Source organism: Diuraphis noxia, unplaced genomic scaffold (genome assembly GCF_037042655.1).
Source record: "Diuraphis noxia isolate RWA-SAM2 unplaced genomic scaffold, SU_Dnox_SAM2 contig0003, whole genome shotgun sequence".
Taxonomy (NCBI): Eukaryota; Metazoa; Arthropoda; class Insecta; order Hemiptera; family Aphididae; genus Diuraphis; species Diuraphis noxia.
The window spans coordinates 61713074-62242140 of NW_028301713.1; the positions used below are offsets into that span (position 1 = coordinate 61713074).

At 28.9% G+C, this 529067-nt stretch overlaps 16 protein-coding genes and 2 long non-coding RNA genes across 42 annotated transcripts; 7 read left to right on the forward strand and 11 right to left on the reverse strand.

Annotated features, from left to right (window-relative positions):
* Positions 1-1651: 1651 nt before the first annotated feature.
* Positions 1652-25092, reverse strand: LOC107163638 (bromodomain-containing protein 3-like). 6 transcript variants are annotated; one of them, XM_015511137.2, is made up of 24 exons: positions 24927-25092; positions 22737-22791; positions 21739-21972; positions 20910-21104; positions 20675-20842; positions 19591-19899; positions 19439-19522; positions 19267-19368; positions 19052-19197; positions 18812-18965; positions 16683-17196; positions 16461-16619; positions 16122-16229; positions 15571-15696; positions 7906-7958; positions 7727-7829; positions 6621-6791; positions 6203-6508; positions 5921-6072; positions 5237-5380; positions 4142-4306; positions 3913-4040; positions 3701-3851; positions 1652-3166 (listed from the first exon to the last, which is right to left on the reverse strand). In XM_015511137.2, the coding sequence occupies exons 1-24, from the start codon at positions 24950-24952 to the stop codon at positions 3095-3097; spliced, it is 3825 nt and encodes a 1274-aa protein (XP_015366623.1). In that variant the 5' UTR covers positions 24953-25092; the 3' UTR covers positions 1652-3094. The 6 variants fall into 6 exon arrangements, with proteins under 6 accessions (XP_015366623.1, XP_015366622.1, XP_015366626.1 ...); XM_015511136.2 differs by having other exon boundaries at positions 16449-16619; XM_015511140.2 differs by lacking the exon at positions 24927-25092 and adding an exon at positions 24109-24424 and having other exon boundaries at positions 16449-16619.
* Positions 25093-37169: 12077 nt separating this feature from the next.
* Positions 37170-42548, forward strand: LOC107163630 (dual specificity protein kinase monopolar spindle 1). Its single transcript, XM_089222427.1, has 7 exons — positions 37170-37564; positions 38415-38542; positions 38685-39531; positions 39593-39741; positions 39835-39992; positions 41685-41878; positions 41941-42548. Exons 2-7 carry the CDS (start codon positions 38418-38420, stop codon positions 42226-42228), a joined length of 1761 nt encoding a protein of 586 aa, XP_089078553.1. The 5' UTR covers positions 37170-37564; positions 38415-38417; the 3' UTR covers positions 42229-42548.
* LOC107163631 (protein FAM91A1) lies at positions 42420-48838 on the reverse strand. Of its 4 annotated transcripts, none has more exons than XM_089222426.1 (16): positions 48820-48838; positions 48437-48526; positions 48067-48151; positions 47796-48005; positions 46969-47153; positions 46747-46847; positions 46505-46664; positions 46132-46446; positions 45744-46060; positions 45526-45689; positions 45312-45460; positions 45197-45254; positions 44980-45117; positions 44692-44917; positions 43811-43880; positions 42420-42682 (listed from the first exon to the last, which is right to left on the reverse strand). In XM_089222426.1, the coding sequence occupies exons 2-16, from the start codon at positions 48506-48508 to the stop codon at positions 42575-42577; spliced, it is 2358 nt and encodes a 785-aa protein (XP_089078552.1). In that variant the 5' UTR covers positions 48509-48526; positions 48820-48838; the 3' UTR covers positions 42420-42574. The 4 variants fall into 4 exon arrangements, 3 of the variants coding, with proteins under 3 accessions (XP_089078552.1, XP_089078550.1, XP_089078551.1); XM_089222424.1 differs by lacking the exon at positions 48820-48838 and adding an exon at positions 48690-48818; XM_089222425.1 differs by lacking the exon at positions 48820-48838 and adding an exon at positions 48751-48769.
* Positions 48839-54557: 5719 nt separating this feature from the next.
* Orc4 (origin recognition complex subunit 4) lies at positions 54558-58923 on the reverse strand. 7 transcript variants are annotated; one of them, XM_015511155.2, is made up of 9 exons: positions 58526-58683; positions 58274-58469; positions 57718-57900; positions 57014-57173; positions 55754-55905; positions 55394-55693; positions 55229-55337; positions 54994-55172; positions 54558-54929 (listed from the first exon to the last, which is right to left on the reverse strand). In XM_015511155.2, the coding sequence occupies exons 3-9, from the start codon at positions 57895-57897 to the stop codon at positions 54762-54764; spliced, it is 1248 nt and encodes a 415-aa protein (XP_015366641.1). In that variant the 5' UTR covers positions 57898-57900; positions 58274-58469; positions 58526-58683; the 3' UTR covers positions 54558-54761. The 7 variants fall into 7 exon arrangements, with proteins under 7 accessions (XP_015366641.1, XP_015366642.1, XP_015366644.1 ...); XM_015511156.2 differs by having other exon boundaries at positions 58274-58455; positions 58526-58681; XM_015511158.2 differs by having other exon boundaries at positions 58274-58416; positions 58526-58680.
* Positions 58924-59100: 177 nt separating this feature from the next.
* On the forward strand, positions 59101-70147 carry LOC107163640 (uncharacterized). 5 transcript variants are annotated; one of them, XM_015511148.2, is made up of 13 exons: positions 59106-59241; positions 61063-61123; positions 61413-61807; positions 63949-64168; positions 64250-64539; positions 65001-65176; positions 65367-65899; positions 66151-66343; positions 67381-67466; positions 67526-67640; positions 67711-67920; positions 67992-68077; positions 68133-70147. In XM_015511148.2, the coding sequence occupies exons 3-13, from the start codon at positions 61597-61599 to the stop codon at positions 68293-68295; spliced, it is 2283 nt and encodes a 760-aa protein (XP_015366634.2). In that variant the 5' UTR covers positions 59106-59241; positions 61063-61123; positions 61413-61596; the 3' UTR covers positions 68296-70147. The 5 variants fall into 5 exon arrangements, with proteins under 5 accessions (XP_015366632.2, XP_015366637.2, XP_015366634.2 ...); XM_015511146.2 differs by lacking the exon at positions 61063-61123 and having other exon boundaries at positions 59101-59241; XM_015511151.2 differs by lacking the exon at positions 61063-61123 and having other exon boundaries at positions 59101-59241; positions 66154-66343.
* A 226-nt stretch (positions 70148-70373) lies between these two features.
* On the reverse strand, positions 70374-78271 carry kra (basic leucine zipper and W2 domain-containing protein kra). Its single transcript, XM_089224661.1, has 8 exons — positions 78112-78271; positions 74722-74793; positions 73966-74142; positions 73597-73901; positions 73164-73529; positions 72824-73043; positions 72637-72756; positions 70374-70849 (listed from the first exon to the last, which is right to left on the reverse strand). Exons 2-8 carry the CDS (start codon positions 74780-74782, stop codon positions 70821-70823), a joined length of 1278 nt encoding a protein of 425 aa, XP_089080787.1. The 5' UTR covers positions 74783-74793; positions 78112-78271; the 3' UTR covers positions 70374-70820.
* Positions 78272-86685: 8414 nt separating this feature from the next.
* LOC107163632 (uncharacterized) lies at positions 86686-94283 on the reverse strand. Its single transcript, XM_089223898.1, has 15 exons — positions 93910-94283; positions 93690-93794; positions 93404-93625; positions 92388-92642; positions 91980-92314; positions 91688-91902; positions 91516-91605; positions 91344-91442; positions 91185-91271; positions 89473-89703; positions 89221-89325; positions 88940-89161; positions 87143-87276; positions 86898-87086; positions 86686-86818 (listed from the first exon to the last, which is right to left on the reverse strand). Exons 2-15 carry the CDS (start codon positions 93785-93787, stop codon positions 86722-86724), a joined length of 2379 nt encoding a protein of 792 aa, XP_089080024.1. The 5' UTR covers positions 93788-93794; positions 93910-94283; the 3' UTR covers positions 86686-86721.
* Positions 94284-100778: 6495 nt separating this feature from the next.
* LOC107163636 (SH2 domain-containing protein 5-like) lies at positions 100779-249296 on the reverse strand. Its single transcript, XM_089222799.1, has 9 exons — positions 248982-249296; positions 233580-233663; positions 145936-146007; positions 130278-130424; positions 102617-102736; positions 102157-102545; positions 101906-102094; positions 101655-101826; positions 100779-101588 (listed from the first exon to the last, which is right to left on the reverse strand). Exons 1-9 carry the CDS (start codon positions 249216-249218, stop codon positions 101379-101381), a joined length of 1620 nt encoding a protein of 539 aa, XP_089078925.1. The 5' UTR covers positions 249219-249296; the 3' UTR covers positions 100779-101378.
* Positions 200059-215916, forward strand: LOC149057638 (uncharacterized). The gene is made up of 2 exons (XR_016190845.1): positions 200059-200455; positions 213783-215916. It is a non-coding gene; the product is annotated as an uncharacterized LOC149057638 (long non-coding RNA).
* LOC149057639 (uncharacterized) lies at positions 220780-225516 on the forward strand. Of its 2 annotated transcripts, XR_016191223.1 has the most exons (4): positions 220780-222909; positions 223003-223089; positions 223460-225293; positions 225366-225516. It is a non-coding gene; the product is annotated as an uncharacterized LOC149057639 (long non-coding RNA). The 2 variants fall into 2 exon arrangements; XR_016191222.1 differs by having other exon boundaries at positions 220780-223089.
* Positions 249297-254425: 5129 nt separating the features above from the next.
* Positions 254426-326906, reverse strand: tinc (transmembrane protein tincar). The gene is made up of 10 exons (XM_015519263.2): positions 326658-326906; positions 282190-282366; positions 269423-269740; positions 268498-268647; positions 266549-266742; positions 265133-265799; positions 264430-264589; positions 262963-263101; positions 261762-261911; positions 254426-257160 (listed from the first exon to the last, which is right to left on the reverse strand). Exons 2-10 carry the CDS (start codon positions 282323-282325, stop codon positions 256324-256326), a joined length of 2751 nt encoding a protein of 916 aa, XP_015374749.2. The 5' UTR covers positions 282326-282366; positions 326658-326906; the 3' UTR covers positions 254426-256323.
* Positions 326907-342773: 15867 nt separating this feature from the next.
* Positions 342774-348337, forward strand: LOC149057640 (uncharacterized). 2 transcript variants are annotated; one of them, XM_089224173.1, is made up of 9 exons: positions 342774-343364; positions 343493-343585; positions 344341-346572; positions 346633-346743; positions 346802-347112; positions 347175-347307; positions 347367-347543; positions 347624-347728; positions 347785-348337. In XM_089224173.1, exons 1-9 carry the CDS (start codon positions 343205-343207, stop codon positions 348264-348266), a joined length of 3804 nt encoding a protein of 1267 aa, XP_089080299.1. In that variant the 5' UTR covers positions 342774-343204; the 3' UTR covers positions 348267-348337. The 2 variants fall into 2 exon arrangements, with proteins under 2 accessions (XP_089080299.1, XP_089080300.1); XM_089224174.1 differs by having other exon boundaries at positions 342775-343364; positions 347778-347989.
* A 2656-nt stretch (positions 348338-350993) lies between these two features.
* On the reverse strand, positions 350994-356568 carry LOC107166371 (uncharacterized). 2 transcript variants are annotated; one of them, XM_089224041.1, is made up of 9 exons: positions 355967-356568; positions 355746-355838; positions 352759-354990; positions 352588-352698; positions 352219-352529; positions 352024-352156; positions 351788-351964; positions 351603-351707; positions 350994-351546 (listed from the first exon to the last, which is right to left on the reverse strand). In XM_089224041.1, exons 1-9 carry the CDS (start codon positions 356124-356126, stop codon positions 351065-351067), a joined length of 3804 nt encoding a protein of 1267 aa, XP_089080167.1. In that variant the 5' UTR covers positions 356127-356568; the 3' UTR covers positions 350994-351064. The 2 variants fall into 2 exon arrangements, with proteins under 2 accessions (XP_089080167.1, XP_089080168.1); XM_089224042.1 differs by having other exon boundaries at positions 351342-351553.
* Positions 356569-357557: 989 nt separating this feature from the next.
* On the forward strand, positions 357558-454610 carry LOC107163607 (lachesin-like). Of its 3 annotated transcripts, XM_089224674.1 has the most exons (9): positions 357558-357672; positions 403539-403642; positions 451205-451412; positions 451552-451707; positions 452150-452278; positions 452442-452579; positions 453083-453232; positions 454089-454175; positions 454255-454610. In XM_089224674.1, the coding sequence occupies exons 1-9, from the start codon at positions 357609-357611 to the stop codon at positions 454389-454391; spliced, it is 1173 nt and encodes a 390-aa protein (XP_089080800.1). In that variant the 5' UTR covers positions 357558-357608; the 3' UTR covers positions 454392-454610. The 3 variants fall into 3 exon arrangements, with proteins under 3 accessions (XP_089080800.1, XP_089080801.1, XP_089080802.1); XM_089224675.1 differs by lacking the exons at positions 357558-357672; positions 403539-403642 and adding an exon at positions 433474-433677; XM_089224676.1 differs by lacking the exons at positions 357558-357672; positions 403539-403642 and adding an exon at positions 444503-444524.
* Positions 454611-467432: 12822 nt separating this feature from the next.
* LOC107163604 (uncharacterized) lies at positions 467433-471395 on the reverse strand. Its single transcript, XM_015511078.2, has 4 exons — positions 470984-471395; positions 469075-470359; positions 468891-469012; positions 467433-468683 (listed from the first exon to the last, which is right to left on the reverse strand). The coding sequence occupies exons 1-4, from the start codon at positions 471002-471004 to the stop codon at positions 468486-468488; spliced, it is 1626 nt and encodes a 541-aa protein (XP_015366564.1). The 5' UTR covers positions 471005-471395; the 3' UTR covers positions 467433-468485.
* A 1041-nt stretch (positions 471396-472436) lies between these two features.
* On the forward strand, positions 472437-473366 carry COX5A (Cytochrome c oxidase subunit 5A). Its single transcript, XM_015511077.2, has 3 exons — positions 472437-472695; positions 472782-472926; positions 473009-473366. The coding sequence occupies exons 1-3, from the start codon at positions 472595-472597 to the stop codon at positions 473231-473233; spliced, it is 471 nt and encodes a 156-aa protein (XP_015366563.1). The 5' UTR covers positions 472437-472594; the 3' UTR covers positions 473234-473366.
* Positions 473367-474951: 1585 nt separating this feature from the next.
* LOC107163588 (uncharacterized) lies at positions 474952-482958 on the reverse strand. Its single transcript, XM_089223464.1, has 5 exons — positions 482938-482958; positions 480981-481793; positions 479727-480201; positions 478759-478880; positions 474952-476106 (listed from the first exon to the last, which is right to left on the reverse strand). The coding sequence occupies exons 1-5, from the start codon at positions 482956-482958 to the stop codon at positions 475900-475902; spliced, it is 1638 nt and encodes a 545-aa protein (XP_089079590.1). The 3' UTR covers positions 474952-475899.
* A 2559-nt stretch (positions 482959-485517) lies between these two features.
* Positions 485518-523127, reverse strand: LOC107163589 (calcium-binding EGF-like domain-containing protein pawn). 2 transcript variants are annotated; one of them, XM_089222711.1, is made up of 11 exons: positions 522643-523127; positions 498961-500550; positions 497487-497660; positions 496704-496881; positions 494798-495057; positions 493773-493900; positions 492810-493077; positions 491933-492149; positions 489120-489420; positions 488161-488373; positions 485518-486365 (listed from the first exon to the last, which is right to left on the reverse strand). In XM_089222711.1, exons 1-11 carry the CDS (start codon positions 522698-522700, stop codon positions 486243-486245), a joined length of 3510 nt encoding a protein of 1169 aa, XP_089078837.1. In that variant the 5' UTR covers positions 522701-523127; the 3' UTR covers positions 485518-486242. The 2 variants fall into 2 exon arrangements, with proteins under 2 accessions (XP_089078837.1, XP_089078836.1); XM_089222710.1 differs by lacking the exon at positions 522643-523127 and adding an exon at positions 504735-504888.
* Between the last annotated feature and the right edge of the window lie 5940 nt (positions 523128-529067).

The window sequence follows — 529067 nt, forward strand, 5'->3', positions numbered from 1 at the left end:
ACCTGTTATACCCAACATAAGACATAAGCGCCAAAGGTGCAAAAATGACAGTATTTGCGCCATAATTAGTATTTTAAAAAACCGAAACCGACATCGATCCCGATGTACCTCTCCGGTGCAAAAATTACAAAAAACTAATAATAATTGTCAGTGAAAAGCACAATAGTAACAGAACAAATATATTGCTCATGTTACTATACTACGACATCGAGCACCGAACTGAGATTAATATATATTAAGTTATTAAACTTATTAGGCGTCAATCATATTGTAGGAAACAACTAATACATGTGTTGAAACTTTGAAAGTCTTGTTTCAAGCTACCAGGTTAGAGGTAAAGTATATTATATTATTCACAGCACTTTATTTTTTTTATTGATCTTGAGTTTCACAACTGTGATGGCCATTATCTAAATACAGGAGAGTTACGGTTGGTATAGTTGATCCAAACATGTGTATGTGTAACAAGGACTAAGAACCTGGGTGATCAGCCATCTAGGAACTAATGGCACCAGTCGGTGCTGGCACTTTAGAGCACATCAGTGTTTGAAGTTAGACACCAGACACCACGTCATAAGGTTCGCACCTTTTATTCACTTTAAATTATTTAACATAATATACAGAGTAAATATTCTTTACCTTGTATAACTAGCAAGCCGTATCAAGTTTATCATAAAAATAGTTTTATGTACCAAACTATTTGGTATTTAATATTTATCATTAAATGATCCACCATGATAGAAAAATAAAAAACTCTAGTTACAGCTAAAATGTGTCAACATATACAACATACATGTTTTAGTTGGTATACAATATATATATAACTACTAATACAAATAAACAACAGTTGCTTCCTATATATGTACGATGTACATAAAAATATGAAGGATCAGATTAATTTATTACCAAACTGCTAATAAAACCAATATTTTTTCTTTCTACTTAAAAATTAAATATTTAAATTGTAAGTGTTTCGTTTTTATGATTTTAGTAACTTAATACTGTTTTCCAGTATGTAACTATTGTATTAGGGTGTTTAGGTCCCTAAATAAATTGTTTTTATTATTATTGAATATATTCTGAAATATATAAGATTTTATACATATGAAAAAAATAATAATATTTCTGTATACTATTCTTCATTATTTTAGTATATTATGATAAATAAAACTATATCAATAAGTATATTAGTACTTACTTACTTATTGTTTATATCATGATACTTATGTCATTACTCATTATTAAATATTAAATTTTCTAAACTCATATAATTTGAAAGAAATTAATTTATTAATAATCCACAATTAAAACATCCATTTTTAAATAAATTTAAAAATAAAATCTTGCTTAAACTTCAGAATGAAATTATTAATGAAATAATAAATAATAATCTCCTTTAATTATAATACAAAAAATATAATCATGATAAAAGCCTCTCTTTAATTTAAATGCAGAAATGAATTTGAATATTCAATGACTATTTGGTATGCAATGAAAATATATGAATGCTAGGCTGCTCCTTAGAATGGTTAAGCCATAGAACCTTCTATATATATATTTTTTAAAGTTAGGTTAGATATGTATAAATGTCAATTTATATTTTAAATACATCAATCACTTTAACAGTTATATAAATAAATAGTTAAATGTATTTGTTAGTGTTGTTACATTAGCAAACCAAAAAATCTGTAATTTTTTCACATATTATATAGTATATTACATACAATATCTCAATAATTGTTTACATCTTTATTTGTATGTAAACTAGGTGTGACTTAATGTATATGTATATTGAATACATAACACCAGATACAATTTCAAAATAATGTATAAAATAATAAAAAAATTATACCTTCTCAGTGGCGTGTTTAATGCTAAAAATGTGACACTAAAAATGTGGAAAATATCAACCACTATAGTATGCAGAATGTAAAACACCTGTATTATATAATAATTCTCATATATCATAACAAATTATAATTAAGTTTCAAGTTATTAATAATATACTAAAAAATAAAAATAAAAATAAAAATTGGCCATTTTATACACTAACAAAAGTTCACTTATGACCAGTTGATATTTCTTGAAAATAATAAATAAATGAGTACAATAATAAAAAAAAAAGATAAAACAACCTGTGTTATAGATTATTTTGTTATTTTAACTATGATTAACAATCTTAACACACAAAACTTTGCATAATTATATATTAAAACTAAATTATTTTTATAAGTTTATATATTTTATGTTTACATATATAATACAAATATAAATTTTTTTTTATTATAAATTATGCAAAAGTTATATTTAGTAAACTAAATTTAAGATAATACTGAACTCTAAATTGCTAAAGGGAGAAAGAAAAATGAATGAAATAATAAAAATTAGTTGATATTAAAATATTTTGCAAATTGTAATATTTTATTTTTATTATTATTATTACTTTTTATTATTTTCTTTAACATATAACTATTTTTAGTATTATACAAGGTTTTGTACAAAATTGTTGTTGATTTATGTACAATTTGATTAGGTACTTTTAAATGTAATTTTATATACATGAACGACAAAATATAAATATAGTATTTGGGTAGCAAAATTATCAGCCAACAGGCACTGCATTCAAATACTTGTATATCAAAACAAAAATAATAATAAAATATGCAAAAATGTTATCCCTAAACTGTTTACCTTAAATATGATTCTCAACACTAATAAGACATATTTTGAGCGTATCGAACAAGTTGTTTGTTAAATATAGTTTACATAAAACAAATAAATATGTGTCAAGTCCAGTTTTCTTAACCACATTTAGGTTTCAATATAGAGAAAAAAAACTACTAATTTGTCAAATCTAGAAAACGAATGTAGATTAAAGTAAAATAAAATTCTGTCTTCACAAAAAAAAAAAAAAAAAAAACTATAACATTATTCCAAATGTGAAATTCATTCATAAAATGAATTATTTACATGGAAGGCACACATTTACTCTTATTTACACAGATATACATACTCTAAATACATAGGATGAACAGACAAATAGAAGATCTGAAGATAAATTATCTCAGCATAAATTTATTAGTCATCGTAGTTATTAAGGTGCCAATGTTTGTTCGAATGCTGCCATAAGATCACTCTGACGATTCATGTCAATCTGGTTTACCATCTAAATTAGAAAAATCCCATTTTATTTAACTTCATTAACACACACATACAATAACAAATGAATAAATCTTTTATTTATTATAATTAAATTTAGATAAAATTTCAAAATCTAATTGAATCCTCAATTACAAAATTCTTTTTCAAAAAGGGTAAATAAAATTTTACTGTAGAATTAAATAAATAAATATTTATCTATCGTTAAATGGCAAAAAGCCATTAATTTTAGAACTGATCCAATGATAATTTTTATCGGGAAACTTTTAATACATGTATTCATTTAATTAGTTCCAATTAAAAAGTTAATCTAAAACCATAATTGGGAATCTTCACACTTTTGAATATCGGATGAAAAACTGATCATAATTTCAAAGTGATAAGCTCTATAAATTCTTAAAATTATTTAAGAGTTATGTATTTGATAAAATCAATCAATTCATAGATATAAGTATATAATTATTTAAATAAAAATTAAATCTCAATAATTTAATAAAATTAATAGCTTAACCTATTCAGGGCTTTAAATAAAAAAACTTACAGCTTCTCGACGTCTTCTCTCTTGTTCCCGTAATCTCTGCCTTTCACGTCCTTCAGCAGCACGGTCTTGACTGGGACTTGAACTATCATCTGTATTGCTAGAAGCTTTCACTTCATCTAGGCGAGATGATTGTTGTTCAGCAACAATTTTTCTAAACATTATATAAAAGATAAAAATAAATATTTAAATATAAAATAAATAAAATAATTTACCTAGCTTTTTCAAGAGCTTCTTCCTCTTCCTTTTCTCTCCTTTTTTCATTTTCAATACGAATGCGTTCTTTTTCTGCTTGTTCTTTTTGATGACGCCTCATCTCTTGTTGTTCAATCAATGCACGTTGCTATAAAATTATAATAAATAATAAATAATGATACATATATTATAGATATTAAAATGATATTTTATCATTTTTGTTATAAAAAAAATTAATACTTGTAATACCTTTTTAGCATTTTCCTTTGCTTGCTTTTTAAACTGCTGAAAGGAATCAGCTGTAGATGGTTTTATTGAAGCTCCAGCTACTTGATTATTAGCTTCTGTTGCAGCTTGTTGAGCTAATGAACTCCAAACACTAGTAGCAGCATTTACAACTCTTTGATCAGGTAGCTATTTTAATTAAAAAAGGCCAACTTATAAGTTATAAAAATAAACAAAAATATAAGAAGGGGCATTTCATACTAGCAAATATCTAATGCAGTTGTTGAGTTGTCAAAAACATCAATACATTTTATATTATTCAAGAAATAATAGTTCTGTCAGATTTATATCATAAAAAATATAATTATCAAGAATTATTATCTTTTTAGAAACATAAATTGCGAAATAAGATTTTAATAAAATGCTTCAATATTATATATTTTTGAGTGTTAGCCAATTTGGGGTACAATCAAAATATATAAATTAAGATAGTTTTTCATTACAAATGCAATATTATTATTTTGTTAATTAAATTGAATAAAAAATGTAAAAAATATTTACTGAGATAATAAAAATGTTATACTCAAAAAATATCAATTTTAAAAACTACATAACTAGTCTGTTCAGAATGAGATTGGTACAGGAAGTGACCTACTGTGCATGGGCAACAATGACAAAAACAGATCAACACCATGTACTGATTTTATTTTGAACAGACTATAGTTTAACATTTAAAATTAAAAAAGCTAAATAAGAATTACTTACAATAATATACAAACTAACTATAACGAATAATATTTGCAGTAAATAAATTATCTATAAAAATGAATGGCCTTTTAAATAATTAAGTCCTGTGCATGCATGCATAAAAATTAACTAAACAGTTTTATTTTTGATTAATAAAATATTAAATATTTCTCATAAGCAAAATTTAAAGCATAAAAAAAGCGAATGCTAGTACACAAAAAATATACCGAAAGTATAAATAACTAATCTTCTCTACAGTGAAAAATATATTAATGCCAACTTTACTACACAACAAAATTATTTCTATCACTAAATTCACCATACAGTATACTAGGCAAAAATATTTCAGCAAGCTAAAAATGTGATAATTACATCTGCTGTGTCATAAGAAGGCCCAATATTAGGATCCCATGGGACAGGGAAAGAATGTAGATGGTGGTGGTGGTGGTGACGTAATGGTCCCATAAATGACGCTGGAACCTGAGGGGAGGAATCTAAATTGAACTGTGGAAATACCTGAACCCCAAAATAGTGTTAAGGTTAATAATGTGTTATTTATATGTTATGTAATCAGGATATTTCTGTCAATTTACTGTCACTAATTTATTATTAACAACTTTACTATTTATCCATAACCTTCATGTTTAATAAAAATAGTACGAAAATAAATTATGTTAAGTTGATAAGTTGATTTATTATTAATAAAAATAGATTGTTATATTCTGTGGTATAGTAAAATAATCTTAATGATCTTATTATTTTTTTTCGAACAGTAAACCAAAATATCTTAAATACATACATGCCACAATCCAAATACATAAAAAAGACAATATTAAGGTTTTAAACACAAAAACTAATGTTCTTAATTAAAAACCTAAATTGATATTGAGGTATAAGTAAATAAATATTTATTAATTATTTATAAAATTAATAATTGTTTTTTTTTTTTTTTTTTTTGTGATTTATGTATATTAAACAAACTTATAATTTAAATGTATAACCCAAGTGCGTAAGTGGATATTGTTTTTGATGAAATAGCATATTTTTAAAAATTACCTGATTTGTATTTTGAATAACTGGAGTAATAGGTGATGGGCGAGGTTTACTATCTATTGGAGGTTGGACCATTAATGGTGGTGTAGCTGAATGATGAACAGCAGCTACAGAATTCATGACTGGTGCTATATCAACATGCTGAACTGAATGTCCTAAAATAAAATATACATTTAAGAAATATTATACTTTAAGAACATTTTATTTATTAATTAAATATTTTACAGAAATGAATGATTAAAATTGATTTGTCACATACTTAAAAATTATATTAAATAAAATTACCGTCATTAACTAGAGAGTTGTGCATGTTAGATGTGGGCACAACTGTATGTGCAGCCTGTTTGTCAGGAACACGTAAAGAATTATTATTGGTTGGCTGACTGCTAGGAGGTGTAAGAGGATCAAACACTGAAGCAATTGATGAGAGCACTGTATTCTCATTAGGCATTGTCCCTAGAGAAACTATAGGTTGTGAGGTACTGCTAACTGGGAGTCCAGGCTCTGTTTTAACTTCGACCTTAGTTGGTTGTAATAGAACTCCATTAGATGTTATATCTTGAGTTATTGATGATGCATTCGAATCCCCGTCTAAAATAATCAGTTTTTCATATTATTTAACTTAAATAATCAAATTTATTCACAAAAATCAACAAACATCAACATTTGAATTGATAAGAAAACATATTAGAAAATTAATTACTTGATATATTTCCATTTGTTGTAGGAAGACTTGGAGCTGTAGATACAACTGGTGTTGGTTTAGAGTGAATTGCAGGGTTTGCCTTTGAAGTATTAATAATCATTGAATTTGTCTTGGAAGTATTAATAGGCATTGGATTTGTTACTACTGGTGGTTTTTTTGGTGGAACATCTAAAATGTTTAAATAGTTATTAATTTATGAACTTTATTATCTGTTTGAAAATAAGAGACAACAGTTAAGGGTATTAAAAGCTTACAACTAGTATCAATTACAATCTTAATACTAAAAGCAAAATGTAATTGAAAAAATAATTCATGCAAGATATAAAGCAGTGTATAATTTATGTACATAAATATTTATAAATGTCCACAATATGGCAATACAATTAATTAGCTATTGGTTATTCAAGAATAACAATTCAAATACATTTTTAAACTTATCGCCTTGATAAAAACAAAATAAAACAAATACACTTCATTTATAAATTATGATCAAAATAATTAAAAATAATAGGTTATTAACTAATCAATTTAAATTGTATCACAATACAGTGTAAACACTGTAAACAATGATAATATTTATGATTTATTATTTTTAAACTATAACTATTAAGTACACTACTAAAAAACATGCATAAAAAAAATTAAAACCAAAAGACTGAAGATAATTATTTATTTGAAAAGTAGTTAATTAAATAACTAGATAGATCGTGCAAATTAGAACTGTTAACAAATAAACTTAGCAAAGACAAAGTATCTACATTAGATACTAGAACATATACATACTATTAAGTGATGATGTTTTATTATAATAGTAGGTAAAAACAAAATATAGTATATCTTGCATTATTTATGTATAAATATTAGATGGTAAGAAATTTTTTTCCAAAATATGTATGAAAAATGTGGTTGTTAATAAAATAAACCAAAACTGAAGTCATAATCAAGTGGAACATAGACACGTGCAATATTAAACATAAAAATCTAAAATTATATGCAAAAATAAAATAGAAACTCAGTAAATAGTGCAACCAAAATCCAAAAAGAAATAATAATTTCAAAATTAAAAAAGAATATAAACTATTCCATAAAATTGAAATACTAACTCTGTTGAGCGTTAACAACTGGTTTGTTGATCGAATTGACAGATGTTGAATTTGGACCTGTTTGTTTCAAAGAATTTGTCGATTTTTGGCCTTCAGCCGATTTCTATAACAGACCAAAAACCGACAGTTGAAGAAACAAAATAAATGGCACAAACAAAAGAGAAAAGAATCATACTCACGTTTATCGACACGTCGTCGGACAAACGTTTCTTCTTTTTTTGCTTGTTGCCACCTTAAAAAATTAAAATACTTGGTATTTTTTTTTTTTTATTATTATTTTTTTTTTTTTTACAAATATTATGTTCTATTAGAAATGTTATTAGAAATTTAGACGCAAATAACAACAAAATAGATTCTAAAACTTGGAGGACCTTTACACGCCTAAGAAATAAATAATATAAAAATTAAATAAATAAATAATTACTTAAATTGGATATTTTAATTGAAAATCTTTAGATGACAAATAAGATTTCATAAAAGATTACATTTAAGAGTTAAATTCACTATGGTTTAAACTATTTTAGTAACTTTTTAGGTCATTTAAGCTGTTGTAACATATTTTAGTGACTTTGTACATTAATTAAACATATCTGCATAACATGTAATATAAACATAATATATTATATACCATAAAATGGAATAACTTTGAAGACTATTTACTGTTTTATAATGATTTTACTTTTAACTAATGGAAAACTCTCAAAAATTAAATCTTAGTTACAGCTAGGTACTAAGCTTAATTTTTTAACGTTATATTTTTAAAATTTCTGATGTCATCTTCAGAGATACCAATCTTTATAAAATGGTATAAAAGTTATTCCATTTTATGAAAAAAACATAAAATTATCATGGTACTCTGATGGATAAAAATATAAGTATATCAAAGTATACCACAAGATCAAAGTTACTCCATTTTATAGTAATTGAATGAAAATAACATTTGTAAGTAATTAAAAATATTTATACAGATATCACGAAGTTTAGAAATATTAATAGGTAACATTTATAGAGAAAAAAATCCATTAATTTAATAAATATAACATTGATTTTATTGTAATAATGTTTTTATAAAACTATCAAACTTTTTATAGTATAAAATGTTGCCAACATAGTTTTAATTCGTCAATATTCATAAAAAATATAATTCACTATTAATAATTGACTAATCGACATTATATGTTCAAGTGGGTAATAATTTAAATCATTCAAAACACTTTTCATTAGTGTTAACTTGCAAACCATTTTTAAATTTTAATATCATGTTTAATTGAAGAAAATAATTTCTAAAATTACTATCTACTTATACTTCTTTTTACTAAAACTTTTGTAACACATACAAACATCAAAATAAACAAGTAACAACATATAATATACATGTTACATATGTATATATATATTTATTTATTTATACTATGAACCATAATAAGGTTATAAAGATTGTAATAATATTAAACTGGATAAACAGTCAAATTTTAAAATAATAAATAAATATGATTACCCTAATAAAAACTTAAAATATATTTATTGCCCAATTATTTGTTTATCATTATAAGATAATAAACCAGAGTGCAAATGTGAGCAAAAATTATAAATTAACAAAAAAATTAAAAAATATATATACATTTTATTATGTTTGATTTGTATATTATCCAAGTATACAAAATTAATATGTTACAAGTGTACACGATTATTTTTCATGTCAATTTTTTTTATACAAAATAAAAAAGATAAAAATTTAGTCAGTTTTGAACACATTAAGGTAGTTAAGCGTAAGAGAGTTAAGTAATGTGTTACTTAAAATTATAAATCTAATATGGCATCGTAAATACAATAAAAAATAATTTTAAAAAAAAGTACAAAAGAATAACATATGGACGGGTTCTCATTAAATTCAACTTACAAAATAATTGTCTTGAAAATATATAAAAGTTGATAGTTAACTGTCTTTATGAGTTCGGGACGAAGGCTAAGAGTGCAAACAATAAAAAAATTACAATTGTCATAAGTAAATTAAAACCATCGAGAATGTGCATTGTTTGCAATCAATAAGGGGTACTAAAAAAACTGACATGTTACTTAAAATATGATAAAAAATTCACCATTATTAACTTAAAAACAAATGCTCACATGTTCTGCACTCTAGCCTAATCCCTGAAATATTTTAATTTAAAATAGATCTCCAAAAATCTAGCCTTCTGGTTTTTTCAACCCTTTATCGGTTATTGCATCACCTACAAGAGACAAACAAAAATTGTTGATTTTGAAAAATTGAATCTACTTAAAATTTTAAAAACACATCACTATGGTTCGTTTTGAGAACAATAACCAAATATCACATACTAACAATACTCAGTACAAATTAAAGAACAATTATTTACTTAATGATCATTAATACTTGACAACTTATGTGAGCATTGAACAATAATTTCTAGATAAAAAATATTAGACAAAATATACACTTGTACTTTCTTTCTATATTAAAAATCATTGATTACACATAAAAAGCAGGATATAAAAGTGAGATATAGGAGTGAGGGTTGTAGTATATAAATTACAACATTTAAATATTATCTAGAAATTAAGTTACTATCTTAGCAAAACATTAACTTTGTTAAACAGATATTTTTTACTTTCTTTAGTTTTATTTGTAATTATCTCAAAAAAAAAAAATTAATAAATCAATATTTTTAAGGATATATCTTAATATCAATTACATAGAGTAAAGAGTTTACACATAACTTAAAAATATTAAAACGCCCATTTACTCACTCAGAGTAAAAAAATCGAACTTAAATACAATATAAAACTTAAGCACTCCAATTTCCTTTTGAAAAATATGAGAAAAGTAACAGATACTTACTAATCATGAACACTCTGAGGAGATTTATATCTACTAAATTTTAATTTACTAAAACAGTTTTAAATATTATAAAAAATTAAATATTTAAGTATTACAATAAATAAATAAAATTTATATTTAAATGTATAATTATGTTTATAATTTTAAAATTTTAAAAGTATCAAGTTCATAATTTTAAATGAACAAAGTACTATGTTAGATAGAGAATCAGACAAATTAATATGACTATAATTTTCACTAATATAAAATATCATACACGTACTAAAAAAAGAACAAATTAAGCAGTTTATATTAGCGGTTACTCAGTGGCGTGGTGTGGAATTATCAGTGGTGTAAGCAGTCACAATAAATTGTACCCATCTATACCTATAATTTATTTTTACTATCCCTATAAAGCTGGCAATTTATTTTATGGTTTTTACTTTACAAAAATTGTAAAACTATATTACATAACAACTTTTTTTTTTATCACACTCACATATGGTAACATTATTATTTGTTATACCATTATCATTATCACTCAAGACGCAATAATTTAAAATATTAATATTTAAATAATTGAATTTGATTTCAAATTAGTGAATAAGTGATTATCGGTTTTTCATCAACCGGTGGCCGAAAACCACCAATGTTGTTTATAGATTTCCAACAATAACAATAATAAATTATTTTATTATTTTATTTTATCAAAATTAGAATTTAATCATAGAATTTTAAAATTATACCTAAAACGATTTACAACTGAAATTGTAAGTAATACCTACTACACTGCTTATATGTACGCCACGCCACTGTAACCACTGATGAATCTTAAATAGTTCACAACATAGAAATAATATTAAAAATGCATTTAAAAAATAATGACAATAATGTGAAACAAGTCAAAAAAATTATTGTCAAATTGAAGTTCTTAATAAATTCAGGGATTGAACAATCAAAAAACATAAATTATATTTTTAACATTTTATAGACAATTCATGATCAGACATTAATTTTAAACATTTTCCCTTAATCGAAAGACGAGAAAAATAGAACTAATAGCAGCCATAATATAAAATATATACATAAGTATTTCAGTTTTAATTAAGAAATAAAATGATTTTACACCTACAAAGACAATAACTAAAATTATATTTTGAAAATTTAGAAAAAAATCAGTTTTATAATTCATACAAATCCAAAAAAATGTATAATGTTATATACGGTATTCCAAAAATATTGGTGCAATAAGTAGAAAATGAATTGCTATTTACTTGATAAGTGTAGCATTTTAAGTTTACTTCATCATAGATTTTTTTATGTAATTGTAAAATATATTTCATCTGTTTACAAAATAAAAACAATAAGTAAAAAGGATGACATATGATAAGTACAAAAACATGGATCACATGAAAAGGAGACAATTCATTAACAGAACTCAGAAAATTTCTTATTTTTTTTATCATAGTTATTAAATATTCAAACATATATTCCTATTTAATGCAACAAAATACAATAAGATACATTATGGAGGTTCCAAAATTAAAATGATCTATAATTGTTTAAATCATAAAATACAGTGGTCACTACTTTAAATATTAACATGAGTTAGTTCATGAATTATGTTATATTTGATAACAAGACTGACTAGGCAGTTGGCATGTAATACGTCTACAACACATTTAAATACTATTATAAATTAGTCTATTTTTGTTACCATGATAGGTTAATTCTGTATAAACTATAAATAGGTATATTGCAAATTAGACATTTGTCTTTAGAAAAAAACAAGTTTAAATATTGCAATAAATATTTTTAATACGATTTATTGGTTCTTAAAACACGCTCCCTTAATAATATGTTAAATTGCAATATGTTATACTTTTAAGGTTGAACCAAACCCAAAGTTATTCCTAAAATTAATTAAACCAATCAGAACCAGACCAATACTACATTTTTATTCCAACCTAACCTTAACCAAACTAAAATTCTCAAATATTATATTCAACTCAGAACAAACTTTAAAAAGTCAGATTTGAAATTAATATAACTATATCAGAATATAAAAATATATTTTTTTTTTCGATTTTTATCGATATTAATCGATTTCAAGCCCTGCTATTATCGATATTTGTATTATTATTTATATTATATTTTTATCTGCTAGAGGGCACCACCGGTGTAACTCAGTTTTTGTCTCTAAATCTCTAACTCACAGGAGTTAGGTCCATAATTTATGCTATAAAACCAACTCCCCGACATTCTCTGTCATTTAAAAAAAATTTGAGCCAAAACGGCCCAGCCGTTCTCAACTGATGCAATTTCGAATTTTTTGTCTCCATTTTTATATATATAGATTACTTAAAATAAAAATTCAGTGATTTAATAATATTAATTGAATTATACATTTTTATAACTTTATAAACCATTATTCTTTGAAATGAGGCTGCCTTCACCTATTACAAGCAGTGAAATGCATTACTGACCGTGCTAAATAGTGGTAACCAGTCAAAATACCTTTGAAATATTTTTATAATAGAAATGTCTATGAATATCCCTCTAGAGAGAACAATAAATTTAAATGCCTTTCTTATTTTACAAGTACCATTTTATAATATACAGAAAAGCTATCCTATTGTTTTACATTGAAAGCGGTTGAATATTATAAGATCAATGCAAGTACCAAAGATGAGATATTTTAAGAGTTTGAATAAGATTAATAAATTAGGTTTTTTAATCATAATGTTACTAACATTTGAATTATGATAAATTATTTATAATAATAACAACCCTAATATAATAATTTAATTATAAATATGTGAAAAATTGTATAATATTTACATTTAATAACTATATAAACTGTAGCTCTCTTTGATACCTATATGTTTAACAAAGAAAATTTATCAAATTTATTATAATTAGGGCCCAGAAGTTGATGACCTTAAAAACAATAAAAAAATGCCCTAAAAAATGTAAATATAACATAAAAATGGCAAAAAATGTCCTAAACAAATGACCTAAAAAATGACAAATATTAGTTTTATATTAATAAAAATAAATTTTTTTAAAATATTTTACTCTATTTTACTATAAAATTCAAAATATGACATAAAAATGACAAAAATTTCATTAAAATAGGATGATAAAAAAATAAAAATATTTGTTTTACAAATAAATCAAAGCTTACAAATTATTTAAAAATTAAAATCATTGCATTGTACAATTAGAGCGTATTTTATGTTACCAAAAGTAAATGAACGACGATTATCTGTTAATAAATATTTATGACTGGAAAAAAACTTCTCTCTACGTCCACTTAAGTGATTGGGGCAAATCTGAAATGTACCAAATCATCAGCACTGAAATCATCCGGAAAACACTCACTTGAAGCTTCTTCACCATTTAAAATTTTTGAAATTTTTGACAACGACAAATGTAATCGTCGAGATGAAATTGAATAGGTACTAATCTTAGCCTGTAGTAATTTCCAAGTTTTTAGTTATAGTGGTCGACAAGAAATGATAAGAAATGAATTAGTGTGAAATCAGTAAAAATGACTAAAAATTTAGGAAAATGACCTAAAAATTTCAAAAAATGACTAAAAAGTAATAAACATCAAAAAATGCAAAATAAAAATTAGTTATTCAGATTCACATACTTATGAAACAGGTTTGTAGCCAGTAGAGCATCGTCTAAAAAGTTCCAAAAAAAAAAATGCAAAATGCATCAACTTCCGAGCCCTAATTGTAATTAAAGATTTTAATAAAATCAAAATAAAATATATTGTTTCAGGATATTTTGACTAAAGGTTTTAAGATATATACTCTATGCCATTTGCAACACTCAATACAAGAAAGATACAAAAGAATCAACAAAACAATTTATACATAAAATATCTGATCCATAAATAAATTCTGTAAAACTTTCAGGGTTTATAATAAAAAGAGTTCACAGAAAAAATAATTATTACTTCACCCAATAACTAAAATATCTATCCTATGTAATATTTAATATTTAGATGAAAAATCACTTAGTTAGCTATTGCTTAATGTTATTGTTCTCAAATACAGCACATTAAGTAGCCACCACTATATTAGCTTTTTTTTATTATATAAATATATATATAGCAGTTAAGAATTATATAGATTATCTAGTTAAATAATTTAAAAAAGAGTAATTAGTTAATCTTATGGTTATGATTAAGGGCCAGTAAATTAGTTAAGTATTAGGTATAAGTAATTTATATTTAAACAACCAGTGGTAAAGTTAAGAATTGCATATTATAAACTTCTAATCAATTACACTACCAGAATGTACCACAAACATTATATAAATTCAAATTCTACACTCTATTGTCATTCACATGTGCATAAGACATCTAACAATATCTTTCTTAATATTAATAGAATATAGATAAGTAAATTATCTTAATAACACAAACTATGTTTTAATTATTATATTAATTAACTGAGTCACGAAAATAATAAAAAATTATAACATTTAATTATTCAACACATTTTCTTTAAACTATTTGTTTCCCATCTAAAATTGTAACATTTGATACAACTTGTCCACAGAATACACCCTAATGCCACACATTGTATGTAAGACAATTATAACTTTCAAGAAATATTTTAGTACTGATTGGTTTACAAAAAAAACCTTTGATAGTATAATAGATATGATAGATACATATCATAAATGATTAACATATTACAACACATAATCGTTCAAAATAATTTACAAAAAAATTCTAACATCAGATAATAATAATATATAATAAAAATTGTATAAGGACAAATCAAACATAAAGTGTGCTCAACATAAAGCTATCAAATACTGAAGTAAATTTAAGCAACAGAGAATAGCGACACTATTTGAATTATCAAATCCTTGTTATCAATATGATTTAAACACCTATTTAAAAATGATAATGAATCTCTCAGTAGCAAATGTTTCAACACTTAAACTTTAAGTATTATTTAACAATAATAAAATCACTCACCATGTTCAGAATCACTTGAATCACTAGACGATGTTGAATAACTGGATGAACTTGAATCAGAATCGGAACTACTAGAACTAGATGCAGATAACCGAGATGGACCACTAATTTCAGTAGCTTTAGCATCTGTAAAATTAGGAACAAATTTCATAAAAATAAATTTATATAATAAATTCAATGATGCACATAAATAAATGTGTTACAATGTATTGTATTGTATTGTATTTATTGTATTAATATTTTATTTTTAAGGCGAAGCATCATAATTATGTATGTATGTATAGGTATTAGCATTTAATTAAACATTAATAAACGATGGCAGCAGGGGAGTAGTAATGTTCACACAGATCCTCCCCTGCTGTCGGTTCAAATGGAAAAAAAAAAAAAAAATGTGTTACAAAATAGTTCTTCTTCCAGTTCTAGTGGAAAATTTGATATAATTGTAACAGTAATTTAAAATTAGCTAGTATGCCATGAACCACCAAAATTAATTAATACATACACACAAATAACTTTTAGATTTAAAATATCAAGAGGCTCAAATAAATTACCTTTCTTGCCTTTTTTAGTGGACAGTTGCCCGCTAACATCTAATCGTTTGTCAATCTCGTGTTTTTTTTCTCCAAGTTCTTCTTTAGGTTTCCCAGAAACTTTTTTATCTGTAAATGTAAAACATTGATAAAACAAAGAACCATAATAAATCAGGTTAGTCTTAATTTAGCTGCCAGACTTAAATTAGCATAGGTTATAGAATATATTATATTTGTATCACATTATGTACACAGAATAATAAGTAAAAAATAAATAAATCCCATAAAAACATTTTAAAGGCAAACAAGTAAAGATAAAAGAAGAACCAGGCCAAAACCAAAACTTACTGGTGATCTTACGTGGTTTTTTCCTCAGACATGAAGCCACATAAGACTCAAGTTCCCGTAACGTTGATGGCTTAAGGGTCTCAAAATCAATCTCGATTTCATCTGGATTAGAGTCTCTAAGTGACGGCTCACGTGACTGAATTATATGTACTACTCGACCAAGTTTATCTCCTATAAAACAGATTATTATATAAGATATTAAGAGAAACAAGTACATTTAACTTAAATAAATACCTGGTAACTTGTTTATATCTAAGCTCAACTGACGTTTTTCATCATAAGACATAGGCTTTGCATTATCTTCATCTTCAGAGTCAAAAGCTGGGGCACTTACAGAATTCTTTTTTTTCGGATTATTTGCTCTAGAATTAACTCTAGGACGCTTTGGTTGTGCTGGCACTTTAGCAGGACCTCTAGTTCCAGCACCTTTACCTTTAGCTCCTTTAGTTGTTTGACCAGCTGAAGCATTTGTCATAGGATGGCGTAGCTGCTGAGCTGCTGATTTAGCATTCATAGACGGCTCAATTGGTAACATTTTAATATCATTGTTAATAGTAGAATTTGCCATAATATTCATTGGCGCACTATTGAGAGCTACAGCTAATGGAGGTTTTGATGCGGATGAAGTCAATTTGTCATTGGTAGAATGTTTCTTCTTTTTTGAATTATTCAAACTATTTTTTTTTTGTTTTTTCTTTCTAGCACTTTCTTCAACTAACCTTTTCATCTGATCTTGTAGAGCATTTAACTAAAATAATATTGAATTACAAAATTAACTATTCAAACTTATACAGTATTTTATTCTATTACTAATTAATAATTATTTTTCAATATCAGTATCTAAATATAATATCATAGTAAATAACCAGAAATTAATTAAAAACACAAAACATGGATAGTTAACATAACAAATGGTATATAAAATGTTTGTATGTCTAAAAAAAAAGGATTGAGACAGTGATACATTAAAAATTTTTACTTTTCAAACCCATATTAATTATAAGTAATTTTAGTGTGCCAAGAGACAATGTCAGAATTTTTCATTTATATCATAATAAATATCTATGAATAAGCTCAGTTAACATAAAACATGCATTGAACTACTCAATAGCTAATCAAATGACGCACATGAATATCATCATTTTATAGTTAATGCAATAGCAGAACAGAAAAAAATGAATGTTTTTAAAATCAGACTTTTAAGTTCATATCATTTTGTGATGCCAAAAATATAATCAATCAACATAAAACATGTTTAGTTGAATATATCTAAGGTAAATCAAATGACGCACATGAATATGAATATCATCATGAAAACAGTTCTTATTTTTAAACTAAAAACATTTATTTAGTATATTATATTTCAAAATCAAATCAATTTTTTTTTTTTGTACTTATAAATCACAAATGAAATAACCATTTATTACTAGTGAGCAATTATTCAGAATATAAATATTCTATCATTATAAATAACCATCAACCAAATCCAACCAACATAGAACATGCCTAGTTGAACTTAGTAAAAATGGTGTATCAAATGACGCACATGAAAATATTTCATCATAATATATAAATATAGTAATATACTAAATGCTAGACCATGAATATCATCAATATTGTAGAATTGAGAAAACTAATGTTTTAACTATTTTTTATCATAATAGTCAAGATCTATACAATTTTTTTTTTTTGTGATAAATGATTATGTATATTGAACATTTTTTGTTAACAGCTAAAATGAATAAGGTTTAAAATTTCATTTAAAAATTCCTGAAATCAGTTTGAATAATTAATAATAACAGTGTCAGGCAAAATCTATTATCATTAGTTTGCATATATATATTTTTAATTGAACTTTAAACAGATAATACAGAAAAATATTTTTATTACTATTATAAATTATCATTTAACTGAGTTACATACCCTAAAAATGAAGTGTTTTTTTAATAGATTCTTCTGAAAAGAGTAATGCAAATTTATAAAAATGTCTATTTTTGTAAGTGCTAATTTTTTATTATCAATTTCATTTAAAAAAGAAAATAAACTTTATCAAAATAAAATAAAATATGGTAAGTTTATAAGTATGATCATAAATTAACTCTAGTGATTCAGTACTGATTTACTACTACCTACTTGACAAAAACACAAAATAATAAAATTGTTTAATAAAGATAATATGCATGCATTAATATAAAAGTAATAAAAACTTTAACAGAAGTTTTGCTTAAAAAAAAATTATATTTATAATAAATAACATTGGCAGTAGCCAAAAATCATTATTGAAATGAATATTTGAATAACCATTGTATTGCTATATCAAATATAAATTAATTAAGAACTGTACAAATTTAATTTAACTTTACTTTTTCTTGGAATTCTTGAATTTTTCTTGAATTTTCTAGATCTTCAGAATCGTCAGAATCACTAAATGAACCAGAACTTCCTTCTGAACTACTTTCATCTTCCGGTTCCATTTTCATTTCTATTAAAGGTGGGTCTGGTGGTACTTTTGCCATTCTTTAAAATAGAAAAAAAATTGTTACATATAATTTAACTACCATATAATTATTTTAAGCTATTAGAATATTTTAAAGGATGCTTACTTAGCTTCAAATACAGCTTGTAGTTTCTTTGCCATTGCTACTACATCGTGATCTTTAGGATTGTATTTATAACAATTGGAAAATATTAAATTTACATCAGCTGCAAAATCTTTGGAATTTTTATATTCTCTGTTGTCTAATTTGGTCTGAAATCATGGAAAATGTTATATGATATTTAAGTCAATATTTACCTGAATGTTTCAAAGTTTTATTACCTTTACTGTTCCCAGGTCCATAGGCTTCTTAATTATGTCATGATAATCATGCAAGCCCAACCAAGCAGCATCGACAGGCTTGTAGAACGGCCATGCATAAGCCTATAAAACCAGATTAGACATCAATCAGGTATTCTTTAAAATCCCTTTTGTAACAAGCCTATGGCATTACCGCATGTTTTTTGGTAAACAATTCTTTAAGCACTTCAGTACAACCCTTCAATGCCTCAGTCAATTTTTCTTTGGTTTTTCCGTCCTAAGGTAATTATAATACATTTATAATCTTAATGCTTTGGGATTTCATTAAATAACAAATAAAATTACTGGTATTGAGCCGGATCCTCCAGTAGGTAAAGTCGTGTTTTGAGAGTATAGAATTCCTTCATCTGGTACTCTTGGTTTTTTTATTTGTCGACCAGATTCTCTACGAATAGATGATTGTAAAGGTTGTACAGGGGTTGTTGGTGTGGCCATTGGGCCAGAATAAACAGTGGAGTCAATTGAATTGATGGGACTAGGATCTGCTTTTCTTTTAACTCCTTTTTTTAGTTTTCCACCAGTTAGTGAATTTGCTGCTCCTTGAGGTATGTTTACTGGTTGTGCAACATAATCACTTGTTGTTGGAGCTAAAATCTTGAAATCAAAAATAATATGACATAATATTTTAATATTGTGCTAAGATAAGACCTACTGTACTATGAGCACGCTATACTTACAAGTGTTGTCTTTGCCTAACAAATGGTAAGCTTACCAAGATCTGTTTTGCGTGGGAAAGAACCAAGAACACTACAGATTAACAAAGAAATTTACAATACATAAAATGAAGAAATATGGCTGTAGTATTGTTTTTATTATTTCGATATCAGAACCACAAAAAAAATGGATTTTGAAATAAAAACATTTTACATGTAAGTGATATTAAAAAAAATAAAAACGATATTTCACAGATAATGTTTTCAGCTATATTGTATATCAATTTGGACAGCTTGAGTGGTTCTATCCTATGTAAAACAGTTTTTGGTATATTGTACATTTGTTAAACGGAGACAAGACATACAGAGTATTTAGTCTTTTTAATATTTTTATTGTTTAGCATATAATATAAATTTAAAGTCACACATAAACTATATGATTGAATTAAGCTTAAGGAAATGTATTAATCTATTTTTATTATTCAAAAGAAAGTTGAGTTTTACATTTTTTGAATAGTTTGTGAATTATTTTATTTTTTAAATAATTATCTTAATGGTTGTTTAATATTTAAATTTATAAATGTAAAACATTCACAAAATAATTTTATAAAACTAGTTAACCAATATAAGTAAGACATTATTATTAAGTACATTTTTTATTTTCATTAAAATAGATAATTTAAGATTCACAGCTGAATACTTTTTGCTTAACATACTTGAGGGGGTAGAGAATTATGTTGGGAATGAGGAGTGGTGCCCATAGCAGTTGAACCAGGAGGTACGGCAATTGGTTGGTTCTGAGTAGGAGGTTTTTGAATAGAATGATTTTTCACAGCCGGCTTATGTTGGGGCAATACAGTTTCTTCTTTTACCATTTGTCCCATCTTTAAAAATAAATTATAAGCATTTATTAATTTATTAAAATGATCGTAGTAATAAGATTAACCTTACCTTGGCAAGAAATATTTTTTCCAACGTTTGAGCCATGAGCACTACATCTTCACCAGGTTTATTGTATGTATAACAATTGGAGAACATTGCATTAATGTCTTGTATACATTCATCAGCACACCAATAGTAATTATTTTCTAAACGCTTTTTTACAGTACCCAAATCCATTGGCGTTTTTATTACTTTATGGTAGTCCTGCAAAAATAAATAATGCAATTATAGGTAACAATACTTAAATAAAATATAAACAAAATAATTTATTAAGGAACTATACAAATATTTGATCTTAAAAATATATGGGTAGGTATAAGAAAACAATTTTTAAATATATCATAACATTAAAGCCTATTGGCTATTATGTTTATAAATTTTGAGACTCAGATGTAGGCCCTACTGTCTATTTTATATGAATTCAACTATTATTAAAGAGGATGTCAAACCCGTAGATTAGGTTACCACCTTACAAACCATATAACATGGCCAATTAATTCACTAAACCCAGTTATGCGTAGTTACCTTTAATAAAACACTGAATTGTCTTAAAATAAAATTTTAATCGAGTTATTATTAATATAAAATTGTAATACTTTTACATAAAAACTAATAAATAAAAAATGTGTTTCCTGGAAAATATCATTAGGTACCTAAGTTTAATAAGCAATAGGTAGATTGTAAGTAAGTAATATTAAAGCTAACAACAAAAAATTGATTTCTTTGAATTCAATTTTCTATTATGAATAATGTTTGAAAATCAGAAACAATAAATGGTTTCAGAATAGTGAAACACTATACCATAATATTATAGATAATAATAAAAAATAAAAATTACGGGTAAATTGAGTTTGCTGGCGTCCACCGGCTGATGGAATGGCCACGCATGCTGATGTTTCCAAAGAGCCTTCATTACAGTTTTTAGAAGGAAGTTTAGTTTATTGGTGAGTCGGCCAGGTCGATTTGGTGGAGGTACTACGGGTGGTTGAACAACACCATTCACCGGTTCAATATATGGCTCAATCCGTGGTGGTGGAACCTCTCCACCATCAGACTTTGCATTTGAAGTATCCTATAATTTAACAGTAAAATTAAATAAATAAGCAATTTTATTTACCTGCATAAAACATGTATTATAAACATTATAAGCATAAAAGTAAAATGCGGGGTAAAATGTATGTATGAAGAGTCCGTGCCAAATGTATGTAAGGTTAGGGACTCGGCCCGAGAGCTGCTACCAACCTTATATTTAATGTAATGTCTACATACAAAAACCACATTCCTAGACATAGGTATAACATGCCAAATAAATTTGTGATACTGGTTACAGAAAGTCTCACATTAAACGGAGTTACCAGTCGCACATGCGACACAGAATACAATATTATTTTTTAACAATTTATAACATTTAAAGTTTCTCCAAATTTTTTAGTTAACACTTAATTTAATGGTATGAAAAAACCAACTGAATTCCTTGGTAAATTTTGATTATTTTTACTGGATAAATATAAATATTTATGAATAATTTTTTTTTTTTTATGCAGAAGTTTCAATTTTAAGACTGCATAAAATATATCAATTAAATATTTAAATAAATTACCTACAGATCATAACCATTTATTGATTTCATAAAATTACTATTTCTAATGCTGACCATAAGAAAATAATTCTTGTTGCAAATTTACATTTATAACTACAAATGGCATTTAACTTAATATTTAAAAAGAAATATGTTTTTTTAAGTATTATACTCAATTGAATCACAAATAAGTAATTCAATTGTACCTATATTTAGTTACAATGGTAAATTTGTAAGTTTAAGGTAAGAATACTCACTGCCGGCACACCACTATTTTGAGTCGAAACTGGCACCTGCTGCATATTGAACCCACTGAAATAATATACAATTTTATTAATTAAACATTATTTAAACATCATTAATATATAATTTACATTTGAATTCTTTAATATATAAGTATATTTTAATAGCTTATACTTAAAACAAAAACAAAATTATTCAAATAATAGTATAATACATGTTCAAATTTAGGCAATACAGTTGAATCATATATATATATACATTTATATATATAATTAGGACATTGGCTTTTATTCATTATCAGATCACTTGATCTAAAAATACTTGATAGATAGAACAATATTTCACATTATGCTTATACTAGTTTTAATATTTATTACTTTGGTGTTAAAACACATATATTTAGTTGAAATATACTTGGTATCTATCAAAATATAAACAAGTATGGTAACTACACAAATATAAAATGTTAATTACCGAAATAGAATATAGAATTTCAAAAAACTTAGAAAACTAGCAAACGTAAAATATTATACTTTTTCTGAATTCATAAAACAGAATATTTTTATTTATTCCTAAATTATGTCACATTATTCTTCTAAGCCAAGTACCAAACATCTTCGATTGAACCAATGCTTTTGTAAAACTATTTTAATAAGGTATACCTACATCTGAATACCATCCAGTCTTACACAACATTATCTCGTAGAGTGAAAATCAAATCAAAAGCATTGCATTCAATATATTATATACTTATTAAGTTATTATATGAAAAAAATTAATAATAAAACTACTTTTAATTGTAACCATTAGATTTCCTTTTAAGATAAGTATAACCTCAAGATTAAAATGAAAATTAAAGGCTTTTAAAAATTACAAAACAAAATTGATTGTCATACACAAGATAAAACATATTATTATTATGACATGTACATTGATTAAATGCATAAATTACAATGAAATGAATATTAATTAGAAGAGGACAAACAAAATGGATAAAATTTCCGATAATATACTAGTTTTAAGAGATGTTGGTAAACTAAGATGAGAACTACTTACATAGAATGTGATGAACAGTCAATGTTACCAAAGAAAAAATCAGTGCCCAGACATGTTGACACTAACCATGTCTACAAAGATACGAGATGGGTCGATGATCATGTTATACAGGCCTGAGAGAGGAAAAACCAAGAAAATATCAACAAGAAGAGTCGATAATTGGAAAAAAATCCAGTAGGGGGGAAACGAAAACTGAGGCAACCGTCGTCTACGACACGAAAGACGCTGCTCTCGGCACGAAGGACCCATTGGGGGCACGGAACATTGTTGCGGTACTACGGTTCCCTAATACAACGCACGACGGGGTCAAGACCTAACACGGGGGGCTACCTGTTTGATGGGTAAAATGTAACGGCGCGTCGGCGGCGTTGCTGGTGCGGCGGCTGCGACGACGGTGGCGGCGAGTCAGAGCATTGATTCGATGTGAACGAGTGCGCACCGAACTCGGGCGCGAAAATTAATCAGAGAACACTGAAACGACGCTACGGCAACGCGAACAGCACACTAGCGTACGCAACGCTTACACCCATGTGTGTCCGTTAAGAAAAATTAATATGAAATTTTAAATATATTTAAATATAATATTATAAAAATAATATTACAGTGTTTTATATTATTATTATTACTATTATTTGTTTTGTTATTTATTAATAACCGCCGCGACCAGTAACTGGACGGCGGCCGCGACATGTACGTGGTGCGCGCCGTTTGTGTGTGCGTGCGCGTGTTGGCGCGCTTGTGAATGTGTATGTGTGCGTGTAAGACGTGAGTCTGTGTATGTGTGTACGCGCGCGCTTCAACGAGTATGTAACGTATATGACGCGCGCGCGTGTGTGTGTGTGTGTGTGTGAGCCGCCAATACACCGTTAGCGTTATTTTACGGTTTTGGCGCTTACGCCGACATCAACATGGCGGGTTCCCCCGCGCCCGTCCCCCCCAATAGACTACGAACGCGGTTTTCCGGGGGGCTACCGGACACGATTTTCGACGAACGAAGAAAAACAACACGACGTATACCTACCAACTTTTTCTACCTAAAACGTGGTAAAAACTATATCGCTAGGAGTATTTGGCGGAATGCTCCAGGCCACCATCGCGCGTGCGACTAGACTGGCGCCTAATGCCCATTGCCTAGCGGATAAACGTACCTTTCGACTGTGGCTGAAACATACATAAACCGTACGCTGGGGCTAATAACGTGAACGACTGCGGCGATGGGACGTGTTGGTGTTGCGCGCGACAAATGACTTCTCGGCGGCGTCGAGATGGTAACTCGACGGTGCGACCACCATCATTATGATCGTAAAACGTATTTAAGTCGCCGTCGTCGTCGCTGCTATTACTATTATTGTTATTGTTATTGTTGTTATTATTATTACTGCGGTCTGCGACGGCTACGGCTGCGGCTGCGGTGGCGGCGGCGGCGGCGGTAACGCGGCGCGTACTCGTCGGTCGCACGTCGACGTATATCCCGTGTAGCTGATGGCACGCGCGCACGGACGAAAACACCTATACCAGCTAACTCGGCACTACGCGGTCATTTCTCGATAGCCCACTTCGGTCCCGGCGTATCGGCAATAAATTAATTTCCGTACCAAAAACGGAGAAACTCGCATATACGACCATTAATGCCCGAAAACTGCCGAATGGCGGGCGGGACGGGGTGGTGTATAAGGATGCAACGTCCCCATTGGCCGGACCGGGTCACGTGACGGGCATCATTACGATTCCGATCGATTTTCCGAGAGCTAAATCTCTTCGATTCAACCGATCTTTCTTGCGCTCGGCCGTCTCGTTCGACCGTTTGCGAATCAGGTCCAGAGCGTTTTATAGAGTCCAGAACGTGTCTGTGTTTTTCCGCGACAACCGTTCTTTCGGAATGGAGATGCGATTAAAGGAGAAAGGGCAACAGCGCTAGTTTTCGCCTCTTCCGTCCGCGAGACGGTGCACAATCGTTCATGGAGCAAACACACAATATTGACAGTGGTCCCATTGTTTTGACGCCCCAGTGCTGCCAACCACGTGACCCTGATATTTAACGGATTTTCCTATCATCAACATTCGTGATATTTTGTCGACTTGTCATTAATTAGATACTACGTCAGTGCCTCAGTGGTTCTCATTTTTTCAACTTTTCATGTTCATTCATAACACTCATTACTCATATTATAGTCATAACTCTAAGTCCACGATAATATTGCATTGTTTATTTTTATAACAATTCATTATTTGTTTTCACTTGTTACAACATTATAGTAAATAGTATTATTACCACTAATATTATTGTATAATATTATATATACTTTTAATTATAATACACTAATAGTTAATACAGTACGCGTGTGTCATATTGTATGGTCGAGAGTTGCGGTACAATGTACATCTATTATCTATATCTAATATCTATAGTCCTCGTAAGTTCACGAATCACGGAACATTGAAAGACTACAATTGGTCTCGGGAGATGGTACACAATACATTCAATGGTCCAACACTCCAATTCAATACACCTGATTGGACCAGTGGTGGATTAAGCAATTTTCCGCCTACAAGCAGGACATTTGCCATTATTTTCTATAATATCATTCAATGTTTCCATAAATTCTTTCCAACTATTTTTGAAAGAAGAACATGCATTATGACGACTAGACCACCTAGTTCCAGTAGCTCTTGTCACTACCTTCTGATTTAGTTTTAATTTTTGTAAATATATAATATCGTTTGTTTTTATATTTATTTGTAAATATAAATATTTGTAAAAAACATAGTTTTGCTAATAATAAAAATTCGAGTTGATCGCGTTCAATGAAACCATTTCAGTATTAAGTGAGTTAATAACCTAATGAATAATGACTAATATTCATAAATTATAATATAATTTTATAAATACATTTTTTATTAAGTGCGGCAAATTTGCCGCCCCGAAAAATTTGCTGCTCCAATCACCTGATTACTTTGCCTGTAGCGTAACCCGCCACTGTGATTTGTTGTTGGTTGTGGTGCTTAAAATTACCTTTACAATTATAATATACCTGCAATTACGTTCAATCATTTTGGGTGTACATACTTACTATAAGGGGGGTCTAGTGGGGGGGCGGAAGCCAAGGGGCCCTCTCGAATACCAAAGTGTAAGGGGCCCAAGTTATTTCAAGCTAATACAAATTTTTCAATGATATTAAAGAATAGTTTTTCTAAACTATTGATAAAAATCATTTTTTTTTATCAACAAAAACAAATAAATATCAAATTTAATATCTACAAAGTCATAATTATAATCGAAAAGACGCATTTTACCGTTATTTAATATTTCCATTGATATCAATTGACTATAATAATGTCATCACTCGAAAAGATATTTTCTTGTATACTAATTACTAACTTTCAAAATATATTTTACAATTCTTGTAGCTAATTGATCTGCAAAAAGAACTTTTTCTAAATTAACCAGGTAGAGTAAAAAATAAGTATAGATTTAGTCAAGCCCAAGAAAACTTAGCCATAAAAATGATTTTATATTCTGAAAATGGTTTGTTAACATCATTAGACTTAAACGAAGTACTAAGAGAGTTGATTTCAAGTAAAACAATAAAAAAATGTTTTTGATAAGATAGTTTTTGTTTTATGTATTAACTTTTGTTTCCTATTTGTTGTGATTAAGTATAGGTACTGTTAATAAATTTTATTTTTGATATAATATAGGTAATAGTTTATAAAATAATATAATACTACCAATAATGCTACTAGAGATTTTTTACCATATTGCTTGAATTTTTTTCCGAACTACCCGCGTGAATTTAGATCAGTGGTTTTCAACCTTTTTTGAATCGTGACCCCCATTCTTATTTTTTTGTACTACGACCTTCTGGGTCGCTGTAAATTGCGGCCCATTTTTAATTTTTCATGTCAATTGAGGCCCGAGCATATTTTGCACATACGTAAATTGTGACCTGGCTATATTTTATATATACGTAAATTGCGGCCTGGGTATAATTGTTATTACCTACCCAAATATTTTTTATCAATAATATTAAAATCATTATTTTCCTTCTCACTTTTCAAACTTAAGGCTGCCGATATAATTGTATCAATAATGGTATGATTAAGAATATTGGTTTTGCTGTTATTTTTTTGTTTTTAATTAAAAAATATATTATTAGCAATTAGTAATAATGTGTCAGTAAAAATAAGATCTTCGATCAAATACACGCTGACTGCTAGTGATATATTATATTCATGAACATATTATTATTATCTAAATCGATCATTCAAAGATTAATACTTATCTTTAAATTGTACATCGGAAATCGGAACATCCCAGGCCGCAATTTGCGTACATTTCAAATATACCCGAGAGGCCGAGACGCAATTTACGTATATTTTAAAAGTACATGGTCCGCAATTTACGTATATAACTGTGATGTTTTTTGGGAGACGCAATTTACCGACTCCGGACCTCCTTATCAAAATATTTATATGGTATAAGATTTTGATTAATTATTTACACTTAAAAATGTAATTAATTTATAATACAACATTATTTTAAAACAATAATAAATACAATAAATTTAATTATAAAAAAAAATTTTTAAAAGCGGGTAAGTCATTGTATACGAAAAACGATTCTGAGCGGAGACGGTTTATCTGTCTATAGGATATATTATTGATTATTAAACATTTTCAAATCTTAGATTTAAAAAGAAAATTTTTTATGAATTTCTAGCTTAAAATAATTTGCGAATTTCCGTGATTTTTACGTATGTTGTCAAAATTCAAACTTTGAATGCTTATAAAAAAATTGTGACAATAAATTTATTTTATTTTTCTCTTATCCAACAGTGGAGCGGCAACCGCTCATTGGTGGGGTACAACAACACAGATCGTAAATATTTTGAATATTAAAGATCCTGAATGGACGGTGAAGTGTCTGTCTTGGAGGAAAGATTTAAATAGTAGATAGAAGTAAAGGGGGGGATAATAGTTTTTAGCTTGAAGAGGAAGCCTTTGTGCCATACTGTGTCGAAGGCTTTTGCCACGTCAAGGAATGCACTTGTGCATATTAGATTTGTTTCCAAAACGTAGGTGATATTGTCAACTAGGTGATGGATCTGATGAACAGTTGTGGCAAAATCCAAATTGCTTTTTAGGCAGGTTAGATTCGATGATGGGTAGGATACGTTTTGGCATAATTTTTTCGAAAATTTCTGAGTATAATGGAAGTAAACTAATTGATCTGTATGACTTAGCGGTTTGCCTGGCTTGAGAATTATGATAATTACAGAAAACTTCCATAGGACTAGAAAACTCGAGAGCCTCCACGTGGAATTATATATGCGTCATGCGTGTAAGCATCAGTAGTTTTTTTTTTAGTAACATTATTGCCACTTCATATGTGATTCAGTCGTAACCTGGGGTTTTACGACAAGGAGATTATAACGTATTACATGTTCAATTTCGCTCGGGTGAATATGTTTAGGTGGGAGGGCCATAGGTAACGCGCAGGATAAGAAGCGGCTTACTATTTCGATTCGATTTGGGTATATTAAATTGTGTGGTGAGAGATAGAGAAAAGGGGGTTGGAAAATGTATTCGCTTTTTCCATATCAGTGATGGCCCATGATCCATCAGCTTTTTTTCAGAGGAGGAACAAGAGGTTGGTAGCAAAGTATTTTCTTTTTAGTTTTTTACAGAGAATTATCAGTATTTGATAGAGAACGAGATGCCTAATAAAGTTTTCTGATCTTATTGAGGCCAATAGCCTTTTTAATTTATTCTTTAGATTGATGAATTTGTGTTTATCAAAGGAGTATTTTGTTCATTGCCATATAGAGTAAGCTGTTTGTTTTTCTGAGACTAGGTCCCTAATATGTAAATGTAGGCTCCTAACGTCATTTTTGGGGAGAAGTGTAGAGGAGGAGGACCAGGTGAGTTTTGTATTGATTTGGTTAGATGGTTTTCGGCGTCGTTAGTGGTATTCAATTTAATTTTGAGGTTGATTTGGTTGTCAAGAAATAATTTGAAATTCTCCCAATCCATTTGTCCTTTGATAGGACTAGGTTTGTCGGGTTTGTAAAGAGGAGCTGTATCAGTTGTCAAGAGGACGAATGAATAGTCAGAGCAGAGGTGATCATTTAAGTTGGTTACTGTGGTGAATAGACCGTTGGGTATTTTTGTTATAAAAATATCAAGAATGTCTGACCCTTTTCTAGGTGAGAAGGAAATAGATCGGTAAGGGAGGATAGTATTTTAAAGTTTTTAGTGTCGAAAATAATTTTGAAGCGTTTGTTTTGTATTTATGTCACCCCCTATTACAAATTTTTGGCCAAGGGTGGCAAAATGAATAGAGTGATCATTAATATTTGGTTTTAGGTAATATTATGATGGGGAGGACTGTATATTGAGTAGATGTTTGTAGGTGATCTATTTAGTGCTAATGATATTCCATAGGTTTGAATATGCGGCGATTGTAAATTTGGGAGAGGGTAAAAATATCAATGATGTTCTCACTATAAAACCGGGCGGCACCCGTTTCGCCCAGATACCCGTTTTGACCAGCCATTTTAGTCGTTTTCAAATTAAGTTGGTAATGGTTTTTAAATAATATAATACTATATATTATATAAATTAATAATATTATATAACTTTTATTATTATTATTAGCAGTTTTTAAAAAAGTACTGATTATTTTAAAATAATTTTGTATAGCATTTTTGATAAAATTAACCTTAAACGCATTTTTTGACGTGAAATTTTTAGAGAATTTTTTACAATTTGTTCATAAAAACATGTCAATGAACAAAAATACTGTTGTGATTAACAAGATACCTACTTTTGTAAAACTGCCAACGATACTAATAATTGATTATATAGCACGACAAGTTTTCGTCGATAACAATTTTATCATAGCCAGGACTTTTCGCTCAAATTATCGACGTTATATAGGTATCTATTACAAGTTATCTCAGTTATAATTAGCAACCAATTAGTACATCCATAACTGCTATATTACACTCGTAGTTGTAGTAAAAAATAATATTATAGTGTTTTTTGTATTATAACTGTAATAATATATAATTAAATATGATGTATTTTATAAAAACTTTTCCTATGACTTTTTTTAAAAATATCTAATAATAATATTAAAAGTTATATAATGAATAATGATATATGTATTATATTATTTAAAAACCATTGCCAACTTAATTTGAAAACGACTAAAATGGCTTTGGTTGAAACGGGTATCTGGGCGAAACGGGAAACGTTGATTTTGGGCGAAACGGGCTGCGCCCATAAAACCAGTTCCTGCGTGTGCTGCGACATCCGGGTCGTTTGTTTGAAAATTCGATATCCAGGTAAATTAAAGTTTGAGGAGTTGGTGAAGTGCATTTCAGGAATTAGTGCGATGTCCTATTATTTCGAAGTGTGGCTAAGATTTCATTTTTGTGATTTGCAAGTCCATTAGAGTTCCTGGTTAGGATGAGAAGAGACTTTGATGTAGGATTAGTTGACATGATTGATTTTTGTAAGATTTGAGAGAACAATGGTGACAGTGCCGGCCTTAGGCAGGGGCTAGCGGGGCCCCTGCCCCGGGCCTCGCGCTTTTGTATGACATTTTGGGCCTCGCGTAAATGAAATTATTCATTATTTTATACTATAATTTTTCGGCGAAATTAAAAAAAAATAAATAAAAAAAGGTACTTGTTTGTTATCGCCCCGCCAATACACCGAATAAAATTTATTGCCCCGCCACTCTTGTTTGTTATCGCCCCTCCAGTACATCACATACAATTTATCGCTATTGCTAATCGTTTGTGATATATTTTAGAAAATGAGAAAACTAAATTTTATCATTTTTATGATAATTTTCGATTAGTTCGTTACAATAATTTGCAACAAGTGGGATTCAAACATAATACTGTAAACCACACGTATAATTTTGTCGATCCGGACACAGGGGCTCACACCCAACATATTGAGAGGTTGTGGGGTTTTGCTAAATGGGGCAATAAAAATCGTCGTGGGACTAACAGAAATTTTCTAGAATCATATTTGGCAGAGTTTATGTGGAGAACACGTCTCGGAAAACAATACGCATTTGAAACTATCCTCAAAGATATTTCCGAATTCTGGCCTCCATTATAACTATATATTCATAATATATTTTCTACATTTTTCTACATATTTTATATTTTATACATTTTTGAATTTAAATTTTATACTATACATTTATATATTTAACACTATTAAAATAAAATAACATAATATTATACATTGAAATATTTTTTTTTATTTATGGAGGGGCGATAACAAACAAGAGTGGCGGGGCGATAAATTTTATACGGTGTACTGGCGGGGCGATAACAAACAAGTACCTAAAAAAATATACGATTTAAATTTAATGGACAGATTACATACAGTAAACAAAGAAACAGTTGTCGTTATGAGTTTTATTATTATTAGTTTATACCATATATACTATACATTATTGATTGACTTATCGATTGATGTACTTGTGTTGGAGATTCCGATGCTATACGTAATACGTATATTATTGTAATAAAATCATTTTGTCAACGAAAACGATAGGTATAATACGATTATATTCTTTCATTATCTACTTGTGCATTCGTAATAATACCATTTATAACAAAATATTGGCAGACTAAATAGGTTTAAACAAAAATTTAAATTATTGTATAAAATATAATACGTATCTTACAATAATTTAATATAATAATTATAATATATTTCGATAAAATAATTAATAATTTGTAATTAACTACTCGTGTAATGTAAAAATAAGAAAGTGTATGATAAATAATAATTAATAATACATGAGTACATAAATTTAATGTATTGTAACACTCAATTTTATTTTTATTTATTTATTAGTTTTTTTTAATAAAATTTGAAATAAAATGAGCGTGTTTGAGGCGTAAATCTATATTATTATATATTTTACATTTCTGTTTCAACAGTTTACTTCGTCATAATGGGTCGTGATCGAGATAAATTCAGAAAATTCGAATCTGATAGTCAAAAATTAAAAAAAAGAAAAGAAAAAGAAAAGTTTATGAAACGTCAAACTGGTGCGTTTCAAAAAATTTTAAAACCTTCAAAAGAAAATAACCCAAATACACTAGAATTGCAATGTAAAATTGATGTCCCATTGCTTCCTACTAGTACTTCCTCTTTGAATGAAAATGAAAATTATTCTGTTTTAAGTCTTGATTACGAACAAGATATGTCTAAAAATATTAATGTAAATATAAATGATGAACAAGGTATTACTATTAATTCGAATTTTAATAAAATGACTAGTAAACCAAATTATGAAGTTTTTCAAAATTTCGAAGATCCCGGTGAATGGCCTAGTAATTTAAACATTAGAAAAAGAGATATAATTATCGAAAAAGGTCCAATTGAAATAACCAATCACGATTTTCCAATAAAATCTAGTGATGATGTAGTAAAGAGAAAATTCACAGTTGAACATTATAATAGAATTTTATCTAATGGCGAAAAAGTTAAACGTAGATGGTTAATTTATTCAAAGAAAAAAGATGTCGTCTATTGTTTTTGTTGTTAACTTTTTGGAAATTCATGTGGTAGTGGTTTGGCAGATTATGGGCTGGATGATTGGAAACACATTTCAGAGAGAATAAAAAGTCATGAAAATTCTCAGAATCATTTACTAAATACTGAAAAATGGATTAGTTGTGAAATAAGAATGAAGAAAAACATAACAATTGATAAACAAAATTTAGCATTAATTAGAAAGGAAACTGAACATTGGCGGGCAGTTTTAACTCGTATTCTTCATATTGTACATTATTTATCAGAACGAAATCTTGCTTTTCGTGGTAAAAGTGACACATTATTTACTTCAAATAATGGAATTTTTCTTGGGCTTATAGAAATGTTAGGAAAATTCGATCCCATAATTATAGAACATATTCGTAGAATCCAATCAAAAGAAATACATGACCATTATTTAGGAAAATCCATTATTATTTAGATTCTGATGCCAAAAGCACCATATTATTATTGGGCGGAGACGGTCTCAACAATTTACCAACTAAAACATTATAATTACTGTTTGTCGACTTACAAATAATAAAAAAAAAGTCTTTACTATAGGCCTCATCTAAAAAAAATTGCCCTAGGCCTCGCTTTACCCTAAGGCCGGCTCTGAATGGTGAGGAGTGCTTTGAGAAGGTTCAGGACGGCTTTGAACCCATTTAGAAATTAAAGGAGCTCACTTTCGTTGTTGTTATAGGAGATGTAGGATTAGGTTTGGGTGGTGGTGACTCGGAGCCTTGAAGGAGAATTCAGTAGCTGGGTTAGCAGGGTACTAGTGGGATTGTTCGGCATTGATGATAGAGTTGAATGGAGGTGGTTGTTGAGATTTCTTGCTTGAAAATTGTACTTGCGAGTCAGTTGCTTGTAGATTGTATATTTGTATATCCTTTATAATTCGCAGAGGTCGCATTTTGCTGAAAGGTCTGGCGATTTTGTACAGGTGGAAGAAGGGTGCTTGCCACCCCACTTAATGCACATGGAATTATGGGTGCAATAGATATGAGTGTGTTCGTATAGGTTTGACAATTTTGGCACTGTGGTATTTATCGCTTTTTGTAGGGCTCTCCAATTTGATTTTTGAGTGCAGAAGAGAAGATATCTGTGTATCACTATCGCTTCCATTTGAGTCTACGTCAACAAAGAGAGTTGTGAGGTTTTTGTTTGTTGATATCTGACATTGGTTACATTTCTCAAAGTGTCCAAATTCTTCTATTGCTGACGCGTATCGGCCTCGGGCGAAGAGGGATGGAGGTTCCTAATAACTACTCTTAGAGGTTTTTTAGATTGCAGCTGATATAGGTGTGACATTATGCTTTGCTTTCTTTTAGGTAATGGATTATATTTCTATTAGGAGTGTCTACTTGGATTTTAAGGTGAGAAGTGGTCGATTTACACAAGAAACTGAATTAGGGGATGTGGCTTCTGTTAGGTGGTTGGATAGTCCGATGTTATCAATGTTACCTTTGATAAATATAGGCGGAGGTAAAATTATTTTAGACGAGACATTGGTGGTATTCTGATACCTCTTATTTGAGGTCTCTGATCGTGAGCCTCGATATTAATGATATTATTATCAACTAAAGTGTGCCATGTGTGTGAATACGTAAAACCGAAAATGTCCAATAATCTCACTGGTGTCATCCGACCATCTCACGAAAAGATTCAATAAAATAGGTACTTGGATATCATTTAATTGACCCATCTGAATGGGAAATACTAAATCCGCTTGCAAAATTTACAAATTAAAGCATCAAATTTGAAACTGCGCAACTGCCAAATAATTTCTTGAAAACTTGCAGAAAATTAGGTGCCTCAAGCCTCAAACCAAGATTGAAGTTTAAGTAGCTTAGGATAAATAATGGAGGCTACCTCGTTGAAAGAGTAGAACCTATGATATTCTCCCCACTCCCCTTCAAGACATATAGACCACGATAGTATAATTATTAAAGTCAGATATAGAATTTAATGTGATTAAATAATAATAACCTTTGACATTTGGGGTATTGGCTTGGCTTTGAAGTCTATATTCCTATAAATTATAATCAGTGGTCAGGAGTATCGCGTTAATTGTATCGACACTACAGTAGCAAGCTATTTACCCTTTCAGACCCGAATTAATTGTAGTAGAGAAAAAAAAATTTGCGATTTATATATGTTATTAAAGATACTTAATTATAAGGTTCTTTTCAAGTTGTTGCGATTTACATAACGTCGCTTTCATATACACAATGCTGCGAAATATATAACGTGCTAGAAATTTACAATTAGCGTAGCGAAAATTTTCATTATTTTATAGCTATTTCTAACTTATTTCATGATAATTCAAATATTATGACGACTATTTTTTTTGTTAAGAGTTTTGTCACAAAAATACACGAGAAACATCGAATAAACCTGTTTTTTCATAAATACAAGTAAATATTATTAGATATTAACAAATAATTACCAATGAATATCTAAATAAATCAAGAAAATTAAAAAAAAAACTTTCGCGAAAAAGTAACGCACTATATTTTCAAAAATGTAGATTTAGCAATAGCGAGCTACTTTTTTAAGGGGAGAAGCGGCTGCAGCAACCACCGTCCACAGTCTAGTCCACGAGCCACGACTGGACGACGTCATAGTGTCCTACTGTCCTACAACTGGCATATCATGACTAAACAATACCATCAGAAAATCTTTTTAAAGCTGTTCAGCAAATAGAACATGAATTAAAATACTACATGGTGAAAATTTATCAAAATCCCCATATGTTTTTAAAACATTATATGAGATCAATAAACCTAAAATTGAAAAACTTAATGTACCTGATGAAGTATTACACTGTCTTATTAGAACACGAACATACATCTGATTAAATAATTTAAATAAACAATTAATCACAAAACAACAAAAACAATCAGACAAACTGAAAAAAAGGAAATTTACAAATCAATAATAATTGTGTACACCTATATTAACCTATGTTATGTACATAATATGTAAATAACAATTAATAAAAATAAAACTGAGTTTAAGTATTTATTATAAACTTAAGTCTTATGAATTGTAATTTATAGTATTAAATTTAAAATATTTAAATTTATTGCAATTTGTATTTTGAACTATTTGTAATAACACTAATAAGTAATAACTAATATTGTCTATCAAAACATTCAAAACATTCAAAGCTAGCAAACAAAATAGTTTAAAATGACAAAATGAGATAAATTAACAACCAATCAGAAGCGGAGAACTACGCGATAGATGAGGTAAGGGGTGGTATTCGTATCACAAAGTTGTGATCATACCTATCTATTTAGTCATGTGGCATATTATGTCTATGGTAGACTATTTTTTTATAGTGGCTAAAGGCTACTGAGTACTGGCTAGACAGTTGTTACAAATGCTACAATACAAATTACAATAGTACAATATGTAAATGTTACCAATACTCGTATATCACTATAGAACCACAGATTAAATGAAAATTAAATCTGTGATAGAACTACAACAGATTATATAAAATATATATATCTGTGATAGAAGCATGGCCGTGGATAGAAGTGATAGAACCATAGAGTAATTACTTTATGCCTCTATGGATAGAACCGACAATCGGACAAAAATATTTCATCTATTCTGTGAATTGTGATTACAGACTATGGTTTCCACATAGACCTTATACTGAGTATAAGCTCTATGGGTTTCCAATAAAAATCGGTATCTATAATTTTTGTTTTTTTGGCTGCACTGTATATAGAACGTTATTTTTTGAATTTTAAAAATGGACGAATTTTCTAAATAGTTGATATTATTGATAACGATAACCATAAAAACAACATTCAAAGTCTAAACATGTTTAAAGTTGTAGTGTTTTTAGTGTTTTTACATTCTAATTAATGAGGAAATAACTAATAATAATGAGTAAAATAGTAAATAGTAAATACTGAATAGTAGTAGTAGTAGTATAAGAAAAAGTATAAAAATTACCAAAGTACTAATTCTGTGTTTATGTCTGTAGTTTACAGTAATATATGTTTTGCATAAATTACTAGATATTGCTTAAGAAAATAACCATGTCAAATATTTTTTGCTGCCAAAACCATATCAATGTAATTTTTTTTAAATACAAGTCGTGAACCATAATATGTTGGTGTAAAACATAATTTAAATGTTAAATTAGTCAAAACATTTCGTTGTGGATTCAAACTATATTTGTTTTGGGGTAAGTTTTTACTTGTATACATTATGATACCTACTTTAAAATTAGAATATAATTGAATGGGTTGATGTCTAAATAATAATTGTACAAAAGCTCTATCTGCCGCCAAATTAGGAAATTTTTATTAATTTATGATATTAAAAAAATTTCTGCTCACTGGTCATAGGCGAGTTTAAACAATGGGTCAGGCTAGTCGGCTAACTGGATAATATACCAACTGAATAATATTTAAACTTAAAATAAAAAACTTATTTAAAATTATTAATTTTCTTTATATTTATTATTTGGCCTGTCCTAATAAAATTTTTTAGTTTTGTCTATGATTCTGGTACTATTTTCAGCAGAGGTATTAATAAAAGTATTAACTTTTTTTTTTAATTATGAAAGGTGTCAGTTTTTAGTGATCTACAGTTGAAAATTTCAAGAATATTGCTTTAAATTTGTATATGAATTGTAAAAAATAATATTAAGAATTTTTTTTAAATACATATATTAAATATAGTATATACATCATAAAATGTAAGACTTAGTTCCAATATTTGTTATTAGATTTTACTTTTGCTGTAAGACCTGTAATAGTACCACTATACTATGATTATAACATACAAATCTAATATTATGAACTAAATTAAAATAGAATAGAAAATGGTAAATACATTAGATTTACTTATTATGTAAGTTGTTCAATATGAGTATCAATTAAACTATAATTATGTGTAGATATAAATTTAAAATAGACTACTATGGTATTGTTTTATATACAATATTTTCTGTTTTGTGGTACTTAGGGATAAAATTATAAATCTAATATTATGTGTCTGAGCACTATTAAATTTCATTTAATTTTAAATAGATTATGATGAACCATAGTATAGAATCCAGTTTTTACAATGCTGAAGAGAATGATGGAGAAACTGACAATTATGTTACATGCCCATTACTGCAACTGAAATATTCTAGATCAAGAAAACCAATTACAAGGTAGGTTGTAGGTAACTGTAATAAAAAAAAATGGATACCTATTTTTTTATACATATTTAATATTTACTCTGAAGTTTCTTATTATATATTTAATAATGTACTGTTTTGTTCATTATAATGATAATTACAATTTTTTTTTTAGTCGTTTGGGACAAAAGGGTAGATCTTTAAAACACATAATCGAGAATCGACCTTTGTTTGAAAATAAAACTGCAGAAGCTGATTTGGGAGGATCATTTCAAGTACGCACACCTGAAAATTTAGTTAGTGGTTTTGAAAAACTTGATTTAGTACATGATACTCCATTTGTTCGTCCAGCCATTAAGACTCACAATGATAGTGATTTAGAAACTCCAAGTGACACACTAACTAATTTTAAAAATGTAAGATCTAATATTGCATCAAGTACCAAACGATCGTTATACAGTAATAAAGAAAATTTACCAGAACAAATAAAAGAATTAAAAACTCCTGAAACCCAAAAATTAAACCAAATTAATACTAGTTCGCCGTCACTCACTATCAAAGAAACTGCAAATAAATCATCAGAAAGTGTGAAAGATGATACATGTTACGTGTCACCTGAAACTTCAAGATATAACTATGATACCAGTTTGTATCATAGTATTAGAGAAACAACTGTCATTCCAGAAACATCACATTCATCTTTTATCAGAAATTCTAATTCGTTTATCAATAATTCTTTAACAACTAAGCAATTAGAATGTCAACCTCTAGATGATCAATCTAAACATTCTACCCTTGAACTGTCTCCTGCAGCAAATCGTAACAACTTTGTGATACGAGCTCGATCTCCTATTCGTCATGTTCCAGTTGGATTTGTTCAAGATGGAGAATTTAAACGGCCAATTAATTCATCAAGTAGTGTATGTGTTAAATGTGCTAATGAAAACTATTTATCTGTTAAAGGAGTTAATTATAGTATACTTAATACTCTTGGTCATGGTGGATCTAGTATTGTGTATGAGGTAAATATATGTTAATCATATTCATGTTATTATTTCTAATATATTTTTAAAATTTAATAAGGTTTTGCATCCAGACACAAATCAAGTGGTAGCAATAAAAAAGGTAGATTTATCTGAAGTTGAAGATATTATAGCCAAAGGATATTTAAATGAAGTTAATTTGCTACAAAACCTGCAATCATGTGAAAGTGTCATACACCTTTTTGACAGGTAAATTGCATGTATTATTAAATTTTATGTTCCTTTCTTTAAGTTATTTCATTGTTCAAAATTTAAATTTACACTAAGATGTTTATTTTTCAGTCAATATACTACTAAAGAAAAGATACTCTACATGGTAATGGAAAAAGGTGATACAGATCTTTCAAAACTCATCCGTAACACAAAACATATGTCTGTACATATGATAATGTACTATTGGTCAGAAATGTTGATTATTGTGAATGAAATACATGCTAAAGGTGAATAGTTATTTAAGTAATTTTTATAAAACAAATATATTATCATGTAATCTAATATCCAAACCAAGGTTGATTACTTACCTTATACTTTTGTTAATACCTATTAATGTTTTGGGGTTTGGGAAACTAATTCTCTTTTAGCATCTATAAGAAAAACTGCATTGCTTTTTTATTAATTTTTGAGGGTTCAGATTCCATGGACATATCTGCATATTTTTAATCATCAATGACATGATTATGTTTAAGATAAGACAATTCATAGTATAGTTGATATAAATTATTTTTAATGAATTCAGTATATTAATTGTATTTAAGTACACATGTAAATATAATAATGTATGCTAGTAAGTTATCAGCAGTTCTATAGTTTAAAAGAGATGACATGGCATATTTTTTATTTAAAGATAAAAGTAAAAATTTATAAAGATAAGATTTATCTTAATAATAATAAATTAATATCAAACTAACTTCATTATCATATTGATATTTATTTCTTATTGCATTATTAGTTTTATTGGTTAAATAAATGAAAGAGGAGTAACCAAGTAAGAGAATAAGATTTTGACAAAAAAATATCTAGTATATTTCCCAATAAAAACACCAATTCTTAATCAATCTTACATACAAAACATATAATTGATATTTGATAGTTGGCCCCTACTGTTGATGATATAAAATACAGTATTGTTAAAAAAAAATTTTACATATGATTATTAAATTATATGAAATATAATTTTTATTTCTATAATCGTATTACATTTCATATTAAGGGGATTCGATACTGTGATTTTCTGTCATTGTCTAGCACATGCGCGTCATAGGATTTTTGACGTCTTTTTGCCAAACGTACCGATGGCTTTAGTGAAGCGATAAGAATTATAAAAACAGATTTGAATTTTTCATCAAATCTACTTGAAATCGACTTTCCCTCATTTTTGATTTTTTGATTTTAACTTCAACAACAATTTTTTAATATAACATAACATTAATTGGAATTGGAAGACAATATCAAAAATATTGAAAAGTCGATCTCAAGTAGTCTTGACAACAAATTCAAATCTATTTTTATAATTCTTGTTGCTTCACTATTTCCATCGGTATGTTTGGCAAAAAATACGGCTAAAATCCTATAATGTGCATGTGTTCGACAAAGATAGAAAATCACGGTATCGAATCCCCTTAATGAACAGTAATTAAGATTTCTCATAAGTTTTCTTTAAAAAATAATAACATTTACATTGGCGTATTATTGTAATTAAATTTAATTTCTCTGATTACATTACGAATTTGCTTCACATTTTAGATTCTGAGCAGAGCGAGGAATGTATTAATAATATTACTATTTTTTTGTTATTCACCATTAAAATACCAAAATCCTATACATTTTAAATGTATTTTGTTTTCATTTGCATTATATTATTATTGAGGTATCCACCTATATTGTTACTTAATTCTAAATTGTATATTCTGAAATTTAATTTGAGATCAAATATTTAAAAACATTAAATATATTATTTCAATTTTGAATTAGTTTTTACCCTTTTACCACATAACCTTGGTAGTTTGTATTTTAAATTATAAAATAAATATTAAGTAATATAACATATTATACTATATACCCCCTAATGGTTTAATTTGTTTTTGAAAAAAATAATGTTTTACTCTGTGCTAAACAATTCATTTTTCCAATAGGTGTTATACATTCAGATCTCAAACCTGCAAATTTTCTTCTGGTTAGTGGTCGTTTAAAATTGATAGATTTTGGTATTGCATCAAAAATTCAAGGAGACATGACAAGTGTATTGAAAGATGTGACTACTGGAACTTGGAATTATATGAGTCCAGAATGTATTAGAAGTGGTGGCTCAAATTTTCAAGGCCATAAAGTGAGCTATTTGTATTGTTTATATTTGATAAAATTACTAATAACATTTTATATTCTATTCAGATAAACCAAAAATCGGATGTGTGGTCACTAGGATGCATATTGTATAGTTTAATTTATGGTAAGACTCCTTATTCACATTTGACAAACACTTGGCAAAAGTTACAAGCCATTGCAGAATCTACACAAAATATTAGTTTTCCGAGTCACAGTAAAACATTTACTCAGGGTATACCACCTGTACTAATGCAAACAATGAAGTTATGTTTAATTAAAGATGTGAAAGCCAGACCTAATGTTGTTGATTTGCTGAAGCTTATTGAAAATACAGTATTCAAACCTATGACTTAAGTACTTTTTTAATATAATATGTACTCTAATGTTGTATTTATAATTTGTTTTGTCATTTCATACATGTTTTTAAAATGTATTTATTACTTTGAGTATTGATAAACATGCAATACTTAAATAAGTTGTGGTGTAATTGTATAAATAATATATATAATTGTTGTATCTTAATGAATGATTGTTTACATTAAACATTTTATACTGTTTTAAATTAAGTTTTTTATTAAATTTTGAAATTAATTTAACAATATTGTATATAACTTGCATATTATTGGTATTATAGTAATAAATTAATAATAAATATAACTAAAATAATTATTATTTACACATTTAATAATTTTTCAAATAATTACTTCCATACTGTCAATTTTCCATTTTCAAATATCAAACAATCGACGGGCCATGCTATTGATGATTTATCAAATGGTAATAAATCTTCAAAATCTTTGGCAGAATACTAAAAAGAAGATATTTAATATTATTATATCAACATAAGTAAAACAAGTTTCATAAAAGATATATTAATGGGTAGGTTGTGTTTTATTGTCATTATTTTTAAAATATGTCAACAATTAAGTGATAGAAATTAGATATCGCAAATAGGTGTATGCAATAATAACTATTATTTACCAAGTAAAGACATTTTTAATGGAAAAATATAATTGTATAAATATAATGTGTTAAGAGCATAGACAAGTATAGGTTGAGAGACTTGATACAAAGGTAGATAAATAACAGGAGAAGTGTTAAACTAATGGAAAAAGAAGGATAAGAAAAGAATTCTTAACATTATTAAACTAGTGAACTATTGCATTGTGGAAAGCTGGTTATGATATAAGATAGCAGAAGTGATGAGATTTTAAGAATTAAAATGTTGTAGCCAAGACAAAATGAGAAAAGAAGTAAAATATCAATATATAAATACCTAATTGTGTATGAATGTTGATTTATGATATTCATTGGAGAAGCATCATAAATAATAAGATGTCTACCAACTTATAATATGGACAAATAATTTAAATAATAAATAAGATAAAATAATTATTTGAACAAATTTGAATTTTCATAATATATTGAATACATTTATATACAAATATTTCTCATATTTTCTTTCCATAATGCCATTATAGTATTTTTAGAATAGACTAGTTGCAGCCAAGCAGGCCATTCTAGAAAACATTTAAATACTGCAAAAATAAGTAAGAAACAATGTCTCATTTTTTTAAGCAAGGTGTGCTCTAGGACTTAAAAATTGAGTGGGCGTTATTTTTGTTATGAGAAATATTTTATCATTCATATTTAGGTTTTGTTTAATTTTTTAGTTATCAAATTGTTGCAAAAAAAACTGTCACTAACTTAAAATCATGGGTGGTTTAAAAGTTACGGTTTGTCATTTCAATGTCTGCCTGACATTGAGATTAACAACCCGCCAATGATGGTATTAAGGCTATTGATAAATTTTTAGATTGCATAACAATATTTCAATTTAAAAGGATGTACAAAATGGTAATTTTAACTTGGATAATGACATTTTATGCATGCTAACCAGTGTTTATTTATAAAATTAAATATGAATACGACTTACCTTGTATGAATCGATAAAATCTAATAAATCTTTCGATAATAACTCATTTGATTCCACAAGTTTCATAACACTATTAATAAAAACAGAACATTTGTAAAATTTAATTTGCATATTATAGTTCTATGGTTTAAAATACCTATCATATATACTTTTGAATATTGTTGTATAGGTTATAAAATAAAAAATGTTTGATCATATTTTCCTGTTATGACCAAGATAAACAATAAACACTTTTCTAAAAATTATTTAAAGAATTTTACAGTAAATTTTGAGAAATTTTTAAAGAGCTACTAGTGAATAATAGTGTTTTATAAATCTTAACTCTGTTAAGTAAAGCACTGCGGAAAATTGTTTTTTGAAGGTGGTGTACACTAATTAGATTTTGGTGTTATTGGGACCAAATTGTATAGGTAAAATTTTTTTTTAGTATGATTTATGTAAAGCAATTTATTTAAAGAATTTTTAACATTATATAGTATACATAAAGAATTTTACAATTATTTGGAATTTCAATTTTCATAGTATAAGTGGACGGTGTACTAGCGTATTGTCTTTTATACCAAAACTTACATTCAGAAGTTCCAGTTTTATGATGTTAGCTTAAATATTAGTAATTTGACCAATTATTAATTTTAAATGTAACAACATCTACTTTCTCTCATTAGTTTTTCACAACAGTTAAGTTTTTTAAATTGAGCTTTCTCAGTGAATATATATGTAGTGTGTGTGTGTGAGAGAGACACGAGTTAAATGTATTGATGGTGCGAACAAATTTTTTATTCCTGTCACAAAGTATCTTATTACATATTACTATTAATAAAATAACTGTTATCTAATTATAACTATAAATTCATTTTTTAAAATTAAATATATCAATTTACTTTTCTTCATTCCACATTTGATTATCTACAATATATTTACAAATATTTTGGTTGATATCTGAATTAAAAAGTGGCACACCAAAACAACAGTCTAACAAAGTCCATTCTGATGTATCATAAACAGGTTCTAATAGCATTGTTTTCTTTACACATGATGCATCATTTAATTTTTCTAATTCTTCTTTTAAGAGAGATACTCCATTTTTTTGAAAAATCGGTGAAGCATCTGAAAAAAAAAAATTATAAAATGAGTGATTCATTAATTAATTAATTTTTTATTTTCCAAACCACTAGGCTGTTCTGAAATTAATTTCTTTTCATATTTAGTTGGTGTTGTTGCACAAGTTATATACCCACACGTATTTTTTATGTTTAAAACATTTGATAAACTTTTTAAAAAATTTTCTTCATATAAAAAAGAATGCTCTAAACAAATAAAACATATGATTAATGAAATACATTTTATATAATATGATCAAACACTTCAATATTGAATATTACTTACCATTTTGAAAATGGTGCATTATTGGAAATGGTAGTACACATGTATTTGGATTACAAGCCTAAAAACATAAAACTAGTACTGAATTTGGAAAAATAATTTTTTTTTTTTCATTTACTTGTATAAGAACTGGTGATTCTTTTAAAGTGTCATTGATAATAGTTAATAAGTTCTCAATAGGTATAAAATGAGGATCATGTCCCCAAGTAGTTATCATTACTTTAGAACAATGTCTAAATATTTTAGGAACATTCCACAATCGCACACCTATTAACAAAAATTATTTAATAATAAAAACAACTGATCAGTAACAACATATTTTATAAATTTACCTCTAATCAATAATAGTGATGGAGGTCCATAACATGTTTTATGGTATAAATAAAGTTTAAACCAAACAGAGTTAACTTCAGGTATAGGAGGACCAATATGTGGTAACTTTGGTGATGACAAAAGGGGCGTTTCTTTATTTAACGGAGCCATTGACATTAATAAGCTAAAATATTTAAAAGTATTTGATAAACAAATTAAAAAATTATGAAAAACTCACTTGTAATTTTTTTTCAAAAATCTAACACATGTATCTGCTGTTAAAGACTTAAGACTTTCCCATCGAATAAGATCCAGTTTACTAGAGCAATTTTCTGATCTCAATGCTTTCACAGTGCTTCTAAGTGTTAAAGCATGTTCAAAATATCGTCTAGCTTCACCTTCACTCTCACCTGCACTAGGAGTTTCACTTCCAAAAACACAACTACCAGCACTGTAACCATCTGCAACTTTATCAAGTTCATCCAAAAACACATTTAATGCCTCATCAGTTAATTTTCCAGCTTCAAATAATGTAACTGCATGATCTTTTAGACTCTGAATTTGAATATTAGTTTTAATGAAAATATAATTAATAAAAAATTAATAAAATAACATTGTATACTTACAGGGGAAAGATTACCCATCATTAAAAAAGCTGTAAGAGTTGAATCAAACAAAAAAGCCATTCTTTTTTCAGAATTGCTTTTATCTGGAGATGACTCAAGAACATTTGGTACTTCAGTGGGCAATATTATTGGAGAAGATAAATCAGATACATTTTCTACATTTATTTTTTCTAATTTTGGTATATTTTTTGTACCAGACCAGGATGAATGAGTAGAAAAAGTCTTAGGATTTTTCTTATGGGCAATTTTTAATCGGCAAAATAAGGAGACAGCATTTTTAACGGATTCCAAGTCAATCTCTAATACTGTAGCCAACTTTAAAAATAAGATATTTTAAGTATGTAAAAATAGTATATATCAATAAAATAATTACTTCGCTAACTGAAGTGTGTTCATCAATAGATACAAAAATTTTGTAGAGGAGATTTTCAAAATTATCTCCAAGTACTCTGTTCATAACAAAACCACCAAGTGTTGATACTATTATATGATCATCGTCATAAATTGGAACATCATAGTAAATCAAACCTTTTCTATGAATTGTGTAAAAACATATTTAACAAAATGCATTACTTTTTAATATGTAGTAAAAATAATAGTTATTATGTTATTAACTTGTAAAGACTGTGGAGTATATTGTAATCTAAGCTTCCAGCCATCTGTTGCCCATTATCAATAATATGATCAATAAATTTTTTCTCATCTTCATTAATGGTCTTTAAAATAAATTAAATTAATTTAAAATTTAACTAAAAATAAAATTATGTATATTTCCAAATGATTTTAATTTATAATTTATTAAAACTTTAAATGTACAGTAATTAAATTATAATATACTTTAATATCATCTTCAAATAAACATCCAACATCAACAGTCCACCAAGGATCTGCATTTATATCTATTGGTTGAGATGGTAACATAGGTCGAATCTCATTTTTCCTTCTAAAAAGTTTATTTTTTGTACGGCATTGATTCATCAATTCAATATACTCATTGCGCCCAATTCCTAATATTCTAAGGCCTAAATATAGAAGTTTAAATGAAAAATAAACAATTCAAGAACAAAATGTATATAGTTAAATTCAGTGGTATATTTATGGCAGTGGCGGATTTGAGGGGGGGGGAGCGACGTGGCCGACGAGCGACATGACCTCCTTAGGGAATTTTTTTACTTAAACTGTTAAACTTTAACGCCGTATGATAAAAAGAATATGAAATTCATAAGTCATAGCTAGAACATTAAACTTATGAATAAATGATACAAAAAAAGGTATTTTTTTTAATATGAAAATCAGAAATGTGTATTCGGTTACGTCTTCGTTATTACCTATCAATCTATGATACCAATTTTCCCCCTCCTCAAATGATCTTCAGATCCGCTACTGATTTATAGAAGTATAAGTTCTACCTATTTATATTTTTTCTTTTATATTTCCTTGAACTTAAATAGGACAAACAATATTTTGCTGATTGTGTGATCAGCTTTATGTTTATAATCATTTTTTTTTTATTATTATTAATATTATTTAGGTATTTATAAAATTATGTTTTACAAACATACTAATCCACCACCCCCTATAACATACAAAAAACGAATGTAAATACACCACTGGCTTAACTAATAAACATCAGTAAGGAAAACTTATTCATCAGATATAAATACAGTCAACTGCTGTGAAATTTGGAATTGAATCATAGCTTTTGTCTGATTCCATAACATGTATGATTATTGATATATAAAATTGAAATGGTGTTATTCTTAGTCCTTTAACAATAACATCAGACAGGTGATAAGGATAAAGCATCAAGTTTTCTCTACTATAAGTCATTAAATCTTCATAGTAATTTTGTTCATTTCTTACAACTGTTCTCACTAGAATAAAAAAAAAGATTGGAACATAATAAAACCATTACAAATTAAAAACTCGTGTTACCTAAATTTGTTTTGTATCGAACTTGATTTCTTATGCTATACACAGAAATACATTTTTTGTACTCTTTAAGAGAATTTCCAACTCCCTAAAAATAAAAAATATACTTATTACTATTATTATTGATTATAAATACTAGTATTAATAATCAATGCTATTATTTAATAGTATATGTAAGAGTTAAATATTCAAAAAATATAATTTTACTGCCATGCAGAGTACTTACAACCTACTCTTAATAAAATATCAAAAAATTATTGGAATTATAATTAGGTAATTTAACCATTATTCTGTTTCACAATTTTCAAGTGTCTCATATTAAACAATAAACTTTATTACATTAAAATTATAAGTAGGTAATATTAAAAATTACTTGTTTTACGGATGGTGGTAAATTTGCCCAAGGAATGTTTTGAAGAACACATTTTTCCATTTCTTCGTTCATACTTGGAAAATTTAATATCTAGTTTACAAAAACATTTTGTAATTTTCAATTTAAATTCCAACTATTTTAAATTTATTATAATACATCAATATCATAATCAGACTTCTAATCACTACAAACTTAGATCATAATGTTATTCTTATTATGATAAAACAAGTCGAAATAATATAAGCTACACTACCTACGTAACTACATAGTACAGGCTGCACTACTGCAGCCTACAAAGGTATAAATGTACAAACCACGACCGAGATAGAAATATCATAGAGTAATAGTAATAATTATAGTAAGTTTAGTAATAGTATTACTACCTAATAGTAATAATATTAATCCATGAGAAATACAAAATATATGATAATATTCATTATTTATCAGCAGCAGCTGTGTATATCATAGAAATATAGGTATGGTATATACACAGACTATATAGTCTGTGGTATATATCTGTAGTGTAGGTATATAATATAATTTTATACCTATAGGCTATAAGCATAGATAATAATATAGTATGACGTATTATATAACTATTTAATCACTAATATGACATAATATTATCACAGATTAGTAAAATTATATATATATATATAAATTATATAATCTGTGATATTATCAAGATGCTTGGTCGCTTGGTGTGACTACGTGTGAGGGGGAATAAATAAATATTAATTATTAAACCCAACTTGAATATAATCTAGTTCATGATAACAATATTGTAATTTGTTTTATGAACTACGGACTACAGACATATTATATCTTAAATAGTGCAATGATCTTAATTAATTTCAAGACTGTGGTCCATGTATTATGCATTGAATAATATTACTTTATGTTAACGGCATTAATCGAATTACGAATTATAAATAACATTTTAGAGCGAGGAATGTATTGATTTTACCATTTTACCATGGGGCAGTAAAAGTGCTTAGAGTTTTGACTTCAGTAGGTATCTCGTTCGATCAGAAAGTGAATCTAGTTGGTACTTGGGGGGGGGGGTCAAAATTAAAAAGGCGGGTAAGTCGTGGATGTCGCTCTGCTGTACAGTAGGTTACAAGTGGGTTACTGTAATGGATGGAATTAAATTTGAATCCAATGATATTATATCATTAATGATATTGCATATGTATACGAAAAACGATTCTAAGCGAAAACGGTTTATCTGTCTAGGATATATTACAGATTATTAAAATTTTTTAAATCTTAGATTTAAAAAGAAGATTTTTTATGAATTTCTAGTTTGAAATAATTTGCGAATTTTCGTGATTTTTACATATGTTGTCAAAATTAAAACTTTGGATGCTTGTAAAAAAAATTGTAACTACGCATTTCTTTTATTTTTCAATTGCTATTGTAAAAATATGATAGGAGCTATGTATTACATTTTCAAATCTTAGATATAAAAGGAACATTTTTTATGAATTTCTAGCATAAAATAATTTATGAATTTTCGTGATTTTTACGTATGTTGTCAAAGTTCAAACTTTGAATCCTTGTAAAAAAAATTGTGGCTATGAATTTATTTTATTTTTCAACTGCTATTGTTAAAATGTGTTAGAAGCCTTGTACTAAATTTTAAAGTTTTTCTACCGAATAAATAAATTTTTATCGATATTTATAGAAAAAAAAACTAAAAATTTTGAAAAATTAAAATGTCAGTAAACAGCTCAAAACAAATCTAAATATTTTGAAAATGTTATCAAACATAGAAAATGTCTATATAAACATTCAGAGAAAATTTCAAGTATCTGCGGTCATTTGTTTTAGACTTTTAGAGTTACACCAAAATAAGAAAATCACTGAATGTGAAATCCAGTGGAAATCCAATGTTGTAAAAATTTAAATTTCGAGATAAAGATTTAAAACGAAAATTTTTTATGAATTTCTATCTTAAAATAATTTGTGAATTTTCGTGATTTTTACGTATTTTGTCAAAATTCAAACATTGAATGCTTATAACAAAAAATTGTGACTATGAATTTATTTTATTTTTTAACTGCTATTGTAATAATATGTTAAGAGCATTATATTAAATTTTCAAGCATTTCTGCATAACAAATAAATTTTTATCGATATTAATTTTAAAAAAACTAATAATGATCGAAAATTTCAAATGCCTATGAATAGTTCAACTTAAGTCGAAATTTTTTGAAAATTGCATGATGGATAGAATATACTTATATAAACATTCGGTGAAAATTTCATGTATCTATGGTCATTCGTTTTAAAGTTACATCAAAAACCAAAATCGATTTTGTCGAAAAATGAGTGTGCGTAAAATTTCCCGTTTTTCCCTTAATTTTTAGTTTGTTTTTCTCAATTATTTAGAAAAGTATTAAGAATTTTTTACTTTTGATCCCCCAAAGTACCAACTAGATTCACTTTCTGATCGAACGAGGTACTGAAGTCAAAAATCGAAGCATTTTTACTGCCCCAAAACGTGATGACAGACACATAAAAAAAAAACACACATCATGGTAAAATCAATACATTCATCGCTCCGCTCAGAATCTAAAACAATTTGTAACTCATTTTTTTCCTGTAGATTATAATAATAAACTCATAAATGAAAAAGAATTGTTGAAAAACTATTCACGATGATATTTACCACTTTTTGATGCATTATAATATTCATATAAAACGACCTACCTAACCTAACCTAACCACGAAAATAGTATTTAATAAATTACCAAAACTTTTTTTAACTTTTTCATTGATTTGTTTTTGTAAATTACATTACAATGTGTGTTTTAAATAAATAATGGAATTAAATGTTAAAAAAATTTCAATATTGAATTATAGGTGTGTTTGCAGCACGGCACGACGTACTTTAAAATGGTTACATTTGTATGCTCTTTACGATTGGAAATCTGGGCACCGCATTCACGTAGGTATTTAATGTTTATCGCATAGATGTGATAATAGTAGAAAATTGATTGGGGTAATATATTCCCTTCATATGAATAAATCTGCTTTAAAAAAAATAAAAGCCTAATGAAGGGGCAAAAGCTATATAAATAATGATGTGAAATTTCAATGTTGAGTTTGTTTTAATCGCATAAGTCCACATTATAATATAAATCCTTGTATAATAGTGATTTATCGTTTGAAACCCCGTGAAGCCAAAAGAGTACATTTCTATTCGTTTTTAAGTATGATAGTTATAGAGCAGTGGTATTATTATAATTGTTGTATGCAAGTTTGTCATTCCCATTATATTTTTGTAAATTATTATGATTGGTACGTTTTTGAAACTAATTCAAATGGCTTCCTTTCTTTTATTCAAAATGTTTGTTTTGCGTTTTTACCTTAATTTTTAGTTTGTTTTCCTCGATTATTTAGAAAAGTATTAAGACGTATTTTACTTTTGATCCCCCCAAAGTACCAACTAGATTCACTTTCTGATCGAACGAGGTACTGAAGTCAAAAATCGAAGCATTTTTACTGCCCCAAAACGTGATGACAGACACAAAAAAAAAAACACACATCATGGTAAAATCAATACATTCATCGCTCCGCGCCGAAATATAATTTTCAGAATACCATAGAACATGCAAGATCCGTGATTTCAGTATAATTACTATAAAAATATATTTTTAAGTTCAAATTTGGACAAAATTAGACCTTAATTTAATACCAATGAGAAGGAAGACGTGTGTGTCCAAACCGGAGGCGGGAGAACGATGTTATGCATTTACGAGAAAGATGGAGGTTATGAAAATGAAACCATGGTAGTGTTGGTATGGTTGAAGATATCATTCTGTACCTGGTGGCAAAGTAAGGAGGGAGTGTTTAACCCAAAGATCAGACGTACCAATAGTATTGGTCCAATACCTATTGTTTTATGGATGTACATGACATTCCGTGAGAATTGGGTCAATTGGGATAAAATCAGACCATGGAATTTTCGTACTTGAAAGGCATCTGAGGGAAGCAGAGGATTTGGCTAGTTTGTCAGTAAATTCGTTTCCCGCAATTCCAGTGTGGCCTAGCTGGTACCCATATGAATTGAATGTCCGAGCCAGATTCCGTAAGGGAGAATAAAATATGTCTGATAGTGATTATGAGAGGAGAGAGATGTGATTTGAAAACGTTAGGGGAGAGGGCTTGAAGACAGAACAGAGAGTCGGTGGCGATGAGATATTTATTTGGAGGTAAGGATGAGATTGTGTTGAGTGCTTCAATTATAGCGAAGCATTCAGCTGTGAAAGAGGATGCGGTGGGAGTGGGAGGTAGATTGTTAGAGAAGGAAATATGAAACTGCGGGATACAAAAAGAATGGGGGAAATAGGTTTAGGAGTTAAGTATGGTGAGTGGAAAATTTCCAAGAGATGAAAATGAAAAATGTTTCAAGATGTATTGTAAACTAATTATTAAAGTTTAATAAATCAAAATGATTTGACATGGGGAACATAGAAGCCACAGTTAAATGCATATTAAGAAGCAAAATATAAAAATATAACAGTCAACTTAAACAATTCACTTTCAGATTAGGCTGCATTCTCCAGTATATATTTCTTTTTTGATTTTTGCAACGCATTTTCCGACTATGGGCAAAATCATTATTCTCCTCCCTATTTGGATTTTATTTGTTAACCTAGTTAATTATTTCAACTTTTAATAGCTATCTTATAGTTAAGGTGGCCGCTGAATAATGATTAATTATTGAACTCATATAGATTATCATTTTTTGGGTTAAGAATAATTTTAATAACTTTACAAATTATCAAGATTATTATTTTTAGGAAAATTACAAATATATTGTTACTATATGTTTCAATATAATTTAATATAAAAAATGTTCATAGGCTTGTGCATAGGTAGGGCTGATCGGGCTTTAGTCCCAACTGAGCTTTTTTTTATACTTGGGTGGGTACTTATTCGGTGCCTTATGAAGTTATGACTAAAAATAGGTATAGCTCTTTAGTTTTTGAACATTTGTGTTTACCCGAGAGACTATATAGAAATTAGAAAGTAAAAAGTCATTATAGCCTTAGAAAATTGTTAACAAAATAAATCAAAATCATACTAACACGATTAATGTAATTAGTTACATAAATATGAGTGAATTGAAAATAATATAGAAATTCCTGATATAAAAACATTAAATTATTGTAATGAGAGGACGTGATAGTGTGATACCCGTATGTGCTGTCTCCGTCTTATAAGTGCATAATATTATAGTAATTTTTTACATTCAGCAGAACACGTGTAGCTCTGTTAATTTAAAATTTAGAGTGAACTGATTGATCTCTTATAAAGTTTAAAGGTAACAATATTATTGAGGGTTTTTTATTATATTTAAATTTTAAAGCGAGTTATGAGTATTTTAAAAGTGTGAATTGTTTGTGTATCTTAAAATACTCATAACTTGCTTTAAAATTAAAATATAATAAAAAACTCAAGAGAAGCCCTCGATAATAATTTTACCTTTAATCTTCATAAGAAGTCAATCCACTTTAAATTTTAAACTTACAGAACTATACGTATTTTGTAAAAATTGCTGTTATGCAGTTGTAAGACGGAGACAACGCATGAGGGTATACCTGACTCAGAGGGGTGTACACAGACCTATGAATCAATGTAGGTAGCATTTAACAACAACTTTTTGCTATTATCGTTGATTTTTAAAAAGTATAAGACTTCTTTACTTTATAACCATAAAGTACCAATAAGATCTGATTTTTTTATGGGAAACCACATTTCATCAATGTTGAAAATTATTGGTGTATGAGTACAACTGGTAAAAGGTAAAATACAAGAATTATTGTAAAAGAAAATATATAATATTTTTTAAATGAATAACGAGTATATTTATTAAGTTTGGTGAATTAAGTGACAGTCTTAACTATCTAGAAATTAATTAAAAACAAAACACACAGTATCAAAAAAATTGGATTAACCTCATTGTTTTATTTGTTTTAAATTTAATAGTTTATCATATTTTTATGTTAGTTGGTTATTAGATAAAAGATATCATAGTTTAATAACAAAGTTGAATTAGTTTTTAGTGGTATCCTTTTAACATATTCAAATATCTAAATGACACTGTCAGTTACAAATATAATGGCCATTCTTTATTTAATGTTTAACAATAAAATAAACTTATAGTTAAATACTTATAATTACTGATAGTAATAATAAAACCATTAAAACATTTCAATATACATTCATCCAATAATTAATTTCTACTAAAGAATCATATGTATTTACTGAGCAGCATATTACATACATTTACAATAAAAAATTATTTACTTATTTAAATTATATTACTATCTATCCATTGCAAAATAACTGGAGGTAGTCTGAAATATATATTAGAAGCTGTCTTCACTTTATCCAGATTCACTGAACACTTGTATAGCCGATATTCTCTTAAAACATTTTTATTTTCTATAACTACTGCAGGTAGTATTAATTGCATTACCTAAATTTATAAACATGATTGAATAACATATTTATAGAAAATATAAAATATAAATAAAACTAACAGATATTCTTTCAAAAGCTTTTATAATAACTTGTCTTTTTGTTACAAGTAATGTAGAATTTCGTGATGCAAATTTACAATAACGGTCATAAATCATTTCAAAATTAAATGGTTCTTGATCATAGATTTCTGAGTGATGGCAAATTGAAATCACTAAACAAAGTTCGAGAACTGATAGCCCTGTGAAAAAAGACTCATAATATGTTTTTTAATCTTAATGTGGTAAAAATAATTACCTAATAAATTGACAAGAATCATATCTTTTTTAAATAATGTAGAATAGGTATTTGTTAAATTTTCAACAGTCAATATTCTATCATTTGATAAATTTGAAAGTGACATAAACTAAAAAAAATTACACATTAAACTTTTCAATAAAACTTAATAATTTTGATACCTACAATTAGCTGATTAAATTTTGCACTGTTGTTGCTTGATTTTAAAAGATCCTTAATCAAATTTTGTATTCTTACATCTGATATTAATGATTCAATATTATTGTTCCAGTTTTTCAAAACATCGGCTTTTAAATTACAATGTTTGTTGATTGTAAGATAATGTTTAAATCTTTCTAATAATTGACTAGTTTCAGATAGAGGTTTCAACATCATTATGTTATGGGAAAACCTAGATTTGACTCGTTTTTCAAGTAATTCAATAACATCAATACGTGATGTTAAGCCAATAATACACAATGGATTCTAAAATACAGAAAAATATTTTAAATACTACATTTATATCTATATCATTAAGTAATTTACCTGTTGAGATTGAACAGAATCAAACAAATTATACAATAATGTTTGATTAGTATGAGAACAAAACATATCAAATTGATCTAATACCATAATAATTGATTTTGAAGCTGTTTTGTTTCCTGCACGGAAGCTCTCCAATAAAAAACTAATATTATCTACAAAAATCATCGATATTAGAATTATAGCATTACTTAAAAGTTAAATTGTTTGATTTAAATAATAAAAAATTAAAATTTGAGGTTAAAAAAATACAAGTACTGACTAGAAAAGGTAATTTACACTAAATTGAGGCACATCAGTTTGATTATATTTTATATAAAATTTAACAAGTTTTTTAGAATACATTTTATTACATTGTGGCAATAACACGGTTGTTATTATAGCAGAGGAAGTCTGTGGATTTATTTTTTATTAAGGAAAGAATTGATGGTAAAGTTAACTGGGGCTTGAAACAACGTCAAATTGCACATTAAATTTTAATAAATATTATTTTTATCGAGGAATATAGCTTTAAAATTGAAATTAATAAAATTTCTTTTGAGTTTGGGGTTATAATGGTAAGGTATTAAGAGAACATGATACCCTCATGATGTGTTGTCTCTGTCTAACAAGTGTGTAACATACCAAATTTTACGCTCAGCAGATCATGTTTAGCTGTTAGTTTAAAAATTAGAGTGGATTGACCTTTAATAAAATTTAAAGATAAAAATATTATTTCGACGACCTCATGGGCTTTTTACTTTATTTTAATTTTGAAGTGAGTTACAAGTTTTTTAAAATTATAAATTTTTTAACATTTTAAAATATAACTCTTATAACTTGCTTCAAAATCAAAATATAGTAAAAAGCCATTGAGGTTGTCGAAATAATATTTTTACCTTTAAATTTTATAAAAGGTGAATCAACTCTAATTTATAAACCAACAGAGCTAAACGTGATCTGATGAGTGTTAAATTTGCTATGTTACACACTTGTAAGACTGAGACAACACATGCAGGTTTCACATCCTCTTAGATAACATTTTAGTTAATGTCTTATTGATACTTGGTCTCATACAAGAGTTACCTAAGTCAACAATTGAATTTTATTAGGTTTAGACTACACCCTTTGGTTTTCATCAATTTACCCAGTCAGATTTTGTTTCTGATCATCAGCCATGTACATAACTACATTATCTGAGGTTTTTCTTGAATAAGATAGAGAATAGGCATGTTTATCAATACAGCAATGGCTAATGTTGAAAATATTTTTAAAAATACAAACCAGCATAAGATCCTTCAGCAAAAGTCCCATCCAAATTTTCCATTTGGAGTTGTTGTATAATACTTTTAAGTGCTAAATTATCATCAGTATGAATGAGACCGTTTAATAATACAAGTGTATGTGAATCAGGTGAAAGAGATTTAATAACCGAGTCCATTAACTATAAATGTAAATTTAAATTCATAAATGAATATGTGCAATATGTACGATTGTATTTTAATAAATTAAGAAACTTATGTAATTAGTTATACTAAAAACGATAGTGAAGTCAGAATTAGTCGGTTAAACTGAGTTTTGAAGTTATAGCCTAATGATGTTTCAAATTCTATGATTTTTAATTTTTATATACTTTTACAAGGTTCTATTTTGCTTAACTCACTTTTAATAGTCTTTATCATATTATTATATTATATATATTTTGATTGATAAATTATATTATAACTTATAAGTTATGACCATATGATTAATGATTTTATGTAATAAGTTCTAATTCAAAACTGTATTTATTGATACAAAATGCTACAGTATTTATTGATCAATTGCTCAGGTAAAAGCAATTATAATTAATTAAACAACAGTACACTATTAGCCAGGTGCCATTACTAAATTTTCAACAGCCATAACTTTTAACTAAATCCTAACTTCACCATCGTGACAAAATAATAACAAAATTATTATATAATATTTTAATAGAAAAAACACACCATTGATTTTCCACATCCACGAGGTCCAAGAATAATCGCTGAGTCACTTTCTCCAAAATCAGTAGTTTTTTTAATAATCTGTAAGAGTTCATTTTGTTCTTTGTCAAATCCATATAGTTGGTCATTCAAAATAAGTTTTTTTTTTATATTCTGAATACAAAAATCAAAATTGATTCCCATAGTCTAAAAATAAATTTGATTTAATGTTAGGGCAAACAGAATTATTGCAAAAATTAATATAGGTAGATTGTGATTTAATAAGCATGCAACAATTAGTAACATAGACAAAATATATAATAATAATAAAATTAGGTTGATTTGGTAAATATAATAGATCGAGACAATAACAACAAATGTAAGTACCTAAAGCATATTCTTAAGAATATAGATAATTTATTTAACTGTACTGAGTACCTAGGCTACTTTCAATCTTTTAAAATGTTTGAAAAATATTCTTTCAACTAAATGCTTAAAAATATACCTCTGTACCTATTGAGAATTTAACGAAATTACTAACTTAACAGAATAAATAAATAGGTAAGTGGTTGTTAATTACTCTTTTCTACAACGCCTGATTTTGTTTACAATAAACAGCAGTAGATAGAGAAATGTATATTTATGTTCAAGATGTCTAATTCTTAATAGACGTCCAGGAATCGGTGTCTGTGGTCGCAGATAAAATATTGATGAACCGCAGTACTGCAACAGTATCTCTATATATCAGAGAACGACCTATGACTAGTGAGTATAAACTAAATAAAAAATTATAAATAGAGGAATATTGCGAGAACGTACGAAATTAACTTACAGTGAAAGCTTAAAGACTGAACTAGGACTAGCGTACAGCGTACTAACTAGTAACTAGTAAGTACTAAGTAGTAAACTAGCAAGTATGGTAACTACTGAAAAAATGTAATAAAAAATTATATAGTGATGAAGGAAGAAGAGAGGACCGTTTAAAACCATAGACAGATAAGGGAAAGTTTGGCGGTAAAATAAACGGATGAGGCATTGATAATGTGCAGAGATTGCTGTTATCACTTATCGGTGAAAGGCAACCTACCAGCCAGTTCCAGTCATTGTTGGCGGCACTGGGTTCACACGTCCATATGGTATTACGCAAAATGGCGTTTCCACGATACGCCATACGCATAGTACGCGTACTACACCGACCGTGCTACGTTCGCGTTCGGTAGTTCGGTACATCGGTGCCCCAACACACCCGATTACCACTGCGGTCGGATTCCCACATCATCAGTCGTGCTTCTGGCTGGTGTTGTTTTTTTTCCTGCGTTCGTGAAATGTTATTTTGTTTTTCTTGACAAAAACAGATAAAAAATGAGCCATACCAATAAGTTAAAAATTATCTCTTCTTGAATTCGGTCGGTCCTATCTGCACCGCACTCTCTTTCTCTCTCACTCTCTCTGTCATTATCTTTCTTTTGTTTTTCAACACCAACAATACACACACGGAAGCGATCGGGCTGCCGTATTCCACAGGATGGACGCGGACGTGTCGAAAAGGTAAAATAGATAATACCTAATCGTTGTTGCGTCAGTTGGACGGAACTGAATCGAAAAACCAGGACGAACAAGCGCGTCGCTGTTGTGTTCGAATTGCGCTACACGTATCGCCTGGGATTTCGTAACCATCGGGATCGAGGGTAAAAATATTATAATTCGCCGTTCCCCGACAGACGGATGCGTAACTACATTAACGGTAATCATCGCAGTCTGTCGTCGTTTTGGCGGACGCGACACTTGCGATTCTGCTTTTCCGCCGTCATGTTCGTTGTAGATTGTCGCCCCGTTCAAACTTCCTGAGCGACGCTTTATTATTTTTTTGTCACCCCTTTCCTTCACAACGACAGTCACTTGTTGTTGCTCATCGAAAATCTCCGTTTTATTCTCTTCATACACTTGTCTTGTGTCCCACAATAACTGCTTAACTACGACAACATAATGTCAAGGTATGTTAATGCATTTTAATTAATAAATTGCCTATATTTCTGAATGCCTACATACTTTGTTTTTACTAATTTGTCCATATATTTTTTTAATATTTATAATTCATTTTTAAAAGTAGTACAATGTTAGTACATCAAATGATCAAATATTCTACCCCAAATCCTACTTACATCATACAATATGTACAAAATATTCTTATCAAATGGAATTTTTGCATACAAGTGTAGACATAGATATTATACTGTACCTATGCATTGTTCCACTTGTGTTAGTATGCAGATTATTATACGTTTGAAATTGGAGTTGTAGCTTACTGATTTTAAAATTGTAAGATAATTTTTATTTCATATTTTTATCTTGTTTGTAATTATTGCACCTATTTTATATTTATTTGTTCAACTTCTAAAAAATATTGTGTATTACGTAGTGGTGGGCATATCAGGATTTTAAAAATCTCAATTATTAAGATTTTGAAAATTTGGATTTCACTGAGTATCTGAAATATTCAACTTGAATTTGGTGTTCAATGACTCATTTTTATATACTATTAATATTTTAATTCTATAACATGAATTTCTGACATAGATATACCAAATTTCAAACACATTTTAAGCACCAGTGATATAAAACTTTAGTATTCATTTATTATTAAATTCTCAATATAATAAAATAAAATAATTAATTTTACCATACATTAAAAATAATTTGTCTTAAATTGCATAAAAAGCAAATCTAGATAATTTAGGAAATCCTGATAAGAATTTGATTCAACCCAGTTTTGGATATTCAGATAATTTAGATGTTCAGATTTCATGCCCATCCCTAGTTTTATGTATGTAATTTATCATTCATTAAATATTGCCATCTATGAATATTTTTGTTTAAATATTAATTGAACTTGTAGCCAATATTGCTTTAGAAATATTTACGTATTTTATAAATATAAAATATCCTATTAATGAATTACAGCTATGAGTAAACAAAATAAGTCGTGTAACCACAAATTATTATTCAAATAGGTACCAATGTAAAATAAGTAAATTATCTATCAGCTTCTACTGAATGAATTTAAAATGTAATTTTTTCTCTTTTTATTATTGATAATAATTATTTAATACAAATATACTGCAATAGACTGTGATAATACTTTAAATTAAAATTTAACAAAGCAATTTTTATTACATTATCTAATTAAATATATTATTAAAAATAGTTTTTTTGGGGTATTAAGTTGTATTATAACTCATTTGATACTTGTGTCTAAAATTTATTAATTTTATCGAGTAAAATTATGACATGTTCCCACATTATATTTTATTAGCATTAAGAATGTTGTATTATTGATTTATTTTGAAGTAAATAATCAACTATCAACAGGTGGCATGAAGTTTGTTGATGAGATTATGTATTTAAAGCTCTCCTCAGTATTTTCCAATAGGTAGGTACTTATTCTTTCAAAAAGTCTTATATATGATATACTATATGATTTTTGTTAGGTATATCTAAAAATGTATACTTGTAGGATAAAAAAAGGTTTAGAGCTAAGTATAGATAAAACTTAAGAATCTTGTGAAATAGTATTCATTTGTTTTATATTAAATGTAGTCATTAATATTAATTATTATGCTTTTAAGCATTATGCATAAGAAAATATTTTAACGCTTTGAAGCACCGATTTTATAATTTTAAATGAGTTTTATTTCTAATTATTGTTGTTTTGTTTCTAGGGTGAAATGAATTGGTGATGAGTTTCCTGACCCGGTTTTTAACATTTTGTGATAATTTCTAAAATTCTTGAATGAATTGTTGTCTTTGAAGCTTAATTTTCAATCCTAGAAGACCTTTTTGTTTTTAATTTCCATTTAATCAATTAAGTATCCCTTGTCCTGTCTGCTCAATTCATTTTTATCAATGGCAGACCAGTTGAGTGAAACTAGTACTGCAACCACTGATCACGGCGATAATTGGCCAAACACAAAATTACCAGCAGATAGTGATGTTCCTGATGATGTTTCTAATGGCCAAGAAACCCATAGTTTTGCTGATATATTAAGCACTGCATTCACGGCCACTGGACCTGTGCCAAGCCCACCAGCAGATACAGAATCAAATATGCAGTTAGGTAAGTAAAAATTTGTTTTCTATGATTTTCATTATCAAATTATTTTATTTTATCGTTTGATGTCATATCTGCATAATATGTCTTATTTACACTTCATATATTAACATGTACGTTCAATAGTTATATTGTACCTAACCTATATTGTATTGTTAGCTTAAATATTAGAGTGGCCTATTATTAAACATAAATATAAGATCAATATCTGAGTTCCCTCGTTGTTTTTTTTTATATATATATGTTAATAGAGAATCAAAGCTCACATATGTTTTAAACAAATATGTGGTTGTAAATTACACATATTTTGGAATGTCTGATTTTAATTTTCAATAAACTATGTATGAATTTGTTGATAAAATATCCAGTTTTTTTAGGAAGTGGTTTTAAATTTTCAGTTTTAATGGACCTTAAAATTAAGATATCTTTTTCAAAAACCTTCATAAAATTATGTAGTATATTTTATTTATCTTGAGGACATCTGATTTTAAATTAAAAAAGCGATTCCTAAAGAGCTTAATCTAAAAATCTATTAATTAAATCATTTATGAAATTCAGACTTCAGGAAATGTGTCTAATTTACTACCGCTTTTAGTAATTACCGTAGTTATGTAAACAAGAATATATTTCATAATTTTTTTTGTGATGTGTTGACATACGCATTGAAAGTTCCCTGATGTGGCTGAGAGCAATTCTCATAAACATGCTAATGTTCATTTACTACTCACATATAGAGACAAATGTACATATCATATGCATTGTCTAATGTCTAAATATTAGTCTTAAAAACATGATGCCTTGGAGCCTCCTTAAGTGTATAAAATTCTCATAATTCATCTAAAAATTTAAATATTATAAAAACCAACTTTATAACACTGATAATGTTCTTACATTTAAGTTTAGTAAAAGGTCAATTATTTCTTATATTTAAGCTAATATCACAAAATTAGAATTTCTGGGTATACATTTTAATATAATATTATGTATTAGTAATACAGAGACAATGCATATGGGTAGATGTTCTTTTAAGTTATACAGTTAAAGGACATATCTATCTCGACCATTTTGTATCATAAGAGATATATTTCCCAGTGTTCATTTTATGTAAATACAGTTATTTGTGCTGTCCACATTCATATACTAAATTAATAATCATACATAAGTTGTTATATTTCCTTGCAGTTATGTATTCTATTATTACTGTTATAGTTATAATGTACTTAAAAAAGATCTGGGAGAAAGTATTTTAAATTCAATAAATTCAGATAATATGTAGATAATGATTATTCAATGTAGAGTAATACCTGTCAATAAAAAGTGTTATATTCAATTTCTAGAAATAGATATTGTTAGATTTAAGGATACCTATTGCATGGTTGTCAACATTTTCTCAGTTGATAATGTTTATTAAATTGTTTTGGTTTCATTTAATTATTTCTTGTTAACTGTTTAATTAACTTATTCAACAAGTTTGAAGTATGATGGCGACACATTATGTTAAACCATGTTCAATTGAAACAAATAGATACCTATAGCTATTCCAATTAAATTTATATATAACTAAATTTCAAATAATATATTTTCTTTGTTGATTAAATCCTAAATTATGACATAAACAATTCCTTAGACATGTTTAAAAGTGTGTTATAAAATTATTGGTATTAAGTTAAAAATCAAATCCTTTTTATAGTTTTTTGTATCATTTATTTAAGCTTTTGCTCTTAATATATGAATAATTTCTTAGTAAATATTTATATTTAAACAATTTGACTGCTAAATCAAAAAATGTAATAATAGTGTTATTGCTTTAGTCAGTGTTGGGAAAACAGAAAATAATATCCTGGTGTTCTATTCTGTGTTTCTTTATAATATAAATATGCATTCTATGTAATATTTTTACATATTAGTTATTACTTATAAATTATTATAATAGTATAAAAAACAATTAAAATTTTTGTGTTGACATATTTTACTGTAAACAGTGTAAACTCTTTGTCCAGTCCTATAAAATCTAGCGCAGGCACTGACTTTATAATGCATGTATGAGAGATTGTTTTAAATTATACTTTTATTGAAGTTCTTAATCATTATCCTAAAATAATTAAACTGGTATAAGATTATTAAAATTTATTATAACATTTTATTAGGAAATGAAATGGATTATGATCCATTATTTGCGGATGGGAGCGATTTAGAGACTGAAGATACACCACAAGAATTCTCTCCATTAAACTCTGATATATGGAGGTATGGAAATACTCTTATAGAAACACCTTGGTCTGTACCACGTACTGATGAATCATCCACTCGAACTGTTAACCATCCAGTTCCGTCTACTCCAACATCATCTGAAATGGGAAGAAAGAGGTACTTAAATTAAAATAAATAAATATGTATATTTAATCTCTAGTTTCTATTTAAAAATTTAAACTACTTATCTTTTGTTAGATCATTGCTTTCTGGTGATAACAACTTGCGAATGAAAACTGGTAAACCTGATACAAATCGTCCATTGACTTATCCCCGACATCAAATGTCTAACCGAATGTATAGACCACAACGTTACGGTCAAGATCAAATGTCTTCATCTGCATATACATCTATGAGTAATCATGGAGGAAATTTTAAGTACACCCACCGACCAAGCTCTCAGGTTCACACTACTACAGCTCCAAGTGATCATTCTATAGCAAGTTCTTCGAATCAAAATAGAATGATTAATCCTCAAACATCATCAAGTAAATTATGAGTTATTCAATATTGCCACTTATTATTTTTTAGTAGCATTGTTGTTAGTTTATTTGGTTATCAATCAGCTCATAGCTTACATTTTGATAAATAATTTATAAAGTATACAAAACTTGTATAGTGAAAATGGTGGAAAAATATTTAATTTTGCCCTTTTTGAACATTTTAAAGAAATATTAGCGTTTTTATGATTTATTTTTTATTAAACAGTTATTTTATCAGAATTGTATTTTTAGTTGAAAAAGATCTTCAATAATGTTTACATGTACCTAATAGTAGTAGTTTGGGTAGTATTTATAACTACATGTTACCAAAAGTAAGAGGATAATTTTTTTTTATTGGTCTATACTTTCATACCTAATTCTATTTTAAAATCTCTAGCTTGAAAAAAATTTGGCCCATGCTGTATAGTAGAATTTTTTTTCTTTTCTAATTAGTTTTTTTGATTTAGCTGAAGAATATGCAGTTTACGGTATGCATAATATTGGAGCTCCGCAATCAAGCCGTTTTAATAATGATCCCCGTAGAGCAGAATGGACAAATGTCATAGATGCTGATGATGATGAAGACAGTGGTATAGAATTAGTCACAGTAAACAATTTTCAACAACGAAATATAAATCAACTAGTAAGTTATTGTTATATCACTTAAAATCATTCTAATTTATTGATAGTACAATTTTATAGTGTACTTAAAAATGAAATTTGATTTATTTTTATTGTAAGTTTTTATGTTTTTATGGATTATAATTGTATCCATTAAGAAAAATATACTTATCTATTATTATGAGTACCTAAAATAATTAATATTTCAACAGCCAACAGGTCCACCCGTAGTAGATTTAACTCAAGAGTCTGAAGAAGTCAATGATCCTTTAATGAATCATTCAGGAAGAACACCACAAGCTGATATATCTATGGGCCACACAATGTTTAGTCGATACCCAATTATACAACCACAACGGCAGTATGTTGGTCATTCAGCTATGCGTTCCATGCCTGGTTATACTCAACAATATCCTCCTAATCCGTCCCCTCTGTATCGAAATGATGTTATTTTCATGGATCAACCTCCTCAAGCTCCTTGTGTACATACAGCTCACCCACCTCCTGGTACTCCAGGATGGCCACCTCCATGTAGTCAGTGTCATAATACATCTAGGGTTGTATTTGGAATGGGTGGAATGGGTAGTCACATACATCCGGCTCACCACCATCATCATGGCATGATGGCTACACATCCAATGACTCCATGTGTACCTTCAAATGTACCTTTATATCATCAAAGATTATGGTATAACCAGCATAGAATACAAGAAATGCAAAGAAGAAGGATGGATATGATGAATGGGTAAGTTAGTTTAATTGAATATGAAATGTTATCTTGAAATTAGTTTTAACATCTTACATTTTATTATCAATAGTTACTAAATTTATTTCAATTTTGGTCTTGTTTAGATTTTCTTTAAGTATATTAATTATTTTTGTTAGGTTACTAAATGATCTTGTTTAAAAACTAGCTTAATATTTTTGTATAAACTTCTATAAATAAAAAAAATAAATTATCTCTGCAAAACTAATCAAATTTTTTTATTTTTTTAGCAGTTCCGTACGATCACTAAGAAGTATACCACCAGTTTCATGCATGCAGGGATATCAACAACCACCACAACCAACACCAGTCCACCCATCTATCCAAGCAATCCATACAGTGTTGCCTCCCCCTCAACAACCAAATGTGTTCAGCCGGCCAGAAGTAATTACTTCACGTAGAATTGGTCCTACTGCTGTCATTGTAAGTAATAGTTATTCTTCCTATTTATGTATACTTGATATATATATATATATATATACATATATACAATATACATACATATAATAACAAATTACATCATAAATCCTAGTAATCATAACAGGTTATGATTAAATCTGGAGGTAAAGAGTGTTCCAGCAATAGTATATCTGGTGCATTATTTTTAGTAAATTTTTATATGTTCTTTTTTTTTTTTTTTTACGTAAGCTAATGTTTTCAACAGTGCCAAATTATACTAAGACTATGGGATCTAAGTAAAAATAATTCATTTTTACTGAAAACTGATTAAGACTTCGCCGATCATAACAAATTTTTCAATTAACTTCGTATTGAATTGAAAATTTAATTATTGGTGATTTATATTAAATTATAAAAGCTGTATGTATTTATATGCTCAAAGTCTTTAAATATGTAAAATCATATAAATTTAGTTAAATATGCTACATACATTATAGTATTTCAATTGTATGTAGGTATTGTGAAACTAATTTGTTTGGAATCTGAGTACGCACCTAATATTATTCATTGTATTTCCTAAGAAATATGTAAATGCGTGAAGTTATAGCTTTGTAATAACTAATTAAAAGTAATGACAATATAACTGTGTAAGTCAGAAAAAAATACAATTAGGAGAACCTAACACCTCTCTTCCCCCTCACTAGACATGGCTAGAAATCTCTTATTGTATAGTAATGAAAACAAAAATATTACAATATTACATGATATAGTTTATAATTAAAATATATACATAATATATTTTTTTATGAATTTATTTTGATTTAAAGATAGTGTGTTTAGTATGAAAAGTGAATCATTAATAGTTAATATAAAATAAATAAAATGCAAACCTTATAAAAATTTTTTTTTAAATTTAATTTCAAAGATGGGATGATTTTAAGGGTAACACTAAATAATTTTATCATTTTTTATCACTGAAATTTAAGTTCTTGTTTAACGTAACATCATTGATGTGATTATTTAGTTGTTACTTTATAATAATATTCTGTATCCATTTGTAGACTTTATCTCCTCCTACTGATGGAATAGAACAAGTACCTACATCTTCATTACAAACAGAAATTGTGGTTCAAAGTGGATCTACGAGGTATTTATTCAACTTTAATTACATTTTAAATACATGATAAAATATAAATTTTTTTTCAGTGATGGTGGTCATCCTCATATTCATCATTATTATAATTATCATCCTCCTGGGCCACCTGGTCGAATGCATCATGTTCGTATTAGTATTGGAGCGCCATCAGGAACTATTGTTAATGTAATGTGGAATAATTTTTTTTCAACTATATAATGTTAAATAATGTAAATACAAAATATTTTTAATACAGACAACTCCGGGCTCAACAATTCCATCACAGCCAGGTGCTGATATACCTCAGATTCCTCAACTAGGATCATTACCCATGTTAACACGACATTTATCTTATCGGTTAGAAGATTACCTACGATTAATGGAACAACGACGTATTCACATGATGAATCGTGGGGCTTCAAAAGACACAATTGAAAAGAATACATTTCCTCACAAATACAAACGTGTATGTATTTCAATTAATGTGATATTAATAAATATAGTTAAATATTTATGAATTATATGTTAATATAATAGATTAAGAGATCATCGGATGAAATGGAAGATAACACTGAGAAGTGTACCATTTGTCTTTCAGATTTTGAGGATACAGAGGATGTTAGGTATGAATTAAAAATAAAAATAAAATTATAGAATTATTTAACTGTTATTTTCTAGGCGTTTACCATGCATGCATTTATTTCACGTTGAGTGTATTGATCAATGGTTGTCGTCTAATAAACGATGTCCTATATGCCGTGTAGACATCGAGACTAAAGAAACTAAAGATGCTGCTTCTGGTTCACCTTTACCTGAAGTTCCATTCATTGTACCAACATGACAAGGAGAACTGGTGGTTTTACCACCAGCTAATTCGTGTTCAACCTCTTCCCGTTGAAATATGTGTAAGAGTGAGAGGGGGAGAATACATAATTGTTTTGCTGTAATAGTATTCCACTGCTAAATATTAAACTTTTAAAAGTTTTATTGTAACCATTTAATAAAATTTGTTACCCTCACCATACACTATAGGGTCTTGCGTGTGATAAAATTTGAAAGAAAATAAATCAGTCACACTAGTGTGCGCGAGCTTTTCCATTCATATATTGTGATAACTTTTTTTTTAGCAATTGTGCATGTTTTCGTTTTAGTAGAACTTTTAACTTATGTGTTTTATCTGTTGTGCAATTAGTTATCCTTACCCTGTCTCTAATAGAGTAATGGGCATTTTTTTTAAATGTTGAAGATTTTTAAAATTTGTGTCTTATACATTGTATTATAGATTTCCCACAAAAATAATACTTTTATTTTAAAATATTTACATACAACAAATACCTAACACTTTTGTTAATTTTAATATGAGAAAATGCATAGTTATTAGATTTATTTTTTAACTATTCATTTTATTTTAAAAAATTATTAGTCTCTTAATGTTATCTAAGAGTGCTTTTCTTTCAAACTTTGACAATATCAATTACCATTTATTTTTTACAACATTTGAATCAAGAAATCATTTTACTTTTGTTACTTGTTGGCAGTGTTAAACATTAAACTATTTTTAACTAATCGCTCATTACTATTACTGATTCATGTAGTCTTAGGTATCATTATTTATATAATTATGATAAGCATTTAATTTTAGTTTTTGTCCACGGGTCCCTTTATTTTCTGTAACAACTGCACGTATCAAGTATGGGAATAATGTGCAAAAAACATATCCGAGTTTTTTTTTAAATTCATTGTTTTTACTTGATAAACCTATTGTTATCAGAATTAATATGTTGTGGTCGTGAGTAGCTATTATGTTGTTTGTAGTGATATATATTTACATATATATATGAATAATTATTATATAACATATTTTAGTTTTAGATATTATTTATACTATTATTTTATTATTATTTTGTATTTTTAATTAATTGTGTCACACTTATCGAATTTACCTATACCCTAAGTACCTGCAATACAAATTATTTAAAAATAAATAAATGTTGAGTATCAAGTTTAACTTTTTAGTATCGGTCGCTTAATATAAAATAATCTTTGGATATATAATATATATATATATATAGTTTAACATATATTTTTGTCATTATAATGGATCATCGTGAATAATTTCTTAATAGATTTTTATCAGAAAATATTTGTAACATGCATACTGCATAATATACTAATATGTATAGTAACTTTTCTTTCAATTAAATTACCAATAAAATTATCGAAATATTTCTACTATTACCATAACGTGCTCTTTAATATTTTAAGCTATGTTTGCATAACAAATTACAGTTAACTGTTTAGATATTTGACATTAAGAAAATAAAAAATACTATTTTCTATTCAGAGTAAAATAATTGTCGTTTACTATACTACTGCTGTTTCTCGTCTTTTTTAATTGATCTCTTTAGTTTTAAGCACTTTTGGATTATATATTTTTGAAAAATAAAAAAATTAACTTGCAGCACAAAACCACATAATTATTGTCAACAAACCTTTCCCCTACCCAGACTAATTGTTTTATTTTTTGCCAAGTGAATTGTGATAATAATTGAAAACTTTAAAACGAAAATTGTATGTTTTATTTCTTATTATTATGTAACATTATTATTAATTTATTATGATAATTATTACCTCTTCCAGTTTCCATGTAAATTATGTTGCTTTATTATTATACATATTTTTTTTTTATTAGATATTTGTATGCATTTATTTTGTGTAACTGTATTGTTATATATTTATTTAAAAAAAAAAAAAAAAATGGAAAATCTATTAGATTTAAAAGTTGCCTACTTATGTGTGACAGTTTATTTTTAATGATCAAATTTAAACCAAAATTGGAACATACGCACATTTACGCAACATGTTGAAAATAATTATACATGAGTGTGTGTAGTGAACTAATATGTGAAGGCAAAAAAATTATTATTAAAAAATAATTTTTGTTTATTAAAAAAAAACAACACTTATAACAGCCATACACCATTGCAATTATTACATAAATATATATAGAGATGTTAACCGGATACATTTTTTGTTGCTATGACCACCTTGTGTAGGTATGACAATTATTATAATATAATATATCTTTGAATGACTAAATTAATGATTAAAACTATTTTTATTTGTTTGTTCATTACTATATTACGCTCAAAAAAAAAAAAAAAAATTATAATTATAATAAATCTTTGTTTTTCACCTATAAAAATTTTTAATATAATCATATACCTTGGTGTTTTTATTTATTAAAAAAGTAATGAAACAAGTTTATAGTAGAAACCTTTGAAAATTTAAGATTTTGGTCGTTGGCTGACATCTTGTGTGTTAATGCTTCTTATTAATTATTTTTTTCAGGTTTTGGTTCTTAAATTAATCCTCATCTTCACCTGACTCAGATTCTGAAATAAAAAAAAATAATTGACTTGAAGTAAATGAACAACAGATATCAAAGATCTCAATGTGTTGTTATAAGTGATAAGCCAGATTTTGATAACTGAATGTTCTGTGCAAATTAATTATTAATACAAAAAATTCCCAACATTTGATCAAGTTCATTATTCATACCAACAAACATATTTGCAAATAATTTAACTATCCAAATGTAAGAGGTTGGAACTCAGAGGAATATGTGTGAAGCACCAAAGGCACCCTATTGATTTATTTTTAAAATCCCTCCATTAACATTAGATCCATTTAAATATTACAAAAAAGAATAACCAAGACAAAGATTAACAAGAACTAACACTACTTTTTTATTGATGAAATGACAGTAACTAAAATAATAAATGAATAACTTAACTATAATGAAGATATTAATTTTTTACATATCAATTGAGATTGTATGAACAATAGAGGGTGGAACTCAGACGAAAATGTGTGAGCACCGAAGGCAACAGTCCATTTATTTTTAATATCCCTCCGTTAAGCATTTGATCCAATGCAATATTGAACATAGGCATCACCAAGACGGAGGTTAATAAATACATACTACTATTTTTATTAGGGAAATTACAGTAACTAATAAATAGATTCAACTAAAATGAAGATAATCATCTTCAATTATATCATGCCAATTGAGATTGTATGAACAATAGAGGGTGGAACTCAGACGAAAATGTGTGAGCACCGAAGGCAACAGTCCATTTATTTTTAATATCCCTCCGTTAAGCATTTGATCCAATGCAATATTGAACATAGGCATCACCAAGACGGAGGTTAATAAATACATACTACTATTTTTATTAGGGAAATTACAGTAACTAATAAATAAATTCAACTAAAATGAAGATAATCATCTTCAATTATATCATGCTAATTGAGATTGTATGAACAATAGAGGGTGGAACTCAGACGAAAATGTGTGAGCACCGAAGGCAACAGTCCATTTATTTTTAATATCCCTCCGTTAAGCATTTGATCCCATGCAATATTGAACATAGGCATCACCAAGACGGAGGTTAACAAAAACATACTACAACTGATGAGTTCACAATAACTCAAGACAAAATTTTTATCAATTTTAATTCACTCGTATACAAAGAAGTTAGTGGCTAAGACAAAATTAAAGCCTACGCTCACAACCTAAATAAGTCGAAGAGCAATATTTTGTTTTGCATATTTTAGAATTTATTAATAATAATAATTCAATGTAATACACAAATGTTTTCTAACGGAATTTTCTACTGAAAATATCATGTTTATTTTTCATGTTTTTAGCGCATATATTCTGGGCCCTTACAATATTTAGTTAATGATTTTTTAAAAAAGGTGTTTGTTTAAAGAATTGTTACAATTGTTTTTTTTTAAATATTAGCAATTATATTGTTAATATATTGAAATAGAAATTGAATAAACACTTGAGGATGGAACTTGGAAGGAGATGTGTTCACAACAAAAGGAAATTAACTTTTTGTTTCCTTTCGTTGAGCATTTGATCAATTGCATTATTTAACTAAGCATCACCAATGTAGACGGTTAATGAGACATCCTATCATTATTATGAAAAAATTTAATAATTAGTTTTTAAGAACCCTGAATGGCTTAAAATTGCAAATGCTCATGGTTAACCAAGGATAACAATACACAAGTCTCTTAATAATTTAATTTTATAGACAGACATTGCCAATAATAAGGGATGAGAAAAATAGATATATTTAGTATACAATTAATCATATTCAGTTTTTACCTTCTTCAGCATTCTGTAGCCATTCAATGAATTTTTTCATTTGTTCCAAAAATGTTGTTTTACCCTTTGAGTGTCCTTCCTTGTACCATTTCAAAATTACTTCTTCAGTCAACACATCAGCTGTAAAATATTATTGAAATTTATTTTAAGTTAGCAATCAATAAAATCTTCAGAAACAATTGCTTACTTTTATAGAAGAGTAAAATAATTTTTTGGAAGACTCTCATAAAATTCATATTTTCATAGCAATATTCTTGAACTTTGAGCATGAGTGCCAATTCAGAACGCGCAGTAGTTGAAAAAGCTGAAAACAATGGTGAATATTGCTTTAAATGTTTAAGTGCCTGGTCTGCTAATAGTTCTTCTTTTTTGTTCCATTCAACTTGAGTCATTACAACTGTCCATACCTGTAAACAATAAATTACATTCTCAGTAAAACGTAACTTCCAATATATTAATTTAAATTATTTTTATGAAAATATTGATGTGTCTTAAATATTGTTAAGCAAAAAGTAATTAATAGTTACCAAAACAATAATTTCATGTTCTGAAATGTCATGCTTAGAAGACAATTCTTTGATATTTGAAATGATCTCTTTCATATTTTTGTTGTCATTAAAGTCATCACGTAGCTGAATTTCTAAGTTGCGTTTAGCTTCCTGGCTAGCCTGAGCTAAATGTAACTTAACCACATCACTTAACCCCTTTTCTTCAAACTGTGCACGGAGATTTTCTTCAGTACGCTTGTTTGGAGGCAGGAAATCCATTAATCGACCTTCGAGACCACCTTTCTTCAATACAGTCAGGAGATGGGCATTACCTACCTCCTGCTTATATGTCACAAAGAGTTCAATGAGAAACTCTAATGCCAATCCATCTTTAATCAAATGCTCCTAAATAAATTCATATTATAATCAAAATTTAGATAAAATAATAATCTATGTATATTATTGAACTTACATTAGTCAGTACTTGAAGAACAGTAGGTGGAATTGAACCATTAGCAATCCACAACGTAGTCATACGTGCCAGTTTAATACGTTCAATATCACTAAAACCTTTAATGAACAGCAAAATTTTTTTCATCTCCTCCTCAAACATTTTCTCCAAATATTTATATCTGCGCATGAGTTTGATGAACACCTGTTCATAGTTTCGCATAGATACCATGTCCTCGGGCGCATCAAAAACACATGCATTTGTCTTCCACAGTTTGTCTCCATCCTGAGATATTGACCCATCTTGTGATATGGATCCTCCCGGAACTAAAGAATCACAATAGTTAAAATAGGCAATGAAAACTTTAAACAGAAATGTCAAAAATCTCACCTAAAAGACCTCCGGCAATCAGTATATCAAAGAGGACTTCACCGTAACGGCGATAATCAACTTTAGAACCAGCTTGATCAAGGAACTTCCAAATTGCTTCTAGGTCAGTGCCGGCACCGTTGAGGCCCCCAAGGATGAAGTCCCGGAAGCCGAAAGGATCGTATTTTTCTTTTTCATCTTTAAAATACATTAAATTGAGTAAGTAAATAATATATAAATAAATATACCTATACCTAAGAAATAAAAATATAAATTCTCAATAAATAATAATTCTGAATACCATAACAGATAACTAAACATGATATTGATTTTAAGATATTAAATGACAGATTGTTAAGATTAAGGGGGGCTATCCCTGGGCAACAGATATTTTTACAATAGTAGGTCCAGACAGTACGCTCCTATGATAGGAATCCAATCTATAATATATGGATAATGGATAAATTATTACTACATGGCGCCAAGTCTATTTCACTTAAGCACATGGTTATTAATTAATATTGATTAAGTTCATATGTGCCACACTGGCGAGGGAAACAAGTTATCATTGGAGTGAGGTGTATGAATTAATCAATGCAACAGAAAAAAATGCGAGAACAATACATATATATGTGAAAAGGCCTTAATTCTCTAGTATGCTTTATTCGACATTCCAGACAGTACATCTTACATTAGATTAATTTTATTTAAAAAACTATATGCTAATTAATTTACTATTGAAATCATGATAAAAAATTATTTTAGGAAAATAATTACCTCTTTTTCTGGTCTTGATGCGTTGACCTGACAGTACCGGTTTTTCTGTTTTTTGACTCATACAATAACTCGCTGAAAAAAAAAAATGTTTTTGTTATAATGTAACTAATTGCCTGCAATATATTTTCAACAAAACAAACTTCTTTTTTAAATAGCTAGTAGTATTTATAGTGGAGGAAAATAACAAAGAAATTTCACTTGAAATTAAAAATGTATTTTTATCGTTTTATCATGCAATACACAACAGTAAAATTCAAATAAAATTAACTCCAAAGGTTTAAAAAGCTATGTGCCTATGTATAGCATACATTTAAAAGTGTTTGATTTGATGTTTAGAATATTTTTGAGATAATTTTTTTTGTTTTATCACCTAGGCAGCTAAGCATTAAAAATTAGTAAATACTTGTATATATATTATGCAAGGACATTATAATGTGTAGATTGTAATAGAGATTAGATAATTATTTTCAGTACACAATCAGATAGGTAATTATTAATGATTATTCTTTAGAAAAAAAGATTACATTCCGATTGTTCATATTTATAAAAAAAGATATGAAATCACTTAATTTAGTATACATGTATTTAAAATTTAATATTGGAAAGAATGTTCATTCTATGCTTTTATAAATACAAACTACAATTAATTTTACCTACCTAAATACTTGATAACTATAATGTTATTTTATATTAAAAAGTACTAAAGGTTATAACACCCGAGAAAATCCTTATATCCATACCACACAAAAATAATTGAGGGGGAAGGGGTATATAAATAATTGATTTGGAATTATATTATATTAAAACACAGGTTTTATTGGAACCGTATTTTTATGGATAACTTTAAACTTTAATTTTTCCTTAGCATCTGATTTATATAAAGCATGGGTTTTAAAAAATTTAAGTATGAACAAGCTAATGACTAACATTTCTTTTTACTAATTCTTTCTAGAAATTTTATTATTAATGAATATTTTGACAATACTTGATATAAATGCACATTAAAGTGAAATTATTAAACCATAGACCTTTGTTTAAACCCTGATTACTTAAATGTAAAATAATATTAATAAAATAGAAAAATTAAATAATAAATGTTTAACAATCATATACCCAGGAAATAACTTTTATAATTTATAATCTTACAAAAAATGTGTTTGTTTAGCATTAAGTAGGTACCTAGATATTTTGTTTTATGTATTTAAAATTATTTTCAAATCAATGAATTAATACATAGTAATCATATAAACTATCAGTATAATTGTACAATTTTTATCTAGTGCTACTAGAAGACGTCTTATTTAGAATATTATTTTTGTTTATTTGTGGCATGTTTATACAATTTGTAAAGCATATCATGTAGTAGGTAGATATATTGCAATACTTTTTAGCATATAGAAAATCTTCGAAAAAATCTGTGCTTTATCTATCAAAATAGGTACATCAATATTTTAAGAATTGCAGTACAGGGACATATATATATATATACAAATATGATACATGGCCAACATGTCAAATAGGTCAAATGAAAGGTTTAACTCCTTGTGTCTAATTTCTAATGGCTAACCATTAACAAAATTTACTTGCTTATAATATTAAATTAAAATGAAAAGAATTTGTAATTGGAATCCAATTACAATCTAAATTATATTAAGTATCTACCACAAATTATTTTTATTTTTCAGGATGAGTCATTTATAACTTACCTACTACTTAGTCCTTATTATCTAACTTATCTCGTAACTTATAGATAAAGAACTTAGATTATAAACTTAATATATTAAGCATGAATATAAGAATCTACAAGTAATGAAATACAAGAATGTTTTAAGCAGAAAATGGTTTATTAATGATTGATCAAAGCTCAAGAATTTTTCCAAGTCAGTACTAAAACGATTTAAATAACCAAAAACTTTAACTTCTATTATGTTTTATAAGAAAACCGCCGAGAAAACCATAAGTATACTGACAGATTTCTCATAAACAACAATTTCAAATAAAACTCTCAATGCATTATTTAGTGGTTACAAAAAAGTATTGATGCGCAGAATCGAGACATTCTTATACTGGATTGATTAAAAAAAGGTCGACAACAATATTAAATAATACCTAACTTTAAAGTAAATAGTGAAATCACAATAAGATATGTGTGATTTGTATGTATATAATTTATAGACTATTAATGTATAGGTACTGAAACAATATAACCCTCGATATAACCAATACATGGCAGACTTCATCATAAATAGATATCTAATCTACATGGGAAATTAATCTATAATACTTCCAAAAATATCATATGTATCATAGATAGTACTGGTAGTAGTGTGTAATATAAAATATATTATAATTAGATGGAATACAATGTTCTATGGTACTACGTACCTAAGTAATTAAGTGAAAAATATTTAAATGTTAGGACAGAGTAATTATGAAAAATACTCAAAGGAAATGTACTATAACCTGACACAACTTTAGAATTAACAACAAAAATGTATGTTGATTCATAATTTTAAGATTAAAAATGAAACCCATTGTATTGATACTCAAACATTGAAATCATGGTATGGCAGTAGGCGCCAGGCGGATATTACAAGACAGTCAACAGGTTGGATACAATCAAGAACAGGATAAATACTTACGCTACGATTAGGGAACGATTTATCGGGCATGAAATAAGTGATCGCACATGCCAAAGCAGCAGGCCAGAGTGGACAAGTGTTACCCATTGTTGGTTGGCACACACGTAATAGGCCACAGACCAAACCGACAGTGGTGTAAGGATGCCGCAATAGGGCAAAGGACAACGAATCCCCCAAAATCGACCAGCCGAGTAAACGAGGTCGAATGAAAGGGTAGGTGAGTGGTGAGTTACTTATGAACAGCAAGCGAGAATGGATACATTGGCGAGATGGTCGAGTGGTAACGTGCCGCACACGACCATGTGACTGGCATAGTGGCGTGTTCGTCACTCCGGTCCGACCGCCTCGCCCACCAGTTCGGAGCACGCGGAACGGATAAAATAGTCTAAAGGATCTGAGACGATTTCAAGGCCGTACACGACAGGATTCGAAGGAAACGTCCGTGGCCATTACCCAACGGTCCATCACGCACGCACACGCGCAAACACGAATATGCATGCGTATTCAATCAACAACCAAACACGAGTGTAAGGGATAAAAATACGAAGACTTGCACGGGTTAGTCGGCGTGCCGCAACCATGAAAACGCAGAGATCGGACACGGCCGCCAACGACAACGTGACAACGGCCGAGTCAAGGGAGGCCGACGCCGCCGCCGCGTCGAAATGGCCGTTCGTTTGTTAAGTCGGAGCGACAATGCCTTATCGGCCGAAACGTTTAAACCTTTTTCAAAGCAGTGTCTACTTACAGAGTAACCTGTTGTCGACGCACGGGTGTAGTTGAAACGGCGTGGAACGATCGAAAACGGACGCGAAACAGACAACGGAACAGCGACCGGACTGGTAATGAATAATGATCGTGCGTAAAATTGTGTGCGTCGTTCTCTCGTACAACTGTCCTACGTTCGTTCCTGGTCGTCGTTGGTTGGCTACACATGTCGATGGTCATGGTCCCGCGGGGCGGGGGGTAGAACGGTCCCCGTGTGACCGGTCATGGGTGGACGGTGTTTGGGAGGCGCGGGAAGCGGTGACCAAGGCTCGATACCACCGAACCCGTCACCCAAAAATCCTGTTTCATTAGAAAATCTTTGTTCGTTAACGATCTCGTGTGATGGGCCTCGGCCGTTTCAGGCAAACGTCCGAAAATTTTCCAAAAAAAAAATGTCCACTCGCAGTGCGTCCACAACTCCATGTACGAACCGGTGACGGTTGCCAAGCCTGTCTGGCCGCGTTCGAAATGTGCACCTTGTACGCACCGTAACTACACGGGTGGTACTCACGGTATTTAATATTTATTGTACCGCCATGGGTCGTGTACCACACTGGGCGCTGAAAGCTGAAACTGACTAAACCACTAAACTATCAACTATTCAACTATCATGCCGCCGTGGCCTCGTTTTCGTCGCATAGTCAATGTCGTCCGGCGTTTATTTTACCCTGAATTACATGATTCACCATCGTAGTCTGATGGGAATCGTCTGTGCCTGCAGCCCATTTGTTATATAATAATTATTGTTTTGCATATTATTATTATTGTTCTCTCCTTCCACCGGTCACATGGTTCACGTAGCACGAACACGTCATACTTCTTTTACTGACGACAAAATAATTTACTTACGTGTTCCAATCCGCTAATAGTCAATTAGGGAAAAAATACTAAAAAACCAATTCTCGATCCCTCGCCATAGTTCTACGGCACAAAACTTTATGGCGATAGCCGGTAACCATCATGATATTGTAGCGTTTCTGTACTCGGTACGTGGTACTACAGTATTGTCAACCTTCATAATGGTCAAAAGTACCTATCGGTGTTTTAAAAAACAAAAAAATTGTGTTTCAGAATGTCTAAAAAGTCTGGAATTCGTGTTTTATGTAAACTAACTATGTTATCAAAATATATTTCACGGTTTACGATTACGAGAAATAAAAACATTACATAGAACAATAATAATTTATATTTATGCGTCAAAGTCATTGACCAATTAAACATATTTCATCATTTATTTATAATAGGTCAATGGTCAAAGTTATGAAAATTTACCAGAGACAACGACGCCGAAACCCATGTACTTATAATATAACAACATGCTTGGTGATTATGTGCACTTCGGGAACAAAGCAAAAAAAATAGAAAAAATCAAAAATTGATTCATGCCTATATAATATAAATAGATCAAAAAGAGTCGGAATATATTGAATATTCATGTATGAAAAATGGTCATAAACATTGTTTGAAATTTTTAAGTATTTACAGTTATTCGTTTTTGAGTTACTACACAAAGAACAAAATCGGTCTTGTTTATAACTGATTGTTTCTTATTTTTTTCTCGACGCCTTTAAAAAAAACCGAGAATCTTTTACTTTTGACCTCCCAAACTAGGTAGGTTCCACGTTCCACTAGATTCATTTTCTTACCTGAAAATAATAAATATATAATAGATTATTAGAAAATCTATGTTTTTTTTTTTACAGTACCTACCAAAAGATGACATACACAACAAAAACAAAAAAATCATTGTAAAATCAATACATTCTGCAACGCTCTGCTTCCAATCTAAAATAATCAAATTATTACATAATAAAATCGTATAAATAAAAATTGGATTTTTGCCGAACTTTCAGGTAAAATAATGAACATCAGGACCGGATTTAGGTTGTGGGCTGAGCAACCCAGGTCACCCACGGCCCATTGTTTTGCAAATATTTATAAAGCAATGAATCTATATAGATTGTAACAATATTATCTATCAGATTTACTTCTACCAGTTATTTATATCCTTATATCTATATTAGTTTTAACTTTTCGCCTTTTATAGATTCTGAGCGGAGTGAGGAATGTAGTATTGATTTCACCATGATGATGTTTGTGTGTGTGTTTTTTTTTATGCCTGTCATCACGTTTCGGGGCAGTAAAAGTGTTTCGATTTTCGACTTCTGTACCTCGTTCGATCAGATAGTGAATCTAGTTGGTACTTGGGGGGGGGGGGGGGGTAAAAGTAAAAAATAATCTAAATAATCGGGATAAACAAAGTAAAAATTAAGGGGAAAACGGAAAATTGTACGCACAATCAATTTTCGACAAAATCGATTTTGGTTTTTGATGTAACTTTAAAACAAATTAAAATAGATTTATGAAATTTTCACTGAATGTTTATATAAGTATATTCTATCCACCAGGCAATTTTCAAAAAATTTCGACTTAAGTAGAATTATTTATAGGTATATGCAATTTTCGATCATTATTAGTTTTTTTTAAATTAATATCGATAAAAAATTATTTGCTGAGTAGAAAAGCTTGAAAATTTAATACAAGGCTCCTAATATATTTTTACAATAGCAGTTGAAAAATAAAAGAAATACATAGTCACAATTTTTTTTTACAAGCATTCAAAGTTTGAATTTTGACAACATATTACGTAAAAATCACGAAAATTCGCAAAATATTTTAAGCTAGAAATTCATTAAAAATTTTCTTTTTAAATCTATCATTTTAAAATGTTTAATAATCTATATAATATATCGTAGACAGATAAACAGTCTCCGCTCAGAATCGTTTTTCGTATACAATGATATAATATCATTATTGGATTCAAATTTAATTCCATCCATTACTGCAGTAACTCACTTGTAACAGTAGACGGGAAAAAAAGTCCCAACGTAAAACGTCCTACCTTTAATAATATAGACTTGATTTTAATTGATACCTTTTATTTGTGTACCTAATGGTTGGCAGCCGAACACTCGAACACATACTGATAATCGTATCGATATAATTCATATAATATTTATAATAATAATCGATATAATGATAAAATGTTATAATAATTATAATGTTATATTGAAATAACATAATATACAATAGTCAATAATACATAAATAAATATAAAATTAACCTACTGTACAACAGATCCACGAGTCACGACTTACCCGCTTTTATTTTTATTGAACTTAAAAACATCAACAGCAAAGGTTATTAGTTTTTTGTTTAATTCATAATGAGTGATTTCTAGAACTTAAATTATACAGTTAATATGGTGTTAATTATTATGTGTGATTTCCATTAACATTAATATTATGGTTATCGTTAGCAGAAGGTTTAAATTGTATTTTATATAAGAATAATACGGTTTTTCTTAAGAAAGCTAACATATTTGCGATGTTTTCGATGCCTGGTCCTAAATGCTTCATTCATATTGGTTGGAATGTTTAATTTTCTGAGTTTGTCGGAATATTGATAGCACTCTGTTATTATACCTGTGTTTTACTGTTAGAGTAACCTCACAGCTAGACTGTGCTTGCGGGGGCTCCTCTTTGGCCATTAAGGAACTTGTGAGTTAGCCTTGTGTGATCTATTTTTGTTCACATTATTGTATTATCGTGTAGGTAATTTTATTTGTAGTTAAAACAATGTTTTGGAGATTATTAGCCACCATATTTTTCTCCTGTTCACTAAAATATGACAATTAAATATCTGGTTTATGGACAATGAGTGAGGTTTTTACTTTAACTTCCTGTTAGACTACCTACTACCTAGTATACCTATTGTATATTATAACCCCGTACGTATTATTATATGTGAGACAGAAAAAATATACTGGTGCCCTGTTAATATCATTGCGGTTTAAATAAATGGCATCGATTGTATGTATATTATAATGATAATAATAATATAACAATATGATACTTTTATTTATTATTGATATAAGGCCTCAACATCAAGCCCATCAAGGTCATAACTTAAACATAGACATAAACTGATAAATTCATGTCACAGCGTCTCATAGTTACAAATTATCTGTATATATAAATTAATTTATGTCTATCTGTATGTCTGTCTGTCCTTTGTGTATTCCTAAACGACTGGACGGATTTGGACGAAATTTGGTACAGAGACATATTAGACCTATATGGGCAGAAGATAGACTAAATTAAAAAGTGATAGTCCCAACCCCGGGAGGTGCCTAAACAGACATTTTGAGATTTACGATGGAAATTGTTATTTATTTATAAATGGTTACCTACTTTTAGCGATGGCTGCTTTATTGAGGATTGATATATTTTTATTTTTTTTTTGGTAAATAAGTTTTTTATTCAATCTGTTTCGAAAAATAAGAACAATTGATGGTAAAGCTAAAATAAATTAAAAAAGACAGACTGCAGAAGCCTCCCAGCGCGGAGGTACTACGAGTAAAGAATTTATTGTTAGGCTACCAGGTCACAACACCACTGTCTTTGGGGTTGATATTAGTGCGAAAGAAGTTATTAGCCTTAAATTTATTATTATTTTTTGTTTCTATGGCATTACAAGTTCTTATTGATATTTTGTGTTTTTTGTTTCTTTTTTTTCATAATAACACCATTTCTATGCATCTCATAAAAATATTTTTAAATATTATGAATATTTGGATTTGTCGCAATCGGTCTATAGCTGTTTAGAAATGTGTGACAAACAGATTTATATAATATAGATCTATTATCTAAATATATTATATTTATACTATTCGAGCACGTGTACTGGTGTACTACATAGCCTGTTAAAAGTCCTACTTCTGACAACCCTGCAGTCTGGATTTATGCATAAAGGCATTCCAATTCCAATTGGTGGACCGATTGCGACGAAATTTGGTAAAATTATAATTACAGTATTCATCTAAGAAAAATAGATAAATAATACATTATATTGTAGAGCATTTAAATTCAAAAATGGAGCTTCAGGTATGCGCTGTGCTGACGGAAAAGTAAAATTGCCAGAATTACATACCATTCCAAGTGCTGGACCGATTAAGAAAAAATGTTGTACAGAGATATATTAGATTTATGTGTAGAATATAGGCTAAGTTGGAAGGTGGCAGGCTTAAATATCATTCACTTGAATATTTGAATTGTCAGACTTTGCTCGATAAAACGAATAAATTTACAAAATGATAAACTAAATTGAATATCGTTGTAAGATTATTACTTAGTATATTTTAGCCGTTATCTATCTATATGTATAAAAATATGCTGTTATGTGCTAGCATGATCACAGGTAACGAATTTAACACACAATTTGAGACATATAAGAAGTAGGATTTTTAACGGGCTACGAAGTTCACGGGTTCAGCTAGTACAAAATACCTATGTTAATACCTATATATAATAGGAATGTTTATAAAAGATGTCACGGAAGAACTTTTTGATTTTTTGTAGGTATATTTGTGAATATATATTGCATATAATATGTAGTTACCTATAAATCGCGGTTCCCATATTACTAAATTGGTTAATAATTGTATTATTATTATTACAATTAATCGTTGAACAGACAATAGACACCAATCAAGGGTAGGAAATAAATTGTGAATTTCTTAAATAGGTATGCACATATAGCACATATAAATATTAGGTAGGTACCTACTCAATATTTATAGAAGATGTATAAGACCGTAAGTCAATTACAATTTGGTGGCTATTCACAAAATTACACATATAAATTATGTAATTATTAATATTGTATTACTATTACTCTATTACTTGTACCTTTTGGTGTTTATTCCGACATACCATCTCCTGAGCTGACACAATAAGTACTACCCCCGAAAAATCATCCTAAATACATCACTGGACGATAGTGCTAATGTTATTACTTAAACATAAATATTTATATCAATATATTGAATACCAAAGAAAAGATATTTCATATTCTCCGTAGACGGTAGATCAGGGATCTTTAGTATCAAACAATTCAGTTTCCATCCCGTTTAAATGCAATGTTTGAATTGGAAAAAAAAAATAAAAGAAGAATGAACAAATAAGAAAAAATGGCGAAAATTTAAACATCTTATATTGATTAGAGTAAAGTATAAAAACAAGGGATATCAATAGGCATTAGAAATTATCATTCATTAATCGTTAAATTGCTGTTACAACAATAATATGCTATTATAATGGCGTCAAATAAAAATAATAATATTAATAAACTAATAAACAATACACATTTCAATCGGTATAAGCATTGTTCTGTGGTATTATGCAATATGTTTTCTAACAAAAACGGCAGGTATGATGTAAACAATACAATAATCGTATGAAACTTTTTGCAGTTTAGACAAATATTAAACTGGGTGATTCATCAAGAATGCTTTCTCCGTCTTTTACTTTAATAATACATTAATTCGAATTATGATTTTTAGCATTTCTAAATAGGTATATTCAAAATTCAAAGCCCATATATTGAAATATTTTATACTACTTATGAAGTGTATTATAGGGATAAATTCTGTTTTTTAAAATGAGAAATATTTAGAGGATATTTTTTTTTTTTTGAACATTTTGATGTAACTATAATTAAAAATTCGAATAAGTATAGTTTCAGAGCTATTAACATTTTTGTACTAAGGATAAAAATGTTTTTAAAAAAACATATAAAATAAACTTAAAACTGGTTCTAATTTAATTTACTATACTCAGGCATTTTTACAAATTATTTTAACTATAGATTGATCATTGATAGATTAATATTAATGATTGAAACTGTCAAATCACCACAGCCGCCATACATACATTATTATAAATTTATAAAACTACGGACTTTATATCGTTTGAACATAAGTAACTCAAAAACGACTCGTACGATTTTTGATCCTGATACGTCAACATTTTCGGAAAATATCATTGTACAATTTACTGTTGAAAAGGCGTGTTATCATTTTAAAATAGAAGTTTGTATCTCCACAAGACACCTCTTAAGTACCTAGCATAAAAATATTAAGAAATTAAAAATATGTTCTTGTAGAATATGAACAAATTATAAAAATTAGATTTTGAATAACTGCATTATTGACGAAAAAAGGTGGTGCACTTAGTGAATTATTCTGTAAATATTAAAATATTCAAGTATACAACAATACAACATTAATAATATATTAATTTTATATAATCTATACCAGAAGTGTAAGCATGATGGTGTCATCGGGGAGATATTAAAGTATATCTTCTCAATATATAAAACAACAACTAAAAAAAAGTAATCTAGGTATGCATGTATATTGTGACACCTCAATTGAGGTGTACGTTAGTATCTTATTGATATTATTTTGAAGTTATGATAGTTTAAAATTGTACAGTTAAACGGTTTAAAAGTGGTCATAATTTGCTTCTTAATAAAAACAAAAATAAAAGTCTCCGATATGCCCTTAATTATTATTATAGGTACCTATTCACTCTAACTTTAGAAATTACAGAGGAAAATATCACAATATTCTGAGAAAATATATTATTATGAACGTACAATTTACTATGTATATGATACGTTTGTGAGAATGAAACAACAAATCCCGTGTAGCACATTATTCATAATATTTTTCACGAGTTGTGTATATTTTACGAGCATTCAAAACTTTTAGGGCTCCTTCGAATTTTTCTAAGCAACATAAGAGCTTTGTGAATAAATGCCTTGTAGATTTATCCGCTTCCTCAAACAATTCCTAAATACGAAGTTGAGTGCTACGTGTATTTAATTGGCTTCTACAACTTTTATTGTTATTATTACCTATTGGCTATTACTACTATAACTATTAATAATAACTTATATTTAGTTCAAGGTCGAGCGATTTTTGGCAATTTAACTTTGTTTACACTACTAATAGTAATAGCGATTAAAGAATAGAGATATTACATTTTCGTGATCAATAATATGTTCTCGGTTTAAATTTTAGTCAATACCTATGAATACAGTTGTGTACCCGGTGAGTGGTAATAGCCGGTTATAAATTATAATCCATACCCCGAAAATTGATAAAAAAAACAAAATGTTCATTCATTTATGATTGATAAAATTTATAAAAATTAATTTTCACCCCACCCCAAAAATTCTGAATACGCTTCACTATGTATAACAAATTAAAATTATTAGTGATGAACCGTGTTGTAAATAATCTACATCATTTGCATAATTGCATAAAAAAATAAATACCAAGTAATAGTTAAAGTTTAATGTGAATGAAACTATGAAATTGGATAAGTAGGTAATACTTTTTGAAAAGATCAAAGATATATATATATATATATATACATATTATATATATATATTTAAATATTTTTAACTATTATTTAACTAATTTATTCTTTAAAACTCAATTTTTTTTTAACCAACTGTAAAAAAAAATGTAGGACAAAGGTTAATATATAACTAAAATTGCTGTATACAAATTGTAAAAAAATATAAGTTATATATAAATAAATAATAATTAAGTATAGGTAGATATATCAACAAATCAACATCTAATAACAAAAATGATAATAAATTGTAATAAAATACTTATTTGTGTACAAAACTCAAATAATACTATACGTACATATTAGTTTTATTGAAATAAAAATTAATTTTTTCGACAATAAAATAAAATATAAGCTTCAGAAGAACAAATGGTTGAAGAATCAATTTCATACACCCGGACATCATCAAATTTATACCATCTATAAAAAAACACATAAATTATGCATTTGAGTATGTCAAAAATATTTTAATTGAAAATCTTAATGATTTTATGATTACTTGTTTATTGACTTTTTGAGACAACTTGCTGTGTAATGTCCACCATCAAGTGATCCAGAATGATTTGATACACCATATAAACAGTATTTCCAATTACGGTGTTCTGAACCATTTATAAAATTTGACATATCAAGATTCATTTTAGGGAATTCAACATTTGAATTCTTCTTGTAACCGTTGCTTGAAAATCTAAATAATTAAATGATCAGTATAATTATATTTATATCAAAACATCAATAAAATACCTTTTCAAATGTATAATTAAATATGGAGGAAGTCTCATTATGTCCAATTTTTTAGTAGCATCCCTGCTGCGTTTACATTTTGGACAATGCCAACCACATATTGATTCACCATTCAAGTATAACTGAAGGCAGTCCTAAAACATTATATAATTTCAATTTTTAAACATTTTAAAATAGAAGATTATTTGTAGGTATTTTCTAATAATTATTTTATTAAAATTAATAATTCTGTAAGTATAATAATATATACCTATTTTTCTTTTGAAAATATGATGAGTTGTGTAAGTTTAACTGTGTCTGACATCAAGCTATTATGTTTAAGATTTTTATAACAAGGTTTGTTTTATAATTACAATTTATTGCTATTATAAATACATAATAATAACTTAAAATATTTATAACATTTTTTTCATTTAAGTACAAATTTTAAAATTTAATTAGTTATATTTTTTAAATGTTTAATTAAATCAACAATATAAATGTGGTTTTTGTTTTATCATTATTTGACTTGATGTCATATAGTGGAATTTCCTAAACTGTGCACCGCAGTTAATAGCTCATAATAAATAATTTATAATGTATAGAACTTTTTAAAAAAAATTCATTATAGCACAGAACACCGTGGTTATATTTGGTTCAAAAAAGGGCACATCGGAAAAAAATAAATTGAGAACCGCTATCATAGAGTATAATAAACTATGCTTTATATTCAATATTAAAAATATAACAATAGTTTGTGAATATTTAAATGGATATTAAACTGTTTAGAGATAATATTTGGACAAATTATTATGTTATACCTTGAAAAATAATATTCTCTAGAAAATTTGGTAATTGGTATTATTATTTTTTTTTCATTTTGGTATCATCAAATGTGCTTGAACTCTTTGCAAAATACTTTACCCATGGGTATTTTACTTTAATATTACACAAATTTTTTAAAAAAGTGGTTTTTTCTAACTGTTTTGTTGAGTTAGATATAAAACAAATCTTTGCGTTGACATTCTCTTAATAATAAAATATAAATGGTGACTGAACACAATCTCATAAGTCATAGCACAACAATAAGCCCTACCCATTTTCTAATTGCCCTGAACACCATGCAAAATAAAGCAAATTTAATCTAGTTTCTTATTTATTTTTATGATGGATTTGGATATTAACTCTGGAACCCACAATGCTGGGCACCGCATGGCATATAACTATTCTATTTTAAAATACTATAGCAAAAATATTTTTTTGACAAATATATAGGTAGATATACAGTATTTTATTTAAATTTGTACGAAATATAATAAAACCAATTTATTCTTCTATTTTATAAATGGGTAGACATTGTTTTTTTTGCCTTCTATGAAACTTTTCTACTGATTAATTAATAATAATAAGGTAAATTTTTATTTTGTTAAATATTATTAAAACAAAGTAGCATTACTTTGATGTAACACAATAAACGATGTTTATTATTTTTATTTATAAACTATAGTGAATTCAAGTACTTGTTAGCGACCAGCCATTGATTGTTGGGCAACAAACAGAGAACTCAAATTTTTTATTTCCAAAGAGTCAGCTACCTGTACACTTGCCATGTATAAATGACATGCCCTTGTATATAAATCGATCACCGAGTAAAATTCATAAATTAATCGAATAGTGTGATAGATTATTAAATTGAAGTAACTGAAATTAACTAGGAGGACAAATTCAAGAACTTCACTAAGCCAATAAATCAATAAATATTTTGACTATACTGTATGAATACTTGGTTAAAATATTTAAAAAACAAAAGTAACTTACTGAAAGAGTACATTTGTTACCCTCAGATGGCAATGGTAGACTAAGACTTAAAAATGGTTCAAAAGTAACAGATTTTTCAAAACATGTGTCACAAGATACTGTTGATTTTTGCTGACCATAAAAAAGTTGTTGAATAATAGAATTGTTTGCTTTAGTCCAATTTCCCCAATCTTCTTCGCCTGTTTCTTTTGAAGCACCTAAAATAATTCTATTGTCCTCTGGCTAGAAAAATAAATTATATAAATTATAAAACAATAATAGTTTACATGATAATATTTTACTTGATTTAAATCATCGTGAAGCCAATCCAAGAGAATAGTTAAAAATTCATGAGAGTCTTGTTGATCGTAGTGTTTAAACATATCTTTATACTCTCCAATTGTATCCTATTTTTAATTAAAAATAATTATTTTGACATTTTACATACATTTTTTTACCTTAATTCACACAAAACTTAATATTTATACTACAAATAAAACAATTGGTGAAATACACAATACACATACAACTTTTTATTTAAATAGTTTAATAACCTTAAACTGTTGACACTGAAAACTCCTGTTAGATTGTGACCACAAGTTTTTGATGACATTACTAAATTCTTTGGCTACTAAACCTTTTGTTCTACTTTTGCAATTTATAAATGTATTATAAATGTTTATGAAATATTTAACAAGATCTTCAGTGCTACTTAAACATTGCAGAATTGAATTCATATAACACGTGTTTCCTAAATTTTGCAATCCTCGTAACCCATCTCCTCCCTAAAATTTAAAAATTAATATAACACATTTATTATTGTTGGAAATTATAAATTTTACAATATTAACTTGTTTAATTTTTAAAGACAGCATACTTCGATAGACCTACCAACATTTTTAGTTTATGTAGTAGGTACAATTCAATATACCACCCACAGGAAATTTAAATAAGACATCAATTTAATTAAGCCATTGCCGTGCGATCATTGATATCAATACAACTAAATCAAAATTTTTAATTTATTTAACCCAAAACATTTTTTTTTTTTAAATTACAGAAAAATAAAATAATACTGTAACTACCTATGCCAACATTGTTACTGCCAGTAACTTACTGGTTACTGAAGGAGTATTACAAAATGCTAAATATCATAAGGGATGAGCATGGGTGATTAATTTAAAATAGAACACATATTATAAAAATATTTTTATAAAATTAAAGTACAATACTTTTATATTACATATTTAAAAAAGAATTTTTGACAATCCTCATTTTCAATTAAACATATTTTGAAGTATAAAATATTTTATTTTAACTATAAATCTTTTAGTTACAAACCAAAATTTTAATTTATATACATAATACTTAAAAGTCTATGAAAGTAAATTTTGTCAAAAATAGTCAGCTTCAAAAAATATCAAATTAGCTACTTAAAAAAAACCTAAAAAATACTATACCAAGTGAAAATAATTTTTAACCAATAATTGATGACAACAAAGGGTAAACAGTTTTTTTACTGCACTATATATGTATTATGAATTAATTTTGTACCACTAACGATTAAATACAAGACAATTCAATAAAACAAAAATCCATTTTTAATGTATTTGATTAAGACGGCTGTCATGAGTATAATATATTATCATTGTTTCATCGATTGTCAGTGGAATTACTGCTCAGCGAACTGCATTTTTATTAAATTATCTAATAATAATCCAAAAAATGATTTTTATTTTTCTTTCTCTAGTCTAACTACAGTTTGAGAACATCTGAATAAAAATACAGTAGAAACTCGGTAAACTGGCCGTTCGATAATCTGGTAAGTCCAGTAATCAGGCAATATCAACCAATATTTATCTGGCAAATTATCATAAAATTACTATCAAAGAAGAATACTATAATAAAATTTTTATTAAGCCTGTCCCATCAAAAGATTAATTTAACGCACTGTGTAATAAATTAGTATGTATGTACATATAACTGACATGATTTAATAAAATACATTAAGAGTATTCATTTTATAATATAATTAAAAATATAAAATTCATTAAGTAAAAATATGTTTTTATGTGAACCCCCATTAATCCGTTTTTGGTGAGTCTGACAGTACCCGCATTTGATATGTCGGATTATTGAGATTCTACAGTAATGAGTGATATACATTAAAAGGACTAACCCTATATTATATCTCAGTAACTAAATTAATAAATTGTTCAAGTTATTTTGACTATGGTGGATTAAAAACATAAAAATAATATCTTACAATGATTTTTGTTCTAGAAACTATTAGCAGATCATCTGACGGTTTGGTGGAACGGTCTACATGTGGAATTGAATTTAAATCTATGTCCTAAAAATAAATAATTAGTATTATACAATCAATATAACATTTAAGCTAAAAATACAATATCAATCATAGTACTTGATTTTTGTATTCGTTTACATAAGAATCAACATTTTCCAAAAAGCTATTTTCTAGGGATAATCTTCTATTTTCTAGTTGTTCAATATTATTTGGTAACTATAGAAACAAATAGAAGTTAAAATAATTTATTAATCTGTATTCTAAAAACATGTTTTAAAAATCTTAATACTTCATTATTTTCGTCGTCTAATTCATCATTATTTTTGTACAATGGTTTAATGAGTTCTGGGTTCATAAATTTATTAATTTTAACAGGTGGCTGAAAAGTATAAAATACTTGTTTACATTGGTGGTTTTATTATATATATTTTGTCTTAATTAATAATTTAGATATTTAATACCTTTGTAGATCTATCAAAAATGGGTAATTGTGGCTTGTTAATTGGGGTATGGGCTAATTCCTGAGAATCCATATCTTCTTCACTGGAATAATTGTCTCTATGATCCAACTTTGGTTTAAGATCTGTTGTTAAACCATTAAACAAAGTCGATTTTAATTTTAATTTAGTTAAATCATTTTGTACGGTACTTAAAGATGGATATTGAATCTGCTTATCTAATTATAAAAAAAAAAAATATATATATATATATATATTACGCTGAGTTAAAATAAATATTATTAATATTCAATACTTTCAACTTTTTCAAATTCAGATTCTGGATCTAATTCTATATCTGAAAGAGGTTCCACATCTTTATTTGATTTTATTATGTTATTTTGAGTAGTATTCCATGGACATAAGTGATTAAAATCTTCATAACCTCCCTTGAGAAACTTTAATTTTTTGCTATTATTATGAGTTGGATCCCATTTAAGTAAGGCATTTTTGAGATTAAGTAATCTTTGATCATCATCTATATCTTCCGTCCCTTGGTCTAGTATTACAATATAATTATAATTGTGTCTATTCATCCATATTTCTTTAAACTGATCTTCTAATTTGGTTGTTAAAATCGCAGCTGTTAAGCTAAAAATTATAATTGGTTTTGGTTAATATAATGTTTTTATATTATAATGGGGTCAACAATGTTTTTTTTTACCCTGGAACTAAGTTCTCTTTTGGTATGTTAATTACATCACAGGAAATAATTTTATTTTTATTAAAGATATCTGATGGTCTTGTATCAAGCAAACAAATCTTTTTTTTATCTGTATTGTCCAACAGATATAATAAATTTTCATTAGTTATAGTACTTTCAAACTCAAAATTTAATTTTTCCTCAAAACGTTTTCTGTTTTGATTAGAATTGTTAAGCAATTTATTATTGTTTTCTTCTTTTGTTTTTTCGCTATACCTATAATAATTTGATTATTAGTTTATATATAATTTAAAGGTTAAATATATTTCTTTAAATTATCTAAATTTAAAATAAGTTTAATTACCAAATGGCCAACATACCTAATTAAATTCCATAGTTATTAAAAATGTTCAATAGTTAGTGTTTAAAAATAATGTTTTGAGGAGACCTGCAGTACACCTTTCACATAGGTTGTACATAAATTAAATACCGAGTCTACTCTATGATAAATTAATTTATAAAAAACCTTTAATTTTATTATTTATGGATTGATATTAAGATCATAAATGTCACAACATTATGAATAACACTAAATCATAAGTAGCTCCTAGGTAGGTAATTGATAAAAGTAATTAATATTAAAAATATTCTTATTGGAATTATAACATAATATTTAAATTTGGTTTAAGAATAATGTGTATATTCATTTGATTCTATAATTTAAAATGCTTAGCTGAAAATATTATTCTGGAAAATGTACTTTTAGAAAATAATATTATATATACTATAGTTTAATCTCTTCATTGATCAGTCATTTAGTCAGGATATGTTTTAATTATACAAACATACATATGTATATATATATATAGATAAATAAATATAAAGAAATATTGTGAAAAAGTGTAACAGACATTTTGTTACAACATAAGGCCATAGATGTATAATAAATGATTGATCAAATAACTATTTTAAAGAAGAGTATTTATTTTTTTTGTAATTTGAATTTTCACACTGAGATTAACAACAGAAAAATTTACCTTTTTTCCAAACTTTCTTTAACATAGGTCAGCATTTTAATAGATTTTTTTAAATTATCTTTGTACATAAGAGAGATGTAATTTTTATCATCTGTAAAAGTTTTTTTCATAACTTGCAGAATTTGACAATATTTCATTAAATAAATATACACAACTTCTTCATCATTTTCATTATTTGCAGTCATGGCTTTTTCAAACAACATTCCAGCTTTTTTGTTTAGTCTATAATAAATTAATATTATTGTTAAATTCAAATGTTAGTTTTTAATTATTAGTTCATACGTACGATAATACATCCAAATTTTTTAGTTTGTCTGGTATTTCTATCTTCTTATCTAACTCACTGATACATGCAGCGACGTGAAGGTCTTTTTTGTTCCTCATGATTTGTCTAAACAATTATAATAAATACATCAATATTATTGTTCATAACAGCTTAAACTGTTATAGTAATCGTCTGGGTATTGCAATTTTAAAGTAATCAGTATTGAAGGACATTTGCTTACCTTTGATTTTGATGAGGCGTTTTCCAATCTTTATACAAAATGTCCTTTCAGCAATGATAACCACAGTATTTATTTTCAATACCTACTACTGCCTCGATGTTCGTAATTATTTATTTTAGAGATAATAATTAGCAATTACAAACACAGTATACAGCCCCGACGTATAGGGTGCAATAAATAATAGACGTTCAACTTACGACATTATCAATCTTCTCAATAAGTATCTACAATGTATTAATTAATACTTCAAAGTATTTGGTATTGGTACCTATCTACCATTCTACCACAGGATTAGTGATCACGGATTAATATTAATATTCTGTGTAGTGAACTATTATTACTTACTATTTTTTTTTTTAGTGAGGACCCTCAAACGGGTGATAAGTGAAGCACTGACCTTCTCACGCTATGGGAAGATATTTAGCGCGATCTTGTGTATTATTTACTTACTAATTCCGGTACATTGTTAATAAATTAGTTATTTAACATAAGGTTTACATTAATATTGTGATTCATGAGTCATGACAAACGACAAATTCTATTTTGTCAATAATTATCATAATATGAATATAATAATAATGATAAAATGCATAAGAATACTAAACAGCATTTTACAACTAAAACTAAATAATAAGTCATAGTAATTAATAATTATATTATATAATAATGTTATAATGTAGTTATTATAATATATTATTAACTGTTATTAACAGTATTCACACGCCGATATAATTTATCAATAAAATCTAATACAATATTTAAGTCAGAATTAAGATTAGAATGAAATTTATAGGCAGGTATTAATTGTATTATAACTATATTGTATAATAGTATTAGTATATTCAAACAATGCCTCATGCGTGTATATTTATATACAAGTAAAAGCAGATTTATAACAAAAAATGGATACCTATGCAATGGACATCAAAATCAATGTATAACTGATTTGTTAGATATAAAACCGGCTTTGAGATATTAACTTTTATTAAACCACTAATAGTTATATTTTAAGAAGCAGTGGCGTAGACAAGGGGGGACGTGGGGTTCAGATCCCCACATTAGCTTTATTTTTTGTTTTTGCTTACATTAATATGTAGTATGCACTATAATGTAATATTTTTTCATATTGTGAATTGTGATCTATCGAGCTATTGAATTTTGACAGTTTTTTCAATATACTGATTACTGAATATCATTATAATATTATGTTTGTTTATTTATAGAAAATTAGCAAAGTAAACAGTAATATGTATTTGGTCAAAATAGTTGATGACGATTGACGACTACGATTATGCTTTATTATAGCTTAATATCTTATTATTTATAGAGACAACAATATACAGTATATTATATATATAATATGTATGACGTATGTCTATAAAGTTATGTTTACACATTTTGAATTTTTCAATATTATAAATATTTAAAATTTATTTTTTATTAATTTTTTTAGACTTTCAATAATCATGCTAAACATGAATACCATGAACATTAAACTAGGTACTTAAGAAAAAAAATTTGAGAGCGTGGGGGATTTTCCAATTTTCACCTCCCATTTTGTCCCAAGTTGTCGTTTTTTTTTTTGTTGATCCCCCCACCCCTTTCAGAAATCATGTCTACGACCGCGCCACTGTTAAGAAGTATAAATAATCTTTGTTAGTAGTTAGTACCACCCCGAAAAGACGAACAGTGGCGTTATTTAAGTTTTTGAGAGGGGAGGTAAAAATTTGACCAGTTCATAATAAGACTGAAAAAAAAAATCACTCGCTAACAATAAATAATAGATCGCGACACGTTTGGTCGCATTTACCTAAAACAGAACACTTTTAGCCGTTAATCCATACAACGTTTATAAGTAATTCTGTAATAGGTATTTCTCTTATTAATAAGCACGTTCGCAGGCAACATTTATTTATTTGGATTTATTGGGATATACATATTTGTATGTTGTTCTAATTCCAAATCTATTAGCGTTACCAATAAAAGTGACCACTATCAGCAGTGCCGTAGCTGTAGCTATAGAACTAGATGGGCTCCGGTACAAATTTATTCTGTGAGCCCTTTTTACATCATAGGCGCACTTTGGGTATGAATGTAGGGGGTGCTGAAATAATTTATGGTACACAGATCCGTAGGGGGCTTAACCCCCCCACAATCCACACGCCCCTAGGTAAAAATATAATAAACTGCATTGCAATAATTTTAAATTTTGACTTATTAATATTCTTACTTTTTAATTATAATGCAAATATAATTAATTAAAATTTTAATTAATTATACTTCAACAATTGTATAGACAAATTAATAACTAATAATAAAGTTGAAATTGTATAAATGTTAATAATATAATCGCTATTCGCTACTATTTATTTATTTAAACTATTAAGCAACTATACTGTACATGATGTATTATGTAATATGTATTCAAAATATTTAAAAATAATTTTATAATTATGTTATTATCATTATATTACTAATATTATATTATGATCTTATCAAAAAAAAATTGTTAATAGTATAGATTCTTAATTTTTATATTATTTTATTTAAATATGAACCCCATATTAGAAATTGAAATGTGGGGCCCCAATGCAATGAACTGACCGCGCCACGGTTTCTATACGGCACTGACTATTAGAAGCTAGAATTAATAGCAGTTTTACAATAATATTGAAAGATTTATTGTTTTTTATTTTTATTTCCAAACAGACCAAACATGCGCAGTGTGTATATTTTATAAAACAAATGTCGTTGCGTATACTTATTAGGTACTTAATACGTAAATGTACCATCCACTAACTTATGTTTTGATTCAGGTGTAATTTAAATTTTAAATTATTAAAAGTACAAGTAAAAATTGAAATGTTATCTGCACTTTCTAGGTAAATTGTTCTTACTGCGCCAGTGGCGTAATTATGGGGGAGGGGAGTGATGGGGATATATCCCCACCAGAGTTTCATATAATTCATCATGTTCTTATCTATAACTATCTAGGCTCTCAAATCATATCCTAGGTTTATAGTTTATATCCTTTATTTATGCAATGACACGAATCAATGAATCATGAATGTGAAAATATGACTAAAAACTAACCCTACATGAGCCCATACCTGGCCAGTGGCCTGATAGCGGCCCGCCTACTTCCACCACAAATGAAACCACAGAAGGCCAAATGTTTAATATTCAAATTTATAGTCTTCAAATGTATCTACATAAAAATTCAAAAACTCAGAACTTGAATATATAGATATCCATAATTTAAGCATAAAAATAGGATGAACAACGAGCATATGCTTTAAAGATCACCTTGTATACTTAGGCAATCAGATGATCTCCGCTCATAATTGTTATCATATGAATACAATGGTGTATTGTTGAATTTAATTTTAATACTTATTACATTACAATGACTTATTCAATGATGGACACCAGTGGTGAACCTAGTGGTGGTAGAGTGGTCAATAAGTAATATATTATATTTTAATAAGTAATAACACTGGATTAGAAATTAGAATTACCTACTATTAGAAAAATGAGTTATTAACTGTTTTTGGTGCGTGAATGCGTCAATAATATCAATAATATATAGTGATGATATATAGTGATTATAAACCCCAATGTTCGTGGTTCTATTGCAACTATTTATTATATGTATATTATATGTACTCAGTAGTCAGTGCTGCAGGCTAACGGCCACCATAATTGATTGTATATTATTTACATTATTAATTGTACATTACGTTATATTTATTTGGTTATTATTATAATATGTTGATTTGACTTAGGTACTGCTGACAATGAAAGGCCATTTATCAAATTGAAAATAGTTAACAAAAAACTATTTAAGAACAACCTAAGAAGACTCTAAATTAAACAATTTGATGTTGCTTTCTTCTGAAAAAGATTCGGTATAGATGATACAATTGATACAATTTTTTTAAATGAAATGGCTCAAAAATAGGCAACTCTAAAAAAGAGAAGAATAATGATAATGATGAAAATGTTTATAAGAAAATTAACAATTTTCATAACAAAATAATATACGTTTTTCCATTTACTTTTTGTTTTTAGTACACACAATTTGCTATTGATTTTACCTCGAAACTATCCAAGTTATCACGGGTCAATTTTTAGAGTTGGCCAAACTACTTACTTTAGCCCCTCAATAAAAACTTCCTCTGTACGCTCCTGATCGGCATTTTCAACACATTATCTACCTATACTCAAACAGTATACCCTAATCATCAGAGTTGATTTTAAAACATACGTGATCTCACGGAGACAATAATTGTATTGTATATTTTGTTTCATAATAATTGTTGATATAAATAGATATTATAATATATACACTAGTGTTAATATACGGTTTTACGGTGGAATTGTTTGTTCATTCATAGGTAAATGCTTGTACCTACTGGAAAAAGTTTTTTTTATGGTCACGAGAACGTGTTCACTAATTATATCGAAGTAATTATTATAATTATGCATTTTATGTAATTAGTACCTATGTACATTTTTATCATTTTCACGTAGATTCTCGTATTCAGTATATAATATGTTGTATAAAACAACTCACATCAATTTAATCAATACATATAGCTAGGGTAAGTTATATATTATGTTAGATATATACATACCTATTTAGAATCTAACAAATTTACATGAAGAACCTAATCTCTGTATTAAGTACATTATTAATAAGTAGTCATTAAAAATAGAAATAGAAATTACTTATAATTACCTACCTACGTTATAAAAACGTATTTATTAACAATTTTAAATCTGTAATATGTACACAAAGCCTAAACTTTTTATGTAATATCTATAATATGCTAATCACAATATTTGCAGGTTAGGTACCAAAAGCCCATAAAAAAGTAAGTAACCATTTAAGTATTTTACCAATGTAAGACATTCCTTAATATTATATTTGTTAAAATGTAATAAATGTATGTAATTATGATTTAGATTTCAGGATAAACCTAGCATATTTTTACATATATTATACCTATTGATAATTTTTGTATTTTTATGAAAGTGTAAAAAAATTTTTTTCTTTCTCTATACTTTATTGCTACCTAATAATAAAGTATGAAAATACTAAAATACATTTGAAAGTTTCTTATCTCTACTTATGTAAGTGTTTAGGAGACTATATATAGATTTTAGTGGGTACTTTAAAGTTTAAAGAAGCCATCGGTATATTAATTTCCTAATGAATAAGGATAAATAACAAACTGTTTTGATAATATTCAAACAAGTTTGTGGCAATAAAAAAATGTGTATTAGTCATTTTGTATAACCACCTACAATTACATTTTTACAATGACCTACATTTCAAACAATAATGGGCACTTAAAGTTAAAAGAACATATGAATTTTCCCGTTTCCGATTAAACAACCGTTAATTCGCCACTATACAAATCAAAATACATTTTAATAATATTACATTTAAACTATTAAAATTATTAAGTATTTCTGTAAGAACAATATTGGTTAAATGCTTACAAATTAATTTATTAAACATTTAGGTTATAACCTATTTCGATTTAGGTTTATACGAGTATTCGACATACGTCAAGGTTTAGTATTTTTTACATTTAGATCGATTCTATGAGTAAATGTATTACAAATGGTCTATCATCCAAATATTTAGTTAGCTATAATGTTTTTTTTTTTTTTTTAATGCCAGTGTGTTATCCTTTCTTAAAATACACATTTGATGATGATTATAAATGTTATTAAACTTAAACGATATCAGGCGTCATCTATTTTTAATTACCTATATTAATTACTATAATTTTATAATGTACATAATATATGATATATTATCAATTATAAACTACCGTAATCCCGAATAATAATGTATAATCTGCAGTGTTATTATCACATTAAAATATACGATATAGCACATTAGACACATATCATGAACAAATAATAACGGAACAGTTATATTAAAATGTCAGATTTCAAATTTTAGTAATGAGATACGTCGAATTAATTTTTATCGAAAACATTGAATTTATTATATCATTAATTACTATAATAGTATATATTTATATGTTATATCATATAATACATTAATACTATTGTTAAACTTATAAGCCTTTGAGTCAGTACTTATAGTCTGCCAGCATCGTCAGCTAAATATCATAAAATATATTCAACATATTTTATCGACAATTTTGACTTAAAATAATCACATAAAAAAATTCGTGCTAAATTATCTTTAATATTTTTAAATGAATATAATAATAATGTATGATAAATCTTACACCTTGTATTATATTTTTAAAATTTTTATCAATATTCATACAGAATATGAAACGAAACAATTTTCTGATCATTCCAAGTATTTATGTTAACTCGTTTTTTTGAATGAAATTTTATTCGATTATTTTGAAAAATATTCATAATTTTCATTTCGGATCTCATAAAAGTACCTACAAATCGAATTTGTTATCAGAATCCACACTATAAGTTAAAAATCGAAACAGTTTATCAATATCAATTGAGTAAATAGACACGAAAAAAACGTAAGTACCTACATTATTGTAAAATCAAAATATTCATTGCTCTTCTCAGAATCTTAAATTTTTAATCAAGTAATTCAATATAAAAAATAATAATTTTTATAAAAAATTGAATTTCTTTATTATCTATATATTTTAATCACATGCATCATCATATTATTACATAATCCAATAGTTAATTTGGAATTGAAATAGGTAAGTATATTGTAAATAGGAACATAGCCATCATCGATGGTAAAAAAATATAAATATTGTAATTAATAGATAATTATTAATTAAAATTATTTCGGAGAATGGTTTCAAGAAAGTTATATTTAAAACAACTAAAACTATCAATTAGTTTGTGAATAAATATTTATTTTAATATGTACATTTATTTTTAAATCTATCACACGAGACTAGGAATGATAATAATATTTTTTTTACACATTTCAATTTACCCATAATTTGACAATATTTTTTGTAGTTAACAAATTATGTTTTGATAATTTTCAAAAAATTATAAAATTATGTTACAATACTTTGTACATGGTTACAAATATTATAAAAAATACTGAGTTATAATGATTTTTAGGCACATTTAAATTACACACACATGAAATTGATTGAATTTACAGTTCAGATTCAAACAGAATAAAATTATAAAATTTGAACTCATAAATTATAAAATCATCAAAAAAGAATATTGTAATGAGTTAAAATGAAAACATCATCGATATAGTCTTTTATGTTTTTAAGACAACATAGTTATTATTATTGATAGTTATATATAATAAGCAACCGATGTTTGTATATCAAATGTATTGTATTTAATTTTAACTTGCTTTTACTTAAAGCTCATATTATTACTATTATTAAAAAATATATTTAAATTTAAGAATAAGAATCTTTTTAAATGGATATAATATTGCTTTGGCGTATTGGATTTCTAAAAGTTTATACATTTAAATCAGCCATCATTTTTCTAAAGTCTGCAAGCGTATTGTAATCTGGATCTGCATCAATATCCGCAAAATCCTGATTGGAATCAGATTTTACAAATGTTGGATTGTACCGGCTCAAAGACAAAGTACAAGGTAGTAATTCTGGCATTACTGAATGATGTGTTATTAATGCGGTTAACGTTGTGAATTCCTTCGTAAAACCCTGTTAAAATATTTCAATTTAGTCAAAATCAATTTTTCTTTGCAATAAAATTTGTATAAACTAAACCTTTATTTTAAACCCTTTATTTGTTCTGAGTATTAGATAGTGAGCGATTCCTAGAGGATGAAATTCTTGAGGTACTCTTAGTGACAACGCAAAACAACCTGGTTTGGTGGTACTTTCACGAACCATAAAAGCTCCCACTGGTTCTTGTCCCAAGACTTCCAAAGTTATTTCTCTAAAGTAAATTTACATGAATAAGATACCTAAATATACTTATTTAAAATTTATAATAAGTAATTTTAATCACTTAATACCTTGGAATTCCGGCTTGAAACCATGGGGCTTTTTTTAATTCACACTCTTCTGGTTTATCCAGAAGACTATCTGATCGTTCTGGCAAAGGCGGAGGAGTTGGAGTTTTGTCCATTCCATTTGAAATCAAATTATTTTTAAGTTTGATATTTGTAGGTGAATCTGGTGATCGTACACTACACTGAGTTAATCTATTAAATTAATAACGAGTTTAATAAAGGTGAATATATGTAAAATAGTCATAAGTCATTACCTATTGTCTTTTAATTTGTCCTGGGAAGATTCAGGCGTACTGCAATCATCACTATTTGTAGATGGTGAGCTTGATACAGAAGAGCTACAAACTAGTGGATACCAGTCTTCGTTAGAGCAGTTGTTGTGTACGGATAGGCCCATGGCTAAACGTTTAATTAATGGAGGTTTTTCCAACATACGCTTGTATGTATTTAAATCGGGACTGTCGTCACTACTAGTTGGAGTAGAAAATTGTCCTGGCGTGAGATCTAAGTCTTTGCTATGGTCAAAAGGACGTACGCCTGGTAGGGTGGTAGGTGGAGTTGGTTTAGGAGTTTCAGTAAGCTTCTTCGACAACGGAGAGCCATTATTGATTCGTTGTACATTTAATTTATCATTTAATTTCATCTGTAAAATATTTGCAATAAAATGTTTTTATGTATGTATGCTTAATGTTTTTATTTGAATTTTGAATTTACCCAAGAAGTATTATTCAAATTGGTTTTTGGAGAGTTCGTCACCGATCGTCTTTCCAGCTCCAGTTGGGCAGCATACGCCATTCTAAACGCATTTCCCACAATAGAATTTAATCCCTCAGCCTGAAAAAAATAGGTTATAGTTATTTAAAATTCTTATTACTCAAATATGCTGAATAATATGTATAACCTAGGTATTAACGTAAACTACGTATTTTGGTAATTGTTAATTTGTACTATATATAGACACCTTATATCCCAAGGACTGCTAAAAAATGTCATTCACGCGGTCTATGTATAATGTGTTAATATTTAATGCATTGACAGATGTCACAAGATATTATAAGTTTATAACTGATAAGTTTTGAGGCTAGGTTAACCAAGGCTGACTTAAAATTAATTATTATCAATTAAATTAACTTTTACCACAGATTTAGGGATCTCTCGATTTAATATATCTTAATTTATTGGAAGTATTAGTCAAATGTATACATGATTACGGTTCGTATAAAAGAAAATCTTTAGTGACTATATATTTCTAATCCCTAAAGTCGATTCACGGATTGCTTTTAGTATAACAGGTGACACCCAAAAGATCGATGCTCTTTAATTGATTTTAACATTAGTTACCGTCTAACAAAGTATTTTTTTGTAACGGAATTTATAAAAGTATGTCAAGTCATCTTGAACCTAATCACTGTGTGTGGTCTACGTGAAACTATAACCACGCTATCAAGTACCTATTAATAAAATAATAATGTATTGTATTAAATATTATACATATTATACATTATGGAATAAGTAACTATATATTGTATATATACTAATATACACAACTTCTGAATTCACTGTTCAACAACTTTAACTATTTTTCAGTAAGATGCATGAATTAAAAAACGTATATCGTAGTAGTGCTTCTAAGTTCAAGAAGGTGGAAAAGAATACAAGTATTCAAAATTGGTTGAAACTGGTTTGTTAGTCTTAGAGTATTCCATTTGAAAAAAATGCGTCTTTCGCTAACGAATAATTGTTTATTTGCAGGGATGTCTGGATTCTTTGAAATCCTGGGAATGGCATATTTTGTTTAAAATCATTAAATCAAAATTTAAATAAAATCACGACTTTTGGTAAATTATGAATACCGATTATTTCAGAGTATTAGTTTGATTAAATATTTGAATAAGTGTAACTATGCATGATGGAACAACTTGCGATCTAACGAATTACGAGAATATCACGAATTGAGCTTATTATTTCTACGTTGAATCTAATATTGTTTTATAATCTTTACATGTATGAGATTCTACGACACAAGAAAGAAATTCAATCTGTATTATAGTACTAAATGGCTTTCTGTAGGTACTTCTAAGGGTTCTCTATAGTCTTCTATAGTACTCGAGGCTTTGTATAACGGCTAAGCCGATTTATATACGAGCAATATTTTGATATCGGATCATTTAAAATCTTTATGATTGAACGAGTAATCTCTTTTTAACGTATATTCCAGCCATATAGAACTTAAAAATATAAGGAGAACTTTTTGGTATAAAATATGTAATTTTTTCTGAATATTTACTATTATAGGATTGAAACTATTTGATTGATAGACAATAACTATTATAAAAGTTTATTTTTATGTAAAGTAGGAATTAGTATTTTTTTCATATAAATCGAATAATTAAATGATTGGACCTCAATGAAATAAAAAAAAAACTGAATCAGTTGATATTAAAATACTACAATATACTATTATATCATATTTTTAAATTTCTATCTTAGATACACATCAAATTTTTGCAGGTTTCTTTATTATCACTGCAATAACAATACACACACCCACACATATATATTGTTTACAGATAATTTTTCATAAATATTTTTGACAATTGTCAAACTTAAGTTTCAGTGTATAATTTAGTGGTTATAGTAAAATAGTATAAAAAACACATAATTTTCATATCCTATACGAAATAATAAGCGAGTTGATCTGATGAAGAACCGTTGCTCTGCCTACCCCGCCACACTGAAACTAGTTTAGTTTTAAATGTCAAGGAGAAAAATATATAAAATATCGATGGAGATATTTTTAAATTCTCGAGACAAACGACAAAAAACTAAAGCAAATGTTATATTAATGTGTAGGCGCAGTAGTGGTGTGGAGAGAATGAGATGACTAATGCAGCGTTTTGATGTCATTACTGCGTGATGATGGTGCGGCCACCGCAAAATATAAGCGCGCGCATATTATTAGTTATAACTAAATGGGTACTATAAATATTATAAGTATAACGCGACCAAAAACTCGTCGTCGTCAATAATAATAATAATTTTCAATTTTATTTCGGGGGGATACGGACGACAACGCGTCCACTCCATTTTGCGCAAACAGCACGCACACCAACTCTTTCCCAGTCAGATAAATATTTGCATATTAAAATAATATGTCGTGGGAGGGACAACGGCGCGCGCGGACCACGTACAATCGCGGTGACTGCGGCGGCGGACCGTAAGCGCCGATTGCACACGCATTCCCCTCCACCCCTGCACCTCCGACAAAACTACTTTGCCGCCACCGTCGGTCCACGTTTACATGATTTTTTTTCTCCGCTTCCCCTCCCCTCCACGATTCCGGGAACGTAATCCTCTTTTCCCACTGCTTCTTCGACTACTATTACTATTACTACTACTTCTTCTTCTTGTTTTTCAACAGTTCTACTTCACTGTCCGACGGCGATGACGACGACGACCACGACAAGGACCGCGACGATAGCGTACGAACGCATAGCGACGGATTGGTAGGGTGGTAGAGTGGGCACCGCGCGCGAGACTGCATTCCGTACATATTTCGACGAGAATGTGCTCTGCGGGCGGTGGAGGTGGTGGTGGTGGCGGCGGCGAACCGACACCGCGCTACCGGGCATCATTGCCGTCCAAGCAGGCGATGTACACCTATCATACTTATGTGTATAGTGGTTAATGGTTATTGGTTGTTGGTTATATCATTAGAAGGGCAGGCGAAACCGTTGCACTGAAAAAATGCATTTTATTATTGATTGCGCTGGAAACGAAATCTGCACGCGTGATGACATTTTTTCACCGCACACCCCGCCTAAAATTTTACTAATGTACACACATCTAGTACTTTTATCATTCTGTTGTGACGGCTAGCTGAGTAGGTAAACGGTAATAATATGGTTAAACAACGTTTGACAAAATTGGAATAACTATAATACCTAACTGGCAACGAAACATTACCTTATGTGGGTACATAAAACAATAGCAAAAACATACAAAATATATAATAAGAATATGATACGCTTGTACACTTTTAATCGAAGAAATGTACGATGGAAAAAATTGTTTTTAAATGAAATTGCATTTCTCCGAAATGGTAGTAAAAAAATTACGAACTAGACAATAAATACGAGTGATAAGGGAAAAAAGTCGCAAATGTAATAACAAAGACAGATCGTGCTGAATAAACATCTATTGTGCACTTTACATCACGACTGCATAATACTGCAGTGTTAGACTTATAGCTGTTAGGTGTTTGCTTTTTCTTCTTTAATGTTTCGCTTTTGTTTTCGTGAACACGTTTGTAGTTGGCCGCACCACCGCCGGAATGAGATTATTACAGTAAAATCATTGGACGTCGCGTCGTCGAGACGATTACAGTTTGTGTGTGTGTTGTGTGTATGTGTGTACGCGGGCATTGTACCTACACACCATTATTATAATATCATTATTATACCGACACAAACATAAATAATACACAACACACACCTATTCGCGTAATGTAGTCCATTTGCTACTGTTCTCTTCGCCACATACCCCGCCATCACAGTCTTGTGGCGGCTGCAATTTTTTTAGCCGCCGCTTACTCATTACACTATTATATTATTATGATTAGTATAAGTATAACTTATATTATCATTTATCATTGATTATAAAAACTAGTATTTATAAATTATAATCATGGTATTATGTACTTATTATACATGAATAATTTGGTTCCAGGTCCCCATCGTTAGGATTTCCAGCTGAGTCCTTTTAAGAAGGAAAATTGGGTTATAAGGTTATAACTTATAAGCTTATGTCACACACGCACATGTTTACCGCTACCAAATATTACGTCTTATGTGTATAATATTGTATCTGCATTCTTATAGACTATTAATTATTGTGAATTAGCACTTTCACGGCATACAGACCGAGCAGATATATTTTTTTTTATTGCCCACGCAAATTATCAGATAGGTACACCAACTATTTAATAATAACGGAAGTTATAAATTCTCATGCACATGAGGTTATACTAGAACACGACTATGTAATGGTACCACAACCACAGATATATAAAACAATATTATATGTTACATATATATGTAATTAAATTTATTATATTTTATGTTAATTATAATACGTTTATCATCGTAATAGTGTATTTGAACGAGTCACAAAATAGTCACTATGTATTATTCCTGAAGTGATTTTATATTCGTTTAGAGTAACAATTTATGCGCATTTTGTACTTTAAAAACACATACAATAAATATTCTTACTTATTCTATAATTTTTTTTTTTTTTTTTCATTTTTACAATGTTTTATTCAATATGTTTCAAAAAAGAACATTAAGAATAACTGAGGTAATAGATAGTAACAAAAATAAAAATAAACTTACTATATGAATATTATGTGGAAAACATTAAAGTTTTTAATTCGCATGATGACTAAAATGTAGTATTTGGTATACCTATACGAAGTATCGGAATTGTTTACAAATGGGAGAATATCTTTGCAACTTTAGAAGCTTGTAAAGTATGTTATATATATAGATTCTTTATAATATAATATATAAGAGTATGATTCATTAATGGTTTACGGTATTGATTAATGACGATAATTAATAATGATAATGAATGCCAAAATTAATATATTTTAATCATTAACATTTTATTATTATCTTAACATATGGAAGTGAAATTTCTTCAAACTTTGAACTTGATTCATTAATATAAAATAAAGGTGTTAGATGTAAACAATTACAATAATCATTTTAATTTAAAAATATATTTTCATTAAAATATTGCGTTAATATCTATACTAATATTTTTTTCACGAGTTTTTAAATTATAGTCATAGCAATGCCAGAACTTTTAACTGACCATATAGCAATTGTAACATAAACATGGTTAAATAACATGGCATACCTAGTATACAACAAGTATAACACCTAGTAACCTCAACATTTGATTAATTATCTATATTTAATTTAAATATTTGGTAGGTACATATCAGTAGCTCTAAATAATAAGACAAACAATCTTATAATTTATCTTAATAAGTATACGATGTATAGAATTTTCTTGCAAATTATTAGTTAATAGCTTAATTATGTACACAATAAGGCTTGACATGATTAACATTTAATGAAAGGAATCATGTAGGTATTTAGCATCTGGTATTAATGTGTGTATTGAGTATGTGTATATTGAGTCGCTAAGCTCAATGTCTAATAACAACTATTAATCTTAAAATACTTTAGTAACTAGTTAATTATAAAAAGTATATCAACGTCATTTAAAATTAAAATACGAGATTTTGGAACAAATACATAATTTTTATTGAACTTGAAAACATCAACATCAAAGGTGATTATAGTTTTTTGTTTAATATATAATGAGTGATTTATAGAACTGAAATTATTCAATTAATATGGTGTTAATTTTGTGTTATTTCCACTATCATTAATATTATGGTTAATCGTTAGCAGAAGGTTTAAACTGTATTGTATAGCGTATAGGTAGGTTTTTCTTAGAAAAGCTAACATATTTGCGGACAGTTATTTTGTTATTATGTTAATCTCTGAAAATATTTTATTTAAGAAGAAAAAAAAACTTAAACATCAATTAATGTTTATTTTTTTGTCCACTATAAACTATACTAGACAGTTTTCTATAAAAGTTATATCAATAGATTCCTTGAGACTCTAGGTTTTTTCGAGCTATATAGTTTTCTATAGCTAGGGTGGCTCATACAGGAATTTTACTTATTCACGAAAATAGAATTTTTATTTGCTTATAGAGGGTGTCCCACGGAGATCTGACAAATGAAATAACTTTTGTTCTAATCGATATTTTTTAAATATAATTCATAGACACTTGCGCTACATTTTTTATTTCTACTGAAAATAAAAAACTTAAAAATTGATAAAATTTTTTTTGAAATATTCAATATAGCCAATTTGTAAATCTGATTTTCAGAAAAAATCATATGGTTAAAACACTTATTCAAGTCAAATGACTGATTTTTAAAAATTTTCTTAAATATCAATATTTTCGTTAAGTAAATTACGATCTAGTTTATGTTAGAAACATTTTAATCTCAAAAAATATTTTATATGAACATTTTTTAGGTTTATGTTAAAATCTAATTAATTTCTTATTGTATCTATTATTTTCTTAGAGTAATATTATTTGGTAAATTAACTCACTTTTTGAAATTAAAATGTTTGTAACATAAACTAGATTCAAGGTAACAAAATAAATCCAATTTATCAATAAGTTAATAAATGATTAGGGTTCAAAGCACAACAGCAGTAGTCTTTAATTAATCGTTATTTACTTTGTTACCTTGGATTCAGCGATATTGAATTTATCACTACCTAATGGTCTTTAAAATTATTGGAAAAATAGTAAAACCCACCAATACTCTAAAAAGCTGTATCTCACAAGTCGCAAACCAATCGATGAAAAATAAAAATGTTAACACGTACCTAAATTCATGAAAAAAATGGTTTTATTAATTCACGATATTTTTATTACATATTACCATTTGAAAATCAAAAGTTGATAATGGTTTCACCAATAAATATAAGGGTGAAAAAAATAAAAATATTATACGGTTTTGGAAAAAGTTAATACTTTTTGATATGGTTAGTGTAACTTAAATGGATCATTCTGTAGTCTTGAATTCAAAAACAAAATAATTAGTTTAATACATTAACGACCAGCTGTAATATTTTGTTATGATCAATTTAGGGAATATTTCCCTTCTATTTTATTAACTTTGAAAGGCATTCCCTAAATTGTAATAAAAAAAAATATTCAAGAGTGACGTGTGTGTTTTTTGGGGGTTCATCACAAAAGAAAATCGTAAAACATTATGTCAACTGTCAAGTCGTTTTTTAATTAAAAGCGGCATTATAAAATATGCTAGTTTTTTTTTTTTGTCCGGGACCTTTGATAGTAATTAATATTAATCAACTATTTTTATGGATCTTTATCTCTTCAAATAAGATGCACTGTAGAATTTTACAATAGAATAATACTAAACGAGCGTTTCTTGCATAGCTTTAAGTAGATAAGCTGTCTTGTTATCATCGATTATTATGAAGCCTGAAGTATAGTATAGTTGAAGAATATTGTGCTTTTTTTTGATACTTTAAAAAAAATTCAAAACTTTAATTGCCTAAATTTAATATTTCTAGTTAGACTTTATTGACCAATATAACAAGTGAGAACAAGTGTATGATCAATATTTAATTAAAAGGCTACAAAGTTGAAGAACTGTTTTGATACTTTCTAGATTAAGATACTTGCTACACAAAAATAACAAACTCCAAAATTCATCTCTCAAAGGCACAATGTAACGATTCTAAAAGGCCAAAGTATCGTTTATTAAAATGTATTACATATATAATATACTCTTTTGTCTGGTAACCAATATGTTTTAGTGTTTTATAATATATTTTATCAAAATGTGATTGATAATTAAAATTACATTTGAACGTGATACCCAAATCTATAATATTATCACGTTCTGGTAACAAAGGAATAAGAAATATAAATTAGATATGAATATTTATAACATCTGTATACAATATTGATAGAAATTTAGAAATATTGAGCTGTAGTCGAAGACCATTGGCCCTGTAACTAAAGAATTGAGGTTCTCATCAGAAAATAGAAGGAATAGCGATACTAAAGTTAAAAACATTGTGACATTGTTAATGTTATTTCAATAAATAAAGCAAACATTATGGGAAAAAGATTTCTTCCTCGAAGAATACCTATTGGAACAGTAATTAAAATCATTTTAACTTTAAAGTATTTATTTTATACCTAGATATAAGTAACACCTCCCACCTGTACAGCTTATAAACAATTTATAAGTATAGACATTACAAATTATTATTTTTATAATTTATTACTATATCGAAATATGCCACCGGTTTACATTAATCACTATATACACAATATTGTTTTTACTATCCTCCGGGCATTTGAGATTAAACTCTTGGAATATTATAATAACATGCTATACATACATAAAAAAAATCCCTAATAAACCATCTGCTTATACGTTTGAAGCTTTTTCGAGGATGTCATAGTTTTTACGCTGCATTTTATTTTTTGTTTATCACCCTTTGCGTTTGATAGTTTTTTTCTCATTTCACACAAAAGGCGTGATTATAAAATGTAGCCCGAAGACCATCAAAACCTAACTCGTGTTTTTCACAAAATCCAGACGTTTATTTCACACAAGTTACATGGCATTGCACTCGAATGCTTCCGGCCGGCCAACTGCCATTTGGAATTTCAGAAAGATACAGGTTTTATGTTGAGGATTTTTTTAAACTACAATGACCTATGTTGACCCTTACCTAGCTTTGTGGGCATATGGCAATAGTGTTCTGTCTGGGAAGGTGGACAATATTATTATTTTTATTTTAACTAGTATAGATAATAATAAAAAAAACAAAAAAGTGTGAAACTAATTTTTGAAAACTAGTCGGACTAGTCAGATTATGAATACAGTTAATACCTATTTAAAAACCAACAAACTTCCAATAGTTTTGTCAATATTGTAATGGAATTCTGACATTCACGATTATTGATCTATAATATATGGTATACTATATTATACACCTATGTATTGTACTTCCTCCCTATATAATCGTACATTCAATATATATATATATAATATAGTATTAGAAAATAACGATTTCGGTAGTTGTATTCTTATAGATTCCTAAGGGCTCTAAGTGGATGTCAATGCACTATTTTGTCTATATGAAACATATGAAGTTTGCATTCAAAAAACCAATCTTGTGTTGTGAGCTTTAATATTGGAAGGAATTGACTAATACAAATACTAACCATTAAAAACTTAAAGTTAATAATATTATCTGATTTTTACAATATTTAAATCTTTATGTGATTTATGAGATTTTCAAATTTTAATATTTTACATAAATACATAAATTTTGACTTAAATTAAATTAAATTTATTGGAATTAGTGTATTATTCGTTTAATTTTTTTCTTTGAAAATAATATTGATATAAAATAATGTAATAACTTTTTGTTTTAGTGTGTCAATGTGAAACTTTGCACATACGCTGATAAAAATAAAACAATATATCAATTAAAACGAATGATAGTAAGCTCTAGGCGATGTTTAAAGAATGTCGTTATAGACGACGATGAGTCAACCAATCTGACCATCTGCTCGAGGAATCCGAGAAGCACATCCATCCGTATTATCATATTACCTAACGTGTGTGTTATAAATATATTTCTCCTTGATTTGTAATCAAACAACGTAGTTAATCATAGTTTTAGACTGGTCTTATTGAAAGTGGTTAGCCAAGAAAATGGCTTAAAGGCAATTAGGTATTCCGTGTACCATTGGTTTCGGTGCAGTACTGCACTGCGAGAATAAAAACCAATATATTGTACAGTTGATGTATATAGGTTCTACATTTAAGTGTTTAATTAAACATCAGTACACACGTACATTAAATAACGATTTTTGGTTTCTGTGGCGAACGGTCGACTATGTATAATAATAATATATATCACCTAACCCATATAAAATAACAACGGAATTGTTATTTTTGGACGTGAGAAAGAAGTGTTTATATTTCTCTCCCGGCAGTAGTTTGTATGTACCACTATAGAGTTTGTGAACGAAATAAAAACAACTCAGCAGCTCGCAAAGGCCGTACAAACACGGCGAACACGACTTCAAGAGTTTATCAAATATTGTTTTTACAGTTTGAAAAATCGTACGACACACCGGTCTGCACGGTGAATCTTTTTTCTAGGTGATCCTAAAACGAAATAAAAATAAAAGGAGACATCAAATCAAAAGTGCGACGATTGCCCGGAATATAATATCTGCTCAGCTGTCGTATCGTGTGGACAAGGGATTTGCGGTAAAATTCATAATATTATACAATATGTTTCTGGGTGGTCCACCCGGTGGTCGGATTCGATGTCAAATTTTTAAATCTCATTTTACTGCTTAAAATTTAATTAATTTAATTTGTCTGGCGGGTAGATGGACGGTTGGCGCAAGAGCTGTCGATTTACCTGTAACATTTGCACGCTGCCGCAACCGGAACAAGAGAACGACCAACATCCGTCGGTGGGTTTGTGATGGTGGGTGAGCTTTTGATACCGTACACCTGTCCAAGCCGGCTGACAACCCGTCAAGCCACCCATGTCACGCCATTTTCACCAGGTTCTGTCTCGGTGACACACACAAACACACACACGCGCGCGCGCGCGATAATTCACTGCACATATGACACACACGGCGTCGACTATAATCACCTCGCTCGTATGAATATTCACCACGTTCACATGCACACACACGCACGCACACACAGACACACGGGGAAGGACGAGCGCACACGACACCACCACAGCGACGACGGTGCGTTTACCTACTGACATGTCGTGGCGGCGTCGGCGGCGGCTCTCGCGGTGGCAGGCGGGCGGCCGTCGGTCGGCCTGTGGGAATCACCTCTCCGGTGGCCGGCAACCGGTTCAGACGTGCGGCGTCGAAAGGTGCGTTCGTGCCCGGATCGAGTCCATTCATGAACGCTATGCTCACATTGCTCACGAGCGTGGCCATGGGCCCTTATTCGTTTACCATTACTCTTTTGAAAAAGAGTCTTAAATTTTTTTTCATTGGTTTTTGCTAAATAATATTACGATATTTTTACCTACCGGTTTGTTGAAAATCCAATAAGTTTTGACACGCCATCGGGTACCTACATATTGTTACATCGTATTTTAAAATGGATCCAAATATAAATTTTGGTATTAACGAAAATTGGATCTTTTTATTATTAAATTTGGTGGTCAATGATAAAATATTTGAAAAATTTAGAAATTATGTCCGTGTCACCGAACCATATATTTCTGATTTCACTTTTATCCTGAATCTTATTTTTTCTCGTAAAAACAAATAGGTACAGGGGAGAACACGTTGTTATATTATATCACGTCATGCAGATACACGCAAAGCCTACAGCTGCAGTCGTGTAAGATCACAGTCGTTTATAGTGTTTCTACTTTTTTTTTCTATACCTACAGGTGTATTTAGTATACACAAAATAACCGTTTGCTATGTGAATTTGAAGAAATTTTTATTTTCCCACGATTTAAAATGAAATTCTCATGTTTATAACACAGAATTTCAAGAAATCATATTAGGTTAGTACACAATATATATTAAGCGCGTTAAAGTCATCATACAAAAAAAAAATAAAAATATATGCACGTCGATCTCAACCTTATATTTTAACCAGTCGGGTGATATCATTGTATAGGTATTTTAGTGTTCAATATATATATATATATTAATTAAGTGCATCTGCAGCGGCTGCTACAGCTATACGGAAAAAATTATAATACTATTCTGATACGCTGTGGCGGAAAATGATTAAAACCTGTTTTATGAATGCTAAATTGTATGACTAACTAACTAGGTACTCGTTAGCGAATACGCGAGCAATTTATTTTCTGAAATACGACTATATTCATAAAACAATCTATGTAATAATGTATAAAATTGCATTGAAAATTACATAGTAAACGTTATTGCATTTTCATACTTCAACTTCGTATTATTCGTTTTATTTGGTGTGGTAAATACTTCGACAATACGTATGTTTGTATCACATCCGTTTCGGTGTTAATCCGCGGGGATAGTACTATAACAGTATTGTAATATAATATATATTATATAGGTTTTTCACGGATAGTCGGACGAGGAATTTACATAGTAAGAAATGTAGGTCTCATATTCCCATGAATGTTTATCGTACATTGTTGTACATTTACTAAATCATTGTTATTAGATGTCTAAAAGTCACAATACGTTTTTTGTACACACGGGCAACATAATATTATGTTATGCAGACTTTCAACACGATGTATAATCGACGTATTATCTCGACCCTATTCTTAGTAATCACGTATATAGTATTATGCTAAGACGGCTTTAATAATATACGTCATTCTACCAATTCGAACTATTTTCACACCTTAAATTTGTATCTGTAAATGTACAACTTAAATGTTTTAAGATCTTATTAGTTGATTCAAACACGCAATTAAATTATAAACAAGAGTTTCTAATCGTCATATTAATTAATAACACATCGATTATTATGCGTGTAGACATTTCTCTGAATTATTGATTTGATTGGTTACGATTAATAGTGATCCTATAATATAGATACCTACTAATATAATATGTTTTTGTGGCCGACTTACCATTTCTGTATTGCAGGCTTTCATATAAACAAATCTTTATGTTTTATCATGCCGCGTATCCGGTATTAATGATTTTACTTTAGGGATGTGTTGAATTCTATAGTTGAAAACAACTCGTAGGTGTAACGTCAAACACACCGAAACGCACAAGTCCAAAATACACGTGATATATTAGAGTTGTTATTATCGTTCGTGTTTTTTTAAAAGTAATTTTTTATAACTATATATACACGAAGAGCGCAACACACAAACACGAAAACACAAACACTTGACGAGTTTTGTACATGCCAGGCTATTATTTAATATATATATATATATATTATCATATTATTATGTATATAATAAGTTGTCGGTTCAGCTGTGCCGACCACAAATACCTACGGCGAACACGGTCTTTTCATACCGCCATAAGTTTGTGAAGTGTATATTATTATGTAGGCAACTACATTAACTAGTGTTTGGTTAGAAAAAATATGTATATAGGTATATTACATACTACTCTCTCTCTGTCACACTCACATACACATAAATGTACGTGTGGATACATGGGTTGAACAATAAAATCGTTATCCGGAACGGTCCGTTTTTTCATGAATGGTTTTTCGTTTAAAGGCATTCGTGTTTGGTATGTGCTCGCTCTGTACATGATGTATAGCCGTATATAGGTACCCATATAGTGGACAATGTATAGTATATTATTGTGGAAAAACTAATATAAAATTAATGTGTGTGTGGTGTGAAAATAATAATACAAATTTTTATCGACTCGGGTGGGTAACGACGCGTTTTGTACATAAAAACGGCGGGTGTGCGAGACAGCGCAGTCAGGGCGTTTGGGACGAGACTCGAAACGCTATAATATTGTGTAATGTATGATGAATGACGTGTGGTTTCTGTGGTGTGAGGTGTTAAAAGGATGGAATTCTTGGTGAATAAATGTTATAGAAGGTACGTGATGTTCAAATGATCAATAAATTATACCATTTACTCGTCCCGATCGCCTAACAATATTTCATCTGTTATACGACGAGAAGACAATTTATTTATACAATAGTTGGCGTTTACTTATTTTTGAGAATGTTGACACATAATTTTATTTTACCTAGTGAAATGTACGTGAACGTTCATGATTACGTTTGGTTCACCCGAGTTAAATGCATCAAAATATTAAACAATATCCCACTTAATTAAAATCATGTGTGTGTTGTAAACATTTACTTTATTTTAATTACCCAATGCGATAGTTTTACTAATCATTAAAAATTATGTTTGAAAAATGTACCTTTGTAAACAATTTCAATAATATTTAATGTAATAGTAGCATATATTATTTTTCAATAATACATTTACAAAACCAAAATCTGTACAATGTTTTAGTGTTATGAATATATAAGTATATATTTTTACATATCAGTTTTAAAACACTACATCTATAGTAATACCTACATAAAAAGATTAATACTAATAATTCTATGATGTTTTATGATTTTTATAGAAATATGAAAATATAAATTAGGGTAATAGATTTTATGTAACCGTTAAAATGTTGAAGTATTTGATTAAAGCTCAAAACGGTCTAAATTTACCATAATAATTTAGCATAAAATTTAACAAATTACTCAGAAGACAAAAACCATGAGCGACTACGTCTAAGTTGTATATAGCGTGTATATAACAAACATATTGTGTAAATATTTCAAGACTAAACAACTTGACATAATTTTAAGATACACACGGAGTTCGTACCTATATTTAAACGTATTTGAATATCCAATTAAAATGCTTATAAGTACCAGAAGTACCTATTCAATAATAATCTGTATTCATAATTTAACAAGTCATGTTACTTAATAATGTGGAAATATAAACATAAATAATATGCGAGGCTTAAGGAATTTTTGTTAAAAGTATATATTTCATAATATTATGGTAATTATTATTATGATTTTTAAAGTTTGCCATCAATTATTGTCATGTTGATAACTACTAAAGGTTACCTGTTGTTTTTTTTAACAATCATAATGGCAATAAATTAATGAGTAATTTATTTTTTTATTTTATTATTTTCTCCGATTGGAGAGTAAGTTGCATAAAACATGGATTAATTAATGGTTCACTTACATTGAATGTACTAATCATTAACTATTAAATCATGTTTGATGATCATTAGCTCACCATTTCAGATTCATTAAACGTTTAATTATCGTTTATGCGAATTATTGGCATATGTATTATTTATAATATTAAATATCTGTCTGAAAAAATTATTAAAAAACTCATTATTATAAAATTATTCAAAACCATACAAATTTCAACAGCGGACAAAGTTTATTTTTACCAGTTATATGTATTTATTTGTTTATAGCTTAATAGATTAAAAAAAAATATAATTGGGCTGCTTAGCAGAATATCAATATTATTTTGGTTAATTTGAGTAATGAGCAATTGTAATAATATGCATTAAAATGATTTACAATTATTGTAAATTATTATTGAACCGGTCTCAAGTAATTTGCGTGTGAAATTTTAATTCTTTAAAAAAAAAATACGATTACAATATATTTAAGTATAGCTTATTTATAATGGTAACATAATCGTTGAATTAAAAATCTTTTATTGTGCTCAATTGCATTGTATTAATGACCTCGGCGATAAGATTACGTTTGATCGAATTACGATTTATAATACACGTTGGAGGTAAAATTGTAAATGTCCCTGGTAGTCGGGAGGTGCAGGTGGATTGTTTTTTACGTTGTAATGAAATTTGATATTACGGTGTAACAGAGGCCGTATAACTACTGGTGTTTTTATTTGTTAGAGAACGGCTATATTGAGTCGACGAGTTTCAAAATGCTTCTGGTCATTCAAGTCATTCTTCTAACCAATTATTAAAATGTAACAATAATAACATATTAACATAACAACGATTCACGCGATATTCAAAGCAACACGTTTACTGAAATATTATATCAAAAGCAAAAAGCCGGTTTCGATACTGTTGTACGACATGGTCGAACAGAATTTGAAATTGTACTGTTGTAGTAAAATATACATTTATAACGGTAATAGGTATAGGTGCATTAAGTATAATATATAATGGACAATTCGATTAAAGACTAAAGTGCCATTGCAGGCTGTGCATGGCTGGATTAAGAGTTCCGCCTCGTGTGAGCCATAACCGCGAAGACTTTTTATTTTAGCGTTGGTTTAGCAGCTTTAAAATGTTATCCTAAAAACTGAGAATCTATAACTCCGCTATGTATATTAAATTTCGAGTGTACTTCAATAATGAGTAGGTCACTGATAACAGTTGAAACAAATGTGTTAAATTTAAACTTAACGATAAATTAAAAAACAATTGTGAGCAAAGTAAATATGTACATCAAATTATCAACAACTATTTTTAAAGACAGTTTATGTTATACTACATGTTTTCTACTATTATCTCGGTAGGGGGTAGGTAATTAATTACGTAATTTGGTGGGTTGAACTAATTTTTGACGAACAAATTGCATCAATCTCATTAACTTATAAATTTAGGTACCGTAAAATGGTGTGAATACGTTCTTATTGATATAAATATACACAAGTCTTAAAATAATTATTGGTATAAATATTTTAACGATGTGATCATGTATGATGTATAGAAAATAATAATAAATGTAATAGCGAAAAGTTCTCTACCATTACCTATATTTTTTGTTACAACAAAATAAATAGATTTCGTATATAATTAATAAAAAAAGATTCTATCACTTTTTATATTTGGGATGGATAATATAATTAGACGATTAATAGTTATGCATCATTTTAATTTGTAATATAATTTTGATATTTTTTTTTTAATGTGTTTTCTTTATTACGATTTGATTCTGTTAAAACAAAGTATACATGGAGAGCAATTGCTATGTTCGGAAAAGTAACTTTCCCACACCGCACACATAAAAACCTTTTGTTTCAAAGTTCGATCAGTCACGATTTACGACTCGTCACCGGAACTCTACTATTGAGTTATTTTATTTATAGTTGAACTGGGAAATAGTTTAGAACTACCGACAAGCCTACGACTCGTTTACTCGCATATAGTCGCCACTAGTTTTTCACAGGAAAAAAAGACAAATAACTATATTGTGATTTTTTTTTTTTTGAAAATATATGTGGTATCCACTTATCACATACAAGTTACTTTAATCACTTTTTTACATAGAATTGTTTCATCAAATTTATGCTTTATGGTGACTAATTAACCCCATTTCGTTATGGCTTATAACACCTTATTTATAGAATTAATTAGTGGGGAACCCACTTCCTTGAGTTACTCCCGATTGCTGTTATCCACCACTTGGATTCGATTTCAACACGATATTATCGCCTTAAACATCACATGGTGTACCTATAGGTTATAATGTTGCTGGTTGGTTGTACACTGCAAATATTATCGATAAAAGAAAATATAGTAGCACTTCCATAATATATGATTGTCCGTGATCTTTTTACAACGAGAGTGTATATACCCACTAGATTGTCATTGCGTCTAAATGTTATTTTAATCAGAAAAAAAAAGCGATTATTGTCTATAATGAACATTGTTGGTGAGTACAATATTCTGTACAATTTATATTATAAATATATGATAGTCATGTGACTTTTACTTATGTAGGTATTGATCGAATTTATAAAATATTATAAATTTATAAAATATTTGTGGAATGTATCGAATGCCTGCGGACATTCTTGACAAACATCACCGCAGTCGGTTCGTAACATGATACAATATAATCATCGAACGAAGTTTAAAGATGATGGTATTCGGATAATGTGTATGCGGTTGTTAAACATCACGATAAAGAAACAAAAAACAAAAGAAAGCCAACCTTAGTTTCTAACTTGTGTTTCAGTAGCTTATTTTTTTTTTTTTGAAGATTCGTATAACGGTTTCAAATACTTTATGAATGTAAAAAAACCAAAAAAACATACAGGGACCTAATCATATGCGTTTTTTTTCTCAAGAAAAATACGACATTGAAAACTGTCCGAGTATTAATTATAATTTATAATTATAATTAATATGCACCCGGAATTTATGACGCGCCACCGAACGGATTTAATGACCGGGTTACTCTGACGCCACGGAGAGACGCGCGGCCAATGCATAATAATAAATAATATAATAAAATACCGGTAGCCCATGTCGCTGGACGGCTTGTAAGTCAGTTTGTGTACAGTAATAATATTACATATATAGGTGTATTAAACACAAACGCATACCTGGATATACACAAAAACATAATATTATACACACATTTAGACCAGTAATTATATATACTGAACGCGTACATACCTTATGATGATGTATAACAATAATAATATACCTATATGGCTATATATATATATGATGTGGAAGGAGAAAGGACGAGAACAGTAATCGGCCGGCGGCGGACATCACCTCCATTGTTGTGCGTGTGTGTGTGTAATAATTATGACCTACGCGGCGGTAACCCGGACGCTGTGGCGGCGGCGAAGGAGTCGTCACAGTCGCGGGTCTTGTTTCGATTTTGGACGTCGCGCGACCGACCGGTTTTCCAGGATTTATTTGTTTATTTTTTTACACCATACATTAGTATACATACACGTCACTGTTTTGGGTACGATAAAAATTTGTTCGTTTAAGATTTGGTATATTATTACCCGCATTGTACACCATAGAGTTGTCATACCCATAAATTATAATTATATAAATGTTCCACGAACACGGTAGCCGTTTCAAGTAATAATACGTGTACGATTGTTTGACTGTTTGTGTGCATTTTTCGTACTTATTCTTAACCCAACCATATTTTTCTTCAAATTCATAAAATATATATATTTTTTATTTTATGGGGAACCCGTGACAACTAGGCCATTTGGGTTAGGGTGGTACGGTAGGGGATTTTTATGTATTTGTATGTAGGTTTTTAAGTTTTAGGGCTGTAATACGTATTTGTGTATGTGTGAAAAGAATATGTTGCTGAAAATCCCGTTTGGTCACCCATCAGGGAGCTAGCAGCTGCGACCACCAAGCCACATAAAATATTTCAATTATTACGAATTTTGTAAATATTTTCCACCGACCGACCGACCTACTATTAGCTTGTGGCCGAGTGGTTGAGTTATAACAATTTGATTTTATGTAATTTGCACGACTATAGCAGATTATAAAATACGTAGTTAATAATACTTAATAATAAATACGTATTAATAAAAATAATAATATAATAATTGTTTTTTTTTTATTATTAGTAAAAGTTTTATTTATCTAAAAAATTACTTCGAAAAAATTCGATTTGTGCACCATGATGCTGTAAACAACATTCAATATGAATTAAGAATTCTTGATTATAATTGCAGAAATAATTTGGTCTTTTGTAATTTGAGTACATACTGCAATTATTTTATTTTTCAAATCAAGAAGAAACGTGGGTGGATTGGCATACACCATCGTTTTCAAGTGACCCCATAGGAAGTAATCTAGTGGTGTAAGATCTGGTGACTTAGGTGACCACTGAACTGGTCCATAATAGTTACTATCTACCGATTTGGAAAATATCAATTGAGGCAGTTGCGAACAATATTGGCATTGTGGGCTAGAGCTCCGTCTCGTTGGAACATTAAATTTGCTCTTATGTTTAGTGGAAAGTCATCTAATATATTTGGGAGCTCATTTAGTAAAAAATCGTTATATAATCGTCTTCCATTATGAGTACCATCATAGAAGTGTGGCCCTCGTATTTTATAATCTGTTATATCCGTGCAAATAACATAAAATCAAATTGTTTTTATAACTCGGCCATTTTTTAACTTAGAAAATAAATTCAACCACTAAAATTCATTAATAAATACAAAAAATAAAATAATTTGTGGTCAAAAATAGGCCATGTCATTAAAAAAAAAGTTTTTGTGCTCATGTGCAAAATTAATTGTGACAAACATAGTCCAATTATTTGAAAATGTGTATAATAATGTATATAAGTAAGCCAAAAAAACAGAATTGAAATATATGAAGCCTGCACATAGTTATTGAGTGTTTTCATTTATTGTTATCACACTGTATTATTAACTATCGATAAAAGTTGCATTCAGTTATCGTTCGGACGGCAATCGTGCATAATGAGTACAAAATACGGTTTAAAGACTTAAAGTTGTGTCGTGATTAAATGTTGTGAATTTTATTGCTACGATGGAACACGAATAGTACCAAACTTTATAACATAAATATCTTGTAGGAATAATTTTCGATTTTTGAAGACAACAACCAAACTTAACGTGCAATTCGCATACCTATATAATATCAGTTTTGTAACGTCCTTGTAATAATGTGCATGCAAAATTCGTAAGGTTAATCATTAAACTATTGTAATAATAATATTTAGCAAAAATCACTTCTGTATCATTATACTGAAATTATACAGCAAACGGTACTAATCACGGTGTCGGCGCTACCGGTTGGAACAGCTGCGCCATCGGGCACGGGCCATGGCGAACGTCAAACGTCACTGCAGGCATTAGAATTTGTTTACTGCATGGGTACTGACTGAAGCAGATACTCTTTGTACATGGGCTATGATTTTTTCAAAAACTTTTTGATTACTCAGGTAAATTTTTATTATTCACTTTAATATAACATTGCTATAGTTGCATATGTGGCACTCATTAAATTTTTTAAAATACTCTCAGTAGTTTTATATCGGTATTCTAATAGTTCTAAATAGATAATATGACATGTATGCACTTTCTTTTGAGTAATTAACAACGTTTTAAAAATATTAATTATAAAACATTTAATCAATCACTGTATTTAGTATTTGAGTATAAGCTAAATGCTATACAAATAAAACGCATTGATAATTGCCAGCATAGTAATAATTATTATAAAACCACAAGAAATCTAAATGTATTAAACTAATCTCTTTATGTAATATTATTATTGTTTGTTTAAAAATAGGTCATTTCGTTATTTGACTGTGGTAAAAACATTTAAAATCATCAAAATATTCAAAGAAGTTTTTATTCAAATGATAATCAATGTTTAAAAAAAAAACAATTGATAAAATTAACGATTTAGATGTTATAAAAATAACATGTGACGTTCTGTAATCTGTTACGTTTTTCAGTGGGAGGGTTGGTGATGGGGCAGTACTATTTTTAGGGAGGATTAAAGCTCTCCCATCCCCCTTTCCTACACGCCGAGCCTGGACCGTCGTCGTCTCGACTATGGAGTAACCTGGAGAATGGCACACTTAGTGTACATTATTTTGTATCGTCTCAGATAGTAGCCGTGAGTATTAATCATTGTGGCGTTATGGACATCGAGTTAGTTTACGCGTTGTGTCGTTCTCTGATTTCTTCTGTTCAAGATAGACACGACGATCAAATTGAAATTTGGAGATGGAGCACTTATAAAAAAGTAAAAGAAAAAAATTGTCTCACCTTCTTGATTCCCCCAGGGACGACGGACCCCTTTTTTTATTGTTATACACACTGCCGAATTGTATTGTCGTTTTTCACGTTCAGTCTGATAGGTTTGGCTGATAATAGAGGTTGGAGAAAATTTCACAAGATAGATACATCGGATTTTTTTTGCACTGCAATTTGTTGAGTACACGAAAGTTGACATTTTTATTTTTTTTACTCTGCTGAGTAGTTAAAAACTTTGCTCGTCGTAAACACTTTCAAAGTATATAGGAACATTTAAAACTTAATAATGTTGTTCATTTCCTTAAAGTTATTTATGCACTTTTTATGTGAATAGACTTGTTTGGAAGTATTTTTAAAACTGCCATACATAACCAATGAAAAAAAAAAAAAAAACTGAAAAATATGTTTCTAGAATAGGTGGTATGGAGATGGAGGATAATATTTACCTACTAAAACTTATTTAAAATCTACGAAATACTGAAATTTTAAGGATATATGAGACAAGTAAACAATGAATTTGTACTTCTTGAATTTTAAATTTAATATAGTAGTATGAGCTTTCGAAAATTGTATCTTTTAAATTAATTATATTATTAGATCAAGCATCTTTACAAAACATATAAGATCTAGAATGATAAGATAAGATAAATAAATATTTTTTCTACATTAAGTTTATATTTAACTTATCAGAAAAATATTACAGCGATTGTTGATTAATTCTGAATCTTTTACTTACATTTTTTCAGTTTTGTTAATTATTATTTAACGATTACGTCCAAGAAACCAAAGGCAAACATCCGTGTTTAAGTATGCCTAAATTGAATTTAATGAGTTGTAGTAAAAATTATAAAATATGTGAAAAGTTATATTAGTAGATTAAATTGTATATTGAAATTTAAATCACGATAGAAATTAGAAATAGAATCACATATCTTAAGTTTTTTTACAAGCATATTTAAAAGTTATATTACAATGTTGGGCATTGATATTTTTCTGAGAATATGCATTGTTTTAATAATTTTAATTAAAATATCGAGTCATTAAATTTATGTAAATTGTATTGTGCGTTAATATATTATTACGAAAAAATGATCGAAAGAAATAATTTTGTATCTATTTTTCCAGATTTTAGTTTATCCTTATTCCGGTTTTTTTAGAAACTCAACGTTGGTTAACTTTTACTACTATAACCACTGCAGAACCACTTAGTTTAATCTTGGCTACTACTAATGCATATTATTTAACTATACAATTATGAGTATTATGTATAATTATCCATATATTAAATTACTTATGAGTTATGACATGATATGAAAATTTCAAATACCAGTGTCTCTGGTGTAGGTATAAATCATATCTATATACGCGCGAATAGACATTTAACTTGACTTCGCGTTTATATATTATTGAAAAACTTGTTTATTTTCCAATATAATTTCCAATAATTATAATATTACAACAGTAATAACAATTTAAATCTTCTAAGCTTATATGCGTCAGTAATATTATTTAATTGATAATATATCTTCTCGTATTCACAAGTTTGTAATTATCTTGTAATTACTTCTATATAGTATCCAGTAGGTGTGTCGTGTATATGTATAATCATTAGGACTTGCGTTTCGATGCAAAGTGATTTTTGTTGTGCTCTAGTCCAATGAATTCTCATTGAGTACATAAATCGTTTCATGTAACAGATACTTCAAAGGTGAAACTTTTATTTCGTATTTTTTTTTTTTTTGTTCTTTTTTGGATGTTTTTCCATTTTTGGAGTTTGTTGTTTAGCATCTTCAAGTCATTTGATTAAAATAATAATTTTACATCAAATCATTTCATAATATTAATTTTAATAGTTTTTAGGTATCTATTTTGCATTTGTACCTAATATAAATTATTCTATACTCAAAAGCTTAAAAGCGATAACATCTTTATCTATTGCCATCGATACTATTTATTTATTGTGCGAGTCTAAGTTTAATATTATTGTTATACAACTAAGGTAAAGTGTAGAAAATTCCAAAAGTTTAACTGTCATTTTCCTATTCGTTGCGTTATTGTGTCCCTACAAAAAAATTGTGGTAATTTTTAGAGCGTTATCGTGTTGAAAATATATTTTTTGAGTGTTTTGAGGGCTTTTAAATTCGGTTCATATAATAACTATGGTTTGAATTTGATATTTTAATTAGCCGTTTAGACATTTATTACTTTTATAGAAAAAATATATTATTAATTTTATCATAAATAGCTTTGTTTGCTACACTTTAGCGAATTCATCCATAAATCGATATTATAATTAATGTTTATTATTATTTGTCTTTAATGGAAATAATTAATTATAAAATTACATAGTTAATTTTTCGTCTGTTGTGGTTTTGTTATTTTATTCACATTAGGTATTGTCTAAAATGTATGAAATAAATATTTATTTATTCATCGCACAATATTAGATCTTGATCGTTTTATGAAAAATACGAACACCTAATAGATCACTATAACTTTATTATACAAAGTTTACTATAATTATTACAACTACTTGAAAACGTCTTGCAAATAAACTGTACAGACATTTGTATTAAAAAATCATTGGCTATTTCATTTTGATCGAACCGTAACATAATATTATGATTATTTTGTATGTATAATATAGTTGAATATACATAGGAATTATAATCATATGAATTGTATTTATGTGTCTGTATTTTTTAGACTTCCGAAATGTAATTATAAATTACGAAATATGTTAACAGAGAGCAGACATAGTGTTTTAAAAAGCAATTCACATGATTCTTATAGTTACCCGTACTATATATTTAAATATTTTTATGAAAAGTTTGCGTTTTATTGTAGTTTATTTACACAAGTTACAAATTTATAATTCTCGGAAATGCAAATATTCAATGATGTTATCAACCACTTAAAAGCTTAACAAATTTATAAATCTACTCGCAACCCATTACGGTTATAACGGCACGCGGGACGTGATTATTTCTATAACTCGTTAAAAACACAAGCGCCCTCGTTTTCTATACAGTTTTAATGAGCACTCGCAAGATGTAATGATTTCTGGTCCACGGTGGCTATTGTAAATTATAACACGACCAAATGAACAAAATGTATTTTTCGTTCCATTTAGTAAATATTTGGCAAGACGACTTAAACATTTTAGTGCAGCCATAACGATTCGCGTCACGCCGTTTCTAATCAAAAAGTAAACCGCAATCGTTCCTAGCGAGCTCCGTGACCAGACCGGAAATTGTATTATTAAAGAAGCCCGAGCATTATGTATATTATTATTATATTTTTTTTTTAATGTTTTTGTTGGTCATGATGGTACTTTTTCCTCGCCGTCTCTGAATGCGAATATATCACATCAGATGGCGATTCCGATGTGTGGAGGCGGTGGCGTTCACTTGTAAAAATAAGTAAAGAAAAAAGGCGAGGGAAATCAAAAATCGAATCTCGATGATTATGTACAGTGTATACATTGTAGAAGTGGATCGTTTCAAGTCTTATAATAAATTCAATGTGACTTAACGTGCATATATACATTTTATTTCATTCGCATTTCTTATGTGAAAAACTATGTACATAACATACGAGTCTCACATACCTATACTATATATGTGTTTACCAGTCGGTTACGGGTTAGGTATATTTTCTCGCGACGGAGTTTGAGTTGGTCGACTAATCCTTGAAGGCTTGAACACACACTAGTATTCGACACACGTATTTTACTTATACACATAATATATAAGTAATAATTAAATGACTTGTTTTTTCACCGGCAAAATTCATTATGTGCAACTGCACGCGGTATTGGTTTAGCGAACGGAATTTTAGTTGTCTAGCATAATATTATATAAAAGCGTGATAAAGAGTACCTCGAATAGTTATTGTTAATGTTTAATGTCATCGGCCAACCAAGCGGATACGACCTTAAACTGTGAAAATACCATGACTATACCAGTAATAGGCTAGCTAATAACTTCCGGCACAGCGTTCAGACATTTATATTATTGTTTTTTTTTTTGTCTGATAAAACAAAACTAATTTTACCAAAGACTTTGGTATTCTACTCAGACGTGACTTGTTTTTTCTTAACGGTGGTGAAGTCCGTCAACATTATATAGGGCTCCACAAATTTATAAATTCATAAGCGAAAATCTTAATAAACAACCTTTCTGTGCAGGCGATTTGCACATTATTTTAATTTTGTGCTTAATTGGTGGTACAATTTATTTATGAATTTTTAATTTTGGATACTTAGCTAATGAAATGGACTTACAGTGAAAACGTCTGTACCATTGTTTTCACGGCATACCCACACCCAAACGAATTATATGTTTGATGTACATAAATTTAGGTACTTACTGGTGGATATATTAAACAGAGGGCATAAGACACAACATTTGCATCTGTAAGTTGAATACGTATACTCGCAGCTTAAAAATTGATAATTATAAGATATTTTACTATTTTAAATACTGCGTTAACACCGTTAACAACTAAACGTTATAGTAATTTTTCTTATAATTACTTATAAACTAAAGCACCATATTTGAAATAGTATTTAGTGAGATATCGGTTCGACCTATATTGCCCGAACCTTAAATTTGCTCTCCTTTTTTTCCGTTGTACCTGTATCACAAGATTCACAACTGATGTGGAAACCATAGTAGTATAACTTACCTAACCCCTGGGTTAGGTTCATTAATATGTTGTTTATATTTTAAGTTTATGTGGTCGCTGTTATCGAATAGTATGATGGAATTGAATGAATGGGTATGAAATAATGATAATTGTGTAACATATGTTTACATTTATTATATTTTACTATACTAATATTTTTCAATACTAACATAAATTCAAATTCAAGTATACATTTTAGATAATTTACTTTTTACGCTTTGGGAAAACAAAAAAAAAATAAATAAATAAACAAAACAAAATGAAAACAATTTAGTACAATTTATATTTTTGTTTGGAGTAATAAATACATAATTAATCCAATCTTATCGTTAGGATTTACTACAAAGTGTGTGAAATGGATTGAAGTGGGATAGAGTTACTTAAAAATAAAATTGATGAGGGATATGAGACACGAGAATGGAAAAAAAGTGGTAGTTGGGCATCCACCCTACGGTCCTTGCATGACTATGACGCGAATGATGTACACGACATTATTACACTCCGACGTGTATACAAATCATTGTCGCTTAATATACTAAGTCTCGAGAAAATCGTCTGTTTTTTATCGGCGTGAGACGCGAACTAATGGTGGAAGAACACGAGAAGAAAATATAACGACGAGACCATCTACGGTAATTTAAAGGCCGGTGAGGCACATTTATCGTATAATCCAGACAAAAGTCTTTGCGACAGAGAACGTTTCAATCAAATCGCGAATCCGTCGTCGAGTGTCTTGGACACAAGAGCCGAGATAGCTCGATCAGGGATTATCCTATATGTACAATGTATATTACAAATACTTAATAAGTATACGCGTGACGAGAAAATTAATTACCTCATCCGTCCCAAAGGTACCTTTACCCCGCCACATCGCCCGGGCTTAATCACAATAGACAGCGTTCGGTCCGGCGCTTGTCGTAAAATATAATACGTAATAATATAGAACACAGAGTAGTGTCAGTGTCGTGTATTTAAATATTGTCCATGAATAATGTTTCTGAGTGGAGGTAGGATTAAGATTTTCCTTGATGTATTTTATCCCCAGCATGTACAATATTTTCTACTAAAATATTTTAGGGAGAGTTATAGATAGTAACTGACAACAAAAGTAAATCAACAAATCTAAAAATTATAGTAGGTACCTACAGTTAGATTATTTTGTTTTTAAATAATGACACAATATCTTTTTTATCGTCAAATCTTGTAAATTCATAACAAGTAACTTCTAACACAAATTATGTAAAAAAATATATAGAAACAACTAAAAGGTTCTATGTATAGAATTAATCTATTCGATTTTAAAAATGTACTAAGAATCTGTTTTTGTTGATTAGAAAATAATTGTTAATTATTTTTTTTTTAAGTTCAATAATTTTCTTGAACTGTGGTTATTAATTGACATAATTCATACTAAATAATTATATGTTTAACTCGTATACTGTATTTAAAAAATATTATTTACCTGTTTTTTGAATATTTAAAAAAAATAAAAAATATTGGAGCATTTCAATATCTCTTATTAGTCGAGATTGAAAATAATAAATAAATCTTATAAATAATTATTATAATAATAAATTATTAATCAAATAATTGGTAATCTGTAACCCGGCGCACTGTGTATGCAATTTTACTACACTGTTATGCGCGTGAGGCGTGATCATCAGAGGTTTGCAAAATTATATAAAACTAAAAACGAATCAAATTGCATTTTAGTCTTTTTTCTTTTTCTTTAATGTCAACTCTCGTTTTCCGTCTACTTGAGCCCACTTACGTCACCGGGGACGTGGAACGTGAACATTAATTTCTACTGACACTGATTGAGAAATCGTTACTTGTTTGTCAAGTAAAATGTCGTTTTATTGCACACCACGACGACCATGTCGTTTACTCACCCCCTTCTTGTAACATGGGGTTTAATTAAAAAAAAATTAAAATCGTATATCTACCTGTTCAGCCGTCTTTGTAACAAACAAATGACAGTACTGTTTGTTGATATGACCACCCGGTTGTCTTGCCAGGAAACAAAACTGTTTACAACCAGGATCACACGTAGCGTACGATACTCTCCAGAGTCCGTGAGCCATCAACACTTCCTGAAATGAGAATTGGAAAAAAAATATTAAAAAAACCCATTACGTTTTTCGGTTTTTTGTTTTTATCAAAAAGGGTTGCAGATTAGCTAGGTAGTGTCCGGAAGTGAAACGAGTGGGTAGATTCTGCTGCAGGAAATGAATTAATTTCCTGCTGTCGTTGATAATACCAATGTGATCGAAAACCACGCCGAGAAGCCGGAGAAATTGAATTTGAAGACATTTTCATTTCCTCGTTCTCCTGCGCGTTCATCCCAGCAGCTTCCGACGTATACCGCACACTGGGCGTATAACCCACAAATAAATTATATATTATATACGTCGTATTACATGTTTAAATTGTAACACGAAATATGTTCACTATTAAGGTACTATATACTAATTTATAATACTGACAAAATAGCAAAATGATTCATGAATCAACTTCACTGTCGTCATGATAAATAATAATTCCAATATTATATGAACTGATTTCATCATAATCCTGTTGTTTTTCTAATTGGGTATAATATAAGGTTTATAAGCATCCATTAAGTGTAATATTATGAGTTTGATCATTAATTCTTATTATAGAATTTTTTTTCTTAATTATGATGACGTGGTGAATGAATACAACTGTTTTTTAGTATGATTTGTGTCGAAATTCAAAAGTGTGTGGTTGTCTGTATAATATTTCTGACATGATTGTTGTAGTAGGTAAAAAAAAAGATTAACATGTTTAAAACTTGAACGCTTCATAAGTATAAAAAATACGTAAAAATAAATTTAAATTCTTATTTATAGGAAATTTATAGTTGAGCCGGTTTGTATCTAATTGAATAATTTATTAACTACACTAACAGTCTGTATATATGTATATTTCGTTTTAAAAACAAAAAGGATATGCATATAAGTAGAAATTTCATAAGACGTTATTATCTTGTTGACTGGAAAACAATATTCTGAACATAAGAGCATAATAAGAGATTAAAGCATATCATAAAGTGTATTAATAATTATGAACAATAGGTATTATATAAACTTTTTGATAAGTACATTGTACAATGAATATATTTTATTTAATAACAATTTATAAAACTATTGTATGATTTATAAATACATTTTACGTTTAAGTGTTTATCTAGTTATGAATAATTACGAAAGTTCATTATATTCGTATTTTTTGATAAGAGTGCAGATATATGCATTTTTCGGGAACCACATTTCATATGTTATATTAAATATTCAAAATAAATTTACTCCATAATACAATACTATTAAAAAAAGTTTTTAATTACTTTTGTACCTGAAGGTTAGGTTAGGTTACAAGAGGATAATAAACTAAAATAAAATGTAATTGTTTTTAACGTTATGCATGTGTGCGTTTAATATCGATTTTAAGATTTTATTGCGAAACTCGTAGTGATACTGATATTCGAAAATGTCGTGTACTGATTTCAACGAAACTTCGTTATAATTACCCAGATAATGAGTAAATATTGATTACTGAACATTTTTTAAATTAAACGTCATCGAGAGCATTCTAATCGGTATTTTTGCTATAGTTGACTGATTCATAAAACACGACCCTTGACCGATGAATAAATCATGTTTTCCATTTAAAAAAAAAAGGTCCAAATCCGTACAAATATCCCCGCCAGTAAAAATTACTATATATGCATAATATATCGATGCTTCCGTCCACAGAGTACGATTAAATATTATCGTATCGAACTAAATATTAATTAATATTTGCTAGAAACAATGTCAAAAATTTGAATCACGTAAATGAAGAGAATAAAAATATTGCTCCCCTAGCCATGGATATGCGTTGTATTTTTTTAAACGAAAAAATATACAACAGTTATGTGAAGAATATTAATTATATAAATTTTATCGCTATCAAAGTTGTTTATTTTTAGTTTAAAAATAAAATATTTCAGACGTTCTATATAATGTAGTTATATGTGTATAATGTATGTATTCTTTAATACAACATAATCAAGAATACTTATAGGCAGGCACGTGTTGTAAGGTATATTTTTAATTTTCCCCTAGATTTAATAACATTGCGAGAAATGTCGTATAAATCCCTCTTAAATTTTTTATTTGTTTTAATGCTAATTGAATTGTAAAATAAATATTCATCGAGGGTGATTTTATTACCTTTTTTACTTTTCCGGACGAGATATTGTCTGTAAAATTAATCTATTTATAAACAACAAATTTAATTAAATTAATTAAATATGTTATTTGAAAAATACGATATTTTTTATAAATAAACGTCGAAATGTTTGCTTAATAACAAAAACAATAGTATAAATTATCAGCTATTCCACAATATTTATAATACGAGTAATTATTAATTATTAATTAATAATCTCGATTTCTTGTTGAATCATTAATTTCCAGAAGTATATTTTATAGTCATATTCGATTTTGAGAGTCATATTGTCTATTTGTTTTGGTGATATTGTGTTCTTTTTAATAAACATTTTTAAAAAAGTTGCTTGTAATTTGAATATCCTAAAATATATGAAAGATTAAATAAATAAATAAAAGATTGAATACTTCATATAAAATATAAATAAAAAGTATATCTATATAGGCAGTAAGATTGGAATTATTCTTGTTTCCTGTGATGGTCACCGATCACCCGATCATTCGATATTTTGACGAGAGTAAATTTTTGATGCGCATAAACGAATGCGGTATCATTACATCCACCTAGATCGTCATTTTAAGCCCTTAGAGTTTTTGAATCCAAATATCTAACATGCCAGTACGGCCGGTTACTGGGCGGATTGTACTTAAAAAAAAACCAGTTAAAAGGAATGTCTTTCCGGAAATTAATGGACAGCACTCGTAGGAAAGCTGCTACTGCAAAATCAATCGTTTGCATAAATTATTTACAAAATTATTTTAAATATCTACGACGTTAATCGGGTTTATATATACATGATGTCCACATACATAGTAACCCATATAAAAAAAGTGCTTCCAGTGATTAACGAATAAAAGTGTAAGAAAATGTATTACGATTTGAGATTTGATGTCAATTATAGAAATAAATCGACTTAAAATAGAATCAAAAGTCATGAATTTTTCAACGATCATTCTTAAAAGATTCAAACACTCAAGTCGTCTATACTCACTGTCCCCACTTTCTCTATCCGTCCACCTTTTTTTCCCACTGTAAAACCATACTAGTGTGCCGTCTAGCCCCCCACGTTTCGCAGCTACACGTCCCGTCACTTAAACGCTTTATGATAAAAAAAACACGCTGCAACAATAACAAAATATTATAATATGCAACGCGACGAATTTTCACGGACATCAAATTTCGATACGATCAGACTTTTCTATAATAAAAATAAAAATAATAATAATAATAATAAATAACAATAATAATAATAATAATAATAATAATAATATACAAACACGCAAGCGGAGCTTAAGAAAAACGTCAGTTCCTGTGTGTTACGCCTATACATTATTCATGTACACGGATTGTTGTCGCGCGGTAAATTCGCATAAAAAGATAAATACATATTATATGGTATATACATTATACACAGAATGCGATTTATTTCCGTCCCCGTCCCGCATGTCATCTCAGCCACTGATCAAGCGGTGAGGTGGAAAATAAGTTAAAAAAATATCTACATTTATATGCACTCGAGGATAGGAGGGCATGGCTATGATAGGGAGAACAAAATGGGGATAAAATATGTGTTCGTTTGAATATTCTCAGACGCGGATGGTCTATTATAATATGTGTCGTGAGCATCGGCAGCAAAAGGGTTCTGCTACTACCGGCATAACGTTGAATGGTCTTGGGGCGCGTGTGAAGGATTTCAATTGTTGTAGTATATAATATGTGTGTATACAGGGTGATTCGTCAAGCATGCTCACCCCTATTGTAGATATTCTTTATTAATTATGCATTTATTCAAATTCTGATTTTTGGAATTTTCAAGTATGCTTAAATATGGTATTTAACCCTTTCAAATATTCGGATTAATGACTAGGTATTTGAAAATCATAGTTATCACTAATGTATTTGATTAGCGTTTTATAATTCATAGATATATTTTTCAGAGTATAATGACTGATGACTGATGAGTCATTAAAATAATGTTATATGTTTTATATTTTATGTATAAATGGTATGACCATGGCCCACATAGTTCATAAACCTAAGTCACTCAGGAACTGCTCGTTCGAATAACAATTATTTAGATGCCTACATCAATAATGGCCATTTCGAAAAATTACCAATAATCTACAGTAAAAGATAATAAGGTTCTCTCGATTGTTGAAACAAAGAACATTGTGTCGTCACGGGGAACTCTTTAAATGACAGTGAAAATATCAAAATAATTTAAATAATTACATAATTAATAAGGATGAAAAACGGTTGCAAACCTAATATATGCTCACTGAATGCACCACGCTGTATAACGTTATATATAATATATAAATAGTGTTTACGTGGTCGCTGCAGGTTTCGTTGCGGAAAATGTCTGAGAGATAATTTCAATTGGAACAAAAACGTAGCCCGTAGGTACCTATACAATATAGATACATATACGCAATATTATAATATATTACATCCACATAGCATAATATATAATAATAATAACAATATGTAGGTATACGATAGAATTGCACATTTAATAATAATATGTACATGTATTGTGTACATGTATAATATTCAATTTGACGAACAAAACCGTGAGTTCTGTGGTCGTAATACCGTACGGATTTCGCCTCGGCAAACACATTTTCAATACTATCATACGTAGGTATATTATTAGATTCGTCGCCATCGTTGCAGGAGTCATTGACTATTCAGAGTTTTTCCACATAAGTCTTTACATGTTGTTTATCGTTCAATCATGCACAGCCACATTGTTGTCCTTATTCCTGAACGTTTTTTTTTTTTTTTTTTTACACAGAACTCGTAAGTCTAATTACCCAATAGTAACTGGTGGTATTTTAATATTAAAATATAACAATAATATGATTTATAAGATAATTATTATGCAACTAGTGTTTTTAGTATATCGTATTATAATATTCATGGAATATTCATTATGATATTCGAGTTGTGATTTTTTATTTTTCTATACTATTCTTTATACGGAATGAATATCTACTACAATTTTACTTAAAATAACTATTATACGAGTACGAAATACTGCGCATGCCGCTGTATGGCGAACACCCAATTAAAAAGGGTGACATTGCATTTTTTTTTTAAATTTTTTTTCCGTAACAGAATAACAAATAAAATATATAAAACCTTCGAATACATCATATAATCAAAGTAACTATTTACTACACAATAATCTAATGTTAAGGTAATTCTTTGTAATAGTCTTGTAAAATTATTCTAAATTCAAAATGTTTAAACTTAAAAAGTCAAAAGTTAAGGATTTATCGAATTAATTTAATATAAATTATATTTACATATTGTACTATAATGTACTTACTACTTACTAAAGTTACATTTTGAACTTGCAACTATAGGTACTATAACAAATAAGTTTGAAATAGAAGTCTACGTTGTTTAAAAACAATTCGTCGTTAAAATATATTAAATAGTTACTCAAGAAACAAAATAAATTGTATAGGTACCTAGGTATTAGATTTTTCAATGAATAATATTACATTTAATACCAATATTGATAATGTTATTTGTTATGTTTGCTATACCATAACCAATAAAAAGTTTTGCTGTTTAAAATAGTTTAGTTGTTTATGCTATTTCAGATTTCTTTCTGTTTATCTGTAAAATACGTATAGGTACTACAGTAGCGATATATAAGCTATAAAACTCATTTTATCGTAAAAGAGAATAGTATTACTTTTGAATGGTGATAAAAAGTATTAAATATTTATGTATTCATGTAAGACAAGTCAAATAATAGGTAAAATATGTTAAACAATTGAACTTAACTAATTTATTCAGCATAACAATATAATGTATTTTATCTTTAGCTCGAATTAAAGTCTATAAATAGCTTAAAATGAGTCAAAATATTTTGAAATTTTATAATGTCTAGAAAATGCCAACAAACACATTTTTTTGAAAATTGGATCCACGAATTCTCGTTTTTTCTAAAAAGTTGTAAAAATTTTCTACTTTTTATTTCACAACATCATATTTACCAAATACAATTTTTACCAGAGATCACTCTCAATGTTTAAAATAAAAACATTTTTACTGATCAGAAAGCTGATGATGAATACACAAAAAATTATCATTGTTAAATTGTTATGCATTTTTCGCTCCTCTTAGATTCTACTATGTCTTATAATAATTAAATGTATATTTAAATTGCCATTTACTTTTAAAAAATTCTATTCATAAATGATAAACGTATATCAATTTATTATGTATTTATACAGTTTTTTCAATGATCAGTATCACACAGTTCCTCATACATCGTTCATGATGGGAAATCACAATAAATGATTAGAAGTATAATATACCTACCTAACCTTCCTACATGGCTACACCGCCTGTCTCGAACAAAGCAATTTTACTGATCAGTAGATGAAAGGTTCTGAAAAGGGTATAGTGATTTGCATGCGTTAGATGAACGCGTTGACGGTTATAACTTATAACGCTAATACATTATGTCTATATAGTGCTACAATAAGTCTAATATTCAATTTGACTTCTATCACACACTATACATATTATAAACATTATACAGTAACAGGGAGGGTGACGCTTATCTCGGTGAACAGTTCATCTCGAGTGTATGTGTGTGTGTATGTGTCGATGAGACCACATGATGCATACGAGGGTGGCGGCGGTGCAGGTGAATAAGGGATGGGATGTGGAGGTAGTCGGTACGCTCAAGGGAAGAATGGGGTAAGGAGAATGGAAGGTAGGGTGAGGGCCCGTGGCCGCCAGACACTGATGCAGCAAAGCGTCGCGCAGGCGGGAAGCGTCAAAAGCCGTTTGATTGATAGTCGTATCCGTATATATACAGGCCTTTGACGGGTTGATTAATTAACGATAGCTAGACGCCGTCGCCGCCGGTATACGTCCCCACGCGGATTTCTACAGAGGCACACGCAGAAAGGCGAACGCCAGCGTTGGACCGGATGAAGCGGGATGTGGTGAAAAAAGCTATAGGTAGGTATCCAGGTATAGACTTTAGCGTCACCGCCATCTTGTTTTTCGCCTTGCCCTTTACCTCTGCTTTTCGTGTTAGCTCCGACTTCCACTCGCCTCTATAATCCCAACCACCACCTCCATCGCTATACCGACAGTGTTCGAATTTTGATACATGTTCAATTTTGAATCCTCCACCCTTACATTATACATCTTAAACACGCTCATTAATCAACCCGACAAAAAAAGTATTTCATCATCGTTCCTGTATAATATATACATACATTTATATATATGGCATATTGTATACATCATTTCGTGGACTTATATGGAAAAACGAATAGTATCAGCTCACCTCGTCCCAGTCTCTTTCAAGCGATTTATCCTCCCTTCTAACCTCCCCAATTTTCCAGGTGGTACAATTTTATTTTTTTAATTTTTTTAAATGAATGGTATTCATGGTCTACATAGTACCACGTGTCTACTGTTTCTATACAAATATATGATACTTTATGTAACTACTTTTTATACTTTATGGTTGATATTAAATTGAAAATAATAAAATATAGCAATATTATTCAAATCATCAAGTAAGATAAAATTGTAAAATGCGAAAAATTGTTTTAATATTATAACATATTATAACTCTTGAGAAATGTGTATTGCCTATTATGGATATTTATGGTATTAAATATAACGACGATACAACATCTAATAATCATATTCTTCATTATATATACAAAATAAAAATAAGCTTTCTTAGTAAACTATAGAGCTATATTCGGTCTCAATGCTATTTATCCACAAAAATGTATTTTTAATAAAGAATACCATATATGTGACTTAATAAAATACATACATTTTTAAGGTAAATATTTGAAATTGTTTTAGATTGCATCACTAATTTCAGTCATAAATTTTAATAATTATGTTACCTCGTTATGAGAGCTATAAAATTATTCTATTTTTTTTTTTTTGGTTAGCCCAAACTAAGGTTGATCCACCGAAAATATAACACGATCGGCTGTAGGGATTAAATGTAGAACGCGTGGGTATGTAGTTGTCAAATTTCTGACGTTATCCGGAGAGACGGAGACTTCAGTATTTCGTAATAGCTACATATTTAAGTACTTATGTAGATTCGTTCATAAACATTATAATTTAGAACCTAAGTATTGAAGTTGTAGGTTATTAGTTATGCAATGTTAAATTATAAAAATCTCATATCCGTCTATACTATTGTTGGTTACAACTATCGGTGTTCAATAATCTGTATAATGAACGTCATTGGAAAATTGTTGAGGATGTAATTATGTAAATCATCTAAACCTAGATGATTTGTTGTATATGATGAATTACTATTTATGTTATGCACTTAATTATAGTGTCTATATGCTTGCCGCTGATTTTTTTCTGCTTATAATTTTATCAGTGTATAACTTTAGAGGGTTTAAATTTTTTTTTTAGTACAATCTTTTGTTCGGTTATTTTTCTTTTTGCTTTGAATCGAATTTGTTTTTTTTTGTTTCATTAAATGTTTTCATATTCTATTCATGACCATTGTTTGCTAGGGATTTCATTAACTGGACCTACCGGCTTGGTCCCAAGGCTTAAGTTTCGGACTTAATCGAAATGCCAAACAAGAGATCCTCTGGGGAGCGCAGACCGCAACAATAGGAAAATAATAATTACTTCCGCGAGTGAACCCCATAAATCTATGCCTTATTGTATAGCAACCAGAGTTCGACAAACGAGACTATATTGGATATTTTTTGACTTATACTAGGCTATTGTCGAACCACACTGATATTAAAACTACAATTTATTGTACAAAGAGTTTACGGCATTTATATAATTGATTTTACAACGTGTATGATAAATTACGTAAAACTGTACCATAATATTATAAATTTATAACCATTATTACGATATTAAATTCTTATAAATATTAGACATTAAAGATTAAAATATAAATTTAAAAATATATCATACATATTTATAAACCTAATTAGCTGTAAATAGAATATAGTTTGACGCAGTTCTTAAATTTAAATTTTAGTCTTTAATATGCTTAATATTGCTGATACAGGAATCAATCTGGACCGGTGTTACTGCATTGCATTTGTGCTGTGATATTAAATTTGAAAGCGATATTAATTCAAAGAGTTCGAAAAACTGTTCTTGAGCAGTTGAGCGTATGATGGCATTGTTAAAACTATAGTAGCTTTAAATTACTTCATTTCGTCAACCCTTATCTGTAGTTTTCAATACGTTAAGAGAAACAAGGACAAAAATTAACTCTTCAAACTTTTAAAGCGAGTAATTTCATATTTAATAATACACAGCGTCTGTTTGTTTATTTATTCTGATATTGGTTGTAAAATAATTTTATAAAATTAAACCTAAGTCAATTGAATAATGATTTTCTGTTCTTATTATCAAGGAAAAGTTAAACTACAAGTCGAGGCGTTAGGAGAATCTAATAACTGCTTTCAGCCGATAATTGATATTAATACTGTTCGTCGAAAGTTTTGTTTTTATTTTTTGCCATCGAACTATATTAAAAACTTATGGACCCATATCTTCGGTGTTTTGGATGTTTGTATATTTGAATTGACTTTTATTCTGCTTAAACAGTCGTTGTCGTCGATTTTTATCCAAACAATGGATACCGAAATTAAAGTAGTACTTTCTGTAAAATATTGATCTTTGATTCATTTTAACCAACTAACATAGTACTTTAAAACACTATGTATAAACGTATATTAATTTTATGATAGTTTAAAGAAAATTAAATAGGGAACTCGTAATAAAGAATCTATAATCAATTCAAAATACTTTTGAAAATTAATAAGAAAATAAACCTGTCAACACTTATATGATTTAAGTAAAAAATTATTACATATTGTAGTTTGTAAAATGTATCATTATACAGGTGTTTTCGATTTTTTCATATTATGTATGTTGGTTTTTGAATTTAAAATTTACCCAACTGATTTTGAGCATGTTAATTAAAAGTATTACATTTTATGTGAAAATTGATTTAAGTCGTTTAATTTAAGTGTGTTAATTATTTCATTAAAATCATGATAATATTAATAAAACTATTAAAACTATTTTCTTTATTTTATAAAAACACAAATCACATTAGCTTACAGGTTACTAGTTATTACCGACTTTTACTTATAATAATAATAACATTTACACTTTAAATATTTAAATCTATACTATACCTATTTATTAATATGCACATTACGACTATGATAGTAAATACAAGAACTTTTGAACAAAAATTAAAATCGATATCTCGGCCTCGTGGTCGATTAAAAAGTTTAATGAATATATGGAAGAAGTATTCCCTAAAACATACTTTGAAGTAACAAACAAACTGTTCCATATTGGAAAATAGATGAAACAGAACTGAAAGGAAATATATCAAAATTTGTGAAAGGAAATATATCAAAATATGTGAACATAATAATTTAAATATAAGTGGGAATGGGTAGTATTCAAAACAGTTTTTGAGGGAAATTAGTTTTGACCCTTTAAAAAAAGAAAAACTGTAAAGATTGTTCACTTATTTATAGACTTTATAAAATTGTTTACAAAGCACGGAGAAAAAACTAGTTAGTATGTAAGATACAAGAAATAGTATTAAAGCCCAAGGATGGTGATTTATATTAGAAATCTGACCATTGAGAGTGCAAAGTTAAAGCTAAGGTTGCAAAGCAAATAGCAATCTACAGATTGATGACTAAAGCAGAAGAGAAAAGAATTATTAATATTCTATGTATAGTATTGTATACAACAAAAATGGAAAAAGATATTCATTCAGATATTAAATGCAAATAGTTTTTTTTTTTTAAAGTAATATTTGGAATTTAGTGTTATTATGAGTTTTTTCTCATATTGTTGTTTTTTTTAGTTAAAACTATTTATTAAATTTATCTCGTTCTGAGAACTGTTTTAAAAGATGTAATTTAGTAATTATTATATTTAAAGATTTAAATTTATACAATAATCAATGCAACTTAAGTATTTATAATGATCTATTTAATTTTACTGTTCTGTGTTGAAATTGCGATGTGGATGGTATAATACTATAAACCGACGGGTATTAATCATTGGCGATAAAACTGCTCTTAAACCATGAGATGTAATAAATTGAATTAATTTTAAGTATGCAATCTTCTGTTAAGTCCAAGTAAGATAAATCTTTAACGTTTATTTTAAATGATATAAATCAGAAAATTATGAAAATAGTAATGACAAATTCCACGGTGGGAACAATCCGGCACATCTGTGAAATTAATGAAATTGTTTTCCATTGAGTTGTTATAAGGTACAATTGAATTCGACAAATTGTATTTTTGTGGATATTAATGGTCAGTTATTCATATAAATTTCAAATATGCAACGGATTTCTTGTTGTAGTGTTATAAAAATATGAATGTTGAACCAAAAGATTATTTTACAACTTATGTATTATACAACGCCATGCAGTATATATTATTTTTAGCTTTTGATGATTTTATAATCAAAAATTCTACAAGGGAATTATATAAAAATATTTAATATTATTAAATAATCATAAGTGATTTAACTGTTGTCGGATAGCAATTAAAATGTATTCGTTGTTTTATTAAAATGCAATAACATTTTTAAATGAAAACCAAATAGTTGTATATTTATTTGTATCGTATTTTTACATTAGTAGTTTAATAATTACTATATATTTTACCAATATACGCGTAGCATGTGTACAATGCACGTGGCATGTACACTGGAGTTTGAATGTAGAGTGTTCGATGATTACAGAGTGTGTATTAATCAATAGTTCGTTCTTCATTGTAATTACGAATGTTGGTGGTTAAATAGAATACATTATTGACTGTAGTAAAAAACAATATTGTGGAAAATCGAATTGTTGTATATTGGTGTGTGTTTTTCCTCGATTATTCACCCACATACACATAATATGTAAATAAATATATATACGGTGATCAAAATAAATGATAAAATTGTACAAAATGTATACAGCGCGATAACAGGCAATGATTACGAAAAGCTAAAACGAAAGGTTTCAGGCGCCATATGGTCGGTTTTATCACTATACAATATACGTATCAGCACCATACGCGTATAAATGAACAATTACTGAAAAATGTATTTTATAATTTGACTATGATTCAAAAAACAATCAATAAAATAAAATCATAAAACGTCTAGACGCAAATGAACGGTCGATTTTTTACGAGAAAAAAGTTTTTTGTTGATCGTCTACCTCGTACGCAGGCGTTGCGTTTCGACGGTCATCGGCCAACAGCGACAATGACAATGACGAAGACGACGATGTTCCTGAGAGACCATTATAAATAATATACCACGACCGCCACCGGCATTTCCGGTAGCGGCGCGACAGCGGCGGTGGTGACCGCATATGTTTGATCGATTATCCGCTGGACGGATGTATCTTATCTGTTTCGGGACAGATTTATTTTATTAGCCAAAGTGGTGGATTCAAACTTTAATGACCGTTGAAATGCATTTTTTCTTATGAACAACCGCAACCCCCACACCCAAAACATCAAAAACTTTGCGTTTTCACGGCGAATGGTGATAATATATATATTGTATACATACAATATATTATATATAAGACGATATCGTGTAGATATCACTGCGTGAGTAGTGTTATAATACTTTGGCAGTTTCCTTAACGGTCTGAGCGTGAAAATCAAATTAGCGGCGTCAAGAGACGCCAAAGTTTTGTGCCCACTCCATACAATCGGCCGTGGCACGTGGTGGGGCGAGCCTGTATAGAGAAATATCCGACCCTCGGCCAAAATAGTAGGGAAAAAGTCGCGTAATAGCAGTGGGTGAAGAGGGTTTTTGGCACAGATTATGTAGTTAAACGTCCAACCACCACCACTACTATCTTTCTCTACACCCACCGTATATAGTCCCCTCTCCGTCTGTCTCATTCACAGTCACCGTTATATATATATATATGTATGTATTTATAGTGAATATCTGTAGTCATGCCACACTATATAATTGTGTAATGCGCACACATATCGAGTGTGCTTGGGATTAAATTTATTGTGGAAACGACGGACTCGAACAAATTGCGGGTTTCAAAAAGAATATTATTGTCCGTATATTCGATGAGATTTTATTTATTATATACACGACCACTGATGAAAACGGTCGTGCGCGGAAGTTAAAAATTGACCTGGTGCGTTGGGGGTCTTATATTTTTACAACTAGGAATTCCCGAAACCGCTTCAAATCTTGTTTCTCCAAGATTTCGAGCACTAGATAAATATTTTTTTTTTAAAGTAAGGCAATTTTCCACTGGCTTGATATAGCTTTTGACCAACGTTTCATTTATTTTTGCGATGCATTAAGTTACTTGTTTGGTTTTAGATTTTAAGCAAGTCGAGGAACAAATTCTACCTTTCACAGTGATTTTTATTATTATTACTATTCGTAATTTGTATATATATATATATATATATATATATATATATGTATATTTTTGTAAATAATAAGGATGGTACAGTTAAAAAAGATTCATGTAGTTATCATTTTAATCGGTATGTATATATCAGTAGACGCCAGAAAAATAGATATATAACTAATAATTTAACTTTTTTTTTATGTATACATATAATGGTGTTAAAAGTTAAAACAGCTTTAGATTTATGGGTACTTAGATGTTTTCCAATAAATAAAATAACTCTTACCTTCAGTAGGAAAACACAATTATCTACGGTTCTAGGTATCTACGGATTTCAAACTATTTTAACACCATCGTATTACATATTAGGCATTGTAGGCAATCGTATTAATGGATATTGAGGCAATTTGAGAGTCCAGTACATTAACACTTTTTTAATGCTCATTAGGCTAATGCACCTTAATTATTTAATCTGATAGAAATCAAATCATCTCTAATATTTGGGATTAAAAATGCGTATAAACGAGCCAATATTTTTAGCGGGAATTTAAAAACGAGAAATTATAATATAAAACCAATAACTAGTCGCTACAAAGTATAATTTTAATCATTAAAAGATTATATAATATAGAGTACTCATAAAATAAAAAATGATTTAATTATATTAGGTACTTTTAATCCCATAACTTTAGATGTAGGTAACTATGTGAAAAACATGTTAATATACATATATTAAAGTTTTAAAAGTTTAAAGATTTTCTGCTAATTTCTTACGATTATACCAAAATGTCATAGAGATGAGGTTAATAACACATAATATACATAATATATGTAGGTACTTTCGTAAAAAAATAATGTTTGAAGAATTATCAGCATGCAAAACTTTACTTAGCTTTTCGAGGTAATATTATTGTCATGGTTGTTGCCATTTATTATTAAATTCCTCTACACACTACTATCCTATATTTACATGAGTAGAGTGAGGTGAGTCCCCCCCACCCAACGACTAGTTTCATTCATTCAAATTATTATTGTTTGGTTTAACCATGCCATATCGTTTTGTAAATCCTATTCTCATTATGTATTGTTGTGATTCACGTATACAAGTATAACATATAGGTTCCTGCATGACTTGTGCCCATGAGGTTGAGCATGAAACGCTTGTCATTCCAATATTATTTTATTTCTCTAATAAATGTTTAATAACATTGTTTGTGATGGTTTTTTTTTTTTTATTGACAACTTAAGTTTTTAGACTGAGCTTTTTTGTTATCTCGAAAATTGAAAAATATTGCAATAAAAATGTAGTTTGTGCTATGTTTTGTGTTATGTTTTTGCTTTGAACATAACTTTTGTATTCGAACACATCAATTTAAAGTAACATAAAAAATATGATTTCATACTTATCATGATTTTTTTATACTTAAGTGCATAACATAGACACAATAAGACTATTTTTTTTCTGTGGGGAGAGGAGGTTATATCCATAATATTTTGTCTTTGTTAAGCTGTTTGAAAAATGCCCAATGTTATCTTTTTATTAAGTTAATATATTATTTGTAATTGGCTATAACAGCGTTAAGATAGTCAGTGGTCGGGTAGGACTCATAAAGTGTCACTGTGAAGTTTAATTGAATATGATAACATTAAAATTATATCAGTTAGATTAATAGATAATATAACATAATCATGTATTATAACATTGAGATAGTTAATTATATTTTGTTTTTATAAAAATAATAGGCAACACAGTGATAGTGATAACAAATCGGTCGTCAATAATTTAAACATTACAATAGGAGGCAGGTATATGTTATAAATTGACGATTTCCATAAACAAAGGAAATTGATTTCATTTTCCAGTAACTTATTCAATTTATATTTGGAGAAGAGGGATTACACCAGTCACTGTATAGTATGTATAATGTTTTAATTACCTTGCCATCTGGACTGCATACTTTGATACCGGCAACTGTAATTAATAGCGAGACATCTTTTTCAATTTGCACCTGAAAAAATTGTTTCATTATATTATACGATATAATTTAAATGTATTTTACAAATTGCATACAACTATTGACTGACGTAATAATTAAAAATATATACGATTACTGATGAAATACTGAAATTGTATTTAAATATTTTTAATGTTCGAATTACAATATTACTATTGCGCAAATAAATAATTTAATAATAGGTAATTGATGAAAGAAAAACCGAAAGAGATCATACTTTTCCGGAACTTAAATTCATCAATACATCGTAAAATACTTAAATATAAGAGTAGGTGCCTACGATTGATTTGATGGATTTTTTAAAAAATAATGTATACTATTTATAAAGTAGCAAACATTGAGTTTGAAATACGTGACATCATTTTTAAAATAGATATCTATATTCTATACTATATGGTATAGATATTTATTTTTTTAAATGTTTTTTTTTTTTAATTTTATATTTCCACAATAATACATAATATACAATAAAGGCCGAAGAAAGTCAATATTCCTTTATTCTTATAACAAACGTCTAGTGTACATTGTAGTCGCACGATTTATATTAAATATAGTGATCCAGATACGCCCAAATAAGATGAAACAGAAATTATGGCATACAAGCTTAGGGTTTAACAAAATACTATTTTATTCATCTTGGCACTGGCACTTATTTTAATTGGGCTTAAATTTAACTTCTACTTTACGGATACTTGTAAGGTTATATTGTGTTGGTTGTGCCACCAATTCTATCAAAATAAATCTAAAAAGTATTGTTTAAATCATTATTACGTTTAGGCCTTTTTGGGACTAGCCGTAATTATATTGAACATGAAAATTGTTAAAAATTACGTGATTTATTAAGGAGGAAGTAATTGCTTAATTATTGTAATAATAAAGAACATTTAAAATAAAATCGACATACAAATTCAAAATCGTAGACAAGTGGATACAACTTTCCTAAACATTAGGTTTTGAAACGTACGTTTCCCCAACCCCCACATATAATTTTTACCAAATTTTTTTTTGCCAACATTTTTTAGTACGTCATTTGTTTGTATTTGTTTGACCAAAGTCAGAATTTGTTTGATGTCGGTTCACCTCGGAAAATCGGTTTACCGTGCGGGGAGCTGCGGAAACGTTTCCATAGCCCCCCCACCCCGTTAATTATTGACTTTTCGCAAACTTTCTGATGCCAACATTTAGTACGTTATTTTTTTGTATTTGTTTGACTAAACTCAGAGTTATTTTGATGTCGGCATGCCCTGGAAGATCTGTTTTCCGTGTACGGGACTGGAGAAACGTTTTCTTAGAAACTCTCCCCCTCCTTACCACCGTAAATAATAGACTTTGCAGAAATTTTCTTTTATCAGTATTAGTGCGTAATTAGTTTGTATTTGATTGACCACACTCAGATTTTTTTGATGTCGACACGCCCCGGAAAATCAGTTTTTAACAACAGTATTTATATAATATCGATATATCTATAAATATATAATATATTGTATTGTTGAAGCCTGATAAAAATTAATACAATTTTTATTTTTATAATATACCAACTGATTTGTGTTTATTTAATTTAATATATATTTACATTATATTATTCTCGTTATTGATATTATAACATTTTTAATATGTAATTTACTACGCTTTTAGAAAATTTGAAAGAGAATTTCGTGAATCATCTTATAATATAGTTCCTATTTTGCATTGTTTATAATTACATTGACACCAAAAAAATTACTTAACATTATATGTAATAAATACGTGTTTTAGGAAAAGCATCCAATAGGTGTTCAGTATTTGTGTATAAATACCTATACTAGGTATATCTATGGGTTAGTGAATTATGTGAACAAGAGATAGAAGTATATGAGTGTACTAACTTCCCTAATATCTTGTATACTTGAAATAAAATTAAATATTTATATATAAAAACTATAAAAAGAAGTTTGACTTTTAATCATCCATTACCCAGTATGACCAATTTTGCATTTATTTTACTAACGCCAAAATTACTTAGTGACCGTAACATTTCTGTAATTGCATGTCTAAGTATACTAATATTTAAATAAAGTTCAATATGTTAATATACCTATTAACTATTGCAGTTTATACTATCACTATTATTTTTAGAAATAATGAGTTATACAACATATCAGATTAAAAGTGGAAACTATAAATAAAAATGCAAATAAATCTATTTAATTGTTTCTTGATATCATTACATACATAGGTATTAGGTATTATTGAATAATATTCTGATAAAGTTGTATAAGATACAATGGTTTGTTACATAAAAATTAAATCATAATTATTGTTATTAAAAAAAATTAAAAATTAAAAAATTAAATTAAAACTGGCTTATAACAATCTGTTTATTTTTTTTTGAATAACAATTCAAAAAACAAATAAAATTTTATCGATATTTATAGAAAAAAAAACAAAAAAAGTTGAAAAATTAAAATATCAGTAAACAGCTCAAAACAAATCTAAATATTTTTAAAAATGTATCAAATAAAGAAAATGCCTATATAAACATTCAGAGAAAATTTCAAATATCTGCGGTCGTTTTTTTTACAGTTACACCAAAATAAGATAATTGCTAAAAATATGAAATTCAGTAAAAATCCAATGTTTTAAAAATTTAAATTTCAAATGCTCATAACAATTTAATTTGAATTTCCAAAATTAAGAAAATGATACTATAAAACGAATAATACACTGTACTTTACGAATTTTGTCAAAATTACTCTCATAAAAAATTATTGTGGACTAAACAACTTAAAAAATTATTTTCAATTTCATATGCCTTTAAATATCTTAACATGATTCAAATATCTTGCAAGATTTATATACAGAGAAAAAAATATTTTTAAAATAACACATAATTTTACTTTCAAATAACTCCGTTCAGAACCTAAAATTATTTTAATAATAATCCTTTTCAATTTTTTTTTTTTTAGTACCAATGTAACTTTGTTTTCGAGTACTACATTTTTAAATTTTGATATCAATGTGATATTTAAATAATTTAATTATATAATAGTATTTCTTTAATTTTTCGGGATAATCATCCCCTAATTTTACAGATAATCATCCCTTATTTTCAGGTTAATCATCCCCTATATCATCCGGAAAATCATCCCCTACATTTTATGGTTAATTTTCCACTAAATCTTTCCGGATGATATTTGATACCGGATAAACATTTAGGGGAAGATTATCCGTAAAATTAAGGGGATGATTATCCGAAAATTTAGGGGACGATACTCCGGAAAATATAGGGGATGATCATCTGGAAAATTTAGGGGATGATTATCCGGAAAATAAAAGGGATGGTTAACTGGAAAATTAGGGATGATAAACTGAGAATTATAGGGGATGATTATCCGAAATTTTAGGGGACGATCATCCGGAAAAATTTAGGGGAAAATTATACGTAAAAGTAAGGGGATGATTATCTGAAAATTTAGGGTATGCTACTTCGGGATATATAGGGGATGATTATCTGGAAAATTTAGGGGATGATTATCCGGAAAATAAAAGGGATGGTTAACTGGAAAATTAGGGATGATAAACTGAGAAATATAGGGGATGATCATCCGGAAAAATTTAGGGGATGATTATCCGAAATTTTAGGGGACGGTCATCAGGAAAAATTTAGGGGATGATTATCCGAAATTTTAGGGGACGGTCATCCGGAAAAATTTAGGGGAAAATTATACGTAAAAGTAAGGGGATGATTATCTGAAAATTTAGGGGATGCTACTTCGGGAAATATAGGGGATGATTATCCAGAAAATAAAAGGGATGATTAACTGGAAAATTAGGGATGATTATTCGGAAAATATAAGGATGTATATAATACAGAGAAAAAAATATTTTTAAAAAAACACATAATTTTAAATTCAAATAACTCCCTTCAGAACCTAAAATTCCGGAAAATCAACCCCTACATTTATTAAACTGTAAATTAAATTAGTAAATTGTACGGATAATCATTCCTAATTTTCCGAATGATCATCCCTTATATTTCCCGGATTATCCCTTATATTTCCCGGAGTATCATCCCCTAAATTTTCAAATAATAATTTCCTTAATTTTACGGATAATCTTCCCCTAAATTTTTCCGGATGATCATCCCCCTATATTTCCTGGAGTATCATCCCCTAAATTTTATCCGGTATCAAGTATCAAGTATCATCCGGAAAGATTTAGTGGAAGATTATCCGGAAAATGTAGGGGATAATTTTCCGGATGATATAGGGGATGATTATCTGTAAAATTAGGGGATGATTATCCCGAAAAATTAAAGAAATACTATTGTATAATTATTATTTAAATGTCACATTGATATCAAAATTTAAAAATTTAGTACTTGAAAACAAAGTTACATTGGTACTAAAAAAAAAAAAAAATTGAAAAGGATTATTATTAAAATAATTTTAGGTTCTGAACGGAGTTATTTGAATATAAAATGATGTGTTATTTTTAAAATGTTTTTTTTCTCTGTATATAAAACTTGCAAGATATTTGAATCATGTTGAAATATTTAAAGGCATATGAAATTGAAAATAATTTTTAAAGTTGTTTAGTCCACAATAATTTTTTATGAGAGTAATTTTGACAAAATTCGTAAAGTACAGTGTATTATTCGTTTTATAGTATCATTTTCTTAATTTTGGAAATTCAAATTAAATTGTTATGAGCATTTGAAATTTAAATTTTTAAAACATTGGATTTTTACTGGATTTCATATTTTTAGGAATTATCTTATTTTGGTGTAACTGTAAAAAAAACGACCGCAGATATTTGAAATTTTCTCTGAATGTTTATATAGGCATTTTTTTTTATTTGATACATTTTTAAAAATATTTAGATTTGTTTTGAGCTGTTTACTGACATTTTAATTTTTCAACTTTTTTTGTTTTTTTTTCTATAAATATCGATAAAATTTTATTTGTTTTTTGAATTGTTATTCAAAAAAAATTAAACAGATTGTTATAAGCCAGTTTTAATTTTTTTAATTTTTAATTTTAATTTGTTTTAATAACATTAATTATGATTTAATTTCATAAACCGATTTTCCGAGATGAACCGACATCAAACAAATTCTGAGTTTGGTCAAACAAATACAAACAAATGACGTACTAAATGTTGGCAAAAGAAAATTTGGTAAAAGTGATAAGGCTGAAGAAACGTACGTGGTTTTGAATGGGTTACTGAAATGGATACGTTAAATTTGAGTTTATTAATATAAAATTACTGTATACAAAAAATAATTTTGAGTGAAGACTGACCCTAGTGACCCTATATTATTTTTAGTATATTTTAATTTTATGATATGATTTTTATTGAAGTAATTAATTTTACTATTAGTTAAACAAAAGGTTAAATTAATTTTTCTGAAAACGTTTCATTAATTGATATATTTTAAAAGTTTCTATTTTTTTTTTTTTATAAAAAAAGTAACTAAAATCGTTATTTTTAGTTAGAATATCTAATTTTGTCCAGATTTTCAAACTTAGAATATCAATTAAAAAAAAAAAAGTTTATACTTATTAAGTTAGTTATTTAGTAACTTATGAGAAATTGTATTTGATAAAAATTTTAAATACCTATTTGTTTTGGAAGAATTACGCCAAAATAGCAAAATCTATTTGTTTTTCCCACCACTTTTGAAAACTACAGTCAATTTTTCATTTTAATTTCTTAAAAGTACTAACTAGTTTCTCTTTACCACTTGAAAAGCTACTGAATTAGAAAATCAATGCATTATTTCGAGTACTTATTTTTAAGTAAAAAAAGAAATTACACATCATTGTAATACCAATTCATTTATCGTTTCACTCGGTATCTAATATAAGATAAAAATGATAGCATAAAAAATAATAGTGATATTATTCAACTTTAAATTTAAGTGTCTAGAGTGGTGACAAAAAAATATGAAAAAAATTAATAAATTGAATTTTTGTGGATAAAACACAAATCCTATAGATTATCTCGTCAGCATAAAAACATTAATGTTAATTTTGGTTGAAAACGGATTCACCCGTTAAAGGGTTATAATAATTTAATATTATTTATTTATGTTTTAATATCACGCGCGTATTTTATAATTCGTATTTCCAATTCAAATTTTGCTTACTACTTAAGATGCACACAGAATGGTTCTGCAGTGGCTCTTTGAAGAGGGGCCAACTTACAACATTTATAATACATAGGTCGGTGTACTAAATTACAATGTTTTTAGTATATATTTTATTATTATTTTGGAGATTCGGCTTTGTACGCGTTGTCGAGCCAGGTCGCTTAAACATTTTAATCCGTGCGCGGCGTGCATGGGAACCGACTTTAATGAATATATTATCTTTATTTATTATAATATTTATACGGGGTGATCTTTTTGTCATTGTTCAGTCGATTATTCGCCAAGGTTTTAAATTTGGGTTTTTTTTTATGTCGTTTCGGGATTATTTCTGAATCATTCTACCTAAACCATTGTTTTAAACTGATTTTGCCAGCTACAGTAATTTTTTAATTTTTTCGCGAAGATATGTTTATCTCCCGGTGGAGACGTTAAGAATTCTAAGTGTTCTTAATAATAATATTTCTTTCTTGTTATTATTTTTTCCACTCCAAACGTGCTTATTATGTATACCCAAACACCTAATCTAAATATGTATGATTCAATTTTTTTGATAAAAAGTAGTTAAGTAAGTAGTAAAATAGTTTTTTAATAGTTAATAAAATCTTTTTTTTATAATTTAATATTATTATTGATTCTGATAAATCTGATAACTTATATTATATGCATATTATCATTTTCAAAAAAAACATCTGCAGCTTAAATACGGCATACGCCATTGATGTATTACAAAACACAATTAATGTCGCATTGTCGTTGTAGAACGACGGACAAAAGTTACAAATTCTAAAGTTATCATTCGCCGAAGAGACTTTCGTGAACGATCGCTAATTGGGGGTGAATATGACCACCCTGTATAAACACATACCGTTTTAGTTGTTTATACGGCCGTCGTCTTGGTGGCGATCCTCTGGCATAAAGCGCACGTACGCATCCGCCTATGAAAACGACAACCCTTTTTGAATTTGGCCCGAGGCCTATGCAAATTAACCGAAAAGAAACGTTGAGCGGATCATTAGACGCGCCTGTTCCACTCCATTGCTGTATAGTTTTCCTAATAATAATATGCTTATTTCGTGAACAGCCATTGCATTGCTCTGCAAGTCCGGATTAAACCACCTCCTTACAGTCACTACCCAGGCAAATCTCGAAGTGCCGATTAAAATGTATGGTTACGTTAGTTTACATATATTATGTTAATGGAGTAGTGCGTTCGAAAGTCAATCATTTCTCCAGCTGCTATAAAAAAAAATAACCTCATTACAACGGGTTCGTACTTTCGAAGTGTTATTTCAACCGTGTGACACGTCCATAACCCTATTTTCCGGTACTCGATATCAAATATATATATTGTTTTAGAACACATCGGCGAAGTATATTTGACTGACGTACGAATATAATATATTGATCAATGTATATAAATTTTATTACCTATATTCTAACAGATATAGAGTTGGACAATTAAAATATATAATTACTGTTACTGTATTAGAAAACCTGGAGGATTGACTTCGAAAAGAAAAAAAGCAGCAATCGTGAAGGGTGGTCTCGATTAGCCACTAATCCTCCCGCTCCCGCCCCCACTACTACATTAACTTTTGTAAATTTCAAATAATGCTATTGTGCTTGTATTTGCATATTATATTATATCATTATACATAGATAAAAGAATCGTAATCCACCTGCAGCCACACCCGTTCGGCTTATCATCGTCGTTTATCGTTGTATGAACACGCTTTATATTTGTTTCTATATTATTTTGTGTACCTACACCACGAGAGCAGATAACATAAGTATAATCTTACAGGTTTTTGACGTTGTCGCGATGGGATGGTATAACATTATAATAGTTCCGTAGCATATTATTACTAAACGAGTGTCAATAATAGTAAAAATTAGTTTTTGACATGACGACAAAGTCACAAGGACTCAAGTCAGGTGAATAGGAGGGTTGAGGGGCCACAGGAATATTTTTGGTTGCCAACAATTGGTTTAATGAGATACCTGTGTGACAAGGTGCATTGTCGTGATGCAGCACCTAGGTGTTTTTGATGTTTGGTCTCATCCGAATATAATATAATATCGTATTAATATATACATGATATACGATACATATGTATTTTCAATAATAATAATTGTGCTTATAATAAATAAGTATAATAATAATGTAAAAATAAGTTATATTAGGTACCTATATAATATTTAAAATAATTTGTGTGGCATGCATTTATAATACACACTTTTAACGAACTATAGGTTCGAAATTTGGCCCTCTTTCAATTTAATATTTTCATCAATAAACTTTTCCTTTTCAGTAATTTTTTTTTTACTTAATCAACTAATCAATCTATTAGATATAAAATTATATTTATAATCTTTCCCAGACATCGTAAACCTAATAAAATATTAAAAGATTATCGATTGTACATATTCATATCTGATAAGTATTTTTTTCGAGAATCAATTCGTACACTTTAATTGAACCGGGAACCAATTCCACGTTTGCCATAATAATATGATAAACATTTTGTCAAATGGTAAATGACCCATTATAAACATGATGCATTGAAGCACTGTTAATTGAAGTGTATTGTACCTATATTGTATTATATTTGCATTTTGAATATAATTTATTGACTTTCCTTGATGAGATTCTGTTGGTCGTTTCAGTTGTATGGTCGAAACAACATATTGAATACGCGTCACATATTTATAGGTAATTGTATTATTATTATATCGATGTTTATTCACGTGACTGCGTAACTTTGATTAAACGCAGAACGAAGATGTGATCGCTGTCGTACTGGAGTACTGGTTGCTGATTTTTAACACAATTCGAGCTAGGTCTGATTATTATTGAATCTATTTATTGTGCAAATTTAACTTATCTAAAGACCATACAGATCCTTTGACGGATATTCTAGAGATGAAAGAGGTTTAATGTTTTATAACTTTGGTAGCGTTACATAGCGTTCTGGATCATCATCAGAATATTATTAGTATTTACGAGCCTAATATACACTAAAAAAGAGATGAATTTATATCATATTACCAAGAATTTAAAACGAGTTGATAACTATAAATTTTTAGATAAATGTAGACACAAGAAATTATTTTTAATTCATGTACCTATATCAGAACGAACAAAAGTTAAAATAGTTGTTCTTTGGAACGAGCGAGAACATATTTTGAGTCCATTAATCGATTGATTAAATATGACTAATCGGCCGAGATTTTATCAGTTTAAAAACAGGCAATAACAAAAATAATTTAATTATAAATTTATAATCAAAATAAGACTATAATGTAGGAACGTTTTTATTTAACCCTTGGAATCATGGCTATTGGCAGTTTATTGTTGTCTTTTTTTTTTTACAAAATGTCTTACATTATTGGTGTGTGCCAATTTTTTTTTTTAAAGTTAATATATTATAAAAATAAAATACACTTAATATTAAATTATAGCAATAAATAGTATTAATAATATCAATAGCAATGACAGTTTACATGATACATATACTATAGATTATTCAATCCGGATTGCAGGAGGTTGAATAATATTTTGGGTATTAAGAGTTTAGGATATAGGTTTTCGTATATTTCTTTAGATAATTGATTTGTTTTCCTTGATTGACGGTATAAAATGAATGGTCACATTCTGTTAAGATATATTTGATAGGGAGCTTAACTCACATGACATGCATATGGGGAGAGGGTTCATCACAACAGGATGTCAGGTATATGTGAGTTTGTACTGAATATATTTATGGTGGTTTTCTTTTATCTGTGTGACAGGTTGTTCAGACAGTGTTGAATAGTTGATTTTATTTCATCTATTAATTTGTGCTTATTTTGATTGAACATTTTTCTAAGATTATAACGGTATTATTTTACTGTTCGTTTACCATCTTAAAACGTGATGGGTGAAATTTTATCGGTGGTGGTTAGTTGTAGGATGAATTTTTTATATGAATATCACGAATTATTAATCACTAAATTGTATATATTATGTATTTTACGATCAGAGACAATCTATTAGAATACAAAACATTAAAATATTTACTGCATTTTCAGTTATTTATCCAATTATGTATATTGTATTTTTACACCAATAATTTGTATAGTGAATCCAAATATCCAATTGATCAATTTTATTACATGTGTTAGTATTAGTGCAACTGTTTGAGTCAAACAAGGTACGCAATAAGTCAATAACAATGGTGGCATAAATTTATTTTTTCTTCTATGAAACGACTATTTAAAATTAGCAGGTACGTGTATATCTATCATTTGTTACTGTGTGAATGTGAATGATTAACTCACACATAACCTACACCACTAAACCCAATTTATAAAAGTACATAAGTTAATCTTAAATTCAGACGAACCTATCATTAAGATACTATACCCTTGCTTACGAAGTAGTTACAAGAAAAAAAAATCTATGGGTACGATTAGATAATACCATTCCGTCAATAAAGACTTCTTATTATATAATTGAGCTTGTATATTTTGATTTTTTTTTTATAATATCACTAATATGAGAATGGTATAGAATGTTGTTTAATCTTAGATTATAAACACATTAAGACTTTTGAATCATAAATTTAATACTAAACACGTTAATATTTTTAAATGATATACCTAATGTTTGTCAATTGATAACAAATAGAAAAAATCAATAAATAAGGCACGATATGATTAATATTATCTACTTTTAGATTTGTTTGAAGTAGGTAATATAGTATACCTACAACGTATTTTTGTTCAGTAAAAAATTAATATTTCTACGTATGATTCATTCGACTAATCATCTTAAAGATTATAATTGTTCTTAAAAATTTTATTCCAAACGTAATTTATAGAAGTAATTACAAATTATTAATCCAATAAAATTAGTTTAAAAACAATTATAATAATTGATAATCGTAATAATTATATGATTATAATGCTATTTTATTCAATAAACTTATTTTCAGTTTATTTTATAATTCAAAAAAATTCCATTAATTATAAGTAATTTTTTAATAATAAATAGTACGTAAAAACCAATTTAATTCAGAATGTTAAGCGCTATTAAAATAATTTACATGGTTCTTAAAAAAGTATAAAATTGAATTTAAAAGAATAAATGTGTTACAGTTTTATATCTTGTGGAAATCGTGAGAATAACGACGTTTTATAAACATATAACATTTACTTCCTGAATTTGAATAAAGCATAATAATATATTTTATGTAAATTGTTTATACGCTATGTATACGAATGTTTATTGTATATATATATGTATATACTGAGAGACTATTACAAATAATTGTTTATACATTATATTTACATAAACACGAAGGATGAAATAGACCCAAAGACCACGTTAATATTATTACGTATTATATAATAATAATATAAAGGTTAAAATACACTACGATTTCTGTTCAGAATATTAATATTTATCTGAGAAGTTGTGTGAAATTTTGTTTTAAAAATTCTGTGATTTACTTAAACTACCATAAATGTTATAACAAAATTACACATTATACGGTTTTTAATTGTTGAAAAACAAATTGTATAAGTTTAATTTATTTCGTTAGTTTAATAATAATGTATTCGAAAAAATATCCAAATAATCAATACGAGTAATTTGTTTAAATAATATTAGTGGTTCTTTCAATTAAATTTTTATTTGATTTAATTTTTATTAAATTTTTATCATTTATTTTTAAATTTCTTCGATTGCGACGTATGTATCTACTAATTTTACAATGTTATTGTGTATTAAAAAAAAAATTTTGTGTCTGTCATCATAATTTGGGACAATAAAAATATTTCGATATTCTACTTCAGCTTTTTTCTTTTAGGCAAATGAATCTAGTTGGTACTTTTAAAGAGTCAAAATGAAAAATTCACAGTAAGTTTCAATAACGTCGGAAAAAACAAAAACAAAATTTAAGAAAAATGGTTATTTTATGCAAACAGTTTTTGATAAAATCGATTTATTTGGCACAACTCTAGAAAACATAACGTAGATACAGGATATTGTCAGCAAATGTTTAAACAAGCATTTTCTATACAATAAAAAATTTTTAAAATATTTTGACTTTTTTTAGCTACTTACTTTTTTTTTTTTATTATTTAAAGGAAACTTTTTTAACAATTAGTTTCGACAATTATAAGCTTACAATGATGGTACATAAAAAAATATAAAATTAATGGTAGAAAATATATAAGAAATAAATTAAATTTTTAAACCAGCCTGGTTGAAGATATAAGTGAGGTAATAATTGGAACAATTTATGAGGAGAGAATGAATTGGGCGTCGAAAGGGATATTAAAATAGTGAGTTAGGGCAGCTACCTACTTAAAATCATAAAACAATTTTAATATTGATTAGTTTTTTTTTCTAAGCGTGTCAATAAGACATTTTTCACTGGGCGAAATTTAAATTGAAGTACAATTCAAGGTTTTCATAATTCTTATTATAGCAATTAAAACTTAAAAGGTTAATGATGTTTTGGTTAAAATGTTTTGTTATAAGTATTTAGAGCTTAAATGTTGATAAAATTCATCAAAATATCGAAAATGTTTAAATTATTTTGTTGTTTAAAAATGTATAATACTCGTACCTATGTTCAATTTTTAAAGCTAAGGATTGAACATCTAAAACAAGTTATCTCATAAATAGTTTATACTGTAACCAACTAATCTAAAAACTATAAAAACATTTTTTTTTTTTTTATAGATATTTTAATTTCGAAATTGAACAGTATCAGATTTTTAAACAAAAAATAACATAAATCTATAATTATATAGATACAAATTTTATTTTTTTTTTTGTAAATCAAAACTATCATCATTCATTGGTACTTATTTGAAATTTTTTTAGTATATTATGTATAATATAATTTTCAAATGAAATTGTTTTGAAAAGAATGTATTCAATGTAGGTACTGCAGCATTACTATATTTACTAATGACTGATATTAAAATAGATTCTACCAAAAACATCATAAATTAATATTTAATAAACTTACTCTTAGAGGCTGATAGACCGCGTTCATTCAGAATATTTGTTGGTTTACCATAATTTTTATCATTAAATTCAAATTTTACTCATAAATTACAGTGTCTCCTCTAGAAATCTACAGTACAACAGAGCGGTATTCACCGTATTTTTAATTTTGTATTTTGATTAAGAATAGTTGTATGAGCATATTTCATATCGATACCATTCAGGAATTGTTAGAATACTTAAAACAATAGCGTACTATTATATATTCATTGGGATTCAATGCTTAAATAGTTTAATGAGGATAACAGAGGAATTTTACCGAACTATAATACTCACCGTTTCATTAAACTTTTAATACTTATAGCTCATAAACTATTGGATCAATAAAACAGATATTAGGGCTTTGGCGTTTTCGGAAAAATATTATGATCTATACAAAAGTTGTCGTTTTAACGAAAAGCATGAATAGTCATATAAAATAGGTCCTATAGATATTATGTACCTATTGTACGTGTTATAAAAACAAAAAATTACATAAAAGTTGTTCGATAAAAGTGTTGCGTATTAGATTTTGTGGGAGGGTTAAAGATTCCGTGGTCGGTATTCCAACCGATATAGTTAGAAAAATGATATATATTATACTTTTGTATTACTAATATACATAAAAATATAAACGAAAACGGCTAGAAAAACTTATGTTTTCAACGCTAATAATGTAATGCTTATGGCAAAGAACAATGTGGTGTTGAAACAGTATTTATTAATGTACTTATATACATGTAGTATAGCGAAAAAATATAAGGACTTGTTGAAGGCGGCCGATAACGAAAACGGCGGTAAATCACACACACGGGTTGCGGGAGGGGGTGTGGTGATGATGAAAAGGGCGAGGAAGAAAAATAGGAGAATGAGGAGCAAGAGGGGCAGGGGCAGACCAAGTAAGAGGTTCCGAGAAGGTTATATTTGGATACAAACAATGTTAATCGGACGTGCATACACCAAAGGCCGCGCAAGTGTGTGTGTGTGTGTGTGTGCATTTATATACGTGGTCGTTTTATTAAACGTATTTTGTTTAAAATACATATAGAGGCGCACATGTACCCTAAATTTCGGGTGGGTGTTTGTTGGCAAACGCGTGTGGCTATAAGCCGGCTGTACCCACCGCCACCCGCTGTGAGTTATGGTCGTGACGGCTCGCGCGACCCCACCGCGTGCTAGTTTCCGTCGCCGCCGAGTCGGCGTTTAAGTCCTGATCGCCTGAATTTACGACATCGACACGTACGTTTACGATTCTAGACCAAACCATTTGGCCTGTCGTAACGAACTACACATTTGAAGGAGAAAAATTCGAAAAATTTCATTTTACTGGTCGCGATATAATATTGCAGTGTGATTGCATACGCTGTATCATAATAACATGGCCTGACACATGTTTGAGTCATAAATGATTTTTATATTTGTGGTTAGCATTAAAAATGTGTGCAGCTTCACGTTAAAATTTTATTTTTATACCACTATAGAAGGTATAGCTTAAATTAATAACACTTAGACTTAGAAATTTAAATTAAATTTAAAAAAAATTGGAATTTCGCATTAAATGTTCATATTTTTTTTTCAATAGCAAACATAAGTATATTTAGTATACATAATTTGTCAAGAAAAATAAAAGTAAGAAATCACATGTGTCTATATCTATAATAGCACAAATAGCGGAAAAATAATTTGGTAAACAATTAAATTGTCTATAGTTATTAATTTATTAATTGAACAAAAGATTGAAATCGATTTTCTCAAAAATTGTTTTGGCCAAGAAACTAATTATTTGATCAGCCGAATTTTTCAAAAAGTACTTAGATATATTTACTTTTAAAGTTTTAACCTCCTAAAGTATCACAACATCCAATTTACAACCATAATGTTGATGATTGGTTGTGCATCATATTATTTTCTAATTATATTTTTATTACTAATTCTATGGAAAATGTAATCAACAATTAGTAGACATTGACAGCAGTTATTATAATTATGTTTAAAAAACAAATAGCCAACGTCCAATAATTAAATTATATTATTATTATTAATATTATTAATCATAAATAATTAATATTAATAATTTACAATACTATAGGTACATAACATAAATTGAGATTATTACTAAATTACACGATAATAGTTAATTTATATTAAAATAATTCATAATAATAGTAATACCTACACGTTTTATCTGTTAAATTTATGGATATACAATGTATGGCATACATTGTATGTATAGTTAACTAAAAAAGTTGTGAGGGTTGCCCGATTTCAGTCTATTTTTAGGTAGACGAAAGTGGATATTGTAAAAAAGTGAACCTGTTGAGTTGAGCAGTGATCCGTTAAAATGTTTATGTACAAGGTCCTATACGTTCTTGGATTTCTTGAGTTTTGAAATCTTTGTATACATTTATACTATTTCTCATAAATCATGGGAGGAGGCAGGAGAAATCTGCAACTATGATACCTATTTGTTGGTAATTTAATTTGTAATGTAGTTCTATGGTCTTATAAGAAATCACACGAAATGGAAAATTGAAATTAAAAGATGCATAGGGGTGGCTATCCCTGGATTACTTCAATCGCTGGTTTATTTGAAACTTTTATCCAAACACTATAACACTAAATGCGCAGTGTTAAATAAATCGTAATAATAATATTCTTGTACGCATATATCAATATATTATGTGCTTGAGCTTTGCATCAGCATTCACAATTTTTTATATGGGAGCATAGGCGTGTCCAGACCTCCTATTCACCGCTGGTCATGCACAACGGTGGCATATCCAGGGTGGGCCACCTTCCCCCTTAAAAAAAATTATGTTAAAGTTTGGGGTTATGACCCTCCGAATTTAGAGATTATAAATTAAATTTTTAAATTTAGATCAAATTTCATAGGTCATGCCTGTGCATTACAGGCAAGACCCGTGGACACGCCTATGATTGGAAGACTAAATGATAAATATATTCAATATGACAATATTCATATACACATTTTTTTCTACAGACGAAACGATTTTAATAACGAGTATTATATTATGTATAAACTATCTACTGAATATTTTTGTCGATTTGTTTTCGTTTTTTCCATTATTACGTGATTCTGTTTTTCCGCACAGCGCATAAAATATACATATATAGTATGCACACGGACGCACACTTATGTTTTAAAGGTACTTTGGTTTTCTTCATAATACGGTAATATATTAACAAGCGTATACAAGCCTTCGTTTTTATTACATAGGGTACGGCGTTTTGTATGCGTAACGTATGGCTCGTTTTGTCGTTTATTCGTTCAGTCTTACATGTATACGATCGACTCTTTTTATGGTGGCAACGATGATAAAAATATTTGTTTCATAAAAACCACGAAATCCACACAAAACATAAATATCTGCTTTGGATGATTCGAAAATCGAGTGAATGTAAGTATGCGACTATAATCATTAGTCTTTAATTTATAACTATTAAACGTTTTAATTTATACAATGGCACTTTATTCCTCCATTGATTCGGAGAGTGCATTTTTCGCGAAAAGTAAAAAAAAAAATTTATGACGATATATAATAAGAACGGTGCGCCGAAGGCTTAGGATTTGTTCACCATCATCATCACGGGTAACTGCTATATAGAAGTGAATAACCATTGCGCAACAGTGTAAAAAATATAAACCACAAACAGAAAATAAGGATTCTTCTCTTCTCTTTTCTCCTGTTCATAATACATACCTATATAATATATATATATATAAATGTATATATTATATTATATATCTGCGTGGGCTGTGTATGTTTATTATTGGCCGATATCGGTCCCAGCAGACCATTAGACCGTATAGAGTGGTTTTCTCCGAGTCGGAAAACTCAGGAGATTGGCGATGTTCGAAGCTTTTTAGATATCAGAATAAATATAAGAAAAGGGGAATAAAACACGAGTCCCTTTGTTCTGCGGTCCTCCTAGTCCTCTGCAGCTGACCCTTTACCCCCGTCGGTCCCTTTTTTCCGACGTTGCGCACGCAGTTGCTCGTCTCCCGAACAAAAGACTAAAAACCTTTCGCGGAACGACGACAATAACACGACGGACAGCGTTTATCACAAAAATGGACAGACGTCAAACATACATAGCTACTACCATTACGTCCAGACTATCCACCTTGCGACGACGTCCTATTCTTATGTATAGCTTCAACGTATATATAATATATATATAACGATATTATATATATATGTTTAGATAGATAGTTAGAGAGAGAGGAGATAATATTTTCTATTCTTGTCGTATATGCGAGTATTTCAATTACATTATATCCATCGTTCTTCATCTTTTGAGGACACGAAATTTACAAGAACCAATAATGTGTAATAATATACTCTTTTCATATTATACATAATACATATCCATTCCAAGAACGATTTTATACTACGCATATCATATATGAGGAATAAGGATGCACGATGCTGCAGTGGTGTAATTATTTTCATGGCTTTTCTTGTGAAGAGGGTGGGGGTAAAAACTTGTTTTGCAGTTAAGTCTCCCTATTTATAATTATTATTATATATACATCTATGCTTGGCTTATACACAATATACAGTTTATACTCGTACGTATATTATTTTTTACTTATAGCTATAATGGGTACCTGTTGTCATTTGTATAACTATTATCCACTACTTAATATCTCGGTATATATTATCTTCAGAATTTTTTTTTTCATTTAATTTTTTATCGTTGAGGGGATTGGAATTCAAGGGTATAGACATTAAATCCACCACTAATAATATACACCATCTATATATATGTATAAGTTATTCAAGTTCCATACAATTGTATAATTTCATACGTTCGGTTAATGTAAAAGTATTAACTAATTAAATGTATATTTTAAATAGGAATAAAAACAATTTTACGTATATCTTGTGATATGTGCGTATATAATAACCTTGTATTTTTTTTTTTTATCTTTTTGATGAGTACGACGTGCTTGAAATAGAAATGTTTGATAAAGGTATATTTCGTCTGTCTTTTATTTAGTGTTGATTTTTTAAGTTTTAGTTTTTATACATCATTATGATTGGATAATTATTTCAGAATTATATTATGCGCTACAGTGTATAAGGCTCCTTGTTTTACTGGAATACGAATATTATACTGTTTCGTGTTCACATGTTTATTCATTTCGAATGTTAAGATTCTTTAGTCGTTATTTTTGTTGATATAAACTTTCGAGTCTTGGGACGGCTTATTACATTTTATCATATTAAAAATTATTTATTTGTTCAAACACTTTAAGGTAAATAAATTAATAATTCATTTTAAATCTGCATTAGCTTATGATAACAATGGAAGCGCATTATGGTGTTTGCCCTGTAAATAAACAACTTACGCGTAATAAAATATGCGGAAGAAGTGTAAAGAAGTTTACAAACAAGCATTAGGTATGTAGTTGCCGTGAATATGTAAGGTGTATATAATATTATGTTGTATATTTTAGTGTTGAACATTTTACTGAAAAATATTTTTGTTTAATTTTAAAGACTATTTTTTATAAAGGTTGAATGGATTTTCAAACGTCTCTTGATACCTGTTTTGGAATGACTATAGTATTAGCTGAAAGCTTTAGTTAATCCTATTTGAACTAGGAAAACCCGAACAAATATAAGATACGGCGTAGTTATATCGGTGGGTCTCGATTCCAATGTACCTACCTCAGATCACGGGTAAATTAGTTTTGGTGAGATAATTCGACCGAGGAGGGAAATTCACCGATGTAGGATTGGAAATTTATATTTTCGAACGTTGGGCATTGAGACGTTATTTTGAGTATATAATCTACAAACCTACGGGCACTGCCTTTTAAATATATAGAATATAGATTATAGGAAAATCTCCTTTATATTATGTTTGTTTATCTGTAGTTGACATTGGTCAGGTATGTATAGCAAAATTATGATCGAATAGTTAGTAGTCAATGTCCATCATTAGCCTCTTACAAAGAACATAATATTCATTTATTTATATAGATATAGTTAGATTAATTGAGTGAGTGTGGGTGATTACTACTCACTAAAGAGCACAATGTTTTTGATATTTTTATGCACAAATAAAAATACATATTTTTTAGTCAATCGCGTGTTATTTGATTATTATAATAACATTCATATGTTTATGAATATATTTTTATGAAATGTATATACACATTTCATTACACTATTCAGATCGGTGTATCATCTAAATGTAACTTGATACTACTATTTTATAGAGAGGACAAGTTTACAAAGTAAACATGTAACTCAGAAGAACTTATACAAAGCATGTGGTATGAAATCATGATGAATTTAAAGTTGAGTTTAAAACATTTCGGTGTTTTACAGTTTAATATGATAATATTTCGGGCATTTTCAATTTCAAACAATAAATATTTATGAAATCGATAACGTTATTGCAAATTATATAAACGTGATTTATCTCAAAGCAAGTAGCGTATAGTAGACGTGGTATATAGAACATGTAACGATAAACAAAATACCAAGTCCTGTCAGAAACAAGCAATGACTTTCGATGCAGTATTGCTTTTATGCTTATACCAAAAATAAATGGTTATGACAATTACATTCCAAATATCCTTTAGGTAACTTTATTACTAATTAATTATTAATTATTATACTGATATTGAATTTAAAAATATTTAAAATTATCAAATTTTATTTTTTCTAATTTGTTTTCCTTATTGAGACGATCCCAGGAGCAATGCTTGTAAGTTACAAATTAGTAGTTGGGAGATCAGGCGATCTATTTATCTATTTCAATGTCAATATTACTTAAACATGCCTGAAATTACCAACCGGCTTTGAGAGTAATCACGAGTGGGTGGCTACTACATTCCTAGTGGCTAGTTGCATGTTAGTGTGGGTCCTAGTTGGAAACTAGACGATACGATTGGATAACATGCGACAAATGTTGGCTGAGGGCAACCAAACATTTTTTTGCACAGCACTTTAAACTGGACCGTGCGCGTCATGATCAATTGGGTAACCACTACGAGACTCAGACAACGAATTTGAAAGTGATTAACATATCGCAACGACAGCTTTTTGTTGATAAGTATGGAAAAGAAGATGAGATTTAATTATCACCATAATATTATCATGATATTTATAATATATTAGTATATTGAAAACGTTTGGGGCGCGCATCGTCGAAATATTTATCCCACATTATATTATTACTATATGGTATTCTAAGATTTTTTTGGGAGGGGGGAAAATGATTTATGTTAGTGTTGTTAAAATTCAATTAGTTTTTAAAACCACTGTACTTATAATACTATTATAAAAATAGAGGTATTTTTGAAGTTACTTAATTTTTGTTAAAAAAAAAAAAAAAAAAAAAAATGTAAAGTAGAAATAAATTTTTATAATGTTGCGCATTTTGCTACAAAACGAGCAGAAAAATAACGTAAGTGCCCTTAAGTGATTAATTACAAAGCATTCATTTTGTTTTACGCCGTTTTATAGCAACAATGTTACAAGACGTATTTATATAATGAAGTACTTAAACGAGTTTTTATGATTCAATCGTTAGAACTCGTTGGTAATGAGGTTATATAGTATCTGAAGTAATAATATTTTGTGAAACTCGGAGGGCACTAGATGAGTATATAATATATTGTATGATAATTTTATGATAATTTTATGAACTCACGATACGATATTTATAATACATGCTTATAATTAGGTATGTATCTCTTGTATTCATTATTAGCGAACAATTGTTATATATTAAGTAACGCGCATAAAACGTTATTAATACGAACATTAACTATCTATAAAAATTATTTAATATGTGCATATTATTATAAATGGTTATAAATAATTATTATTATATAAAAAAACAATCATTATTTGAAAAATATTATTTTTTTTTCGTGGTTCCAAATTGTTACAAAATAACAGTTTAAAAATAAAAAGATATATAGGAATAGTAGTTTATGAGTTATATGTAGTTAAAAGCAGAATAGTGGACCAATATTTCGTGGGTAACCAGGTACCCTTGTGAACTCGGCAGTACAACTTTAGCAGACAACGATCCAACCAATCCGACATATTTGTTTGTGTATGGTTGGACTTAGTCGAACAACTTTCATTATTTGTCGGACCTCGGACATTATTTCCACCGGGAGAGAATTTCCAATTTTGCGCTGCCAAGTTCACGCAATCACAGCAACTTTTTTTTGGGACATATTTTTTGTTCTAAACGTGTTGTTCTTGGTTTGTTAGAGACTTTTGGACAACTTTCAAAATTTTTTGGGCATTATTTTCATGGGTATAAAAATTTCTTATTGCGCTGTAAAGTTTACACCAGCAGCGCAGAAGCACTTTCATTCCAAACAACTTGGAATATTGCAAAAAAAATATTAACACTATTTGAAATAATGTAGTAAACGATGGTTCACGATAAAATAACCATTTAGTATAGATGTTATATAAATTATATTATATAACACCGTGACACGTTAATTCAAATAAACACTTCTGTATTGATATAGACAATAGTACTGCATATTTTAATTATCGTTTACAGTGAGACGGCATACGAGAATACGTTTGTAATATTATTTAATATATTAATTAATCTATTCATGTTTTACGTTGATAAAAGCATCTAGAAAAATACTAAGCTTATGTAGGTAATAATAGTAGTATACTATTTTAAAATTTACTATATCTGAAAATGAAACTCGTTTTTAGAGTATGTATATTATACACTGTAATGTAAATTATTGTTATTACCAAATATCGTACACGATGACAAAGTACACTATGCTGCAGCAGGCTGTGTATTCACATAGTTCATACATATGTGTCCCAGAGCCAACTTCATGTATTGGGCTATTATTAACAGCGATATAAACAAATATTTAATGACATCCCAGTATATTCGTTGGTAATAAAATAAATTATGCCAAGTACTATTCAAACAAGTACCTGAATATACACTCACACAATCACGCGCCCACACACGCACACACACGCGAGTGCGCATAGTCTTCGAGTAGTGCATCATCAACGTCAACAGTGGCGAGTCTCTACTGTTGAAGATAAATATGCCTAGAGCAAAGATCTTGTGGCGAAAAAAAAAGGACGAACTGATTTTATCCCAGTTGCATTACACAATATATAATATATAAATATATATATATACACGAAATCGGAAGGTCGGTCGAAGGAAACGGAAAGAGAACAAAAATAAAGAAAAGTACTAACTTTCTTTCCCGTACACGGACGAACGAAGCGAAACGTAATCTAGACGAGCCCTGAAGCTATGCGCTTTAAATAAAGAAGGAAAACGGAAAAAGTGGTATAGAGAGACACCGCTAAGAAAGGATATACATATAATACAAGTCCAGTGGAATCCCGTCTTCGGTTTTCAGAAACGTCGCAGGAATAAAATTGCAGACCGGCAAATTTATATATTGGCATCCCGATAACGCTTTTCGGTTTTCTTGCATTCATCATGGTTCAGTCGCACGATATTTGTATGATTATATAGAAATATGCACAATAATAATAATATGATGTGTAGGTCCTAGGGCCATGTATAATATTTTGATCGTCAAATCGTGTGTGACTAAATCGAATTTGTATGCCCTAAGCCCCCAACATAATTCCTAAATAACACTTTTATTGTTTTCATACTTTTTTCTTTTGTTATATTTTACTATGCGTATTAAAAAATAATCTTTCTATTTTTTTCTGAGTATAGTCACCGAAATATTGTTATTTGATAATGTGTTTTAATCATAAGAAAATTCAAAAAATGAGAATAAAATATTTTTTATAGTGATAACATCCATGGCAAATTCGACAACAATTAATTTGGAGTATTTTTTAGGTAACCTATACCTAATTTAATTTATCGTCCTAACTATGACTCTATGAGTTATCTTGAAATTCACTGTTAATTTTTTTTATAAAGATTTAAGTTATAATATCTCATATAGTACGTATATAGATATGTATTATAATTTAGTGCCTGAAAACTATGAGATTTTATATGTACGTAAATATATTATAATAGCTTATAACGCGCTGTATGATATTAAGTACACAGTAAAACAAATTTTTAAAATAGAATATTCATTGATTACTATAACGATTCATATTTTACAAAAGTAAATGATTTTAAACCTGAATAAAACTAAATTATTATATAAAAATTCAAATCAAACAGTAAAGTCTAGTGGAATATTTCATTTGATTATGATAATCGTAAATAAAATTATAAAATAATATTTATATATCCGATATTCGTACCAAACATAGAGAACTTAAAAATATCTTCTTCGAGTTTTAAATATATTGCACGACTACAATATCTTCATTCGAAGAGCGTTAGTTCTTTAGTACCTATAGAGTTTTGCTCATTTACGACCTTTGTTCGAAAACGATTATTCCCACACAATAACATAACAACAATCTTTAACCGTTCTTACACTGTGCGTGACATACCACTTCAAAGATATATTGTACCATATATTGATTGGGTTTCAGAATACATTCTGTAATGTTACTTTTTTCTTTTCGTGTTAATGACTTTCCGTAATTTGTACGACCTACTCACAAGCCTCGCATTTATATTTTTTAAACCATAAAGTGTCAAAAGTCAAAAAGCTTTGATGTACATTATTTTACGTCGTGTTAAATTGTTCACTTAAGACTTAATAGTATCAAAGAAGCATCTGAAGTGTTAAAAAAAAAATTGACTCAATTTAAGAATTACACGTTGTAGACTCGTAGAAAATTAATGATTTCTGACATTATAACTTATAGTCTTATTACTGTTTACACATATTGTAAATAACAATTGATATAATATACAGGCCTTTAGGTGTTTAATTCAGTATATAATATTTAGAATAGTATTGATGCCTAATTATTTTGTGTTTCACTAGTCAAATGGGCGCACATAAGCGCATAAGGCATATAAATTTACGTAGACATATTTTTATAAATATAAATATTTACATACTTGCAGGCGTTTTGAAATATTTAACAATATGTCATAATGGTGCACCACTATACTGGTACAACAATGGCCAGAAACAATAATTGGTAAAAAAATAAATATTTCAATAAGGTATCCAAACGTATTACATCACTTAGCTTAATTTTTCATTAACTACCTAATACAAATACAATTTAATACATTTCAATAATTTTATTTTACATCTTAAAAGATACTATTTAAAATAACGTAGGTAGCATCGTTATACATTCCGCGAGCAAGTAACTATTGTAATATTATATTTGAATATTTTATCCCTACAACTGTTTCTGGAGACAGTCTTCTTCCTACATATATAAGAACACCATCCCTCGTTTGGCCGATACGTTAGTAGTTGTTATGAAAAATTCATAAAATGTTGAGAGGTACCTCTTATGTACCCTAATATATTATTATGGTATATATTTTGCATGACTGGCGGTAAGGTCGTCATGGTTATTTTATTTGTTTGAAATTTACATTGTCCCGATGCTTTATTTATAAGTCGCTATCGTCGTTTCTGTTGTCATTGTTATTTATTATTGTGTATAGGTACACGATATTATACTGTATAATATGGATTCGAAAAATGGATAGGGCATTGTGTATTACGGGGTTATCGGGCCTGTGATCCATATAAAAAAGGGTTTTGAAGTATGATACTCAGACTGTGGTGTTTATTTGACCAAAGGGAGAAAAATAATGATTCAAAGGAAGTCTGGCAGTAATTGGAGTCCTTGTAATAATGTCCTGGACCGGGGTGGACCGTATTCTTATTTTACTTTCTATATTATCTTACACAATGTAATTCCATATCTTTGTAAGTAATCTGTTTAAACATGGACCACTGTCCAGTATGTAATTTCAAAAAATACGATTTTTACGTGGGTGGATAAGTTACACGTGGAAGTCGATTTTCTGTCGTTGTCCTGATGATTGTGTTACTGTTTAAATTATATTCGTGAGTTGTATTGCGAATATTTACGAAAAATAATTTCGTTTATGTACGCTTAGTAAATATCATGTAAAACAGATAAACATTACTTCAATGGTATTTGTTTCGTCTAAATTAGGATAAACTATATTAATTATAAACATTATGTTACATTAAATTATTATTATTAGATTTTGTTACACGTACCTTAGTATTTCGAATAATAGCTTGTGATTAAAAAAAAATTCAACTTGAGAATCTGTTGTATTTTAATTGTATTATCATCTATCGATTCTCATAAACATATAAATAAGTTAAGGACATTATCATTGAATAAATAATTATTCCTGATAAACTATTTAAGTTATAATCGAGTATATTATATAGATAATTAGACAAGTTTGAGAAGTACATTTTTCTAGTTAAATATATTTAAAAAATAATTAAAAATTGTAGTATTTAATTGATAATACATAATAATAGGATTAGAGAAAAAGATAAATAAATATTATTTTTGAATAATCTATATAATTATCAACGTCTGTAAGAAGAAAACGTCAACTACAACACAAAAACAGAAATAGCGACAATGCATTACAAATTGCAAACTGCAAAGTCACAAGAACAGTTAGGAAAATTGAATTCACAGTAGCGGCAATGTACAAAAACTCTAGAACTATAGACAGTGAAGTAGTTAGTGGATGATTATTTGATAAATTAATTAACTAATGTATTTCGCATTAGCTATCAAATACAAATAATATTCAAAATAGTTTGTAACGAATTTCATCAAACTAATCACATAATTAATAAACGTGATTGATATAATAAATAGGGATAACTCGTTAAATATGTACTATTAATTATTAATGTGAACACATTGGTAGTTTAAATTCTCACTCTATAAAATAACCACTGCTGAAAAAATTTTAATTTTAACAAAATCGAATATTATACGTTATCACTTGTCTTTTAAAATAATAATTTTGGAACTTGGAAAATTCTGTGTACCCACATCATCTAACCTACTATAATATATTGAATTCATCAGGAGAAGGGCCAAACTGTCGATATTCAATTATGTAATATAAATTACAATTTGTAAGTTTATATACATATTAAATTGTTTATTCACCGTTAGTTTAGTCATGTTTACTTGGATTCGATTAAAGAAACTATATCTTAAAACAAAATGTATGCTTCTAGCTTATTATAAACTCAAAAATTACTGGATTGACTTTGAAAAAAATCTTAGTGATTGATTTTAAAATATTAGTAAAATGTTGAGAGTATAATTTAAACCTCTTTAAAAAATATACTTATTAAATGCTAAATCCAATCCACGACTTACGGTTGCTTTTATATGTCAAATTATTTCACAAAGTTAGGTAAACTGACGATGATTTATCCATGGACTAATGTATAATGGGTATTAGCCATTAGGTACTAGGTACACTGAAACCGAGATAACCTATATATATATATATAAAATCATATATACCAGATAGGCTTAAAACTGCAAACGAGCGAAGCTGAATTATTAATTTAGTATAAAATATACCTCCATGTAAATACTGAAATATACAAAATAAGTAACTAATTATTATTGTTAGTATACTGTTTATAACATGTTGGTAACACGTTTTCAAATACGTTACATTTTAAATTATATTTTTCGAAGAAAATTTACTGCCGATCGATATTCAACAAAAGAAATTTGATCACGAGGTGGTTAAAATATTTGAAGATTCACCGTGTAAAAACGTCCGAAAAAGTTTGATTGCAGACCACCAAATACGAAGTTTGAGTTATGTGGTATAAATGCCGTATTGAAAAATAAATCGTTGGACATTAAGAGAAAGCGAATTCTGTGGCACCAGCCACAGAGTGCGACTTAAACATATACCACGAAATCGATCGGAGAAAAAAAAATGTCTCTGGGTAATGGAAAGTGATATGGATAGATGTGATGTGATTAGAAAGGTATACGGCCGAAGGGAAATAAGATGGCACAAGGGGTAAAAAGAAGGATTTGTCGTGAGGAAACGCGATGAATAATAATAATAATAATAATACGTCCAGGGAAGAGTGTTCTAAACATATTATTGTACCGTACGCAGGTAACTACATTTCATTTCATTATAATACACTAAATGTGTATTTATCTGCCATAATGCCCAAAATATTAAAAAATACCTACTCAAAATTAGATTTAGAATTTAGGTGTTATTATGGTTACTGTATAAACCTTTATGGTTAAATAGCCAATTTTGTTTTTCACTTAATGTGTGTACCTATTAAACTAAATAATAATAAATCATTTTTAGGTTTTCCACCACATTAGAATTAAATATCTTAAAATATAACATTTATAGTTTGCATAAGTATGCTATTAAAATAAAAAGAGTGATAAATATATTAAGAAATAGTTTTTAAATAACAACTAATTTATTTTTAAAATTTAATTCAGATGTTACTTAGTTAAAACATACGATTTATAAAACTTTACATATATATATAATATAAAACAATTACTCAATAGAAAAATGATGAAAAACAAATAAACGCATTATGGGAATGAGTTTTTTTTTATCACTTACGTTTATTGTAGCTAAATGTGATCTTTAGTGTGCATTATGGAGGAAATCAATATCTCTTCACCTGTTGGTCAATTAATTTTTCGGAAATTAATTAATTAATTATTTATTTTAATCAAATAAATTTCATGGAACAGCCAATAACGCGTTGGTAAGTATGCTATAACTATTGAGAAGCTTAATACGTTTTACATCAAATAATATAATTTATTACTTACGAGGTATCAAATTTGTTTTTAGGGTCGACCTGACAAGGTTATAACCAACGGTGTATGAATTATCGAGCACGATGTATGGCGTAGTATAGGTTAAGTGAATGTTTGGGTGTTTTTTCTTCTTATCGTGAACCAGCATGTACCTATATAAGTACAGTTTAGTTTAATGTTGTGGATAATCCGTGAAATATTAATGAATTTAAAAATCAACCTATTTCTCGACATTTAATAACTGTTTAGGGTAATTATTGAATTTAGCTAACCATATGGAATATCTGAAAATATAAGGGATTTTTCAATGAACAATTTATACTTCTAGAATTTTTAAAATAATTTATCAATTATTATCATTTTCTAAAATTTCGTATTACAGCTGATGTCAATTTGATAAAATTGTCTCTTAGTTTTTTTTCAATATTACCTACATTTTTTGTATAACAAAGAAGTTAATTCGAATTTCGAAATAAATATTGTTTTGAGATAAAAACTAAAAAGCTTAAAAAGTGGAAAATGTATGGTTAACATATTTAACGTTATTTTATTTTTTTCAATACATTTTTAGACTTTAAAAATAAGTTAAAAATTATCATCTTAACTACTATTTATTGTTCTTTTTTTATAAAAAAAATATTTTAAAACACTAGAAACGTACATAACAGAGGTACCAAAACTAAATTATCCTAACAAAAAGAAGACAATTCGAATTGTACTTAGAATGCATAATATGTGAACGGTTCACGTGCCGAATATGATAGCTACACAAAAACATACGCGTATGTGTATATTTAACATACGTCTGGTTTTTACGGGGTAACATGATAAACAAAGCTTTAGGTATATTATAATATTTTATACACATTTATTTATGAATCCCCCAAAGTTTAATTATGATAATAATGATGACGAGGAAGATTAGTGGGCGGGATACTGAAATCGTTTTACAAACATCATTAACGTGAGTAAGGTTAATTAACAACTTGTGATTATGTTGTCTGTATTTCGTATTTTTCCAACCAATTGTTCGACTGTTAGTTTCATTAGTATTTTGATTATTCAACTATGTAAATGGTTTAAAATGACTTCATAGGATATTAGGATATTTCTGACGAAATATTTTGTCCTGGCCAATTAAATTAGATAATTAGAACACGTGTAAAATAACGACTTATACATGTAATATAACCTTATTGATTTGTAAAATGCGTAAAACCTAATTTTGTTTTAGTCTTTTGTCATCAAACACTAAATAGTACCTAATGCAATGATATCGGAAATATGCATTTTTTCTTAATTAATAATATACACAATATGTACACAATCGGCACAATAAGAGTACCTATGAGCTAATTGACAAAAGAAAAATTAAAAATTTTGTATGAAGAAGCCACCCACCAATGACACTTTCGTCTTTTAATTATTTTATTTTATACAATTATTCTTTTTTGTTATTATTATTACTATTTTTTTTTTTTTTTTGTTATTTGGATTAAGGGTTTAATAGGTCTCTGCACCATTTTCGCTTAAGACGACGAAAATGGTTACTAAGGATGGTTAATGAAGTTAGATTTTTTTATATGTTTGTTTGGATGAGAGTTAAGATGCAGGTGGAATCGTTTATAATAATTTTTTGCCTTCGGAAATATCATAGTAAAATACATAAATCATATCACAATTGATAAAATGTAATGGAAATCGAGAAAGAAAACAATAAAATAAATATATTTTTACAATCGTGAAACAGAAAATTGTAAACACAATTTTTAGCAAGACTCGTCTAGTATCATCATAACATTAAATATTGAAAACGGCACATTGGCAACGATAATAACGATTTAAATAACAATGCCACAAAGGGATTGTTATTTGTAGATAATTTAGGATTATTTATTCAAAAATCGATTTTTGCCATATCCTTATAGAATGTTACGTACAAGTTATAATATAAAATTGTGAGATGGTAACCTCATCTGGTCGTGACATCATCAACCATAGAAACTTTAACTGTATTGGATAAAAAATCTCTGATTTTTATATACACGAAATGTACGAGTATTCAAAACACAATCAACTGACTTGCACGTCACTGAAATGTAGAACATTTTCTATCAAAAAGGTGAAGAATAACGCAATACGTTCCTTCCACAGAACACATTCTATAGAAAATGAAAAGATTTTTAATTTGGATCACATACCGAAGTACAGTGATTTATTAATTTTTATGATTTCATAAATTAAATTGAAATGGTTCTACCAGGATGAAAATTTCTACAAAATTATATCTATGTCTGAACGCTATTATGACAATTATAAATCATTTTGTTATTTAAACGTAATTGAAAAGTTTCTATAAGCTAGTCGTAATCTAGAAATAGTATTTATATTTCATATTTTTTTTTTTTAAAGCATATACGTATTGAATCAATAACAAATTAAATGATAAGAAGTACAAAAGCTATATTTGATTTTCGATTGCATTGCCATATACGTAACTATTGGCGTTTAAGTTAGGGGAGAAGGGGCTGGAATCTTGACATTACTGTCTATCGAAATAAGATATATGGACAGAGTCACCCTCTCCCTAACAAGTAAATGAATATTAAATCAAAACATGAAGAGACCAATTTTTTACAGATTTTTGATTTTTAAAATTCATTTTACATAATATATATATACTATATAGGTTAAGCAATATTAGATATTATGTATAAAAATACTTAGTTTTACCTAAACTATATATTTTTATCAGTCATATTGATGATATATATTTATTATTTAATGATAATGAATTGCAAGAGTTCGTATTTTACTTTAGTGCCTATTATAAAATTGTACTAACTTCTGTAGCGATATCGAATGGACAAAACAACTTTTCTTGAATATTTAACGTTTCATAACGATTCAATTAATTTGTTGTCTATACTTACTTAATTAATATTATTGGTAAACATTTCACGGGTTATTAAAAAGTTATAAAATAACTAACAATATTTATACAAGTAATGGATAAATCAGTTTTACATCTCCGATTTATGAAAGATTAGTTGATTCTGGAAAATCTAAAAATTACCTTAAAATTACCTTTGATCTATATTTCTGTAGAAGGGCATACATACAAGATGACATTATTGGAGCACTACTACTAAAAAAGTGATTATTGATTACTTATATACACTAAAAAAAATGACCTCGTTGAAAAAAAAAGATTTATCGTTTTACTATCTTCTATAAGAATGTAAAAAACACAATAGCTATTTTATACTTATATATAGTATTTATCATACACGTACAGAATTGTGTGATTTTTTTATCTGTAATAAGCTTTATATTTGTTTACCTAGAAAAACTGAAAAAAAATTCTCAAACAACTTTGTCCGGAGCCGTTATTATTATAATTCAATTATAATCGTTTTTGAATTTAATGTTCTAACCTCCTAACACCTCCACGCCAAAACTTTAGGTGGTCCACCCGAACCAGTGGCGTGTTCCCAAGTTAATGTCAAGAATATATTATATATTTTTTTATTTGTAGTAGTAGAGGTAGTAGAACTGTTGTAGTATTCATATAATATTATACCGGATGATTCATTTAATTTAGCACACTCATTATTCAATTCATCCTAACTTTAAACCGTACTTATAACTCATAGATTACTCAGCCTGAAATAAATTTTTATGTATCAAAATAATTTGCTTTGGGATTTTAAATCAAAATTATAGGTTGTTTTTCAAAAGAGTAAAACTTAAAAATATTATGTCAGGGATAAAAAAATATTGTTTTTCTAATGATTAGAAGCCAGGTAAAATGTAAAAAGTATAAATATTTTTGAAATAAAAAGTGTTCAATGACAAAAAATCACCCGGTATATAGGTGCAATGTAAATATACCTATAACTATATAAGTATAAATTACAAGATAATATGTTGTGATTGTCTGGATATTTTTAAAATATAATAAATAAAAATAATAATTTTTTTTACATTTATATATTATTATACACGCTAATAAATTGAAAAGTGTGAACTTCAAAGTTATTAAACATAATGACTAATGATCAGCATAAGCTATGCACTTGTAAAATATGCTGGAAAAAGATAATATTATGGCAGAGACCGATGAACCATTATATTATTCGAACATATCGGTGATATTCATAACAAGTACTCGTATGATGATGTACGGCGTACGCATTTTGTTTTTTACAAAGTTCGCATTAGAATATTCGCGTTCTAAACTTACATAGGAAACATTATAAGGGATTTCAATTTTTTTTTATATTTAAAAAAAAATACTAATAATCATATGCAATTTTAGAAGTTAGGACACTATATTATCCTCGATAGTTTGAAAAAAAAATTCTTAAGATAACTGATATTTTTTAAGGGGTGGACCAGGGCTTGGGTCCACCAAAATATTAATAAAAAAACATAGTGTAGCCCTTCCACACTGTCCAACTATTGGTTTTTGGCGTATGTAAATCCAATTGTTTTTTACATCATTTATATTTTATGACTATTCACTTAAAAAAACATCTAATAAACACAAAAGACAAACAGACTTATTATAATATGTTGTTGATAATTTCATAGTCTAGTCATAATATTCTCTCACTAGATTTCTAGTAAAAACAACATTTTTATCTCCTAGCTGTGTGCATATTGTCTATCAGAAAACTGGACCACAATTTCATCATTTTAAATAACTTTTTTTGTTTGAATAATACATATTTATTGCGTTAAATCTTAATATTACGGGGAAAAAACGATGTTTACTTAGTTGGTAGTCACTAGGTAATCACTTGATTTGGACGGATTTACAGACTTTCTGGTGACCTACTCCAGTTCCCTCTTCAACATCACTGTTTTATCCACGGGGTTCATGCTATAAGAATCATCTACTTCATCGTATCAAATAAGACTTAATCAAAATAATAATAATAATGTGAAGAAAAAATTAACAATTGGGTCGAAATGACTATTGTGCAAGTGTATGCGTACGAGAGTAAGCCTAATCCAATAATACTCCAACATACTCCAGAGCTTGGATACACGGCGCTTAATAATTATTATACTTTCTAATCGGCTTAACGGGCACGCTCGTAAATTGTAACTACCACAGCGAAAGTGTGTATGGTCGACGCTCGACCCAATCGGACGGCAATATTAAAAGTATATGTATACCTCATGTTTACAATCGAGCAGCCAATGGTATAAAATATGTCACCATAGTATCGCAAGCTACACGTGATGGCTTCTATAAATAATGTTAATAATAATACTGTCATATTCGCTTGCTTTTCGTTTTCGAATCTTTCGCATAAATGATTTTTCGTACCACCTAAAGATGATCAAAAAAAAAAAAACACAAACTTAATATACAAACTTCTGTTTTTATAATTACAACTCCGGTTTTTAATTTTAAATTATGTAGCATATATTTTTTTAAGAAGTTTTATGTATATAAATCAAAATTTAAACGAATAGTTTTTGTGCTTTATAACTTTTTATATTAAATAGATATGGACGCTTAGAACGTACATGTCCCCAACCCCACCCATTTTGAATTTTGAAATTTTTTTCAAGTCAACATTTAGCAGTCAATTAGCAAAAATTTGCAAGACTGTTTCCACAATTTGCAAGCCATTAACTTAACCATAAAACAAAAAAAACTATGGGTGGGGCTGGGGACATATGTCTCCAGCCCCATCCATATCATTAAAAACGCATTATGAAAATTTTCTTGAACCATCATTTAGCAGCCAATTAGCAACAATTTGCAACGTAGTCGTCGAAATTTGCAAACAAATATTTCGTCCGTAAAAGAGGTTTCCGAAATTCGCACATGTCCCCAGCCCCACCCCGTACTTAAAAAATGCGATTTTTGACTTGCTTTTCATGTCAACATTTAGCAGCCAATTAGCAACAATTTGCAACGTAGAAATATTTGTTTGCAAATTTCGACGACTACGTTGCAAATTGTCGCTAATTGGCTGCTAAATGATGGTTAAAGAAAATTTTCATAATGCGTTTTTAATGATATGGGTGGGGCTGGAGACATATGTCCCCAGCCCCAGCCATAGTTTTTTTTGTTTTATGGTTAAGTTAATGGCTTGCAAATTGTGGAAACAGTCTTGCAAATTTTTGCTAATTGACTGCTAAATGTTGACTTGAAAAAAATTTCAAAATTCAAAATGGGTGGGGTTGGGGACATGTCCGTACACATTCACACGTGTTATAACCAACAGCACAGTTAAAAACCTACTAAATATAATCACACGGTGATACGGTGGCCAATGTTTTCGTGTATTAATTAATAATAAAAAAAGATATATATAATATGCTGTATTAAGTATACAACGAGAAAAAAATAAAACTACCTAACCACCTAGGTCGAAATTAATACCGTCAAGTCTGTAAGAATTGAAAGCGAAAAGCGTGGTGTAAACGAGGCTATCCGTATTATTAGGATCCAGGCCCCAGGGTGACGGTGGTCGAGCGTTCGGGATTTCGAAAACACTGACTGTTACTGCGGCCTGGGTGGAACGTTTAGGTATATATAGGTAGATAAGTACTGTGCCAGTGTGACTGTGTGATACACGAGTGTCGTAAAAAACAAGATAAAATAATAATAATATTGAAATATTATGATGCGCGACGGTGATGACGGACGGACCGGAAGCACGTATAATATAAAATGTCTATATATTATGTAATGATATGAATATGCGCTCGAGCGGATATATCATTATTACCTGCCATCATCATATGGTCGTTTTCCATGCGCACGCGTGTGTGTTCGTGCAGATGATTTTCATTCCTTATACACCTACAACTCGCGTATACATATTATATGTATATTTTGTATATTATGTACAGTTTAATACTAGTCGTATATACTTAGGTATACATAACGTCTATAATACACGAAGAAACCGTGTGTATAAAATAATATATATCCTCTCGGCCATCTCGCTGTCCTATACCGATGCCGCGGGAGCAGAGCATCGTCATTATTATTATTATTATTATTATTATCATTACTCCGGGAGAAAACCGGGCGTTTTAATAATAATAATAATAATAATAATAACAACAACAACACATTTATATTATTTTCGTCCGAGAAGAGTATATAGTACGTCTTATATATGCGCATTATGCCGCCTCTATTCTTTGACAGGCTCTCGCTGGAAAGGATTACACGTGTCAGTCTGGAGCGCCCGAGGATTTTTGTTTGCTGGTTTTGCTTTTATTTTTTTCGCCTGACGTTCGGCGGCCGTTATTAATGCCATTTGTCCGGAACTTTTAGTTAGATTTTAGTTAATCGCTTAAACCCGCTTCGGGCTCATAAAGTTATACATAATATAATAATAAAAAAACACTTTGCTTCATAAAAGTTCCGCCCCACGCCTTTTATCTCGTCAAATATCACACAAGAACCCACGCTAGTTATCCATTTAATAAAATATAATATAGGTATAAGTATAACTAGATCATAATTTATATTCAGAAGATATCGTTTAAATAAAATGTATGATTTACCATCGGTTTTTGATATGCTGCATTATTTTCCCATGATTTTATTAAACTATGCTCGGTATAGTCTTGATAGTCATTGCTACGATATAGTTATAATATTATTATGATCGTCGATCATTTAGGGAAAAGTGACCTAATTTATGTTTTATAAAGAGGATATTTTCTGTGCATCTAATCCATGATATTTTAATATTTAAATTTGTTTCCAAAATAAACTTATTTTAAACACAGCGAGTGTAACAGAAAAAACTTACTAATGAAGAATGAAAAGTTGATACAAGTTAAACGTATGTTAAAAGAAAATTATATGGATAATAAATGATTAATGATTTACTACTTATGTCTGAACATTTCTAAAACTATAATTAAAAAAAATATATATTTAGACTTGAAATATAAAATTGTTGAGTATAAAATTGATGGCATGTATAGATGCATGAATGGGTATTTTTTTTTTTTAGAATAAGAATACATGTATTACTGTCAATGACTTTTGATCAAAAGCGTTAGGTATATTATAATTATTTGGACCTTTTTCCGTCAATTCACTACCAATTTTTTTTTTTTTGGTTTCTCCGTTTTTTTTAGATTATTATATATGTATATTATATCATTTTGATTTTGGGGGCATGAAGTGTGCAATATGTTGTAGTATTGTTTCAAATAAATTATTAGGACCATAACGCTTACACCACATGTACTCGACCAAGTAGCTGTTCAGCATTAGTCGGTAGGTAGCCCACTGTTTTTTATCTCGAGATTTTATTTTGCTCCAAGAACTCTTAATACTCTTAATAGTATTAGTGTGAGCCAAAGTATTATGATCTACAAAATTAATAAGCCAAAGAAACTTTTCTAGTTCCTGTTCCCGACAGATCAGCACGTACATTGTTGCCAATTATTATTGAACATGTTGCTGCAGGCACGACAATAATATTACTGATGAGTGGCGTTCCTACAAAAGGCTTGATCTAACTTATCAACACATTTCCGTGAATCATTTCATTAATATACATATATAGTCATCTAAAAAAAAAAAAACGGAAAAACGAAAAAAAATAGTAGTAGTGAATTAACGGAAAAGGTCCGATTATTTTTATTGTGATAACGAAACAAATGTAGTGATCGAAGTGAAAAAAAACAAGTTGACACACTGTTAGTTATCTTGTTAAATTAAAATGTAAGTAATAAATAGCTGTTTATTTTTCGATGAATACTATCATAGGTATATAGGTTATGATACCTATAAAGATATAAGATCAAATTATTTAAGAGTATTTCGCTATGAGTAACATAAATTATTATATAAATATTCAATACTGACAAAAACCAAAACGTGGATATTACTAAAATTACTATAATATTATGCAAACATTTTGTTTATCCTAACGAGTTTGGCAATATAGAATCATCCGATCATTAAACAATTTCAGTTATGTATCATCATAAATCGAGTAAAACAATAATGTTATGAACGCAACATTTTTCGATGAAATCATCAATATTAACTTTTATAAGTTTATAAATATTTGACAGTTATAACTTAACATCTTTAAATTATTCAAATTAATGGTAGATATATAACTAGTGTGCAACCTGAGTACCAAACTGTCTAAAGAAAAGAAATGTAAATTAAATATATGGCCCCTAATTATCTAACTATACATATTTTTATACAGAATACTAGAATATAAATATTAATGGCGACCTGTTTGTTGAATAGTTATATAATGTCCAGTATTATTCGTAGATAAAACAACTATTTAAATAAATAAAAAAATAATTTAATTTAGGGTTTATTTATAAGTAGTGATTCAATACATTAATATACTGCATACCTATGTGTAATAACTTGTATGTGTGTTTTACTATTCACAGAGACAGTAAATAATATCTGAAAATTAACCTTATATACTATATTATACGCTTGTATAAATATATCAAACATAAAAAGAAATCACCTTTGGGGACTTAGGGTAAATATATGATATTATATATTATTTAGACTGTACATGTGTTGAATATATCTGAGTATGGACTTTGAGTAAAACCATTGACAGAATAATATGAGATCAAACGACGTGGTATGAATGGCAAACGGCATTTATCATATTATTATATATTATTGTACCTATATATAACATATTGCAGTATATATATATATATATATATATATATATATATATATTACGTCATATTATCTCACCTAAAAAAAATGAATACACAAAAAAATATAGCACTTAAAAATAAAATTCATATTGAATAATATAAAACATAATTGTTCGTCAGGCTCGCTATATTTTGTTCACTTCAGAACTGCAAAATATCTGTTTACGATGTGCCGTAACATCATGGTTGACGTTAAATTTACTATGAAAATTAATTTAGATGCAGAATTAAATAATCGCATTAGGTTGTCACTTGTTGGTCGTTTTTTTTATTAAATTTTAAATTGTTCATTAAATTACCTATTCAGAGTATCATTTAGACACGATTTTCGATATTTTAAGATTCTCAATGAAACTTTTTGATTACCTACTATTTTTACCCGAAAACGCGTTCACAGAATAAAGATATAAGAATATAAAGCCAATGTTTGTCTCACTTCACTGTGGAAACTAAAATATAATAATAATTACAATACAGTATTTGTCATTGCTGAAAGGTGACTAATTATTATTTTATTTTCGAGTATATGAACTAAAATTGAAAAAATATAGAAAATAATTAGAATATTTACTATGATACGTAAAATAAATTAAAAACTTGTTTCAGAATAGATGTACATAGTTTTTTAAAAAGTCTCTCGGTTTTCAAATGTCGACTGAATGCAATATTATATAGGTATACGGCTAATACTTTCGAACGGTCCCACGTTGTAAGCTCAAGCTGACGGGGGGGGGATTAACTTTTCTAAATTATTTTTTAATTAAAAGTGCATGTGTTCAGTGGGTTGGATAATAATTATGCACAATTTTTATAATTTAATCTCATATAAATAAATAATAGACGCAGTGATACGCACATAAAACTACATTAATAATATTGTAGAATACTCGTCTTCGAATTGCTACAGATTTTTGTCTGTTTAGATTTAGATTAGGAATTCCAAACATCTCGACCATTTTCGACATTATTTTGCGATAAGTCAATGTTACAATCTATATAATGTGTGCAATTACATTTTATTTTGTTTATAATAATTAATAATAAATAACTAAAAGTCATAAAAACGTTGAGAATTCAAATTCCGTAGGTATTCATCTAACATAATTGTTGTTTTAAAAATTAAAATGAACTTTATAGTAGCAAATATTAGTTGAGTATGTATTTTAAAATATAATGAATTACCTCTTGAGTTTTGAAAAAAATTTAAATACGTACCTATCAGAATAATGTTCAGTTTGATAGATATTTTTCAATGAATCAGGATTATTCCATTTCAATGCACTTTTCAGTCATTAACAGAAATTTCAGAAAAAAAATCCTTCTTATTTTATATTGTAGCATAATAATTTTTTTCATCCCATTGATATCGATGATATTTTTACAAATGTGTAACATTTTGTCCTGTCTTCAACTGTCGTACCTATAGCAATCAATAAATCAGCAATGATCCGTTATTAACATTTTTAATTTATAACCTGGTTGAGGAGTCGAATTTGTCTTCGTTTAAAACTGTTTTAAGAATATCTCCTATATAAACATGTTTAAAAATAATATCATTTAGAAAATATTTGATAGGAATTTTAATCAGTATGAACTTTTATTAAGCATACGTTTGATAAACTTATTTGGAGGATTCGATTAATAACCTAAGATTGTAATGCAGCGAAAGTTTAAACTTAGAGCACAAAGTTATATTAATGGATATTTACCTGATTTACCATGAAACGATTTTACATTTTTTTTATAGTTTAAAAACAAAAAAAAAAACAACCGCAAATACTTGAAATTTCGACCATATAGCTCATTTAATCATTTTTATATACGAGTATATGATACAATTATTTAGATATTTTTTTTTAATTCAAAATTAAATTTTTTTTCCATTAATGTTGATTACATTTTTTTCATTGGTAAAAAAGCATGACATTTATAAAAAATGAATATCATAGGTATGATTTTGTTGTATTACCATTCAAAGTTCAAATTTTGACAAAATTCATTAAAATTAAAATTTGATGATTATTTTGAAGTTAATATATGCATAAAATAATTCAATTTTTATAATCAAGGAATGAAAATTAAAAAAAATATTTGTCATAAGAATTTCAAACTAAAACCAAAAAATCTAAAAATTATACATGGTTTATTTTTATTAGATATTGCAAATTTTATATTTTTAAGTGCAATGTTTTCAGAAAAAATCAATTTGATCTATTATATTACTAATAGTTCATAATAATATTATTATAACAAATATTTAATAATATAGGCTGACAGACCGTCTTCGCTCTGAATCGTTTTCGTATGGTATAATTATTTTATATCATTGAATTCAAATTTAACACATAAATTACGGTGACTGACGACTCACTTGATAGAGTGACCTCCCGGTTCTTAAATTTGGGATCGATGAAAAAAATTAATATTTGACTTATTGAAAAATCTATTAGTTACAATGAATCTGATATATTAGTGCAGATATATTACTTGTATATACTACATACCATTATTATATTATAATTCCAACTATAAATGATAATATATAATTTTTTTTTATATAATCATAGACAGTAAGTGGTTAAGTATATACCTAATTCTGAATTAAATTCAGCTTGGTGTCACTTAATTAAGGTATTGCCGGTATTACGATATGAATATTTATAGTAAGTATATGGAATGTTGAAGGGTTTTAATACCCATAACTTTCGTAGTTCCGCATTTGCGAAAATAAGTTCATTGGATATGTATTGTGCATACTCAATGAACAGGCGTGTTTTTCGAAAGCTTATCATTCTAATTATTTTGAATCATTGTCATATTTTTATAACACAGAAATGTGAATTGTGATTAGCTATTAGCTCACATTACTTTATGATTCATATAATTATTCATTTTTGGAGCAGTCCATTAAAATAGGTGCCACAGATATAAAAATTAGACAACATTTTATTTTTTTACATACAAAATTTAATGTTAAGATAATATACTATAATATCAAGTTTATAACAGTTTTGACTAGAACTGACTAAGATTTTACGCTTGAAGTCGCGTCAAAATAATCACTCTACACATTCACTCTGTTCAATATTAATATTATATTGAAATAAAATATTGTAATTATGACATTATATATTTTACTACCTATAGATATTGAATTTCAGAAGACTGAGTATTCATACACGTGAACACTACCAGGGTATAAATCGCTGGTACTCACCCTTAATCGATGTGGCGTGGCGGTTGTGGCCTATTATAGTTTGATTTTATCTATTGAGTGATCATGACTTTTACGCGGAAAAACTCGTAACGATGTACGTCGATCCACCGCAAGAATTACGCGTCCGTCGTCGTAATGGTTGGCGATAGAACTGCGAGTGGCGACGCACCCCCAATTACAACCACGGCGTTCCGACCACGAGGGCGCCGTTTTAGAGTTGGCGCACAACTTCACGGTCGCGACTCCGTGACGACGCGCGAGAATAGCCTATCTAGCACAGTATCATCTACAAACACCCATTCCATCGTTTTTCCTCAAACTCGGAGTAAAAGACCGTCGGAAAGACACCTTCAACACGTCGATGCGAAAATAAGAGCCTTTTTCGGAGTTACTGAATTTGGTGGCCGACTGAATAAAAATAACACCATAGGAAGTTATGACAAATATGGAATTGTTACATTATTGAAATGTAATATTTCAGCGAAAATATGTGTTAAATCTTAGATAGATACACAAACAATATTCCTACACTTGTTAAAATATTATGTACTATATTAAACCTACAATAAGTATTTAAATTCTTTAAATGGCAACCGTTATTTTTGATTTTTACATAATACTATATTGAACACGAACAATTTTATTGAAAATATTATTATACATATACATATGCAGGATATTTAAAGGAAAATAATAAACATCGAATAGTGGAATCAACAATGTTCTTATTATTTGTGTAAGTGATAGAATAAAATAGTGAATATTATTTGGGATTATGAGAAGTGGTGAAGCATAAGGCTAATATGCTTTTCAAATTAATGCGCTTATTTCTTGAATTTTTCCATTCATCTAAACTTTAGATACAGATATCTATAGATAATAAATACTATTACTCGATATTAATTGTGCATCAAAATATGCTACTTCAAAATAAAACATGAATTTAAAATAAAATCTAATTTCACTATGATATAATTTTAACAAAATTAAAGTGTTTTCAAGCTTCACAAAAACATGTTGTTTGCATTTCATATAACAACGGACTGTATAAATACCCTTGGAGCTAACTTACCTAGAAGGGCTAGAAGTGTATTATAATTTATAATTATAATCAATGTATTATTTTTTACAATTCATGTCGTACAAGTTACTCCTAAGCGAAAATTAAAAAAATTAATTTCATTTTAAAAATAGTGTTTTGAAATGTTTCATGCATTTTATTCCATAGTTACGTAACCAAACGAGATCAAGAATTAAAATATAAAAAACTTTAAAAATTTCACAATACAATGCTAAAATACTATTTTGAAAAACATATCTATCTAATATCTATCAACATTCAACTTCGATATTAGGTATTTTCCAATGTGGCAATAAACATATTTTGACCAAATTAATTAAAAATTCCTATGGTTATAACTTTAAAATTATAATATGATGAGAGCGGAACTATTTTTCCTTTGTTATAATATTATCTGATACTCTGACAGACGAGATTATCTTTTCTAGTACCTAACTAATAGAAAGGTTTTTATTAAGGCCATTTTCAATAAGGTTATTACTTAATAGGTAGTACTTTATACTACTTTTACATACTCATTAATTTCAATTAACTTTAATAATATTGAAAAACTACTGGACAGGACAAAATTGTCATTTAATTTTCCTGTAGATCAGAAATTTAATTTTTATCAAATTTTAAACTATTCATGACATATAATAACTATAAATAGTTTTCATTATTTAATGATAATATTTTATGTTAAATTGTTAACTACATATATATAATTTGTAAATATCATTTGGATAAAATGTTGATTTCATTAGTTGATTGAGGTATAGTTGATTATAATTGCTAAAACTAAAATGTCATAATAAAATAATAACAGCTTCCATTCATAGGATGATTGAAAATAACGTTCTATAATTTTGGAATGATGTATTTTGATTTAAATGTCTTATAAATTCTTATAAAACATAACATATATGACATAATATGTTGTATTCTACTTTACAGTATGATACTGTAAGCGAGGTGATTCATCATTTACCAAGTATTGAAGTACTATGCTCATTATCAAACATACAGTCTCTATTAATAATCAATTAATTAGATTTATAATATTTGTATACTATTTAGTATTTATTTTGATTTAGGTAAATCACATTTTCATTTAACTCGTTTGCTTATCATTTTATGGTAAAAAGGTCATTTTTATTTTAAAAAAATATGAAAAATACGTATACTTAACAACCCTAAAACAGAATTTGAATACATTAATTAATACTGTTTAAATTTAAAATCATGGGAGATAGGATGCTTGGTGAATCATTCTATATATATTAAGACAGTTGTCTGTGTTTTACGATCCTAAATCTTTTACCAAAGACGTATTTATAATATCATTAATATTTGAACTCATCATTATAATAATGAGTTTAGTTGGAATTTGGTAATAAATTATAATAGTTGAAACATTGTTACTACAAACTGTTATTAGCCTATTATAGTAGTATTTATTGTACTTGAGGATAATTGTGACAGCGAACAGAAAATAAAAGATTATTATGACGATCTGTCAATTAAGAAAATATGATACTACAAACAAATAATGAAATGTAATTTGTTTATATTATTTGAATTATCATTCTTACATTATTATTATGAACCATATAATACACTGTATAATATATTAAACTAAATAAATCAAACATTTTCTTTACTGTTATAACTTATGATGTATATTATAAATAATACTTAAATGTATAATATTGCAATAAATTTACCTTAGAAAAAGTTAGTATGGGTAGGTATTAAACATAATAGTACAATTATAAATTACTATATTAATATAGGTAGATAGAGATACTTGTTATACCTACTACAAGTAGTCTACAACACTTAAACAGAAGGAAGACCCCCCAGTTTGCACATGTTGCGGAACACTCCTTACTGTGAAACACATCTTAACCGAATGCAGAATATACGACAAAAAAGGAGGCTATATCAAATATCCAACCACCTCACTGAAGCACTCAACCCGGACCCCAACAATATACACAAGATCATACAATTTCTCAAACAAACGAATCTTATAAACTTTGTCTTGTTTTAAATACTAAATTACTTTGTATATCTTTTTAAATATTAATGTAATATGTAAATATACTAATAGATAATGTACTGTTACATCCAATGGCCATAGACGCCGCGGATAGTTGTTTAATAAAAAAAAAAAAAAAACTTAAACACTACCCATTGTATACTATGGACGTAGTGTGATCCGCGTGCCTACACATGATAAGTATAACTGCACTGAAGCAATGCACATTTACCTATTCAATTTCTATATATCAGAACATTTAGCATAAAAACTTCTGTTTACAAATTTTCATACCATGAAATGTACCAGAGTGCGTATAGTATGTTAATTTACATTGCAGCTTTGTAATGGAGTAGACTTTTTTATGGTAAATTACAATAACATAATTATTGAATTTTATTTTATTTTTCTATGGCGTATGCATTAATAATACAGATTAATATAGAAAATGTTTTCATATTTTAATATTTTGTCCCGTGTGTATAATATTATAATATACAGTAAAATGCACGTATAACGATGCCGTACATAACGATATACCGGATAAAACGATTCCAAGCAATGTATTTGGTTAGTTTTATATGTTATGTTTAGTATTTTTATTCGTATATAACGATATCGGTTATAAGTGTTATAACAATAATCCCGATATAGCGATGACGCGATGTTATTTTAAAACGTAAATTGATTTTTATAATCACCTATGACGATTATAATATTTATGTACATTGTGTAGTCAATTTGATTTCGTCCAAATCGATAATTCTTAATCTTATCTGTAACAGTTAAAGTGTCTTGTACGACCGTAATGTATATAGCATACCTTTATTAGTCGTTTAGTCACCGTTTTTATCGTATTTAAAGTACCATCTATTTCGGAAACGTATTTATATATTGATCAGGTGCGTACTTTTGTTTCGATAAACAGTGACATAAATACGCCAGACGAATCTATGGAATTAAATAATATTTCTAATTTTGTTAAAAAATCTTATTCAAATTATAAAAAACTACTATTATAGATTATTTTTCAAACAAATACTACAATATATTATAATATGTACTTTTATTAACATTTCTATAAATTCCTAGAATGTTAAAATATGCAATATTAAATAAAATTATACCGTAAAAATGTTTTTAATAAATCAATTTTTCTAAAAATCGTGTTACTTTTTATGATCCAGATATAGCGAAGTTTGGTTATAACGATCAGATCCCCCAGGTCCCCAGAAGATAGTTATAAGCGAATTTGACTGTATTATACTCGTTATCGTCGGCTAAAAACTTATGACGCGTTTATTGTAGTATTGATTCACAGCACAGCTATATATATATAACATTCTCGCGACATGTTACTATACGTAAATACAATGTAAGTTTCCATTACCTCGATTGGACATTTTCGAGTTGGACTTAATCCGGTGCCAAGCGATTTCTTTCATTTGTACGTGTTGAACAAAGCATGTGTGTGTGTGCAGGAAACGTCTTTAAAAAATGTAATACCTAGATTTAATACTTAAATGTTTTTACTTAATAATTCTATGAAATATGAAAATCCAACTATTTAATTATGAATTGAAAAAATGCCATCATGACTCACATGGTAAGCATTCAATTTTAATATCGTTGTTTATTTCTAAGATATCTTATTGATTTTATTAAACAATAAGAATTTACGTTGCATTTTTTTTATATACGTCATAGCGTGTTTAGTGATTTTTCATAGATCTGCAGAATAAGACTTAGTTTTGAGAGTTCCATTGAGAGATCATTCATCATAAAAAAAAATATCTTAATATCATTACGTAATTTAAAATTCCTACAAGTCTGGTAATTTACAATGGCCAGACGCGTATATAATAATCGCTTTCATGAACTTATTATTTAATTTATCTAGTTTTTGTGTAAGACCTAGCACGTATAATGGTATTAACTCTCTTGTTGGAATTCACTTATTCATCCCTATAGACAGTCATTCGAAACAACAATTTAGTTACATTTTAATTGTATTATTTGTGTAGAGCTATAATTCTCAAATATTTTGTAGACATGCTTATACTTGGAATCGTATTTTAATACATTTAAGCAGTGCGATGTCGAGTGAAGGAATGGCTGAACTGAATTATGCGAACAGATGATAAATAAAATATGGATAGGTCGCAAAAGCATGTATAGCGAAGTCGATAATACGTTGATGCCGCGGAAGGGTAAGTACAAATATGTATAAAATATTGTATATATATATGTGCGCCATCATGGTTAGTGTGGAGTAAAATGTTAATTAGAAATAGCCCGATGTGAATAAATTTCCATGACCTGTACTTAATGGTGTGCCCGTTGAAAGTGGTTTTATAATTTTTTTTTTTTTTATTATTTATTTAAAAGGAAAGAAAAGAAGATATTATATTGGAATACTTTATAGTTGTTTGGTATAACTTATAATATGCGATGATGCTCGGAGATGAAAAACCGGAAGATGAGTTCACTAAATATATAAGAAAACATTTTTCAGTTGCACATGCTGAATAGGAAACTTTAAAAACTGGTGGCCTTATTATATCCGAATTAAACTTTAAGACGTCAACCAGTCCTATCGAAACAGATATTTATCGCAGAAAAAAACTATCGAAATCTCTATTGTATACCTACACCGTATAGGCTACACGAATATAATAAAATGAACGCCGTAGTCATTATTTTATTCGAAATTCAACGAATATCGAATCGTTTTTATATATGTGACTGCACTCGTGGGTATATAGTTATACAGAGATTATAAAACTTTTCAGAAAAATCATCGTCACGGTGAATATTGTTTGACATCAATCGATTTATAGTTTAACATTGATTCGTGCATAATAATATACTAATAAAAACCATATTGTTATATTTTTAACAATGTTATTTAAAACGTTTTGTGAAAAAGCATACAACGAACTACTTGAACATTGTAGGAACCTAATCACAATATAATATATACAATAATAAATTGCTATAATAATAATATTATCATCATACATAATACAGTAATATGTGTTGGGTCTGATTCGAGTACGGATCTACTTGAGTTGCCTACTCGTCCCAAGTCTGAGTTACGCGTGGTGGATTTATCACGTTAGCATATAATATATGAGATATGACACAATAACAACACTATTCCCGGTAAATGGGTGATGCAACTTCTTAACTCAACTTTCGAATTAAATATCTACTCGCTAACATTATTTCTGAGAACGCAAACACTATTTATATAGATCCCTTGTAATTCATAACTCTTATTACTGAAAACGTTACGGGAGAGGGATGATTGATCCCTGAAAATCGAATCGGGATGCACTATAATATATTATGATGTGTTGTGGGCGTTAATGGTGGACCCAGAGATAATGTTTGAGGGAGGATTGGGGAGGTTTAAACGAGGTTTGCGTAGCATTTAACTACAGTTGTCCTTATCGTAGATGAGTTGAACCGTATGCAAAATCATTATTATTTGAGTATCACTATGCTATAGGTGCGGGTTTTTTTTTACAACAAAATCAATTAGGTATAACTTAACTGTGTGATAATTAATCTAAATTTGTTAACAGTTATTGGTATACAGTATGTCAAGTTAAAATGTAATTTTAAAAATATATGTACTTATGATAATGATGAATATAATCACATTTGTAATATAAATTATTATTATTATTTTTTTTTATTAAGGGGAACCTGCGGCAACATAGGCCATTGAGTGTGGGGTGGTACGGTAGGGGTTATTTTTGTATATTTGTTTGTAGGTTTTTAAGTGGGTAGGGTTGCAACACGTGTTTGTGCATGTGTGGCAAGGATATGTTGCTAAAAATCCCGGGTGCTCACCCATCCGGGAGCTAGCAACTGCGGCCGGTACGTACGCTCATCAGTGCGTTTCCACAGATTGAGCGTATACGACCGCACCTCACCAAGCCACATAAATTATTATTATTAATTATCAATCCTCATAAACCCATACCTAGCATGTATATTTTATACATTTTATAGTTTATTAGTTTAAGCAGTATATATAATATATGAATATAAGCAAATAAAAAAAAAAAAAAATTAAATATATTTTATTAATATAAAGGTAAAAAAAGGCGGGTAAGTCGTGGATGTCGCTCTGCTGTACAGTAGGTTACTGTAAGGGATGGGATTAAATTTTAACGCAATGATAGGTACCCATTGTATACGAAAAACGATTCTGAACGGAGATGATTTGTCAGTCTAGGATATATTATATTTAAATACTGTCATATATATTCTATTTTGAAACAAATATTTTATTTTTCAATTAAGACGCATTTTGCATAAGGCATGGTTAATCAATTTTTCCAAAAACGTTGTCATAATTCATAATACCTTATATTATCATAGATATATACATATACCTGGTTTGAGGATAAATCGTTATCATTACGCGATTTCATAAAAATTTAAAACTCAAACGCGCAAAACATTTCTCCTATAATGCTTCAAATTTTCTCTCTATAGCTATTTGAAGCAAAACTTATGGAAAACATAGTGTTAATTTTTATAACCTTAGATATAAATACAAACAATAATATGAATTTTGAACTACAAAATAATTTGCAAATATATATGGTTTTGACGAATTTTTGTCAATATTTGAAATTCAAATGCTAATAAAAATTTAATTTGAATTTCCAGTGGACATTTTTTTTGTGATAAAGATTGACAAATTTGTAAGGAATCTTGTATTAAATTTTCAAGTTTTTTTGGTCATCTCAATATTTTTTACCGACACTTCAAAAAAAAAATTCTCAAAAACATCGAAAATTTCAGTGATCTATAAATAACTAAAAAAAGTTTAAAATGTTTGAAAATTAAACTGTATATAGATATCACTAACATAAATATTTGGTGAAAATGTAAAGTATTTACAGTGATTAGTTTTTGAATTACAACCATATAAAAAAATCGATTTTTTTGAAAACTGTTGGGAAATGTTTACTTTTGACCTCTGTAATGCACCAAGGATATTCACTTTTACATCGGAAGCCACACCCAAAGTTTGAAATTGAAGCATTTTTTCGACTAGTTATGCTGTACACAGACACGAAAAAAAAAACACACATCATTGTAAAATCAATACATTCATCACTTCGTTCAGAATCTAAAATGAACTACGCGTTTTATCGGTCGATAGTTTTTAATTTTTTATAGTTAACCGACAGAGAGAAATATTAAGATAATAAAGGATGGACAATATGATTAATAAATAAAAAAAAACAACCTTAACGTTATAGTTGGTTGTTTGAGCCTTTTTTTCTCCTAAAGAAAACTATTTCTCAGTCAGAAACCCTCTATGTTTGCTACGTATATAAGTGGTGACGATTTTACCGACCAATGTGCACATACCATCAACAGCAAATTATGCCTTTTACGAGTACGATAATAATGGCGTAATTATACCGCGATGTACTGTACCATGCATGTTGGTGTACTCGAGTGTCTACTCACATATGTATTTATCATGGTATAATACTATAATGTGTTTAACCGCACAAAACTATTATGCATATACGAATAATTACGATGACGTATTATATATATATAATATTAATTATTAACAATTATCGTGTACGGATTAAAAGGTCGTTTCATCGTCATCATCGTCCACGAGTCACGACCACCACGGCGAGTGAAAAAAAATTTAAAAAAAAATCGTCGACAGTTCTAAGGGTGGGCTTATTAATGTCGACGAATGAGCGTTACACCACCACACGTGCGGTTTTCGCTCCGGAGACTTTTCGGCAGCAGCAGAAGAAACACTCGTGGTTTAAACATGACGATGACGGAGTCAAACAGAATTAAATCGGTAAAAGCTACGATAGAGCACGTGGCAGTCATCACACGCCGTTTTACAAAGGCCGCTGCGGTGACGGGACGAACAGTGCTATAGTTATATAATATTATTATGTATAAAATAATTATACACGTATAGGTAGGGTTTTATTTTAATTAGCCAAAGACGACAAATGAAAGACCGGCCGACCACCACAACTTTTTAGAAAATATAAAACGAGTCTAGACAGAACATAATATACACGCTTCACGCATACACGATCGCACGAGAAGTGTCCACAGGTGCGGAAAATTCAAAAGAGGGATCAACTACCAATTTAAACGTCGAGATTAAAACGAGCTTTTATGGGCTTTTAATTATTAACGAACACTTATAAAAGTGCTTCATCTAAAATGGTCAAAAGAAGAATATTCATTTGATTTAATTTAATACCAACTATAAATGTTTTTTTTCATTCAATAAAAAAATATTTTTAAAACAAAAAGCTACCTATTTGTTTAATATATAAGTAGTTTCAATTAATAACGGAATAGATAGCGCGTAAAAACATTTTTATTCTACACGATGTACTTTGATACAATAAAATTAACATTTTAAATTGCACGACGATGAATGTATTTTAGTGTTATATTTGAGTGTTTTTTTTGTGTCTGACACTACTGTTGCCGTCATATTTTAGAGTAGAAAAATATTTCAATTTTGAACATTGTTTTCATGCTTTGATTTGGCTGGTAGTTTAGTTCCATAAAAAATCATTCAATGACGTTTAGCATGTTTCGCCAGACAGTAAATTTCCTGGGGAAAGAAATGCTAACTTCGGGGGCATCAATGCTAACATTGCTAACAGCAATTATTCCTTACCTGGTTCTCGATAACACGGAAAAAAAGACAGTAAATTTCCATGAGGTGTAATCAGTAATTACACTAGTAAACAAAATAATTGCAATTTTTGAAGTTATTATTTAATAATTCGAAAACAAAATAGATCTAAATAATACGAAGGTACCTAACTTACTGGGCACTGGCTGTAAAAAGAATACAAGTGCAAAATAACAATTTTGCAACTATCTCCCTATACGCCACCAAATAAAAACCATTAGGAATTAGGATCATTTAAATTTTTTTCGTTAGATTGCTTATGTGTATATAAATTTATAGCGTTACAGTAAACATCAATGTGTTAAAACGTTTGAATAAATCAATAATATTACTTTTTAACTTTTAAGTGAATAAATAATTATATTCGTTATAGGTTTATACTAGACTGCGTGGTCATTCAGTTATTGTCGCTCCAATTTGGGATACCCGCCCACACTTTTGCATGAGTCACTGCCTACAGAACTTCCTCTTCATAGTATAACTGTTTACACAGAAAATAGTTGTAGTGATAACATATTCCAAGAAACCTACCTATATTATATACTCGCTAAAACAGTTATCGTCATCGTTGGACTATCATACAATACGTCATGCAACATGCATCCTGGGAGCTATCACACCTCAAAGTCACAGTTATGATGAAAAAGATGAAGTCATAGAAAAAAAAAACATCGTATTGTTTACAAATATTGTATAAATTACAATATATTTACAAGTGTACTACGTCTAGCGGTGTTGTTGTGTCCGTGGTGGCATTTCGTTGAAACTAGGTTACGTAATCCATTGATAGATTAGAACTCCTAATAACAACAATATAATAACCATTATACGAGTCGGCATTATGATAATTATTGTTTTTACGTCGTCGTGTCCAGTTCGTAGTTGTAGTCGTGTGAATTCCAGCTCAATAAGAGCGATTAAATTTACATATCTATAAAATTATTGTACTCAAAAAGACCGCGTTAAGTAAAACAAACCATTTACTCGGTATTCGGTTTGTCCGTTTTTTCATCGTTCGTAACTGTCAAATGTACCTATTATTTAATTTGAACAATCGTAATAATCACATGAACAATTTCCTCAAATCCACCATCTAGTTCAGTCGATGTTATTACTTTTATTAGGTAATTAGTTTCAATTTGTACCTATATAGTTGGGCAGAAATCTGATTAACGATTTGTATTGAAGAATCACGCAAGTCGATTTTGTGCTTTAACTTAAATACTATGAATGACGTGTAATAGTAGGATGAAATAGCCGATTCTGAAACCTCATCCTTTGATCCTCCTTTTCCTTTTCTTCCTACTCATCCTATACACCACCCAGTCGCACGCGTAAGCGACATGCATTATCACTCCGTTCATTTTCTCCCCTCCTCTTTCGTCACCACCGACGGTCGCATACGCGGGTAACATAATATGTATATTATATTATTGTTATCATTGTTATCAGTTATCATATTACCGTTATCAGTTTTCCTTTTTTCATTCATCGTATCACCGTTATCACACCCAAGACGGGTGCAGAGTACTATTGAATCGGGCGGATATTATTCGACTTCAATATTTTGAATCTCGAATTTTCAAGAGCATTATGTGGAAAGAAGTATGACACCATTACCTTAATTATACAACAGACCGAGGAGTTTGTGGCATACCTACGTGAGAAATTTTATCGCCATAAATCGTCACTAAAAAATTCAGAAGAAATTATATAACATTTGTTAAGAACGTGCAAGACGATCGAACATTGAAAACTTGCCCAAACTTAACCGGTTAAATACAATTGTGTGCAGCTATATACAACTAGCAGAATCTTTGCTAAGTCGGGCAGTACATGAATCGCATGAGGTAATTCATAAATATATTATTAAATGTTAAAAAATATTTAATTTATTTAATAAGGTAATTTATACATATAAGCATTAATAATAAAAAAACAATATGTATTTTATATTTATTTTTCCAGCCATCAGATTAATACCTACTACAGGAGATTTATATTCCGCAACCATTTGACGTAAACGATGGACTATAATATTTCAGGGTATTATCACCAATTCATTACGCCGCCGCTGTCTCAATTAACATTCAGCACCATTACCAGTTTGCAATGTTAGACGATGACTATTTTAATATTTGTACATAATTTATGTGAAAAAAAAAACAAGCGTAATATTTAAGTTTTGTGTTTTATTTATTTATTAGAATACGTTTTTGCAAAAGTAAACAAGGCTTACAATTTATATTTAAAAAACAAGTCTTTTTTTTATAAGAGTAAGTTTTTACAAAAAAATATACAAGGTTATTACAATTTTCCAACATCGCCATTAAACGGATTATAAGTTATAATCTGGTCATGTAGTATCAAACAATAAGCTGCAGTGTTTTCTGGAAGAACTGTCCGTTTAAAATTTAATTCGTAGGTCTATGGTCGATGATTTAACGATGTCATTATGGCGTGACAAATCAACAACGAAAACTGAAACATAGTTTTGAAAAATGTGTTTTGATAATAATGGTTCGCAATAATCCTTTTCGTAATACGACTTTTGAAAGTCTGTATAAGCTTTGTACAATAAACTGTTGGAAGTATTTTTTAAATCGGCTCGAAAGTCTTCATATGGATACACTTCAGAATTTAAGCGCAACTTAAGATTTTTTAGGTGATAGTGGTCAAACCGTCTTTCCTAACCTAACTGGTTTCGATAATTTTTTCGATCTGTTTGTAATCCAAACAACACAAATCTCGGTTTTTCGAGCAAGCTGCTAGGTTTTACAGTTCACGAATGAGAAGTAATGGTATGCGAGTGTATTTCAGAATTTAAAAAATTCGATTTTAAATAACTCCATTATTAAATAAAAAAAGAGAATTAATATACTTGGTGAATCACCCTGTATGTATAATAAGTTCCAGTAAACTTAGTACGAAGTTAAAATGGAGTAAAAAAGGAATGTTTTCATAGAGATCCGTATTTAGTCTGTATAGTGTTTTATTTCCATGCAACGCAATATTTTAAAAAAGCATTTATATATTGGTTATTATTGAATATTATAGTATTATATTATATCAAAAATGAATTATTTAGTGACTCAATTAAAAACAAAAAAATACCATAAAATAGTATGGAATTATTTGTAATGATATATACATTATGATATATCATTACTTAGAATTGTAATAAAATGTCAATACAGCTGCACAGATAAAAGTTGAAGAATAAAATATCTTTTATCATTAAAATACTTTTAGATTAAAGAAAATAAATAAAATATTATTTATATAACTGCATAAACATTAAATGAATTACTATTAATTAACTCACTCTTGGATTTTGGACAGTAAATAATCATAATCTTTGCAGCTGTATAAACATAAATTATTTAGTACATATTATAACAATTTACTTATAATGTCACGGAAATGAGTAAGGCGGCAACTCGATAAGTCGAGTACAAAGTCGGCCATCAATATCTATAAAAGCAAACACGACAATCAACACCGAGCTCAGTCATCCAGTAGCTCACCCAATGTTATATTTTTAATAATTTGTAAATTTGATATGTGTCGATTTTTATGAGTAGAAATACATTCAATTTGCTGTAATTATTTTTACCGACTTGTTCAATCACAAAATTTTAATATACCTCTCACTATTCTGGTCAGTCGACTTCAACAGTACATTGGAGATTATACAAGATACAGTTTTCTACCAGTGGGTTCTTCGAAAGGTAAGTAAAAATTATATATAACAAATATGCTAATACATTTATTTATTTGGAAAGAAAAAACCCTCGTACCTATCCCCCGTAATATATTTCATGAAGTGATGAGTGAAAAATATATAATAATAATTTAACACTTAAAATGCCTTTCCATACTATCATTTTTACTTCATATTTTTAACTCATTACATATTTAATATAATATATTAATTTATGATTATTTGAAAATTGACGAAAAATCAGGTAATAGCGCCATAGAGGTATTGAAAATAATGCATTAACGTTAATGTTGGATATTCACCACTTGAAAATCCTAAGTATGTCACTGAATGGTGGAGTACCTATATTATTTGTATAAAAATACGAAGACAGTTTTTCCATTATGCGTTAGAAAACAAAAGGTAAAAACGCAAAACAAACATTTTGAATAAAAGAAAGGAAGCCATTTGAATTAGTTTCAAAAACGTACCAATCATAATAATTTACAAAAATATAATGGGAATGACAAACTTGCATACAACAATTATAATATATATAATACCACTGCTCTATAACTATCATACTTATAAACGAATAGAAATAATGTACTCTTTTGGCTTCACGGGGTTTCAAACGATAAATCACTATTATACAAGGATTTATATTATAATGTGGACTTATGCGATTAAAACAAACTCAACATTGAGATTTCACATCATTATTTATATAGCTTTTGCCCCTTCATTAGGCTTTTATTTTTTTTAAAGCAGATTTATTCATATGAAGGGAATATATTACCCCAATCAATTTTCTACTATTATCACATCTATGCGATAAACATTAAATACCTACGTGAATGCGGTGCCCAGATTTCCAGTCGTAAGGAGCATACATATGTAACCATTTTAAAGTACGTCGTTTCGTGCTGCAAACACACCTATAATTCAATATTGAAATTTTTTTAACATTTAATTCCATTATTTATTTAAAACACACATTGTAATGTAATTTACAAAAACAAATCAATGAAAAAGTTAAAAAAAGTTTTGGTAATTTATTAAATACCTACTATTTTCGTGGTTAGGTTAGGTTAGGTAGATCGTTTTATATGAATATTATAATGCATCAAAAAGTGGTAAATCATCGTGAATAGTTTTTCAACAATTCTTTATCATTTATGAGTTTATTATTATAATCTACAGGAAAAAAAATGAGTTAATTGTTTTTTAAAATAATAATGTACAATTATTTAAATAAGAAGACACAATATAAAATCATCCATTGAAGTATTGTCAGTAAATGCTTTATAATAAAAAAATTTTCTTTTGACATTGGTCGTATCGAATAATATATACAGCTATTACCATTAATTAAAGAATAGAATAGAATATTCCATAATAAATGTTATTACTATTATAGTTATATTGTATACCAATTGATATAAATGTATAGTATTCATTTTTATTGTTATTATAATTCACGAGTAGGGCCGAATGCTGACAGTAAAATAAACTAAATACAGAGGAGTATTTTCAAATTTGTCATTTTAAATATTGCTTAATGATAACGTACCTATCAACGTATTTTGATAAATTATTTTGTCGTTTCGATGTGTCATTAATAATTATTATGATTACTTGGCCAACATGACGTTTTGTCTCCGTAAAACATTCAACATAAAAAATGTAAGTTCGACAGTTCCAATTTCGTGTTATTAATAATTTTACTACCTATTTATTAAAATTATATCATACTTGATGATAATAACGTTAGATTTTATATTTGATATCTCAATTTCAAAGCAAAATATTTTGACTATTTATAAATTTTAATAATAATCATCTTAATCATTATACGAGTATATCGCTCTAAAATTACAGTACCGTAATAAATAGACGAAAAATGCATCAAATTTTCTTACGTTTATGTCTTATCAGTCAACAGATATTTTCTCTAATAGTAAAACTAACCACCCACATATATAATAGGAATTGCTCAAATTGACTTGTTGTACATTTGTAAGATATATGCAACACTTGGTGGTGTAGCATCCTCTAAATTAAAAAATATTTACATTTGAATCATCTGGAATCTAAGTAATTGATATGACATACGTCTACAAATATGCCAGGTCACACATTGATTTTCTTAACAAATAATTCAACTGTTGCTTTATTAAAATAATCAACAAATAAATCACATTTGGGGGGATCGAGTTATTACTTTTATTCGTACTACAAAAGAAAAGTGATGAAAATCCGGTCGAAAACAGTGTTTTAATACGCTAACGTCCTATTTTGAGCGCAATATAATATAAAAGATTTTACCCCGATAGAGAAGGGTAGTGGTAGAATTTAGTGTCCTCGAGCGAAAAAAGGTCAGAAACTGAGATACTATTATATAACTATATGGATAACTGCTACTGCTCGATAATAGCGAATTGAACATTTCAAAAAGGTATTTTAGTTTTCGATACTGATATAGTATTTCCATTTAATAATATCAGTCACGTAACTGGTAAATAAAATTGAAATGGTATCGACCTTCGAAATTATGTCATAATAATTACGAGTTGAGACTTTTCACTTTTGATGTAAATCATTACACGTGGGCGTAAAAGTATAGTAAGTGTATTGTATATTATTAACGTTGTCGTATACTTGACAACTACTAAAAAGACCATGAATTAACCGGTTTCAATTTAGTTTTCAAAGGTAGACGGAATATTATATTGTAGTACCTTTTTCCTCAACGACCATAAATAAATCAGTTTCAGATCGAACTCAGATGTACAAGGTAACGCCGAATATAGACAGACAATCCAATGAGTTAAAAACCTTTTATTAAAATATTTTAAACACACACACAAACAAACAAATAAAACAAAACGTATATCGTAGTACTCACGTACCACGACTGCCTTCCTCTCTTATTTCGATTGCCTTATATCTAGCTTACAATTTAACTGCTTCAAGCACATTTGTTTCACTAGCCTACAACTCTAATAAAATAAAAAAAAACTAAAACTAAATAGATTCATATTTTCTTATTATTACTCGCTGCAGGTTCGATAATTATAGTTTCACCTATATATATATATATTATAACTGCGTAGAAATATATCATTAAAAGTTGGTTTTCAGCAGAGAAACATGAAAGTTAAATGGAATATAGTGGATAGGCACTGATAAAAGTACCTTCGTGGGTAGTTCTTTGCCTCTTTGGATGTATACAAAAGTAATTTAAAATAAAATACGACCCCTCCCCCCCAACCTAATAGTTGAATATTGAATATTACCTAAACCGACTATCTGTAGTGTAAAGGCGTATCATATCGTATAGTGATGAATGTACTATTTTTAATGTACTAATTAACTATAAATATATTATTATAGCAAATAAATAACTTTCACATAACATTGTGAGCACAACCCCAACTCTTAATACCATGTCATAATTGATTGTGCTAGTGAAATATATATATTGTTTTAATTTTTATTAAGTATAGATCTAAGATTACGAAAAATATAGAAGAATTTATAAATTAATAATATTACATGTTTTTATGATTATTCTAAATTAATTATTTTATAAACGTGAGTCAATAGGTATATAATCCTAGATATATTATACAATTAACAATTTCAATATAATACGCACGTACAATGATTATTTGCTAAGCACAGTGTCGAGTGATCTCAGATTTTTAAATTGTTCTTAGTATCAATATTTTGTATTCTAAAAATAATGTGTTTCGATTTGTTTAGATTTAATTCAAGTAAGTTGTTACCCAACCATGATTTAGTCATATTGAAAATAGCGTTTGCTTTAGTATATTATAGATTTTAAGATACACTTAAAGCCATAAGTTTGTATACTTGAGATGTTTTGCACCAAAGAAGATCCCTTGACAATATGTCAATATATACAATCATCTGTTTTTCAAATAGGAACCCACTGTTTTTCACAAACTATTAATTTTTCAGCAGATATTTTTTTGAGATTTTCGATGTATTTAAGTCGACATTTGAGCCATCTTGTAGTTTTTGAGTTATATATAATTTTGTTTACTAAGGATAGAATGTCTTTGGTGATGGGTTAAGTAGTTTTGGGGGCTTAGATAATTTGAAAATTTTGGTAATTAGTGTCGATCTCTCAATGTGATTAATTTATAAAAAATTTCCAAGTATAATAAATACTTTACCTAATATTAGTAATATTACATTTAAGTTATTTTTGGTAAAAGTATTTAAAATGATTATGATCTTTAGTATAAAGTTTTAATAACTCAGAAACTATTCATTAGAAATTTGATTTGGACATATACAAATTTTCAAGAAAATCATCTACTTAATAATTGTCAGTAAAAAGGTGGGTTCTCGTTTTAAAAATAGAATTTTATATCACCACAAGTCAAGTTTTAAGTAGCATTACAACTATACCTATATCAGAAATTTAAAATATGGTCCTTTTAGATGTACTTAAAAATTCTAAAAATCAGAATTTGAATAAAATATGTATTGTTAAAACGAAAAATGGGTTGAGAGCATCTACATATGTATCACTGTATAATATATTAATCATATGTATATATAAATGAATAAAATGCTAATAAAGTAATAATAGTTGATTCGTGACTATATTATATGTTATATATTATTATTATTATCGTCCTCTTGGTGTATTATACACATGTTATATATAAACGATATACAGCACATATCTAGCCTCTCTGGTTTTTCCGGATGGAACAAACCGGAAACGACCGTCGGAAAATTTGTGCCATCGCAGTTCCTTGGGACTGTGTGTGTGTGTGTGTGTGTTTTACGACGACGGCGACGGTGGTGGTATTATTGTATATTGTAGTATACATGTGTTTTCCTTCCGACGACCACTTATTTCCTATCTACAATAACGTATACGCGCAACGCGGGAAAACGACGGCGAAAGAGAAAAACCAACACGTATATATTATCATGTATATCATATTATTATACGGAGGTTTCTGAAAATTATTATCATTTCGATCGTCTGTGTACATTACGATATTATCTTACTGTTTCTCGAGCGAGACAAAGGCCGCCATCGCACACAACGTCCGCATTATTATTATTATTATTATTACCTATGTTATACTCTATTATTATGATTTACATAACCAGCGCATATCGTATTATTATATAATTATTATACGACGCTAATAATATACGCGCACGATTGAAGGTAGGTTAGGAAGGTAGGTGTTCTTTAAAGGCTCGTTCAATGCAGACGAACAAACGTCGAGTTGTGCGGAAATATAGCGCGGCGCGATGTGTGTCTGTATGAGACAATAATAATAATAATAATTTAGTAACGATAACATCATCCCCATCAGCTCCGTTTTATAGCGACGACGCCGTGAAGTAAATGTGCCAATTAACATGCGAAACGCTTAAACCGAATAATATATAATATTATCTGAATAATCGTGTTTTAACCCGACCGGAAAATTAGTCGAACTTTCTGTTCGACGTCTAGTCGCTGTGACAAAATTATTATTATTATTATATGACAGGATGTATAGGATGGTAGTAGCCACAGATGTCATACGTCGGCCACCCACATGGTTAATTATTTGTTTTATATTTTTTCAAAATAAATATGTTTTTGGGCTGTTCACAAGATTTTTTTCTAACCAATTTTTCGTGAGGTTTTAGTTGTCATGGTTACTTACTTACAAAAAATATTTATGACATAAATTTAGAGGAATTAATACATCGAGTATCATGTTAATATGCTTCCCCTCCCTAAATAATTGTATTTTTAAAATATCTAATTTAAGTTTATTGTATTCCGTCATTGGGTATGGATTGGTAATGATCTAGTGACGTAATACTACGAAATATGAGGTTATGGATAATATCGTGCTTAAATAAATGAATAATTATATTTATATTGTATGTAATCAAAAAGGTTGGATTGACTTAGAGCTTTCACAAGGCGGAGTCAGAACGACTCGTGGTATACTGGGGCCCAGAATTATGAGGACTTTTCATGCAAATGATTACTTTAATATATATTAGAAAAAACGTTTTGTAATTAATTGTTAGTTAAAAGGTGACCGGATTTAGTTCTGTACCAGTGGCAAAAATATGATGGGGTGCCTGTATCGACTATACAGATATCACATTTAACTATATTCTATAATATTCTATTCTACTTACTATGTTTGATGGCTGCAGGCTACACACTGCAGTCCACAAAGATTTTATTAAAACAACCAATATATATTATGATCAATTGTAAGTCAAAATTAACTTTTTTTTTCATGAAGTGTATAACAAGTATTAAACTAACAAGTATTAAGGTTAGGTACAGTAGGTATATATTTATAAAACAAAATCGTTCTTAATTTTAATTTTTTTATACGTCTTAAAGTCTCCTAACCTATTATGTGCTCGTGAAAGTCTTACACCGCAATTGTACCTACTACATTTTGTAATTTTCTGTTTCATCAACTTGATCACATACACGCAGGTCACCGACATAGCTACATATTATATTCCTTTAATGTTTTTTTTTTTTTTTTTTTTGGTTACTGTATTGAAGCTCAACCTATGTAATTGTAATAATAAAAATACAACAGTACGTGTTATATTTTCATCTCGCCGTTGTACCAGCTCTTAATCGTATTTATGGCCATGTTCACTAGTTATTATAACCAGAATATTATTGTACAATCACATAGTTGCATTAAACTACCTCAATTATGTGTTTATTAACATTTTCGTTACATTTTAGATTTTAGAGCTAAGCGAGTAATGTAGGTAGTTCAGGTTTGTAGCATGCATCGTGACTTTTGTTGGTAATTGAGTGTTTTACGTTGAATGGTTCGCCCTGTATATTTAAGTGCATAAGATATATTTATACATTAAATAATGCCATGAATATAAGAACATCACAAAAATAATTATCGTAAATGAATAGACTCATTATAAATAGATCGTGTGATTGTTGGAAATTCGATTTACAATAGTTATAACTTATAATACGCAATCTAGTTAATGGTCTTGGTATAAAATAATATTAAACCCTTAACAATACACTATTAATATCAATATCAAATATGTAGATGCATAGTTAGGATTAGCAAATAATTATAAGATCACCTGAGAGCTCCTCAATGAATTGTATTAAGATACTATAGGTATTGAGTGTAGGTATTTTTTTTTTTTTTGTAGGAACTCGGCAATTTTTATTTGAAAATTACGAAATTTCAACGGGAAACATAGTGCGTGCGCATAATAGAGTAATGTAGTCACAGACCTATAGATAACATTACAGTATATATTGTATATTGTACGTATATCATGTATGCGTGTATTACAGTCGTTGTTGTAATAGGTTTAGCAATAAATTGATCCTTAGGTAAATGGTGGTTACATCTAAAAGCTAAATAAATGATAGTGAAATAAAAATGTACAATATTCCTATTACTTTAGATATATATACAACATTACGCTAAGTCCTTACTATGTATTATATTATGCCGCTTACAAATTTCACAACACGCAGCCACCACTCTTCCTAAATACGTGGATTTTATTTCCATAAATACTAATGCTTTCACTGACTTGGGCGAATATATTACAATCAGTATTTCTTAAACTTGTAATATAGGTGCAAACAGTAGTAAAATTGAAGATATAAGCTACATGCTTTCATAAACGACATCATGTTATAATAAATATAAGATGATTTATCAATGATTAATTCCATATTTCCTTAAATACAGGTACATAATGCATTTTATAGATTTGTAAACTATTGAGTGTCTTGTTGCGATATATTTATTTCTATTTTGAAATGAAAACTAACATTATTTTACAGTACATTTTTAATCAAGTAATTATTTCAAAATGTATCCAAGTCAAATTTTTTTATTGATGGTTGTAATATGTCTATGATAAATGATAATAAGTTTGGAAGATATGGGGGTATGATTATTTGAACTTTGTAGTAATAAATATTAATCTATCTTACTATTTATATTTATTATATCTGATATATTCCGTTTGAATTTCGAAATTAAAAAAAAAAAAATCATCTACCTACTTAATAATTTACAGTACAAAAATAGAATTTAATTGATGTAAAAAGAAATTTGTACGTATCAAAAAATATGTTCCGAAAATAGTATATAAATCTAAATAATTGAAATATATAATGATCCTTAAGTAGGTATATAGGTCTTAAAAATTATGAAAATTGAAATTTGAATAAATAAATTATTAAAGGAAGTAATAGATGTGGTTGGTAAATTATCCAGTATATCATATTTATATATAATTTCAGAATTGATTATTAGGATTATATTACCTATGATTTAATATTATATTAAATATTAGAAAAGTGATGAAAAAGCGTATACGTAAAAATATTTTAATGATCACGACATTAATTTCGAGCAAGGACAATACAATAATAATATTAATAATAAATTGTATATACCACCGCCGTGGCAAAAAGGTGCAGCACCAATAATGCAAAAATGCATTTACAAGACCAGTTTCCGCGAGAAGCAAATAAGAAATTGTGGAATAAAATTATATAACTATTATTATTATCATTATTTATCGTGCACACGCAGCCTCCGCCGTCGCCGACGTCACTGACATCGTCAATGATGACTTTCGAACGGCTTATTGTGAATAAAAATAAAATAAAACCTACTCTGCGCCTGCCTATACTGTAGTACGCGTGCATATTAATATATTATGATACCTATTATATTATATATATTTTATAATCACGTAATTATTATCGTGACGAATTACAAACGGTCACTTTGAATCTAAAACGGAAAAGAGACATTTTTGATACAAATTTTAACAACGTCTATACGATACAAATACAATAATATGTCTCCGGACGAACTTAAGACGAGTTCATTATGCCATAAGATGCACACAAAAACAATGTCACAGTGAAGTTAATATGTTGCAGTGCGAAACTACGCTACGTCCAAAATCTATAAGTCTGAATTCGATTAAATTTATATAAAACTTGAAAATACATATATTTTGTAGGTACTTAAATAAAAATATTTCCAGTCGCATTGATTTCCGTCGAACTGCAATAATTCAGTTGGGTTATATAACTTCGTTTGAATTTTATATTGATTAAAAATTATAATTTTTCGCTGTATATACGAACGAAAGACTGATGAGAAATAAAAAAACTATTCGCTTTATAAATTGTTATTATATACGTTTGTAATAAAACGATCGTCAAGAGAAATAAAACTTCACACATGCCATTATACCATATCTAGTATCTACTATTATTGTTTGGCACAATAAAACCATTGTAGCTCACGACTACAATAATAACGCAATATCGTCCATATAGGCGTCTAACATTTTTTAATTATATTAATATAATAATACATTATACGATTGTTTTATCTCTAAGATAAGCGTTTTTCCTACTTTCAACTAAGTATTAAATTCACTAAGATATTTATGATGCGTTGAAAAGATTTTTTTTCCCATGGCGTGTTTTCGTCTGTATAACCATTATAATGTTTTATAGCAACGACATTTTACGTTTTACAATATATTTATATATATATATATATAAATATAATATACAAAAACACGTGGGTGATATTATAGAAAAACAGCTGCGCTAGACCGGATTTCATTATTATACGCGAATATATTTTGCACAGTCGGACGATTGCGGGTCGTCTCGTCTTCTATCACATACCTTTGTCGCAGACATATAATACATACCTATATATATATATGCTGCGAAAGGGCCGACAATATAATTTTAATAATAATAATAGGAATAACCTCACAGCTAAACAACGGCGTTTAACCCCTGTCAACAGCAGGAGGAGGTTTATGGACTATATATTATATTGTTATACATAATATGTAAATGGTATATTATATACATATATGCTGTATATAATAATATAATATCATATATTATGCACTATTGACAGCGGTGTTGGAAGTGTACGCGCGGTGGATTGTAAGTTTTAATACTCCGCTATTAATTGATAAATCATAATTAATAAATCTAATTTGTCTTATATTTTTGTTTATGACAAATAAAAAAATAAATATATATTATCAATCATTTAATACTTTTAAGGCTATAATAAATAAGTATTCAGATATAATAAGTTGTATAGGTGTGGAATTGAAACATTACGAGTCTGTTTCAACTTCGAGTTACCTGCAGCTTTGTCAGTATGAAATATAGTACAAGAGTGTGGGAATGTAAAATATTTGATATCCGAAAACATTAATTTTATATCATGTTTAAATAGTGTTTTATATTTTATTATTATATTGGTGTTGCTAAACGGCCGAAAAGTCTAGACTACATTACAAAGTATATTATAATTTATAATATCTAGAATAAATGACAATTATTTCTGAGAGTGTCGTCACTCGTCTTGAGAAGTTTCACGGGGCTTGCATATATTTAAATTGTGTACATTTGTATATAAAATACACGTTATGATGTAATTATAATGGATAATAAATAAAGAATCGAAAACGAACACGCGTAGTTATACTTTATATTTTTTAATGATTAATGTTTATTGTTTGTTTAAAATAAAAGTAAGATTAAACTATCATTATTCATTATTTTAATCACTTTGAATTGGTGTGTTAGAGATTATGGTAAACAACAGAATTTAATGTTTCGAGTACTCTACTATTATGTTGAGGGTGCAGTGATTTAGATAGAGACCGCGAACCACCGTTCCCAGTTATTTTAATTTAGTAATTTGAAGAACCAAAACTGAAATTGAAATCTACGCAAATATATTAGAATTTCAGCTTAGGAGTTGATGAAAACTGGAAACTAGTTCATTTTACGGCCAATTGAGTAGGTACTATAATGAACTATTCAACTGTTGATTCTATAAAAAGGCAGGGAAAAGCGGTGATAAAATATAAGATCAAGTCATATGTTTGGATAGTCAACGTCATCAGAACAACAGTTTGATCGTTATAAAAAAAAAGGAAATAACAAAAAAAAAATTCAAACATGATTGTAGGACATTTGTTGTCACTCTTAGGCTATATTGTTTAATTGTAGCTTTTAAACGTAAATATTATCGCTTTTAGAGTGAGCCAGTACGGGTTGTTTAACGTTTCCTCAGGATATTCCATATTATATAATTATTTATTTCAATAATTAAAATACACTGCTCTTTTGATAATTTTTTGTTGAATTATAAATATTTTAGCATATACGTATTTTGTACCTATAAATTTCTATTGTTGTTTGTTAAATTAAAATAATTACAATTGAAAATTTTTTTAAATACAGAGTAGGTGTATTATATTTTATGTTTATCGACAACTCATACGCTACAAATCCAATGCCCAAGTGATATATTATATAAATTTGGAGTACAAAAGCCATATTAAAAATATATATTTATTAAGTAAATGAATTTTTTTTTTTTTTTTTGAAGAAATATAAATTAAAGACATAATAATCATCCCAACACTGTGTACGTATATATATGTGCACCAAGTTTGAACATATTATACTTTAAATTTTCTATTTGATTTCAATTCAAAAATATCAATTTAAAACAAAACCGTTTGTATAAAGTACAACAAATGTATAATAAATAAAAAATTGGAAACCATGACTACGATATTATATATGTTGTGTTATATAAACGAAAAAAAATTATATTTACGCACACCATAACATTAAAGCATATGTATACTCTTTGACATCAATGTATTCATGTTGCATTTTATTTTCAAATAGAGAATTCGTTTGATTATGCAATAATATTATACTTGTATACGTAAAAGTAATTATTGAGTATTATTGCGAATCAGTAAGAACTTAATATGGAATATCTCGTGTACAGTGTACACTCTGTATTTGGAGGATTTGACGATTTTATATCGAAGGCCGAAACCATTATGTATTTATGTGGTATCTATCTATCAGATCATGTATAATATTATTATAATATTGTAGCGAACTTTGACTTACTATGTTTACCTACGGGTCCTTTGATAGTAATATAATAGTAATAGAGATAGAGCGCAACGGCGTAATGACAATTATATTAATAATAATAATAATGCATATGGAATTATATATATGACTACTTATAAGAATATTCATTAAAGTAGGTTAAGCAGGAATTGTGTGTTTTATGTAAACGGATATCGCACTATAAATAAATGTGCAAGGGACATCCGATTGTGCGGCGCGTGCAGCCACACGCACTCGCTTTATGGCCATGAATATGAGATATACGGGGATATTAACTGTAGCGGGGATTAGGGATTCTCTTTACGAGAAAAGATCGTCGACAACACGATCATCAGACGTACAACAAGACGACTAGCGACTGGACGACAAGAAGATCACACCACACTCAGTCATATCTCGCTCATCCACAATTAATTATTTTGACTTAGACGAAATTCTATTTAAAATATTATTTGGACTTAGTCGAATTTCATTAAATAACTGTTTGGACTCAAATAAATTTATACTATTTCAATAAATCGTCAAGAGTTGTCTATTTTCCATCTAACTAAATTGATCTTCCGGCTGGGGATCGTTACAATATATATTTCACGTCAACTCTATCGAAAATAAAATATTATACCTACTACTATTTCGGTAAACACCTATTATCTTTATAATACATTGTAAAAAAAACTTTTTTTGATTAATTTTTACCTAGTAGGAATCACCAAAACTATGAATATAAAATGTTGTCAGTTTTATTATAGTTTAGTTTTATGATGTAAAAATAAAAATAGGTAGCCACTAAGAAAGGATTTTTAAACATTTGCATATTAAAGAGGTTAGGTTAGGTAATTTTTTTTTTGTTTATAAAACAACATGGTTTTCATTGGTTCTAGTTATGATAGTAATAGTGTAATAGTATAAATAAGTATTTATTTATTAGTTTTTTTATTATGATTATAAACGGTTGTAATTGGTTATTTGGACAGATGAGGAAATACTCTCACGTTGTACCTTATACATTTTTAGAATAGTAACCAGAAACAACTGTTTTTAATAAATCAAGGTTACCTGATAAATAATAACTATAACTTTAATATTAGTAAGGGTAATGAATAATAATCAAAAGGTGATAGCTATATGTAATATAAAAGCTAATAAACAAAAGTTATAACCTCGAACAATCTGCACATTGTCGAAACCGAGATATTCAACTAGTAACATATTATAATATAATTGATAAAATTTACATTATACTATCATACGTCATAATATAGTTATGCCGATCACTGGTTACCCAATTTTATACTGTACATTATCGTTGTTATTACAGAAAAAAAAACAGGAGATCAAAGGACGCAGCTGCAGTAATCAAATGGAAAACAAATCGTGGTGTGTGAACAGGGTGGGGTATGAAGGTTTCGAGTTGTTGGGCTTCAAATTCGAAATGGAAGACACGTCATTTTCGATGGTCGCCACTTCTTTTTTTATGGTGCTCTTTTACTTTGGGCTGTACATCAGACAACGTGACGACGAAGGCATGGAGAAAATCAAATGATATGCAGTTGCAGCAGGTTGCACCTCACGGCGACCAGCCGGGAAATGCGGACCATGTAGTTTAAGTAAGGAGGGGAGGAATAAGTCACTATGTTTAGCTTTCCAGTATAATCATGGTACCTGAGCATTTTTTTTAACACTATATAAAACTCAGGTATCTAGTATCTTGCAAAGTTTATGTACACAAAGTTCCATTTTTTTTTTATTTTTTTTTTTTTATTATATATATATATAAACCACACACAATCGACGGGATGGTAGCTCGTTCCAAAAGTCTTCGCGTGACGTTTATCGTAGAAGGTTGTATTCATATAAATCACTCGCTTATCTTATACCATCTTGCACTAATCCAAAGTTCATTGCATGGTTTAATCATGCCGAATACCAGTACTTCCCAAAATACTGGTAAAGTTTTAGCAGTATCGCGCTCTCTCCGTCGTGGGTATTCTTGACAAATCAGCAAAAAATATTTTCTCACTTGATCGTCTCTTTCACTGTGTAATAACGTTGAAAAATCGTAAATACAACAACATTATACTCCAATGTCAAAATTGTCAACGTTTTAATCATACAATAAACTTCTGCAAACTACCACCTAGATGCGTTAAATGCCCAGAACAACACGACTACTCGGAATGTATTAAAGATAAAAATAGTCTTCGTACATGCGTAAATTAAAACGAAAATCATTCAGTGAGTTACAAAGTTTGCAAAGTTTATAAAAAAAACTAAAAACCATAGCAAAGTCAAGTCTCACGGAAATCCTCTTAAACATCTTCAAGATTTTCCCAAACCTCAAAAGTATAACTTATTTCAACATCATATCGGTTCTCAAATAAAAAATCTACAAACCGAAACTTACGCCGGAAAAGTTTTAAAAAAACATTAGCCATAACGTTGCGTCATCAAATGATTAAACGAGTAACACAAATATTACCAACTAACTCATAAAATCGTTAATGCCGTTTTTTACATCTGCTATTTTAGAAATCATTAAAAAAGTAATCACTAATCTCCCTACCTTATTAAATAATCTCAAGTCAATTAACATTAATAATATTAGCAACATCGTCATCATAAACTCATTAATTCATAGCGATCACGTTTTATGTATCTCGAGTATCGTTGTTAAAAAAAATTACTAAGTTTTAAGAATTGTTGTATCGTAGTGAAGCGAGATGGGAGCGCACACGAGCCATGTGTAGTATTATAAATATTATTATAATATTATATTGCATAAATGATATAAAACCATTGTAGTGTGTACTATTATACGCATTCTTGACGCCGAAGATGATATGAAACCGTAACGCTCATACTATAACAATAATTAATAACAAAATGAACTAAAAACAAATCTTCCATTTCGCGGGTTTTAGATTTCGTACTTAAAATATTTTCTTTGTTGAAGCAAAACCAGGTCATTGGAATAACTTACATCAGTGACACTGATCGCTTTGTTTATCTATTAAATATGCCTACCTAGTGATGTAAAATCTCAGAAATTAAAAAATTTATATTAATAAAATATTTATAAATATTCATAAAAATATTAAAAATATATTTTATTATATAACAATAATATATATGTGTATTATAATTCTTTTTTATTGTTTTATAATATTAATTAATAATATTAATATATTTTTATTACGTTTTTGTATTAAACAATATCTAATGATAAGTTTCTGAAATTTAAAAATGGAATGTTATTTCAGATATTTCTTAATTTAAGATGTGTAAAAATTAGAAATATTCGTAATATGATAAATAATATACTGTTTGTGAAAAAAAACAATTGTCAAAACCCAACACGTTTGGGAGTATTGTATACCTGTACCAACATATAATATATTGTATGTTGATCTTATTCTTTCAATATTATTATATTTGCATTTACATAATATTAATTGATTTATATTTATTATTATACACATAAATGTTATGTGTTTCACGGTTTTAGTGTGATTATTATTTTTCACTGGTCCTCCTTTGCGCAGGATAACATCGCGAGACTTCTAAGTGCAAAATGACATGGCAGAATACTTCAACGACGATAAACCATCGTGAAATGTGAATAATATTATTTTATACCTATGATATAGGTTTAGTTGCATTCAATGATTTAATAAAAGCGAAATCGTATAAATTATACTTTGCTTTGAATGTATATTATATATGTAATACGTGTACAAATATTGGATTTATGCATAGCTTTGATAAATGTTTTTAGTTTCTTTTATAATCTTTTATATGTGCACAGATGTAATATTTTGTTTCATCCATAGAACTTTATACCATAGTAAATATTATTATTATTTACATAGATATATGTTTGATGACTTTCATTCGATTATATTTTATTGACACATCATTGCATAACCAAAATGTTTGTTAGTATGTTATTATTACATATATTTACAGTAAATTGAAATTGAAATATTTAATTAATCGTATAATGATATTGTAATCCAGGACTTAAATCAGAAATAATAATATTGTTACCATTATAGGAATATATTTTTAAATATAATTGTCATATTTAAAATGTATCAGCATATATTAATGATCTGACAAATTTGATAACAACACTAGGTATTAACATTTAATAATAGTGTAGCGTATGAAATTTGTAGAATATAAAACATTGTGACAAATTTAATCGTTATTCAATTTATGCGTTTCATAAATTTAAACGTTATTAACAATAAACACGTTATGAGCAATTTAGTGTTTAAAGTTTTAATTATAGTGTAAAAATTGAAATTTTGAATGTTTTCTTAAATTAAGTATTTATCGCATAATATGTAGTTGATGCTACATATAGGAAAAATTACACAATATTTAGAATTTCTTTCTTTTACTTTTCACTTGAATTTATAATATCTCGGTTATTCTCATATTAACTCACAAAGTCACAAGTAAACCAAATAAATAATCATTTAAATATTATATTATATAAGTGGAAATTATTATTTTAAATAAAATTCTTCATATATCCATTCATGTAACCCGTAACTACTATAACATAATTTTTAATTTAACAGACTTTTATGTGGCATTTTTTTTTTGTACAAAGTTGAGTTTTAAAATTGATAAATATTATAGGATTTCTTTTTTGTGGATTTAGTTTTCGTAAATATCATAATATTTATTATTTTAAAATTCCCGTCTAAATAACCGTCAAGAGAGTAATACATATTTTACTATGGTATTTCAACATTCACTGTTTAATTCAGTAAAATATTGATTATTTTCAATTGCATTGTCGGTGACCCATTTACACACGAAATTAAATTGTTAAATATCATATTATTTCACAGATATTCACGCGGATGGACGTGCAGCTACGCATACACATACAAAATAATTATATTCAGCGATCCTGAAAGATCAAGTCTTATTTATCGATCTTCATAAAGTCTAAAAAAAAAATAGCCAGCTTGCGTCTACAAAGTTCAAAAGGTGTATTAATTAATGGTTCAAACAATAAAATATAATGTTGTTATATCTATATAACACCTGCAGCCACAATCAATGATTATCACCAACACCAAGTGCGTTTTAATGGGCGTTGAAAACACACAAATAACATTATGTTATATTGTTTGTTATTATAATATTCGTAGTGCGTAGGTACGTCATGTTATTATATAATAATATTGTTTGGCGTTGGTTAAAAATTTAATTCATTAGACTCGGAGAGTATAGTATTTATCTATGATTTTTTTTTTTTAATTCTGATGACAAATATAAAATTAATTGACATGGTATAATATTGTGATAAGCAGATAATAATATTCGTGGAACTGCTATTAAATAACAATGGATCATGACTATGTACGAATGGATGTGTAATCCACATATTGTATAGGTAGATACATAACTCATAAAAATCTCTAATGGGAAGTGAAGAATAGCAATACGCATACCAAGTAAACTGTAAAACAATCGACAACGTTAACATAAATATTGTAAATTACATTGCTACAACAGAATAAAAGGGAAGTTAAGTATCAGTAACTTTCTACATCTTCATGTTATAACCTTTAGAGCAGTCTCGGCAAATAAAAATAATCTGCAGTTTGTAGATAATGAAGGTTCTTTGTCGGAAGTTCAATACTAATTGAACTATATTTTGTCGTTGTTTTTATTAGCTTTTGAAGAATGAATTACATTAGAAAATAATTTTCATTAATCATTTGTATAATCAAAATTCAAAATAATAAGTTTTTGAATTATTGAACACTTCAGATACTCTCAAGGTTTGATCTTACTCAAGTCTATGCTCTTTATAATATGTCTAATACCATTAATACCTTTATAGCGCTTGTTTAAATGATTAATAGCTAATAATATTCTAGAGAATGTAAATTAAGTCTAATGACTTAACTTTGGTTAAATCGTATAATTTTGGTTTCAGAATGTTACGGGAGTCATATTGTGAAATTGGAACATTACTAAAAAATCTTATGAGGAACGTATGTTACATATAATTTACACTTTTATATTTTGCATAAATAAAAAAATTAGTTTTGTAATATTTTCCCATATAATTATTGCCATAATTTAATATCGACGAAACACATCATCGAGGTATAGCGGAAAATACTTTGATTGGGAATATTTTTTGCTTTAACTTTAATATTCAAGGAAGATTGGTCGTATTGCAATCAATTGATTAGAAGTCATCTACTGCAGTATTTGTGTTTCCAAAAAATACATAATTATATATACCTATATTATAACCTAGATATAAATTATAACAATAGTACTTATATGAAAGTATACAGGGTGATTCACCAAGCATGCTCATTTCAACTTTCTTCTAATGAAATTATTCAAATCTTTAATTTGTTTCTTGTACTAATTAAGGAGTGTCCTGGAGATACAATCTTCTGTTTTTCAAATGAAAAACCCCCTTTTGTACTGTAAATTGTATAGTGGATATTTTTCTTTGAAAACGTTGATGTACTTAATTCAAAATTCGAATGAATGGTTTCTCAGTAATCAAAATATTTATTCTAAGGATAAAAGTCCTTAAAAGTGGTTTTATATAAATAAAAACAGATTTTGTATTGGATCCCAGTATTTATCATACTTGGACCATTTTTACAAATTATTGATAAATTAATATAAATCACTAAAACGTTTAAAACCCCATAACCACCATTATCCTATATCTATGTACCTACCTACTATACATATTATAATGGACTTATTATCCTTAGTACACAAAGTGAAATAACTCAAAAACTACTTTTTTGAATTTTAATTCTATTCTAATATGACAACATTTTTAGATTAATAATCTAGATAATAAATTGCATTTTTAAAGGTGGAGGGAGGGGTATTATTTGAAAAAAATAAGTGGTATTTCAAAAATTTCAAAAATAAGAATATGAAGAATTTCCTTTTTCAAAGAAAAATAGGAACGAGGACGCTTGATGAATCATTATGGATATTAATACAATATAATATTATAAAACATTATTATAATATGTAAACGGACTGCAGGACCGGGGTGTACGTGAAAAGCCTAACTAAAACGCCGTGTGATCATATTAATTGCATTGTATTGAAATAATACAGTAAATTATTTAAAAAGTATACATATATTATTTGACTGATTTTAGAAGTAGATATATTTTTATTTTTTTTTTACTAAACGAAATATACCCTCGGCGACATATGCCTAGAAGTAGATATTGTAGTGTTGGTAATTGGTAGACGGTAGTATCCAGTAATTTTAATAATATATTAGATTCATTGTACAGTAAAACATATTATAATTGACGTACATTTCACCAGCCCCCCCCCCAACCAGATATGATTTTTGAATTTTTTTTCTAAACTTTAGTGTGAATTTGTATGACTAATTTCAGAATTTGTGCGATACTGGTTTAACCGTAAATTCAAAACTATATAAGGAGGCTGGGAAACATTTCTCCAGCTCCCCTTATATATTTTTGAATTTACGGTTAAATTATAGTATCGCACAAATTCTGAAATTAGTCACACAAATCCACACTAATGGCACACTTAAGTTTAGCAAAAAAAAAAAAATTCAAAAATCATACTTGAGGACTGGCGAAATGTATGTTTATAATTGTATTAAAATTGTAAATCCTATAAGTATTATACCGGGTGATTCTTTTATCATTGAACACTCATTATTTCAAAAATTATTAATGTTTTAGAAAATATTATTTTACATAGTTTCAAGTTGTTCAAAAACCAACGTTTTTATAAAAAAAATTATTTTTAAATATTTTTTATCCTTATCATTTTTTAAGTGTTTTACTTTTTTGAATGACAACATAGAGTTTTAATTTCATATTCTAAAGCAGAATATTTTTCTACGTATTTTGATTCATAAAAATCGAATTTAGGACGAGTAGTTTTTGAGTTATAAGTATTAAAAGTTTAGACAAGCGGAGTAGCTAGTGGACAAACATTTTGCTGGGTAAACTACTCGTCCTAAATTCAATTTTTATGAATCAAAATACTTAGAAAAATATTCTGCTTTAGAATATGAAATTAAAACTCTATGTTGTCATTCAAAGAAGTAAAAAAATGATGAGGATAAAAAATATTTTAATAAAAACGTTGGGTTTTGAACAACTTGAAACTATGTAAAAAATATTTTCAAAAACTTTAGTAATTTTTTAAATAATGATTGTTCAATGATAAAAAAATCTTCCGGTATATTATAACATAGATATTATTAATTTATAAATAATTTAATATTATCGCCGAACGGATATGTGGAAGTACCTAAATAAAATTACAGTCAGCACGGTGCAATGGTACATTCTATATTTCTACATATGCGATTTGATAAAAAATTCAGAAAGAACAAAATACATTTATTTAACGAAGTTTGACTAATAACACTTACAAATCGAATATTTAATAATTAACTATTATTAAAAATTTTCAAAATGTCATAGGTTTTGATACGATTGAAACTGTTAAAAATCAAAATTGATCTTATGGAAATATTTGAAATGTTAGAAGTAGATACCTGAGCACATTTTGATAAAAAAAATCATGGTATGTGCAAAACTTTAATATGATTAAGTAAATTGTGTAGAACAAAACTTGAATTGCAGTCAATTTAATAACAATAGTATAATAAATTAAGTTATTAGGCAGAACTTCGAAATAAAATATGAACACTGCAAAATAATATAGTTTTCAATGCAAATATAACCCAATATATTAAATTTTGTCACCCAATGTCCTATGTCACCGAGGATATATTTCGTGTAAAAAAAAAAAAAAATAATTTATACAAATTATAAAAATGTAAAAATTACTCAACAAGGCGACACCAGTAAATTTCTTTCGACATCAAAATCCATTATTAGGTATTCAAAAAAACAATTAAGGGCCACCCGACGAAGGATTAATAATGACCTATACTTTAAGCCGAACAAAAGCTACCACATTAAACATAAAGTCTTATTAAAATCGGTTGAGTAGTTTCATTAGCATTGGTATTTTTTTATTATATCATGTTATCTGACTTAAATGAAAATATAAACAGCATAATATTTATAAATACATCACTAGGTACCCAAAAATATATTATCTGTGTAACAATTAAAATATTCATTTGACAATTTAACGCCTGCACGGACCGTTACGTTATTTCTATAGTACCTATATTGTTATACACAAAATATAGTGAACGAGTTAATTATTATTTTTTTTTTTTTTTGATGGTTAAGGCTTCGTCAACTGAGGTCATTATCCTGGGGAACTGTAGGGAAAGGAACTGTAAGGTTTTAACTCGTGGGTTTTTGGCAGAATTTTGAATGGGCACCCGTGGGTTTCTGCCATGCCCGGTTGGGGGCCGGCGGCCTCTCTCTCCAGACATCGCGAAATGCCCAAAGAGCGATGCCGCCCGTGACCGAGATTCGAACCGGCGACTGCGTGCGTCGCAACCGACGCCTTAGTCCGCTCGGTCACTTTACCCCCGAGTTAATTATTATTGCTTATTGAAAACTACAATTGTCTGGGTTTCAAGATGAAGACAAAATCATTTATAGCACTAGGAGCAATAGTCGGTATAGGATTGGTATGGATGAGCAGGCGATTTTTGTACAAAAAAGCAAGAGGACTTTTAAAGGTACACATAATTATGCCGAATATATCAGTGTAACGATTTACAGATTACTGACTCATCATTTATGTCGCGCTCGCCGATTTAGCTTAGGTTAACAGAACACAGGAACGTAGAGTACGAGCATATATTATGTATATTATAAAATATAGCCAGACAGTCGAGTCTAAACCACGGTCGTGTCCAAACACACATTGAAGCCTACCTTGTAAAAATCATTTAATAATTATTGTTCAGCTCGTGCTCCGCTATTACTGTGATCTTCAATATACTACCCTCAAGAACAGGGTTACTCAGGTGATAGTGTACTATATACTATAGATATTATTCAGTTATTTAATAAATCTTGTTTTGCGTTACTATATCGTGTTCCATTGTGTTAGTCTATGAACGCAGGTCATGAGTTCCTAGGACCTGTAAAATATAACTTAGGAAACTTTATTTGTATCGATCCAACAACCCGGTTCTCAAGACCGGTTCGTGTAGTAGGAATAGCTATAACCAACTAATCCTTAACTGGATAGGATTTGGCATAAATATCGACAACCACTTAGTTTTGATAGACGAAGGAGGTGTGTTGCATCAGCATAATCGAAAAGATAAATTAATTTTTTACAAACGTAGAAGTTAAATACATTTATGCACGAAATTAGGTTTTATAAAATATTGTGACTTAAACTTTTAGAACGAACAAGATCTAGTAAACGTACAGAGTACTTCGGCTGCTCAACTAATTCCATACTTCGTCCGCAACCTCGTAACGACTGATAGAGTAATATGAATATAATTAATTAATATGTCTTTTAAATATGTACGCAATTAGGTTTTATAAAATATTGTGACTTAACCCGACTTAAACCTTTAGAACGAACAAGATCTAGTAAATGTACAGAGTACTTCAACTGCTCAGCATGCAAATATAGACGACGGCATATCAACAAATGATAGTGATGTAAGATATGATTAATTAATATGTCTTTTAAATATATACGAAATTAGGTTTTATAAAATAGTGTGACTTAAACCTTTATAGAACGATCAAGATCTTAATAATTTCTGGGTAATATTTTAAGACATTTTATTTAAAAAAATTAATAATCTTAAGCATTCACATGTGTTAAGAGGACGCCACATGGACAATTTTTGCCTTCGTCTTACACACATACAACATTTCAATTACTTAGATATTTTTTATTTTTTTATATATTTTGGTTGAGTTTGATTTTATATTACGAAATATGCTTGTATTGGCAACATGTTTAATGTTCATTATTACACTAGATATAATAGTAAATATTATAACTTAAACCCTTTTACTTTAGGTGATGAACCACTTTGAATACAAATTTAAGTACCAACCAGTTCGCTTATTAAATTAGATTTATCCATATATCAACTACACAGTCAGCGTCATAGCGATTTCTCCGCCAGTGATAATGGTGGGGTGTGTCATCAATGGTCAATCTATTGATGAATAAAGTAATATTTTCATATTGTATAGATATTGACAATTTTAATATAAACTATAACTTAATTTCAATATTATATTTAATTTAAGTTTCACTTAGATGTGATGTATAAAAAAAGATTATTTACGACAAATATTGGTTGGATTAATAATAGTATTAAAGTATTGATATTTAAAATTGTTACAACAATAATCACTAATCACTTTTATCGTTGCTTTTTTATGTAAGTTCTTCAAAAAAGGACGCCAAAAATATGCTTGCCGTCTGGGTATTGAAACAATTTTGCGAAAATGAAAGTTATAACGGCGCACATATTACACACGAGCGCGTATAAAGGTCTTTTTCAAGACCAACAGTGTGTACGAAACCACACGTTGACAATTTAATTTCACACTTTTGTCAGGGAAACTTGACTGACGAAGGTGGTTTGTAAAGAAATAAGTTACAAGAGGCTGATGAAGGAAAAACGCACGCACCAATCAAGTAACCCGCACCGCTGCAAAAGTGCGACATTCTCTCGTCACTTTTGATAAACTCAACCAACCGGCACCGGAATTCCCCATAAATGCATTATATATAACGGTGCAGCTACAAAACTTAAATCAGTCTTCATCCTAACCCTCAACTGTCAAAACATAATAGTACAATCAGGTGCCACCAGCGGCATACCTGAAGCGTATCCCATTTGTTATATATTATTATATTATTGTCACCAAGTGACATATATAACGGCCATTTTACGACCTATCCACTTAATTGCAGGCTTGCTGCACGTTATCGTTTCTAATGCCCAACCCCGACGACCGCCAGTTGTCAACCAGTTTCACACCAGCGACACACAACCCTGAAGTCGACTCAATGACCAACCGACGAATACCCCACGCCGATTAGGACTAGTCTTCGTGGAATCAAAATTGTCCTTTTCAGGACAACCTCTATATTGTTTAGGTCACACTTATCCGAATGAAACTCACGGAACGGATGCCACTTTCATAAGCGGCCCCGACGTGATCAGATCTCGTTCCCCACCACCCCACCCAATTTATGTACATACTACGAGCTAGTATTTATTATAATTTATATATTGAAACACGTTGTTCCCATGTTTGTTCAAGGTTTCGAAGACCGCTACGCCATCGGTGGCATCGGTCCCCGATTCCTCATTTTTGTATATAATATTATATTTACACAGAAATTACAGGATTATTATTTACCAAATACCAACGAGTTCATTTTTACGAGACAGCAGCGCATTTAACGTGCGTGCCGTATCATAGTTTTAAATATATATTATTGATTATTATAAGGTATTAACAGCATGTACAATTCAATTTAACTAGATAAAATAGATACTTTGGTGAATGATATAAATGCACGTAACCAGGCTGTGCCGTTAAGATTTGGCGCCCAGGGCAAAATTAAACCGTTAATACGGTAAGAACAGTAAGTACGGTACATAAAAAAGCTTTTGTTGCACGAGGTAATTTTTTTATATTGTAACATACTTCTATTAAAAACTAATATTTTATTACTTTTTTTCATTCCTTTAAATATTTCATATAATGTAAACTCAGATAAAATGTTTATAAAATAATCAGTTATTATTGGTATTAATTTATACTTTACAGCACCAACAAAAAAAGAGGCAAAGGTTTTTCAGCATTATGGCCCTAAATTATTTTTATGGGTATGATTATTTACGATATTTATTAATTTCTATCTTTTTCCTCAATATATACATAACATTATTTAATTTCAGCTATGACCATTTCCTCGGAGAACAAGAAGGATGGACATTGCCAAAATTATTAAAGAGAATTCGTTGAAGAACACAAACAATATTAAATTAACCAATTGTTTAATTTATTTTTACACCTACACAGTGACTTAGGCACTCAATGTCTAAGTAATCAATCAATATCATTATTATTTTCATATTATAGTCTAATTTTTGTCATATATATTATATTTCCAAATTATATACACTATACATAATTGTTATATTGGAAATATAATATATATGGCTAAAATTAGAATATAATATGAAAATAATAATGATATTGATTGATTACTTATTCATCGAGTTCTTATATCATTGTGTTGTGACGGTAATCTGTGTAAAAAGAAATGGTCGAATTGGTTAGTTAAATGTTTTTATGCTTAAATGCTTATTGTTACTGTTTGAAATAATATCAATAAAATATAAAATGTATTACATAAAAGTTATACGTATTATTATTATTATTATTATTATTACTATTACTAGCTATATTTTTATTTAACTTAAAAAGTTCACGATTAAACGGGTCATTATAATAACTAAGGTGGATAATAATTAATATTATAAAATATTTTACATTTTCTAATACTGTTATTCGAGACTGGAACAAACGTCACGTAGTCGAATACATACTAACTTTATAATTGATGAAATTATACCATGAATTTTAATATACCTGAAAATAATTAGTTTAAAATACAATTTTTTCGTCAGTGTAAACTACGATTAATTTTCATAAGAAAATAAATATGGAGATTCAATAATTTTAAAATTATTTCACTTTCGTAGTGTTTTTGTTATTGTTGTACGTGATTAAATTAAATATGTGTAGCTGTTTAAAAACATACAACTGAAGTAGGTACGTTTAGAATTATTAATTATTAAAAACGGATTTCTAACACGGCGTACTAAAAATAAGCAAATATTTAAAAGCCCACAACTAATATTATATAACAATATAATATAAATGTATAATTACATCAAATATGAGTTTAACTAGCATGAATCACTAAATTGGATTACTGTGTACGACATGTTATACATTAAACATTATTATAATATATGTTATACGCATATAATCAGAGTATAAACTTTCGGATTATAATAAGTCAACGAGGTATCAGCGGTGGGTTTATTGTGAAAAACAGATTTAATGAAATAGTACCATTATTTTCCTCTCTGGGATAAACTTTATTTTTTTATTTAGCTTCCACGATGGGGAAAAAGTTTTCTGTATCCAATACAGTATAGATATGCGGGTTCAACTTAGTAATTGGGTGACGATAACGACGACGACGACGACATTATTGGTATTGGTGACATTTGGATTATTGAACGTTATCCATAATTTCAAATTCAACGACCAAAGACCAACATACATATTGTGTAGTCATATTGCCCGTAAAGTATCATTGCTATCAAGATAATGTACAATGATCAATACTGATGAAGTATCTATATAATTATATTATATTTATATATCCATTAAGACAAAAATATAAGAGCATTTTATAGCTTCTTAGTTCTTGTAACAAAAAGCGTATCGAATTTCAATTGCAGAGAAATAAATCGTTATTTAATAAATTTATCATATCGAATATGAGATAGGGTAAATAAATAAATATATATATATACTTTTGGCCTATAATAGTATAATAGTAGGTATAGTAATTAATAATAAATTGGTATCATGATATATGGTGTATTTCGATCAAATGTCTAGTTAAATTTTTTGCAATATTTTGATGAATCGCAGATAATATATATATTATATACTGGTATAAAAACTCTGGTTAACCCTTGAATATGTGGTAAGTTTACGAACTATAATTGTTTGTTATTTTCTGGTTCATAAGTACTAACACCGTGATTAAAAAAAAAAAAAAATGGAAAGTAAATAGATATATTGAACACACTATAATACCACTCAACTTACAACAATTTTCTAAATCTATATTTTGAATTATTTTATAATATGTTTGTTTCTAATATTTTAAGTACAAAAGATTAATTTTAAAGATTTTTCGACGTTTATGTACCTGTTTATTTATTTAATTGTTTTTTATTCCATTTATATTTTTATATTTTACAAAAAAATATTAAGATTATGTTAAATTAAATAAACATATTATGTATACTTGAATATAAATATCTAAACAGTTTATTTTGCATAAATTATTCAAAACAATATTAACTTGCATTTGGATTGTACATTTTTCTTAAATAATAGTAAAAAATACGTTCCTCACTTCGTTCAGAATCTAAAAAAAATGTTCTAAAAATAAATATATACATTTGGTTATATTATTCAATTTTTATACTTTATACAACGTAATAGTCATTTTTCTCCAACCCACACACAAAAAATTGTGATATTATTTTGAGTAATTTCACACAATTTGGAATTTTTAATGCATTTTTTTTTTCTATTTTTGTGTATACCTGTACAAGCATATTAAATTGTTTTTAAGTGTATTAATTTCACAATCCGATAATAATAAATCTTTATTTGTCAAGCTATACAGTTGGTAGTTTTAGTTTATTTCGTTTAAAATTAATAATTCCTAGGTACATGAATTACGTGTTATAGCAGTATATTGTATAATATATAATGGACAACAGTTATCAAAAATTATAATTAAAATATTACTTTTTTTTTAATAAAATGATAAATTAAAATACAGTTTAATGGAGTAAAATTTTTTTTTCAATAAATACCAAATGGTATAGCTAAGCACAGTATTATCTTATTAAATCGTTATATGTACTATAATAGGTATAAGTATACCAATGTTATAATTATTACATAAATGTGCACATTTTAAAATTCTTCATAATTCTGTAAAATTGTGCGCACTACAGTTCTATACACACAAGTAATTTACATAATATACCTTTTAACGTTTGAATGTAAATCATGAATCTAGCAATGCACCATAACTTACACTGGTACACACAAAAAAATCAAAAAAACATGACGATTTTGAGATTTATAAAAGTACTTTAAAATTACTGTGTATAGTGTATACAATATACGAATGTAATTAATTTAAATTACTGTGGTAGGTAATAATAATACATTCAAGTACCATTATGAAGCTCAAAGTTTTTGTTTTCACTTTTCAGAAAATGTTGGCACAATTCACAGGCATAACAACTTATGACGTCTATTAGAATAGCATCGTAATAATTAATTTACGATAAATAGTATATTATAAGATTGTGAATTTATTATTTTATAAAATAATATGTATCTTTTTGTATATCAAGGTTCTTTAAAATAAAGAGTTTAGAAAATGCAGTTAGAAACACGATTAGGTAATATAAATGAATTATTTTTAAATACGTCATCAGAGTATAGGTGTATTTAAAATTAGGTATGTAATTTGTCGTGAGGTTATCGGTGAAAATTGCAGTTTTGAAAATAGCTGTTGATACGATTTGAGCATGGACGATGATGGGAAACAATCGTTATTTAACTGTTTTTATTGTTCAAGATGTGTTTGATGAGATAAATTTGCTTCCCCACCAGACATTCATAAATATACAAGAGTCAGCATAAGGAAAAAATACAATGTTCATTTATATCTGTATAACCGGGAACATTTTAAGTCTTAACATTATATCAAATGTAGGCCGCAACTGATGTAGAATCACTTCGGCCGAATTCTTTTATATTATAATATACCTATATATATATGTGTGTGTGTGTGTGTGTGTGTGTGTGTGATATTATTATTATCCATGAAAATAAGTGCGTTAAGAACAAGTTTGTGATGGATATAGTATAGGTACCTATAATAGGTATATAAAATTATAATGTGCGCATATTATTATAATTCACACTAATCGCGTTGACGATACGGTTAGAATAATATAATATTATATTCTAGTATAATAGATATCATACGCTCGGGGAACCGATTGCATCGTTTTCGGCGAGAAAACCATAATAATATTTATTATTTTGTCACCGGATATCTCGCCTGAAAAGTTAACACATCGAGATAATGAATTCCCCGACGTCTTCGCGGCGACGATCGTCCGTGGAGATTATCACGCGGTCACCTTCGGTCATAGGCATATTATTATAATATTCACTAACCCTCAGTTTAGTAGGTTTCACGAAAAAAAATCTGACGAAAATGTATGTCAAAAATTACATTTTTGTCAATGCCTAATGATTTACTATGATTTTACTTGTAATTAATACTGTAGTGTACACAATTACAACACTCCAATTAGTGTATCTCCGAATTCCACCTAAGGGTTGCATGTGGTTACAGTGAATCTCGTAAAACCGTACATGGATAACGATTGAATGCTAGAAAAAAAATTATATTTTGAAACATACGCAACACAACTACTAAGTTTGTTGAAATACCCCTTCAGCGTATTGGTTGTTTCCACGACCATTAACAGGACTTTTATTTTTTGCACGCCCCTCACTCCCGTTTGTGACTTCGAGTACCAATTACAAACCGTAAGCTAACCCCTCCATACGATATAATATTATTTATATCATTTTTTTTTTTGTGAAAAAATATTATAGCATCGATCTTTGTATCGTTCACTAACTTCAAAAAACTTTCATGTGTGTATATACGCTTCTATTTATATCGTGTTTATCTAATGGATTAAATGGCTCCTCAACCGATCGAACTCCAAATGCAATTTAATGGACGATGGTAATAAAAATATATTACGTTTCATCATTATCGTTTGATCACATTCTTAGGTCGTTACAATATGTGAACTAAACAAAAACATGTGCAACTGAAAACTCAAAAAACATTAGTGTGGCTTATAAATGTGAAAACGTGGTTTGTGGAACGACACGTCAAAATATTCTGATAAAAATATCCTTAAACCAAAATATCACCCCAAAAATATCCCATCTAAAAATATCCCGGTCTAAATATTATGTGTAGGTAACTATTAATTTGAAATTTAAACGTTTTTATACAAGTTACATACGTAGATATTAATACATTTATAGAATTAAAAAAAAATGAATTAAAACATATTTAATTATTAAAAAAAAAAAATTAAAATTGTATGTTTTTATTTTTTAGTCTAAAATTATTATGCTTACTATAATACTAAGTTATGTGCTATTGATTTACATACAGATACAATACAAAAAAACGATTTTTTAAATTTGATTTGAGTATATTAATTTAAGATTGTTAAATACTCACGACACGCATTGTAAGTAATGACATAAAATGGCACATTATAATACCATTATCGAAAAAAAGGAATAACACACATTCACTTTAGATAAAGTGCGAATATTACTTCTAATCGCAACAGTTATTATATTTTATTTTGTTGTGGAATATTTTTGAAGGGATATTTTGGTTTAGGAATATTTTGACCAAGATATTTTTTTGTGGAACCGTTTTGTGGTACTAAACAATCTAAGCAATTTTATATTATTTTAATATTACAGTTTTTTTTTTCAACACAAATTATAGGTATACACGAGAAAAGTTGAACAAAAGTTTAAAAGTTATTATTTTATTCTTCATACGAAAACGCTTGTATTGTATTTTTAAATACTGGTAAAGAATATTTAAAATAACTAAGAATAGACAAAAATTAATTGGCCAGGGTCATATGTTAGACAGCGAAGAAATCGGTGCGTCGTGTTCATATTATAATGAGATCAACATTTAAGTAGATTTCTTTGTTATATGTTTAACGAGTACTTTTTTCCATACATTTTAGTACTTATCGTATTGGATTAGAATTTATTTTTATCTTAAATTTTGTCAGAAATAACGGAGAAGTTATCTTTAGCTCATCATTATCTCATAGTATATATAGCATTATCATGGACTAAGTACTGTTTGAACTGATTGAATTTAAATTCAATATTTTATATTTTAATATGTAAGACTAAACAATATTATGCATAGAGTATGTATATAGTATATTAAGAGTGTTGGAGTGGATTTTACTCTTTCTGTTATAACAGAGTATTATAAAATAATAATATATAGTCACGTGGACGACTGGTTATTACTACACACGTCCACAATGTACTAGGTATACGCTTAAATCACATTTATTTAATGTTTACACACGTATCGAAAATAATCTTGTATTATCCCAAATTACAATATTTCCAAACACCACATAGGTACTCGTGTAAATATTTTGTTTTCAAGAGTGTGGTAAACACAGTTTTGAAAAACGTTAATATTTGATTTGAGTTGGTGCAAATTCCGATCAACTATCAAATCCAGCGTATGTGTGTGTAAAGATAATTTCGAAAAAAATAGTTACGCACGTTTGGTAAACAAATCTAACCTTGAACAGTGTGAACACATCGGGTCTCTATAATATGACGTGTGGAACTGGTATGATAATATTATTTTAGGCACTTACTACGTCTACTAATAACCATATACGTGTAGGCTCCACTGGTATTTATTTCCAGACTAGTTCGTTCTTGAAAGTCATTATACTCATGTAGTCTCACGTCCAACATCTATCGATAACTATTCGAAATATAAACCGTTTGACTAATTATTGATTGGTCAAGTTTCGAATGAAACGCATTCGGCAACCAATGGTTTTACAAATGAGGTGCGACTGCGCACGAGTTTACGATTTATCATTGATATTATTATTATAGGCGTTATTTATGACTGTAGTAATTTTTCATTTAGCTATGGGTGTAATCATTACGGTACCAAAAGATTTCATAATTTTGATAAATTCATTAGTGGCAATTAAATAAAATAAAAATCTGATAGTATACCAGCTGACAACGTGTGATAATAAATACAATTGTATACTACTTTATTTTATTTCATGCAGTAAATAAAATTATTGTAGATACCTACAGTTTTAGTAGAAGGTAGGTAATAATAATTTAAATATAAGGTAATCCTTTAGGATTATGGCTTTACATCAATAAATATCTACTATTAGGGATCAACATACAATTTTTCTACAATCGGTAATTAGTGCAATATTGCTATATAATATTTTTTCCATTGTGTAGATGTGCGGTTACAAGCTTACCTCTACGAAAATGCATGGAATACAAAACTAAAACGTTTGGATTAAAAAAAAACCTTTTTATGATTTTATTTATACCTATAGTTTTTATTTGCATCCTTATATTTAATTTTCGACTAAGTAGCTGATACGTTTAATATTTTGATTCCTAGCAACCTCCATCAGTGTAGCACAACGTTGAAAAAAAAAAATCACCCTAAGCAAGTTTTTGTATTCGAGGAATATATTAAATCGTATACCCTTTTGCAATTACTACCATCTAATCCTTATGTCTGCCATTATAAAAAAATAACTTCTGTTTATAATAGACTTTGCATTTTGTGGCTGTGAACCATGACCAATCCTCAGCACCCACAAACTATTAAAACTTCAGAATTTACTGTCTCTAAATTTGCATCTACATCGTGATACCATTACGCATGTAAAAAAAAAATTCAACTATCTATTTAAATGAATTTTGAAAACTTGTTTGTACAAAATAGTATTTCGTTTTGGATCAGAATTTTTTTAAGCTTGGTCGCATTTACCATTCTAACACGTCTTAATCATCAGTAATGCCAAAATAGATTGATGTTATTATACATCTTGTGATACATGTTATATATATATATATGTGTGTGTGTGTGTGTGTGTGTGTGTGTGTGTGTGTGTGTGTGTGTGTGTGTGTGTGTGTGTGTGTACCTATCTCCAGGACAAAGTTGAAAATGTGGTCAATGTATTTCGGAGAAATCGTCATAATAGTTGAGTAAACCCATTACCGACATTAAACGGTGGTATAGAATTAATGCATAATATGTAGTTACCTATGTATAATAACATTTTAACCAATTTCTGAGAGGTTAATACATTTTTACGATTCAGTTTCAAATTTAAAACGTTTTAGTCTTAGATTATTGTGCAGGTATACCACCCAAAATACTTTGATTCAATAATAATATAATAGCATCACCGAATACCGATTGAATGTATGCGTTATTCTTTTAAGTACCATTGTAATACTACAATTTATCGTTTTATATGTACATCTGCACTTATCGTACATGAAATTAAGTAATAAAAAAATAAAAACACTGCTGACTGTGATTGATATTACTTCGTATTTAATGTATCCTATAGTACTACGATAATATTAAAGTAATATAATAGTACTACATATACCTTTCTGTGTTTGGCCATTAGGTTTCTGACGAAATCAACTCGTGCCATCTGATCGTGACAATTCACCGCTACAGATCCAGTGTACTGTAACAGAAAAAACACGAAAAAATAAACACTAATAAACGATAATATAATAATATATTATAATATAATTTTATTGCCAAGACGGGTCTTGTAATATATATATTGTTTTAGATATAAATATTTATATTATATATATTATATATACACACTCTTTCCGTTCGGTTTTCTCGTATTACACGTTTTTTTTTTTCATTCCGGCGGTCGCATAACATAATAATATATTATATTTTACCGTTTGTGTTTACACGATCGTATCGCCGCGACATCAATTATTATTGCACTGAGATCATATTATTATATATTATTATTCGACGATCGCGATGGCATTAGAAGTCGAGAATAAAGAATATTTTTGATATCGCAAGGTGTGTCTGGTCAGGCTGCGGACGACGAAGTTTTAATTTAAAAAGTTGATTCGATGATACTACGATAGTATAATAATAGTAATAACAATAATAAAACGTCCTTGCTCATCATGCCGCGTTTTGTATTTGTGATATATATTGGTATTATATGTAGGTAAGTACATATAGGCAATTATAGGTAATAGGCATGTTTATACAGCATATTATTATGTACTCCATATATCGGACTTGAAAAATGGCTGGTCAATTGTTTGTAATGTAGATCGATCACGGTCGATATGGAATAAATATCTTATTTGCTAATAAATATAGTTTTTTCTTATTAGAAGAATTTAAATTATCTACACACTTTTAGCATTTAAAAAAGAATACGCAAGAGAAGGATATGTAAATCTTAAATTCATTTTCTGATATTTTGATTAATTAAGGCTAACCAAATAATAGTCTATGATCCTCGGCATAATATAAGATATACTCGTCTGTCAAAAAGTTTGAAATTGTGGTTTTGGATTTTTTGGATCTGATATTTAGAATTTTTCGTTGGCGAAATAATTTTCCACCAAAGTATTGTCGTGCTATCTACGTCAAAACCATTATTCCTGATCTCTGTCAACTGTAACGCATAGTATAGTGACTAGATGGCGCGAGCTTTCTGTCCACCAGAGCTTATGTTTAGCTTAGAACGAATTGTGCATGTTGCACGAAGACTGTGTAAAATTAAGGTGGATGCTATAGGGCACAAGAATGAACTGATGGTTTACCGTCATCAGGCAATCGACTAAGACTAGTAATAAAAATTAAAAAAAAGATAATAAAAATTTATAATAATAATAATAATAATTAAGATAAAAAAAAAATAATAATTTTTACATATCATAGTTTTATTGGTTTCGAAATCGTTTAAAAATTTTCGTTTATCCTTAAGTTTTATTTTGTTTTTCAGGTGCTTCTGAAAACTACAAGACAATAGACATTTTAAATTTTGACATTCCAAATGCATCAATTAGATTCTCTTTCCCACTAGAATATACCTATATTAAAGTTGAAAATCGAAACACAATTTCAATACTTACTTTGCAAACATCTGTAGACACAAAAAAAAATCACATATCATTGTAGAATCGTTTGACTTAGAATTTGAAATAATGAACACCCTTCAAAAACTATAATAAATTGCATTATATCTGAGTATCTGATCAATTCATAAATCGAATAATGATGTACAATTTTTTTTTTAGATTTTGACCAGGCCGGTATTATTTTACAAAAAGATGATATTTACGATGAGTACTGTAACAATGATAATCGGTTAGTTCAACCGAACATAACGCGTCGTTGGTCTTAAAACAAAATAGGTAACCATATGTTATCTATAACGCCAAATTACCTGCGTGGAAATATATTAAATTTGTTGGTTTGAGTTAGATGATTATTTTTTTCTAAACAACAATTTATGGTAAAGCATGATTAACTCGTTCTAAATAATTTCAGACGGTATGTCTAAAAACGGGTTTAAACCATTGTCATCTTTTTTTGTCGTTCCGATCGAATTTCGTAATGTTTCGTGTTATAAATATATTGAAATATAACACAACTATAACAATTATGATGGTATGAGTTCACAGAGCGGATAATGTTGTATAAACACACGTATTTTATGATATAACTACATAAGTAACTACACAACGTCACAGCAGCATGCCGATCGTTTGATATTTAGATCTTTCACCAGTGATTAGTTACGAAGATTTAGTTAAATCTCTTTCCAGATTTATCAGTTTTTACTCAGAGTTTTTGCAGCTTATTATTATGTAGTGTTTTATTGTTTTAAATTAATTTCTTAACTTCTTTTCTATCATATATTCTCCATTATTTCAATTGTTTTAAGGATACACTGAAAATTATATTATATTACTATACTATTTTTTTTTTTTTTTTTATTGATCTGAAATATACATCGACAACTAGGCCATAAGTACACGATTTTTTTTTTTGATTACATTGTTAGTATTTTAGTATTTACATGATTACATTAAATTAAATTGTACAATTCTGTTTTTTTTTTAAGAATAAAATTAAACTTTTACTATACTATTATATCAATCAATATAATTATACAATACACCTTATATTTACCAAACACACTCACCTCTCTTTTTTAATTTAATAATTAATTAATTCTAATTCTAATTTTCAGAATTTTTAAACTAACTAACTGATATGCAATGTCTTCAAAAATAGATTTAAAATTGTTGAATGAAGATATTACACTGTTATTTATAAAAGCTTAAAATGTTAAAAGTGTTTCACTAATCATTATTAACTTTTTTGGATTTTACTAAATCAGCCAAATTTAACGTTATTCTTGAATGTGTAAATTACCTAATATTTTTTAAACTTAACGTTTAATGTTTTGTGACAAATACGTGGTTATAATATATAATTTCTAAGAAACAAATTTAAAAATAATAGTTGTAGTCAAACCTAAAATAATTTAAAACAAGTTTCCATTTAGACTATGATGTATATTATACTGTTTAAAATTGTTACGTTATATATTACAATATTATTATCTACTAAAAATTTCGCATACGTCGTGAGAAACAAAATTATGAATATTAAAAAAAAAATCCGTTCGCAGAAAACGGTACTGTTGACGGGTAGGTTTTTGTTTTAGGTCGTCTATCAGCCATCTATCGTTGTTCCGAGTACATTTAATGACCATCATTTAATGACATAATAACACAATACACAAAAATACACTCGATTATATACTGTTATCATCCACACGGCCAGCCCACTGGGAATCGGAACACACTGCAAAAAGTTTTAGCCATCCGTTATTGACCATTGTTATATTATTGTGTCCAGTAGCACCGATCACCCAATTTATATATGACATATGTCATAGTAGATTTTTTAGACGGGGGATCCACCATAAAATACTGCCGGGTACTGGTGTACTGGATCTAGATATATACGTTTAAATTTAGAAAAATACGATTAAACGTTACATTACTTATTTGTAGTTGCTTTGATTTTCATCTGATAGTTAAATTATGAAAATAGGAGGATGATGAGGGTTCCTCGATGTACAATGTTATAGTATATTTTAAACATATTTCGGGGCCACGTCCGTGATAGTTTTTTTTAATAAATTAATTTACATCGATATCCATCATGATTGACAGTGAACGGTGAAATAAAACGTCTAAAAAATAAATTTAAGTAAAAATAAAACTAGAACTAATTGTAGTATTTCAGAATCTTTCTACAATAATTTACATCATAATATAATTCTACCTTATTATTATGGTACTAGTCATTATAATTGATACTTATTATTATAGAGTAGTGTTTTTTAAATCTCAACCTGCAGTTTGAGTAGTGAAAAATAATTTTAGTGGATCACAAACAAATTGATAGATTAATATTTTAATTTTAGAGCTATCTGTAGCTTATAAGTTAAAGTTAAAATAAAACATATTTTTTGCGTAAATTACTTTTCTCACTATCTTATAACTAGTATTAAAAATGTTATATTGGAAGATATAGGCTCGAAGATAATAAATAATTTATTCACATGCAATAATTAGTAATTTAATCTAAGGTGAATGTGGAGGAAAAGCAGCCATTTTTACTTTATTTATAGTTACATAAAAAATTGTATAAATATCTTAGACGGCATAAGACAAAAGTTTAATGCCACTGCTATAGTTTTGTGCTATAGAGGTGATATTTTGTGCAGGTGCTATATTACGTGTACTGTTGTTAGCTATAGGGTAATGTTTTAAACGATTTTATGTTGTTTTTTTTTTTTTAATTATAATGGTAAACATATTATTCACTCCGATTGGATTAAATACGAGTAAGTAAATAATGCCTATACTCAGTTCAACTTAAGAAACGTAGTCGGCGGCAACCGGTTTTCGTTGGTCCACAGTCAGGTAACACTTGCTTATCTCCCCCACTCAATCAACTATAGGTATGTATATCTATCGTGTAGCATTGCTACGCTCCAGCTTTTAAGTCAGCAGTCGACTACGTTTCTTAAGTCAAACAGAATGAAGAAAGAATATTTTTTAGTGTCGAAAACAATGATTGTTGTCATTTATGTAATTGCAGGTGCAAACACATCTCTAAGGGGTATCAAGACCATAGGCATTTAATAATAATTACCATCCTGCATCCGTATGCATATACATTTTATATTAATAGTTGACGCTTTGACGTGTACTCATTACCCAATCCCATGAGAGTCTGTATTATACAGTAGTCACTCGATAATTTGAAAAATTTCATAAATCGAACTAAACGCTTAGTCCCCTAAGAAAACTTCTATAATTAGAAGAAAATACATGTATTCTGGACCCCTCGATAATTCGAAATGTCTATTGGTGGGACACACTCTACAATTCGATTTTTTTTCAGAACCTCTTTAATTCGAATTTCCTTAAACGCGATTACATGTTTAAAGATTATGTATATTGTACAATCCATTTGACATACTATCGTAATAAAACTAATTACGACGGTGATTAAAATATATTATCGTACTTTAACTATACCTACCTAATCTTTTTTTTTTTTTTTTTCCTTATGGTATCGAGGACCGGAGAAGGAACTATGTTGCCAATACTTCTCCTCCGGCCCCCAACTTCTCCTCCGGCCCCCAATACCTACCTAATCTAGACTTTAATCGTATCATTTTACCAAAATAAACCTCTGCAATGGGTAAAGAGTTGTTGAAATCGAATAAAACATAATATAATTAGTCGGAATATGGGTTTCGTAAAGTATGAATGTTAGTCGATCGCCGACAAAAAAGTGATCGTGACAGTTGAAGTAGGTGAAAACTAACATAATTTTCAGTTCTCTTTAATTCAAATTAATTTCTGTCCCCTGATTACTTGAACCACTCGGTTAATCGAAAACCTCTAAAAAACACGAATTTTTCTTGTTCCACATAATAATATAAACAGTACCTATAAATACTGAACAACGAAATGAGTATACTATTGCTGCGTATATTATAACAAACGTAAAATATGTTTACAAGATTTGAAAAAAAAATTTTTTTAGTCACACTGAATGTCTACGTGGCATGCATGTACATTATCGATAGAAACAAGTTTTTTTCGCATAATGTCCAGCGGAAAAAAATTGTTCGGAACCTGATCTCTTTATTATCATATGTATACTTGTAAAATTTGAAAATAAATTGATCCGTTACTTGCCTCCCATAAACTGTTCACATACAAAAAAAATAAATATTATTTATAAATACTTGTATTATATTATTATAAAATCCTCTATCATATTCATGCAGTACACATCAATAACGCAACTTTCAATAAGGAAGGTATCTGCGTATATTTTAATATTATTAAATGTGTGTATATTGCATATTTTATAATAACTCGGAGTAGGGAATTATAAGAGCTGCTTTAATGTTATAATTAAAATAATATTAATTTAAACAAAAATAATATTAATTAGAAAAATCAACTTGTTTCTTTAAGAAAACAAATAAATACAGTATATCTGCAAACTGCATATTAATTATTGTGAAATATATTTAAATTTAAATTTTTTAACTTTTATTGTTTTTTTTTTTATTGGTGGACTATACATAGTGTATTTGGTTACGTCTTTTACACGCACGCGTAGTGCGTAACGGTGAGATTGTATACAAAGAAATTACAAAAACAGTTTACTGGTTTTCTGATAAAGATTTTAAATACCCTTCTCCATAGCGCTCCTGCAATAAGAAATATAAAAAAATTTATTTTACGTAACAAATTTATTGGTAGTTCGAATTTATTAAAAACTATAGTAAAACGACGTGATTTTTACGTTAGATTGTTATGGATTATCTGTGAAGTCTTCTGTATATTATATTGTATAATGTATACTGCACTAACTTCATATTGACAGCTTACAGTTGTACTATGTACATTAGTACGAATTTAATATGTTTAAGAATACACAATTATAACGATCTATTATGAACTGGTTTTAAGAGTAATAAATAAATTTGAATATGTTCTATAGGTACTAGAAAAAGAATAAAGTATTAACAGTTTATACACACTGTCATGTCAGCGTTTATTGACCAGATGTAAATATATTATAATAGTGAATATAATATAATAATATTATTATTATTATTTTAATATTCTTGCACTCAATAATATACCAATGCGTAGTGGTCGGTTCAGACTTTTATTATACATTATTATTATTATTCTATTTGGCCAATGGCAATAACGCATTATTAGTACGACGATACGTTACGTCATAAAATAATTTATACAAAATATTAATAGGTACGTATAAGCTACTTCTTAGCCGTCATCTATACACAATATTATGTTAAATATTATATTATATTTATTTACGATTGCGGGTAATGTTGGATAAAAATCATCTCGAAATAATCGAATACGACCACAAAAAGTTATTTTTATGTGCTGGTACCATAACACAATAGATTAATATTTTCAGGAATATTATTTCGCACATAAATCTTAGCAAAAACGCAACACCAACAATAATAAAACATACAATAAACGGGACCAGTTTAGACTATTAGACCGATAAAAAAAAACTACTAATTTTGGAAATCGACAATCGGTGCTTGCTACCAGAAATCGTTATCACAGTTGAAGATTGAAACAATGTTTTGCCCCTAAAGGTAATGACAGACGCAAAACTAAAAAAATAAAAACACAAATCGTAATAAAATACATTCTGACATTCATCACTCCGCTTAGAATGAAAAAAAAATTATCTCTAAATTAAAATTATAAAATATAATTTTAATGTTTTTAAAAATGATTATTATTCGGTATGAATAAAACAGGTTGATATTATCTGTTTAAATTTTCCCAACAGGTATAAATGAAGTATATGTATAAATAAATCGTACAAACATACTTGTACGATTACCACAAAAGAGTATTATTAATTATTATAGTAAAATATAATATATACGCAACAGCAGTAACAACACAGTCACATATAGCTAGAATATTTTTGTATACGAGTTCACACGTTGCATAAAATATAAATAATGAATGGTTGATTTCATAGCCATTGGGATTGTCCAGTTATATAATAATATAAAATATATTATTTTTTTTTCAACTTTTTTTGTTAAAATTTAATTTCATATCTTATATTATGTACAAAATAAATACAGTCTTAAGTATTATAATGGTTAATAATGAATCAACACTATGACGTAAATTTATTGGTATTATATAGGTATCTACATAATATAAAACATTACAACCTATAATAACAGAATATGTAGTATGTATTTTCGTACATGGAAAACAAAAATCTGTCTGTATTTAACTAATTAATGTAAAAGTCATAGCTGACGAATTTATTCATTCAGTTAGATTAGTTTCAACTCCAAAAAGCAGAAATAATTAAAATATACATTATTTTCTTTTAAGTTTGTTTGTTTCACAACTATCTCGCCATGAAGTGCTATTACTGAATAGCTTCTTCAACCAAGCCAACCACGTCCTACTATATAACCCTCCATTGTGCTTATTGTAAATTTCTGTTACAGATTGTACAAAAAAAAATATGTAAAAAAAAAAAAAGTTTGTTTGAACAATAGATATAATATGGACAATTTATGGTAACTATCAAAAACTGTGAGAATATAACTATTAAAGACAGAAAAAAAAATAAAATGAAATACAAAATAATACAAAACGATGGAAAAAGACAATATTTATACATATTTTAAGAAAATGTTAATTTATTTAAATGGATTATAAAATATTAGTCTTGTTATATTATATAATATATTCTTGTATTTTTGCCTTATAATAATTCTATGGTTTAAACGAAATGTTTTTTCACGGAATTTATTTGTTGATTTTAAATACGAAATATTACTGTGAGTTTAAATATACATGTACTTAACGGGTATCTCATTGCTGAATTTTTACCCTTAAAAAAACACATCAATTTTAATATCTTTGAAAATAACCTTAATTAAAAAGAAAATATTACACTACACTAGTTATTGACGTTATTGTCTGCGGAAACTATAAATACACACACGCGCAAACTCATTACGCCATATCGTGTAAAGGATATACAATAATACGATTATTTTGATTTTTTTTACTATTTGCTTTCGGTCAATCAACTACAGCGTATATTAGATTGTAGTACCAGTATAAGGGCCCTACCAAAGTTATTATAGTATATTATGATGATCGATCGATATGGAAAAAAATAATAATTCGATGGTTCACTGTCTCATTTTTAATCCTCGTGCTTGATGTGATTTAAATGTTCACATTATTTTGTATACATAGAGGCTAGAATATTAGTGTTACAAGGTTATAGTTTACAAATTAATTTACTAAATTTTGTGTGGTAGTAATAACTAAATGTAAAACGTTTTATTAAAATATTTTTATTTCAATCAATGATGTCTAGTCTAGATCACAAGACAGTACTAATAAATACATTATATGCTACACAACTTTTTACATTTTTGATTGTGTGTGAAGTTATAGGTTAAAAATGTCGTTGTTTCTCTTTTTTATTAGTTGTGATTTATGCCAACCTGTTTTGGTATAACGATGAGTCATTTAAATTATAGAAACCAGAGTAATGCTTGTAATAGCACATAATATGTTATATTATAACATTGAATAGAAATTTAATCTACTATTGGTATACCTTATACAGTTATATTTATTTAAAAGGAGCATTTTTTGGATTTTAACTGTAGTATTTCTTATAACGTACACGCGAAAAAAACTATCAAAGAAACGATTATGTAAAATAACGTAAAAAATTGTGATTTTAATAAAATGAATTTGGCTATTACTTCAGTCAAATTCGTTTAACGCCAAATGGATGTGATTATTCACTAAGTTATAGCTTTTTAACCGTAATAAGTATTACAACACAAATTTAACTTACTGCATACTCTGGTTAATCCACAACCAACTTCTCTCATCCCCGAACACTTGTAATTGGAAGAATTTTTGTATTGTGATGTAATAATAGACTATAGATTGCTGTTAAATATTAATGAATGATTTTTATAAAAATATCATTGATGAGCAAACTGATTAGATACATAAACATTATATACACATGTGCAGACAAGCAAGTATTTATATCCGATTCATCAGTCGTGATACTATCATGATACAAATTAAAGCATTATAATAAGAAAAAAGCTTACGTACTTTATTGATGGAATTTCATCGAAATTATAATATAACATAGACCTAGATGGCCAGATGGGCGGAATGTAAACATTGCACTGACGTCCACTGAAAAAAATAGATAAGAAATAAAAGTATGTTTAGTTGATGAACGTATACCTATTTATGTTAGTACGAGCTAATTAAATTAAAACGTCTTAATTTTTATAATATCACTTACGGAAATACTCTATACTTATAGTGTGTGTTGTTATGAAGTGAAGGGAATCAGTATACCACCCCTTGTTATAGAAACAAGAGTTATATGCTTCCACCAAAACTAGTAATACCTAATACCTATCTATCGCGAACATTTTTATACGTTATATCAAAATGTCAATTCTTTTCACATATCACATGTGAAATACCTCATGTAGTTATAGTAAGGTTCTTCAGTTAAAGTAATGTAATGTGTAAAGAAAAGTTGTACGAACAACGTTTCATTATAATTCAAAATCCATTGAACACCAGTTAAAAAAACTGTTCAATAGGTAAAAAAAAATATATGACGTTAAAAGTTAAATCGTTATATAGGCACTTATATAAATTGCAGCAGTATCAATTCAAGTTTAATGCGATTACAACCATTTACGATTATATATGTATAATATCATTATTGATCAACTAATTTATTTCTGAATGATAGAGATGGAGGGGGTAGAGAGAGACACAAATTGACTGCAAATCCGGTGCGACGTCCTTCAATAAATATTATTATATTATCCCTGTCTGTCGGGGCCCTACGACTGTGATACTATAAAAATTATTTAAATTGAAACGGCTTTTTTCTCTTCAATGGAAAATCGCAAATTCGCACTACAAATTAGCATAGCATCATAAACATAAGTTTTATTGACGATCTCTTTGATTTAAGTCGGTGGAAAAGTAATCTAGTTAGTAGTAATCAACAAAACAAATAAATCTTAGAGCGAATATAGATCCGGTTAATCATTCACACAGAATATAATAAAATAAAATATAATTATTAATTACACAGTTATTGAAGTACGATTACACATTCTATGGTTGATTTACAAAAGATCACCAAACGGTGATTGTCTGCAATTGTACACACATACAAACATAGGTCATAGGTGTATTAAACTAATATTATATATTATGCGGAATAAGAATAAATAAACAAATCAGAACAAACCTGTTTTAATTTAAGTTCTAATTTTTATAGACGAATGATGATGAATATATTTTATATTTTTAAACATAAAGTTAACCTTATTTACCTAGTCAATTTTACTACTCTTTGTTAGTTTTTTATTTGCATGGATACTTGAATTATTATAAATTATTATTGATATAATTTTCACGTTCATTTCTGAAAAAAATTGGCAAAATTATAATAATTGTTACATAGGTACTCATTGAATAAACATATTACATTTTTCAGAAACATGTCTTAATTATTTGTTAGTATAAAACTATATAATACCAAAATCTAAAAATTGAATACAATCCATAATCATAGTATTATACTCTAACTCTATAGTAGGTACAACTGTTTATAATATAAAACATATCTAAAAACAAGCTATTAGCTAACTATAGACATCAGACTTTCATAAAAAATAGTGATATCTTAACACTTTGAATACCTGCTGTGTTAGTACAAAGTGAAATAAAAAGTTGTGGCAACAATTGAAAAGAAATTGAAACTAAATGTATTTTAGTAGTATGTAATACCTAATAGATTATGGATATTTTTTTTAAAGATTTATATAGATGATTCAAAGTTGAAAAAATTGGATTATTTATTATGTACCTACTACCTACTAGTCATTTGTAGATACTATCAAAATTAATTTTGTGATGATTTTATTTCACGTATGATTAATAATAAATATTTATAACAAAGGCATTATTCATTACTATTTTTTATTTTTATGGTGAAATTGTTTATGTTGTTAGGAGTGAATAAGAATATAAAATAAATTCAAATGAATAATGCACAATATCATTAAACTTTTTTCCATAAAATAATAAAGTGCTTTGGAATCTAGATGCCTAGATAGGTATATAGCTATTTTATACAACTTGATAATGATAAATATATTAACAATTAAAATATTAAAATATTACAGTATTAAATTATACTATTTTTTTTTTTTTTTTAGTGGAACCCGTGGCAACATAGGCCATTGGGTGTGGGGGTGGTACGGTAGGAGTTATTTTTGTATATTTGTTTATTGGTTTTTGAGTTGGTAGGGTTGTAACGCGTGTTTGTGTATGTGTGGCAAGGATATGTTGCTAAAAATCCCGGGTGGTCACCCATCCGGGAGCTAGCAACTGTGGCCGGTACGTACGCTCAGTGCGTTTCCGCAGATTGAGCGTACGACCGCGCCTCACCAAGCCACAAATTATACTATTATAGTAGTTAAAATGGAGGAAAGGTGAATTTGATAATATACTTTAGCTACGTACTAAAACGTTTATTTTTGCTTTTGTCATTTTTAATAGCTGTTGCTGAACTCAAAGTTTGATTTTTTATCAAAAGCTTATAGGAATAAGTTGAGATAATATAAATTAACTGGGTAATACAATTTTTGAATTACAGACAGAAAGAAATCGTAAACAATATTAATAATTGGAAAAACTTTAAAGTTTGTCAAGCGCGATCAAGAATGGACTGTATACCTATAGCTAATGGTATGAAATTTCGTTTTAATTGTTTTAGAATTTTTCGAATAAAAAGAAGGAAATGCTAATGGTTATATTTAGATAAGTAAACCTGAAGCATATAGAATAATATCGTCTTCAGTAATACTCAAGTCGTATTTTAGTTAAAGATTTAAAATTAGGTAAATGGGTTTTAAATCAAACACGGGAAAGAAATGAGCTCGTTTTTAAGAATTTGTTTTTACTTTATTAATTAATGATAATATTATATCCGTTACAGGTCGGATGAATGTGCATTGCGGACGGACACAAATATTATTATTATTCCGACAATGATCGATTTATTATACTCTCTTCACGTCACATACAATATTTATATAATTTTTAAGTAAAAGTAATATAAACGACGGCAGTTGTATACGAGTATGTAGCACAGCCATGTGCGTATGTTTGGACAATATTATTATAATATACAGACTAGGTGTAATCTTTTATTCGTGATAAATCACACTGTATAATACATGCGCATATATTATTATTATTGTGATCGCAACAACAGCACGCAGTTTAAAAACAATAGATTTACTATAACAGACACGCGGTCTTTATTTATCGATTCTGGCACTCGTTTATAATATTATTCGTTTGGTAAATGATTAATGATTATCATACTTACGTAACGCTATACAAACTGATAATTATATAAATTGAATATTTTATTTTTTTGTTTGTTTATAAAGATCGATTTTTGATTGCGAATATTTCCAATATCGAATCAAGCAAATTTTTTTTTCACGATTTGCGTGTATTAAGTTAGCACTGGTAGATGTCTTTACATCGGTAGGCATGCAATATTTGTCACCTTTCCTCTAATTTGTTGTTTGTGTAAAATAAATTGGTGCATGTAACAACACAGAAGAAACTATTGTATAATATTCATTAGGTATAAGAACACGCTGTTAAAATTTCATAAAGAAATTCCTATATTATTCAAATAAGAAAAAATAACCATCTCTTTTAAAAATTTTAAAGTTCAGATATTGTAAAATATGCTAGTAATAGAAATATTAAATCATAGGTACCTAAGTTTGCGCCTTGATTTGTTTCTCGCAAAACTATCAAAACTTTTATCGACATTAATCAGATGATTAATTAATTTTAAATTGATACAATTTTAAATTAATTTTAATCTTTTTTATTATATTTATTAAGGGCCGGTTTCACCACTACTTTAAACTACAATTAAGTTATACCGGGGTTTAATCGGCCGAATTTGGCCGGTTAAATAACTGTTATCAGTCGATTAAGCGTAATCGACGTTTAAAGTATTTGGTGAAAGCGGCCCTAAGACTGTAAGTAGTTTAAAAAAAAATTATTCATACCACGAAAAATGTATGATTTACACATCTTATCGTTTAAAACAAATGTGGAAACTGCCCAAGATATTTTCCGCAAATCTTCCCTCGCAACGATAGAAAATACCATGAAAGCGAGAACACAAAGAGGTTTAGAGGTTTTAGAAACCCCCCCATTTTTGGTTGTCTTACATAACATCATATGTTTTTGTTTTTGGCCGACCAGTTTTCAGTTTGACTCAACTTTAAGTAAAAACAGGGTCATCATTTGGAGAGAGGGGTGCATAAATATGCATTTGTCAACCTTGATCTTAAATTAGTTTTGGACCGACTGACAGGTCAACATTAATTAGCTCTAGGGTCATTACTGGGCCCTGGCCTTTAATATACAAATCGTTAGGTATGAATTGAAAATGATTAGCAGTGATCTACGATAATACGAATACAATTGTACTATAAGTAGTATGTCGAGATAGATATAAAGAATATGCTGTACAGTTTTACTTACTTCTTAGTATCATGGTTTAAAATATACAAGTTACTGAACACCGTATAGGAATTGGTCTCCAGAGTGACACCCACTATTTATCATCAAAAATCAGTTGATCAGCGTGGGAAGAATTACAACTATGGCGCTTTCAATGTTTGTAATCATAATTTACAACGGTAGTTGGGTGAACCTAATTAGCTAGTCTTTTAGTGAGCTTGCTTACTATACTGTTTTATGCCCCGTCCCTGGCAATTATTGAAATGACACCTCTGAACTAACACTCAAATGACAATGTATATATATTATATAAAAATCAATGAAGGCGTTTTTAGATTAGATTGTTAATAGACAAGTTGGTGCATACTTGTGTGTTTCGTGTTATAAAGCGGAGAGTATCATCTAGTATCGATATAAAATTCATGTGATATTATGGTATATTGTGAAATAATAATTTTTTTTTGTTCGTAATTATTACGGGAATCGTATCAGTTTTCAAAAGGTATCGTGAATTTATATTATTTAATAAAACTGAAAATTGACTCAATATTCATATTTTTTAAAACATTTATTTTAGATTCTAATTAAAACAATAAATAATTTGTTCAACGTACTTTATTACTGATGTCTTACAGTAAAATATATTAAACTACTTATTTATATCTATTATATACATATATATATATATATATATATACATATATAATATCTATAGTATGTAGACTGAAGGCCGACTACCATTTTCGCTCAGTATCGTTTTCATATATCTACATGTTCTTTTTTGGGAAGAACAGCACAATTGAATATAATATTGCGGTTTTAACTTACAATTTTTTCTAAAGTCTTTGGTTTTGGGAGTCAATGACTTTAACTTATGACTTGCATATAAAATAATGTGTGGTGGACTCTACGTACCATTTATACTTCAATAAAAATAATGTAGCAATATCAATAAAATACTTTCGAATGATAACTTTCGGGAGATATTACATTATTCGTGATTGCAAACGTACAAAGGTGTCTGGGTGGAAAGGGATTTCGCATAGGGCTATCAATATTTATAATACTCATAAAATATGTCGATTATTATTTTCAACAATAATATTTTTTAGTGCGATGCGTTCTCAAAATGTCATTCAGACCTATTTAATGTTGTTATTATCAGCTAGAGGAAGTAAATCTGAGCAGAATAAATGCAAATAACAATATGTGATAAAGGTACATACCTTGACCGGATGATGGTATGCGGTGGTGGCCGCAACATCCGATGTATCGCTTGTGGTCACCGCCGCCGAGTCTAAAGTCTCGGGCGGCGGTATCCACGACAACGGCGGAGGTGGTGGTCGCCTGTGACGCTTGCCGTGGTGATGAAGGTGATGGTGATGATGGTGACGGTGGTGGTGCCGGTAGTGGCGGACGTCGTCGGTGGCTGTCCCGGCGGTGGCGACCGAGTCCAACGACATCTGGGGCGGTGGAAGCGGTAAAGGCAGCGGAGGCGGTCCGAGAAGATGTGACCCGGTCGGCGGCGCGTCTGCTGTCGACGGTGCTACCACCGCCGCCACCGCTACCACCGCGCGCCCTCGCCAGAGGTCAACAACCGGTTTAGTGTGTGTATAATATTGCAATAGTTTGCCGTCGCCCGCGCAAATTTTATTTATTATTATAAATAAATAATATTAAGAAACAAGCGACTTGCGTCTCGGACGGACGTTATAATTATATTTTACTATCGGAGACCGCGCAACTGCACAGCGGTTGGTCCGTTACGGCTCCGAGAGTCACTGCTCCGAACGATATATATTCAAAACGAAACGGAATCGCGTGAACAAAAAAAAAAACACCCCTCTCTGACCAATCGAAAATTGTGGCACAACGTACAGGTAAAAAATATGATATTGAATGTAGTCGATCGTTGTCAATAAAAAAAAAATATTAATAATCGGTAAATAAAAAAAATCGCGTGACTTTGGTGGATCATTGGTAGTAGGAGGCGTTTCGGTGTTGTATTTATTGTGTGCGCACGCGTCGCGTGCTCAAACTGTACTGTAACCGGTGCAGACATGGTCCGGGCGACTCGTCGTCGTCGTCGCAACGGTCCCCCGAGAGAGTGCGAGAGAGAAAGAGTGAGCGAGAGAGAATGAGTGAGAGTCAAAATGGAACCGGTCGTCGTTGTCGTCGTTGTGGTCGTCGAAACAACGGCAACCGAACTTGTAAACCTATCATCGTGATAAATATTAATACTATAAACACTATAGGTTTTGATATTAAGTTCTCGCCAAGATCTAATAAGAATTTTTCGAGTAGAAAATTGAATGTATAAACTGCAGTACTTTGCACAATCGATTTAAATTTTCTAGTCATTTAATTTAAGTGATAAGATATATTTCCAACCGGCACTGTCGAAACGTTTCAAATAAATTCCAATGAGCAGTGACAGTAAGTTCATTTATAGCGTTAACCGAATCTCGCTCAGAATTGTGTTTCAAAATATACAAAAACACAATATTATCTGTACATTCAAATGTAATATATCGATTATAGTACATAACAAAGAATTCTTTTTTTTCCCACTGAATTTATAGTAACAATATACTATTATACAAATTTATACAATCACGGCTTGAAAAAATATAATAATACATTTCTGATTTCTGTAATATACCTACTTTAATAGCACGCACTATTAATCTATACTATTGACAATGGCCGCGTTAATATAGAAAACCGAAAAATTAGCTGACTCGATTAGATTTAATTGTTTAAAGCATAAGGACAAAAGAAAATTATTTTTTAATGCCTAAATTGAATTATCATTGTTAAGATAACTATACTATTTGACTTCCTACTTTGCTATACTACATGGTATGAATTTCACAGTCATAAAACATAAAAAATTAGATACATTTTTTATTAATGATCTCAAAGTATTTTAAAATGTACTTTAAAAACGGAAGAACACCTATAGTACCTACTTACTATAAAAATGTGATTATTTATCTTTTGAACAAATAGTAAATAGTAAAAGTACCTATTGCGTAGTGCTATCACACGCCAAAATAACGTCAACATTTTTCCGGGGCTGTGACATTATTTTTTTGTCCCGCAAAAGTGTTTTGGGGTGCACAATTTTTCAAGAATTGAACTACAATCGTTTATATTAAAATTTTTTGTTTTACAAAAAACTTCTAAAAAAAAAGCTGTTTCAATGAATGATAAAATAATTAAGTTGACCACTCGATTGACTGACGAAATCTAGTCACTAACCTACTTTATGATTGTTTTCTTTGCTTAGTGATGATACTATATATTATTATCGACGAATGCGTCAAAGTTTTTTCCCTAAACCCTCTCCATCCACTTATAGTCTTCATTTATATATCTAATTGATTATATTGTTGGTTATTCATTATAATTTTTTTTAATTGAGTTGGGTTTCCTTCATAAACGCGTATATCATAGCGAGTACAAAACAATTATGTGTGACACGATACCTCAGTGACAAAAAAATGGATCAGTTATCAAAAATGGTGGTTGACCAATGAACATTGAGAAGTTATAAAATTCTAGCCATAAAAATGATACCTACATAAAATATCTGTCCCAGCTTCAGTAAAATAAAAAATAGTAACTTTTAGACTTATAAGGCAATAATTGAAATACATACAAAATAATAATTAAGTAGATAAATATTATATGAATTGTGTATATTTCACAAACGTTATATACATTTAAGTAATGTTATGGTATTAAGTATTCATATGAAGTTTTAATGTGATTTTTGAAAGCCATATAATACTGATGTTATAATAAAAAAATATATAAAACCATAATATACTATAGCCATGTTTCACGGCGTACTGTATAGGCAACAATGTGCCATTTTTTTGTTACAAAATATAATATTATATTCCAATATTGTGTATAAGTAATTACTAATTATTATTAAATAACTTAGTATACAATGATACAAATACACTTCTAACTTTTTTTAGAACAAAGCTTAAAATATAAAAATAAATACCAAGAAAAAGAAAAGTACTTACATTTTTCAACAATATCGTGGTATTTGTAAAATATCGAAAAAGAAACCTAGAAAACAAAGGTCTAGGATCATATAGTAAATGTTCAAAATTTTTATGGTAATATATTCATGTACTCAATAAGTCGGAAAATCATAAGTTTTTATTCAATTATGTCTAAAAGGGTATCCAGAGATGCGTGATTTGTCTTCTATCAAAGATTTTTATTTAAAAAATAATAAAAATTGTTTTAAGTATTTACAAAAATTTGCGTTTTCATATTATTATATCGAAGAGTTAATAGTTAATAGTTTGAGGTGCGTTGAATGAAATTTGGGTAAGTAATTCAAGACATAATATAGTTAAAAAATTAAGTAATTTACTAATTTGTATAACCAAGTCACATCATACTGTAATTTTCTTCTTTTTTCCTATTATTCGATGATATACTCTCTCACAAGTTGCTAAAGTGGAACTTAAATACTCTTAAAAATCAATTTTGAACACGTTCAGTTTTATTATTAATCCCGCTTGACGAGACTTTCATATAATCAATAGTATGAAACGGACTAGAGTGGAATAAAATATTTTAAATCAATTATGATTTTTAAATTCTGAACAATTACATCTTATACAACCGATTTTTCGAAGAGCAATGTTACATATCATAGTTATGTGATTATCAAACGATGAATAATTTGATAGTAGACTTGGTGCCTAGATCTCTTATCTGGGTTACAATCATTAATTCTGAATTTTTTAATTTTATAATGGAAATATGAATATTATTTTCGTCGCGAAAACGAAAACTTTGTGAGCAATTTTCTGCATTAAAATTCAAACCATTTGACGAACAACATGGATAAAATTGATCTAAATCCACTTGCAATTTAAATCCTTTATGTAAATAAATAGACATATGTGGTTTTGAGTCGTCCACGCGTGAACATTAAGAAATTACTGTTTTTGAAGATAGCTTAAACGTCATTCCTAAAAAGTATGAATAATAATTTCACACACATAGTATAATATCGAATGACAGTTGCAAATGATGTAATGGTATCTATGATATTACGAAAATAATGAAATTATAAATACACGGATAGGACATTACATCTTATCAGGTATGAAATTTCAATTGATGCCTGATAAGAGTATAATATCTAAATCGACTATCGACTATGACCATCATATTATTATACAAAAATGTAAGCAGAGCCCTCAATTTATTACCACTTCACGGTCGAAAAAATATATTAGGCTCAATTTGTTATGTTTCATCAATGTTTTTATTATCTATGATGAAAATCGACTAGGTACCGTTGTTATAATATTATATATTATTATTCTATAGGTATCTACATCAATATTGTACGTGCTACAATAGTAATAAAAATATTGTATTATTTAAATTTCTGCGACGGCAACCGATGCACGACTTATACAACAGTGGGTGACTATGTACGAGTTACATATCTTTAAATTCCACTACTTTTGACACTGGAAGTCATTTAGCAATACGAGTATATGTGACAAGGTTTTTGCCACTAAGAACCCTGGATGTTGCCCATCCGGGAACTAGTGACAGCGAACGTTGTGTACTCTCAACCACGTTGCGTGACTGATTACAGCAAACGTGCCACACTAAGTCACCTTTATATAATATGATAATAGATAACTATTGGTAGTTAATAATTCAATTAGAAAACAGCACAGAATAATATCGGTAACTAATATCCTTTGTCCACGCTAGGTTAGTTATTTGTCATCTTTCAATGTAAAATCTGTATTTATTTAATTTATTAGAACAATTTGATTCATTAAATTAACGCGAAAAAAGTGCTTGCTTTCGTTTATAGATCGATTTAATTTTCAGTTTGTTTGAATTTGACTCTTCACGGTCATTTGTTGTATCGGTGTTGCAAGTGTGTAACATAGTCAATTTGCTTCGATTAGCTTCGTTAGTTATATTGTAGAGTGAATGAACTTGTTATAAAACTTAATGTTAAAAACTTTTTCTGTGTTCGTTTATGGTTTTTTGTTTTTTACAAAAATTCATTTTTTGAGCGAGTTATGAAAATTTTTGATTTATGATACATTATATACACAAAACTTGTTGATTTCGCTTTGCTATGTTACACACTTGTAAGATGGAGACAAAAAATGCACCACTGTAAACTCTAAGAATTCAATGTCTCTTAAACGTTAGAAAAAATATAATTCAAAATCCACCTAGCTATTATCTAATAACACAAATCAGATGATTTGAACAAATATTTTTCAGCTTCTGGGTGAAATAATTCATACAACAAATCAATCCATTCGAGAAATCGGTCTGAGTTGTACCAATACAAAATCGCTAATCCGGACTGATGTACCTATTCCCTCTTTATTCACGAATTAGGTGCATGGATGATATTTTCAATCTGGATCTTAGTGCGTGGCTTAATTCACACATGACCAATATGCTGTACGCACATTATTTATTATTATTATGTCTAAAAAACAAGAAAGCGTATTTAGTGAATTTAAATGGATAGGTACGAACTATGGTAGAGTTTTGCCTATATAATACAATTATTTAGCAAATATTTATGGTCAGGATAAAAATGAATATGATGGTATTAGGCTACAATATAGGAGTTCGGTGATTTTGGTTCAAATTACAAATGAGATCTTTATTTAAAATTATAAAACACAACATAATTTCTAAGTATCAATAATAATATTGTAAATACAACGGAGACTATTTAATATTATTATGTATATATACATATATATATATATATATTGTTCATATTGATTTTAATCTGTCGTTAATGCTACCTATGTATAACATTCTGGCGAGGGGAACGACTCTACTGAATTCTTCGGGTAGTGTACATACGAATGGGTGAACAAAATACATACTATAACATAACCACTAAACATATTATTATAATTGATATGACTAAACATACTGTCGTTAAATATATATTTATATCTCTTAAAATAATATTATATAAATATGCGCACACGTAATCTTAATTTGTAGGTATATAAAAAGAACATGAAGGTATGTAAATATCTTATATTATAATAATATATATTATATAAAACGTTATTTGATAATTATAAAAAAAAAAAAATAATATTCATAAAAAAAATTAAACAAACAGAAAGTATAGTACAAAAGATTGTATGAAAATAATGGAGAAAAGCCCAAACTTTAAAAAAAAAAAATCATAAACGTATCGTATAGCACCAAGGATAACAACAGTCTGTCAAAGGGAATCGTGAAAACAAAACGGATCGATGGAAATTACGATTATTGGTTGGGTAACGTATTTTGTAAAAAAAAAAAAAAATCAAATCATATAAATATAGATATTGATACATCAAAATGATATTACGGACGAGATTTTTACCCTACACATATACAAAAAAACCTGCGACAAATCCCGACAAAATTCGAGCCTGGGCGGAAATCGTTTATCGTCGGCAAATCCTCGGATTTCGGTAACCAAGTGCTTACTAAGGAGTGTCTTTTTTTTTTTACATCTAAACTTACAACATTATATCACTGTAATTATTGTCTCTCACATCGAATACAGACATATTGTATCCATTGCAGTCGATGTACGAACAATAACTACAACGATCTGATTAAAATAAAGTCGATTATAATATTATGATGTACAATAATATATTATGACCAATAACAGTATATTATTATAATATGATACGATAGTGTTACAACGTAAGCTTATTGACTTTGTTGTGTATAAAATATAATTGTGTCCCGCTTCCCTGCGCTCGCTCGTGACTGTCTTTGGCGACAAGGACGGAGTCTTTATTTCACTCTAATCTACACCTACGTATTACCTAGTATGTCGTTCAGTCTATCGGGTGATAATTAATAATAAAAAAAAACATATTTGGTAAGCTCAACGCGACAAATTCATTTGGGTCGTTTGGAGGTATTCATAAATAATATGTATTGTTTTATAGGTACGTGTCTTACGTACATAATTATGTGTTAAAATATAGTTTATAGTGTCGTTTGTCATTGTATAATAATTTAGGTATATAACATATAATAATAATAGTTGACAAGTGATATTCGATAGGTAGTAAATATTGAATAATGATACGTAATTTTTATATTATAGTTAAATATTATATATAATAGTAATAATTCCGAAACTAGTGTCGTTTAAACACATCTACTATATACATGCATGAAAATACATGGATAACGGGGCAGTGGAGGGGACTAGAACGTTTTTTTATTATTCAGGAATGGTAGGAGGGGGTTGGTTGGCGCTGAATGTTCCACGCGGAAAGGTAGGATAAGAGGTGGTCATATAGTAGTGAAAACGACCGATAATTCAGTACCTTTATATTATAATTCGAAATTCGTATTTTGTCGAACATTTTTCGAAAAAGCGGCTGGATGCGGCGCATTCCTACACCCCACCCCCAATCCGACGGGGCGTCTTATTTTTATTTTTCCCTCTACAATAATAATATCAAAATAAAGAAATGGGCACGCGGCCTATTATTATTATTATTGCCCGTACGACTGTTGTTGATGCTGCTGGAACAGCCTGACGCCGTTGTGGTGCGTTGGTATGGTCGAGTGGTTTCTCGACCGGACGGCCGACACTTTGGTACTGCCAATGCCGCCGACGCCGCCGCCGTTGTACGATGACGACCACTGCCGCTGGTGCTGCTGGTAGTTGTTCTGGTTCTGTTGCTGCTGATGATGGTTCTTTTGCTGCTGGTACTGTTGATAGTGCGACGCCGCCATGACGTGGTGACCGGCCGTCGTCTGTGGAGGGGGTGGCGGTGCAACGTTATGTGGCATCGTCCTCCAGCCGGGCACCGACCCGGGCCGGTTCCGGGCGCCCCGCGGTTCCGTGAACGAGCTGAGCGACACGTTCGTGGGCCTAGTGCACGGGTCTGGAGGCATCCGGGCCTTGGCCCCCGGGCCGCCCTTGTGCCGTATCACCACCGTGTCCACGGTCTGCAGGTCTGCGTAACTGGCCCGGCGCCGCTGTTCATCATCCGTCGGGGACAGCGTGGACGTGGACGCGGCCGGCGACAACTGCAGCGGCGGTGGAGGCGGTGGCAGCGGCATCGTGGCCGCCGTGTCGTGGCTGCTGTTGGAGTGCACGCCGCTGGACGACTCGCTGTGTCCGCTGCACGCGGCCTGCGGCGAGTGGCCGGCCGCAGATGCCTCTGACTCGGATTTTACGGTGTCCTCCTCCTCGAAATCGTCGGCGGCCGTCACCGATGCCGGACCGGCCACGCGCTGTAGTCCCTGCTGGCCGGCCACTGTTGTCTTGCTGTACACGCCACCGCGGTACGCGTGTTCGCGCACCTGTTGATGTTGCTTGGACACCTGCAACGAAAACAGTTATAACAAATTAACATGGTTAAAACTTAAATTATAATCACATAAGTACGCGGCTCATAGTATTACCATTGAGTGTATATTATATTATATGGTATTAGAATAGACAGGATTTTTCTTTGGGAGGGCAATACGCTTATTTTAAATTTACTCAAAGTTTATTTAACTATAAGATCTTCCACAAGTTCAGCGTACTGATGTTTAAGTCTTATTTTAGTTTTCGGATCATTTACGGCAATACAAATACTTTTTGTATTATTTACAGTAACCTTCATGACCATCATAGAAATAATTTTTGAATTTTCTTAACATTTTTTTGTTTTTGGTGTTAGGTGAGCGGGTATAGCTTCGGCTAACCAACTGAATATACTTTATTTGATACCTAGCTATAGTAATTAGTACTAAGTCATTATACGGTTGATGCTGGTTGAATACTATTATATTATATCTGTAGCTATATGATAACTAACTGGTATCGAATAAGATCAGTTATATTATATATTATATTATATCATAGCTTAACACCCCAACCATACACACATTATGTTGTTCATAATTTTTTTTTTTTTTATGTCATATGAATTTAAAATGTGGACAAACCTAACCATTTTTTTGTCAACTGTTTTTTCTGTAATATTTTGACAATAAAAGATCTCAATTGAATTATACATATATAGTATATACGCATAAGTATCTATTCTGGGAAAGCAGGAGAGGAATCTGTCTTCCTCCAAGATTTTCCATTCACTCAGTTCGTTTGTCAATAATACAGCAAAAATCAATAATTACGATCTGTCTTAATAAGATAAGCCTAGAAGGATCAACAATAGAAAATTGTCAACTATTTAATGTTTTTCCAGCAGAGAAATTGTACAAAAAATAGCTAAATATAGCTAATAATTATAACCTACAGGTAGACGTATAATTCACATTTATGATAAAAGAGAAAATAGAGTATATGATGTAAAAATAACTTAGAGTAAAAAATGTTTGAACTTAAATTTGTAAATTTGTTAATTATCTGGGTCCTTCGTATTTCAACTCATTGCCAATCATTATTAAAATAAGTATATACGCTAACTCTAGGAATCTCAAAAAGTCAAATCTCCAAAAATCGATTGTTAAGTGGTTAGACACTTCATAACACTAGTATTTATGTATATTGGTTCATTTTGTTATGTGCTAAAACTTAAACGATGCTTTTTATTTTTATTTATATGTATTATTATTATTATATTAATTAGGTACTAGATTTTGTAACTCTCTAACATCATCACATGCTTATTGCTTACAAAATGTAGATAGTTTCATCATATTATATTATTGTAAGTTTGTTCTTTTGAGCTTTGTATAATTTATAATAAATTAATCAAAAAAAAAAAAAAAATACATATAATATATATATATGTTTCAACTGTTGTGATAATACGGACTACCCAGTGACTTATATATAATAATTATATATATTTTATCATACGGTACTATTACATAAATAACTCATACGGAAGCTACTTTTTTTTAAGTATTCGAGAAGACTTCATGTATCTATAATTTAGGTTGTCGGGTATGCGATTATTTAATAACGCCGAGATTGCGGTACAGAGTCATATGCTTATTCTGGATGACGTCACTCGAACTTTTTAATAGTCGTTTTCCTTGTACACGCAAGCAAAATTTAAAGGCTTTTCCGTGAAGGAAATGCGGACGAAAGTGGGCGTTCAATTAAGCAAACCTTTTGCGTTCGAAAGCAGCAGGGATGTACACATGACAATAATGGCAACTTTCGAGACGATAAAAATTAAACTCGTCCTGTCACCAAATTATGTATATGCGTGGATAGTACAATATACAACTAAGGAAAGATGATTCTACCCAATGCAAAGGCACTATATTATCCGCACACCACCAAAAGATGCTATATAGAGCATAAAAATAAATATTATTACAAAAACTAGTAACTATTTGATTAGTTGTCGGCGCAAATTTATTTATCCGATTCGAAAATGTATTCTTAAGGCCTACTGTAAGCTATGTTATTCATTTTTAGAGTCCCAAATATTATTCAAATACGTTTAAATATTGAAATACTATTGATATATTATAACTAAAATCATTTCCAAACGTATGTCTATTTTAAAGCCAATATTCTATCTCCCCTTTACAGTAGTTAACCAATTAATATTGAACACCATAGTATTGTTTGTTTATTATACAGTTTTCCTATCAATCATTGATTATTTACAATAGGTATAGATAGTATTGCGATGAGTGGGCGAGAAACGATTCGATGAGTTTAATCACTCACTTCATAGTGGTAAACGTTCATTTTTGTGTTCATTTATAATTACTATTGTATACTTGCGTACTGTCATAATAACATACAAAATTACTAATTAACATTTAATAAAATAAAAAATGAAGGCGCATTGACCTACCCTAACTGGATTTTGGAGAGAAAGCCCTTTCGTCAAAAATGTTATTTAAAACATTTATTCAACTCCACCCCCATTATGGCACACTATGCCTGCACAACTTTACTATTCAATTAATTCATATTATATCGTTCACGTGATCTGCACATTTATTAATGACATTAATGCATTAATTTTTGACCTGCAGTAATTATTGTTCTCTGCAGAAATCTCTAAATTAAAAAAAAAAAAAATATATATATATTATGAGTCATAATTTATTGCCATATCATTTATGACCTAATGTCTGCCAGTGAATAATATATTTATCAATTCATAGAGGCACCACTCGTGAGTCAGTCGAATCACTATACGCCACGGTATGTATATATATATCATATGTATATGGCAAAATTCTGGAATATATATGTAGAATCGACACAAAACTTCTGAGACAAGTTTCTGAAAGTTTTCAGAGGATTATATGTACGAGGAAATATGCGCATGTATATGTATATATATGTATATACACACGCGCAATACCGTGTTGACGAATAAAATGATAAGCTTATACCCGACTGACTTAAGCCGGACAACGGATAATATAGTAAATTGAGTTACTCGATAAATGTTAAAATCTGCTTACTATATTATGCACATTATATGATTTAAAATAGTAAAATGTCAGACTAGATATAGACGAGTGCTGGGGGGCCATATCGATAGAGTGCAGTATAATATAATATAATGTGTTACTTCGGTGGTAGATCGTGCCCTAAAGTCAAGCCCTTGATACATTTAATTAAATATTTTCTCTGGTCAAGAAATGGAATTGCTACTAATTACTATATTTTAATTAGTAATGAGTAAAAAACAATACCTATTGAAATTATCAGTAATGTGAACAAGTTATTATGATATAATTATTAATTGATAAACAATACAAATTACTTCATTCCTACATTGTATATATGTATTTTTTAAAAGATTAAACCTTCTTTCTTTTTCCAATAATTAACTCGTTCAAACGTGTGTGGAAACATAATACACGTTGCATTATTAGTAATGATACGTTCAAATTTTAACGTGTTCTTTCCGCGTCGTGTGATGATCAAATTTTAGTAAGATTATTTTATAATATATTCACAATATTACGAGGGGTTCGAAAATCAATGCGCAATTAATGCCGTATAGTTACGTAATAGGCACTAAATCGATTCATTTTAAACGAATAATTTATAACTATAAAATATATTATGATTGTCATTAAAGGGCACAACAATAATAAGGCAGATGCATCAGCTTCGCCATGGCTAAATGTAATCCGTATTAGCTTTTACGTGGCGTATAATAACAGTCCACATTTTAAATTTCCAATATTTCCATAAACAAATAAACCATAAGCTATGATAAAATCGACCAAAGTGATAAAATGTTATGGTCTCGATTAAATAATATTTATCTAAATGAAAAAAAAACAAACACGAGAAAACAAACGGGAATCAACGCATGGAAGGCTATAGTAGGATCAGTTAAATTTAATTATAACGTATAATTGTACATTATAGTTATAGGTGATTGTAAAAATGTATAATTAAAGTAATATTTTACCTTATTGTTTGTATTTCATTATATTTTATTAGATCGTAAGACACAGATAATATTAATAGATTTTTAACACTTTTCTTTTCAACTTTTTTATTTTTACTAATTTAAATTAATTGCAAACACATTAGTTTAATAAGTATAATGACGAGTTAATTTTAAATTTAAAAAAACAGCAGAAAGTCTTATGAACCTTGTAGGTATATATTCTTACTACTTATTTATGTTGACGCTGCCCTCACTCCTGACAGAAGTTTAACATGCAAAATCGTTTGAAAAAACGGTTAGTTTAAGTTAGTAAGATACTTTTGCTTTTAATTAGTAAAGTTATTTTAAAATGTAATTATAAATAGTTATAACTGTCAACTTTTAATTTGTTTAATTTTCGTTATATATATATATATATATATTTTTTTTTAACTTAACTGAACTTTAAGTTATTCATTAGTTTGTCAGACGTTTTACTTGATTGTATCAGGTACTAAGATAAATAATTCTACTCAACACCAGATTCGACTGTTTGTTCTTATTGTATCATTGAAAATGGAGAACTATATTATTATATGTACTCACTTGGGTTTTACTGGCGTGGAATTCCGCAGCTGAACTTATGTCTTCCTGTATGGGTGGCGGCGGTGGTGGCGGCGTGGCCGGCGAGTAAAACAACTCTCTTGTATTGGCGCTCGCGTACGTAATTACACCTTCTCGTACCGTGTCCAAAAGCTGTGTGAGAAAATCAGGTATAATACACAATTGTGATTTGACCCAAAGGTTGTATAATATTGGAGTAGTACTAGTTACTACAAGATATTTAGATTTTTGAGGTTAAAATGAACTATTTTAATGTTATAACAAACCCAGATGGAATTTCTTATTTAAACCTGAACCAAACCAAATAACTCAAACTGTCTCGAAAATCGTGACATGAATAGAATTTAAGAAAACGCTTTTGTTAAATTTTAAAATGAATTTTACACATTTTTAAAAACGTAATATTATCTATACCAAATGAAATGATAAATAATCATAATTTTTTATCGTTCTTCAAAAATTATATGCAGAAACCAAATTGTTAGGATTTGATATAGGTAATAGCAGTGAATATAATTAAAAATACGTTTTTCTACAACTCGTTAAAAACACTGAAAATAATGGGAAAAAATATAATATAATAAGGAAAATTATGCAAGCTATTGATTTTTTTATCGCACAATCGACGAAAGATAGGAAATTTAATCTTGTTTTGAAACTTGTCGCTTACACAAAATAAATTTGGAACTTCGTCTGATATAAATGGAAAGCGAAATATAAAGGAAATTAAATTTATACATATATATTCAGACATGCAACACAAAAAAAAACTTTAGAGCACAACAATATATTATATTACTACACGGGGTGTTTCATCGCGTGTTCGCCCACGTCAGTAACTTTTTATTCTAATTAATATTGTTGCTAAATGTTGAGTTGTTGAGTAACTACACTTGATCTTTACACTTTATTTTCGGTTTTCGACGTCGGTATAATGTCAAAAAATTTAAAATTGAATAACCAGGACACATATTTGTTTTTTTTGCTTTTCTTAAGCATTTGCTGCAGGGATGCACGGTAATCAGTGTAGCTATCATATTTTAAAAGTCGAACAGTATTTATATTCGTGTTTATATTAATATTATTATTATTTACGAATAAATACCCTATAGAGTAGTTTAGTACACGCGAACACAGTACTACGCGAAACGGTTTCGATCACGAACGACCAATCCGTTCTTACCTTCGTGTCCTCAGACGTATTGTCGTCGCTATGATCGTTCGTGGCCCTAGCGACCATCGGCAACTCGCGGAGCTTCGCATAATCACCATCGTCTTCTGGACTGATTCCCCTTCGGTCGATTTTGTTCATTGGTATGCCTCTATGATGAAAAATAATACAATATATTAAAATCAACACAACGAGTTAGATCGAACACAGTATGTATACATGCATTATACTGTACACTGCATGCATATCACAGCGCTTCAAAATCGACCTAAGACAATTATTTTAAAAACAATAATACTTAAAATGAATTATTTCTGAAAGTAAATAATTTTTTAATTTTTAAACGATTCAAATTTAACAACGATTTGGAGTTCTTAGGTATTATTTGTGTAGGTATTGCCTTTATTTTCATTCATTTGATGTTTTTTGGAATCATATTACTATCGACTTTTGTGTTTAAAATATATTTCAAACTGTATACAGATATCAAATATTGAACATATAGTTTTATTAATTAGCATTTAAAGTTTAAACGAGTGAACTAGTTGTGCACTATGATTCTATCACACACAAACTCTTTAAAAATATTATTTAGCTATTTGATATTCATGCGTTAATATATTTACAAATTAAGCGATTTTAGACTTTAAAACTAAAAATACAGATGGCCTTCAATTAAGACACGATTCGCGATAATCACATTTTAAGTGATCAAATAATGTAATATAAAGACGTTAGAACTGTATATAACAAACATAATATAGTAATTTTAAGTAATAGATGGTATTTAAAAAATTAAAGGATTTAATATTTCTTGAAATAATAAGAATTTGTCATTAAAAAATAACCCTGTAAAAGAATAAAATTTTATTAATCTACAATGAACTTGAATAAAACGAGAACTGGATCCCAAGAAAAACGTAGGCGGCACGTCGTAACTCGTAGATGGTAGATATCAAATGATTAAGATTAGAACATTTTTTTTTTTTTTGTCTACGTAAGACAATTATTCACTTTGACGAATTGTTTTTGGCATTGTTTTCGTACGTCATCGTTCATTGTTAAAAACCATTGTAATTAATACGTAGGTGCGTTCATATGAGGACCATTATCGTTTCTCATTAAATACAATTGACAATATGAGTGACTGTTTCGTTAGACCGAAATTTCTTAATTGATGTTTTGTGATAATGTATATTATGCAATACGCAGTGGGCTACCGTTTGGAAATTATAAATATGATCTTTTATGTCATATTCCATAAGTAATAGGTTAACAGTTATAATTTTACCAGTATAGTTATAATTATGATAATTATGAAAGTTTTTTTGTAATTATTCTTATTTGTTTTCTGAATAGTTTAAGGAGGAACAAACGTGCAATGATAATCAATACTGTTTTAAAATTTGAACGAAAAGATATTTTTAATCACCTAATTGTTTTAAGTAAATTGAGACAGAGTGCACCTCTAATACTTACTTTGTAGATTTTTTTGTCCGTTTACAACCAAAACAACCAGACGGCTCGTCCGAGTCTTCCATTTCGCTTAAACAACTGCGGCCTGAACTCGACTTTGGTCTTGGCCAATATATTTGTTCATCACTCATTGTCTTAGGCGTTCTTTTGAACTTGTGTTTATCTGAAATAAGATTAGTATAATATTTGATAACAGTGTTAAAACATTTCAATCGGCCGTATTGTGTTAAACATATACTTGGCTAAATACACAGATTTTCCAGATTTTGTATAAACTCTCTGCACGTTATTAAATTATTAAATTTAATATATGCATCATATGACATAATTTATAAAATCATATAATGTTTATAAAAGTGCATATGTTATTATAATATTACATATTAGTTATTACGATATGATGTACTTTCATAACATTTAATAATTTATTAATTTAACAAAATATGTGGGTTCAAAGTTATAACTAGATCGAAGTTTAATACGTAATTATTTAATCTTCTTTAAACTTTTTTATTGTACTCATATTACAGGTTGTAAATATTCTATTTTAAAATAAAAAAAAAAAAATTGTGATTTGTTAACCGTTTTTCAAATTTATTGGTTTTGTATCCTCTTAACGTAATTCGAATAAATTATTTTCGTTGAATTGCAGTTAGTATTTTAGAGGAGAGACAATAATAACATTTCAGTAGTTGTATGGGCTTACCCGAGTTTGCAGAGACGCGTGTGTAGTCGGCGACAACGCGTTCCACCACAGACGTGACGATGCGTTTGGCCGTCTTCTCAGTCAGCGAGTACGTGGCGCCCTGGGCCACCACCAACAAGGGCACGCGCTGGGCGTCGTCACCTCCGCCGCCTCCACCGCCTCCACTCACTGCACCGCCTGCACCGCCAACAGCTCCACCGCAGCCGCCTCCCCTGGGGTCGTACTCCAGGAACAGGTGCAGGTTGAACACCCAGCAGGGCTTGAGCGTGAGCACGGACCACATGGCTATCCAGACGAACACGTGCGCGGTGGAGTTCAGCAGGCACGCCAACACCACGCCGTTGAGCGACGATCGGAACACGACGATGGCGTTGTACAGCAACGGGCTCTCGGACGCCACGACGGCGAGCAGGGCCAGCACGCTGGCGCAGTACGGCATCAGGCTCGAGTAGGCGTCGGCCACGGTCTTCCGGCCACCCGTCTGCCGCTTCACGAACCCGCTGAATCGCGTGTACCCGTAGTAGTACACTATCGAGTTGGACACGAATATCAGAACGGTGGTGACGGTGAACAGCACTGCGGTGTCCAGGTGATCCAGCACCAGGTGGTACGTGGTAGGTCCGGCCGGTAGTTCCTTCACCATTTTGCACACGCCCAACACTTGCATCTGAGGCACGACAACGTATAATGCAACAAGAATTGTGTTAATAATTATATAATAATATAAATAATTAATTCATGATGATTTTTTTAACGATTTTATCGCCCAGCCCGCGCCGAAAGTTTAACGGTCGATGTCGGATGAAGTGTTAGAGAAATTACATTTTTCAGCACAGCGAACATTTACAGTAAATGTTTTTTCCCGTACAGCGCGTGAAAAAAAAATGGAACTTCTAACAACTACGCAGCGTGTATGTGTTATATGTGCGAATGTGTTGTTGTTTATACCAAAATATTTTTGGAAACGTGGAGCTTCGACAAGCATTAGCTGGAATCCTTGCTGGTACATTATCCCCGACTTTGGATGGTGAAAACTTTTGTTTTAAAGTCAGTAACAATTCTCAGTAAGTAATTCAAGGCCGACTTTGACGTGACCACATAGTTGCGCGGGTTAGATTAAAAACTCCGAAATCGTGGTTGCAAATTAGCTATAACAAATGGGTTAAGAAAAAGATCCTAGAGTCTAGAGTTGAAATTCGGAATGTCTGGTATCAGTAGTACAGCCTTTCAAAAGGAATTTGAAGGAAACGTTTGAAATATTTTGAAATCAGACACTGACCGGAACCATTATTTTATTTATACATATCATTTTTATGTACTGGAATCAACCAATTTTTATGATATTCATTTTAAATTCAATTATATATACATATATATTGAAATGGCGATAACTGAATGCAATTAATATTTTCTCACCTTGTAGAGAATGCATGTGAAGAGGTACAATGACAGGCATTGTATGGCGTTGGCGAATAACTGGACGGAAAATAGCGTAGCGAAACATTTATTAGTCTCCCAAAAAACAGACGCATACCGCCCGCAATATATGAACAAGGCCATAGCGTAATTAAAAAACTCGACAGACATGGTCCCATCAGTATCCGCAGCATCTGAAAATTTTTTTGTATTTAATCGGTATTTAAATATTGGACATAGGTTATAGGGCTATTATAGAACACGAAGATCAGGTGAGTTTGTTGGATTATTCTTGCAATTTTATTCCACTTGTCTGAACATTAAATGCTTATTATTAATTTAAAAAATATATTATGGTTTATTCAACAATTAGTATTTGTAAAAAACTTTTAGGCAATCAAACCACTGTCGTTTATAAATTAAAATAAGGGTCGTCATAATGAAATTAAACAAATAAGTAGTAAAAAAAATTAGCAGTATAAAATAGCATAATATAATGCATATGGTTGATACGGTATATCTGACTCGCGCACTCACGGCTATCCGTATATAATTTCATTATAAAGTCATAGTTAATAACCAGAACTGCAAATCAAAATATGTTATAAACAACTACTGTTAAGTGCATATTATGCATAGTTTGCAAACTGGCAAAATATGCGAAACGTATTTATTGTAAATACAACTAGAAGATGTTTAAATAAAAGTTATGTAAAAATAATTTAAATAAACCTATTATTGTAAAAATGACCTCTGTTATTACTTATTACGTAATGTTAATATATTTTTATTTCTATAACTGTATTATTTAGATTTTAAACTATTAATTGTAAAATAAATAATTGTTCTGTTGTGATTAAACTTTAAACGTGCCATTAAAAATAGTGAGCATTAATGGTTTTTATCCATCAACAAGTGCCATTAGCCACATAAATCCAATTAATTTTGAATTCAGTGTTCAGAAAACATACAAAAAAATAAAAATGTATTTTACTATTAATCGTAATTTAAAAAAAAAAAAAATTCTGAAAAATATGTATACAAATATTTACTGAAAATATGCAGTAATATGTTCAGCATTTAAAATATATAAAATACCTATTGTTTTGTATTATTATATGTAGTTATAGTAAATTAATTCAAATATTGATCGAATTCCTTTAACGAAAGAATGCATTAAGTTCTCTTTTCTTTTTAAATTTAATAAGTGGTATATTTAAGAATGAAATAATAATATGGAATAATATTGTTACTACTTGAACGCTTCATTTAAAAATGTGCATTTAACATTTTGATTTAGAAATGTTTATAAGTTAATTTAATCAAAAATATTTCAATAATTTTTCTATTAAATTATAAAATACGACAGTTACAAAATGTTCAATTATAATTATATTTAATAATTAAAAAAATATAAAAATAATTCGATTGTTGTTTAAAAGTTTCACACATTTAATTTTCAACTTAAAATTGTTTACGATCCTTATATTTTAACATTTATGTCGTTTTTATTATAAAATATATAGAATACAAATGACAAATAATTATAGTTTTGAAGATTTCCAATGATTTCATATTTACTTTAAGGAATATTGTGTTAGCTAATTATATCTGTTTAATATAATTTTGATAGCATCTTGTACGAAAGAAATTTTAATTTTGCATTTTATCTATAAAATCCATAATATTATAGTCTATTATCTAGTTAAATGTCAATATATAATTAATTGCTGGATTAAAATCAATTAATTTTTTTAATTATTAACTTTGACTATAAATTCGAATGCAATAATGTTGATCGCTACTTCAAAATCCAACATCATAAACTATACTCAACTTATTCATCGTATTTCAGAACTACTTTTCAAACAAATAATGGTGGCTTAAAATTTAAAAAAAAATGCTTGATGGATGAATTGAGATCATATAATAATTATAATGATACTTACATGATCTATTTGTCGTCGGCGATGACGACTGTGGAACAAGTACCGACTGTGTCCTGGGTTCGATGTGCATATTTTTAAGCGTGATGTTGGGTGGACTGGACTGATGTCCTCCGAGGACAAGAAAGTCCAAGTCAGTATTCCAAATATTATCTGAAAACGCACACAACAAGCTTAGATGAGAAAGGTAGTAGATTACATCACGTGCATTGTTTGTAGGTTTCACGGGGAACAATTTATATAGGTATACATGATACATAAAAACATACACTTCTATTGTGTTGCATAGGAATTAGTGAAAATGCGAACCTGCAGGGCATAATTTAGGTGCCTACCACGTATATAGTATATTATAATATTATATAGTACACTTATAAAATGTACCTAGGTGCAGTTAATATTATAATGCTAGGCCGCTATACTGGGTTAATATTCTGGAGATGGACTCCATGCAGGGGTTAAGCGAGTTCTTTTGCACGATCTTAATTAAGAAAAAAATGTATGATGTTTGTAGTTTTTGTCATATAGTATACATGAGTTTATAAGCTAATTAAAAACAAAGTTGTTTGCATAAATATTCCTCACAAGAGAGTAAAAATGATACAATACGCTACACGAATATTAAAAACAAAGAGATGAAAATTCCTACAGCAGTCAACAATTACAGTGAAATCCTACGTTCGTTAAAAAACATTTTACACGCATTTAATGTTTTAAATGCATATGGGTAAATATCAAAAAAAAAAAATTAAGAGCATCCATTTGTCATTTAAAAATATAGTTTAAAGAGTTTCTTAAATTAACTTTTAAAAAAAAAATAATAAAAAATTAGGAGATAACTATTTCGCTAAAATTATCTTCACCACCTGCATTATATCCACGCACCTTCATAACATATTTTCTACGCATACACGAAATTATTATTTACTTGTGGACATGAGACCAGCTTGTATGAGCCTGGCTTCGATCATGAGCTTGACTACCAGCAGGGCGAGTGCTGTGAACGAGTGTAGCGTGGAAGAGGACGGTGGCCCGTGGGTCCAGCAGGATGACAGGCGGCGGCGGCGGACGTCCAACAAGTTTCCAAGCTTGTCCGAGTCGTTGGCCATGTTTCCGGTGCGGAAGACGGCGGTGAATGCAACCAGCGGCACTAGCACGGCGGCCATGCCAATGGTGGCAACGAAGCAGTGAACTTCGTACCTGGGCGGGAGTACGCTCTTCGGTGGCCATACTACTTCCAAGTACTCTGAAATGTTTTTGAAAAAACCAACATTTAAACAGATATTTATAATGTCATGACGTGTGCCACACGATTGTGTATTTATTCAATCAGGTCGGATTCTTAAGTGTAGGCTGACAATATTCTATTGCACGGTGAAAAACCGAATAGTTCCAAAAAATTATTTGATATTATATTATATACCTTGGTATGGTTAACTTACGATCTAATTAGAGTACGGTTATAAGTGCAGACATCTCAATATTGACGCTGAGAATATCCTAATTATTATAATTATATTAGCAGTAAGAATATTAATTTTTTTAATTTTATAAATGATGATCACTATAGCTGTTCATCGATATATTTTGTATACCTAAATATATATACTTTATCGTGTTAAATTTAGATGAACTCAGCAAATTATTGATTATTTATATCTATAAATTATTCAAACGTCAAAAGAAAAAACGGAACTTTTTTTTGTAACTCTCACATATCCATCATGAATTTAGATATTGACATTTCAGCTTTCATGAAGTCGTTAATTACAATGAAAACTATATTAAAATCAATATTTTACTAGCGAATTCTCACCTCCTTATAGAACTCTCTTGTACATCATATAATATAAGTACTAATTTACGTATAATATTATATTATTCTGTAGGTACACAATTCGTGAAAACAATACTGAATATTAATTAATTGTATGAAAATGCAACGAGGTCGGTCAGGTATAGTTTTCGAGACGTCCTAACAACGATAACGTATTATGCAAAACACACGATGATGGTTGAATAATGATAAACAAATAATGAAAACTAGGCCTATGTGGTATTAGGCTATCAAAAAGTACTCGGTGTAAATGCTATACTACTTTAAATCGAATCCAAAATAATATATAGAGAAAAAGTTTAATGTGCGCGCAAATTGTTTGACTGGACTTTTGAGTAGGCTATTCGTAGGTACTTATCGTCATCGGTAGGTACGAATATATACGACGTGCTTCGTAATACGCACGTTCGGGTCTTGATAATTTGCATACCAACGCAATTTGAGTACGCACATAATACTATTAGTTATACGGCAAACACAACATATAGACTTGGATCGTGCTGTTCAAGTAATAGTTAGGTGGAATAAGATATATATATATGTCATACGGAAGATCGGTCGGCAGAGCAAAACCGTTTATGATAATAATTTAGCAGTATGTATGTTGGACATATAGTATATATTGTACCGTAAAGTTTTGAGTGTCTTCCGCCTTATACCGGTGTATTATCTCGTGAAACTTTCGATAACTTTCCTAGTACACATTTCTAACTACGTCGTCGTATTCCGTTTGCCTTTATACTTTCCACTACATTTTGTATACCTACCTAAAATCTATATAATACTTTACAATATTGTAATTAACCCAAGCTCTGAGTTTTTTTAAAATTAAATTTACTATACAAAGAATTTGTCTCCCAGAGGAATATTTTATAGCACTGGAATTTTATTATTTTCTTACCGATCACGGATTGAAAATTTAATTGAGATGCAATAAATTAGTTACAAATGTATTTATAGATAATCATAATTTTAGTAAACAACTGAATCAAATAGTATTTTTTTAAATAGATATACTCTATGCACCTGCAATATGTTGAAAATAAAATAAATACAATTCGAAAATATTCCATATAATTCAGTCAAACAAAATTTTCTCAGATTACCTACCATTTAAATTCTAAAATTAGAGTGAATTGACCTATTAAACAATTGAAGGGCAAGATAATTATGTATAACATCTCGAAGAGTTTTGTTGATATTTTTATTAAGAAGCAAATTATGAATTTTTTGAAACTACATTTTTTATAAATTTTAAAATGATTATAAGTAACTTAATCAAAAATAAAAATAATATCAATAAAATCCTCTGAGATGCCCTAGGACCTAAATAATAATTTTAGCTTTTAAATTTTATCACAGGTCATTTAAATTGAATTTTAAAATAACAGAGCAAAATATATTATTGTTACCTAATGTAAAATTTTCAATATATAGGGTTTATAAGACGGAGACAAAAACGTTCTTTATTGATGTATAATAATTATTGTGTTATACATTTTAAACCATTTTATGTGGAAATAATATGGAATTACTCATATCCTATGGTATAAAAGTCCTTCGTTGTTTTGATGTCAGTCGTACATATATACGACGACATAAACCCATGTCACAAGACGACAGAATCTTTGGAATGTTATTACTGCAGTGGCAGACACCCCTCTGTGATCGCACGGAACCATCATTATATTATTATAATACAGGAACTATACGTAAACATCGAATAATTGAAACAGTTTTCGGCTCGTCCGTTTTCCTGACATGCAACGACGAAATTTCCGTATATTTGAAAGGTACGAATATGGCGAATTGATGAATATAATATATGAGATTTTCCGAAATTCATCGGAAAACACGTAGGTAGGTACAACGGACCATAATAGTTGTAGCATTGTATTGTATACTGTATCCTATGCCACGACGAGACGTTATTAATGTCCTGTGTATGCTGCTATATAGATTTGAAAACAAATTCAAATATTTATACACTTCGTATATCACTAGAGCTATGATGTTGACGACTTAGCACATTTTGTTCACGCTACCAAAATTATTATACTCGAATTGTATGATGTAAATTTAATTCAAGAAGACATCTAGATTACAAATATGCAAACATATTTTGCATATTTTTACATGTTTGACATTTTTTGGCATACACACACATATATTGATTCTTTTTAGATTAAGTAGCATAATATATACTTCGTGTCTTAAATTTATTTTTCAACAACCTATAAACGTAGGTAGCGCACACTTCTCGAATATTTCCTGATCAGATAATATAATTAATATTAATATATTGTTATCACCTTATCGATTATAGAATTAATAATAATATTATACGAGTATATACAATATACATAATATAATATTGTGTATGTCGTTCAAACAATACGAGATGTGTACAAAGATAATTGATATTTTTACATCCCAGTAGGTCTATAGTCTATACAATATAAAGTTGAGTACCCCGAGGAGGTTATACATCGATTGTTCCGTAAAAATATAAGAATAATCAATCATACATAGAAGGTCTTACAAAAAACATTCGGCCGTGTATATCACTTATACGCATTATATATTATATATTGTTATGTGTATAATATTATTCATAACGTTTAATATTAGATATCTAATGTTGTCTCACATTATAGATTCTAAAAGATTTATAGCATTATACATAATAGGCAGTGAAAAAATGAAAATAACTAGGAACAATTTTTAGTGATAAAAAATAATATTTTATGTTATCATAGAATAGTATTATTGAATTCAAAATTGTTTGTTAAATCAGTGATGATGTGAATAACCACCCAAGTTGTCGTAATTGTTACAAATCAATTTTAGCATAAGAGAGGTGAAAAATATAAGCGTCATATCAATATTTATTTTGAAATGAACTTATGCTGCACAATTTAACTGTAAACATTTATTAGTACTATAACAAAATCAAATGCATTATTATTAATTATAAAAAACCTCATTTATTCAGAGTCAGCTTAAATATTTTATTTTTTACGTCCATGAAACAATAAAAACAAGTAGGTTTATCAAAACAAGAAAAAATATCAGTTACTGTATTGTTCTTAAACCAAATTTTAAACCTACAGTACGTGTTGACGACAAAATTGCGTAATTTAATTTATTTTAAGCTAACACGGTCTGAGAAAGTTGTAGTACTACAATATATCACTTGAGTTATAGCTATAATAATTTATTCAAATGGGTTTTAAAATTCAATCTAATAATATTTTAATTGAAAATTAAATAAACATTTAAAAACTATTGTATAGAATTACATTTTCAACCATCTTTGACTCGTATTAAAAATTAATTATCCGTAAAGTGTAATTAATGTTATTTATTAAATAAAGAATTTTTAAAAATGAACTCGGAAAATTCAACATTCCAACTAACACGAATGAAACATTAGACCTGCAGGTATTGAAAACATCGCAAATCTGTTAGCTTTCCTACGAAAAACATATCTATACAATATAATTTAAACCTTCTGCTAACAATAACCATAATATTAATGTTAGTGGAAATCGCACAATATTAACACCATATTAATTGTATAATTTTAGTTCTAGAAATCACTCATTATGTATTAAACAAAAAACTAATAACCTTTGCTGTTGATGTTTTTAAGTTCAATAATAAACAAAAAAATTACAAAAATCGCTGAATAGCATTAAATTATTTTTCAAAATATATATGAATAGTACTCTGATAATCAACGTTGAATACCCATGATAAATTTATCGATTGCCAAAGAGAGAAAACCTTTTCTCAAAAACGGATATAAAGTAATTAACACGATAAATAATACCAGTAGTGTTTTAACAATGTGGGTGATTAAATTATTTACATGCAAATTATATAATTTTCTGGTTGAAATAAGATTTATTAACACGATATAGAAACACTAAATGATGACAGCCGAGGGGCACTTAATCAAGTAAATCAAGTAAGCATTCAGATGAGTTGCGAAGTATATTGAGGGTATAATATAATATATTGTCTCACTGCAGTACACCATTGAATTAGGTAGGTATTAAAGATATACATGTGATTTACGACTTAAAATATTTGAGTTGTATTCCAATCGAAATAATTGTATTTTAAATAATATAACGTTATAATATAGGTATATTAATTGTATTATAAATCTGTGAAATGTAATAATTGTATCTATGTGTTGCTATAAAAATAAAATTGTTGTTTGCTGCTGCTGCAGACTTCTAATTTATTGATAATAATAAGAACTATGAATCCTTAAAGAATTGACGTAATTTTGTGACCGCTCCGAGAATTTATTCCAAGAAAAACCTAGGTAATTTATTTATTCTGGGATATTCCCTAGTGATTTCGTTGAGATTGTTTCACTATTTGCTTTGTAAATTAAATTTACTAGACGCCTGTTCTCATATTTTTATATTCTTTTGATTGATTTTTTCCTGCTCGTGGATTAATATATTTGTGCGTAGACTAAATAATAATATGCCCCACAAACTACGGTAATTAGAATGATTTTAGTTTTCTATCCAAGCATAAATTACATAATAATTAATACATAAATGTAACAACAAAATCGTCTACTATTTTGAAGAGCTTATACGGTGCATAAATCAATACGAAAGTTTTGATGAAAATTAATTCAAATGTGATCATAACTTTTATATGAAAACTCTTCCAACCACCCAATAAATTTTTGTTTTACGTTTAAAAAAGTAGATAATTATTTTGTATTCTCGCATAGAATAGTATTTGAGTATTTAATAAAATATATAGCTAACTTACGTTAAATAATTTTGGGTAGAACATTTTCAATACTCTACTCTTTCAATAATCTGAGCCACTCACAAAATAAGAACTCACTCTCAGGTTTGGAAATTATTATTAAACATTATTGAATTTGTAATAAATTATCGTTTTTTCAATACAAACATTACAATACACTTTTCCAGTTACTAATGACATGTGTTTCCAATCAAAAATTATTAATCAAAATTATACTTACAAAAAAATATTTATATAAGAATTATCATTTTTATCATTTAAAACATATGGTACAATTATAATTTTATATTTCGTTCGAGTTAAAAAAAGCGTCGTTCAATTTCTATAACAAACCTGCAATTAAAGCTAGTTAAGTACTCAAAAAAAAAGTAATATGGCAGCAAAAATTTTGATAGGTACCGGATATTTTAGAATTTATACATTATAATATGATGAAAAATATCACTCGTCATGTAGATATACAAGTCTACGGATTAATTTGTACTTCTTATAGTTTTTTTTTCATACCTTAAAATTTTTTAATCAATATTTGCAGCAGAAACATTAAAAAAAAATAAAAAATTAAAAGGTTAAAAGAATAGTGACATCAGAGGAGCATGGTTTTTTCAAAGAAAATATTTGAAATATTTTACAATAACATACATGTTTTTAACAAATGCATAAAAATATAATATGTGTCAAAAATAATTAAAAATATACTGTAAAATGATTTTTAAGTTTAAACAACGAACACTGATATCTAGAAGAATGCCGGAAAAAAAGTCCCCGTTAATAAAATCATACGAAAAACATGATTGTACGTAATTATTAATTTTATTTGTAAAATAAACGCACTATATTTGACAACAATGTATTAGTGTATTACATGGTATAGCCGGTATAGGTATTATGAGTAAGATTCAAAAACGAGTAGATGATATATATTATATCAGTATATTACCTGGGTAATCTACGAAATAAACGTAATATAAATAATATTTTCACTTTATCTAATAGGTATCTTGATATCTTCTTGACAAATATAGGGCATAATATAAGAATGAAATCTGATTGAATTTGTAAAAGTGTATTTTTTTTCTTTGACTTGTAAAAAAAAATTTAATATAATTATAATACATATACCTGTAGGCTGTAACACATAATTTTGTAAAATTGTTGTAACTTTTGTAAGTTTTGTAACTTTTTTAACATATAATTATTAAATGTTTTGATAAATGTAATAATTACGTACAATCTTGTTTTTTCGTATGATTTTATTAACGGGGACTTTTTTTCCGGGGACTTTTTTCCGTTTACCATCTAGAACGGCAGTAATAATTATTTAAATCTAAATATGTATTGTTATATTAGCTTTAGCATGTGTAAAACTTAGATGTTATGTTTAATCATAGTAGTTCATAAGTATTCATAGTTTGATTTAAGTACCTATAGTAGGTATGCTATATAATTATGTAACGCAGAATTTCATAATGTATGAGTTATTGTCCAAAAACGTTCAGAAATGTGCTAAAGTACCTATCTACTAATAATACATATATATAATAATACGGAATATTACTACCTAATTATAACGTCTAAATAATCGATTTTAAATATAATTAAAATAAAATATTTTAAAGTGTATAATTGTATTAAACAATATCAAAAATCCAAAATGTATAAATATGTTAGTAAAGTTTGAATGTTACCAACCTAGATATATAGTTATAGTGTTAGGTATAGGTATATTAAAAAAAGAAAATTTGTCATGATTCAACTAGACTACTATAGAGTGAATCACAAAAAAGAAATGCACATTGATATTAATGTGTACCTATACATCAAGATGTGTGGGATGTATACTGCATACTAATTTAAATTTGTAAAAACATGATTCATCTTCATACTAGTCTAAACGTATGTAGGTAAGTAATTATTAAGAGTTTACTTATTTTATTAACATGCTATGATTTTATGAATATTCATCAGAAATTCACACACGTAATCACTATTTTTCTTTCAAATAAATACAACTATACAACATGCATGTCAATGAAAGGTGATGAAATGTATTTCAGTGGAGTTAGTCAGTGTTAGCGTTCATTTTTCTCAAACGTATAATGGCATAATTTAACTCGGTCTACAACGATCGATTTGAATACAAAGAATATTATATCAAATACATAAACTATAATATTATTTTATTTCCTATAATATCGTGAAATTTCTGTAGTTTACTAAGAAATCAAGTTTAACACCAAAGAAAAAATAATAAAAACATTCATGACATAAAATTGATTTCTTATATTGTTTAGTATACTTTTCTACTGTTACAATTTTCATAAATCCAAATACTGAAATACATAATAATATGTCGTACTTACAAATTTAAAATAAAAATGACCAAATTTGCATTTAAATAGGTATTTAAATACATAGTCGATAATTTTATAAGGGACCATTTTCCATTTCCCCGGCATTAAATACAGGTAGGTCTCAATATATTTTAAAGTTCAAGACCTTCGATGCAGTCACATTTTAGGTAAGTTTACATACAATTTGTTAAAAAAAAATTCAGCAATTCAGGAACTTTGACTTAACGCTAAGTGTGTAACCAAGTATACTCAAATCAATGTTCAATGCTGGTAGTAAAAATTAATTTTTAATGATGTCAAATAATGTCGAGTCATAACGAGGGTCAAATATTAATTAATCACATAACATTATATAAATATATTTATAGTGATTATTATAAACACAATCAGGCCCATAGTGCTGCAAACACCCACACTGCCCTTCCTAAATTTGTTTTTGTCACGCTTGAATTTAAGATATCAAAATTCAGTGTACAAAATACTACGAATAAATTACTAGTTATACACTGATACTTTTATAAAATATATTTTGTTTTAATATTTTCCAGAAATAAAACGTTTAATTATTTATAATAATAGAGATAGCTTTGTGGAAAATTCAAATATTAAAAAAAATTACTCTTATTATGTACAAACACCGATAATAATGTTGTTAGCAACTATTAAAATAGTTGTAAAAATTTCGTACAACACTATCGCAGTATGGTGAGCTGTTTTCAGAACAATAATAATTAATTACTATTGTACTCAACTCGCGTGTAAACGACAAAAACAATCTACAAAGCAGTTTTACTACAATACTTAGTCATGTCCTCTAATAATAATGACAAGAAGAAGAATAGAATATTGTACCAATATTGATTTACCATATTATGCGCACCTCTATACGTGTTGAAGTGGTATTAATAGTCGTTTTTGGTTGTATACATTGCGACCGCGTCCTTTGAAATAAATTCGAATTACACATTATATCTTACTTATGTACTAATGTCGACGACACGTCTCCAACAGGATTTCACACGATCGATTCGAATGTTCATTGCGACACTGCCACCGCCGCACAACACGAGTACACGATTAGGCCGGAACAGTCGATCTCAGTCTCACAGATGTCGACCGTATCATTATCGTTATACAGGGTGTAACAGGAAGAACCATATTAAATGAAATAAGGTTTGTACCAATCAATATTTTTTAATTTATTATTTTGTTTTACATAATATTACAGACGCTTGGCCTTTACTTATACTACACAATTAATTTATTTTTATTTTATAATACTGTAAATAAAAATTATTAAATCTGAGTTAAATACTTTTTGAAAATTTCAAAATAACTTATTTATAAATCTGGTTTTTAGAAAAATTGTGATTTTAAAATCATTTATTTAAATCACATAGTTTATTATTTTCTTTTGGATTTTTTGGGATCTCGTTATTTTTGTCAAGTAAAGAATGTTTTTCTAGTCCATAACATTTTTAATTCAAAAAATAAAAAATTTTTAAATCATTTTATGACAATTTTTATTTCAAATACTTGTTAAAATATAAATATATTTTTAAAAATGTATTTCTTTTCAATTTATCGAGTCTTACTAAAAACATTAGACATTTTAAAAAATAAAACACTTGATTTATTATTAGATAGATTTTTTTTTAATTCGATTTTTTTTTTTAAACTAGTGACAAATTAGTTATTTTGAAATTTTCAATAGACGTTAAAATCAAATTTAAAATTATTTATTTTCAGTATAAGAAAATGAAAATAAAAATGTTATATTAAGCACATCTAACGCAGGAGTCAATAAGTTATATAGAAAAATATTTGTTAGAGCAAAAGTTATTTCATTGGTGAAGTCTTCCTTTTTACACCCTGTATACGCGTACAGCCTCCGCCGTTGACACCACACCCGATTAGTAGTGATCGGGAACAACCCATTTTAGCAGTCCTGTTTGACAACCATTAGAGTAGGTACTTAATCTTTTTCGAACGTGGCATTTAAGATTCGAGAAGCTCGAAATAACCCCCCTCCCTTTTCTACTCGGTCGAGTGTAATAATATATTATTTTATTTTCAGTCCCCAATACACATCCACGTGCAAAGTCATCAGCTCTCATTACATTTTTTCTGGGATTTCTCTTTAGTTATTATTATAATTTTTTATATTAATTAATCCTCTTATAACTAAACATCAACCCCTATGTCTCACTTTATAGAATAAGTACGCAATTATTTACCATCTGCTATATAGAGAACGATTCTTCGTGCAAATAATTAATATATCATTTTGAACTAGTTCTGGAATGACAGGGTATAATTGTTATTATAATATGTAGTTATATCTTCTTTATTTGTATTTATAAATAATAATATATAAAATCGAAAAACTTGACAATTATCATCGAGTATTAAACTAAAAGGTTACAAATTAAATATTTTTATATTAATTATACCCGGTACTAATCTATAAAAAAAATATATTTTCCTTCAAAAATATAAACATTATAAAATAGTATTTGCTGTAGGTTAAAATATAAATATGCCTTATATATTATAGCATATATTCTGTATTCGTTGCATTCATACATTATATACTAGTATTTTTTATAAAATAATATAGAATCTCAGTCTCTCTCCACGTGCAAATAGTAGTATATTATATATAATATTATTATGTGTAGGTATCGTAAGGTTATGCATCTTGTTCTTGCATTTTTCACTCGGCTCATTTTATCAATGCAGATTATTATACCTATAAAAATAATAGTATACCCACACACACACATATTATATATATATTACACATATATAATTTAATACACACATATTATATTTTGTATTAAACTATATATGTACCTATGTATTGTAATATTGTATATAGTATATAACACACCGCTTGTATGGATGCATCATCATCAATCGCAATATATGACTTACTGCCGTCAGCATAACAAGAGGAATAAAATAAAAACTCACCCAAATACTACTTCGGATTATATACGTTTGTACAGTAAGTTATTCGTTGGCGTCCAACGCTTTGATAATCGAAACAAATAGTTGTGCTGAGCTGTGTAGTTTTCCCATTGCTACAAAATCTCAAAGGAAAACACAACTGTGTTTGAAATACACTAATAAATCACGTTTTCCCGTAGACCCCTTTTAATCTGCATTCAAGACTCACTGTAGTAAATCCAGGGCCGCATCTTGATGTAACGCATGACCCCCCCCCCCCACTAAAGCCCCGACGAATGTTTTCGAGGAACGTAATAGAATTTAAATTGTATCATTTCAGGAATAAATACTCCAACGTTCCATATTAAGTTAATTGAGTATTAAACACACTTGTACACCAATGTATGATATAAAATATAATTTATTAAATTGTAATATCTAATATGCCTAATTTAATCATACTAAGTACATTAAGATTAAAAGCAAATTTTCAAAAACTGTAAATTATGAAAAAAATGATTGGTACCCAGTCTACTTATAAAAATAATGATTAACTAGTGAATCAAATTGAATATTATTTTAAATATAAATATGGATTCATACACCTAATTTTTAATTATATACATATATTTTGATCAATATTGGCAATCAGTCATTTTCAGTAATTACTAATCATTATTAAGTATTGACAATAGCTGATTATTCGTTCTGGCAATGTTGACATTTCCTAGACATGATAATATAACGTTATCGAAATTGATAGTCAACATAGGCGTAATATTTAATTTACATATACTTTAGTATTAGTATTATAATATACAAGTATCCAACCCCCTCAACCCCTAATCACAGTTTTCAAAGATTATTTTCGCAAATATAATTTGGGATGTATAATTAGCATACTAATTATTTGCATGGTCAGGTGTGAAATTTTTTTGTTATCCGTTTATAAACAGTATTTTAATTTTTGTATGTCACCCAGTGGCATCCGCAGGAAGGGGGCTAACGCGCTGAAGCCCCCCCCCCCATCACCCGTAAAATTGTTTTTTGTTTTTATATTTACCTCGATTAAATATAGTTTCTTAAATCGTGTGTTTACCTATTTATTGAAAACAATGCAAACCATATTGTCCTAAACTGGCTAAACTCCCATAAGGTTCATAGATAATATTTTTATACATTTCATAGTCGGCAGTCATGATTAAAGATACTATTTTTAGTCGTGCCATAGTCCATATAAATCTATAATCTATGATGACAAGTTGAACTGATGTTAGAAACACTATTCGTCTATCCAAACATCGTTATTATCCGATGCCCGAGTTACCCTGTCAAACCTGTAACAGCTGAGTAATTATTTATTTTCAAGCCCCCCCCCCCCCCTCCACTGAAAAATCCTGCGTACGCCACTAATGTCACCCTATTCATTCCGCCATCAAAAACTAGAAACAAAATCAAAAAGTAGTAAGATATAGGTTTCAAGAGTGGTTAATCGATACTAATTAGTTTAAAAAAATACCTATTGTGATTCATAGATTTTATGGAAAGCATTGATGAAACTTATCAATCAATATTACGGAGATTTACGTACTCCGTCGATGTTACCAACAACATTTGAGGTGTTAACCAGCATTACAAACGTCACTTTTATTAAATAGTTATTATATACTGACATTGCCAGAGTTTTCAACATTGACGTCACATCGCTGTATAATATCGAAATGCTGCGTATGCACAAAGTCTTACCCGATAGTCTCCGAGTTGCCAACAAAACGGAATAGACATTAAGCACGGTGGCGAGCAGGCCGTACCACACGGACCACAGGCTGTTGAGCTGACAGAAATGTGTTTTACCACCTCCGTAGTTGCCGTTTTCAGCCATCACGTCCGGCTCGCAAACATCTCCCCCGAGCGTTTTTGAACCTGTAGAAATTGAAAAAAAAACTAATCAATATAACAGTATAGGATTATAGCATGTCATATATTATATCGTATTATAAATATAATATATAAATAAGTAAATTGGGAAATGTCGTTACGGTGATATGGTCGGCTATGTGGTGACTTTAAAGGGGAATTTACATTACATTTGCCATTGAATTTTAGTTGCATTAAAACCAAAAAATTATTATTGTTGGCTATGCAGTATACACCTTCGAAGTAGTTACTCCGCCTATACAGAAAGAATCTATTTATAATACTAGAAAATTATATAACGTATACTTTTTTCACGAACAAAATTTTAAAATACATAATAATAAATTTACTTAAATTGATTCGGTATAAAAATTAGAACTCTAAGCATTAACCATTCAAGCAATTGACAGTGTCCACGTGCCTCATGACGGTAAACATAGAGTTACCGAATTACCGTTAAAATCTTGGGGCGCTTCTATATAGGTAATTATTATTAAACACGTTATTCTTTCTGCATATATCTGTAACTGCTTATATAATAGAGGTAGGAGTGCGTCGAGAGTATTTGTCAGAGGCGCTAATAACGATGATAACAATAATAACGATTAATATATTATTTTATTCTTAATGTAAAAGACGCGATTTCAATTTTTTATACATGATTTAACATCAAAACATTTTATATTTTATTTATGTGTACTTAATAATTTGAGAGCCATCAAAATGTTGCAATGAGACGAAAGAGACGTGGAATGAAAAAATTTAACACTTCTGGTTTACACCATATACCTATAGTATACATTATATTATTCATAGGTAATATATCGTCACGTTATCCTGACGAAATACTTATAATAGTATAGACGACAATATATAGTTTGGAACTTGAACATTTATCATTCCCTTCCGTGGGAATTAAATACACAGGACTTTTGACCCCCTCGAGCAAATAGATGTATCTACATAACAATAATATATTTATATATAATAATATATAACGTAATTATTAAACTTTATCCGATACTGCAGTTTATACTGTCCTACATGGCTATATATAATAAAGGCAAATATTTAATAGTCAAAAACTGAAATATATATACCTATTATTGATAGTATGATAAATTGAAAGTTGGTATAAAATATATACAAAATAATTATTAGTGCACATTATACAATACGTGTGTCTCACTATAGTCGGATAGTACAGCACAACCATAACATTTTTTGTATTTACTATCAATGGATATTTTTTCTCTCTGAAGTATCAATGTAAGAAAAACTTTAAAAACGTAGGCTTATAATGTTTTTAGATATCAATCTAAAATTATTATTATTATTATAAAACTGCTGCATTATTGCACTTACTATACGTATCATTAAACACGTCGACGCCGCCGCCACAGACGCGTAAATTTAAAATTTAAATATATCACACATTATCCCGTCGGGGTACATAATATACGCGTCAGTGTGATTTATAACCATATTCGTATCATTGTTGCACACTCAGCTATAAACGTAGTTGTAACAAAAATAAATAATAACTATAATAAATAATAATATTATTGTGTATACATTGGCTGGTAAAATCAACTGTCGATTATACACACACAGCTCACCATCAAATTGTTTTAATGAAACTTTTATAAATTTTAATTCTAACCGTCTATAATATTGTCATTATTCTGATATTTTTTTCCGTCACCGAAAGCATAATGACGTTTGCGTGTGACCGATGAAATATGTTCGATTATAGGGTGATTGCACTCGACTTATTTACGTTACAATGCACCGGATACACCCGAAGCGACAGTTTCGTGTTTCCTATTTATTATGTTGTAATGTGTAGGTATAGCGTATAGGTAATAATATATTATTACCTGATGTTTTCAATAAGCACGCTCACTACTATTTTTCCCTTTGATGATGAATTTATTCTGATTTTGAATTTTGAAATTTTTATGTTCCCATATATGCAATTACCACATATTTTCAGTTATTCAGAATTTCTATAGGTACCATTTTTAGGAGTTTCGTGTATATCGATTAATACTTCTTTTTTTGAAATAAGAATTATAATTTTTTTAATTATTACTTTATCGTCAAACTGTTATATGATTATTTAAAAAATCTTGGTTTATGAAATGTATTTGCTCATTTATATTTATATGCGTTAACGCGAACCAAAATATATGTGTCAGTGACCAAACACAAAAAACTGAACACAATAGATAATATATTATATTATAGGTGCCTACATTTATTATAATATTATTATGATGGGATTTAAAACAGATCATATTTCTGCATTTTATAAATTGTGCATAATGCAATACTTTATACTTGTTTCGGCAAAACTAGTGTACAGCGTATCATATTATTATACGTATGAGTAGTATTGAGTACCTACTTGTTTGTTATCATTAATATTATTTTTTTTTTTATTGTTCGAGTTGGTGTTGTTGTTATGCCTGTAATATGAACCTTGCATCGTCGAGTTACAATTTCATTTTTATACATGGTGCAATTGATATCAACAAAACGATGCGGGGGGTTATTATTATTTTAAATTTTGATCTGCCAGAGTGTTTCGCGTTTTCCAACAAAAAAATTAGCTGAATTTGAAAACATCAGCATAATGTATATTATCTTTATAACACGCTAATACTCGGGCATCAATTTCTATTGATGTCTCGATTCTCATTAAACTTTGCATTATAACATATTTTTGTTGTTGTTCGAATTTCTATACAATTTTTCTGTTATAAACGCATAAATGAAGTTTAGGAGTAATTCTAGCTTGTCTAGCTTGATGACTTGAGGGTATTGAGAAGAGGCTACGTCCTCTATAATTAAACTTATTGGGTGCGGATATAATGATTTACTTAGATCAACCATCGATTTGGTTAAAAATTTTAATAGGATGTTTGAGTAATCGGAGAGTAAACTGTGGTGATGTACGCATAGAACTTAATAGCAATTTCTATATTTATCGATGTAAACTATTGTAATATGTTGTAAATTATTTGTAAATTATTATGCATTATCAACGGTATAACTGTTAAAAATGTCAAAATTATCAATAAGTTAGATAATCTTGTCAGAAGAGTTGTTAGTATAGATTGATAGTAGGATCACGTAAGGTACGTATAAGTTTGACTTAGTCCGAAGTGAAAATTTAGTAACATATTTTAGAATGCATATACAAGAATTTAGTTTAATATTCGTTTAGTATTTGTTGACTCAGTTAAATGTCTTATTAATGTAGAACTGTAAACATTTAGGAATTTTGTACTTAGTGAAGTTTAAATTAAGATTTTATTAAATATAAATCGAGGAAAAATGTAGTATTCGAGATCAGAAGTAATGTGAGTGGATTCCATTTCGTTAATTATTATTGACTATAATTATCCTGTTTTAATACCAGATTTCAAAACGAGAAAGATGATTAGATGTGGAATCCCAACGATTGAATTTTCGTGAACTGAGAGAATTGGTTTATCGTCTTAGCATTCGGTGACAAAAATAAAGAGTACAGGGCTTATTCGCTATAAAAACGTTCAATAAGACAGTAGATGTTATTTCACCTAGGGGAACCATCCCAGCTTGTTATATACAAATTGCTGAGAGGCAAGAGTGATAACGGGTGTCGAATTGACGATCGTTTTGATAGGATTTGAGAAGTGTAGGAAAAAAACAAGAGGTAAGATTTTCTTTGTTTAAAAAGGACGCTTGTACAACATCGAGAAAAGGTGCGGTGTACCTCATACTAATAGTACCACGGCATTTCTTTATAATGATATTTAAAAGAAACGAGATATCCTCCTAAAACATTTTTTTGTTTATGTGGTATATTATAAACAATCCAAGTAAAATTATTTTGTACAAAATTGATCAAAGATGAATGACAAAAATGGTGTTGGTACGAAAACCTCCTCAGACTTGACCGATAGGTTTGCAGTATACAAAAGTGTAACAAACAAAATGTTATTTTATATACATATATAATTACCTGCAGTTGTTGCGTATACATTTGAAACCGCAAAGCATCTGCACTGATACAAAATTCGTGCGTTTAAGTAACGGTACATAATATTATACAGTACTAGACGACCGCGGTGATTTTAAGGAAATAATTATAGTTTATTTATTTTCTCTAACGTCATACAACGTTACCTATATTATTTTTATTATTATAATAACCGACCGATCACTCTGTAGGTATACGAACGTTTCATTGATATTATAATATTATGCATTCCACCGATTTATGTGTTATTATTTTTACGCAACTAGAATACGTTTAATTGGTTAATTTTACAAGTTTGAATATACATAAATAGGTAGCTATGTTGAGGCTTAACAGTGTCTCGAGGGCTAAATGCATAATATGTATAATATAATATAAATTCGTTGAATAATAATTATATCCAATTATCCTATTAGCCCAAGTGCACTACTTGTCTTCTAAACTACATATTATATTATATTATGTACAATACACTCATAACATAGTATGTTATATACAGAACGAATTCATCAATCAGACTGTATTATGATTTTCGTAAATATTATCATTAAGCATTGGTTCTCATTTTGATTATTATGAAATATAATATATATTATATTTATATTATTATGGTATTGCGTTTTACTGGTTTATATTTTCAGGTTCATACCGTAAAGTTTACGGCGTACACGATACAAGGAATTATCTTATTGAGTTCAATATTACAAAAATTCGGTGGTACGAACATTGTTTTTTTTTATTTATACTTTCTAGTTTCTACTGTGCTATTTCCCATCGCATTACATTATGCAAAACTAAAAGACAATTATATCCTCGGGAGTGAAAATCACATTTTTTTTAATGATTGTAAAATTATTATTAATCAGTAATTTTTTTCTGGATGATATGAAATACTTGAATTGGAATTTTGCAAATTAATAATTTATTAACTCACTTTACTCACTATGATGAACTACAATTATTCATGAGATGAACGACAAGTAGTGAATTCGACGAAGAACATTTACACTGATTAGTAACCTAGAATATTCGTGTTACTAAAATCACAAACCGTTATTTATAGTACACATAAATTTAATATTTGCATAAAACGAAAAATAATAAAATACGTCGTAAAATATGATATTCGTTTGTAAAAAATATGTATTCACAACACTAGTTGGGTACATTAAACATAATATACTCGTAGGTACTATGTATATTCCACTGTTTGTACACGCATCACGCAGTTATTATCATAATATTATTAACATATTATTATATTTTATAGATTCTCTACGCATTTTATCGATGGAAAAAAAAAACGAAAATACTTGTTAGTAATATCCTAACGCGTGTAGTTCAAATGCACTACACAAACATCGTTATTCGAGCTTTGTGCACAGCAAATATAATAATAACTAATTAAAGTTTCGTAAATATTGCAGTTTAACAATTAACCGCTCCAGTTCGCCGCGGGTTACGCAGCCCGTTAGTTTCTATTCCCATAGATCCTCGGATGTTTACTGAATGCAAAGCTTATAATAATTTGGAGGTCATTTCAAAAACCGACATCAACATAAGCCAGCTCGAGGATAATGCTCCGTAAAACTGTTTGAATACATTCCGACATTCGTGATGCATATACAATACAGCTGTAATATATTATTATTATAGTTACCGCAGGAATTTAATAATAATAATATTATATAATTCTGATATCACACGAAGCTTATCAAAGCGATCGAAATAGTACATATTATATTTTAAAAAAGTAATCGAATATTGATGACACAAAACAAAATAAATACATATTATGGCATTACTTTGGTAATTTTTAACGCTCACACTAATCTAATAATTATTCCAACATCAAACGTGTAGATAGATATCTGACTTTTTAATTGAATTTGGTATCTAATATCTATGAACTATACACAGTAGCCCGCATCATGTAAATTATTATGTAATATATTTCATTGAACAGTGGTATAAATATTAAATACTATTATTTTACTTATTATATGGAATGATCACAATATACTTTCTTTGAAAACTGTAATACTATACTATAAATTATTATGTTTACTGCCTCTAGTCAGCAGATAAATGTTAAAATGTTTTTCTTAGATAAACCGTACACAAATATTTCTGTGTTTATATATTATATTACAAGTGAATTTATTTTGGTACCACTTTGTTATCTTTTCCTATGAACAGCTCTTATCTGGGTAGAAATAATTCTCAAAATATCACCTTGTATTATTGAAAATACAACATTGAGTCTGTAGATAGACTACTCAATATCCATAAGTTCTATAGGTTTTGAAGAGGTTAATTCCTAATTCTTAATATGTACTTTCAATAAGTGCACGGCAAACTATCGACAGTCATCGAAAAATATATTTCGAAGAATTATTGTAAGAAATGTGTGGTTTTAAAAATGTTCTGGTCAAAATGGTTTAAATCAAAATTTAATGATTTTAAATTGAATTCCATAAATAATCAACACGCCCCTATCCCTTATTATTCTCCGTAGAGAGAAAACCGAGAATATAATATTATAATGACAAACATCATCTCCGTTTGTATCCTTATTAAGGTTATTTTTAATATATACTCAATTTTATATTACCATTTTAGCCATATTTATGTTGATTTTTATCATATTGATATTATATGGGTAATATGAATATTATGTAAATTACATTTTGTTTGTTATAAACAGACATACTTTATTGAATACTGTACCTAACTAAAAACATAATGATAGAATAAGATGATAAAGATTAAAGGTTGCCATATTATATAAAATCTGGATATGTATGAGTAGTATATAGCCAAAGTATGGTAAGTACCTAATAAGTAATAAGGATTTAAAATCAATATATATATACATATATATTAACATTATGGTCTTTGAAACTGTTGTGGTTGAAATACGGATTATTTGTTTATTGAATTCCTTGTCCGGTGGCTTTCTAACCCAAAACTTCATATTTTTTTTTTTTACCGGAAGTTGACGATATTCTTTGATCTCAGAATTTATGTTTATATATATTATTTATTTGTATACTCGTACTATCGATACCATCGTTTCGTTTACTTGTATTGAAAACAAATAAGAATTCCAAAGAATTAGTTATAATTGTGTTCATCTAATATTATGTTGCAATACACAAAAAATATTTGTATTTTGTGGCATACGCACGAATGATGTTGTATTGTCGGAATTTCAATCCGAACACTATTCGGAGGATACGACAATGATTTAATAATCGTTTAAAAACAATGTTCGTTCCCCCTTATAATTTGTCGAGGATTCACTTTCTTTACGAATAAAGGATAATAAATTATTTTTAATGTACCAGAATAAAAAAAATAAATATTGTCTAAATGTTTACTCCTTACAAGTGTACGCTTATTATTTTAAAGTTATAATGGCCCGCACTAAATATGAGAGGATCTCATTTAAAATAAAATGTACACCATCGTTTTTGTTAGTATAATATTTTATGAAACTATGCCAAATAAAGATAGTATAGGAAATAAAATAAAATATTTTATAAAAATAAAAACTTACGAGCAAAACGTTTTTTAATAATACCTAATCTCAAATTTCGGTACCACAATACCTTCTCAAGTTTTGAAGTAAGACAACGTTAAAACCATAAATATAATTACATGATATTATAACTATTTTAAAACTTTGAGATAAAATCCCAAATCTTTTATGAATTTATATTTATGAGCACAGTGCACACTGCGAAGAAAACAATACGTTTCTTATACTAATTTAAAATTTTGTTTTCAATGGAAGAAATTACTATATTAAATATTATAACAGTCATACATTATACACAATTTATATATTATTCTAAAAAAATATTTTGTATTGTGTACCTATACATATATTTATATATAGTTTTTCGCAATACAATAATATACTATTAATGTAACATACTGATGATAAACTTTTTTTTTTAATTTTTTTTTTTAAAGTTTTAAAGACGACATTAGCTCAAGCACTAAGTATTATTACGATGAAGCCTTGGAAATCACATTTATTCAACCGCTTAGCGGACATGATCGGATATTCGGTAACATCGCAGGCGGTTTTATCATCGTTATACCAACTAGCCGGGTTTTGTTCAATAGTCACAGGTCCAATGAGTTTCGGTACCTCTTGAATACTAAGTTTGACTATATAATATTGTTGCCTTGGAAAAAAAAAATATAAGAAATAACTTAATATTATATCGTGTAATTGAGAATTTATCGTCGAGTGGCATTGTGCATTTATTCCGGGGTGAACGGACTGCGACAATTTACCAACCCCCGCGCTACCGTCTGTGAAATATTTTATTAATACAGTATAATAATATATATTAATACATTCGAGGCACGAACGACGAAAAAATAATCAAATTTCACAAAAAATTTTTGATTTACGTGCAAAAAAAGGCGTTGAATTTATGTATTTTTCGTTTAAAATTTAACGTGAAAAGGATCATATAAATAAAACAGCTCATTTATTGAACGCGCTATTGTTTTGAGAAAAAGCCAGTGATGACAAACGTAATGAAAAGTTGTCGGCTGTTTCGTTAAATAATGTATTATTATAATACGTCCTTCAAACACTATGCACAATAACTGATTTACCGCAACGTTAAGCAAAATTTTGTTCGTCGACTGATGACGATAAGTCTGTCGAAATAATTTGACAGAATTCAGTGGCATTGTTATTTTGAACCCCATTTTGACCATCGTTTTCAAACAATAAGTTTTTGTGCGTTCGATTAACTATTCAAACACTCACTAAATTGCACCTGTACGACGAATGGCAATGTTAATAAATTATGAGAATATTGAGATACGATATATGTATATATCAATATCAGTTATCACGAATTTGATAATTATTACATCACGCTGCAATATTTGAATTGCACTTACTAACGTATATAATATTATATAAGAGAAATATGTATTATAAAATATTTTGGTTATTTTTTTAACGACATTTCAATTTTTCATATTTTTATTATTAAACAACTATATCGATAACAGTCATAATTTTATCTTAATAGGTTATATTTTGGGATGATTCAATTTTTTTTCTCCAAAAAATTACTTTTATTTATAAAAATATTATGTTTGTAGCTAAATTGGAGGTATATAGACGAGTCGTTTACTTTTAAAAGAAGTAAAATTTGTTGTGGTTTATTTTATGCATTTATAGTAATTTAAAAATTTGGTTAATGTGTGAATAGGACATACATATACAGACAACAGACATATATAAGTGCTGATGCAGTTTTTTTTTAATAATCAAAAGTTTTATTTTTAGTTCTAGGTTTTACTCAACTCTATTGTGAAATATAATCGACTCGACTATTATAATAAGAATAAGAATAGTATGAATGTCGAACATTCAACCACTTTCTTGTATGCATGTTATTATGGCAATTATTTTAACATAAAATAATATTCATTTGTACATTTTTTTGCTTCTTTTACGTTGTATTTTGTTTATATTACTATTATAATATTAGATAGTAAATTAGTTTCGTTCTTTTATAACATCTATATAAAATAAGTACACCTGGGCTTATAAGGTGTACGGCGTATATTAATATAATTATAAAAAAAAATTGAGTAATAATATATCTATTTAAAAATATGCAAAACATATTATGAAATAATGAACTAGAGTACCTAAAAAATCGAGAACTACGACATTGTATCGTCCACCGCCCGGAAGTATCTACCAATATATTTACCTTTGTGTACCTAATGCATAAAATATAAAACGAAATGGAGCGATAAATTCTCAAAGCTCGACAGTTTTACCCCGGTCGAATTACAACACGCGTGTGCAATGTGCATACCTACTTCTCACAGTCACATATAACATAAAATAATATTAGAATTTATGCAGTATAATAATAGTAATAATTGCCGTTTCGCGTTTTCACGCGTACGCCTAAAAGAGAGTTATTTTCAGTCGAATATGTCCAGCGGTCACGTTATACCACAACAAAATGGTAAACTCAACGTCCCCATGTAGGGTGGCTGAAGGAATTGTAATTCCATTTTCACGAATCACTGCTGTATTCCGGGCATTAATTTAATTAACTTTTCCAAGTAGAAAATGCTAATTTTGCGTTTTAAATACTATCAGACCTATAATTTTATTTGCATTCACTGTTTTTTAGTGTTTGGTTGGGAATCATAAAATATTTTGCTGATTCTTCAAATCAGGTTTCGAAAAACTGACGACAACATTGTCGATTATCATAAACACAAAGTATTATACCGTTCTTCCACTTTCGAGGTGCACGGGAACTGCATGTCGTATGAATATCGTAATATTACCCTCCTGTGTTTGTACACCGTTTATAATGTTTATACACCACCGTATGTTTGGTTTAGGTGCAGAATTTAATACTGACATATCATACTGGATCAACGCATATTAATAATATATTAAATAATGTAATATATTATGCAAATCGTTAACCATACAGACGCGATGTCGTGAATAATTCTTGTCATGCGTATTATAAGGCACATAATATTAGTTGTCTTTTGCGATTAATAAACCTATATAATACATATTATATGATATATCCGATGATAATAATTAATAAGTAATAACCAATATAGGTATCGAATATATAAAATATGTTTCAATAACTCATTTTCGATGTTTATATATACAAAATAAAATACTATGGATAAAATAAAATAAATTATTAATCATTATTGTAAGAGATAATATTGTAGTTTTACGGTAAACGAAATCGTATTTTGTCACAATCCATATCAATATTATAATGTAAGACACTTCGGCTTTTTGATTAAGTTATAAAATACCTACATTATTATGACCTAATTGTTTGGAAATTATTTTTTTTTTAACGAATTGTTATTAAACCTCAAAAACGAAGAAGATTATAATATTTTATATTATATATTGTAAAATAATAATATGGCGTTATCTACAGTAGGAAAATTAAAGAAACTATACATAGAAGAACAAATAAAAATGAAATTGAAATAGAACCTTTAAGAATACCGTACTGGTCACTTTAAGATGTTCTACAAAAAAGGATATCCTGTTCTTGCAGTCTAAACTCAATTTTTATCAATAGTAACTAATAAACATAGACGCGTTTTGACTGTTTTGAGGTACATTCACTTTGAAAAAACTATATAAAGTAGATGCATGTATGTTTTGATCTACCTATTAAATATAATAAATATTTTGATTCAGTAACATATTATGGCGCATACCTATCTTATAAGACACCGCAATGTTTGATGTTATTTTTTCATTGTTATTTCACCAAACAAGCGTTGAGCATAACATTAATATATCATCATAAATCATGATATTATATAAAATAACATCAAATAAATAAAACGTGGTTATATAAAATATTCCATGTAAAATACACACCATTATGTGCAATGCGCATGGTTTTTGTTTTCATAATAATATAAATAAAACCCGAAAGATGTGTACAATGTAGGTACGTGTATAATATCATGAAATACCTACTCTATTTTGATATTGTTTTAAGGAGTTGTGTGAAAACAGTATACTACTTATGAATGCGTTTCTCATTGTTTTTAAATTCTTTACTATTATTTACGTAGCTTATAATTTTGTAATGTTTTAATCCAAAAATAAATATAATAAATAATTCTCATTTTGTTTGTTTGCACAAAATAAAGCGTACACACAATATATCAACATGACATGCATAAAATGTATACCTATTTACGTTCATTTAAATCACTATATACGCATTTATAGTACATACCTATATATATGTATGCTTAATACACACCAACGATATATTTTTGTTCATCAAAATAGTCGTTTTTATTTCTAACAAATATTTAAGCCGATGAAGAAGATTGTATTTAACTCGTAGGTCGTTGAAATATGTAAGTTAGTAAAGTCAATCATATTTGAGTTCTTGTAGATAAACTTTTTTAATAACTGCTTAACAGCATCTTATAATGCTATATATATATATATATTATATATATATGTATAGTATGTATTAAGTATATCGAATCTGTAATGTATTTGATGCACCTACGGTTACCATCATTATCATTATGATCATATTTATCATCGAAAAAAGGTCAACACCATAATGAAAAATAATCAATCATTTCAAACGATAGTTCTCCGGACATTCGTATTATCAATTTAGAATTCCGCAACGGTTACGGAGAGGTATCTACATAATAATAATATGAAATATGCATACATATATACACAGTATACGTATAACAATTCGATTGGCTTAGGTTTAGAATCCACATCTACGCTAGAGTCCATATAATATATGACTACACTCGGCTATATAAAAATAGCCGTCAGAGTTTGTAAAAAAATATATATATAAATAAATAAATAATACGAAGGGTTCGGGGGGCTATTAAAAGAACCGTAATGAAAATCAATAGCGGAAAAAATAAAAAAAATAATTTAGAGTTGTATAAATATTGTATCCTGCACCCGACCACTCCCGTGCTGTGGTGTACGGCGTATTATTATTATGTGTATGTAGGCGCGAGGGCGGCGTTGCCATCGCGCATGTTACTTTTCCTCATAAATGCCTATATAAAAATAACGACGTTAAATGAGCTTCGATGCGGCAAACAACAACACTAATAATAATATTATTATATACGAGAAACGGAGAAAGGGTCCCGAGATCACAATATTATTACTTTTTATATGAACCGCCGCAAAATTGATTTATACCCGGGGAACATAATAATACACATATCATTACAATAATTAATACGCCTAGAAAGGTATTTAATATTGTTGTTTTCCAATAGCATTGATATGAACGCAATCACAATGATATTAATATAAATTGAATGCGTGTGGTCTGCTTTCGAACGCACACGAGATTCACACTTGGTTTGTTTATGATGTACAGATCCGATTCTTATAGGTGTACAATATGTTCAAATGGAACAGTGGACGAAAAAATTAACTTGAGTTAGGTATACACATTTAGCAAGGTAATACAATTAGGTATATATATATATATATATATATATAGCAAACAAATAATATATATAGGTTAACTTTATGTTATGGATATAAATACTAACCACTGTTAGACATAATATAGTGGTTGTGAAACTTCACAATTGTTTTGATGTATTGATTAGCCGTTTCACCAAATTTTCGTATTGAACTTAATACACTTAATAGTGTTTAGGAAACTAAATGTTTGTGTCAGACGTAATTTAAATTCATTATTAGATAAGCTTAGTGATGCATATTTATTTATTTATTATTACTTAAGATCATCGTATCGACGTGATTAAACAGGAAAACATTAATTATTTTTTTACTTTAACCACGGTAAATGGTAATACATAACTAACAGATAACTATAAATATGATTTCTACTTGATGAATATTTTTCAAAATATTTTACGAAATTATGAAGATAATTCCAATGGTAACTTAAATTCTAGTTATAGAATTAAGTTGATTATACAAAGGTAATTACGTTAAAAATTAAAAAAAAATTCCAAGTTATTGTCTGTAATTATGTACATTGGTATTTTATTGATTTTATTGATTTTATTTTTCCGTTATTGTGTTCCACGCACTAATTCGATATAAGCATAGTATTTTAAACTGTATTCAAGTCGTTCGATGTTTTGAGGGCATTTGTTGATATATTCTCTCACGACGACGAAATATAAACAAACGCAAACACGTGTTCATAAGTTAAATGTTTTTTTTCCTGTCCCAGTCGTTCTCACACTCCTGCAGCAAATGACATTTCACACCACCTCGTGTCGGTTGGGTACACGGTGGAAACGACGCACGGAGACGAAAGGTCTCGTCGTCGGATGACCTCTGGTTTATTATATAACGATTTATATATATATGATGGGGTCTATTTTTCTTATGTATATTACCAAGGGTTATATATACCTCGCCACGGATAGACGGTGACGATAAAACGGAGAAAAATATGTCCGAAAAACTCATCTAATTGTCGTTGTAAATGTCATTTTCCCGCGGCGGCGATGAAGCACAATGGCTCTCTGCCACTATAATGTGCATTATATATGTATATAGACAATGATATACACAGCGAACCGACGACGTTCAATCGTAGGTATTATATTATGCAAATCAGTAAATGTATGGATAACTACATACACAAACGTGTCAACGCCCTACAATTGAGATTTGTTGGAGAACAGAGCTGTTTTGAATATTCAATAAGACGAGCTATGTATTTTCGAAAAGAATATAAATATACCTTAAATACGCTTTTGATGCATGAAAACCCCAGATTCGTTTATCTAAAGAGCAGAAAAATAAAAATAAAACTTCGTACCATTGTACAAAACGGTGAGGGGTCTTCTGAACACATAATAATAATGTATATACCGCGGACCAATTTCATATTTGCATCTTAAATCTGCTTAAAAAACCACGCAGGTGTAAGTTTATCACATTATCGCTACCTGAAGCAGCCTATAACCGCGTATTGTTATGCCTCGGGTATATTCTTTCAACCGAATGACGCAAGCAAAACGTTTTACATTTTTACCGATAAATTGAATACAATACTAAAAGGACAAGAAGTACGATTTGAGATGCAATTTAAATTACAAACGAATTTCTCAACAATCATAACTATAATATAATCAAAACCCAAACACCTAAAAGTGTAATTTATGCGCGAATACAATAATATTATATACTATTGTATATATGGTCTAGTATATTATACTATATCTATGCGCGTGTAAAGGTATATACTATATATTTATTTTAATTAATAATTAACAAAGTTGATAATATTGATTTATTTCACGGTGACTTTTTGATTCTATAGAATATATATGTATATAATATTTCAATGTATTTTAAACCTGTAACCACTATAATGATATCTCTACAGGTTACTGTGTTTGTATAATTGTTATAAAAGATCTATACTAAAATCATTAATGAAAGTCACGGTGATAGTAAATTTAAAAAAAAACACAGTTAGAATAACAGTACCTAGGTTGAAATATATTTTTTGTTTTAAACATACCTAAGTAAGATATAAACTGCAGCCGTTATGATGGAGCAAGAGTAAAATTTTGAAAATATTGTTGGTAAGATCCTTAAATACGATTCTGTAATTACTTAAAATATATAATCTGTAATTCTAGATACTGATATCTTGTTATAGAATTTTATTTAAAAGGATATTGCTTTAAACGGACGCTACACACTTATTTGTTATCTTCGTCTTACAAGTATAAGGAAACTATTTACGCTTAGCAGATCACGTTTAACTCTGTTAGTTTAAAAAATTAGAATAAATCGAACTATTATGAAACTTGATGGTAAGAACATTATCTGTGTTTGTATTTAGGTTTTTTACGATAACATAGTTTTTGTGAGTAATGAGCATTTTTAATTTACGCTTTTTTATATATTCATAACTTGCTACACAATTGAACTATCGTAAAAAATTTAAAAACAAACACAGATAATAATGTTCTGAACATCAAGTTTCGTAATATAGGTTGATTCACTCTAATTTTTAAACTAACAGAGCTAAACATAATCTGTTGAGCATAAATTTGAAATGTTATGCACTTGTAAGACAGAGACAAAAAATAGTTGTGTAGCGTCCTCTTAAGCAAAATATTCACATGTATAGTATATTTTAAATATGTCATTTAAACATATTTAAGGCATAAGAACAATTTAATGACATGGTTGCTATAATTTGGCTATAAATCTTTAACGCAAAATCAGTAAAGATAAGATATATACCAATAATAATGATGTTAAACATAAATGAGTCATTATGGTGTAATTATTCTAGTGTATATGTAAAATAATTACTCTTTGTTATCCATTATAGTTGATTATAGTTGTCAACAACATAATTTAAAGTTTTAGTTTCCTTTAATTACAGTTATATTATCTAACGTTGAAAACGGTATCAACATAATTCAGGCAACTATATAGCTAAACATTATTATTATAGAGTTATATAAATCATTAATGCGATGATCAAAATATTATGTTGTCAGATGGGGTTTTCGAATTATCGCAATTTGATTAGTACCATCGTTCAAAAAGTTATACCGAAAAAGGCAAGAGAGAGAAAGTTAATGAATAAATTAAAAAGTTTTTTCCTATATAAGCCATGAGAGCATGACTTTTTTCCAACGGTCTTAAAAACTTGCCTTTAAATTAAAACTCGTAAAAACGTGTAACTGCAGAATATTGAGTTATAACATTTGAACGATATCCGCATATTTCTTAAAACTGCAGATCACAGTACTGGTAGTTCTATAGTAACTGAACACACACACTTTATCAGCATCATTAAAGCGATGCGTATATAATAATTTATAATGCCTAGTGACAGAGATTTTTTGATTAATTAAATACTTCAATTGCATTTCAGATGCGTATAGAGGAGTGTATTTAAAATTATTTATTTTAAATACATAATTTTTTATTCTTATGTTTAAAAATAAAAATACTAAAAAAAGTAAAGTTTTATTAAAGTATACTTAATTCTATTGAGATGTTCCCGGTTCTTTGTCTCCTCTCATAATTGTCTCAATTTACAAAATATTTTATCGACGAGTACAAATGTTAATGAAAAAAAAAAACACTTAAATATTTAGGTCTTGAAGAGTCACTCCATTGAAAAGTATTTAAAATTATTCGTAATAGTTTTTAAACGAAATTATTTTTTTGATCAGATATTTATCGAAAAAAAATATATATTTACCTATTTAAAATACAACTCAAAAGTATATGCATTACAGTGAACCATTGAAAACACGATTCAGTCGGGGATAAAAAAATGTCGAGTTACTGAAAATTTAAGTAATTGCAGAAAAATGGTATATTCATATTCCTTATCAAGTTATCAAAAATTCGACTTAAAGACGTTCGAGTTACTAAGGTTCCGTGCTGTATTGTGTAATTGTATTTATTGATTAACAACCGCAAAATATTTTTCAAATTCAAATAAAGTATTACATATAATAGGTACCTACTGTCTGTACATAGGTGCATAAAATACATTAAGTTAGGGTGACCAAACGTTCACATTAAAACGGGATTGTCCCCTTTTTGATCATCATTTGTCCCGACAAACATCAAACGAGACGCTTTTTGTCGTTCAAAATATTTTAAGCTTATTCAACATTATTTAAATTGTAAAATAAAAAAATGTATTAAAAAATGGTTGGGTTTTTTTTTTTGAAAGTATCTACCTAAAGCTTATGAACTGTTTATTTTTTTTATAAAAATGATCAACCTATACGTTAAGTACATAAATATTTCAACTGTTAGCACTGCGTTCAACGTATGTTATAATATATACGTACATATATATATATATATATATATATATATAATGTGCTTGCATATGAGTGATATTAATTATTATTATCGCGGTTAAATTGAATTCCAGATGGATTTCGAGTAGTGCCGTATCAATGAATATTGTATATTGTGAATTCACATTATGCTCTCATCCGTTTAAATTTCCGTATTACGCGGGTATTATATATTAATATTATTATATCACCGTTATGATGTGGATGGCGCCAAACCGACAACGCGATAATAGATATTATTATTATTATTTATCATTTTAATTTCCATTGATTTAACATTTTCGAATCATGTTTAATATAATATTATGTGTATGTTGCTCGACGCGCAAACGAAACACCCAAACAGCTACAACAGTGACAGCATCTGTCAACACGAAAACGACAGATATAAATATTTATCGAACACCGCGCTATATTGTATACATTAAATTAATATTATTAATATCAATAATAATAATAATATGTAGATATAATACGCACGACCATCCGGCAGAATATTGGCGATTGTGTGGTAGCGCTAAAGGTCTGTTTGATTAAATTAATTTTGACAACACGGAATTTGTTTTTCGCGTGGTGAAATGTCCTCGCGAGGAATCGATAATCATATTCGAATCGCGGTTTATTCATTTTAAACGAACAATTATTTATTATTATTATTGTTATTTTATTAAAATCGATCAATAGCACGACATGTAAAATTGTGTTCCAATTGGCACACGCACTTCTATAATATTTTAACGTGTTATAGACTATAGTTGAATTAGCGCGCAAATACTTTGATACAAGTCATTATAATTCAATATTTGAAAATACCATAGACATTAAAGCTAATAAAGCTAAAATTGCGCGATAGGTGAATAATTCAAAGTATCTAATGAACATTGTTTATTTAAGTTATTTGCGAAACCGTCTAAAAGTATTGTTGTATAACCATATAAGTATAGTATAGACAATAGTATTATGCAAGCAGAAAGACAATGTAAAATAAAATATTATAGGGCGTAAATGTTATCCTTTTTTGTGTTCCATAAAACTTACTTATATTATTTTCTTTACGGACAAAATAACAAACTCTTTGCAGCGTAAAAGTCAATAGTGTATAACAATACAGGCTTAGATTACTTTCACATACAATTTTATCGGTGAATAATAAAACATTTTTGACACATAAAGCGTTGAATTAAGTATGGATACAATAAAGGTGGTGCGATTGTTTATTTCATCACGAAAAAATTAGAAAAGTACATTAAAAACAAAATTATAATTTATAAATTACGCCTAACGAATAATGGCGTTTTATTACATTTGCAATGTTTAAATTCGATAATATTATAACGAATGTGTGTATACTTATGACATTTCGAATAAAAATTTGAACAGTCATGCGCGTGTTGTAAAAAAAACTTTTTATCTTTTAAATTTTGTAAAGTTCCGGGAATTGGTATTGTATATATATGACGTAGTAAAATAGAGTTTGATTGAACATAAAATAACAATACGTATAACTATAATGTTTATAATGTATATAAATAAATTCATACAGTTAATAAAAAGGAAACGAAATTAAAATAAATTCAATATTCGAAATGTAATGATGCGATTCGCAATGGAAAACACGTTTCGGCATTTTGCTCGTCAGCCGTCCTTATATATCTATATAAATGGGTGGAATAGATGGTTGAAATCTCTCGACGGTTTGCCGATTTTATTATTCTGTTGATCGGCCGAGTCGTTATTATTTGAAAACAATTTTCTGTCCGGTTCAAAGCAACGAAAATAAGAAATGTGTTGACGAAATAACTATAAGCGCTCAGGAGGCATTGCACGTATTGATTTTTGACGTATACATACCGCCGATGTTGCGTCTTTCCGACTCTCCCCCCCCCCTCCCCCGAGTCATTGTGTGGCAGACATAAGATGGTATAATGTTTTGTGTGCGTGCGCGTATTTCGCAAGGGGACGAGGGAAAACTAAATTCGTTTTCGCGAGGACTTCGCTGTTGCTGCAAATAACGCTTCGGCGAGGGTCGCAAGTCTGAAGACACTCTCTCGTTCACGGCGTTATCTTTTAAGTTAAGCGCACATTACTTCAGTGATGCCGACACTGCAGGGGTGGTGGACTATGGCAATTATTTATACGGCGCAACTTATACATACCTATATAAGTATATTATATTACATATACACGTCACGGCCATAAACAGGGAGCACGCCGAGCCCACATAAATTCGAAGTTATTACCGTCGTCATGTCCAATGATAATAAAGTATGTATGAACGTACGCGTCTGCAGTATATATAGGTAGGTGCGTCACACTCCTGCCACGACCAAGTTCCTGGTGATTCGCCTCTTCGGGTCCTGTCACACCGATGCTGCAGCTGCGCATCAGACTATAATAATATACACTCTGACTATCCGCTCGTATATATATATAATATATACATTATATGTATTATAGGTTATATACATCGCGGGATTAACGCGCACACCCGCGAAATGTTTGTATACATATATATATATATATATATGTGTGTGTGTGTGTGTGTGTGTGTGTGTGTGTGTGTGTGTCTTATTTTTAAGGTTATTGCCACCGCCTCGCCCCTACTGCTCACACCGTGCAGATATAGAGGAGATGATGTCCCCGCCTCTGCACAGAAAAATAAAGAAACCGTTTCGCTTGCCCTCGGGGATTTCGGCGTGCAGCAGCAGTCGCATAATACGCCCGTGAGTATACATATAGAGAGCTCGAGTCCGTTCGGCAATATTCCCGGAAAGCTTTTTTTCAATGCCAGTCATATATATATATAGGCTATAGTATTATAAGGGAGGTGTATAAGCTCATCATCTAAACATTACGCGCTAGACCGGCATCGAGAAAACCGCGCGCGTTATACATTGCAGGACGCGCGAATGCACCAGAAAAACGGATTTACGACGTCCATAAATCTTGAAGCGGTCTCGGCTCCGGTCCAAAACGGTTTTCACATTCGGTAAGTTTTCGTTTCCGCCGCAATAATGATATTTTATTGAACTCGCGTGCACAATGTATAAATGCTACATATACACTGCACGCTGCATAAAGCGCAGCGGGCGACGATTGAATTCGCCGCCGAAAAAAGAAAACAACAAACATTTTCGTTGTACCCGAAAACCACGTGAAAATTTATTTTCACTGCACCCCCTGCAGCCGGGGTTCCGTTTCTGCTGTACTTATATAAAACTGCTGCTATACTGAAGCACGAATCATGTCATGAAACATTTCGGCGACGTTTTATTTCACATAAAACCTAATACATATATATGGAGGTAAACGTCGCATCGTCTAGTCTGCCGCGCGTTTTCAGAAATAATATTATATAAGGTCCCAGGTGGTCGAACGCGAGCGTTCAATTTTTCCCTCGACATCGTATAAAGGCCGCACATTAATGCGTGCAAGAGATGGTTTGATGGTGGAAAATAATATTGCACACAGCCAAGTAAAATAAGTTATTGTTGCGAACGAAGATGTGCGACCGGCACAGCTAAAACAAAATAATAATATTACAGTCTCAGGCGGAAACCGTTGGCTGCTTGTATTATTGTTCTGCAAGCTGCTGAGCATAAACAGCGTTAACACCGACTGTTACGCGCTTCATTGGTCATACTGTACACGAAGTCACGTCCTAATTGCTGTCAAACAAATTTAGCGTAATGTAGTCGCCAGTCCCTAATAGTATTATATTTTTATTGTTTAATAAGAATTTTTTTTCAATTATTCAAAAACATAGTTATTCTTTATAATTAAATGCTTAAAAACCACCTTTTGGGTAGGTGCAAATGATGTGTACACAAAACAGCTGTTTACATATAAAATGTAATTATACATATTTTTTATATACAATTATTTCTAAAACATAATTCATACATCATCAACATTTATTATAATATAATAATAATATTGTCCTTTTTAACAATTAATATTAAATGCAATACAGATTCATAGTTTAAAAACTATGCACCTATATTTATATATAAGTAATAAATTATAATGTATAATTACATTATTATATGATCCTTAATTTTAACCTTTCTAAAACAATGGATATAGTTTTATAAATAATGGGTTTGTAAAATGTGATTGTATTGTAATTGCTTCATAATTTTTACTCTATGTTAGTTGTTATTAAGCTAAGTGTGTAGAACAGTCATGTTATATTTTAAAACTTGATAAAATTACTTATGACTTAATATATTTTAATATTTTAACGTATTGTGTACATGAATCGGTAATTTATAATGATGTTGGTTGTCGGTGCATCCATTTGATTAGGTACCAAAATTTTAATTCTACTTCACCATTTCACAAAGTCTATAGGTATTTGACTTTTACAAGCAGATATAATTATATTCGTTGATTAAATTCCGAACTTAATTTGTATACATTAATTTCAAATCGGTTAAATTACATTTGAACTTAAATTATGCTAATACTATAAACATATTTAATCCTTTATGGATAAATGCTAACAAACACAGTACGGGAACTAATAACAAAAAAAATAATTAAAACCTAATTTGCAATAGACTAATTATTGAATCACTATCATTTTCTCATTTATCAATCACGTTTTAATTATTTGGTGATTATTGATTTATACTTATTATTTGTATTTCTAAGTCTTATAATACAATTAATACATAATTTATTATTTTTCAGTAAACCAGTTTATATAATATATAGGTACATATTATAATCTTATATATTATAACGAGCTAACAAAATCATTGTACAATATTTAAATTACAAGTAAATTTAAGAACGTTGAATGATAGCAACAAATATAAACGAGATCGAATCTTATCATAATGCGATGTATCATTATTTCTTGATTACATTAAAGAGTTTTATAGTAATAAACTAATAAACTTATAATATTGGTCTGACGTCTTTATTAAATCAAAGTTTTCGAACAAAAAAAAAAACGTACATGGCATTTGAAAAGGGTTGGCTGTTTACAGGAAAATCGATAAATCAGTGAAGTTTTTTCACGCCAAATGTCATTAATTTTCCACGCTTTTATACACTACCTTCGCTTTAAATTATTGCAATTTAACGTTTAAAAGCTCTTATTATTATCATTATATGTACAAATATTCAATAACGCAAAATGACGTTTTTAATTTTTATAATATCATGTTTAAATTATGTATTTCATGTTTTCATGTTTTTTTTTTTTTTGATAAACAATTTTATTTAAAAAAAATGTATTAAAAATGCATTAAGTAGGTACTTGTATTTTCTTATACATACAAGGAAGCTTGAATAAAAATAAATTGAACAATATCATGGATGTAACCAGCGAGATTAAAATATATTTTAACGAATATTACCTGATGTATTTAATTTAAAAAAATATACAATGTGTATGATAACGTATAATATTATGTTTTTAATATATTTTGCGCAAAACAAAAATTAAAAACATCGGAACTCTTTCTGCTTAATTTAATTTTTACCGAACCAAATGATATTTTATGATTTGTATTTGAGAAGATATTTTAGTTTTGTGTAAGAAAGCCTTTAGAGTTTAGAGTCGGAAGTAAAATACATTATAGTTGAAGTGTTGTAAGTGCATATGCCATATTGTGTATTATATATTTATACGTAGAATATTATTATAATATGTAAATTACAACATTTCAGAATTCGAGCGAAGCGAAGAAACCATATTGGCTTAACAATACATTATCGTACGTTTTTTAATCAAATAGCTTTTTTAAAGAATAAAAAATTTTGAAATATAATTTGAATAATTTAATAGCGTGCTCACTCCACGACATACCTATATTGCCAATGTATTAGAACTTGAAGTTTATGAAAATAAATGTACAATGAATAACATTAATTTTCCATAAAAGTTGAGTACTTATTGGTGATGCATATAAAAATAAAAATATAAATTTAGAGTTTATAAGACTTATTGAACATGCTCAGCATATTATATTATCTTTAGAATTATTATAATCTTTGATGAAAACATATCGTCGAAACGTTTAAGCAATGAGATAAAAATAATTAAGAACAGGAAGGTATATTTAATCTAATATATTGTTATGAATTCAACATCATCTTTAAAAGGAAATTTTTAAAAATGCCACGCTTTAAAATGTTTAATTTACACCAACATAAGAGTTATGTGAAATACTTGAATGAGCTGTACAAACCAAACCGTACTTTTAAAGTGCTCATTTTAAATTTCCCAAGAGTAAGGTAAATCAAATTTTAAAAACTACTCTTGAGTTGTAGACACTTGAGAGTTGAGAGTTTTGATTTAAATACAACACACACGACTGTTTTCTCAATTGCTTATATGTTTTAAAATTACTTTATATAGTTGAATATTCAGTACAATATATGATAAAAATAATTTACGTATTATATAAGTAGTTACCTACTAATTAAAATGTATTATACTCATTTATCAAAATTAAAATATTTTATAAATGTATACAAACTAGTTTTACGCGAATAACGAACAATAAGTCAATAACCACGTAACCTAATAAAGTCACAAAACCAAGTGATGCCAATTATTTAGTTATATTTTAACACGTGTTTTTTATACTGGTTTTAATCGTTATATACTCAATGTACCTACTACATTAAAATAGTAAACCTTATGTTAGATTATATCTAATCTATATTCCTCTTGTCGTCAGCGGTAAACAAAAAAAATAAAAAACTATAGGCAATCGTATTTTCAACGTTTTTGAGTTATTCATTTTGATGCATTTTTTGTGCATATTAAAGTCCAATTCGTTCAAAATACTACCTGTTTAATATTCCAAAAGTGAAAAATGATTAAAATCACCTCAAACCAATAATAATAGTAATATTGTATAATGCAATAAGCGCTCATTAAAACAATGATAGATTATATTACGGCGTTGTTTACTACACAGGTATTGAATACGAAAATAATTATGTCTTGTCGGACCAGTATATACACGTTCCGGGTGCATGGACAAAAGCCACGATAAATATCACGATGATAGCAATCATAATATCTCGCTAATGTTAATGCAGTGTTCAACACACCCGCGACGGACGTAAACAATATTCGTTATTTAGGTAGGTCCGACGATAGGGATCGGCGGTCAAAACAGCACACGACCACCGCCATCGTTTGTGACGGGGTGTAACAATATTATTCCGTTTTCATACTATTATAAATTATTTATTATTATTATTATCGCGCAGGAATAATATGAGGGGGAGGCCAACAATGGAGGAACTTTGTGAACAGTACCGATAAAAGCAATGAGAGCCAAAAATTTATACATTTACCTATTTGTCAACAGTGTTTATTAGATAACACAGTATGCATTCGATTGGTAGGCATCATTCAAATATTATAATTTCAAAAACCAGCGAGAAAATTATGTTTTTATACCTTTCAAAGATTTTCCCCAAGCTAAATATTGCTAAATATTCAACCGATATCCGATGTAATCTGAAATCAAAATATTATAAAAAACCAGTATTCACGAAAAAAATAGAATTAATACATTAACATTTATACCTATTAGTTTGGTCTCTTAATGAATGGAAGAATAAATAACATTGTCACAAGATAGGAAAAGCTGTAAAATAAACCTATTTTTAAAATTACAGAAAAATTAGTATATAAAGTTATCGAATTAGTACAACAATTTTTGTATAAAATTATATCTTAAACACCCAATAACTATCTGAGTTAAAATTTAAGTAGTTAGTACCTGGATTAATTATTTCGGCTGCCAATCCCTATTGTTAGTGAACATTTTCCAGATCAACTAGTAAAGCGGGTGAGAAAATCATCACCGGTGATTAAAGTCGTGTGTGGCCATACACAATATACATACACACCACATAGGTAGTTATTCGATTTTCTCTACTGATATTTTATTAAATTTTCTCTATTATAAATTTCGTATTTAATGAAAAACTATATTATACATGTACACCGACAGTAAGCGCTCATCGTGACGGCTGAGTGCGGCTTCGAGTCGTTTCCACAGGTTAGGTCAGGTATCTTGACCAGTTCTGGATCTTTTTACGATCAGTGCTTATATTTAATCGATATATATGTACGTGTAAAATATTAACACTAGCTTGACGTTTGAATGTGAATCGACCGCGCACGATGAACTTTGAACGCCACCCGTGCATTGCTGGAGAATAATTTATTATCAAATATGCACACACCACAGCCAACACCAATTCCTAACCCTTGGATGCACGCAATTTGCCGTATATGTAAATGTGTAAAAGTACGCAGTAAGCACACAGTATACGTTACGAACAGTGTTTGGTGTCCGAAAATGTTACCGACCGTATTGTATAGCAACGCCCTAACGCGTCCCTCCGTTTGGTGGTTTAAATTGCTCTCTCTCGAAGGGATTTGTTTAAATTAATACGCGTATAGTTTGCCACGTGTACGACCACGCACCATGTACACACAATAGCGGTGATTTTCTTATCACTCGACACTCACCATAGTCATTTTCTCGGCTATTGAAATAGTTTTTGAAAACATTGATTTTTTTCTTTTACATCATTTGTAATCACCAAAAAAACACATTTTTTACCGTTATCGTTTATATTATTTTTTATTTTGTTTACCAAAGCGTCCAAAGCAAAACATTTTTCTGAAGATTGTACGAAAATCAAATTTTGAACTATAACATTTAATTGATTATAACTTATAAGTATAAACCTACTTATTTAAAGTTTAGATATCAAAAATAGTGCACCAACATTGACGACATATTATATTAAAAATGAATGTAATCTTACATTAAAAGGACAATCTCAGGAAAAAAAAAACACTAACCAACCAAGTAGGTACTGAAAAAAAGTAAGACTTGATTACAATCACTATAATCATAGGTTAGGTACAATACTTGTCACATCGCTGTAAAAAAAAAATGATTATTTAAGATACCGAGAAAAGGTAGCATATTTGGATTGATCTCCGATCGTGACTGGTCTTGTAATTCTCTCAATTTTATCTCAAACATGACATTAATTCACATCGTCAAACTTCCACTAATTTTTGTTTGTTTTTAATTTTTTAATGATATACACCATTTGAATTAAACATTGTAGTGAAGTATAGAATAGAAAAATCAATATAAGTTTTTTAAAAATAAAAAGCAACAAAGCGTTTTAATTTATTTAATATTTCAACCCACAAAATAAATCGTCAAATTATAATCAATTAGCCCGTTTAAATTTAATGAGTTGGAAACTTCCACTTAAACCGTTGATGAAAATGATAAATGGACTTGCAAGTACTGAGCTATACTAAAACCTGCAAAACTGTACAAATATATATGTATTTAATTTTCAATTGAATTGCATCTCAGAATAATTGGTGATTATTTATGATTCTACAAAAGTCGTCTGATATAGACAGTAGTAGCAGGTGCAGTGTTTCAGTTTGTCATAAATCTCGTATAAAAATAATAAAATATTCGAAGTTTTATTACAGTGATGTAAGGAACATTATGTTATATTAGTATACAGCCAATGGGCGTGTCGTACAAGTTTCTTTATAATTCGCTAAATTATGAATTTAAAACCAAACACGTTCATAAATAATTCCTAATTGATTGCATCTATTAATTTTGGCATACCTATTAATTTTATCATCTTGAAATTTGCGAAACCGAAGAGTCGAGTGTGCTGATATTATAAAGTATGATAATATGAGTGGTATAAAATACAATATTATGTCGAAAGGTCGACGATATTTGCGGTAATATTTAGTAATAATGCGTATAGGTTTAATACGTGGAAAGGTCTTAGGTTTGACCAGCCGGCCAAATGTAATAATTTAGGATTATTTAGATATTATTTTAAACGGTCCGCGGCAAACAACCGAAGGATTTCGATTTATCGGATCGCACGTGGCAATCCGCCTAGGCCGTATGGAAAAATATAATAATATACGCTATAACGTGTGCGCGTCTATACTCACAAATATTGTGTGTGTGTGTGTGTGTGTGTGCGTGTACACGACGACGAGTAGTATGATATATATAAATGTAATAAGCGTGCGGGTGTTGCCGCCGGTATATAACGTGGGCGCGTTGCCATGGTTACGGCTCGCGCTCGAAGGGTGACCAGACAGCTTGCCGATACACCTACCCCTAACAACCACCCCCTCCCACTCCCACTACCGGAGGGCTCTTGTTTTGTTACCCATCGGCCGTCGTGGAAACACCGCGCTGCCAAAGCCGCGTATATATTATATATATATACTATATATGGCTAGAACTTGAATTATTCAACTGCCGCGCTGCGGCGGCACAGCTTTTATCACGGCGACAACGATGACACTTTCGATTGCACTCGTTTAAAATATAATAATACAACGACACGAGTGTAATACTCATTATAAAATTACGATATTATATACAGCTTTACACGCACCCCTTCCCATAATCACACGTGGTACGCTTTTGTCACGATATCCATATTTAGTATAAAATATTATTAATTATTGAGTACCTAAGAGCTTAACACGTTTAGTAATTTGCGTTGTTTTTATTTCACTCATTCACAACTAGGCTTACAATACGTACTCGTTTGCTGCCATGATATAAGCTACCTAGTATAATATTGTACGGATTGTCATATATTGCTATAATTTATTTTATTTATTTCGAAATAAGTTACCTGACATACCGTGGTATTCAGTTCATACCATATACAATATATTCAATGAATCAGAAATTTTTATTTTTATTTTTCCACGATAAATTATTGAGTTATATGAACATTTGTATTGAGTTTTTATTTGCAATACAGTGCCATTCTCAGACTACTCTTGGTCGTCTTCAATAATTTAAAAACACTTCTATTATCGACTTTCCATAACTTCACGCTCTAATGCATAAAATTATGCAATGAAAATAATAATCATTAATAACTTAATTATATTATGACTACAAGTATAAGAAGTATAGATAGCAAGAAAAAGCTCATAAACCTACTCTGTAACTATGCCTACACTAAGTTCCTTACACATATCATTTATCAATCTAAAGCATAGTACATCAAAGGATTTTACAATAAAGGAACATAATAATATAGTCAATCGTATTATAGCTAATATCGTTTAAAATATTCCGGAATGGAATAATAAATATTTTATACCAAGTACTTTACGGTGTATGTATGATGAGCCACAGACAATTCGCGCTCACACTTAGTATAATACAATACCACAAATATTAATAGATTCGATTTATTATAACTTTGCACCCCCAAAAATGGGACAAGTTTTTATAGAAGGGCTTCCGTATTATATATATTGTATAAACCCTCTTCGCGATAATCATTACTTGTTGTGTTAGTGTGAGTGTGTGTCATGTGTGCAATGCGGACCAGAAAAAAAGTTACAAATAACTTATGGTACAACTACTAAAAAGGCATTAATATACAACGAAGATAGGGTGCGACTCACTATATATGCGCATATTATGTTCCCTGGAGTATAATTTATAAAACGTTTCAAGTCGTTTAGTTTTTAAAGTATTTATTCCACTTATAATCAATTATAACGAAACAGAAACATACTTTTGTTACAATTTGCAGTATCGTTTTATCAATTCGGTAACACTAGGTAGTAAAGTAGTAACCACAATTGCCCAATGTAATGGTTCGATATTATCGTAAGAGTATTTCAATTTTATACTTTTTTTTTTAAATATTAAATTAAAAAAAATAATAATAATAATTCGGCGTTATTATACTATTATTTAATTATAACAAGATCGAAGAAGAAACTAAAATAATAATAATCCTATAATAAAAGTAATTAATTTATAACATCGTGGTACCTATAAATGTACAATTTATTAATATAGCTTTAGAGGCCTTTACAGTTGAACGTTATTTGTACCTAATACCTATTAGTTTATTAAATGATTGTATTATTTGTATCTTAACTATTTACAATAATATTATATTCTAATCTAGTGTGTACAAAATATTTTAGTTTTTCAGCAAACTAATATAAACATACGAAACTAAACTATATTATAAGGATATAAATAAAATACTCATTAATCTTGTATTTATGTCTAAAAGTCTAATACATTACGAGCTTTCACATTAAGTATAATATTAGGTAATTCATTATTATATAAAACAAGCAATCCTGTAAAGAATACTTTTAAAAAGTATTGTGTAAATACTGAAATACATTTTTTTTTAAGTATTTAAGATACTGCTCAAATACTTTAAAAAAGTATTTGGAATACTTTTCAAATACTTTTGGTTTTTAAAGTAGGTTTCTAATGATTTATCGTAATATAGACACAGTAAGTTTATAATAATTTTTATTTTATTTATTATTTATTGAATAAATGTTTGTTACATTTTAAGAACATAATGTTTTCAAAATATTCATCGGTCATACTGCTTCTCTTTTTGGTCATGGCTGCTCCACCCGCACTAAATACCCGCTCCACTGAAGCACTGCTTGGCGGCGGAGTATTGAATTTAATGAAAAAATAATAAATAAAATGTTCTAAATAAAAAACCAAAGTATTCAATACAATCAAGTACCTAATACAAAAATACTTTAAAAAGTATTTAAAATACCATTCAAAATACTTCATGCTGAAAGTATTTAAAAAGTTATTCAATTCTTAAAAAAGTATTTGAATACTTTTACTCAAATACTTTACAGGACTGAAAACAAGAAATAATAATGCTTAATATTTTTTTTAAATTAGTTTTGGTAGACTTTATATTTCATTTTTCTGTGATTTTAGTATGTTAATTTAATATTTTATAGTTATTTATAGTAAATATTTACTGGGTATTTGGATTATAGTTGGATTGTTATTGATTAGTAAAATTTATATTTTCAATGCAGGGATATCTTGAAAATATCTCAAATTATAGTTTGGTGTTAAGTTACAGACAGGAACTGTATAAAGGGGGAAATGTGTGCAGCATTTTTTAATAATATGGCCTATATACATTTGAAACAAAACACTGTAACATTGAATATGAAACTTTTAATTTAATAATATTAACCTTCGACAGTCTTCGGAAACATTAAACACGCATTTTATATTTTTATTTTACACTTTAAAACTTATACTATAAGTATAACTTTAATTGCCAATTATTGGGAATAGTGTATACAATTATATTGAAAAATGCATTTTAAAAAATAACACAAATTAAAAAAAGGAATTAGATTTATGAAAAAATAATACGTATATGTATATCATTTTTTTAAAATCCTTTACACTTTTTAGTAATATTTTTTAAAAGAAATACAATAGAAATATTTTGATTGAACTCGTTAAGATGGCGTGGTACTTACAGACAGACGCGTAATCGGATTACAGAAATATGTTTTAAAAAGTTTTTACCACGAAAGTAACTATTGTATAACCAGTCAAGCGAAGACCGATAAAACTATTTAAAAAACCATCAAATTCTTGTTAAATACATCATTAACTTTAAAAGATAAACAAAACTTGGAGTTTTAAAATTGTTCAGACATTCAATAAAACAAATTTAAAATTAATAATTCACAAACAATAATTTGAAACTCTGGTACATGGAGGAATTTTATGAAAACATTTCAGGGTTAGGTCAAAATTATCATTTTGAGGTTTAAAATACATGATACACTTGTTTGAGATTTAAATAACAATGAGCTTTACGATTACGATACAATTTACTGATGAAAGAGTATGATTTTGGTGTGTCATTATCCATAGTTATACGAGATCTTGCTGCAGCAGCGAATGACGCAATATGTTGAGGCACTTAATTCGTACATTACACTCAGATAAAGATAATAATTGTTCTACGACGTTAAAAGTTCATAAATAATTTATTCAACTATAATAGATACTATTAAGATTATTATTAGAAATAATAAGATTACATGGTTCGACTAAAGTGGCAGTGTATGCAATGACGAGATAAAAACCGTTTGTTTGTATAAATACGTTTAGTTCATAGCAGACCATAGTGGCTTAGCCACAATACAACGAAATATAATCCTCAGTGATCTACTCCACTTGTCACCTATACCGGCTATACCATACAACAGAGTGAATTCCACGTTTTTTTTTTTTTTTTTATAGTATCATTAAATTAAATTAATATTTTATACAAATCATAAACTAACAAATTCATAATTATTTACTTAACTATAGAATATTTTAGTAATTTTAAACAAAAGATGGGTAAAAACAAAAGTAATACAATCAGTTTTCAGATACATAAAAATTATAATAAACGTTTAGGAATAATTTATGATTTATTCATTGGCTAATGAAAACAACGTTATAAATATAATGTATAAATAATATGTTAATAAACATGATATGCTTTATCTCCAGCAATTTAATTAAATATTTCCACGGACGCGTTAAACGTTATTACAAAATTAAAATTATAGTTAGGTACTCCGCTCTTTCAGCTGATGAAAATTAATTCAAAACACGTTACGTTTGACCTTCTAACCACATCTATTTCCACCCTCGTCAAATGAAATGGGGTAGTGCTAATAGAGAGACACACAATGAACAAATGAGTCATAGGAAGCGTATATATATCGATGACGTTGATTCCATAATTTTTATTTTTCTTTTCCTTTTTTATTCTGTAAACACTTTTTCTCCCTCTAAATTTGTTTAAAAGTATCAAGTGTAGCACCTTTTCTAAAGGTAATGTTCTTGAGCTGGTACTTTAAAGAGGTCATTTTTGGATTTTCGAAACGATACTTGAAATAAAAGCGGTTAAAAGAGAAAAAACGTACGATTTCACGATTTCACGATTTCACGATTTTATAATATTTATAAATAATTAGCCATTTTTGAGCTATTTATAGACATGTTAATTTTGAGAGTTTTTTTTGTAATTCGGTTAGGTTTTCGGTTTATTATTCGTAAAAACTTGAAATTTGGGTTGTTTACTTATATTATCCTTACCTAGACATGGTAAAACTTTCAAAACATTTGAGTGACTTCTAAGCCGCTTTTTCTTTTATTTTATATTTTTTTTTTCATTTTTTATATTTTCTAATTATAAATTATAATTATAATTATATAAATCACCTACTTATATAAATCGTACTTAAGCTGTTCTTATAACGCTTTGTTTATCACTATAGAATCAAATAAAATTAAATAAAAAAGATACCCTCGTCCGCTCAGAATCGTTTTTTATCGAATGCAATCATTGCATTCAAATCGAGTCAGTAAAATCACACTATCCTGTCCGAGGACCAAAGGGATGATGGACAAATATCCACCTCCGAAATGCTGACCTACTTTTTTTAAATACTAGTATTTTTTTACCACAAAGTCAAAATCAAAAAAATAAATAAATTCAATGCATTTCACAAACATAAAAGATTCACAAATTATCATTATTTTTGCACCATGGTCGACAACCGACACTATAATATTGAATGAAAGTTACAATTTATTATAATATATGTCTTAAAATAAATGTACAATTAAGTTTATGGACACGTTCAATAATATAAACCAGGAATACAATAATAACACCTAACTGATGACTAATCATCCGCTGTCAATTGTTTATTGATAGAAAAATAATAATTCCTCACAATTAATATTGACCATAAAAAAAGGTAACCAGTAAAATTAATAATGCCATAATATAAAATAATTATTCATTTTTGGTTAACTTTAAAAAAAAAAAGTTAGTATCTAATATAAATGAAAAAGATACAAATGCCAGTAACAAAAAAATACGTATACTAAAATTAATAAATTTAAAAGCTATAGATGATAGTAACGTTAGAAGACCATGTTCATTGTATATATTTTCATATTTTATTTCATACATTATTGAATCAAAATATTGTAATAGAATATCGTTTAATGATCAAACAGTAGAGTTACAATTAAATATTGAAAATTATACTAATTTAATTAGTTAACTTTAAATTAATATTTCCTTATGATAATCATATCATAAATAATTATCAAATTAAAAATGTTATCTCCTTAGGCTTAAACAATATACCTATGTTATTTAAAAATACCATTTTATTTTAATGAAACTATAAGTTGTGTACCATAGTAGTCCCAGTACTGATATCAAAGCATATTATTATATTATTTATTAGTTATAACTCATAACAAATATGAAATCACATTTACAGAAAGCTGAAAAATTGGTTATGTCGCTGCACTATTTCAAATAACTGTATTAAGTAAATAGCAATATTATGATTACGAATATTTAACTAAACATTATTTCATATTTGTATCATTAAAATAACTACTGAAATATTATAACCTCGTATATAGCTAACTATGTTATTAGTTTAAGAAAAAAACTGGTTTCATTATATTATTCCTTTAAATCAATGGGGTAAAACGAGATGAATCATGAAAAGTCTTAAAAGCATATTATTATAATATAATAGTGGGACACCCTCATTTGGAAAAATACATGATTCACTCTGAAATTGTATGTATAATATAAAATAAACATGTATATATCGTAGTGATGAGTTTTACGTGGTAATTTTAGAAATCAAAAAAATTTTCTTCTAATAATTTGTAAAACTAGGTACAACCTTTAAACACAACAAATTATAAAATTTATAGTTATTTTTATATCAATATTACTTTCTTCGTATTATTATTTTATCTCGTTATTTCATATTGTTAATTGTATTATTTATAACCGTTGTTCCCTAATACAAGTTTGATTTTTGGGACAGTATCATAGAAATACTTAATATATTGAAAATGTATTTTCAATGTAGGTATATATACTTTGTATTTTTTAATATTTTGATTGAAAATTGTTCAATACATAAACATAAACAATAATTAGCGTTTAAAAGATGTATACCTTAAGGTTAGACTAAATTAGTATGTTAACACACAAATAGGTATGTGTAAATAAAATAAATGTACAGTTAATTTCCAAGTAGGTATAATTAATACTAAATTGATTTTAGTTGATATGAGTAGAATATTCTAGTGATATTTTAGTGATTTAACATTGAACATGCTCATTCAAATACTACTCAAAATACTTACCATTCTAATTATTTAATGTATTGCCAATATACAGGGTGTCCCAAAGAGATCTGACATTCTGACAAATGAAATAACTTTTGTTCTAATCAATATTTTTTAAAAATTTCTTTTAAATATAATCCATAGACACTTGCGCTACATTTTTAGAGTATATTTTTTGTTTTTTATTTTTTAACACTGAAAATAAAAAACTTAAAAATTGATAAAATTTTTTTTCGAAATATTCAATATAACCAATTTGTAAATCTGATTTTTAGAAAAATTTATATGGTAAAAACACTTATTTAAATCGAATGGCTGATTTTTTACAATTTTTTTAAATTAATATTTTCGTTAATATTTTTGTTGCCGAAGTTATAAACGATCAATAAAAAAAAAAAGTTATTTAATTTGTCAGATCTCTGTAGAACACCCTGTATGTATGTAACATTTGAAAATCACTTTACAAAAGGAAAACTCCCTAACAGAATGTCCATGTTGGTTTAGAGTTTTATTCTTAGACCAGGGGCCAGACAAGAAAAGTTTTGAATGTTTATGTTGTATTACCATAACATTAATATTATACTAAGTTTAACACGTTTTGAGGTCATAACTCATAATAATTACAATATAATGAAGAAGTAGATATAACTGTAATGCATATTTAATTGTGCGATTATCAGTACTTAAGGTTAATACTGATGATAAAGTAATGTGCTTCAAGATTAGGACAAATTTTGTGCCACGCTTAAAACGTCGTGTACATTGTAGCTGTTTAATCAACTGTAATAGCTAGGTGTCAGGCGATTTCAATAACAATCGCAAGAGAATCTTATAGTATTTAATTAGTTACACTGCCATAATAAAATAAATAGAAATATATGATAACGCATAAAACACATGTAATAGCATAATAATTATGCTGAATATAATTATTTTATTCAGGAACCCAGATTAATACTATATTTTATACTGTCAATTAATGCTCTAATACAGGTGGGTGGTGCATTGCAGTCTCCAAGTGACATGGTTTAGACATATATGGTATTTAATTTGCAAAATATAGTATTCTATCTAGTTTAAAAGGTCCTTGAGATGTATCAATACAATAAATTAGCTGGAGATCCTTGATTTAAAATACTAAAAATACACAAAAAATAAATTATGTACAGTGTTAGTGTTAAGTAGGTATTCTAAGAGGTTGTATTTGATTAAACTCTCTGTTCGATATCGTATACAAATTTTTATCCAACATTAACTATAATATGCTTCAGCAGACAAGTATATGTGTACGCGAAGTCCACATTATTATAATGGCAGTAAATCGTAACAAAATGTTTCCGAATTTCGAGTCATGGCACCGGAAAGGGGACACCATCACATAATCTTGAGTGTCTAAAAATAAACGCAATTACGGTGCTCTTGATTGACGGTGCGCGCGTTGCATTATATGTATATATAAACATAATATATATTTCTTAACTAAGTGGATATTTTTTGGACAAAAAAAAAAGAATAGTATAATATCTACAATAATAACATACGCTATACGATGTGCGCCCGAGAGGTTAAAATATAAGTAGGTAGCAGACGTGCAGCGCCGCGCGTTTAGATATTTTCAGATTTCCGTCGTCGTCATCGGTATAGTCGCATTTGCTGCTCTTCACTGCCGTGCACACAAAAGGCTGAGCGCGCGGTGATTATTTTCCCGTCACTCTGCTCCCCACTTTACCATGCTACAGCTGCAGGCACGTGCTAACCAAAATCGATAAAAAAAATATATTTTACGCAGTCGAAATATTATGAAGTCCGACAAACGCGTATACCTATGTCCTATACTGATTATCCGTCAAGGGCATCGGCATACATTTATTCAAGGGGAGGGGGTATAGTTATTCATTGAACTTACTTATCTATACTATTTTAATATTATGGTTAAATTGTTTAGACCTACCTACTTTCAATATTTCATATTAATAAGCTATCAGAAGACGTCTCAATTAATTTTAAATTCTTTTGGTTCGTTCGTTCGTTACCTATAAGTGGCTATAACTATATAAACGTATATATTCCATTATACTGAATTAAATTAGAACAATAATTATTAATAAACTTATTTAAAACTTAAATAATTAATAAATTAATACTTTCATTAATCATAAATAAATTTGACACAAACTAAAAAAAAGACATATTGTAGTTTCCTATTTCGCAAAGTATTTTTATAAAAATCAAAAATCAAAAAGTACATGCATGAGTTGTATACTATATATAATATATTTATGTCAAAACTCGTAATATTATTGAAAATTATAAAGAAAAAAAGTCCGAGATAGGGGCAAATGCACCTACTTGCATCCCTTCGGATGCGCTTGTCTATCATGGTATTCACACATCTCATCACCGGCGCACTATCGTGTATAGGCACCTATTAACTTATATTATGACAAGGGCTGTAGGCGTGACTATGTTACGAATAAATAGAGGTACTGCACGCACACGCATCAATAATATAATAATATATAAAATACTTAACTAGCCACGACTTGAACATGGTACGCGTGTGCGACTAGAGTGCACACAATGGACGCAATCAAGTAAACAATACTACCTATACGCACGACAATCACAATAATAATACTTCTTTCCGTATAACCGTGGCGTCGCGACTCGCGATCGGTCACAATATATATAAATAATCTTATAAGTACTCTGCTCTGACATTACTCCGCATCCCCTCAGCCCACGTGTTATAGCTGGTGTACATTGTAGCCTGGAAGTACCGTCGCACAACAAGTCCATTCTTCCGTGCATCGTCGAGTATAGTAATACGATGCAATATTACAATATGTTTAATTTCACGCGGTATTGTTCCAAAAGGATGCGACAATACACTATAAAAATCTCATATGCGTAAGTATTATATAATGTATATAAACGCGTGTGTTTGTATGCACTATATAACGCGATGACGTGGGTCGATGTTATGATGTACCGGTGGCGAGTGGAGGTAAGCATTAAGACGTATTCTGAATATAATATGCAGTTATTGCATAACAACATGCTACAGGATGACACGTTTAACTGCAGGTAATACTAATTTTCTAAATAAATATTTGTATTTAGACGAAACAATAATGTCTTCGAAGAAAAAATAATATTTTTGTAAAAACTTCAAATTTTTTCTGTACAATTTCTTCAACACATATGTTGGTACATCGGAATTTTGAATATAGTATTCTACGTATTTCTAATTACACAATTATAAAATAAGTTGTAAACTCTTAAACGAATTTAAAAATGAATAATACCAATAGTATGATGAAGTATAAAAAAAAATTAAACTATATTTTGTGAAAATGAAGAGATAAATTTATTTAAATTTTCAAATTACTTATAATTTTTTTTTTTTTTTTTAATTATCCCGCGGCAACTAAGGCCATTGGGAAGGGGGTAGTACTGTAGATTTTTTTTATGGAACTGTAGGTTGGTTTTACACGTGGGTGAGAGTTTTGGCAGAATTTCTATTGGGGCACCCGTAGATTTCTGTCATGCCCCGGAGTGGGGGATGGTGGCACTTGTTCTCCGGACACCGTGACTTGCCCGGAGAAAAATGCCGCCCGATGGTCGAGGATCGAACCCGGTGCGGCTGAGCCACAGCCGACGCGGTAGACCACTTGGCCACCTCATTCCCCACTTATCAATTATCAAACATTCAAAAACACAGTTCTTAAAAAATATCATCACCGACAGGAATTATACTATTACGAAAGTTGTTCAAAGTATAAACTATCGTTTATCCTATGTTATAGTACGTATTTCTTATTTTTTCATTTCTACATGTCTACTATAATGTCTAATCTTCTCATTTAATACGTTAACAATCTAATTTCACGGACCTATAGATATATACGCTTAATGTATAGGTACATATACAGTAATATATGAACTGCTATGATACAGCCAATAGTGCTGGACAATCTACCGAGACTATAGGCGTATCATATAGTAAGTACAAACGATATAAACTCGATCAAGGAAAATAAATTGTGCTACCTTGACGTCCGGTCGTAAATTTTCACCAGCCGTGTCACAATGAGATTCTCAATGATGCTGAGCTTTTTATTTTGTACACGATATATTATGTGTAACATACTTCCGCCCATTTTTTCGATTTCGTGGTTTTGTAATTTGCCACAATATGCACCTCTTGTGCGATTTATTAGTATCGAATCAATTTCAATAAAATTGCACTAATGCTGCCGTTTATTATTGTAATGAAATTTCGTTAATTTTGTATAGTATCACATTCCCTGATGTCAGATGTTCTAAAAAATGTCGTAATAGTGCTCGTAGTATAAACCTGTAAGCCTGTTGTCACGTTAAATCATTCATAAATTATATCATCACAGCAATTTGATTAAGTACTTGATCACGACAATACTTTAACTTTCAATAATGAATTTAATGTTTATGCTCCTAAGTTTTAATTTTTTTTTCGAAAGATACTTATGTACTGATGAATCAATGGTCAAATCAATTAAAAAGTTCATGTACCTACGTTGACTTATATTCAATTAATCACATAATCACCACGCTCAGAATCCTATATAATCAAACATCTATTGTGCAACGAATCGCGATTATTATATTAAAGTGAATTTTAGTTTGTATCTTATATTATCTGTTATTATTTGATAAAGGATATTTAATGTTAAGATTAAGTTCACGTAGAGTCATCAAAATAACATTATTAACTACATTTAGTGTAGGCGACACCGAGACGTAGGCATTAGAAAAGAAAAAAGAACGGTAGGTTTTACGAAAGAATAAAAAAAAAATGAAAATGATAACAACCCGATTAAAATCGTTTAGGGGTGGGGAGAGGGTCAGAGTATACAACATTATACGTGGAACATTGTTGTCATGTAATAAACACTAAACGACATATTATTACGCTAATAAAGTAATTATCTACCGTATATCTATAATGTTAGAATGGAATCGGTGTGGTTTAAAAAGGACACGCGCCAGAGCTTATTCGATTAAAGAAGAAAAAAAATGTTAATACGCGTATACACCTAAGATATACAACGAGGCCTATAACTATATGATAAAATATATTATAATACATGATATATCTATACCAAACCGAATTTGATACTGTAGTGTAAAACCGGAAGACCATGATATATAGGTACACAACACTCGCGTGCCTAGTCAATACACATAAACAAAAACTACACCTGGCCAGCCAGTAACCAGGTATATACTCGTAGATCCTGGCCCGCGCGTATATTATATAAGTAATAACGTAAACGGGTGGCTTCGTAAAATTGTAGGAACCGGTTTCACACTGTGTGCACACAAGAAATATTATTTATATATATATAATTATTATTTTATACATGTACCTATTGTAATATATAATAAACAAGAGTGTATATTCTTTTATAACACCTGGCGGCACCGCGATGTCGTATTATTTTCTCAGATTACGCATGTGTTTTTTTTTGAAAAATACCGTTTTTCTCGCTACAGCTGAGGGACATATGGTCTCGTTCGTCGTAGTTCTAAAACGGTCGCCAGTAGGTTGTATAATATTATACTATTGTACTATGATAGTAAGATATAGTAAATAATAGGTATATAGTAATATTATATTAGCACAAAATCTATGAGTGCGCATAATAGACTCATCAATATAATACTCAATACTCACAATAAATTAACTTAACTACTAAAAACTACCAAAACACACGTGAATTAACGGTTGACTCGGTATGACACGTTTGGTTGTTATATAAGGGGGGAAATGAGGACGCGCGGTTTTTTTGGTCCGAATTTGGAGTGTGCGACGACGTTTTTAAAAATAGTGCACGCGAGGGTCGACGACACCACGCCGCCCGTCGCCGATGGCCAGCGCCAATGAAAACAACCGACTTGCGTTACAATATAATATACTGCAATATATATTATTATAATTTTTACTATAAATATAGGTATATTTTGGCGCTGTATTATATTATAATATTACGTAGAACGCCACACGACATAAATCGTTAAAATTCGGATCAACTATTTATTTATTTTTCGCCAAACAATAATATATAAGTATTTTATATATATCGGTCGCTGGTGACCACAATGACAGCCCGTAGTTCAGCCTCCCCCGAAGTGAAATTATTCACAAATCCTAGGGGGGTCCTCAATTGTACACACACAGACAAGACACTCGAAGAACTTAGAACGTGTACCTTTTTATAAACGTATAAGATTATGTATGCCACTAATAACCATAATAATCTATGCATTTGAAAAATATTAAAGATGCAAACATTATGTTTGGAGTGGCCGTATTTTATATTATATCGTGTATCCCAATATCACTCGTTTTTATCTTCAGCTCAAAGACTAATCATAATATTATCAGAGCCTGATTTACCAAGTATATGGCCCAGGACAAAATAAAAAATTGGGCCAAATGTACATATGTATTATGTATATATATTACATAGTCAGTGTTAGTCACCGGTGGGCCTAAGACAATGTCTATTTTGTCCGTGCGTAAATATGGCCCTGAATATTATGATTGGTTTTGCCTCGTGGTACTTGTAGGATGGTCATAAGTAGATCAGTTGGATATAACACTGCTACTAGGAATAATAAAGAAGTGTTTCCAATGTTCATGAATAATTTACTGCTGATAAATTATAAAGAAAAATATGAATATATATGGTTATAAATAAATAATATGGTAATATTGTTATAAGAACTTAATTTACACTTCCTGTCTTTTTGATGAAAAATACATATTTTAAATATTTCATGAAAGGTTTTACTAAGACAAATTAAAATATTATACCTATTTCATGTAATTTCAAAAGACAATATTGTATGTTGATATATATACCATACAGACTTTTACGGATAAAACACTCGTTTTAAAACGACGTGTTACACGCACCTAGGTACTCGTATGGCTGTATACTATAATAGATTAAAACATTTTTGTCTAACGTGTTTAATAAATCATAGTAGGTATTATACTAATATCATTTTGACAAGTCTGCCGATTTGTCGAATAATCGAACATTTTTTAAAACTGTTCAAAACAAAAATACGGAAATGAAACTGTCAACTATTTAATAATAATAAAAATAAAAACCCAATACACAAAGATAAAAATCAAAATGTTTTTTTTTTTATTCCACGTTCAGTTATATAACATAACTCATAAGTAATGAAAAAACTTCGGAGTTCAAACATACGTACTTATAGGCTATAATAAAAGTAGCAAGCACCGATAGGATCTAAATTGTTCCAGTATTACTTTCATCAATAAGTTTGAAGTTTTTTCTTTCCAATTGTTATATGAGTGTGTACACTATACCAAAAAATAATTTTTTTTATTAAAACTTTTTTGGAGATCAAATTTTAAGTCTCGAAAAAAATATCATCTCACTGCATTTGCCTTTTCGTTTTTATAGCCCACTAAGATTGGTAAAATTATCCTCGGAGGGACACATAGAACAAATAAACAAAGGGTTAGAGAAGAAAAGAATTTTTGGATGTTGAAAAAAGGACTGTAATAAATGTTGTCTGCTTTAAGCCTTTAATCATTAAGTATAGTAGCTATAGCTAGTAATAAACGTCTTGACTATAACTATCTTCATGTAGAATCATAATACGGTAAGGTTAATAGATTTATTTCCTAATGAAGAATAAAAATAAAGTTAATTTCAAATATTATAGATAGTATAGGTAACTAATTCCTATAGTCAAATTTGAAATTTGAACCATATATTTTCCTCAGGATTTGCAATGTTATCTGTATTATATTATTTTATATCCATCTATTAGTCTCATGGATTTTAGTTTTAATTAAGTTCTATTATTTGAGAATGTTGTATTTTGTGAATTTGTGTAAAATGCTGTATGAATAAAGCTGAATTTTACTAAACAAATTACAAAGTAAATTAAGTTTAGGTAGCTAGGTAATAGGTATCACCAAATAATTTTGAATGAATATTAAAATAAATTATATACAACAATGGACAGTAAAAATGTACGAATAAATATTATAAGTGGCAACAGCCATACAAATAGATATCTTAGTTCATTTTAGATGGTAATATATGGAAATTGAATGACCGAGATAATTAATTTTATATATTTTTAATACATTAAGAATAAACTTTTACAGAGAACTATTAAGATTTTCAGATACGTTTTAAAACGCAATTTAAATTTCAGTAATAATTGTGCAAGATGAGCGAAAGTCATAAGATAAAGCAATGTATTATGTATCATGCGATTATATTATACAAAGATCATTCAGCTGAAAGTGAATTCAATTACAAGAATAATTTCAAAACACAACAAGTATTTTAAAAATTAATATGTATATCTCGTAGTGTAGTTAAATATTAAAATATGTACAACAAAAGAGGGATCGTTCAAAAAAGCTTATTTTTTTTTATCTATTTGAAATATTAGAATAGTTCATTCATATAGGTACATGCAGTATATATATAGAGGCGTGTATTCATTTTATGAGTGCAATTTACTGAAATATTTCAACTATAATAATTTGTTTATTCATCTGAAAGCGACTTTTCGACCAATCTTTGTTTATACATGAACATTATGCAAAATATATTAAGTATTAGAAAAGTTCACGCAGCTCATCTATAACCAAACAAAATGCATCCTTGGCCAATATAAAAGCAGCATAGTTAAGCAATACATTATGAATTTGTATAATTACAGTACTCTTATAAAAACTAAACATGGACAGTTTCGTACTAAAGAGACGTACTCCGAATGCTTTGTACAATTCATTTTAATAATTACCTACCAGACCAGATGTACTACATAGCCATCCTACTCCAACCATACGTCTCTTTAGTCTTTATACAAAGCTGCTATAATGTGAACATTAAAAGTTAAAACATTTATTATGATTTTCACGCTAATATAATATATTTATATCTGAACGGTCGATGAACATAAAATGATATAATATTTAAGCACAAAATAATACGCATCACCAAAGAACTTTTAGCGTGAGCGCATAGCAGCGTGACTAATTTCAAGATACCAAGAAATTGCTAGGTATCTGTTTATTGTAATATTACACGTCTTATAAGGTTCGCTATACTTCCCCCCAAGACACTTGTTCGTTTTCTCGTAAACGAGTATCGTAAATTCGCCAGAGCTATCATGCATATGATCGCGTGAAACAATATCGAGTATGAAACGAGTCGTAGCACACGTATCTTATTAAATTGCCATATTTTATTACTGTAACGCGGATTGTAAGCACACTGCAGTGTTAGTTATAATGGTAATTACACTGTAGGTACATGTACAAATCAACCGGAAAAAAAACTAGGCGGTTTTTCACGAGAATTATTGCAGTAGTTTAGTCGACTAGTTAAAACAAACCGAGATTTAGAGAAAACAAAACTCCAATCAATGGTTGTCCCACGAGAATGTAACATTGCGAAAAAGTTTCGTCGCAAAATGGTTTGTAGGGTTGGTGGTGAAAAGTGGAATGCTTCCTCTCTTGAACAGGTAGGTAATAATTAGCCATGCCTATTCAAAAACATTACAATATAGATTTGTAATCGCTGTCACTACTAACTATCACGATAAGATAAGTACCTACTCGAAAAATAAAATGATTTCGTAAAGTCGGGTAAGATATTGTATCTGGCATAGATATTATATCAATTAATTCATAAGCTAGTGTCATAGATAGGTAATCTCACCAAGACTTTTAATTGAAGAGAACTCGTCAGCGGCCACCCGAAACGGAGTGGGATGGTAAATTGTAGCTGATGGTACTCAATCGGAGAATGATCACTTCTACAGTTGGTATAAACCAACCGGAACCGAATATGTATCACGGTAGATCTTTCGGAACCATACTGCTCACCGGACGTAAGAAACGTAAAACGACAATATTTTATTATAAACGCGAAAAACGACGGGTGGAACCACAACGATGCCGGTACAAACGCACGACACGACTAAACATAATGCTGGATCGCTGGTCCACCGTCGGCCGTGGCGGCGGCGGAGCCCGAACGTTGAGACATCGCCACCCATTGGTTCCCACTGGCGACTGAAGTCCGCGGCTAGAGGGCGCCATTTGCCTCGCATGCCGCCGCACCCAATCCATAGATGACGAAAGGGGAAGATCGATTGATTTATCGGAAGAGGATTTTCCTATTATTTTTTCTCATGTTTCCTTACCCCAGACACTACCAGAGAGCACCGCATGTACCACCACAGCGACACGGCTGGTCTTTCATGTTTGCGATCCAATATTTTCCTATACTATATTATCCACTGGATATGAGTATAAAACAGCAAGTATGGAAAATAAACAATAATATTGTACGAATGATCTGCAGTGATGATTGTCCAAAATCAACACAATCGATGCTTGAAAAAATGAACTTAAGTTATGTAGTCAGATCAAACACCTATGAAAAACTCGTGGTTTTTAAAATCAAATAAAAACATTTTCTAATTATAAAACAATATTACTGTACCAATGTTATTATAGAAATATAAACAAATATCGAAGGTAACATAACCTAACCTGTATACGTAATACGTTTACAAAATATAACTGTCTTATAGTAATTCATTTTATAAGAATTAGTTTTTAGAATTGAGTAGTAGATAATAACATATGGGTATATTGTAAAACAATATTATGAAGTTGTAGTGTTTTTTATATTCAATCTATGACATATTGACATACCATATTAATAATATAATACTGAACAAACACCAAATTTTTTTAAAATAAAAATGAACTAAACACAATGAAAAGCACTGCTGCAGAGGTAAATCCCTAAGCTCAATATGAATAATACGAACATTTAGAGTCATCGATTTAAAAGTTCAACTTTTGTTATAACAATTTACGTTTATCCAATGTATAAAAATAAAATACTATACGAATTAATATTTTAAGTTATAAAATTCCGAAAGTAAATTAGGCTATAACTAGTATACCGCAGTAGTCCGAGACCCGAGTATGAGAAAGAAAAATGTAAAATTCCTCATCCGAGCAAAACTTAATCCGGAATTATTCCAATAATTGTTGATTTTACAGAACAATAAAATGGATTCGAAATATTATGAGACAAAATAAATAGCAAACTATCTTGATTATAATAAACATTATCATATAATACTCTAAATTGTATACCTTTATTCTATCTTGCTTGTCTTTTCGTACACTCGATGTCTATTATAAGTGTAATAATATTATCATGTATCTATGGATTTAATGATATTACACTGCAGTGTACGAGTGGATTATCGTAGAAGCTATGTGAGGTAGGTATATCACATTAATCATAAATTATGCTTAGATATCGTGATTTTAGTTTGTTTAATATACAATATAGTAATAGTATTAATTTCTGTATCTTTAATTATTTAATTTGATTTATAATAACTATAGAGTTAGGATGTTGATGACCTAAACAACACACAAAATTGCCTTAAAAAAATGCGAAAATGTCCTAAAAACTTAAAAAAATAACCTTAAAAATTATCTAAAAAACTAATTAAGTAAGTAAAAAAACGAATTTATAAATAACAATTTTTATTAGAGATATGGGTGTGATAATGGGTGTAATAGTAATTTAAAATATGAATTATAAGTAGATTAAGCATTTAAATAATTTATAAATAAATTTGAATATTAAAAATAAACATTTGCCCTAAAATCTATAATTTGAGAAAAATGCCTTACATTGTACAAAAAGTATAAAAAATTGTCCTGTGTGATGAAAAATGACTTTAAAATGTTGAAAAATGATGTAAAAAAATGCATTTATAGCTAAAAATGCAAAAAATGCAAAAAATGCAAAATAAAATTAGAATATTCTGCATCAAGGGAGCATGAAACAAATTTTTAGCTAGGATAGCATTGTATAGAATCAAAGGAAAAAAAAATGGAAAAATCCTAACTCTAATAATAATTGTGTGTATGTAATATGTAAGATAGTATACCTATTCACTGTGTTCTATTATGAATACATTTATTTGCAAAATATAAATAAAAATATTAATATTACATACATTTAAAATATAATTATGTAAGTAGGAAAAAGTACATAAATTATTACGCATTTATTAAAAACTATGTAGGTACTTACAAATTATTATCAAGGGCGACTCAATATTTCCATAAATGAAAAAAACACGGTTGGTATATATAAATCTATTATACTACTCACAGGTCACAAAGTAGGTAACTTGTTATAAATATCCAAAAATCGCAATGAGTATTATCCTATTTAACAAAATAATGGTAAATTTTGATATTCTCATAGAATAATGTATACGTATTCTTCGTTAGTTTACATTTACGTTTCCGGTCGGAAGTAGCATGTGTTCGACAACGAGGGCCCCGTTGATGTTTCATTCAAAATAACTTAGATAAAAATAGTCATGTCCTTACCCGCAATTATTTTTTTAAATTATAGCTCATTTTTATGCATTTTTATAATATTTTATATCATCTATAGCAGTAGTTCTCGACCTTTTTTGCTTCATGTCACCTTTAGCCACTAGAATCAAACACTGCGTCACACTAACATCAAAATAATAAACAATCGTAGCTGTATATTTATTACTAGATACACGTGTTTATCAGACCAAAAGATTAAATATAAATAATACAATCTAATATAAAGATACGAACTTTGAGGTATGTTATGTACATGACAGTGGTGGTATAGGTGTGTTCAATAAATACCCAGACTAAAATTATTGTAGAAAAACATTTAATGTTATCGGAAATGTTATTGCACCAAAATAAACTAGAGATAATGACCATTATTTCAGTATATAATAATAATCATTATCTCAAATCAGTCATCGACAATACGCGTTCAAAGTTGGTCGTTTTGTATAAAATCGCGATTTCACAATGGATAATATTTCGGAGCAACGCGCGTGTATTAAATTTTGTTTCAAAATTGGTAAATTGCTACGGAAAGTTTTGAATTAATAAAATTGGCTTTTGGAGATATTGCACTAAGCCGTTGTGTAACTTTTGACTGGTTTAAACGTTTTAAAGAAGGTCGTATATCCATTGAAGATGACCATCGTCCTGGGCGTCCATCAACATCAAAAACAAATGATATAATTTCTCTAGTTCGAGACAAAATTAGATCCGACCGAAGATTAACTGTCAGAGAAGTAGCTAATGAAGTTGGCATATCAATTGGTACTTGTCATTCGATTTTATCAGATGAATTGGGTATGAAAAGAGTGTCCGCAAAATTAGTGCCAAAATTGTTAACCGAGGAGCAAATGGAACATCGCATTGAAGTGTGTTTGGATCTAAAAAATCGGGTTTCAAATGACCCAAGTTTTATCAAATCAATAATTACGGGCGATGAAACATGGGTGTATGGATATGATCCTGAAACCAAGGTCCAATCATCGCAATGGAAGACCGCAAATTCACCTCGTCCAAAAAAATGTCGTCAGGTCCGGTCAAACATCAAAGCAATGCTCATAGTTTTTTTTGATTTTTTTGGTTTAGTTCATTATGAGTTTGCACCTACAGGTCAGACAATAAATCAAGTGTTCTATAAACAAGTATTAGAAAGATTAAGAGACAAAGTGCGCCGTAAAAGACCAGAAGCGTGGAAATCAAAGTCGTGGTTTTTGCACCACGACAATGCACCGGCGCATTCTGCACTTTCCGTACGTGAATTTTTGACATCTAAAAATATACCAGTGGTACCTCATCCACCATATTCACCCGACTTAGCTCCCTGTGATTTTTTTTTGTTTCCGAGACTGAAAAGTACCCTCAAAGGCCACAGATTTGAAGACGTTAATGAAACTATTCATAACGCGACACAAGAGCTAAAGGCTATACCTTTAGAGGAAATTCAAAGGTGTTTCAAAAAGTGGCAAGACCGTTGGGAGCATTGTATTGATGCTAAAGGACACTATTTTGAAGGTGATCCATTTAAATAATTTGTAAGTTTGAAATACAATTTTTAATAATTTTAGTCTGGGTATTTATTGAACACACCTCGTATATTTATTACCTATAAGAAATTATATGAATGTTTTCGGAAAAATTAATTTTTTAAATTTTTTTTCTTTTCTGGTTAAAATTCTGCGTCACCCCTAAGCTAGGTCCATGTCATCCCGGTTGAGAACTACTGATCTATAGGTATGCATTACATATTTAAATATTAGAGCCAAAACCATCTGGACCAACAACAAAGTAGGTATGAATGTTTGTTTGTAATTATACACGGTGATTCTTTTAAAAGTAAACACAAACTGAAATCATCTAAAAAAGTTATAACGTTTTTGAAAAAAAAAAAATCATAATATATATGATTTTAAGTAATATTATCAATTTATTATCATTCACCATTTTTTTATAAAATTATATTTTTGAAGTTTTTACTTATTTGTATGAGAACATATTATACTCGTTATATATGTATAGTTTAATACTCTAAAACAGATTATTTACCTCTCCTCAAATCTAATATGAACTTGCCTAACCGTTTACTTATATACAAAAATCTTCTCCAACCAATGTGGTCCTACGGGGCATGTACACAATTGCATGGTGGATAGAATATACTTATTTAAACATTCGGTGAAAATTTTATGTATCTATGGTAATTTGTTTTAAAGTTACATCAAAAACCAAAATCGATTTTGTCGAAAAATGAGTGTGCGTAAAATTTCCCGTTTTCCCTTAATTATTAGTTTGTTTTTCTCGATTATTTACAAAAGTATTAAGAATTTTTCACTTTTGACCCCCCCCCCCCCCCCCCCCCCCCCCAAAGTACCAACTAGATTCACTTTCTGATCGAACGAGGTACTGAAATTAAAAATCTAAGCACTTTTACTGCCCCAAAACGTGTTGACAGACACAAAATAAAAAAAAAACACATCATGGTAAAATCAATACATTCATCGCTCCGCTCAGAATCTAAAAAATGATTCTGAGTGGAGACGGTTTGTCAACTAGGATATCTTATATTATATTATAATATATTTAGTTACACAATAATTTGTAAATTTTCAATTTGAAAAATGTTGCCAAAATTAAAAATTTAAATTTCTATAGACAAATAGTGCTTATTTGATTTTAATATTTTTCAACTGTTGTTGTATTAATACTTCTGTAATTTATATTAAAGTTTTAAGATTTTTTACCCAACAAATAAAGTTTTATTAACATTTACAATAAAAATAAAATTGAAAACGGAAAATGTCATTAAACAGCTTAAAATAAATTAAAATGTTTTAAAAATTTCATGAAGTAGGTACATGAAATGATAAAATACAAATTTTGTGTAGGTTTCAAGTATCTACAGCTATTCGTTTTTGAATTAAAACAATATTCAATGTTGTATAAATTTAAACTTCAAACTTCAAAATTATTGTTATTATTTTATTATAATATTTTTGGTGTATTTTAGAATAATTAAATTGTTCCTGATATTATAAATCATATTAATTACACAATATACGGGAATAATATATTGCATTAAATATTATGATGCATATTATATCCACTAAATTGTACTTAATGACCTAGTATATATATGTATATGTATATAATATAATATGTATAATTTTTGTATTCAATTCGAAATAAATTTAGTATTTAGTAAAAACTGTATAAAAGATTCAAACTTTACTAAAACAATATTATTATGTGTTATAATTATTAATTATTATAGTTCTTAATAAATAATGAATAGTATAATATATTTACGTGAACCACCCACGTAATTAAAAAAATTCTGCGAATTTTTTATGAATATCACATAAAAGACTATTTTTAAATTGATATTTCATAAAAATTTCGAATTATGTGTAAATAAAACTTGTATTTTTTTGATCATTTATATCTTTGTGTTTGGAATTTGAGACACACCTATTGACCTATTATTTACCTTACTGTATTATATATTGACAATATGTTATAATTTGTAAAATAATTACTTGATTAAATTACCTTTTGCAAAATATATTAACTATAAAAATAATTTTCTTTAGATTCCTTTAGAAAATGTATTAATTTTCTACGATGGACTTATATGTATAATAATATGAGCACTTGTATAATATTATATATATGTTTTTATAATATTATGTAGTATGTACTGTATCTATATATAATACATATTATATAATATATCACATATATATCATTATTTTTTATTATCCAGTTGTATTATAATTGTATTTATTACCTATATTTCTTATTATGTGTGTTATTTTTTAATATCTGAATTAGTTGGTAAATTATATCCCAATTGGACATTTAGCTTCTAAATCATCAGCATTAAACAAATTTGAGTTAAAATTACGAACTTCAAAATAAATTTCTGATAATAGAACTATAAGCATCTTGGTTCATGAAAAATAAACAGTTTCAGAATGTCATGAGAGTTAGAGTGAACCTATCAACATGGATAAAGTTTTATGAATAAAAAAACTTTAATTAAGTAGAAAATCATTAAATAATTTGAATTGGCTCCCTAAACTTTAAAATATTATTATATAACCAAGGATTCTCATATTATACACGTTTACTTTTAAGACGAATTTAATAAATGACTATCATACTATTATTTTACATATTATTGTACCTAGTGTATACTTTTATACGAATTTCAATTAATAAAAAGATTTTTTCAGTCAATAAAAAAATTACAAAATTACACAATTAACTTTAATAATACTTAATATATGCAAAAAATATAATAAAAATTTAATAAATTACAAGTATAATATTATTCTACATTATATCTAGTATATACTTTTTTTTTTAAATGAGTATTAATATTTAATAATAACATGTCCTTAAACTTTGAACAGCGCAATTGGTATACTGGCTTAAATTACAAATTTTGTTTTAGGTGCAATTGGTCTATGCCTAATGTGATGCCATAAACGATGTGTTAAGATTAATAATCATACTGACGTTAACTTCTTTAGGACAGGGCCTTAGTTAGGCACTGGCAAGAGGGCATTTGTCTTGTGCGCAGTTATACGAAAGGTGCTATTTCATCGAGAGGCATTCTCAATTAAAATAATATGATAATTTAAAAAAAAAAAAACTTATCGATTATTTTCAGCTTAATTGGATGAAGGGGCGCTAATTTTGTTTTCTGCCAGGGGTGCTATTGGTCTTGCTACGTTCCTGCTATAGGACATAATGTCTACCTAACTTTAAAATATTAACAACATTTTGGTAACCAATATATTTCTGAAAAAAAATACTAGGGAGCTAATTCAATAGTAAATTCTTAGAAGCCAATTCAAAGGTACTTACTATTAAGGGTAAAATATTGACTATCTGTATTGGGGAGTCGATTCGATTGCGCCGTGGAAAATGCTGTGCTACTCTACGAGAAAATCTACGAAAAATGAATGATTCATATCTTGTTTCATATCTATAAAAGCTAATATAGGGGTCATTAATATTGTCTTATGGAGATTTTCTAATTAAAATTGAACACTGAACCAAAGTTGAACTATCTGACAGTCTCACCAAACCCCTGTCATCATGTTAATTAACTTTCAAAAGAAGGGCAATGAAAAAGAAAATGTATTTTGCTTTAAGTATTGTTATAAGCGGTGACACTATTTTAGTTAGTTAAATTAATGTATTATAATTAATAATACATACTCTGATATTTTGCGTTAGTTCTCAGTAGAGAATTGTAAATTGTTCAAGTTTTTAATAAAATGCATACAAATTATGTGAAGGGGCTTTGTGCATGCGATCGATTCGTAACCAAATAATTTAATATTCAATGGTAACGAAATTAACTGAGCTTAATGAGAAAAATAACATTGATAAAGTTTAAGAGTGTTCTATTTTTATTTTTATTATCAAGGTTTGAACTTATACCGAGAGCTAATATATTATGCATATTGATTTTTATTTGTTTAAATGTTTGTGACTTGTCAAGACCAAGTCGAAAATTGGTATAAGAACTACCAGTAAATGAATAATATACATTATTAATAATATTAAAGTTTATTTACTATTGTCAATTTTATTTGATTGATTATATTATGTAAATCTATCTTAGAAAATCCTATAAGAATCAAAGTCGATGAGCCAAGCATTGGTAATAATCAGGAGGAAAAAGAATTAGCATTCCAAAAGTCATGCAAACAGCTTTTACCGAACAATGAATAAAAAAATGATTGTGAAGGCTTAAGAATGTTAATAAGTTAAATTATAGGTATAAATGGTATTATACTATCGGTTAATTTATAACTATTAATTGTACCTCTATAGGCTATTATTTATTAATATTTTTTAAAATAAACCAACTTTTAAAAAATGTTCTAAAGTTGTACATTTAATATTTATGACTGTGAGCAATTTTAGATATAATAATAAACTATTTTTTAAAATTTTTTTTTGCATTGATCACAAAAAAACATCAACAGCAAAGGCCATTAGTTATAGAAAGTTAAAAGATATGGATGAATAATTACAAGGATGAGTTAGAAATAAAATGGGATGTACATTTTTTTTATATATGATTGTACAATTTGAAGTGTTTTAAAAAATTCAATAAATCTGAGTTATTTTTAGGATTGGGACCAAGTGCAGAGTCCAGGTTGTATGATATCCTGTGCTCAACTTGTTCTTGGTTGTAAATAAACAGTCAGAAATAATTATGTATTTGACTGTTAACATAGTTCCACAGGTTTCGACAAATGGGAGGCTCATCTCTTGCCATTGAATCCGTGCGTGATTTTGGTGTGTCCAATGCGAAGTCTGTTGAGTACTGTTTCTTCTTTTCGATTAAGCTTTGGATTTACCCAAAACTATTTTTATTTTACACGTAAATAAAATATTTCAAGAAAATAATATGTTCCATGACATTTTTTTAAAATTAAGTTTCTCTGACAATAAGTTTCATGATTGTTAATGAAATTTTTTGAGAATAGATAAGTGGTATAAGTTAGTAATTTTAAATTATAGTGTTTGACTACAGTAAATTTATATGACATTTTTAAAATGTCCATAAACACTGGATAAATTGTCCAAAATTATTCATGAAAAATTAAAGGTACATTATTTTCTATATTATAATTATCCAGCTGAATCAATTTTTAAAATAAGTTATGTTATCTGAGAAAATCTCTTCTAGCATTATATCTTATAAGTTTAAAATGTACCTCATCTTGTATACGAAAATAAAACATAGCAAAGTTGTCACCGAATTTAAACTTTAAACAACTATTTAAAAAAAAAAAAATACATAGTACGCAACTCAATATTTTTCTTTCTACAAGGTAAATCTATGAATCATAAATATTATGTTTTTGTTAATAGGTAACCATGACAACGAAATCCTTATGAAAAACAAAGAAACAATATTCATCATGCTAAAAATTTTCTTTAGACCTTATTTTAGACCCTTTTCTTTATAACCTTATGGAGATTTCCGTACTAAATGTTTTAGAATTTTACGTTTTAACAGAGATATTTATAAAAATATGAACACAAATTACTACTAACTATTTAATTATTTTTTTAATGCAGTATAAATTGAACGACTTAACAATGCTATTAATTGATCATATAATTTTCTAACTCAATAGGTACGTGTATAAATGTATATCTCGACTTTTGTTTATCTTATTGAATTTTTACACTTAGGATTATTTTGTTTATCCTGATACTTCAGCAGACGCTCGAAAAAGTTATCTACTCAACAGTGTGATGGTGCTCTATAATACAAACAATGTATCACACGTTTGTTTTTCATTTTTATACACAATTTATTTTATTTTTGTTTAAATAAAAACATGTACATATGATGAGAATGAACACAAAAATACTACTTATTTGGCTTCCATAGAGGTTATAATTAATAATTACATTTTAAATTTAAATTCAATTATTCAATACAAAATTGGAAATTAAACATTAATTTAGTATAAAAAATTGTCTTACATTTGAAGGTATAGGGAAAGATTTTCGTAGTGTAAACACTCGTATTAAAAATATGAAGTATATGAAATATGTACATTTTTAGTTTCTAAAAAACCTTTCGAAAAGTATGAAGGTAATATTTACGATTATACATTATAACCTTATAAAACAGACTTCGTGTAAATATTCGTGTAATCTTGTATATCCTTAAATATAATTAAACCTAGTTAGAAGATATATACCAACCTATCTAGTACCTAGGTACTGAATTTTAATTGATGCAGAAATTATTCAGAGTTTGAAAATATTATGCAAAACCATATCTATAACTATAGGATTATAATATAAAATATGTAACATGTAAATATTATTAATATGCTTACTGATAATGAGGTACAAATAAGTAAACATACATACGTTATAGTATTATACATGCCTAAAAGAACAACCAAATTACCATAATATATAACAATAAACTAAATTAAATAGCAAACCCTACAATTGGTCATTACAAAACTCATTTAAGAAAAAATTACAAATCCAAATAATTTTCAAACATTGTTATTTGATAAGAAATAAGTAAGCTTGTGCCTATAATTACCTGATTTTTGATTCGAATGTTAACTTAAACTAATATTTACAAAACCAATTAATGATCATTATATTGTATAAGAATATAGTAAAACAACTCTGACAAAAAATGTTCATTACCTATTCATAAGTTACCACTCGAATCATCAGGTTCACTTTACTTCTGTTTACACAAACAGCCACCTTTCCAACGTCTTTTGGTATTATAGCCACCCTCGTGGTTATCATTAATCACTTTCTATTTCATGTTATTATTATAGTTATATAATTATTGTTATCATGTCTACTTCTACATATTATAATACATTAATTTCCTTAAAAAACCTATGATATATTATATATCGTATTTCATAGTCATACGTCGTGTATGCAATTAATTAAGTATCTATCAATTGTAACTAAAATTAAAATATTTTAAGGAGTGTTAAAGGACCCCTTTATTCAAGACGATATGACATTGATGATTATAAATATTCATTCAACAATCAACTGTAATTTGAGACGCAATACGGATTGGGTAGCCGTTAATGGTCGACCGGCAACCCTTCAATCGGATCGCATCACAAACCGAAGCATCATATTAGTTTATTTGTTGATGTTTAAATATTTTAAAGAAATATAAAGAGAAAATCAATAATTTTAGACATTGATATAAAACGGGAATTAAATTTTTATTGATGTTTGCAGGTGCGAGAAAGCCGAATAGCATATCACTCGGACTGATAAAATACAAAATTAGAATATAAATTACATATTTATTTACTGTACGAAAAAAAAGTCCACTTTCAAAAATTGTGTATTATGCTAACACAGTCGAAAGTATTGATTAAAATAATAATAAATATAATTAGGTACATAAATATGAATATAAACTGCATTAGTATATACAATATTTGTTAAACGTTGTGTATATACTATACATGTATATTTTATATATTATATAAGTAGGTATAAGCATAAACAAAATGTATAAAATGTATAAACTGTATTAATATACAATAAATGAAAGGTACTTTTCTTTTATAAAAATACTCACAGTTACATAATCCATTGAGAAACAAGTAGGTATTAATTTACAAAGTAGACTTAATTCTAATGATTGAAAGATAAGCCTATTGGCCTGTTTGTCATTGACAATATTATTTAAAACAATAGAGGATAGTATATAACTATATTACACATTTGTGTATGTACATTTTTATAATTTACAGTTTTTTGTAGATCCGGTTTTTGATGATTAAAAGGTATCGTATATCGGCAGTATAATAGATATATATGTAAATAGGCAATCTATAGTAATAATTAGAATTAAACAAAATGAATATTATCAAATTTAATGATTGATATAAAGATATTGTGTTTAATATTGTTGATTTAATATAGTTACATGAAAAAATATCAATATTAGCAGAATTACTTTTTAACATATTAGCGGAGAATATGTTCAGAAAATATTTTATAAGAAAAATATAGCCGTAATTCTAGTTTTGTTGCAACAAGGTGATTAATCTTAAAATTAATTTTTTTTCATTCATATCTGTAAACTGCTCTATTATTTAGCAACTTAAATAAGACATATAGAATTAGTTTTGATTTTGATTTTTAGTGAGGTCGTATATATAAAAAAAAAAAAAAAAATAAGAGTTTCGGCATAAATCGTGTATGGACTGTTCTAACTCTGCAATATGTTGAATATAATTAAATGGCAATGCCAAAAATACAAAATATCTTCTCGAGGGTGCTTTGGTCACATTTCATATATCATAAGTTAATATAAGATAAATAATGATAGATAATTTATAAGACTATAACGTACCGGTAATTTATAAATTGTAATGTTATTGATTCATTTATAGGTAGTATAGGTTCTCATAAATTTTGTGCGATCAGTGGGCCCATTTTGGATAGACTGGTTGGAGGCTTACTCAATAATGGTGGAAGTAAAGACTTTTGAATAAAGAAACTGCGTTACTGGTCACCTTTGAAGATCATCTAAGTAAGGAAAAGAACCAATATGGTGGTATATGTTATATATTTATACCTAAAATATATTCAACCAGGTCTTGCAATGATGCGCAGTAGCAAACACTTTACGTGCAAATATGAAGCATGCAGTATCAAATTAATAAGTGTGAAGTACTTTTAATTCATTATAGCACATCACTATAGGTCTATTATTTTAAAATATTTTGATGAGAAGAATCAGGTATAAAGTAGCAAAATTCGTGAAATTTAGGCACAGTGGTGGAGAGTAATTATCGTCAGTGTTGAGTCCAGATAAATACTTTTTTATCTAGATAAAGATAAAAAACTAAAAATCTATCCAGATAAAGATAAAAATGAACAAATCCAAAATTATATATTTAATAGATAAAAGATAAACATAAATTATCTAGATAAAAAGCAGATAAATTTTTAAATAACAATGATTTCAAATTAAAATTGTACTAGAAGTTGATTAAAATTTAACAGACTTATCACATATAAAACATTTATAGCATTTGTTTAAGGCAAACGTCTAATTGTAGTGTAGCTTCTATAATTTAAAAATTATTTTTTTGTTTAGAATAAAACATAGGTACATTTTGCTATCCAATATCTTTATTTTTGAATCTCATAAAACTTTTTAATCTTATAACTAAATTTGTATATATTCAATTTTAACTATGTTTGATCTCTATTAACAAGACAATAAAAGATGCACAAATATATATATATATTAGGTATATTGTTATATATCCTTTATTGCTCAAATTAATAATCATAACCTGACATGCTAGTTGCCGAACGTCTGCGTTTATAAAAATAATATTTTATAATAAGTTTTATTTTATTTATATTATGTGATTACACTATATTATTATGAACATATTTTATATTGGATAATTTTTTTTTTTTTTTTATTTAGAAATACGCCTCAACTACCAGGGTTATTGGCGTTTAAGATATACATGTTAGAGTTTAATTATATTTACATAATGATACTAGAGTATAAAGAAAAAAAGTATATAAGATAAATAATATGATATCAATAAATATATAGTTATATTTTTTGTAGAAGGTTCGTTTCTTTGAGAAGTTCTAGGAGTGAAGATGTTCTTTCCGTGTTTGGTGCTAGTATTTCACATAGGTTGTTGGGGAGCATGAGTTTTTCTCTGGCATCTTTTGTGAGGAGGCATTCTGTTAGAAGGTGTTTGACAGTAGTCACGGTGTTGCATGAGGTGCATATAGGTTGTTCTTTTTTGCTCATTAGATGTTCATGAGTGTAACGTGTGCGGCCAATTCGTAATCTGTTGAGTACGATTTGATGTCTACGTGGGAGTGATGTGTTAGGCAACCAAGGGAGGGTGGATGATTTTATTTCTTATATTGGATAATATATTAATATAATATACTCTAATATTATGTCCATCGTTAGTAATAGAAATATTATTGTTTCCGTATTTGTTGTTCTTGTAATCTTAGTGGCTCGGACACAGACACACAGTGTCCGACAACTAGAGGGGAAAAATTGTATCTTATGAAAACACTCTAGGTAAAACTCGTGGTAAACAAAATTATTAATAGAATCACAATATTATAATTTATAAAATATAAATCGTTACCGACCCATGCGATCGAAAATAGTACAACATGGTAATAAGTAATTATATCAGACACAAAAATAAAATATTTTAAAAATAATTTTTTCAACATAAAATATCTAGATAAATTTTACTCATTTTAGCAGATGACTGAAGTTTTTATCTAAGATAAATAAATAGATAATATTTATATTTTTACCTAGATAAGATAATAGATAATTAATATTTGTATCTAGATAATTATCTAGATAAATTTATCTAGATAAGTCTCAACACTGATTATCGTCTCGACTTTAGGAGTTAGCGATAAAGCGAGGGCTGCAGACTTATAAAGTTATAACTGACATACTAGTACGGCACGACACATTGTATATTGTTTGAATTAGGTACTCATATAGAGTAATAATTATAATATTATTTGCATTGGACGTCACGCGTTTACGTCTATGCCGCTAGGTACTAATATACGTATGTGACACGTATTTACTCTAAGTTGTAAAAACTGTTTATTTTAAAATTAATATCACGTTTATAACATAAGTAAATCAATTATAATTATGAAAATAAGAATTATAGTTTACTCACAAAGGTAAGGTTATGTACTTATGTACTAGGTGTACTAAAAGACGAGTTGTACGTGATTGTCTGGTTGTAAGAAAAGTGCAGACAACATAATTTTATACTTACTAGTAACAGCAATTGACACCTGTTTGGCTGTTGTGTTCTTTAATATTGCGCCAAATATTTGGGACTAGATATCTAAAATGCAATATTATACGAGTATGTTGTATGAATTATTATAAAAAGCAGCTGTATTTAAAATGACTAAATTTTCAATCAGACTAGAGAATTAGAAATAAGATACGATACTTTTTAAGTTTCACCTAAATTCACCAAATAAAATCTATCCAATTACCTACTTTTCTAATTATTTTACCATATTATACCATAGGTAGCTAATATATTTTGAAAATCAAACAGTGTGAAATTGATGTGTAAACATTTGTACACTTTTTATCCGTGATTTTCGGCACAATGAATTTAAAATGCTCGTCGATAGAAAGTATACACATATTGTTATGCCCACATAAAAATATATTGGACCATGTTGAAACAGATAAAATTCTTATACTATATATGCTTGGGGCAAGAACAAGACATATCCAAATATTTACAAAATTTACTTTTCCATAAAATCGTTTTCATGGGAGAAATACCTTTTTATGGTCATAGACATTATATTATGATTATGAGTAGTATGTTTTGGGGCATTCTGGAGCTCCTCCCCCTTAAATTTTACATGTAAAAGCATAGGCTCCTCTGTATAGGCAATTCGTAGTACATGCTCCTCCCAAGCTCCTCCGAAACCGACAATAATTAAGCAATATAGGCAACCCGCAACATACATAAATTCATCACACGCCGCCAGATCCTACACGTGACCAACACATATTTTTCCCCTTCCCACATTACTCCCCCTTTTATTTCCCCTTATGAAATTTTTTTTAAATATAATATTCTGGTATACTATTATATTGATCCTTTGTGGTATTTTACGTATGAAAATATACACGATACCATATAGGAGACATTAGTCCACAATGACACCACCGCCACCACCGCCGCCACCACCATTGTTCGTTCATGCCACACACACACACACACACACACACACACACACACAAATTCGCACATAGTTACAAGTACACACATTCCATTCTATCCATACCACCCTTTCTCACGCCTTTACCTCATTAACCGTCTACACACCTATAGAGACATGTCTGAGTATTGTCGATGATTACCAGACAAAAAGTAGTGCATTAAGTAAAACGAAGCCAGTCCGTGTATTACCGTCTATGTGTATTGTTGTGTTTTGTCGTCTGAGTTCTAAAGTGTTTTTAAGTGTATTCAAATATTTTACAAATATTATAAAAATTTAATTATTTATTTTTCTTAAGCAAGCGCCGTAGTTCATTTTTCCACCACTAGTTTGATATTAGCTCATGCGTCAATAATTCGCTTAGATAAAACTATTTCACACTGTTATTTAAAGTACAAGATATTTGTCTATAATTCATTACATATCTATTCGTTGAAGAGTCAAGTCGTGTATAGTATTCTTCATTCCTAATCATACCTAATCATGTTCTCGTGTAGTGTATGTGATAAAACATTTACATTGATTAAAAATCTACACAGACATGCCAAGTTGCATGATGTACCTAATAAAATTTCGTGCAGTATATGCTCAGAAATATTCACACGGAGAGATAACCTCATCAGACATAGGAAAGAAAAACATCGTAAGTATTTAACAATTTAATATATTTGTAAACAAGACGACTAAGTGTATCTTAGTAAAACTTAGTTTCATTACACTATCTAAATATAATATTATTTTAAATTATTTAACTATTAATATCATTTCTAGGCTCAAGCATTGTAATTCAACAAGAACCAACCATAACCAAGCGAGAAATTCAAGATTTCTTTAAACCAGCTGAACATATTTACGATTATAATGGTAAATATATCATTCATATGTTTATTCACCTCCTATGATATAACAATAATATAAATATATATATATAATAAAATAATATTATGAACATCTCTCATATATACATATTTACCTACTAGTACTATTATTTCATAGTGTACAATAGTACGTATATATCTAAAATAATCTGATAATATTTCAAATAAACATATTTAAAGTTATAATTAGTTATTACTATTATTACGAACGCCAGCATGTGTAGGTATTACTGCTATAACCGAGAGCTCTACATCATTTTTGTTTTTGCTTTTACATATATAATTTATTTTTTATTTTTTATTTTTTATTTGAATTAAGCCTCGGCAACTATGGCCATTGGCAACAATGGGTTTAACTCTAAAATATTTACATGGTATAAGTTACATATTATATACTATTTATAAGGTTGGACTTAGTAATAAAGGTTATTATTTGTCGTATATTGTCTGGGTGAAGGGCTTCTGACAGGATGTTTGAGATGCCTGCATAATATATTTATATTACATATACATGTATGTAATACTATAGCTTCACAACTATCTCCTTTTATTAATATATATTTTTAAAAATCGTATTTTCTATAATATGTTAAACATATCACTAAAATTTTTTAAATTCCTAATTTTTCTTTATAAAATTTTACTGAAAAAAAAAAAATTTATTTATAGCCATTTTATCTTTACACACATATTTTCTATAATGTTTATCAATACAATAGTAAATTATTTATTTTATTTCAGTTCCTTCGGCTTCAAATCGCAATGATCTTAAGCGTGTACATGAGGAAAATTCGAACGAAGCAGTAAATGCTAAAAAAACACGCATGACTATCGTTAAAACCCCCGGTTTTGTTAAGACTGGTTCATCGCTCTCTAATAAAATCATTTGGTATTATAAGAAAAATACAGATAATTTGAACAACTTCAGCGCATTTTTAGTATCATCGAAAAAAGACTTAATTCAATTACTTAAATCATCGTCGACAAAACATCCAATTAAATTCAACCTGAAACTGGAAGCAACGTACAGCCGGCCAAACGTAGAGAATTCAGCTGAGAACCGTGCGTTTAAAACTTCAGCTAAAGAAATGTTTATGAATACGGATATTGAGTCAATAGTAGAACAAGCGTTCGCAAAATTATTGACCGAAGAAGATGTTTATACATCTAAAGGAAGTGGATTTACTTTGGAAGCCATAGACGGCTTGTTATTAGGTGTATATAAATATACACCTATGGGTGGCTCATCGTTCATTCCGTTACCAAATTACATTAAGAATAAAAAAGCTGTTATCAATCCACAAAACTCAGACCAACAGTGCTTCAAGTGGGCAATCTTATCAAGATACGTTTCGGGTAAGGCCAAAAATCAAGTGGCTGAAAATTATACATCGCTCGAAGATAAATTTAATTTTTCTGGTTTATCATTCCCGACATCTGTGAGAGAAATAAAAACATTTGAAAATAATAACCTGAACACGTCTGTCAATGTATTTGGATTAAAAAAAGAAAATAATAAAATACATATTATTTATCCACTTAAAGTTGTAGATGAAGAAAAAAAAGATCATTTCGATCTCTTACTAATTACCAACGGAGATAAAAGCCACTACACATATATATCAAATTTCTCACGACTAATACGCTCACAGAAAACTGCTCATCATGATAGTATCATTTTTTGCAAACGGTGCTTCACATCATTTGACACTCGACCCCGGAAAAATACGCTATGCGGACAAGCAGCACTTGATCAGCATAAATTGATATGCGGGTCGCATAAACCTATCCTACCTCAGATGCCTGAGCCCGGTTCAATGTTGGAGTTTAGTGCATGGAACAAAACACAACGCCACCCCATAGTTATATATGCTGACTTCGAGGCGCTTCTCGTTAAATGTAACGAGAAAAAAGGAAAAAATACAACTGTAATTCAAAATCACGAGCCTATGAGTTATGGTTTTTTCATAAAGGCAGATGATCACATACCGAAAGAACTGCTTGAAGAATTTGAAATACCAACATCGCCAGTTATATACCGCGGAAGTAATCAAAATAAAGAGGTAGCAAAACATTTTGTACAAAGTATTGTGGAAACAGCAGAAAAAATATACAAACTGCTCAAAACCAACACACCAATTATAATGACACCGGAACAGCGATGCATACATGAATTATGTAAAGCATGTAATTTATGTAAAAAGGAATTTTCCAAAGAAAACCATAAAGTAGCTGATCATTGCCATCTATCGGGAAAATTTAGACAAAGTTTATGTAATTCATGTAATCTCAAGCTTCAACAACCAAATTTTGTACCGGTTTTCTTTCACAATTTAACCAACTATGATGCACACTTTTTGGTAACTGAGCTTGGATATGATACAAACACAATTTCTGTAATACCAAACAGCGAGGAGAAATTTATTTCGTTTTCGAAATATATCAACAACTCCTTCACAATCCGCTTTATAGATACATTTAGATTTATGTCCTCCAGTTTATCAAATTTAGCCAACAATTTAATAACACCAGACTTGGAGAAGTTCAGAGAGACGAGAAAACATTTTCCAATCGAAGACATGCCACTCGTTACTCGTAAAGGTGTTTACCCTTATGAGTATACGGATGGCTGGAGCAAACTGAAGGAAACACATCTGCCGAAGAAAACAGATTTTTACGGTACATTAACAGAAGAACACATTAAGGATGAGGAATATAAATTTGCAAAGACTGTTTGGAACCATTTCAACTGTCATACGCTTGGAGAGTATTCAGATCTGTATCTTAAAATCGACATCATGCTGTTAGCTGATGTGTTCGAGAACTTCCGAGACCTTTGTTTGACAACTTATAGCCTGGACCCGGCGTTCTACTATACTTGTCCAGGCTTTTCTTTTGATGCGATGTTGAAACATACTTCAATGAAGCTCGAACTACTTCATGACTATGATATGTTGCTGATGATCGAAAAAGGTAATGATATAATATTTTATAATATAATGTTATTATTTAATAATATATGATTTATTTTAGGTATACGTGGTGGTCTCACGCAAGCAAGTATGAGATACGCCAAAGCGAACCACAAAAAGACTCCAGATTATGACCAGGCAAATCCAAAATCATGGTTGATATACCAAGACTGTAAGTTTTTTTTTGTAATTTTAATTTATTCAGTTAAATATATTTTTCTTAATTTAAGGCAATAACTTATATGGATGGGCCATGTCACAATACATGCCATACGGTGGGTTCAAATGGGTTGAACCAACACTCGACAAACTGAACAATTTGACTGATACTTCACCCATAGGAAGGATATACGAGGTGGATATATCCTATCCGCGAGAATTACATGATAAACACAACGACTTGCCTTTTCTACCACAGAACGGTATACCTACTGGTTCAAAAGTGAAAAAACTAATGGCAACATTAGAGTCCAAGAAAAATTATATTGTTCACTACCGTAATCTACAGCAAGCTATTAAAAACGGCCTTAAAGTAGATAAAGTAAGCGTTTATTTTACAACAATTCTGCGATGAAGATATTTTTAACATTATAATATTTAAAGGTACATAGAGTCATTGAGTTTAATCAGTCGGAATGGTTGGCTGATTACATCAACCTGAACACTGAGTTACGCAAGAAGGCCACAAATGATTTCGAGAAAGATTTTTTTAAATTAATGAACAATGCAGTATTTGGTATGTTATTATAAATGATCATTTTTCATTTTTCATAACATTTTCTTATGATTTTCCAGGCAAGACGATGGAAAATGTACGCCAACGTATAAAAATTAAGTTAGTATCCAGTGAAAAGTGTTTGCAGAAACTTATAAATAAGTCAACGTTTAAGCACTGTACAACTTATAACGAGAATCTAGCAGCTGTATCGCTAGAGAATAAGGAAATTAAATTTGATAAGCCAATATATATAGGTAACTATTACACACACACACACAAATATAATATTTTAATGTTATTAATTCCAAATTAATTGATTATTTGTTTATTATAGGTTTTGCGGTACTTGAAATAAGTAAAACTCTTATGTATGAGTATCATTACGATGTCATGCAAAAACATTATGGTAAAAAAATAGAACTCATGTATACAGATACAGGTAAATATTTTAAAACCAACTTTATTTTCTTATACTGACTAACATTAAGTTTTTAGATTCACTGGTGTACCATATTATTACGGACGACTTTTACCAGGACTTGGCAAATAACGTCAATTTGCTAGAACGGATGGACACAGCAAATCTCCCGAAAGACCATCCGTGTTACATTGCCGAGAGGAAAAAGATCCCAGGTTTGTTTTCCGACGAGACGGATGGACTCGTTATGACAGAGTTTTGTGCGTTACGGGCAAAATCATACGCATATATTCTACAAGGCAGGGAGAAGATCAAAGCCAAGGGAATCCGTGGGCACGTGGTCAAGAATTACATGACATTCGATGACCATAAGAAGTGCCTGTTTGATGACAGTGATTTAGACGTTTACCATCAAAATGTCTCCATACGTTCATTCAAACACCAGCTCAAGACCATTAAATCCAACAAATTAACTTATAATAACTATGATGATAAGAGGATTATACTCGAAGACAATATACATACCTACGCTCATGGGCATTATAAATTTGTTTGTTAATTGTATTCATAAAAAATATGTATATATGCAGTTTATTTTATAGTAATAAAAGTCTTATATCTTATTTCAAATCTTGTTATTATTTATATTTCCTTTATACATTCATTTGTTTACATTTGAATCAACTTACATTGCAAAGATACATATAGGGTAGAAATTTGAAAGTATGTCACAATGATATTTAATATACATATCATTAAATGTATACGTGTTTGATAAAATAATTAATAATAAAAATGAAACATGCCGAGTTTTTTTTTTTCTTAGTACTAGTCGTTTATATAATTACTAATAATCACATACATATTTTATTAAATTCCATAATATAAATAGACATATTATACAAAAAATATATCATAATTTTGATAAAAGCAATAATAATTGACATACCTAGACAATGTTATCAAATTTGAATAAGTATGTTTTAAATTCATTGAAAACATCCTTATATAATACCCATATTGCTATTAAAAACATGCTCAAATAATTGTATTTTAGTAAATATATCGTAAATAACCTGATAATATTACAAGTATTTTTAAAAAACATACTTAAAGTACTCGAAAAGGTTAGTATTTTGAATTAGTATTAAAAATAATATGATACAATATATTAGATCTATTGAAAAAATATCAACATAATAGCCATATTGTTATTAAAATAATTATATTATCTTAAATAATCTGTTTTTATCACAAATATTTTAAATAGGTAAGCCTAATTAAAGTACTCGAAAACACAAGTATTTTGAGTACCTATGGTAAAATATTTAAGGAATATTTTTAATATTTTTTACTTTAACCATGGCATTTATTTGATCGACATGCAATTAGTTAAAGGAAATGTCTACCATAGTGTTCTAAGTGTTCAGGTGCAAGCTATTAGTATTTCGATTTAAATATATAGTGGCTATTAAGAGTCTGCGACATCCTGGTGACACGGATGATTATTAGGCAGGTTGTATCTAATAGGAATTTATTTGATTGACGCATTGTTAGTTAATTAATATCGATACAGCGTTAAAATGATAATATTCATACCTAATTGCATATATTGTCTCCTAATGACAATACAGTGACAGCCATTCGTACTTATAAATGTTTATTATGCAAAGAACTACATTTAGGTCATACTGAGAAAATAAAATTTAAAAAATGAAAGTCCATGATTCATCATGACTACATCATCACACGGCGAAGATAAAGTTTTTACGTCTATATATTCTCCTCCAAAACTACACTATGTTAGTGTAGGTTAGAATAGGTTAGACTGAGAAAAAAAAAATGTGATTAAAAAAAAAAATGTGATTAAAAAAAAAATGTGATTAAAAAAAAAATGTGATTAAAAAAAAAATGTGATTAAAAAAAAATGAAAGATTGCTTCATCTTCACCGTGTGATGATGTAGTCATGATGAATCATGGACTTTCATTTTTTTTTAATCACATTTTTTTTTTAATCACATTTTTTTTTTAATCACATTTTTTTTTTAATCACATTTTTTTTTTTAATCACATTTTTTTTTTCTCAGTCTAACCTATTCTAACCTACACTAACATAGTGTAGTTTTGGAGGAGAATATATAGACGTAAAAACTTTATCTTCGCCGTGTGATGATGTAGTCATGATGAATCATGGACTTTCATTTTTTAAATTTTATTTTCTCAGTATGACCTAAATGTAGTTCTTTGCATAATAAACATTTATAAGTACGAATGGCTGTCACTGTATTGTCATTAGGAGACAATATATGCAATTAGGTATGAATATTATCATTTTAACGCTGTATCGATATTAATTAACTAACAATGCGTCAATCAAATAAATTCCTATTAGATACAACCTGCCTAATAATCATCCGTGTCACCAGGATGTCGCAGACTCTTAATAGCCACTATATATTTAAATCGAAATACTAATAGCTTGCACCTGAACACTTAGAACACTATGGTAGACATTTCCTTTAACTAATTGCATGTCGATCAAATAAATGCCATGGTTAAAGTAAAAAATATTAAAAATATTCCTTAAATATTTTACCATAGGTACTCAAAATACTTGTGTTTTCGAGTACTTTAATTAGGCTTACCTATTTAAAATATTTGTGATAAAAACAGATTATTTAAGATAATATAATTATTTTAATAACAATATGGCTATTATGTTGATATTTTTTCAATAGATCTAATATATTGTATCATATTATTTTTAATACTAATTCAAAATACTAACCTTTTCGAGTACTTTAAGTATGTTTTTTAAAAATACTTGTAATATTATCAGGTTATTTACGATATATTTACTAAAATACAATTATTTGAGCATGTTTTTAATAGCAATATGGGTATTATATAAGGATGTTTTCAATGAATTTAAAACATACTTATTCAAATTTGATAACATTGTCTAGGTATGTCAATTATTATTGCTTTTATCAAAATTATGATATATTTTTTGTATAATATGTCTATTTATATTATGGAATTTAATAAAATATGTATGTGATTATTAGTAATTATATAAACGACTAGTACTAAGAAAAAAAAAAACTCGGCATGTTTCATTTTTATTATTAATTATTTTATCAAACACGTATACATTTAATGATATGTATATTAAATATCATTGTGACATACTTTCAAATTTCTACCCTATATGTATCTTTGCAATGTAAGTTGATTCAAATGTAAACAAATGAATGTATAAAGGAAATATAAATAATAACAAGATTTGAAATAAGATATAAGACTTTTATTACTATAAAATAAACTGCATATATACATATTTTTTATGAATACAATTAACAAACAAATTTATAATGCCCATGAGCGTAGGTATGTATATTGTCTTCGAGTATAATCCTCTTATCATCATAGTTATTATAAGTTAATTTGTTGGATTTAATGGTCTTGAGCTGGTGTTTGAATGAACGTATGGAGACATTTTGATGGTAAACGTCTAAATCACTGTCATCAAACAGGCACTTCTTATGGTCATCGAATGTCATGTAATTCTTGACCACGTGCCCACGGATTCCCTTGGCTTTGATCTTCTCCCTGCCTTGTAGAATATATGCGTATGATTTTGCCCGTAACGCACAAAACTCTGTCATAACGAGTCCATCCGTCTCGTCGGAAAACAAACCTGGGATCTTTTTCCTCTCGGCAATGTAACACGGATGGTCTTTCGGGAGATTTGCTGTGTCCATCCGTTCTAGCAAATTGACGTTATTTGCCAAGTCCTGGTAAAAGTCGTCCGTAATAATATGGTACACCAGTGAATCTAAAAACTTAATGTTAGTCAGTATAAGAAAATAAAGTTGGTTTTAAAATATTTACCTGTATCTGTATACATGAGTTCTATTTTTTTACCATAATGTTTTTGCATGACATCGTAATGATACTCATACATAAGAGTTTTACTTATTTCAAGTACCGCAAAACCTATAATAAACAAATAATCAATTAATTTGGAATTAATAACATTAAAATATTATATTTGTGTGTGTGTGTGTAATAGTTACCTATATATATTGGCTTATCAAATTTAATTTCCTTATTCTCTAGCGATACAGCTGCTAGATTCTCGTTATAAGTTGTACAGTGCTTAAACGTTGACTTATTTATAAGTTTCTGCAAACACTTTTCACTGGATACTAACTTAATTTTTATACGTTGGCGTACATTTTCCATCGTCTTGCCTGGAAAATCATAAGAAAATGTTATGAAAAATGAAAAATGATCATTTATAATAACATACCAAATACTGCATTGTTCATTAATTTAAAAAAATCTTTCTCGAAATCATTTGTGGCCTTCTTGCGTAACTCAGTGTTCAGGTTGATGTAATCAGCCAACCATTCCGACTGATTAAACTCAATGACTCTATGTACCTTTAAATATTATAATGTTAAAAATATCTTCATCGCAGAATTGTTGTAAAATAAACGCTTACTTTATCTACTTTAAGGCCGTTTTTAATAGCTTGCTGTAGATTACGGTAGTGAACAATATAATTTTTCTTGGACTCTAATGTTGCCATTAGTTTTTTCACTTTTGAACCAGTAGGTATACCGTTCTGTGGTAGAAAAGGCAAGTCGTTGTGTTTATCATGTAATTCTCGCGGATAGGATATATCCACCTCGTATATCCTTCCTATGGGTGAAGTATCAGTCAAATTGTTCAGTTTGTCGAGTGTTGGTTCAACCCATTTGAACCCACCGTATGGCATGTATTGTGACATGGCCCATCCATATAAGTTATTGCCTTAAATTAAGAAAAATATATTTAACTGAATAAATTAAAATTACAAAAAAAAACTTACAGTCTTGGTATATCAACCATGATTTTGGATTTGCCTGGTCATAATCTGGAGTCTTTTTGTGGTTCGCTTTGGCGTATCTCATACTTGCTTGCGTGAGACCACCACGTATACCTAAAATAAATCATATATTATTAAATAATAACATTATATTATAAAATATTATATCATTACCTTTTTCGATCATCAGCAACATATCATAGTCATGAAGTAGTTCGAGCTTCATTGAAGTATGTTTCAACATCGCATCAAAAGAAAAGCCTGGACAAGTATAGTAGAACGCCGGGTCCAGGCTATAAGTTGTCAAACAAAGGTCTCGGAAGTTCTCGAACACATCAGCTAACAGCATGATGTCGATTTTAAGATACAGATCTGAATACTCTCCAAGCGTATGACAGTTGAAATGGTTCCAAACAGTCTTTGCAAATTTATATTCCTCATCCTTAATGTGTTCTTCTGTTAATGTACCGTAAAAATCTGTTTTCTTCGGCAGATGTGTTTCCTTCAGTTTGCTCCAGCCATCCGTATACTCATAAGGGTAAACACCTTTACGAGTAACGAGTGGCATGTCTTCGATTGGAAAATGTTTTCTCGTCTCTCTGAACTTCTCCAAGTCTGGTGTTATTAAATTGTTGGCTAAATTTGATAAACTGGAGGACATAAATCTAAATGTATCTATAAAGCGGATTGTGAAGGAGTTGTTGATATATTTCGAAAACGAAATAAATTTCTCCTCGCTGTTTGGTATTACAGAAATTGTGTTTGTATCATATCCAAGCTCAGTTACCAAAAAGTGTGCATCATAGTTGGTTAAATTGTGAAAGAAAACCGGTACAAAATTTGGTTGTTGAAGCTTGAGATTACATGAATTACATAAACTTTGTCTAAATTTTCCCGATAGATGGCAATGATCAGCTACTTTATGGTTTTCTTTGGAAAATTCCTTTTTACATAAATTACATGCTTTACATAATTCATGTATGCATCGCTGTTCCGGTGTCATTATAATTGGTGTGTTGGTTTTGAGCAGTTTGTATATTTTTTCTGCTGTTTCCACAATACTTTGTACAAAATGTTTTGCTACCTCTTTATTTTGATTACTTCCGCGGTATATAACTGGCGATGTTGGTATTTCAAATTCTTCAAGCAGTTCTTTCGGTATGTGATCATCTGCCTTTATGAAAAAACCATAACTCATAGGCTCGTGATTTTGAATTACAGTTGTATTTTTTCCTTTTTTCTCGTTACATTTAACGAGAAGCGCCTCGAAGTCAGCATATATAACTATGGGGTGGCGTTGTGTTTTGTTCCATGCACTAAACTCCAACATTGAACCGGGCTCAGGCATCTGAGGTAGGATAGGTTTATGCGACCCGCATATCAATTTATGCTGATCAAGTGCTGCTTGTCCGCATAGCGTATTTTTCCGGGGTCGAGTGTCAAATGATGTGAAGCACCGTTTGCAAAAAATGATACTATCATGATGAGCAGTTTTCTGTGAGCGTATTAGTCGTGAGAAATTTGATATATATGTGTAGTGGCTTTTATCTCCGTTGGTAATTAGTAAGAGATCGAAATGATCTTTTTTTTCTTCATCTACAACTTTAAGTGGATAAATAATATGTATTTTATTATTTTCTTTTTTTAATCCAAATACATTGACAGACGTGTTCAGGTTATTATTTTCAAATGTTTTTATTTCTCTCACAGATGTCGGGAATGATAAACCAGAAAAATTAAATTTATCTTCGAGCGATGTATAATTTTCAGCCACTTGATTTTTGGCCTTACCCGAAACGTATCTTGATAAGATTGCCCACTTGAAGCACTGTTGGTCTGAGTTTTGTGGATTGATAACAGCTTTTTTATTCTTAATGTAATTTGGTAACGGAATGAACGATGAGCCACCCATAGGTGTATATTTATATACACCTAATAACAAGCCGTCTATGGCTTCCAAAGTAAATCCACTTCCTTTAGATGTATAAACATCTTCTTCGGTCAATAATTTTGCGAACGCTTGTTCTACTATTGACTCAATATCCGTATTCATAAACATTTCTTTAGCTGAAGTTTTAAACGCACGGTTCTCAGCTGAATTCTCTACGTTTGGCCGGCTGTACGTTGCTTCCAGTTTCAGGTTGAATTTAATTGGATGTTTTGTCGACGATGATTTAAGTAATTGAATTAAGTCTTTTTTCGATGATACTAAAAATGCGCTGAAGTTGTTCAAATTATCTGTATTTTTCTTATAATACCAAATGATTTTATTAGAGAGCGATGAACCAGTCTTAACAAAACCGGGGGTTTTAACGATAGTCATGCGTGTTTTTTTAGCATTTACTGCTTCGTTCGAATTTTCCTCATGTACACGCTTAAGATCATTGCGATTTGAAGCCGAAGGAACTGAAATAAAATAAATAATTTACTATTGTATTGATAAACATTATAGAAAATATGTGTGTAAAGATAAAATGGCTATAAATAAATTTTTTTTTTTTCAGTAAAATTTTATAAAGAAAAATTAGGAATTTAAAAAATTTTAGTGATATGTTTAACATATTATAGAAAATACGATTTTTAAAAATATATATTAATAAAAGGAGATAGTTGTGAAGCTATAGTATTACATACATGTATATGTAATATAAATATATTATGCAGGCATCTCAAACATCCTGTCAGAAGCCCTTCACCCAGACAATATACGACAAATAATAACCTTTATTACTAAGTCCAACCTTATAAATAGTATATAATATGTAACTTATACCATGTAAATATTTTAGAGTTAAACCCATTGTTGCCAATGGCCATAGTTGCCGAGGCTTAATTCAAATAAAAAATAAAAAATAAAAAATAAATTATATATGTAAAAGCAAAAACAAAAATGATGTAGAGCTCTCGGTTATAGCAGTAATACCTACACATGCTGGCGTTCGTAATAATAGTAATAACTAATTATAACTTTAAATATGTTTATTTGAAATATTATCAGATTATTTTAGATATATACGTACTATTGTACACTATGAAATAATAGTACTAGTAGGTAAATATGTATATATGAGAGATGTTCATAATATTATTTTATTATATATATATATTTATATTATTGTTATATCATAGGAGGTGAATAAACATATGAATGATATATTTACCATTATAATCGTAAATATGTTCAGCTGGTTTAAAGAAATCTTGAATTTCTCGCTTGGTTATGGTTGGTTCTTGTTGAATTACAATGCTTGAGCCTAGAAATGATATTAATAGTTAAATAATTTAAAATAATATTATATTTAGATAGTGTAATGAAACTAAGTTTTACTAAGATACACTTAGTCGTCTTGTTTACAAATATATTAAATTGTTAAATACTTACGATGTTTTTCTTTCCTATGTCTGATGAGGTTATCTCTCCGTGTGAATATTTCTGAGCATATACTGCACGAAATTTTATTAGGTACATCATGCAACTTGGCATGTCTGTGTAGATTTTTAATCAATGTAAATGTTTTATCACATACACTACACGAGAACATGATTAGGTATGATTAGGAATGAAGAATACTATACACGACTTGACTCTTCAACGAATAGATATGTAATGAATTATAGACAAATATCTTGTACTTTAAATAACAGTGTGAAATAGTTTTATCTAAGCGAATTATTGACGCATGAGCTAATATCAAACTAGTGGTGGAAAAATGAACTACGGCGCTTGCTTAAGAAAAATAAATAATTAAATTTTTATAATATTTGTAAAATATTTGAATACACTTAAAAACACTTTAGAACTCAGACGACAAAACACAACAATACACATAGACGGTAATACACGGACTGGCTTCGTTTTACTTAATGCACTACTTTTTGTCTGGTAATCATCGACAATACTCAGACATGTCTCTATAGGTGTGTAGACGGTTAATGAGGTAAAGGCGTGAGAAAGGGTGGTATGGATAGAATGGAATGTGTGTACTTGTAACTATGTGCGAATTTGTGTGTGTGTGTGTGTGTGTGTGTGTGTGTGTGTGTGGCATGAACGAACAATGGTGGTGGCGGCGGTGGTGGCGGTGGTGTCATTGTGGACTAATGTCTCCTATATGGTATCGTGTATATTTTCATACGTAAAATACCACAAAGGATCAATATAATAGTATACCAGAATATTATATTTAAAAAAAATTTCATAAGGGGAAATAAAAGGGGAAGTAATGTGGGAAGGGGAAAAATATGTGTTGGTCACGTGTAGGATCTGGCGGCGTGTGATGAATTTATGTATGTTGCGGGTTGCCTATATTGCTTAATTATTGTCGGTTTCGGAGGAGCTTGGGAGGAGCATGTACTACGAATTGCCTATACAGAGGAGCCTATGCTTTTACATGTAAAATTTAAGGGGGAGGAGCTCCAGAATGCCCCAAAACATACTACTATTATGGTACATCAACCATACAAATCCGATTATTTTTATCTTAGTTATCACATGTTTCGTAGTTAGTTATTTCCTGTGTTGTACAATGGGAATAATCTAACGAATTTTGAAATGATCGCCATGAACAATTTCAAAATATGGACTAATTTTTTTGTTCCCTCAAAATCTTCAACCTTCAAAATAAAATTTTACTATAGGTATATGATCGCGATTAACATTGGTATTTATGGATCATATATGATAACTAAGATTTAATACTATAAACCTATTGTATTAAATTATAACTTATGATTAATATGTATTACCTAAACTGTTGTAAGTATTTGCATCAATTTTTTGTAAACCTAATTTAGAGTACTGTAATACAATGATGATATAAATTAGTTGAATAAGTCTCAACTATTGGGTAACGGTAAACAGTTTAAATTGAGGAATTAATACACGTGCGGCGTTCGAATCGTCTCCACGGCGACAGAGTCGCTGCCGATGGTGGCGGTGTCGGTTAATCGTGGCCGGCGGTGCGACCGAGCTTTTCCCGCCCGTCATTCGGCCGCCACGCATTCCGCAAGTCAGTTTCGGTCCCGCGATGGGCACGTTGCGCACCTGCCTTTGTACACTGATCTGGGTGCATGGTCTCGTCGACGCTATAGGTCAGTACAATATAATATTATTAAATGAATTTAAAACAATTAGGTACATTAAATTATACAAATTACCTATCTGCTATATACATGTATAATATACGTATGTGTGTCAGACATCAGTTAGGGGTTGTCTTTAATCACAACTTCGGAATTTATTCCTCCCATTACTAAACAGAACCAATGTTTCAAAATGTATTTTTATTTTTTACAGACTAAAAATTAAATATTTGCAAAAATTGTTTTAAAAAGAATATATAAAACTGCAGGTTGGATATTAGGTACACATCAAAACAGTAAACGGAAACATTTACCCTGATGCTTAACTGCTGCTCAATGATGGGTAAGACCAAATCTCTCGGGGATTAAAAGTTTATTGTTGTTTGTTTGTCAATTTATTACTTTTATTATGCTCCAGTGGACTGTATACAAAACATAGATATTGAGACTATATAATTATTTATTCATTATTGTTATTGACCAACCCTAGTTTTTATCTTAAGTAGTTGATCACCAACAAATATCTACACAAGTAAGATAGATTTAAATTAATTCGACAATCGTGATAAACATTCAATAATATTCACTATATTATATGAAATTCATTACTAATTTATTGTATTTTAAAAATTAATTTAATACACTCACTATAAATATTTAAAATTAGATATTAAGGAAATAAATAATATTATTAATATATTTAATTACATAAAAATTATATTTATGCTTATTGTTTTGTATTAATATTATTATGAAAGACGTAGGGTCGTTTTAGTTGTATATTATGTACTAAGACATTGAAATTAACTAACATCAAACATAGGTATCTAACTAAATATATACTTATCTAACATAATATACTGATATAATTATTACATTATTAATGATAACCAATCAAGTAGTTTTATTAATATTTTACGTCAGTGAGAATATTAAGTTTAGGGATATTGTTTAAATGTTTAAGTACTATAGTATATTATATATATATACGTGAATAGGTATATAAATATTTAATACAATATATATTTAGGCTTAACCTACTCTTATTTTACGATTATTTGCCGAAACCAACGGGGCCTGGACATATTTTTTAATAAAACTCATGCCATTTTGTATAATTGGTTATTTCTATAACTATGGTGTGTATTGTATGAAGATGAAGTCAGGACTAGAATTCTTTTTGACAGATTTTATATGTTTAGATTGAATCACAAAGTATGATACTCATTCTTATTTGTTTGGTCATAAATATATTAATCTAATTCTGGTTTAGGAAATTTTTTTATATACTTAAGAACTATATTTTAAAATATTTAGATTTTTACACCATTAAAGTAGTTTATTGTGGCATACAACCTCATTTTTTTCAAATGAGAACTAACCTTTTTAGTAGCTGTAAATAATCAAGTACCTAGATGTTTTTTTGAAAATTTGTATACACTATACATTTATACCTAAATCTAAATTTTAACGATTATATATTACTGAAGATAAAAATCCTTATAAATGTTTTACGAATCTGTAAAATTAATATTAAAAATTAGTATAATAGTATCTACTTTTATGAATAGACAACTTTTATAAATTATAAAATGTTAATAAATTGGTTGTTATAGTTTTCAAATCATCATAGACCCCATAAAGTTTACATTCAAACCTATTATCCTTAAACCTTAGTGCACAAGTTAAAAACTCAAAAATAATTCGTTTGAATTTTAATTTTGATTCATAAAATGTTCAAATAAATCGTATTATTAACAATTACAGATAAAACAGAGATTTTCATTTGATAAAAGGAATTTTTAACGCCATATGATATTTCTTAAATGGTATAGAAAATATAAGTGTTCAAAAACAAGATCATTAAATTATTATACCTAGAAATTCTAAAAATCAGCATTTGAATAAATTCATTACCTACCTTCTAAATGAAAAACAGTGGTGAACATGCTTAGTGCAGTACTATGTTGAATTGATTCCGTTTCCAATTCAACTTGTGGATTACTCATATAATATCTACGTATTTTATGCTTTCATGCGATTCAACACTGAGCTTATAATATATATATATATATATATATATATAGAGAGAGAGAGAGAGAGAGAGAGAGATCATCATCCATCTTTGACGTAATCGATGAAAACATTTACAGAGAGGACGGCACGATAGCGATGCATATTGTATCTTTCTACCGTCAGATCATTGCGAATACATTATATTATTATAACATTTACGTGTTCGATATGTACATTTATTCAAAACGCAAATATTTTATTTTATATTTAATTTAAAGTCATAATATAATTTGTCCATCATAGTAATTATTACCTATAAATAGGGCTGTGAATTTAATGCACTAAAAAACCTTTAAAAATGCCAAAAAAATATGCACTTAGAATGCAAAAAAAAAAGGAATATAAAATGCCAAAAATTATAGTATAAAATTCATTTAAAATGGTTTTTAATTTAATTTTAATAATTATATTAATATTAGGTACAGGATATTAAACATAAGTACAAAAAAGTGTTTATTTAATAAAAAAGTTGATTGAATCTGAATTAAGTTAATGCTATTCACCTAAAACATTAAAAAAATTTTTTTGTATTTATTTTGTTAAAATAATAAAACAAACTAGCTAATACTAACTAAAATATAATTTAATAAAATATAAATTTGACATAATATATACAGCCAGTGTAAAATAAAAATAAATGTTTTCAAACAAGCCAATTGACGGAATTTAGTTTAAAATACTAGAAAATAAATTTAAAAAGCAAAATATGACCTAAAAATACGAAATATGACCTAAAAATGCGAAAATGGCCTAAAAAATTAAAAACGTCAAAAAATGCAAAATAAAAGTTTCATAGATGGATTCGTAATTACATAATTCAAGTTATGTACTTACAAAGCTATGTTTTACAGTCACAAAAAAAAATACACTGTCCTATAAATGCACAGCCCTGCTTATAACAATTGACAATGAAATCTTCTGGATATTATTCATGAATTTATGTATAATATTAAACTTTCATCCAGATTAATATGGTGATTCACATTACTACATTAGTAGGTTATGTATGTATTTGATTATCGCTTGCCGCTTTAAATTTTCTACGGCGTTTTTCTCACGTAACGACGTTATAATTTGTGACTCGTGAGTGCGTGTTATCAAATGAATCGTTTTACCACCAAAACGTATTATCATCCAAACGGACTTTCAATTAATCGCGAGTTGTGCTAGTGTCGGTTCGACATCCCCGAGATGTTCCACCCCCATTGTACACAAGACCGTACAGATTATTAATTGACTTTACGTGGTCCAAAGAAAACCCTCGTAATCGTAGAGGTCGTAAAAACACAGCAAAAAAACATGTACCTGCCTGTATACGCGCACGATTATAATTCAATATATATACCTATAATAATATATTATATCATAAGGGGTCTCGTTGCCCTGACTTTCAATTCAAATCACCTACCCATATTATATATTTATATTGGTAGGTTCGTATATATACGTACTCAACGAACAAACCAATACGGTCACGGTATGTGTTCAGCACACGCTATACTACGCAATATATACAGAACTTTAACACAATGTATAAAAACACTCGGCTTTGCGTGTGTGTACAGTTCTTTCAGCCAAAAAAAATAAATAAATAGGTAATCAAAGATTAAATTGAAATTGTATTGAAACGTGTTTGTACCATGTGATGTACGTATATCGAAAATGCATTTTATATTATATACAGGTACAGAGTGATGGCAGACAGCTTTCGCGTGGAAGGTATTGAAGTGAGGTGTGAGGAGTGTGTGAGTGAGAGGAGCAAGAAAGTAAAACGGGTTTATATACGCAAATGGGTCAAAACAGTACGTCAAAGGCGAACATCTCTCAACATTACACGTCATGGGACTGACTTTCAATTCTAAAAGTTAATACATATTATATAGGATAAGGAAGAAAGTGCCTTTTTCAGGGGTGCAGCAGGGGCGATATCGAATTCTACTTTTCGATCTCAAGACTTAATAACCAACTCGTATCTAGAGCGTGCAGTATGTATATATAAAAAGAAAATATAACCATAAAAACAAATTCGGCTCACATTTTCACATCAAACGAATCAACTGTTGTGTATGACAAAATGTCGGTAAAAAACAAATCAAATCAAATTTATTTCAATGTTATTTACAGTATTTAGGTAATATATAGCTACGCGCTAACGTGACAACGAGAGTAAAAATATTTATAGTTCAATCACTAAATCTCAAATAAGTATTATACACATTTTAATCAATCACAAATCCTATTAGTGCATATTTGAGATCCCAAACAGCACTTCAAGGAATTCAGATTACGATAAGATTTAAAAATGTAATAACTTTTTTTTATATTTCTATAAGTCTATACGGTATGGTAAATCTTTTGAATCCATAAAACTATAAGAGTAATTTTATTATAACCTATAGTATTTGAATAAAGTCAGCAATAAACATACATTGCGTTTTTTAAATTTGTGTAAACTAAATTTTATTTGTGATAACTCATGTTATAATAAGAAGCTTCTTGTGTGTAAATATTTATTTTAATATTTTAAAATTTTAATAAAATAAATAGGTGTTTATATATTTTTTAATGTTGGAACTATATTTATAATTTTATAATATTTTTTTGTACTAGCTTAATTGACGCCCACTAAGAAAATATTCTCCAGTCACTTATGCCAATCTTATTTTCGATATTATAGTTATTATACCTACTGCATTTATAATTTACACATTTAAAATTAAAATAATAAACACAAAAGTACTTTAATAATTCATCAATGACGAAATCCAACAAAACATGTATGAAATACTGAGTAAATACTTATATTTTTGTTTTCTAAATAAAGCAGTTATACATTTATAACTTTTATGTTAATTTATTTCATATATTCAATGAATATTTAATATTAAAATATTTATAACTATTATTGATTTTTATGAAATTAGTATTTAATTTTAAATCATTGGTTTAGGAAATAACTAACTTAATGTGACAATAAAATTAATTATAAATGTAATAAGTAATAACAAATGGTTAGAACATGGCTAATATATGAGATATAAGTGGTGGAAGAATACTTTCTTGATGGTTGTCAAATGAACCAGTGCCGTGTATTATTTTCCGTCATCACCTTTTTGAACAGTAATATGCTTCAATTTATAAACTTCGGGAATGGTTTCTGATAAATCTTGAACAAGTTTGTATTTTAGGGGGGGGGGAGGGGAATAAAAAATATCTAGTACTTTTCAAAAACTAAAAAACGTAAATTCCCACCCAAAACCAGAATTTAATAAAATCAATTTTGTTCTTTTGGTGTAATTAAAACTAATAATCTGAGATACAAATTTTTTCCGAATTTTTATATCAGCGTATTTTGTATATGCATTTTGAAATTACTTGACGTATTTTGAACTTTAAATATATATTTTTTTCTAAAAATATCAATACAGGTATTATCAGTTAAAAGCTTGAAAATTGAATACAACGTTTATTGTAATTTTTTTATACTGATTTAAAAAATTTGAAAAAACATATTTAAAATATTTGTTTTTACAAGCAATTAAAATTATAAAAAATTGATAATTATTTCGTAGTTAGACATTCTGAAATAACTGTATTTTGACATGAAAAATTATAAAATTTAATACAAGATTCTTTATAATATTAGGTAACATGAGTTTTACTACTTATAACAACAAAAAAAATGTTTGTTTGAAAATCAAAATTTCTCGTTTTTTTTCCACATAGAAATATGTAAAATAATAAAATAAAGTTAATACTTGACAATTTACAAAACTATTAATAGATCGCAAAAATATTTGAATTTTTTTAAATTATAGTATCAACTGAAATATATATATATATATGTATATACATAAAAACTTACGTCAACAGTAAAAAATAACGATATAGACAGTTACATTTTATGAAAAGTGTGGAGACGTACGATAACGTATACTAAGTGATAATACAATACATATTATAAGCTATGTACATTGTGAGTTTTCTGTAAAACACGATCTGGATGAGTTTCATTATGTAGGTGTGACATATTTAAGTGAATTTAAATCTTTTAAAAGTGTATGAAATGGTTTTCCCTCGATATAGCGTTGGTATTAGGTATATGAAATGTTTTACTAGAGGTACGGTACCTTTAGTTATCGATGCGTTTTTATTTTATCCATTGTTATAGTTATTCATATAGAATATGAACGCATGAGTAGCCTCAACAACTTTTCGTGTATTTTTCTTTCCAGTAGACTACAAACTAATTAGTAAGGGCATAACAATAACAAATATAAATATATTAAAAATATGTATATATACAAGTATAGTCGTAGTTATGTAATAGTAGTAGTATTAGCACTGCTAATGTAGCAGTTATAAATAAATATTTTGTGAGATTATAAGTCTGAACTTTATTTAAATGTAAATTTATTGGCCATAATTTAATAGATTTTATTTTATTTACAACAATTACAATCCAAAATATTAAGTGTATTATTATATTTATCAGTGAACGTTATTAAATAGGTATATAGACAGATGACAAATTATAAAACAGGACATGTGGTATTAGTGTATTATAGACATAAAATATATTATTAAATCATATATGATATATCTACTAATACAATCAATTACAACGACCAAAAATAATGTATTCTACATTGGCGTAATTCCATTAAATTTTAGCAGGTGCAAAACTTTTATCGGTCCAATAACCGTAATGACAAACTGAGTCATATTATTCATATTTAAAGTTAATTGTATTGCTCGCGTGTATACTATATAGCAGTATAGCCTATAGGTATCTTTTTATATTTGATAACAATATAACAATATAAGATAAACCAATATCAAAATCTGTAGGTACCTGTATTTTAAATACTATAATATGTACTGTATCTGTACTATGATAAAATATATACATATAATATGTATATGAAATTAATTAAAGTGATAACAAAATTTTTAAATAAGTTTAAAAAAAATTCAACAAATCAATGAAATATAGTTGATATTGTATTTTAATAGGTATAAAATTCAGCATATTCTGTAGGTGCAAAAGCATATCACCTGCAACATAATACCAGGGGGTGTAAGTGCACCGTCGTGCACCTCCGTAAATACGCAACTGGTATTCTATATCATCTTTATTGATATGTCAATATATTTAATTGTTTTTAAATAAAAATTGAAAAAATTCAACCATCATACAGTGAATTTGTGTTGATAAAAATATATGATGAATTTTTTTTGAACTCGATTATTACTTGAATTCGTCTCTTTTATCGTCTACAATATAAATTAGTAAATTGCTTAACAGTATATATATATATATATACCCCATATGTAGTTTGAACAAGTTCCACTTTAGGTAGCCACTCATTGTAAAAAATAATGAATTTAAATCAACAAAGTCGACTTCACTGTTTTTACAATATTAATATGATAACATTGATATTTATGTTGTCGAATTTGACGTAAGTATATATTTTTTGTGAATTATCTATGTATAACCACTAACATATATTCTTTTGAACTTTTCTCAGAGTAATATTATAATTTATTATATATCAAACATAAAATTACAAAATGTTTGTTCAACGAATCAAGTACATGATAAATTATACGAGTATTACTATATTTTACATTTCTTTTTTGGATAGGTTACTTAATTTATACTTTTTTTATTATTAATAATGAATTAAGACATCACTAGCCCAATAAAAAAGCTATCTGCATCTATGGATATATTTTACAGTGATCCATAAATTGTTGAATATTTTAACATGATAATTAAATAATATTGAGGATTGGACTAATAATAAATATTTATATAACTAGCAATAATATATATTAAGTTGGGATTGACAATTAATGTAATAATAATATAACGATTTAGTGATGTTATAATAGAATAATATAATATACTAATAATAATAATGCACGTTTTATTTGTTAGGTATGTACCTGTGTGTAATTAACTAAGAAAATCGTGAGGATGGCTCTGTTTTCCTAAATTAATACAAATAATCAGAAATTTAATAATATTCGTTAAGTTAGGTGTAGGTATGTTAGTATTTTGTTTTGAAGGGATGTCATGGGTTCCCACTATTACGCGAATTATGCACTTATCACATTAAGTATATTATAAGAAATAGATTAGCGTTTTAATTGTATAGTAAATTGCAATGTTATGCTTTGAAATTACAATAACTACAAATTTAATGATAATAGTACGCGGCAGTACGAGTATAATATTGTACGTAAATGTTAACATTTAAGTTAAATTAGCATTACGAATAATATTCGACATAACCATCAACCACAATAAGTAATAATGCTTAGCGTTTTAGATATACGGTGCGTGCCAAGTTAAGTTAAGAAATGTGTTTAATAGGTACAAATACAGAATATATATGTATAATACATATATATTTTATATAAGTAACGCAGAAAAAAACTGACTAATATATACATATCACATACACTACATGCACATATTATATTGACATTATTGGTTCAGTTTTTGCACGAATATCAAAAAATATTTAACAAAATGTGTGCATGGTTTCAAAACGGAATACAAATTATTTTCAAAGATGTTAAAAACAAATCTTAAATTTAAAAACAGCTTATTTTAATAATTATTTATTTAGGCACTTAGAGCGAGAGAACATTCATAAAAGTTTTTTATTGTACGATAAACCGTTAACATACGATGTATAAACTTATTTATACGTCTATGTCAGACAATTTTAACATAACTGCATAATTCGTAAGTCATAAACTCTCAAGTTTATCTCATAATATAGTAACACGACTTTAAATCTAAAATAAAAAAATATATTTGATTTTTTATATGTAATTTATTAGTATGTGCCTATTACTTAATATTGTTTCATAATTACGATATTAAATTTGTAAAATTCAATTAATGTTGTGTATATTAATCACTAATGTTAGTACTTATTATGATTTATTAATATGAGTAGTTAGTAGTTATATTAACAAAGTGGAAATGTGCAAATATTCAGTATTGAAAATGCATTTATACAAATCACATAATTTATTTATATGGCTTTAAAAAATGTAATGAATGATAGAGACCCAATTAGATAAGTGATAATTGATTAAATTTAAATATTAATAAGATAACTCCTGGACAGCAACTATCTATATTGATAAATAATTCAGTATCAGTTTTCGCTATTCCTAATAAATTCTAATAATCTACATATTACTATCAGGATAATAATGATATTATAATAATTAGGATATCGTATAAAAAAGATATTATTTTTTCATAATTTTACTGAAAATTTTTAATTTTATAATCTAACAAGTATATTAGGGTTTGAATTTTATTTTGACAAAGCTTAATTTAATAGAGTATTAGAAGTTATAAAAACATGACTATCATTCGCAACAATAATTAATATAACGTTAAGAATTTAAAACATATTGTTTCCAGTATTATTTTATACGTATCAATTATTGTCACATTTTACGTATGTATACTAAGTATGTTTAATTAGCACGAGTAGTGTACCAGCAAGCTTTAAGTAGCTTCTGTTCAGTGCGATTTACTGTTAGTTTGATAGAAATTCACACATGAAAATAATTTATAAATTTTATTTAACTATAAAATGTTAATAGTTCTAAATAGTTTAAATTTAATATACTGTTCAACGTTCGTGTTTATGATGTATACTGAAATTCAAATGGTTATGTATAATAATTATAATCAGAATATAGACAAAAATCGTTGGATACAATTATGATATTTGGCAGTTCATTGGTAGATAGTAATAATTATCAAACAGTAAGTACAAAGGAGTTGAACACCTCCGGGAGTCCATTGTATACACGCCAACTTATATTATAGCTGGTCTGTTACAGCGCGGTCCTAAAATACATGTAGGTATATAGCCGTTAGTTGTTACTCAAGTTATTTTCCAGAAACTTAAGCAACAGCATACAAGTGATATTATGCCCACAGTCCCGCCAGATTAGGTACCTAATAGGCCATGCATTTAGCCCATTCATTTAGGTAGTTTAGCTAAAATAGAAAAATATTAAATGCGCCGATATTTAATAAAACACATTGAAAATTTGAAATCATATTACTACTACTGTCATTAATTATCAAATTATGTTAATTATCAAAGGATATTCTAAAATAAAAACAATATGTAATCACATCGAGTAATATTGTGAATAGAAATTTTAGTCTCTACAGAGGTCTAACTCATTTGCGTACGTCAAAACTGCAATTTTGGATTCATCATTCCAATTTCCATATTGTTTTGAAAAAAAAAGTAGAATGTAAATTCCGAATATATTTTTATTTTTATATATAAAATTGTCGTAACCTAATAGAAGGATTATATTTTAAACGTTTAATATTTATTTATTTATTATTATTTTTTCGAACATTTTCTTGAAGCATATAAATGTTATAAACGTTTTCTATGTATATACGATATTCATTAAATAGGTTAAAAAATTTAATTTTTAAATGATTTATATATTGTACCTATAAACGATTTTAAAAATATTTTCAGCTATTATCATAATTTGATATCGTCAATAAAAATAAGAAGCGTATGACGAGCGAATCATTTTTAAAATGTTCAATAGTTTTAATCAAATCGTGTATGATTTACATGACCTATATACTAAATACTTATTACTTATAATGCTGTATTATTATAATATGAACATTTTATTTTATATTTACGGTTGGGCAAAATCCTACTTAATAAATGTAACTACACATGGCTTATAACCTGAGCGATACATACGTGCTGTATCAGTCCACGTGTTTCTATATAATACTTATTATAACGTATAAGACGCCTTAAATGCTGTATAATATTATAATCGCTCAGCTGTAGGCTGTAGCTCTTAACTGCGCAGTAAAGAGCGCGAGACAGGGACATTATAGTTTAAAAATTTTTAGTATAATAAAAAAAAATAATTACATTCATCGCTTCACTCAGAGTTTAAAATAATACTAATTGAATGGTCTGTTATAAACAACGCACTTGTTAAAAATAGTTACTTATAAGGTTATAAATACTAACAGATTTAAGATTTATTATTAAGCATTACAAAATTTGAATGATTTCGAATACGAGAATAGGTATAAATACAAAATGCTAAAATACCTATTATTAATATTTTTTCTAATAATAATGGTGTAGTAAAATAAAATTCAGAAGATGATTTAATGTATCTATAGTATATAAGTTAATATTAAATTACTTAAATATGTATAGAAATGGCTGAAACTGTCAAAATATTACTAACTGTATTAGAAAAGCGTCTCTAAATTTGAATAGGTAACACATTTACACAATATAAAGAGCATCTATGAGATGCAAATGCACACATTACGTAGGTATTGCAATATAAAAAATGACACTTTTGTCAGGAAAAAATATATAATATAATATTTGAATATTTTACACCAGATGGTAAGTATGTGTATACAATTTGGGCAGCCAGCATGAAACGCAAAAAAAATAATCACTCAACGAAACAATATTATAATATGATAGTATAATAATGATTAATTTCACGTAAATCGTTGAAAACGTGGTGAAAGTCACGACTGCAGTTATTGCATCCACGATTTATACCGCTATACTTGGAGGCGGTAAGGGAGAGCTACCCCCGCGGTTAGCCAACTAAATTCCTTTGGCAAGAAAATCAACGACGACGACTAATAAAGGGTTGGCGCAGCTTCTGTCGCTTTTGTATTCAACAGAACAATGAAACGTCGTCGTCTATATAGGTATATACGTATTGTACGAGTGCATTGTGATCGGAACGTCTCACTTGTACACACACGCACGTTATGCACACACGTACACCGTACAAATGAATAATAATAATAATAATATAAACTCGTATGTACCTGCAACACAGGTGTCAAGACGTGAAAAGGGGAACGTATAGTTACATTTAAGACAATAATAATATATTATAATATTTGGACTGCAGGCTATGCGCGGTGGAGTCGTGACGTTTTGTCTTATATATTTATATGTATATAGGTACATGCTAAGCGAGACACAATGTTTATATAACATAATTTATGTATAATAAATAACATGTAATATATAAGCTCATCGTCGCGCGGCCGTCAAATTAACGGACGACCGCTTTTACTGAAAATCGACCGTGAACGAGATGATTTTCACACCCCCACACACGCTCACCTATTATTATATTATTACGTCGAGGTAACGATATAATAGTAGTGAGAGCATATAATAATAATAATAATAATAATAATAATAATAACAATATAAAGTTGCGCGTATACAATATAAGTTACGATTAATAACCGTGTACAGTCGCGTTTTAGGCAAAACTTTGATTAAAGAGCAGAAAGCTTGTTAGTGCGCTTCACCGCCACGCGATTCTCCGCCGCCTCCGAAGACAGCCTCCCAATAGCAACTTTCCACTATTTCAGGCGGCAGTTTCATGCGCCATGAATTATTTATTTACCGTTTTATGGTTTACTGGCACTATACGACACCGCTCACACACATACACACACACACACACACAAATGCAGGTATCGGCATGTTATAATATATCTCTTCCCTTCCTATTTACCTGTTCGCCGTTGATGGAGTCAGTGGAAAAATCGAACACCGTTGATTGGATTTTGAGTTTAATATGCAATATTATCATAATATTACTCATACAGGGTGCAGTAATATCTTACACCCGTGTCTGTTCTCCGTCAAATTATTATGGAATAATTGGAAAGTCGCTTTGCTTCTATAATTTACGTAGACATAATATGACTTTACAAATGGCATATTATATATTTTTTGCATTACTTATCTAATATATTGGTATAGGTACTTGCATTTCGATATTCTTAAAGGCAGTTTACGTATTGAAGTATAGTCAACATAATAATTTACTCTACTAATGAATAAGTAAAGTAATTAGTAATAAGTAATAATTTTAACTCGCTATAATGTCCAATGGACCTACCAATCGCCAAAAATAAATCTCCAAAAAATGTATTTATATGTCTCCGCAATATTCAAATACATTTTAACATATTATCATCATGTGTCATGTACACAGCGATTACAATGTATATAATGCACGCTATTCTATAGGTTATTATATTTTCAAATTTATTAAGTTTCTTCCGAAGTCTGTATTGAAAATGTTAAACTATATATGTCATTCGGTTTCATTTTCAAATCATCAAATTCATGAAAGTTAACATCCCTATGACACTATGTACATAAGTGCAGTAACTACAGCAATATCTATTATGTAAAGCCTGTGCTGGACTTAGTAGGTCAAAAGGGGCGAGACGCACCCTGTATACAGTAGGTATACACTCTCCAGTGTAACACTTTGAGTTTCGATACACAAGCGATAGATACCTTATCCTGGTGGTGGACGGTATACGTGACTGGGGTAAAAGGGGTGGTTATGCGCTTAAAGGTGGCGTGTATATATAATACACATATACGTATACTTAGTAATTACCTACCACGGAGACGCAAACATAATGTACACGAAGGTAGTTTGCGAAATGATTGACCCTTCCCTGGCCGAGACGACGCGTGCAATTAAAAATTTTCCGCACGTTAATGCTTCTAATATCATCATAGTCAACGCTAAACGGCCGATCGTCGTGTATTTATATAGTTCACAATATAATACAATGCGGGGCTAGTAAAATGTAATATATTACAACATTATAATTATATCAATCCATGCAAACGACACGATAACGATATAATACACTAATAATAAACACATTTTGTAATTGACACTATATACGTATAATCTTATAATTTTGGTGACAAAAACGATTTCGTTACCTTCTCTAAAATTGAGTAAAATGTGAATGTAATAATGTGGTAGCAAGTATACATAAAAAACCCATATTTGCCTACCTTCCTAAAAGATCTAACACATTATAAGTTGATGCAAGTATATCATTATTATACTCAACGTGTAAAAGATAAAATAATATAATCGTTTCAATCGCTTTTATTTCAATTATTAGTCAATTAGCATTCACGATAATTCAGGTAACTATTCATAAAATAGGTACCTGAACTCGGTTTTAGCCGATGACAAGACAGTGTCAAGTTGTACATCATATAGTTAATATTGAAGTTAACAGTTTTTTATGTATATGAAGCATTTTATAATTTTATGTAAGGCGTTGCGTGAGTATAATATTACAATTTAAAGTCTTTTATCATAGTGGTTTTCTACAATAAAAGTTCGCAGTAATATGCTCATTCGTTGTTACTTGTAATTTCATTGTTCACATAACATAATGTAATTTTATATTTTATTTACGTCATAATATCCTCTTGTTTAAAAATACCGTTGTTGTAAAGTAATTCAAACACCATCCTGCACCTTATACTATAACACTATAGTGTTATAAATTATAATAGGTCATAATTTATAATTTATATAAAACATATAATAAATGCAATATAAGCACCATTCATGAATACAATATAAGTAATTACACGATATATAATAGTTTAATAGGCGATTGCAGACCTTTCTGGCAAAATAAGCTAATTTAAAATGAGTTAAGAATTTAAGATAAATTCAAAATATCACTATAGGCTCTGTGTGTGCGCAATATTTATATATATACCATAAATTATTATGTATAGTTTGGAAGAAAGGTTCCTTAGAATAAGTAGGCAATATACACAGTAGCGTATTAACGGGGTTTTTTTTGGAATGCATTTTTTTATTATGAGAAAACTAAAATTTAGGGCGACATGTCAATTAATAATATGATTAAAAATTAGTAGTCTATTGAAATATATACGATATGTTTTATTATGTTCAGTTATCAGGTCATCCAATAAGAAAAAAATTAAAAATTAAACACAATGTCATGGAATATAACTGTCCGTTTTATTTCTCGTAAACATCACTATCATCAAATATTATAGAGCCATTGAAGCAACTAGGGAAGAGATGCTTTGGGTCCTTAGCACTTCTTAAGAGGACGTGATACCCGCATGTGTTGTCTCCGTCTTACAAAAGCGTAACATGGTACATTTTTCGCTCAGCAAAACACGTGTAGCTCCGTTAACTTAAAAATTAGGGTGAACTGACCTCTTATAAAATTTAAAGGTAAGATTATTATCTAGACAACCTCATTTGTTTTTTATTTTATATCAAATTTAAAGCGAGTTATGAGTATTTTAAAATTGTGAATTTTTTGTGCATCTTAAAATACTCATAACTTCCTATAAAATTTAAATATATTAAAAAGCATATGAGGTTGACTAGATAACAATCATATCTTTAAATTTTATAAGAGGTCAATTCACTCTAATTTTTAAGCAAACGGAGCTACACGTGTTCTGCTGAATGTAAAATTTACTATATAATGCACTTGTAAGACAGAGACAACACATGCGGGTATCACGTCCTCTTAAATCAAAATTTATTAGCACCCTGAAAAATAGTTATAAACGTTAGTACCCATCGATTCACAAAAAGCCAGGAGCAGCACTCCCCTGTAAAATGTCCAGTTGCACTGATGCTTCGATAGTTAATCGCTTACTGGATAGTTTTCCTGCATAAAAGCTAAATGTGATGAAATTTTCGTATTTTCATAGTCAAATATAGGATGTATTATTTTTTGATTTAATAAAAAGATACAAGCAATTTCCAAGAGCGCACTAGAAATAACTAAAATGTTATGAACACATTATAGATTAAAGGTACATTTTTTAAAAACATTATTTGTCAATGTCATTCTAATTAATTATTTTTGTTCGTGTGTCTTCTATAATTCTATGTGAATCAATAATACACCAGTAAATTAAGGCTGAAACTTTACAATAATGTCTTTTAACATGTCAATGGAAGCTTATTACGATATTATAGTTACCCAGGAAAAGATGTTTATTTTTAGTGGATAACTTTTCGTTGACTGATTTTATGTGTCATTTTAATACCTAATTTTAATAATAATTAAAAGACAAAACCGAAAAGTTTCGAATGTGTATACATTTTATATTGGTCAATTCTATAGCGTGCGCTTAGTGCAACAAATTGTACATATTTTTTAGAATCTACAATTTAACTTGAAAAAATTCACAGTGCAAATATAAACAATGTTAAAATCTATACACTCAGTAATACATTAATACGTTTCCAGATCAGATAGGTAAATTAATTATTCGAGTAATATGAGCTGTCAATATGTTATTTAAACAAAAGATAGGTAAAAGATACATCATATTGCTGTGTTGTGTCACGTCTGACCCCAGTTAGTTGCTTAAAATAAGAATTCTTTATCATTATTCTGCAATGATTTCCTGCATTAAATTGTGAGTATAACTGTCTATTACTGAAATTAAAAATCAGGTATGTGTACAATTTGAAAAGCATACGTTTAATTTTTATATCGTCATTAAAAACAAATCAGACGTTGGAAAATTCTGTAATGCTATATCTACGGATAAAAGAGGAAGGAAAATTACAGTTACACTGTGTATAAAAAGTGTTTAGTCGGCAAACGAGAAACGACTAACGAGTCGCTTTGAGTGTGTGCAAAACGTTATTTCTAACTCGCATGTAGGCACTACGTAGTCGAGGGCGAACGATAGAAAATGCGATGGTTGTAGAAAACTAGGAATACACGCGAACGCAGGATTCGACCGCGTGGTGGTGGAGCGTTTCCGATTACCGAGATCAACTGAATTTATCATCCGCGCGTGAAACTTGAGTGTCCTTTTGGCCTCTCGGAACAACAATATTATAAATTCATGGCACACCACCGCCGGTGGCGTTTATCTCCGTGTCCTCCAAGTGTTTCTGTCTGTGAAGAGGTAATATAGACCAGAGGGACAAACAGTGAGGATGGTATGGGACGAAAGTGATAACGGCGGCAGAGAGATCGGCAGCACCTGTATAACGGCTGTATAGCGTGCAGGAATAATAATTCGGATTGAAAAATGACTATGGGTTACTAGGACTCGTGTGATTGAATTAGTTTCGGTGTAACGTCTAATTAAAGTGATGCAGACCAATAGATATATATTATTTTGTGTTGTTGTCATATAATTATCCTGCATGCGCTGCGCTAGGTATTAGCTATAGGTACTTGGGTATAATCATTATATTCTTTACGCTCGCACAACATTCGTATCGTCCAAACATTTTGGATACAACTAATAAAATAAAGTTGCGCGTTTTTTATATAAAAATAACAACAACAACATCATCAATATAATGATATAGTAAAAGCAGAAAGAGACAAAACGGTCGTACGCCATCGCATCACACTCGTCAATAATTCTACGTGAACCGCCGCGTCTAATGTGTCGTGGGGTCTGCCGCGAATGTGTTTTATGCGTCGGAAAGTCTGCTGCTGCAGTGTACACTCGGCATATAGGTCTTATTGAATTAAATCCGTCTCGGTAAAGGAAATGTCTCGGCGACGTCTCTGTCTCTGTAGCCGCCGCTGCTGCTGCTGTACTCGAAAAAATGCCGAACACGTAACCGATTCGACGTTTTTATGTCGGCTTTCTACTGTGTGCGCGTTTCCACCCTAACTCGTATTTTAAAACGCGCAGTCTTACTTTGGTATTTTTTCGTCTCTCTCGAGCGCTCTCCGCCCACCCACATCGCCCCGTCGCTCCACCATTTATGTATTTACCACGAATCCAACGACCCGCTGCAGCCGCTGCAGGCCATACCCCCTCCCCCCACCCGGCAACGACACGCCATAGTCTTGTACTATAGTACACATTATGATTCTAATAAATATAATTTAGCTAAATAATTGGCAACGTGAGACTCGTAAATAAAAAAAAATCGGTAACAAACCAATAACAAAATAAACACAACTACTTATTTTGTATCTATAATAATATGTTGATATATACATGGTGAAAAAGGTATCCAAAAGTATTTATTCCTGCAGTTCTTCAGATTTATTATTGTAAGAAAATTATATTGTGCATTAACTAGAATTGCCATTTTATTATTTATTTTTTCAGTTTTATTTGACACTCTCCCCAAAATGTTAGCGACTACGGTTAATTTGACCAACGATACGACTTGATATATTTTTTTTTATTATTAAATAATTGTAACCAACAATATTGTCATAAAATGGTTTAAATAAAAATCGTCGACATTATGGACATTATTTGTATTCTTCTTATATATTTTTACTGTGATGTTAATACTACGTTGCTATTAATATAAGTAATATCAATTCTTATTATTTATAATTTTATTTGCTTAAGTTTCTATGAGTATTATTGTAGTATAAAATAACTTTATACGGATCTCTAAATTCTATTTAGTTCCATATTCTATAGGTACCTACCTATATCTAAATAATAAATATTGATGAAGTAGGTATAATAATATTATTATAAAGCAAAAATGCGAATTATACATTTTTACAAATCATTTAAACATACGACTTTATTGATACAATGCTACGCATTCGAATTACATACATATATTCAATAATAATTAAAATTCAAATGTAAATTAAATTCATGAATGAATTTATTCAACCGAAGTGAATATGCTATCACTTATGTTATCATATTAAGTTCACTCATAGAAGTCAGTTCAATGTAATGTCAATAATAACATTTTCAATGGGATTTAACATTATATTATATTACAGCGTATTATATTATACAACTGTATTGAAATAAATAAAGGAAGGTGCAATATTTTCCTTATATTTTTTTTCTTTCAAATGAATTATTTATATAATTGGCATCTCTGTACATGGATATAAAACGTGTACAATCGATTATAATAATATAGCCTTCATCAAATTATTTATTACACTACGTATTGTACAACAAGATACAACTCTTGTTCACTAAGAATTAATAAGTTGTGTTTTATATTATGTACTAAGAATTAATAAGTTGTGTTTTATATTATGTACTGAGAAATTAATAAGCTGTGTTTTATATTATGTAATAAGAATCAATAAGTTGTGTTTTATATTATCTAGCAACCAACGAATAGAAAATCGTATTTACATAATCGTTTGTAATTGTTTTAAGACTGCAGCTTGTCTATGTGCAGTATGCTATATAATACAAACATACTTAGGTACTTATACATACTATATCGTAAAATTACTTGATTCGACCGACTTCGTGGTTATATTGATATTGATCGGTTAGAATAATTACGTTTTATTTAAAATAAATTATTCTGCGCAAAGAACAGCAGTTTCTGAAAGTTCAAACAGTGTTCCTATTTCTTTCGTCCCATAAACAATGCATTAAAAAAAAAAATTCCATTGACATTGTATTATTATCGTGTAATTGTGTCGCGTTGTTGTTGTGTAATATAATATATAATAGGCCTTTTACTTTCTACCGTATAATAGTTGGCCAGTCCGTCGTCGAAATCTGTGATACGAGAGCCGTTCTTCGCTCGCGTTCAAAAAAAAAAAAAAAACAACCTAAAACTTTACTATTCACATTTATCATTTCCCTATCATTTGTCAACACTGCAGTCGTCCCAAGAGCAGTTAACGCGTGTGCAGATTGAAAGCAACCTATCAAACCCTCGGACGATAAAAAAAATAACGAAATAAATAAAAAGTTTCCTTCCGTTACGCGAAAAATACTTTTAAAAGTTTTCCAGCAAGATTTATGCCGATGCATTTTTCTCGAAATCGCACGGGTCACAGGTCCATGTTGTATAACTACTCGTTACCTAGCTACGTGTCCTAGGTAGGTAGATATTATTATTCTTTATCATAATATCGTGTTGGTACCAAAATATCTGAACAACACTCGTACATATTATAGTAAAAATTATTTTTACTGTAACATTTGTATCTGTATAGCAGGGTTTCTTAAGTTCACACAAATAAACGGTTACGATTATATGAGTTATTATAGGAAAAAATCTTCCATCCTGAAGTCTCTTCAATTATGATATTATATCATAAAATTATTCATAATGCAATACCATCCAATACAGTGACCAACCTGTAACTTATACTGTACAGCAGAGCGTCACCCACTTAAACCAGCTTTTTTTCTGTATTCATAATATTGTATCTATAGTAATATAATTAACTTTCAACAAAAAAATTGATATTATTGAATCAAAAGAGAATTCCAGAAATTGATTAGTGTGAATGTGTAGTGTAGATGGGTGGCACCTCGTAACAAAAGTTGTGTTCAAAAATGCCCTCCCTACCACTCATCCTCCCTAAAATATTTTTGTAAATACGACAAATAAATTTACTGTTCATTCATGCCAGTTAGGTACTATAAATACCTCATCCAGCCATGGTTATTTTACCAGATACCACGGCCCATACAAATTTAGCAGGAGTTATTACCTTTAATTGTTTCTTCATATTTTCGTCCCAAACAGTATTTTCATAAAATTTCGCATCTACCCGATTGGAACATCAAAGACACAATTATATCATCATTGCTGGTTTTATACAAACGGAGCTTGAGAAGTTTCTGACCACTTGACCACTTGACGAACGGCATCACTATAATCATTAAAATATGTGAATTTTGCAATCTTTCAGTTCCAATACATCGTTCTAAATGTTCTAATAATAATATTTGAACTTAATTATATTTCGTACTTTTTTAAAAAATAATATAAGATAAATCTATGGGTAGTCGGTGACGACAGTTGGGAAATAAAAATGTACAGAGTGACATTAAAACACTGTAAAACGCACACGGTTTGTTGACTCGATAAATCAATGTTACTTTGCAGATTTTTCAATTAAAAAAAAAAAGCTCTGCACCGCCGAAATGACTATATATAGGTGAATGAATAATACATTATTAAAATAAACATATCATAAATGCGTACACAAGCACTTGAAGAAGATGTTTTTCGCGCGTCGTAGAATACCTACTCATTATTCGATACTACTGAGCCATTGAGGGAAATAAATTTAAAATAAATTCAAGCCTGCAGATCGTGCATCGAAATAATACTCGTGTTATGCTTTAACGAGATGTGCTATACGATGTATATAACGTGTCATGACATCTCTCTACAATAATGTATTACATGCTCTCCCCGCCGACAACTATCGTAGTGATTTTCATGCCACATATTAGGGTGCAATTTCTCGAAGCCAGAAGAATATGCTGGATATAACATGACTTTTTAAAAATATAAAAAAAAAAAACAATAAATTTAATTTTAAATGAGTAATTTTAAAAAGAAAAAATGGTAAAATTTTAAATTTGCTTATCTCGTATTACAACTATAATATAAATAATGTAATATACTGCAGAGTTGATTCAACAATCATGATATCCCCTTTTTACTTTAAGTAATGCAGATGTTTAAAATCTGACTTTTTGAATTTCTAATATACCTTGTTCCTTAGAAAATTCATTTTAAAACATTATACTAAATTTAAAGCGATATATTTTCTCCGAACTTAATGTTTCTTTTTGATGTATTTTTTGATAAATCGTTTTATTTGAGGTAGTTTTTAATTACCTTGAGCTAGCAGGGGAAACTTCTTAAGGTATTGCAGAACCGACTGAGGTCACGGGTAGTGATGTTAATAAAAGTCAAAGAGGAATCTCAGTGGGTAAGAGTTTTTTTTTTTAGAGAGTAAGTGCATTACGATTTAAGAAACGTTGTAATAGCTCTTTATGTGATTCAAAAACAACTGCATTTATACCATATAGAAACTCACCATCAGTCGTCAAATACATTAATATTATTTACCTAACCTAATGCGTACTACGAACACATAGTTCTGTGAAGTTCCATCAGCTATTACATCAAAGTATACTGTAGTTTTCTTCGGAATATTATTATGTTTTTATTGAATACCTGTATATGATCTTCAGATTACGTGGGTCGTATACCTATAATAACATGATGATTCTCAAAAACGCTCTTGACAACCTGCAGTAACTACACAATAGTGTGGATAATACGCCAACAATAATTTTAAATGATATGTGCTTAAATGTATTCAGTTCGAAACGATATTAATTTATATCATATTGTGTTTTATCATATTAATATTATAACGGGACTGTTTTACGATGACTTTAGTAATGCAATTTTTCAAAATAATTAAATATTTTATCGCATACGAATGAATTCCGCGAGAAATGTCAGAGATTTAATGTTATCGTGTACAAACCGTTTTGTGGCGTCGTAAGGAAAATGTGTGTAGTTGAGAATTATTACGTTCGCTATGAGCGCATCAGTCACTTGCAGTAGTTGGCCGCCAACGCGTTGTCTTTGACATCCTAATACCCACGACTGACATGTTTTAAGGTGACTGTACTATGGTGGCAGCTTGATTCGTGCAAGCAACGTATAAATTATTTGGTGCTGCGTGTCACCCTGAGAAACTGTTATGAGTTATTTTTCGGTTGAAACAGTATTCAGCGGTTAAAAGCTCGTTGAGTATTGGCAAATTGAATAAACGTTGGACGAACAATTACAATTCTACGGTTATTCAATGATGCTATTACCCATTTCATAATAAGACTATATAGGTATTTTAGTTTCTTGTTTCTTGGAGAAAAAAGTGCTCTTTTATATTTCATCAAGGATAATCTAGGATTGTCTGATAAATATTGTAATAATAATAATAATAATAATAATAATAATAATTTCATTCATTTTATCATAAATTACAATGCATCGATGTCTCTATAAACGCTACCAGCAACCAAACACAGGTATAGGTAGATCTATAAATTAAAAGTATGCAATGTAAAAACAACAATTGTGTTTATTAAAAAGTTGATTTGTTAGATATTTTGTACCTAATTTTAAAAATCTCCTTTGGATATTCCACCTAGAGTTATGTAAATACATTTTATACGTGAATATATATCAGATTATTTGTTGTAAATCCCACAAACATTTTAGCGAAAAAAAACTTTAATCATAATTTCCCTCAATTTTATTTATTTAACTTTTGTTTTTAATTTTTTATTTAAAGGTTAGCCATAGAAAAGCTGGAGGCTTTAAATTAAAAAAAAAATTTTATTTATCGTATTTATAATGGTAACAGTTTTCGGACTGTTTTGAGATTACTTTTAAAGAATTATTCACAAATAACTATCACACTAAAATAAGTTTATATTTTTTATTTATATTTATGTATATTTCGTTTTATTTGAAAATATGTTTTGAAACAAATATACATTGTGCAATATACAATGTTGAAATAACATTTTACATATTTCTAATTAAAAATTATACAAATTACAAAAACTAATTAGCAACAATTCAATTTAAATTATATATAGAAAAAAAAAAGTTTTGCGTGCATTTTCTTTTTGATCAATATACAGCTATTAGGATTGAAGATATTAAAAACCATTTAAACGATTTATTATATTCATTTATGATCAAAAATGTGTACTTACCTATATGTTATAAATCAGTTAATAAGATAAATAATATTAAAAAACAATAATTATCTATGAGAAACACTATATGTCATAATATAAATTATAACTTATAAGTATAAACAACTTTAAATTTATTTATTTGTGATATGTAATATAACTGAAGTTTATAAGGCGTTGGGCAGAATCATAGCTTATAGTTCAATACTGTAGAGACAAATTAAAGATAATCATAGGATGATTTCAAAAAATAATAAATAAAAATAAGAGTCCGTTCAGAAAAAAATGTATTCGTTTAATTTAAAAAGAATATTCATAAATACATATTTAATCAAAAAATGAATCATCCCAACATTTTATTTGCTTACATTCAGGAAAAAAATGTTTGTTCATGAAACATAAATAATAAATAGGTATATCATTCAATTTCGACAGTAGTACTAAATGTTTAAAAAAAATGGCCTGAATAAAATGCATTTTATAAATAATTATATTTTATGAAGGTACCTAGCTATATAAACAATTCAAAATACATATTAAAATTTTGAATACGATTTAATAAAACGAAAGACACATTATTATGGTTTATTACACCACATATTCGTATTATTAATTATTATAGTTGATACTAAAAAGTTTTACCAGAGTAAAAAAAATAATGTTTTACGCTATATGATATACTATAATCGTTTAATGGATATGTAAAGTAATATTTTATATTTTTAAACCTATTTCAAACATGATACATATCTATCTAATAATTAATAAGTAATAACATTATCTTATTCATATTAATAATTACGAAAGGTCCTGGTATAGCAAGGAATACTGAATAAAAATTGTCATATTTTAGACAAAACAATATTATAAGTCATAACTAATCATTACAAGCCTATATGTTTCATGATGCGCTAATGAATATTTGAATACGAATAGTAATGACAGATAGGGTATGTATGTACTATTTTGCTATGTACACAAACAGAATCTCGATTAACGCGATTTTAATGATAAACAGTTCATAGGTATGTAGTATTGATAACAAATGATTATGTTATCATTATACTGTTAAAGGTCAATGTATGGCGCCAAACCTGAATTGTAGTACAAATTAATGAATAAAGTGTTTAATATTATGTTTGAACAACAGTGTTATATTATATTAAACAAGCAAATAAATCTACAGATATATTCATTATCGTTATTATACTACAATTATGTAGGTATACGCAGATTGTTGTACCTATTTCATATTTCTCAAAAACCAATAATTAGGTTTTAGGTACTTATTAATATTATAGATTAATACCAAATATTAAGTAGTCTTTATAGGCTAAACTATGCGTGGCCGTTTCGGGAGGCCATTTTAAGAAATTAGATAGGTCACTATTAAATATAAATAATTAAAAATAAGGAGAATACTATAAAAATTATATTAATTATATTATTATTTTTGTATAAAAGCTGTATATAATAATTAGGTATATTTAAAAGAATGCTATAAAAAAAAATGAATAAAAATATTCAGGACATTATACTTAAATTATGTGCTATTCCTCTTAAAAAAACTCATACCATTACGATTATCATAATCGCTGACTAATTTTAAAATACATTTATCAACGTCGATGTATTTTTTATTTATTTTTTTTATGGACTTTTGCCTGTTTCTATCTACAAAAGAAGGTGTTTTGACCACTTTGTATAAACTGTCGGTAAAAACTTATTAAAATTTTGATTGCTTGTGCCATGTTGACTTCTAACTACTGACTACTTGACTATCTTATATTACTCAATTATCGTCTATCGATATATCGTATAGGTTAACTACCTATAATATATATCTATATCTTTATTATTTATACCGTAGTATAGATTATGATGTGTGACAGTATAATATATTAATATATTATTATTATTATATACAGTTCATATGGCAACGACGAAAGTGAGATAAATGCTAACATTATATTATCTAAACGCGATTAAAATAATTTTATGAAAAAAATGACTATACGCCGAAATAGACCCACGTGGAAATGTCCGGATCCGGCATTTATTGTATTTGTAGATACATAAATAATAAGTTAATAAATATGAAATATCATTATGATAAATATTCTTGTAACCATAGAGCATCGGTAAAATTATATTTTGGAAGCTTCAATCTATAAAGACTCAAACCCCTTTAGTATAGGTAGTGAAAACAATTTATTATTATGGAAGCGTACATATTATACAGAGAAAAAAAAATCAAATGGTACATTTTATGTAATATGAATAGTGTCTATTTGTCAATAACATAACGTTTATTTTAAATTTGATGATTATTGTTTTTTATTATACATTGTTGACTTTCGATTTTTGCATGAGAAATTGGTCAGCATCTTTGTGATTTATAGCGTAGATACGTCTTCATATTATTATAATATTTTATACCATTAAATGCGAAGTTCTTATATTGGCTATATTTATGTGTTATATACTTATATGTACGGATAACGATTTTATGAAGTTTGTCGCGCGTCGGCCGTGATACTTTGATGTATTATTATTATTTATTAATTGTTATTTAATAATATCATATTATAAATATACAATAAATACAATTGATAAAATGTTATACTACTCGTGCAAGAAGATTATAAACCTTTTATTTTATGCATCTAACTGAACTATAAAGATTCTTGCCCCACCAAACGTGAATATTTCAAATATGCATCGTGGAACGTAAACAATCCATTTGAATCGCCCAATATCATAAAATATTATACTGCATTTTACAAAGTTATTAATACTAATAAATGATGTTATTTCCCATACAAATTCATAATTTATTATACCATAGGCATTTATATTATAGAATATTATAGATGCCAAGCATTTCAATTGACAATTACTTAATGTATTTATTTCCGAAATATATAAATAATATTATCATGTGTTCGTCACCGATCGCGCGTATATTGGCTTTATTCGAACGTCACGATTTATGTTTGACCCAATGTGTCCACTCGGTCATTTCTGCGAAAGCTCCGACAAACCGTCAGCTTATGGTGGCCTTAGACTTAGACATACACACAACCACCAATGACCAATGGTCATTGACCATAACTATATTTTTTTTTATTTCTGCTTTGGCCGTATTTTTCTATTATTGACAATTGGATTTTGTATTTTAAATCACTATTATAAAGACACCACTGACGACTGTAGTGTTATATATTTATAATTAACACATTTTTAACAACATGGGCTTGAAATAATATTTATGTCATACCTAATATTAGGTATATACATATTATTTCAATTACATTTTGGTACATACATTTAATATAGCGTACACTAGAACAATTTGTACTTTTCACTTAATTAACAACTTACTTCTATAATAATATACCTACCTCGCATATTAATTTTAAATCGAAAAAATCAAAAATACAAAAAACGCTTAATTATTTCAATTATAATATAAACTCTTAACTTTATTTTGCAATGAATTTGTGTTTGTAGGTAGATACCTACCTAATTAATATTACCTATTCCATCGTTTAAAAAAATTATTGTTTCTTCCGCATGTCTATAATTGGCCATAAATCACTTGCGCATTGTCTGTTTACCAGTTCTTAAATATCGTTTACACATCGGTGACAAATTATCGTTTACTATTGTCCGTTTACCTGCACCAAATTATCATACATCATATGCCCACCAACATTCTGAACAATAGATGATTATGAAAAATAATTTCTGATTAAAAATTCAATGATTGTAATAAATCGTGTATAGCAAATAAATACAAATAGTTAAAATAAATTGGATTAATTTGATTGAATTTTTGTCATAATTAGAAGAATGTGCATGCATATAATATTTAATAGATAATTAATAATTTAAGATTTTTAAGTTCAAAAATAATAAAAACACATTAATTGTGTTCAATTCAATTAGGCACATTACAACAGTTAAAATAAATAAATAAGAATTTTTACATTCAAAAATAATAAAAAAAATACATAATTTGTGTTCTGTTCAATAGAAAAGTTCAATTGAATTACATGAATTAATTAAAGATTGCAACATTTCAATATAATTCTTTGTAGTTTTTCCGATTAAAAATTAATAAACTAAGGGTAAGTATAGACCATTGTTATAAATATGTATTGTGTACAGTTGATAAGAATATTTTGGACAATATCTGAAGGTCCCGCGCGTCTGCTAGAACGAATCTGAATTGTCAAATAGAGCTTTTAAATTGGTTTGACAAGTTAAAGATACAATTTTACTATCATTTATATGAATAAATTGTTCTTTTTTAAAAATTAAAAGAGTTTCCTGAGAAGTTAATTACGAAATAGCTTCATCGTAATGATTTCGACAACACAGGTATAACCTTCTTTCGTTTTCTATATATTTATGTTGTCTGTAGTTGGAAATATCATTGAGCGTTACGTGATCTACTCTGCTTCTGATATTGCTCTCCGTATAATTTTGTTAAGTCTTGTTGATATTTCTTCGGTAGCTTTTCTTTCTATAGGATTTTTAATCTAAAATTAATTAATTATAAATATGATTATTTTAATAATATTTCAGGTATGTAATATTATGAATCGGTTATTTCCAAAAACGACATATTTATTAAATAGTAATACCATTTTTTAGAACATATTTGATAAGTTATTTGTTTTTGAATTACATTAAAGTAATAGAAAACCACTCCAATATAATTTCAGTTTCTGGTAGACAATTTTATTTATTAAAAGTAGACAAACTTATTAGGAGGAATCTTGTATTAAATTTTCAAATCTTAGATATAAAAAGGACAATTTGTATGAATTCCTAACTCAAAATAATTTTCAAGTATTCATGATTTTTACGTATTTTGTGAAAATTCAAACTTTAAATGATTATTAAAAAAATTATGACTATGTATTATTTTTTCACTACCATTATGCTACACATTTATAGGAAAAAAAAATTGAAATTGAAAAGTTTTTTAAAAACTTGTCAAATGACCGATTAATTTATAATAATTCTTAATTTGACTTACTTCGTGTTTTTCTACCTTAAAATCCATCGATTGGAGATGTTTGTGTTCTCCTTGTATTTCTAACACTGTACTTTGGTGCTCATACATTTTTATTGAGGCATAGAAATCTTTTTTTGTACACATAAATATAATCTCACAATTTTTTAAAAATTTCCTTTCTATAAAGAAATACTTTTGGAAAATGGCTGCTGTTTTTCTACAATTTTAATTAATGAATTTTAAGTGACTCATGCTTAATTGTACTCAAAAGTCAAAAACTTGCCGTATAATAATATTATAAAGTACCGACTATCAAACCGTTTAGGTCTCGTATGTCACGCGTACGTCTCGACAGAGACTAACGAGTTTTAATAATCTTTCTATCTAGCTTAATAAACTAATGCGATAAAAATGGATTGGTCATCCGTACACCATAGGTAGTTGTTAATCTCTTATTATATCGTATTGATGCTAACTAATTATACCTACATAATATTTTAAAACGGAAATACCTATACAATATTTGAAAATTGAATATTACAAGATAATATTTAGAGATGACGAATTTTAAGATTAAAGTGAGAAAACAACTTGTGCTTTTGCAGCTGTATTGTTAAATAATATTGATGCGCAAATGATGTAGGTACGACCTTTTAAGCAATCGATGCTCAAACGATGTATAGGTAACCCAAAAATGGAACGATGCGCAACTGTTACAAAAAAGGTAAAAAATAACAATAGTGATGCACAAACGATAACTGGCGCTATAATTATTTTATGTCAGTTATTATACAATTTGCATGGTATTACGTTCCGATTCAGAAACTGAGACAGCTCGGTCGGTACGGACCGGCGTTTAGAATAACAACGCGTAGTCTATTGGTATCACGTCTTGTTCTGTATTTTCATATGATAGTTGTTAATTAATGTTTATGCGGTATGGACCGCAAGAGTCACGGGTTCGACGATCGGTCTACTTCCGCCGCCGCGAGAAATTGTAGCGACCGGCACTTGCGCGGTCTTATTTACATTGGTTAGGGACAAGTGTGGGAACAGGCGGGTCGTGCAACCGCCCGTGGGATAGGGACAGTCTACCAACAGCGCGTGGCTATAGGGGCAGAGCTGCTACTGCCACGGGCCGGGTATTGGGACGACTCGTCTAAATCGTCGATTACACTGAGCGAATTTACTCGCTAATCGCTGGCGATTTAACTTGCTGCGACTAAAGTCGCTCAATGTAATCGGTCTAGTCGCTTACTCGCCACGTGTTGAATACTCGTTGCTTGCCCGCGATTAAAGTTGACGGCCGGGCTACTTTCGTCGCTAATCGCTGGTGCTTTTACACTCCAGCTAGTAAAATCGCTGAATGTAATCGCCCCAGTTGGCAGAATCGCTAGTGTGCCAGCAAGTAGTGACTGCGTGTGCACGACTAGGAGAGAGAGCGACTTTAAGGCGATTCGGTCTGACAGCGAATCGCGGCCGGCGGTCGGCGTTCGGGTGGATTGCGAGATCGTGGTCGGAGTGATAACTATGGCAATCGGCTTCGACGTTCTATTCTCCGGGTCTTCCGGTTTTGTTTCCTTCGAATTCGATGTCGAATGCAGGAAGGTTGACTGAACACTGTACTTCGTCTAACTTGGGGGGATGGCTATGCCGTAATAACTATACCAGGCTTGCGCTTCTACTAGTGGGTGGAAGTTTGAAGATGGTTAGGTTTGTTTATTGGTTAAAACTTATAAATGGGTAGGGTTTGGGTGTTTTTTGGAAGTAGGAGGTTAGGCTAGGTTTGGTTAGGTTAGGTGTGAATTTTACCTATAAGTCGAATGTGGTCATGATCTGAGAAGGAGTTTTGTAGAACATTGATTTGGATTAGTACTGAATAGAGGTTTGTATGGATTTGAAGTTTGCAGATTTAAGGAGAACGGAATTTTTGACGATAGTGGGCATACTATATATGTACTTCGTGTGGCAAAATCGTCCGGTATATATACTGTGTCCCGTACCGACTAGTAAATGTGCGCGTTGACACCGTGGGTCGTCGTGTTCACATTCGGCACGAGATCTGATATTACCTGCCGAGTTTTGGAGCTATGAGTGTGGAAAAGGTATTGTTAGACTTGTGGCGTTTTCCCCTACGTATACCTAGCTTCGGTTGTTAGGGGTGTAGGACAACTTGGAGCTTGGTAATCTGAGCGTAACGTTGTCCGAGCTGTTTTTGTCACCGTACTGTGTTCTGATTGGTGGTCCTACAGAAAAGGACCATTTTATGATGTACGATGGTGTACTGTTACAAAACCTTAGGGCCAAAATCCCTATCTATATTATAGCTTTTAATCAGCAAGTAGATAAAATAAATGGGGAGCTATAACTATTACTATATACTAGGTAAAAATGTCATATAAAAATTTTGTTCATGTTCATATACCCAATAGTGTTATGATAACAATTAATTATCAACAAAACGTCATATATGAGTATATATGACCTTTTTATATTTAGCTCATTCCTTTCAGAATCTAAAATCTTCTTATAGGTTTCAACAGTAACTTATAAAGTACATATTAAAGTAATATAGGTACTTCTCTGAAGTGGCAACCCAATTTAAAATTGAATATGGATTTTTGAGTTAATTATAAATGTTACTTTTTCTTCAAAACAACGTTTTATGAATCAGTATTGTACTAATTGTTGCGTTTCAGTGAACTCCAAAGCACGGAATGACTAACTTCAATTAACTAACTAACTTCAACTAAGTAAATACTATACTTTACACATAAGTATTATAATTTGCAATAATATATTTCTAAACTTAATATCTTTTAAAATACAAATAATCTCATAATTTTAGTGTTTTTTCGAATTGGTTGATGCTTTTAACATTTTACATTTATAATATTGGTACTTGGTACCTATATAATAATTATTCACAATATCTTATAAATTTTATAAATTTTTTTCAAATATACTTTTTTTAAATCTTAAAAAAAAATGAACAATACATTGATTTTGGAGTTTAATATAAATATTAAATAATAATATTTAACTCATTTACAAGCAAAATTCACTTTTATAAGACAAGTTTTATATCTATTTATTTTAATTTTCATAGAATTATGTAACAGTATTTATTACGTTAATTAACGTAATGAATTCAAACGAAATAAGTAAAAGTCAAGTCAAATGATTTTGTTAAACAACAAAAAATAATAATGATGTGTTTGTTATTAATATGTTTGATTAATTACATAATTAAAAATGTTATTGACTATATTCTTAGTTATACAATGCCAGAGATCAGTGCCAAATCTAGAATTTTTTAAAATTTTTTTATTAAATATTGAAAAACTTTCGGAGGGGGGTAACAACCCCCTAACATTCCTGGATACGGTAATGCCAGAGATAATTAAAGTACTATTTAATAGTATATGCATGGTAAAATTGTTAAAAAAAATATATATATATGTAATACTGGTCTTAGTAACTATATATTATTATGCTTATTGCTTGGACAACTTTTACAAATTATAAATGTTGGTAAATTAATAATTTTCAAATATCTTTCAAATTCATTAACACGAGCCTGTAAATTATCCTCAGTATACAAATTTAAATAGATCAAAAACTAATTAAAGTATTTCAACGTGTTCAGAAAAATTAACAGTAGACAACTGAATATTTACAGTGAACAAGGAGCATTTGAAAAAAGAAAAACATATTTTTGTAGAATGATTGGTGAATCGCCCCAAATAGAATAGGTAATACAAAATAATGCACCACTCTCGATGCAATAATGCTATCCGTCAATTATTGTCGGTATTGAATGATTTGAATGTATGCGGATTGTTGGGGCTTAAAATCTGGTACCTACACACATGAAACTTTAAGTGAAAATGTCAAACCAATTAAAACTTTAGTCCTAGTCCATATTGGAAATGTATTATAATTTATAGTAATAGGTAGATACTTGTACTTATCTATCTTTCACTGGCGCATGAACTTTCCAGACAGGTGATTGATGCATTCGTAATAATAAAATAAATATATAATATTGTCATGTGTACATGACGCCAACGTCGATCCTTATATAATGTGTGTATATATGTGTTTCATGTGACGTTTGTTCTCATCAGCCTACGTCAATGGCAAGTTAAAGTTCTACGCTTGTAGTGATTCTGTGCACATTAGATGACAACTGCAAGTGTGTGTGTGTACAATATTTAAAGAATATATTTAATAAATAAAATGTACAGATATTATATCCATCTTTGGTACATATTAATATGAAATATCCCATCGTTCAGTAGTCTCAGTCATCAATATCTATGCAATTATTTTTAACTTATTTTTTTTTATTATGCTGTCTTTTTTGAAAGTGATAAATTACATAGCAATACGGCAGTAGTTATTTTCTTTATAATTTTTTTGCTTTTTAGTGGGATGTAAATTACACTAGAAATAAAACATTGTTAAGTAAACAAAATATTTCTAGGTTAAAATGTTCTCAAAGTTCTAAATCATAGGTTACCAACCTATAGTCTGCAGACCACTGGTGGTCGGCGAGACATCGTGAGATGGTCTGCGAGCCATACTTACAAAATGTAAAAAAAATTTAATAATTTCATGTCCCTTTGAGGCATAATACTAATTATTGACAATGGTGTGTAGTGCGTCGTTTATTTATAAATTTATATTCTAATATATTCTTATATATCTATAAAATTTCTAAAATATGTGAAAAAAAATTGATCCTTATTTGTAAGAAAAATAAGGTATAAAAATGAAGTGGTCAATGACGTTTCGAAAGTTCTCCTAGTGATCACTGATCCGTAGTACCAAAAAGGTTGGGAACCACTGTTCTAAATCATAATGAATACATAACTCATTTCTAGAAACGTACTATTCTTATATTAGGTACAAAGACTACATAGTTATATTATTTAAAAATAGTTTTGAATTTTAATTTAGATATATCAAAATTATTTAAAAATGTATATATATCTTCTAAACAATTTAAAATTAAAAAGGGGGATTTATATTTGAAAAAATAAGTTTATATTGTCAAGGGATCATCCTTAAATGGTAATAAAAATCAAAAGGATTCAAAAATAGTTTTCAAATGTATTTAATTCAGAATTTGATTTATGTGTATAAATTGGGTGAACTTGCTTATAATACTTTTTTTATACTCCGTATAACAACGCAGTTCAATAAAATATTGTTCAAATTTAGGTATCTATATGGCTCATGACGTAATAATAAATATTTGATGAGGGGCTATTAATTATTTGGTTATGATATTATTTGAAAAAATAGTCCTATACATAAAACGAGCAAAAAATGCTTTCTTAGTTTCATATTTTCATGTGGCAGTGACATACCTATAATACATAATGCATGGTATAACGTTTTATGAGTATTAAAATATGGCTACCTCAACAAAGGGTGACACATAACATAAACTCAATATTTTGATTTGTCAAAATATGCCAACCCACAGCGGTACCTATACAATAAACATATTCGGTAAATTGTTAAAAATATAATATCAACAAATCCGATACGCATAATATAATCCATAAAAGAAAACCCACGGGCCAAAAACATAAAAACAAAATCGCTCTCAGTAACAGTTAGAGACGTTCGACTATGTTGTGACCCTCGCTTTAAGTTACACAGATTTAAAATGTTATTTTTGAAGTAACATTTCGTTTGGTTGTACTATACTTACGTTTCTTTCCTCTCTTCCAACCTCACTATCCCACTTCCTCTTTTTCGCTTTGTAATTATATTTTATACTATATTCGTGAAACTGTTTTGTTCGTCAAGTACGACATTTTTTGAATAAAAGAAACATTTTCTGTAGAAACATTTAACTACAATAACATTTTGTTGAAAAAAAATAAGCAACGTGTCTAAAACTTTTGAAATTAAAGTTATTTTACACGTGGACATAAGGTGGTGTGTTGTAGAAATGATGTTAGGAGCTTATATAGTTTTCTCTAAAATTCAAACCGACAACTGTACCCAACGAAATTAATTCTGACGTGTAAGTGAATCTAACGATACACATACAATCTACCACGTGGAGAGGTGAATTTTACAATATTGATGGCATACAGTAGTTGTTTTCCGATTAAAATAAAGTATGTGGTAATCCTTTTTGTAATCCACGTTCTTAGAGTTTCCATATCGAACAATATTATAAGTAGAGCCATACTTTCAGTACGTTAATAAATCACAATAAGCCAATACTTTTACCCTGTGAATGAACAAATTCGTTTTGCGTGATAACCAGTGGGTTGTGGCTGTGTTCAATGACAAACGAAATCAGATTCCACTTCATTTATGTTTAACGCATAATAGAGTATTGTACCGTTCACTAATTTAACAACGTAAGTACTATTGTGACTACAATATAGGTACGCACAAATACTTAACTTTTAGCAGTTAAACGAAATAACATTGTTCCTTTATTCACAGTTTTCGTGTTTTATATTAATTTAAAATGAGTAAAATTAAATTTCTCTCTTTGATAAATATAATAGTGCATGTTCGCAAATTTGCGAATATTTTATTTAATACGCATAAGAATTGTAACGAAATAAAGATACTGGTTTTTTATTCATGTCATTTTTTTGGAGCATGTTATAACTGCTTTGGGATGGTTTTGGGATAAAATTCCAAGGGAAAAATTACCTAGTTGGAAACTACCAGAAAAAAATATCCGAGGAAAAAATAACAAGTGATGAAAAAAATCATCCTAAAAAAAAATATTTGTTTGGTCAATTTGAATTTAAAAAGGTATTTTCTGCATATTATAAGCTACAGTAATTTTTACAAGATAGTATTTATAACATTTATACGTAATAGTTACTATTAATTATATCAAATATGTATAAGACATGCATTATATTCATTTTATTCATTTTATTCATTTATTTTAATTATTTTCTAAAAATCTAAATCAAACTATAAATACGTATGTAACATCAATAAAACTAATATTGATATTATAGTTATTAACTATATTAGCACATACGCACTATATGGTTTTCATTATTAGTTATTAACAATTTCTATACTAAGTATTATTGTTTGGTTTTATGATTTATTTGGATCAGTGACAGAATTGTATTGTAGTTTTAAATACAATATATTTGACTTACTACATACCATTAACAATCTGATAACCCCACGTCATAGTTTTGCACTGTTTTTGTTTCGCTAAATGATTACAATTAAACGAAGTATATACGTTTCAGTGTGTATTGGATTTACTAACATTTTTGTCGTCTGACTTTTATGTTTTTCCATTTAGTCAGCGTAAAATAAAATCGATTTTTTATTTTTTGGATAGTTATACAAGTAAGAAATGAATGAGAGTCAGCCCGTTTAGATAATAAAAATTTCCAAACCTTTGTGTTTTTATTCTTTATTCAAATTTCATTATTTTACGCTTTACACTTTGTTTCAAATTGAGAAATAACCACTTATAGGTAGATACATGATACATCACAATATTTTTTTTCTTGATTTCGAAATTATAAATTTCTGCTTCGATAACTAAGGTCATTAACTTTATATTTATACCTATATTTACATTTTAATAATAACTTCTTCAAATAAAATTGAGAGAAGAATAGAAATTAAAATTACATTAACAAATATAAATACAGTTTTAAAATAAATGTTAGTTATTTATATGTTATATCTATATTGCAATTGTTGTTTTTATTTTATATTAGGTTTAATATTTTTTATTGATTTAAATAATTCTACTTTTTTTTAATTTCGTCATCAGGATTTTGACCTAGACTTTTTCCAATAAGATGACTTGAGTTGAATTCCTCTCTTTGTTTTTCGTAATGTGTGTATTTCTCGAAGATAAATTTGACGGTGAGCATGGTGCACACTGAACACATGTTTGGCACATTGGTCAGTCACCTTTTGCCATTAAATATTATGGATAAATACCAGACGACATATTATTAAAAAAACAGGTGATTGCCAATTTATGATATTATAAATTGTCTTACCTGCTAGAAAAAAGCATTACAAATAATGTTTTTAGTTATTGGAAATTGAGACTTTATTAAACTGAACAAGTTGTTCTAATTTACATAAATTTCAAATCAAAAGGCAGAGGATAAAATGATCCGTGATTGACCGAGGGTTAGTGAAACCTACAATAAATAAATTATTTTTATAATTATTTATAATTTCCATATTGTAATTTACCTTTTGAAGTGATTAAAATACCTGGACATTTTTTAGATAGGTAATTATCGAGAATAATTCCAGTGGATGCTTGTTGGCAGATAATGTTTAACGGTGTAAGCAAAACCATTAAAAATTATATTTTCCTCCAATTTCAAAACTAATACTTCTTCTATTTCGATGCAAATAACTGCGAGAGTGGACCATGACTAGATTTCTAATGTGTTATCGGCTTCGGCATTATCGCAATATTAATTTTATAAATTATGTTTGGGTATTTCATATTTTATCTTATAATACAGATTAATTGTGATCTATCTAAGAAATATTATATTATATTTGTACTTTGAAAAGAAAAAGAATCTAGACTACATTCCTTTGCACATATTGATCCCAATTATTTCATAGTTAAATTCAATAAATGAAAATCTTCGGATAAGAATAATAGATTGGAAAAAAGCTCATCTCATGTGTGTAGAGAAGCATTTTAATATTTAAACAAAAATTGTCGTTACTTACAATTTAAAGTAACCTAGTATAAGACTATTCATAAATTCTAATTGACCAAATATATTATTATATTATTCATATCCGATATCTGCATTATGTAATCATCGTATTATCATTCGAACTTCAAAGATAACCTATATAGGTTGAGTTTGAGTTTTCATGTAGGTGCCTATTTTATTTTTGTAATAATATTAGTCTTTATGAAAAAATGAAACTATAATGTTTTACAAATTTAAAACAATAACATTCTTATACCGTTTTAAATAAAGGTAACAACAATATTTTTATTGGCCGTTAGCAGTTGTGTATCTCTCACTGTGTAGGTCGTGTAGTTCAGCTTTTACACATGCAAACTCTCATAATCATTACGAGTCTGTGTAAGATTCCATGCGTAAAAAAATGATTTATTATACGTAAACCCAACACAAATATTAGGATTTTCTCCCGTGAGATTCGTAGTGTTTGCACGTATAACGAGTTGATCTGAACCAATTTTCCCGGCACGAGTTCTTTGCACAATTGTGCAGCTTTATCGGTTTATCGGACAACTTCTTCGTGTACGTATAAGCCCGTAGGGATCAATAATTTAAAAATTATATTTTATAAAAATTCCAATCAAGTGATGTTGATTTTTTTTTTATATATACATTTTTAAGTTAATAAGCTAATAAGTTAATTCACTACTTTTGGCGAGCACATTATACGATTTCGCAGTTATCGCGTCATATTGTGTAATATTAATTACTTAATACTTTTAACCATTTGTAAGTTAACCACAATATATTTACATTGTCCTGACCATATAGCTAATTGCTTCAATGCTCTCTTATGTATGGTAACAATATGGGATCCCCTGATCCGTGAAAATTTATATTACAATGATATTAAGTATAATATAACATTGACTGCTTCAACAGTAAACGGTTTAAGTTAAGATATTCTGATACAAATTCATAGTCAATAATTTCACATTTACCTACCTACCTATATTATATATATATATATATATATAATACGTAGCACAAAAGGTCATTTAATAAAACGTATAGTGACTAGAACCGCAATACCATGTTCAGTTAAGAACATTTAGTGCCTCGTGATTTAAAATAAAATGCAAATACTCACTATTTCAATATACTATACAGGGTGTCCCACAGAGATCTGACATTCTGACAAATGAAATAACTTTTTTTCTAATCAATATTTTTTTTAAATTTATTTTAAATATAATCCATAGACACTTGCGCTACATTTTTTATTTTTTTATTTTTAATACTGAAAATAAAAAACTTAAAAATTGATAATTTTGTTTTTCGAAATATTCAATATAGCCAATTTGTAAATTTGATTTTCAGAAAAATGTATATGGTAAAAATACTTATTTAAGTCAAAAGGCTGATTTTTTACAATTTTTTTAAATATCAAAAATAAACGACTCAAATTTACAATTACTTAAGAAGAATAAAATCAAAATCAAACGAATCAAACTTCTTCACAAGTTAAATTTAACTCTTTATATGTATAAGGTATTCTTAAAATCCCATGTATTGAATAAAAACGAACTCTTTAGATAAGAAAAAGACGTATCCTTAAATGTGTTTTTTTTTTTCATGTAAATGGCACCCAAACTCATATTATGTTTTCGTTGTGACACTGTAAAAAGTCAACCAACATTTTACACTTAGTTCAAAACGAAAATTTTGTCAGCTATGTTCCATTAGTATTTATCTCACACAATATAATAAAGACTTCGATAATACACATAAACTAATTAAAAAGTTTTATTTTAACTTTTTATTTAACTAATTAGTTAGTTTTCTAATAATTATATAGTTTAAATCACTAAATATAAATAAATATTATTTTTGTAGCTATATTATGTCTATACCTATTATAATTATTATTCAGTTATATTAAAAAATAATACGTTTATAGTATGTTCATGGGTATGTATAGAATATTTGGTATGTAGATATATGGTTAAATAATATTTACATAACACAGTGACAGTGTATCATTAGTTTTCAACCGACCCATGTGCAACATAGCAACATAACTTTTAACAGAAATGACTTTGATTGTGACCTATTAGCCAAAAACTTAAAGATATGAACATTATCTGAGAGTGTATATCAGTTTTTATATTAATTAATATACAAATCCACTTTAACTTCAGACTCTGAGATTGTGTGTAAAATAAATACAACAATAAATTCCATTTTATTGTCACTATAAAATTTCCTAATATAGTGCTGCGTAGTTTTTAACAAAATTCAACTAAACCATTGATTTCTATCTTCTTAACTTTAGAGATTTAAGTGTTTAGAAATTGCAATAATTTAACGAATAAAACTGTTTACATATTTCCCATAACAGGTAAGTACGAATAACTGCACGATTTTTCATTTCTTTTGTATACCGTTATTATTATTGATATTATTTTTTTGTTTTTTTTACTTATACATGTTAAAAGTTTATATAAGTTTATATTAAATGAAAAACAAACAATTCTATATAGTAGAAAAATAAACAATGTATGCCTGCCGGTGGAAAAAAATACATATCCAACCCTCTTCACCTTCACAATAACGGCGGCGTAAAATTATCTTGGACCCCCGCATCGAAACCACGTATATAATATTTTAATATTATACTACTGTTGTCTGTTTCCTTTTATAGTCGCCATGGTCACACTTTTCACCCATACACACACGCGTTTTTGCGACGAATCGTTGATCATAATATAATCATATAGGTAGGTCTTTTTGTTTTTTACGATACCAACTATACCATTAAGATAAATTTCGGTGCGCAATCACACACGTCTTCATAATATTATGCTTTACACTGATCACAATTGAAAACACACCAACTCATACACATACGTTTAAATAATACACACTATTTTTATTAGACGAGTACCTATATCAAGCAGAGAACTTAGTAAGCTATTCAGCGATACCTATTATGTGGCCACACTTATTAACAGCCAGGGATTCAATTGAGCCGGAAATATATGTACGGTGGGGGGGGGGGGGGGGGGTAGCTTTTACACACTTTCACGAAATGGAAACGCCTAATAAAAGTCGACCAAGGAGGAGGCCTGCAAGACAACGATGAAAAGATCGAGTTAAAGAATATCTAAGGCTACTGGGAGTTCTGAATGGATAAGGTGTGATGATTTATAGAGGTAAATTGTGTAAGCAGCAATGGGCCTAAATTATCTCAAATAAGACAAAAAAAAAACATATTTTTCTTATAGTAGCCATGGACTTGTATCTTTTCGCAGTACCCATTCCATATATTATATAAAACATTATGGTTCACCTGTTACCATAGTAAAATGATACTGTTAAAATTAATTGGTATATATCAATCTGGTCAAAATAATAATTATATTATCATAATAACTGCAATATACAATGATGATTAGATGTCATTATAGGATAATATATTTCTGAAGTTTGTACTTGAGATAAGAAGTCAATTTTATGTTAAAAACATAAAAATGTCTAGTGTATAATGACTTCCGGTGCAAATTAATAGTTACGAAATTCGCCGTATCAAACCATAGGATAAACGAATGTCAAACATATAGGTCTATATGTATGATAATGTTATACCAACATATTATATCATAGTATTACACAGGCGTCGTACTGTTATAAGAAACACCTGTAACCTCGGTAATGGGGGTTGGGAGTGACATAATTAGTAGGTACACGTCTTTATTATTATTGTAGGCCAATGCCATAGGTCAAAGTTGTATAATCGCGGGTGCGTGCGCGTGTAAATGTGCAAGAAGACTTTTATTGACAATGTTCGGTGTGATATGTGAGTGCGAGAATGTTGTGACTATTATGTGGGTAGGAAGAAATTTTACTTCGAGGCGAGTAAAAGAAGTGAGAAAAGTTAGAAACGATAGACATGTTTTTATTTAGACAAGGGTACGGAAAAAAAAACGGAGAAAATTAGGTCATCTGAAAAAGTGTTTTTGACCCACGCACCGCCGCAAGTACGTTATTTGTACAAAACAGTCGGGTAAAAGTTACGCAACTAATGGACCCCACGAGAAACTGTTAAAGCCGGCCGCGTACACGGTCGGGACCATATTATAATTAAGACGTTAAAATGCGCGCCAAAACTTTATCATTTCCGCTTTTTTTATTATTGTAATGTTTTTTCAACCCATTAGAATTTGTGTGGAATTACATGCCCGGCCGTTTCATAATAATATTTTTTTTTCGATAGTGTATTGCAAGTTAATTTCTGATGGCCTTTTGAACATCCACCACGGCGATGTTTTATCCATAAAAATATTAAAATAGTTCCAGTAGAACGCTTCTCGATATTTTTATTCTACAAGGAAAATATATAAATCTAAAAAAAGTATTTTAGTAACTGAAACGACTGCGAAAACTTGACCAAAAAACAAAAAAAAGCGGGTAAGTGAATGTCGCTCTGCTGTACATTAGGTGGTGGGGGTGGACCTCTGACTAGGGTAGGTTAGATTTGAATGCAATGATAGGTATCATTGTATACGAAAAACTATTCTGAAAAGAGATGATTTGTCAGTCTAGGATATATTATGTTTAAATATTGTCATATATTCTATTTTGAGACAAATATTAAATTTTTCAATTGAGACAAATTTTTCATAAGGCATGGTTAATCAATTTTTCCAAAAACATTGCATGTAGTTATCATAATTCATAATACCTCAAATTATCATAGATAAACATATACCTGATTTCATAAAAATTTAAAATTCAAACGCACTTAAAATTTTTCCTATAATGATGCTTCGAGTTTTCTCTATAGCTACTACATGTGTGTTTTTTAATTTTTTAATTTTTTTTTGTGTCTGTCATCACGTTTTAGGACAGTAAAAGTCCTTCGATTTTCGACTTCAGACCTCGTTCGATCGGAAAGTGAATCTAGTCGGTACTTTGGGTGGTCAAAAGCAGGTTAAATTCTTAATACTTTTCTAAATAATCGGGATAAACAAACTAAAAATTAAGGGAAAACGGGAAATTGCACGCACAATCAGTTTTCGACAAAATCGATTTTGGTTTTTGATGTAACTAAACAAATGATCATAGATACATGAAATTTTCACTGAATGTTTAAATAACTATATTCTATCTACCATGTATTCTTCGAAAAATTTCTACTTAAGTTGAACTATTCATAGGCATTTGAAATTTTCGATAATTATTAGTTTTTTTTAAATTAATATCGATAAAAATTTATTTGTTAGGCAGAAAGGCTTGAAAATTTAATACAAGGCTCTTAACATATTTTTATAAAAGTTTTTATTTTTAATTCTAAGATTTGAAAATTTAATAGAAGGTTCCTAACATATTTTTACAATAGCAGTTGCAAAATAAAAGGAATTCATAGTCACAATTTTTTTTTATAAGCATTCAAAGTTTGAATTTTTACAACATATTATGTAAAAATCACGAAAATTCGTAAATTATTTTATGCTAGAAATTCATAAAAAATTTTCCTTTTATATCTAAGATTTCAAAATTCAATACAAGGCTCATAATATATTTTTACAATAGCAATTGAAAAATAAAATAAATATATAGTCACAATTTTTATTTATAAACATTTAAAGTTCAAATTTTGACTAAATACGTAAAAATTACGGCAATGTTCAAATTATCTTAGATAGAAATTCATAAAAGTTTTTCTTTTTAATTCTAAGATTTGAAAATTTAATACAAGGCTCCTAACATATTTTAACAATAGCAGTTGAAAAAAAAAACAAATTCATAGTCACAATTTTTTTTTTTACAAGGATTCAAAGTTTGAATTTTGACAACATACGTAAAAATCACGAAAATTCATAAATTATTTTATGCTAGAATTTCATAAAAAATTTTTATTTGAAATCTAAGATTTGAAAATTTTTCATAATAATCTATAATATATCCTAGACCGATAAACCGTCTTCGCTCAGAATCGTTTTTCGTATACAATGATATAATATCATTGGATTCAAATTTAATTCCATCCATTTTTTTGTTTTTCTCGATTTTTTTGAAAACTGTTAGAAAATGTTTACTTTAGACCTCTATAATGCACCAAGAATATTAATTTTTACATCGGAAACCACCCCCAAAGTTAAAAAAAAAAACACACATCATTGTAAAATCAATATATTTATCACTTCGTTTAGAATCTAAAAAGGTTCTAAATTGAATTCGTTGGTATACCTTATTCAAACATTTTGTTAAAAAAAAGTCATGTTTTAAAATATGCTAAAATTAACGAACTTCCCTACAAATTTACAGCCCAATACATTATTTATTCCAATTTTTAATTTATATTATTATTTTATTACTGATATACTGTCATGGTTGTAAGTAGGAGTATCAATAAGTGAAGTGTACGAGGATCAAAACCTTCACGGCTTTACTTAATCTAAAATGTCTTGGATGGTTCAGCCCCCTTATATTTTTGAACGATTTGTGCCTATTGTTGATATTATTAAGACGTGGTATGGTGATTTGGCACAACTATTTTAGTGATTGACTACATATCGACTGCAAGACGACACAAAAACTTCAATGCGGTGTTTTCTCCTCAACTGCAAAATATAATTGTAATCAAATACACTTACATACGTTTATTTGATTTATTATAATAAATATTTATTCGTTGTTTGGTATAATGTATACATTATATTATTACGGTAGGTACTTAATCAAAACGTATAACACGAGTATACTATTTTTGCGACGACATTACTGTTTTGTTTATTTTGCAAGTCATCCTCTTTCACGTGTACGTGTTATACATTTATCAAAGATCGTAAAAACAATATGAGAGTTCGTCATTTGATGATTTTATTTTATGTTTGTAAACGTATAGTATTATTAAAATCTAATTTCAGATAATATACAAAATAACTCACTGCACGTGGAAATATCATAAAAAAAACTAAACTAATTATATTATAAAACGTATCATATAATATCTATGTAGGTACATATTAATTATTGTTAGTATAACAACCTTTATTATGTGGTAGGTCGAATAACATTTACATTCGTTTATAACTCGTAAAATTAGTTCACTAGGTAGAAGGCTATGATGTTTGCTTGAAAAGCTTGCTGAAAAGCAGCGACAGAAACTCGTATGTATTCAATTAATTTTTAATTCTAAACATACCATTTATATACTGTAATATGGACTATCTAAAAGAATTTTCTTTGCACATCTTCAAGACTCGAAAATCACACATGATAAAAATACATAATGTCATTTAATGCAGTATTCAAAACGTGGCATAACAATTACGAATTATCCAATCATTCTCCCTGCCTACGTGTATTCCATCCACACGATCGATCTTCAAAGTAGTCAATCAGATCGTTGCAACAATATTTCATTTAAAATAGTGATATTATAAAAAAATCTTTACATTGTTTGGGTCAATGAGCATAAATTCGTACAAATTTTTAATTTTTAAATTAGTATATTAATAAATTGAAAAATAAGGTGAGTAAATATTTTCACATTTTGAATCGACAACTTATTTTTTTTATAAATTATAAACCCCTTTCTATTTTGAGAGACATGATCATAACTCATTTTTAAAGGTTTTTTCTCGTTATAAATTGATGATCTCTTACTGTATATTGCATTGAACTCAATCTTGGTTTCGTCGAATACAATGTTACTAATATTAAAAAAGTGAGAATAAAAATAATAATCTAGGGGCAGCTAAACAGCCTAATTTTTTTATTCAGTTTACTGCTTACAATATAATAATATAATTCAATATCTGACTTTAGAAAAAATAGATAAATCAAATTTTTCAAATAAAATAGTTATTGACTATCGCTCTACTTTTTTTTTGTTTTGAAAATTAAATTGAAAGTGTTATAACTTCTCATATTAATATCTTATAAAATAAATCCATTGATATATTTATATAGTTACACTCAAGTTACAGTATAATATTATGATATTATTTTTGACAAAATCACGAAACTCGAGTCACCTGTGGCAGTTGCTCAACCACGGCGTCACGAACCAATCATGAGGATTTTCAATTGCCTTCATAGAAATGAAGCGCTATTCGAAACCACAATATAGGATTAAGAATAATGTGTAATAACTATAACAATACTGTAATAATCATTAGAACGCGTGTTTTCGTTTCGGACACCAGTTAAGGAAACGAAATAACGAAGCCCCCTTAGGACCGTTAACGCCTGGGCTAACCCATCTCCCGGTTTCACGAGTGTATACCAAGCACGTGGTACACGTCACACGTATATAGTTCCAGCCACTATCAATACACGTTACCCATTACATATACACTCGGTATGGGTACGGTTCGTAGTAATAAACGAGTGTTCTACCTTTCTCCAATCGTGTATAAGCGATTTTACAGTAATACGCACCCTTATAGGTATACTAATACACGAATACGCGCTCTCACAAGACCCTATTAGCTAATTAAAGTCACTTTACTACGAATCCTTTGTATAAGTACCGTCCAAAATCACAAATTTCTCCAAATATTGTTTATTGCGTTTTTCGTGACTGTAGAGTTACAGGTGCCTTTTATAAATATATCGTATATCATGTACCTACATACATTTTTATTGTTTCAGACTCCAGACGACCGTGGTTCCCGGAACCGGTACCGAACGTGACTGTTATCGTGGGCAAGGACGCCCTGCTCACCTGCGTGGTTCAGGACTTACACCATTTCAAGGTAAATTGCAGAGACAATTCATGCTATAAATTACAATATTATACATACTATTACATTCCAATAAATAAATGAATGTTATACAGAGTAAATCACTCTGTATTATAGGTATGTACGTTCAAACACATTTTGTTTCTTAAATAATGATTTGACACAAATTTCAAATTTCAGAATTATTGAATAGTTAAAGATCATATTTTCAAAAACTTACACTCATATCACATTATATTAATCTTGAAATGTATTTTTTAAATGATATTCACAATTTTTTCCTGTAAATTATTAATCCGATAATTGTTAGGACAATTTTGATATTTTTCAATTGGAATTCAAAAGAGTTATTTGTAACTGTAATAGAATACACATATTATAGGCATCCAATTTATGCATATTTGTTTTTTGATTCCTTATAATAGCATGAATAATGCGTGCAGAACACTGCTTTCCTGTGCAATTTAATTGTGTTAATAAATAATTATTATTTTATGAGTTTTACGTTTCAAGCCGTATGTAACATCATTAATTTCATAATATTACACATGGTTGAGGTGTATATTGAAATTATATATAATTACGGTGATATTATTTTAACTGTAAAAAATGTTCGGTAATTTTATTTCTTAAAAACATTTCATCAATTAGTGCAGATAATTATACAATATAAATTGATTTTTTTTTTATTGATCTTCTAGAAATAAAAGTATTTTGGTACAATTATTTCAGAAACTCATTTTTATAAAATAAACAGACTATTTTATAAGAAATACATTTAACGACGTATTGACACAGTAATGTATAATATGATTAAAATAAAGAACGTACCCCTAAATAGTTTTCATTATGACGTATTTCCTACTTCAGTACAATAAAATATAACATTATTGGTATATTTTTAGTCTTAATAATTTCGGTTCTCGTTCTATAAGTAACATTATAGTACTTACAAATCACATTGAAACCTAAATTCTAATCGATTGACATATTTACGTTCTAGTTATTAAAGTTCCACTGAATATGCATATTATAATATCATATTACAATTTATTATTATGTTACACATTTCTTTATATTTGGTTTTTCGAAATTAATCAATTTCAGGAATCAGTTTCTTTTTGAGAATCATTTAATTTCGTATATGTTTTTCGCGAACACATTAACCAATGGATTCCCCCCCACCACCAAAAAAATCAAAATAAAAAAAAAATCGGGTAAGTCGTGAATGTCGCTCTGCTGTACAGTAGGTTACTGTAATGAGAATGACTAATGGATGGAATTAAATTTGAATCCAATGATAAAATATCATTATATACGAAAAACGGTTCTGAGCGGAGACGGTTTATCTGTTTAGGATATATATAGATTAATAAAAATTTTAAAATCTTAGATTTAAAAAGAAAATACTTTTATGAATTTCTAGCATAAAATAATTTACGAATTTTCGTGATTTTTACATGATATGTTGTCAAAATTCAAACATTGAATGCTTATAAAAAAAATTGTGACTATAAAATTCTTTTATTTTGCAACTGCTATTGTAAAAATATGTTAGAAGCCTTGTATTTAATTTTCAAATCTTGTTAGTAAACAGCTTAAAACAAATCTAAATATTTTGAAAATTATATCAAATATGTATATAAAACGCCTATATAAACATTCAGTAAAAATGTCAAGGTCATTTGTTTTAGAGTTACACCTAAATAAGAAAATCGCTAAATGAGAAATCTAGTGAAAATCCAATGTTGTAAAAATTTAAATTTCAAACGCTCATAAAAACTTAATTTGACTCTCTGGTGGAAATTTTTTATGATAAAAATTAACAAACTTAAAAAGAATCTTGTATTCCATTTTCAAATCTTAGATTTTCAAATAAAATTTTTATGAACTTCTAGCTAAATCTAATTAGCGACTTTTCGTGATTTTTACGTATTTTGTCAAAATTCAAACTTAGAATGCTTATAAAAAAAAATTGTGACTGAATTATTTTTATTTTTCAACTCCTAATGTAACAATATGTTAGGAACCTTGTATTAAATTTTCAAGCTACCCAACAAATACATTTTGATCGATATTAATTTTAAAAAAACTAATAATGATCGAAAATTGCATATGCCTATAAATAGTTCAACTTAAGTCGAAAATTGCATGGTGGATACTTATATAAACATTCGGTAAAAATGTCATGTATCTATGGTCATTTGTTTTAAAATTACATCAAAAACCAAAATTTTGTCGAAAACTGATTGTGCGTAAAATTTCCGGTTTTTACACACTTTTCTTAAGGTTGCTCTCACATCTGTTTGTCTATTTGTTTGTCTGTAATCAAATCTTTCGCACTCGATTTGAGGCACTTTTTGTCGATGAAAAATTCTGAAAATTGGTATAGACCTTGGTCTTGGATGACAATACAATAATCCGTTGTCATTTTGTGACACGGACCTCCAGGTAGGCGATGACGGGTGTGCAAAGTCATCTCCGAGAAAGTAAATGTACGAAGGGTTTCTCTGGGTCAAGGCGGGTTAACTTAACCATTACTAAATTATGAACTCCCGGCATCTAAATTACTAAAATATTTAATATAATAATATTATATTATAATATTGTCCATTAAATATATATATACCTAGCTAGTACATACACAGATATATACTATTATGGACTCCAACTGGGTAACTATGACGGTGAAATAAATAAATAAATAAATAAAGTTTTCCGGTTTTCATAAATTTTATGAATGACTCAGAAACATTGGTTAATACAATGTCACCACATTGGTAACCGATTTTTACAAAACAGTTAGCATATGAAGAGTTTTACATCAATGGTCGACGCTCTCAAGTAGGTACTTGGGCATTCTCAAAATTATCTTGAAACAAATCAAAAAGTTGGTGATATAGATTCTTATAAAAAATTTTTTTTTAATTAACGGGAAAGACATCCTGTAACGTTGACGCTTTGGATGAAATCGAATAATGAGACAACATAGTCCCAATATCTTGGAAGCAATTGTAAATGAAGGACAATAAATTATAAGTACTGTAAAATAACAAAATATATTATACACATAATGATCCCATAATGAAATTTTTTATATAAAAAAATTTCAATTTGTTGTGTCAAACAAAATAAATGTCTTGTCATTTCACGACCACATAAACTTATTTATTCATTAATAAATCATAATCATCCGTAGTTTGATTCGTTTTATTAAATATAAGAAATTTGTTTCATAAATATTTTTTAAACGTTTAGTAAAAAAATTTACTTTCAACTAAAAGGGAGAAAATAATAAAATTAAAAATAGTTTTTTTTTTAAAACACACTTTCCTATAAAAACATAATATTTAAAAAAATATAAATATATATATTAAATTGAACAAAAAAATATTTTAAAAATTGCACAAAAATACAAAAATAATTTTCTGTACTTAAAAATAACGAAAAATTTAAAAGTGGTGCATAATACAAAACATTTAAAACCGAGCTAAGTCTCACATACACTTCTTTGTTCAAACCTGTTTATAAGATAGTGATTGGGAGTATATGTCAAGTGTAAGAGCACCACACGCTTTTAAATTTTTCATTATTTTTAAGTACAGAAAATTATTTTTGTATTTTTAGTGCAATTTTTAAAATATTTTTTAGTTTAATTTAATATATATATTTATATTTTTTTAAATATGTTTTTATAGGAAAGTGTGTTTTAAAAAAAAATTTATTTTTTATTTTCCCTTAATTTTTAGTTTGTTTATTCGGATTATTTAGAATAATATTGAGAACATTTTACTTTTGACCCCCCCCCCCCACACAAAAAAAAAGTACCGACTAGATTCACTTTCTGATCGAACGACGTACTGATGTCGAAAATCGAAGCACTTTTACTGTTCCAAAACGTGATGACAGACACAAAAAAAAAACAATAAAATAAAAAAACACACATCATGGTAAAATATCAATTCATTCATCTAAAATAAATAAAAAATAAAATAATTTACTCAAAACCATGTTGTTGGTTGTGTAAAATATAAGAATATCAAACATATTGAATCCATTTATTTATTTTCATAGCTCAAGCGGTGTTATAGAGTTGTCACTTGTTTTTAAATCATTTTTTTTTTTTTTATCAAAAATTTAATTTATATTAGTACTAGGAAGTTAAAAGAGCATTTCATAATATACAATATTATTTAATAATATTTCGTCCAGTCGAAACATAATTCTTTATAATACACAATAATAATATTAGCTGTTACGCTCAGAAATATATTTTTATTTTTTTAATTGAATAATTAATAATTTGATCAACTAATAAGATTTGAAATGCACATTGAACGATTGAGTTAACTCATTTTAAATATATGAACATTGAACAGTATTTTTATTGGAATTTCAGTATTTCAATCCTATAGTTTTTTTTACTCAAATCGATTTTAGTTACAGAGAAATAATTGCAAATGCAATTTTCATTTAAAACGATATCCCCACAAAATAAAGCCTACAGCAAAAACATCGCTAACGAGGTATTACTTTATTTTAATATTTGATCAAATTAACAATCCTATCCGGTCTCATAAATATTCTTTTTTTTCCAATGCTATTCGTTCAAATGCATGGATTTTTCCCTCGTTATTCATTTTTTCCCCTTGTTTATTTTTGCTATTGGTTTAGAACGTTTCACAAACAACTCAGAAACAATTAAATACTTAAATGAATTGTTCTTGGTACGGGATATAAGCCTTTATTTTCAGACTTAAAATATTTAATTAGGTACGTCTCTTGTAAAATAAAAACTACTTTCAATGTTTTACATATTATTATTATTATTACAAGAATAATTTATGACTAGTCTGCTCATGTATGTAAACAATCATTTATTGATTATTCTTTATACAGTCTAAGTTCTGTACAGTTACTTAAGTTTTAATTATATATAAATTACTCAGTTATAAATAAATAAAATAATACTTAAAGTAAATAACGGTAATATAATAAATGCTTGCAACCAGTAAAATTATTTTACAAAAAAAAAGTTATTCTGTTATTAAACAATAATAATCATTAATAATTCTACGTTACATTGTTTATCATATGGTTTAACATAATGAATGTATTATAAACGCTTTCATTCGATAATATACACATAATATGGCTATCGTTTAGTTTCTTACTTTATAAATGTTTTAGGAATTTTCTTATAGCTTTTTATTCCATTTTTTATGACTTTCAGTACTTCAATTTCCTTCATTGAAATTAATCGTATATTTACAGGAAATAAAATTATTATAATATTATTTAAGTACGACAATTCATAATCTCAAAGTTATATTTTAACAAAAAAAAAAAAACAAATGTCTTACTAACAACAACCCTTTTTACTGTTTATAATATTTTTTTGTGTTTAAATATTTTTACAGTTATATAGATTTAAAAAAAAAAAGTAAATTGTATGGACTTTTATTTATCTGATTTTGAGACATTTCAACAAAAAATTTCGAAGCTGTGAATACAAAATAGCAATCATGACTGTGGTTTTAACGTATTTAGTATTTACTTATAAGTAGTTATAATAAGTTAACTTATAAGATATTAAATGATAAAATACTATACACTTTGATTATCGATTTAGTTGTTTTCAAATCAAACGCAAATCACATCAAACAAATTTAACATATGTGTGTGGCTATTATATGGTACGGTTATTATATTATTTTATTTCAATAATATTTTTTAAATATGAATGTTTAATTTATATATATATATACATATTAATTTTTTTATATATAAATACCAGCTAGTTCAAAACTTTATTTTCTTAATTTTGCATGTAGAAAACATACAACACAATTGTTGTAATTTATTTATTTTGAATATTATGTGCTTATCAAAGACGATACTTTATATTTTCGGTGGGCGATTTAAGAACACACGTTTCGGTATATTTAATGACAAGACCAGTCTTGTAATAAACGAGTGGAAACTCAAAGAAACTTTTTTCCTTTAGAATGAAAATTAAATTTCAAAGGGTTTTAGTACAAAACACAGTTGCTTTAATATTAGGTTAAATTTTTTCCTTGTAAACTTGCGTTAAAAACCATCATGGTTTTGAAACATATTATAATGTTAAGTAGGTACATTCCTCTCGTAGTTTTAATACATTTAATTTTTACGAATTCGTTGTATAAAACAAGTACAAAGACCTCAATTGTACATTATTTCATACATTGTTTAACACGTTATAATATAATATAAATATATTTTTTAATTTTTCTCAAAGATATGTTTAAATGCGCATTACCATTTTATTTCGCCAATTAAATTAATAACAAAAACATATAATACAGCACATTAAAACTAAACTAATCAAATAACATACCTACACCGTAAATTGTACCTATCTAATACTTTATTTTTGAGTACATTGAATCACAGCTAGCGTGTACCTACTTACGAATGAAAATATAGTTTTCGAAAGAAAAGAAACGGAAGTAGTGAAAGTTAATTTGTAAATAACGAAAGAATAAAGGATTTGACGGCGTTAATAGTACCCAGACATAAGAAAATCAATAAAGGCGTTAGCTTTAAAGTCATCGAACAATTTAGACAAACATAACGCATTATATTTTCTGTAATGACGTCTCTTCACAAACCATGGTCTGAATGGACTACTTGTAATGATTTTCCATAGGTAAGCCAAATCTGTAGTCATCTGTAGTTGACCAACGCCATGGTTATCTGTGTGTACCTGTATTACGGGCAAAGTAGATAGATTATTGAGCAATGTATACATTGCCCAGTTATTGTCTAATATGTACTGTCTATTTTGATATGCAAAATTATACATTTCCCGGAGTATATGGAATTGCCTAGGAAGCGGTTTTTTGACAATGTAAACCAATATTTTAGATAATTAAATTTAAAAACCTAAAATAATTTTTTATTATTTTATTTTGAACAATATATTATTATTAAATATTACTTAAGTATTAATTATTATTAATTTACACATTTATTTGTACATTATTAGAATACAATTTTGAATTCAATTTTTTCTGCTACCTTACATTTAATTTTTAATTTTTATTGATAGGTACATTATAAACTGGTTACAACTATATTATGTGCGTTCGAATATTCATTCGGTGGTTTCTGTTTTATAATTATTTATTTGAATTTGAATAATAAATTAAAATACCAAAGTAATATGTATTACCTATCCATTTATACTAAATTAAAATTAAATGCACGATTCAACTGATAGCATAACTCCAAGAACATAATGAAGATAACTTCAAGCTCTATATTATACTAAATAAAAAAAAATGTTTTTGATTTTAAAGGTTTAATCATTTTTTTTTTTATGATTATTTCATTCAATTTGCTTACATTTGTAACCTACGATTGATTGTTCTAACGGTAGGTACCTAGTTATTTTATTATTTTCTAAAAATAATTTTTTCTTTTATCAAATAATTTACCTACTTTTATAATTATTTTCAGTACACATAAATATTATAGACGCTTTTAAATCTTTTTATAATTTATGAACTATTTGCATTTAAAATACTAATGATTTTAACCCAATGTCAGTACTATATCCAAACATTGGTTGTTATGGGCTGAATTTTATTTAAGGATATAAGGATCGATTTTTCATGCAATAGAAAAATTTTAGACCTCCACTATATTATTTAGCTTTATTTCTGTAACCAAGTGTCAAGTACCTATATATTTTACATCTTGATTGGTCTTTTCAATGAATTTTTAATTTTGTGAATGTCTAGGTTTTCGGTGTACAAATTTTAAATCTTTCCATATCCTACATAATTTGTGTATTATTTTGTTCATGTATTCTTAGACAATGTCACTTTGTAGTATCGCGGAGACAGCGAATTTCGTGGGAAACATCAATAATAATATAATTAGCATATAATATCTGGCACGTTTATGAGTTATTGGACTAAGCAACCAAATTTTATTAAATAGTCTTGATATATTAATATAAATGTATAGTTTTCATCAAGTTGTACCTGAACATCTATTAGATTAGTATTTAACATCTAAAATTAATTTCATTAGAGATTATTCGTTTTACAACAGGAACTTTCTTTGTCGTAAATAATAGTGCTCTATTTTGATCAGATATCCATTCTCTTGTAATATTTTTATATTTGTTATTAATCCCATATTAAATTCCATACTGTTTCGTCACCAATATGACAAATATTAATTATTTATATATGTGATATAAATATCACAGGAACAATATTCGTTTTTCCATTTTAGATAATATTGTTATTAGTTAATTACGTTATATTTCTATGTATATTTTAAATAACAATAAAATTATCAATCTATCTAAAAGATATTATTTGTTAACAAATCCTTTATGATAATAATTAAGAATTATTAGAGAACGATTTTTTCTACTTTCTGGAATATTTTTTATAGTTAAGTTGCACATTCAATGAACGTTTATTATTTAAACCTTCAGATTTGTTGATTCTAATGATTGATAAAAAATTATTTTTATCGGTTTCTGTTGTTGATAAAAAAAAAAAAAAAGGTATTTTAATTTTAGGTAGGTAATTTAATTTTATAGGTAGAATTTAGAACTGTATAATATTATGATTCATTAAGAATAACTTACACTAAAACAACTTAAATAGCTTGGTTCGAATACATTATGATTGCCATAGCCCATAATATTAGATTTATAACGACTTCATACTTGACCCGCGCGTATTATTGTTAATCGTTAGGATGTTTAAATTTAAAATTATATGAAGGTACAATCACAGAATAGATGAAATTTCATCTATTCTGTGGTACAATAAAGTGCTCAATCAATATAGTACGGCATATAAATGCGGTGGACATAAATCCCGTTCCCCATTTATTATTTACGTGTTTTATTTTTATAATAAACATTATGATAATCTAATAACAGTGGTATCTAGTCAATATATTATCGTATAGAAAACGGCATCGTGAAAGAAAACGTGTTTACATTCTTATGGGAAACTGAAGGTTGAAAATTAACTGTCAACAAAGTTTCATGTTGTCCCAAATGGTAGTGTAACACGACATAAATGTTAGATTTGTTTTGTACAGTTGAATTTATATATTACGCTCTATGTGGATTTAAACTAACGTAAAAATAGTGGGGCTATAGAGTTTTCATCATGCAACCACTTTAAATTAGTGAATTCCCAAGTGCGCTTAAATAGTGTGGGTAATAGTGGGTATATCATATATATGTTACGGTAAATGTGGAATACAATGCAATATACGCGATTCTCGGGAAATTTGAGCCGCGAATGCGTACAAATTTTTTTTGTGCAATATATTATTTTAAATTTGTAATTTCTTACAAATATATTATAATATTGATAGTAAAATAAAAAATTGAATTTATTTATTTATTATTAACTATAATTTTATTAATACCTACTATTTATTATATTCTGATTATTTTTAAAACATTGATAATTAATTTTATTATAATATTATATAATGAATATTGTATAGCAATCATAATAATTATGATAATATTATATAATATAATAATATAAGCACACAATGCCATAAGAAATAATAATAAATAAACGATTTATTGTATTGATTATTTAGTAACGTATTAATGTCTGTGCACAAGTTTTTGTTTTTACATGATTTACCAGATTGGCACTTAGAATCACAAAGTTTGTGTGATTTCCTAAACGTTTACTTATTTTTCAAAGCTGCGTGGTGCGTATAAGTGCATCTATCACCCAAAAATATTAGGTATATAATTAATACAGTTTGTAGTTGTTACAATAGTTTTTAATTATTTTTGAAATATTATACAAGTTTTATATTTTAATTTTAAAACAATTTATGCTATAAAAATACGTTTATAAATAACATAAGGTAAATGAATAATATTCTGAACGTAAAATTTAATGTCTTACATTTATAAGACAGAGAAACACACGTACATCGTTCTCTTAACATGATAAATATATATTTTACTAGCAGATATTCGTGCACTTGGTTACCCGTTAATAATACCCACTCTATTATTCTATATAATTCAAAAGTGGTGGTTAATTTGTTGTTTATACCCAACTAGTCATGATCAAAACTTCCCATAACGAATTCCCGTGTATTTACTCTGTTCTAATCTCCATTAAAGATTTTTAACATTGTCGTATAAAATAATATAAAATAAAATTACATTTTATCATAGTAATTTATAGTTTTTAGCTTTGTAAAGGTGAAACAGTTTTTAAAATTATTTATTTCTTATTCATGCATACTAAATTGTGTATCCTATACTAACCATAAAATACACACAAATATATCATTTAATATTATTATTGTTTTTATAAAAAAAACTCAAATTTTCAATAAAAAAATTAAGGACAACTTATCGAGATAAAATATAGCCTATGAAACTCACAGGAAATGTGGCTTTTTATTGGTGAAAGAATTTTCGAAACCAGTTCAGTAATTCCAGAGATTACCCACAACAACGTCGACTAACTATGTCTTGACTACTGTCCTCTTTATGTAATATAGATAATAAGCAATTTAAAACTGTAAAATGCTAACACTGTGATTATGCCTTTAGCTTTCCCTCCTCCCCGTACAAATGGGTCTAGTGACGTCCTTGCACTTTCCATGGTGGGTAGAGAGAGTAGACAGACTAATTAATATTGTAATACTTGCTAATAACCTCTGTCCCACCTTACTATTCTAAAAACCATGTTTTAATTGCGTGTCTTTCATGAAAATCTAACTAACTCAAGTGGACGTCAATTATTATTAGGTCGTAATTCGTAACGAATGAAGCAACTGTGTGAAATAACCACAACTAAAATTAATCAGTATGTAGTTTATTATCATTTTGTCATTATTATATTCATTTTTTATACAAAATATATACCTTTGTTAATTTATTACGCTGATTAATTTAGTTTATTTTCCATAAAGCGATATAACTTAAACATAGACTACGCGGCATCTATGGCCATTTTCGTTTCAACTCAAGTACATACCTATATAGTTAATATGTATATAATATATACACTGTATAATAATACTTTATATTATAATTGTTTGTCTACGTGGTATAAACCACACAGATAATATTATGAAATCAGACGATGCCAGTCCAAGAATGTAAACAAACATTATACAGAATTTCATAGGTTAATGATAAGCTATGTTCTATATGGACATATGGTACAAAGAAAAATAATCTATTAATTTAAACTTTTTATGAATTTGTGTCTGTTTATTTTATATACTACATTTAATATAAGTTATCTGTGATTTGAGTCACATCCTGTTCTGTAATAAAATTAAAAAATAAAAAATAAATTTTTTTTTTTTTAAATGCTTTTCTTCTTTTAATATTCTACTCAATACATGAACTAAAAAGTTGAAAATAAACTTACTTTTAAAACAATTTCTTAATGAAACTTCAAGGTTATCAAGATATTACTAAAAATCTAAAATGTATCTAAAATGTATTCGTTGCAAAATTTTTAAAACTTGTGAATTACAAAAAACGAAAAGCATGGGGCACTTATGATAACTCCTATGTAAAGTCACTCTTCAACTGAATCATTAGATAAACTTTATGATAAGTATTTTAAAGATTATTTATCATACTTCCAATTTTGTAAGAGATATTCTTGACTTATAGGAGCCCCATGCGTTTTTTGTAATTCACAAATTTTAAAAATTTTGCAACAAATACATTTTAGATACACTTTTAGTAATATCTTGATAACCTTGAAGTTTCATTAAGAAATTGTTTTAAAAGTAAGTTAATTTTCAACTTTTTAGTTCATGTATTAAGTAGAATTAAGAAAAGCATGTTTTAAAAAAAAAAAATTTTTTTTTTATTTTCTACTTTTTAGTGATAATAATAAATTAGAAACAAAGGATTTTTTGAAAGCATAGTTTTTTTTATTGACGGTGCATTCTAATATGCATAGCATAAATAGTATAAATTAGCTTATTAAATTTTTTTTTCATAGTAAGTAAATATGTAAGACTATATTAAAATTATTTCATTTTTCTCATTCTTTCCATTTCTACAGCGGCACGTTGTAAATATTGTTCATGTTCCGCTTGCTTCCGGGCTTCTTTCTGAGGAGGTGTTTCTGCGTCCTGTTGTTAAATCCTGTTTTCGCGTTGTTGTTAAAGGCGCTTATTTTTCATTGATGGCGTTTCTTTAGCTCTTAAATTTGTTTGGGCTTGACGATTTTTGTCTAATCTTGCCCGTTTAGCTTTTGAGCCCTCGTTAGCCTTCTTTTCTTGATACTTTAGACGAGCTCCTTCAAGGCGCCTTTTTCGTTGAGTTGCAGTCTCTTTATTTCTCATGTTTAAAGAATTAATAAAGGGTGTTTCATAAAGAACGCAGTTTTTAATTTTAAATAATTTTATTATTTTTTTATTTTTAATTGTATAGCGCTCCATGACGACAAATACACAAATTTACTATTACTAAGCAAAATCACTAAAAACCTCAACGTTCATAGATGACAGAAATAAAAAGAATAGTGCCACCAATCTAATAATTAAATTTTTTCAAGAATTGACAACGGGGTCATGTATTGTCACCGACCCTAGACCTCCATACACAATTTGAGCCTCCTAGGTCATGTAGAAGTGATTTAAATTGAACTCGCAAGATTTGATGACAACAGAAATGAATGAAACATTGTGAGTTAAAGAAAAGCATGTAAAAAGATAATGTTTTGTAAGAATAAGCCGAATAATCTATATATATAAAAATGGAGACAAAAATGTATAACATTTCATCAATTGAGAACGGCTGAACCGATTTTGCTCACTCTTTTTTTGTTTAGGTCGTAATTTCCAGGAGAAGGTTCTTACGAATGAAAAATTTGAGAAAGTTATCGGGTTAGAGAAATATGATGAGGGTGTGATGAAATTAAAGTGGCGCCATCTGCCCAGTAAAAAATAAAATAAATAATATTAATATATTTTGGTAGTCGAAGGCAACCACCTGTACTGGTAGGTATCAGGCTACACCTGAGTCCCAGCTATGAAACATAACATTTTAATCTCAGGATACCAACAATGTTTGCACAGTAGTACAACAGTAAATATTTTCTATAATATTTATGCAACGTGCGACTAATAGCGTTCGGTTGGGAGTATTTATTTTTTTAAAACCTATTTTCATCCACTCTTATAACATATTTATATAACAATATCGTCGTGTCCCACTTTATGAAGAATATTATATATTGATATGCGTGTCACACAACCAATATTGTTGATCGATATATTTTCTCATTCACTATAGACGCGCACCTTCCACAATAATAATATGATATTTAATCCACTGTAAGGGGTTTCAAATTATATATTTTTGTCATAATCCCGAGAGGTGATGACGATGTGCGGGGATGAAAAAACGCGTGTATCTGCATCCAGCCAGCACTTCGTTGCACCAGCTGGACGGATCGACAAACACCTCATGACAAACAGCGCTTCTCAGCATCACTCTACTTACATATTAATACTGTTATAGGTGCTTTTTTTTATCTTTCCGATCGTGCAGACTAGGGTGAATTAACGAACAAAACGTGACCCGATAGCTGGATAGCTGTCAAGTATAATATTGTAAAAGCCGTTTGATGATTAACTGCGCTATTATATTATGGAGGTGAATTTACCACACATGAGCTAGAACCTGGGGTTTTCCACATCCAATTCGTGCCATCATATTTTTACATTATCTTAAAATATCGAATTGTCAAAGAGAACAATTATATTTTAAACTTCATACTGTATTATACAATCTTCATCCGTAACAAATTATTTTCAATGATTATTAAGTCTAAAAATTAACAAAGTTTTTTGGCGTTCGGTTTTGAAATTTTTGTTTTGGTCTATGCAAAACATCAACGAAAAAAAACGATAGTGTAACAAATTTCAGTTAAAAACCATTAAGTTCTACGGATAGAATTTTTTAGTTGTTAATATATTTTTTCACTTAGTTAGAACTTATTAATTGTTCTAATTTAAATTTATATGTATTGAGACACGACATTTGGTTAAATAAAATAAGACGAATCTTTTATATTGAACCTATAAGATAATAATGTAAAACTATTATTTTACAGAACTATATATTTTATGGATCAATGTACAATAATTGATTGTAGATACTGTATTGTATATGATTATTATAATGGTCAACAGCATAAAATATTACAATTTTAATATTACTAAATTATTTAACATGTAGATTGTAGTTATTAGTTTTTTTTTTTTACAAGATATTTACAATCTGTTCAAAAGCACAATAAGCAAATTTGATAATAGATTATAATATAAAATGAGTAATATGACGGAAGAAGCCACCCATTGATGGCACTTCCTATTTTGCATATTTAGTTAGGAGGATTTATTATAAGCTAGGTTTCATGTGATTAACAAGTCACCACAGTAGTTCCGTTTAAGACGTCTAGTTATTTGTTTTTATATTATTTTAACACTTTAACAGTTAATAGCCAAAATGTTCTATTTAGATAAAACTAATAAATTTGTGAATCTTATTTACTCTATAATTCGCAACATACATGGTTATTTCTTAAGTTGAATATTATAGAGCACTGATAGTAACAATTGTATATAAATATTAGATAACTGGAAAAATCAATTTAACACCTTTTGGGTTCAGTGCCTTGATTGTTCGACAGGATTGGTTCTTATTGCGACGTCCTCTTAATGAGTGCGCAAAACGGCTATGTCATACCTAGTACACAATCAACAATAATATTCAATGGCCATTTTTTTTTTTCTAGTCATAAAAATTATTTTTACATTTATCTACTAATTTCTTAATGTATAATAAGTTTCATTAATTAAAAAACAATGCCAGCATATTAAAACGATTTTTGTACGATTTATACCTACGAAGAGGAGTCTCGTTTATTATTTTCATAACTTTTTTTTAGAGCGTTAATTAATTTCAGCTTGTAAGTACTTTTTCCTCTTCATTATAACAATTTATCATCATAAAACTTGCAGTTCATTATTACCTAGCGATGTGTAATATTATTAATATTATTATTATATGCTTAGCTTTATCGTTCATTTGGATTGTTTCACGATGAAGATTTGAATTCAATAATACATTTTAAATTGATCATTACTCCGATTATTTTTATCAACAATTCCCACTCGGTAACAATATAAATAAATACGTGTGTGAATTTTCTTTATTACTATTTTCGCATGTTTTCGTGTAAAAATAAATTGGACAGGCAGAAAAATACTATACGTTTTTTACCCATAATTTGTCAAATTATCGAAAGTGATTAGTGATATACATATATATATATATCAATCTATAAATTTACATGATTTGAAATTTGGAACCAAGAGTGTGTGTGATGAAAAAGTGTTATCACTGAGTTGATTTTTATTTATTAGGGGTTTTAAGATTTTGAGTTTTTACGATATGTGAAGTCCAATTAAATATATTATTAAAAGCCATTAAAATAATTTCTAATTAAATACAATTGATACTACCGACTGAAAATAATATTATTTTCCAATATAAGAACAGGTGATATTGCCGTAATGGAATATTTATGTTATTAATAATTATTATTTAACACTTTATAAAAGAATTATGCTAGAACATTTTGATTAGGTATTCTACCTAAATATTTTCACGAGTGACGATCTTATATAATATATTATGTATGAATATGTACTATATGATTATTTAATTTCCAAATCTTGAATCAGTAAATTTTTATGGTTGGAATTCTTAACCGTTATTAAATATACACCCAATGATGTATGTTTTACCATTTTTATCTCCACTAATTACTTTTTTCCTGTTATTTCAAATATAATTGTTGTACTTATACCTACTTAAGTATTTATGGATTACTCGGTAGTAAAATAAAAATTATTATTTTCATGTTTTTTTTTTTTTTTTTGAATAATTAGAGAGCCAGATTGTACAACGATATGGTAAGGCATTTTATTTATAACTGCAAGTAAGTTATAGTTTCGTGACTATTAACGATGCATAAATTTATGAAATTATTGTACGTTTGTAAGTGATCGGCCACAAAAGCTATCGAAGCCTAATATCCACATAATATTAGATTCGGTTGGTATCACAAGTGATTTTGGTTTGATTTAGTGTCATCGTCAACAAAATAAAAAAAATCTTTACGTGCACATACGTATTGCACATAAGTCAAATATTTAACGTTTTCTAGGTCAACTAGTATTAAATAAATCGAACTATATTTGTGTTGCTATAATTTATTAATGAAATATTCATTCGCATTGATACGAAAAAAGGAATAGTGTCATTAGAATAGTGAAGAAAGATATATAGCATGACGTGCGTGTGCAAAAGGATATTGTATGACGCATATAATATTATATGTTCACGCTGGTATACGGTGTGCTTTTATGTAAGTATATAATGTTATACAGAGTGAAAACTCGATTTTAAAAGCAGCGGTCGAATACGACGACGATTGAAGATCCCTGGAGAGAAGACCGACTATATATTATATAGTATACATAAATAGTTAGCTATTCGAAACGAAGACGACGACGACAACGGTATAATACAAAACGAAAAATATCATGTACACATACAACATCGGTGATTAACCATTCGGAAAACGTAACGGGCGACAGACGATATAACATATAAAAGAATAATATATTGTATAAAAAATAGATTATTGTATTAAAAAATTTTTGTGTGTGTCGTTTTACTCTCAGACGTCCAACTCGATTATAAAATCGAATCGGTTTGTTACGTCAGGTCACATGTGAATAATACACAAACATACACATTATTGTTACAACTTCAGTATTTTATTTGTGTATTGTATTGTATTAAATATAATATAATAAGAGAAGATATCTTTGACTCACTACACACCAGTTGTGGTACCCATTCTTTCAGTCAATCATAATATATCAACCAAATATCATTATCACATTAAATATAGGTATAAATCAACGATATAAGACATCATATCCGAATCTTCCAACCAGTGTATGTCATATAAAAAATATTTTTCACGAAGACATCCAATTAAAGTACGTAATTGGAGAATAAGCGTTACATTTTGTTGTAAATAAATCTTATAGTTGAAATTATATATTATAATATCATGCATACAATTTAAAATCCAGTGTTCTTCTGTGCCAAGAATTGTATCTAATAAAAATAGTAGTATATGTATTAGAACAATCTTCATTTTTTGTCGATATTTTAAGAGCCAACTAATCCCATTATGTATACGACATAACTGATTTTAGATTTTTAAAAGACAAAAGTAAAATATTTAATTAGATTATTGGTAGCAGTGCTATATATCTGGTGATTTTCACCTTGCGATGTAAATTTTTGAGAATTCAGCTACCGTTGGAAAATTTGAATGGTGAAGTTATATGTACCGATTATCGAGTGTTGAGTATTCAGTCGTTTGGATTCAATCAGTCGTCGATTATGAATTGTATTATATTATTATGAAATACTGAAAAATAATCCCAAAGATGTAGGTAAATTGCCTATACAAGACGCCGTGTCATCATAATAACATTTTATTTATTTCTGATTGAAGAACATAAAAATACACCTGTCCCGTGAATTCTCGGAAAAACAATCTAATTGCATAGTACAAACGCCAACATTTTAATGTCAAATGGATGCACTGAGTAAACCCATATTGATTCTCTTGGACAGGAAATAAATAAATGATTCACAAAATATTGTATTTTATAAACATTTTTTCCTCGAGTACTTATTTAGAACTTATTTTATATTTTATTGGCAAGTAAAATCAAATGTATTTGTCCCATTGTATGATTTGAATGTACCTATTGATTAGCAAGTCTAGTAAACTCGTACTCGCCGAGTAAAAAATGAAAAAAGTTAGAAATTAAAATATACAGTCTAAGATATTGCAGGCATTCGTCCTTCCAACACAATGTGGGACTGTGTTAACTGTCGATAACATTAAGTACGCAATTATTATTATTAAACTAAAAAAAAAAACGATATTCCGAGTGAAAATACCAAAAACGATCAAATTAAAGCTCTATGCCTATTAATTTATGTACATAATAACTACATTGGATTTAATTGTATACAGTTATAACAGTTTACACGCATGTACTGGTAGCCGTGAAATATTTGTTATAACATTGATATATAGTGGTAATTAATTAATTCAGTTTTGATCACACCACAGAGTATGTTCGCGATGTTAAACACCTCATGAATCATATTAATATCGGATTTGTCTAAATTTGATGTCTAATATTTGTGTTTTAACATAAACAGACTGTCTTTCATTTAATCCTCTCAATGTAATTTATTTTTGTAAAGCTTGCCTATTTATTATTTTCAAAACATACGGTTGTTTTTAGATAATATTATAATATTTTACACATATCATTTATCGGTGTCTTCTAATAGCTTTATATTTTATAAGAATAGTTTTATAAATTCATAGGACCTTACATTTTCTATACATATTTTTCCTTTTGTTGTGACTTATGTTTAAATGCAAGCATACTTCATGATATAAAGATTATCATTGTTATTATTTACTGTTATCGTGTACAATATAAATTGGGAAGATATGTATTAAATTCTATCAACTTGCTTTGATAATAATGACTTTTGAATAACATAATATGAACTCTCGTGCACATTTTGATCATTTTTTTTTTTTTTTTTTTTTTTTTTTTAATTTATTAAGACATGAAAGGTCTTTAGCCTGCATTAAATTAATATAAATAAGTAAACATTATAATTATTACAAGTATTTACACGTGTTTACAATTTATGACTTATGTTTATACTATGGAAAAATACATTGATTGCGTCCGTATTGTCTTCATTGAGTGCTTGATGGAGTGAGGTGGGGTTTTTGAGGATCTTGCGGGCTTCCGTGTATTTGGTGTAATTTATGATGATATGTTCTAGTGTTAGTGTCTCATTTCAAGTATCGCATACTGGGACTGGTTCTTTTCTTATGAGATAATTTATGAAATGTGAGTGGCCTATTTTAGCTCGAGTAATATTTACTTCATCTCTTCGTTTGGTGTTGGGAGGGTATTTAAATTTTTTAATAGCTAATTTTACGTTTCTTAGTTTGTTAGAGAGGGGTAGGTTAGACCAGAATTTTTGCCATTCTTCCATTAATTTATGATGTATAATGTTGAAATTTTCGGATAAGGTTAGTGTGTTTATCATTGTGGAGGAAGGAGATGTGGTAGCTTCATAGGCTATAGAGTCAGCTTTCTCATTTCCGGGTATCCCAATGTGAGAGGGGACCTATTTTGATCATTATGCTATAAATATATACTATTTTTTCATGACAAAGTACCTCCAATGGATGGACCTTTACTTTTCTGTTATTTTCTTGTTTTTATTAATTATTTCGCTTTATCTACTAATTTAAATGTTCAGTTTTTATATTGTACTAGTTATTTTATAATATATAAGTATTAAGTAAACATAGGTATATACACGACAATACTCGTCGGGGTTTTAATGATATGGAATATAACTTGAACAATATAATAATAAAAGTTATAAATGATATTTCATAATATAATGGTAATTTTTCATCTTAGTTTTCTGTGAGATATTCTTAAAATTAACGCTGATTAATTTTAAATAAACGTAATACGAGTTCAATTTCCAATCATAAAATCATCATAATATTATCAAGAATTTTCTGGATCTGAAAAGATTATAGCTGAAAGAAAAAAATGTGTAAAACAAATGGCGTTCGTCATTGAAGATCAATAGCTCCCTCGATCTGCTCGGAATACAAAATCAACTTATAAATTATAAATAAATAATAGAAGAAATCATTGCTAAAACCAAAATTATATATATATTAACTACACTTTTTAATTTTAGATAAATTACAACGTCATAGCATAGTTACACACACCCGGGAGAAAATAAATTATTATATAAAAAAAAGTATTGATAAAATCTCAACTCCATAGATACGTATATTATATACATCTGATATCTAGGCGTGTTTGGTCTCGTACACAATCCATCCGTTGAAACACATATCCATCTGCACTTAAATACTTAAATAACTATTTGATTAATTAAATTCAATTATTGATTACTTAGCTTTTAAAGTATTTAATGCAATAATTATGGTAGACTGGCTCTCTCAAAATATAATGCAATACTTCGTAATCCAATGTTCAAATTTTAAAATCAATTACAATATGGTTGCGACTTACAAGCTGTAAAATACAGTAGGTATCTAAACATTTTCCAAATTATAATTCCAAAAATGTTGATTGTAAAAAAATATGTTTTCGTTGTGGGAGAACATGGGTGCTAAAACCATCTGCAGAATTTTGCGCTGATTCAGCCACTCATATGTGTACCGAATTCATTAATGATGATTAATGTATGTTTCCAACCGATGTTGGATATTGTTTTCGGTTGTAAATCAGTTTATTATGATACAGCTAGACATATGAAAATATTACGTTACTACTTTCGCTAGTAAAAATGCGTGTATACAAATCACCATATTATTATAACTTTAATGTTTATGTGAAATTAATCAAGCCGTATACGCTTTTACAACACCTGCTGCCGCACGAGGGTGTTTATTCGATGACGTTGTACGATGTCGAATATACTCGAGAAGTAAAAAAAAATGCATTGGGGATGAAGGTAAATGCGATTTCCCTGGATTCGGGTTTTTGCACCGTCGTGTTTATATGTATACTCACCGCCATCAATCCCAAACACTTAGTCAAATTAATGCATGTTTCATGATATACGTTTCTGTGTGTTTACGAGGTACCTATATGACCATTCGTCATTCAGAAGCCATAACCGCACAGTTCCAAGATTTCATGATTTAATCTTATATACACGATACCTGGATATGTGTTACACAACACATTAAATTATATTAATTTGGCTAATTAGATCGCCGCCGTTATTTCTTATTCGCATCAGAATGTTGGACATTATTATTATTTTACCTATCACGTGACAAATTATTCGTAGATTAGTGCAGTTTATTATTCACACGTGCGCGCGCCCGAGCAAAGGCATTAACCATTTAAAAAATAAATTATCTTTTAACTTAGCTAGTTACTTAATCGTCTAATTAACTTAATGGCTCAACTCGTTAAAAAAATCCATTGTAACAACTTAACTTTTTCCGGTCAATTTGAAAAGTTATGCATTAAGTTAATGTCATATTATGTACTTCTATTTACATATATAATTAATGTGAACGTATTTAAAAGTTAAAATTGCCTACATTTTTTTTTTTTTTTAATCACTCTGGATATACAATTTTGTAAAATATAAATAAACAAATAATTAATATCATTTAGTTTATACAAATTACAAATATATCATAATAATTATTACAATTATCATTACAGTTGTGGAATGTAGTAAGAAAGAAAAGCATTAAATGCATTTTTAACAAGACATTTAGTTGTAAATCTTTAAAAACTTTAGTATGGCACAATCACAATAGTATGCGTGATCCGATAGTTGGTAAAAAAGGGCATGTACCATTCCCGCCAAAATTATTTGAAATGATCGATTCCGTCATCGCAAATTTAAAAAAGGTTCGATTCTCGTTCCCGCCTATCTATCTGGTATGGTAAAATTATTATAATATTATAATTTATTATATATTTTATATTAATATTCTGTATAAATTGCAGTGTTATACCTATTATTTTACGGTATACTTAAATTTTAACTTGAAAAAATTGTACATGGTTTATATATATATATCCGTATGGTACTATGTCCGGGAGTAGGCACACAGACCTATAGTAGGGAACTAGGGACGCCTATTTGGCAGTATTTCTAGTGGGCACCCGTTAGTTTCTGCCATGCTCGGGTGGGTGATAGCTTATATGATAACATTAAATATTGAAAAATATATTTATAACTAATAAAGCAAATAATAAATACATAATATTTTGTCATATTTTTAATAAATACAATAATAAATTTAAAGTCACTTAAAAATAAATACCTATATTTTTTTATAATATTTAGTTAATTTATTTAACCGAATTAAATGAAACACTCTTTACGAACGAATAACGTAATATTAGTTTATTGTTATAGCCTTTTTAGTCTTAACACATTTTAAAAAAATGGATTTATTTTTTGGTGTATTCAGAATATTTAAATTGACGCCATTTGTTCTAATATATGTGTCCGTCTGAACATTTTCAACCAATTTTTTAAAAAAATTACTTATATATTTGGGTATGATTTATTAAACTGTTAATTAAAGTGTGAATGAAACGATTCACCATTGTTAGTAGTTTTACGTAAACTTTTTGTCATGCTCATATTTTTGGAAGAAATTTTGAATTTTCGTGGATATAAGTTTCTAATAAATAATCAGTGTGAATATTGATGATCATCTGACATATCTAACATTAATTCAAACACAAAACAATATGATATGTCTTCAGGATTTAAATACACCAATCCAAATTTATGCTATTTAACCAATTGTATTGTTTTTTTTTTTTTTTTTTTTTTTATTGATCAAAGTACATCGACAACTAGGCCATTAGTAAAATAAATTTTTTTTGTTACATTTTTAGTATTTTAAGTATACATTTTCTAGATTAAATTAAATTGTACAATTCTGTTTTTTGTAAGAATAAAATTAAGTTTTTTACATCCTGTGGGTTTGGTCCAAGTGCTTGACAGATTTGTTCGGATATGTGAAATTGATTTCGATACTGGTTGTATTTTTGACATTCAGTGATGATGTGGTTGATGGTTAAAAGTACGCTGCATGACTCACATAGTGGAGGATCGTCTTTACTCATCAAGTAGCTGTGTGTTAAGTGTGTGTGACCAATTCGGAGGCGGTTTACTATGGTTTCATCTTTTCTATTGAGTTCAGGATTTTTCCATGGGTTTATATTATTTTTTATTTTGTTGAGTTTGGTGTTAAGTTTTCGCCAATGAGAGAGCCATTTATTATTTGAGTGAAGGTTTATTTCGTTCTTTGCATCTGAGAATGTGATGGAATTTATGGTTGGAGTTGATGTAGAGACGATTGCATTATAAGCTTCTTGGTCAGCCATTTCATTTCCGGGAATCGTATTGTTTGTAATCGACATTTAAATCAAGTTCTTGAATTTTCCTATACCACGACTGAATTAAATGAAACCTACGTCATTTAATGGCACAACTAAGCCAGACTAATTTGACAGAATTATTAAATCACCATTTCAAAGTTTATTTTTATACTTTTTGGATTTAATATTAAATGATTACATTTAGTTGTTATAACACTTAATACTTTCAAATAGGTTTCTTGTTTTTTATTGAGTAATAAACAAAATACTAATGGAACTTAGTATTTATTTATAAATCCATGTAAATAAGGCAAATAATTGTAAAAAAAAAATATTTGACAGTATGAAAAGGTTTTATCAACAAACATTGTATCATTTTTACACAGAAAGCTTAGATTCGTTTCTCAAGAAAAAATAATTATGTTTGAATTTATATCATTAAACATTAAAAAGTTCTCATTTTTAGAAGTTATTCTTTGCGCAAGGTTATGCTTATTATTTTATAATAAATATAATTTATTAATTTTTTAATAGATTTATTTAATTTATTTATTAATTATAATTATTTAATTTATTAATTTATTATTTATTTATTTATAATGTTTATAGAATTATGTCATTGTATCTTAAGTCTGACGTTTTTATGTCCTTAAAAATGTTAAGGTTTGTTAAACAACTCTATTATAAGAGTTTTGTACTCTTGGTTCTCTTGAGGCTCTTAATTGTAGTATTGTTCTATCAGTCGCAGAGTATGTGCTTGTAAATGTAATTTAAGACTCTCACATCGGTTTACATCCGAAGCTAAAACCTTTAAACTGGTACAACGAGATCGTTTGAAATTTGATTCTTATTAATTTAACATCCATTTCCCCGTATAAGATTAATTGTAGGTCCACATTTTTATTCATTAGGCGTCATTTCATTTGAAATTGTCTGTTTTTATACCCTACAGACAATCTATACTGTGTCAATTGCCTATTTTCTGTTAGTGTCACTTCTGTAAATGCTATTATTTTAATTATGTTTTCTTATTTATGCCAAAAATAATTATTTAAAAATAAAACTTTTTTAATTCATCCGTCTGATCAATTCAATATTCTTCTGGTAATTTAAGTATTTTATATTTATTTAATTTAAAAATGGCTTTATGCTATATTCTAAATGTATTTTTACTATTTTATTATACTATACATGCTTAGCTTATCTTTGTTGTGATTTTTAACAAATATAATTGAACGATTGTACGTATTGAATAAGCAGTTTTGATGGAAATAAACATATATTATACAATTTATTATATAATGCAATTTCGTAATTATTTTAAAAATTATATCACTCGAATGAATGTTAAACTACGAAGATAGGATTTTCATCATTTCGACGGATAGTGGCAATAATGGGAAGCGTTTTGTTTCGTTTTTCACAGTACCGAGCACGTACAAACAGTATAACACCGCTATACCCAAAACTTTAGATAAAATTAATCACATACACACGGAAACGGATAAAAATGGTAAATGCGTTCATTCGTTGCCCTTGCGTGCAGTATTTCCTTCATCACTTACATAACAGTAGTTGTCTCGATTGGAAGAAAACTCTCTTACATGTTCCACCGAGATCGTGATGACAATAACAAATAAGATATTTCTGAGAAAACCACCTCGGGAACTTGAAGGTAGGTATCAATCGTTGTTCGTAGAATATTGGAATGAAATAATTCCGATATTGCCGATAGTTACTTTATACAATTTACTATTGCATGGAAACTCGCAAAACGATAATCGATCGTTGACAAATGAGTTGAATTTTATCATGGTTTGTATATGTAACGGTCAATGACGATATGATAATGATGATGATGATGATGATGTGATGATGATATTTATGTTAAAGTCCGGCCAATGTCGAAAAAGACCTTGTAAAATACAAATTTACTTAAATGGCCGGTAATTTACGTAAGTGACGACACATAATGGTTAATGTTGTAAACACGAGTATTATTTTACTATTAACGTCAATTCAATGCTCAACTCCTGTTGGACGTTGTTGTAAATTATACATTTATACTTTTATAACACACAGGTCACTGTCAGTTATCTAACCATAGTTGATGGAGTGATGGCTAAATCAAATAATGCCGTGATTATCAAAAAAATTATCAAAGGTAGATAATTTATTTTATTGGATTTTTTTCCCATATCATATTTTAGCTATTTTAGTATCGTTGTGGATATCGTATTGGTTTGACATATCGCTTGATTCGCAGTTCGACAGTTCGCCGATTCACGTTTCATTTAATTTTTAAATATTTACTTTTTATTTACGTAAAATATTAAGTATGGATGTAGATATTGAAAAAGTCACAACAGCATACCTTGCGAAAATAAATAATAACTAATATATTATATAATTAATATTTTAAAAAACGGGTAAGTGGATGTCGCTCTGCTTAGGTGGTGGGGTGGACCTATGACTAGGGTAGGTTATATTTGAATGCAATGATAGCTATCATTGTATACGAAAAACGATTCTGAACGGAGATGATTTGTCAGTCTAAGATATATTATATTTAAATAATGTCATAGTGTTACCCGTTTTTCCAAAAACATTGCATGTAGATATCATAATTCATAATACCTATATTATCATAGATATACATCATATACCTGGTTTGAGGATAAACCGTTATCGTAACACGATTTCATAAAAATTTAAAACTCATACGCTCAAAACATTTTTCCTATAATGACTTTTCAAATGTTCTCTATACCTATTTGAAGCAAAACTTATGGAAAACTTAGAGTTGAATTTTTCAACCTTAGATATAAATACAAACAATTTAATGGATTTTGAACTACAAAATTATTTGCAAATATTCATGGTTTTGACGAATTTTTGTCAATATTTGAACTTCAAATGCTAATAAAAAAAAATTGTGCATATATATTCTTATAATTTTTTAATCACTATAAGAATAACTGATGAGGAATTTTATATTCAATTTTCAAGTATTTTGATAAGGACAAAATTTTTTTATCAACACATCAAAAAAAATTGTTCAGAAAAATTGAAAATTTCAGTTGTCTATAAATATCTCAAAAAGACCAAAATATTTTGAAAATTAAATCATGTAAAGAAAATGCCAATCTATATAACTGGTAAAATTTTCAAGTATCTACAACTTATACTTTTTTAATAATAACAAATATTTAAAATCGTTTGAGGATAAATCGTTATCGTTACGCTATTTCGTAAAAATTTAAAATTCAAACGCACTTAAAATTTTTCCTAAAATGATGCTTCGAGTATTCTCTATAGCTACTTAAAAGAAAACTTACGGAAAACTTTGTGTTGTATTTTTAATCCTTAGTTATAAACACAAAAATTTTACGATTTTTCACTTCAAAATTACTTGCAAATTTCTGCGTTTTCGGCAGGTTTCGTAAAAATTTGAACTATAGTCTTATAAAAAAAAAAATTGTGACTAGCTTTTTTTAATTTTTTTAGCTACAATAAGAACAACTCATAAGGAACCTTGTATTAAATTTTCAAGTATTTTTGGTCATCTAAAATTTTTTTACCGACACTTCAAAAAAAAATTCTCATAAAAATCGAAAATTTCAGTGGTCTATACATAACTTTAAAAAACTCAACAATTTTTAAAATTTTAACTGTATATATGAAGATAACACTATCATAAACATTTGATGAAAATTTTAAGTATTTACAGTGATTAGTTTTTAAATTACAACCATATAAAAAATCAATTTGGTCGAAAACTGGTTTTGTGTAAAAATTCCCGTTTTTCTGTCACTTTTTTTTTGTTTTTCTCGATTTTTTTGAAAACTGTTGGAAAATGTTTACTTTTGACCTCTATAATGCACCAAGGATATTCTTTTTTCCATCGGAAACCACCCTCAAAGTTTGAAATTGAAGCATTATTTCGACTGCTGTACACAAAGGCACATAAAAAACACACATCATTATGTGTATTTTCAGTCATTTACGTAATTGACCAACAGTCAATGGTTAATTATGTTAATATTCGGTCATTGAGGTAAAAGTGTTTTATTTTGTTTCGTAATTTACAACAATAAACTATTATCTTGGAAACTGACGTCATTGACCGGTAGTTTACGAAAGTAACCTAGCAACTTGGTTTATTACGTTAATGACCGGTTAATGACGTAAATGTTCAATTTTCGTCATTGACCGTAACTTCACAGTATAATCATATATTATATTATTATAACAAAAAAGTCTAGAGTAATAAGAGTAACAAGTAAATAGACTCTGGGTCTTATGTTTTTCATAATATTATTATCGAGAACTAAAACACCAATAATCGATATCTCAAAATCTAAAATTTTTCAGGAAATTAAACGACAACCTTTAATATAAATTTTCCTAAAGAATGATTTTTAACGATCGTAAAATCTAAAAATTAATATATTTTATCTTGCTACGTTCCGGGAAACAAATAATTCAATTCAGCAAAAGAGAATGCATCGTGATCTAAAAACCAAAATAAAATGGTAAAAAAAAATATATTTTATTGGTAAATGTATACTGTAATAATTAATAATAATTAACCTTATTATAATTATTATTCTATGGTTCAAACAACGGATATGAAATATATTTTATGGTTATAATTTATTAATTTTATCATATGCAAATAGAATCTGTTGATTATAAAACTTCATTTAAAGACTGACAAATTTAAACATAAATTATATATCTAAAAATTCTAAATTATGTTAATTCAGAGCATTTTGGTTCTTGATAAGTTTAAATAATGCACCGACATTTTTTGTGAGCTAGAATTATAGAGTATTGATAATTGAACATATTAAGTATATAAAAAATCTTAAAGAATTATGTGGTCTTAGGCTTACAATTATCGATGGACTTGATTTATTATTGTGAACCTATCTTCAGTACCGTACCTGTTATCAAGTTTCATCCTATTAAACAATCGATAAAAATATTTTATAATAACCAAATTATCATTTGCCTTTTTTTAAACTCCATCCATAGTAATTATTTTAGTATTCTGTACTTACCGAACGTATAATCTATAGTATGGCTATTTAGAAACGAATTCATCACATCCGAATCATTGTGCAGTTAAATACTTCCGAAGTAATTACATTTTATTTCATCACGATATGAATAGAAGCTGTTTGATAAGAGTTAATAATGAAAGCCCTTTAGTGAGTTCAATGGATATAATTTTTTTGCATTTATATAAGAATATCTCAAATGCATAAAATAGGTAATTAGTTTTTGAAAAAATTCGATTAAAGCATTATTCATTGATAATATTTGCATAAAAATATATTCTTCTAATTTTAATACAATATTTGTAGATATTTTTAAAGCAAATATTGACTTTTATTGAATGTAATACATTTTTGATTTTGTTGATCTGATTGAATTATTTGAAATTAACGTGTTTACGTTTTTAAACAAATTAATCGTCTAAGCACTCTAAGCGGTGTCCTACATGTCAAGTCGCAGGGATCTGCAGTGAGGATAAATAATTAAAGATTTTACTTTCGATTAAATTGTGTTGTATTTATTAGGTCATCGCTACAAGACTCTCGTCGCACGGCATTGAATATCATATTGTACGTACGAAATTATATTCTCAATAATAATCGTAAATGTAGCGTTTAATTTGGGTCAAAAAACAGAAAAGTTGAATATGTGACTCACTGAAGTCAACGCGTTAACGTAATACGTACAAACGACATCGAAGAAGTCGACCCATATAACGTAGATAGAGATGTGTGCGTATACACTATATATATATATATATTTCTGCAACATAATGGGTGAATATATATATTGTGCAGATATATATAAATATATATATATATATAGTGCCAGCGTGGTACCTTTGAGACCTACGTGACTTACCTGGATCACGAGTAGTACACCCAACTGTTTTGGAATTCGCTACGAGGACGTTCGACAGTTATATATTTTATTTTTATTTTTTTTAATGGTACTGAAAAGTCGTGTTCTAAAAAATAGCTGGCATCCCGTCGTCGTCGTTCGATTGCTTCTTGTTTTATTTTGTAGATCGTATAATAGTGAGTAGTGTGAGTGTACGCTGTACCTACAGAGTGATTTAGGTTTTTTTAAAGAAACGTTGAGATTGATCATTTCATATTAGCGAGTGAAATTGTAAGCCTATATTGCGGTTTTTGAATGCGGATTTTTTTTAATTACTTATTAGTTATTAATTATCTATAAAAGTAATTTTATTGTTATTATTATTTATTTAATTGAAAAATAAATTTTTAAATTTTCAAATACAATTGCTAGTTGTTTAATTTTAAATATAATATCTCAAATCCAAATACGGTGTTTCATTAAATAACAATATTGCTTTAGGACTTCTCGAGGAAAAGTAAATTGAAATAATGTATACACCCTTTTTTCCACAATCACAAACTTAAAAATACATTTGTTATTCCAATAAACACCATGATAATATTATCATCCACAATTGAACATGAAAATCTAAAAATACTATGTAAATTTACACTTTTATAGCTGTGTGCATGGCATCAGGTCCGACGAGATAAAAATAATATGAGATCGAGTGGAGACATTTAGTTTTATATAGCTACAACGACGTGGTAGTTGATTAACGCTTCAAGACGACAATATCGGAGAGCGCATGCAATAATAGTTAAAGACGATATTATTTCACAGCATAAGTGTCAGTGTATAATATATTATATGAGAAATCTGAAGAAAAAATACAATTGTGGAAAAAAAACACAAATTTGGACAAACAGACCGAATGTCGATAAAAGTAAAAATAAAAATAAAATATCCTTACAATTAAATCGCCAACCAGACCAACTGTGAGTGATTATCTTTAAACTTTTCTTATAAAAAAATGCATGCACAACGTCTATATTGTTATACACGACTACATAATATTAACAACATCATAATATTAAAATAGAATTAAACGAATTAAAAAAATATTCCATTATAACAATACTTTTTATTCACATAGTATAAACGTATACCTTCTCACTATATGTCTATATATATGTATATCACATATTATATACATACACTATTTCTATTAAGTTATTACAACGGTCAGCCATTGTCAATTCATCGTACTGATAACACCTGTTGTAGTTCACAGCTATGTCTACGGCGTGGTGGTGTCAAAATAACAACAAATACGAAAAATCGTCACATTACACTTTATCGTATAAATGTATGTTATTAATTTATTATAATAAGAATAACACAACTATAACTATTATTTAGACTGCAATATTAAATACACGAAAAATGAATTAAATATGGTGTAAACAAAAAAGGTTAAATAAATTAATGGAATATAATCATTCATATCACAACACTTTTAGATTCTGAGCGGAGCGAGGAATGTATTGATTTTACTATGATGTAGTATGTATGTTTTTTTTTAATTTTATTTTTGTGTCTGTCATCACGTTTTGGGACAGTAAAAGTCCTTCGATTTTCGACTTCAGACCTCGTTCGATCGGAAAGTGAATCTAGTCGGTACTTTGGGTGGTCAAAAGCAGGTTAAATTCTTAATACTTTTCTAAATAATCGGGATAAACAAACTAAAAATTAAGGGAAAACGGGAAATTGTACGCACAATCAGTTTTCGACAAAATCGATTTTGGTTTTTGATGTAACTTTAAAACAAATGATCATAGATACATGAAATTTTCACTGAATGTTTAAATAACTATATTCTATTTACCATGTATTTTTCAAAAAATTTTGACTTAAGTTGAACTATTTATAGGCATATAAAATTTTCGATCATTATTAGTTTTTTTTAAATTAATATCGATCAAAATTTATTTGTTGAGTAAAAAAGCTTGAAAATTTAATACAATATACTCTTCACATATTGTTGAAAAAAAAAGAAATATATAGTCACAATTTTTTTTTATAAGCATTCAAAGTTTGAATTTTGACAAAATACGTAAAAATCACAAAAATTCGCAAATTATTTTAAACTAGAAATTCATAAAAAATTTCTTTTTAAATTTAAGATTTAAAAATTTTTAATAATCTATAATAAATCCTAGACAGATAAACCGTCTCCCGTCAGAATTGTTTTTCGTATACAATGATATAATATCATTATATTCAAATTCAATTCCATCCATTACAGTAACCTCAAGTAACCTACTGTACAGCAGAGCGACATACACGACTTACCCCCTCTTTTTGTTTGGTCGTGTTTTTAAACATAGGTAATTAATAGTTGAAAGTAAAAACAGGAATGTGAGGCGAAAAAATGTTTAATATACTCTCATCCTCAACTCAGAAAATTTCCTAAATGTGAAATTGAAATAATTAGATACAATGCACTATAAATATCAGTTGTATTTATTTATAATTTTAATAAATGTGACGTAAACGTATGATTAATATATGTTAATTTTTAGAAAAGTTTGAAATAAGTTTCACGCTTTGCACAATAGTTTATCAACGTTGAGAATTGAATTTCCATTAATAACTATAAGAAATTATAACTAAAAAAAAATTAAATTATTTACTAAGCATGTATTTGCAATGGGCATGTGGAATACTTATAGAATGAAGTCTCAAATGATAAAGCTCGTTAACATGTCACTACATTTTAAATGACATATGAGATAACAAAGATATAATTATGATATAAACTTATCGAATAGACGCTTAATATGATCAAAAAATTGTTTTTAGAAACATACACGTACTCTTTGTTCAATACGGTAAAGTAACAAACACTTTAAAATATCTAACGCACAGTATTAGGTATTATTGATTATATATAATGCATATATCAAATAGTTTGATCACATCATAATACTAATAAAATATATTGTTTTAAAAATAAATTATGGTAAACAGAAAACACGATTTACGAGTTAATTTTTAAAGATAATTTAATCCATCTTATTTAAAAAAATATTATACAACTGAAATTTTAAAATATTAAGTAATAAATGAGAATCTAATCAACGTGTTACAGTTAAATTTGGTCAGTGATGTAAGTTTTTAACAGAACTTGAAAATCACAAAACTCTGTAATTGAAATGGTTTGTAAATGTAGACATGTAGTATATAACTATACATGTATATGTTTGCAATGAAACAAATTATTTTGCCATTTCCGAAGTTCAGGCAAGATTTATACTTCTTATTCATTCTTTGGTTCTTATTTAGTTACTCAGTTGTTTATTTACTTCCCGTATAAGGAACACTTAGGTATATAGTTTTATATATATTAAGACAGAAAGTAAATTTTAACTGTTAACCATCAAACGTAGTAATAATACTGCAGTAGTTGCAAAAACTAATTGGAATTGTTGAAAACCCAATTTACATTTGTGTATTATACGATCAAATCAAAAACATATTTTAAGACCAAAAATATACAGAATTCATTGTTTGATAACCACGGCTGGTGTGTTTTGACAGAATTATTCTCCTATTATACTGCATATCAATATATTAATATTTTTATCCAACTCAAATTTTTTTATTTAATTTCTTTTAGTATTTATTTAAACGTAAAGGTTATTTTTTTCATTACTTATATTTGCATACGATTTGTGTATATTTAACAAATATTTGTTGAGAACTTTAAATTCTTTCATTTTTTTTATAAATCAAAAATAATCCACATGTAATATTAAATAACTCTTATAAAAGTTGTTACATTGAGAAAACAAACGGTTACAAATGTCACGTTTCCAAAACAATTTAATTCATTTTAAGCTCATAGCTGTATAATATTAATGTTTGATTAGACTCAGAATTTTTGAATATAATAAGTCTAAACAATTATAAACCGTATCTAATTGTAACATTTAATGACTATTGTGATACTATTTTCTAATATTTAAGCATAAGATATTAAAAAAATAATAATTAGCTTTAGTAGGTAGGTATTAAAATGTTGTTGAACGTATACCGGATTGAGGACTTGCTTTAAACAATAAGCTATACAGCAACTAATTGAACGGTAATTATGATAGTTGTACCTACATATTATATAATAAAACAATGTGAACATTTTCAAAAAACCCTGTTTAAAAGGGTTACAGTACCTAATAACAATTTCCCAACATACGACTATTTACAGTCTCTACCTCTATTTACCCAGAGAATAATAATGTATTGTTATAATGTCACAACATTATAATTTATAAATTTATAATATAATATATTTTAATGCAAGCCCTGCGCATTCGTTTCAATACGTTGTCGAGCGCTACTCGACGTGAAGTATCCAAGTGAATTAAAAAAAAAACGAGAAAAAAAGATTTTATTCAGAGTGAATCAAACATTGATCATTTAATTCTCCCCGTTCCGTATTCTTTGCACATGATATATTCATTGATAAGTATATTTAATATAATATATATTCATATAAGTAATAAGTATACAGCACATCTATAATGGATCATAACATTTTACACTAAAAACGAATGATGAAATAAATACAGCATATTTCTTTTAACAGCAAACACTCGTTATCTCATAATCTCATATACAGTATTATCGTTTTTGGAAATATTTGCTTATACATATATTTTAATAATTATAGAAAACAACTTTAAAGAAAAAAAATCTATTTTTACTATTTTTTTCTTTCATATAATTTTTTTAATTATATACATTTTGAATAATAGAGCATACATTTTTAATTTTATATTTCGAAGATAAATATTTTTTTAAACGTGTAGAAGAAATATAAAATCGGTATTTCAAACGAGCAGTTAATTAGCCATATTAAGTTGAGCAATGATATTCATTGCATATTTTTCGTAATTTTATCGTAAGCATAGAAAGAACAAATTGCAATTCATATTTATTTTTTTTGTGTTTCTGATCATTAAAAAATGTAGTGCAAAATTCTGCATATTTTTAAATTGTTATGCTAAAAGTCATATTTTTGATGTGAAGAGCATATTATTTTGATTTTTAATGTTTATTGAAAATCGAGCACTTTATTATTTTTCATAAATCAAGGTCAACAATTATTTAACCAAATTATTGATTTGTCACAAATACATTAGATACACATTTTGATCTTAGTCAGTGATCAATGAATTGTTTAGGAAACGATATATTATTATTATTAATGCATTAATTAATATTTTAAAACACTTTGGCTCTTTTTAAAACAATGAATATTCACTTTAAAAAAAAAAAAAACAAAACATTACCTTATTTAATGACTAATGTAATTAAATTGCATTAATTTGAACAACGATTTGAATAATTTTTATACTGTGTATTTTAATTAATAATACTATAGGTTATCAAAATATCTAATTTCATATTTAAATACTTTGTGCACCCATGTTATTATTATTATTTCAATATTACTAATAGTTCAAACAAAAATGACCTCGTGATTTTATCACTAATCCCAATTAAATTGGGTACATATTATTGGAAGTAGTGTCAATGGATGCATCTTTCTCTCGAGCCGTCCAGCCTAGTTAAAATAAATAAATTCTTATTTAATTACATATTGTATTTTTTATATAAAAATTACACATTATAGATTTTTTTTTATTTTAATAAAATAAAAAGAAACACTTTTTATTATTAATAAGATTTTTTTGATAAACGTTCGCATGATAAGTTTAATATAAACACTAATCTAGAATATTTTTTTTATCGATTGTAAAATATTTATTTATTTTCAAATCCCTTATTTTTAATGACGTGTTTAGCTATATCTCACAGCCTTAACTGTAATTAACTTACTTGCCAAGATGTGACTGTGAAAGTTTTAAACTTAAATTTAAACTCATAGAGTTTTTGATATTGTATCACGAGGAGTTATATAAAAAAATAATGACTTTAATTCAAGACTTATATAATGTTCTCTGTAAATTCGATGTGTAGTCGTTAAGCTATATGTTTTAGTAGTACTCACAATACCATAATGTAGATTTTTAATTTTTTTTTAACATTCAAATTATTAGTTCATGCTGATTTATAAGCCTTTCAATACTTGTATTTATAATAAATTACATGTATACTAAGTTAAAAAATATATAATATAGTTTATCAAAAGATATATGTAGGTATTATTTACTTGTAAAGAATTTATTGAAAGAAAAGCCAATTTGGACCCTTTTTTTTCTGAGTTCAGAACTAAGGGTTAACCTATAGCGATTGGCAGTTGCTCTGAATTATTTATAGCTCGGCTGTTCTATGTTAATACTTAGCGATATATTACTAATATTATACAATTCTATCTAAATCTAATAAAAAGAAAGACGAAGAAATTCAATTGTTAATTTTCCAAACGATTATGCTATATGAACTTAATTTTAATTTTATACTAAAATCATAATAAACTATTAGTACCAAAATTTTCCTTATTCATTGTCTATATTAAAAAAGATATATAACTTTTAAACCATTTTAATAAAATTGTATTGATTATGGAGAGTATAAACGTTCATTTCATTTGGTACAGTGTTTTTCATGAAGAATTACCCCCATAAAATTGAAGGGTTTAAAAAAATATGATTTTAGTAATTATGACGCGGCGTCCTGAATAGGCAATTTAGCTACACCAGGATTGTAGTTTCTAGTTTAATTTTCAGGGTAGAGATACTTAAAAATCTACAATATTTTTGTGATGCATTCATATTTTTATTCCAATAAAATTTGACTTCCGTATTCAAATTTGGTCAATATCTATGACATGCATTAAATTATGTAGAAATACCATTAAATTCTGCTTTGACATAGAATAGAAAATTATTTTATCCTATACAAATTCAGTGACTACCCACTGTAGACTACGCGTGTTACATAGTAACTGCCGTATACATTACTGATGTTATCTAGCCATCACTTTGTTTTATAAGAGCACTAGGCATAGACGCATAGTAGAAACATGATAGGAAGGTATCTAATGTATAAATGTTTATATGCATAACAATATAATTTCGAGAATGTCATAAAATCTTCGACGACTGACTTTGTAAATTGATATGGGTGTTTAAAGTGTACATAATGTTTGTATAATAAATATGAATAAAACTTATTGAATTAAATAAAATTACTAATTAAATAATAAATTACTAAATAACATTACCTAGTTTAAGAATAATGATATTATGTGATCTGTAATTGATTGATTTTAACTATTTTAAGTTAACTAAAGCTATACAACCTTTTAATTAATCTCCCTTTTCAACTTTAAATTATTCAACGGATAATTCTATCAATCAACACTAAAAATTTGTGTGAGTGGAAAAATTATAAATATGTTAGTTTCGATGTTTTGTCTTTTTTATATTGCCAAAGAACACTTTTTAAGTAAAATAAAAAACATTCAAGAATTTGCCAAAAATTATTTTTTATTATACCGTGCGTCCACGGAAACAGGGTACACTATACCACTCATTACCCTGTACATATTTTTCAATTCTGTTTTCGGGACATTAAATTAAACTATTGGATCTTTAATTTCGATGACTTACAATTTTTTTACTCATGTATTTTACGCATGCGCAACACAACTTCACTTTTTTTTAAATGGCAACCCCTATTTTGAATATAATTTTCGGATTAATGGATTTTTTTAAAGTAATTTTGATCTAATAACTATTACTCTCAATCCAATATTGACCGAATGAGTGTTTTAAATAATGGAGGGACTTTCGAACAATTTATTGAGTAACTTATGTTAGTGATTTTTGTAAATTGAATTGTAAATAAAAAATGTGTAGTAGAGTTTAAAATAATAAAATTAAAATTAAAAAATAAATGTTAACAAAATAATTTTTTTTTATGTTTTTTTTTTAAATTTAAAATCGCTCTCATTCGGTCAATATTGGATTGAAAGTAGTAGTTGTCAGATCAAAATTACTTTAAAAAAATCCATTAATCCGAAAATGATATTCAAAATAGGGGTTGCCATTTAAAAAAAGTAAAGTTGTGTTGCGCATGCGTAAAATACGTTAGTAAAAAAAATTGTAAGTCATCGAAATTAAAGTCCAATAGTCTAATTTATAGTCCCGAAAACAGAATTATAGAAATATGTTCAGGGTAATGAGTGGTAAAGTGTACCCTGTTTCCACGGACGCACGGTATTTAAAAACTCCAAAAACCAGGGTTTTAATTATTTTATTATTAAAGGAAAAATGGGAGTGAGCAAATTTCACGGAATCTCGTAGATTAATCTGTAAACATTAAATTAAATGTTATACGTTTTAATATAACGGTTATATAATAAACATGCATTATATACACATAACAATTTAAGTATTGACAAGTATAATAATGTTCATATGATTACACGATAGCTGAACTTATTTCTTATTGAAAGATTTATTTTATCTAAAAATGTTAACGTATATCTAAGTTTATTGAATTACGGATGTTTTTTATATGTGAAACACGTTTTATTTGCAATTTTATTTTCCGCCTTTTTAATTTGTGTTTATAGCTTATTTTGGTGTATCAATAAAACAACCTATATGTATTATATATAATATTATAGATTTATGCTACGCATGATCCAAACTTTCAATTTAATGTAAGGTTCAAAAAAATAAAAAGCTGGTTCAAAAGATCAAAGTATTAACAACTAATAAGAAAAACATTTCAAAAATAAAAAAATCGATTAAATGATTAGAAAACGTTTTTATAATTATTTTAAATCATATAGGTATAGTTTCTATATTAATAATTGTATACGTAAATAATTAAATTATGTCAAATAAGTTTAGTTCACTATTTGATTCAAATTGGCTATTTCCCAGTGGTTTAAAAATAATTATTATATGACATGAAACATCAGAAGTATGGAAAACTGTATCCTAATCTTTAAGGATTTTTCATGATATTAGAAAAATTTGTATTATTTATCCAATATTTGAATCCACCAATCGATCTGTAGAAAATAATAATTATCTTCGAGGTGTCGATTTTCTCGTTTAAGTGAATTATTATAATCATATGTTAATACAAAAATGTTAAAAAGTGTTTTACCAAATAATCAACAAATTTAATAATTTACTATTCTAATTTAGAACAATCTAAAGTAACGGAGATTGAATCTACGCATTTTATACTGATATAAAGAAATAGGTACATTTAATACAATATATATTAAAGTAAATTAACTTATTAAAATATTACCGCTGTTGAAACAAATGACAAAATCTTATCATGATTTGAATAGCATTTATCCGACTAAACTCGACCACACAAGTCTAAATGTATGCACTGGTATGCCACAAGGTGGTTATATATTATATTTATTAATGATATATATGAATATTTATATAAATCACATATTTTGTATTTGTTAATCTGTTTTTTTCCGGCAGTTTAAAATTTAACATTCTCGCTAATAAGAAATTGCAGTTTTTAGTTAATTACAATACATCCACAATAAATTCAACTTATTTGGTATGCAAGCAATTTTTATCAAAATATAAATACGAATAAATACTTTAAATTTACATTTACAATAAATAAATAAAATTTCATCTGAATATCATAAATATAATTTTTTTTAAAGTTGATATTATATATTTTCAGTAAAATGTAGGTAATAATATGTTTTCTAATAGTTACACATTTACTGAACATACAAAATGTATTCTTAAACTCACGTCCCTATTATATATGCTTACGTATTGTACATTTTTTCTCGTCCGACCAATTCAAGAATTTCAAGTCCATATCAATTCTGTCCTAAAATAAAACTGGAGAAATTCCAAAATTAACTTTTTTGGATGTTAGCATATAAAACAAATACAGTTGAATTAACATTGAAATCATAAGTCATTGAAACTTTTTAATTCAGAAATATATTTTATGATATATGCTGACTACCAATATAGTTTGATAAATTCCTAAATTGATGTTCCCTAAATACTATAACCTTTTACCGTTCTATATTTCTACATACACAGTAATAATTTTCTTTTCGTTTCTGAAACCAAATGTAGATGTTCGGAAACCAATTTCAAAGTTATGGGTTTTTAGCACCAAAAAATGTTTTAACTTTTTTTGTTTAGTTGTTTCTTGAATAATATTATATGATCTTCAACTGTGATTTAATCATGTATTTTAAATTATAATACCTATGCATATTCAATTTTCATCTATACTCTGTGCCAACAGGAGCATTTATTATTTGTACATTTAATAAAAATAAAAAACGAAGTCGTGCTTGCAGCTAATGAGCAAAAACTTTGTGAATTTCTTGGAAACTGTTTGCAATATTTATATACTCCGAATACAATCAACGTCCAAATAAATGTCCAATAGGTATTATTTCCTTCCGAGTTCTTATATTATTACTTGTATATACAATATACACTATACAGTATACCACTTATACACTTCTAACTTCGTATGTAACGGAAAACAAGGGTTTATAAAGATTTATCTAAGAATTAAATGTAATTGGTTTTTATGCTTAGCTCAGAAATCAAAATAACTCAATAAAATAAAACATTTTACATAAACATTAGAAGCAATAATATTTATAAAATATGTATATTTTGAAGAAAAAAATGCATAAAACAAAAACAAATTTTTTAACACACACATAATATATAAACGTTATGAAATCAGTTTATTAGATGATGTGAGCTATATTTTATTGTTGTCTAAAAAAATATGTCATATGCAGTGCAGTATTAAGTGTTAAGATATTTAGAGCCTGTGGGTCATCTATATCTCCTCCCCTCAACACACTCAATAAATGGTTCTGAATAGTATACATTTTTATTTATTTTAAATAAAACTGAAAATGATGTTACCGACACAAATTTTTAAATTTTTTTTGAGAAAATGCATAGACATATTAATAAAAATAAAAGATTTTGTTCGAGTGAGATAATTTTTTAGGCACCCACAAAAATGTGGAATATATAAGCTCGGCCCTATAAGAAACATAATGTTTGATCGGCAATATGTTTCCATCCAAATGTATCACATAACTAATAATTAATAACTATATATAATATATTTATAAATATTTGATTACATTTAAATAATAATTTACCTCGTCACGCATGACTACAATATGATATATAGGCAGTACACCAACCAGTGTAGGTGGTGGCTCAGATAAATTGTTTATGGTCGAATTCACGTAAATATTTACTATCTACAATATAAATGGACATTCCGCAAGGTAGGTGCATTATATATTATATATAAAGCATATTCAAACGTGCATTAAGTCAAGTCACGTACCTGCATCGATAATAATAATTGACATTGACGACGTTTAGACGTGAAATATCGACGTCGTGTGGATAAAGTACTGAAACCAATTAAATCAAAAGATTCCGTGACCTCCAAGGCTTCAAATGTGGGTAGCCATATATATAATATTATGCCAACATCACACGAAAATATTATACTTGTTTTGGTAGTACCTTCCGTACCTGAATTTTAATCATCATATAGTTCGTATACCATATCATAATACTGTACGCATTATAATGCAGTAATACAAAATATATATATATATATATATAGATATAGATATGAAAATGAAACAATTCGCTACATTTTACATTAAATTCATTTTAATAAATCGTACTTACATTTACTTGGCAATGTAAATACTGTGTAATTCACAAACCGTGTTCAACCTCAACGGCCTCAACCCGCAACAAAAATGCATTTACTCAGATTCTGAATTTTGAAAAATGTAAGTATACTTATAAGGGCTATACTGATACTGTTACTTAGATTTTTCATACCATTTAAGGAGAGGCCTATGATACAAACATAATTTTTTTTTCAAATAAGAACCTAGTTTTTTGTACCTAAATTATTAAGCAAATGATATTTTCGAAAGTTTTGATGCATCTAATTTGAAATTCGAACAAGTGGTTTTTGGATTAGGTGTTTACTTTATGTGCTAAATACTAATGCTAATAGATTTGAGTGGTATGGATGACGGTTTAAACACAGAATACATGAAATATATTTCATATATTTTGTGGTTTAAATATATTCTATGAAACTATAACAGTCGTATTTTATGTTTATTTGTGGTACTGTTTATATATTTTCTAATTATACAGTTTTTTAATATACATTATACATTATAATATGATTTTAAAGTGGGTACAACTTTTTTTTTTTAGTAGATTTCATGTTATAGTTGCCATAGAAACCTAATATTTTGTTAAATGGGATCCTAGTGAAATAGGTTGCTCGTGGTGACCAATGGTCAATGGATAATATAATTATACTACCATAGCAACTAAAAAAATACATTCCATTTTTTTATATTATAATCTATCTCAAAAGTTCCAAATTCAGACAATTTATTTCAGCAATCATAAATAGGAATAATAAAATCTTGAATTTTTATTTTCATTATAATAATTCATATTTTACTATAACAACGAATATAATAATTGCTGAAAAAAAAAATATATATATAATATATAATTATAGTTTTTGTTGTATTAAATTATTCAATGGCTATATTATTACATGGTTATTAGTTATTACACGGCCTATAAAAATAGGTACCAATGATAATATAATTTGTACATTAATAATTCTATATAAAATATGAAATCATTTACGACATTCAAAACAATGATTTTGTATTTGATGATTAACAGCTAAACTAGAAAGGCTCTGGCCAAATAGTACACATTTACACTATATATATATATATATATATATATAATATAGATATATTCAGTGATTATTATAAATATTACTTCCTCGGACTTGCTGGGAAAACGACAAACGTGCCGCGTCAATCGGGTTCTTGTGCAGAAGTTGAGAAAAACTTCTTCACAGTGAAGCATTTCATTTTTTTCTCCAACCTCTTTCCAAGAATATGGCTATCATTATATTATACCAGTGTGGTTTCCCAAGTATGTACTACGGTGCACTAGAGGCACCGCGGTTTACGGCTCATAATAAATAATTTAAAATGAATAGAATCTTATTCGAAAATTACGAATTTGAACGTGGCGTGCAATAGTTTTAGTTTGTCGTTATAGCTATACCAAAAATATACAAAATATAAACGTATATGTTGTATACGTTACATACGTCTTATTATAACAGTAACAATAATAAGTGATTACTTATAACTATAAATATTAATAGAACTGTGAATTAAATGTTTTTGCATTTTTTGAATTTTTTGTACATTTTACGAGTGCCTTTAATAAGAGCATTTAAGGAAATGTTTTCATGGTTTCTGTGTTGCTAACAACAAAATTCAAGACTAGTCTAAAGCTTCATTTTAATATTGAAACTAAAATTGCAGTCATTATATATTATATAAAAATTAAATTAAATAAATTTGAATTTTAGTGCATTTTTGAATGTCTCTGAAAAATGAGTGCATATTTTAACAACTACCTATTCGTATAAAAACAAAGCAGGTGCATATATTGCGTATTATAATGAGCCTAAAATGCCAAAATATTCGGACATAATTATTTATTAACGTTATTAGACAAGTGATAATGCCTATTATGGGAGGAACTGCAACTATAGAATTTGGTCAAAAAAAAAAACACTGGACACCACTAGAAATGTAGGTCTGATAACTCCTATCTTGATTTCATTGGAATAATAAGTATGTATACACTATAGGTACACACCATCGCCGGAAGGTATAATGTTATAAACTTCGGTAGTGGTGGTATTTATTATTATATTCACACTACAGGTTGGTCCCACCGGATATCCGAGACGACGAGCCGCATTCAAAGTAGGTACCTACCCGGTTATAATATCGTGACGTAATCTTATTGTGTGTGTGTGTGTGTGACGTTCGATCCTATTAGTATAGACCGCCACCGCGGCCGTTCCTCGCCGAGATCTTGCCTCGGGCTCAATTCCTCATCGGTCGAAGCTATTCTGAGGACTGTGTGACGACCACAGCAGTAAAACACACTCATCCCGCCCACTGCAGCTGCTGCTCGCCCAAAACCTAATATTCCAACATTTCCAACTCAATAATAATATAATATCATTATGATGCGATATCATAATTTATTATATCATAATAATATAATATGACGTACGAAGAACATAATATCACCACGCAGACGAGGTGATGGCCTCCAATATTGTAAGCACGCGTGATATATTTACGAATTTTATCGGGTCATATCCCCCCGAGTGCCCGTACACAAACAAAAATAGTAGTAAATCAAAATATTTTATTTTATTTTATTTTCATACGTTTCGGTATCTAGCGTTTACGTTCCCGCGCGCGAGTTTGCAGCGTACTAAATATGGGTACCTGTGCATACATATATAATAAACTTTATATTATTATTATTTTCTCACATTTCGTATTCCGGGCTCGACGTAAGCGTCAAAGCACGTGAAACGAGGAGAAAATTCATCGTTTGAATTCGCGTTATAGTGTGTATTATAATTTTTTTTTACGCTGAAAATAAGGCGCTTTCATAGTTTTGGAGTTGGATTCAAAAAATCACAAATCTACCCTCATTTCACTTTTGTCATATCCAACGCTTTTTTAGGCACGAAAAAGGAGTGAATTATTATCACCAATCTTAACTCAAAATGATTTCATATAAAACTACGAAGAGTCCTGAATAAGGTATAATATTTCATTTTTAAATTAATTAATCGCATATAAAATTACTAAATGTTTTGTCAAAAATAACAACTTAAGATGATACCCATAGTCCATACCCTCATGCGTTTTTTGCGTCTTACAAACACATAACCTAACAATATTTACACTCTACAAGTAATCAATTTAACTCTGTTATGTTACATTTTAAACTATTTTTAAAATACTCATAAATCGCTTTAAATTAAAATATAAAAAATCTATGTTATTTACTAGATAATATAACTACTCCTAAATGTAGTAATGCTTAGGTCAATTCATTCTAAAATAAGGTATAACAGAGTTAAATGAATCAATTGTTCAGAATGTGCAATGTTATATGTTAAGCGGTTTTTTTTTAAGACTGAGACATGCGAGTATATTATGATGTGTTCATTAGTACTTAGGTACATATTTTGACTTTTTTAGTATACAACATTTCTCGTCCTACTTAAAACTAAAGATATAGGTAAAGCCCATCCATATAGTATAATTTATTATATAGATGAGTAAACCGCAAGCCCCTTCATACATAATACATTATCTTAATATCGTATAACAATATCTTATATCTTCGTCGTTATACGCGCACTACCGTGGTTGTCAATTGGAGTTTCTTAATTGATCGATAGCTCGTGTTCGTACCTACTTAATCTAGAGACACATCGCTGGCTCAATATTATATAACTATATAAGTATAATATAATATGATAAAACGTTGCCTGCCTTGGTGTATTGTTATATTTACAAAACACGTTGACGGATAGCTTACTGTTAAATTGGGACATTATAAATGGTGTACCAGCTAACATATTATAAATACATATTTTCAAATAGGTACCTAGATTTTTTTTCTTATAACCTTACAGGTTTTACTCGTAGTTATCACACAAGCGTAGTTTCCTTATTATATGAAATAATACTATAGGGCTACAAGGTTTTGAATAGTTATATTTTATTAAGGCATTGATTAATTTTTTATATATATAATAAATAGGAACTATAGACACCTGTTTTATGTTGTGTAATATATAAAAATCTACCATTGAATAAGTATATTATATTAAAAATATTTTATCATTAAATCTCCTCTTTAAGAAAAATTAACTTTTAGTGTTTTTGGATATTCGGGAATTGAAAATTTTAGCAAAAACATTTAAAAGGATAAGAAATATGATTGCTTTTGATGTATCATTCTATGGAATATGTACCTATATAGTGTTATTTTATTTACACCTTAAGTATTGACGGACTACATATATTTGTTATCATACCAACCTGAATGACCGACAATAAGGGTTTATTTACATTTTACACATTATTATTCATAAACATAGTATGTTTTGAACTATTTGAAGTCATGGAATATAATTATTTATTGTCTTATTCAATTAATTAATACAATCTCGTAGTTACTAATATTATGATTATATTTAAGTTTCAAATTTATGCGATTAATTCTTAAACCGACAGAGTTCCTACAGTTTGAGCCGTTTAAGGTTAAAATAAAGATATTTTAGATGGAAAACATAATATAATTATTATCTGGTAAAATAATAAACCAACTACACTTCTTATTTACTGACCTGTAAAACTTTGAAAGTCATTTATACGAAAATTAAAAATCAAATTATAAAAGTATTAAGATAAAATGTTCATGATTCATCAATAATAAATTGAAACTTTTCTTTCTGCTTTATGCCATTAATTTAAAATACATACATTTAAAAACGTATATTATTATATTAAAATATAATATAAAACTCTTCAATCATTCTTTTATTCGCTGTATCGTATATCTTTTAACGATAACGTTCCATTTTATATTTGATATATTATATTGTAATCCTCGGAAGACCCTTACTGAAAACTACTTAGAGTATATACTTACGAGTTAAGGCACTTGAACACTATTGCAAAAAGTAAAAATAACGCGTACATTTATTTGATATAAATGAAAATTTATTTTACAACGTGATAGGTTGTATGTACCAATAATAAACCATATTATATTAGTAGACTTAACACTTAAATTTTAACAAACACAACTATTCAGATTAGCATAACTTAATTATGTATTTTATAACATTAATATTATACTAATATATAACCTAATGGCTATATGACTAATATCACTAAATCATACAACAACATACTTTAGATTAAATAATATGACAAATCCACATGGTTTGGGTATAATTAGTCAAATTTTGTTTATTTATAAACTTTAGAATAGATTATTTATCATAATTTATGTATATTAAAATAAAGAAAATGTACATTCAAAATAAATTAGTTTAAAAACATATATTTCAATACCTAAATAAATAATTACATGTTCAGTTATATTATATTGTCTTGAATTATTACTAACGATTTTCAAAAATATTTATAAGATCCCCGTAAAAATGATTTATGTGCATAATTTGTCTATAATAAATCACACCAATAGTTTATAGCGATTGATTTTTATCCATCGGATATTGGAGTCAACACGAAAACATGAAAAGAGGTATATATTTTAAATCACCTAGCTAGGGTTTATAATAGGTACCAACATTTTTATATAAAACTATGAGTACCTATAACAATTTTCTATTTATAGCCATATGCAATTTTCGATCATTATTAATTTTTTTAAATTAATATCAATAAAAATGTATTTGTTGAGTAGAAAAACTTGAAAATTTAATACAAGACTTCTAACATATTGTCACAATAGCAGTTGAAAAATAAAAGTAATTCATAGTTACGGTTATGTTTTATAAGCATTCAAAGTTTGGATTTCGACAAAATACGTAAAAATCATGAAAAGTTGCAAATTATTTTAAGCTAGAAATTCATAAAAAAAATGTCTTTTTAAATCTAAGATTTGAAAATGTAATACAAGATTCCTTTTATGTTTGTTAATCTTTATCATAAAACAATTTCCACCAGAGTCAAATTAAATTTTTATGAGTGTTTGAAATAAATTAAACGACAAAAAAAATTCCCACTGGAAAGTCAAATATTTTAATAAGTATTAATAATAATCTATAATATATCTTAGACAGATAAACCGTCTCCGCTCAGAATCGTTTTTCGTATACAATGATATAATATCATTGGATTCAAATTTAATTCCATCCATTACAATAACCCACTTGTAACCTACAGACTACAGTACAGCAGAGCGATATCCACGACTTATCCGCTTTTTTTTATTGTGCCGTATAGGTAGTCTTTATGTTATTTAATTTAATTTAACGTGCCCTTCGCAATATTACCTATTCGATTTTACCTATTACACTCATGAACTATGTTTAGATACCTGGTATTTGGTAATAATAATATGATATATTTCAGTCATTGTATATTATTATTTAATTATGTATTTTATGTTATAAATCAGTTTTATTTGAAAATATCAATTACCTAATTTACACACCTAATTGTACAAAAAATGTATCATTATTTTTACACTGCCTGCAGTCTACCATAAATTACATTATTAATTATTACATTACCGTTCCTACATAGTATATTCACTTTCCCGGCTATTGTTTTCCTAAAATATGTAACTATTATTATACATATTAGGTATTGAAATATAGAAATGTATCAAATATCATAAATATTTCATAGAACGCTTAACTGTCTCGAGCTTCAAATAAATAAAATAAAAATTTATGTAATGTACCTATCGGGGCTATTCTTTTACCGAGGATCTTTTTCAGTAGATACCTTATACAGCTAATATTTACCGATCGTGTTGTTTTTAGGTCGCTTGGGTTCGTGTTAGCACCCAAACCATACTTTCTATACACCACCGAATGGTGACCGAAAATGCCAGAATAACGTTATCTTACAATGACCATCGGACGTGGTTTCTGCACATCCGTAACGTACAGGAGACCGACAGAGGCTGGTATATGTGCCAGATCAACACGGAGCCCATGACAAGTCAAAAAGGATATCTACAAGTTGTCGGTAGGATTTTTAAGACTGTCTAAACTGCATAATAGCATTACTATATTATTGTTGTTACTGGTTTATAATATAGTTTATTTTACACAATCGACAAAACTCTTTAGCAATACGATTGTGCCTATACCGTTTTTTGTATTAGTGCCTCCAAAAGTTATTGACGAAGAATCCAGCATGGATCTCATAGTGAAAGAAGGATCAGACATGATTTTACAGTGTAAAGCCCGGGGGTATCCCGAACCGTACATAATGTGGCGAAGAGAAGACGGTCTGGACATAAACTACAACGGTATTACAGGTAAAAATGATTTGAACGACTAAATAATTCATCAATATTATCATTATTAACTAAATAATTTTGAATGTAGACATAATTATTATCATAGGTACATAATGCGATAATATGCTAGGTCTGGTGTTGTACGGTGGTTGGCCAGAGTCACTAACGTGTTCTGAGGTTTAGCATCGGCTGGCGTCACTAGCTCCGGCCCCGATGAGTGACCAGCTGGATTTTTAGTTACGAATCCTCACCACAATACACATGTGACATGTTCCCCAACCAACCGTAACCTCGCCACAAAATTCTAATAGTCATAGTAGCTGATGTTTAAGCTCAAAAAAAAAAACAATAATACATATATATATATATATTAATAGATGTTTTAATATATTAAATTATTGTATTTTGAGAATATTATCTACTTCTTCACATAAAAGATATTATTATTGTGTATTTACAGTGAACGTGATCGACGGTGAAAAGTTAATGATCAGAAAGATTAGTAGATTGCACATGGGATCTTACTTGTGCGTGGCTTCCAACGGAGTGCCGCCTACCAGGAGCAAGCGCATCAACGTCACCGTTCACTGTGAGTGCATGATATTTTATTATTTACTTACAATTACTTCTACCTATGTATTTAGTCATTAATTCAATAATATATATTAACTATTATATTGCAATGGAAATTAATTTGGTTGGAATATTATTGGTCAATCTGTCGTTATTGTAATAATGGAATATCGTTGTAGTTCCTCCGATGTTGATGATTCCTAATCAATTAGAAGGGGCTCGGATAGGGGTCTATTCGAAACTGGAATGCCACACAGAAGCAAATCCTCCTTCGATCAATTATTGGACTAACGAACGTGGAGATATGATCGTTTCCGGTACGTACATACCGATTTAAAATTATTCTTGTTAAGCTTAAATTTATACCTATTACCTATACCGAGTTTGCTTTTAGCAGGTCTCAATTGCCTATTATTACCATTTATATTAGAGTTGATTGACCTGTAATAAAACTTAAACGCAAGAATATTTGCTGTGATAATACCTACGTCAGTTTTTTACGATATTTAAATTAGGAAGCAAATTATAAAAATACCTATATAAAAATAAAATACTGCGATTTAAAAACGCTCATAATTCGATTGAATATTTTAAATAATTAAATAGCTTAACCGTACACACAAAAATAGACTCCGATATTAAGGAATATATAGCAAAATAAAATTAGTTTATACGTTTATAATATAATATACATATGTATATTATACATTATAAAACAAAATAATATGTAAAAGAAAATTTTTGAAAAAATTCTAAAAAATCTATACAACTTGACATTTTCGTCATAATTAAAACTATCTTTGTTGGTTTATGAGTGCAGGTTCAAGATTTTTAGATGAAAAAATCAGAACTGGATATGTGTGCAAAATGATTTTGCACATCTCTAATGTTAGTGCTGAAGATTTCAGTAGTTACAAATGTGTAGCGGTAAACGCTCTCGGCGAGACTGATGGCATCATTAAGCTTTATGGTTGGTATACAAATAATATTATTAATTATTATTATAAACAAGGTAATATTATATGAATTAATATGATATTATACAGATATTATATTAGTATCATACTATCATATCATACAGAAGCATGATTAAGTGTTTAACTATATAAATAAAATATATTAGAAAATTTTGTCATCGGGGACATTATTCATAGGTATCATTGATTTTGCATTTTAATATAAACATAAAAAACAGATGCACGAAGGCACACAGTCATTAAAACATTAAAACATGAGACGATTCGGAACAGTGTAGTGTGAACTCCTCTTAAGTTATTATTAGAAAACCTTGATTTAAAGCACACGGAGCTGATTATCTGCGCGCAGCTATGGTTTTTATACGCAATAGAAAACAACCTACAGGCTGCAATTGAACGTTGGACTTAGGTTTATTATTGAATTACTCAAATAGTATATTATATACAAACAGGCGTGTAAGACCCATAGGCCATAGGCGTACTTGGCAAACTTCAATAATTTCTGGTCAAGACTGGAACAACCTAACTTATCAACAACATGCATTCCAATCATAAATGAATAACTGTGTTTTCGATATCCAAAAATCGTAAGAATAAAATTAATGATAGTAATGTCTCATAATATTTCATAGTACAGTGAACATTAAAAATCAAAATTTTATTGAACACGGTAAACACTAAATAGTAGGTAATCAGTAAACACAGGTAAAAATTAAATTATTTAGGATTTTATGGGGCAGTTCACGGTTTTTCATTTTAAATCAGTTTATAAATTTATAATTATCATTTGGTTTTTATATATAATTTTTTTCTTTCTTTTACACTTTCTGTAATTATTTATTGTTTTAGAAATCACAACAGTCGTAGAATCATCAAACGAAGTACTTTTTGAAGGTGAAAATTACAAGTACAATGTCAATGTCACCGAAGTAACGGGTGAGTTACATTGCTTTTTACAAACGTAATTCTTCTGTTTTCATATTGTAAATCCGGTATTATTTTCTACTATTTACAGATTATTTAGATGAGACAACCGGCGCCATTTATGACAATGTTACTAGCTACGTTTCATCTAGTCATACACTTGCTCATAGTTTTGTTTTGTATTTAATATTATTATCAATTAATGAAATTTTGTTAAATATTGTATAAGTATATTGTATAACGTTTAGGTAGTGATAAATTTAAAACATGTAATATAATTCTTGTATAATTATTCTACTGTGAACTTATTTTTGATTTGTTTTTTGTTCATTATACTTTGCAAACAGTGTCAAACACGTACTTCAATTTATATATGAAGATTTTTTATTCGCATCAACTAGTTGATTTTACGATAATATTGTAATATATTTATTTTGTTGTTGTAAATTTGCATGTTAATAACCTAGAGAATATTATGGCCAGCTATCTGTGTTCCAATATTAGTTTTTGCACTGCATAGGTCAAATAGATGATATTTAGAGCAGTTTTTGGAGCTTCCAGTGGTAATCATACTTATTACTCATGTAGAGTAAAATATTGAAAGATAACATCCAACTATAGGAGGAATTAATATTTTTTTCATAGGGAGCTGACCAAAATACAAATGCCAAACTGTCCCGATGCCCCGTAAATATAAACGATTTTATTTGCTATATACATATTGATCAAATCAAACTTTATAACACTCCAAATTTTTTTTACGTACAAATTACATAAAAATTATGCATGACTAATCACAGGCATACCCAATCGAACCTCATAAATAAATAGAATACATTATATTGGTATATACTTGATATAACTATTGAGTAGTAATAAATTTTATGAACCATCAAAATATATAAACAATTATAATTTATAGGTAAGCTATGTTATTGAAAAAGATTGCCTAAAATAATAAAGATTATCATTAGATAATTTGATAATATTATATAGGTACATTATAATATAGGTAATATATTATAATTTGGGATTTGGCATAGGTACAGGTCGTATTATATTCCAAACGGTAACTATATAACAACAAGATAAATTCATTGATTCTGTAGACATAGTGTTACTACATGTATATTAATAATTCATAATTGGATTGTAAAAATGCTGTTTATTAAATTATAAATTTTAAATATTGAAAAATATTTTATACATATAGGTTAGAACAGTGATTTAAAAGTTTGTTTTTTCAAAAAAATATCAACATAATAAATTATAATTTTTTGTTTAGATTTAAAATTTGAACATAATTGTTTGGATCATGCGTGCTATTTCATAGACTGAACTATAAGAACTTATTCTTCTGTATCTTCAATTATCGCTTTTTTATTATATTACTATAATAACGTATTACAAAGATAAGTAATTAATGTTTTATGTGGTAAACCTTAAATGTAATATTTTATGTAAATAATAATAGGTACCTATGATTTTTATATTGCTATAATACATAAATACTATCTATTATTAATAAATGTATAATCAATGATCCATTCGATGTCTGCATAAGACGTTATGTACCTACGTACTAATTTGATTTGTATAATATGATTTAATCATACCTATTACTTATCAAATATTGTTTATTAGGTAGGTCTCTAGGTAAAGAGTTAGCATCGTTCATCGGTTCTCTTTTAAGAGTACACGAATTCTTTTGAGCTATTACAAATGTCGGTTTAACAACTATAAGTCTATAACAAAAACCTACACTTTACAGATATAATTGCAATATAACAATCGACTAACTTGTCCATCTCTGCGAATAGCACAAACATAAAGTGTTCCACATAATTCCTTCTATGGGCCTCGGTACCATAAGAAGAAAAAATGCGTAGGTTTTACTTTAACTAGTGTGTCTGAAGAGAGGAAATAACATTTTTTTCGCGATACTACTGAGTAGGTACACATCATATTTGTGTTTAACCTTAGTTAGGTAGGTAAAAACTGCTTCAACCTTTGTATGACTTATCATGTTGTTGAATAAACGACGCCTACTGTTAATCACAATATTACCAACCGTTCCCGGTTTGGAAAAAAAAAGTTAAAAACTGCATGACAACTTACAAATTGAAATTTTAACTACGAGTATACTATATGTTTTATACATTAGGCGTTCAATACGATGGGATGGAAATAGGCGATTCCTTCTGTTCAAGATATATTATGCTTATTGCGTTACTGTGCCATATTTCGATACTGAACACAACACCTTTGCGCGCGATAAGCTCGTCGAGTTCTAACGTCGCACTCCTCCCTTATTGTCAATGCGAAATCGACAATTATTTATGTCCAGCGGTGGACCTAAGATAAGTCTAACCACTAACCAGTCTCTTCTCTCGCGCCACCGTCATACAAGACTTCGCCATTGTCGCGTGTGTGCGACGTTTAGTTGTATCGCTGTTGGCCGTTCTGTGCCGTTTTTATACTATGCCTTTTGCTTGATGCTTGTGAGCTCAGGCTCTGACTTTTGGGTCGTGGCACTATTGCTCGAGATCTTTCTTGCCACGCGTGTGTACTTATTATGAAGAATTATTTTAAATCCAATTTGTTCTATTCAACCGACGTTTACTTCTCTTCGGCGGTTAGTTACGATATCGTATTGAAAAACCACACTTACTCTTTTCGAAGAACCGCACCGTCGGACGTCCGGTATATTATTATATTAATATTTGTCGAAACACTTGAAACGTACACGAGGCTATGATAGTCGTTAGCGGAATATCTTTAATCACGCGGAGTCGGAGGTCGAGGCTCGAGAACCCGGCACCTGTATGGCTGTATATGTCATCATTCGTATAATCAGCCCCAGTGGTCACACCGTCCAAGATCTAGGAGTTGAAGCGGACCAGACGGTATCGTTATTTACATTATTTGATAAACCTATGTCACCTATGATAACAATCACGTTAGCAATATTATTTATAAATTGTGTATGCATTTCATATTAGTTATTATTATGGAATTTTCTTATTTGGGCGTCCGCCGTTGATATACTATTATTATTTATATTGCATTGTACCTATACATTGATTTATATATTATACAATTGCGTAGGACAACGGTGCATTTAAAAATGTTGAGTGTATACAGGGTGTTCTGCTAGGATTTACCGATTGCGATATCTCCCAAAATAATGGAGATACCAAAATTTTGGTTTTGTAATTATACTCACAATCACAGGGATAAGAACTACAATTATTTTAATGTTTTTTTAAAAGAGTTAAAAAACATATTTTCTATTTATTTTATTTACAAAAAAAATCACTATTGCCATTTTGTTTTTCTGAAAATATATTAACGTTTCAAAATTTTATTTTCGTTCAATTTCCTTAATTTAATTTTTTTTTTTTTTAGTTTCGAGAATTAAAAATCAGGTAATTAATTTTTTTTTATCATGTAATATGCAATCTGTACAATTCAGAACAATAAGCATATGCGAGAAAAGTAACACAACAGGCGAAAAATACGTGATTAAATGGGTGGCTTCTTTAATCACGTATTTTTTCGTAGTTTTTTAGTGACACTTTAGCTGTTGTTGATATGCATCGTTCAGGAAATTAATGAACATACAATTTTGAGACGTCAATATTTTCAGAAAAATAAGCTACAAAATTACTATCTTTAATTTTTTTGTAAATAATTATACAAAATAAAATAAATTTTTTACCAAAACATTGAAATGGAACGATTCTAGTTTAGCAACCTATCGATTTTTAAATTGTCTACCAAAATGTGTGTTTTACGATGCTTTATAACAGTGGTCTCAAACATACGGCCAGCAATAAAAATATTTTTGGTAATAGTCATTATAATAACAGTAATTTCATAATATATTAAGTAAAATTTAGATAAATGGATTTTGTATGTATCTTTGCCTTCATTTTGTCTTTAGTTTTTAGTGTATAAGTAAGTATAAAAATGACTCTTAAAATTTAATCGATCGTAATGACGATCATGCAAATGCATGATTATGCTATTGTTATTATAATATTATTGTTATTGGACAAAATAGTACCTACCTATTAAAATTTTATCTTTTTTTTTCAAGATATTTTTTTTATTATTATTATTAATTGATTGTGGCATCAACTGCATGGTTATTAAGCGGCGTTATATATTAAATTTACATTAATTTCTAGTTATCACCTATATTTAAAGATTTACATTTTAATCTAAATTAGAATATTCAAATCAGTTGACGCAGTTCTGTTGAGTTGATGAAATTGAGAAGTTTTTTGGTCGTATAGGGAGTGGGAGATAGCATCTCGTATAGAGTCTCAGGTAGTTTTAGTTCAATGCGCCTTTCACTGAATTTATGACATTCTGTCAGAATATGCTTGACTGTAATGATTGTTTCGCACGTCAGGCATGATGGAGGGTCTTCTTTGGCCATGAGATATCCGTGAGTCATGCGCGTGTGGCCTATTCGTAAGCAGACAAGAATTACCTCGCCTCTTCTGGACATGATTTCAAGATATTATAAGAATTAAATACCATATTATCTGTATATATCTTATCTAATTAATGATGCTTATTTTGGCAACTACCGATATATATATATAGATATAGATATATGCCTGTTGACCTGTATTACATTTCTCATAAATTAGGAAACATTTAATATCTATAACTCTAAAACTAAGCTAGATAGTACAATTCTGACTTCACTAAAAACTTTTTCATCAAAAACTGTATTTTCAAAATTAACTGATTTTCAGCTAATTTTGAAAGGATTTATTACGAATCTTAAAAATGGCGTTTTTTTCAATGTTTACGTGCAAAAACTTCAAAAGTAGGTATTTTGGTAAGTTTTAATTTTATCAATCTATTAAGCGCTAAAAACCACACATTTTGAAAAAAAAAAATTAAAAATATTCAATTCTAAGTATTTTTTTTTTTAAAATGCGCGTAACGAAAAAAATTAAATTTCTCTTCAATAACTTTAAAACGAAGTTTAAGCAGGCTTTTTTTACATTCTTATAAAGCACCGTAAAACACACATTTTTATTTGCTAAACTAGAATTATGCCCATTGAAATAAATTAAAAAATTAAATAATCGTAGTTCTCAATGTTCTTATCCCTGTGAGTCTCATAAAAAGATCAAAATGTGTATGTATCCGTTATTTTGTGAGATATCGCAATGGGTAAATCCTTACAGGACACTCTGTATATGTATAAATGGTCACTCGTCCTTTGCAGGTCACGTTGAAGATATTTGTTATTGAGATAGTGTCTGGCTAATATTTTTATTGTATTTTTATCACCTTCTAAGTACAACCGTCATCTCCATAAGAGCGTTGTGGTACACCTTGTGGTAGTCTTGTCGTCCCCCTTGCTTCTGAACAAATACGATCCTGAACACGAATGAATGATACAAACAATATTCATCAATCATTACATTATAATCGTATATAACATTATAACATATATTTTATAAATAGGTGTATCATAAATCTTAATTATTATAGGTATTATCTGGAAACAGGATAAGATACAAACATTGGAAATATGTATTTTCTTAAAACAATTTTTACTTTAATGATGATTAATAACTAATATAAAATAGTTTTAACAACAGAGGTAGTACCTACTGAGTATTTTATTTTGAAATGTTGATAATAACTTAAATAATATCACAGGAATACTGGAAAGTGGAGATGGGCTATTGACTAATGTAAGTCGTAAGTGTATATTTTGTTATTATATTATTATAACTATGAACAATATTTTTTGTTATTAGGGAATCGCGAATGTCCTATAGAATTACGGAAAAAAATTCCCAGCGTATTTTTTATATGAGACATAATAAAAATAAAATGTAATTTTTATTATTATAATGTTATTTATCTACGATGATCATAGTATGCGTGGTATCTACTATCTACTATCTTATACCGGAACTGAAACAAATAACAGCTAATTGGTCAGTTGGAATTACATCTTGATCGCGTTTATTTTGAGTATACTTTAAAAATGCTGCAGATTTATCGATTTATAAGAACTATTGTGGCATACATTTTATGTACATATAAATATATAATATAAAAAATGCATATATTTAGAAATACTGTTTTTTACGGTATAAGACCGTTTTTATAAAATAACAATTTAACATAATATACAATATTTATTTTATAAATTATATTATATGAAAAATAAAATAAATAATAATAGGTATAATAATATTATTGGTATAATACTACTGGGGATTTTTTTTCCAACTACCATCCTATAATATTCAGCTTCTTACAAATGTAACAGGTTATCTACTAAATAACTACCGCGATGATGACATATATATATAGATATATTTTTATTTCACTTCACCAGTTTTGAATACAATACGATCAGATGAAAACGAGGATGAAAATATGTATTATAAATTATAATTAATATGACACGATCGGACGATAAAGCCGGCGTAACAGCAGAAGTAATATTAATGTGGAAAGGCTAACTGATGTTTTTAATACTGATGATTAAAATTTCCCGTGTATTTTAACTTGTCTTCTTCGACATGAGCAATGTTGCTTGTTAACAAGTAAAATAACAACTGTAAACTGATATCAGTATACTATATTTTCAAGAGCAACGCGCGTCAAAATTCGAACATGTTCGATCTGTGACGCGACGCGACGTGACCCGTCGCTACCGCTCGTCGCTAGTAATCAATGTAGGTACACACTCCGGTTTAATTAAATGGGCTTAAATTTTTTTCCTAACGCGCCGCTCGCCGCTCGCCGATGTACACGCGGCTTAAGGTTACCCACCAGTTGGTGTCACAAAAATATAAATAAACAATTTATAGCGCCATGTGCACACAATTATAATAATAAGACCAATATGACATATATACACCATAAATAATAATAAATAATTGGTGGGCGCCCGAAATACAAAATGACAAATATAATAATAAATTAGCATACAAATGCTCCGTTCATAAAGGGGAGCTTACAATATAGACATAAACATACAAGGCTCACGTGACCACTGACCACAACGACTGCGACATGATCTGACCATGGAAGATCGGACCGGAGGCTGAAGTGGCTCATCCACGCTGGAAATGCGACAGCGACTTGATGTAACACGCCTGGCGATCACGTCCAGGGCGTATAAATGGCAAATACAAATACGGTGGCGGCTTCAGTGGCAACTGATATTTTCCGCAGGACGATAACCAACGTCGGGCCGCGGACACTCGCAACCACGCGGATGATTGACTTGACGTCGTTAAGAAAACGTCTCGATCACGCCGTAATATCGCGAATAACGCGAGCACTAATAAAGGTGAGCAAAGGAAAAAAAGAACGTTCGTTGCGGGACGACACGGCTTTCAACAACGGTCGCATAAAATTGGCCCACAACCGAACCAAGTAACCGTACGGCGGGGGAGGACGCGCGGAAAAAGGCTCCGCGTAGTCCGAACGCCGAGAAAATACACAAAAAAACACGACGACGTTGGTCACAACTGGTCAGAAGTGTCGGCGACGACGCGGCGGCCCTGACAACTTTGCGAACCTTTGTCGCGCAGTCGCACCACCTTAGGGGGACCGGTTGCCAAGGTGGCGGGAAACGTCTCCGCGTTCGAACAAAGTTTTTTTAGATTCTGAACGGAGTGATGAATGTATTGATTTTACAATGATGAGTGTGTTTTTTTTTGTCTGTGTACAGCATAACTAAATATGCTTCAATTTCAAACTTTGGGGGTGGTTTTCGAAGGAAAAGTGAATATCCTTGGTGCATTATACAGGTCAAAAGTAAATATTTTCCAACAGTTTTCAAAAAAATCGATTTTTTTATATGGTTGTAATTCAAAATCTAATCACTGTAAATACTTGAAACCAAATGTTTATGTTAATGTTATTTATATACAGTTTAATTTTCAAAAATTTTTGACTTTTTTTAAGTTATGTATAGACCACTGATATTTTCGATTTTTATGAGAATTTTTTTTTGAAGTGTCGGTAAAAAAATTTTGGATCACCAAAAAAACTTTAAAATTTAATAAAAGGTTCCTTATAAGGTATTCTTATTGTAGATAAAAAAAAATTAAAAATCGTTTATAGTTCAAATGTTTACGAAATCTGTCGAAAACGCGAAAATTTGCATGTAATTTTGAAGTTGAAATATCATAAAATTTTTTGTTTATAACTAAGGATTAAAAATACAACACTAAGTTTTCCTTCAAGTAGCTATAGAGAAAACTCGAAGCATAATTATAGGAAAAATTTTAAGTGCGTTTGTATTTTAAATTATTACGAAATAGCGATAACGATAACGATTTATCTTCAAACGATTTTAAATATTTGTTATTGTTCAAAAGGTATAAGTCGTAGATACTTGAAAATTTTACCAGTTATTAAAATTGGCATTTTCTTTACATGATTTAATTTTCAAAATATTTTGACATATTTTGAGATATTTATAAACAACTGAAATTTTCAATTTTACTGAAATTTTTTTTTGGAATTTCGATTAAATATTTTTGGCCCAATCAAAATACTTGAAAATTCAATACAAAGTTCCTCATAAGTTATTCTTATAGTGATTAAAATTATAAAATTACACAGGCACAATTTTTTTTAGTCAGCATTTGAAGTTCAAATATTGACAAAAATCCGTCAAAACCATGAATATTTGCAAATTGTTTTGTAGTTCAAAATTCATAAAATTGTTTGTATTTATATCTAATGTCTATAAAACTATAAAGGAAATTTGAAGCGTCATTATAGGAAAAATGTTTTGAGCTGAGTTTTAAATTTTTATGAAATCACTTAACGATAACGATTTATCCTCAAACCAGGTATATGATGCATATCTATGATAATATAAGGTATTATGAAATATGATAACTACATACAATGTTTTTGGAAAAATGATTAACCATGCCTTATGCAAAATGCGTCCTAATTGAAAAATAAAATATTTGTTTCAAAATAGAATATATGATTATATTTAAACATAATATATCTGCAATTGGTCCATTTTCAAACTTTCATAGCATAATTTTATACTTTAAAAAAATAGAATTGTACAATAGCATATAATCATTTAATGTAGAAATTAACATATTATGTAAGCAAATAACCTATGTAGTTGATGCTTAACCAATAAAAAAAAATAAAAAAATAAAAAATAAAAATATATCTTATACTGACAAATCATCTCCGTTCAGAATCGTTTTTCGTATACGATACTATACACATTATACCTATGTAAATGTAATGAGGTAAATTTCAGATCTTTTATAGCATTATTAAAATATTTGAAGGTTGAAAACATAACATATTAGATTCTGAGCGGAGCGATGAATGTATTGATTTTACCATGATGTGTGTTTTTTTTTTTGTGTGTCTGTCATCACGTTTTGGGACAGTAAAAGTCCTTCGATTTTCGACTTCAGACCTCGTTCGATCGGAAAGTGAATCTAGTCGGTACTTTGGGTGGTCAAAAGCAGGTTAAATTCTTAATACTTTTCTAAATAATTGAGAAAAACAAACTAAAAATTAAGGGAAAAACGGGAAATTTTACGCACACTCATTTTTCGACAAAATCGATTTTGGTTTTTGATGTAACTTTAAAACAAAAGACCATAGATACATGAAATTTTCGCCTAATGTTTATATAAGTATATTCTATCCACCATGCAATTTTCAAAAAATTTCGACTTAAGTTGAACTATTCATAGGCATTTCAAATTTTCGATCATTATTAGTTTTTTTTAAATTAATATCGATAAAAATTTATTTGTTAGGCAGAAAAGCTTGAAAATTTAATACAAGGCTCTTAACATATTGTTTCAATAGCAGTTGAAAAATAAAAGAAATTCAGTCACAATTTTTTTTTATAAGCATTCAAAGTTTGAATTTTGACAAAATACGTAAAAATCACGAAAATTCACAAATTATTTTAAGCTAGAAATTCATAAAAAATTTTCTTTTTAAATCTAAGATTTAAAAATTTAATACAAGATTTCTTACAAGTTTTTCAATCTTTATCACAAATAAAAATTCCACCGGAAATTCAAATTAAATTTTTATGAGCATTTGAAATTTAAATTTTTACAACATTGGATTTTCACTTTTAGCGATTTCCTTATTTTGGTGTAACTCTAAAACAAATAACCGCAGATACTTGAAATTTTGACTGAATGTTAATATAGGCGTTTTATATATTTGATAAAATTTTCAAAATATTTAGATTTGTTTTGAGCTGTTTACTGACATTTTAATTTTTTAACTTTTTTAGTTTTTTTTTCTATAAATATCGATAAAAATTTATTTGTTCGGTAGAAAAACTTGAAAATTTAATACAAGGCTTCTAACACATTGTAACAATAGAAGTTAAAAAATATTAAAAATTCGTAGGCACGATTTTTTTTTATAAGCATTTAAAGTTCAAATTTTGACTAAATACGTAAAAATTACGGCAATGTTCAAATTATCTTAGATTCATAAAAGTTTTTTTTTTTAACTCTAAGATTTGAAAATTTAATACAAGGCTCCTAACATATTTTTATAATAGAAGTTGAAAAATAAAAGAAATACATAGTCACAATTTTTTTTTATAAGCATTCAAAGTTTGAATTTTTACAACATATTATGTAAAAATCACGAAAATTCCTAAATTATTTTATACTAGAAATTCATAAAAAATTTTCCTTTTAAATCTAAGATTTGAAAATTTAATACAAGGCTCATTATATATTTTTACAATAGCAATTGAAAAATAAAAGAAATATATAGTCACAATTTTTTTTTTTTAAGCATTCAAAGTTTGAGTTTTGACAACATATTATGTAAAAATCACGAAAATACAGAAATTATTTTAAGCTAGAAATTCATAAAAAATGTTCTTTTTAAATCTAAGATTTGAAATTTTTTAATAATCTATAATATATCCTAGACAGATAAACCGTCTTAGCTCAGAATCGTTTTTTGTATACATTATACAATGATATAATATCATTGGATTCAAATTTAATTCCATCCATTACAGTAACCCACTTGTAACCTACTGTACAGCAGAGCGACATACACGACTTACCCGCTTTTTTTTTTTTTACTTTATTTACAATATCAATTTGTATATATTATTATTATATTATTTAAAGCCTAAGAAAAAATGTATAAAATGAATAAGTAAATAAAATATAATATACCGTTTTTTGGATATAAGTTAAAATGAATGGCCCAGAAAGAATTATTTATTTAGTTTAAGTTAAGAGCATATTTAAAATAACTTATGTCTATTGAAATTTGAAACATAGCAAATTTGAGAACAGGAACTATTTTTACGTGTATTAATAATTCTCGACCTCCGATAGTTATAAATAGGTACCTAGATTAGAATTACGTCGCAGTCGGGAACAAATCTTCTATGTGCCAAAATAAAGCATTCAAATAAAAATGAAATGTTTATTGATAAAATCTCCTATGTGGTTTTTTTTAAGCGTTTATTGTGTTTTCTGAAAACTAAACTATTTTCTTAATTTCTTATATAGTACGAGGTTTGTCCCCGTCAATGACGATTGGTTAAATTTCAAACAGCATAATAGGTACCTATATTATTATAACAAGTAAACAAATATTCAAGCACAAAATTTTGGCACCAGGGGCAGATATTTTCTCCATCCCCACTCTTAAATTATGCCCTATATATTATACAACTACTACAATAAATAACAAAATTACACTAATAAGTTTTTTTTATTCAGTTACAAAATGCATAAAATGATTTTACTTACTTGGTTCAGGTACCTACCTATAGTTAGTACCTTGGCTGAGCCGCCAGACTTGCATCAAAACACAATTTTTCACTATTATAAAGCCGACTCAACAACTTGTCTCTAATATTTTTCAGTGTAATGAATCATTGAGATAGAGGTGAGTACATAAAAGGGGAGGGAATAGGGGTCATGGTCCTTCTAGACATCATAAACTAATTATAGATAATGATTTCTTTTAGAAATCTATAAACAGAAGTACATAGTGTTTATAAATAATAATCAACGGTACTGTACATAGATTTGTATCACATTTATTACATTATCACATTTAGGTAGTCAGTGGGTATAAAAAACCTAACCCACGCCATTTGAAAACCGAATCAAATCCGCTTGCTACTATGGCTACTAACTATATCATAATATAATAATGATATAATTATAATATCACATGTATAATATTAAGAGATATTATTTAATCGTTTAACTTCATATTTGATTCAAATCACCTAGCATTATTTAGTAACAGAGTTGCAGACATAATATTAAACTATATTATGTTATGCGCCTATACAGATTACGCACGCATTTATTAATATGAAATATATTTTAATATTCATCCGAAATGTAGTTCAATAATTTACAAAAATAAAACTATATATACAAACATATTAATTTACAGTAAACTCGCGATATAACAAATGAAGCTGTCGTTCCCAAAAAAATCTCATGTTTTAAAAATAATGAAATGTATTTTTCGTTCATCTAGAGTGATGTAAGTTGTTTAGGCCAAAGCTCTTGCGATTTAAAAATGTTAAGTTAATTATTTACGACGATTAGGTATCATGTAATAACATGTTCGAGTTCCTTATTGTTATTAATTCATGTATATCGACTATTAGATCTATTAGTAAATAATATTGTATAATAGCCTCAAATATTATAAATAATGAGAAATCAAGTATCTGCACCCTCTCAATCAGAAGCGTATTTATGGGGGATATGACTATGAGAGATAGAACCCCACCCCCTCTTGGTATATTATTAGTTACTTATTTAAAATACTGTGATGTTTATGGTAAGTTATTTACAGAATTATGACATTGACAAGTGTGTGTTTTCTTGCATTTTAATTCTAGATAACGCTAGATAAGTTATGTATATAATATATATATAATAATTATAGTAATAACCAGATAAGCAAAAGTAACTACAAAAAGAAAAAAAATTGCATATTCTAAATGTATAATGCTGTGTAATACAGTAGTGGCATAATTACTCTTATATTTTTAAACACATGTATTATTATGATAAAACCATTATATCTATGTGAATGTAAATATTAGTGAATTAAAAAAATAAATATTGAAATAAAAAATTTTGTTGTATTGAGAGTTGACTGTATTACTAAATTGAGTATATGAGTATGAATAGGGAATGACAAATAGTTAAATATGTATCTGATAAAAGTAATCAAGAATCATATAGTACCTAATAATATGTTCATTTATTTTATTAAAATAATAAAATATTAATAGCTACTTAATATAATATGAAAAAATGTGAAACATTGTACAATATTAAATATGTATAAATATGAAGAGTTACTTATAATTAGAGCGTGGATTCGTGTTGTGATACCCACATGTGTTCTCTGTTTTAGAAGTGCATAACATAGCAAATTATACGCTTAGCAAAACAAGTGTAGCTCTGTTAGTTTAAAATTTAAGTTAATAAAATTTAAAGGTAAGATTATTATCTAGACAATCTTAGGCTTTTAACATATTATATTAATTTTAAAGCGTGTTATGAGTATTTTAAGATTATTAACACTATTTACAATTTTAAAATACGAAATACAGTTTTAACATTTTGGTGCATATATTTATACATGTTAAAGATTTTTTTAGCACATATTTGGTAGGTTTTGAATGCATATAAATCTGCGTTCTAGTTATACCTATTAAATACAATAACTTAACATACACAATACCTAATTAACAACAAACTATAATGATACTACATAAAAATCATTAATAAATAATCAAACTTAATTTTGAAGCCAACATAATATGAATAAAATAAAAGCACTTGAAATTTATTTTCTACAGTAACACTTTTAGGTAAGAGCTAAAAATATAGTTATCATATTAATCAGATGTTGTATTGCCTACAAATACATTAATTAATAGTAACTAGTTTGATATAACATCTATGTTATTTTATCACAATCAAACATTTTAGTTGATTACAATTTTAAAAATAAATGAACAACTAAAAAGCAGCTAGATTTTAATTAGCTTGTATTCATAATTCAATTTTTTTTTTAATAAGGTTATTTCTATTTATAGTTTTTTGATACTACAATAATTACATGTTAATTCTTATGATGTATTGGTAGGCAATTATTACATTATCATAAATAACAGCTGTAATAAATTAGTATACAATAATTAAAACTTAAATATAACCAATCAATTAGATACATTAAAGATGCATTTTTTAAATATTTTCTTTAAATTGACTTTAAAAATAACTAACAAAGTATGAAAATCTTCATCCTTTTAAAATATGTTTTTAATAATGCCAAATATCTAGTCTGGAAATAAATGAATAAATCGGATGTTACAAATAAACTCTTACTTTTGAAATCTGTATGAAGTTCAAGTTGAGTTAACAAAGGAACCGCACGACTTAAAATGTGTACACTTTGTTTGAATTCTAGTAATCCTGACTGCAACAAAAATAAAATTTTAGTGAATTAAAATATTATTTATTTAAATGTCTTGACTTTATAAGTATAAGTATATATATATTAATCAAAATATGTTTTAATTAAAAAATATAAATTTTAATAGGTGAATATTTTTTTAAAGTTTAAATATAAGTAATTATAATCCAAAATATCTTGTCGTTTGATCAAATCATAATACCACATTACCTGTGGTGAGTCTGGTTCTAATGCAACATTGGTGAGGATCAAAACTTTTAAACTTGTATTTGTAATATGTTGCAAGCAACGGTGTGAAATCTTTGTCGAAAACAACTTTAAACTGGTCAACTCTGAAAATATAATATGGTTGAAAAATAACATTAAATTAATATTTATTTAATAGCATAACTACCTTTCAGATTAGATATTGGCAATTTAATGAAAATTTCATCATTTAATACTGTACAATTGTCAATCCACAAATGCTTTAAATATGTGAGATTCCTGAATAATAGTAGTAAATCTTCAGCTTCAAGAATATTGCCATTTCTTATTCGTAAGCTTGTTAAATTGTTACCAAATCTTAATATTTCTTGATTTGAATGAAGATAACAATCTAATGACGTAAGAGACTTTAGCTTGCATTCTGGTATTGGATATATTGGGAGATCAAGATAATTAAATGCCGAAGCTCTAATAAATGATAATGTCCTGAGATATTTCAGATTTTTTAATGATTCCACAAACAACCTTAAGCATTGATCACTATTAGAGATATTTAATTTTTTATCAATATAAGTTAATGTCAAGTGTCGAAGATTACATAGTTTAGATACAGTGGATAACAAATCAACAGGTAAGTAACATATTTTTAAATGTTCTAAAGATACACATTGACCTAATACTAAGTTTAACTTATCATAGTCAATGGAACGAGAGGTAATTGTGTCTATAAGATCCAATGTCAATGATTTAAGACCTAAGTGTATGGAATGAGTCAGATACATTATACTACTACCCTCATTTAAGCTGAGACAATTTAAGCGAACAAAATTATTTAAATGATATACAACATTTGTCTCCGAAAAAATATCAATTGAATTATATTTGGTCAATGAATTATCAATATTAATGCTGTGACGATAAAACCTTTGAATGATTAAGTTACAACCAGTTATTCTACAATTAAAAATACTTAAATGCTTTAAATTTGGAGCAAATTTCACAATTTGATTAAAATCTCTATCGCATAACAGAACACAATCTAAAGCAATATAGCACAATTTGGGTATTGGTGTACGGTCTCTATCAGTTAAATAGACATATAACAGACTTGTAAGTTCTAATTCTTCGAGATTACTACAGCATTGGGCAATAGCATCTAGATATGAATCACTTAGCAAATTCAAATTATTTAAATGTAGTGATATAATGTGATTCCCTAAGTTTGTGAATATAGTTAAATCATCTGTAAATGTTAAATTAACAAATTTTAAACATAACAATTTTCGTTTTGATTTCCACAACATATCTTTGAAATTGTTAAAGACATTCAAATTGTCCACAGATGGCTGATAGATAAGTATCTCTTTTCTTGCGAATAATGGGTGAGATGAAGCATAATAAAATACTTTATTGACCCTAGCCAGTTCTCGTCGATCATCAAATGGCAAGTATTCCAGTATTTGTGTGATGATCTGCAAATTCAAAACAAAAATATAAGTACCTTCAACACAGCCTAGTAAAAATTATTTTAAAACTATTTACACAAATACAAATACACCCACTTGATAAGTAACTTATACTATTAACTTGTTCATGGTGCTACCAATTATGTTTAAACAAAAGTACAGCGGCAACATAGTGGGGATCATTAATTTTTTTTAATATATTTATATTTTTACAAATACAAAGCTGAAATGATTTGGAAAAATATACTTGGCATATCAATAATACAATATTTTATGGCAGCCCACAGGAACATGACATTTAACGTGTTAAACAATTAACAGTTGTAAATGAAATATAAAATAAATGAATATTCAAATAAATTTTCACTAATTTGATTGTAATCAAAAATAAAATAATATATTAACAACCCAAAATAAATAAATAAATCTTATTTTTAAAAGTTCAAATTAAGGTAGGCGCGTATTAATATTTGATATTCAAATACAAATACATCCAAGACAATATTTAAAAATCATTCAAATTAAATACATTTACCCAAATAATTTACAAGACTGATACAACAGCAATATAACATTTGCTCAAATAGCACCAAACAATACGATGTTATGTTATTAATGATTTTCACATACCTCTGATGGCAAGGATTCCATTTCTTCTTTTAGCAATGTGTATAAATAAACAATGTTGAAAAATTGTTATACTAATCAAGTTATAAAAATCACCAAACACTCAACCGCCTGATGAGTATAGTATACAAAGTATGCATTCCGTATTCGTTGCGTGGTTAAGTAAACAACGTTAACTTGATTGCGATGCAATTACAATGGATATTAAAGTCTTCAAGCCTTCAAACGAGTGATAAAGTAACTACTATCTTACGTTCAAGTACTAATACACTATAAAGCAACGCGGTATACAACAATAATTATTACACCGAGAAACTGAGTTGTCATGCGCCACGAGGTATTATGACTACAGCAGTACAACGTTTGCCGTTTGCCGTTTGTCGGGTCTTGCCAGTCTCGGGTTTGCTCAAGTAGTAGTCGGCCATCAAATCCCCTCCCATCGGCTCATACGACGGCGGGCAACGATGGTAACGTCGAGCAGTAGTGTTACCGGCTTACCGCTGCGGTCACCAGTAACCACATCGCCGTCGACGACTACCAACATTATAGACCTATACATCGCTTACTGGTAACAGTTTTGATCATCTATTAAAGCTTTTGAACAATATTAATAATCAGTAATTCCCTTAATCTTTCTTACGATAAATCCAGAAATATAGTCTATAGTTTTAATTTTGTAATCTGATACATTTCAATCTTCTTTAGTGTTATTGGTAATTATAAATAATACTAGGTTCCTCTTGAACACACATTATAATATCTAAAAAAAATCTTCGACGTTTTCATACAGAACTCGAAACGTGTAAGATGTTTTCGGGATTGTGGCGTCTTGAGGATATTTATAATTTCACATAATTCAGTTTTTACTATAACGGTAACACTGTTTTTCCCAGCTCGTAGCTCTATCTCGACCTTTCTACAATGTTTTTTGACGTTTTCTCTCTCTTCAGTCTTCATACAGACGCGCAGACGCGCAGTTCATTTCTTTATTTTATAGACCTACATGACGTTATGACCGACTTCGCCACGATCACGGTAGTTTTATAAAGAATTTGGTGGGGGGTGCACCAACTAGTTTTTGTCTTCGCACGGCATGTTTTCTTGTAAGTTGTTGAGTTGTAGGACACTAGGACAGAATATTATAGCATAGAACATGATTTTTCCCTAAGAAGACAAGTGATATTTTCGAATTCAACCACAGGGCCCTGGAGATCTATTTTATCCATAGAGTAACACGTTACTAAATACTAATGTTACTTGTGTTACTCTATGATTTTATCACAGCCCACAGCTTGGGAATGGGCCGAATGGGGATCTAGTAGAACCGGGATCTAGGTGATTTGTCACAAAAATTACGTAACATTGATATCATATGTGATAACGTGATAACGATCACGTTTATATAACCTCACTGTTGAATACAATAACATATGTTTGATTACATTTTTCTCTACCACATAGGACAAGGCGCTAATGATTTTCTCACTTATCGTCTCGGTCAAATAATTCTATTTCTTTGCTCTCCTGCTTGTATTCTCATTTTTTTTCCAAACGATTTGTATAGTTCAACTTAAAATATACTCGTCATTTTCCAAAACAGATAAAACGTCTACAATGTTTCCTTCGGTGGTGCGTGCTTGTTCAAAATTATCCCGCGGAGTCATGGCTGTTGGGCGACAGTCAACAATCAAACCGATCACAGCCGTTTCTGCGAGGTAATCAATACTAATAATATCACTCCATCCGTGTTCGGATGACATTTTTACGCCTATGTTTTTTGATCGTTAATACCGTCCTTTAGGTTTATGTCTGAACACAAAGAGGAGACCGACGAAGAGTTCTACTCAAGGTATGAAGCGTACTTCAACCGCAGCGACATTGACGGATGGGAAACGAGGAAAGCAATGAATGATTTGGCAGGTCAAGACGCGATTGCTGAACCAAAAGTATGTTTAACCACTGTTAACACTATTTTAATATCTATCATGCATGCCAATGCATAACTGACTGTGATATGTATAAATCTAGGTGATTATTGCTGCTCTGAAAGCTTGTCGCCGTCTCAACGATTATGCCTTGGCAATTAGGTTTCTAGAGAATGTGAGAATCAAAAGTGAAATCGATAAAAGCATCTATCCTTACATCTTACAAGAAATCTCACCAACTCTTCAAGAATTAGGTATAGACACACCCGAAGGTCTTGGGTATGACAAACCAGAATTAGCATTGGATGATGTTGATCACATTTATTAATAATAATTAATATATTTCTGTGATCACTGGTGTTCACTGTTCCAGTTAAAATGTATGTTAGACATGTGTATGTTAATTTGTATTGAAAAAAAAATAATAAAAACATCTAAACTCTTATTGTAGCAATATTAAATTTTGCTTAATTTTTTTTTTTCTTAAAATACATTAGTTTATAATCTACATTTTAAAATGAATTACTATTAAAATAAATAGTTATATATTTTAATATTGAATACCTTTAGTTTCAAAGAGTTGGCAAAAAAAAACATTTATTCAAAGAAAGTAACTAATGTTCCAAAGTAGGTTTATTAACTGACATTGTCTTACCGATGTCACGGATACTTAATAATAATTTTTTTACATTTATAACACATTATATTAGGTATGATGTGATGGTGGAAAAAGAAATACAATTAAATATTAACTAATATTTAAACCTTTGTGATTAGAAGATAATTATTATTGTAATCTTTGGAATTAAATTAAAACTTAGTTGATATCAAATTAATAAAAATTGTTTTCATTAAGATTAAGAACCAAAAAAGTTCTCTTTGAGTTTATTAATTATAATACTTACCAAAAATAGATTATTAGAATTAACTCATTAATAGTTAAAAGTGCATGATTAATAAATTATATACCTATGTGTTATCTAGAAGTCTACTAATCCATTATGACATTTTTATTTAGGAAGTTTAACAACTGACTAGATATCAATTTATTATAACCTTTTGCATACCTATTTCACCTGTTTCAGAATAGATTTTTGCTTGTCTAAGCATTTTGATAGTTTTCATGGCGTACATTAACTTAATAACTTTTAACTTGATCTGTGGAGCTAATTGCTGTTGATTTGATAAATTTAAAACTTATGTGTCCTACATTACACGAGTATGGGTTTTTTTTCATTCATCCACATTATGTGAATTTCAAAATTAGAGCAATTAGTAGTTACTCTTACTTCTTACTTAAACGAATACTAAAAAGTGTTGTTTTAAAGTACCTACTTGGTATAACAATAATTATAAATTATTAAAAATAATATGATAATTGATATACATACGCAAAACACTATTTTAATACTAACAATGTGGTTCATAATTGTTAACTCATTAAAAAAGACCGTTAAAAAAAAATTGTAATTATATTTTAGTTTAAAATATTAATCATCAGAACCTGTCACCACTGATATAATTCTACACGCCCCCCTCCACAGAGACATTTTTTATCTTGCCTATAAATTACCCATTTTAGTATTTTTACTAGGTATTGTTAAAAGGTTATCAATTGTGCTAGCTATTGGCTCAACTTAACTTTTTTATAAGTTTTATTTGTGTTTTGTGTTAGGTACATTTCTTAAATGTTGATTACGTGAAGCTAAAAAATCTATGATTATATGATCATTACATAGAAGAAATTTACACATCTAAATTTAATGCCAAGATATAATCATAGTCTTCAATATCACGAGAACGATTAATGAACAAATAATAGTTGCAAATTGTTTCATTCAAAACTTCATTAATTCTCAATTCACTAAAGTAGCAAAGTGCATCTATTAGGTACTCAAATACATTTTTGTTTTCTTACGTATTTAATTTGAAATTTCAAACTAATTCATATATTATAACATATATAAGAGGATTGGATATTTCTAATTAAAATCAGCAAAAACAAAAATTATTAAATAAAGGAAGATATATAAAACACTATTTAAAAAAATACCAATTTCATTTAATTTTGTTAAAATAATGAATCTCATCAGTAGGCGCCTATTGATGAGTTTCTTTTAAATGTATCATATTGTATTACAAACATTTTATATTGTATTTATTAAGCTTTATCGTTCAACATTTTTGTTTTTTTCTGCGTGTATAAGGAATCGATAGCCGGCGCCTAGCAGAACAGGCATATAACCTACTGTTATATGTATTCATAGTACTTATTAATAGTAGGTATCAAAGTTCTTTCCTATTGGTGACAAGGTTAGTGAACTGTCTCTGAATGCCATTACTTTTTTGTAAAGCTTGCCCCAATAGTCGGTGTCAACCTGAATATAAGCGCATATGTATCTGTAAATAAGTACCCACAACCTTGTACCTATTCAAGTATACACATGTTAATACATTAAACAGAGGTAGGTATATATCAATATGTTTGTACATTTAATTAGGTACTTCTAGGTACCTAATATATTGAAATCACTATTTATTGATATTTATAACTTAAAAATGCAATTATGTTTATTGGTACAATATATAGTAGTGTTTGGTAATAAATACAAATCAAGCCTATGAAATAGAATGTATCAATAGGCGTTTTGTTACATTTGAAAGTCTATGTTGAGGGAATTTAAATCACTTATTTTTTTTATTTATTTTTTTTACATTTTTCTTTTTGATTTAGCATTTAAAAGTGAGCGATGTGTTTTTTTTTTGCATAGGTTTTGCACCTAGTGAATATTATGATATATATTTTTTTCTATGAATTATATTATAATATTATATTGTGTTTGAAAATATGACATAATTAATTATGTTTCTTAGTAAATAAAATATTAAATCTTCAGGTTTCAACTTGTAAAAATCAAATTATGGGTTTAGTTACTCAACTGCATAGACTTATAAGCTAAGTTTAAATGGCTATAACGAGTAGGCCTTACTGCCTTAGGTGAACCTGTACTGTAGTACCAGACTTTTCAATATTCTAAAATAAGATATAAACGTCTTTTTTGTGTCGCTATAAAAAAGTGATTCGAAACGTAACTTTTTAAACGTTATTTGATTACAGCTCAGTTGTAATTCCAATTGAGTTAATGCGGGAACAAAATAACTAAATTTCTTTAAACAATAATGGAAATCGGACAAATCATTCTGCAAAAAAAAACACGAATAATTAATGTTACATGTACTTATAGGTACCTCTATAAGTAAGTGTGAGTATTGTTTTGAATAATATAATATAGGAGCACAGCACACGCAATTATTGATCTTATGAAATTAGTCATTTGGAAAATGTAATCATCAATTCGTCAAGTAAATTGATTAGTGAATAGTCGATGACCCAATTTCCGTTTAAACATTAATTTCGTGTTTATTCGTTTTATCCAATACCCAAGACTCACTAAACAAATTATAACTAGGGCCAACTTCAGACTTTATAGGGGCCCAGGGTTGGACTGGGACACCGGGATTTTCCGGGTAGGCCGCAATGAAAATGAGCCTATGGAGGCTGCAGTAGGGGCTTCACCGTATTTGGCCAACACTTACCCTACTCTTTTCAGCCACTGTCACTTTTCGGCCAGAACAATTTTCTTTAAAATTTACAATTTTGACAACTTATGAGTTGTGATTGTATCAAAAAATGTGAATTTTTTAAAAAAAATATTAAATAATGCCTTGTGAAAAAATAATAAAATAATATGTTATAATATAATACATCAGTCGAATAAAAATATAATAATAATTAAATAAACATCTAATACTTTGTGAAAAATAATAAAATAAATAAATTGAATAAAATGTTATAATATAATACATCAGTCGAATAAAAATATAATAATAATTAAATATGCACAAAAATTAATTTTTATTTAACAAATGTAATAATTTGTTCAGTTGTTAAAACTGTAAATTTTAAAGAAAACTGTGCTGGCCGAAAAGGAACAGTGATCGAAAAGTAAACGGTAAGTTTTGGCCGAAAAGCGAAGGGTATATTTTGGCCGAAAAGGGGGCCGCCCTGCAGTAGGTTAGGTATAATTTGGGGCCGGTAATAAGCAGTGCGGGGGCCTTTTTATATGTTAAATGGTAATAAAACTAATAATATAATATTATTAATAATATTTAACTGCTGTGATAACCGTGCCTACCTATAGCCAAAACTATATAATATGGTATGATTGGTATGTAACGTTTATAGATATAAAAGACTGAGGAATAGAATATTATTATCACTTCTATTTATGTATATTACATTTATTTTAATGTAAACAAATATAATTTGATAATTTTCTATATCTCTAAAAGGTAAGATTACATATTACATTACGAATTTACGACGCCCGGCACTAGTGTGTTTTATTTATTTATGCTATTTAATAGAAATTTTATAGAAATTATCAATTAAATGTGATGTTTTTTTTTCATAAACTTTTCGTGTCAGCATCTGTTAAAATATGGTAACATTGGTTATAAATTAACTTTATTTTAATAGCGCCGTACCAACAAAAACCTCTAACCACCCCACCCTTATATACCTACGCCACAGAGTGAGCAAAAAATGATTCAGTTCTAACATCTCCATAGCACAGGCTGTGAGCTGAGAGCAGGGGCCTGTTAAAAAACTATTTCCAGAGCCGTTTGTTTGAGCTAGCCCAACCCTGGGATCTCTAAGAGAGACCTATATAAACATAATCAAAATATTAATGACCCACAAATAAGGATATTTTAGATAAAAAAAAAATATATTTATTTATGATACTTTGTAATGATGTGTACCTAATCCATCATGTATTTTTTAAATTTGTATATTAATGTATTATAAAATAATTGTAATAATAGATAAACATTAAGGATAAGATTAAGTTACAAAATATATAATAGGGCAAAAGAACGATAAGATATTAGTGATATTACACACCCATACACGATACACACACAACATTAGATAAAAGGAACACTCTGTTTTTTAGTTACGTGGACACACGTTTATTACTGTCTCAGTGTTTTTTTGTATTGACGTTAAAAGCTGAGTGTAACAGACTGTCCAGATTCCAGATCGTCTATGCAGAAAGACGTTATCATGAAAGTTAATGTTTGTCATAATAAATTAAAATATGTATATGTTGTTGTATGACGTTTAAAAAATTAAATTAAATTAATTACAGTGAACCAGAAAAATCTTTTTATTTTAAAATACAAACCGGTCACCTCATCCTATAATTCTGACGTTAACCACGATTTCAATTGGGAAGTCGCTACACGGATGGAAGGGTAATAGCCAATAGGTATTATTTATAATTGAGTAATTGACTTGGAGACACATAACCGTGTTTCGGTTATTTTTTGGTATTTTAATCGATTACAACATTTTGTAGATAGGTATAAAAATTAAAATTGTATTCGTATATTTTTTTTCTCATTTTTGGGACTGGTCAGTGGTCGCCGCTTTAATCCGAACTTGAATTGACAATAAATACCTAGGTACATTTTTTATTGTACACAATTTAAAATACACATCCTAAGAAAGAAAAAGATTGATTTTTTAGAAAATATTAAACTTGCATGATATGTGTATGAAAATCAAGATATATGCATTTTTCCCCTAAAATTGACGAAATATTCTAAATATACATTTTAAATTGTTGAGTTTTATTAAAACTCAACATTGTACAGCTTCTGATTTCTAATTGGGCCTGCTATAAATCGAGTGGATACAGAATAATATGCATCTTCTACAACTTCCGAGCCCTAATTATTACTTATATTTATTCGTAGGTAATGTATAATTATTATTTATTATATTACCAATGCAACGCACGGTTCTAGTGACATATTGTCGACGACCAAGATGTTTAAATGCAAAAGTTTGATGTGTGGCAAACATCGGTATGTTAAATTTGCGTTGAATATCTTTAGAGAAACCAATCCTAAAAATGTATTAAAGACAAGTTATTATAAAGTTTGAAGTGTTTAAACTGTACAAAATACTTTTTGAATGTATTTAAAATAGGTAAGTGCTTACTGCTTACATATTTGTATGAAAAAGTAAATCTATGTATCCACTTTTGAAATATTTGAAATACTATTGAACATCGTGTATCTAATATTATAACATAGTAAATATGATACCTCTCCAGTAGGTACCAGAATTCGTTTTTAGGTGGTTATAGGTACTTATTTAGTTGTTTTTGGAATATGATTAATAAATTATGAATAAGTTAACTATTATAATTTAATATGACAGTAAACTTGTGTTGTTGATGTGCTTATTTTTATTTCATTTAAAGAAGTCTGTCGGTAATCAAATTAGTGAAATAGATAGGTAATATTATATTGGCGTTCGGATGAACATAAATATGGAAATAATAAGGATTTCCCATGTAATAGCTAGACACGTCTAGTTTTGTTCAGTCCATTTAAGGCTAATTCCTTATTAAGAATAGGTAACCGGCAGTGGACATATCCTATATAGTATATACACTATACAGCCACTTAATCTTATCTATCCACTTTTTTCTAAGAGCATCCCAGTCTCTGCTCAAAGAGTAGGTGACATAAGCCCACGACTAAGGAGGAACTTAAGTAGGGATGGCATTTTCAAAGCAATGATAATGTTATTATTTTAAGAGTGGCAAATTTTGATTTTTGTTGTCCTGTTTGTTTACTTAAGACTGTTAGGGATGTGATCGTACAATGTACACAATAATATGCTCAAATCCTCAACTCCAACCTTGCTCAAAAGTTGTCATATAATTATTAATATATGCGTATACCTTTGAGATTAGACACCGGCAATCCGGACATAATGTCGTCATCAAGGCAGAGGCAGTTGTCGATCCACAGACGTCTTAAACCGATTAGGTTTTCAAACAGCAGTTGCAGGCCACCGGCTGTTAGGGTGTTGCCGTTCCGGATACGTAAACTGGACAATAGTTTTCCGGTACGCAGCACAAACAGGTCCATCGAACAGTCCAACGACGTTAGCGATTCGTATGCGCATTCCGGTATCGCAAACTTCTCAAGTATTACGTCGAACCTGACATCCATCGAAGTCGCGACCACTCGGTTAACGGCCAACGTCCTGATGCGCTTCATGTTACGCAACGATTCCGCGAACTTCCGCACACATTCCACATCGTTGTGACCAATTGTCAGGTTCAACGTCAAGTGCCGGAGATCGTGCAGCATGGACACAGCGCCGAGCAGACGTGCCGGAAGATAATTGATCTCCAACCACTGTAGCGACACCTGCGTGATTGATTTTAATAATAATATATGTTGTATACGGCGTATTCCTACATCAAAGTGTAATAAATATAATATATTATTAAAATGTAAATATACTTCATAATTTTTTTATTCTTTGAAACGTTTTATAAGATGTTATAAATTGTTATTTAACATTATATAGACCTTAACTCTGCTCTTTATAATTGATTGTCAAGTGTTATTTTTCAACATTTTTAAAAATTATTTTACAAGCGATACTTATTAGTAGTTAGTACCTTCATAATACCTACATAAAAAAACGAGTCAATGGATGACTTATCACTTAAGTGACAAGCAATTTTATTTACTACAAAATGTTTTTATGTAATAACTTCGATGGAATTTTTGTTACATAAACATAATTTGTTGTGGTCAATATATGATATCGATACTTACCAAATTGTTGCGTAACAGTAAATTCATACCTATAAATAGTTGGAGAAAATGATATTAAAAAATATTTATATTATTTTATTTTTAAAAATATCTGAACTACATTCAATATAATTATTTGTTCAATAATTTATTTATTTCTATAAGTATAGCTATATTATTATATTTTTAAACTGTGTTGAAAGGATGCAAAGGAGTTATTACTATTTTAACACATCACATTCCTATATTATAATTATGTTTTTAAAATATGCGTTAAAAAATTATAAAAATTAAAATATCAAATGACGGTATTGTATGTTATATCATACTCGTAATAATAATAATATTATTAATAATATTATTGATGGCCTGCAAAACCTCACCTGTAGCGCTAACGCCGATTCGAGTTTTTCGTAATCGATCATCCGGCACGTATTCAAGTATGGTTTGTCGTGGCTCAACAGCAGGGACTTGAGCCGAAAGGCCTGTGACCGTATCTCGCCAAACACATGACAGCACTGATTCAACCGTAGGCTGTCCACGGTGCGGGCCGCGGTGCTCTGTAAATAGCTGACAATGTTGGCGTCCGACAGCCCGGCGTTGGAAATTCCGGCCACGGCCGCGTCCACAGGGTCCAGCCAATCGTACGTTTGACAGTTATCGATGCCGACGTCCGTCACGTTCGGGGCGCACGCCATGAGCACGTTGAAACATGTATCCGATACGCCCACCCGGTCGAAGCGCACGCTGCGCAACGCGAGCATCGGCCGTCGGGGCTTGTCGACGACGTACAGCCGACCGATGTTTTCGAGCCGCAGCTCCTCTAGGCTGACGCAACTGCCGGTGATCGCGTCCAGAAACGAGTCGCTCACACAGCACAGGCTGTCCAGGTGCAGTGACACGACGGATGGTGGCCAACCACCGTTATTGCCGAACGCCCTGCCGACGTCCACGCGGTTAGTGCCGCAAAATTTCAGGCACAACCTTTTTCTCCATGGCTCCCGCAACGCTTTTTTGAAGTCCTCGAACCGCCGCCGCCGGTCGTCCACCCGGAGCCGCTGCACCGGTGCGGTGTACACGAACAGCTCTCGTCGCGACAGCACCGGGTGCAAAGACGCGTACCGGAACGTCCTGTTGACCAATGCCATCCGCCGTCGGTCGTCAAATGACAGGTATTCCAGGATTTCCGTGATTATCTGCAAAAGTCGCAAGAACGGAAGTACTTATTGCTGCGCCGTGATTCGATCGTATACAACGATAATCGATATATAATATTAATTAATAGCGATAATATTAATAATAATAATAATAATAAATTTAAATAGGTATCATATATTTATATGTATTTACAATATAGGTATATATTAATCCATTTTTAGATCAACTACCGAGAGGTTTATCGGTTAAGTTATAGCCTATATAGGCATATAGGGACCGGAGTTGGCCAAATATTATAAGAACGAAAATATTCATATTCATATTTTCTCAATCCTAACAGATAATAATCGTAACTTAAAATTAACGTAAGAACTTATATGTTTATATATTATGACAAAAAAAATAATTGGTACCGACTACAAACTTACATAATATATAATATATATATACCCTGGCAGTGGCGCCCAGACAGGTTAGCAAGGAATGCAATTGCATGTGTTCTCGAGGGGGGTGGGTGTGTACTACTGCAGGTTTCACAGGGAAATTAAAAAATTTATAACATAAACTGTAGTCTATACTAATAATTGATTTCTTTGAATTACAGTGAATAATAAGCGAAAATATTTGTTATAAATAAAAAATTGGGTGGGTGGGTGGCTAACTTTTTTAAACTGCATGTGCTCTTAAAATACCTCTGTGCGCCACTGTACCCTGGATGGGAATATTAGAAATCAATATGCCCTTTGTGAAACTTATATTTAGCTTAAATAATTATTGATTTGTGGACTATGAAACAGTTGCTGTACGACTAGACATACTGCAATTTCTACCTTGCAATGCTTACTTATAATAAATTAGGGCTTAGAATTCATTGCATTTGCGTGAATTTTTTTCCGGTTAATTGACACACAATTTTCCGCTTTTACTAATCAATTAAAATTAAAATAGTAGGTAAAAATTACAAAATAAAAAAATATTTGTATTTATGAAATTTGCGTTAAAAAAATAATAAGTGCACATTTTTAAAGCATATACCTATTATATTAAGCACATAAGTGCATTGTGCATGCATATTTATTATTTACCTAATAATTTTTTAAGTGCATTAAGTTCAGAGCCCTGCATATAATAGGTTAGGTTAGTTATTAATATATTTTATGATATAATATGATTGATAAATACCTCGGGTGGTAACGTTTCCATTGTATAATAATATTTTTCATCTGTCGTTTCAAAAAAAAGTATTATAAATTAAATGATGTTTCGAAACACCGGTTTTATACATTGAATGTATTCCTCGACTACCGTTAGCCCTAATATGACACTTTAATATATCAAATAATAAAGCAACTAAAATTGTGGGAGAGAACATACAAATTTACGGCTGTTACATCGCGACGAAAAGTTACTATATATTAAAGTAAAAATAGTTAACAGGACTTTTGATACATCCAAAGGGGTACGTATCACGTAGGACCGAATACAAGTAGAATACCTAATTTATATTGAATTGTGCCATAGATTATATATTATGTTATCAATCATAGAATATTAGAAATATTAGAATAATACATAGGTAGTATAATAGATTATTATAAGATCAGAGACTAGGGACGCACTCGAATCACAAATCCAAATCAATCCACACATAGAGCATAGCCATAATTATGACTATAGGTAAACATTATAATTTTTCTTTATGGACCTAATCAATAAGTAACTTATCTTCATAAGATATTTTATTTGGGACCCAACTAGGTGCCTTAAATTTTGATTTTGGGGATCGTTACATTTACATACGTAGTAGATCAAATTCTGGTGAGACTTGTAAATCATTTAAATAAAATAACTCATCTGTATTTATGTGTAATATTAAAATCCTGAATACCTTTCATGTTCCCGGGCAACGGTTAAAATTTATTATTAAAAATAAACTAACTTTTTCCCTGAATATCATATATTTTACTGGTCATCCCTGATGACCAGGTTACACTAAAATAAAAACATATATCCTGACATTTTTAAGTTGGTATGGCAATAATAGTTTAGCCAGTGTGTTGTGAATTAGTCAATCATCAGGACTTCTTATTTTGTGTAAGTGTATATTTTATGCTTAATCGGAAACTCTTATTTTCTACTTTCTACTTAAATATTATATATTTTTGTAAATTATGATCCATATGGTACAACCTGCAAAACTTACTAACTTTCCGGCGTGACACGCCTTTGCAATGACCATCAAAAAAGCACAAGGACAATCGCTATAAGTGTATGGACTGAATTTGGAAAATCCATGCTTCTCACATGGACATATGGTATACTCCGCGTCGGAAAACTTTTTAATTTATTTGTGTACGCACCAGAAAAAAAAATATTGTGTATCCAAATGCATTTTAATAAATATCATTCAATTGAATAATATTGAATTGTCTGACTTTTCTCAATAAAACGAATAAAATTACATAATAATAAACTAAATTGATTATCAGTGAAAGATTATTACTTGACATTTTTAAGTTTTAACCATTATACGTATATACGTACATATACTCGTATATAAAAATACTGCAAGCATGATCAGAAGTAACGAATTCAACACACAGTTTGGGACATTTAAGAGGTAGGCTTCTTAAAGCAGGGCTACAAAGTGTGTGAGTACAGCTAGTTGGTATAAAAATACCAAATACCAATCGTTATTCCGTTAAACGACGAGTTTCTTGTGTTTGATATAGACTTCATCCTTAATCAGCTCATATGACAATAATCTCAACTAATTAAGACTTAAAACAGTTAAAACACTATAACACATATATTTTATTGTTTGTTCATTATTTATTGGTATAGCCCGGGAGATTTATGGATCACTTCAATGGCGGTGCTTGGGGGAGAGGTCACTCCGTGCAAATGCTCGGGGCCCCTGCAGGGTTAGGAGGGTCTAATGTCTACTTATTGTTCTTTATAATTTTATGGCACACTGAGAAAAAAAATTTAGGGCCTCGCCCCAAAATACGTAGTGACCGTAGTGTTGTCAATGGATCACTTAGCTTCTTCCTCCGCCTTATAATAAATATTTTATCATTTGCATTTATTTATGAATAAAACGTGTTTTTTAAACTAACTAAAATATACAATTATATATTTTTATAACACGCATACAATGTATAATAGTAATATTATAATCTTCCATTATATAAATAAATGTAATTAGCTATAAAATTATAAGGTAATAATACAACATATATATGATTCAAGTTGAGACTTAAGAATTAAACAATGATAATAATAATTATAAAATTATAATAAATAATAAAGTGTACACACGTACCTATAAAAATATAGAAAATTTTTATGTTCTTAGCCTTCGATTACGGTCTTATATAAGTATTACATTATGTTCTGGCCTGCAGTGTGGTGAAAAAAAAAATAAAAATAAGAGAAGAAAATCCAAAATCCGACCTTTCCAGTAAGTAAAATAATCATAAATCGTTTACATATAGGTTAGGGAGCTTGTATACTTATAACAAAATATCATATAAAGTTGTTTTTTTGAATGTGCGCAGACGTTTATATGGCACTATAGTCTATTGATAAACGTTAAATCGTTGATATTTATATTAAGACGGACGATACTATAATAGGTATAATATCAAGTTGATGCGAACAATTACGCAATTAAGCTCAAATATTACCTATATTGTATTAAGTATGTAACCAATACTTAGGCGGCTAGGTCTATTATATAATATATTATATACGCATATATTATATAGATATTTCCGATACTTGTCCACATTTATTATTTTATATACATACAATAATATTATATACAGAAATATTATTAAAAATATTTACCAATCTACGTTACATATAATTTTTATGCACCGACAAATATTACATATTATTTTATCGTGTAACGGTCGTTGATATTGATTGATAGGTAAACATAAATACATAATGTCTTTGGCCGCTCTCGGGGTGACATCACCAAGTCAACTGGTCAGTGACGTCACGCCAAAAGCGCAAAGTGCGACAAGTCCAAATAGTGTTACATTATAATTTATAATTAATTAATATTATATAGGTATTGTATAATTGTATTTATTACAAAAACATAACTATTTTATTATAAATTATAATATACCTACAGCTCAGACGCTTATTTGTATACTAGTTCGTGAAAATAAATATTCAACATAATATAATAATTATAACTGTCATAATTATTATTACACATTTGGTTTTTTTCATTAATGGCATATTATATATTATTTATATGTAGGGTATACAACAACAACAATGTAGATATACATTATTATTATTTTATTGGGTGACGCGTATACGCGTTTTATGTCCTCAGTCTGTGTCGCTTAAAGTTTAAACGATGATAATAATAATAATAAATATAGTACACGAGCGATGATCGTCAAGTTTAATGCATCACGAGATTTTCGTCATCGGCATCGTCGTCTGCAAAATCTTCATTGTCATCATCTGTAGTAGTTTGAGCGGCTGCCAATGGTGTACGTGCTCAGTGGAATGCAACCGGGTGAGAACGTCATTTCGCCCTGCTGTTGTTCGTAATCCACGTCGTAGTAAATTCCGCTCTGATTCTGTGAGTAGACAGACAAAAAATAAAAAATAAATAACGAGTATAATAATACTACGAGAAAGGATCCAAGACAACCGTCACATAAATAATACTTAGGATAAAAGTTAATCCTGGTGAAAAAAGATTTCTGCAGATTGTAAAATAACCGTGTCTGTGTATCCCACAATATGTATGATTCAATATACCTACTCATATTATATTATGGAGGGAAAATAAATTGGAACTTGGAAGTATAACTTGCCAAGTATCTGCAGGTACAGATGTAATACCTATCATATTATAAATTATATTTATATTATTTATGATGTGAAGGTTTTGAAGGAGATTCGTTTGCGTGGAACCTATAAGTTTACATAGTTGTTGGCTGTTGCCATATTATTTAAAACGTATATGATATAGACGATATAGTATTCATATGTTATATAATTTAAAATATATAAATAATTATGTATGTGTAGATATATACGATTATACCGTTTTATGCGTACAGTTATGCAATAAAAATAATAACAGCGTTCTATCATCGATCTAACAAATAACAGGTAGATCGCAATGGCCGTCAAGTTATTTAGATATTTAAGAAAAAAATCGGTCAAGAAGCGTGAATATACTATTTTGCATTATTTAATTTTAGCGTAGAAACTGTATCCGATGTCATTCTACCGATGACGAGTTGATTTTCTTGTGTACATCGACACTTTTTTTTACATTTTTTAACTAACGAAGCCACATCTGCAAACGTTAATTTAATTAATGAGTTTATTGATCTTTAACGGATAAAAATACGATTGAGTAAAGATATTAAATGCGATTTCGTCAGGTTAAGAGTTTATTCTATCTCGTAACTTTATTAGCTGCATAAACGTTTTATAGAAAAGTAACAATACTCTGCGTAAAACTATAGAACGCAAGAGCCGAAAGGATTATGTAGTATACAATAATAAAGATTTTTAATACTTTTAGAGTTTAAAATGAAGACCACGATCGAAAAAATTATATAATATTAAGTATAATTTAGTTAATTTTTGATTTACTTTGGAAACGGAAAATTATTTCAAATGGGTTTCCTAATAAATTAATGTATTTTAAAACATTTCATAACTATTAGGGAAACGTACATGTATTAATTCATTATTGTTATCAAAGCCTGACAAAATTATCTAAATAATGAAATTATAAGTAATGTCTGAAATTGTATTTCCATTTTTTGAAGAATAAGAATTTATAACTACTACTTTATATTTACTTGTTGTTTTTGTTAAGATGGTAAATAAACAAAATTTGGTTTCCTTACAATAATTGTTTTGTGACGAATTCATTCATTTTAATACTATTATTATTGCTTCCTGAACATGTCAAAATCGTGAATAATTAAAAAATTAACCATGACGCTTCAAGTTTCTGCTCATGGTTCGGCGACCTTGTCTAAAAACAGCAAGCGATAGCATGACCTATGTTTCGTTCACCTCCACCTTTTTGGTAGATAATCGAATGATTATAAATAACTTTTTTTTTTTTAATACTGTAACGGAACATAATTTAAGCTGGGTATTTTATAATACCCAAAATCTTTCCCCCAGCTGTTTACTGTTAGAACACTCATCCTCCCCTAATCCTCTCAACTGATTAAAAATATACTCCGTGGCTGCAGCAGATGATCACGAATGATATCATTATTGTATTAAACTTACACGTCTTGTCGATTCGTATATCGTAATATTAATATAAATTATAAGGCTCTTAATTAATTATAAGTTATTTATAACTAACTGCCAAGTATATTGTATTATACTCACGGCCAGGGAAGATCTGCTTTTTGGTCTGGAAGAAGTCTGGAAGTTGCGACCCAACAGGTCGGTCCGGTCCTCTTCTTCGCTGGTGCTCGACTCCGGCGTGCGGAATGCGTGCGAAATCGTGCTCGTGCCCGGGGGCCGTAGTCTGGGCAGCGGCATCGGTGCGCCTGCGTACCCGAACATGTTCGACCGCATGGTGCCGTTTACCGGTTCGGGCTGGAAACCAATCAGCGGATTATTTACGAGCACGAGAATTATATTATTATAAAAAGAGAACGAGGAACGTAGTTGGGATTCACTCTATGCGCATCATAAGACGATCGATCAACAGTTTATCGTTCGAAACAATCGCCTGCAATTATAATATCCGGTTTCTGTAACCGATGATACGAAATATACATTACAATTGTATATTTTTGTTTTAATACAATGTACGCAACAAAATGTGTTCAATCCTTATTAAATATGTTACCTATATAGATTAAAGGTCATTAAAAATTGCTCTATATTTATAGATAGTAGAGATATTATGGGATATTGAATAACAATAGTTTTATTTTGTTCAATCCACGAGCATATTAAATCTGCAGACAAGTGTGACTAGTGTGAGTAAATTTGATCACAATCATTAATTCCGGCGTCTAATCATTAAACGATTATATTACTGCAATGTAGTAAGGGTTAGTATTAGACTTAGGATGCAAATGGATTGTGAATTAAGACTTTTACATTTTTTTTGTTTTTAAATTTACTCGTGAACTAAATCGCATTATAATTTACATAATGTTATGTAAATATGATGAAAAAACTGAACAATTTTTCAAAAACAAACGATTGACTTTACAACACAATCATTCGTCGTAAGCAGCTGGTAAAACAATAATAATATTATGATGTATGATCACCAACATTGGCAATTGCCAACAGATAGTGTGGGGTTAGATATAGGTATTTATACTCACGGCGTAATGGTTGGCATGCGCCATGGCGTCGGCGATCTGTGCCCACCTCATGCGATCCTCGATGGACACCTGGTACGGTGGGCCGCCGATCACAGGCGTTTTCACAGTGCTGCCGCCGGTCGGCATGTACCCGAACACGGGCGAGCCGACTTTCTGCTCCTTGTTCCAGCGGCGACTCCACGCGCACAGGCACACCAACGTCAGCACGATGATGGATATGGCGGCCACGGACGATCCAACGGCCACGCTCAGCACTTCGCCGTCGATCTCACACTGCGACCCGTAAAACGATCCTGAACACCTGCGACGGAAGAACAACATTAGAGGTTATTCTAAACATTATTTTGGTTAGCGGTGCAACGTATTTATCGTAGTGCCATGCCGGGGATTAACTGCAGCTACGTCGGGTGTCTTAATGTGTCAATCCAATTACAATAGGTACGTGATTGGGCATTATTTTTTTTTTTTGGTATGACGTAATAACAAAGTTGAAACCGAGTAGGTACATACGAATTGGTAACATCTCAACTTTTAAACCACTATAGTGTAATCAAAGTTAGCAATTCCTCACACGATACGATATGCGACATAACTGTGAATCCGTTTTATGTTACTTTAGCCTATTTTTTTTTCTTCTAGTTATAGTTATAGTTTACGATACAACTATATTATATAAACTATAAATTTATTATATTACAATACAATATATAGTTAGGTACCTATAAATGAAACACGTGATCATAGAGAATTACATTGCGCAAGTTTACAGTAACAAGAATTTCAATGTGTCAAATTCAAAAAAATCTCTTTTTAACGTCATAATATTTTGATTTGTAATACCTTGAAATTTTTAATGACTCAAATTGTTTTTCCCTTGAATATATTGAGTTACCGAGATTCGTGTATAATATGCATTTACATTCACATAGATGGGAGTATTTATTTACAATAAGGAAACGTCGAAATAGTATAAATAGTACTGTCTATATTATGTAATATATAAATGTAATAAAATAAAATAACAAAACTACTTCTGCATAATATACAATTTATTGCGTGGCGTAATTGAGTGGTGTAGTATACAATAAGCAGTAAAAAAAAAAACCTATAACAATACAATTATTTGTTATATTTTTATGTTATTCTATCAATCCATCTAGAAAGATAGGGTGGTATTTTATAAATGAAATTCTGAACCTATTTTAGACTTCCTTTATATTTATTATTATTATTAAATCAGATACAGGGGAAAAACAGCAGGAATTTCAGCATTTTTTTTTTATCGAATTTCGTTCCAATGATTCTAGTACTGGTTAAGTGTTATTACTCCAGAGTCCAGAACTCCAGACATACACCAATACATAGGCAATATTATACTGACTGTCTGACTGCTAGTAGCGACCAGCATCAGTCAATATACTGGATACAGAACTGCGCCTGTTGTGCATTTTATTTCCGATTGGAATTTAATCGTGTTCGACACGAGTGTTTTTTTTCGTGGATTTTCATCGATATTATTATTGATCAAATGGTATAATCAATGAAAAGTTATGAACAAGTAGATCTAAGAATTGACACAGAGGTCAGTGGAAACAATAGGTACTTACTGGAACAGCACATTTCCTGCATCCAATAAATAATATATAGGTATATAGTATATTGCTCAATATTAGTATGTAGTGAATAGTGGTGCAAAATATATTAATTAGCCAAACAACATATAGGTACATCCATTCGAATAATTTTTTGAAATTTTTTAATAATTTAATACGGAATCGTAATACATCCGATGTACCGTTAACCTCACTCACACACACATTGTGTCTGCGAAACTGACCGGATTGTCGTAAAGATATTATATCTATGAGTTTTCGTGGGCGTCTATTTAATTGATGTTGGCGTGTGGTTTGCATGTGAACAGAAAGGGAAACATATAATATATGTAGGTACATATTATGTTTATATTATAGATACATCCATCGACGCGATTATAACGTTGACCATAATGCATACTGACCTACAAATTTTTTTCGTGTCCTATACCACAGATAACTTGCGGTCTGCACCTCATCGTTAGGTACCTATTATATGAACTAAGACTGCGTAAAACGATAGTTCCGATTTAAAAGTGGTGCGTATTACTTATTTTACCGGGTAATTATTTTATAATTGGACACTCATTATTTCAAAAGATATAAATATTTTTGGAAAAATATAGTGTCTATAGTTGTTAAAAAACAAAATGTTACGACACAGTTATACTTTTTTAAACAATGAATTTTCAATGATAAAATAATCACTTGGTATATTGGTATATATATGACGCCGCTTCACGCGAATATAATGTATACAATGCATGCAAGTACAATATATATAGTATCTTCCCATCATATTATATTGTTGTACAGGCGGTGATCATAATATTTATATACTAGTATAATATAGGCACTAAGTGTGATGTAAGATATATTTAAATTAAAATATCAATTAAAACTAATTGCCAGTAGCTAAAGTTCTTATGATCAATAAAAAAAAAAACACGTCTGTTGCAGAAAACGGAAAATCCGAAATTCTTTATGAAGAAGGCCTATTATCAGGGGTTAAAGTGGGGGGACGCAGGAGGACTCAGTCCCCTTACCTCTGACGGCGGTTAAAAAGCGTCCACCTTTAACAAATTAGGATTTTATACATTAGACATTATACATAAAATTATATATGGAACGCTTAAAACTTTTTGGAAACATTAGTCCCCTCTGGAATTTTTTCCCACTTTAACCTCTGCCTATTATGTTACTTATGATAATGGTACTTACTTGCACACTGGCTGTCCGGCCTGGAAAAAGCATTCTCCCCGGAGATTGCACTGGCCCGGGTCGCACGTCTCGCATGTCCGGCCACTACGCTGAGCGTTTCCGATCCACGGGTCCCTGTAGCCATCGGGGCACGCGCACTGGAACGTGCCGAACACGTTCGTACACTTGCCCAATGAATGACAGTCATTCAGTTCCGGACTGTTGCACTCGTCGAGATCTATACACATATACACGTATAAACCATTATAATACAGTAGGTACACGAGTGAAGTTTTTTTATATAATAATATTATGAAACACTATACTATAATAATATTTAATACACATATAACAAGTGTAGTTCGGATCCAAGTCCAAAGATATGGAAAATAATACAGTTTTAAAATAAACATTTTTGTAACAAACACATACATATTTGGTACAATTCCGATACTTTGAAATATAATTCTTTTTAGATAATCATGATTTGTTTTACTTATATCATAATATTTGTGACGTAAATTTTCAGATTATTTTTATAATATTATAATAAGCACGGTGGATTATACTAATGGAATGAAAAAATACGATAATCATGGCTGGAATGTACAAGTGTATTAATTTTTAAGACTATTAATCAATACTTTTTAACAACCATATAAATTTGATTTTATAAATATCAGTTTCATTTTAAATGCTCATGAAAAAAAATATATCTTTGAATACACTGCGTAGCGGGCTTGTAACTTTTTTTAACATCGACTAATAAAAGTGTTAATTCCCACTTTGTCCATAACTCTCCGCTACAAAATTATACGATTCGATGCCTATAGTACGCGATGTAAGCTCAAGTGATTATTATGTGTAAATAATATAGTAAGTGATGGCGGCGCTGTACCGTGAAGTTGCGAGATAGCTCCTGCCGGTGAATCCACCCACAGGCCGCTGGTGCCCACGTTGTTGTTGCGCCTCTGCAGCGCCCCCGTCAACTGTTTTTGCACGTCCTGTTTGACGGATGATCGCAAGTGTTCCGCGTTCTCCGTCAGCTGCACTGTGGCGTTAACCATGACCGGCATGCCCGGCGTCGTCTTGGACATGTACACGTTGTTGATCTTGACGCCGACGAACGTGTCCGAAAACGGTGTCATCGAAAACGCCGAATCGATCTGCGAGAAAAACGTTAGGTACAGATTAATGTCCTATATATAATTTATCAATAAATATAGATTCTAATTTATATTTTGAAAATTAACTTATGTTTAATAATGGTTTTGCTGTCATACATTAATGTACTTTTCACTGAGTAATTATAAATGAACACAGTTGTATAAGATGGAGAGTTAATATATAGTATAACAACCTCCTCCCTCACTAATCCACTGAAGGGTATAATTATTATTCATCCATTTTATTTATTAGTGTGGAGAAGTATATATGAGAAAAAACTGCAAGGCATATACCAATTTCTATTCTCTGTTCGCTTCGAAGCATTGACAATAACTTATTGAGATTAATAGTGATAGTTATTTATTTATTTTAATTTTAAATCTATACCAAAGACATGCATGCTGCTGCTAATCCGTGAATGGATCATAAATTCGAAATAGCCAAAACGTTATTGTCTATTATAGAAAACTACTTTCGTTACAATTATATATCGCAGTTATAGCTCTACATAGGGTGCGAGTATAGAGCTATATAACAAAAATAATTTGAAAGGAAATAAATTATTAAATCGAACGACCATAAGAAGTATACTAATATATATACCGATCTATTTGATATTTGTTGACACCGGGTAATCATTTCACAAAGAAGTAATAATATTTAAAAATTAAAAGTCACAGTGTTGCACTCTTACCGCTCTAACTGATTCGTGTTCAAGTTGTTGATATTCTTGGCTCTCGGAATCCTTGTATTTTTCCGTCCACGTGATCTTGTTGTCGTACAACCGATCAACACGTAATGAAAAAACGATGGATACGATCCCTGAAAAAAAAACCGTTGAATAAAAATATAATCATAAAAGCACACACAAATGCAATTAATAACTAACAAAAATATTAAAACTAGTATATACGAGTTTTTTATCACACTATTCACACTAACCCTATATTTATATAATAATATTTTGAATATATCTTAGAAATTAGAGCCCGAGTGCAGCTGTTAGACGAGGTATGCTGTACTTGATAGAAATGGTGACGGTCGTACGGATTCATCTATTATTACTCATTGTGCTATATTACGAGTACATGTCTCATGTCAATTACTGACAGTATTATAAAACCATAAAAAAATATATAGTTTTGTACATATAAGCTTTACTTTATGGAGATGGGACGATTTGAGCATTGGACAATCTTAAAAACAGGACAAAAAGCGTCCCGTTCGCTAAGTGTACCAGGATAACTGAATGCATACTTGAAAAGGGGACAATTTCGTTTAAATGATACGCATATGGTAACTCTACTCTAATTCGTTTTATTCGCATGGGTAATTGTTATAAACGAAACAACTTTTTTAATGTTCAATTTTTCTTTCTGCGTGGTTTTATTGTGCACAATACACACACACACGCGCACGCTCGTGTTTATATAATATGCATAAATATATACGTTTTTACTGATTTTAGGCACTTATCAAAATACAGTTGTTCCAATATCTCGGACACATTTCATAGAGCGTCATTGTACGACCAATTATTCTAGTCCGAATTCGTTTCGCTGTAGCAGAGGCGCCGCGGCGATATCATAACGTTACACGGTATACACTGTACGTTACGTCAATGATTTGTGTAAAATAAATATGGGAACTTTAATATATTCAGATAAAAATTTAATAGAGTAAAAGCAAACATTAATAAAGATAAATAATAAGACTCACTGTGACACGGGTCTCGGTGCTTTCGTCTGCTGTACCCCGGCCTGCAGAGACACGAGGACACGCCGAGCTCGGTTCGGCACCTTTCGTGCTGGGCCGCATCGCACGTCGTGTCGTCACCCACAATGCAAGTGTCGATTCTCACTGGCGGGTGCGTGGGCCGTTTCCAGGCCGGCGCTGATGGTTTGCCTCCACTCGGCGGCGGCGGTCCCGGCTGACTGGATGCGCCGTGCGGCTGCAGCACTTGGCTGACCGAATACGATCTGAAACCGATAACGTGACAATAAACTAACCGTTGCAGCCACACTCGTGAAACACCAGATATGCGCCTTCAAAAAACGAATAATATTGTTTAAAAATCTTAATATTTTTTTTTTTTTTTTTTAATTATGCCGTCCATGCATATTTTTACCACAGGAAAATTTCAATGTTCTACCAGAAGTCCCGTGACAACACATTTTTTTTTTTAAATGCTTAGTGCTTACCTATGGCCATTAAATTATATTAGTTAATTAATTAATTTTTTTTTTTTTTTTTGATAAAGTTATTATATGACGGTGACGGGTGACGTACGTATAGCAGCAGTATGAGAGACGAATGAAAGATATTCAAAATTGTACCAAATATAATATATGCAATATACATGCATGCCTATATATACTATAAAAATATATTGAATATTAAATATTAATACATTGCAGCGTATATTGTTTTTTAGTGGCAATTTAAATTCATTAAATAATAAGAGTCTATTAAAAAGCATAATTATATAGACTAAATTGAGTGAACCGCTTAGGAGGCGCCTGACGACCGAGTCCCCTGTTCTGCCCTATTTACGTCTATGAACAGTAATTATATATCTACGCAATTATAAAGTGTCTATATTTTATTATTTATTCGACATAATATAATCGTTAATAATACTTGATTATAATAGTAATAATAATATGTTATTATGATATTTTATCGTGGCAGTGCGATGAGATATTTGGTACGGTCGACTACAAGTTTGGGTCGGAATACTTTTTAAGGACCTCTGAGATTATTTTCAGACCGTCTCGAGAGAAAGTATCCCAACAATCATTATACCAGGAAATAAATTAAAAACAACCATCACATTCGTACATATGCGCTATTATACGTCTATACCTGTACAGTGTCTATTAATTTAGTGCAGTCCGTATACATAATAACAACTGTATATGATACAAATATAATATGATATTCATACAGTAATTATTAATTTACTAATTAGTCGATATTTCACATTCCGTTATAAACTCTGCGTGATTAATTTAGAACAAAATGTTATAGCCTGTTTATCAGTGAGGCCGGTGTACGTATACAGAATTATATTATTTATATAACAACCAGACCATTAGGGCTAGGAATTTTATGCCCTACAAAATTTAAATTAATACAATTGGAAAAGTTTAAAAATGTTTTGTTATAATTATTTTCTAGCAAATTAAATTTGAAAATAGAAATAATATTTAGGTCTTTAATCTAATCTTTGGTCCAATATATTTTTATAGTAAAAATTTTTATAAAAATGTTAATTTAATTCAAAAATGATATTAGGTTAAACCAATATATTATTATCTAATATAAATATATATATATATTACTATTATAGACAAAATAAAAAATAAAACCCATTTACCATGAAACAAATTTGTTTCCAATCAGACTTCTTCAATTAACTTTCCAAATAAATTCGATAATACAGTCAATAAAACAATAAATAATAAATATGTAAATATGGATAACAGAATGGTAGGTACTCTGCAGCGGCAGTGTGTTTTATGGCGGTGTAATAGATTTAATGCTGGTGTGAATATAGTTACAACAAATAATATATTATGATGTATAAACTTATGACTATATCGAATATAGAAATTACACTCACCCGGAAGCAGCGCTGGTCGGCTTTATGGACTGAGGCGCCACCGCTGTTGGTTCCGCTGAGCCGAACAAGTTGATGTACGTCCGTTTACCGTCAATGGACACGAACTGCTGGTTTGGTTCCGCTGACGTTATCACGGACACTTCTCCTTTTCCGACGCCCGACGGTGATATTTCGTCGGCTAAAAAAAGAGACAACTAAGCTGTTAAATAAATTGTAAAAAAAGCTGAAAATCAAATAAACCCCAACATACAGCCACGGGACTATAAGTGTTAATGTAGTGGATTCGCTTTGATCGAAAACAGTGCAGACTATTTCCAATATTTTAGAATCTTAATTTTTTTAATCTGGTACACAATGACATCAGTCGTCATGAAGTACCCCTTACTATAAAACTTGATATCGAATAACGATGCACCGTCATTCGTGTTATTTGATACTTAGTAGAAGAGTGATTGAATTCTTGAATTGAATTTTTAACATCATAATATTATAGTTCATGCACAAACTCTACATTTTGCATGATTTTTGTAATTTTTATGTCGGGTTGCATAAAAAATGGGTAATTTAATGGTTCATTGAAATATAATGCACCAATCATAGTATACTGATCCATGTTTAAGGAACCTTTACCTCACTATTAATTATTCATTAAATGTTTACTGATTGATTATTATACAATCCGCAAAAAGAAAGCACATTAAAATCACAGCTTTGGCAATTGGGTTGTCTGGTTGTATATAGTTTCATTTTAATAATAATTATTATATATGAATGTGCGCTTACGATTGAGTAGTGCTGGTTTATCACCAGGTCCTTGAATGGCGGACACCATTATGTCGAACACGTCACCTTTACTGGGCACCTGAACTTGGATAGGACGTCTTTGGCCTCCGATGTGGGGTTTGAATTCCGGATCATCCAGTACGATCCCTGGTCGTGAATAATACGGGAACCCTTCTGAAAAAACATTATTTTCTGATTACAATTTAAGAAGTGTATAATATTTTAATATTATAATAAAATTATATAAATAGGTATGTACTACGTTTTACGTTAGTAAAAATCGTACAATCGTACAAATTGCCAAAAAGTGTGTAATGGTTATTACTCATTGGCATAAATCAAAGAAACATAATCATATACATAATATTATTAATATATTTAGGTATAGAGTATGTCAGTATAACTATAAAGATAATATAACATAATTATAATATTGTCTTTAATAATTATCATATTTATCTTAAATGTACGCTGGTCAGATTATTGGGCAAATTATGCGCGATGAGCTGCAAGTTTAATATGGTCCATGGACCGATCGCGAAAATATCTTGTAAATTAAAAAGATCAGTAAAATTACTGTGCTCGGTTAGTTTCTGGGGCCCATTACAGCCCTGGATGTGCGGTCAATGTCTGATTACCTTTGATAATGTACTCAGCAATGATAAATTATTAAGAATATCATAAATAATGTATTCATTTTTGTTGAAATCATTAGAATATTCCAAATTTTCGAAAAAATTGTTTTATTGAAAATTGGATGGACCTAATCCAGGAATTAATGTAGCATACGTGTACTTCATTTCAGATCTACATGATGTAAAGAAATGTATGTTTTTCATATTATATGAAATTTTTACATTTCACACGTGTACAAAAGCGAACATATAGCACATATCCGTTACATGAATAGCAAAAAAATAAATATTTTCATACAACATATTATTATGCATGAAAGGAAATATATTTTCACGATAATATAAAACAATGATTTCAATAAATAAAATGCGAATAACAATAATATGTGTACCTATGTTAAGCGTGTATATTTCGCGATGCAATGATGACAAAATCTTTGAATATTATATTCTATACCTATGAACATAATATGATGTAGTCTTAATTGGTTTATACATATTCTATAATAGGTACATAGATTTCTTATAATTATATAATTAGTACAGGATTTACACCGGATGTATTCATTAGAGGCATTATATTACTAATGATTATAATGATCAAACGATATGTTTAATATAATAATAATTATAATATAATTACGTTACCTATATAAGCCTACACGTACCTAAAACTTTTCAATAATTGGCCCAAATGTATTTTATATTTAACATTTATATGATCTATTATTCATATAATGTGTTATTAAAATTATAAATATTAACACACACAAAGGTGGGGACTTCCCCCGTTAACTCACTCATTATATGTTAACTCATATCGATAGTGTGATAGTTACCGGACTGTTGTGGGGTCTTCTTGAGGGGTGCCGTGGGCTTGCTGGGGAGTTTGTTGTCGGTGGGTTTGTGCGTATCGTCACGATGCGGTTCCTCCGAAGTGGACGGCTCAAGCACGACGACAGCCGAACCGACACCGGTCACGTGGTCACCGGCCGATGTGGTTTCCGCGGCCGTAGTCGTGGACGTTGATTCCACAGCAGTGCTGGTGCTGGTGCTACTGGTGCTAGTGCTGCTGGTGGTAGTGGTCGTCGTCGTCGTTGTAGGTGCTGCAGCAGAGGTGGCAGCGGTGGGATCACTTACTCCGATAGGCGAGGAAGGAACCAACGGCGAGGTCAAGTGGTCTACGAGTTTCGACACTTGGATTCCGATCACGCGGGTGGCGTTGATGTCGATCGCTGACCATGGTTTGTCAGTCGTGGTCGGTTTCTCGGAGACAGTGATCGCAGACGGTCTATCAGAGGTCGGCGGTGACTGAGACGAAGGTACGTCCACCGCCAACTTTTCCGTCGCATTTTCTGCCGGTTTGGAAGCCGCGGGAACTGCGTGGCCAGGGCCGTGCGCGTGGCCGTCCGCAAACAAGTCATATTCCTGTTGCGGTCTGGCTGTCTGCTGGTGCTGTACCGGTCGTCTGGACGACGATGGCAGATGCGAAAGGTCATCTTCGTACTGCAGAGATGGTGGACTCAATTCATCGCCACCTTCGCCGCCATTAGTGGGCACCAGCTGTTCGGGCAGTGGCACGCCGGTCAAGAACGGCTTGATAAGATTGGGCGGCTGGGGTGGTAATGGCCGGGCGGGCTGAGGCACGTCAAACGGATACGGTGGCGGGTCTTTTGGCTTGTTCTGGGTTGGTAGCTGTTGCTGATGCTGTTGTTGGTGTTGTTGCTGTTGCTGTTGCTGGTGCTGGTGCTGGTGTTGTGGCATCGGCACGAACGCCGGCGGTTCCAGGACAACCGAAGCGTCTGATATGCGGGGAGGTCCGCGGTTGTTGATGCGCGTCTTGATCGGCTGCCGGTAACCGGTTTGGCCGGGCTGACCATTCAGCAGCTTAACGAACCCGTCCAGTATGTCTTCCATGTCGCTGTTACCGGCTTTACGGATCTGCTGACGGTCCGCCAACGCCGCCGCCACATCTGTCTGCTGTCGTGTCTGCGGCGGCTGTTGCGCTGCAGTATCGGGCTCCGTCGGTACGAGTGATCTGCCACGCGACGAAGCCCTCTTGGCTTCCCCCGAACCGATCTTTGTCGGTCCCACGTACTCGTAATAGTATTGCGATTGGGACGTCTGTTCGTCCGCCTTAGACGACGGGACGGCAGACGACGCGATCAGTTGAGAGTCGTCGTCGAGCGACGCCGCCGCTGCAACCGATTCCGTTTGCGGCATTTTACCGCAAGAGCCGCCGCCGCACGTCACCTTGGTCGACTTGAATTCTTCAGCCCGAGTCAGTGTCATGTCGGCCCTCCGATGGTGATCGTCGTCAATCTCGTTCGATTCGTGACCAGTCTTGGTCGCCTCATCTAGGTGCCGCCTGTGCACAACTCTCACTACTCCATCCGGATGTCCACTGTCGTTTTCGCCGCACGCCACACCTGAAACACAAACCGTTCGATAAGTACATAAACATGACGTCATTGACAACCGAAAGTAGGGCCACCACAAAGAGGGGGGGAGGTTAATTGGAAAGGTATTGCAATTTATATTCTGAATTCGTTAAGATAGTGAACTACTTACTATACATTATGTTTATCACAAGCTGTGCATAATTAAATAAATCGATGGTGTTGTGTGTTGTTGATAGAACTGTGTATTTATTTATTGAAAAAAAATGTATGTGTATGTGATAGATACAATTAGTGCACTGCCCGTCCACTTTAACTGTTCAGTATATTATGATGAATCGCATCCTATAATATTATGGTGAGTCTAATAACGAGATGCTTAAACGAAATTTCCTTACACATAAATCCCTCAAACGAGTGTTACAACTTACAAAATAATAAAATACATAACATAAGGCGAAAAACCGGCAATAAGTAAATATTACGTCATCCACTATTATTACTCGTCCTTCCGTCTAACATTACTCATTCGTTATAATATGGGTATAAGTAATCTACTGTAGTTGTTTTTAGTTATCGTATCATTTAATGCGCAGTCGTCGATGTCAGATAACTCTCACGTCCAACTAAAGATTGCGCAATCAAAATATATATGTGTAAACACGCAACTTATTATTAATAGGACTTGCGTACTTTATATTTTATATGCATAGTGGGTGTCTCGTAACGCTTTCACCGACTTTTAGTGTTTACTCTTTATCTCAAACCATTTTTCTCCCATACAATTCGGCACCTACGAACGACACGTACTTTCACATACTGCAACACGCGACGTCACCGTGACAATAAAGTGTCATTGTCGTCCACTGTCTGTAGCAACAGGAGGGAGACCCCACCCCCCCCCCCCCAGACCAATATCTCGCTAAAAATATAAAATATTATTATGTATATAGATAAATATATAACCTGATTCAGAATTCATGCTCAACCCCAACCTCCCTAGTCCCTACCATTTAACAATGCGTTGATTAAAAATTTGATTTTTAGAATTTTTTACAAGTTAGAGGTTATATACTGTGATGAAACAATATATTTTTTTGAATGATCAATGAAAACCCTCCATTTTTTACTAAATCCAAATTAAAATCAGTATGTATGTTTTCTAAGTTATAGACCTTTTTAGCTTAGGTATAGGTTTTTTTTTTACTCATATATAGGTACTCGGACAATTTTTACAAAACATATTATTTGAATATAGTTGATATTAATTACTTACAGTAATTTTCAAATTAGTAATCCATATCTTCTCAATCTATTATCATCGGTTATGGTACTACTTAAAGTTTATTAACTCAGAACAATTATAATACAATTTGAATTTCGATTTAGATACATAATAAAAAAAAAATTTCCTTGATAATTTACAGTATAAAAAAAGGTGATTTGCATCATAAAACAAGAATTTTGTATTTCCATGGAGCATATGCCATATGGGATACTACTTAAACACATTTAAAATATTTTTAAATATCGTCCTTGTACTTGTAAGTTGTAGCTCTACGCTTGTACTTAAAATTAAAAAAAAAAAAACAGAATATCAATAAATTCACCATCAAAAGAAAAATTAGGGAGTGAGCAGCTCGTTGATACCCAGTAGATGATATTATACCCACGTCCCACACCGTACCTATATATATATATATATATATATATATAATATATATATTACAAGATGTACACAAACATACAATATAATCGTGGGCTTAATGCTTACGTATCCCGGATCTAGATGTCAATACACGCATATAACTATTGCCACATAATGGGTGATGTTATACCTTATACATGGTATATGGACGTGTGCATGCAGGCGCGCGTTCAATTCACTTTCTCTCGGCCAAGCAATATTTTAATCTCCGAATGCGCACGTCCGCACACACGTTTTATTATAAAGTAAATATTATTCATAATTTTTTTTTACTCTGTTTACGCTTTCTTGCTACGTTGGTACACCGGAAATGCATATTTAATTAATAGTTTATTTTAAGCGTAGTGGAGAACATAACTTTACACTGCGGTTAATCCGTTTCGTGGTTAAACTACATAATATTCCATCACAGAAATCAGAAGATTTAATACATAATAGAATAGAATAATATGCATGACATGAATCACAATATTGTTACCTACTATATTATATCGGATTTTCTCCAAACGTCATTAGATTTTTTACACTTTTGCAGATCAGACCTGCTAATAGGTACACATAAAATATAAAAATGTTAAAAATGTAACAAATTAATACACTATGGAAATACGAATAACAAAGAAAGTTAAAATTAATAAAATAAACAAAAAAAACTTTATGCATCCATAACTAACATAGGTACATAATACTTAGTATTTCCACAAAATAATTTTTATAAGACGTGTAAAACTTTAAAATAATTTACCTATTATATTATATTAGTATGCTACTATAATAATAGTACATTAGTACCTATACTATTATGGTGTATTATAAACTACTTTTAAACTAAAACTATTATAAATTTGTTATTATCTGGTTTTCAATATTCAGTAAGCTTTTGACGAATATCATATTATACATTTATACTATTTGAATAAAAATGGCAATACTTTTGTGTTATTTGCATGTGTATGTTTACATGTTGTATTTGTTTAATTACTAATTCATTTTGATTAATTTAAAGATGAGATTAATGGCTTTTAATAATAAGTTTTTATAAGACAATTGTTTTCCTATTTTTTGAAAATATTTCTATCCATAAAACTTAAAAGTATATTTTAATTGTATGCAATAATTATTTACCTACATAGGATTAGGCATATTTTATGGTATCAAAAAATAATAACCTAACCTACAACGGGCGTCCACTTTCTGAATGTACAATAATTGTAATAATGAAAATTGCAGAGTAATTTTAGATTTTTCATTTTTATTGTACGTAACGATTGGTCAAAAACTCATAGATTTCCATTCTAAAATAACTGCACTAAGTGTAATGCCATAATTTCTATATTTCGGAATTAGAAAAAGAAGCTTATATAGACAGTAAATACTAAATTACTGCCGTTAATATGGTGTATGGTCTGATGGTCAATGACTTCACTTTCTCATTATATATATATATATATATATTTATAGCGCACGGGGCAGTCTCTAGTAAACCAACTAAACTTTTAGATGAAAAGAAAAAACCAATTGTTTGCGGAACTCTGGAACAAACGCATATATATTTATAACCTATAGGTATAATAAATACGTAACTTCGACGTCTAGACCATCAAAACAACAATATAGTCCGTTATGTGGTATTACGAATGCGAATGCCGATTGTGGTAAACGAATTAGACCCATATTTTTGACCCACTGACAATCTAACTGTCTATCATAAAGCTAAATTGGTTTTAAAATAATAATAATAATAATAACAACAAAAACGTTGCTGTTGTTTTTTTTAAAACAAATTTCGCAACCACGGGTGTCGTACTATACCTAGCCGACGGTCCATCTTCGTACAGTCGATTGCAATCGTTTTTTGTCTGCGTTGTACGGGTCTGTCATGGCTGTACTATTATAATATTATTTAGGTAGGTACCTACCTACTGCGCCGGCGCCGTTCCCGGCACCCGTGGCATAATAATATGTAGCCGAATAATACGTGGGTACTGAAATGTCGGAAATCGGTTTTTTTCCATCTAATTAATGTGAGTAATATTATAAAATATGAACAACACATCATATATATTACTATTGATCGTATAACTATCGTCGTCGCATATATAACTATACCACGACATCACAATATCGCATTATTCTCGCCACGAATACAATAAAACGCTCCAAACGAAATTATCTCGCGCGTACAATAATTGGGTTCGCATAATATTACTGGCGGAATAATTAGGTACATCCCGCGGTCGCATTGACGATAATAATGATTAGAAACAAAAGGGATGACTATATTATCGTTTTGTCGATCTAGACGCCGGCGATCGATCCGCACGTGAGTATTTATTATTTTTTTTAAATCTTCGCGGTTATTTATCAAAACGTTCGCAGTTGATCTCGCATGAGATTATGGCGAAACGCAATTCATTACGCACGACCGCTTCATACAATATTATACACGACTCCCCCGAGTGCTAAGCGTATCACAGTGACAATTGTAATAAAAATATCAATTTACAACGAGGATTTCCGGTGATATCCACGTCCATGTTTTGTCGGAAATTCGAAGTTTCAAGCCCATTTTTGCGGTGTCCGTCTTCGGATATTCCGCCGAACTCAGACCGTTCACCGCTGTGGGAGATGTCTAAAATTTTCATTTTAATCGAATCGAAAGCTCGATAAGTTTTTTTTTTTACAACGACAACGAAACCAACCAAATAACGACGATGGATGACCGACGCGCACGAACACGAACGTAGGTAGGTAAATAAAATATGATATTACTGACTTACTGTATAGCCAAAACCCGTCAATGACGACCGCGGCGGCCTCGCATACCTACCGAACCGTTACGTTAACCCGTTACACACTGAAAACTATGCGACGTTGCCGGATGACCCGCAGTTATGCCGGGAACCGCGATCAGGAAAAAAAAATATTTCCAAAACCATCATTACCTATACCCGTTGTTGTATTACATCGTTATTATTTTTCCCCCTCGTGGACGATTCTTGTCAGTTCGTGTAGTACCTGTGTCCTGTACGCACACTGTATATTATAATAACACGGGATCGTGTGTATATATGTACATATATATATATATATATATCACGATGGTCGAGTATAGGTGCGACGATAAACGATCACGATACGAACAAAAACAACAAAAAAAACAATAATATTATTGTAATATTATGAAAAGAATGCCACGCACAGACTACCGCGCGAAGACTCGCAGCCGGTGGTAAGCATCGCGGGAGTCGTATAATAAATAATAAGACATGCGCTTAAAGGCGCCAAGTCGTTTTTTTTTTTTTTTTTAATCCTTACGGGGTAGGAAATTTGATTCCACATCCTTTCTACCTGACATGTTTCCTGGTTTTTTTTTCTCGCATTACTACTAATTACTAATGCTGCAGCTGCTTCCACTGTACTCTCCCGTCTTGGATCGTCTTCTCCACGAGTTTATTGACCGCTAATTTTAGCTGTTGTCCTTCGCCCGGTTCAAATCTTTTATCCAATAAAATCTATTTCTTGGTCCCAGTTTTTCATTTTCTATTTATGTATAAATAGTGCTCTCCTAATTCCTAATAGTGTCCATATTGTGCTTAATTTATATTATAATCTACTTATTCCACTTACTATATTTTTATTAATCAATCTAATTAGTTATTATCTGAACTGCGCCTAATATATTATTGACATACTATAGTATGAATATATATATTTATATCGATATATCAATAAACAAACCAACTTAACTCTTTATTAGCTCTTTTCAAATCGTTTTAAATTCTATCACATGCTGTAGGTACATCATCCACGAGCCTACATTTTTGTACAATACCTATATATCTTCTATCGATTCATTTATATGTTCATTAAACTTACATTTACATACATACATACATACAATATACTTATCAGTACAACGCAAGTGCCCATTTAACTATATACAATACGTTATGTGCGCGTGTGTGAGCGCACTCGAGTACGCTAATCGCCACATGTATTCATATTATTATATTATATTATTATCATTACCGCCAGGTATCGAGGACCGGTTACACATGGTTTCCCCGCAGCGAACATGAAAATAATATAATTCATCATAATATAATAATATGTTTGGGACGCTTAGGTACTTACTCGCGTATACAGATTTAAAAATTTTATTTCGTTTAAGTACGGTATAGTCGTGTTACACGTTTGCAAAATATACGTCCAAAACTCTCGGGTTTCGATTAGAATTCAACGCGCGTGATTTGAGTTAAACGCGTTTACGAATGTCCGCTACAGACATAACGGCATTACATGTCTGTAGCACAGGACTGAGTTTAAAACGACGGCTTAGTGCGCACACAGCTTAAACTAGGGAACATTTAGAACGTATAATGTTAGGTTTGGTCAGGTTAGGTTATTTTATAATAATATTGACAGTCAATGGTTTTTTTTTATCAATATATTTTTTAATCCAAACGATCGCCAAAACAATTTAATATTTCAACATAATATTATTGTTAAGTATGTGCCACTCGGATGCTATACCTAATAATATGGTGTGCTCTATTATATTATGTTTCCCAGCTATTACCTATACTATAAATGAATAATCTATAATCGAATATGACGCTTGTCTATATATATTGACTTTTGACTTAAATTATGAGAGTAATAGTTTTTATTTTATTTTTCTTAATGACTTGGATTATCACAATATCTTCTCGTATAGTAGTGTATCCTATTACAATTCGTACTCAGAATATCTATTAAAATAATGTAGTCGATCTATTTTACATGATTATCTTCTAATAATTACACTGGTTAAAAGTGAATTAATAATGTGTTTTTTATTATCCAATTTTTGACCATGACTTTTTGAGAAAATCACCTTTTTTGACAAATCGCGATGATTTCGGGTCAAGGACTAATAATATATTATATATATATGTGTAGGTATTAGGTACAGGTTAGCGATTTACATAACGATGTGCAAAATCAACTTCACAACTAGTTCTCAACATAGCGTGATAAATAACTAGTTTATAAATAATAGGTATCTATATCGTATATTTACACTGATATAGAGATTAACCATTTGGTTAGTACAAACACGGAATATCGGTTTTCCTATGAACAATACAATTTATAGCGATAAATGTTGTAACTGCCTACATATTGAGTTGTCCACGCATTTTACGTGTAGGTACCCCAATTATTAATACAAAGCGTCGTAGTTATATTATACATAATATTGTTTAACTAAAATTAAAGATATGAATGTATAATTATGGTAAATTTTTAATTCAAATCTTAATTTTGAATTAAAAAAAAAAATTTCTTGTAAGAAAATTAATAAATTAAGGTTATACAATGCGTATAGTTACAACGTATTTAAACGTATAGTTTAAATAACGATTTATTTGAGAAAAAAATTAATTAATGAATAATGAGTATTTAAACATTAAACATTTATTCCCATATTTACTTTATAATATTTAATTTTAATATAATACTAATGTATTGTGTAAATACCTATATATATATATATATATATAACGGGCGATTGTAAACTCTCCCGGGTTTAGTCCAATACTACCTGAAAAGAACATGTCAACTCGCCCGGGTCTACTTCAGTACTACTAAGCTAGCTGGGGAGCATGGGGTATTATTCGTTTTACACAGTTAGAATTGGTTGAGCCATTATAGTCGATATCGTTTTAAATATTTAAATGACAAATACAGGTTAACACAAGATAAATACAGTAATACAATTCATAATAAAAATTATAATCACAATCTCTGCAGTATAGCCAATTCATAGAGTATCAATAACATTTAAAATATTTCGGGAGAGTTTACACATTTCTTTCAGGTAAACATAATATTAACCCGGGAGAGTTTACCATCGGGAGAGTTTACTAGTTTTAAAAATCAGGAGACTTTACCATACGATCGGGAGAGTTTACCACCGCCCTATATAACTCTACAATAACTTTTAATTACTATATTAGTTTTACTAAACTAACCTAACCTAATTAAATGGTCCTTCATTAGTTAAAATAATAAATGGAAGTAGAGTAAATATAAAATAAATAAGTAGAATAAGTAACTAATAATTAAACTCTAGTAAGTACCCATTTACAAAGCACGTACTAAACAATGTAGCTGGTCAATTATTCGTTTAACGCATGGGAGCTGAACATTTTCACGATGGTATATTTTTGTTTTTTCATGCTAATTAAATTATCATCTGAACGTACAAAATTTTTTGTTAAAACTGTGTCATGAGATAGTAATAATGCTTATCGTTATGAAATAATTTAAACTTCATCAAACATCTGTGTCGATTTTTAACGGGATATCAACAGGCTATTCAGATATAGACAATAATCCAAATTATTCGTCATCGTCACCGATACACCTGCATCAGCACTGAAAATAGTTTATATACAAAATTTAAATAACCTACTAAGTACAACTGTATTATTGTCTACGATACCGAACAGACTATTAGTATGCAAAAAAAACTTTCACATACACAAAACAAAACAAAAAAATGGCTCATATAATGCTCTGAACCCTCTCACCAAATGTATCATTATGTATGTATAAAAACATAATATATTATCAAACAATGAAAACATTCGATAAATTCTTGTCACAAACAATAGCAAGAACAATTAATTAATATCCCACGACTATAGTTAATCAAACCAAATAGGCTATAATTTTCAAACGTTAAAATAATAAATGGGCGATTCACAATAGTAGCATTACTTATTTTAAACGGTTGGTAAAAATAAAACTATGTAGGTATTTTAGCGCATTGAACGTAGTTGCATACAAATAAACAGGTAATGATATAGTTATATGTGTAACAGAGATTGATAGGTAAAGGTATTTTTAAAATGTTATCCCGTATCTAAGCTATGAAAAATTATTGAACTGTAAATATTATGATTCAATAAACATTATAATCCCTAAAACAATCAAATTTATTAAATGACATGTAGAAATATATGGCCTACCTGCACCTAATGAAAAATAAAAAAATTATACCATTAATAATGTATTAGGTATACAAAATAAATCATAGTTTTAAAATTTCAATAGATCATCAATGTCGACGGTAATCAAAACTATAAGAAAATAGTTTTCTGTAACAAATATTTCAGAACAATAATATTATATACTAATTTAGTATACAACCTATTTCGCAAATAATCGAAAAAAGTGTAAGGTATACATGTTAATATATTATATGCATATTACCGAGACGATAAGAAGGCATCTTCTTACTTTTCCGATGAGAACTATTAAATTATATAAATTTAGTATTATTATTTATAAATATTCTGGGCTGTGACAAATTTTAATAAATCTGATGGACGGACTTAACGTTTTATGGGAAACGCATAGTTCACGGCAATCATAATTTTTATATAATTTTTATTACGCGTTCGTAACTATTTCATGTTCGATACGGAAAAAAATTGTTAAAAAACCGTGTCATCACGGTGATGTATAGTATTACAAATGATTATCTGTACCTACAGATTTTTCGCTGTGGAAACCGATGGAATGTCGCAGTCGCTACACGTCGTCATTATGAATGACTGTCTGAATAATGACGCGTTATGAGGACAATTTTTCATGTCAAATCTGAGAATTCGTTTCATACAATCCGAAAATATTACAATTAAACACGTGCCCGGCGCGGTCATTTCGCATTGTGGTTATATTATCGAATTGACGCAAAATTCCGAAACGAGGACATAATAAGAAGGTACCTACTAAACCTACCTATTTAATAAATACTTCCAACAATATTGATGCAGTTTTTCCTTTTTCTATAATACATTGTATTATGATCGACGGTATAGCTGAAACAAAGGACTTAAACGTCGGAAGCACTAAAATCCTGGGTTACCCGTAGAAAAGTTATAAAACTGTAAGACATACACAACTCATGCACGACACATTTATAGGTAATTATAACCTAACGAATAAAATCAAACATTTGCCTACAAAAAACCATTCTATTAGCTATGTGGATATACGTCATCAATCCAATAAAAAAATTGCGGAATAACATTTAATATTTAAAAATATTTTTCAAAATAATCAAGGTTTATAGTATGCAATTATGCACGTCGGTGATGATCTTGAACTCTAGCTACGTAGCTCTTATCATATTTATGCCACCCTTAACTATAAATTATTGACACTACACCTTCAAAACAATAAAAAAAATAGCATTTCATTATAATATGCTCTATAATCCAAATAAATATATTATATATATATATCAATAATGGTACTAAAAATTGTTATATATACTTATATTGATTGCGGCATCACATAAACTATTCATAAGTGTTTGGTATCTATACATTGATTTATAATTTGTCATAGATGATGGCATCTATGACAAATTAGAAATTTATCGAAACAAAATATCTATAAACGATAATCAGATAAGTTAATATTATACTATCTGAAGTGAAAATTAAACGAAGTTACACAAATTATTTTACATTTTTAAAAACTTACTGTATGTAGTACAGTAACAAAAAATACATTTTATATATTATATTTTAAATTTAAATTTGTCTGTAAAATGTAGTATTGTTCCATCGTAAGTAATTGACAATTGTCTATTGAAATAAAATAAAAAAAATAAAAAAATTGGTACCTACTTATTTCTGATACATATTATAATAATATATATATAGTATAATATCAATATAAATATAATATTATAGTACTTATATGTGCATCATGAATATGTTCTACATAATATTTTGTATTTAATTTAAAAAAAACACCGAAAACATTTTTACCTATATATCTAATATCTTGTAATAAAATAATATGAGTATAGCTGTTTATTCTCGAATTGCTTGTGTCATTAATACTTTCGTATTTTCTTGACGAAATTGATGTGTGCCTATATAATTTGTAATAAATTCACCGGCGAAAAAGATTCAAAAGATGCAGGTAGTTTAAAAAACTTGGTGCAACTGACAAACGTTTCGATAAATATTTATAATGATAATATTATATTCCCCAACCTAACCTAAATATGCTCTAAACAGTCTAAATAAACCGTAAAAAACTACTTAAAATGTATAGCTGCAGATATTAATTACTTTTTTTTAAATTGGTTTATGTGAAGTTATAGGTACCTACCTAGTACTTACACTATTTGAACCTTAAAAGTAAAATGTAATTATTAATAATATATAAGTACTACATACAATACCAAAAAAAAAAGTTTTAATAGTATAATTAATATATTTTCAAAGAAAGACAAATTTTACTTTTCTTCGGTCTAAAATCCAAATAGACGGTTTGTAATTTTTTTTAATGTAGAATCTTCAAAATAATATAAAATATGCATTATAATAAATTTATAGGTAAAACTTAAAATTTGACCTGTAGCGTATATAAGTGCCAACAACAACTTTAAGATAAATATCCATCTAATGATGAAATATTATGAAATATGACGAGGAAAATTGTACGCATATTAATAGGAATACGATACGAATTTTGTTGTAAACGTTGACTAATCGATAGATATATTCATAATTTCGCGATCATGATGGTATTAAAGTAGGTATTTGAATTTGACCGGCAATCGTGGAATAATAATTTGCGATCAACGTGTCTGTTATACGTTTAATACAATTATAATCATTTTGATCCCCTCAGAAGTCGTTGACAACGCGACTCATCATTACTAGACAAGTGCTGTGGCGGTGAAGAAAAGAGAGTCCCACCACTAAGCGTTATGCTCTCATTCCGTCTGTTCGACAACGATCAAAATTAATAACAATAATATAATATACAGTATACACCAAATAATATTTTGATACCTATGTAAACGTTTGCGGTTTTCCAGGCACCCGTCCTCAGGGTCGTAATTCACTTACGTGTTAATATTTTATTTGTGTGAGTGTACACTACATACATAGTATTTTCCGGTCGGTAACTGGATCAGCGTGGTCCCGAATAACATACGCGCGCCGCATGAAATTAGGTGACCAACGGGTAACACCATATTATAACTATTATGTATAGATACGTACCGCATAGCCGTCGTCGTTCGATCGTCCGTAAACTATGACCCACATTTTGGTGACAGAATGTGCTTACAAAACAATATAGGTAGGTACGGGTGTTATAATGACCGACAAAATATGAGTTACTATTATGTTATGTGGCCCTCTCTCTATATTCGTGGCCGTTATAATATTCCGCCTTCCATCACCGCATGATAGTCGTGATAATTCACCACGACCCTGTAGCATCACTATAAAAAGTGTTAAGTAATTTTCGAAATTATTAATAAAAAAAATCCGTCATCTTGTGAAATTGTTTCCTATACCTATATACTTTGACAGTAACCGACTGAAGAAAATTGATAAATAATTAGACCACCCGAAGAGTAAATAATATGACTTGTCACTTGTAGAATATGTACTAGAGAATCTTGATGTTAATACAATAATACACGATCAAGTACAATAAATAATTATTATAATCCATACCATACATATAGTGATGTATGTATATTAAATGACATTAACCTGTTTCTGTATGGCGCTTAATTGATCGTGACTTTTTTCAGTTCGGATAAACCTGTGTGAGTGTTCATTTCGTATGAACCACGGTTCCGTTCTAAGTAAGTATAGGTATCAAATTTATTTTTAAAAATTCGATTTTTTTTATAGTAATATGTTAAATATGGGTTATCTTAATTGAGTATTAGACGTAGTAATTGTTTATAATATTATAGTACTGAAATGTTATATGACTGCGTATTATTGAATGTTACGAAGTATATACATAGTTTGGGCAGCTGGTATAACTCTTTGTTGTAGTTTAGTGAATGTTTTATTATGTAGTGATGGCTACCAGGTTGGCATTTCGTTTAGTTTGACTCCGAGGTATTTGACTGACGGTTGCCAACGTATGTGGACTCGGACATAATAATACAATACTACGCTATAAACTATAATATAATACAATATAGCGATGTATCATGTATCTAACTGCAAATCATCTATTCATCTGACACGCTGCTGCAGCGTTCAAAGCAGGACTTCCAGAAACCTATTGGAATCTAAACTGGACGAAATTAGATATGGCACTAAGATAACATGATGATATACATATTTCTCCGTTGTCCGTAACTATGATTGTTACATATTTACCGAGACAGTCATGCATTCGACGAACAACTAGTACTTACGCCAATGTATATATTGGCGTAGTATAATGTTTGTACCTATTTATATATAATATACTATATAAACGTGATTCGACTAGGTATTCTGTATACAGTACACAGTATACTTCTTATATATTACGTATAATATTATAATGGCGGGAAATCGATTTATTTTTTTCGTTTAGTGCGTTTATTTCGGTTTCCTGTCAAATAACATTGTTTTTTTTTTTTTTTTACGCTCCTTCAAAACAGTTATTTTAAGGGGTTGTTGTCTTTGACGGTCGTGAATTCAAATCACCCATCGTTTTTCCAATTAGTTACCATGATCGATTCACATTTCGATCGACAGACGCATTATACCTATATTGCTTTTCTTCTTATTCTGGGAAACATTTCACGGACAAAAAAAACTGAACGAAGTAACACAAGGTCACATTCTGTCTTCCGTCGCATAACGTTGATTTTTTTCCTGTTTAGTTATCGCCACAGAATTACGATGATATTGTCGTATCTGCCGTTTACTATAGTGTGAATTTCTTTTGAACGAAAGGGCAAAAAACTTTTGATTTCTCTCCGGTATAATTGATATCAAAGCAGACTATTATAATGTGTATGATTGACTATGAACACTATTGTCATTCGTCTTTATTGTTTAGACACCCACCAACTGTGTAATTATTATTAAAAAAAAACACGTAATAAATACAGTCTCGAAAGTATTCTAAGCCCAATATTATTATTTAACCATATTAAACATGATATATACTTATATCGTAGGTAGGTATAAAAAAATTATAATTCTTTACATGGTGAATATCACTATATCGGAGTTCATAATTAGAGTCAATGTTAAAAATGTTAAGTGTAAAATAGAATAGGGGAAATTATTGCGACTAAAAATCACTAATTTTCTTTCGGTGTACAATCAAAATAATATACGAGTTGTAATTTTGTTCATGAAATAATGTAATGAATAAAACTCTTGCACATACATGAGATATAGATATATGTACTGACAAATTCTATACATTTTAAAATGATATATTTAAAATCTCATTTAATCTATAGTAACCTAAAATTGATTTTGTACAAATTTATAATTACTGTTGCTACAGATACTATACCGATGGATACAATTTGTTAGTTTAAAACCTCAATACTGTTATAGTTGTTACTTGTTACTAATTTTTTTGCTTCGGTTCAATATTTGTGGTTCCTATATTCTGAAATATAGTTATTTTTGTAACAAAATGTCAACCGGTTTATTTTCGCAATTAAATATAATTGTTAATGTATTTGTATATTAAACAATAGAGTATATAACGATGGTTATGATCTTGACGATGCTATTACAGTTATACATATAATTATTAGTTATCTCAAAACCTTTGTATGTAAGTGAATACTATTACATTCATTTATTGATTCTAATGAGCATTCAAATGTACAATAAGTATATATTATCATTAATCAAAGCATTTAGCATTTTATTCAAACATTTTTATAGCCACTTTAGTGCCACCCATATAATGTAGGTATATATCAATGATTTAATACAGTTTATTAATTTATTTATTTTTTCAAAGGTTATTAGTGATTAGTGATTACTAAATTGATTATTAACCTGCAGAGTTATACGACAAAATTTGTAACTTTGAATAATATGTTCAAACCTACAGTAAAATATGAACATTTTATTCCCTTATAAAAATTATGGTTAGTTTTTTATGTTGTCCGAATAATAACTATATACATTTAAACCTATGCATTGATTATGGTATACTTTCGTATTTTTGATTCAATATAAATAAATACATATATTATAATGTATTACACGTTGATTATAATAATATAATTAAATTCTCTTTGTGTCTTATATTTTACTGCAAAATAAAATAAACTTAATGCAGGCTCCCATATGAAGTCATTATATACTTTATGAACTTATTTCAATACATATAATATAGTTCAATTTCTTCTACATTACATCTTTTATTTTAATAATTATATTATTTTACGCGCAAAACGGGAAATACGTAAACAACTGTGTGTATTAAAGTATTTTGGTACGCATAATATTTGCATATATTTGGGATGTGTTTAGGGTAATCGAAATGTCGAATATTATTCGATTTATTGAATTTCATATCATAATTTCGTTTTTAAAAACCCACAGGCGCCTCTTGTAGATGATCCGTTTTATCGGTATTCTGCAAACACATACGACATACGTTATACATGATTTTGACAAATTATCCAAAGTCGGTGTACTAAAGAAATAGTTGGCGTTATAGGTATACCTATAATATATATAATTAGACCATAATCGTTTTAAAACGGTAAACATTGTTTGTGCGTCGAGTATTATGGCTAGTAAATATAAGAATAATAGTGGATTGCATCAGTATCGCGAGTGTACACATTCACATTGCAGTTTGACGTGTCCAAAATCATAAACCGGTGTCGACATAATTATAATATTATATTATCCTTGTACCGTAATTTTATCGTTACGACAAAGTCACAAAGACATCGAAAGACACCACTGCGTGAACGCGTTCCTGTATTTTATTATTATTATCAATTTTATTGTACACAGAGCCACGGAGACACGATGCGACGATCATCCTGTACACGAACAGTATATTAGTATACAATATAATAGTATTATACTATTATATTATATAGGTGGGTTCGTGAGAGAATCGCACCGCAGCACTATTTTACGGCTGTCAAACCATACACATCAGTCTTCTCCGTCGCCAATAACATAACAATACCTAACGAAAATATATTAACAATATAAATATATAATATCGACTTCGTTGTCGTCACATCACCCTTCGCACAATAATATACAAGTTGGCCGACAAGTCGTCCGCCGGTTCAACGACACACGGGTGTCCGTCCGGACAAACATCATACCTCGCTGTACCCATTTATAATACCATTGCAAAACGAAAAGTAGATATTATTATTGTTATTATTGAAGGAAATGCAATTACGGGCGCCACACAGTATACGGTCATCATCATCATCGTCATCATAGTCATCGTTCCACTATCCACCGCCTTCTCCGACCATATTGTCTGTACTTACACGTATCGTAGTACTATTATATACATTATACTATTATGTGTATAGGTCTATGTCCGAATATAACATATAGTGTAAGTCGCGTTCAATAGGAATTCTCATGCTTAGCGTAATCAGCCGTGTAATATTATGTGACCAATAGATAGACCGGATGGTATATATTATAATATTATAAGGGAACGAACTTTAATACCATAAATAATTTTGAGAATTGCAAATAGATACAACCAGCTGGTCTTCATAAAAATAACTAATTTACTAGACACAACGAAATATTTAAAACAATTTGCATTTTATATTTATTATTTTTAAAACTTTTCATAATTCCAAGCACATAAATAATTATGACCTAAAAATATGAAAAATACGAAATAAATTTTAAATTTTAAAATTTTCTGATATATGAATCGAATTATATTGGCACTTAGAAAATATTGACCTATACCACCCACTCAAAAATGTATTTTGCATGAATGTCCGTTCTCTATTTATCATATAATATTGTCAGAGCACAACAGTGTCTATACTAAACTTCTAACCAATTATACGCAGTGGTACAATGTCCTACACCATGTTTTTTATTTTGAATTGCCTATTGAGTATAGGTATATGTTTTTACGTGGTTCGAGGTTTATATATACTTATAGATAACAACGTTCTTAGAAAATAAAAAATGAAGTGATTTTATGGTTTTTGAGTGGACGAATATATGAATTGATATATTCAAATGTTATTTTAATTTACGCTTGAAGTTTCGATGAGTGAATTATGAACGGATAAATATATATCCATAAAATGGTCCATTGAATTCAGTGCATCATAATTATAAATAATAATTTATAATAATAAAATATTTGTTTAACACACCTATTCGATGTTTAATACATTTTTAGAAATTTACTCTGATCATAATAAAACCTATAAGAATAAAATTGTATTGTTACACTTTTAAAAATGAATAGTCAGCATAAAAAATGTAATGTTGATCACGTGGTAAATACTATAACAACGCGAATCACAAAATTTCAAAGCGCACAATAGTGCCATCATAGAGATTAATTTATATCACATAAATTGAGTGACATAACAATAACAATGTATACACCTTGCAGTTTTAGACATCGCACAATGTATATAGGTACATAAGTAAGCTGGCATGTCGCTATTATACGAAACAACCAAGTAGTGCGTTGCTTTAGGGCGGCAAACACATGTACCTATAGAAATTGAAGACGGTAAAATTAAATGAATATCGGTAATGAAGTGTGACATCGAAATCTTCCCTTTATGGTGGAAAATATCTAACGATCGGTCTGTGTCCAGAGTGGTGTAGGCAACCCATATTGTTGCCGGCTAAATATTTATATTTTTATGCGCACGCGGCGGAAGCGATTATTCTTGCACGAACCGTGTCGGTATAATAATATAATATGCGGCCGGATATCGGTATACACGAATATCATACGATAAAATATATATAATATTATATAAGATCGCGAGTGCTCGACCATCGCCGTTATACAGTTGCGCCCGTCGTGATGATAATATTAAATTATACTTTTCTGTGGTATGTGGTGACAGTCCCGCAACTGTTTCGTGTTGGCCATTGTAGTTCATATATTTTAAATATTATTATTGCCGCCACTCGGAGTCGGTTCCAGGCGACATTATGTCTTTTGCATCTGGTCTCAGTGCGTGTTTAAATTACTAGGTGAATAATATAGTATTGCGGGCTACCGACATCAGAAATATTCTATTCTATAATCTGAAGATTTTGAAAAATAATATTGAGGGAATGCAGGCCGAGACGAGTGCCCTTAAAACCTATTCTGTCGAATCTGGCGAAACCACTAACATACATACTTATGGTAACATAATTAGTCGTTAAATTTTTTGATGTTTTTCTCACTTTTTACTACGGTGTACGGTTGGACGACTATTGTTTACCGGTATAACTTATGAACACAACACCAAGCTGCGTATAGCAGGGGAAAAGAAAGTATGCTAAAAGTCATAAATTCCTCTTTCTACCTATAATATAGTGTATATATTTATTTATTATGCGTGACAAGTGCATAGATTTATGACTGGACTATTTATTTATATATAATAATAATAATAATATACATTACCAGGGAGACTGGTGCACTTGGTCGATGTTGCGCACTATAAAATCTAATTACGATGGACGGAACACTATTATTTTTCCTATAATATTCTTGTTGTTTATTGAAATGAGGATGAAAGTCGAATTTTTTTATTTCGGTTACCATTAAGCCGTTTCACGGTGAATTTCGACATAGTCCGTCTATATTGTTCCGCTTAAAAATAATTCTATTTAATCACTATATATCATAGGTATAGAAAACGAATAAAAAGTATTGTATAGTTTGATACTAGTATACCACATATTATATTTAGTATAACTAACGAATAAATAATAATGATATTTATCTATTGGAAATAAACATATATAGATACTGCAGCTTCTATATGTACAATCCAACAAGATACTATTCACATACACGCACACATACACACACATTTGAATACCGAAATATATGCACACAACAGAAAAAGAAAAACACGAGGATTTTCATTGAAATTTTATTCATGGTTATTTTAAAAATAAGTCACATATCATTATGCAGGTACCCTGCAATTCCATTTGTAAAAAAAAAAATTACAAGTATTGTAAAATGATTATGAATGGAATAATGCATGTATTATACAAAAATGTTCATCATGTTGATATTCCAGACTCCTGTGTACAGTTTGCCTCGTAAATAAAGAATACATATATATGATTAAAATAATATATCAACCAAACCAATATTATGTATTCTGTGTAAATTACCTAATTATAGAATTTTGTTCTAATCAATTACAACGCACTTTTAAATGTTCTCGTGTTAAATACACCTAATATGTGGTAATTTTTCGAAAATAGGATGTAATACATTGATAAGTAAAATGCGTATACTTATTGATTATTACTTACGTATTTTTATTTTTAAATATTTATTATGTACCTACTACCTATCTATTTTTAACTATAAATAAAAAAAATATTGAATATGACGGTTGATTTGTCATTAAAAGGTCAATGGACGAAAATATAAACGTTTACTGAATTAATTAGTAAGTATACTCTAAAAAAAACTTTGTGGTGACTACGGATAACTGTATTTTAACTCGTGAAGTAAAAAAAACTGATTGCAATACTATTCAGTGATGGTTGCTATTTAGTTGAATTACTGTACGAAAACGCTGAAATATAATTATAGTAATTACTTAGTATAGATCCTAAAACAATACAAGGATACAGTTATCAATGAAAATATATGTATATACTTTTAGATGGATTAAACTTCTTCTGATGTACGCATACATTTCTAAAAGTTTTTAGCTTAGATCAAAGACAACATAGTTTAACGTTTTAACATTATTCAAAAATTAATAAATTATTCTATTTACCTATTGATATTTTAAAAGAATTTTTAACTGTTAGTATACATTTTTATTGATTGAATTTCCACGGTATTTTTGCATACCTATAAAATAACATTATTTTATAATATATTTTTTTTACTTATACTTATTCAAAATATTTAATAGAACATAATATAATATGGTGTGCATAATATGTATTACAACCAATATTTACTTATCATTATAAACTCACTTTATGTTTATAATTTTATTTTAGTCTATTCTTTTTTTGGTTATTTTTTGTCCATATTAATACCAAGAGATCGATTTTTTGCCGGAATAATTAATCAAATGATTTTTTTCTACAAAATGTATAGTATCGTACATAATTACATCGATTTCGCGATTGATTACCGCGAACATATTACAAATAATATAACGCCCAGTTATTATTATGTTATATACACGTTGGCCAATCCATATTCATATAAATACATAATATATGTCAGTTTTCGGTCGATACTTTAGGTATATACATAATCTTTTAAGGTTATATACATATTAATATATAGACTGAAAAATATTGTTCCGTAGTCCTGTCGACGGTCTATGGTATATTAATATTACAACAGCACGCGAAATTGTAAAAATCACGATACTTATGTTATCTTAATTCAGCCATTATTTACCTGATACAAGCCTGTTGTTATAGATATATATTTCAATATTTGTTATCAATTAAGTACAAAAAGTAATAAGTGAGCGAATCTTTCTGACATTTTCAGGATGTATATTTTTCATTTGGACACTTGAAATCACGCGGTTGATTGGATACTATTCAGTTAAATTTCCCAACTCACAACCAATTCCACGACTATCAGGCAAGTATAGATAAAACTAACTTGTATACATTCTGACTGCAAATACTACTTCCGAATATGATAAAATAACTAGGTTAAAGTAAAAATAAAAGACAATTAATTCTGACGGTTTTCTCAATTCTTTAAAAAATATCATTATTGTAATAATAAAATCATTCGACGAAAACGATACTCTCGTTCTCATTTATTACACGTCATCTTATGTTCAAATTTCACGTGCATACGATTTGTATATATATTATAATATAACATAAACAGCCACAAGACCTCGACCGAATGACGGAGAAGGCAGTCCGTTCTAGACGGCAGCACTCGGTCGCTCGAAGGACGTTACGTAACCGTCGAAATCGTATTAAGACAAATACCTACGTACAAACCCCGCTCCCGGAGAGTTCCGTATGAGCACATGGAAATTTTGATGACGATCGTATAATATATATATTATTATTATAGTATTATACCCGGCAGAATTCACTTTCTCTCGTGTCATAGAGAACAAAAGATACGGCGACGGCGAACGCGGGTCACGGTCCTTTTGGTAATAAATAATATTATTATTATACACGTACGAACGACCATCGTCGGCGGTGTAAGCGACGGCCATTGGCGTTTTGACCGAAGTAAAACACCGGAAACCCCGATGTACCGGATTCTGCTGTTCTGCAGCCTGCCGCTGTCGTCGTCAAGTTTTTCATAAAAATTCTCTGCGCGTTCGTTGACACGTCTCCTCATCACTATCGGCCTGTAATTTTTTTTCTGTTTCACACACACACACACGCTCACGCAGATTTAAAGAAACCCAACCACCGAGACGGGATATATATATGTGCTTCCGCGAATCTGTGTCTGTGTCGTTAAACGAACCGTTTACGTCGTTACATATATAATATCCTTACAACCGTAACTATAACATAGGTGGTTAAGTATATTGTATATAATACAGGATGCTCGGTCGCCCAATAAACACGCGAGTTGCCGAGTTATTATAGTGAAAAATATAAGTATCGATTTTCTCGTGCAGTAACTGTACAAAGTCATGATAAACTATATTACATATTATATTATATTATTATCGCATGGCTGTTAAATTCACCACGTAGGTACATTGTTATGTAACGTAGGTCCAAATCGCTGATTATAAATCGGTTTCTCCGTCACCGCGCTTAATCAATTTCGTCCACCGTATAATTTATATCATACACATAAAAGTTCATAAAAAACAGTATACTATAATGATACATACAATAATTTGACATATTATATTATATGCACCTGCGTCGTCTAGCCTGACTAATAATATTGTTTTTCCTTCGCTTTCGTTTTGATTTTGTGTGATAAAAATAACATAGTCACTGTTCGTTGCATAAAAGAAAAACTTGATTAAGAAACTTTAGTACGTCTTATCTACAACCTATGTATGTAAATGTTTAATTGAATATTGTATATCTACATGAATATCAGTATAATATCACCCTATATGTATATAGCATCATTATTATCTCCCATTTTCCGAAATTCCAATTACGATTTTAATATCTTCTTGTGCACAAATATCTATAATAACTTATTATAGAATACCTATAATATTCTTACTTCTATTGTCCATGTATCAATATCATTTTTTGAAAATATAATGTTTCGATTTTATATATTCTTAATTTTTAAAAACAAACATCCCCGATAAAAACAGTTAAAGCATAACAGATTTTATACAGTTATGAAGTAAAATCCAGATATATAAATTTCGATAAAATATGATTTAAAAAAGTATTTACCAATAATGGTGATAACAAGCAGCAGTTGCATGGTTATTTTGAAATTACTTCTCCACATCGTCTTGTAGTAACGTTACAACTAAAATCACATGTTTGTGTCGATCACACCGACAGCCACGTTTTATGTACGTATATTTTTAGATATATAATACGTTTATCGTATAGCGCACTCACACATACACATACACAACACTAAAATTTAAAAACAATATTATAGTATTAGAATTATTAATTTTTCGGTACACAAATGAGAAACAATATTAACGAAAGAACCGTGCGAGTAAAAAAGTAACTGGGCCAGTCGGCCGAACTTATATTTGTTGTTGTTATTTTTGTTAAAATAAAAAACGTGTTTAAATCAAAAATCCCAGAAATGTTACTGAGCGGATAACGGAAAGTTAAATGCAAACGCGATATACCATCATAGAAAGACAGCCAGAAACTGAGCCGGGCATTGAAGTCACTGACACTGCGTGCGCCGCGGTGATGTGAAACTCGAAACGGTTTTCCCCTCCGTTACCCAACTACACACCGACAGCAGTAGTCTATCCTATCCATAGACCGTCCGGCAGATGATGGTTACAGCAATATACTAACTGATAAATACTCCTCTCTCACACTCCCTCATAAAAAAAAAATAACGCACAGACTTAATATTCATTTATATAATATTGTATATAATATATATATATATATATTATATATAATAGGTATATTATGGATGTGTCTGCGTCATTGGTGAGTACGCAAATATACAAAAAGCAATTATTATACATTTTATATAATGAATTAGTTATACCTATTCTATGAAATTTCTTAATGCATTTATTTAGTATTTATAAAATTGATGATAATAAATTTAGTTTAATATACGTATCGGTTATAGTATAGTTGACTATAAAAATTGGTGTATATCGACACGAAAATAGTTTTAAAGTATATAATAAATTAATTAATAGGGAAACATTTAGTTTTTTTCACTTGAGTTCTTCAGAATGTCAACACAATTATCGAGTATAATTGAAAATCGCCAGACACTCAGACCTAGCTGTCTATATATATGACTTTATCAAAGAGAGTTTTTTTATTTGTCTATTAAGACAGGTGCGAATCAAATGTTATTGACCTCACAACACACAAGGGTGTACAATACTACAATGTATAACTTATTTTATATATTTACAATATAATATTTTACTTACCAGTTACTGCATATACCTACTCTTTTAGTAATACAAAAATGTAAATGCCAAATGATTTGTTAATGTATTTTCTAATATAATATAAATTAATAATTTTAATTTTGCAGTAAAATTTCCAAGAATTAATTGACTTATAATGGTATAGCCTGGTTGTGGATACAAAATTAACATAAATGAATCGGAAATTACTATCCAAACTAGTTGTAGATTTAATTGTGATAATTTTTAATCAGAAACAATTAAAAAATGAACCAATTTCCCGAAATAAGTGCTACTTTACAAAGTTCAGTTACTAAAAAAAAATAATTAATAAAACCCTTATTATTTATATTAAATACACACATATATATTATTAATAAGTGTCATTCACGGAAAACGCGACAACCCAAAATACGGTTCGATCTATATGGAATAAACAGGTGAATACGATTTATGTTTAGAAAATGACCGGTGATAGTCAATTATAGTTTTCTTAAGGTTAACCGATAGAAAATAATACTGTAAACTAAATGGCTGAGGATCATCAAGGCAATTGTTTGCATATTATATTGTCGTGGCCAGTCGTCATCAGACCAAATGTGTGTTTTTAAAAATTCTTTTAGAATAAAAAGTCTTATTATTTATTGTTTTTATTGTAGACTGCAGATTGAATATATTTAAATGATGAAAAAAAAATAATAAAAAAATAAAAATTTATTTAACATAAAATTATGTAGGTACATTATATTTAATATGAACAATTTATTAAAACAATACCCTTCGCCTGTATTGACTTGACTATGACAACCAAATAGATCTCGGACTTCGGTAACATCTTGTACTTCGTTTATGTCAACCATAATTTTGTCATTTTTATATAGGTATACATATATATATATATATATATATATATATATATATATATATTACCTTCTCACTTGTTCTTATTGTTCGATTTTGCAACAGATTGAATATTGAATAAAACATTGTAAAAACAAATATATATGTAGGTATATATAAAAAATACAAATGAATAAATAGATTTACTTAAAAAATATTTAGGTGACGATATAATAACTATTATAGTCGACATGGCAAAATACATCATGTTGTTATTAATATCAGGTTTTCAATTATTATACTATCATTACAAAATTTTGATATTAATTGTGTGTACATCAATACTTATTTTATATTAAATGTTGAATAATTTTGTCACGCTACCATACAAATATATTATATAGAAATAATGATAAAAATTTTTAATTTGTAAATGTATGTTACCGATAAATAATGATTGTTAGTCACTATCAAGAATGATTAGGCAAATAGTTGTTACTTTGATTTAGTGTTTGATGCAAATTTTTATTATTAGCTAACGTGTCCCTTGGAAGAAAATTAGTTATTTCCTATCATCAATGCTGGTAAGTGGTTATATATACACATTACCTAAACTACTTACATTATGTGATAAACATTTTTATTATTTCTAGATTTGCTTCAAAGTCCGTTAGGTATATTATTATTTTTCATTTCGATTTTAATTTATTACAAAATGTTAATAACAATTTGGGTTTTAAAAATCAAAATCTCAATTTCTCTAAAATTACAACTTAATTGGGATCAACATAATAATTAGCTGATATTCCTAAGACAAAGGTTATTTATTATGTTTTAATTATAAAATATTAACTCTTTTAATGACAGTAATACATCCTGTTCAAAAGGAAATCAAATCATTCAAAATTACATAATTAAGAAAGTATCAATATACTATTTTTATAGCGAACTATGAGTCATCATTCAATATTACGTGCGTGCTGTACACAGGTCACGGTCGCCAAAAAATTATTAAAACATTTAAAATATTAGTTAACCTATCCCCGGAATTAAAATGTCATTTCTTCAAGTTAAAAAATAAGTTAAAATTTTTAAAAATATTGAAATTAGGTCATAATTTAATCCGATTTTACTACCTACATGCACAAAATGTATAACTTTATGATTAAAAAGAAATTCCATTTAAAAATTAAACTGACAATATAGTTATGATTATTATTAAACACATGTGACACAAAAGAATTCGAAAAAAAAATGTTTGCTGTTCATAAATCAAAAATAAATCGGATCGAATTCAGTTGTTTAATCTAAGATGCCTACTATACTATTAATACTCCAGCGATACAACCTGTACAATAATATAATACAATAGTAGTTGGACGTTGGACATATCTGTAAATACAACCAAACCAAATGCCGTTATAATATTTACACGCTTTGATGACACATATTTTGAAGATGTCATTGCAGATTTATAATATTCATATATATTTATTATTTTTATACCTACCGTTTATATGACGGGCCCTTACCATTGTTGTATCGGAAATTCATAGATAATATACGTATAATATAGTATGATAGAATGTACAATACGAATGAAGGAAATCGAACACTATACAATGCCTATATTTCAGTGGACCGAGACCTCAATATAATAATTTAGTCACAAATACAGCTCGATTATTTGGGTTTGATACGTCTCGATCGTAAATTTGGCTTTTGATATATAAACCCGTGTGACAAATCGGTAAGTATAGATACCGTGGTATATTAGGTATACATAGAGATCACATTGTATATACGACTGTACAAGATGAATATTCTGTACAATTTAAGTATAGGATAAATAGCAAAATAACAATAATGCATATTTGTAATCGTATTGCAATCTGTTTATAAAGTGAAAATGGTTTTATTCATAAACCATGATAAGAAAACTATTTACGTACATACAGAGTGATTCAAAAACGTTGTAAATAAGTTTAATAATAGTAACAACTCAATTAATTTCATGTTGAAAATTAGTTCACACTAAAGTTATCGTCTAAGAAATTAATTATCAGTTTTAGTATTTATTTAATGTATAACAAATCTAAGTATATTGTTACATCCAATGGCCACAAATTCCGATGACTGTTTGTTTATGAAAAAATTATAATAGTAATAAAATTATCATTTATTTAGACCAATAAATTATGTAAAATACTCAGAGTTGTCATTATGTATAATCATTATTATTTGTTTTTAATTAAATATTTACTGTGTATAATTATTAACAACACAATAACGTATTACACACATATGTCAATTTATAATAAAAAAGTATATACTTAATAAATAAAACAGTAGTGGCGCAAGGGTGAGCTCTTCCTGAAAAATCTCAGGCCCTTTCACTGGCCCTCCCTAATATTCTATAAAAATTGAAAATGTTCAAATTTACATCAAACGATCTGATTCTTTTTATAAAATATTTTTCGTTGTCTCTTATTAGTATATGCAGTACAAAGAGACTCAATATTATTTTATTTTATTGTGTACCTATGCAGATAGTTTATGGTACCTATACTTGACGTAGAAATGTGGAGCAAAGATTTCAAACCTTAGTGCAATACCATAATAAGAGTAGTTAATAATTATAGGTATCATACTAAATAAATATAATAATTATGTGCCTCAAGTCGGCTCTACCAGGTATACAATCTGGCACCACCGCTGAAATAGACAAATAATTAACATAATATTGTAATAAATTTGATATAAATACTTACGTTTGTCGTTTTATTTTTTGTCAATTAACAGTTCAATATTTTGAATTCAAAACTTAAGCTTTTCGTATAGACCTAAATTACTTTAATATTACTAGTAGGGCATTACCACTACCCAACCAAAATATATGTCGTGGCTTCAATTGATGGTAAAGCTAAAGATTTAAATTTTAAATTTTTCTTGTTCCTTTTTGTCTGACCAGAACTTGGTGATTTGTTGCCAGTCAAAGTATTGTTATACACGGAATGCAGCTATAAGCCTATAAATGACCTTCGGTGAGGAGGCGACCTGTTGTGGACCGGATGAATACCACGATTCAAAGAATTTACTGACGATCAAAATATAATCATACGAATAACTGTTCAGTCAAGATAAATGTTTTGAAGATTTAGTCTCAGCCTCTGCAATCCACAACTAAGTTGTTCCGATGAATCAGTGATTTATTACATACATATATTTATTGCGTGTGCATGCAATTGACTTTCAGTTAAAATAAACCATCGTTAACATATATCCCAGTAATTCTTTGTTTACATAAATACCATAGACGAAATTGAATATACACAGTAACTACGAGTCATTATATAAAAATTATCAACAAATTTGCGAACTCGCACTGATGTAAAGACGATTTTTAGTGTACCTCATTGTTTAATAGGTCGCTGAAATGGAAATGTTAATTTTGAATTAAATTATATACATTTATTATTTATATACGAAAACTGATTTTTAGCCGCGGAGAAAATGTGTCAACCTCTATTTATAAAAATATTTTATATTGCATATTATTTGTAATTTATTTTTTAATAGTGATATAATGGTAGGTTGATCTTATCATAGACAAAAATATTGTGTATATTGGTTATTAAAAATATATAACACTATATTTTTAATCATTGTAACTAACTTCATATAAATTCCAACGTACTATGGAATAGAGTGAATAGTTTCGTGGTGTACATAGCATAAAATCAGTCTAAATATATTGTTTTAATTCATTATGCATAGAAAATGATATATAAATATAAGTACATAAAGGTGAAAATTTTTAAGTTTAACAACAAATATTTTTTAAATTTTTAAGATATTTTTGTATTATATTTCTAAATTTCTAAAGAAAAAAATATGAAGAATCTTGTTTTAAATTGTCAAGATTTAAGACATTAAAATTAAAAATCTTATGAATTTCCAACTTCCATATAATTGAAGAACTTTTGGGTGAATTGAATTGAACGCTTGTTAAAAAAATAATGTGCAAATATGTTAACTACTTACTCTATGAATAACTTATGAGGAGTTTGAAGTTTTTTGACTTCGAAACAAAAATTGTATTATCATATTATGTTTTTAAAAACGTATCATAATGTTATCTAAATTGAAAATGTTTATGTATATTTTTATTTTTAATCCTCTGAAATGCTGTTTATAAATTATTACTAATTTTAAATACGATGGATTGTAATCAATTGCATTTTATACAGTTAAAAACTATTCATTTCATTTTTTAATATATAGCATGCAAAAAAACCATACCTACCAATATTTTATTTTTGTAATCATATCATATTAAAAGTAAATAATACACCTAATAGTAATTAGACACATAGGTAGTAGGTACACATAGTATACACTTAG

Excerpts from the sequence above, each read along its gene's own strand:
- LOC107166371 (XM_089224041.1), bottom strand. The coding sequence starts at position 356,126 with ATGTTCTCGTGTAGTGTATGTGATAAAACATTTACATTGATTAAAAAT. Across the intron at positions 352,157-352,218 it reads ACGGCCTTAAAGTAGATAAA|GTACATAGAGTCATTGAGTT; the intron begins GTAAGCGTTTAT and ends TAATATTTAAAG. Across the intron at positions 351,547-351,602 it reads ACTCATGTATACAGATACAG|ATTCACTGGTGTACCATATT; the intron begins GTAAATATTTTA and ends TTAAGTTTTTAG.
- kra (XM_089224661.1), bottom strand. The coding sequence starts at position 74,782 with ATGAGTCAAAAAACAGAAAAACCGGTACTGTCAGGTCAACGCATCAAG. Across the intron at positions 73,530-73,596 it reads TTCTTCAAGTACTGACTAAT|GAGCATTTGATTAAAGATGG; the intron begins GTAAGTTCAATA and ends GAATTTATTTAG. Across the intron at positions 70,850-72,636 it reads GCTACAGAATGCTGAAGAAG|AATCTGAGTCAGGTGAAGAT; the intron begins GTAAAAACTGAA and ends TTTTTATTTCAG.
- Orc4 (XM_015511152.2), bottom strand. The coding sequence starts at position 58,870 with ATGCGTATGGCGTATCGTGGAAACGCCATTTTGCGTAATACCATATGG. Across the intron at positions 55,906-57,013 it reads TGCTGAAGGATCTTATGCTG|ATAATATTAGTTTTTTATTG; the intron begins GTTTGTATTTTT and ends TGATTTTTGTAG. Across the intron at positions 55,694-55,753 it reads ATTCTGTTCAATCTCAACAG|AATCCATTGTGTATTATTGG; the intron begins GTAAATTACTTA and ends TCTGTATTTTAG.
- LOC107163589 (XM_089222710.1), bottom strand. The coding sequence starts at position 504,873 with ATGAAAATTTTAGACATCTCCCACAGCGGTGAACGGTCTGAGTTCGGC. Across the intron at positions 492,150-492,809 it reads AGCTATCTCGCAACTTCACG|ATCTCGACGAGTGCAACAGT; the intron begins GTACAGCGCCGC and ends ATATGTGTATAG. Across the intron at positions 489,421-491,932 it reads GCCGGACAGCCAGTGTGCAA|GTGTTCAGGATCGTTTTACG; the intron begins GTAAGTACCATT and ends CTTCCGTCGCAG.
- LOC107163632 (XM_089223898.1), bottom strand. The coding sequence starts at position 93,787 with ATGAGGAACAAAAAAGACCTTCACGTCGCTGCATGTATCAGTGAGTTA. Across the intron at positions 93,626-93,689 it reads AAAAATTTGGATGTATTATC|ACTAAACAAAAAAGCTGGAA; the intron begins GTACGTATGAAC and ends AATTTATTATAG. Across the intron at positions 92,315-92,387 it reads AAAGAGAACTTAGTTCCAGG|CTTAACAGCTGCGATTTTAA; the intron begins GTAAAAAAAAAC and ends TATAATTTTTAG.
- LOC149057640 (XM_089224173.1), top strand. The coding sequence starts at position 343,205 with ATGTTCTCGTGTAGTGTATGTGATAAAACATTTACATTGATTAAAAAT. Across the intron at positions 346,744-346,801 it reads ATGGTTGATATACCAAGACT|GCAATAACTTATATGGATGG; the intron begins GTAAGTTTTTTT and ends TCTTAATTTAAG. Across the intron at positions 347,544-347,623 it reads TGATAAGCCAATATATATAG|GTTTTGCGGTACTTGAAATA; the intron begins GTAACTATTACA and ends TGTTTATTATAG.
- LOC107163638 (XM_015511136.2), bottom strand. The coding sequence starts at position 24,952 with ATGTATGTTTCAGCCACAGTCGAAAG. Across the intron at positions 18,966-19,051 it reads CAAGCTGTATTTGAAGCTAA|AATGGCAAAAGTACCACCAG; the intron begins GTAAGCATCCTT and ends TCTATTTTAAAG. Across the intron at positions 15,697-16,121 it reads CACTAAAAAAGGCAAGAAAG|ATGCTAAAGCTACTGAAATT; the intron begins GTAATTTATTTG and ends CTAATTTTACAG.
- LOC107163607 (XM_089224674.1), top strand. The coding sequence starts at position 357,609 with ATGGGCACGTTGCGCACCTGCCTTTGTACACTGATCTGGGTGCATGGT. Across the intron at positions 403,643-451,204 it reads AGGACTTACACCATTTCAAG|GTCGCTTGGGTTCGTGTTAG; the intron begins GTAAATTGCAGA and ends TGTTGTTTTTAG. Across the intron at positions 451,708-452,149 it reads AAACTACAACGGTATTACAG|TGAACGTGATCGACGGTGAA; the intron begins GTAAAAATGATT and ends GTGTATTTACAG.
- LOC107163588 (XM_089223464.1), bottom strand. The coding sequence starts at position 482,958 with ATGGAAACGTTACCACCCGAG. Across the intron at positions 480,202-480,980 it reads AATCGGCGTTAGCGCTACAG|GTGTCGCTACAGTGGTTGGA; the intron begins GTGAGGTTTTGC and ends TCAATCACGCAG. Across the intron at positions 478,881-479,726 it reads GCCGGTGTCTAATCTCAAAG|GATTGGTTTCTCTAAAGATA; the intron begins GTATACGCATAT and ends ATACATTTTTAG.
- LOC107163636 (XM_089222799.1), bottom strand. The coding sequence starts at position 249,218 with ATGTCGTTGGACTCGGTCGCCACCGCCGGGACAGCCACCGACGACGTC. Across the intron at positions 130,425-145,935 it reads TATGCAGTCCAGATGGCAAG|GAAGTGTTGATGGCTCACGG; the intron begins GTAATTAAAACA and ends TTCTCATTTCAG. Across the intron at positions 101,589-101,654 it reads ATAAAGGGTTTAAAATAAAG|GGTTTTACGAAGGAATTCAC; the intron begins GTTTAGTTTATA and ends ATATTTTAACAG.
- LOC107163640 (XM_015511146.2), top strand. The coding sequence starts at position 61,597 with ATGGCAGACCAGTTGAGTGAAACTAGTACTGCAACCACTGATCACGGC. Across the intron at positions 61,808-63,948 it reads AGAATCAAATATGCAGTTAG|GAAATGAAATGGATTATGAT; the intron begins GTAAGTAAAAAT and ends ACATTTTATTAG. Across the intron at positions 67,921-67,991 it reads TTCCTCACAAATACAAACGT|ATTAAGAGATCATCGGATGA; the intron begins GTATGTATTTCA and ends TTAATATAATAG.
- COX5A (XM_015511077.2), top strand. The coding sequence starts at position 472,595 with ATGTTTCCTTCGGTGGTGCGTGCTTGTTCAAAATTATCCCGCGGAGTC. Across the intron at positions 472,696-472,781 it reads ATCACAGCCGTTTCTGCGAG|GTTTATGTCTGAACACAAAG; the intron begins GTAATCAATACT and ends ACCGTCCTTTAG. Across the intron at positions 472,927-473,008 it reads ACGCGATTGCTGAACCAAAA|GTGATTATTGCTGCTCTGAA; the intron begins GTATGTTTAACC and ends GTATAAATCTAG.
- LOC107163604 (XM_015511078.2), bottom strand. The coding sequence starts at position 471,004 with ATGGAATCCTTGCCATCAGAG. Across the intron at positions 469,013-469,074 it reads GCCAATATCTAATCTGAAAG|AGTTGACCAGTTTAAAGTTG; the intron begins GTAGTTATGCTA and ends TTATATTTTCAG. Across the intron at positions 468,684-468,890 it reads TAGAACCAGACTCACCACAG|TCAGGATTACTAGAATTCAA; the intron begins GTAATGTGGTAT and ends TTTTTGTTGCAG.
- LOC107163630 (XM_089222427.1), top strand. The coding sequence starts at position 38,418 with ATGATGAACCATAGTATAGAATCCAGTTTTTACAATGCTGAAGAGAAT. Across the intron at positions 39,742-39,834 it reads GTCATACACCTTTTTGACAG|TCAATATACTACTAAAGAAA; the intron begins GTAAATTGCATG and ends TTTATTTTTCAG. Across the intron at positions 39,993-41,684 it reads GAATGAAATACATGCTAAAG|GTGTTATACATTCAGATCTC; the intron begins GTGAATAGTTAT and ends TTTTTCCAATAG.
- tinc (XM_015519263.2), bottom strand. The coding sequence starts at position 282,325 with ATGGCTGAAAACGGCAACTACGGAGGTGGTAAAACACATTTCTGTCAG. Across the intron at positions 269,741-282,189 it reads GGCAACTCGGAGACTATCGG|AGTACTTGGAAGTAGTATGG; the intron begins GTAAGACTTTGT and ends AAAACATTTCAG. Across the intron at positions 266,743-268,497 it reads GCCGACGACAAATAGATCAT|ATGCTGCGGATACTGATGGG; the intron begins GTAAGTATCATT and ends AAAAATTTTCAG.
- LOC107163631 (XM_089222426.1), bottom strand. The coding sequence starts at position 48,508 with ATGAACGAAGAAATGGAAAAATGTGTTCTTCAAAACATTCCTTGGGCA. Across the intron at positions 46,665-46,746 it reads ATACTCCACAGTCTTTACAA|AAAAGGTTTGATTTACTATG; the intron begins GTTAATAACATA and ends CACAATTCATAG. Across the intron at positions 45,255-45,311 it reads AATCACCAGTTCTTATACAA|GCTTGTAATCCAAATACATG; the intron begins GTAAATGAAAAA and ends TTATGTTTTTAG.